The sequence below is a fragment of the Podarcis bocagei genome (genome assembly GCF_964188305.1).
Source record: "Podarcis bocagei genome assembly, chromosome: 8".
In the NCBI taxonomy this organism is placed as follows: Eukaryota; Metazoa; Chordata; class Lepidosauria; order Squamata; family Lacertidae; genus Podarcis; species Podarcis bocagei.
This window is the reverse complement of record NC_138133.1, coordinates 62744787-63321502: the sequence shown is the minus strand read 5'-3', so window position 1 is coordinate 63321502 and position 576716 is coordinate 62744787. Positions and strand designations below refer to the sequence as shown.

General features: G+C 42.2%; 7 protein-coding genes across 9 annotated transcripts; 5 read left to right on the top strand and 2 right to left on the bottom strand.

The window, feature by feature from the left end:
- The first annotated feature begins 119258 nt into the window (after positions 1-119258).
- Positions 119259-517148, top strand: LOC308593068 (fatty acid-binding protein, adipocyte-like). Its single transcript, XM_081205295.1, has 5 exons — positions 119259-119268; positions 510978-511101; positions 512273-512445; positions 513044-513145; positions 516896-517148. The coding sequence occupies exons 2-5, from the start codon at positions 511029-511031 to the stop codon at positions 516944-516946; spliced, it is 399 nt and encodes a 132-aa protein (XP_081061421.1). The 5' UTR covers positions 119259-119268; positions 510978-511028; the 3' UTR covers positions 516947-517148.
- On the top strand, positions 428702-448892 carry SNX16 (sorting nexin 16). Of its 2 annotated transcripts, none has more exons than XM_081204979.1 (8): positions 428702-428863; positions 432875-433327; positions 435094-435180; positions 436051-436199; positions 441689-441758; positions 444911-445047; positions 446737-446856; positions 447409-448892. In XM_081204979.1, exons 2-8 carry the CDS (start codon positions 432956-432958, stop codon positions 447515-447517), a joined length of 1044 nt encoding a protein of 347 aa, XP_081061105.1. In that variant the 5' UTR covers positions 428702-428863; positions 432875-432955; the 3' UTR covers positions 447518-448892. The 2 variants fall into 2 exon arrangements, with proteins under 2 accessions (XP_081061105.1, XP_081061106.1); XM_081204980.1 differs by lacking the exon at positions 428702-428863 and adding an exon at positions 428889-429211.
- On the bottom strand, positions 457959-475339 carry CHMP4C (charged multivesicular body protein 4C). 2 transcript variants are annotated; one of them, XR_014010665.1, is made up of 6 exons: positions 474768-475339; positions 462982-463159; positions 461661-461769; positions 460435-460543; positions 458842-460033; positions 457959-458612 (listed from the first exon to the last, which is right to left on the bottom strand). XR_014010665.1 is itself a non-coding variant. In XM_081205216.1 (5 exons), exons 1-5 carry the CDS (start codon positions 474961-474963, stop codon positions 459969-459971), a joined length of 657 nt encoding a protein of 218 aa, XP_081061342.1. In that variant the 5' UTR covers positions 474964-475339; the 3' UTR covers positions 457959-459968. The 2 variants fall into 2 exon arrangements, 1 of the variants encoding a protein (XP_081061342.1); XM_081205216.1 differs by having other exon boundaries at positions 457959-460033.
- ZFAND1 (zinc finger AN1-type containing 1) lies at positions 477168-484176 on the top strand. Its single transcript, XM_081205088.1, has 8 exons — positions 477168-477345; positions 478592-478634; positions 479613-479652; positions 480556-480683; positions 480777-480868; positions 481774-481895; positions 483606-483761; positions 483875-484176. The coding sequence occupies exons 1-8, from the start codon at positions 477192-477194 to the stop codon at positions 484043-484045; spliced, it is 906 nt and encodes a 301-aa protein (XP_081061214.1). The 5' UTR covers positions 477168-477191; the 3' UTR covers positions 484046-484176.
- On the top strand, positions 486075-497678 carry IMPA1 (inositol monophosphatase 1). The gene is made up of 9 exons (XM_081205141.1): positions 486075-486234; positions 487665-487733; positions 488598-488731; positions 490282-490386; positions 490944-490989; positions 491118-491226; positions 492449-492557; positions 494267-494418; positions 494901-497678. Exons 2-9 carry the CDS (start codon positions 487671-487673, stop codon positions 495017-495019), a joined length of 837 nt encoding a protein of 278 aa, XP_081061267.1. The 5' UTR covers positions 486075-486234; positions 487665-487670; the 3' UTR covers positions 495020-497678.
- Positions 501862-504065, bottom strand: LOC308593070 (myelin P2 protein-like). The gene is made up of 4 exons (XM_081205298.1): positions 503955-504065; positions 503215-503387; positions 502920-503021; positions 501862-502028 (listed from the first exon to the last, which is right to left on the bottom strand). The coding sequence occupies exons 1-4, from the start codon at positions 504025-504027 to the stop codon at positions 501978-501980; spliced, it is 399 nt and encodes a 132-aa protein (XP_081061424.1). The 5' UTR covers positions 504028-504065; the 3' UTR covers positions 501862-501977.
- Positions 517149-527153: 10005 nt separating the features above from the next.
- LOC308593056 (myelin P2 protein-like) lies at positions 527154-537409 on the top strand. The gene is made up of 4 exons (XM_081205267.1): positions 527154-527323; positions 530337-530509; positions 535991-536092; positions 537154-537409. Exons 1-4 carry the CDS (start codon positions 527155-527157, stop codon positions 537202-537204), a joined length of 495 nt encoding a protein of 164 aa, XP_081061393.1. The 5' UTR covers position 527154; the 3' UTR covers positions 537205-537409.
- Positions 537410-576716: the final 39307 nt, after the last annotated feature.

The window sequence follows — 576716 nt, the reverse complement described above, 5'->3', positions numbered from 1 at the left end:
TGGGATTGTAGCATCTGGGGGTGTGACACTCTGGCCTGAGGGCCAAATACAACCTTCTAGGCCTTTTGATCTCGGGACTCTATGCATGCCACTTCCCTGGAAGACCTGTCTTCCCAGGCCATGTGCTTCGCTGCCCTGCTCTGCATGCTCCTCCAGTCGTTTTGCATGGCTGGCATGTGCCACTGAACTGTGGTATCGTTGGAAGATGGAGAGGTGTGTACATGTGTAGAACTCCCTAGCTTTTGCATGGCTGAAATGTAGCCTATCCACAAAAGAGTAGAACCATACATTGCTTTATCCCCTTTTGCCTCTGACATTACCCTTGACTGGAATGGGCCCGGGAAAATTGTCAACAAGGGAATGTGGCTCTCTGGCCGAAAAGAGACTCCATGTACAGTGGTACCTCTGGTTTCAAACTTAATTCATTCTGGAGGTCCATTCTTAACCTGAAACCATTCTTAACCTGAGGTACCACTTTAGCTAATGGGGCCTCCCACTGTTCTCATCCTGGGGCAAAGTTCTTAACTTGAGGTACTACTTCTGGGTTAGTGGAATTTGTAACCCGAAGTGTTTGTAACCTGAGGTATTTGTAACCTGAGGTACCACTGTAGTATTATATAATTATAATGCCTGTCTCTTTCCACTCTGCTCCTGGCTCCAAACACTAGGTTGTGAAGGTGCTTTGTCATAGACTCCACTTGCTTGGGAGACAGCTTATAGACTCATAAAAATGTAGAGTTGAAGTGGTCACCTGGTTCAACCCCTTGCAATGCAGGAATCTCAACTAAAGCATCCATGACAGATGGCCATCCAACCTCTGCTTAAAAAGTCAACCTCCTTCTGGGGGAGTTGGTTACACTGGCTAACAGCTCTTACTGCCAGAAGGTGGTGGTGGTGGTGGTGGTGGTTATTAAAGAAGGTTCTTCCTGATGTTTAGTCAGAATCTCCTTTCTTGTAACTTGAAGTCTTGGTTTGGGTCCTACCCTCCAGAGCAAGAGAAAACAAGCTTTCTCCATCTTTCATGTGACAGCCCTTAATATATTTGAAGACAGCTATCATGTCTCCTCTCAGTCTCCTGCTTACTAGACTAAGAATACCCAAGTCCCTCGGCTATTCCTCATAAGGCTTGCTTTCCAGACTTTGATCATGTTGGTCACCCTCCTCTGCACATATTCCAGTTTGTCAAAATCCCTTTTAAACTGTGTTGCCCAGAATAGGACACAGTATTACAGGTATGGTCTGACCAAGGCAGAATAGAGTAGTACTATTACTTCACTTGATTGGGATACTATATTCCTGTTGATGCAGCCAAGAATAGCATTAGCTGCATCAACATTAGCTTATTTGAGTTTCGGCTATTACTTTGCGGCTCATTTGATGCATTGCATTGCATTATTGTTTTCATTCTGAAAAATTAGATATGTAAGCCACCTTGCAGACCCATTGCCTACAGTTTTAAACCCCCGTTAATCCATTGGGCAGGGGGTCTGAATGAATGAACAATCTGACTGAAACAGAATAACTGAATAATTTATAAAATAGCACTTCAGAAAATTGGTGCATTATTGTTCATTTAACAGAATTCAGAAGTTCCTTCATTTCACTTAGCCTACTTTTCATCCAAGCTGATTTCCCCTATCCTTTGTTCAGCTGTCAAGGTCACAAGAGATGGTGGCATGATGATCCATAGCAGATGCAAATACAATAGCACAGGATAAGATGAAATATTGCCTTATGAAGATGGAATATTGAACATAAGATTGGAAGAGGAGCCCTGCTGGATCAGATGAAAGGCCCATCTAGTCCACCATCCTCTTTTCACAGTGGCCAACCAAAGGCCTACAGGAAGCTCAGAAGCAGAACCTGAGCACTACAGTGCTCTTCACAGCTGCAAAAATGCCTCTGACACTGGAGGCAGTGCATGTCAATGATACAAGTTTAATATGCATAAAATGCTGTGATGGGATGCATTGTACTTAAACTGCTATGGAAAGAAGTTTGCATCAGGCAGGAGGTTTAACTCAACAAACGTGGCAGAAAATGTTGGATGTTTCCATTTGATTGATGTCTCATGGATGGAAACCTAAGCAGGTTTCTCTGTCAGCAGGAAGATGAAACCTAAGAACTCAAATGTCTCTGTGTCCCTGGAGTAGGCAGGCAGGGAAGAGACCTGGTTCAATGTGTCTGGGCAAGGAACTCCCAGCATGTTGGAAGAGAGTTCCTGTGATGAGTAGCAGGCAAGATTCCTGTATAGGATCTCTCTCAGAGACCAGAGAGAGGAACTACTTTCAGTACATAAAGAAAACGGGACCACATTGCTTGTTTTTTTAAGAGCAATGTGTTACTTTTATCTTTGTAACATTCATTTGTAAGTATTTAAAGACTTTTCTGCAGTAAATTTTGGAGCTCAATGTTACCCCATCCATATTGCATGGACCAGTCCCCCCGCACACTACACAAGGTCCAGACCAGGGATTCCACTTGCAGCAAACTCTAACAGTATATAGCCAGCATGACGAGTAGCAATGGATAACCTTATCCTTCATGGATTTGTCTAATCCTCTTTTAAAGACATCCAGGAGTTAGTGGCCATCACTAACTCTTGTGTGAAATCTTCTTTATTTATTTTTTGGTAATATAACTCCTTTTGTCAGCAGCCAATTTAAGTAATTCCTCCCCTGTGCCTGCATTTGCAAGTTCTTGCTTTGTTAACAATTGCCTCAGCAGCCCACACATCTTTACAGGTTTTTATTTATCATGCACTAAGATACAACAGTTTTTATATCAATCATGATTGCTCTCGGTATCTATCTAGTGATATGGCATTTTAACTTTCCCCATGGAAAACGGTAGTCCGCTGCAAACCTCTGCGATGCAGCAGAAAATTCAGTTTGCTATTTCTGTCATAATCCCATTCAGCCTCCTAATATAATTGGATTTGCCTATTTTCGGCATCCTCGAGGAAAGAATGGATACACTTTCTTGCTATTTCACTTTATTTATGGTGTGAGGAGCCTAATAAGAGAAAAGCACCAGAAGACAAGATTGAATTTGATGAAACAGAGTAACACTTCCTATTTTCTCTTTACTGCAGAAATTATTTTTTAAAATAGAGAATTTAAAAATAAGCATATTCCGTGTACACAAGATCATCTGCTGGAACAGGTCAAATGGCAGCGTGTGAATGGTTCCCAGGGCTAACTCTTTGCATCCAGGACTTAGGTCTATATGAAAAGTCTCCAAGAACTATGTTAGAAACCAAGACCACTGCCAGCTAGATGTAGAGATGTCTAGTCACCTTTTGGAAGGAAGGACCTAAAAGGGTCACCAGGCTACCCAATTTCCATACAGCTGATTGGTGCATTGATGGCTGTAGGTGTGGCAATGTGATCCTATACATGTCTACTTACAGCAGGATGGAATTTGAGAAAAAATCAGTTTGCATTGAAACAGATTTGAGGTTATTTTACATCAAGCAGAATATTAATTTTAAATAAATAAATTGCAATGTGAATCTATTTAATTCAAAATGTGCACTGCTCTGAAATTTGTGCTGCTTATGCAAGGGGTTACTGGGCATATATTAGTGAAGATAGATCATGGAAATGCTTTATATTAGATAAAATTTCTTAAAAATGTGTATATTAGGAGGAATGCACACTGAAGTGCTGGCTTTTTTTGTTTGTATGGGGACCTATATAAAATCAAAAACTGATGTGGGACTGTAGTAGAGCGAACTAAGGATTGGAAAAATGAAAAACTTAGAGAAACCAAAATTGACAGATGCATCCATCTCTACACATAAGTCCCACTCAGTTCAATGCACCCAATTCATATCCATTAACATTATCCGGTGCCTCTTAATTGCTTGGTATACTAGCCAAATTTGCAAAATTGTAAAACTTTTAGTAGTTCTTTATTTGAAGCTGTCTTAAGAGTGTCTGAAGTTATTACTGTCCTATTATATCTTACTAGGTTTACACAGTGTGTTTATTGCTTAAAGAATTTGCTTAATTATGAACGTAGCCTTGTGTGTATACCTGTGTAGAGTTATTGTTAGAAAGTATCTTATAATACTTTAGTCTCTGGAATGGATTTTTATTTATGTTTTAATTTACATGTTTTGTATGTTTCTGTGGATAAAATCAATTTTAAAAAGGAAAAGAGAGCATCTTAAATTTGTTAAATAGGTTTCTGGTTTCACAAGAATTTTAGTGTTCAAGAAAACAAATGTCTTATATTTACATGACCCATATATGTATTAACTGGAGTCCAATGAATACCATTCATTTCTTTTCTTTGTTAATACTAAGCACTGGAAAGATAACTAATAACACTGTGCTGGAAATGGACAGATCAATCTATTTGTCTTTGTATCAATGTTACATGTTCTTTCATAAGTCCATTCCGTTTCATCTCCATATTAATTTGTGATTTTAAAACCCTACATGAAAGCTTGTATTTAATAATAATAATAATAATTTTATTATTCCCCCCATCTGACTGCAGCTTCCAACATATATAAAAACATAATAAAACATTAAACAATTTCCAAGGCAGGGCTGCCTTCACAGAATATGCAGTTCAATACATATTTTATCTCATTGGATTTACTTATGAACATATTTATCCCAAAATACACAATGTTCTGTGCATTTTAGTAGATTCTTTGAGCCAAGATCAATATCTCAAAATCTGAAGAATAATTATACTCTGATCTGTGTATTAGTCCAGAAGGCGTACATTTTCTTAAAAACGGAGACCAAGTAAAATTCTCCTTCATTCCTACACTGGTCTCAACTTCATTCCACCCTCTTCTTTTGTTGTAGTAGTTGTTGATGAAATATCTCCAGATCATCTCACAACATCCTTCACTGTCACTGTTTCTCCCTGCATAAATGGTGATTATTTCCTCACTCCCCTTTGGGGAATCTGGCAAATTTACTGTAAAGTAATTTGTCCTGCAATGTGAGAGGCCACATTCTACCTTATTTTGTGGAGATGACAGGCAGTTTGACTCAGGTTCAGTACTATGGGATTGTCACAAATCAAGCTGCTTTCATGCTTGTTATTTTAAAAAAAATGTGTGTGTGTGTGTGTGTGTGTGTGTGTGTGTGAGAGAGAGAGAGAGAGAGAGAGAGAGAGAGAGAGAGAGAGATTGTATCCAGTGGTGCAGGATGTTAAATGCTATCTGTAGAGGAAAACAAAGGGACCAATGGATCCCCTCATTCAACACAACTATCCTGCTTGCCTTATTTGTAAACACCACATGGACAATAGTACTTTCAGAGACCTGAATGGAGTATTGTAGAGGTATTGTTGCCTTTAGTATGCACATTTATCCCCACATGTCTTTGGTTTCTTTTCTTTCTTTTCTTTTTTGAAGTTCTCTATAGTATTTCAGCAGCCTTCTAAATATCACTGGAAAGAGACGACTTTGGACAGAAGTTTGTAAAACAATGGGAATTATGCCTCCATTATTCCACTTTCATTTATTCCTCCAGCTCATTAAGAAGAAGAAGAAGAGTTTTGATTTGATATCCCGCCTTTCACTCCCTTTAAGGAGTCTCAAAGCGGCTAACATTCTCCTTTCCCTTCCTCCCCCACAACAAACACTCTGTGAGGTGAGTGGGGCTGAGAGACTTCGGAGAAGTGTGACTGGCCCAAGGTCACCCAGCAGCTACATGTGGAGGAGCGGAGACACAAACCCGGTTCCCCAGATAACGAGACTACCGCTCTTAATCACTACACCACACTGTAGATATTTTTTGCCAATTACATTTTTTATTGAATTTTCAAAATTTTTTAACAGATTGATCTCAAATTTTACACCAAATTTACTACACATTTTAAAAGTTGACTTCCCAACCTTTATCCGTGGTGTTTTTATTCCTACCCCTTCCTGCTGCAATTATACTTTTATTTATTCCACATTCCCTTCACTGCAAATTTATTTATCGTTCTTCTTCCGCTGCTCATATTTTAATCCTGCCCATTATTCCATTTAACTGTGATATTTCCCATATTGTACAAATAAGGATCTCATTCTAGCTCACTAAAAACTGTGGATTACTAACCATGGTTGAAGCTCTGAGTAATCTGCTGATCTGCCACATCCCTTCCCAATGCTGAGCATCACTGGTGATTCCTGAGAGGGAGAATGGGTGGGGCACTGGCATCACAGCATGATGTGGGCCTGTTGGCATAGCTGATCCAATGCTCCTGCTGCTGTGCCCATACTTCATGGATCTCCCCATGCCTCACCAATCTCCTGCTCAGGAACTGATGGTGACACTTGGAGTTGGTAAGGCAGGGGAGCAACACTGCCCTGTTCTTGATTGCTACATTATATATTGGATCTACCATGTATTTCATGGAAATAGGAGATTGTGTTCCTGATATTGCATTGGGACTAGTGTCAAAACCCAGAGGAATAGCCTTGTGTGCAAAAATAATTAAATATGATGGAATAATAATATTTTTATTATTTATACCCCATCCATCTGGATGGTATTTCCCAGCCACTCTGGGTGGCTCCCAACAGAATTAAAAGCACAATAGAACATCAAACATTAAAAACTTCCCTAAACAGGGCTGCCTTCAGATGTCTTCTAAAAGACAGTTGCTTATTTCCTTAACATCTGATGGGAGGGCATTCCACAACAACAACAATACTAATCTTATAGCACCTTAAATGCTAACAATTTTTCTGCAAAATGCACTTTTGTGGACTGGAATCCACATGGTTAGATTCATACAATGGATAAGCATAAACAACTTGTGTACAGGAAGAGGAAGGGAACTTTCCTTTTCCTTTACATCGTCGTAAGGTTGCCATATTTTAAGGAGCAAAAAAGAGGATGCTATGATGGCCATTCAAAGCAAATAAATGCAATTTGTTTCAAATTTTACCTCTGAAAAAGAGGATGTGTCCTGGAAAAAGAGGACACATGGCAACCCCAAAATAGTGAAGCCAATAACACTATCTGTGGAAGTAATAGCATTACATGTGCATACTATTCTCTACAGCACAAATGAATATATAATCTAATCAAATAGATCAAAGGGTCATTTGGAGCTGGTGAAACTACTGAGGAAAAATAAGTTTCAGAAACAATTTATAGAGAATTGTAATTCCTTATTTATATGTCATGGTCATATGGCAGGTTGTTCTAGTCAGAGTAACTGAAGAATGGTATCTTAATAGCTATGGTTCTTCCTCTCAGGCCCTGCCCCAGTGTAAAAAATAATTTCATTTTCATATCCTGCCTTACTAACTGCAGAAGGGTCATTAAATGATGTTTCCATTTGCAAAACTTGCTTTGTACAGATTGTAATAAAGCATCCCTGGGGGCTACAAAGAAGAAAACATTTTAGGTGATATTTCTCTAAATTGGGACTAATGAAAAAGAAACAAGACATTTCAGCATCAACTACACATCTGTAGTTGATACTACGGCTCAGTATTTGACTCGTAACAATGAGTTGAGCATTTGATGTGCTTTTTTATATTGTGACTTTGTTCCATATCTATACCATGTGAGTGTATGTGATATTCTACTACTGGGTTTTAAAAGCCCTTTTCAGCCATGATGATGTTCATTACATTGGCCATGATCAAGAAATGTTTCTTCATCTGGTCCAAACTACTTGATTGGAAGAATAATTTAAGAAAAACTCACATCTATCAAAGCGAAATCAAACTCCACAAACATTGGATCCATTATGGCTGATGGGAATTTGAGTTCAACCACATCTAGAAGGTCACATGCTAACATTATAGGTTCATATATGGCAGGTCCTGTATAGGCCAGCCTGGTAATTAAGATCAATGTCAGAGGCCTTGCCATCACAGGATATTTGGACAGGGCCTTTGTTGTGACGGTTCAATGACTTTGAAATGTTCTTCCAATTAGAATGTGTCATAATCCCTCTTTGTGTCTCTTTCACTAGAAACTGAAAACATTGGGTTGTAATGCTAGTCCTACTCAGAGAAAACCTATTGAAACGAATGAACATTACTAACTTCTTTTGATTTCAAGGGGTGTGCTCAGAGTAGGGCTTACCTGGAAACAACTTTCATTCTGATGGGAGATCTAGAGTAGTTAAGAACAATTTTTATTGCTGCCATTTTTAATCTGTAATGTATTTTATACTGACTGTGGTTAGAGTTTTGCTTTAACTGTTGATTGTATTATATGGTTATGAAAAGGGGGGAAGGTCAGACTTTCCCAATCTCTAGATCCAGGAAAGAGCTAGAATTTGAGCAAACTCACGAATTCACGAAGTAATAAAAGTTTGGTTAATTTAAACTAAGCCAAGCACTGTTGCGTTCAGTTTAGAATCACAAGCCCAGGCACCTTCACATAGCTAGCCTGGAATATGCCAAGCCTTTAACATGACAAAAGGTGTTGATGGCCCATGTCAAAGAGGAATCCTTGGGCCCAGGCAGACAGGTTGCCAAGGTGACTGTGTGTGTGGCTTGACCAGAAAAGAGTGTCTTTAGCAAGGTGTGCTGGGAACAAGAAGGGAGAACAGGCTGAAGGAGAGGCATAGAGATTGTTCCTGGGATGCCTCTGTCCACAATGCTGAGCAGCTGCTGAGGCAGGCTGCTCTGGAGATGACAAGGCCTGGACTCCCTCCATCTAAAACCAGGTGTAAATATGTGATCATATTTCTTAAAACTATGGCAAGTCTTCCCCATGTCTTAATTATCAAAGTAACTCATCCCCTAGGTGCCTGGAACCCCCTAGAATATTGTGCATATTGGTATGCCACATTTATAACAATATGTTCTTTACTAAACAATCATTGAGGATTCGATTGTTGTTTTTTTTAAAAAAAATGCATACTGATGTGAAAATACAGACAACTGAACTGAAGATGGGGGAAATGAGAAACTAAAATAGATTCACCCCTTTCCTACAATCTACATACCTCTTCTCTCTCCCCTTGCCATCCTCTCTGTTATTGCTCTGCCAGCAGCAGGGGAACAGAGAGATGGAAGCCTCTTTCTCATCTCATCTCTCTCCAACAGTGCAGTGTTCCAGTCACAAGGGCCACTTGATAAAGCCATTTTCTCAGTGCTATTATATTGACAGTAGTGCTGGGAAAGCTTCCTTCTTTGCAGCACCCCTTGCACATGGCATATATCTCACTTACCCCAATAAAATATAAATAACCGTGATCAGAGTTTTTGAGAAAAGATTTGCTGGTAACATCTCTTCCCCTTCTTCTTATCTAAATGTAAATATTAAACTGACCTTTGTAACTCCATCCCAAATGGAATAACAATTCTGTCCAGGCAAGTCAGTGCTGGATTCAAAGGAGGGCTAGTATGTCTTCTTTCTTGATTTTTGTGGGGGTGTCAAACTGAATTAAAAATGAAAGGGAAAGCAATTTCACCAGCAACTCTGGGAACAAATAATATTGGCCTTCATTATGCGAGTAAATTTCACAGGACATGTTTACTGTGAGAAACTTGACGCAGCGCAGCATCTTTTAAGGATTATATACCCATTAAAATTGAATTCTGAAATCAATTAAATGCGACGCCAGCTTTTATACAGAGCTGGACATGTTTCAGCCAATGTGTGAGAGAAGATGTGGGTAAGACACAGTGGGAAAAGAAAGTTGCATACTAATTCCAAAAAAACAGACTCTTGTATTGAATTAAGACTGAATGATAACAAAGGGAAAAGTTGAGGTTTGCAATGCCTATAATAATGCTGTGTTAGTATGCAAGCAGCGTGCTCTTAGATAAACAGTGTGACTTGAAGGTGGATATATTTAGCTACATCTGCTGATTGTTATTTATCGCAGCTGCAAGATCTATCAAAGGCTGTTAAAAACATGAAATAGCACATGGATCTGACAATATATTATCTGATAATTATATTTTTTAAATCTCCCATATTTAGAGTCAATGGTTTTATACAAGTTACGTTTGCATTTTTTACTTCGCTCATGTCTACATGGGTACTATATTCTGCTTGGAGAACATTGGACTTTGTTGCCCAGTAAATATCTAGGTCCAGAGGGAAATGACTTTGTAGCACATACAATGGTACTTTTCTTAAGGGGATTGTATGGTTCCAGGCAGAAGGCTCAACATCCAGCCTGAAAGAAGGGTCCCAAGAACTCTAAAGCTTGCTTGCTCATTACTTCACAGCTGGAAGAGTCACTGAAGCCTTTACACTCTTTCTGCAATATTTGTTTCTCCATAACAGCAAGGCAGCTCAAGTGGCTTTACATACAAAGAGTTTCCTTGTGTAGCAGGAGGAGAAATATCTCCTTAATGTTACACTTCTTCAGGTGCCTTCCATGGGCCAAACAATCCTGCATATGTGTAAAACAGGAGAAAGGCCAGAAACTGAGCTCAGCAGTCACTCCCCTGCCCTTCCCTGTAATGGCCCCTAGAATGCAATGTGCAAATAACTAGTCTTTCTTTTTTTCCTTTTTGCCTGGGAAAACTTTGCCTACTCCCTTCCAGGATAGAATGCATGCCATTGGCACAGAGAAGGATGCCATGCTTTCTTATGCAAGTTACCGGAATTAATCTCAGGATTCATATCAAGTTGAATGACTAGATAGGAGGTGCTGTTTGTTTGTTTGTTTGTTTGCTCATTCATTTTAATACAAGCTCTTATCTTTTCCTCACTCATTTTAACATGAAACCTCTGGTTTGAAGGTTGACATTCATTCCCTTGTCTCCTACATGGTCTTGTGGTCCCTGTGCTGCTGAACAGGTAAGGTTCCTGGGAGAGGCATTGGGTTCTTCAGGATAAGGTGTCCTTGAGGGTCCAGCTCTAGCCCTACATATTTAGGAGGTGATTCTGGGAGCTCATGTTCACCAGCTTCAATGGTCTCCTGATCTCCAGCAGCAGGCTCAAAGGCCTGCTCCTGGACTGCCTCCTTAGATGGAATGTTTGAGGACTCTGAGTCCTGACTGCTGCCAGACTCTGAGATCATGAAAAGTAATAATAATATAAGGAACGGGGACTCAAGATGGTGCATCCTTGGACATCTCCAGCTATGGAACGCACGCTGAGGAGAAATCAGGCAGTCCCCCTCTTTACATCCATTCAGGAAACACGAGACTTCTTAAAAAAAGCATCCAGGTTTTTGGCAGGTACTTTTATGAAATTTTTATATTGCTGGTTTTATCTACTTTCTGTAATATATTATAATGTTTTGAATCATTCTTTGTAATCTTATTGTTGTAAGATGCCCTGGGACCCACTCAAGGAGGCTGGGCTATAAATTTAAATAAATAAATGGAAAACTCCTTGTGTACCCAGGCAGAGGACTTGCTGACGATTGTTCCCAAGACCAAGGAACCCCCACAACTTTGAAATGTTTCTGTCAAATGCAGAGATGGCTCTGGTGTTTATTTCGTTAAAGGCAATACATCTAAGCTGAGAGTGCCTGCTTGGATTCATTATTATTTTTGATTGGTTCTAATAAGTATATGATCTGATGTTACTTATGTTTTGTGTAGTAATCGGTTTTAGTTTTAGACAAGCCTGTGTTCTGAACGTTTTAGACAAACCAGTATTCTAAAACGGTAGTGCAGAGAAGTGATGAGAGCTGGACTGTCATTGCTCATTAATGAATGCTGACATCTTCCCTTTCCCACCCAAGTGTAGCACACTGATCAGGCTTCTCTGAAGCCACGAGAAGTGCAATGGATTGACAGATAAGTTATGATTTTAAACCCATTATGTTTCAGGTCACAGAATATGCATTGCTTTGGATATGCAGTCATGGTCCAATCAACTACATGATTAGGGTTCAGTTGCAAGTGACATGGATATATAATGAACAGTGCAATCCTAGACATGACTACTCATAAGTAAGTCTCAATAAGTTCTGTGAGTAAATACCAGTGAATTCAATGGGGCTTACTCCCAGGTAAGTGGGGTTAGGATTGCAGCAGATCAAGGAAAAAGGTCTGCACAAAGCAATGAGCCCCAATTAAAAAAAAAGGATATTCATTTTTTTTTTGTAATTGCTGGGTCACCTAAATTATCCCTGTTTCTGGTGCAAAATATGATACCTAAGTCTAAAACTCTGCTTTCCTTTTGCTTAATCTCTTCAGTCTACTTTTAACATCCAAATTAAACGAAGGATTATTCTGCTGGTAGGTGACCTTATCAAACTTAAAATAAAAACACACACTTCTTCATTTCCCTCATTATGTTAATGAGAGAAACAAGTATTGGAACAAAAAAAAATCCATTAATATTTATTTCCATTCATTTAAGATCTGTCATTAGATAAAAAGAATGCCTTACAGAGCTTTATCATTACTGACATGAGGCTAAAAAAAAAAAAGCTCATCAATCAGATAACACATTATTGTTTCAGGCTGTAATTTAAAATATTAAACAGTATTGTAGGATGCATCTCTGTTTATCTTTCCTTTAATGATGTATGACATTGATACCACAATGCCTGTGATGCTGACAGTCTCTCTGTATGCATTTGTGTGTGTGTGTGTGTGTGTGTGTGAGAGAGAGAGAGAGAGAGAGAGAGAGAGAGAGAGAGAGAGAGAGAGAGAAATAAATAATGCCTGTATGATGCTCTTTTGGAGCACCATTTGTGAGGCTGTTTGAAGAATGTAACACAAAGAGACAAATGGGTGCCTTGGATGGGGGCCTTGGGTGCCAGGTGATTTAAAAAGTATTGTTTCAATGAGCGCTGGAGAGCTGCTGTCAGACAGTATGATATTGGGTTTAATGCACCAATGGTAAACATGGCTCAGTGTCCAGAAATGCAAAATAACACACTTTGGGGCAAAAAAAATCTTAACTCCACATATACACTGATGAGGTCATAGTGTGTGATGACTACCCCCCCCCCAAAAAAAAGACAGATCTCAGGGTCATGGTGGATAGCTCAGTGAACATACTGACCTAGTATGAGAGCCAGTGTGGTGTAGTGGTTAAGAGCGGTAGACTCGTAATCTGGTGAACCGGGTTCGCGTTCCCGCTCCTCCACATGCAGCTGCTGGGTGACCTTGGGCTAGTCACACTTCTCTGAAGTCTCTCAGCCTCACTCACCTCACAGAGTGTTTGTTGTGGGGGAGGAAGGGAAAGGAGAATGTTAGCCGCTTTGAGACTCCTTCAGGTAGTGATAAAGCAGGATATCCAATCCAAACTCTTCTTCTTCTAGTGTGCAGCAGCTATGAAAAAGGCAAATTTAGTGCTCGCAATGATGAGGAAAGAGACTGAAAATAAAACTGTCCACATCGTAATGCCTTTATATAAATTGAGGATGTGTCCACACTTAAAATACTGTGTGTAGAAGCCACATCCACACCAAGGATTTAAAGCACTCTTACATCACTAACAGTCATGGCTTCCACAAAAGAATTCTGGGAAGTATAGCTTGTTAAGGGTGCAAAGGATTGTCAAGCGACAATTCCTAATGTTTCCTGGGATGAGGGATTGACTGCTAAACCACTCGAGGAATTGTAGCTCTGTGAGGGGAATAGGGCTCTCTGATACCATTGTTAAGTGGTAGAGTAATGCTTTAAATTTATAGTGTCTCACCAGAGTGAGAGAGATGTGGCCAGAGTTAGACAGATCCCTGGGTTTTCTCTAGGTATTCATAACTTAAAGCACCACTCTTTGCATTATATTCACTATGAAACTCCCATCCTGGAATCCGAAACATCAGAAGTGGCTTTCTCAGCAACTACGGCAGTCAGCCTGAGTGCTAATGTAAAGAAGCTTGTTATAATTACCGACTTCATTATCACTCAGACATAACAAATGTAGTCAAAGGAAATTGGAAACTTACAACATTTTAAGGTGTAAGTCTTGTTAGCACCTTACTGTTCAATTATTTTACATGTTCAGGATGAAGAGCCTAAGGCTCAGTTCAGGATCATGAAAATAAAGTTGTTGTACTTGAACACTTCAAATTTACAATTGGAATCGGCTTCTCTCTAGCGCCTAGGGACAAGAGGATTATCTATAATTCCTTTGACCTCATCTATCCAATGTTATCCACAAAAGAGAAGAAAGCTATTAATGAATTAAGATAATTCAGTATTATATTCTGTTATGATACTCCCGTTCTGGCTAGTGGAATGGGAGTGCAGGCATTTAGATATAAGCATTTGTTCAGAAATAATAAACCAATATAGGAATTAATCCCTGTGCCTCCATCTTCTCTCATTGCTTTAGTCCTTTAACGGTACAAGCACGATCTCTAGTTTACAATCTGGCAACCCTTTGTCAGAAGATCCCTGTGAATGTTAACTTTCCCCTTTGACACAGTGATACATTTTTCTACTTATCTGCAGCCTGTTAAAGTACTAGAAGGGGGTCAGAGAGGGACGTAACTGGGATTGCCCACACACCTGGGGCTCCAAGGGAGTGGACTTTGCCACATGACATGGCTGCAGCCGGTTGTGGGGTGGGGAACCTTCATCTTCCTGCATGGCTGGGGAAGGGGACGGTTGCTTGGCAACACCCTCCTCCAGCAGTGCTGGACCACCATTGGGGGCGGGCCTTGCCTGCAAGCTCAATCGGGCATAGGACATGGGGGCTGGACCCATGTGGAGAAGAGCTTGCTGGTGGTATGGCTGCTGTGTTTCAGCTAGGGATGGGCAATCCCAGAGTGTTGGTTTCTCTCTGCCTTTCATTTTTCCAGTTTTATGTTCAGTTTTCCACATTCCCCTATAAGTTTGTAATTTTTATAAAAAAAATCCTCATGAAAATTCATCAGCATTTTTGTGCGAATTTTCTTCACTATACGCATATCTGTATGCAAGATTTCCCAATATACACACTAAAATGGTAAAGGTAAAGGTGCCCCTGCCCGTACGGGCCAGTCTTGACAGACTCTAGGGTTGTGCGCTCATCTCACTCTATAGGCCGGGAGCCAGCGCTGTCCACAGACACTTCTGGGTCATGTGGCCAGCGTGACAAGCTGCATCTGGCAAGCCAGCGCAGCACACGGAACGCCGTTTACCTTCCTGCTGGTAAGCGGTCCCTATTTATCTACTTGCACTTAAGGGTGCTTTCGAACTGCTAGGTTGGCAGGCACTGGGACCGAACGACGGGAGTGCACCCCGCCGCGGGGATTCGAACCGCCGACCATGCGATCGGCAAGTCCTAGGCGCTGAGGTTTTACCCACAGCGCCACCCGCGTCCCTAATATACACACTACTGCAATGCAATTTCTAATATATCCTAATTTATACACTACTGCAATACAATTTCTTCTAACACAATGCATTTTTGTATAATATTTTCACTAATATGTTGTCTATGTGTTGTTGTTTTTACACATTATACGGCTGGAGAACCACATTGCAGAATTTTAGAGAAGTATGGCTTTGGAAGGCTCTTTTGTGGTGCAGAACATAGCAGTTAAGTTGTTGACTAGGGTGACCTTTTGCAATCCCATGTTACACCTTTGCTCCAAGGGACTGTGTTGGTTGCCAGTTTGCTACTGGTGTTGTCATTAACCTATAAACAACTTACCAAGAGAAAGTCTTCTCCCACATAGGTCTGTACATTCACTGAGATCTAAAATCAGAACTTCCTGTTTTGTCTTCCACCTGTGCAGGTACAGCTTGCAGCAGTCAGGGGTGGATTATTTTTACGGCATAGTGCACAGCCACTGGAATAATCTCCTGCTTTAGGTTAGCTGAGTGTCATTGTATCATCATTTCAGCATCTCTTAAAGATCCATTTACTCAACCAAGCAATTGCTAATCTTTAGTTAGCAGGCTGTTATTGATGAGTTTTATTGACTTGTTTTTGCTACTGCAGATTTTGTATTGGTGTAACTGATTTTTAATACATTGTAATTTGGGGCTTGTTTTGGATATTTTCTTTGTTCACTGCCTTGAATTTTTTAAAAAAATGCTTTAAACCAAATTATCATCATCATAAATCCAGTAGTAAAAAGGCTTTTCTTTCCTTCCTCCCCCTCCCCCCTGTTAATATATCAAGCTAGTATATCAAGTTGTACTGTGTAAGAAAATCCTATCAGATATATCTCTTACAGATTACATAGTTGCAAATAATCCTTTTTGGAACTCTTCCACTTACCACTCTAAAAATGAGCATCTCCAGATGATGTTCCAAAGTCGGCTGTCTAATGTAGGTTCCCTAGACCTGAAATGTTAATTGTTTTCTCCAGCTAGGTTAAGGAACTAGCGTCTGTATAATACACTCCTGTAAGCATGTAATGATCAGGGAATCCTCAAGGGAACCCACTCAGTGATGGCTTTTCAACAGCTCCTAAAGATCCTATTGAGTTCCATGGGACTTTCTCCTAGGTAAATTCTGTGTAGGATTGCCTCCTATAGCCTCCTATAACCCTAGGGAACTAACAAGGGTTATAAGCAAAGTCAGAGTTGCTGAAAATCAGGACTACAGTTGGTGTTGTATTGAAACAGTCTGTCTATAGAAGCTGCTGTTGCAGATAGGTAGCCGTGTTGGTCTGCCATAGTCAAAATAAAAAAAATCCTTCCAGTAGCACCTTAAAGACCAACTAAGTTAGTTCTGGGTATGAGCTTTCGTGTGCATGCACACTTCTTCAGATACACACAGTCTGTCTATAGAAGCTGCTGTTACCTTGCAATGGATCTGGAGATCATGGTTGTTGCATGACCAGGTCAGCTCCAGAGCACAGAGTAAGGCTTTGGGAAAGAAAGGCATTTATGGAGATGCCTTTGAGTTGTTGTTTTCAGGTCAATATTTTTCATTGTATCATTTTTATGCTCTATGTGTCCTTCTACTGTGTGCGTATTAACGTAATACTTCTCTATGTGGAATATGATTTTGAGAATTCATTAAAAATTGATAGCACCCATGCACAACTCGAATGTCTGTAGAATCAGTAAATGCCACTGGTTGTCAATATAAACTGCTGTTTTCAAGCAGTTGTCGATGGGAAAATGATCCATTCAGGCCTTAGAAACGATTTACATATAAAAAGCATTTTTAAGCACCAAAAGAAGCTACAGCAGAATAAGGTGTTACAGACAAGGTGATATACAAAATAAAAAAATTCCTTCCAGTAGCACCTTAAAGACCAACTAAGTTAGTTCTTGGTATGAGCTTTCGTGTGCATGCACACTTCTTCAGATACCACATGCACACGAAAGCTCATACCAAGAACTAACTTAGTTGGTCTTTAAGGTGCTACTGGAAGGAATTTTTTTTATTTTGACTATGGCAGACCAACACGGCTACCTACCTGTAACTGGAGACAAGGTGATAAAAGTCAAGACTGGTGCCCCAAGCTTGCATTCCAAGATACTTTAGGATCTCTCCTGCTAGATATTTTAATGCCTAGTATTTGGCTGATGAATTACGGTAGTTGCTGTGATGCTAATTGTATTTTATGAATTGTTCTTAACTGTTTGCTGTCTTTTAAATTGTTTGTACCCACTCCGAGATGACCTAGGGTGAAGGGTAGGATATACATCATATAATAAAGAAGCAATAAATAGAAACAGTAGGGAAATGTGAGGGCATTAGGTTTTCTGGATGCAATAGATCTGCTGTGCTGGGAGGGGAGGTTGAAGGCGATGGACTTCTGATGCTCCCACCAGTTCACCTGCACAGGTTTAATCCACCCCCACCAACTCACCCCTTTCCCTGTCCCTCCCAATAAACCACATGCTACCTTCTTCCATGCAGCCGGTTCCTGATGAGCCTCATTTTGAACTGTAGACAATTTACTGTGGACAATTATGGTTTTTCCAGATATCTCTGTAGCCAGAAATGCACACACCTTCAGGGTTTATACTAGCATGGGACAAGCTATTGCAGAGCAGGTGGAATGGAACTGTCAGCAATGATTTACTAACTGACTGACTGGCTCCAGCTACAAAAGCTGAAGCTGCTAATAAGGTCAGAGACCTTCTTTGTTATGAGTCCTATCAAACCTGCTTCTCAGGATGTTTCCACTTTTGCGGTGGGGTATATAGTTTAGGGCTTTTTGTTGGGCTAAAGATTTAATTTTGGACATGTTGATTTTGTTGTTTTTATATTAATTTTATGAATCTGAATTTTTAGATCTTATGACATATGTGGGAATTATTTAATTTTCTCATGTACATTTGGATATGTTTAATTTATTGCTTGTGACTACTTTTGTTATATATTTTTTGTAATTATGCAAGTATTTTCATGTTGTAAGCTCCCTTGAACTTACAACTATGGAAAGGTGGTATACAAGGAAACAATGATGATGATGATATGTTTGTTTGTTTGTAGCTCAGGCAGAAATCCTTGGTATTTGGAAAAAAGATTGGTAGGGGGTCACCTCCTAATGAAGAATACATATTTACTAATCTCTTGACCCCCATTTTTCTGGGGACTCAGATAGATTGGTAATGAAAAAGTGTTTTAGGTGTGTTGTATATGCAATATAACACTGTGACACCAGATGGCGCTGTGGAGTCCTGTCTTTGCATACCGGATTTCCATGTATGAGTTTACAACGCGTTTAACTGAATCACTTCTTTGATGTGTCTAGATCCAACCTGGGCCTTTACATCTTTGAGTTTTGTCTCCGTACTAGATTGCTGTCTTTCTAGAGTGGACACCTTTGTGGTTTTATCCTCTATGGTGATGTCACAGTCCACTGAGTCTCAGGGCTTTGGATGCTGGAGTCCTGGCGGTGCTGATCTTAGCACAGAACAGTTGTACCTTGGAAGTCGAACGGAATCTGTTCCGGAAGTCCGTTCGACTTCCAAAATGTTCGGAAACCAAGGCGCGGCTTCCGGTTGGCTGTAGGAAGCTCCTGCAGCCAGTCGGAAGCCACGGAAGTCATGTTAGACGTTCGGGTTCCAAAGAAGGTTCGAAAACAGGAACAATCACTTCCGGTTTTTGATCGTTCAGTAGCCAAAATGTTCAACTCTCAAGGCATTTGAAAACCAAGGTACAACTGTACTCAGTGTTACCTCAGCAGATAGGTTTTATTGTACTAAGGTATTGCTTATGAGGGACTGAGAGGACACTTTCAGGGTAGGTGGTTGTAGTGCTTAACTCTTCCTGTGTTCATATCTTTCCCCCAGCAAATGCCACTCTGAGGCATTCTTCCATCAGTTTATATTTAGTTTTCATAGTCGCCAGGCAAAACAGGTTAAAATCTGCCTGGAGGAAAAAAGATCTACAGAAGCTGGGGGTGGGGGGGACAGGCCGCTTGTTAACTACCCATCCGTCATAATCCTACACATTTTGAAAGGATACTTTTGGTACAGTCGCTTGAACAAAGTAGAAAACATTGTACAGAATGTATTATTCAGCCAATGCTGCTCTACATTCAGGAGCATAGTCACTCATGTAACAGGCAGTGAGCAGAAGAATTAAAAAGTGTTAGAAGTTCAGTTTGGATTAAAGGCCCAAAGCTGGGATGGGGAGCCCTTTTCATAAGCACACATATGTGTGTGCGGCATACACAGATACATACACAATGCAGCATGCTTTCTCTCTCATATATGCATAAATAAAAGCATGTTCACATGCAACACGCAATGAATACAGAAGCACATATATAGGCATGCAAACTCTTCCTTGCATAGGTAGTTTAGCTTTTTAAAAGCCTAATTGCAAGCCTAATTGCCAGAAATGTGTGATCTTTATGCAGGGCTTTTTTCAGCCAGAACTCACCGGAAATCAGTTCTGGCACCTTTCAGGTAGAAGCCACTGCTATTATAACAGAATAAGGGAGGCATTCATGGTGAGTTTTGGCATCTTTTTTTCTAAAAAAATAGCACTGTCTTTATGGATACTGTAGCTGGGAGGGTGACAGTTAGCCAGTCCCTCCTCAGCTGTCCCAAAATATCGTCCCCGCCCCTGTACAACAATTAAGTTTGAAAAGGAAAAGTTCAATTGGAACCAATAATATCTATTTTTTAAGACTAATTGTGGGGTAGGGTGTATTTTTAGTGGGGGAGGAGAATAGCACCCCACCAATGGCTCTCTCACCCAGTAATTAGGCCTGGAAAAAAGCATCCTTATTATAGCCAATAGGAAGGATTCTTTTCAAGGGAAATTATGGAGTAGAAGTGTTTTCAATAAGGGGAGGTGATCTTCTTTTGCTGAGTGCTAAATTTCTACTGTATTCTGCTAGATTTCCAGAAGTAGTTTTTACATCACATGAAAGCTCAAATACAATGTGGAAATTAACAGTTAGTTGGGAACACAATAAACTGCAGTGTGAATGCAGCCTAAGAGAGTGAGTCAGAACTGCCAGCGCAGTGCACCTTTGTGGTGCTTTTCCTACTGTACTGAATGAGTATACTGATCACCTTGAAAAGTTTAAAAGCTTTTCAAGAGCCTCGGGGCAAATGACCATTAGCATTTCACAACTAACTCTGCACAATTAAAGCATTAAACTTTATGCCTGCCTGAAAGATGCTGCTGTGAGTCTTCCTTTGAACAAAGAAGTCTGCTCTCTCTGCTCAGGCCGTTGAGGTTTGGAAGTCCTCAGGCAAGGACATTTTCTTTTGAAGTTCAAAAGTTTCTGTACTTTCTGTAGCCAGGCTTCTCCAGCAGGAAGGGAGAAGGAACAGGATTTCCCCAAGAGATAGTGAGAGTTTCAGGCAGGGGTGCAGGCATGACTTCTGTTCCACAGCACTGGTCACCTGGGGCTGATGACTTTGTAATCATGATCCTGTTGAGCAGGACCCAACTCCCATGGTAAAGTGGTACCTCTAGTTGCAGACTTAATCCATTTTGGGGTGCCGTTCGCACCCTGAAAAGTCTGCAACTAGAGCGCCTCTCCTGCGCATGTACGCAGCACAATTGAGTGTTTCTGCACATGCGTGAAGCGCGCAGATCACTTCTGCATGCACACGAAGTGTGCAGATCGCTTCTGCGCATGTGCAACTGGCGAACCCAGAAGTGTTTATTTTTTACTGTTTTGTAGGATTCAGATATACAGTACTCAGTTGTGTTTCAGATTTAATTTTTAGATGTAAAGTTTTGTAATGGTGCTTTTTACAGTATGTATTCTATTTTTTTGCACATAGGTTCAGTTTCCCTAAACCGATCACATTTTTACCAAAATGTTGTATTGTACTGGAGTCCAGAGTACACAGAAGCCCCCTCCCACTACGTATGTTAAACCTCTTGTGCATTACAACTGGTTGCATTAATGGAAGTAAAAGTGTTGCTTCTATATCATACATCATAATGTAGAATGGCCCCATTGCTTTAGACTTTACACCGCACCATATAGATAACAGGTGCAGTTTGACTCTGCCAAATTCTAAGAGCTTTGTCTATAGCTAAAACTAATGTATTTCCACTTCCTAAGACGCACCTGACCATAGTTTTTAGAGGAGGAAAAAAAAAAAAAATCTGAACGAAACAGTGGATGTATGATTTTTGTGGTTCATTCTGTGGCCACAGACATGATATGTGATTTGATGGTGAGTTTGGGGTAGCCCAATGCAAAAATCCTGAGAATCCATGTAGATCCGTGCTTTGTAACCATGTTTTTGCACCATTGCGGCCCCACGAAACAATGGATTCATGGTTTTTTTGGTGCATGCTATAGCCATGGACATGCTATGTGATCTGATGGTGCATTTGGGGTGACCCAATGATAAAACCCGAGGATCCATGCAACACGAGGTATGGCTGTATACTGTAGCAGAGCCGGCCCAGCTGTTAAGCAGGTTGAGGCTACTGGCTCAGGAGGCAGAAGCCCATGAGGTGGCACCACTGCAGGCGCCCTGCCTGCACTCCACTCCACCACCTCTATTGGCACCCATTTGGGGGAAATTGTACCAAGTTTGCTTCTTAACTCGTACCTACGGGACCGCCTCGCCTGGTATGCCCCACGGAGAGCCTCAAGGTCCATAAATAACAACACCCTAGTGGTCCCAGGCCCTAAGGAAGTTAGATTGGCTTCAACCAGAGCCAGGGCCTTTTCAGCACTGGCCCCAACTTGGTGGAACGCTCTGTCTCATGAGACCAGGGCCCTGCAGGATCTGATCTCTTTCCGCAGGGCCTGTAAGACAGAGTTGTTCCGCCTGGCCTTTGGATTGGAGCCAATTTGATTCCCTCCGCCCCCTTTTTCTTTTTTCTTTTCCTTCTCCTACAATGAGGCTCCATTTTAATATTTTAATGTTCCATTATTTTAATGTTGTATTTTATTTTTGTTTTTAAGTTGTAATCACTCATCTTGTTTTTATTATTGCTTGTAAGCCGCTCTGAGCCCGGCCTTGGCTGGGGAGGGCGGGGTATAAATAAAAATTTATTATTATTATTATTATTATTATTATTATTATTATTATTATTATTATGTTCATACTCACAGCTGGCCCCTAATGCCATTGGACAAATCCTGGTCCAATTGCTTGTCAGCTCCAAGCTGACGCAGCAGTATTGCTGCCTGATACCCTCTACCCTAGCTCCTATATGTGGCAGGGCTGCAGAGGCAGTTGTGACCCCCACCCATTCCATAATGCCCCACCAGCAAGGAGGGGAAGTCTGGGTTGTTCTATACGTCTGCAATTATAAGTAGACTTATCTGGGAGTAAGTCCTATTCAACTCAAAGGGGATTACCTCTGAGTAAACATGCTGAGGCTTGACCTATAAAGTGCCTTCATTTCATCCCGGTTAAATAAATTTTCAGTATAAGGAAAGTCAGGGTGGTTTTTTTTTTTGTTTTAAAAAACAACTATCTAGTTATATTGTGCATTTTAACTAAATGGTCATTTGTTCTAAAATTCATTTAAAATTGAATGGGGCTATTAGCAGCAAGTATTGCCTTTTTATATGGCCATGTTCTCACGCCTCACACGTGTTTTGGATTACAAACTGCTGTGTGGCGAAGTGCAGAAAATAAGCAAACGTGACCTTTCTCTCAACTTCGAAATGCCAAGTCTCCAGCCTGCTAATTATAACATGCAAATAATTTGAAAATCGTGTGGAGAATATTAGATGTTTGAACTGTGCTACTTGAACTATATTATGAGTATATGCAATCATTGCTCAATGTCAAAGAACAATGTGTATTGTGCAGGGGAGGGAGATATGACTAAAAACAATATTCTGTACTACAAAGAGGGTGTCAAATTCAATCGGAAGCCTCTGTGAAAGCCAGCCAAACACAATAATTATGCACCATAGAGAGTTTGCTTGGGAAAGGGTCGTGACTCATTGGCAGAGTGCATGCTTTGTGTTCAAAAGGTACCAAGTTCAATATTGGAGATCTCCAGGTAGGGTTGAGAAGAAGAAGAAGAAGAGGAGGAGGAGGAGGAGGAGGAGGAGGAGGAGGAGGAGTTTGGATTTGATATCCTGGTTTATCACTACCCGAAGGGGTCTCAAAGTGGCTAACATTCTCCTTTCCCTTCCTCCCCCACAACAAACTGTTGGACAGCTGACTGGGTCCAGTACGTTTCCACTGCACCACAATTCCCAGCCAGTAGCAGAGCAGCAGCGCGTGCTTGATGTGTGAGTGAAGAGAGAGTCCATACGCTGTTTCTTTCTAAACTAAACAGCATTTATTTACATCAGACAGATAAAATAACAAACAGCGTCAGAGACAGCAGCCATCGCATATGTCTCTGCTCCTTCTCCGTTGAGAAGTGAAAGTAACTTCACAGACAAAGAACTCAGCTCCGGGATGTAGGAAGCTCCTCCCCAGATGCAGGACACATAGAGGTTAACCCTATGAACACCAAACCTCACACAAACACTCTGTGAGGTGAGTGGGGCTGAGAGACTTCAAAGAAGTGTGACTAGCCCAAGGTCACCCAGCAGCTGCATGTGGAGGAGCGGAGACGCGAACCCGGTTCCCCAGATTACGAAGCTACCGCTCTTAACCACTACACCATGCTGGTCTCTTGAGAGAGACTTCCTGCCTGAAACCCAGGAGAGTTGCTGCCACTCCATGTGGGCAATACTAAACCAGAGAGACTAATAGTCAGACTCAATATAAGGCAGTCTCCTATGTTCCTAGGTACTGGACTTGCAACTGGACTTGAACACTCACTCGCCAAGGCTCTTATCATCTATTTTGTCATATAAATGCATATTGTACCTTTTTGTACCTAATACTCAAGGTATTGAGTATATGTCAGGGGCTGGACTGAGGAGGAATGGTGGGAGCCGTCCCTCTTCTCCTGAACCTTCCCAACTGCAGGAGGACAGTATTGATTTAGAACAGTGGTTTGCAGAGGGGCATAGTCCAGAGGGAGGAAGCTGGGAAATACTGGGTGAGGAACAGCTAGAAGAGGAAACACCAGGAGAGAGAAAGCTGGCAGAGTTAGTATCTTTGGGCAGCATTCCTGGCCCCCCTTTGCCTAAGACTAGATGCACTCTGATAGTGATAGAACAGAGAGCACAGAGACAACAAGCTCAGAGTGACGTAGATTAACGGGGACAGAGGGGGTGAGCCTGTACTGGGAACAACGCCATTTCTAGAAGAGATATGCATTCCTTTGTCTCATGCTGTGATTCTTGATGAAACTAACTGGTAAGAACACTCCTTTCATTTGATCTGCTTATTCACTGCCACCGGGGGAGCGATCTGATTCCCCAAAGCCTGACACTATATATACAAATGATGGAGTGTGTGTGTGTTCAACCCTTGCCATTAATATATGTGATCTGGGCAGCATCCACGTACATCCCAATGCACATGAACCTTCTACCTAAAAATAAAACAAAAAGTAGATGCCTGTGGTTGTGCATCGGTGAAGATTCACAGCATTAACCATTCAACACTCCAACAGAATTCCCTTCTTGCCATCACAATTTCCTACAAAATTAGAAACCAGCTAAGTTTGTTATTGGTATGAGCTTTTATCTGAAGAAGTGTGCATGTACATGAAAGCTCATGCCAATAACAAACTTAGTTGGTCTCTAAGGTGCTACTGGAAGGATTTTTTTTATTTTCTTTCGACTACGGCAGACCAACACGGCTACCTACCTGTAACCAATTTCCTACAGGTAGCAAGTCCTGTGCCTTTCTATCAGCCTGACTCCAAAACTATAGGCTTAAGATTGGCCCCCTCCCCTGGACAGGCAGAGGACAAAAGGATGAGTCAATGTCCTGCCTTTCTTTCCCATTCACTATAGTAGCAGCAGAGCTGATAAGCATCAGTTAGCATAGGGATTTGGCAGGGTGGAGAGCTGGACAAGCCAGCAATACTAATCCTGGATCATATTTTAGTCAAGGTGACTGGCAGAATGACATCCTGTGAGGCCCTCTCTCAAACTGGTGATATTTCTGTTGTATCTATTAGGAACATACTGACTAGGGGTGTGCATCTGATTCAGATAAATCCTGGATCCTGAGGCTGATCTGGGATTTCTCTAGAGCAAATCAAAACAGCCCTGGTTCAGCACTGATTGGGTTGGGTCCACCTGGAGTGATCCAAAGCTGTCAAAAGAATGTGGGAGGATATTAAATATGCAGTTGAGGAGAGAGGGAGAGAAGGAGAAGATGCAGGTGAGACGACTCCTCTCTCCCTTCCTTGCTACCTGACCCTGGTACTGTGCAAGGCTATGTTTTGGTTCAGAGTACAGATTGGGTCACATTGGGCACAGCACAATTACGTTCTGCCTGTGGTCCAATCAGGATTCCTGAATTGGACCCTGGATACCAAGTCAGCTGACAAGCAATGGGTCTCCATGGTCTCAGCTCTACCTGGAGATCCGTGGAATTGAACTTGAGACCTTCTCCATAGCTGACCGTTGCATTGTGAGGGGTTATGTGCCCAGAAAATACTAAATCAAGAAATAATTGTGCTCATATGGCTATGGATATATGTCTGTACTGCTCATGCCACATTTTAATAGGTGCATGAGAGTTGTATGCTTGTTCCATCTGCTGCCCTGTATTTCAGGAACAAGATTTTCAGGCCTTATACTTTATAGAAGTAATGATTAGGAAAATGTATACTGATGGAGGGATCCATTGCTATGTCATAATAATAATTTATCATCATAATTTATGACATTATGACTTTCTGGCTGGGCCTCCCCAGCCACTCTGGGTGGCTCCCAACAGAATATTAAAAACATGATAAAACATGTATTTATTGTATGTATTGTTATGGGGTGATTTAATATAATATATTTGCCCTCATTAGGATATTCTGATGAAGAGGATTTGAGTTACTAAAATGGCAGTTCCAAGGACAGTGATATGGCGGAAGAGAAGGCAAATTCTGATGTGACTGAATGGTCTTATCCTGAGCTCTGCCACCAAGGCAGAATTGAAGTTAGCGAAGTGCTCTTACACTCCTCTGTCTATTTCACACCCACCCATTTAAACTGCTCTCCGGAAATGGGAAAACTGGGGGGAAATTCCTGGGAGATATTTAACATCCCTAAATATCTCCCAGGTATGGGGGCGTGTCAGGGATTTGGGTGGCTTTGAGTCCTTTGGACCCAAATCGTTTTCATTGTTCTTCTGGCACATCCCTGAACTGTCCCTGACAATACCCTTTTGACTATACTACCCTTTTGCACTATACTAACATTGACACTCTGATGTTGCCAGTTAGGACAAAGGGTTTCAGGTTACTATGGTGGCTACGTAGGGGATTTCCCTCTCTGAAATCAGAGATCTCTCTCCATTTTGGAGAAGAAAATCAGATCTGTCCTAATGCCTCCGAGATCCTTTCCAGGCACCATAGGATTGCACCCTAGCAGTACAATCCTATACATGTCTATTCAGAAGTAAGTCCAATTGCACTGAGAAAATTATTTTAATTTATATCTCCCTTAACTCACAAATCTCAGAACCTGTGTTATTTTGATGTATTTATAATATTTTTTGCAGCCCTTTCCTTACATCAAATTCATCACTTACTCTACACTTAATCTGGTCGGTCTTTTTAAAAGCCAAAGCCAAAGATGATTTCACTGGAACAACATTTTTTTCTCTTCTGGTGAACCAAATATTTCTACAGAACAAATGCTTCCTGCTTGAAAATCTTGGCACTTCTGCACCTTGTATTTCTTTTTCTGCATCTCTGTGCGGCTGAACAATTTTACCATCCATCATACATACAATAAATTTCTCTTGCTATTTCTGTATTTCTGTAATACATAGAAACATTAGACCATTTGAAATGCAAATGCTTTCTCTTTTCTATTTATGGCCCATTGGTAGAACACACACTTTGCATGCATAAAGCCCTAAGTTCAATCTATAGCACCTCCAGTTTAAAGGATTGCATGCAGCAGGAATGAAAAAGACTTTGCCGAAAGCTCAGAGAGCAACTTCCAGTTAGAACAGACAATACTGGCTTAGGTGCTCAGTGGTTTGGTTTGGCATGAGAGAGCATCATAACACAGTAGTAGTTAGCAGGGTGAGGTGGCAGTGCTAATCTGCCCTCCTGTCTCTGGCGCCTCTGCAGCATACTGAGAGTGGGAGGGGGTGAGGTGGTGGCAAGATTGGTGCAGTGCAAACACACTGTCAGGAGTACCAGATTGGGTCTGCCAGTGCATTTGCACCATCCTGACCTCACCGTCCCAAAAAACCACAGACCCACTGATGCCAGGAGGTCATGTAAGTACCACTGCCTCACCAATCTTGAATGATGAGTGCTACTGTAGTCCCAGGTATCTTGTATTTGGAAAATGATCATGGGCATATTTGTATAGCCCTGACTGTATCACACACACCCATTTATGGAGATGGGTTATTTTTCCGTATGCAGTGGCACCCAGTATATCAATTCCACTGATCGCTGTGTCCCTCACCCCTACACAAATACTGAGGGATCTAACATTTCATTGTGCATGTGGAAACATTATCCTTCATGAAGTTCCAGGGATTCTGATGAGCATGAAGAGACTTGTGCATGTAATGTTTTCTTTGTTCTCCTATTCTATTCTATTCTTTGGCGACCTTCAGCTTCCAAGATCCCTCATTTTTCTATGTCGCAGAGCTGGTTTCACCAGCCTAGTGTCCTCCAGGTGGTTTGGGCAACAATTCCCAACAGCCTCAACATGCAAAGTCTAGGTTTGATGGGAGTTTGTGATCAAAAGTATCTGAAGGCTGTTGCAGAGAAGAATGTAACTCATTGTGGTCATGGATCATTCATATAACTGCACAATGAAGCATAACATATGGTATGAGTATCCATGAGCTTTTTCTGGGAGACAAATCTAAGAAACTTGACAGAAATCTAGAATCCTGTTCTGGATTTTTATTTTATTTTTTTAAATGTCACAGTCCTCATGTAGGTTGAAACAGAAAGTTAAAAAAAAAAAAATCCTCAGCACAGCCAGCTTCTGAAATACATTTAGAATTAAGCATATTTAAAAACCAGACATAAATTCAATAATAGAATTGGTTTATTAATTTTCTTTGAATTTTTAAATTTAGTTAGAAGTAAGAAAAAAGTAATAGTAATAGTGGGTGATATCCAATGTTCCCATTACACTAGTGCAAGAGACATGTGCTACTGGGACAGAACTTCCTCCTCCTCGTTGAAACCCTCCACGCACCTCCAGATCAGCTTGGGTGGGTTAGGAGATACACTGCTTTGGATACATAACCCAGCATATTTTCCATAAAAACACAATTTTCCACAACAACAACACAATCCAGCACATTTGAGAGACCAGCTTTTTTATTTATGCTACCCCCAATGCCAGCTTTGTTTTTTGTTTTTGTTTTACCTGCTCCAAGTTCCATCTAAATGGAAGAGTGTCTCAGCAATGGGTAGGACGACTTGCCTTTTTTTGGTGTGTCTTCTAGAAGAGGCACAAAATACATCTCTTTCATCAGGTTTTCAGATCAGCTTGTTTGTTTATACTGATGCAGATTTTCTGAGGGTTGGGTTTTCTTGTTTTTGTTTTTGCTGTTGAGCTTATTTCATTACTCACTCCATGCTGCCTTGAGCACTGTAAGGTGACTAATAAATTATTTTAAATAAATGAAAGAGATGGATACACCAACTTAGTATTTGAATATTGAGCTGAGAAGGGTTTATAAAAGGTATCATATATATATACAGAGAGAGAGAGAGAGAGAGAGAGAGAGAGAGAGAGAGAGAGAGAGAGTGTGTATGGGGCCATTAGCATACCATTTACAAGAAAACACAGTCAGGCAGAAATATTTCTTGTAACAGGTACCTTAATTGTATTGAAGAACTATTTTTTGTTACATAGAAAGGAAGATACCTCCAGTTATACAGATGAAAACAGATGGCATTTTCCTGACTCAGTGATCTCTTGCAAGTGCTGTAAGTCCAGTTTGCACATTGTCCCTCTTTTACAAGTGTTCCCCCATTCATTCTAGTGGAAGCACTCATTCTTTATTGCTTCTTTATTATATGTATTTGTCACTTACTACAAAAGTCTCAAACCAACTTACAATCTTTTAAAATAAAAACGTACAATACCAAATTAAAATACATGAAAAGGTTTCTTAAAAGTAACTAAAAGTGCCTATCCTGCAATAGCAGAAAAAGGAAGACATTCTACCCCACTCTAAAAGATGTACAGCAGTTATGAGTGAAAAGCCTGGGTAAACAAGAACATCTCAACCTGGTGCCTAAATGTTGATAGTGATGGCACCAGGTGCATCACTCTATGGAGAGCATTCCACAGTTGGGGAACCACCACTGAGAAGGCTCAGTCTTGTGCTGCTCTCTCTGCACCTCTGTTGGAGGGGGTACATGAAGAAAGGACTCAGATGATGAATGCAGGGTCTGGATAGGCTGGTATGGGGAGAGGTGGTCTCAAGGATATTGGGGCCCTGAGCCTGGATCTTTTTACGCAAATAGCCTAGTTGCTTGTACACATTCCTTTGGACTTGAAATTGCCTCCTCTGTTGAAGGCAATGTCTCCGAAATGGAGTCAGGGAAACCTGTCGTCTCCAGGTTGTGCTGCGAAAGTGTCTTATCTGAAACTCCAGAAAGCCAATATTGAGGTGGATGGACTAATATTCACACTTGGCAGAATGCAGCTTCCTATGTTCCTACTTACAAATAAGTATGCATTACATTCACCATAAGCAATAAAAATCAAATCTAGATCTCCTGCCTTCACTTTATTTCGAATTAGGGGATACATTCAATTATTCTATCATGAATTAAGCAATTTATTCAGGATTCATTGGATTACCACTCTACGGTGTTTCACAAGGGTGATTCAGATTCTGTAGAGACACAAAAAGAGCTAACTGTTTTGCTACTCTGATTATATTCAAATTTTAGTATAAAATACTATAAAAATAGCTATCATGTTCTGTTGGGCTTAGAGCTCACAGGGGAAGTAGTAACAGACTTACCTAATTACGGTCCTTTCAGGTAAGGTTCAGTAGCATGTAGGCTGATTTGACAAAATGTGTATGAATTCAGGCAGGATTTTTCAGGACCATGGAAAGCTCACTGTTGGCTGATGTTCTTTCCCTGTTGTGGGTAATGGGGGTCTGTTCCTCCAGCAAAGAACTCAAGCCATTATGAAGACTGGCAAGACCTAGAATCATAGAATTATAGAGTTGGAAGGGCCCTCGAGGATCATGAGGTCCAACCCCCTACATTGCAAGAATATGCAATGGCCCATATGGGGATTAAACTCACAACATCGGCATTATTAGCATCACACTCTAACCAATTGAGCTACACTGTTCTATAACTGGCCCTGGCTCCACAGAGGAGTTAACATGGGAGGGAACAGGATTAGATGATTACTGTCTCCCCCCGCAACAGAACAACCTGTAAGTCTTCCTCATCTGAGTTTTCCTCAGGGCAAAACAAGGGCCCTGATTCAGGGTTATGATAGTAACTCTGACAGTTTTGCAGGCATGTATAATACCTACATCCCTTATGATAAACAATGGATTATTGTATTATTTTGTTTCATTTTAAAGTATTTGACAAGTATTTGAAAAGGTGGCTTGGGTACGAAGATATACTTTTTATATAATTATTTCATTTTTAAAAAAATTAACCTTAGACAAAAATTAAACTCCCTTCTTGAAGATTGATGATTATAAATGCTGACAGTGTGTGTAAATCTTTGTGCAAAGAGGTAATATTTTAATGAATAAAGATGAAAGAAAAGGCCAAGAATAATGTTTAACCCATTTTTATGCTCTGCTATTAATCATTGTAAGGGAGAGACAGTGCACTTTAAATAGGCCATATATACTGAATATAATGCTTGAAGGTATTGAATTAATCTATTAGATCACCAAAATTAATGTGGGGCTGGAACCATTCCCCAAGCTCATTCCAACATCTTCCAAAGCAGTAAATCTAACATATTATTTTCATCTTTTGATGTGCCAATGATATTTGCAGTATTAAAGACGAGTGCCGCAGATGTCATGTTTACTTTGACTACTACCTTTTAATAGATTCAAGTTCTTAAGGATTACAGCCTTAAAAGCATTATTATTATACCCCTGGAATTTTATGTCTAAAAATGTATAAATTTGTGTAGACATAGAAATAGTGCTAGAGCTGTAGCGGGAGACTGTGTGAAGATTTTCAAAGGGAATTAAAATTGTAGAACATAAAAATGGAGCATAAAAAGAAGAATTAAAATTAAACATATTGAAAGCTCCAGAAGACCCTTTTAAAAATGGTGGTAGGGCATTCAGTTTCCACGAGGCATTCCTGCTTCCACTGCCACAGGCCATTCAGCGGAGACAGGTTCCTCTTCTCGTTTACTTTGGTGTCCTAAAGTTACTTGCAATCTGATCTCGACTTCTGTGCATGTTTACCCAGAAATATATCCCCACCAAGTTTAATGGAAATTTTTCTCCCCAGGAAGTGTGCAGAGTACTGCACAATTGAAAAAAAAGGCAATAACTGCTGGGAGCTGGTAAAGCTAGCAACGAGTTTTTCAGCATCGTCAGCAATAGCTGATTAGGTGAGGACTTTATTAAGCCATGTCACACAGTGTTTTGTTTATGTTTTTGTCTCTTTCGCATTTCCCCCCATGTTGCTTTGCTATGAAGTAAGAAATTGTATGCGTTTGTTCAAAGCTTTTTCCATCTGCGGTTCAAAAATCAGTATCTTTCCATGGCAGTTTACAGTATTTAAAACAATTTAAAACCATTTCAAATATAAGCAAATGTATCATAACCACAGGGGACACACGTGGCGCTGTGGTTTAAACCACAGAGCCTAGGACTTGCCGATCAGAAGGTCAGCGGTTCGAATCTCTGCAACGGGGTGAGCTCCTGTTTCTCGGTCCCTGCTCCTGCCAACCTAGCAGTTCGAAAGCACGTCAAAGTGCAAGTAGATAAATAGGTACCACTCTGGCGGGAAGTTAAACGCCGTTTCCGTGCGCTGCTCTGGTTTGCCAGAAGCGACTTAGTCATGCTGGCCACATGACCCGGAAGCTCTACGCCGGCTCCCTCAGCCAATAAAGCGAGATGAGCACTGCGACCCCAGAGTCGGCCACGACTGGACCTAATGGTCAGGGGTCCCTTTACCTTTATCATAACCACAGTAGAAACGCTAGAAACCCTTCTGTGCCGTTTGATTCATTTTAATATTTCTCAGCTAGACATTCCAGTATAACAAGGAAACAAAAACAGAGGCCGCTATCTACTGAAATAGCAGTAATCTGAAACAAAAAGTGGGGTGGGGGGAGCCTGATTGTATATCTTGGGAGAGGGAGTTCCATAACCATAAGGCGACCATGGAGAATGTCAGGAGAACATAAGACAAGCTCTGCTGGATCAGGTCAATGGCCCACCTAGTCCAGCATCTTTTTCTCCCAATGGCCAACCATAAAGAGCTAAGCAGAGAAGGCAGTGGTTCCTAGAATGGGGAACAGCTATATGTGGCTGATGACTATTAACTGCGTGAATCAAATGAACAAGCAAATTGTAAAAATGTAGCAGATGAGAGGAAGACAGAATAGCCTCAAAATCATGAAGGTGGAGGAGAGAAAGTTTAACGCCTCCTCTCAGTGTCAACAAAAATCCCCTCTCTGAAGCTGTTGCACATATTTCAAGGACAGCAGCTTGTATTGGTAACAAGGGAGGCTTCGCTTAAAATGCAAAGAACAGCTTTTTACACTGACCCTTAGTCAGAACCAGGGCAGGGAGAGAAGGATCTGTCTCTCTATACAGGGGTGGCCCCCATGCATCATCATCATCACCATCATCACCATCATCATCATCATCATCATCATCATCATTATTAACCAGTTGTTGTTTACAATCAAGCAGTGTATACAAATAAACAAACAAATCTATTTTTTTCCTATCTATCTCTAACATCTATCTATCATCTATCTATCTGTCTATTCCCCCCCCCCACCAAAGTGGGGGGAAACTGACCAATTGTCATCAAACTTCAGAGACTAAAATAAATGATAAGACATAGGCTGTATCTAGACACATCAAAAAGGTGTTTCAGGAAAACACGCCATAAGCTTCATAAAGGGAAATCCATGTTGGCGAACGATAGGACTCCACAGCGCCATCTGGTGTCACAGTGTTATAAAACATATAAAGCACTTTTTCTTTACTAATGTAGCTGAGTCTCATCTTATGCAGTTGGTTATGATTTGAGGATAGGCATAAGTCAAAGCACATTGGGTTCAATGGCAGGTGGGATTGCCAAAGTCTTTTTTCTGAATGACCCCCCCCCATTTTTTTATTTGCTGAGCATGTACAGCTGAATCCATGCAAGTTAAATGTGTGTAAGTTGCAAGTTACCTGCATTATAAAAAGGTATTGAGTGGTGATAAAAGATCTGGAATTCTGCCCCATCCCACACAAGTATTGCCTTGTGTATATGTTAGGTGAACCTTCCTAGGAAGAATATTCCACAAATGGGGGGGGGGGCATTGCTGAAAAAACCTTTTTCCTTATAGTGCACTCGTTATGAGAGCGTACCTTCATTGATGAACTAAGGGCATGAATATGGGTTGAGATACTCCTTTAAGTATTGTATACACAGGCTGTAAAGGGCTTTGTCAAAATCAGCACTTTGAATCGGGCCTCCCACATTGCTCAGAATTCCTATGGCTGTTCTTTACCTTTTGTAAAACCCATGTGTGAATTGCATTTGTGCAGTTAACTTAATCTAGTTTATCTTCAGAAGAACTCTATCACTGGGCATACTCAAAGAAAAGATCTCAAGCAATGGAGATTTGTGAGCTGTTTCATAGAATGTGTATTAGGGTGAAAGCTCAGGCTTTTCTAAAGAAAGCTTTGCTTAAGGTGGGAAGGGAAGCAACATGCATTGGAATCGGTTTATTTCCAATAGTTTGCCCCATCCAAAATCAATCCTCTGAACAGAAAAAAGCACAATAGTTTCCCTTTTAGCTGCATGGAAGGAAGGAAAAGCTCCCTCTTCATGCTCTAGGGCTCAGGAGGACACCCATAAGATATTCTTGAAAGAGGTACTTAGCTTAAGTGCAATGCAAACCCCATGTTGCTCTTTAATTATGATGAAAGGCATTAGCTCAATCTTCCTAGGATAAAAGCATATTAGTACCTTGAAAAAAAATTAAACACATCACACGCTTTTATGCCACATCATCATTATGTAGAACATGCAATAAGAAAAACCTTCAAGAAGTGAAGAGGCTTTGTTGTTGGTGGTCTTAGTGAGAAACAGTATCTGGGAATTTAACTAATGGAGGGATTTTATTTACCTGGGTTCTTCTGGAAGATATTTGCAAGGAAAACATTTTCCCAGAATGCCAGATGCTTTGCCCAAGTATTGTATTTGTCCGCTCCTTCTGGTTTTCATTGCAATGCCTGATGTGAAGGTGCCCCAGAAACCTTAAAGCCCAACTCAGACATTCATTATGGAGGGATGTCAAATTAACACGAGAAGAGGGAACAGTGGGGATGAGTGTATTAGCTCTGCCCCAACCCCCTTGTTTTCTATACGTTCCTGTACTTGGGGGAACTCCCATGAGTTTTGGAAACTTTCTGGGACAGCTCAGCTGGTAGAGCACGAAATTCTTAATTGCTGGGTTGTGGGTTCGAGTCCAGCATTGGGCAAAAGATCCCTGCATTGCAGGGTCTTGGACTAAATGGCCCCTTCCAACTCTACAATGCTAAGTTCCCATGAAACATCATGTCCCTGGCCTTTCTGTATTGTGTAGGGAAGGTCTGCAGTATGACATTTGCTTGAACATGAACTAGGAAAGGACCATAACTCAGTGGTAGAACATCAGCAGAAGGTCCCAAATTCAATCCCCAGCATCTTCAAGTAGAGCTGGGAGTCACTTCTGCCTGAACCCCTGGGGAGTCACTGTTAGTCAGTATAGACAGACAGGACTGGGCTAGATGGACCAATGGTCTTCGGCAGTATAAGGCAACTTCCTATGTTTCTATGTGTGGAATCCTCCACATGAGAAAGCAAGGTTTCTGATTGCATGGGGTGCCCTACTCGTGTTCAAGTGAATATGAGTGGAAACCTCATAGAGATCTTCTGCACGAAGCATGGGAAAGTCAAGAACTGAGTAGGCAATACACATAAGAAGAATGAGGATGAGGGTTGTGATATGTTCATGTCCACACACTGACCATTTGTCTGCTCAGGTGAATGCCTGAACATGCCTTTAGTGATTCACCAGTCTATCATCTGTGGATGACATGATTATTACCCTACCCTTTGTGCAAGGGACTATTACTCTAATAACAGACCCGAGCTGTTTAATTCAAAGATGTCATGCTACCTAATTTAATTGTGCCTGATTTTTTTTTTAAATCCAAGAGTCATATTTACCACTGATAAATCTCATTTAATTATACACTGACAGAACATGAGTTATATTTTTCTCCTTTCATTCCGAAGCAGTGGAAATGACCAAATTGACAGCAGTAAATGGATTTCGTGATAAAGATTTGTGGCTATTAGGTCAAGTCAGACTTTTCAGCGCATTGGATTTCCAATTTTTCAGAGGTTTTAAAAATAGCTGGAGAATTCTACCCTTGAGCCATTTATGTTCTTTGGCAAAGAAGGTTCATATAACCAGATTACTTATCTTCCACATTAGGAGAGAAGGAAGACACATGGAGAGGCATACGTTTCCAGATTTATTTATTTTTCTAAGTCAACATGAGACCTTCCTTGTGTGGGTCTGCCAAAGGGAGATCTTCATGATTATTGAAAGGGCACGGGGAGGGGGGGAAGATCTAATGTGTTAGTTATCAGTTTTACAAATGCTTTATTTCCAGAACATTGATAGTTACTATGAACAAAAAATAAATTAATAGGATTATGTTGAATATTTAGAGCTGAATATATTTTGGCACAAAAATGGGCTCTTGGGAGCTCCACAATGTTTCAGAAGATTTTCTATTTGTGTGTGTGTGTGTGTGTGTGTGTGTGTGTCTGTGTGTGTGTGTGATGGTTCAGTTGCAATTTGGGTGACATTCCCTCCATTGCCACAAATATTTCTAGTAACTGTGATGGCATCACATAGTAAAAATAGTAGGAGCAGCTCCCACTTCTGTCCATAGTTTGCCTTTCCTGTCTGAGCCCAGTCCACAAAGGAATCCAGAGGAAATGCAGAAGGCAAGTGTAAGATATTCATCTCCTCATGCTTGCCACTTCCTTCACTCTCAGAGAGGCCAGACAAACAGGTTGTGACAGGAGGAGGAATGGCTGAACCTGAAGGCTCTGGGGGTTGCTGGGGGGAGATGGGTATTGGCAGGTGTCCAACAATGCCAACATGGGCAACTGCCCTTCTTGGATGAGTCTTAATTGCTAGATTACCAGCTAGTAGAGCCCTCAGATATGGGGCAAAACATGAGGAAAGAATTCTCTGCATTTTTTTGTGAGCCTGCTCCCACCTTTCAGTGTTTTTAGCCAATGAATGAACTCCTAGCAATGACTGACATTTGAGGAAAGTAGTTCTAGCCAAGCATTAATTTATTACATTAATTACATTTATGTTCCACCTTTTCTCAAAGGAACACAAGGTGGTCACATGGTTCTGTTCCTCCCCATTTAATCCTAGTTAGGTTGAGCGACTGTGAGTTTCATGGCTGAACCAAATCTGACTGTGGCTTTTGCGATGACATCACTGTTTCTGTGATCTGCAATGAAAACAGTTTTGCTGGCAGACGGAGTAGCATTTCAGATCTATGTAGGTGTGCTTTTTGCATCTGGGAATCCCAAAGGCTGTATGGGAACTAGAGAAGGTGATGGAGGGAAGGGCTGCCCCAAGACATTTTGGCACCTGAGGCAAACTCACCCACCAGGGAAGAAGGGGTGAGTGAAGATCTACATCAGGAAGAACATTCAAAATTAGGATCCCTTTCCTGCATTCTGAAGTGACACCTCACCTCATTCTCTTGAGCCTCCATAGACAGTGTCGAGTCTAAGAGAAACCCAGAACTATGTGCCTGGCTCTTGAGGGGAGTGCACCTCCATCTAAAACCAGTTACAGCCTCCATCCAGATCAATGGTCTTCCTGGCTAAGACTACCTCAGTTTTATCTGGACATAGCTTTGGCTTATTTGTCCAGCTCCACCCCAGAACTGATCTCAGACACCTAGATATTACATGTCATTTTAATGCATACTGAGCAGTTGTAAATATATTATACTTTTATACATGATGTATTAACATGCACTTGAGTTGTTTTGCTTATGCAAGCGCAGTTGAAGCACCTTATGGGCATTATTCAACCATGAATTGTTGTTAACTGTCACTCTATTCTGTTTCCTTTGTCTCATGCCTCTCAGAGAGCTTTAATTAGTCCTTACAGTATTTTGGAGTTATTTACTCTGTGTGGTTGAAAATTTCACAAAATTCAAAGATCATAAATTATGACTATGAAACGACATCTGTAAGAGCTTGTGTTTTGTTTGCTTTGTCAAAAAAAGGTAATTGGAAAATAGCAACTTACTGTATATAATGGACCAGGCACAGAAGATATTTACATTATGTACAGCAAGAATCCTATCATCATGGCTTGTTAAAATAATAATAATAATAATAATAATAATAATAATAATAATAATAATAATTTATTATTTATACCCCGCCCATCTGGCTGGGCCTCCCCAGCCACTCTGGGCGGCTTCCATAAAAACCAAAAATACAGTAAAATGTCACACGTTAAAAACTTCCCTGAACAGGGCTGCCTTAAGATGTCTCCTGAATGTCAGATAGTTGTTTATCGCTTTGACATCTGCTGGAAGGGTGTTCCACAGGGCGGGTGCCACTACCGAGAAGGCCCTCTGCCTGGTTCCCTGTAGCTTTGCTTCTCGCAGTGAGGGAACCGCCAGAAGGCCCTCGGCGCTGGACCTCAGCGTCCGGGCAGACTGATGGGGGTGGAGACGCTCCTTCAGGTATACTGGACCGAGGCCGTTTAGGGCTTTAAAGGTCAGCACCAACACTTTGAATTGTGCTCGGAAACGTACTGGGAGCCAATGCAGGTCTTTCAAGACCGGTGTTATATGGTCTCGGCGGCCGCTCCCAGTCACCAGTCTAGCTGCCGCATTCTGGATTAGTTGTAGTTTCCGCGTCACCTTCAAAGGTAGCCCCACGTAGAGCGCATTGCAGTAGTCCAAGCGGGAGATAACCAGAGCATGCACCACTCTGGCGAGACAGTCCGCAGGCAGATAGGGTCTCAGCCTACGTACCAGATGGAGCTGGTAAACAGCTGCCCTGGACACAGATTTGACCTGTGCCTCCATGGACAGCTGTGAGTCCAAAATGACTCCCAGGCTGCGCACCTGGTCCTTCAGGGGCACAGTTACCCCATTCAGGACCAGGGAATCCTCCACACCTGCCCGCCTCCTGTCCCCCAAAAACAGTACTTCTGTCTTGTCAGGATTCAACCTCAATCTGTTAGCCGCCATCCATCCTCCAACCGCCTCCAGACACTCACACAGGACCTTCACCGCCTTCACTGGTTCTGATTTAAAAGAGAGGTAGAGCTGGGTGTCATCCGCATACTGATGAACACCCAGCCCAAACCTCCTGATGATCTCTCCCAGCGGCTTCATATAGATGTTAAAAAGCATGGGGGAGAGGGCAGAACCCTGAGGCACCCCACAAGTGAGGGCCCAAGGGTCTGAACACTCATCCCCCACCACCACTTTCTGAACACGGCCCAGGAGGAAGGAGCGGAACCACTGTATAACAGTGCCCCCAGCTCCCAGCCCCTCAAGACGGTCCAGAAGGATGCTATGGTCGATGGTATCAAACGCCGCTGAGAGATCCAGCAGAACTAGGAAACAGCTCTCACCTTTGTCCCTAGCCCGCCGGAGATCATCAACCAGTGCGACCAAGGCAGTTTCAGTCCCATGATGAGGCCTGAATCCCGACTGGAAGGGATCCAAATGGTCCGCTTCTTCCAGGCGTGCTTGGAGTTGTTCAGCAACCACTCGCTCAATCACCTTGCCCAGGAATGGAAGATTTGAGACTGGGCGATAGTTGGCCATCGTGGCCGCATCTAAAGATGGTTTTTTAAGAAGCGGTTTAATAACCGCCTCTTTCAGCGGGTCTGGGAAGGCTCCCTCACGGAGGGAAGCATTCACCACCCCACGAAGCCCATCGCCCAGTCCTTCCCGGCTAGCTTTTATAAGCCAGGATGGGCAAGGATCCAGGAGACAGGTGGTTGGTTTCACTCGTCCAAGCAGCCTGTCCACATCCTCGGAGGTAACAGATTGAAATTGATCCCACTCAACTTGACTAGACAGAACTCTAGCACTCTCCCGCCCCGGCCCTGCTCCCACGGTGGAGTCTACTTCTTCCCGAATCTGGGCGATTTTATCTGCAAAAAACTTTGCAAAATCATTGCAGGAGAACATGTGGCCCGTACTGGGCCCCGATGTTGCAGGTGGTTCCGCTAAATTGTGAACCACCTGAAAAAGTCTCCTGCTGCTGTTTTCTGCAGATGCAATAGAGGCGGTGAAGAAATTCTTCTTCGCCGTCGCTATCGCCACTTGGTAGGCTCGACGTTGAGCTCTAACCTGTGTCCGGTCAGATTCGGAATGAGTTATCCGCCACCGCCGTCTCAACAATTGTTTCATTGCCCTCAGATCCGTGGAAAACCACGGGGCTGTCCGGGCTCCATGCAATCGGAGAGGGCGCTTCGGAGCCAAACAGTCAATAGCCCTGGTTAACTCCACATTCCAGCGGGCCACCAGGGAATCGGCTGAAAGGCCATCAACATGGGATAAAGCATCCCGAACCACTCTCTGGAAACCATTTGGATCCATTAAGTGGCGGGGGCGGACCATCCGAATTGGTCCCACCTCCCTGCAGAGGGGATGGGTCGCAGAGAAGTCCAGTTGCACCAGGAAGTGATCTGACAATGGCACTTCTTTCATTTCGCTTTTACTTAGTGTCAGATCACCAACATCCATAGAGGTAAACACCAGGTCCAAGGCATGTCCACGGCTATGGGTTGGGCCAGACTTATTCAGGGACAGCCCCATGGAGGCCATGCTTTCCACGAAGTCCCGAGCGGCCCCTTGTAAGGTCGTGTCGGCATGGATGTTAAAATCCCCTAGGACGACCAGGCTAGGTGTCTCCAGGAGAACATCCACCACGACCTGAAGCAGCTCGGGCAGGGAATCCTTGGTGCAGCGGGGAGGTCGGTACACCAAAAGGAATCCTGTACTGCCCCTATTGCCCAACTTCCAGAACATGCACTCAGAAAACTGGGTCTTCCCAATAGGACGCCTGGTGCAAACTAATGACTTCCTAAAAATCACTGCAACCCCCCCTCCCCGCCCACGTGACCTGGGTTGCTGTGCGTAAGAGAAACCTGGTGGACAAGCAGCGGCAAGGACAGGCCCATCTGCTTCATCCAACCAAGTCTCTGTTACACATGCCAGGTCAAATCCTCCATCCATGATCAAGTCATGGATGGCAGTGGTCTTACGAATCATTGACCTGGCATTGCACAGCAGCACCTTCAGGTCACGTGGGTATCCCTTGCTGATTCTAGTATCCATCCGGACAGGACCAGACCCGGAGGCAGGGATAGTCCTCAGACAACGACTAAACCTGCCTCCTCTGTAATGACATGGTCTGGTCTTAGCCAGACCATGTCATTACAGAAATTACCATGTCATTACAAAATTATAATAATGTTGCTCTTTGGCTTCCTCTCTAGTGAGATGAGATTTACGGAGTTATCAATTCCAAACTGCATAAAAAAGCTATATGCATAAATGGCAAGCATATAGAAACAGCTAGAAAAATCACAATAGTATAGTCACCCTTCAAACTAGGAGCTCAAACATTGTTGTTCTCCAGTGCCATTCTTCAAAATCTCAGCCGTCTACCTGTTATTCTATTCATTTAGCTGACACAACATTCCCTAGCTGTATTAATAGTACAGTAGTGTTAACAATTTATTAATGCTGCAGTCCCCAAACTGCTTGTCGAGGGATTGAATAAGATGGCTCTGAAGTTGATGGCTGGAGGTTTGTGGGATGAGAATGCAAAAGGATATTGATCAAACTAATCCAGTTAAAATTCAAATAGAGTGGAGTATAAAGCTGCTTTAGAATAATATAGTAGCACTAGGTAAGGTGTTGTTTAAACCCACCATACTAATTCTAAGGCAAATCCTAGCTTTGGAGCTGATTAATTGTGAGGTTCAGTTATTAGATTTTCTAAAACATGAGAAGAAACTGCAATCCAAAGAAATTAGGCTGTATCATTTTTATATAACCCTGAGTACATATTCCATGAAATATAAAATTATATTTACAATATTCAGATCAAATTTTCTAGGATAGGGTGTTTTTAAAATGAATTCATAAACATTTAGAATCTTGAACAATTTTAGGGCATATGACTGAGAGAAGAAAAGGAGAAAATAAAAATAAATATTACCCCTATTTTTTTCTGAAAGGAAACAAAGTAGAGCATTCCCTTATATAAACAAAAATGTGGCAGATGTTAACAATATTGATGTGATAAATAAGGATTGTTTAAAAATCTGTTGGGGATGCAAATAAGTATGTGGAAGTTAGTTTCAGAAATGATCAAATTCTAGTGCACAAAAATATTGGAAGATGTAAAATTATCTTAAAGATGATGACATAGCAGTAGCTTCCTTGTTATAGGTTAAACATCTCCATTCATAAATACTGAGTACACATAAACGAAGAGGGTAATCCTATGTCAAAGACCACCAGGATGAGCAGTTTAGGATGTGGTAGATCTCTTGCTCAGCCAAGTGGTTTGTCCTGCCCTCCAGGAAGTGAGCTGTGACTCCTTGAGGTTTTCCCATTCACCTTTACTGAGAGAAAACTTTTGTTCATTAGGGCCCTAAGGAACTTCAGAGGACACACATAGATAAGGCTCTATTCTTTGCTACAAAATACATGCTCTGATAATCCCCTCTTTTACGACCCTGACTGCCAAGCTGTGCTCCAGCTTTAGGAAAGTTGAATCAACCCCAGGCATTCCTCTATCTCAGCCCTGGAACATGATTCTTGACTCAACCTGGCTCAGCCAATGTCCCCCAACCCCAGCGGAAAAGAAGCAGAGCTTGATTAACCATTAAGCAAAATAAGCATGTGCTTAGGGCATCAAGGGAAGGAGGCACCACAGAAATTTTCCACTGCTGGATTTTTAACATTAGTAGTCACAAATTGATCAGCTGAGCATTCATTTTATTAGTGGAGGTATATTAAAAATCCCAACAGAACCAACTATGCAACAAGGCAGGCTGGGTGCTTTATCTCTGCTAAGTATATACACAGATATGCTATGTAAGATTAGATTTGAGGATCTGATCAAAGACTTTGCAAGCAGAAAAAACTAGGAGAAAAATTTTCAAATATAAATAAAGCGGGAGTATACAGAAAGAAAGGGACGCGGGTGGCGCTGTGGGTAAAACCTCAGTGCCTAGGACTTGCTGATCGCATGGTCGGCGGTTCGAATCCCCACGGCAGGGTGCGCTCCCATCGTTCGGTCCCAGCGCCTGCCAACCTAGCAGTTCGAAAGCACCCCTAAGTGCAAGTAGATAAATAGGGACCACTTGCCAGTGGGAAGGTAAACGGCGTTACGTGCGCTGCGCTGGCTCGCCAGATGCAGCTTGTCACGCTGGCCAGGTGACCTGGAAGTGTCTGCAGACAGCGCTGGGTCCCGGCCTATAGAGTGAGATGAGCGCACAACCCTAGAGTCTGTCAAGACTGGCCCGTACGGGCAGGGGTACCTTTACCTTTACCTTTATACAGAAAGAAACATTTGTTTTCTACCTTACCGTAGGTTTTGTTTCATTCTGAAAAATAAATTTGTATTTTACGGTCTATTATTGTTTATATTTTGAATTAGATATATATGTGGGGGCACCAAAATCTTTTAAGTGCTCAGGGCCTCTAAAGGTCTTAATCTGGCCATGGGCAGAAAATATGCCACTGCCATTTGTTCATCTCAACTCAGCCAGCCAAGCTGAAGCTTACATAGTCAAGGGTAATGCGAGTCCCCAGAAGGAGGCATTTTGGGTGTGTGGCAGGGGCAGGGCTATGGTGGTTGTGGGACTTAGGCTGGATCCTAAGTCCGTTTACCTCAGTCTCATGACCTGGCAACCCAGCATAGAATGTTATTTAAGAGACTTGTTTTCCTTGTGCCAGACATGGCCGAGTAACAGCCATACAGCTGAAGGGGGTTTGGATCTGGTGTAAACTTACACTGGCTTAATTTACACCAGCTTGCTTGATGTCAGTTTCTTGTTCACGGAATTGGTCCCTTAGCCCCCTTTGTGATTGTGACCGTTAAGAATGTGTTGTTTGCTCAAAACTGGAAAGCTCCAACATAGCTAGTTTAATAAGCTTTGGGAAATTGCATTGAAGTCTAAACCGACATATTGTTTACAAGCAAGAATTACAGGATTGCAACAAAATAAATTTACAGAAATCTGTCTCTGTTTATTGTAAAATGAATTATTGCCTCTCAAAAGTTCAATATGGGTTTTAAAATATTTTAAGTGAACAATTCCCCCCCACCCCCTGTTTTGGTGAGAGAGAAACTTTAAAAGAAATCAAGAAATTGTGAATGAATATTGCTTCATTTAAAATACTTAACAATATAATGGTTAATATTACATACTTTTCTTTCTTTTGCCTTAATTTATATACTGTGATATATTGTTTGATAAAACTGATTTTTCTTTTAAAGTTAGTGATATGGCATACTTTGTTTCAGAAAAAGCACCTTAAGTATTTCTGTAGTTTTATTCCATTAAAAATTACATGGAACAGAATTAGCAGGGCTGCCATCCTGTGGTTGCAAATCTGGACCACAGATAGACATCAAAGGGGAGTTGTCAGTGGGTAAGTTTCAGTCTGTGGGGTATTTTTCTAGTACTTTCCTAAAAGGGATCAATTCTCTTTTTGACCCTATTTACCACAGGCAAATTGATTCTGAAACTGGAGGTGAGCTGGGGTGAGCTGACAAGCAGTTTCAGGAAAAAAATTAAGGTATGACCTGAATGTTTAAAGAGGAAAATCTAAACATCTACAGTTCTGCGGTAGAGAACATTTTTTATGAGAAATTCAGAATCATATTGAATGCTATCATTCAGATGCTGTTGATAGGCAAATTTGTTATATTTGACATTTGGTTAACAAACATTCACTCTGATTTAGCAACCATTTTCCAAAACAGGAAGCATATTTCTCCATGTGACGATCATGCTTGCCATTTGGGGGAAAGCCAGCTAAAATTGATAGGCATTGACCTATGTCGCTGTCATAAATGTTAACAGGATGCTGTCACAAGTGTTCAGAGGGTGAGGAAGGGCTGTAGCTCAGTTGTAGAGCATTTAATCTATATACAGAAAGTCTCAGGTTTAATACTCGGACTCTTCATGAAGTGCTGAGAGCATCCCATGTCTTGAACCCTGCCTGCTATTAGAAACAGAATGTAGGCATTTATAGAATTTGGTCTGATTCAGCCAGTGGAATTTTTATTTTCTTGCTTTTGTTCAAACTTTTAATCCCAGCCTTCTACACTGCTGAAGAGGCAAGCTACAGTGGTTCTCAAACTTAATCCATTCCGGAAGTCCGTTCCAAAACCAAAACGTTCCAAAACCAAGGCAGGCTTTCCTATAGAAAATAATGCAAAATGGATTAATCCATTCCAGACTTTTAAAAACAACCCCTAAAACAGCAGTTTAACATGAATTTTACTATCTAACAAGACCATTGATCCATAAAATGAAAGCAATAACAATGTACTGCAGTCAATGTAGCTGTACTGGGTTCCACTCCGTCACAAAAACAAAACAAAAAGGCCACAAAACAAAAACGCAAAATAAATAGCTAAAACAGACAGACCTCAATGTAACACTCAAACCGGAAGTGTAAAACTCGAAGTGGAGCACGTCCGGCTTCCGAAAAAAGTTCACAAACCAGAACACTTACTTCCAGGTTTGCGGTGTTTGGGTTCCAAGTTGTTTGAATACCAAGGCATCTGAGAACCAAGGTACCACTGCACTTCCATTGCTATAGAGGCAAGCAATTTAAAATGTGTGTTGTCTCATCAATAGTGTGAGCGGTACCCATAGATTCACAACAAAATTCAGGGTCTCCAACCCCTCCTCTCCTGGTGCCCACTCATCAGTATCTTGCCAGTCCCCGGCACCACCCATATGCTAAAGGTTTGTTTTACATTTGGCACCGTGTTGGAGCTCTTTCAAGCAGTAGATTGAAAACTGATTTTGGATGGGAAGGGAAACTGCATCTAGACCTCTCATTAGGTAGGACAGAGGAAAGGGCACTATCATCACACAGATACTTGGCACTGAAAGTTGACAGTGCTGAGCATCAATTACAGAAATAGCTATGTGCAGATCTGTGTATGCCCAATCCCACTTCCATATGTATAGATCGTGAGAGTTGAATAATTTTATATTAATTATATTGCACGATTTATAGTTTTCAGCATGGCTATATAACTGGACAAAAATCTTTCTGTTCCAGATAAGATCTATATTTTTGTTCTACCACACCATAACTGCTCTCTGTGTGAGTGTCATTGCATTTCTTTACTTCTGTGAGCAAGTCCACCCCCGTGCAGCCCGTGAGTATCTTCACCACAACAAATATGGCATCTGGCAAAGGTCAGCCCTGTCTTCCAGATTTCAGTATATTTTTGTGCAACACCTACACTCTTCAATGGGGTGTCTGCAGGAGAACTTTGTGGTGCATTATGAAACTTCTCTCTAAGGTATGTTGCTTTGCCTTGACTTTTCCATGTAGCACTATGAATTCAAACTTCCATTCAGCAGAAAACATGAAAATAACAGAAACACAAGCCTTGTGATAGCTTGCACCTTTTAAAAAAAATAAGCCACAATTCACTTCATAAGCATTTCAAATGCATTAAAGGCATTTAAAAAATGCCTATAAAAATGGCAGTTGGAGCAAGGCTAGTATGTGTATGTGTTTATGTGGGCTGTGTACTGCAGGAGGCAGTAGCTGATTTATGTCTATTTATCCTGCGAAGATTTGGTGTTGTAGCTATTGATCTCTCCTGATACATTAGAGAATTGAGATTGTTTTCAGTCCACCCTAGTTACAAAATTGTTCAAAAAGATGAAATAGTTTCTTTCCATTTATTCTCATGAGTGGACTGATCTGGTCCTATTCTGGCATGTTACAAATGTTGCATATATCTCGAGTGGATCTTTAACTAGTGAATGATGAATTAGCAATTTTACCTACTTGAGCGGCAATTAGTAATCTGGCAGTGGACCATTTCTCATTTTAGATCCAGTACCTTTTAACTTAATAAAAAGAAATAAAACCTTTACTTTTTATCTGTCATCGGGGCCTTTCGGCGTCATAGTCCATGAATAAAGTATTAATGTGCTGCACAGTTGAAATGGCTGCTTTTTCATCCTGTAATTGAAAATAATGGAACACCATAACATACCGTTAAAACTAATTATAGCAGCTCAAGTTACTGCAGCAAAAAAATTCTGCAGAAGTACCTGACCAGAGATAACACAGAAAGCCCTGAATCATATAATACAGATATAGCTCTAGTATAAAGATCTCCCATTTCTGCACCTCTGCAATAATAATGCAACAGTGGTGAACATCTGGCCCAGAGTCCTAACCCACCAGGCCTCTGAATTTAACAATTTAACCCACAAGGCTATTTGGGGCAATTGCACAGTGTCAGATCAGAGACAAGCCTCTGCTATTGACTTTTTACTATCAAAGAGCAAGCATATGTCCGATCCTGGTGCTGTGCAACCACAGTGCTATGATGTGAGTTTAGCCTCAGTCTACTCGCGTGGCCTGAGCTTTTAATCACCTGATGTTGTTTTATGTCAGGTGATTTATAGGTGGGACAACACCCACCTGTCAACATGGCCACAGAGGGTGGGCCTTTTCTAGATATGACCCTCTGGGGGGGGGATCCATTTCCCTACCTCTTGACTAGAGAAAATGTGGTGACATGGTTGTTGTTGCTGTTTAGTTGTTTAGTCATGTCCAACTCTTTGTGACCCCATGGACCAGAGCACGCCAGGCACTCCTGTCTTCCACTGCCTCCCGCAGTTTGGTCAAACATGAGTTGGTAGCTGGTAGCTTTGAGAACACTGTCCAACCATCTCGTCCTCTGTCGTCCCCTTCTCCTTTTGCCCTCCATCTTTCTCAACATCAGGGTCTTTTCCAGGGAGTCTTCTCTTCTCATGAGGTGGCCAAAGTATTGGAGCCTCAGCTTCAGGATTTGTCCTTTCAGTGAGCACTCAGGGCTGATTTCCTTCAGAATGGATAGGTTTGATCTTCTTGCAGTCCAAGAGTCTCCTCCAGCACGATAATTCAAAACCATCAATTCTTCGGCGATCAGCCTTCTTTATGGTCCAGCTCTCACTTCCATTCCTTTGTTGGCATGGTGATGTCTCTGCTTTTTAAGATGCTGTCTAGGTTTGTCATTGCTTCCCTCCCAAGAAGCAGGCGTCTTTTAATGTTGTGACTGCTGTCAAATTATGAATGTCTTGGGGAAGTAGATTGAAAAAGGTCTTCTCCCTGTCTCATAACATTAGAACTTGTAGTGCATGGTTAACCCATGGGACTTGCTCCCACAGCAGGCAGTTATGGTCACCTACTTGGGTGGTTTTAAATGAGAATTAGACTAATTAACGGAGGACAAGGCAATCAATGGCTATTAGCATAAGACTATAAGAACATAAGTAGAGCCTGTTGGATCAGATCAATGGCCCAGCTAGTCTAGCATTTTGTTCTCACGGTGGCCAACTAGATGCTTGTCAGAAACAAGCAGGACCAAAGAACAAGATCTCCTATGTTTCCAGCAACTGATATCCAGAAGCATTACTTCCTCCACAATGGCTCCACTGTCAAGAGGCAGTATGCCTCTGAATATTAGTTGCTGGAAACTGCAGTAGTGGAGAGTGTTCTTGTGTTCAGGTCCTGTTAGTAGGCTTCCCAAGGGAATCTGGTTGGCCACTGTGAGAACAGGATTCTAGACTAGATGGGGCACTGATTTGATCCAGCAGGCTCTACTTATGTTCATACCATGGGCTTTGCCCTTTGAAGTTCCACAGCATCTTCTTCTTCCCTTATCTCTAACTTCCACATCAAACTGCTGGTGTAGGCTGCCAGAACATTTGGAGTGCAATACCATCAGGATCATGATGACCATGCTAATGTTATTCCTCTCCTTATCCTTACATCCTTTTGAAATCACTGAATTCTTCCTTGGAAGAGGCCAATGAAATAGCAGTAAGGGTAGATAATAGTGTACTGTTGGTCCAAGTCATGGAACATGTTAGTGATCTTTTCTATATTGGATTGCATACATGTCCCCTGAACAGGCAAGGCCCTACCATTAGGCAGAGTGATGCAGCTACCATGTGAGGTGTTGAAGGGCAGAGCTGTACTACACTGCCTGCCCCGTGACCCCTAAACTAGGTTGCTATCTTTAGGTAGGCTGGAGGAAACGGTTCCAATGACAGAATTGAAGTAAGATTCAGCTGTGAGTGTGGATGGCTTCTATATGTGGAATAGGGAGCAGGGTGCCATCTTGGCCTCTGCAAAATGTCTTGGGCATGAAGGAGGAGATCTGTAGCTTGGGGGTTATCCAAGAACTATCAGCTTTGGCCCTAGAGTCCCAGAAAGTGCCTGTGACTAGGTGTGCCTTTTTCTAACTTTGTATCTAGTTGTGCCTAATTAATCTTAGAGAAAAAGATGGTTCTGTTATTATATTGCATCAGCAGTAGAGTGTGAATCTGCTCTTCTGGGTACCAAATTGCTTGTACAACTGCAATGTGTGCTTTTTTTCTTTCTTTCTTCACAGCAGCTGCAGTAGTTTTCTATTTAGGAGACTCAATTAGTTGCTGATAACCTACTGCAATTCCTATTAAGTTATCTTGTCATCAGAATGTACTTGTACGTTTGCATTTGACACACAAAGAACTGTTGTTTCTACTTTAGGCAAAGACAGATTGTTGTGCAGAGGCATTCAAGATAATTAAAACAAAGTCCATTTTGCAACAAGGCCAACACTTCCCAGCTGAAACCATATTCTAAGCTACCTACCCTGTCATTCATCCTCTTGGGATAAAAATTAATCAGCTGTGGTTTGGGGATGTGCTGCATATACTATCAAGTGATTCTTCATTGTGTAGTGAAACAAGATAAATGAATGTATATATAAACACTCAATACCCCTGATAACTACATGCCATGGTCATTAATTTAATTGTGATCATGGCATTCCACAACGCACAGCTTTTACCAACTAAAACACGAAGCACTAATAGTTGGAAAGCAAAGGGAGGCTTCCCATTTATTAAAATGTATCCTGATGGCAATCTGTTTGGGGAACGAAAGTGCTGAATTACAAAAATATCTGCTCCATGACAGTGATTTCTATAGTTTGTCCCCTTGAATTTAGAAGAAGACTCCTGGGGGATTTGCTGCTGTTGTTAAACAGTCTATCAAGGGCCAGTCCATCAAGAGATTTGCTACTTGTGGCAGAGAAGGTGAATGGGAGAGGAAGAGAGGCGGAGGAGAGGTTTCAACACCTCTAAGCATCTGCAGCTACCGCGCCATCCCCCTTGCTGGACTTCACCTGCTTCTAGTTGTCACTTCCCATCAGGCAAGTCAGCCCAAGAGTTGAGCGCAGCAGCCCTGATAACTCTCCAGCTACAGCCATAAAAGCAAGAGAGCATTCAGTGTGGCAGCTATCACTAAAGGGTTTCATCCTTTTGGGGTCATGACTTCAGCATTGGAACGAAGGTGAGTGCACCACCCCAATGAAGGTAGCCCTGTTCAGGGAATCTTAGAGGGATGTTTTTAATGTGTCACATTTTAATGTATTTTTAATCTTTGTGGGAAGTGCCCAGAGTGGTTGGGGAAACCCAGCCAGATGGATGGGGTACAAATAATAATAAATAATAATAATAATAATAATAATAATAATAATAATAATAATAATTATTATTATTATTATTATTAATTATCTTTAGTTTTAATTTTTGTTTTCTTATCTTGTGACCTGTGACCATTATGTGAGTTTGTTTATTAGTGTTTGGGGTGTGTTTATTGGACGTTATAGAGGCTTAATGTTTCTGGAGTTTCCAGAATGAGGTGTTTAGTGCTCCTGGCCTGACATGGCCTTCTTTTTCCCAAAGGAATTGTCTGGGGAAAGGGTGTTGGAGGCTCTCAGGTGGGTAGGAGTGAGAGGAGGGAAGCTGAAACAAGCAGGATGATGGAAAATCCAAGTTCTTCAAGTCAGATTAATATGTGAGACAGAAAAGAACACAAGGGCTGCAATGTTTGCACTGTGCTCTATATTTCTAACCAAAGGGGTACGGAGGTTTAAGAAGAAGTTTAGAACTTGTGAGATGTCATTAAAAACCTGCTATCTGAGCAATACAGGTCTGACTTCGTCCCTGCTCCGTTTTGGGCATGAAGTACCAGTGGCAGGATTCTTTCATTCATGCTGTGTTTTATTCCATACCGTTTAATATTAATATTCTGCAGGGGGGTGGGGGTGTTTCAGTGCACAGCTTTCTTTTAATGAAGAAATAATACAGTACTAATTCTTTCGTTTATATAATACTAATTTCAGTAAGCACATAATGTTCTAAATATTCTGCTTGGCACAAAATTGTTAAAGCTTATTCCTATTAGCTTCTGGATTTATTTATCTAAATGAAGTGGCGCAGAGGCTAGTTGCCATGGCAACTGAAGATGTTGGGAACAATTTTATTTCTTCTTAATTGCTGCATATTTGTATACAAACAACTTAACCGTATCTTTTAGTTTCAGTCGGAGACTTTGAAGTTGCAAAAATAACTTTGACTTTGAATTCTTTAATGATAGTGGCTTTTGCTGTAAAAGTGTGTGTGTGTGAGAGAGAGAAAAATCATATGTCACTGTAAAACTACACGTAGGCAGCAAGCAGGGTGTGTATATACACACACACACACACAATTTCTTGCTGAATGGACTTTAAGCCTAATAATATTTGGCTTTTTTTATTGAGAACACATAGCATGTTGCTGGTGATTTCCCTCTCATGCACCAAAATGAGATCCTGGAAATAATAATAATAATTATTATTTTATTATTATTTATATGCTGCCCACCTGACTGGGTTGATGGGCTGGCCCTACCACTTGGCAGAATAAGGCAGTTGCCTCAGGCATCAGATGCTAGGAGAGAGCAGGCTGGAAGTAGCAGCCCCTCTGCCATTCTCCCTGAAGCATCTAAGCTAACCTGCTGCCCTCAGATGCAGTGTAGGATTGCTCTCCCATTGTCATTGTTAAAGTTTTTTCTTTTCAACACATCTTGGTGGGATGGTTGACGCAAACACGCTCCCGTGAATCATCTCTCCCTATCATAAATTATGAATTCAGAGACCTGGAATTGTGATGTCTTTCATTTAGGCTTGCAACCCACCCATTCTCTAATCTACTGCAAGCCTATATAAAAAAAGTTCTGTTCTCATCCCCCCCCCACTCTCTCTCTGACTTGCCAAGGTGTCTCGGCTTTTTCAGCTGCACATATATTTCTCCCACGCTTTCTACTTTGTGTTTTAGTGAAACACAACTCAACTGCTACTTTACATATCCCCAAAGGCTCAAGTCCATCTATTCTGACAGGTTTTACTTGTGAGAACTCACAACATATCATGGAAAGTACTGGGAGATTGATACCTTTTATACTTGCTAATCCAGAAGCAGTCACTTTAAAGGCCTTAATTTGGAAGAGAGTTTCCTAGAAAAGTGCATAATTGCAATCCCAACGGGTCTTGGAACTGCCAAGATCCAAATCGCTGAAACCCAATTGTTGTACAGATAAGCTCCATTGGGTTTTGCTGTCACAAGTGCAGCTAAAGGCACTACCTGCCATCCAAAAGTGTTCTCGGATGAAAGAACAATTGTATTCCCCTAAAAATGTACAAGTCAAACAAACTTTCTACATCAGCTTCATGCTTGAGAGTTGGCAAACAATCCTCTGAGAGGCACCTTCTTCTGTCAGTGGGAGCTGATAGACTCACCTGATTATCAGAACTCCAGATAGTGGTCAGTAGCTTCGTCTAGGCAGCATACAAAGCAGCATACAAATTTACTTAAATGGTGATGTTGATGATGTAATGAGTGATCTCCAACTAAGTCACACTCCATCTAAGCCTATGTATACATTTTTAATATCAATGTTTTAAATTATTGCTTTTTTCTATGCTTTTAGCCATTCTTATTTTTATCTGTAAACTGACTTGAGTCCTGTCAGGGGAAAGGGTGGGGTATAAATACATCATCATCATCACCCTCAGAATAAACTCCCTCAAGCAAATTGATTTCAAAGGGTGTGACTAATGTTAGATATTACCCATTTAACATATGGGTTGTCATTCATTTGTAGAAGTGGGTTGTACACAAGAATCACCCACCAAATGTTTTGCAGCACTACATTGTGCCTGGTTAGGGTGCAAATAATCCAAGTTCAACAGACACTTGTAAGCATTTTATTTTATTGTATTTTATTCTCCTGAGTTTGTAAATTGCTACAAATTATTCCAAAAAAGGAGCTCAAAATTGCATGAAGAAATGGTGATGCCTCCATTTAGAGAGGAACTAAAAAACAATTCTATGCTGAACTTCAAAACAGCACTAATAACAATCAGCTTTGGGTTCCTATTTCATTATATATTTGTTTGTGAGGTAGGAAACATAGAAATTTGGTCTGTGGTGTCATGTCAATTTATGCAAATAGAAAAGAACTGTTGGTATAAGACAAGCATCATCAAATAGTCAAATTTTCATTTTTTGAAAAAAGCCCTGTTGGCATAGATGATAAAACTGGCTCCTCTTTTATTCTGCCAGAGAAACAAAAACCCGAGCAAGACCTCACTTCCTGGAGTCTGAAATACCCAATTATAGCAATTATAATCAATTTGAGATTGGCAGGCTTCCAAGGAGTTGTTTGTTGTCATATCAAACAGAACCAAACTTCTGAAAATCTGACAAATTGTCACAGAAGCATTAAGGGGTAAGTGACTAATTCTTTCTCATAATTTTGCCTGCAGAAGGTCTTGATACCAGCAAGCATTAAAAAAAAAAAGTAACTTTCATATTTATCTTTATGATTTACTTTTGTACAGATCTTCACATCTGTGACAATATATTTGTGTACAGGTTCTTTCATGCTATAATTGATTTTTTATATCTAAATATTATAAAGCTTCCAGATTTCTATTGCAAGGAATAATATTCTTCCTTTCATATTTAATTTTTTCATCTTATCAGGAGGAAATTTGCTCATTATATTATTTGCTCATGGATCTAATTATTCATTTACTGGCAGCACAGTTTAAATATGTTGAAATAAGATGCTCAAATACATCTGTCTCAGATAATTTATAATATTTCAGAATCTGGATGATTTGTTCTTTAATAGCTCTGATCTTCTCATGAATACTATATTTATGACACAAGAGCTGGTGGTCTAAAACTGTAGAATGATACAATTAATAAGAAGTAATTCTGTAATGGTACATTACTTTTTTCTTTTAAAGTATTCTTGGCTTATTTAATGCATTCCTGAAAACAAATGTATAAGAAGCCTCATTCCAGGCACACTACACATGACAAAACTTTGCATGCATTGTCTGAAGAGCAGTGAGGAAGGTTGAGTTCTCCCATCCCGTCAGGTTCTTGTGAGATCTTATGAGATGGAATAATCCCACAGGATCTTGCATGAGAGAGGAGAGGTCCACAAGGGTTCAGGGACAGTTCAACCTGTGAGCTTCCTACCTACCCTCAGGTAGGTGGGACCTTAATTTGGCACTGGTTGGGTTTTATTCCTCTTCACTTTTCTCTCATTGAAATACAGCTTACTTTTGTTATTACAGTGGTGCCCCGCAAGACGAATGCCTCGCAAGACGGAAAACTCGCTAGACAAAAGAGTTTTCCGTTTTGGAGGTGCTTCGCAAAACGAATTTCCTATGGGCTTGCTTTGCAAGACGAAAATGTCTTGCGAGTTCCTGTGGGGGTTTTTTCCTTCCCCCCTTTTTCTAAGCCGCTAAGCCGCTTATCAGCTGATCCGATAAGCTGATAAGCCGCTAAAAGCCGCTAATAGCGCTAATCCTCTAATCCATCAATGGGCTTGCTTCGCAAGACGAAAAAACCGCTAGACGAAGAGAATCACGGAACGGATTCTTTTCGTCTTGCGAGGCACCACTGTACAAAGATTCAGAGAAATGGGGCCTGAGGGGAGGATTAGCTGTGGAATGCCTTAAGCTCAGGTTGGGGCCTTGGCCTGGACGGAATCCTCATTCCAGACACCCAGTGCTGGGCTTGCACCACAACAGGTTTCATGGAGGCAGGTTGGATGATTACCAACCCCAACAGAGTGCCATTCCATCAGCAAGTGCTGAGTGGAATGATGTTAGGAACTGGACTGAACAGGGAGGCTGGGAACTGTCCCCTCTTTCTCCTTGGCTTCACTCAGAAGAGGAGGGGGAATGGGAAGATTCGCTGCCCTTGTCTCCAGCAGTTTCAAGAGGAGAAGGAGACAGGGTTGAATTACAGCTGGATGAAGGACTGCCAAGTTATGAGATAGTGGAGGAGATAGTGAGATAGCAGCCAGCAGAGACCTCCTTGGAGAATCTAGGAGAGCCTTCTTCTCCAAGGGCTCATCAATCACTTCATATTCAAGAACAGAGAATGCAGAGGTGTGTGACTCCTGGAATTTTCCGTAGGGACTCAGGATGTTGTTGGGTACACATCACCATACGTGGTGGGATCGCAAGATCATAATTTTTTGGGGAAATGATATACAATGAACTGAAAAAAATAATGATTAAAATAACCTTTGTTAAAAAACCAGAAGCCTTTCTGTTGGGTATCTTAGGACAAGAATTGCCAAAAGAAAATCGGACATTATATATATATATATATATATGCTACAACAGCAGCAAGAATTTTAATAGCACAGAATTGGAAGATTGGAGAAATACTATCAAAAGAACAATGGCAAGAAAAGCTGATGAACTATGCAGAGTTAGCAAAGTTAACAGATAAACTGTATGAAAAGGACAATAGTGACTTTGGAAAAGAATGGGAACCTTTTGCAACTTATTTGCAGAAACAAAAACAAAAAAATGGACTCATTGGCAGGATTTAAGTAAATATTTACCATTTTATTTACAGAGAACAAGAAATATAGTATTATGTACAAACAGCAGAATGTAACATTTGAAGTTGGGGGAAGTCACAGGGAGGGGGGAAATTGGAAAATGAATGTTAAGTAATGATCAATGGATATTTGTTATGAGAAAAGAAAATCAATAAAAATTATTTTTTTAAAAAAGGGATGTTGTTGGGGACGGAAGGGGAGTGACTCAGAGTAGGCAATGTCTCCCTTGCATGGAGACATGGATTCTTTGTCTTGCACCCAGATGACTGAATAAAACCCACAAATACGAACTGCTTGTTCTTCTTTCCTTTGATGCTACTGGAGAGGAGAGGATTCTCCACACCTGACAAATGAGGAACTGATCCTTGCCCTACTGCCATGCTAACCTTGCCTGCCTGTCTGCTGCAGTCAGTAAAGATTTGGCCTGATTTTCACCCAATAACTGGTGTCCTGCTCAGTTATTTCACTGCTCACTCCTGCTACAGAATACACATGGCAGGGTAGGAGTGTGTCAAACTGCACAACTGAAATGTGAAAAATAACAATTTTTTCTGAAAAACTCAGCAACAGATCACACAGTCTACCATTTGCTACAATCCTTAAAAACTAGAGTAGATTTAAGGATGTAGGGAGATGCAAGGTGGAAGGTAAAATCAAGCATAAAATCATTCTACTGGTGGACATGTTAGTTCTATACCTCCCATTATGCGACATGTTAAAAAGTTGCTGAATTATGATAAGAGGCCTTGGAGTCTTCTAAGGCTTAAGGCCTACTGCATTTATTTTGAATACAGATTATAAGTGTATAAAAATTTACTTATATTGACCTTAGTCTTCTTCTAAGCTCGTGTATTCAGTGGCAATTGCAGGGTTTTATTTCACATGCATGCTAGTCATACACTGGTACTGCTAGTAATATTTAGTATACAGAACAAGAGCTCAAAAAAACCCATTGCTTTGGAAATAAGGCATGCATAATAGTCCTGAAAATGAACTACCCATATTCTTGCTGAGAGTAAGCCAACAGATCTCTTGGCTGAGCCTTGTCAGATTTTATGTGCACAATAAAATCCATGCCGAGAAGAGGTTACATGAAAATCTTAATGTATAATTGTAATAACATCAACCCTGCTGCTATTGTAATCGGTAACACAACTTCCACTGGCTTCAGAGGGATCTGTAGCAGGACTGCGGTTCTCTTATTCTCGGTATCTTATTACAACACCACAGGACTTGACAAAAACAACACATTTGCCCTCCCTTGCTTTGTTCCTGCCTGCATAGGGAAGGAGGCACGTTTCATCCAAACAGCGACTGTAAGTGAGCCTGCGGTTTTTAGAACGGTGGTGAAAAGGAAGTATGGGGTGCAGACAGTCGATGTTCACCTTCAGAGTGCTTCATTACTTTGGGTTCATTGGATTTGCTAGAGTTCTCACTTCCAGTCACAGCTATTACCAATAGCTATCATTATTTTAACAGGAAGAATGGGGGACATGGGGAAGAGGGGAAGGACAAGTAATTTGAAGATGCAGAGGAAAGTTAGGCCTATGTTGCATTTCTGATATTTCTTTATATCTTGGGAAATGATGAGGAAATTGTGGGTTGTGAAAAACACAAGATAAGCAACATCGAAAAGAATAGCTGGCTTATTATTTGCTTCTATATGGGGCTATTTTTCGATAGCTTTATTCGCACAGCAGTTTATTCTGTTTTCCTTATGTTTCTCTGTTAATTTCCACATTATGTTTGAGCTTTTGCATGGCATATTTGAGCTTTTAAATGACATAAAAGCCATTCCAGAAACCTAGTGGAATATAATGGAATGCTAGTGCTCATTTCTAAGTTAATTGCTTCCAGAAAAAGTCCATTTGCAACCCAATTAAACCATGCAAAGATCAGAGGTTTTTACACACACCCATCTCTCTATCTTCCATCCAGGTAAGCAAATGGCTTTATCAGAGCTGAAGGGCACATTCTAGTCAGGCAAAAACATTTGAGGAGTGCATAGAACAGGGCTAGTACAGGACATGGGTTTAGGGCCTGGAGAGAAGTGAGAAAAGGGTTTCGGTCTACTCCTTATTTTTCCAAGTGAAGATGGCAACAAGCAAGGCTGCTTGTCCTTGAGCTCGATGACCTGTTTTAATTTGTTTTTATTTTGAATCATTTTAAAGTCAGCTGGCTCAGCCATTAATGTTAATTGCAACATATAGGCAAGTGCATATCTATTTTATCTGTTTTACTTTTATGTAGTCTTAACAGCCATATATTTTAATTGGACGACAGGAGCTGGGAAAACAGCTGTTTTTACTCAGTATTTAGCGTTTGCTGATGGAGATTCTGCAGTTTTAACAGTTCTGTAAATAGATTTTGCTGATTTTCACAGTTGAAAAGCCCCCCACCCAACCCCCAAATTCACAAATACCTTTTTCGAAACCTTATCTCTGAGGTTCTTTAAACTTCATCACTTCCCTCAAGTCCCTCTTCTTGGTTCTTTATATAAACAAAATTATTCTGCATTTCCATAGTCATGCTTAACCAATTATTATTTCTCTTAATTTATCCAAATTTCTACTGACTGCAAGTGTTAAGTCAAGGCCCGCTGATGTTTCAACCTATTTACAGTACCCTGCAATCGAACAATAAACATTTCCCATTCTTTTTCATAACTTTAGCATACAGTCATACCTCAGGTTACGAATGCCGTGGGTTGCGCGTTTTCGAGTTGCAGACCATGCCAAACCTGGAAGTACCGGAACGGGTTACTTCCAGGTTTCAGTGCATGCGCATGCATGCAAAATGACATCATGTGCATGCGCAGAATCGCGTCTGCGCATGCTGCAGGTTGCGAACGTGCCTTCCGCACGGATAACGTTCACAACCCGAGGTATTGTTAGGATATTTCTGTTCCACCTAAAGAGGGAGCAGGATGTTTGTGTCACAGCCTGCGTATTTCCTGTTCACAGGATGTTTATGTTTGCTATTGCTTTCATTCTCTCACTCTGTCGAAGACACTGATGCAGACAGTCATGTCTTTCTTTGTTCTGATCAACGCTGAATAAAAGCTTGTAAATAATGCTCTCCTGAGTGCGACTTCTGGCTGTGCATTATCTGCTGATAAGAGTGTGCATGAGCCCTGGAATGTGGCAAGGTATTTTCAGGAAACTCGTGTCGCTAATCGCTCATACTGCGTGACTACGGAAGATCGATGGATCGTCCGGCAGCCAGCTTGGGGGCCATGATGGACTTTATCTCCCTGGCAGTATCCCAACAGGTATGACTGTACTTAAATTTCACTGGAAGGCGAGTCTATTGAGTCAGATTTAAAATCCTGCTCCCCTTCCTCTCAGACCTTTCTCAGTCTCAGAGGCTGCAGTTCCGGCCTTGCTCTAACCACCAAGGCACCCCCAACTGTTTCCTGCCTGTCCCCCAAACCATCCACCTCTGCGCTATGCATCTCCTGCTCTTTCTTCATATCAGATCCTTGCATAGCCACCTCCCCTGCTTCTGTTTTCTTTCTCAATGGTTCTAGCTTAATCAGTTCTGTCATCATTTCAGTACAGTGGTACCTCGGGTTACATACGCTTCAGGTTACATACGCTTCAGGTTACAGACTCCGCTAACCCAGAAATAGTACCTCGGGTTAAGAACTTTGCTTCAGGATGAGAACAGAAATCTTGCAGTAGCGGCGGCGCGGCAGCAGCAGGAGGCCCAATTAGCTAAAGTGGTGCTTCAGGGTAAGAACAGTTTCAGGTTAAAAACGGACCTCTGGAACGAATTAAATACTTAACCTGAGGTACCACTGTATTTTTATCCATTTGAGCTAGTAATTTGTCTGTTACTTTTTCTAAATTTTCCTTCATCTCTTTTATCAGCTTTCTTTTCAATTCTGAAAATAAAAGTTCCACCCATTCAAAATGGGGTTTCTCCCCTGGGTCCTGTTCGGAGATCCTTCTGTTCTAACTTAAAGTTGGCTGCTTTAAACTGCCATCTTCTTCTCTTTCCCTTCTTCTCACAACAGCCAGTTTTCCAACAATAGCTTATCAGTTTGTCAAGGTCATCAAGCAGCGCTTTCTCAGTAAACAACTTTTCCTGTACTTTTCCACCCTCCTAACCCTTTCCCCTCCAGCTCTATTACCTAGTGTGTTTATACAATTTAACATGTCAGATTAATTCTACATTTTACAGATATTTACTTTAAAAAGAAAACAAAGAACAGTAAGTCATAAAGAATTCAGCTTAATTATCCAGGGGAGAGAATTTGCTTTTTACTGGACCTATTTTCTTAAAATGTCTCAGACTGATATGAGAGATTGCAAGCAATTAAAAATTCTTATAATTTCCTCCTTTTAAGGGGTTTCCAGCAGATCCAGTCCTTCCAAGATTCTTTTGCTGATTTCAGATCCACTTTAGAGTTCCAGTTTGTCTTTAGGAAAGCAAGTTCAGTCTTCTATAAGTCACTGCAACCCGGATATATAATTCCATACATTCCCCCAACAGAGTGCACAATAAGTTTGTTCCAAGCTTTCTCTGCTGGGTTCAAATTCACCAACGGCTGTAGTTCCAAGTCAAGTCCACAATTATAAATCCGTTAAGTCAGTAATCCCAATAAAAAGCAATAAAGAATGGGTTTCAGTTGCTTTTACTCCAACTTTCTCATCGGCAGACAGTATCCATAAATATCATAAAGAAAGATTTAGTTACCTTTTCACTTGCAAATTGTTTCCATGCAGTGATAATAAAAAAATTCCTTCCAGTAGCACCTTAAAGACCAACTAAGTTAGTTCTTGGTATGAGCTTTCGTGTGCATGCACACTTCTTTAGATACACTGAAACAGAAGTTGCCAGATCCTTCTATATAGTGAAAAGGCAAGGGGTGAGAAGGTGAGAAATGGCTTAGTCATGTATATTGTATATCTCTATATTGGACAAACAGGCCAAACCTTACGCCAAAGAATAAACGGACATAAATCTGACATCAAGAATCACAAAACAGAGAAACCAGTAGGAGAACACTTCAATCTCCCAGGACATTCTATACAAGATCTCAAAGTAGCTGTTTTACTACAAAGGAATTTCAGAAATAGACTGGAAAGAGAAGCTGCTGAATTGTAACTCATTACCAAACTTAAAACCATGGAGAGACCTGGTCTGAACAAAGACATTGGATTCTTATCTCATTATACATGACTAAGCCATTTCTCACCTTCTCACCCCTTGCCTTTTCCTGTAAGACCTATTACAGTCGTTAAGAGTCGTCAACAGGCTCATCTCAGCTACCTGCCAATCTCCCATTCCCACCACCCTTCTGAGTAATACCCCTCCCCACCTTCTCACTATATAGAAGGATCTGACAACTTCTGTTTCAGTGTATCTGAAGAAGTGTGCATGCACACGAAAGCTCATACCAAGAACTAACTTAGTTGGTCTTTAAGGTGCTACTGGAAGGAATTTTTTTATTTTGACTATGGCAGACCAACACGGCTACCTATCTGTAACATGCAGTGATAGTTACCAATAAGACAGGGATGGACTTCCTTTTTACTCCTCTGTCTGACGCCAAATTCCACCTAATTAATTCTGAAAGTAAATCTTCTTTACCTTTCCATTGGCTTGGTAAGAATTTTTGGAAGATCTCTGCTTCAGGCTTGAGCTGAGGCTTTGCTCCCGCCGAGTTTCTTGAGCACCCAATTGGATCTGCTGCTGTTGTTGAATCAGGGTGATGTGACGGAAATCTTGAGGAAGTTCACCAACAGTCCACGTGCTTTGTTGAATTTGTTGATGCAACTGCGCCCCCTGAGCCTACTGATTGGCTGGGTGAGCTCAAGTGGGCATGGCCGTGTTAATTCCTCATGGAAGCATCCTATGGTCTTTCATTGTTTTGCTTCCATGTATTCAATGGAATCTAAGTTATTTAGGGCGCCTCCACACTGATAGTGTGTGTGTGTGTGTGTGTGTGTGCATATTGTGCAACATGTCACTGAGGAAATAATAGTGCATTAGTGGTGCATTTAATCCTGGACTGTCCACACACCATTTCACTTTATTAGTTGTTCTGTAAAGCTTCACCAGTGTTATCACTCTATTGCCATCTGAAAGGGCACTATTGTGCTACAGCACAACCAAAGCGGGGCAACAACCCCACCCAAAAAAACCAATTTGGTGTAAAGAGTTACTGTACAAGATTTCAGCAGGAAGCTACAGGACATACCTTCATTGGAAATGAAACAGTATGGCTGCCCTGAAACATTTGCAGTTCCAAACAGCATTGAAAGTGGGATAGTTTAAAAGCCACCTTGATACCATTGTGAGCATGAATCATGAATGCACAATAAAAAGGATGGTTTTTTTGGGGGGGTGGCTTAAATATTGCCTCCATTGCATAGCCCTAGTTTTTACCATCCTTTGGGGGAGAAAGGCTCCTTCTATGGTTGAATTCCTTGCCATGAATCTTTTGCTTGCCACTTCTTTGTTTTAACAAACTGCACTTTACATGTCTTCAGTTAATAATTTAAGATTTGAACTTTCAGTGAACTGTGGGCAGCCAGCTCCTGTTTTCCAGCACCCTGTCGTAAACTCACTTGTCTTAGGCAAACTGCAGTCTGACAATCAATGCAGCATTTGCCAATGCCTCTCTAAGCCTCGTTTAGGAGAGTAAATCTCCCTTTAAAAAAAATATTCCATCCAATCCCTTGCAGCATCTTCCTCTGAAGAAAAACATGAACATTTCAAAACAGATTTAACTACATGACACTGTTTTCTCTTGGCCTGATACACAGTTTATTGAAGGCAACTGGACTGGTTCCATTGGCTTCAGTGGGCTTTGTAGAGCTGTATGCAGTTCCATTTGTTTTGTGAAAATCAAACCAATTACAATGCTCAAAACAAGATTCCAGCAAGCAACAAGGTTTCTGGCAATTGGTATTCAGAAGCATATTGCTTCCAACAGTGGAGCTTGAACATAGCCATCATGATTAGTAACCATTTCCAACTGAGACTTCTTCAAACTTTGTTTTTTGTTTGCTTTAAATGTGTTGTTAGCTGCTTTAAATACATTTGATATGCATCTTGGAAATAAAATGCAAGATATATATTTGCTAAATATATACCTAACCACCTTTTAGTTTTTCTACTTAAAAACAACAGCTGTACACATACTGGCAGTGCAGTCTTATTCATGTCTACTCAGAGGAAAGTTCTGAGTATCCAAGTATATGTGTATAAGATTGCAGCCTAAGGTTCATTTTTTAATGTAACAATTTTAGGACATGGTCGCTTCTCACACGTAGGCCTAAAAACCTACACAATGTCTGACTTGTAATGCAAAGCTCATTTGTCTGAGAGATTGTTAATTTCCTCCTGTGAGACACCCATTTCCTGTTTTCGTACTAATTACTTGTCCATGGACAAAGGAAACACATGTTTATTTATACCATACAAAATGTCATTCTTTGATTTCAAGAGACAATCTTGCGTGGAAAGAAAAAATGAAAGTCATCTGCTGCTTGTAAAGGAGAGAAATCCAAGAGACAAGAAAAAGATCAATGTTGCAAGTATTGGATTTGGAAGGTAGCAAGACAAGGCCCAATTGTTATTTAATAAGCTTTCCTGAGAGATGCCACTTGATTGCATCTTCATTTTGAAATTAATGAAACCTTGTTATGCTATAGTCAATAAAATTTCTTAGGTACCACTAATTTTTAGCAAGTAACTTTCAAAAGAAATGGTTTTCCCTATACTTTTCACAGCCCATTATATTTAATGTGACATTTTCCTTAAAACTACAAAATGTATATATAAAGGAGAATACAAAACTTGTTTTAAAAGAACATTTGAATTACATGTACTTACTCCCCCCCTTCCTGATTTACTTTAGAAGAAGCAAACACTGATTGAAGAATGACCTTTTATTAGAGTTTAATGGAAATGGTGGGGGGGACTGCACTGGCTAAAGATAATTTTGTTCACTAAATATAGTCTATATCAAGCAACAGTAGAAAGATGCTGATGGCATTGACCCAGGGACAAAGCCATTGCTGTTTTACTGTGTCAGTGTCACCAAGATATTATTTCTCTGTGCTGTTCTTGCCTAAAGCACATAACTTGCCTCCTGCTTATTCAGGCTGACAGAATTAGTTTCTTTTTCTTGCACGGAATACTTTATGCCTTCAGAAAGGTATGCTCCCTCTGCCCCAATCTCAAACATGCAATGATATTGTCAGGGGTTTAGGTGCAGAGGCACGGGCAAGGGAGGAAACAGAGAGCGAAGGGGAGGAGACAGAGGAAAGGATGAGTGATGACGACGACCCGAGATCTCCCAGTCTTTCCAGTGAATCAGAGGATTCACAGAAAGGAGCACCAGTGGCCAGGGCAAGGGGGGAGTCTAGGGAGGCACCCCAGGAAGATAGAGCCAGAGGAGACTCAGGGGGAAGCAGCTGGAAATCGGGACCAGCGTCACCGCCAGGAAGCAGGGAAGAGGAAAGGAGCCAGGAGGGAAGCGCTGGCAGCTCACCACAGGAGGGAGGGCAGGAGTCAGGAGTGGCCACACCTCCATCGGGGAGCGAAGAAACGGTTAAGAGGAAAGTGGAAGGTTGGGCGCGCGCGCCAAGTTCAAATGCAGAGGAAGGCGGCGCAGTGAGCAGCCCCGAAAGGGAACCGGGTCCTAAAGCCCGGCGCAAGGAGGCAGAAGGGTCCGGGTCAGCGTCAGAAGAATCCCGGAAGGAAGAAGCCCCGGGGGGTAGAGGGACCCAGAGGAGGACAGTCAGGAGGAAAAGGTGGAGCAAGGCTAGGATATTAAGTTGGTGCGCACAGGGCGGAGACTCAGACGGAGCCTCGCCGATCTAGCTAGTAGACGTAGAGTTGCAGACAGCAGCGTGAGAATGGAAACTGTAATTCAATAAAGACTTTTACTTAATGACCGCTGGCTAGCGTGATCCTCTGTGAGCTAGGATCTTGAAGCAGCTCTGACAGTAGGCTCCGTCTCAACATTGTGGGCATCTGCAGCCTCGAGGAGGGGAGAGAAACAGGCGCCCACTAGCGAGCTCACGAACGGCAGGAGACATGACGGCTGAGCAGCAGATAGAGGACCTCAGAAAAGCAGTGGCACAACTGAACGCCGAGGTTCTCGCATCCAGGAAGAGAGAGGACGAGGCAGCTGCCGCCTGCAGGGATCTCCAGGTCAGGTTAGACGTACTGGCAAAGCAACCACCCCGGCAGGAGGGAATTGGGTTGGCGAGACGGACAGGCGGGCTGCTCTCTCACTTCGATGGGAACCTGCAACAGTATCCCAACTTTAGAGCCGACGTACTGTGCGCACTGCAACTGTTGCATAAAGACTTTAGAGATGAACAGGAGAGAGTGGGGTTCATCATGTCCCATCTGCATGGGGAGGCGAAAGCATGGTTGCGCAATTTATGGAGAGATAACGATCCGGCGCTCCAGAATGCGGATGCCTTTATTAAAGCGATGGATGGGTGTTTCTTATCAAGTATTGACATTGATCTTGCACGGAAGGAGGTGCATGGGCTGAGACAAGGGAGGGCCAGCGTCAGACAGTATCATGCACGCTTTTTCGCCTTGGTCAGCGCCCTGGAATGGGACAGAGATTCGGCTCCTGTAAGAGACCTCTTTTGGGAGGGACTGCACAACTCGATTAAAGATGAGATAGCGAGGGGGGAGAGACCCCGAACCACCCAGGAGGTCGTTCAGAGGGCACTGGCAGTGGGGGTGAGGCTGGAAGGACGTCCGTGGAGCAAGGACGAAGGACGTGGAGGGCGCGAACCAGCCGGGGGCCCCTCCTTCTTTCCCAGAGAAGCAGCGCGAGCGCAATCCACGCCTCCGCCAGGAGGAGGAGCCGAACCTATGGAGGTTGGAGGTGCAAGGGCTCAGTCAGCAACCAGAGCCCTAGCACCGGCAGCAGTGAAGGCGAAGCCTCCTAGAGGGACCAGGAAGTGTTACGTCTGTGAGCAGCCAGGGCATATGGCGAAAGAGTGTCCCCAGAGGCCCCACAAGCTTACTGCAGCCTCAGCAATGGTGACTGCAGCAACGCAGCAGGGAAACGACGATGTCTGGCTGGAGGAAGAGGCACTGGGGCCCAGCCAGACGTGTTAGTGACGCAGTCCCCAGAAATTTTACAGCCAGTGAACCCCCTCCCGCCCAAACCAGTAGTGAGGCTCACAGCATCTCTCCAGCTGCCCAATGGAATCACCATGGACGTGCCAATCACCATCGACTCCGGCAGCAACGCGGACTTTATAGGGCAGGAATTTGTCGACAGGCACGCTGTGCAGTTGCTGCCGGCCACACTGCCCCTGCAGGTTGTCACGGTGGATGGCAGGGAGCTGCTAGGGGGGCAAGTGGTGAAGCAGACGCCACCAATGGTGATGCGACTTGGGAATCACAGGGAAGTCATCAGCTTCAACGTCACTCAACTGTCTGACACGCCCATTGTATTGGGTATGAGTTGGCTGGACAAGCACAGCCCAACGATGGCTTGGTTCCAGAGGCAGCTAGTCTTCGGCTCTTCCTTTTGTGCTGCACACTGCATCGTACCCAGGCAGGAAGGAGAGGAAGAGGGGTCACAGCTGCTGCTAGGCACGCTGCAAGCGATTCCCCACAAGTACGCGGAATTTCTGGAAGTTTTCTGCGAGAAGGAGGCGGACAGGCTACCCCCTCACAGACCATATGACTGCAAAATTGACCTGCTGCCGGGGGCGGCGCTGCCTAAAGGGAAGCTGTATTCCATGTCTGAGGACGAACTGCAGGAACTCAAAGACTTCATCGATCATAATTTGGAGCGCGGTTTCATCCGGGAGTCTAAGGCAGTGGGGGGCAGTCCTGTATTCTTTGTTAAGAAGCGAGACACGCCCCAAAAAAGACTCGTAGTGGATTACAGGATTTTGAACAGTGTGACCAAGCCGTCAGACTTCCCCATGCCCCGCATCGACGACCTCCTGGCGAAGGTACGGAAGGGAAAGGTGTTCACCAAGTTGGACCTGCGGGGGGCGTACAACCTCATTCGCATGCGGGAAGGTGATGAGTGGAAGACAGCCATGTTCACGCCACTGGGTACCTACGAATACAGAGTTATGCCTTTTGGACTGCAAAATGGCGCTCACGTTTTTCAAGCATTTATGCATCACGTGTTGGCGGGACTTCTCTACAAGACGTGCGTCTGTTTCTTGGATGACATCCTGATCTTTTCGGAGTCGCAGCAAGAACATGACAAGCACGTCAAGGAAGTGCTGGGCAGGCTAAAGCAACACAGGCTCTACGCCAAGCTGGAGAAGTGCCAATTTGACGTGCCGGAGGTGGATTTTCTGGGCTACAAGCTGTCTGCCAAGGGGCTCGCCATGGACAGCGCCAAGGTTCGAGCGGTGTTGGATTGGAAGAGCCCACGCAACCGGAAGGAGGTCCAACGGTTTGTCGGCTTTGCGAACTTCTATCGCAAGTTTATCAAGAGCTTCGCGATGCAGACGGCGGCCATCACTGACACCCTTAGCTCCAAGAAGAAGAAGTTCATCTGGACAGAGCAGGCGGAGCAGTCCTTTCAGGCCCTCAAGCGTCTCTTCGCGTCGGAAGAGCAGCTGCTTCATGTCAACCCCAGCATGCCGATGAGGGTGGAGACAGATGCTTCGGACAGAGCAGTGGGGGCGGTCCTGCTGCAGAAGGACCCGCAGGGAGTGTGGCGGCCGGGAGCGTTTTACTCCAGGAAGCTCAGCAAGTCCGAGCAGAACTACACCATATGGGACAGGGAGTTGCTGGCCATTCATGCAGCGTTCAAGGCGTGGAGGCACTTTCTGATCGGCGCCAAGCACACGGTGCAGGTTTGCACGGACCACAAGAATCTAGAACACTGGCGCACGGCACAGTTCCTGAACCAGAGGCAGATACGTTGGGCTGAGTTCTTTGCGGACTTCGACTTCCGAATAGAGTATGTCCCGGGGGACACCAACATCATGGCAGACGCTCTCTCCCGCAAGCCACAGTATCTGGAGGACGCAACACCAGCGGCCGCCATGCACATCTTTGCACCGACAGTGTGGGCGTGCGCCGCGGCGACCGTGGACCTAGAGGCGGTGCGGCGAGCGTTGCAGGGGGACTCCTTCGCACAAACGAAGATGGCAGAGGTGCGAGGGGGCAAGGCAGCGGCCGACGGTTTCCAGCTACGAGATGGCTTGCTCATCCGTAAAGGGGCCATCTACGTGCCGGGTGACGAACTTCGAGCCAAGGTGCTACAGCAGCTGCACGACGCACCCACGGCCGGGCACTTTGGAAAGGAGAAGACGGTGGAATTAGTAGCCAGGGATTTCTGGTGGCCTGGAATGAGAGGGGAGGTCGCAGACTACGTAGCGAGGTGTGACACCTGCCAGAGGGCAAAGCCGGTGCACAAACCGCCGGCTGGACTGTTGGAGCCGCTGCAAACTCCGGTCGAACCTTGGGAAAGGGTGGCTCTGGACTTTGTCACGGATCTGCCCAGCTCAAGGGGCAAGACGGCAGTGTTGGTGGTGGTGGACCTGTTCTCCAAGATGGCGCATTTCATTCCGTGTGCTAAGGTGGCCACGGCGGAGCAAACCGCCAAACTGTTCATAGACCACGTGTTCAAGGTTCACGGTCTGCCACGGTCTATTCTGTCCGACCGCGGGCGGCAGTTCATCTCGAACTTCTGGCAGAAACTGATGGGCTTCCTAAACGTCAAGATCAATCTGGCGTCGGCGAGACACCCGCAGACCAACGGGCAAGCGGAGCGAGCCAATGCCATCATGCAGCAGTACCTGAGATGTTATGCAAACCAACAGCCTGCGACGTGGGTGGATTACCTGCCGCTTGCAGAGTTTGCCTACAACAACACGAAGCACGTATCCACGGGCGTCACGCCGTTCTTCGCCAACAACGGGCGGCACCCTAGAACCTTTCCGGGACTGGAATGCAGGGGAGAAGGGGAGCCGCAGTCAGCAGATGCGTTCGCGTCGGAGCTGCAGGAAGTCCACGATCAGCTGCGGCGCCACCTGGAGCTGGCTAAACACGCATACAAGGTACAAGCGGACAAACACAGAAGGGTTGGCGAAGAGCTCCACGTGGGAGACTGGGTCTGGTTAGCAGCCCACGCAGTGCCGGCCAGGTCGTTGGCCAAGAAGAAACTAGGGCATAAACAGCTGGGGCCCTACCAAGTCGAAGAGCAGGTCAACCCGGTGGCTTTCAGGCTGGCGCTTCCGGAGGGTTCCAGAATGCATCCGGTGTTCCACAGATCGGTGCTCACTCCCTACAAGGCACCGCACAGGTTCCAGGAACCCGGAACGGCGCCGAGTCCGCTCAGGGAAGGAACGGAGCACGCGGGAGTGGCACAGGAGGAGCGCATCAACGAAGTCACGGAGATTTTGGACTCCAGATGGGGGGAAGAGGGAGTAGAATACTTTCTCGCCAGGGAGGGCACCCCGGCCAGTGCGAACAGCTGGGTGCCGGGCTACGCTTTAGACGAACCTCTGCTCAAAGACGAGTTTCATGCCCTCTTCCCACATAGACCTATGCCAGCAGACTTTTTCGACGACTGGCTTTTCACGCCCACGCTTTCGGACAGCACGTTCAGGGGGTTCGACTCGGACGAGGAACCAACACGAGACGTCCGTTCCCCGGAGGGGTCACCCTCGGGATCTGTCTCTGAACCCTCGTATTGGTGGGACGATAGGCCGGAGGAGCAGTTCCGCAGGAAGTGGCTGGACTGTTCCGGCCGAGCAACGCCGCCTGGAGGAAGTGCGGGAGAGACGGACATGGACATTTTCGGGGACGACCCTGGTTTCGAGCACGGCGGCACAGAGATGGAAGAGGAGGTGACTGTCGTCAACGAGAGCAGAGAGGAAGACCTGGAAGAGTTCCGCTGGAGGCCTGCCACGGGAAGCGACCGATATCCGACGTTCGTCCCTTTGCAACAGCAGCCCCCAGCTCCAGCACCGGAAGGAGGGGAGGGGGGACTGGGGGGCTTCGAGGGGGGGATGGATGTCAGGGGTTTAGGTGCAGAGGCACGGGCAAGGGAGGAAACAGAGAGCGAAGGGGAGGAGACAGAGGAAAGGATGAGTGATGACGACGACCCGAGATCTCCCAGTCTTTCCAGTGAATCAGAGGATTCACAGAAAGGAGCACCAGTGGCCAGGGCAAGGGGGGAGTCTAGGGAGGCACCCCAGGAAGATAGAGCCAGAGGAGACTCAGGGGGAAGCAGCTGGAAATCGGGACCAGCGTCACCGCCAGGAAGCAGGGAAGAGGAAAGGAGCCAGGAGGGAAGCGCTGGCAGCTCACCACAGGAGGGAGGGCAGGAGTCAGGAGTGGCCACACCTCCATCGGGGAGCGAAGAAACGGTTAAGAGGAAAGTGGAAGGTTGGGCGCGCGCGCCAAGTTCAAATGCAGAGGAAGGCGGCGCAGTGAGCAGCCCCGAAAGGGAACCGGGTCCTAAAGCCCGGCGCAAGGAGGCAGAAGGGTCCGGGTCAGCGTCAGAAGAATCCCGGAAGGAAGAAGCCCCGGGGGGTAGAGGGACCCAGAGGAGGACAGTCAGGAGGAAAAGGTGGAGCAAGGCTAGGATATTAAGTTGGTGCGCACAGGGCGGAGACTCAGACGGAGCCTCGCCGATCTAGCTAGTAGACGTAGAGTTGCAGACAGCAGCGTGAGAATGGAAACTGTAATTCAATAAAGACTTTTACTTAATGACCGCTGGCTAGCGTGATCCTCTGTGAGCTAGGATCTTGAAGCAGCTCTGACAGATATATATAAAAAATCAGCTATGCAACTAATGCCCTAGTAGTCAATACAGAGATATAAAATCTTATATCACAGTGGTCCCTTTGAGTGGCAGTGAGTGGGGCTTTTTAGTCAACACAGTGTCTTTTTAGTGACACACAACTGAGAACTAATATGCCTGCATGGTTAGCTTCTCCCAACCTTGTGGAATAAGTTTATCCTTCACATAAAAGAGGCACAAGTCTCTGGTCTGCCACTGCTTAATCATGTAACTAGCGCAATTCTCATTTTGTTCTTTTTATTCCTGAACCATCTCAAGGATAATGATCGTCCTCCAGTGTCCTGTGCCAAAGAAACTGCACAAGTTGTTGTGCATACCCAATTGAGCTTTGACATCTCTCTCAAACAGTAGAAACCCAAGTCACTAGCAAATCTTCTTTAAAATGAAGGTGTGTTTCAAAAGAAGTGATAGCAGGGATGGCTTCTCTGTTGGGGCAGAGCTACAGCAATAGTCTCCTGGCAGCACTGTATAGGCCAGGGATGCTATCTGGGTGGGGGCTGGAGGGATTGAGGCCCCCAAAAATTTTCAAGGAGGCCCCCCTCAATATTTTGTGGCCTGTGTTGGACACCATCAGGCTGTCCTGCAGCTATGACACAACTTGCCTATGTTCTATTGTGGGGAGGCAGATTTTTCCCCCTGTCAGTTTCATTGAGTGACCCCAATCCAAAAGTATTATGAGAAAAAAACAATGTTTTCTGTCTTCATCTGGTTCATAATTTGATAAAACTCCTTGTAAATGAGAAAACCCAACCTTTTAGCCTATCCTTGCACAAAAGTGTTCTCTCTTAATGATACTGTTGCCCTTTTAATCCACCTCCTCCAGCTCTTTGATCCGTTTTGTGTGTGCGCGCAGTCATATTATTAAAAGAACTGCAGGCGATGTTCCAAATGTGCCTTCATTCACAGGTTCCCATAATGGCAGTTTCTTAAGAAAATCATTCACAGCTTTACGGCTTCAGTGTATGCCCTCTGCCTACTTGGATGGGAGGTTTAACAACATTATAACTCCCCAAAGATTTTGTATCTGCAAGTCCAGTGAAGTTGAGGATATCTCTCATAATGTGCTAAACTGTCCCTTGCATGATTCCCTAAGGTATAAATTTCTTATCTGTATCAGCCGCTCCTTGTCAAACAGACCCCACCACCACCACCATACACAATCAGATTGCTGAAGGCAATGATGTATTTATTGCTCTCCAGGTTGCAAAATTTTATCCGGCTGATACAAAATTAAGAGCCAGACATTAAAAGAAAAACCTAGTGCAATTGCTCCACCATGTCTGTAGTGCCTATGCAATAATTTATGGTGTGTGTGTGTGTGTCAGTGTCCCTTTTATTCCAGAGGGGATTCTTTTAATTTTATTTTGTGTGCATTGTTTGTTGAAATAGGCTTGACTTACTACATTAAAATTGATAATACTTTTATATGTATTTTGCATTCCTATAAGTATTGAATTGTGGTGGCCTATGACTTTGAGCAATAAAAATTCAGTGTTCAGTGTAATGCCATAATGTTTTCCCTTCCTCATTTCAGTCCCTTTCTTAATCAATTCCAACGCCACAGTGCTGAGTTGAGCTTTTCACAAACTCATTAGTATGTCTTAATAAGCAAGGCGCTTCAGTCATTTTAGTTGCCCTCCTCCATGATTTGGATTTTTGAAAGGCCATCTCCATCTTTGCCTCCCCCCTCCATCAGTCATGCCAATCGATAGTGACTCAAGCACTTGTGTTTCATGCCAGAGGTTCACGCTCATTTTATCACTCACTTTCCCATTTCTCCCCCAAAAGTTTCTCTAGACAACTGAAGCATTTCATTTGAAGAGAATAGCAAACTCAGCCCACACATTTCTTTAACATAATTAAATTATTTTTTAGCCATTTTCAAAAGTTTCCAATTAGAAAACAAACAAACAAACAAGAGTCATTTTCTGCCTTGTATGAAATGGAAGAAATTAAACCCAGGCTCTTTCTTAACATGACCTGGCCAGTCAAGATGAAGAGTAATTTTCAGAAGCTCTGAGTGTCATATTTTATGTCAATTTCCACTGGGATGGAGGGCACACAGTATCTCTTAGCTGCTCCTCAGCACCTTTCAGGCTCAATCACAAAATGTTCTCCAGACTATATTTTCCATCCCCCTCTTCTCTCCACCTCATCACTAAGTGACCTTACATGGTAATGACTACTGAACTGAGTAATTTCAAAAGGTAATTTCAGATGGTAATCATAGCTTCTGCTTTAGTGTCTTCCTGCTGCTTCCCACAATTTATGAACAATAGTTGGTGATGGTGAAATAATTAATTCGGCTGAGAGAGAGAGAAAATCTCTGAAGAGATTTCATATGAAATAAAATATAAAGTCTCAAGTGCTGCAAGCGGATGGATACAAACTTTTCTGAAGGCTGGACTTAACCATAAAGTAACATGAAGCTGTGGCTTCAGGCAGCAAATTCTATAAGGGTATTATTTTCCTGGTTGTACTCTCAGGCTGTCTGCATTATTTTTTAAAAAATAGATCCAGTTTACAACAGGAAGGTATTATTTAGACTTTTGCTTGAAAATCCCCAAGAGCAACACAAAGTGCCACAAGACTACTTGTTGTCCCTGATTGTTTTTAGTAATTACCTTTAAATGCAGGGCTACCTCTGTCCATTTCAAATATGCCAAAATTTCCACAGTTGACTTTCTCTTGGAGTTTTGGCATGGCAAAGTGATCACACATCAAGCTTTAATTGATTTAACCAGTAGATCAATCAACTTAGACTGCAAAACTAACCCCACTTTCCTGGAAGTAAGCTCCATTACATTCACTGGCGTTTGCTTCTGAGAAGACATGGTTAGTGTTGTAGCCCTAGGGTCATATCCAATAATGCGGTTATTTTTGTATGACTTTTACCTCCTCTACCTCTTCCTTGCAGTCCCCTCCCCCTGTATACCCTCAAAAATGGCCCCAGAGGATTGGAGGACCCTTCTGAACAGATGTTGAGGGTGTGTGAAGAGAAGGGAGGAAGTGGAAATCCCATGGTGTGATCCTCGTGCACAGTGCTGGATACAGCCCTTAAGCTTTAACTGCAGACAAAAATCTCTTCCCATGCCAAACCAAACAGAAGTGCTTACAACAAGGACAATATGAAGACTGCACAGGAACACTGATGCCTTTTTTCCTGAGGCTGGGGGTTCCACTGGCCACCTGGCTTATCTAGTTCTCAATTGGGGTCCTAAGTGCTTGGTCATGACACCCCTCTATTGATATAAGTTTTAAATGTACCGTTCTTAAAACAATTTACCCAATATTTTCAGGAATGCAGATGGAGAATCTGTGGCTATTTTCACTTGGCACACTTACCGCCTCATAGAAGGCAATGTTTTTACGAGAACAATGATGAAGTCAAATTACATTTTATATAGCACTGTCTCCAGGATTTCCCATTATGTTCTTGGCAAACAGCTCCTACCAGGGCTTACTGCCCATTTCCTGTAAGCTGCCAGATTCTATCTTCTGCCCAAGAAAGTACAGACCCCCTTATCTAACCCTGTCTTTTCTACCATATTGTCAGATTCTTCAATGTGGAATCTTCAATAAAATATGTGTATGCTGGAAATTATATCACACCTTCCCCCACAACTGTTATTCACTCATCATTTCAAAGACATAAATGATGCCAGAAAAGTTGTAATTATGTAATGACATGAAATCGTGTTAACAAAAGATTGTCAATTAAGCAAGGTTATGCAGCACAGATTTACTATATTTCACACATTTTTAAAGAGAAAAAATGTAGTAGGATTCCCCCCCCCAAGAGCACATTTTCCAGAATTTGATATATATGAGATTCAGTGTGGCTAGAATAAGACTGGGGAGAACCATGATGTTCACAGGTGTCCTTGTGCCAGTCACAGCCTCTCTTTTCAGGCATTTGGAAAGTGGGATATCTCATTATTATTACATTTATATCCCATGTTTCCTTCGAGGTACTCAAAGTGGCATACATACTTCTCTCCATTGCATCCTCACAAAATCATTTGAAGTAAGTTAGGCTGGATGACAGTAACTGGCCCAAGGTCACTCAGTGGACTTCATGGCTGTGTGGAGATTTGACCCCTAGTCAAACACTCTACCACTGCGCCACATGGAGGTGGGGAGTCCACAGTGACAAGTGTTCTAGCTCTACTCCCTCACTAGTTCTGCTATGCTCCATGAGTTGGAGGGTGACCTTCTGAACCCAGGAGCCTACTCTTGTTCTGTAAGCACTTTGTGCATATTAGAATCCTGATATTCCACTGAGTTGTGGAGGGGGGTAGAGCTACAACACTTCTCCTCATGTCCCCCTGCCCCTCATGCTAAGACAATCCTCTGAATTCCTGGAGGATGAACCTTGAGGCATAGGCAGTACTGAATCCAATGCAGAATAACCTCTTGAAGGCCTTCTGGGTTGATTCCTGATGAATTGTCAGGGAAGGAATTGGATCTGCCCCCAGACTTCAAGAGTGCCAGAGCCTAAAACTTTGGTTTCAGGAGTTCCAAGACAACTATGTCCCCTGAGGTTTTTTTGTACTCTTGAGTAAGCAATTCCTGAGATGCCTACACTGCCAGCAGCTGGGTTTAGGGTGTGGTTTAGGAGGCCAGAGTATACCACATTTCCTCTTGAGCCTCCTAATTGCTGGAAACAATGCAGACTCCTGGTTCTTTAACCTGCATCTTGAGGAACTCCCTGTGATAGTGACCTTGAGCTGTTTCTTGACCCTGTTTCCAGATCACGTTTTAGACCTAGATTGATTCTCTCTGCTTGGCCTTGGCTTGTTGAGATTATGCTGCAGCTTGAACCCTGCATTCTTGGGTAAGTGTTGGGTAAGCTTTACCCTCCGTAGACTGACACCTTGGTGTCTGAGGATGTGCCTGGAGGATGGCATCTTCAAATTCCTGAAGAGGGTTTCTCTTATAGCCTAGACGCAGCTGTATACATAGTATTATTGTGAGGATACAGTGGGAGCAAAGGGGAAACATGAGCTGCTAGGAGGGGGTACAGTGTAAGAAACATAATGTCAAAACTTAGGAGTGACCAGCAATTTTATAACTCTGACAGATTCATGGCTTATCCAATATGCTTGCGAGTCATTTGTTGATTGGCAGGAGAACCATGCAAGTCATCATCACCTGATGTTGCTGTCATTTAGTAATACGAATATGAGTGTGAACTAGCCCATAAATCAGAGTAAGAAAGTACAGTCTAATCTGATCATCTGCCACAGAGCAGAACTATCCACTTATCAGCTTCTTATGGATTTCCCCAAAACATTTTGAACTTGATGTGCCACAAACTGGGATCTCATGCACCAATCTTAACTTGCCTGAAGAACAAATGGCTTCACAGGAATGAAGCAATCAAGTCAAATCACACCCTGCAGGAGAGAGTTTATCTCTAAGTTTAACAGCCTTAGCAGCCTTTCCATGAATGCCATATTAGAATTGTCATATTCGTTTGGAAGTTGGGCTTTAATTCATCTTCTGAATGTTTGTGTCACTACTTCCTTGATCATCTAATGTGTTGTAATAATATAAAAATATCCAACACAACACTGGTTAGGTTTGAAGTCTAACTTGAGTGTTCATATTAATTGAATTCCTGCCAATATTCCAAGATTTTAAATATAGCATCAGAGCATATTACCAGTTATATCTGTGAATTTTGGAAAGACCTGGAGATGAATCTGCGACCTTCTGTGCGCAAGGAAGAAACCCTACCACTGAGCCATGTAGGGATTCCAGACATATCTTTTCACAAATAGAAAGACTCTTATAGAAAGGACTGTAGACCCTTGGGGGTTCTTATGCTAATATTCACTAATTCTTCCTTGCCCCTGCAACCCCCAATGCCCCTCCATCTTTCCAGGGTATGTCCTAACTCCATAGAATATATTTTCAGGAGACAGAGGACTACTGGTGTGTGTGTGCGTGTGTGTGCGTGCGCGCGCGCTAGAATAATCACTTTCATTCCCTTCCCTCAGGTGAGTGTGTCCCATGAACAGAGTTCTGTTGAAAGGAGCTCTGGATCCTGCCCTTAGTTTCCCCTGAGTCCTGATCTGTAGCCCAGGATTTTCTCCACCAAAGCTGCTCTCTCCATTCTACTACATTGTTGTCCCCAAATGGCTACCTCCAACATAGCCATAGCAATACTTCAGCAATGACATGTAATAACAGAAAGAATGACTGGGAAAATGCTGGTTGTGTGGGTAGCAAATATAGAGGAAAGAATAGAAACCAGGTGGAATGCAGCTAGTGAGATAAATCAGTTTGCTAGTGGGAATGTGTGAGATACAGATTAAGAAAACTAGATTTTTAGAACACTCAGAGAAGTTTGACGGGAAAAAAGTGTTACTATGACAAAACAAAAAGCAATGATTTTTCTCCAACTTTAATTAGTATAGATATGAAATCCAAATCAGAGGTGGTTTAAGTGGCATATTGCAATTAAGAGCAATTAACTTTATGGATCTGTTAACATCAAAATTGCGGCTCCATTTTCAGCTATATTAAATATTGATTACATCTGTTATCTTTTTAGACCCATAAGGCTTAATGTGGGAATTAGTAGCTCAGTAGTTGATTTGGCAAAATAGGTTTTCTTCCCCTTGAAATACAGTGAAATTGTGTTCATCATCTTTAGGCTCCCATGTATACAGGAAACCCTACAGATCCCCAAGAATAGTTCATTAAAAATCAAATGTAGATAAATCTTAATTAGACCCATCTCATGTATTCAGAATCTAATTTAAAAAGATTCCCAAGTGCTAAAAGTATAGCCAAATTAGGATGCCATTTCCACTTAGATTAAAGATTCATTATAGCATCTCAATAGAATGAAATTTCAAGGCTGGAAGCTTCATTCTTTTAACTACTGTTAATTTGAAATGATAGAAACCTGTTTTCAATTACTGTTTTCCCTGCTAAAAATAAGCATATTAGGACAGTGTGAAAAGAGGGAGAAATCTTTCCTGCATTGCATTGACATTTAGTATCCAAAGAAAAATGCAATCTTATAAATAATGCTACCCAAAGTGAAATGCTTTGGAAAATAGAATAGTTGTGTCTTTATTATTAAAGGATCACATCATAAAAATCAGAGGAGGTTGCTTCAACTAAAAATATGAATCTTTGGCTGAAATGCAGAGAGCTTGAGGAGCTGGACATGAAAACAAAAGCAGATGGCTTATACAAAAATTCTGGAGATGAATTTTGTTTTCCATCTTTTTTAAAAACAACAATGCCAATCTGCCCAAAGCATGTCTAATTTATAGGCAGCCAGAAAGTGCTGGACTGTGTTCAGACTCTGGCTGCAGAAGAGTAAGTATTTTTCATCAGTTTTTCATAGTAACCTTGTGACAGAAGAGCACCTGTGTGCAACGGGGGGAAGGTTTTTAAAGTATTCTGCCTTGTTTTCTTTTGAATCAGATTATCAGTTTTCTGTAATTAAGACATAACTATCGTTAATCTGTTGCAGATGAAATCTAAACAAATTATAATATGAATACTAAGAAGAATGAACTAGGTCCATATTTGTGATGGAAGGCCAAGTCTGGGATTATATTAAAATGCAACTGTTTTAGGATGCAGGTCTGTATCAGCTCTCCAGGAGTAAGTCCATTGAACTCAATAGGATTTGCTACTGAGTAGCTATGTATAGGACTGTACTGTTAGTTTATGAATTAAAAAGGGTGGCATTTTTTCATTTTATTGTATTTTATTCTTGTACAGTGGTACCTCGGGTTAAGAACTTAACTCGTTCCGGAGGTCCATTCTTAACCTGAAACTGTTCTTATCCTGAAGCACCACTTTAGCTAATGGGCCCCGACGCCGCCACTGTGCGATTTCTGTTCTCATCCTGAAGCAAAGTTCTTAACCCAAGGTACTATTTCTGGGTTAGCGGAGTATGTAACCTGAAGCGTCTGTAACCTGAGGTACCACTGTAAAATAGAGTGGGTCCTAAGACTATTCCTCAATTGTCAAAGGCTAAGGGCCCAGCAGGCCAGTAATTTATCACCAGCATTGGTCAGTTGTCCTGCGCCCAGGGGAACACCCTCTAATTCCTGTTGCCATTGGCCAATTTGACGGCAGGAAGATGATCCCAATAGGCCAGTTCACAGAGGAGACCCGGGGGCCCACCCACAAAGCTGCCTGCCTGAGAAGGGGTGAACGGACTTCAGCTATGCCATGAAAGGACTACACACACCTCATTTTCAAGGGAATTCAATAGTTTAGGGCAGGGGTAGTCAACCTTTTTATACCTACCACCCAATAATGCATCTTTCTTGATGGTAAAATTTCCTTACCGCCCACCAGTGCTTGATAGATGGAGGATTCAGCTTGTGCCATAGAACCCCCTACCGCCCACACAGAATCCTGAAACACCCACTAGTAGACGGTAGGGACAAGGCTGACAACCCCTGATTTAGGGGCTGCTAGAGAGAGTTCTCTCTCCCAGTTGCCACCTGTGGTTCTCCAATGGCAGCAGAGCTCCCCTTTGCTAATCTTAATACCCAAGATGTTCTGTTTAGAAGCAGAGGCCTGGTAGATATTTGAGACCTAAACACTGTAGTCCTAACTATGTCTACTCCAAACCAAGTCCTATTACATTCAATGGAGCTTTCCCCCAGGTAAGTGGGGATAGGATTGCAGCCTAAATTATTCTGGGATTGAAATACTAATGTGAGCACTGTGGGTTGCTCAGTCTCCTTTAATGTCATGAAAGCTGTATACGGCTTTAAGCTATCCAATTTGGAGTGAATCAATAAAAATTATAGAGTGCTTGGTGACTTGATTCTTCATGCCAATGTTTGCTACAAGTTTCAAGTGAGATGGAATGGTAAGGCTAGAACCATAGTTCAAACTGTTGGAATATTTTGTATGGGTTCCAGCTTAGATAGTGCAGAATTGGATCTTAAAAAGAAAGTAACATTTCTTAATAAGAAAGCAAAGAGGCTTTATACTATTCCCCTGTATCATTCTTGCAAGAGACTCGCTTACAAGCTTAGACAATATTTTAAAATGGAGCTATGCTATTATCTAGACAAGCATTAATTAGACCAAAATCCTCAGACTCTTACCCATATAATTAGCTATCTAATTATTTTAAAGGCATAGAATCAAACTTTCAGTACAATTAATATAAGTACTAAGAATTGTAATTACAGTACAACTTGTCAAAACCAGCCTTTGTGGGGGACTGGCAAAGAGCAAATAGCTTTTACTCTTTTACTCTTTTATGTGCGTAAATGCTGTATAATGTGGGGTGAGGCAAACTCTTATAGCTTATGATCATAAGTGCAAACAATTTGGGGCTCTCAGCAGTCTGATCCATTTATATTGCCAATTTAGTGAACAGTGTGAGTCATCAAGGAAGAAGAGAGAACTGATGGAGCTTGCATATTTGGATACAAGTCTGAAGTTGTGGTTTTTTAAAATAGCTTTTTGTGGTGTTGTTGTTGTTGTTTTGCTAATCACAGTCAAGTATTATGGATAGGCTTAATTAAAGGCTGCAGAATGCACATGCAAAAGATCCAATTCCTCAAAGCTGTCTTTCCTCTTCCAAGCAAGACTTAAAACTGCAGTTTAGTCACTAAGGTTATGTAGATGAAAATATTCCAACAGTTGGATGTACATAATAGTTTCCATATTTACAGGTGATCTGAAACTGCGAAGATCTGTCTTTAGATTAAACACTGTAAATTCAAACACACACAAAATAAATGGAATAGCTTGACTTACTGCTTCCAGAACACACATTGAACAGGGCTACATTTCCCCATTTTTTGTCTTTAGTGGGGAAGGAGAAGCCAAGTATAGAGCAATGCCAGTTTATTTTCTCTTTATACAGTCTTCCATTTCTAAAATGAAAGATGCTGGAGCTTAAGACTGCCTAGCAACAATTGGCAGGGCCTTCCCTCTATCCCTGTGATTCCAGCTGCCTTGCTGTGGTTACTCAATAGTGACAGAAATATCTCCTTCTACATTTATATTCCACCTTTCCTCCAACACAATGTACAAGGTTCTGTTTAAACATTCAGTTCTGTATATGTCTACTCAGACATAAATATAGTGATGGGCAAATCTGCTCATTTCAGTTTCTCATTTTGCCAATCTTAAATTCAATTCTCCTCATTTCTACATTAGTTTGTAAATAAATAAATTAAAAATAAAACGTTCTCCTTGAAAAATAATCAGCATTCTAGTGTGGATTTCTCCTAACAGACACATTTTTGTATGCAATCTGACTTAATATACACATTTTTTTTGCAAAGCATTTTGTCCCTAATATTTATATTATACCTTATAATGCATATTACTTCTCCAAATATAAGCATTTCCATGCACACTTTTCCTTGGTATGGGCATTTTGTGTACACATTACAGTGGTACCTCGCAAGATGAATGCCTCGCAAGACGAAAAACGCACAAGATGAAGAGTTTTCCATTTTTTGAGTCGTTCCACAAGACAAATTTCCCTATGGGCTTGCTTCGCAAGACGAAACGTCTTGCGAGTTCTTGCAAGTTTGTTTCCTTTTTCTTAAAGCCGCTAACCCGTTAATAGCTGCTAAGCCGCTAATAGCCGTGCTTCGCAAGACGAAAAAACCGCAAGACGAAGAGACTCGCGGAACGGATTAATTTCATCTTGTGAGGCACCACTGTATTTGGCAGGAGAACTGTATGGCAAAATTCAGAGGAGTGCAAATTTCAAAGGAGGTTTGCATATTTTTCTCAGAATGTGCAAATTAAGTAGATTTGCCTTTAAATGAGAACAGAATTGAACTTCTACCCCATCCCTAAGTACATTCCATTGAGTTAAATAGGACAGTCCCAGCTAAAGTCACAATCTTAACCCTGGGAGCTGCTCAGTGGAGTTTAATGGAATGGCAGGGCCATTGCTGCACCCATAGCCCTGCCATGCCAACCAGACAAAGGGCATGTCTCTCTTCTTGCTACTATGTTATATATTTTGTGTTGTCATTTTGTATTTTTACATTGTAAACCACCCTGTGATCTTTGGATGAAGGGTGGTATATAAATTTAATCATCATCATCAACAACAACAACAACAATAATAGATTCCAGCCTGGCTCAGCCCATCTCCCTGAACACATTTTCAGGATTTTCTTTTTTTCTTTATTAATACTTCCATCATTCTTAAATTTAATTTCTAATAACCTTTCTGTTGGTAGTTAATTACTTTTCATTTTTGCTTAGGATAAATAATGCTGGTTAAAGTATCAGTACATTTCCTTTCAATCCTCCAGAAGGGAAATGAATTTGATGCAGTTCCTCATATTACCATTGCTGTTTCCTCTTTTTTGATATACAACATACAATATGCAGAGCGATGCTATTGAGGTAATAAATGTGTTGCTCCAGAAGGTATAAACCATGATCATAAATCAAATCAATTTTGAAATATGAAAATGTATGCATTTCTTTTAAAAGTGTGACTTGCTGAAAACACATAGTTGGATATATTTAAAGTTTGTTTTACGTTTAGTAAACCAAACAGTAATATTATTATTATTATTATTAGGCTGAGATACTATACTTAGATTTGTGAGAGAAAGTACCATTGAACCCACGATAATTAACTTTTGAATAGACCTGAATAGGATTGCTCTGTTGGTTAACTCCACCATACAATGGGCAGCAAAGAAACTTGGAGCAGACCTTAGGCTTTTCCTTGCATCCATAGTAGTTTGGCAATTTTCCAATTCAATGATACAGTCAAGAAGAGACCATTTCCTCCTCCAGTTACAGGAAATGGAATACCTTCTGGCTATTCTATACTGGCTTATATGACAAGTTTTACTTCATTACAGCATTTGGAATGAGGAGGAAATTTTGTATGGCACCCTCTTCAAGGATTCCCATTCTCCTCTATGTCACCATTACTGCTCCTACAGCCCTCCAAAATTAGGGAGCTGAATGTTTGCTGCGGGGAGTTTCTTCTATTCAGGTAGGTTCACGATGCAATTTAGAATTCTGGAAGGTCTGTGCTGCATGGGCAGTCGATGTAAGGCTCCACACTGCAGAAATTCTGCCCCTAACTTGTGGTGAGGAAGGGCTGCGGAAGGAGCAGTGATGTGCAGGGAGGGGACAGGGCCCGAGAGTGTGACCCACTCTTCCCCCTTGTACCCCAGTGGAGTTGCATTTGAGGTAAATATGTGATATGTCATGGTGCATCTACAGCAGCACAACCAGATGCCTTCATCTGCCCCAGCTTCAACAACACATGACTCTCGCATATCAGACTCTACAGCCATAGCAGGCACTGTAAACTTCCAGCAGTTTCACTTCATCTCCAAAGGCATATTCCTCCATTGTCTCCCCCTACAAAATGGATGCCAACCAACCTGAATATGTGAAGTGGGACACTGGAAGCTTCCTTATGCCAAATCAGATCATTGGTCCATGTAGCTCAGCAGTGTCTTCTTCTATGGCTTCAACTCCTGGGACCTTCTACAACATGCAAAGTAGATGCTTTACCATTGAGCTACTGAGATATATTGAAGAGAATGCTAAGTATAATATGGAAAATGTGTTGCTTCCCTGCCTTCTCAAAGACCTGTGGGTACAACCCCTGAGATGAACAGATTTGTAAAGGGGGGGGGGGAGAAATCTGTTAGTAACTATTATTAGCTAAACTTCAGACTTGCAGCAGATACATTTGCTGTTTTATATTTTGGATCTTTTAAATGGGATTTGTCTCAGTTGACTCTAGGGATCTTGAGGTGAAACAAGAGCAGTAAACTGAATGCACCTTATTCGGCTGAATTCCACCTGATTGTGGAAAGCTCAGACCAAATGGCCGCATTGCCATTGTTAAGATGAACACGAGCTATGGGCTCTCATTAGTGATAATGCTTTCTTTTCTCTGAAAGTAGCCCCTGGTTCATTTTCTTTCGCTTTCAACTCTGGTAAGTTAAATACAAGGCTATTGAGATAGAAGATACACATATTATCTCTAAATTGGGATGTCACAAAGCAATTAAAGGGAACGGGAAGGGCTTATATATTGGCAATCTCTCTCTCTCCCCTTCCCCCAATTTCCCAATGGTTTCAGTTATCTGATCCTCTTAAACTGCAGTTGTGCTGAAAGGAAGGATATTGGCAGCAATGATACAAAGAATTTAATGGAAATAAATAAGTTAAGCTTCTGCAAAATAGTAACCATGAAGGAATGGAAAGGAAGCAGCATTTCCCACATTTTTGAGATTTAATCCTCTCCCTCCAAGTTAACTGTGAAGCAAGATACATATTGGCAATGCATATGTAGCAAGGGGCTTTGTCAATCCAGCAGAACAACACCAGCATGAGGTTTTCAGAGAGAGAGAGAGAATTATCGTTATGAAAATGGGAAAGAGGTTCAGAGAGCCTAGAACTGTAAGACTAAAAGTGAAGTTGCTGCTGTTTGTCCCCTCACAGAGTCTATCTGCCTTTAAGTGCTGTTGGACAACTAGATCCAGTTTTCTCTACTGATGCATCTGCAATGCTGATAAAACAAGTATCTCTGGGCTGCAGGTAGCTGTCAATAGCACAGAATGTGAATCAGGAAATAAAATAGCAACCCAAGTACCAAACATTTAAAGCAGGGCCCTTCTGGTCCCCTCTAGATGGCTTTTAGGACTCTTTCCCAAGCCACACCCCTCATTGCCCTTGCTTCACACCCTCAAGTGTTCCTCCCTGCCTAGGAGTCTGACAGTGCCTCTTTCTTGTCTAGACGGAAAATAGAAAAAGTTGTGTATAGAAACAAGCCTGCTATACAAGAGCAAAATTTACAGTCAGCACTCTGTTCACAGCTGCCTCTGGCCTCACCAGCTGCTGGTATGTAGCCCTTGGACTTACTTAAGGTAAGAAATACACAATAGGGTATCAGCAAAAAGTGGCTATGCAGAATGAAACCAGCCACCATTGTGTTCTGCAGATTCAGGGGCTCTGTTAGCAAGAATGGTTTCTTCAAAAAGGAGGTTCAGACTGGCATTAGCAAATTTCAACTGCTGTTTAGGGATAAAACAGATTTTACTTGTCTAGGTAGCAGCCTTACTTGGTTTTGCTTTGTTGTTTCCAAATACCTAGCCTCTCCCCGAATACACACAATTACCAATTTATTTCAGTCAGCATTATTTGCAGTACAATTTGCGGCAGAAAAGGGCCATAATCTAGATCAGGACCACAGCGGGTGCAATGCTTAAATCCTCTTAAACCCCGTTCTAGGAACCCAGATCAGAAGCAGTGCGGTTCATTGGCAGCGTGGGTGTGGGAACCTGACATCAAGGGCAGATCTATGTAGTTAAGAACATGTGTACTTTGGCCCAGAGAGGTTTTTCACTGCTAGCTTTGAGAAAGAGTCACATGTACTTGCTTGTCTTCCTATTCCATAGCTGGCAAACGAGGCCATATAATCAGCAGGACTCTAACTTATGAGTAATAGTTTTGACCAGTTTTTGAAACTGTGATTGTCAGCACACCACCATCTAAATATGTGCTGGGAACAGCTGCACCATCCCTTGCTATAAAAATAAAAACCTTGAATTCCAATTAATGCATGCAGAAATAATGACAAATTTATTTTTGTAAACATATACACTGATCCTAAAGGGTTATTATACCAGCTGAACTTGATGTCATTTGCCCCATCTGCTAGAGCAGATGCTTTATTTCAGTGTGAATATTAAATCCACTATGAAAGCAATTTCCATAATTGTAAGGAACAGTCATGAAATGAAAGGGAGATGATACACTTTTTTCCCCTGATGACGGGGATGCATTTTCCCTGCCTATAGGAAAGGACAGAGCTGTATTATAAGCAGAGACGTCACATAGATCAAATCATTTTTAACAGCACAATATAAATTAACTAGAGAACATGTTCTACATGTTCTTAAATGCTGGTTATTATTTCCAGTGCTGTAATTTTCTATTTACATCATTTATAACTTTGAGACAGAAAGCTGTGTCTGGCTGTTTTCTTTTTTATCCAACTTAGTAGGAACAGGTTGTTTGTTGCAAGCAGCTACTTCTTGAAGTTGCACTTCAGTATGATCACAACATTTGTAAATAACACTGTGTGTCATGCATGATGTGTCATGCAAAACACCAATAGCAATCTTCTCTAAACCAGCACCCAAACAGTCACTTAAGAATGCAAAGATGCCACTGGGCCTTCCTTACCTCCTGTCCACCATAACTGATCACATCCACTTGTTAGGTAATGCCCAACTGTTTATGTAAAGGAGAATTTAGAGCTTCTACTGCTTGTGTAGACGTCCTCAAGTGGCTCTTTGGATCCGGATCTTAGAGTACCAGCAATCCATTTCTCCAGCCTATTACCATTTCACATGCTGAACATCAAAAGGAAAGTAAAGCAAATATGGAATTATATGTTATAGAAGTTGCTCACCTGCCATTGAAAGTAGCACTTGTCTTCTTTTACCAGAGGGAGATAATATTTAGCTCGGGATCACCCAGTAAGCTTTATGGCTGAACAAAGTTTTGAAGAAACTAGGTCCAATTGGCCCAAATCTCCAGTTTTCTTCCGCAAACCCCCTTCCTCTAGTGTCATGTGATCATATGCAGGAAACATTGGTTATGGGTACTGCTTTTTGTTTTTGAAAGGGCAGTATTACTGGACCTGCTAGTGTGTCTGTAGACATGTATACTACCTGTGGAAAAGCTACTTGTTGGGAATTAGCGGAGTTGGTCTTGGGATCTTTACTAGAGACAATTGCACATGTGCAGGCAGAACTGAGTTGGTTATGAATATACCTTGCTTACTTTACTGAATTTATCACTGACCTAGATTAGTGTGCTTTGTTTTGGAAAGCTGGCACTAACCATAACGTTGTTTGCAATTACAGAAACATACAGAAAAGAAAGGTTTAATAATGCACGGCAAAAATGAACTTACCCACACATTACTTGGACTATATATGTAGTAATCATTGCAGAGACAGAGGACAGAATAGAAGTGGAGTGTTACCTAATATGGAATTATGGGGTGGAGTCTTAAAGACCCAGCTTCGTTAAAGGGAAAGGGAAGGAACCATGAAGAATAAAGGAGGGGGTGTAACATATAAAAATGTGCAAATAAGGTGTCGGGGGAGGGGGAGGTATAATAAAACAAGTCTCTACCTAAAGTTGTTTACAGTCCAAAATGGATATTTCAGTCACTGGGAAAAGGGGGGAGGGGAATAATACCAAGGATGTGAAAGTAATAGTGCACTGAAATTAAGAATGTAAAATATGATTCATTCATGGCATTAGAAGTTATAATGAAGTTTTTCAGACACCCTTGTTAAATAAATAGTTGCATCCAGCTTTTAAGCATTGACAATGATAGCAATATCTTGCTAGTTTTTAATCTATTATAACTTTACCAGGGTAAAATCAGATTTGACTTACCAACTTTTTTCTTGTTTGCTGACTGGAGGACATTACCGTAACAAATAAATGGAAATAAATGGAAGCTGCATTACTAAAATGCTTGGCAGATTGCAACCAACCTATGCGTAGCTTTCAAAAACTTGATGTGATGCACCACATACTGGCAATTTTTTTGCTGAAACTGTCAGTTTTCAGCGGCACCCTAAGGTGGGTAGTTCTAAAATAAAACACATATAAATTTCTTTGATCATCTTGCTAGTCCATGGAAGAAGAAAGCAAAGAGATGAAGGGTCAATTGACAATATATTACATGGATTCTGATATCACAGTTAGCTTGTTAACTTGTTTATAAACAATTAATTATTCACCTATGAGTAATCAGCCTACACAATTGCTTCCTGCAAGATTCCCAATTATGAAAGTTGATTCAATGTCTACCTCTCAAATAACAGAAATGACCCTCTCCCCATGATGCGTAAGAATGGCAATGTAGGAATGCATTTGACATTCTTAATTCTCACGATAAGGAAACTGGAGAAAATGACTGAAGAAGGGAGCTTCCATGGACATGTACAGAGCCAATGAATCATAAAATTGCAGAGTTGGAAGGGACCCTGAGGGTCATCGAGTCCAACCCCTTGCAATGCAGGGATCTCAACTAGATCATACATGACAGATGGACATTCAGTTCCTGGATAGACCCACAGTTACAGGAGCTGCAGGTGTGCAATCTCGTCGTTTTTGCCTCCTTGCTTCATGGAGATTTGTGGAAAGACAATCATGCGTATTTCACTTCATGATGACCTAAATCTTTCTGATGCACTCTGTGTCATTTGTATAAAGATGATAGCAACTGTATCCAAGTTTTTTTCTGCACCGTAAGGGAAATGGCACAGTGTAATAAGAATCTTTATAAAGAACATCACAGTTATTGGTTACCTGTTACTCATATTGAAATGATGCCATTTGGCTGCTCACCTGTCAAAATTGACTCACAAAAGCTATTCTATTCTATAGCATATTGCTAACTGCTGCCTTTAATATATTGCACATAGGAGTTTGTATGTCTGTGTTGCTGTGGACCTTTAAATGACAGAGGTAGACAGCATTCAGCAATATATGCACACACTAATTCAAAACCTAAATCTAAGGTTTTCTTCCTTCAGAAGTGCCCAGGCTGATCAGATTTAGAATTGTTCCAGGATCAGCTTTCTGTTCTTTCTCTCTGAAGTGGTTCTGATAAGGATGAGTATAAACAGTACTGATACTCAAATGTGCTGTAGACTTTTGTAGCCTCTGTCTCTGTGAACAGCATATTTTCATTTCAACGAGATTTATGGTTTAGGTCATATATAAACTTTCTTGGTTATATTACGTAAATGCTGTTTTTAAATGGCCATGCAGTCAACAAATGAGAGGGGGGGAAACATTTTAATGCAATTTAAAGTTTACAATTAAAATCCACAGGAAGATACATTGTAATAGGGGATTATAGCAGCCTCTTCTGATCCCGTATAGTTGGTGTTGAGGCCAGCTCTTGGGAGGACTTCCGCTTATTTTCAGAGTGTTCTGCCCTTGCTGTTACATATCTGAGCTTGATCCATTGGAATTCCTTTTGATGTAGGCATCCTTAAATATTTCATCCAAGTACAGTATCATGTGAACATTCAACAAATTACTAATTAGATTTCTTGTCAAAGAAAAAAAAATCCAACAGGATGGTGTAAGTTAGGGATTGGATTCCTCCTGTCAGGGCAGCTAGATGCAAAAGAGAACAGGAGTCCTAGACTTTTGAGAGCTGTGCAGAAAAAGAGAACTTCAGCAGGTGTAGCTTGCACTACAGGTAACACATGCTGAAATTCCGTCTTTTATACAAACTAGTAGTCAAGGTGCAGAAGCCATGTCTTCTTTTGCACTGGGCCACACTATGTGCAGCAGAATGTCTGATGCCACCTACAAATGAAATACGCTGAGTATTGATCATACCTGTCTATTACTTGCCTGAATAGTGGATCGCATGGGGAAGCCACATCTATCTTGGACAAGCTGCCCAAATGACTCAAGGTGTACTTTTCATCATCATCATCATCATCATCATCATCATCATCATCATCATAACAATTTATTATTTATACCCCACCTATCTGGCTGGGTTTCCCCTGCCACTCTTGGCAGCTCCCATCAGAATATTAAAAACATGATAAAATATCAAACATTAAAAACTTCCCTAAACAGCTGCCTTCAGATGTCTTCTAAAATGTACCGGTAGTTGTTTATTTCATTGACATCTGGTGGGAGAGTGTTCCACAGGGCGGGCACCACTGTCAAGAAGGCCCTCTGCCTGGTTCCCTGTAACTTGGCTTCTCACAGTGAGAGAACTGCCAGAAGGCCCTCGGCACTGGACCTCAGTGTCCAGGCAGAACGATGGGGGTGGAGACGCTCCTTCAGGTATACTGGGCCAAGGCCGTTTAGGACTTTAAAGGTCAACACCAACACTTTGAATTGTGCTTGGAAATATACCATATCATGCTTTCTTGTTTCTTTTAGAACTTCTCTTGTATTTCTAGACTGGGAGTTGGTATTTTGACATTGGCTACACAACGTTTTAGAACTAATGCTTGTGTTTTATTATTTCCTATCAATTTTGGCTGTGGGTCACTTTACCCTGGAGGGACACTTTGTGACACATAGAGTTCATGAGCAGAGGCGTTTTGAATTACCAAATGGCAGAAATTTTCCCCTAATCTTCAGAATAGCTATTTTAGGTTGAGGTGGGTTGGTTAAAGAATTTACAACATCAAATGCTTACTCCTGACCTGTATAGAAAGTTACATTGCAAAAAGTTTTTGTATTAACAATACTCCTGAAGTAATCCTATCCTATGAGTCGAAATGAGAGGAGTGGGTAATGTTTTGTCCAAATAAGATACAATTAAGATCTGATAGCCATCTTCAAATATATTAAGGATTGTCCCATTGATGGTGGAGCAAATTTATTTTCTGTTGCTCCCAAATATAGGACCCAAAACAACAGACTGAAATAAAAAAAAAGGTCTACTTCCCCAGGTCAAGCAGGCTGGGACTTGAAAGAGAGCTAAGTGCTGCTGCTCAGGATAAGAGGTTATATTGGAGATGGATGCCCCATTCCTTCCTAACTCTCAGCCAACCAGACTTCTGGGCAAGTGCTTCCATCTGCTCCATTTCCACTCGAGTAGACTAGCAGACCACTTGGACAGTGACTCAGAAAATTCTGTTTTGCTCGCTGTCTCCTCTGTTCCTGTGTCCCTGCGTGAGATGAAGCTGTAGGGCAGTGGGACAGAGTCTGCCAGGAGCCCATCAAGCTGGTGTGAGTACAGTGGTACCTTGGGTTAAGAACTTAATTCGTTCTGGAGGTCTGTTCTTAACCTGAAACCGTTCTGAACCCGAGGTACCACTTTAGCTAATGGGGCCTCCCGCTGCCACTGCACCGCCGGAGCATGATTTCTGTTCTCATCCTGAAGCAAAGTTCTTAACCCGAGGTACTGTTTCTGGGTTAGCAGAGTCTGTAACCTGAAGCGTCTGTAACCCAAGGTATCACTGTACCTCCATTCTTGGGGAGGGATATCTGGATGCTCTTTGGGGTCATAAGCAGAGAACTCTGGTTTGGGGATTGAGCAGTGCTGAACCCAGACAGAAAGGGAATGTTAACTAAGCCTTAGGAAGACCTTCCCTTATGTCATGAGCTGTTCAACAGTGGGACAGACTGCCTTAGAGACTTTTAAGAGAGTCTGTATGGCTACTTTATGAGGGATGTTGTAGCAGTGGACTTCCTGCACCAGAAGGTGGCTGGATTTAGGTCCCACCTTTATGATTTTTTAAATGAATTGCATACTGTGGTCAGAAACACAGAGGGGGAGCTCTCTCCTGCCCTCTAAATGATGCCCCCTGCTAACACAGAGTTCTCAGTATTTTAGAATAGCTACATGCATTGCTTCTCCTCTTTCCTCTTAGTCTGTCAGCCTTTCACTGCTATTTTGCAGTCCACCTTTTCCCTCCTGCTACCAATAATTCCCCCTTCTGTTATATTTTTCCAGCTTGATATTTCTCCATTAACGAATTCTCACCCGAAGAAGCAGTTATTATAGCTTATGAAAGGATTTGTAAATTCTCTCACACAGGCTGACCTTGTCATTTTCTGTTATTTCCTCTGAAAACGCATACAGAGGTTAGTTAGGAAAGATGTCTCTTTTCTACATTCACTTGGATTCTTTCTGTCCTGTTATCTTCTTACTGCACAGGTGTTCCTTTGTATTCTTCCTTGACATACCCTTCGTTTGCATACTCTTGAAGAAATGTGCTCTAGTTTTCCAAAGCCAGGGGATGTGAAAAAGCACGATGAAAGGGGAAAGCTGCAGCTAAGAAAATAGCTTCCATGGAGCCACTGCACTTTGTATACCTGGTTACAAATGATGCAAGACACAGAAATGTTCTGAAAACCATTTAGGACTGTGTGGGCCAAATGGTAGCAGACGTGTGCAGTTATGCTCAGGAAAGTAGAATAGCTCACAATATTTAGCTGTGTCTTACTGTGAAACACTCTTGCATTGTTTGACAAAAAGCTGTTTTGCTTTCTGTGTTGTATAGGCAGCACACAGTATATTTCCAACCAAGGGTCTATTTTTGGATCCCCACAGATTCCAAACCTGATCAAAAGTATTCATCTTTGTACATGGGTAGCCCAGAATACTGGCACAGCAGTTTCCAGGGCGCGGTGTTCTGTGTGTGATGAAAAGAGGCATATTAATGGATGACATAGGACTCTGCTTTCCATTCCAGACTCCTGAAACATTGACGTAGTTGTGCTAGTTGACCACACCACGTAAGAGATGCCCAGCAGTCCAATTCTAAAGCTGTGCACCCTTTTCCTACCCATGGACCAATTTTGTCACTGCAAGCTAGAGTGAAATAGGGCAGAAACCTGTGGGGAAAACTGTAGTCCTCCAGATGTCATTGGACTGCAGCTCTCAGCATCCTTAACCATTTGCAATGCTGTCTGGAGCTGGACAACATCTGGAGGACTACAGGTTTCTCATCCCTGGAACAGGGGAAGCAGCTGGCATTGGACAGAGGCAATCTGCACAAATGTCTGCACAAACATGAAGACTTCCGGGTAATCTTTGGCAAGACATTGTCTCACAGCTGAAATATTTTACCCTTTAAAGAGAAATCACAGTGTTGTAATATTGCTAATGCAGGGATGGGAAATCTGTGGCAGTCCAGATGTTGCCAGACTCAAACTGCCATCAGCCCAGTCAGCAAAGCAATAGTAAAGGGTGACAACATTTGGCATCCACAGCCTCTCTGGTCTAATTTGGGGCCCAATATGCTACTTTGGAGTCACCTACACCTGACCCAGAATGAACCAGGGTCAACATGACCCAGATCTCAGCCTCAAAGCACCTTGAAGAGTGCTTAATTGGGATTTGAAACCCTTATTAAATGTGTGGTGATGGATGGAGGAGACAGCAGGTTGTCGGTTTTAAACCCTGGATAAACATGCAGTTAGAAGGGAGGAGAGTGTGCATCCTTCTTCTTCCGCCTTTCCTCACCCCCTGCCACCTTTTAACAGCCCACAATTACTCTTCTGACTTCATGTGACCTGGGGGGATCCAGGACTGCTTTAACTTGCTCTGTTTGAATTCTTGGCTGACCCTAATTGGTTCAGAATCCTAATTGTCTGGAGCTGGTGCTCAGACCTAGGCCATGGGCTCCTCATTCCTGTTGTAGGGTAAAACAGCCTCATGTATTCTTGTATTAGAAGAATTACTTACTTTTTAGGTTACAGAGACACTCTTTTGACAGAGTGACACAAGCCTGGTTTTTCAGGATCCTCTGAGCCCTTTGTCTCCATGTCTCTTTCTTGCAGCGTGGCGCAAGAGCCCCTAGATTAATTAGGAAGCAAAGAGACCTCACAATAAACTAAATGATTCCTACTAATTTAATCCCAGATGCATCAAAAGGAGATAAATGTACTAAATTATCTTCAGTTCACCACATTAATAAGGCTGTGGATTGGCTTGTTAAATTCTAGCATTAAAAGGCAAACAACATGCTAATTCAATTTTAAAAATATAAATGCACAGTCTAAAAATAATGCTGGCAGAGGTCCTAATGCCTAAAGCTTTGTGAGCATTACTTCAGTTTTAAGATGGCATATAATAATTGATGTTTTAAATATGATTGATGTGCATTGCTGTTAACAGAACCATGCTTCATAATGTAACATATGCACACATGTATATTCACCTTAGAATAAAAATGTGGCCTAAAAACCAGAGTATGCATCTGTAAATAAAGCCTATAAATTATGATAAGCTTTAAAGCAAATATGCTGTTGGCAATTTCTAATTCAATTCATGGTGACTAAGTGTTGTGAGAATGATTGAGAGTAGGGTCGAGGGGACAAACTCATTCTGATTGCATTTTTAAAAAAATTTTTTTTTTTTGAAAAAATTAAAATATAAAGCAGTAAAGTGATACAAAAAGCAAAACAAAAACAAAAACACAAGAACACACTGTAAAGGGAAAAAACATTATATGAATATATACATCTCAGCCCACTGAAATCAACAGATACTTTGCCACTGACTCCAGCAAATGGAGAATTCAACCCACATTTTGTAACTTGGACACTCACAAAGAAGGCAGTGAAGAAAATCATTAAACAAGATCCTATCTCTCTCTTTTTATGATAGCGAAAGAGCATAAGAGATCACTGGTAACAGTTTAAAGGGAGCTGACGAGGGGGGGGCAGTATAAAAATGATTGAAAAAGAGCATTGTTAATTTTGTCTTCCCCACCTCAGGTAGTTGAGTTCAAAGAGCTGTCTAGTTAACAACTTGATCAAAGGGATTCTTGTCAGTGTGTCAAATGTGTAGATACGATATGAAGGAAATGGGATAGAATGACTTAATTCTCTAAATTCAGTAGTTAAGATGGTTCAGAAAGAATCAGGATTCAAGATGACTTTGACAGATTGTAAAACTGGGCACAAATTACAAAACGAATTTCATTAGGGACAAATGTAGGGTTCTACACTTAGATAGAAAGAACCAACTGCACAAATATAAGATGGGGGACACCTGATTTACTAGTAGTACATGTGAAAAGGATCTAGGGGTCTTAGTAGACCACAAGCTTTCAGCAATTAACAGAGTGATGCAACTGCAAAAAAAGAGAGTTCACACTATTCTAGGCTGTATCAACAGAAGTATAGTGTCCAGATCAAGGGATGTAATAGTCCCACTCTATTATGCCTTGGTCAGACCACACTAGGAATACAGTGTCCAGTTCTGGACACCACAATTTAAGAAACTGTGTGCAAAGGAGGGTGACCAAGATGATCAAGGGTCTTGAGATCACTGATTTCAGTGCACCTGCTCTCTATGTGACTTAGTCATTGTCCACTCTAGCATATCTATTCTGGTTTAGTTTATTCTGTAAATTTATTATGGTCCGTAATCAAAACACAGGATTCAGCCTACCCAGCGACACAATAGACAGATTGCAAAAGGTAATGCAATAGCAACTACTGTATTTTTCGTCCTATAGGGCGCACCGGCCCATAGGATGCACCTTGTTTTTTTGGGGGGAAATGAATAAAAAAAAATTATTCCCCCCCCACCGTGGCTGCCGCCCCAAGCCTTGCGCACACCTGCCCGAAGCACGGGGCACCCTCCGGAGGGCTCCGCGTGCTTCGGGCTGCAGGCTGCAGGCTTGCGGACACTCGCCCGAAGCACGGAGAACCCTCCAGAGGGCTCCCCGTACTTCGGGCGACAGGCTGCCGCCCCAAGCCTCGCGCACTCAGCGGGACCTCCTGCCGGGCGTGCAAGGCTTGCAGACACTCGCCTGAAGCCTCGCATGCTCGGCAGGACCTCCTGCCGGGCACACAAGTCTTGCGGATAGCTTCCTGAAGCCTGGAGAGTGAGAGGGGTCGGTGCGCACCGATGCCTCTCGCTCTCCAGGCTTCAGCGAAAGCCTGCATTCGCCCCATAGGACGCACACACATTTCCCCTTCATTTTTGGAGGGGGAAAAGTGCGTCCTTTGGGGCAAAAAATACGGTAGTGAAACAGATTGACTATCAGGCAAGGGTGTAAAGAAATCCACCAGGCTTCCTCCTCCCACCACCACCCATGCTTTGAAAAATAATAATGCTGGAGATAGCTTGCTATTTTGTGTCCCTAGAAAAGCCCAGCATTCTAATTTCCTTCTGATTTTAGACTAGCTTGCAACCTTTGCAGGTTGCTGTAGCAACCTGTAGCAGCCATCTAATGTTTAAACCTGGGACCTATGTACGTTTTCACATTTGTGAGATAATGGCATGGTAAATGGACTCCTGACCTTTATCTCAAAGCAAAATAGGCTCTTTTAAATATTCATAATAGGAGATACCCTAAGTTAATATGGATAGTATTCGCTACAAGGGTCTGCTGTAGGCTGTTTCCTTTTCTGGCATAGATAAGACAACATTTAAATGCAGATTGTTTAATAGAATTTTTTTTAAAAAGCACTGCATATCCAGAGGTCCAGGAGATTGGGGACAAGTATCCAGCATTTTATGATTAAGAGAAATTTGGATTAACCAGAGTGCTATTTTCCTATCCTATTTTTAAGACTCGTTTAGTGTGCTAGATTTATGCTGACACTAGAGAATGTAGATTAGTGTAGAATGCTGATGTTGTGGGTCCACTTTAGAGTTGAAAATGCATTTTTAGACTTTTTATTGTCATAATCCTTCAAACTCTGCATTTTGGCATGCTTACCATAGCTTTATAGACTCAGGCTTTGCCATTCAATTAATCAAAACCTTATGGATTCCAAGGATATCACTGCAGCTATCATGATAACTTGGCAGTGTAAAGCAGTTGGCATAGATCAGCTGTTTCAAAGTCTTCTTTAATTGCATGAACACAACACTTAATGGAGAAAAGCCTGGTAAAATACTTACTAGCTGTTGCCTCTCATACTAATGTCATTTGGGGGATGAAGTAAGGCTATCCCATGCCATGATTATTATTTTCTCCTTCCAAGCTCTGTAAGAAAGATGGGACAATTGTCCAAAGTCACAGAATGTGGTGATAAGCCATCATAGCAAATGTGTGCTTTTATTGCTTAATAATGACTAGACCGGGGTGCCCTCCAGATGTTGTGAACTACAACTCCCATAATCCCTGACCATGCTGGCCGAGGCTGATAGGAGGTGTAGTCCAAAACATCAAGATGGTACCTTGCTGTCTAGCTATGGACTAGATTATCAGGGAGTGACCAAAATCTTTGTGCAAGATGACTCATGCATCATATAAACAGGCTTACAGAAAGGAGGGAGAAGACCGAATACCATCTATCCCCCAAGATGATGTGGCCACCTCTTTCTCCACCTACTCCTGCCTTGAGAAGTGGAGACAAGATAAGCATAGTGTTGTTATCAAATATGAGATTCAACAAAGCTACATGGGGTGTGGGGATCAAGCCACTGATTGACCTGCTTTGAGAATTATAAGCAGCTATGGAAACCGACATTTTCAACCTTATTCATGCATGTGTTTGTCTTGTACACTTCCTTGGGCACATTTCAGTGAAAGGTGATTCATGAGAAGAGTCTTGGAGATGTTCCAGCACAACCCCCTGTTGATGGCTGGGATGAAGGCAGCCCCATAGATGGTTGAAGACCTGCATGGAGGTCCAAGCTTTGCCTGAGCAGATGGAAAGTTGTAGCCAACAGAGAATCCAGAGCAGGGGTGGAGTCATAGTTCCACTAGATCCAACGTTCCTTGCATCATCCTGGAGCTGGCACACACACAACAAAATAGATTTTAAAAAATTCATGGCTCCATCTTCTGCCCTGGCTAGCACATGGGGACAGATCCACCAAATGAAGTGGTGGATCTGCCCCTCCACCCCACCCCACTGCTCCTGGCTGAGTTTCGGATTGCTCTGTTAACAAATTTGTTTGTCTTTGAGGTGTCAGAATATTCTTCATCTGTTGCAGCAAAAACAAGGACAAGCATGGCTATGTCAATTGACGTCATTGTTTAATGTGTGTTTTCTTTTTATGCAAACTGATTTGATCTTATTAAAAAAGTGGTATCCGAATATCTTAAATAAGCCCAGAAAAATGGCCACCCTACAACTATTTTTACTTTGTCACACTTATTTGTTGCATATTATTATTATTATTCAAAAGTCCTCTACAGTATTGAGCTTTCCTCCCTGTCTGTTTGGTGAGTCAGACTTGCTAGAGGCAACTAGTCAAGTGTTTATAAGCATGTTCTAATTTAATTCACCATAGACATTCACTTTCTGCAATTCTGGTAGCTATTGTTGTTCTAAGTGATTTCTAATTGCAGTTATTTGTTTAAGCAGAACCAATTTGCTCACAGTGTAACTTGGGACGACCACATTTTTGGGAATTGATGGCTTTAAAATCTTTGGCAACAGGAAAGAGTTGCAGGTGTGTTTAATGAAAATCCGGGACAGAAGTTGTTGTTGTTTCAAATAATAATATTCCCTTTCCCTATTCTGAATAGTTCATTTTGTCATCACACTCCTAAACCTACTTCGCTTGCAAGCATTGTGCTTTCTAAATTGGGCACAGTGCTGCTTATTAAACAGTAAACAGAATAAATGCAAAAGGAGTTTCTGAATAGAAAGCTGGTCTTTGTGTTGCCCACCAATTTAAATGTACACAAATCTCTCTCTCTCTCTCTCTCTCTCTCTCTCTCTCTCTCTCTCCCTTGCTAAAATGTATTTCATTGACTGATGCTGGAAATAAATGTGATATTTTCAGTGTTACATTTGAGTGCTCTAATCTCTACTAAATCATTTTCCCCAGGTGTCACCTCCAAGACAATGATTAATGACATACTAATAAAGCTCACTTTGGCAGTCTGAAACTAAAATGTCATTTCTATTGGGCATGAATAATTTCCAGCTAAATAGAACCTTGCAACGTTCTTGTTCAAGGACTTTATTTTTAAAAGTGGTTTAATACAAGTGAAGGTTTTTTTGTGTTGTTGTTTTTTTAAAAAGTGGATGTGAATTATCTACATGATGAAGTGATGTTTTTGTTGGCTGATTTCTCTAAAGCTTTCTGCTCTGCTCTCTTGGGTAACATGGTTACTGTTATCAATCACCACTTGTAATCAGATTTACGAAGTCATCCTGCAGTAGTGTTAGCTAACAGAAAGCACATTTAAAGTTAAGTGTTTTAAATAACAGAAGTATGAAAATAAATCCACACTTACATATCAGTTTAATAATAATACCTATTGTGATAATAATATGAATGGCAATTGTTCCTAACAGCTGGTTTATTATTGACAGTATATCAGTATGTATTTATTTTAACAATTCGTATGCCATTTAACACCGTAATTTCTAAGCAGTCTGTTTTTGAAAATGGATACAAAGTAAACCCCTGGCCAATAATTTGGGGTGGGGGGAAGCAATGTATTAATAATAACTGGAAGAAAGAGCCTAAACAATTAAACATAGGAATGGTGAAATAAATGTTTCTGGCAGTGCAATTATATTTATGTCTTTTCAGAAGTTCCACTGCGTTCAGTAAGGCTTACTGCCAGGTTGGTGTGTAGATGATTTCATCCTTAATGGCTTTTTCTTTTTAGGTAATAGTGGTGGGGTGGGAGGTGGAGAATCTGCTGAACAAGTAAGAGAAGAGAGTGCAAAGTTGCAAACTGGAGAAAGCAGCACACAGTAGAAGTTTGAGGAGCTGGGCTGAGGCATGCAGCATGAAGAAACATGCAGGCCCCCATCTGCACTGTACATTTTAGGAGCCATCACACCATTTTAAATAGTCATTCTCAAATGGGTTTAATAAGTCCCTCTTCCCAGGGAACCCTGGGAATTGTAGCTCTATGGGGCGAATAGGGATCTCCTAAGAAGTCTCAGTACCCTAGGCAAATTACAGTTTCCAGGATTGTTTCCATGACTGTTTAAAGTGTTATGAGACAGATGGGGCCTCATCTGGGGGCATGGTTTCTTGATGAGCATCTAATCACAGGCCGTCAAGTATCCCAGTTCTTGTCTATTATGACTCACTTAAAGGTTTCACTATTATGAGTCACTTTCAGCATGTTTTCGCTGCCTTTCCTCAGCTAACAAGGCAACCACCTGTAGGGTTGCCATAAGTCCAAAAAATCCCACATGTCTGGGATTTAACTGGCGAAAATAGTGTCCAGGGGGACATTTCGGGAAATCGGCAAAATGTCCTGGATTTCGAGGCTGTCTGCCTATTAAAAGCTCAACAACTTTGAGTTTCATCACCCCTCCCGAAATGAAAAAAACAACTTGTGTCCTGAATTTTACTTCTAGAAATATATCAACCCTAACTGCAGTTAGAGATATAGGAGGCAACATGCAGACCACAAGTGAGGCCTACATTTCTGAGTACATTTTCAAGGTACTGGTGCTTAGCTTTAAAATACAGCACAGCTTGGGACCAGGGTACCTGGTTGATTGTATAGCCTTATATGAGCCTACCCATGAGTGAAAGAATCTTTGGGGGCCCCCCTTCACATGTGTATATAATTTCTCATTTTATACTTAATTCTCTGTGGAGCTAATTCAAAAGTGCTTACCCATGTTCAGATTCATTTTTGCCAAAAAAAAAACCTGAACCTACATTCTGGATTCATCTGAAGGAAACTATAACCAGGAAAGCTTTGGAGTAAAAAAAGTATCTCAGTTTGTTTTTGTTTTTTAAAGAAATTGTATACAACCTATACCTATAGATCTCAGGACAGTTCACAACATAAAATTACAAGATAAAAAAGACAAAATACATGATAAAAATAAGAACAGAAACAAACCAATAATCCACCCCCTTCCACAACACTCTAACACACAGTTATAGTGATGTTTGTGGAGAGTGACAAATCCTGGTGCATTAGGACGGGTTTTACACTGAAGGATGTAGCAAAAAGATTCAGACAATAATTATTTTATTTACTTTTTCTTAATAACGAACTACTGTTCAGCAAACAGTTCTTCATCCCCCCCAAGGTGGTTTGTGCATCGCTGTTTTCTGAATGCAAATTGAACAAGGTGAACATTTGATGTAGCACTTCTTGCATATCTTAAGCTGCTGAGGAAAGAAAAAGACTGGGTTGGGGCATACAGAAATTCTAAGGATTTCTATTCCAACATGTGTGACCTTTTCGCCAGAATCCTGTAATCATAAAGACTCATTTACATAATTATTATTTTTTGGTATTTGTCTTCATATGCTGTGAAGATTAAATGTCTTCTGACCTTTAAGCATGCCCCATTATCACCTCTCTCTATGTTCCTGTACATTCTTCACAGATGCCTCCTTTTTCACTTAGTTAGATCCCTTAATTTGTGCAATGCGCTATCTTGCTTGGAATCCACTGTTGATTTAAATAATGGAAGGTTCCTGACCTGGCAGTTAGATAAACAATGGCATTATTTGAGGTTCCATACCCTTGTGTTAGGGATGCGGGTGGCGCTGTGGGTTAAACCACAGAGCCTAGGACTTACCAATCAGAAGGTCGGCGGTTCGAATCCCCACGATGGGGTGAGCTCCCGTTGCTCGGTCCCAGCTCCTGCCAACCTAGCAGTTTGAAAGCACGTCAAAGTGCAAGTAGATAAATTTGTACTGCTCCGGCGGGAAGGTAAATGGCGTTTCCGTGCGCTGCTCTGGTTCGCCAGAAGCGGCTTAGTCATGCTGGCCACATGACCCAGAAGCTGTACGCCGGCTCCCTCAGCCAGTAAAGCGAGATGAGTGCCGCAACCCCAGAGTCGGTCACAACTGGTCAGGGGTCCCTTTACCTTTTACCCTTGTGTTAAATAAACTCCTGGAAAGTGAGCATCTGCAGCAGAGAGTCTAGTACATCTGTAGATGCACATGTCTCCGAATCCTGGAAAAGCAGGGTTGTAAAATGCCTGGGGGGCACCCATTGAAACAAAAGGTTCCCCACCATGGACAGTTGCCTTCCACTAGTTGGAAGGTGATAGGAGTGGCAACAGAGGCAAAGCCAGCACATTTGTCCACACTATGCGGACACCACCTGCTGACATTTCCATTCCACATTAAGGAGCAGACGTGTGGCATTGTTGCGTGTCGCATGTCTGTTTACATTCCAGCACAGCTTGCTGGGAACTTCCATTGTGTGTATAGCTTTTGCTTTTCCCGTTCTCTCTGAGACGACGAGAGAGAGAAAGATGACATGTTTCTTTGTCCTGATTTATGTAGTATGCTTCCACAAGCCTCACCCCTATTCTGTGTGCGCAGTTCACTCTGCCCTGGCTTTGAAGCCTGGGTGGCTGATTTTTGTCAGAGCAGAGGCCGATGGTGTTTGAAGCAGGAAGACTGGAAGGAGCCAGCCCAGCTGGGGCTAACCAGCTGGCCTCCCGGCCCTCTGCATGCTGACACCACCACCCTGTGTGTATTTAACACTTCAAATATCCTACCTTCCTGGGACTAATATCAGTAATGGAAGGTGTTGTGGTATGGTGTTGTTCACCTTGCTTCCCAACACTGGGTTTTCTGCTAATTACTGAGAAAATGAGGGGTGAGGTGTTGGGGTGGTTAGTGCAGTGCAATGGCAAATCTAATCTGCCTCTCCTGTCACCTACGCTGCCTACCTCCCCATTCTGTTTCATTAGAAATCCAAAAAAGGACGTCATCTGAGTTTCTCTTAACAGGCAGTCTTGTGGAACTTTAAAACCAGTTCAGATGACTTCTTTTTTTAAAAAAAAGAAAAGAAAGTGCATCTTATTTCACCATATGTTTCAGGTTAATTATTTTCCACTTGAATCTAATAGAATTAGTGGAAATGGCAAAGGAAGCAGCCTGTTAAATGACCTGCTCATGTTCACCGGTCAGATGCGAAATTAATCTTCGTCCTAGAAAGTAATGTGATTTGTTTTTCTTTAAGAAGGTGTAAGTCTACTCTTGAAACGGTCCGCAGGCCTGACCTAATAATTATTCACTGAATGCAGGAAGATACTAAGACATAAAAGTTGAATTTTTATCATGAGAGGGCCAGATTGCAATGCCTGAAGGTTCCCTGGGCCTGATGGTCCCCAGCTCTGTTATATTGCAAAGTCCCCAAAGGAATTCTGGGAACATTTTTAAATGGTCTGCCACAGTCTGGTTCAAGCACTGTGTTCAAGGTCTGGTTGAAGCACTGAAAGCAGGGAGAAATTGGGGGTCGGGGCCTTTTCTGTCTCATATAAATGTTAATGAAAGTAACCTCCCACCTGAATGTCTCCTACTGCCATGTTCAGGAGGCCTTTTACACACCCAGGAAACCTCCAAAATCCAGCTGTGCTGAAAGGTTGCTTTTTCCTTAGTTTCACAGGCTATTGTATGCTGTTCTACAGAAGCTCCCAATTCTATGGAAATAAAATCCTCAAACTGGAGACTGATGAACAGTATCAGCTAATTAAGCCTTCCTGTTTTTCATTCTGGACGCTAGATGTTCCAAAGGAGGAGGAAAGCAGGGATTCTGAAGATCAGCCATCAACATTTATTTATTTGACAAAAAAAAGGAGAGCGAGCTGTAGTAGAGAATAACTCCAAGTCACAATATTATCTCAGCTGCACATTGGCACCCTAAATTCTCATTCCCTAATTGAGAATCTTTGTAGCATTAGAAACTGTAGAATGACTGGCAAGCATTCTCTGGAGATAAATTAATTTGTGCAAACCACCGTGCTCAGCTATAATTGCTGTCCAGTAGCAGAGTGTGTCATGTTAATATTCTTTACTTCACATGAATTTTTTTTAAATGTGCCATTGCATGGGCGCATGCACGCACACACACACACACACACAGCAACAGTAGTGGGCAGAATGCTTTTGTTGAATATTCAGAGTGTACAAAACTAAATAATCTTTCTTAGAATCTATTAGAACTCTATTGGAATCTCTTTTTGTTCCAGAATAGGCAAGAATATGGGTTCTGTACACTTAATGAATAAGCAGACACTAGCTAAATGGTTAAAATCAGGGGTGGGGAACTTTAGGCCCCCCCCAGACATCTCAATTTAGCTGTCTCCCAAGGCACTCCTTGCTATGCCACAACCCCTCCCCGGGATGAGGAGATTTCACCCCTCCCATTGCAAGAATCTGCTGGTTTTCCAGAGAGGAGGGGGCGGATTGTGCTTGCTACTTATTCCGCTCCAGCCTCACTTCAAAGGGGAGAGACTGAGTGTTATCTCTGTGTAGATAAGGTCGCTGTAGAAAGCAGCTGTAACACTCAGTGCAGTCCAGCGTCTCCATTTGTATATAGTTTGTATAGTATAGTAGCTGTAGTGAATAAAAGAAGATATTCTTCAGCACTGTTGTCCGAGTGATTTATGCTCTGCTATACTCTGCTGTGCACGGCTGTCTTCTGGAAGTGAGTTCGGTGCTCACAGCTCTGAGTTGTGAGTCCACAGCACTTAGACCTGTTCCTGCAGAAGAAGGTCTCTGGAAGTGCTACCCCAGCTCGCCTGGCCCAGTCGGGGCTGAAGTGGTTGAGCCCAGTCGGTGGCACAGGCTCAAGGGCAAAGCTGACACAGACCACACCCAACATGAGCCTTGCTTTGATTCCTTCTGGAGTATTTTGTGTCTGGAACATGTCATTGAACTCTGAAAATGCCTTGCTTGCTTGGATGGCGCATAGAATTGCGTGTATATAACTAGCCTAGTGTAAACAGGTAAAAATTTGCATCAGTTGCTATGCCCACTTTTGGGCATAGCAACTTTTTGCTATGCCCAAGCTATAGCTTAGGGCCCCACTCTCTTGGGGGGGGGCCCAAAAAAAAATTAAAGGAAAAAAACTGGAAGTACATTTCTAAAAAATATAAGATTAAAAAACAAATAAAATAAAACCTACATACCATCAACAATGTTTTGTGTTGTGTAGGCTCCTATGATGTAAGTATTGGGCCTCACCTGCTAGCCTGCTCCCTAAAATATCACTGGTTTGCTCATTTCTATATATAGGGTGCCTACATTCTGCATGTGCAAATGGCTTTAGATACCTATTAGGTCCATAAATTACTATATAGCATATATTCAACACAAAAAACAGTGACAATTTGTTGCTGACAAAGGACAGCTGGACTTATGAAGGGCCCCATTATCTTCCGTAGCTTAGGGCCTTATCAAACCTAAATCTGGCCCTGGCTCCATCCACCATCCTCCTTCCCCCTGCTTTAAAAAGAGCTCTCTAGCACTGAAACATGAAAGGTATTACAGCCAGCTGAACTTCACAGAGTTCCTGAATGGCTTTGAAGACAGATTACAAGGAACTCAAGGACAGAGAACAGAGTTCCCAGTCAAAGGGAGGATTCTGCACATATTAACCTGAATACTTTTAGCTTCTCCCAACTGACCGTTGTGTTCAACAGACAAACGTCACAAAAGGCAAGGCCTTTGTGCAAGCGCCTGTGTCCCTTACACATTCTTCTGAACACCTGATGAGGGTTAGAGTATCAGTTTTGAACATTAAGAGATCAGACTGAAACTTGGTATGTCTGTTCAGGTTGCAATTCTACATTTGTCCACCAGCAAAATTTCTAAACCCGTTTGGTGGTGGCACCAGGAAAACCAAACCAAACATTATTGGGAGCTGAGGTGGATATGGAAGTTGCATATTGCATTGTGGGAGAGAACATCTGTCTGGTTCTGAAACAATGATAACAGTATAATTCACATTAATATTCCCATCTCAGGGATATTTTCTCTTCAGCAAGTCCTACTGATTTTGACTGAATTAACTTTAAAGGGAATACTCTTAATTTGTAGCTTATAATTCTTCACTTACTATTTTAAAGCGAAAAGTGGCTTTTCTTTGATTAACCACAGGTATACAATAATGTGGGGGAGAAGAAAATGCACACATGGTTATCAAAGACATTGGCCTGAAGGTTGGTGTGCACATTCAGAATACAAGTCTCAGCTCAGACCTTACACAAACAGTTTTCAAGTGCTGAGGAAAGATGTAAAATGCATAGATTGCGACATCTGCCTTGGAAACTGAGATGTTTCTTCAGAACTTGGCATGTATGATTATACCAAACTGATTATTATGCTCAGAGTCCCACTGCCCAGTAAATTGTATGCCGGTAACCTTGGCTTGTCATCTCAGCTATTTACAGCTTTATTTCCCAAGCATCCATGCATCTGGCCATACCTCTTTCTAAATAATATTACAGTTTCATTAGGAATCATTATATCAAGTGATGGGTTAATCATCCACTCTGCACTTTGACACCCCGCAGAATTGCATTAAATGCAGGGGTCATGAACCTCTTCAGGGAAGCACAAATGCCAAATATTTCCACAAGTAGTGTTAGATATTTCAATGTCCTTTGACACGCACAACTGTAAAATCCATTTTATGTAATCATTTCTCTTTCAGGCTAGGGTTGAAAGAAGGTTAAGGATGCATTGTAAGTTATACTATCATTTCATGGCATAGGGCACCTTTTGGTACATAACTGAGGGGTAATTTTAATAAACACATCCAAGTTCTAGCAGCAAAATATCAGTGATGGAGCCTGGCGTTTGTAAATGGTTCTTGCTCAGATATTTTAAACATGGGTCAGAATACATTAAGGCAGCTTTCCCCAAACTGATGCCTTCAGATGTTGGACTACACCTCCAACGAGCAACTGACTATTGGCCATTTTGGCTGGGGCTGATGGGAATTGTAGTCTAACAGCATTTAGTGGGCACCAGATGGAAGGTTACAAAACAGCATGTGCACTTTGAGTCCAAGCTTAAGAACATAAAGAGCTCTGCTGCATCCTGCCTCCCCTTGATCATTTTGGTTGCTGTTTTCAACATCCTTTTTGCTTTTAAGCTTTATTAACCGTAGTTACATCCATACATCAAAGATATTTTATAGTCTGTAGATCAAACTCATAAAAATAAAAATTCCAACAAAGAAGTGTATATCTTCATAAATTTGACTTCCCGCCCTTCTCAACTCTTTTTACTCTAATAAACCTATTGCCTAAATTTATCAGCAAAATCATAATAAAATATTGATATGCATCAATGTATATATATATCTGTTTTAACCCATTTAACCTTTATTTCTCCTGCCTACCTAGCAGTTCGAAAGCACATCAAAGTGCAAGTAGATCAATAGGGATGCGGGTGGCGCTGTGAGTTAAACCACAGAGCCTAGGACTTACCAATCAGAAGGTCGGCAGTTCGAATCCCCACGATGGGGTGAACTCCCATTGCTCGGTCCCAGCTCCTGCCAACCTAGCAGTTGAAAGCACGTCAAAATGCAAGTAGATAAATTTGTACTGCTCCGGCGGGAAGGTAAACGTTGTTTCCGCGCGCTGTTCTGGTTCACCAGAAGCAGCTTAATCATGCTGGCCACATGACCTGGAAGCTGTACGCCGGCTCCCTCGGCCAATAAAGCGAGATGAGTGCCACAACCCCTGAGTCGGCCACGACTGGACCTAATGGTCAGGGGTCCCTTTACCTTTACTAACCTTTATTTACAGAGCTTATTCAAAAGCTGCTACCGAATTCAGATTGCAACACTTATTTTTTAAGTAACTCTTTAGAGGTTTCCAGTTATCAATGAACTCCTGTTTTTGCTTATCTTTAATATTTTCCGAGAGACTACCGAGTTCAGCATGTTCTACCAATTTTAGTAACAATTCTGATCTGATGGGGATTTGGTCACTCTTCCAATGTTTTGCTATTAGTACTCTCGTGGCTGTGGCTATATCTGGTCCTGTAATACCCAATAAAAACAATTCCTTTTTGAGGTGAGACAAACCAGAACCGTTCACAATATTCCAAGTGTGCCTGCACCAAAGATTTATATAATAGCATTAATTGTGAGTAATTAATCTCATTTCTGGTTAGTCATCAGACCCTATTAGTTTGTGTGTGAAATTGGGATTTTTTGCCCCAAGATACAGCATTTTATACTTGCTTACATTGAATTGCATTTGACATTTTACTACCTTTAAGAGCTTATCAAAGCATTTTGAAAGTTTTAAGTACATAATGTCAACCCTCTCTAGAGCATATGATGCTGCCTTAGACTTAAGCTGCATTCAGACAGCATTTTATTCTGCTTTTCCCAAACCTGAATAATTTCCACATTTTATAGGATCTTCCACACAATGTAAAATACGCTTTTGGAAAGCAAGCAGAATCTAGTGGATGCTTAGTGCTCACATCTGGGTTCCTTGCTTCCTTAAAAAAGAAAAAAAAAACACACTGGAAGAATGGCAGACGCAACTGATAGACTACATGGAACTGGCCGAAATGACTGGCAGAATTCGAGACTTGGGAGAAGAGACAATGGAAGAGGATTGGAAAAAATTTAAGGACTATCTACAAAAACAGTATAAACTATATGAATGTTAAGATATTGCACGATTGAAAAGACTATGGTACCAGCAACTTAGTTGAAAGGTATAGGAGAATAAGTGATGTCCAGGAAAATGTAATCTGAAGTAATAGTATTTTCGAACTAAATCAATAAGTATTGGACAAAGATTAATTGAGCTTTGAGACATAATATTTGAGAAGTATAAAATAAGATTTGAAACAAGGTAATAAATTGCTGTGCAAATTTTAATACTAAGAATGCAGGGAAGGGAGATGTGAGGAAGTCCAGTTAGTTATGGAAAAGTATGTTATGAACAGGTATGAGGTTTTTTCTTTCTTTTTGATTTTAGATTTATGTTTTTGTTTATGTATATTTTCTTGGTTTGTTATTTCTTGGTGAAGGGATTCTAAATGTTTGGTGATATTTCTTTGTTTGAAACTTATAATAAAATTTTTTGAAAAAAGGGGGAAAAAATCATTTGAAACCCCATTAATCTGGAAATCACAGGTGTTTCATAACATAATGTCATGTGACAATGTTTTGGGTGGTTTACTGGCATACCCTTCTATCCCACCATTTAAAATTTAATGCACCATGGTGGTATGTTGATCAAAAAGCCAGAGTTCCAAAATGCAACAAGTAAAAAGAATATTGGAATCTGGGATAGAAGTGCCACCATTACTATGGAAAAAATTGAACACAATGCACTCTGAGCCAGACTGAGTGAGCCCATCTAGCTCAGTAGCATCGAAGTTGACTGGCAATGGCAATCCAGGATTTCATAGCAACCTCTTTCTCAGTCTTACTTGGAGATGTGAGGGATTTAACCTGGGGCATTCTGCATGCAAAGCAGGTGCTCTAAAGCCCTATCCCTTGATCCGTAAGCTCTCAAAGAACTCTAAAAGGTTAGTGAGGCAGGATGTACCTTTGCAGAAGCCATGCTGGTTCAGGTTCAGAAAGGCTTGTTGTTCTATATGATTGTCTAGTTCTAGTAATGCTTGTGACCAATTCTCCTAGATCATTTATTAAGCTAAATGGCCTGCAATTCCTCAGATTCTCTCTAAATTCCTGGTTTATAAAGGGCGTTACTTTGGCCACTTTCCAGGACACAGATATGCAGAGTGATCTTAGAGACAAGTTACATATTAGAAGATCAGCAATTTCACATTTGAGTTCAGAACTGTTGGGTGGATGCCACCTAGATCTAGGGATGGATCAGTTTTAAATTTTCTGTAAGACCTAGAACTTCATCTTTTGTCACCCTTCTTTGCCTCAGTTCCTCAAAGTCTCACCCTGAGAAAGTTAGTTCAGGCACACCATCTCCCCTTCATGTTTCACTCTGAAGATGGATGCAAAGTTTCTCCAATGATTCCATCAAAAATAATTTAATTGATAATTTTTTAATTGTTTCTACCTAAGCCTTGATACTTCCATGGTCAAGGTATTATGCCACGGAAAGTTCTTGACAGGGGCACTTCCCCACTTGTCTTTAAGCTTTGTCATAGCAATCCATTCTAAGATATATGTACAGACGCTTCAGGTTACAGACTCCACTAACCCTGAAATAGTACCTCGGGTTAAGAACTTGGCTTCAGGATGAGAACAGAAATCACACAGCGGCAGCAGGAGGCCCCAGCTAAAGTGGTACCTCAGGTTAAGAACAGGTTCAGGTTAAGAACAGACCTCCAGAACAAATTAAGTTCTTAACCCGAGGTACCACTGTATATATATTAAAATAGTCTCTCAGTCAATTAGGCCACAAACAGTCTGAGTTCCTACTACAGTTGTTCCATTCCAGAAGTCCATTCGACTTCCAAAACATTTGAAAACCATATCACAGCCAATCAGAAGCCATGGAACCCCTGTCGGACGTTCAGGTTCCAAAAGAAGTGTTGCAGTGTTCAGGAGCCAAAACGTCCAAGTTCCAGGGCATTTGGGATCCAAGGCATGACTGTACTGGAATTAATTGTATTCACTTTCAAGTTAAGATTATTATGATTTGATGCATGTGGGCAATGGAAATCTGGAACTCCAGCCTGCAGAAAAATGGCTGGGAAAAGAACTTTGAGGGGAAGAAAATAAAAATGTTGAAGGCTTATGCATAGTGGCACCAGCCCTTCTCTGCTACAAACTGCCCCTTCAGATTTTGCTTTCAGGTGAAGCAACAGCAGCAGCAGCCAGAGTATAGAAATGTACCAGTAACTTGACCATGTGAAGTGTTTGTTTCAGCCAAGTCATTTCAATGTCATACCAGGGAAGGTGCCATACATTTGCTAACATGCACGGCTTCCTATCTGTCAGCAAGACTGACAGGTGGTGCCTGTATTGTGTATTTCAAGCTGAAAGACAAATATGACTCCTTCATAGCAATACTATTGTAATTCTAACCACAGTCATCACTAGTCAGCTGTAACATATAGATATTAAAGCAAATGGTGCCTGTAATCAAGCTCTCAGATTGGAGAAACACTGTTAGTTGTAGCAGCCATCTGAGCTCAAAAACGAAAACAAAATAAGCTCCTGAAATACTGCTCCTGTCAATGCTACCATATGTTTAAAAGAAGATATTAGAAGGAGCCATGCTCAGTAATCTTGAAAAGGAGAGAATGCATCTAATGAAATCAAGGAAGCAGATGGTACAAAGAAGTAAAAAAAAAAAGTCTCATTATGAAGTGTGATCAGCACTGTTGTACTGTCCTATAACCCAGTCTAAACCCTACCAAAGTAATACACATAGCCTTTGGTGATTCAAAAACCAACAATTTTGAAGGAAAATGAAAGTAGTAGGAAATGGGTATTGGCAAAGGATATATTAAATTATATTTAATCCTCTACAGACCCCTGTGTGGGTTAGTAAGCAAATGAAAAACAGCTGGTGCCCATTTTTAAAAACTCTGGATTTACACATGAAGTAGCAAAGTTTAAAGCCCATTGTTAGGCAGGTTTAGTGAAGCATAGGAATAGACTTGTAAAGCTTACTTTAATGTGTTCCAGCTACTTGAGGCAGCTAACCCACTTTACCCCTCCTGCAGAGAAACAGACCACACACTGAAGTAAGTTTAAAATACACTTTACTTACAGTCATGCATTGTCCTTAGCAGTGATGATAAAATGCAGGTAAATGTTCTTAGTTGAAAAAATACAGCAATATGTCAGAGGCATAAAGGTCAATTGAGGCATGTCTGCCTCCATCAAGTGCAGCAAGAGAGAAAGAGAAAGGAACAAAAAGCAAGCCTTACTTCCCCCCTCTCAGGAGAAAAGAGGATGTAACATCACTGGTCATACTCTAGCAAATTAGAACTCTGTGATCCTCAACGCCTTCATATACTAACTAGCATTGTTAGGTTTGACTGCAAATCTCCTGCAGGAAATTTGTCAACAATTGTCAGAAACTTCTTAGAATAACTAACTTTAGTTGAACTGGGAACATAACAATAAGAATAGTCAGTGCTTTTTTCTAAAAAAAAAAGTTTAGGGGTACTCTCATTTTCCTACTCATGGTGAAATACTGCCTCTCAATGAGGCCAAACTTACCGTATTTTGCGCCCCATAAGACGCTCCGGCCCATAAGACGCACCTAGTTTTTTTGGGGGGAAATAAAGGGAAAAAATTATTTCCCCCCCAGGCGCGGGGCTGGGGCAGCCCGAGCTTCCCCCGACCCCAGCCCGCAAACAGGCAGCTCTCTGCAAGCCGCGGGAGCCCAGCGGTGGTTCCCGCTGCTTGCGGAGAGATCCGCGAAGCCTGCAGGCGCTGGGATCAGCGCGCGCAGGCTTCGGGATGCCGGCAACTCTCCCCAAGCAGCGGGAACGTTCCCGCTGCTTGCGGAGAGATCTGCGAAGCCTGCAGGCGCTGGGATCAGCGCGGGCAGGCTTCGGGATGCCTGCAACTCTCCCCAAGCAGCGGGAACGTTCCCGCTGCTTGCGGAGAGATCCGCGAAGCCTGCAGGCGCTGGGATCAGCGCGGGCAGGCTTCGGGATGCCTGCAACTCTCCCCAAGCAGCGGGACAGTTCCCGCTGCTTGCGGAGAGATCCGCGAAGCCTGCAGGCGCTGGGATCAGCGCGGGCAGGCTTCGGGATGCCTGCAACTCTCCCCAAGCAGCGGGAACGTTCCCGCTGCTTGCGGAGAGATCCGCGAAGCCTGCAGGCGCTGGGATCAGCGCGGGCAGGCTTCGGGATGCCTGCAACTCTCCCCAAGCAGCGGGAACGTTCCCGCTGCTTGCGGAGAGATCCGCGAAGCCTGCTGGCGCTGGGATCAGCGCGGGCAGGCTTCGGGATGCCTGCAACTCTCCCCAAGCAGCGGGAACATTCCCGCTGCTTGCGGAGAGATCCGCGAAGCCTGCAGGCGCTGGGATCAGCGCGCGCAGGCTTCGGGATGCCGGCAACTCTCCCCAAGCAGCGGGAACGTTCCCGCTGCTTGCGGAGAGATCCGCGAAGCCTGCAGGCGCTGGGATCAGCGCGGGCAGGCTTCGGGATGCCTGCAACTCTCCCCAAGCAGCGGGAACGTTCCCGCTGCTTGCGGAGAGATCCGCGAAGCCTGCAGGCGCTGGGATCAGCGCGGGCAGGCTTCGGGATGCCTGCAACTCTCCCCAAGCAGCGGGAACGTTCCCGCTGCTTGCGGAGAGATCCGCGAAGCCTGCAGGCGCTGGGATCAGCGCGCGCAGGCTTCGGGATGCCGGCAACTCTCCCCAAGCAGCGGGAACGTTCCCGCTGCTCGCGGAGAGATCCGCGAAGCCTGCAGGCGCTGGGATCAGCGCGCGCAGGCTTCGGGATGCCAGCAACTCTCCCCAAGCAGCGGGAACGTTCCCGCTGCTTGCGGAGAGATCCGCGAAGCCTGCAGGCGCTGGGATCAGCGCGCGCAGGCTTCGGGATGCCGGCAACTCTCCCCAAGCAGCGGGAACGTTCCCGCTGCTTGCGGAGAGATCCGCGAAGCCTGCAGGCGCTGGGATCAGCGCGCGCAGGCTTCGGGATGCCGGCAACTCTCCCCAAGCAGCGGGAGCATTCCCGCTGCTTGGGGAGAGGTCCGCGAAGCCTGGAGAGCGAGAGGGGTCGGTGCGCACCTACCGCTCTCGCTCTCCAGGCTTCAGCGAAAGCCTGCATTCGCCCCATAAGACGCACCCACATTTCCCCTTCATTTTTGGAGGGGGAAAAGTGCGTCTTATAGGGCGAAAAATACGGTAGATTCACAAAATGTTTAGGGGTATGCATCCCCCTGCGTCCCCCCGAAAAAAAAGCACCGAGAATAGTTAATTGCATAACAGAATAACCTGCAGTGATTCTATAAAATGATTGAAAAGGATACATTTTCCCAGCTTCTGTTCTTTAAATTCCCCACTACATTCCCAAGACAGATACTTGAAACTGCACCTTAGTGAAGTATTTAAGTAAAAATATACTGTAGAATTTGGAAAGTATACACAAGTCCCATCTTTAATTGCCCACGTAGAGTTTCCAGTGTCAAGAAAAATGTTCTGTCTTTCTCCCCTGCCCCACCCCCCGAAAGGGAAGTCATATATATGTGACTGGACTCGGTTTATTACATGTCTTTGATTGCTGACACACATTCTTAGAAGGAAGCAAATCAATAGGGCTTATTTTGTCCATAAATGTGCTTTGGCTGGAGATGAGAGAGAGAGAGACTTCAAAAACAGAGCTAGCTGTGAGAGGCAGTGTCTTAAATGCTCTGCAGCCATAGACTCAATTTTACATGCTCAGATTGCCCATGTGAACCATCATAGTCCTTGTTTCTTGTAGCTTATTCCCCATTTTGTCCCTGTTCGCTTCTGAGGATGCCTGGTTATCTTTTCGTTACAATAAGTTGCTAGAGTTATACTTTCTCAGAGTTGAATTTCATTCCAGGGTATCTAAAAGAACCCAGTTGTGTGTCAACAGAAATACAACCAACCAACCAACTGTGTATGAATGAAATCTAAAGCCCCATGCATAGCCATAGCTGTCATGAAACATTGAAAGGTGTGTGTAGTAACTGTTTATATGGTTGTCACCTATCGGCCAAAGGGCAAAAGTGTAATGTCGAGAAATTGAGCATGATTGAGGCCTGGGCTCAAGGGAGTGGTTCAAAGATGGATGCCAGACTAAAAGAAAAAGGAAAAGTATAACAGAAACCAATAAATAAAACCATTCCTATTGCTGGAGCAGCCTACACATATTATAGGATAGGAATGGTGTGAGCCTTCAGATGCTGCTAGACCACAATTCTCATAATCCTTAATCACTGAGCAAGCTGGCTAGGGCTGATAGAAGCTGAAATCCAACAATACTTGAAGGACTACAGTTTCCCAACTGCTGAGTTTAATATTCCCATGAAAAACAGTTTCCCCCAAACACATCAGGAACCTTAGGCATCATGCAGTTGTCTTCTATTTGCTTGTTTGTTACAAGCATGTCCCTACATGGTATACAATTTAATTCTCAAGGCATAAATGTTACTAGCTGTGACTTGCACTGCAAAATATTCTAGGACAATAGCCTGTCATCCACATGTACTGCAACTTTGGATTCCAAATGTTCAAATGGAGGAGAAAATATTTTTAACAACAACAACAACAACAACCCTATGTTACGGAAGCAAATTTGAGGACAAAGTCTACAATATTCTCAGTGGCAATTGTACAGACCTGTGCACTCCTGAAGAATAAGATATTTTTTTTAAAAAAAGTATAGATGATGATGATGATAATTTACACCATTGAATCAAGTGACACAAAAATGAAGACCTCCTCTGCCAAGCTGATCAGACAGATGTGATTTTTTTAAATAGAAAGACATTTAACGGATTTCAGTACAGACGCTCAGAAATTACAATATTGAATGACCAGAACTAAGAATTTTCAGTCCAAATTGTGCATTTTGCTAATATGGCTGGCACTATTTTCAGTTATTAAGCCCTTTAAAAATATAGGCACAGGGTTGGGATAATGCAGCAGGTAAAGAAGAGATTAGAGTTTACCCAGCAATCATAATAAAAAAATCCAATTTACTTTGGCTTCATATTTTGGGGACCTCTTGTATTCATAGTATAAAATTATTTTGAAACACTCAGCACTTAATTTGAGTAAAGTAGAACCAAGGTACTGGAGTTGAATAAACCAAATGATTAAAAATAAATAAAAATGTTATACTCTTCTCTTAATGCTGCTATTTTATATTCTTCTATAAATGCATTCTCAAATGGCTCTGGAATTGTTTTAAATCTTCCCAACATGCAAAGAAGAATGCTTATGTTTTGAACTACAAAATTGCAGAAATGAAAATCCACGTGTGCTCATTGAAACCAGCTATTTGTTTGAACAAGGAATCTCATTTCATGCCTGCAGAACTCTTTAAAAAAACAACAACCTCCCATTTCACCCCAGATTCATTTGTATTGAATCTTCTGCAGAAATATAGACTGACCCAAGAATACAATAAGCTACATTTTAGGAGTACGATCGTCAGGGTAGCAACGAAGACATTCTCAATCATGCTATAGATCCTGTAGAGAGGGGCAGCTTTACTAGCACTTCAACCAATATGGGCTAGAAGAAAAGTGCCTTTGTAATTAGTATCCATGCACTCTACAAAGGTCTTATGTTCACTATGTTTAGCAAGCTTCTTTTCTGGCCTATGGCTACATGGCTGCACATATTTCATAGCAAGCATGCTGTGCCTTTGTTTCACCTTATTCACCCATGCAAAGCCTTTTTGAACAATGCCCTTTAATGCTTGCATATTCGGCGTAATTGTGTCTTGAGGCCCCAAGCCAGACCCCCATGAAATAACTACACACGGACACAGAATTAAGATTGATGGGTAACACTAAGGCCACAACTTTACTGATTGCAAATTAAATGTTATGATATGAGTACTACGCAGCTGCGAACAAGCAGTTCGATGTTTACATCACATGATGGGTCTAAGCGTGGGACAGGATGTTCCAGGCGATTCTCAGGGTTATGTACTCTGTGTAACATGAGACCTTCCTGTTGTTTGTGTCCAGGAGCAGTCAGTTGCTCGGAGGTTTCTGAGTGAGCAGACATGCTTTTGTACAGTGTATAGTCAGGAATAAAAGTAGCAATGAATTAGACTACTTTCTGACTGTTTTCTTTCTCCTGCTGCTATGCAAGGGGGAAGCGGGTATGCACCTTTCATCAGGGAGGTGTCGCCTATTCTAGATCTCCCTGGTCTGCCAGGATGCCAGCCAGGGTAGGTCACCGGCAACAGGCCCCGACAAGCCTGGGAAGAGGAGCCAGCCTTTCCTGAGGGGGCCAGTTGCCAACAGTATTGGCATAGGCATTGGCTGAAGACTATAACGGACTACTGCCCCAGTTGACAGAGTCTATGTAGGTAAATCCATCAGGGCAGTAACATTGGGGTTTTGCCTGACAGATGCTTACCGTGAGGTTCCTGTGATCCTGGCATGGCCCTAGCCCATCAAACGGACTTCGGACGAGATCCGGGATCCCCAGATTCATTAAATGAAATACCTTTTGATCATTGAGGGGCAGGTGATGGCCACACCTCCCCCCCCCACATGAAATTAAGCCAATGCCTAATCACCAAACCTGGAAAGTTGTGACAATTGCTAAGGAGGCAGGCAAAAAACCAAGTGGCCAGTGCCAATTTGCCAAATGGATAAAAATTCCTACCCAGCCCCTGTCCCAAAACAGGTGACTCACATATAGTCCAAAGCAAGGCCGGGAACCTACATTAAGGGCAGGAGGGCCGGTGGTTTAGCAGCGCCAATCAAGTGCCTAGGGCACTCTTGCACTGATGCTTATATAATTCCTTAACCACCCGCACCCCTTTCCTGATTGGCCATAACCCGTGATGCCTATTTAGAGAAATGACACTTAGACTTAGAAACGAAACCTACTTAGTCAGGGGTGTGTCCAGGGGCCCAGTTGAAAGAAGGTCCGCCTTCTGAGGATGGTCCCATTTCTCATGCAAGAGACTCTCTTTAGCCATATCCATTGGGTGTGTGGTTACATCCCTGCATCTCTGCACATTCCTGAAGTAATAAGGAGTTGCCACTTAATCTCTGTTATTCTGTACCTTTTCTAGGGAGATCAGAGAGATGTACTGCTCACTACTGTAAAACGTATACGTACTTCACTAGAGTCATATCCAAATTATAGCTTAAAAACACATTGAACACACATTTGAAGCATACAGCTTCCCCCAATGAATCATGGGAACTGTAGTTTATCCTTCACAGAGCTACAATTCTCAGCACCCTTAACAAGCTACAGTTCCCAGGATTCTTTCAGGGTATGATGTGGGTGTGACCTAGGTCCTTTGTCACTTTCAACACAATGCTGCGCATATCCACTCAGAAATAAGTTCCACTAAGTTCAATGGGGCTTACCTCCAGGTAAACAGGTATAAGATTGCAACAAGCACCATTGCATTCAGTGGGGTTTACTTCTGAATAAACATGTGTAGGATTGCACTGATAGGCATGAAATATTCATCCAGTTATTTAAATATACCTACATTTGGTTTCTAGTACACACACACACACACACACACACACACACACACATTACTTCTGAGTAAACATGTGTAGGATTGCACTGATAGGCATAAAATATTCGTCCAGTTATTTAAATATACCTACATTTGGTTTCTAGTATAAATACACAGACAGACACACACATACCTAAGTTGGTGAATAGGATGGAAATAACACTGTTGTGAGCAAACAGCAAGTAGCCATAACAGAATAAAAAGATGCATATTGTAATCCTCAGGATTTAGAATGTAAATTCATTATCTCATTTTCTGCATAAATATGTATTTTACATTGTAACATATTTTTCATCTGTGTGATAATGCGATGTAACTCTTCTGAACACCCAGGTAAACTCTGGCTGTGGCTGAATATTAAATCTGATTTGGAACTAAGTCCATCTGGTTAACACACTGCTTATACTAAGAATACACATATAATTTAAATTGCAATTTCATGCAAAATGACTTATTTTGCATAAATAGCTGTCCCTTGTAAGGCTTGCACAAAAAATGATAAAGGAGCCTTGACCGTAGCATACTGTGGTCAGCAGCTGGCAAATGAATAACTGAATAACAATGTTTATGTGTGGTTTTTTTAAAAAAAAGTCATGAATATAAATCTATATAACTGTATCACTTCTCATGTTTATCTAGAGTAAAAATTAATATATGTAAAGTATTGCTATATTTACTCTGGCTACAAAAGCACACTGAATGCACTATCCCCCACAATCTTAAATGAATAGAGCTTATAAAAAGATCATTGTGCTTTCATATTACTTCCTAGTAATCCAGGAAAACACATTCATATATTCGAAACAGAGGAATTGACAGAATCTCTGCCCATTGGGAAAAGTAACAGTCTAAGAGTTTGTGAAAGGTTTGCCTACCAAATAAAATACATATTATTCAACTAGTGCTGTGCCAAAAAATTATCCTGAATGTTCCTCTGAACCATTCTCCATCAATTAATGAGAAAATAAATTGGGTTCAAACATTATCAAAAGGGAGAGAAAAGTCTGGTGCAGGTGTTTTAGCTGCATTTACCTAACTTTTGAGGAGGCAAATGAGGCTTTTTCAGATTTGGGGAAATGTTTAATGGATTGAAACAAGCATGCTCAATGCCACACCCACAAAAATTCTAGAGCAATTCTAAAGTATTTTAAGAATAAGGCAGAAAAATAGAAGGTCTTTTGCAGAGGAAGAAAACTTTAAGAAAACAGAGGGCAGTATCAGTGATGTAAGGAAGACTAGGAGACTCACCCCCACTTGCATATTCTGCTTATCTGTGTAACACGTGAATAGGGCTTATAAATTCAGATTAACAGATTCCAGACTTATTAAAGTACGCTTCAAGACAGTACATCTCTAATTTATAAGTAAATTTACTTACAAATTTCTTGTATGTAAAACATACTTAGAACCAAGGCAGATGCAGTATTATAATAAAATATCATTGTTTGTTCTGAGTATTTGCATCAGTGGTGGATAACAGATGGGAAAAAGAAATTCTCAGATATAGGACAAGAGTTGCTGAAAGAAAAACGGGCATTATGTATGTATGTATGTATGTATGTATGTATGTATGCTACAACAGTGGCAAGAATTTTAATAGCACAAAACTGGAAAAACTGAGGAGTACCATCCAAAGAACAATGGCAAGAAAAGTTGATGAACTATGCAGAGTTAGCAAAGTTAACGGACAAACCGCGTGAAAAGGACAATAGTGACTTTGATAAACAATGGGAACCCATTACAAGATATTTGCAAAACAACAACAAAAATGGACTCATTGGCAGGACTTAAATAAACACTTTTATTTATAGAGAGCAAGAAATATAACAATATGATAACATAGCATTATATACAAACAGCAGAATGCATCCTTGGATGTAATAAACCAGAAATGGAATCTGAGGGAAGTTAACAGGAAGGAAGGAAATTAGAAAATGAATGTTTTGTAATGATATTGGATATTTGTTACGAGAAAAGAAAATCAATAAAAATTATTTTTTTTAAAAAAAAGAAAGAAATTCTCAGATAAATTATTGGACAATTAGATTAATATACATTGATTGTCTAACTGCCTGGTTAATTATCTGTATAAACATATCGGACTTTTAGAGAACATATTAATAGATGTCTGTGGTGACCAGTGAGGTGGATCATGTGAAGTATCACTTGACTATCATGCTGAGGAACAATGAAGGATCAATAATAATAATTTTTTATTTATATCCTGCCCTCCCTGGCCAAAGCCGGGCTCAAGAGTGCCATTTCTTTGAAGCATCCCCACTTTGTCTATTAATAAGTAGCAAAAGATGGAATTCAGTGGAGCTATGCAACTACTATTTCCTACACTGATGTCAGTGCTGCTCACTGGCCAGAAAGACGGGTAAGAAGACAAGGTCTGGACCACAGAGATGCAGTGGTGCACCCTCATGACCTTGACCTTGCCAACATCCTTCCTAGCTCAGCCCAACCAGGTAAGCAACAGCACTGTTGGTGTTGGGATGGCCAAGGATGTCTACAGCCACATGTACCATTAATGCCCTTAAACCTGCATGAGGATCTTGCTGCCAAGTAGTTGGGGGTTACCTTTAACTTTGATGGTGCTTTGTGGTGGGTATGGAACAGATTCTAGACACCATTTCCCCCAAACATCTGATAGGCACCTATCAGAGCTGAGTAAACCGGTGGGAAGTTCCTTGCCTACTTGAAGCAACATACACGTCTGAATTTGAGTCTATGGCAGTTATCATAAGGCTGGTATCTGTCAGATAAAACTTTTGGATGCCTCTGCGCAGAAATATATTTCAAGAAACTGGAAAAATCAATGTCAGCAAGAGAGTATTTTTGCCTTAGGGCTGGCCTTCTCTGTATTCAGCTCATATGTATGCACAAAAAATCTTGCCTAAGCAAGAATGCTATTTTTAATTCTTGTAAAGACCTTCAGTGCCCTTATAAATAATCCAATTTTAAATAACCTAGTAGACTGTAACAAAGCAATGTAGTGATTCATAGCCCAAGAATGTTTATGGGAATATGTTTATCATGGCATTAAAGATTGTTATGAATGACAAGTTAAGATGCTTTAAAATAGTATACATTGGCGAGAACAAAATCAAAGGAGGAATTGCAGTCACAGAACTTGGAAATTCATGAATGTCTGTAAAACAAGAGTCCAGAGGTTTAAGGGTTTGCAGCACAAATCCTGCATATGTACTCAGAATTAAGTTGCATTGATTTCAGCGTGGCTTATGCCCAAGTATTGCAGACTTGTTCTTCAGTTTGGTTCTGTTGCATTATAGAGGAATAACAGAGTCATTCTTACAGAAACAATATTGCTCATGTTTTTTCTGTGTCACTGTTGGGCAAATTCCAGCCTAGTTAGGCCCAGAAGGCCTCTCCATTTGGCCCGTGATGTCATTTTCACCAAGCAACACCCTCCTGTCCAACACCTGATGTCATATATGATTTCAGGTGTGTGGCAGGTATAGGTGGGATTGGATGAAAGGGAATTTTCAGCTGATTGTCAGTGCTTGCAAACCCCCTTGTACACCACTTTATAAATGCCAACAATCAGCTGATTGTTGAGTAGTGCTGTGCAAATTTCCTTTTGTCCCAAATGTGGGCAAAAATGCCATTGTGAAATCTAGTGCTACCTGATAAATCTGGGCAATGAGGTTGTGTCCCCCCACCCATGCCCTACATGATGGCCAGGGTTTCAGAATCCAGGGAAGTTTCCACATGAGGTGGTAAATATATAAATACTTCTCTGACTCAGATGGGGCAAGTCTGGAGGAGGTCATGTGCCATGATGCAGGGCCAAAAAATAACTTTGCAGCTCCACATTTCTTGTTTTCTCTCTAATTCATGAAGAGGATCATCTGAGTGGATCAACTTTGTGTGAATTTCCTCCAAGTTAATGGTGTCTCCTCTGAAGGGATCCAAAATTCTAAATCCAGCTCTGCCTCTTTCCTAGGCGTATATGCCAGAGTTCTTAGTTAATAACTTAATGAAATGTTGGCTAAAGCGTTTCTCTTTTACAACTGAAAAATCTTCAAATAACGTTGTGGTGGCGGTTGTTTTTTTTAAAAAAGAATATACATTAAATGTTACAAATTGTTAAAAACATAAAAAAGTATTGTTATATTCTCTTAATATTCCAAACACACCCATCAGTCTTCTGAGGTTGAAATTAATTGTACACTACGCAAATGTGAATCTCATTTGAATTGCTAACTACATTATAATTGAACTCCATTCTAGCTGAATTGCTAATATGAACCAAATCTGTTTACTTGAAATATGAATATTCCAAAGATTTGCCGGTCAAGTAATGCTTGCAGCTTACTTTTATTAATAAATACCTGTACACAACCCTGGCACTTAAGCAGGCAGTGGTTTCATTTTACCATTGTGTTAATTAGTTAAATGAATAATTTATCTCCATTGGGAATGTGGGATGAAACAAATGATGGGAGTAGTTTTGCATTGACATTACATGCCCTAATTTGAATCCATAAACAGAGGCCTGGCCAAGAGACTTCTTAGGTGGGAGCAATCATTGATTCACCTGGCAATTTAGGAAGTGTACAGGCATGCTTTGAATATTTAAAATTGTAGTTGGAGAAAGCTGTCTAAATATTTCAAGAGCAACTTTTGCCATTGTATCTCTCCCATTCATTCATCCAGATTAGCACAGTCAATTATTTTTCAGCCAAATAAAATATATTCTGAAGGAATTTCACATTAGTTTGGTTGAAATTTTAAAATTGTTTTGGATTATTTTCTTTACTTTTTAAAAAATATAACTTGCAAAATTACAACTGCAAGCTTTTATTCATATATTTTGGAGCTGTCCAAAAATACAGCCCTTCTTGAATATAATTCATTAAACAATTAACAATATGGCAGGATATCCACTATCACTAAAACCCTGCTTTTGGGATATCTAAAGGGCCAAGTATAAATACTTTATGTCTTCTGGTGATCTCTCGGGGTGGGGTGGGGGGTCTCCGCCTGGGCACACAATGTAGGTTTTCAGTATAAAGTAGAATTAAAGACTTGGTGGGGCGGGTGAGAGGCACACTCATGTGGAATCCATGTGCAATTCTATGCATGTTTCCTAAGAAGTCAAACCTATGGAGTTCAATGTGTATAGGACTGCAGCTTTAGTGAGTCCCAAGAAACTGGACTATGGTAATGGTAGTGCTCTACTCAAAAGAAAGATGTTGGCATTTTTCTTGAGTGATAATTTCCTCTGTGGATGCATCTGCTTCATTCAGTCACTGTAAAATCTATGAGAAATTTGCCTGAAGAGGAAAAGTGTAAGAAGAGCAGGATGTGGAGGACAATCTAGTGATTACGCACGATTTCAAATTATTTGCCACCGGAAGTACTATAATAACCAGTCATTACATTAATATTTTGCTAATAATATTAAGATATATCATTGCCATTTCACAACAAATTAAAGGCGGAGGGGGGAGGGGGAACAGGGACCACCCAATAACGGCATTGTATAGTTTGCCATTTCAGCTATTATCACCTGTGGTTTAGGCTCCCAACAGCTTTCTGAAACACAATGAATTCTAATTAGCTTTCTGACTTGTGCCAAAGATCTTAATATGCTCCATGTTTCTGGGAGATACTAAACTCGCTCATTTATCCTCAATTAGGGGAAATGTCATTTGGCGGATTATGAAATGAATGTAATCTGATGCAGATCAGAATTTAATAATCCCTTCTGACCATTAAGGATGTCTGTTGGTGGCTGGAAACTGCCAGCAAAGTTTCTCTGCAAGCCAGGCACTTCTGATTAAGAAAGGAGACTTCAGCTCATAATGGGAAATCAACATATGGGTCGGCAGGTTAATATTCTGCTCCAAACCTGACACATTTAGCCACCGTGATACTGCTACTCCAAAATCCAATAAGCTCTTAAATTAGAATGACATGATAAATACAGCATTTGTATATTGAAGTTTCATCTGGACTGGCTTCAATATGAAAGCAATATCCTTCCATTGCACCTATTGCTATTGATCAAAGGGAACATTTTAAAACTAGAAATTATGAGATTATACGAGGGTGAAGGGAAATGATGGTGATCCATCCTTGGAAACTCATTTCTGTAAATGAATCAGCTGTTGCTCATGGAAGCCCATCGCCTGAATAAATTCAAGTTGTTTCCAGAAAGTGGCAATTGAAGTCTCCTAATCCCCCCAGGGATGGCATAGAGAGACTCCATCACCCACCTGACCTCTAGTTGGTTATGTCACTGCTGATTACCAGGAGCTAGAGGAGCGAGGTGGCAGGAAAGGAGTGCCAGACTAGCACTGTTGCTGTGTTTGCACCACACCAACCGCCTTCTGCCTTCCCCTACTCTCTACCTCTTGGTAAGCAGCAGCAAAGTAACCAGTTGGAAGTTAGATGTGTGTGGCTGCTCCACCAGTGTTGTGCATTACTGAGTCAGTGCTTTAGAATGTGATTATTAAATAAATTGCAATATAATCAATTAAGAATGCACAAATCCATGTTTTTGTACTGGAGGGCAAAATCACTGCAGTCAGAACAACATTTAGCCAAAAGATGTTTTTTAGAGTTGCAGAAAAGGGAAGGCTGGGTAAAATCTTGCAGAGGTCTGATGCAGAGTTATTCAATCTCCCCAACAGTGATATTGTCAGATGTTTCTGGTCACAAGATACGAGATACTGTGTTTAGTGAAGATGCAAAAAAGGAAAAATCTTGAATATATAAAAAATGTCAAATCTGCTATTTGGTACAATCAAATTAAAACAGACCACAAAAGGGTTATGTACCTGCGAGAATTAACTTTGCCACCTGTTAGACATGCTTCCACCCAGCTCAGATTCCAAACGATGTCTACTGAATACCTGGCTGGGAGACATACTAACAAATGATTGGCCATGGTGGTGGGGCTCATGTAAGCATTTGGTGGGTATAAAGATGTGTAAAGGGCAATCCCTGGTTAGCAATCCAATGGTGAAAAGGGTTGTTGGCCTCTTGCAGAAATTGACCTATCTGGTATACTATGAAGTGGTGCTCTGTCTGAGGAACTTCTGGGCTTTGGGAGGTGGTAGATAAACAGTACAGGCTTACTACTGGGACTCTTTATCCCAGACCCTGATGTTTTGGAGTCTCTGTTTCTTGTTCCCTTATTGTTTCCTCTGAGAGTGAGGACAACACACTTCTCTTCTTCCTTTAGCCCCAATCTGTTGCTGCTATCTCAGTAAATAGCGCCTCTCTGGGTGTGTTTACAGCCTTAACGTTCCAAAAGGTTTTACAATACTGGGTCAGAACATCCAACTTACTTTTGAAATGCAACATTTGTAAATGGGGAATGGTTATGGGTAAATATGGAACCTGGTGATTTATGGAAGCAAGGAAACAGTATACAGTGGTACCTCAGGTTAAGAACTTAATTCGTTCTGGAGGTCCACTCTTAACCTGAAACTGCTCTAACCTGAGGTACCACTTTAGCTAATGAGGCCTCCCACTGCCGCTGCACGATTTCTGTTCTCATCCTGAAGCAAAGTTCTTAACCCGAGGTACTATTTCTGGGTTAGCGGAGTCTGTAACCTGAAGTGTCTGTAACCCGAGGTACCACTGTATATCTTTGTGAATAATGTGTTGGCTTTTAAACTCTGTTTTGTTTTGTTTTTGAAAATTGCTTCTTTTTGTTGATGTTCAGCATAAGGCAAGCTTGAAGGACATTTCCCCAACCTCAAACAGGAAATAACATGAGCTCACTATCCACCTGTAAAGATAATAAGTATAGTTTTAAACAGGCCTGTGTTATTAGGAAGTATCTTAATCTTGTTCTCTGAAGAATTGGATTGATGTAGAATAATAATGTATACTTGCAATTTCCATATAGCCAAATTTTTGGAACATTAATGGAAAACCATGCTTAATAAGAAAAGAAAACCCAGGTAGATTTTTTTTTTATAAGGTTTTGAACTTTGCCTCTAGAGAGCTGACTTATGAAAGTTTGGAGATTTTATATTTAATTTCTAATACAACAAAGTTTAGAATTACATTTTCAATTTAGTTCAACCATAGAAGATGGTCTTGAATAATGATAATGTAAAATTGTCTCAACTTATGATGATTGGAATTCCAGCACTTGCCATGTTATTGCAGAATGTCAGGAGAAATAGCCCACAGAAGTCTTAAAAAGGAATAGTGCTGGAGCGAAAGTTAATTATTGAAATGTTATTGAAAACACGACTTCCATTAAATTCGTTATTACTTTAAATTAGTCAAAGATGAAATAATATTATCAAGGGCTGATAATCCCCTCCCCATTTTTAAGTAATATATTAAGGAGGATGATTGCTTATTCTTAAAACATGGATTGTTTCATACACTGGGGATGTTGGGCAATAATAAAATACAAACTAATACAGAGACAAAGTCTAACACGTTAAAGGCCCATTCAGTTCAATGGGACAGTTAACTGCATGTCCCCATGCTTAGTTGTTCATGGATGTTGGGAAATGAAAGCATTTGTGTTCATAGAGTGCAATGTACCCCCTGTCATTGAGCAGATAATTATTAGGACAACTGTATTATGTTTGAAGGCCTACTTCCTACCTATGTGTGTCTGTTATGGGGTGAAATAGATGTCTAGATATGTATATGGAATTCATGGGTCCTCGCATGAAAATAAAAGTGGGTGCATTGTGGTACCAATGAGATCCAGGACTAGCCAGGAAGTGTGGGAAATGGATGAGGATTTCATTGAACCTTGTGTTGATCCATTCCAATGCACCTGGGGTGGAACTTCTCAGGGCACTAACTAATTTGTTGTCGTTTAGTCGTGTCCGACTCTTCATGACCCCATGGACCAGAGCACACCAGGCACTCCTGTCTTCCACTGCCTCCCGCAGTTTGGTCAAACTCATGCTGGTAGCTTTGAGAACGCTGTCCAACCATCTCATTCTCGGTCATCCCCTTCTCCTTGTGCCCTCAATCTTTCTCAACATCAGGGTCTTTTCCGGGGAGTCTTCTCTAACTAATTAGTGTAGGGAATTAAACATATGAATCCCTGTGGACTCACATTTGTGGATGAACAGCAAAAGAAATCAGCTGGGTGCCACAATTCAAAACATAGGGCTTTGCACACTCTCCTGCAGGGAGAGAGCCCCAGTTTCAGAGATTAAACTCACGTAAGTTAAGCATCAGCATAGCATTAGGAATATAGATTATTAAACCTTTTTATCCTCTTCAGCTACACACAGCAGCTGACCTCTTTCTACAGCTCTTGGAATGAGCAGACAACACACTGTTAAGTAAGTTCAAAATGTTTTACCTACAGAGCCAAGGTCTCAGTCATGCATTGTTCCATGCAGCAGCAAGAATAATAGAAGCAAAATATTCCTGGGCAGAAAATACAGGCTATAGTTCCAACATGTGCTGTAAGCTCGGAAGCAAGCTTACATACACCCTTCATTGGTTACATCAGGCATCCCCAAACTCGGCCCTCCAGCTGTTTTGGGACTACAGTTCCCATCATCCCTGACCACTGGTCCTGTTAGCTAGGGATGATGGGATTTGTAGTCCCAAAACAGCTGGAGGGCCAAGTTTGGGGATGCCTAGGTTACATGATAGAGAGTGAGAGATAGAGAAAGGAAGAGGAAAGAAACTTCCCTGGAGTAGAGGGTTTGTGTCCTAATTTAGTCTATCTAGAAATACAACTCTGTGGTCTTTAACCTCTTCATGCACTAACTAGCCCTTGGCTTGCTAGTTGTATTTGATGGCGACCTCCCACAATTAAAGCTTAAGTTTAAAAAGGAAGGTTGGTTGCATCACATCCTTAGCAGTCTCAGACTTAAATGTAAAAGGAATTCCAAAGATGAAGAGAATGCTTCCCCCATAAATGCTCATTGTTCATTTTTTGAATAGGGAAGGCAATGTCCCATTGTCACTCTCAAAAACTAGAGATGCAGGTGAAGTTCTCAAATCTTGGACTCATAAACAAAGTTCAAGGGCTCATAAAAGCCCACTTCAGTGCTGAGGAGAGGAGAGCTTTACATATCCAGAAACCTTCTGAATTAAAATCCAAGCCAGTGAAGAATTCCCAGCTCCCCGCATTCAGCAAATATGCCCTTGAACCCCCCCCCTGAAAATCATCCCTACCAGCCCAAATTCCATAACACACTCCTACCTCTTTCTTCTTAACTGTCAAGCAGTACTGAAAACTGCAGCAGGGGCATGTGAGGAGAGAAAAGGATGCATATATTTTCTATCTCTTTCTCTCTCTGTTAGTTTAGTGTAAGAGCTCAAAATCTGGTGGACCACGGGAAATGTAGTTGTCCCAAGGCGTCCTCCATAGTCCTCAGGAGAACCTTAAGTCAGTGAACTGGGACTGGCCAACATTCAATTTTTATGCATATACAGTGAGTTTAGTCGGGGCATAATATTTGAACTAGCCCTCAGAACATTCTATATCTTTAAAAATTCAAATGAACTCTAATTGTCTCAAGCATTTTGCTAATATTCTTTAGTTGTTTACAAACACAGAACAGACAGAAAGAACTAGAACAGATGCTATAATGTGCGGGAATCCCAGAGCTATTTGACACATATTCAAGTCCTGTGCATTTTTGAAGACTCACTTGGAAAGGTTTACAAACTCCCTGCCGTTTGCCTGTTAGACTCAGCATGAACTGCAACAATGAAGGCTGCCAAAACCTCATGTTTACATTTGGAAATGGACCTATTTCACTGGAGGATGAATGTGATCATTGGGCAGGGGGGTGGGCATATTACTGGCCTCCAGTAAATTTCCTTTATTATTGTAAACCAGCAAAGTGAAGCAGAATGTCACACATCCTCTGCACAATATATGCAGTGTTTGGTTAGGTACTTGAAAGCTGATGCCCCAACAAACCCATATTCTATGCATTTTTGTGAATGCTCTTTTTCTTGTCTTGTTTTCCCCCCCCCATTATTTTATCTATGTTCGATCTTTGAATTGTGCATACAGTGGTACCTCGGGTTAAGTACTTAATTCGTTCCGGAGGTCCGTTCTTAACCTGAAACTGTTCTTAACCTGAAGCACCACTTTAGCTAATGGGGCCTCCCGCTGCCTCCGTGCTGCCGGAGCACAATCTCTGTTCTCGTCCTGAAGCAAAGTTCTTAACCCGAGGTACTGTTTCCAGGTTAGCAGAGTCTGTAACCTGAAGCGTATGTAACCCGAGGTACCACTGTATTTCTGTTTGCTGTTTTGGGTCAGTGAAAGTGAGTGAAATATAGTATAGTAACATAACATTCTTGGAAGAAAGTGAATACTTGGATCCCTTCAAGTCAAGCCATGGAACTAAAACCACCTTGGTCACCCCAGTTGATGACATTTGTTAGGTGAGAGATGTGGGAATGTGACTCTGTTAGTTCTCCTTGATCTCTTGGCAACTTTTGATACATTTGACCACTTTCTGTAATGTCTCAAGGAAGTGCAGGTTCTGTTCCTACCTCCATAACTGTTTCCAAAAAAATTGTTATAAAAGGCCACTTTCTGTCACCATGGAAACTGCCCTGTGGTGTCTTTGTTCCATTCGAATCAGCAGAGACAGTTGAGGTGTTAGACCAGTGCTTGCAGGTGGCAATGGGCTGGATGTGGGCCAATAAGTCAAAGCTGAATCCTTACAAGGCAGAGTTTTTAATGTTGGCATCAAAGCAGCTGCTATAGTCATGAAAATCCTTCCTAGAGAGTACACCAAGGCACACACAGCCATGCTGAGCTATCATGGTTTACGTTCAGAACCCCCAAATATATTGTCATTTTGCTTTCTTCTGGCACCTGGCACTCTGTTTTCCAAGTTACAGGCACCCTGTTGTGCCTTTGCATCTGACTCCAGTTTTTCAAAAGAATGGAGAGTTAATTGGATTACACCATTTGAACTTTATCTGATGTCCAAAACAAGACGGAAGTGGAAATAGATGTGGAAAACTTCATTTTAGTCCCTTCAGCAAACAATCTGCCTAGACTGGAAGGAACACTGAAGTCAAAATTAAATACATTTTTAATATAAATTGATAAATTGATCAAGGGAAAGCTTGTGGGTTTTTTGTGATTCCTTTAAAAATAATAATGAGGGAATATTTTTGTCTAGGAAATAGAAAAGGCAGAAGAGTTTATAGTCCCACAGAACCCCATCAAAGCTGGCTTCCCAATAACTGGGGTAACCAATATAGTGTCCTCCAGACGTTGAACTGCACCTTCCACCATCCCTGACCATTGACATTACTAGCTGGGACTGATGATGATGAAGAAGAAGAGTTTGGATTTGATATCCTGCTTTATCACTACCCTAAGGAGTCTCAAAGAAGCTAACATTCTCCTTTCCCTTCCTCCCCCACGACAAACACTCTGTGAGGTGAGTGGGGCTGAGAGACTTCACAGAAGTGTGACTGGCCCAAGGTCACCCAGCAGCTGCATGTGGAGGAGCGGAGACGCGAACCCAGTTCACCAGATTACGAGTCTACCGCTCTTAACCACTACACCACACTGACTCTCTGAGGAGAGCTGGAGGCCATCTGGAGTGGGCCACATTGCCTACCCCCGTATTAAATCCATTATACCAAACCAGCCAAGCTGTAAAGAATTCAGAGACCTGCATTGTTTGAAGGTTCTTTTACAGCATTGTGCACTATAATTAAATTCCATGGGGAAGGAGAACCTGTCCTGTTCAGAGATAGACTACAAGAGGATACTGACCAAAATATCCCATCTGGATAAGTCTCATCAAGGCAAAAACATAATTATGCAACCTGTGCACCTCTCAACAGTTTCAGTGAGTATACGTCAGGAGACATTTCTGCTGAATAGATATATGTTTATACTGCTGGCTTCTCTCAGCACGTTAGCTTTCTGTGATATTGTACAATTGAATTTCCCTAATAAGAGACTCTAGGAAACACAGTGCAGTATATTAGCTGACATACTGCAGAAAATAGTCCAAAAATAGCGTGTCACATTCCTCTGATTATGTTATTAGACAATTTAATTTAGTATTTGGCACTTTTAAACCCCCAATGAATAGAAAAAGCAAGGTTAAAATTTAAAAATTCTACGATAAAACAATAAGCAGCAGTCAGAAAAATAGCATACAAGCCTAGAAAAAGAGCATAATACGTATATTAACAATGTGCATTTATGAAGTTACCGTTTCTGATAAATGAGTGCTCTGTTAAATGGAAATAACACAGCAAAACAATGTTTATGTTGTGAATTGTACACAAATTCAAAACTAGGAGCAATTCAACGCTCATTCTCCCATTCAATGGCCAGTTTTAAACATGAAGTTTAAAAGCATTTACTCAGATTGAGCAGCCTGCATGCACAGCAGTTGTGTTTGTATTGATTTTATTTATTACCTATTATTATTATATTTATATCCCTCCTTTCCTCAAAGGAACTCAAGGTGGCATACATTGCTCTCCCTCTCCCCATCATATCCTCGTGAGGTAGATTATGCTAAGAGACTGTGACTGGCCCCGTATCATCCTGGTAAGCATGTTTGAATGGGGATTTTAATTCTGGTCTCCTAGATCCTAGTCCATCACTCTAGCAGCACACAGTGCTAACAAATAGTTACTGTGCCAAGTTGATTGACACTATTGTTGATGGACTGATGAGGCTACTTCTGCTGGCCAGAGCTTCAGAATCATATGCACATCCCATTCAATCGTTCATAAGTACGCATGTGTCCCACAGGTGAATCCATGGGATGCTGGACAATAAATTAAGACATCTTCAGTAACAAATCTGGTAAAGTGAAGCTACAGCTGATGCTGTCTAGCATAATCTAGAGCAGCATTTAAACCTACAGTTTTCTAATTCCTTCCCTCACATAGATCTTTCAGCTTCCTGGGTGCTTCCATATTAGCGTTGCCACCTTTTTAACCTGGCAAATTAGTTCAGTCAGTCACACAAGTAGAACATTGAGGGTCCTTATGGAGGCTGCAGTCTAATTGCGGGTATGTAGCCACTTCATTTTAATTATTATATACGGAGCTGCAAAACACATCATTATTGCTTAATGGCCATCATAACCCCATATTAACCTGCACAATAATTTCAGTTTCCAGAGCAGAAAAGACAAGCAAAACAACACTCTACATTATTATACTGCTACAAAACAGTCAGCCCTTATTCATTCTTCATTTGGGAAAGATACTTCTGATTGGCCCATCTGCACTGGCTGCCAGTTAATTTCTGGGCCCAATTCAAAGCTCTGGTTTTGACCTATAAATGACTCAGGACCACAATACCTCAAGGATCACCTCACTCCACATGAACCTACCCAAACCCTGAGATTATCCTCAGAGGCCCTTCTTTGTGTGCCTCCTCTATGAGAAGTCTGGAGAGTGGCAACACAATAACAGGCCTTTTCTGTAGTGGCTTCCAGTTTGTGGAATGCTCTCCCTAGGGAGGTTTGGCTGGTGACTTCATTATGCATCTTTAGGCACCAGTTGAAGACATTCCTCTTCAACCCGGCCTTTGGCTGATTGACATCTTGTGCCCTTAAAAATGTGGGAGGGGTGAGGGGTTATTGGTTTGTTCTTCTTAATTCTATTATGTATTTTGTGGTTTATATATTGTAATTTTATGTTGTGAAGTGCCCTGAGATCTATGGATGAAGGGTGGTCTACAAATAATAATGATAATGATAATAGCTCTTTGTTGTTGCTAACAGAATAAGAAAATGGAAGATGGCACTGACATCGGTTTATCTACAAATGGCTTTAAACTAGGTCTCCATTCAGGAAAGCCTGAATGGATTTCATCTAGACATATAATCATGCCATTACAATAATGTAGAAAAGAACCCTTTTTTCACATAAACAGTAGCTTAAAGTCAGCTATGCTTAATAGGTTAGGACAGAGTTCCTGAAATAAGAATCCATACAACTGATGGATCAACCCTAATCAATATATACCAAAGATGCCAATCCACCCTCTCCATTCGGCATACTTTTGATCAAATGATTCCTTACAGAGTCAGAAAATGGTGTGCTACCACACATTCAAACTCAATGACAAAACAACTTGTAAAATATTTGTACTATGTTTTAGCTCAGTGCAAATAACTATTGCTAAGCTAATAAAACTGTGTGTGCGTGAAGGAGCAGCAAGCTAATATAGTAATATGGAGACAGAGAGCTCTGCAGGTCTTGTGACATGCCTTGTGCCTCTAATATTGTTTGTTTACCGTTACTAAGATCCACGGAAACCCCCCTCCATTAGAGAAAATAAAATGCCATGGCAGATAATATTGATTTGCACTTGCACGCTCCATCACACTTTGCTTCTATTGACGTCACAATGTTGCCCTTTCCCATGCTAAAGGCAAAAGCTCCCAGAGTGTTCTCCTGTCACTTTGTTCAGATAATCTTTACCATATGCTTCATCCCAATTCTACTATTAGTGATTCCATTAACTTTTCGAGCAATCTAAATTAGCAGGCGACGAAGCCAGCTGAACTGCAAAAAGTTATGCCATAGTTCAGCACTTTAATTAAAATCAGGAAGAAAACAAGTGCCTGGTTTAATTCCAGAGTAGTCCACAGAGAACGCCCCAAACCTGAAGCAATTTCAGGAGGAGGAGAGCTTTATTTACCAGGAAGGCAGCAGAGCGGACAGAAAGAGCTCCCAAATGCAACCAGTGAGAGAAGCGAGATCTCTTGATAGCAGCTGTGCCGTGTTGCCAGAAGGTCTTCCATATGTGACCAGAGACTCTCGACTGGCCCAAAGGCAAGCGAGAAAAGCAGGTCAGGGAAATGAGCACGTTTGCAAAGTACCAAAATATGCTGTTTGTTCAAAATGTCCAAGCAGTGTTTACCATCTCTAGCTAAAGGGCTTGAGGGTGGCATGGTGAGGACATTCTTACACACGGCACTTCACAGACTCTTGTCGACAGAAAGAGAAACACCAGCATGAAAGAGGCATGGTTCTGATTGGCTTAGGGGGAGTGAGCACTGACCCACCTCTTCCCTCATTGTTATAGTGGTCTGAGGCTTAATTCCTGCTTGCCTTCTGAGAGAGAAACAGGAATAGGAGATCCTCTGCTCTACTCAAGGCATTTTCATAAGAGAGAGTTGCAAGGGGTGGTGAGTGTGTGTTTTGGCTCTCTGGAGACAGAGGTGGGAACGTGCTGGAAATGATATTTTTGATTGGCCAAGCTGGGAAGACAAGGGTAGAAGCAGCTATGAAGCAACTAAGTCAAGGGAAATATATGATTGTGGGTGACAGGCTTGGGGGTTTGGAGGGGGTCAGAATCTGGGGGAGGAAGCTGTGTTCTACTTTGCCCAAAGGACCAGCCTCCACTGCAGGTGTAGTAGGTTTTACACCTTTAAAAACTCCATAGTGGAAGGAAAAACAAACTGGTTCACTTCTTTCTAACATTAGACTACACTGAAAGGAAAAGGCTATGCCAGTCTATCATTTTCACTATCAAAAAATGTACGTTGACACACACACACCCGCCGCCATTTCCCTTTGCCGCCAAACCCCTGGTCTTGACATACAGTGGTACCTTGGTTTGCAACCGTTTTGGATTACAACCATTTTGGATTACAACCACGTCAAACCCGGAAGTGCATGTCCCTTTTTTTGGATTACAACCCTTTTTTTTTGGGGGGGAGGCCCCATTGGCAAAAGCGTGCCTTGGGTTACAACCTTTTTTCTGTTTACAACCGGACCTCCGGAACAGATTATGGTCGTAAACCAAGGTACCACTGTATTTCTTTCCACTTCATTATTCCACTCCAGGCATTAACACTCCTGTTAGCACAACACAGGAAGGCTAATGTGCAGGGCTGCTTGTACATACCCACTTCAACAAGAGCACCAGTCATATCAGCCGGAAATCCCCCAGAGCTATATAGAAATCCATTGTGTCCATCAGCCTCTGAGGGTGGACCATCCTGATATTAAGTTATGTTCATGGCATACAGTAGTTTAAACCAATCCAAAATGATATTAAAATGCAATGTTCAGAGAAACTACAAGTAATAGCTTTCTCAGCATTTTAACTAAAACAAACAAACCTTGTGGCAAATCAATATCTCAAGCACTGAATTTCAACATGTATTCTCCTCTGGCAACCTATTTATGTCCACCAAATGAGTCCTGCTGATTTCTTCCTCCATCCCAGCACCGTGGCTCTGTTTTCCCAGTTGTAGCCAATTTAGTTAATTACATTTTCTTTGATAAGACTTATTACTGATAAGCTTTCTTAATTGTTCTATCATGTGAAGGCCCTTACAATCTGCACAAAAGCCCTGTCAGATGGGTCATGTAGAGAAATAAAAATATGAGGTAATGACTTAGCTCCGGCTAATTAGAGATAACAGAGCTGAGGTGGGATTTGGAAGCTGCTCATCTGATGTGCTTTTAAATGGACCGTGAGGCCTACCACTTTATTTGTGAAGTGTGATAGAACTTGTGCTTTTCTATACACCCACATCCCAAATACAATGGTACTTCAGAATTTGAACAGAATCTGTTCCGGAAGTCCGTTCAACTTCCAAAACGTTCAGAAACCAAGGCGCACTTCCAGTTGGCTGCAGGAAGCTCCTGCAGCCAACTGGAAACTGAGGAAGCTGTGCTGGACGTTGGGGTTCCAAAGAATGTTTGCAAACCAGAACACTCACTTCCGGGTTTGTAGCGTTTGGGAGCCAAAACGTTTGACTTGCAGAGCTTTCGTGAACCAAGGTATGGCTGTACATAAGTTTGACCCATATCTTCAAAACACATGTCTAGGTAGTAAACTTGTCAAGTTAACTTGAATGATAAAAGTAATAGAAAAATGACAGTCTACATTACATGCTAAAATACACATTTTATTTGCATCATGGTGCAGATGACTTCTCAAGTCTTTCCTTTTCTCTCAATTCGCATATGATCTTATGTACTAACAGGCTATGTCCAAAGGACATAGAACACATTTTGCAAAGGTTTTCAAATAAAAGCAAAAGTGACCCCCCCACACAAAGGAAACAAGAAACATGTTCGATGAAACCCATGAGATTGATGCTCATCCTCCAGAGTGCTCTTATACTTAGTTCTAAGAAGAAAGAGGGTTTTTTGTGTTCGTTTTTGTATTATGAAAATGAAATTATTGCTACAACAGAAAAGCAATTCTAATAGTTCGTCTAATGCACTTCTTCAGTTATTCACTCTTGCACATTATTTCACCATTTTAATCAGCAAGGGGGAAATGCACAAATTGATGGGCCCTCCCCCTGTCTCTCAAAACAAAATGCCAGCCAAAACTTTTTCAGGAACCTTATTGAGCAAAGGAAATTGGAACCTTATAGTGAAGATAAATTTTCCACCTTGTGCTGGTTGCCTAGCTGAAGAATTGTAACTATAGACTTTTTGAGGAACACTGTCATTTCTCCTGGAGAATGAATGGATGAAGATAGGATTTAAAAGTATCTTGAATAAGAGATGTGCTTTCGTGAATGCAAGAAAGTCTAATTTTCAGGCAGGCTTGCGCCCTTGGCCCACTCCCCTCAGAAATGAATCACTGAGCATAATGTTCAACCATAGTTCAAACTTCTTTGCAGCAACATAATAAATAGAAAGAGCTTTGCGCTGGTGAAAGCACTCAAGAAATACTTCATAAAATCTCAGAAACAGCACAAACTCTGTAAAGTTGGTGAATGTACACCATGTGGTGCAGCTAGGTAATTTTAGGCCCTGAACTTAATGGTCTTATTGGGGAGGACATTATGTGTATTGAATTAACAATTCCCTCCCACCTCACTGTCGTTCCATGCTTTCCAACTGCTTCAGCGTTCCTGATAAAAATTACAGTTCCCCAATCCTGATTTCAAAACAAACAAAACTCTGACCATTTGCAGTTTTGCATTTTAGAAACCCACTTAAATCGCAGCACTGTTGTGACTACAGGGATAGCATGGCATTTGCTTCTGTTTCCCTGGTGCTAAACACAGTTATTTACTTGGGAGTAAGCACCATTTTGTTTTGGTTGCAGGAAAAAAGATTGTGGGAGGAAACGTCCCGCTGTTACAAATGTTCCTTTAGCAATCAACATTTATGTTATACAGAGATGTTGACCTTCTCAAAATTTGCTGCTCACCTGGAAGTAGCTAGATATTGGCACCCTGCCAGAGATTTATCCTTGGAATCTTGGCATACTCAGGTTTGGTCAGTTGCTTTGGGTGAAAAATTGGTATGTCAAGTCAAAGCAGGTAGGGGCAAAAAGCAACAACCCTTTAACCTTTTGTTCCACTTAGCTACCTTATGTATGTGTATTGTTCATCAGTTGCTGTGCATGTCATCTTGGTGAAAAACAACGAGCTGCCATTGTTTAAAAAGTTTTAATTCTGAAAAGACAATAAAAATATATTGGGGATAAACCCCAGATGTTCTCTTAACACAAACATTTCTACTTCCCCAATAGCACGATCTCCCCCTCCCCACATTTCTACCTTCCCCAATTGAGGGGGGCATGGGGGCACAAGAGGAGGAGGGGAGAAAAGCCTGGTTGCACTAGCAGTGGAACCAGTTAGTTTAATTCATATATTTTACATATAACATAATTTTAAAATTAAGAAGAAAGCACTGACATGCCCGTATTGGCCTGAGTACTAATATTAACCCTGTTTCTTTCTGCCTCCGTCACCTGCCACTCTCTGGGTGGTCATTTATGGGGCTCCTGGGCTGTTGGGACGTGGATTTCACTCCAAAGTGCAGCCCTAGCTGCATCTACTGCACAAGCCAGTTTTCTTAGTTTGTAGAAATTATCCCATTCCCAGAATTTGAGTTTCCTTGGTAACCAACCAGTATCCTTTGCTGTTTCATTGCTTTCTTTAAATATGTTCTATAGAATCAATGAATTGATTTTCATTGCGTTTTATGTTGTAAGCCGCCTTGATATATTTTATGAAAGCAGGGGTCATAAACATTCAAGTAAATAGATAGAAATGGGATTTCTGCACAAAGCCGCATACAACCCTAGATATGACTCTCCAAAGGCTGATAAAAAAGAGGTCTGAACATTGTATAAGATAAAATCTAGAGGTTATCAAGTGTGGCTTCTGTAGTGGCAGATATTATGCCTTGTGATCACTGATGTCCAGTTTGGGACTTTCACCACTATTAAAAATAGGCTTCAGTGAGCTGAACAGAGATGATCCTCTTCCTATCAGGTTTTATGGCACTATTCCTCTAAATCCCTTTTGTCAGCTATTGTATTATACAGCATGACAGCAGAAGCCAGCACATTGCGGAACGGAGAGGCAGTTAATGTCAATCTTAACTTCTTTTACCTTCATTCAGTCCACAATCAGTTTTGATACCCGGGTAAGATCTTCCTTAAGGGAAGAATATACTGAAGTTTAAAAAGCAATGAGGGAAGGGAGAAGCACTGTGTATTTTGACAGTTTTCTTCTTGTCAGTATCTTGTGCATCAACTCTGTTCCGTCTTCAGACTGGAAAGACACTAACTTCTCCTTTCCTCCTTTCTTTTCTTTTGATAAAGATGCAATCCATTCCTGAGTGTGCCAGTTGTTGTTTAACTGTCTTTATCCACTAGCCACGAGTGTTTAGAGCAGAGACACAAAGAACTGTACTTAAAATGTGTGTGCATGTTTTAAAAGCCAGATTAGAAAGTATGTGTTGTCTGGTCATATTTCCTAGTGTTTCAAGGCAGGTCTGTCCATTATGCCCAGTCATGTGGACTCCAGTCAAGTTCAGCTTCCCCATGGTGGCTTCATCCTTCACATAAATCAACTTCCTATGTGGATTGTCCACATTGTGTGGAAAGACTGCACATTCCTTGTGCTGGTGGAATCTCTCCAATGCAGAAAGTCCAAGAGCCATATTTCTATCAAGTTCAACCCTCCATACGAAGCAACTCCAACATGTAGTTTGTTTCTACCCAGGACATTATTTCAGATTTCAGCAGGTGAGAGAGAGAGAGAGAGAGATTTTCAAGGTCACAATTTCAGAACTTGGATATATTTAAGGCTACATTGTAAAAACAGCCACAAAGTGGGGAGTTTTGTATACATTACAAGAACTACAGTACAATCCATTAAAAGGAAAGGGACTTGCTCTCTCTCTTGCACTCCTGAGACACACACACACGAGAGAGGGGGGAGGGGAGAGAATATATTAAAAATCTCTGCTTTCAAGCTCAGAATTTAATAGGCATGATGCAAAAGGGAAAGGAAGTGTTGGAGCAACTAAATTTTCACTGGCCAATGAATGGGACTAGGCTAGTGTCTCCATTGCCATGAAATTCATCTTGTAAAGCAGATGGTACAGTCTCCAAGTTCCTGTAGATCTGCTGTGCAGTGGCAGAGCCCACAAGGGCTCTCTTCCCTGAAAGAGAGGGGAGTGGTTGTGGGCGGGAGCCCAAGCGCCGCCCAGCAGGGGGCATTGCCCCCTGCCTCCACCTCACCTGGCTGGCGCTCACGCCCCCCGGTGGCCACCCAACCAGGTGCCGCGGAGGGGGCGTGTTCAGCAGCCTTTTGCTGCAGCGGCAGCCACTCCCTGGCCTCATTCCTCATCGTCGTCCCGTCGCGAGTCACCCACCCTCCACTCCCTTTGAGTTAGGGCTTAGGTCATTGGCCTTGCTATGGACCTTAGGTTGGTTGCCCTGGTTGCCCGGGGGGCCTGGTAGGAGTTTTTCCATTTGGCATTAGGCTTTTCGGTTTTTTCGCCTACCTCGTAGCAATCGTCACAACTTTGGTGGTATTGGTGGGTAGGTTAGGCATTGGAATAATGTGTTGTGTGTCGAAGTGCTAGGTGTGGCCATCGCCTATCCCTTCAATTTTTAGGGGTATTCCGTTAAAGGAATCTGGCGGTCGTGTATTCTGTCCGATGCCTGCTTGGCGGGAGGCCATGGCACGACCCTCGGTGACAGCAGGGGTGAGCCTATAGTTGGATTAGCATCAACAGGCTCCACCTACTGGTGAATAAACCCACTTGTTTCGATCCAATGCCTAAGCCAATACCTTTTCATTGCTGTAATCAATAAAGTTGTCGCCTTTTCTAGCCCATCAACCTTATATCACATGTCCTTGTGTCTTCATTTCACTTCGCGGGGGTCGGGTCCTCGAACCACAATGTGTTCTGCTTCATGTCTGCTGTCCCAGATAAGTGGCATAGCTGAAGGCAAGGCACATCAGGGATGTCTCAAATGCCCTGAGTGATACGTGGGGTGGCCTGAAGGTAGGGTTGGTGCAGTGCATCCCTCTTTCATGGCTGGACCATCATTTGATAAAGTTTAGATTGGTAAAAGTATTCATCCCAGCAAGGCTGGCAGACCCATTTGGATTGTTGACCCCTGGAGACCAGTGGAACCTGATGGATCCCCCAATGCCCTGGGTGATTTTCCAGAACTGAAAGCTGGTGATCCTGTTAAAGCCAGAGTCTTGTTGTGGAGCAAGATGAGATGCATGGTTGACATGATTGCTCCCAAGCTTCCTTTCTGATATTGTGGAGCCTGAAGACTCTAGCACACATGGCACAACTGGACACCGATTTGTATTGTATCCTCAGGTAGCCAGTCAGCTAGTTCTTTCCAGTATATGGGAGATTGCTAACTCTCACTGAGGTGGAAGGACCCCTAGAGTCTTCAAGGTCTCCCCATTGGAAGGACTCAATGAACCCACAAGGACCAGCTGTCATCAACCTCACTCAATTTTAGAGAGACCTTGACTCCATAGTTGCTGCAGTTCCCATTGAAGCATGGTATGGTATGTGGGATTTTATTTAACTTCCTGCTGGCAGTTGTTGTTTTTTTTTTAATAAGATTGTTTGCAGAGTATTGCAAGAACTGCAGAACTCTCAGTTCCTGATCCAGAGAAGATTGACTAAAGTTGAAGCCATGACTTCCCTTGCCCCATTGATTTCAATAAAACTTAAGCCTGACTTTCTTGGGATTGGGCATCAGTATATGACCACATCCCCTTAGCGTGTAAAACTCAATTTATATAGACACAATAAACTTCCCTTAAGAACAACATGGCCTTCATCTTTGTTATGTGTGTCCCTTCTAAATTGAACTCACATATTAAAAAAAAAAGATCAATAAATCCTCTACACTGGATAGTAGAAATTTATTACCAGAAGACTGCTCTCTTTCCCATGGAACTCTAAACTATAGAGTGAGGTTTTGAATCCACTGATTAATGGTAGCAGGTTAATTAAGTAGTCACTTAACTGGGGGAGGAACCCTCCAGTCTCTTTTGTATAAACAGCCGTGCACTGAATGTACAGGATTCTTGGAAATGTTATTCACAGGAGCAGAACATCAGGGCAGAAGTTTAAGGCAAAAGTCCGGTGCCCACCTCAGCAAACTGAAGAGGAGAGTTTGCAAGTATAATTTGGATGTCTGTCTAAATTAGACTTTAGTCATGGACCTACTCTGAAACTATCTCCCACCCATCCACATTAGTACATCATTAATTTGTCAGAGAACAAAAGCTCCATTGACAGAGAATTAGGAATTCTTTTATTGCACTAAATGGAGTGCAGCATGATTAGCATTGAACCCTAAGGAAATCTGAAGCTGGATGAAGACTTACTAATGAGGAAATGAGAAGAACATGGTTTCCATTCGGAATAATTAATTCTTGGAAGGCTCATGCCAAATTTAAATGCCCTATAGGAGCCCATGAATGTTGTGCATGTAAGTGTCGGCTCCAGTGCTGAAATCTTCATTCTTCTCTCTTGGAGAAATAGGAAACTACACTGAGACATTTCAGTATGAGCACTCACTGTCCCTGGTCTGACCCAATCTACATGTGGGAGGGTAGACGTCTGAAGCAGGAAGCCTGCTTTGTGGGTACCTACATTTAAAGCCCCGTGATACTGTCATGGCTTCCCCAAAGAATTTTGGAATCTCTAGTTTGTTAAGGGAGCTGAGAGTTGTTGGGAGACTCCTTATCAACACAGAGAGATACAATTCACACAGTGGCTTGAAAATGTATTCCTCCTTACAGGAAACTCTGGGAATCATAGTTCAGTGAAGGGAGTAGGGGATCTCGTAACAACCCTCAGCACCCTTAACAAACTACAGCACCCAGAATTCTTTGAGGAAAGTCATATCAGTTGACAGTGCTTTAAATTTTTGATTTACGGTTGTGGCCTTCGTATTGGTTTCCCCCACAGTTTACACCCCTCCACCATTTTGTTTCCTTCTAAAATCCTTCTGCTGCAATGTTTCAGTTAAAATTAGCACATTGTAGAAATGGTGATTATTTTTTAACTCAAGAGTGAACAGTTCTACAACATGTCATGTAATATGCGAGGAGGAAATGTGCATTGCTTCCAAACATTTTCTGTTCATTGGTCAGCCTGGAAAGTGCATTTCCAAGGCCCAGCTGGGAATTGAAGAACGTAAAGGAACCACTGTTCTAGAGCGAACCAGTTTTCTCTAGACCAGCATTATGCCTTCATGATGGCAAGCCCAGAGGCTTCTACAAGAAACTTACGAAGGTTAGCCCTTGCAGCTTTAGGCCAAAGACAAGATGGTGCCCACAGGCCCCATTCAACAGACAGAAGCCAGTGGGACTGGCAGTTATATCTTACTTCAATACTGTTGATCGGACTGTATTCTCCATCATTCCTGAAGACAGCAAGCTAGCTTGGAGGCACGGGGCAGGAAGCGTCACATCTTTCTTCATAGCTGTTGTAGTAGTGGTAATTTACAATCTATGCAGGTTTATTAATTGGGTTTGACTGAACCAGTGGTGCCTGGCGGCCAGTTGGGCTGGTAGGGCAGAAGGAAGGGAGCACAACAGAAGATAGAGCTAAAGGCAATTGTAGGCAAAGCGAACTCATTCTCATTTTGTCAACATTCTCCTCCTCCCTGCTAAGTTCTACAGGGGGCAACACTGAGGCTAAGTAGGAAGAAGCTGAGAGGCAGTGCTACCATCCCCAAGACTGGCTGTAAGAAAGAAGGTAGGCAGTCAAGGCCCAGTTGAGGGTAGATTGAGCTTGAAAGGGCAGTGCCCATTAGCCCTAATGGGCCAGCCACCATGGGATGAGCGCCAGGAAAACCCCATGTCATTTTGTGTGATAATCATCATGTGAGACGAATAAAATGGCTCCACCCGCTGGCCCCACCTCAGTGTGGTGTCCCCGGCTGGCCCCACCCACTGCTAGCCACACAGTGGTCTGGAATGAGGAGCCTGCAGGCTCCCCATTGCATTTTGACCATTGCCAGTTTCCCCACATGCAGCTGGTTGGCCACTAAGGGAACAGGATTCTGGAGCTGATCCAGCAGGCTCTTCTTATGTTCTTATGCACTGTTCTGTGCCAATTTAAAGTCCTTCTGTTACTACTGAATCATTACATGGGATCTAGAAGAGGTATGACAAGAGACATGTGATGCTATGCACATTGTTTCTAAGCATTTTCCTTTATGGCTTCTGAAGGAGCGTCTCCACCCCCATCGTTCAGCCCGGACACTGAGGTCCAGCGCCGAGGGCCTTCTGGCAGTTCCCTCGCTGCGAGAAGTGAGGTTACAGGGAACCAGGCAGAGGGCCTTCTCAGTAGTGGCGCCTGCCCTGTGGAACGCCCTCCCAACAGATGTCAAGGCAATAAACAACTATTTTACTTTTAAAAGACAACTGAAGTTTTTAATGTCTGATGCTGTATTGTTTTAATATTCAGTTGGAAGCTGCCCAGAGTGGCTGGGAAAACCCAGCCAGATGGACGGGGTATAAATAAAGTATTATTATTATTATTATTATTATTATTATTATTATTATTATTATTATTATTATTATTATTATTATGATAATATCATTATGGAATCTGGAACAATGATCTTTTGCATTTTGCCTGCTCTTGTCACACGGGGTCTCAACTCAAGACTTCAAGGTGATGTTGACAGAAAGAGAAGCTGTTCTATTTTCTTTTCGGTTCACTTTCTAAATCCCTCATCTCTGCTTGACTGAACTCAGTCTATTTGTTTCAAATTAGGGTCCACTGCATCTCTCATTTGACTTCAGACTCTGGTTGCCCTAAACTTAGTCCCCCTATAACTGAGATATTGCATTAAATGGTTGAACAATCCAAGTGCTTAATGGCAAAATGCAATATAGAAGCTGGAGTGGAGTCCTGGTGTCTTCTGGGGTAAAAAATAGCAATGAAAAAGATTCTGGAGAAATCAAATATAGAAATATGAGCCACTGTTTATTTGGTAAAAATGGTCCTATAACATGCAGATCTGCATATATGTGCACACATGAACTCGTGCACATGAGTGTTTGCATGTCTACAGTTAATAATAATTGGGAATATGCATGGCAGGCTGGCAGCCTCTAAGTTAGATTACTGTGATGTAGGGGCTTCCTCTGAAGACAGTTTGGAAACTACAGCTGGTGCAGAATTCAGCAGCCAGGACACTGCAATCATCACCTGAGGCCCTTCTCTGTGTGCATCCTCCACAAGAAGTTCGGACAAATCATGAATGGGCCTTTTCTGTGGTGGCCCCCCCCCCCATTTGAGGAACGCTCTTTCCAGGGAGGCTCACCTGGCGCCTTCATTACATATCTTCAGGCCCCAGGCAAAAACATTCCTCTTTTCCTAGGCTTGGCTTTTGAAAAATAAGGGGTCTGCAGAACTTCGCTAACTGGGAGCCACTTTTATCCTCTGTGGTTACAGTGTCCAGTACCTTAGAGTATTGTCAGTTGGAAAAGGTACAGCAAAGTGTAACCAAAATGATCGAGGGGCTGGAGTGACTCACTTTATGAAAAAAGGTTGCAGCATTTTAGTTTAGAAAAAGCCGAGTAAGAGGTGGCATGAAATAAGTTTATAAAATCATGTGTGGCATGGATAAAGTAGAGAAAGAAAAGCTTTTGTCCCTCTCTCCTAACACTAGAATTCATAGACATCCAATGAGGCTGAATGTTGAAAGATTCAGGACAGACAAAAGAAAGGACTTCATGCAGTGCTCAGCTGAACAATAGGACCTGCTCCCACACGAGGCAGTGATGGTCACCAACCTGGATGGCTTTAAAAGAGGACTGGAGGAATTCATGGACAATAAGACTTCAGTGCCTACTAGCCAGGATGGCAATATAACGCTGGTCCTGAAAGACCTTCATTGGCTCCCAGTACGTTTCCGAGCCTGTTGTTTTTGTCCATGGAGTTTTCTTGGCAGGGATACTGGAGTGGCTTGCCAGTTCCTGCTCCAGGTGGATCACGTTTGGTCAAAACTCTCCGTTATGACCTGTCCACCTTGGGTGGCCCTGCATGGCATAGCTCATAGCTTTTCTGAGTTATTCAAGCCCCTTCACCATGGCAAGGCAGTGATCCATGAAGGATCTATTCTTACCTATCCATTCTTAAGGATCCATCCTTACCTATCCATTCTTAAGGAAATCAGCCCTGAGTGCTCACTGGAAGGACAGATCGTGAAGCTGAGGCTCCAATACATTGGCCACCTCATGAGAAGAGAAGACTCCCTGGAAAAGACCCTGGCGTTGGGAAAGATTGAGGGCACAAGGAGAAGGGGATGACAGAGGACGAGATGGTTGGACAGTCTTTTTGAAGCTACCAGCATGAGTTTGACCAAACTGCGGGAGGCAGTGGAAGACAGGACGGGCTGGCATGCTCTGGTCCATGGGGACACGACTAAATGACTAAACAACAACAACAACAACAACAACGTTTCCGAGCACAATTCAAAATGTTGCTGCTCACCTTTAAAGCCCTAAATGGCCTTGGCCCAGGATACTTGAAGGAGCATCTCCACCCCCATCATTCAGCCCGGACGCTGAGGTCCAGCACTGAGGGCCTTCTGGCAGTTCCCTCACTGCGAGTGGCACTGACCCTGTGGAACGCCCTCCCACCACATGTCAAGGAAATAAATAACTACCTGACTTTTAGAAGACATCTGAAGGCAGCCCTGTTTAGGGAAGTTTTTAATGTTTGATGTTTTATCATGTTGTTGTTGTTGTTGTTGTTGTTGTTGTTGTTGTTGTTGTTGTTGTAAGCAGATACAGTTGATGGAAGCCACCAGAGGGGAGAGTGCTGTTGTTCTGCTTACAGGTTTCCCACAGTCATCTGGTTGACTATTGTGAGAACAGGATCCTGACTAGAAGGACCATTGACCTGTTTCAGCTGGCCCTTCTTCTGTTCTTAACTGGAAGTGCTAGACATGTTGGCTTGGACCTTATGTTTCCACTCATCCTTCCATGAGAGCCATGTCCTTCTGTAAATGGAAGCTCCTTCTGTGAATGAAGCAAAAAGAGGACCCAAGCTATGGACCATTGACATAGGACTATTTTCTGCTGCAGCATGTGCATCATGACAAGTCTTTCCTCTCCTTTGACATTTCTTTTTTCTTTCTCCTGGCAAACTTTGTTAAAGCTAATATGAGAAGTAAAAAGAAGAAGAAAAAGTTCCAGTGATTTGTGTCTCCTTCCATGAATGAGCTTATCGCATTCTGAAATAACAAAGTGAAATGCCGACAATGTCAGCTTGAGCTTTTTCTCCTCTATCAAACAAAAGTGCCTCCTCGCCTCCTTGGGGAATCTGTTTGCAGTTATGCTTCCAGATCAACACATCATTGTAGGTCAGGTTTGCTGTCAGCTGGAAACACAATGCAGAAGAATCCTTATGAAAAAGACTTTAATCCAATCTCTCAGCATTCTGCTTTGGACAAGTGTTTGTTATGACAATTTTAAAAATTCTTAACGGTGTGGTTATTTTATGTCTGTAAAAATCTTAACATCAAAATCAATACACTAAGGCTGGAATCCTGTTTACATATTGACCTGGGAATAAGTTCCATAGAACTTAATGGGGCTTAGGTCTGAGCAGAAACATTTGTGGTTTATTTTTAATGGAAAAGAAATTCCGAATGTGTCATTTTTGTTTTCTGAAAGTCAAGCTAATAAAGCAGGTTTAATGTCTGACTAGGTGACATTTGCAGACAATGGAGCCATAGACTGAGATTTTTTTGGAGGCAAAATTGCTAAAGCCGAGGAAGGATGTATCAGAGGAAAAATGCAACTCGAAAGAGCTGATGGAGTTCTGATTCCACATTCCAAATTCTACATAGAGTATAGTGCATTGCTCTAGTTCATGGGTAGGCAAACTAAGGCCCGGGGCCCGGATCCGGCCCAATTGCCTTCTAAATCCGGCCTGCGGACAGTCTGGGAATCAATGAGTTTTTACATGAGTAGAATGTTTCCTTTTATTTAAAATGCATCTCTGGGTTATTTGTGGGGCCAGCCTGGTGTTTTTACATGAGTAGAATGTGTGCTTTTATTTAAAATGCATCTCTGGGTTATTTGTGGGGCATAGGAATTCGTTCATTTCCCCCAAAAAAATATAGTCCGGCCCCCCACAAGGTCTGAAGGACAGTGGACTGGCCCCCTGCTGAAAATGTTTTCTGACTCCTGCTCTAGCTAATAATGACATCTTTATTTACAAGCAGGTTATGCTGTTCCCATTGTGCATTTATAAACTATTTATTTATACATGAGTCCATGAGACAACTACACTTTCGGCTCCACGTCTATCTCAACACATTCTGCTTTATTTAATTGCCCCTGTTAGCATGGAAGAGCAGGGAAAGTTTTTTCAAAACACTTTCTCAGTGTACATTAATGGAAGTATAGAGGGTCTGCCTCATGCCTTTGCCCCAGCCTCTCAGAATAAGTAAGAAAATCCCTGCTGGATCAGACCCAAGGCCCATCTGCTCCACCAGCTTGTTCTCACAGTGGCCAACTAAAAACTCCAGCTATTACTATATTGTAGTTTAAAGCTCTATAGCTACTGTAATTCTATCAGAAACAATGATGGTAGAGGTACTGGCTCTTCACTATGCCTTCTGACCCATAGAAACAAGCTCCTTAGCCTTGCCTCAATGTTCAAAAAGTTCCCCAACACAGGAGTGAAGCAATTCATTCATAAGCAATGGATTCTGTAAGTGGCTATTTTATCATTTTAAAATCAATTTCATCAGACCAGAACTAGTAAAAAGCAGTCCTCCCTCCCCCACCATAGATTTAGGGCTTATTTAAGTATGGACTTCAATCCTAGTAGTTTAAAAAAATTATAAAGCAATACAGTAGATGATAATTTCTCTAAACTGGAGGTTTTCTTCTGGAGAATTTATTTCAGTAATATTTGTCAAAATTACCGTAGCAATGTCTTACAGCCTTGCACAATGTATCATGTCTTATGAGAACAGAGAACAGCAGGTAAATGAATGATGCACTTAAGGATGGACTGGCTCAGAATACCAGTGGAGCAAGCTCCTTGGAACATTGTCTCTTAAAGCCATTCATTGCTATAGTCTCTCCAATAGCTGTATTTCTAGGAAGACAAGCTACCTTCATATTGTTCTGGAAAGTCTGGTAAAAGTAGGGCACTTGATTTAAGTGTGGAGAGTCGCACAAGTCTCAGGCTGAATCATACATAGCTGCCACACTCGGTCAACACTGAGATTCATATCATAAGCACGCAGTCAGCTGTGTGGGATGGGGCTTGCGCAACTACAGTAAATGAAATAATCACATATTCTTCTGTGTACTCATGCTTCCATTTCCTTCTGCTTTCATTGCTGTTTCCTTAGTATCTCCTTTTGGGGGGCTGCTGCTGCTGCTAGTGGTGCTGGTGATAGGTGTGAGAGTTGTTGAATGGAATCCCACATCTGGATGTTGCGTAGAAATAAATGAGTTTCAAAGCTTTACTGTGGAATAGTCTTAAAAGTGGTTTACAAATAAACATTACATGAACAAAATAACAAAGAAGTACATTGAAAACAAGCAATGTGGTCCAGTCATTTAAGTCCTTTATGCCAGTGGTTCCCAATTAACTAAGCACTGCAGATTCCCTGTTTTTCAAAAACCAAGCCATGGACCCGCTACCTTTGAAAATTTGGCTATCTCTATGATACTTTTTGTTATGTGAGTGGTGCCACAGAACCCCTGGGTGCGTTATGTGCATGCACCTGAGGTCTAAAGATAAAGGTAAAGGGACCCCTGACCATTAATAATAATAATAATAATAATAATAAATTTTATTTATATCCCGCCCTCCCCAGCCGAAGCCGGGCTCAGGGCGGCTAACAACAATAAAACAGTACAAAAGTACAACATAAACAACATTCTAAAATCATTCATTATAAAAATTAATTAATTCAAGCCACTGGCAACCATTGGGCCAGAGCTCTGCGAAGATTGCCGAGGGAGGGAGTCAGGCTGTGCCCTGGCCAAAGGCCTGGTGGAACAGCTCTGTCTTGCAGGCCCTGCGGAAAGATGTCAAGTCCCGCAAGGCCCTGGTCTCTTGTGACAGAGCGTTCCACCAGATCGGAGCCACAGCCGAAAAAGCCCTGGCTCTAGTTGAGGCCAGCCTAACCTCTCTGAGTCCTGGGACCTTCAAGATGTTTTTATTTGAAGACCGTAGGTTTCTCTGTGGGGCATACCAGGAGGTCCAGTCATGGCCGACTCTGGGGTTGCGGCGCTCATCTCGCTTTATTGGCCGAGGGAGCCGGTGTACAGCTTCTGGATCATGTAGCCAGCATGACTAAGCCGCTTCTGCTGAACCAGAGCAGCGCACAGAAACACCGTTTACCTTCCCGCCGGAGCAGTATCTATTTATCTACTTGCACTTTGATGTGCTTTCGAACTGCTAGGTGGGCAGGAGCAGGGACCAAACAACGGGAGCTCACTCTGTCGTGGGGATTCGAACCGCCGACCTCCTATCAGCAAGTCCTAGGCTCTGTGGTTTAACCCACAGCGCCACCCGTGTCCCCTGAGGTCTACAGACGATTAATTGGGAACCACTGCTTTATGCTCTGCCCTCCACCCACAGCACACACGTTCAAACGTTCATGAAGGGGGTTCATGTGTTAATTCCTAGAATAGGAGATCCATATCCCCCCCACAGGTGCTACTGCACATACAAATTTGCAGTGTATGAAAATCTTTCTTACCATCTAGCATATGACCAGGGTATCCCGGTGCAATAGAAATCATTCTAGCTGTTGGTACTGTAGCACCCTGCTTGTGGTTAACGCTTAGCTGGAATGAAATATTCAACGCAGCAATAGAGAAATTAAAATAATTATTTATTTGTCAGACAAATAAATGAGAGGCACAGTGGTATATGGTTACCAAGCTCTGGCCTGGCCTCCTGCCATTATGGCCAGCCCTTATATTCCCTTAATCCAGCCCCCTTTGCTCCTCCTGTGGCTGCCTCTGTCCAATCAGCCTGGTTGAATTTCCTATTGGCTGATTGCTATATCCAATCCTAAAAGATACACCCACATCCTCCTGTCCTTATATGGAACACAAAGAGCTATATATTGTTACATCTATAAATGACAAATAAGTAGTAATATATCTTACATGTGTCTCAACAAGGAATCTTAATTACCAGCTCACCTCTTGCCCTCCCTGCCCTATTGCCTTCTAAAACAAATGGTTAATCTTAAATTTTTATCTTAAACATATGTCAAGGATCTTGAGTTTCACATCAACATTGAAAGATATCCTTCATTTGAAGGTTTCTAAACAAATGTCTGACAGCCATATATCAGGACAGCTCTGATGGCGTCTTGCCGTCTGGTAGGGGGCTAGGCTGCTGGCTGACTTAATTCCAGGATAAATACAACTCTTCTAGCATTTGTTAAATCCTTTGCATAATTACATTTAAGACAATACATAACATAGGTAGCCTTTTAAAAAGAATAAGGCCTTTTTAAAAAAGGGAACTCAGTTTAAAACAGTTTCAGAAGAAACCTCTTTAGTTTACATTCCCCCCCCCCTTCAGCCAGCTGCTTCAGCCAGCTGCTTTGTTTCCATTAGCTCTTCCCAACATTTATTGAAACTCTCTCAGTTTAAGAAAGAAACAGCTTTAAAAGACTTCCCAGCTAGATGCTTCTCCATTTGGTCTTGGCCTTTTTAACCTTAGAAGATCTGGCTCATTTTACTGGGAGGCACATTGGCATTATTTTTCTATTTACCAACTATTAATTATGTTTATCTCTGCCTTTTTTATCTTCTATAACATGTAGGGTCAGTGCCTTACTCAGTCTGTAATTTCAGCTTTTACGACTTTGAGAATTGTTTTCTGCTATCAATCAAGGGGCCCCTTTGTCTAGGAAAAACATTGCCAGTGTTTTCTTAAGCAGCTAGCCTTCTTGCCTGGCATGAAACTTTTGAAAATCTTTTAGGCTCTCTCTTTAATATACAAGTCCTGATCAAACATTAATAAAATGCAGGCTTATGCCTGATGCCTCATTCCCCCCTTTCAAGCTCAAGGACCTTCGTCCCAAGTGTCCTTGATAGCTTGACCTTCATCATGTTCCTGAGGTAAAGCTCTGTATAGGGCCATGATATGAGGTAGAGTTTCATTTGAAACCATCTTGCTAATTGTACTTCTAAAACATGAAATGATACATGGCATCATACATAAAACCATTACCACTACTGTCAAGAAAAACAAGCAAGACAATAGTATCCCTTTGAGTCCTGTGACATTAGGTAACCAATTGGTGAGCCATCCCATATCCCATCCTTCCCATGTTTGTACTGGGACATGTGCTATATTCTCCATCTTTGTGGCCAACACACGGATTGCCTCACCATTATCTGAAATGTTAAAGCAACAGGCATTCCCTGTCAAGTTCAAGACTCCACATAGGCCTCCCTGCTTGGCAAGTACATAATCCATTCCCATTTTCAGCTGCAAAATGGCGGCTCTACTTTCATCCAACTGTTGTGCAATAAGTCTCAAACTCCGGGCCGTTGCATTGGTTACAAGTTCCACTACTGCTTGCAATCGAATTATTCTGTTTAGATTATAAATAGGATCCCGTGCCCCTTGTATGAGCTCACCAGGATTCCAGGAGGCAGGATCATAATAGGCTATAATGCGCTCTGGTGGCCAATCATCAGTACCGCTCCAACTTTGGGTACTTCCTCCTGCTATATGAGAAATATCAGCGTTTCTTCGTGTACGCTTGGCCAAATTAGTGGGCATAATCCACATTGGTGGTAATACCCATCCCAGGAAACAAGTCCCACTCCATTTGGAGGGGAGTTTCTTGTATGCCCATTCTCCACATATCCACCACAACCATCGGGTCTGAGGTCTTTGGTACGTGGAGTACAGAAGGCGAAATAGCAAAAGAGGTAGAGAGTTCACAGTGCAGTATGTTAGATTGCCTTTTTCTGTCACAGTTATGTTCCATACCACTTTCCATGCATGAATAAAAGGAGGTGCACAGGGCAAGGCATTCCGAGTTCGATAGGTAGTATCGTGTGCCCAGGTATTCTTAATATTATCCCAAGTATAGTGACAATGAGAAGAGCCTATCATGGTAGAATCAGCTGCATCTGATGATTTATGTACACAGAATTCCCCTTGTACCGGTATAACTCGTAATGGTTTAGTTGAGTTCCATCCGGGGAAATTCTGTACTTCTGTTTGGTGTGGTATTTCGCTTACCATACCAATGGCATCTAATGGTATCGGTAGTAAGGGCATACCTCCCTCTGAATCATCTGGCCCGAGAGAGCAAACAAGGCAATTGGTCCTATTTGCAACATTGGCTACCATTTCAGCTAAACCTACCCACATATTGTGGTCATGGCGGAATCCATATTTAGTCAATTTGGTCAGATTCAATGACCCTTCCCCTTCCCAAGGGATCAGGATTAATAATAGAATCATGTTGATGTCTAGCATATGCATTCCTTCCACAAAAGATTACCTTATTGTGATAGCAAATAAATATTAGTCCCAATATAATTCCCCCAGTGACAGAAATGGGGAACCACCAAGACCAAAACATATATCCCGAGGATCCCCAATGAGTAATATCTCTGATAATTGTTCCACAAGGGGGGTGGGCAGTCAATTAATTGTATAAGAGAATCTTTCCTTTCACAATCGCTGGTTCAGATGCTCCTCAAGCTTCAGGCGTGCGCAGGTCAGCCAGCTTCCAGGTTGTGGCTGCAGCAGGCCGGTCGTCTAATGTTGCCCGTGACCTAGCCCGTTCCCGGTAGGGCTAGATACAGGGGTTTTTGGAGAGAGTCAGTTTAAGAGGATTAGAGGGGTCACCTTTGCACGTCCAACTGCCTTCGGACTTCTTCAAACGGGAGTGATGAATCCAGGGGGTCACCTCAGCTACCTTCACCGCTGTTGGAGTAGAGAGCAAGACGGTGTAAGGTCCACGCCACTTAGGTGCAAGTGGATCACGTTTCCACTCTTTCACCCATACGCTATCGCCAGCCTGGAACTGATGAATCGGCTCGGCAATGCTGCACGGCGTGCGCTCGAGGGCCCACCTGTTAAGAGAAACAAAAACACGGGAGAGAGATTGCACTTGTCCCTGTGTCACATGGTCTCCTATTTGTTTAAGATCAGCTGAAATATCCTGAACAAAGGAGGGCGGTCTCCCATACAGGAGCTCAAAAGGTGACAACTTAAGTCTTTTTGTGGGTGCACACCGAACACGAAACAGTGTTATGGGTAACACATCTACCCATCCCAATCCCGTTTCCTGGGTTAATTTTGCCAATTGGGTTTTCAGAGTCCGATTCATTCTTTCAGTTTTCCCTGAACTCTGAGGCCTATAGGCTGCATGCAGTCTCCATTTCACTTGTAGGACTCGACATACTTCTTGTACTACTTGATCAATGATCGCTGGCCCATTATCACTTCCAATGCATCTAGGTAACCCAAACCTCGGGATCAATTCAGTGAGGAGTCTCTTAGTTACCTCTCGTGCCTTTTCAGTTCGGGTGGGAAAAGCTTCAACCCATCCGGTAAGAGTATCTACAAACACAAGGAGATACTTGAATCCCTTAGAAGGGACCAGCTCTGTGAAGTCCACAATTAGGCTTTCCATGGGGACATATCCCACATGTTGGATTCCAGGAGGTTGTACCGGTCCCTGCCTGGGATTGTTTTTAGCACAAAGAACACATTTCTGTGAAATGCAAGTTGCTAATTGTGATAGATTAATAATATACAACTTCCGACTGAGACTCTCTCTGGTTGCAGTACCGCCAAGGTGAGTAGATTCATGATAATTTCTTACAATTGTGCCTGCTAGATGATGAGGTACATAAATCCTATTGTCTGGCAGGATCATCCAACCGTCCTTCACAACTGCTCCTTCCTGTTCAGCCCACTTCCTCTCTTCTGGGGTATAGTGAGGTTTAACTTCTTCTGGAACTACCTCTGGTATGAGGGCTGCTATAAATCCTCCCACAGGCTTTTGGGCTGCCTCTCGAGCTGCTTTGTCAGCAGCATGATTTCCTCTGGTTATTGGATCCCTTCCTCGTCCATGACCTTTGCAGTGCATTACAGCAATCTGTTCTGGAGCCCATACTGCTTCTAACAGGATTTCTACTTCAGGTCCATATTTCAAGGCTTTCCCGTGGGCTCCTATTAGACCTCTTTCTTTCCATAGAGCACCATGTGCATGCAGGGTTAAGAAGGCATATTTAGAATCAGTATAGATGTTTGCCTTACATCCGGCTGCCAATTGCAGAGCTCTAGTTAAACCTATAAGTTCAGCTTTTTGTGCCGAGGTGCCAGCAGGCAAAGCTTCAGCTTCCACAACTTCCTCATTGGTGACCACAGCATATCCTGCTCGTCTGGCACCTTCATGCAGGTAACTGCTACCATCAGTATAATATACAACATCTGGATTTTTCAATGGTTCATCTTTCAGATCGGGTCTACTGGAATAAACTTCATCCATTATTTGGAGACAATCATGTGATTCTTCATCATCTACCTCTGGTAGGGGCAGCAAAGTCGCTGGATTGAGCATATTCACTACTCGTAGATGAATCCTGGGATTTTCACACAATAGGCCTTGGTACCTAGCCATCCTTGGGTTCGTTAGCCAATAACTACCCTTATATTCCATGAGTGTCAGAACAGCATGAGGTACATTCACATACATCGTCTGGCCGAAGGTAAATTTATCAGCTTCTTTGACAAGGCTGGCAGTGGCCGCTACTGCCCTTAGGCATGGAGGCCATCCTTTTGCTACTGAGTCCAATTGTTTTGACAAATAAGCTACTGGACGGTTCCAACTTCCTAATCTCTGGGTCAGGACTGCCGCTGCAATCCCATTCTGTTCATGTACATACAGCTGAAAGGGTTTTTCCGAATTAGGCAGTCCAAGGGCTGGGGCCTCCATAAGTCGTTGTTTGATAACTAAAAAGGCTTGTTGCTGCTCAGGTCCCCATACGAATGGGTCCTTTTCTGCACCTCGAGTGCTTTCATGTAAGGGTTTGGCCAGACTGCTGAAATCAGGTATCCATAGTCTACAAAACCCTGCTGTTCCCAGGAATCCTCTGAGTTGTTTCCTTGTGGTAGGTTCCTTGATAAGGCAAATAGCTTCTTTCCTCTCTGGCCTCAATGCTCGTTGTTGGTGTGAGATGTCAAAGCCCAAATATTTGACCTTTTCTAAACATAACTGTGCCTTTTTCTGGGAAACTCGGTAGCCAGCTTGCCAGAGCAAGTGGAGCAGTTCCTCTGTACCTTCTTTACAGGTATCAAAATCCTTTGCTGCTAGTATAAGGTCATCTACATATTGCAGAACCACCTTTTCTCCAGGTATTGAGGGGTAACTTGTTAGATCCTTCGCCAAGGCAGTGCCAAATAAAGTTGGGGAATTTTTGAATCCCTGGGGCAATCTCGTCCAGGTTAGCTGGCCTTTTGTTCCTGTCAAAGGGTCTTCCCACTGGAAGGCAAATATAGGTTGGCTCTGTGGTGCCAGCCGGCAACAGAAGAATGCATCTTTCAAGTCCAATACAGTAAAAAATGTTGCTTCTGGTGGGATCAAACTCAGCAGGGTGTATGGGTTTGGTACATTTGGGTGCAAGGTCTCGATAGCCTGGTTTACGAGCCTCAAGTCCTGCACTGGCCTGTATTCATCTGTCCCAGGTTTTCGAACAGGCAAAAGGGGTGTGTTCCATTCTGATTGGCAGGGCTTAAGCAGACCATATTTTAATAGGCGGTCCAAATGTTTCTGGATGCCCTCTGCTGCTCGCCGGGGTAAAGGATATTGCTTTACAGATACAGGGGTAGCCATAGGTTTTAAGGTTACTACAATTGGAGCTATATTCTTGGCCATTCCTGGTGGGCTATTTTCGGCCCATACTCCTGGTGGCACCTGTAGAGTTCGGAGGAGCTTGTTTAACTCTGTATCCAATGTGGGTTGGACTTGCAGGGCTGACATTAGGCGCCATGATTGTTCCTTAGGTACTGAGAGGGAAATTATTCCTGCTGCCTTTGATGGCAATTTCATTTCTGGACCTCGAGGAGTGAAGGTGATTTGGGCCTGCAATTTGGACAGCATATCTCTACCTAAGAGAGGTATTGGACACTCAGGTATATACAAAAACTGATGGGTTAAACGATGTCCCCCAATCTGGCATTCCAAAGGTTGGAGGAAAGACCTCTTAGCTGACTGACCAGTGGCACTTTTAATGCCTACACTTTTGGATGCCTTTTTCTGCAATAGTTCTGGGAGTACTGAGTATTCAGCCCCAGTATCAATCATAAAGTCTATTAAATGGCTTCCTAATTGGATCGTGACCGTGGGCTCCTGGAAGCCTAACTTTATGGAGTCCGGTCTTTCCTAGTCTTGGGTAAAATCCTCCTCTGCCAGTCCAATGACATTGTCCCTACTCCGTCCTTGTCCAGGTCTCTGATATCTTCCATCTCGGATCATTCCCCGTCCCCGTCCCTGGTTTCTTGGGCCGGAGCCTGGGCCTGGGCCTGGGCGTACTTCTTCCAACCTCAGGGGTTCAGGACACTCCCGCTTCCAATGACCCTCCTTCTTGCAATTCGCACATTGATTCCTTCCCAGTGGTGGATTCCTTCCCCGCCCTCTTCCTCCATTTAAGGGGCGGTAGTCTTGCTTCACTGCTGTGGCTAGCATTACCATCTTTTCCTTCTGCCACTTCTTCTTCTCTTGTTTCTCAGCCTCATCCCTATTCCGATAAACTCGGCGTGCAATGGCCATAATTTGGCTCATCAGCATCCCTTCCCATCCTTCTGATTTCTGAATTTTCTTACGAATGTCAGAAGCGCACTGGGCCACAAATGTAGCAGTAATCATTCTGCTGTTTTCAGGGGCTTCAGGGTCAAAAGGAGTCCATATACGATAGGCTTCTTGCAGCCTCTCTAAAAAGTCTCCTGGACTCTCATTTGGTTTCTGTTCTACTTCTGAGACTTTAGACATATTAGTGGGCTTCTGGCATGCCCTGCGGATACCTTGCACAAGCGTCTGGCGATAGGTGGTAAGTCTGGCCAGGTGAATTACATTGTTTGGATCCCAATTAGGATCTTCCAAGGGAAAGTTGTCTTGGAGATGACGGTCAATATTATAAATATTTCCCACTCTGGCCTGCTCACGCAAATATATCTGTGCCTTTTCAATTATGTCTCTCCTTTCCTCAGTGGTGAACAGAGTATTCAGGAGCTGGCGGCAATCTGTCCAAGTAGGACTATGAGTATTTATTATTGAAGTCACCAAGTCCATCATAGCCTGAGGTTTTTCTGCAAAAGATGGGGTGTGTGTTTTCCAATTCATCAGATCCGTAGTTGTGAATGGAATATATTGCAGGGTCGAAGTTCGAGGTGGCCGTGGTCCGAGTTGCCCGTTAACCAGCACAGGCTCCTCAAGTGCATCAAATACTCTTCTGAGAGGGGCTACTACGTGATCTTTCTCTTCGCCTTGCTCTAGGGGCCTCAAATCATAGGGGATGGTATTTGTCCCAAGGCGTTCTTTTAGCAGCTTTATACGCCTGGCTGTATTGCTTGCTGACCGATTAAGGTCTCCCTGTAACTTCTGTAATAATTCTCTAGGACTTGGATGTACAGGGGTTTGGGGTAGGCAATCAGTTGTTTCACTAAAAGAGACTGTAGATGGAGTTCTACTGGGACTCACAGATGGAATAACCACTTCTGCTTGGGCTTTATTATAGGCCTCCAATGCCTCCTGAAGATATTTATCATAATCTATCAAGGAATCAAGTTCTGTGACTCCAGCCCCATTATTCATTCCACTTTCTTGCCTTGGGGTTACAACTGGTGGAGTGTTTGGATTAGGCTCCCTTCGGTGTGGAGCATAGGGTGGAGGTGGAAGCAGCTCTTCCTCTGGTCCCTCAAAAATGGGTTTGAGTTTATTTGGCAAGATTCCTTTCCTAGCTTCGGCTTTTACAGCCAATAATTTGCATCGTTTGACTTTGCATTCCCTTATCCATGGAGGATTTTTATTTAATGTGCTCAGCCAGGAATCTATATATGAAAATTGTTCTGGGCACCCTCCAATTTCTTTGGCGATGTTAGACCAAAGTTTGCTTACTAAATTTATATCAAAGGTTCCTTGAGATGGCCATTCAGTATTTTGCTTCGGCCACTCTAATTCACATAACGTTCTCAGGCGCTCTGGCGTCATTTTGACTCCATACGCCCCTGAGAAGGCTTTCTTAAAATTATTTAACATACATTCAAGAGGTGTATTTTCCCCTTTTGAACCCCCAACTCCCATTGTATGGCCCTGTGAAGTATCCACTCAGTCACTCACACACACGCTTCGTGGGTTTCCTTGCCCAGATGGAGTCGCCTCACTGGGAACCGAAGTACTGCCCACTCCACACTCAGGTCAGCTACAGATTGCTCTGTACTTTCTCACACATACAATGCGTTAGATACTTCACCACACACTACCTCCCATTCTTCCCTTTTCCCCCACCAGATCACCATCTGATGTATCCAACCACCTAGCGTACTCAGTTCCCACTTACTGAGACGCAGAAGTTTGATCAAGACTTCTCTTCCTCCCAATTAATTGGAGGGCCAAAAATCCCTTTGTGCACTTACCCCTGGTTGGTTCCGTTTCCCCCCCGGTCCGTCGCCGCCAGTGAGCAGGGTATCAGACAGACGAGACTTCTGCGTTCCCCCTGGAAAAATTTACCAGTGCGCGCTTGGGTAAGCAGTTTAGAGATCCTCTCTCTTGTACCCTGCCCAATAGGGCGAAGGGGCTGCGTTCCAGCAGACCACTTATCCGAGTCACAGGAGCACCATAAAATGTAGCACCCTGCTTGTGGTTAACGCTTAGCTGGAATGAAATATTCAACGCAGCAATAGAGAAATTAAAATAATTATTTATTTGTCAGACAAATAAATGAGAGGCACAGTGGTATATGGTTACCAAGCTCTGGCCTGGCCTCCTGCCATTATGGCCAGCCCTTATATTCCCTTAATCCAGCCCCCTTTGCTCCTCCTGTGGCTGCCTCTGTCCAATCAGCCTGGTTGAATTTCCTATTGGCTGATTGCTATATCCAATCCTAAAAGATACACCCACATCCTCCTGTCCTTATATGGAACACAAAGAGCTATATATTGTTACATCTATAAATGACAAATAAGTAGTAATATATCTTACATGTGTCTCAACAAGGAATCTTAATTACCAGCTCACCTCTTGCCCTCCCTGCCCTATTGCCTTCTAAAACAAATGGTTAATCTTAAATTTTTATCTTAAACATATGTCAAGGATCTTGAGTTTCACATCAACATTGAAAGATATCCTTCATTTGAAGGTTTCTAAACAAATGTCTGACAGCCATATATCAGGACAGCTCTGATGGCGTCTTGCCGTCTGGTAGGGGGCTAGGCTGCTGGCTGACTTAATTCCAGGATAAATACAACTCTTCTAGCATTTGTTAAATCCTTTGCATAATTACATTTAAGACAATACATAACATAGGTAGCCTTTTAAAAAGAATAAGGCCTTTTTAAAAAAGGGAACTCAGTTTAAAACAGTTTCAGAAGAAACCTCTTTAGTTTACATTCCCCCCCCCTTCAGCCAGCTGCTTCAGCCAGCTGCTTTGTTTCCATTAGCTCTTCCCAACATTTATTGAAACTCTCTCAGTTTAAGAAAGAAACAGCTTTAAAAGACTTCCCAGCTAGATGCTTCTCCATTTGGTCTTGGCCTTTTTAACCTTAGAAGATCTGGCTCATTTTACTGGGAGGCACATTGGCATTATTTTTCTATTTACCAACTATTAATTATGTTTATCTCTGCCTTTTTTATCTTCTATAACATGTAGGGTCAGTGCCTTACTCAGTCTGTAATTTCAGCTTTTACGACTTTGAGAATTGTTTTCTGCTATCAATCAAGGGGCCCCTTTGTCTAGGAAAAACATTGCCAGTGTTTTCTTAAGCAGCTAGCCTTCTTGCCTGGCATGAAACTTTTGAAAATCTTTTAGGCTCTCTCTTTAATATACAAGTCCTGATCAAACATTAATAAAATGCAGGCTTATGCCTGATGCCTCAGTACGGGGTCCAAGTATCCCATGCAGTCAGACTTGCTCAAGCATTGCATATGGTCACAAGGCACATTTATTAGCAACCAGGATATGGCAGGGGCCCTTGCAGACCAATTTGCAACTGTTCCACTTTATCAGGAGCAGCAAGATTTCCAAAGCCTTTCGGGAAGCATAAAGATTCCAGCACCACGCTTGTTAGTTTGCTTCTAATAACGCCTGTGAAAACTACAGCAGGCATCTTCTGGGTTAATTTCCCTAGAAAGTGGCATCAAAGAGTTGCTTCAAAAGTAATCTAGCATGCTGTCATCATGCTCATTATTGTGTGCATTAACCTACGGAAGTGGAAAATTGAGAATGAGTCCGACACTTCTTTTTTCTGGGATTTTCTTAGCTTGTCTGGGGAGGAAAACGTCTGTGTGCTTCAGGAGCAACAGTGCCAGATACTTCTTAACTTAATCAAGAGACACTGTATTAGTTGATTCACCCATTAGATCATGGGTAGGCAAACTAAGGCCCGGGGGCCGGATCTGGCCCAATCGCCTTCTAAATCCGGCCCGCAGATGGTCCAGGAATCAGCGTGTTTTTACATGAGTAGAATGCGTGCTTTTATTTAAAATGCATCTCTGCGTTATTTGTGAGGTATAGGAATTCGTTCATTCCCCCCCCAAAAAAATATAGTCCGGCCCCCCCACAAGGTCTGAGGGACAATGAGCTGGCCCCCTGCTCTTCTCTATTGGCTAGAGAACTACGAGTGATCTCCCATGCTCTCCAGGGAGGTCTCTGCTGCCTGCTCTCTAGCTTCCCCCTCCTCTTCCCCCTCCTCTTCCCCCACTATCTCATAACTAGGCAATTTCTCATTCAGCTGTACACCATCCCTGTCTCCCTCTCCTCCTGGAACTGCTGGAGACACAGGGGTCGAAACTTCCCACTCCTCCTCCTCTTCTGAGAGGAGTTGATCAGACCGAGGGTTCAGTTCCCGTTCCTCTTGTTTTCCAGACCCTGACAGCTGACTGACCACTGTAGGAAGCTGCAGGAACTAGCCAGATCACTGGTCCATCCCTCTCAGTCTACACTGACTGGTAGCAGCTCTCCAGGGTTTCAGACAGAGAGCCTTAAAATAGATAAAACTTTATTCGCATTAGCCAATGGCCATAGCAACAGTAAAACATTACAGTATATGCAGAAAAGGAAGTTTGATAGAAGAGCACAATTTAAAGTCCTGAATCAGCCGTCAGTTAGTGGCCCTTATTCTGATTGCCCCTGCTATGAACCTAGCAAACTTTGCTGTTACATGCTCATTTTGATCCGATAGAAGAAAGGACATTGTGGCAGTGGTTGAGCGCCCTGGGATGGTTAGTACGAGTGGGGTGATGATCTTGTTCCTCAGGTCTTTGTAGAGAGTACAAGACAGGAGGACGTGTACCGCTGTTTCGGTGTTACCATCTCCACAGGGGCAAAGACGTTTCTCAGGTGGGATCTTTTGGAATTGACCGTCAAGTACTGCAGATGGCAAAACATGCAGTCTTGCAAGTGTAAAAGCACGTCTGTATTTGGGGATAATAAGTTTGTGCAGATATGGGGCCAGAGAATCAAAATGGAGATGTGGAAAGTGAACATACCAAGGGCAGAATTTCCTTATAGTGGTCAGGTTGTTTTGATGCTCAATATCTTTTAGACGTTGACCAGTTAGACTGTTTGCTTTAGTAGGGCCCATAATGAGTAGGTTTTCGTGGGGATAGGCTACAAGAGTGAAGTTTCTGATAGACGGTTTTAAGCCAGGCACTTTTATGGGAGTCTCTCAGAGCCCTACTTGAACTTGGGACCTTCTGCATGCAAAGCAGATGTTCTGCCGTGGAGGTATGGCCCTCCAATGCTAGGTTAGAATGAACTTTGTTCTGATCCAACTGGATCTTTTTTTATACAGCATCTAAAAAGGAGAGCGGCTTTTTACTTTAGACAAACTTGTTTGTATGCAAATATATGCATATTTAGTCAATTATTCATACATTTGACTAAACTCTTACTATTAAGTGGGGCACAGCCATTTCAGGCTGAAACATTCTAGTCCTGGCGATAAGTTCCCTATCCATTGAAGAGTTGAAGACTTTAGGTTGTGCAGCTTCTGCCTTCTGTTGTACGAGGTTTGTTCTCTGCCTGTCTGTTTTGCATCTTGCCAAGGAAACAAGCGAGGGCAATATGGTGAAGTCAGTCCTCCCAAAACTTTCTTTCAACAACATTATTGATTCAAAGTAAATCAAGGAAATGAAGAATTAGCTCACAAAGTAAAAGTCAAGATTACCCAGCTGCTATTACAGATGGGGTGGTCTTCATAAAAAAATGGTGCTTCTTTAATGCAAATAACAATTCTGAAAGATAATGGGTATTATTTTAATTAAACAGTTTCAGTTCAGTTGACAGAGAAATCAGCAGATGAATTAATCCGTAAAACTACTGTATATTAGCAAATGCTGATGTGCATGAGTGCTCATCTTAATTTGTATACCCAACTTTCTTGTATTTAATTACATTTTGGAGACTTTGTGAAATTTAATCAACTAAAACAACTGCCATTTTTTCTCTCCTGAAGACAAGAGACGCTCTCATTAATTTGCCTTGCAGATCTCATTGCTAACTGTGGCAGACCCTCCAAGTGTCACTATTTTCCAAAGACAGTCCCTGATTTACAGTTTCTGATTTGATCCCAGAATGTTCCACTTTTCCTTAGGACGTCCCTATTTTCATTGGAGAAATGTTGGAGGGTGTGGAGTTATGCAACCACCTGAGCCAAGGAGCTAAGTAAATATACAACCTTTAGAAGACATCTGAAGGCAGCCCTGTATAGGAATTAAAAAAAAAAAAGTTTAATGTTCTATTATGTATTTATGGAAGCCGCCCAGGGGCAACCCAGTCAGATGAGTGGAGGAGGAGGAGGAGGAGGAGGAGGAGGAGGAGGAGGAGGAGGAGAAGAAGAAGAAGAAGAAGAAGAAGAAGAAGAAGAAGAAGAAGAAGAAGAAGAAGAAGAGACTAGAACATCCCTATTTTCATTGGGAAAATGTTGGAGGGTATGCTGTGGTCCTGTGGTATGGTCTGAAGACAGATGAAACCACCACTTTGCTAAGCATGCCTGGGTTTGCATAATGCCTTAATGGTTTGTAATTCTAGGCCCTAGAACCACATGCATACTGCTTTGGGTTGGTTCCATACTGAAATAAACACAGGATATAAATGCAATAACTAAAATAAAATAAAGAATGTTTGGCATAATAGTACTGCAGCTATGGGTGTATGAAGCCCAGTGGATGTACTTTACTGTATTTTTTACTACTACTACTACTACTACTACTACTACTACTACTACTACTATTCCCTGACAGTGGATTTCATTTTATAACCCTTTAACCAAATGACCCCTTTTTATTTGCTCCCTCTAGATGTATTTCCAGATGTATTGGGTTGTATGTTTTTGCTTGCAGTTGCAATGGATAATGGGCATTGTAGCTTTCACACTGCATTCACACGGCATCAGAGAGTTATAGAAGTAAAAGTGAGTGAATTCTTCATCGCATGAGCTGCCTGCCAATATGGAGGGAGCTTGCTCAAAGCATGGTTGGGATGGATTGCATGGCTGGGATTGGAGTAGTTGTTGCAAGGCAATAGTTTGCACTGCACTTTCAGTTAAAACTATCTCCTTTAATTTAAATGGAACTCTGAAAGTGTCACAAACGGAAGAAATGGGGTTAGATGATTTCAGTGTTAAAAGTAAAATTTATCCATGCACCCAGAACACTGTTTAACATTTCTCTCTAGCTTTTTTTGAGGGGGGGGGGAGTTGATGAAAAATTATTTTTTCTGCAAAATGAAGTACTAAACATGGAATCATTTATTACTTTTACTCATGTCCTTTTAACCAGCAGTATTGTCATCATTTTTGCACTTTTTGTAATAAATAGTGGAATGGTAAGGACTTGTTTATTTATATATTTTCGGTGGTGCATCCATTCGAGCAGTTTGAAGAAGTACAAAAAGCATTTATATGCAGCCTGAAAGCTCACAGGTACAATAAAATTACATATGTAGATGTTTCATTGCCAAGTAATGCATAAACAGCAACATTTGTGATTAATACTTTCAGCATGTCTTTTATGAACAAGAGAAACAAATATCTCAATTTCAAAGGATCAAAGATCGTTCACATTCTTTTTTTGTGTGTGGTCCCTCTCAGACCTGCATTTAAATACCAAGGTGAATTCAATTTATCTACATAGTTTTCTATTATATATCACCTTGAGTACATTCAAGAGACAGGCAATTAATATATTTTCCTGTTATACTTTCTCATTTATTATGAGTTTCTTTGCAGTAGAGTGAGTTGCTTCTATGTCTGGTTATATTACTACCTCTAGTAAATCCTTCTGCTATCTAAAGCCCAAACTAGAAATGTGTGTTTGCACACATGACAGATGACCATCCAACTTCTACTTAAAAAAACCTTCCATGAAGCATAGTCCACCACCTTTCATGGGAATATGTTCCATTGTCAAACAGTTATTACTGTCAGAAAGTATTCCTGATGTTGAGTCAGCCATTAGTTTGGGTCCTACCCTCCAGAGCAGGAGGAAACAAGTTTTCTCTATCTTCCATGTGACAGCCCTTTAGTCATTTGAAGATGGCTATCGTATCGCCTTTCAGTCTCAGAGCCAGTGTGGTGTAGTGGTTAAGAGCAGTAGTCTCGTAATCTGGGGAACCGGATTCGCATCTCCGCTCCTCCATATGCAGCTGCTGGGTGACCTTGGGCTAGTCACACTTCTTTGAAGTCTCTCAGCCCCACTCACCTCACAGAGTGTTTGTTGTGGGGGAGGAAGGGAAAGGAGAATGTTAGCTGCTTTGAGACTCCTTAAAGGGAGTGAAAGGCAGGATATCAAATCCAAACTCCTCCTCCTCCTCCTCCTCCTCCTCCTCCTCCTCCTCCTCCTCCTCCTCCTCTTCTTCTTCTTCTTCTTCTTCTTCTTCTTCTTCTTCTTCTTCTTTTCCAGGCTAAACATTTCCAACTCCCTCAACTGTTCCTCATAAGGCTTTACTGTTTACTGTTATTTAACAGGTGTTTTTAATGTGCTTTTTTTTGTTTGTTTTTAAATACAGTGTGGATTTTATAATGATATGCTGTGGAAGCCACCTTGGGAAGCTTTGACCCTAAAAGGTGGCTTATAAACATTCTTAATAAAATTAAGAAATAAATAATCATGGAAGGTATATGGGCTCCCATCAGTGGTGCAATGGGCAAGAGCAGGTGCTAAGAAAAAAACCCATTACTGTCCCCACCAGAAGTGATCAGTAGCTCTGTGTTGGCTCTGGGGGGAAGACTGGACATCAAAGCTGTGGAAAGGCCTTTGATGGGGTATGGAAGATGCAAACAAGAGCATTGCTTCACATGAACCCTGCTTCCATGTCCTATAACCTGCACACATTTGCCATGGCAAATTGGCATAATGAACAGTCTTCAAGGGCGTTCATAAGGGATCTGTATGCTGCCCATCTTGTTTTGAATAAGACCTTCACTACTGATGCATAAATTTCTCTCTTTCAACTGCAGTGGTTAGAGCTTGGCAGTCACTATATGCACTGCTCCTTGAGCATGCATGCATACCCCCAACTACCCCACATAGTATCATGTACACAAAGGCATTATGTTCTCAGATTCCTGCTTCCCCATTGTGAGTGGTCTTTTGTTAAAGTAGGCCTAGATGGTCAGAGTTAAGATGCAATCGCTCAATGCGATGGAGACACCCTGTTATGCCTAACTTATTGGTTTTTTTAACATTTAATATTTTTCCATTTCATGGGCTTAATGATCTTAAGTTTATTTTTATTTTTTGTAATCAAGGACAAAAACAAAATGGCACTTATTGTTTGAGACAAAATGTCAGATTTGATTTAATCCCATTTTGGAAGCCACATTTAATTAACTGCACAGATTATTTCAGCAAATGCTAAAGTCATGGTCTCAGCAAGCAATATAAGCTTCCAAGAAAGGCACGTAATTTTGCGGTTGCCTGTGAACTACATAAATGTCAAATGTAGCATGACTTTAATACTACATTTTTACACTTTTATCTTGGAAATTAAACATCTGTGCATTTCCAAAATTCTTATCTGGCATTGCTTATTCACCATACATTTTGGTACAGGCTGCTAAATGCCAGCTATCTTATGCTTCAGGCTATTCCAGAAAAATGGAAATGGACATAGACTTTTATTGATTTTGTACTATCTAGAGGGCATAGTTTAGCATGGAAAAGTGGACATAAACTGAGAGCTGATATAAACAACCTATAGATCTGGAATGGAATCTAAATACAGTGGATCTTTCTGGTCATACTAAATTCATGTTAAATCGTTTTGTAATTGCACCTCTGTTGCAAAATAAGGAAATAGTCTCTGCCAACCTGTGGTCAAGATTTTATGCCAAGGGATCAGGTTAAGCAGGTTGTATTCACATAGCCAAGCCACATTGCAGTAGGTGCTGTGCTCTATACCATTTTTAGCTTAGTGGTTCTGCCCTGACTTCTTGATAGCAGCAATGCATATTCATGGGTCACATGTCTGTGTTCTGATTTCATAAAACACAAAGTCATTTGAAGGCAAGATGTCTCAGTTTCAGCGATATCAGTCACCTATCGGCATGTTGCTATTTGCAGTATTTTCTGTAGAACCTTATTTATTTTTGTTTTCTTCCCATTTATCAAATGGTTGCCTGGACTCCCCTATCTCTCCGCTCTTTGCAAGGACTCAAACATTTAATCAGCAAACACTACAAACAATATCTGCAAGATACTCATTTGATCAACTGCATCCTAAATAGTCCCTGCCCTTGAAAACACTGCAGAGGGCTTGGGCAGTGTTAGTGGTTCATGTTTGTCTTTTGATGCTGTCAAGGGCTTATCAGTAGCCAATATATCAGCAGAAGAGCTGCTCTTTCCAAGTTCATAAACTCCTCTGATCACGAGAATAGGAAATAATGATCAGCATGACTTTTTAAGTATAAAGTAGGACTTGAGTCACTTCCACATGAAACTCTGATTGGCTACTGTGGGACAAATCACCATCTCTCAGTCTCGGTTTCCCAACTGGTAAAAATCAGAATTTCACTGAGAATTTCCTTATTCAACTCTCAGGGCAGGAGAGTTACGGGGTTGGCTCTACCATATTGAATCCAGAATACAGTGGTACCTCGGGTTAAGAACTTAATTCGTTCTGGAGGTCCGTTCTTAACCTGAAACTGTTCTTAACCTGAAGCACCACTTTAGCTAATGGGGCCTCCTGATGCTGCCGCGCCACCGCCGCATGATTTCTGTTCTCATCCTGAAGTAAAGTTCTTAACCCGAGGTACTATTTCTGGGTTAGCGGAGTCTGTAACCTGAAAAATCTGTAACCTGAAGCGTGTGTAACCCGAGGTACCACTGTAAAGAATAAAGAGAGCCACTGGGGTGTAAGTGTGTGATTTGGCATATTTCTGAATTAGAAACAACAATAAAAACCACTGGTAACAACAGTTTTCAAAGCACATGAAGACAGCCAGGGGATAAATACCTTTCTTAAAGTCCATTGCAACACATATATTATTCTCTGGCTGTAATCCTATACATGCTTAACTCCTGTAGTAAATAACATTGAACACAATGAAGCTTAAATCTGAGCAGTGGACATGCATAGGATTGCATTGTCTATCACTTATTTTGAATACAGGCTGTATACAATTTTGCTAGGATGTGTATGGGATGAGCTGAAGTGTGCAGTTTCTTAGGTGTGTGTCTGTGAGTGTGTACATGGAGGAGTTAAAGACAGCAAAAACAAAACAAAACAAAAACACCTCCTATAATTTCTATATTTCTCTACTGCATTGCACTATGCAAGTTCCAGAACTAACAGCTTCCCTTTCCCAATCTGTCATAAGTACATGGCTGAAGATTAAAAATCCCTAATAATGGAGTGGGTTGTGTTTTTTTTTACTGACCTCATTACACCTCCTGCCCCAGAGAAACACTATGATGTAAATAATTGGGAAGTTCTAAAAATACCATGTTAGTTTCAGAAGTCATTAAGAAGATCTGTTGCTAAGTTAAAAGCACCAATAAGTTGAAGAACTCTCTGTGCCATTAAAAAAAAGGGGGGGTGACATATCTTGGCCAATGTATACTTGACTTTGCTTTTGAGTCAGACCAATAGGCCCAGTCACTAGACTGCTCATTTGAGAAATGGAGAGTGCACAGATGAACTGAGGAAAGGGCCTATGTATATCTTGTGCATATTTGCATGCCAGGGCATGAAATGGCCACACCCACTGTTGGCATGTAGCCCCCAAAGGACTGACCAAGGAGTCTTTCCCAGCAACACTGTCATGATCAGCAATCCAGATTCAGAGTCCTGCAATGCCCACACTGTTCAGATAATTCACCAGATTTTCTGAATAGACTTTTGGAGGTCACATAGGGTAGAAAGTTCAGGTATCTCCCTTCCTCAGGCCCCAGGTATCCCCCAAGATTGGGGGGCTGGCACGCGTGTGTGACATCATGTGCACAACACGGATTGTGTGAAGTTGCACACGTCTTCCAATGCCATACAGGCTTGACTGTCACGGCCTAGCGGACAGCTGCCCTGGACTGTGCAGTTTCAGGAGATGCTGCGTAAGCTGGTGCAACCTTGCTCAGCGGTTGGGCCTCCTCTGCCCCCTCAATATTCAGGGGGCTGAGCCCCCTGCTAAGGAATATTGAGGGGACTGACAACACCTCTGGCCACTACAGGTGGCGTGCATGCGCCTTCCACTTGCTTTCCTCAAAATTAAAGTCAGAAAAAAACTTTGTTCATTTGATGAGGAGAGACCAGGTCAAGGTGCCATTTCTGGCCCTTCCACCTCCATCACATCCTTGTATGCTCAGCCACCCTTCATGTGCCGGAGGGTGAATATCTACAGTGGGGAGCTTGCTGTAATTCCACAGGTTCTCTGAATGGCACAGGTTAGAACCCTGATTGGGGGTGGGGGTTCTAAATGATACTACAGGACTCCCCACCACAGACCTTCTTCTACAGTGCATGGAGGACACCAGAGCCTGCTGCTGAGCAAACAACAGAGGATTTCTGGGGAGTTAGCATGTCCCTGCTCTGCCCTCTCACAATTCTCATTGTGTGATGGACATGGTGACTGAACTGGGGCACTTGTTATGCCGGCACATTGGTCTTCATTTAGAAAGCTCCTAGTGGCATTCATCAGCTCCCTGTGGCTTCTCGTTTCCAGGTGCTTTTCAGGTCCAGAGATCTTAATTACCCTGTTAAGCTGCTGAGTGGGAGGCAACAATCTGTAACCAGCAAGGGCAGGTCTTTGGGCAATTTTTGTAGTGGGTAAAAAAATTCTGATCCCACGGCAGATAACAGAAGAAGAAAGGAAAATGAAAAGAGGGTGCAGATTTTCAATAACTGTGAGGTCTTATGGACTCCACTCCGCCCTTCCTAATAAAAGTATGTATTGCTCAGTAGGCATCTCAATTAACCGCCAGTTTCATGATGCTCATTCCAGCCTGCAGCCTTCCCTCCCTGGGGCCAAGCACTCTAACACGGCTCCTTGGCTTCTGCTCTTTCTTAGTCCTTTGCGAGCTCAAAAAGAAAAACAATTATTATTTTTTTAAAGCAACGATTTCTCTACCTCCACCATCAATTAATTATCCTTGCCATATTTTAAAATCCCGACAGACTTTTCTGGTGATCTTTTGCTCTTTCTGTAATAGGAGAAAATCACACTACTTATAAAGCTTTCTGCAATTTTTGTTATTCTGACTACGTATTCTTGTGATCACCTTGTCCTTGCTCAAATTCATTCTCTAATAAACTAGTCTAGGAGCCGGACCTTGCATACTCTGCATGTGGTACCCTGAGTTATTCTTAAGCCCTTGTCATTCTCCCCATAAGCGGTTAATCATTGCTTCATGACTGGTACTTCTGCTCTCATGTTCTTCAAGAATATATCCTGCTAGAATCTAGGAGCGGGGGGGTGGGGGGAGTTTTTGCTGGCTGAAATCAAATATGATAAATTAAGGGAGAGGGTGGAGGAAGGTATGCCTTGTTTAAGTGAGATCAAAGTCAAATTTTATTTATTGCCTAATTCCCTCTGGTACACCTTGTGCAGGGAAGCGGCTGTGTGTTGTGTCAACAAATGTGCTGATTAATTGATTCCTTGGAATAAATATGTCTCTGCTTAGTTCAAGCAAACTGAAATCTTCTTTATCAAACTATTCATGGGTTCAGAGACTGGATTTAACTACATTAATAATCTGAACACACCCAAATCCCTTGTTGTTGTTGTTTTTGCTGTTGTTCTGCTGTGCCAGGGCTATGGGGCCATACATGGTATACTGTGTTCTAACAAGTGCTTCCTTTGGCAGCATTACATAGGGTTGCCATATTTCAAAAAGTGAAAATCCAGACAGAAATGTTGTTGAGCTTTTTGGACAAAATTTTAAAAAACCACAATTTTTTGAGCTTCTTTTTGAGCTATCAGGCCGTGACAAATTCAACGGGCCTCCCTTAGAAAAGGCAAACTGTCATTTTATTGGTATATTGGGTAGCACATATGAATATTGACTCTCATTTTTCTTTTACTATCTCCAGAGAGCACAGATTATGGCCAGAAGGCACATGAGGCCATCCCCTTGCTAATGCTAAGAAGTTCTGGGTCTCCTCCTCAGGAAGGGAGGCTTCCAAGAAATCAAATAATAGTAATTTGTTTTGGTACCCTGCCCATCTGACTGGGTTGCCCCACACACTCCAAGCAGCTTCCAAGAGAATATATAAAAACACAACAGAATGCGCCACCTTAGGTTTCATGATGGAAGAAAGGTGAGGCATACATGTAAGAAAACCAAATTCAGGATCAGAAGCAACATGAATTTGAATATGTTTCACTGGGAAACAACAGCAGGATGGTGAAATTGCTTTGGGCTTACCATAGGTTGGGCACTGTAGAAAACTGCATGCTGGAGTAGGTCGTTTGATCCAGCAGACTTTTCCTGATGCTGATGTTACTGTGCAGGATTAATTTAGCAATAGCTCTATAACCATATCAATAGTACTGTACTGCCAAGTTCTAAAGCATGAATGGTTGATCAGAAGACAACAGAAGAGTGCACCTTCAGAGATTAAGTCAAACCATTGAAGAGTTACAGCACCTGCTATGAGAAGGTTGTAGAAGGAGTGCCAACCTGAACAAAATATTGGGGGGGGGGGGAGCCCTACCCCATACAATTGATCACATGATACAGTGCATGCACACCATCTGAATGGCAATGACCATCAACTTTGGGGGGCTGGCCCCCTCAAATATTCTGTTGGGGGAAGAAGGCCCCCTTGGCCCTTAGGAGTTGGCTCCTATTGGCTGTAGAGGCTGATACGGGAGAGACATATTTTGTTGTAACTGGGAAGATGAAAGAATGAACATCAGTCATTTTAAGCAGTCATTTTAAGCAGCAGATCATACACACACACACACACACACACACACACACACACACACAGCCTCCCAGAATCCACGCCTTTGTTTAAATAAAGATGGACATTTCAGGTAAGACTATGATTTAGATCATAGTAGTCCATTGGACACATATCCTTAAACACCGAGAATGGATGAATATGTCTCTCATTTAGAACCAAATTCAGGTAAAATGATAGTAATTGCAAAAGCAAGGAAGGGAAAAAAATGGGTATCTACATTAAAGGAAAAATATTTGCTAAACGTTGCTAAACCTTACATTCAAAATTTGGACAAAGTCAGATTTTCTCCTTTTTTGCCTTCACTTTCAGAATAACCATTCGTGATAAATGGCAGTGGGATAAAAGCTCTGTAGTGCCCATCTGACTGAATTATGTCAGTTCCCACCCATTGTGCTCCTGCAGAATGAAGCAAGCAAGCGCGGCTTTAATGGTGCAGTCAGTAAATTGTGAAACATGTTATAGCGGTCCAGCATGAATGCTTATCTGAGATCAAGGATTCTTTAACTGAAATGGCTCATTCTTCTCTATCAGAGCCATACCTTGGTAGTATATCAGATTACAAGGTACAGTATTCAAGCCAAATGTGTTTTTTTAAAAAGCCCTCTTTGTTCCCTTGGCTGAGTGCACCCAATATAAATGTATTATGGAAACTGAATGCAATTTACAATTGCCTGCTTCTTCTTCGCACATGCTGGACTGGGATGGAGGGGGTAGAATTAAAAGGTTCAATAATGATATCTGAAGTTTCATCTGCAATGTATTTCTTTCACTATTGGTTACAGGAGCTGACAGTTTTATTGATCTTTCAGCATGATGATTTCTAGAAAGAACTGCTATTTTAAAATGCTTGGTGACCTATCTTCCACTTTCCTTAAAGCACATGAAATTGAGATACTGCTGCTTTATACATTTCTAGAATTCCCATTTAGTTGGTAGGCAGGACAAACAATAGAGGTGTGAAAAAATTAAATTTCTGCAAGGCCCAGTCCATAGAGATCCATTTGAAACCACTCAAATGTATCAACAAAGATCTACAACCCATTCTGGACAATGGCAGGTCCCTCTTAGAGGCCTTCCCCAAACCTAAAACAGCTTCTCACCAGCAACAACAGGGCACATCAGAAAGACCAGTCCCAGTGACTGAACCAGATACTAACTCTGTCCCCTTTGACAACACTGTTATAGGACAAAATAATAACATCAATGACATTTGGGCTTCATTCACTTTCTCAGCTTTCACAATCATCTGCCAGCAATGCTCTTTTGCATTCCATGTAAGATAGACAAACCAGTATCTATGCAGAAGAGTAATTGTCTATAAATTCAGCATCAAAAATGGCAATATTTAAAGACCAGTGGATGAATGTTGAAACCTCCCAGAATACTCTGTAAGAATACCCTGGGTGAGTTAAGAGATTTCCACTGCATGCAAAGACAGGCTCCAGGAGATTGAGTGGATGAGACCAATAGTGGGTCCAACAGTTGAGAATGCAGATTCTGCACGTGCTGTAGAGGGAAATGAATGGTACATGGGGCTAGTCAACCTGGGAAGGTAGCCCATGTAGTAGCCCTTCTCAGTAGTGGCGCCCACCCTGTGGAACATCCTCCCATCAGATGTCTAAGAAATAAACAATTATCTGATGTTTAGAAGACACCTGAAGGCAGTCCTGTTTTGATAAGTTTTTAATGACTGATGTTTTAATGTATTTTTAATCTTTTGTTGGAAGCCGCCCAGAGTGGCTGGGGAAACCCAGCCAGATGGGCAGGGTATAAATTATTATTATTATTATTATTATTATTATTATTATTATTATTATTAAAGGAAAACTGATCCTAAACCTCTGCGGCCTTGTGACTATAGTCATTGGTGAGAGAAAGGCTTAAAGAGAAAACCCTGAAGAAAGATCTGAATTTGCTGCCTTGCAGGATATCTTTGGGAGAGGAAAAGGCCAAGGAGTAAACCCTATAGAAATCCAGAGTGTAGCCCTTAAGATGGTTGGGTGGTGTCTTGTAAGCCTCCTTTCAGCATCTCTTGCAGCCAAGCTGGTGCAAAACATATTGCTCTGCTTTCCTTTGGACTACATCAGTGAGGCCAAGATGGGAGCAGCCCAGGGCAGCTCTATCCACTGCCCAGGCTTGCGCCCTGGAGAGGTCACTGCATGGTTTGGCTTTTCCCAGGAAAGTATTGTGCTATACCAGGAGTCTTTGTCTTGCATTAATTATCTTACAGAGGAGCTGCACTCTTGTTGATTTACTTGACATTCTATATTTTAAACAATATTATGAGCCATCATTTGTGTTCTGAAACAGTCAAGGTGATGTAGAGTATTCATTAAAACAATGAAGTACAGTGGTACCTCGGGTTAAGAACTTAACTCGTTCCAGAGGTCTGTTCTTAACCTGAAACTGTTCTTAACCTGAGGTACTACTTTACCTAATGGGGCCTCCCACTGCTGCTGTGCTGCTGGAGCACGATTTCTGTTCTAATCCTGAAGCAAAGTTCTTAACTTGAGGTACTATTTCTGGGTTAGCGGAGTCTGTAACCTGAAGCGTCTGTAACCCGAGGTACCACTGTAAATGGAAGTAATCTCAAAAAGGCAGGGCAGCAAAAAAAAATCGTTATTAATTTCTATTATTCAGTTTAAAGAATGCTCAACTATGCTGCATACCAGCAGTGGGGAATCTTGGGCTCTCCAGATGTTCCATTATTCCCAACCTGCATGATCAGTGGTTAGGGATGATGCGAGTTGTAGTCCAGCAACATCTGGGGGGTTGGACTAGATGTATGATGGGGTCCCTTCAAACTCTACAATTCTATGATTCTGTGATCAGGAGGCCACAGGTTCCCCACCCTTCTGTATGCAGAGAAGACACTTACAGCAGACTTTCTTATACTTGCAAGAATGTACAGCATGGAAAGAAATTGTAGCACATTCTATAAGTTCATGGAGAACTCTATTTTCCTTTTAATTCATGAAAGCAAGGAGTGCCATATGCTTCATTACATCATTGAAGAATGGCTTAACAAAAGAGTTTCTTCCCCAAGGAGTATGATTATTTTGAGACATCTGATACCTAGAAGCATCAACTCATCTATCATCCTAAAGCAACCAGTCGGTTGCATTTTTGCTTAAAATAACTCTCACTTTATTAGGCACCAGACTCTGCTCAGAAATATGGCTTTATGCCCTACAGATATTTAGTAGTTCAACCGCAACTGATTGGGCTTATAAATAGGAGTTTTAAATATGTTATGATTTTGTTTGAAGATCACAAGCAGTAGGGAATGGATTTAATTGGATTGTGAATTGATGGGGGCTTGCTGGTATCTGAGATGTAATAAAACTGTTTAAAAGCACCTAAAACTAGGAGAATTCATTTGTCTTTGGAAATAGCACTGCAGTTGCACAAGCCAAATCCCTGTGGTGGCAACAGTGGAAGCTTTATTTTTAATTGGAAGTGAGTCATGCTGAGAGTAGGGTAAAGTCAGCCACATCAGGACCCGAATGATATCGTGTAAGAGAGGTTAAATTGACTGCTCCTTTGTGTCCTAATGAGAACCAGCAGATCTCGGAATTTTCCATTCACCATTTGACTTCACAATATATCTCCAACACACAGGATAAATGCTTTTCAATTCACAAATGGCCAATGCTCCTTTCTGGCTTGTTCAACCACGTGCCTTAATGTCTCAGCAGAAAATGTTTGTTTATTACATTTATATCCCTGTATATTTATATACTTCCAAATTGATCAGGGCAATATATATGCTGCCACCCTGACATTTCCCCTTTACATTAACCCTGTGAGGTAGGTCAGGCTGAGAGCTGGTGATTGACCCAAGGTCATCTAGTGAGCTTTATGGCTGAGTAGGTGATTGAACCATGGGTCTCCCTAATCTAGACCAATACTCTAAACTGGATAAGAGAGGACATAAATGAACTAGTGCAAAACAACAAGCCATTATATCAGGAGCAGTCAACATGGCATTGGTTGGGAGTTGTAAGTCACCAACATCTGGACCATGTTCGCTGAATTATACAGTGGTGATGCTGCAGAGGTATTTGGCCCATAGCACAGGTATGTATCTTGGCACACTTGCTGAGAACCAACATGCCCAACTCATACAGGTGGCACGCACACACACACACACACACACACACACCAACCACTAAGTGTGACCTATTTTTCATTCCATGCAAGCATAAATCATAAAACCTAGACTATAAAACCTAGACTATTAAATCTAATACTATTGTTGAACTTTAGTGAGTTTACAAGACTCTCATGACATTCTGCACTAATGAATTGACATTTTGAGATGCTGTTTATCTCTGCCTCAATTAGCTTGTGTGTTGTATTATCATACTGAAGACTAAATGTATTTTTGCAATGAATATATTAAAGATCTGTTTGTTTTCTCATTTAAAGTGATTGACCATTTGGTGAATGTCTGATTTTTTTTACAGTCTGCTACCTGAAGACCAGCATCCAAAAACTTCTTTAAAAATTCATTGTTTTCCACATGAAATAGCTCCCACAAATAATTCCTGTGCCTACATTTATGTGAAAAGATTAGACAGGAATCCTTATTCTGTTCTGGGCAAGTTTATGCAGGTGCTTGATAGGTTATGAATATGTCCTAGTCTCCGACATTAAATATTTTCTGCTGCTTGCTTTCATTGTGCTGCAATTTACTGTGTAGATTTCTGCTATAGAATTCTATACATAGACTGTATAGACTTACTGTATTTACTGTAAAGACTTCTGCTATATGCGGCAAAAAAGCAGGAAATTTATTTTAGATAGATGATAGATTAGATAGATAGATAGATAGACAGATAGATAGATAGATAGATAGATGATAGATAGATAGATAGATAGATAGATGATAGATAGATAGATAGATAGATAGATAGATAGATGGATAGATGATAGATAGATAGATAGATAGATAGATAGATAGATAGATAGATGATAGATAGATAGATAGATAGATGATAGATAGATAGATAGATAGATGATAGATAGATGATAGATAGATAGATAGAGATAGATGATAGATAGATAGCATTTGCTCTTATTAGATAGTTCTGTTGCCTGTTCTACCCTGCTTTGGGTATTCTCTTAATAAAAAGATAATATATATATATATATTAGGTATCTATGGATATGTTTGCATCTACACACACACACACACACACACACACACACACACAGTGCACAAGCCACACACTTCCACCTGGAATCTAATTTAGTGCTTTATAACAGAGCAATATTTGGTCCGAAGTGTTTCAGAATCAGTCTGAATCGACACGGACTCCAATTATGCTTCAGGATGATTCCTAGGGGAACTAAAACAACAACAATAAAAATGACTATAACTTTGTTTTATCAGAAAGGATAAAATTTGCAAGTATACTAGCACCCCCAGAGTGGATTCAGCTGGCCAAATTACAGGCAAACGTGTTCAGGGTGTGTGTGTTTGTGTGCAGAATGCCTGTCAAAGTTCAGAAAGATATGGTTATTCCTACAGGAAATGCCTACACAGTTTTGAGGTGAATAAAAAAGGAATCCTTTAATCTCCCCCAATGTCTTGTAGGCAGTTGATCTGAAAATTGCAGACAAGAGGGAGATGATGGGTTATAAACCTGGGGCATATATGCAATGGGCATATATGCAAAAGCCATTTTCAAGTGCTTTTTGTTTTTGTTTTGTTTGTTTTTTGGGTGAGGAGACCTAAATGGGATCCAGTTCCCTGTGGTAACTTTAGGTTGGCACTGATTCAATGGTCCTGCAAGGCACTGAGCAAAATGGGTGCAATAATATTTCCAAATATGAAGGGCTATAGATATATATGCACCAAAATAATAGTCACCAAGGCCACAGCAGGCAGGAAAGAGTTAAACTCTCCTTCTACACCCCCTGAGGTCCTGCTTCTGCTCAGACCCCACCTCCTTAAGGTGCCATAAAGTGCCAAGGTGATTTAGTGGTTAAAGTGTCAGACTAGGACCAGGCAGACCAGAGTTCAAATCCTCCCTCAGCCTCCATGAAGTTCACTGGGTGTCTTTGGGATGGTGAACATCTCTCAAGCTAACCTCACTCACAGGGTTGTTTTAAGGATAACATGGGCAAGGAAGAGAACCACATTTGCTACCTTGAGCTCCTTGGGGAAAAGGTGGGATACAATAGTAGATATTTACATTCTAATGTAAAATCTAATGTCATGTCTAGTTTGTCTCTCAACGTGTGTGTTTGTAAAAAGCTTAGGCCCAAATCTCATTTATGAACATTAATTAATCATCTGGGTTATTTTCTAAAAAGAGATTGGGGTATAGAGCTGGTCCTGCATATATATATAAAAAACTAAAATAGCAGACAATGATTGTCTACAATTGAACATTTCCAAAGAACCACAGGAAAACTTCATAAAACAGGAAAGCCTGTTCAACAACAAACTCATTATATTCTGCAATCTGAAATCTATTTTAACAAAGGTAAAATATTTCATCACTGGGTAATTAGAGCTACAGAAGAAATGCTAAACTCTAATGAAATCTATAAGGCTCTGTTGATTTATTTTATGGCATATATTCAATGCATGAATTACTGCTGCATTAGAAAATCTGAGAGTTTAACAAGGAGAATGCTGTTATCTTGCATTTAGAATTACACCTATTGGGAAAATAAAGTAATATTTCCAGGAAACTTTAAATACTACAACTGGCGGGGAAACTTATCCTATACATTCAGAAGCACATTATATTTATTTTAATTTATTTGACAAAATGTATTACTTAGCAGAAAGTCTCTAATTGGTTGACAAACTACAACTGATGCTTTAAAGTTACTGATAAAAACATTAAAAACTAATTGACACAAAATTTGGTCCACATATAAGTAAAACCGGTTATTTAAAAATAATTATGCATAGTAAAATAATGTCTTAGAAATGACATGCTAATATGACATGCCCAGCTAGGCTTGCGGAAAGAAAAAATGGTTTTAGCGGGTGCTGAAACAATTACAAGGAAGGTACCGGCCTAATATCAATGGGCAGTAGTTCCAAGGTTTAGGTGCTGCCATGCGGAAGGAACGATTTTTTGCAAGTGTGGAACGACCATTATGTGGCATTTGCAAAAGTGCCAGTACCACAGATCAAAGTGGTCAAGGAGGCAGGCATGGGGCAAAGTGATCCCTCAAGTAAATTGCCCCCAAACTGTTGAGGACTTCTGTAACAATAACACCATGAACCTGGCCCAGTAACAAATTAGCAGGTGGTGCAGATCTCAGAGCAGAGGTGTAATATGCTGACAAGGCGTCACTCCTGCCAGCAACCATGCTGCAACATTCTGTGCTAACTGCTTATATTCTGTGCTACTATATATATTACAAACTACAAGGGGAGCCCCACACAGAGTTTGTAATCCAGTCTTGAAGTTGTGGTTCAAGGACCCGATCCCCGCTTTGTGGAACACGGGCACACGGACACAGTGTATAAGGTTAATGGGCAAGAAAAGGCCACAACTTTATTGATTACAGCAAGTGAGAAGGTATTGGCTTAGGCATTGGACCATGGAAGATTGACTCCACCCACTCGGAGAGGGGTGAGCCTAAAGAGGGGTTATTCACCAGGAGGGGGAGCCTGTTGATGCTAATACAACTATAAGCTCTCCCCTGATGTCATTGATGGTCATACCATGGCCCCCCACCACACAGGCATTGGACAGGATCCACGCCCGCCGGATTCCTTTAATGGGATACCCAAATTTGAAGGGGTAGGCGATGGCCACACCTTCCCTTCCACACACCAACAACACATTCCAATGCCTAACCGCCAAATACCAAGAAAGTTGTGACGATTGCTTCGAGGTAGGCGAAAAAACCAAAAGGCCTAATGCCAGTTGGAAAAATTCCTACCGGGCCCCCTGGGCAACCAACCATAGGTCCATAGCAAGGTCAGGAGAAAAGCTAAACCCTAAGCCCTAAGGGAGTGGTGGGTGGGTGACTCTCGACGAGATGGTGAGAAAGTGAGGCGGAATGGCTGGAACGGCGGTATCTTAAACCACAAACCACGCCCCCACCAAGCCGCCCAGTTGGGCGCTTACCTGTGGGCGTGGTGCGTCAGCCAAGTGAGAGGGGCAGGGGGCATAATGCCCCCTGCGTGACACAGAAATCGCCTCCCGCTCACAACACCTCCCCTCCGGGAGGAGGAGAGGCTTTATCAATTGAGGACTATTTGATCTTTCTTCCTGCATTCTCCTCTTTGGTGACCAAAATCATGTGAAGGGGAGAGTGGGGCTGCCATCATTGAGTCTACCCTCTCTATTGCACCCTTTAGCCCCATCTACATTAGGGGGAAGAGGGGAAGTAGGAAGTCTGTGCTATAGGCATAGGATGCTTGCACGATTCAAAACTGCGTTTCCATGTGTAGATTGGGCTCCCCACTTCAAACATTGGCTGGGTGCATGGGCAACAGGTGGGTTGGGTCATAGATGACGTGAGAACAGTGGTGACAATGAGCCCACTCTCCCCTTGTGTGTAACTGTAAATTGAGAGGAGAATGCCCTAAAATGAGTTCTTTTATTTTGAAAAAAATGTACCTAACTTGCCCAGCGAACAGCCTGATTACTACCCTCCTGCTTCACCTGTAGACATGCAAATAAATGCCATGCTAAAGACCTCTAGAATGAGCAGGTGGGAAACAGTAATAAAGCAGGGGTTAATAAAACCAGGTTACGTAATAAAACAGGGGGCATAGCTATTCCTTACCGAGACACCATGAATTGGGTAAATTTATAAGATCTGCACACAGCTTGCCTTAGATTTTGTCTCGGGTTTTCCTCATCACTACACAATATAGCTAAATATTTTTTATTAATGTGAATACAGTTTCCCCTGTATATTGAGGGATGCATTCCAGACTACATCAGTAATATTGCTGCATGCACCTATGATATACTCTGACATAATCATCCTATATGAATAAGAACAAAGTGCAATTTTCCAGCAAAGAATATAAAAGCAGAAGAATTGTCATGTTGAGTAAAACTGTTGGCTACATCTGCAGCTTACATTTAAAACACTATGTTGCCACTTTAACACTCATGGCTTCCCTCAAAGAATTATGGGAAATGTAGCTTGTCAAGAGCACTGAGTGAGAATTGCTAGAAGACCTCAATTTCCCTCACAGAGATACATTTTGCAGAGTGCTTTAACAATCAGTCCTTCTTTCCAGGAAACTATAAACTGTAGCTCTGTGGAAGGGAATTGGGGTCTCCAAACAATTCTCACACCCTTATCAAACTAAAGTTCCCAGGATTTCCAGGATTGGGAAATTCATGACTGTTAAAGTGATATAATAGTGTTCTAAATTTATGGTGTAGATGCAGGAGTCAGTGTGGTGTGGTGGTTAAGAGCGGTAGACTCGTAATCTGGTGAACTGGGTTCGCATCTCCACTCCTCCACATGCAGCTGCTGGGTGACCTTGGGCTAGTTACACTTCTTTGAAGTCTCTCAGCCTCACTCACCTCACAGAGTGTTTGTTGTGAGGGAGGAAGGGAAAGGAGAATGTTAGCCGCTTTGAGACTCCTTCGGGTAGTGATAAAGCGGGATATCAAATCCAAACTCTTCTTCTTCTTCTTGAAATGTTTTTTTCAAAGATTGCTCATCTTCAGCACTGGATACTCAGTGGTGCAGTGTTCTCAAAAATGATCATTATGCTTTCGGCGATCATGGCAAGTAGCCACCAATAGAATTTATCTTCCACATATTCATTTAAGCATTAAAAAAAAAAACCCAACAAGAGCCTATTCTGACATTGCAGTGATGAATCAGAAGCTGTCCTCAACTCACTTCACCCCACAAAGTTTTGGTTCAAAGCTTTGTAACTTTGGGAGAATTATTGCTTCCCTCCCACCCCTGAGCTCAGAGTGGGGAGATTAGGGATTGCTTTTCCAAATCATCACTGGGATGATTGAAAGGTCTTTTTAGCAACATCTTAAGTTTCATGACCCAAAAATACTGAAGCAGAGCAGTAAGATAATAATTGTCTCAAGAAAGATAATATGCAAATGGCAAGACATTTACTGAACCAATTGATTAGGAAATTGCAATCAGTATTCTCACAATCTACTAGAAATAATTAGCCCAGCATGCTTCTGCTCTGCTGTTGATTAAAGGTATTTGCTTAATATGCTTGACATCATAATGTAAGATTACAAGGCTCTATCAGGCTTTCTATTGTGGCAAATGTTCTTCATGGGAGTGTGCCACATCCAAGCTTTTAATCACTCTTCAAATTAGTATTAATATTTTCATTAGTGTGAAGTGTGGCTCTCTCTTTTTGGACAAAGTTCAACTATCTTGTTATCATGTATTAGGGCCAGCACTACAACGTGCAAAATGTGGCAGCATTGCTAAAGATTATGTCTGGTTTTGGCCGGTGTTCAATGAAAGACTGTCTAGGAGCCTTGGCCATGCTACCTTGACTACCAAGAAGAAAAGTGGTAGAAAATTTACTTAAATAAAAAAATATTATATGTATATGAATATGTCAGTCACCTTGCACCAAAGCTACTAGAAACTGAACATTCAAAACAAGTATTAGTAAGTTAGAAGAAAACAAAAGCCTAACATACATATTTTGGTTGACTTTTCAAACAAACTGGGATGGCAGGGATTAAGAAGAGACGAGCAAGGCACCAGTATTTATTTAGGAGTGGGGAACCTGTGGGCATTCGAGTATTGCTGGACTCCAACTCCCATCAGCCATAGCCAGTGTGCCTAATTGTCAGGGCCAATGGGAATTGTATTCTCACAACATTTAGAGGGCCATGGGTTCCCTGCCACTGGTTTAAACAATGTGACATTGGAAGGAATCCAACTGGTATCCTACCAATGGAAGGCATCCATCAGCAGAATGGTGAGAGAGGCAAATTTTGATGATTCCTCCACACATAGACACACACGCCACAGACTCCTGTGCTCACCCAAAATCTTCTCCAGGGGAAAGAAGCATACCTAGCCTCCCTTGCACATTTGGCAAAGAACTGTACTGATGCCTCGCCATCCCTGTTACACTTGGCAAGGAGCTGTATCACTGCCCCCCTCCCCAGATCCCTTGTGTTCCTCTACTGAGGTGCCCAGAGGAGCCTGCATGCCTTGCCTGGCCACTCAGAGCAGTGGGTGAGGAGCCCGGGGAGTGCATGGATAGGCAGGCAGACTCCTAGCTGCTCTGAGTCAGAGTGGAAAGGTGTGATTCCCCCCCCACACACACACACAGTTTGCACTCTTGGCAGGACCCAACCTGGCCAGTCCCTAGGTAGGTCCCTGCCAGAGGACCTTCCACTCCCCAACCCCGAATCATTTTGGAGACTACAGGGCAGCAGAGGGGAGAAATAATTGCCGGAAATCATACCACTCGCCATCCACAAGTGTCTGCCTTTTGTTGGCAGGATACCTTTTGGATACCACAAACTGGAGGAAAATTCTGAGTTTCAGAATGGCTCTGGACAAAATAAAGCAGTACCCATTTCTACAAGACAATTTATCCATAGAGCTGATTCACATTAATGGAGGCCCCTACAGGAACACCTCCAACCTCTGATTTGTGCAATCATGGAGCTTTTTTCTATTTGCTACATTTGCACAAATCCTAGGAGACAAGAGTGCTGTATAGGCCCTATGTGGAGGCAATTGTTCTCACAAACAGCACCTCTAGCCTGCAAGTGCCCCCTACCATATGTTCCTGGTGTGCTCCCAACAGCTTCTGCATATGATGACATTTTAACTTAGCTTTGCATCCATTTGAATTCGTGGGCTGAACATTTCAAGCTCCCAAATAATTCTGCTGCTGACTTCAAAATCGTTTCCACTACAGGGGTTACAATAATGTAGCAGAGCTAAAAAGATAATATTATTACCAGTGACTGCTGCCATGAATGGGTCACTCTCTTTTTATCTTGTAAACATTTGGGCTGTTACAGGCTTACTGCTATATTTTGCATGTCAGAACTTTTGGCACTTCTGCTTAGAATCCTCCACTTTGTACCCTCTGTTTGTTTGTTTGTTTGTGTGGGTGTGACTATATATTTGAAAATATGTTCAATTCTTTCCACTGCATAATAATTGAATGCCCTGAGATTGTCACGTAACTCTACTGCAATTATATGTGACCCACACATATGAGTTTGCCTGCAAACAAAGCAAACTGATAATGATTTAATGAGGGGAGCAACACTAGTTTTTCAGCAATGTTTTCCTATTCTATATAATATGAACATTATAGTTGGAATGATGAAAATTATATCTTCATTTGCACTAACTAGACAATTAGATTCAACTTTGCCTGCCTGGATTTTTCATTATAAAAAGTAAAAAAAAAGCACTCAACAACTATCATTGTGCTAATTCTGCAGATAACTTCACTTTCTTAAAAGTCGTAAGCCATCTAAGGACTAGCATAAAGATGTGGTGCTAAGCACAAAACTCAGATTTCTTCCATTCAAAAACTGTATAGTAGCTAGAACAAAGCCAAAAGGTGACAGTGCCTTTTGCAAACATTTAGCAACACAGGGAAGTGACCTTTCAGCAATTCCATAAAAAGATGATGATTGCACTCATTCTGCGTATACTGCTCATGCAGAACAGGAGCAATGGGCAAAGCAATTGGCTGGGATGATTCAAGAGACCATTTTAGAAAGTACTGGCCTCACTTTCAATCTGCTTGGTTTACCCTTGTTGATGTTACCACCTAGCCAAATCTCATTGGCTACATCGGGGTAATCAATGTCAGTGCCCTCCAGACACTGCTGAACTGTCACTCCCATCAGCCACCAGCCAGTTGGCCAATGCTCAAGGCTGATGGAAACAGGAGTCTGGAGAACACTATGTGGGCTACCTTTGGTCTGCATAGTGCCCTGGTGTACCTGGAAGCCACATGTATGCTTCCATGGGTTCCTTGATGGATAAAATGTAAGAAGGTGGGGTGGAAGTGTAAGATGTAAGTGTAAGAAAATAAATTCATAGATAACCATGCTCCCTGATTGCCTAAGATCACTCTAGGAAGGAAAAAATAAGTCCTAACTGGGAAAAGAAAAAATCACAAGAGCAGGAAATAAAGGGAAATGGTCCTCACCCTTGCAACATAGTCTTTGGGTTGGAGAGCTACTTTCATAGGATAGAAGAGATAGTGCAGCTACGTTTGTTCCTGCATAGTTAGTAATGCCACTGAAACTTAGAATTAGGCAGTTTGTAAGTTGATTCTAAAATGCTCAGTTTTTTATTAAAAAAACCCCAAATATTTTCATAATTCAAACAGAGTTTGATGTTTATTTAACTTGGCCACTCTAGTCTATGCATTGGTAACCTCACTACTGGATTACTGCAATGTGGGGCTGCCCTTAAGCATGGTCCAGAAGCTCCAGCTACTTCAAAGTGTGGCAGCCAGACTGCTAATGAGGACAAATGGGTGACAACACGTGACAGCTCTGTTGAAACATCTGCACTGATTGCATGTATGCTATCAGGCCATGTTCAAGGCTCTTATGTTGATCTACAAAAACCTGAAGAACTTGGGTCCAAGATAATGTACAGACTGCCGGAGCCCTCATATCCCAGCTTGATCTTGGAGACAATCCAGAGGAATGCTCTTCATTGCCCTCCCGTGTTACAGAGGCCTGACTGGGTCAGGCATTTAATGTCACTGGTCCCATGCTGTGGAACACTCTTCCAGAAGAGAACCAGCAGCCATCTCCGAAGACCGTTTTTAAGGGTTGTTCTGTACTACAGTGGTCCCTCGGGTTAAGAACTTAATCCGTTCTGGAGGTCCATTCTTAACCTGAAACTGTTCTTAACCTAAGGTACCACTTTAGCTAATGGAGCCTCCCACTGCTGCTGCGCCACCGCTGCGCAATTTCTGTTCTCATCCTGAAGCAAAGTTCTTAACCCGAGGTACTACTGTACTTTAATTTTTTATGCTTCTATATTGCTGTACACTGCTCTGATGTATTGTGAGAGGGTGGTATATAAATACTTCTGCCAATAAGCAAACAAACAAGCAAACTATAAATGCTCTCCAGCTTAAATAGCTATGGAGAACACATGTATGTATCTGTTCAGAGGTAAGTCCCATGGAGCTCAGTGGGCCTTATGCTCAGGTAAGTGGGTGTAGAAATATAGCCTTCCTGTGTACATTTCAGAACACTGACATATAAGCAAAATAGCTGGAAGGAAATCTTTGCCATGCAACCTCTGTTTGCCCCTCAATAGATTTTCTATTTCAAATTCATTCTAGCTGCTAATGTCAAAATATTACATTATAAACATTATTTACTGGGACATTCTGAACTGGAAGATACTGTACTTATTTTTGCTAAAGCATAATTCAATAAGTGAAGTTAGCAATGCAATTCTTCGTTGGGATTTCCAGTCCGTGTAGCTTTGCAGAAGAAGGAGAATAGTGAGTCAATGTGGTAATCTATAATGTTGGATCAGGAGGCTCAACCTGTTAAAAGACATTTATGGCTTTAAATGCATTCCCATATCAATTTATGGGGTTTGCAAGTATGAATAACCAATAAATTTAAGTTCATACTGTTTACGTTGATATAAGGTTATAGGGATGTTGAACGCATTTAGCAAAGAATGAAGCAAAAGGAAATCAATTCCATAAAATATTACAAGAAATCTGGTCTTGTGTGTATAATGAGCTTCACTAGGAAATTACCAGAGGAAATACATTGAACACAGGAGGTAGGTTTTTATATATGACACTTTCTTATTCCAGAATGGATTACAACTTTGCTTTCAATTATGTAGTATATTCATGAAATTCATATCTATGTCTAGGCTTCTGTGCCTTTTGACTTGTTGTATAAGAAATCAAATCAAATCACTGCACATCTGATGCAATTCCTTTTCTGGCACAATGCTTATGCATCAGTGAAATATGCCCCATTGATTTCATGCTGAAGAAATATTAGTCAATTTAGAGGCACGTCAGTAACATGCCAACGTTTTTAATGTGAATCTTGCCACACTGGTTTTTCAGGTACGTATTGTGACCCCCCAAATATTTTCAGATTGTGGTTATTATCCCATGTAGTTAGTATTCTACTGCTTCTAAATATACCTTAAAATGAGAAATTGTTCTAGGTAGGGAACATAGCTCAATGATAGCATCCATGCTCTTTGCATGTATAAAGCATAAAACCCAGTGGTAGCATGCACACTTCTCATGTATAAAGTTAAAGGCTTAGTCTCCAGCTTTTCCAATTGATGGGATCTGAAGTAGCAGGTATGGGAAAGTCTGAATATATGGAAAGCTACAGCTGGCCCATGACACTCTTTCCAGCAGGAGTGAGCAACCTCCAAACCTCAGCATAATTTTATGTGTTATTTGGTTCAACTTCTAAACTCTTCTGTGATTGACCAGGTGTCTGGCAAATGCAAGAAGAGACAGACAGACAGACAGACAGATGGAGAAGGGAGTGTCAGAGAGAGAGAGAGAGAGAGAGAGAGAGAGAGAGAGAGAGAGAGAGGTGACTCCACCCACTTTGGCTCTAGCCCCACCCCTTTCTTGGTTCAGTCCTGCCCACTGTCCTGGGCATACTACCCCCAGGGGAATGTGAGCCTCAATGGGGGAGGAGCTTACTGAGATGTAACAGGAGTCTTCCAGATATTGTAGGACTCCGCCTTCCATCATGCCTATTGGCTATGCTGTGTAGAACTAATGAGAGTTTGAGTCTGTGATGGCCTGGGATTCAGACTCGGAGGCTGAACCTGAGGAATCCCAGCCTGCACAGGATTCCCCGCCTCCAGAACCAGCTGAGCCGGGGCTGGGGCATGAGCCTGAAGGGTCCTCACCTGTGCTGGATCCTCAGGTGCAGGCATCAGCTGAGTCTGCTTGGGCTCCTGAAGGGGTGGAGGACCCATTGCCTGCAGGTGCTCCACTCTCAGCCCCGTCAGAGGAAGCTGAGGTTGCCTCTGGGTCCGGTAACCCTCCAGCCTCTCCTGAGCTGCAGAGGCTCAGGGCAGAGAGGTGGAGGGAACTAAGTTCCCGCAGGAGGAGTGCTCACCTCTAGGCCAGGAGAGGCGAGGCACCTGTGGACTGGGGCCGCCCTATGCCTCCGGGCAGATAAAAGCCAGCCAGCCCCAGTCCCAGGTTGCGGGAGCAACATTGTTGGTAGCCTGTTCCTGCCTGCACCCTGTCCTGCTCTTCTGCCAGAGTTCCTGACCTCACCCGACTCCCTGCCTTGGACCCCGCTTCAGCTTTGACGGACAGCCTCCATACCGCACCCTCGACCTCGGACTGGACTCGGACCTCACTGCACGGTTATCCCTCGGGACCAGCACAGAGTCCTAAAGCATTTGGAGAACCAAAGGTTCCTCATCTCTGCACTAGGGCTCAGTCCTGAGAAATGTGTCAATGTCGGTACAATGCAACATGCAAACTAATCAAGAGGGACACCTGAACACACAACTAACCATTATCTGGATTTAGTAGACTGTTCACTAAAATAGTTTCTGGATCTGTATATCTGTTTATAGCCAAGTCAAAAATCTCAATAGGATTTTTGCTTATGCTGCTTTGTAGATATCTCCCTAACTGTCTGACACAATTTCATTGCATCAGTAACAGCACATTTATAATTTAAGCATCCTTTTGTAAGTTACACTTCAGTAATCAGCATACTGGCCTTCTCTATCTATCTACTATCTATTTGTAACCTGCCTTTTTCCATGACAGGAACGCAAGGCGACTTACAAATTAAATAAGAACAGCTAATATTGCATCTACTTTTAAAAAATGAGATTTTTGTTGCCTTGCTTGTTATTTGTTCTGAACAGTGATTTAATACTTGCACTTTCAAATAATTGTGCTGGATTGTTTTTGACTGTTTCTGCAATATTTATTCACTGCTGCTTTTCTGCCCCTAGATTACACCTCAGTGAGTAGGGAAAAGAAATGTTCTCCTTGCAGAAATCCTCTGTCTGTGGCTGGAGCCAGCAACAACCGCATCCTCCTACACAAGTCATTTCTTCCTTCTCTAAGCTAAATATATGTTCAGTTCCTTATGTGGTTTGTCTCCTGGACCTTTTATCCTCACCTCTCCTCTGAATAGCACCAAGGTGTCTCATAGTTAAAACGGCAATAACTGAAAGCGTGCAGTAGTCAGAGAGCGTTTGCTTAAGAAGGGGAGTATCTACAGGGTAGAAGCATAAAGCAAATGTAGGAAATGTCAAGGTGACAAGAGCTTTATATATCACAATAACCACCGGGGGGGGGGGGCATATTGTCTTAGTGTATCTGTCTTTCACCCTACAACAGATATTTCTATACATTGACCGTATACCAAGTAAAGGCACAAGCTGTGTCACTTATTTGAAATTCTGGTTATATATGGAAATGACAAAGGATCAGAAAGAGTGATGGGTGTGCTATCAAATCATCAAATAAAAGCTATCTGTTTCTTCTCATCAGTCAAAGCTGGCTGGAAAATAGCTTAACAGGAGATGACTCCAAAGCTGTCTTTTCCATCCCTCTGAGAAATCAATTACATCTGTTCATTATGCAAACTGTGCTATATTTTAAGATTCCCTCACCACTTTGCTACTTGTTTTCCATGACTTAAAATGTAAGAGAGGAAGCAAAATAGCGAAAGGCCACTTTGCTTATCAGTGCAACCAAACAGTTCTAAAAGGTCAGACACCTCTCTCTCTCTCCCTCTGCCTCTCTCTCAGTGCATCCTATATGGCACAAAGTAATTTCAGATTTAGAAGAAGGAAAAACACTGCTAAGCAGTGTGCTCAGTGCTTATATTTAATAACATCAAATTTAGCATTTACACCTGGGAGCCTTGTTATCTTGAAAAACTAGCCTCCCAGTAAGCCATTATCCATATCCATCATGGAGCGTCTGTGTATTTAGCAAGATATTTTGCTACATTTCTCCCCATCACTAATGCATTCAGTGTGATTACCTTCCAAATGTTAGTATGAGATACAGTTCATGGAAAGCAGCCAACAGGACAAAACAATAACAATGCCTATGGTTTTTACAAGCAAATATCCTTCCATTAAACAGTGAAATACAGAGAGAGATAGGAAGACAGATGGGAAGATGGTTGTGTGGTCCTCACTGCCTAGGAGGTACACCATGCTCATTTTACAAATTTCATGCAAACTCCACCAAAACAACTGGCAATATATCAAGCCAGCTCCCTACTGAGAAAAGCTGGCACAGTGTCCTCTCATATATCTCCTCCTCCACTTTAATTTATCATGTGCCCTTTGTTATGTATTGTTATGTTGGGAGGGGGGCGTTGCAGGGAATTTGACAATTCACACCCACCACTGCCACTGCCAGGCAAACTCAATATAAAGGCCCAGGTTGTTGATGTGCTTTGCCAAGGCACTAGGGCTTTGCCCTAGGGTGCCTGGTCTGATGACACAGACTGGCTGTACGCAGAGGAATGGTGGGAGGAACCAGCTTTGGAACCACCAAGGGAAGAAGGCTCAGAGCCCAGGGGATTGGTGGTGGGACAATCATGAATGGTCAGAAGTAAAAGAGGGAGAAGACTGGAAGGAGGTGTCAGAAGCTGGAGAGGTAACAGGCCACAGTGAGCGAGGGGAGTCTGTGGCAGAGAACAGTCCAGAATCAGAGGTAGGAGCTGAAGCAGGAGAGGAGGGAGGCCAAGAGGCAGAGATGAGTCCAGCTAGTGAAGAGGCATGGGTGTCTCCCCCTCCTGCTGTGGGCGTGGACAGAGGCAAAAGAAGGCAGAGTAGTAGACCCTACCTATCTACAGACTGTCTCACCAGAGTGGTGCATGCTCTAGCTATCTCCCGCTGGGACTACTGCAATGCGCTTTACGTGGGGCTACCTTTGAAGGTGACCCGGAAACTACAACTAATCCAGAATGTGGTGACTGGGGGCAGCCGCCGAGACCACATAACACTGGTCTTGAAAGACCTACATTGACCTACATCCCAGTACATTTCCAAGCAAAATTCAAAGTGTTGGTGTTGACCTTTAAAGCCCTAAATGACCTCGGCCCAGTATACCTGAAGGAGCGTCTCCACCCCCGTCATTCTGCCCGGATGCTAAGGTCCAGCGCCGAGGGCCTTCTGGCAGTTCCCTAACTGTGAGAAACAAAGCTACAGGGAACCAGGCAGAGGGCCTTCTCGGTAGTGGCGCCTGCCCTGTGGAATGCCCTCCTATCAGATGTCAAAGAGATAAACAACTACCTGACATTTAGAAGACCTCTGAAGGCAGCCCTGTTTAGGGATGTCTTTAATGTGTGACATTTTAATGTATTTTTTTTAATCTTTGTTGGAAGCTGCCCAGAGTGGCTCGGGAGACCCAGCCAGATGGTTGGGGTACAAATAATTTTATTATTATTATTATTATTATTATTATTATTATTATTATTATTATTATTATTATTATTATTATTATTGTCGTATAGTTTAAGCTATGGTTTTCCCAGTAGTGATGTATGGAAGTGAGAGCTGGACCATAAAGAAGGCTGATCGTCGAAGAATTGATGCTTTTGAATTATGGTGCTGGAGGAGACTCTTGAGAGTCCCATGGACTGCAAGATCAAACCTATCCATTCTTATGGAAATCAGCCCTGAGTGCTCACTGGAAGGACAGATCCCGAAGCTGAGACTCCAGTACTTTGGCTACCTCATGAGAAGAGAAGACTCCCTGGAAAAGAACCTGATATTGGGAAAGATGGAGGGCACAAGGAGAAGGGGACAACAGAGGACGAGATGGTTGGACAGTGTTCTCGAAGCTACCAGCATGAGTTTGACCAAGCTGCGGGAGGCAGTGGAAGACAGGAGTGCCTGGTGTGCTCTGGTCCATGGGGTCACGAAGAGTCGGACACGACTAAACGACTGAACAACAACAACAACATTATTGATGTGAATTCTAAATTTATAAAGTAGTTTAGTTTCTTCCTACTCACATGCCCTGTTGTGTACCCCATCCATCCAAGCAAGAGACATTATCAGAGGTCAAGGTCACATTCCAGATAGGGTAAAACATTCAATGGGGGTTCAAAGGAGAGTTGGTGTGGGCTGCAGCTCCGAAGCAGATGTGGTCTGTGTAAAGTCCCAAGGCCCCATAGAGAGACCTGGAGGACTGCATTTGACCCCCAGGGCCTGATGTTCCCCACCCCTGAGGGTACACATAAACTAAATGTTCCCCTATATACATTACATTGAAATGCCCACAAGTCTCAATCTTAATTTCTTGAGGAAGTTCACAAAATTACTCGGGAGCAAGAAACTTCCCCGTATCAAATTCAGTGCTGATGTACGCAGGCTTAACTCCATTGATTTTTAAGGGGTTTGAGTCTTCTTTTTTTGCCCAAGAATTTGGCTCAGGAGCCTCATAGAGCCACTAAAAGTATAAAAGATAACGCTTAATGTCTTGGTGTTATCATTTAGTTTTAATTAAGAAGAGGGGTTTATAACTCTTCCCTGGTGTGGCACATTAAACAGCTATTTCGTAGATGGCCGCATCTTAGTTCAATTTTTTTATGACCCTTTATTCTACTCTTTCATTTTAAAAAGTACTAAAGTAATGGAATGGGTGCAAGATGGATCATCAGTCACCCAGAGCATCTATTTATATTACTCTAATTTATGAAGCAGGACATGTTTAATATTAGCCCCACAGTTCTTCTATCACACACATTTTTACAACTACCACTGTCTTCATTTTTCTCCCTGTGCTCTCACCACCAAGAACAAACAAAATATATTCTTATCTAAACATTGTTATCTTAATGCAGGGGTGGCAAATGAGATGCCCCCTGATGTTGTTGGACTACAACTCCCACTGTCCATTGTGGCCAGGGTTCTTCATGCATATGGAGGGTAGGGAATTTTGAGCAGAACTGTGGATTTAACACAATATGTTGTCATATTTCTGAAGCAAGCAAAGAGCTTGACTGCTACTCCTGGATAATTTTGTGGCTTCCCTGCCCTCGCCCCCAGGAATATTTAGAAAAGTGCTACTTCCCCTAATTTTCTAACCACAAATGGGATGGATAATATTTCTCCCACCAGTCTGCCTTCAAATGAGAAGAATGTCACTACTATTTAATGCCAAGTTCTTATTTTAGGTGTTGAAAGATTTTGTGGTCTGAAGCTGGAATAATTCTAGCTTTCTCTGCTGAGAATTAGAATCCACCAAAATCTGCACTCCGATTCAGTGCATTTACTATGCCACTCTAGCTACAACTCCTAATGGCAATTGGCCACAAAAGTGGTTCTCATTTTACTCTGGGATACTTGCTCATTGCACATGTAAAAAAGATGGATTTGGGTGAATCCCAGATGGGGCAAATTCATGTCTTTAGTTTCCCTGCATTCACTGGCAACTGAATGATGAATAAAATATGGAGCAAGCACATTCAGTGAACTGCTCAGTTGCTTGTCTAGTTTGGAGTGGAAGGAGACTTGGGATATGAAAGCATCATTTGTTTTATTCATTTATTTGTGGTCCTAAATATCTGAAGCATGGGTCAGTTAAAATAATGACTTTCTTATCACATCCTCTTTTTCTGTGTATTTACTTTGTTGCATGAAGGGTTTTTTGTTTTTGGTCATGAATTTGGCAGCAGCAAAAGGATAAATTACCTCTTTAAAGTTCACATTTAAATAATTAACTTCCTACGGCATTTGGGCAAGTGATGATTAAATTAATACAAACAATAATCTTCTCTTTGGAATCAATGCATTATTATTTCCTATTATGGCTCCATCTTCTTCTCCCCCTTTCATAGCAAGAGCATTTGCATCACAATTGCTCCAAGTCTCTTTGGCTATGCAGCTGAGAACCGAATCCTGTTAGCTGGATGATATCAATGGCAACCCTCTCAGGTTGAAAGTGCTTTTGTGTCTTCATAGCTAATGGTTCTGTAATGTGCCATGATCAGGCAAGCTGAAAAGATGGGTATGGAAATATTGTCTTTTGTAGTTTGCCCCCATTTGGGCCTGCCTAATAACTCACGCTTCAAAATATCAGCTGAAACAAGAGAGAGTCAGCAGACTGAAGACTTACTGCTCTGGATATTATGAACATGTCTGCGTGAAGATATGCATAGCAAAGCTTTCTCTTGGTAGCACATTATTGAAATGCCACAAGATGAAACAGGCAGCTAAGATAAACCCATTGCTGCATATAATAATGTTCCATCTGCCAACACTGACAGCCTTTATCTGCGCTTTCCCTGGCACAAGGACTCTTCGGCAACATTAATAGCATTATTATTCTACCCAGGATGCAGCTTTCGTACACAATTATTAATAGCCATATTTTTAACAAGAAAGACACGAGCATCACAGCTTCCTTTATTGTACTGTTGTGGGATTCGTTTGCATTAGATGGGTCTTAATGAGGAAGCCATCCACATTACCTTCTAAGAAACAGGACAGGGACCTATGTGAACTCTCCAGCCAATCACACCATCACCAAAATGCCTAGGGACTCATTACCAATTATTGTGCTTTCTGTGTATTTTATTTTAGGAATAAGAATATGCGTAATTTGCAAATACTGGCTTGTTTATCCCAGCACTATAAAGGATTTTGTGGGTAATATTTGCACACTTCAGGGTGTGCAGATAGCTGAGGAAGCAGTCATGGTTCCATGGAACAGCATACACTTTGTAAATGAGAGAGACAGTGTAGCCTAGTGGTCAGAGGGGCAGGCAGTTTACACACCAGAACTTTAAAGCACATTCAAAGCACCTTCTTTTTCGCAAAGAATTCTGAGCACTCTAGTTGGATGAGGGCTGCTGAAAGTTGTAACTCTGTTAGGGATAAACTACAGTGCCCAAAATTCCTTGAACATGGGGGTTGTGGGATAGTGACCATGTGTGTCTATTGCTACCCATGGGATGGACACATCCACACTACATTCTGGCTGCATATTCAGCATCTGTGTGAAATGGTCTTATGCAAGTACTGGCATTTACGTGTAGAGTCAGGATCCCCTGCTCATGTGGAGGAGCCCTATGTGTGCACATTGCATTTTTGTACCAGCATCACTTGGCTGGTACAATAATTCCCTCTTGCCATTGCAAAATTCGTAGTAGTATGGATCGCAAAGAATTCTTGTGTTGATTTGGTTTGTGTATTATTTTGAAAAGGGCAAATTAGGTACATTTGCCTCAAAATGTGAACGGAATCAAACTTCTCCCCCTCAATATCCGCATACCCAGGGCTTCCTGAAACATAAAATAATATATTTAAAATGAATTTCTTTCTATTAATAGTTAAATAGATTCAAGTCAATCGCATGGTAAAAATACCTTCTGCAAGTTTTTTTTTTAAAATAAATAATAAATGTAAACATTGATTCTCTCCATGCTGTCCTCCAAAATGGTTTCCAAATCATGCATAGATATGCATTTGATGGTTATTTATAATTCTAAAACATAACTCATTTGACTTTATACCGGTAGTTAGAGGGAGAATATTTTGCAGGCCCAGGCCCAGTGAACCCAAAGCCACTGGGGGCTGGAAGCAGCAAAGAAAGACACGATTACATTTTCTGAGCAGAATGGCCACAACTTTACTGATTACAGGTGTCAGTAGGCTTTGACATAGCCATTGAGTATGTATACTAAATCAACCAACCCAATTGCTGGGTGGTTATTTTCAGCATCAAACCTGGGTTAAGAATCACCCTATGGTGCACATCAAATATGGGCAATCCATTCAGGCTGCCAGTTGAGGAATACTATAGCTCATTAGCCCCCATTGAGCATTTGGATAGAATTCTTCCTCCTGGACCCCTTTACCGGAGGACGGGGTTAAGGCTCCTTCCCCACTCCCTCTATTTAGGCTAAGGATCCAACCCAATTCCTTTTCTCAAGTTGTGACAGTTGCTGTGGGGCAGGCAAAACCTCCAGAGAAGCCCAATTTCTCTGCAGGCAAATTTCTCCCGGCCCCAAATTCAGCGACCAAGTATCTGCAGGATGAGATGTCTGATGCCGACCACACTGCTAAGTGCAAGCATAGCCAGATTAAATAAGTTGTAGGTGGGCCTGAGTGAAACCAGGCAAAGGTAGGCTTCACCAAGATCAGTCTCTGAAGCCCGTGCCCCTTAGCTCACCACAATGGGCTCATTCAAAATTTAAAATTGCAGGCAAGTCCCAACATCCTTAGGCAATTGATGGCATTCCCGGCTGCTTGGGAGACAAATTTTCACCCCTCCACCCTGGCTTGTCCATGGTTGCGCCAAGCCGCAACTGCCACTGCCATCAAAACAAAAGTGCTTGAGATTTCCTAATCATCTTAATTTATGATGTAGCAAACTAGCTGAATGCCTCTCAAATGAAAGTTGCAGCTTTCTTGAGAAAGCTAATTGGTCCCCAGGTCTGCACATTGTTGTCAGCTCATCAAGAAGAAATTGCATGCAGACTGCAAAAATAGTTGCATGCATATATTAGTACTCACCATGTGCCGTCTAACATTGGGTGTAATCAGCAGAAATCGTTTTCTTCACTCCGGTGCTGGAATTATGGGGGGGGGGGGGGAGTATAATGGGTAAAGACTATAAGACCTGGCTGGAAAGAAAACAGCAGCAGCAGCAGCTGGCAGCAGCTGGCATCACCAAAGTCTCTTTGGAAAGCCCACAGTCACCATTTCAATTATAAATTGTTCTTCTTGATCTTACATAAGCTGTTCTTGGAGGATTGCTGGCTAAAAGGTGGAGTACAAATATTAAACAATACACAAATGGATTCATAGGACAGGGAATCCCACAATGAGTCTATAAGTCCCAGCACCTGATCACACATTAATTTTAGCCAGCCAATACCCTACTGTCTGAATAGCTGAAGTAGGCATTGCAAAACTTGGTCCCTTCTTTGTCTTCCCCTCTAATCAGAGCATTGTATATGCTCATATTCCAAGATTCAGCAAATTCCTGAGGTTGTGAGTCAGAGAAATGGTAGTAGCTGCCTCCCTATCCCAGAGAAAAGGCTAATTATTAAAAATGCATAAACTCAAATGAGCACTTCAGTCTGGGCTTTCCAGAACATTTTTAGAATGTCCAGTGGTGCCTGATTGATGTCTCAGTAGTACACAATGTGGCGTCCTTCAGATGTTGATGGACTAAACTCTAAGCACTCTTATGGAACACTCTTATGGAAGTGTTGGTTCAATAGCAACTGAAGGACACCACACAAGGGCGGAGGAAGGGGGTGCAATAGGGGCAAGCCATCCCGGGTGTCACCACTGAGGGGGGTGACAAAATTCTGGGTGGCACTCACTGTGGGGCCTGCAGCGCGCCCGAGCCACACGTCTCTCCTGGGAGTGAAGCAGTGGCTTGGGTGCTCGCAAGCTCCACACTGCCCAAACGGTCCGCCCTCTGCCTCCCCCCAGCTGTAGGGCAGCTGAGTGGGAGGAGGCCCCGCTGAGCTCCTTGGAGGCCCTGCTGAGCGCCCTGCCCCGGCTGGCCCCACCCCTGGGTGCAGGACACGCACACCCGAGGTGCCTGATCGCCTTGCTCCACTGCTGACACCACGTTGGCGATCCCTGCGCCAGTGTTTCTACTGTATCTTGGGTATTGTAGTATATCCACTTTGCATATAGTTGGGTATAGACCCACAAATCCTTATTTATGGAAGTCAGTGATGAGGCACCAGAAACACTTCATGAATTAATGGTGACTGTTACACAGAGAATAGTAAGAAGGGAAAATAAACACCCAAACCGATGGATATGTAGTTCTGTTATCTTTGAGATACAAGAAACTTATCTTTTAATTTATAAAATGGGAGGAAATGGTTCCCCCCTTCTGTAAAGATATAACATATACAAATCAAATCAAATTGGTTTGTGATAAGTTTGTTATTTCTTGTTTGTAGATAAATTAAATTTATAACACAGTAGTAATCCATAGTACAAAATATATGTCTTGGTTCTCCTCCTCAGAACTCAAATCACTACCACTATTGGAAGATTTGAATTTTTTATTTAGGATGTCAGTACAGCAGCCGAACATGGGTTGAAGAAGCATGGCGGGCTACTACAACATTAGGATTAGCTAAGGCATTGCTCCCACACTTTACATGTCTCCTGTAGAAAGGTAAAGATACCCCTGCCCGTACGGGCCAGTCGTGTCCGACTCTAGGGTTGTGCGCTCATCTCACTTAAGAGGCCGGGAGCCAGCGCTGTCCGAAGACACTTCCGGGTCACGTGGCCAGCGTGACGAAGCTGCTCTGGCGAGCCAGCACCAGCGCAGCACATGGAAACACCGTTTACCTTCCCGCTATAAAGCGGTACCTATTTATCTACTTGCACTTAGGGGTGCTTTCAAACTGCTAGGTGGGCAGGAGCTGGGACCGAAAGACGGCTCACCCCGCCACGGGGATTCGAACCACTGACCATATGATCGCCAAGTCCTAGGCACTGAGGTTTTACCCACAGCGCCACCCGTGTCCCTGTATGTCTCCTGTACTCTCCTTTTAAAGAGCAGAGTTGACACCCTGTGCCTTGGGACTGGGCAAGCAAACGGGAACTTCTCCATAAAGGTTGGGTGCTCATAGTTTGCTTGTTCCACTGCTGCTGCCTCCATGTCCTTGCAGATGGAGGCAGAGTCCATGAAGTCAGTTTGCTGTTAGACTTACCCCTGAGCGCCTCCCCAGAAGAGGAAGGCTCTTCACTGACAGGCAATGTGCCAGGGTCTGCTCACTGGCCTGTGACATAGTGCTTGAGGTGTCTGATGTCATAGGGCCATTCTGCTCTCCTGTCAGCCCACTCAGACCTTCCCCTGAATCCAGATCTCCACCTCCCAAGCTGCTGGGTCAAAGTCCCCCTTGAGTCCCAGATTCACATCCTTCAGTCCTCTCCAAGACATCTCCATAGGACTCATGGCAATATGTAATGAATATTACATTTGTGGTATGTTAAGCACAGAAGGGACGCAGGTGGCGTTGTGGGTTAAACCACAGAGCCTAGGGCTTGCCGATCAGAAGGTTGGCGGTTCGAATCCCCGCAACGGAGTGAGCTCCCGTTGCTCAGTCTCTGCTCCTGTCAACCTAGCAGTTCGAAAGCCCGTCAAGTGCAAATAGATAAATAGGCACCCCTCTGGTGGGAAGGTAAACGGCGTTTCCATGCACTGCTCTGGTTCGCCAGAAACGGCTTAGTCATGCTGGCCACATGACCCGGAAGATGTACCAGTAAAGCGAGATGAGCGCCGCAACCCCAGAGTCCTCTGCAACTGGACTTAATGGTTAGGGGTCCCTTTACCTTTACCTTTATGTGCAGAAAAACAAAAGTCTTGATTTCAACATTCTCAAGCTAAGTAGTCCTTCAGTTTCTTCTTCTTCTTGTTGTTGTTTAGACGTTTAGTCGTGTCCAACTCTTCATGGCCCCATGGACCAGTTTCTTAGATATGATAAATAATAGTATACTCAATGTTTGGTTCATAATTGACCTATATGAATCCATTATTTAAAACGAGTCACATCCTAAAGTGTTTTTTATATTTGCACCAAAGAATTTTCAGTGGCATACTCAAAATTTACACACACACACACACACACACACACACACACACACACACACATCCTTTATGTATTCTGAAGAACTGGATGCAGAAATAAACTATTGTTTTGTTTGTATAACAGAGGACAGGTTTCAGGGACAAAGTTAAGCCGATAAAATCTTTTATTTTCAGTATCAACTGAGGTTTTCCACCTACCCTACTTTTTAAATACAATTTCTTTCTTCCACAAAAATTGATAGCAATCACACAGCTGAAAGTGGGAGACCTTTAAATGCTCTAAGAGTACAAGAAAAAGAAGAAAAAGCTTAACTAAACTACAGATTTATGGATCAACCTAGAAATGAAATCAAGTGTCCTTCAAGAATACATGGCCATGTGAGTAATATATTTGTGATGAAAACAATTGACCTCTCAGACTTGGTGCTTAAGAAGTTAATCCATTTTTGTTATATACGCTGGTGCTTTGCGAGTTGCCAGTCCCAATTACAACTGCTGGTTTTGATGCATAAAACCTCTCTGGCTGAGAAAAATGATAGGACCACCTGTCACAATATGTGCCCACCTGTATGTTTAGACCTTCAGTAGAGGACCTTCTGTGGGCGCCACTACTAATGTAGAGGTGGAGAAACTTTTCCAGCCAATGGTTGTATTCAGTCACAGAAACCAAGTATGGGCGGTGCCAGAGCAAAAGTGAGTGGGGCGACAGATAATGACTCCTACAATTGTACAGTAGACTACATTCATTTCTAATGTAAGGCAGGTGGGTCCTATGAAGAAAACCTTCTCAGTCACAAGACCCCACTCGCTTTGGAAATACTCTCCCAAGGGAAGTCCACCCAGCTGTGTATGGTCCAATTCAAGTCCAATTAGAATTAAGGAGGACTGGAATGCAGAGCAGATCAGATCAGAGAAACAATACAGTAGCTATGGAGAACCTAGGCACTGCAGGGGGTTGGACTAGATGACCCGGGAGGTCACTTCCAACTTAACAATTCTATGATTCTTCTAACCTTTGGCCCTCCAGATGTTGCTGAACTGTTACCAATCCCAGCAAGCATGGCAAATGGCCAGGGATTATGGGAGCTGCAGCTCAGCAACATCTGGAGGAGCAAAGGTTCCCCATGGCTGCGATGAAAGAATGGAACAGGATAAATTCTTTCATCTCTAATTTTGATGTGATTTCATGATATATATATGTTTTATATATAAAAAATGTTTTCCCATATTGGCTTAATTTTCTAGTTGACCACCACCATCCCAACCCCCCAAAAGTCTGGAAGCATATTATGTACCATAGTTATGCTACCTAACCTAAAAAGGTTTAGCTCTGAGCACTGCCTGAATGGGAGGCTGCCTGTGAATCACAGGTAAGGTGCTCTGAGCTCTTTCAAAGAGAATTGCCTATAGAGGTTATAATAATAAAGTCTAGCCTTTTAGTAGTCATACAATTGTCTGTATATTCCTTCCGGCTGTTCCTAAAATTATTGAAAGCTAGATTGTCAATGTCTGCCTTCTGATAGTAAGTTATACATACTAAGAGGATCTTTGCTTATAGTGCCATACACAAGCAGAGCATTTATTTCCTCTCTTCCACTGCATACCCCATTCTATATCTTTCAAATTACTGCAAACAGATCAGAGGCTAAATACATAAGCTCCAGCATTACAGGAGGTACAGAAGGATTATTCTTGCAGACAGTAAATCCAAACCTGGAGGTCTTGATAAAGGGAAGAGAAGAATGCTTTCTATGAATAGCTCCAAACAAATGTCAAATGATACTGTAGATTTTTTTTTAGAGTGTCCTTATGTGGGATTAAATTGATTGGTGGCTGTGTGGTGCTCATGTGTGATCCTTCTCCTTTTTATATAATGACTATTCATCAAAGATCTATGGATTAGTGCAGGCCAAATTGAACTGTCAGAATAAATCAGAATAAATATGCATAATGAGTAATAATAGATATAATGGATGAGGTAGGTTTTTGCTACTGTGTACCTGTGAATTGTATTTGATTATATAGTCATTTATTTAAAGGATTATTTAGTCGAGCCAATGAAAGGGGACATAGAAACATGCCTTCTATACTCGGCTTTTTGAAGTAGCTGCAGACATGGGACTAACTCATTAGGGGAGAACTTAGGGTGTCCTCTAAATGGACCAATAAGAGGATCTCTGGACTTGGCACTGCCTAAGTGTCATAACTGTGAAAAAAGGGGCAACAGGGGTGCTACAGGGCACTGAAGTGGAGGAGACACTGCCATCAACCCACCAAGCCCACTGGGACCTGACTGGACTGAACTTGAAGTGCTGACAACAGTGATCTTGGAAGAAAATCCCAACCTGGAAAAAGGCATGGATGGTAGAAACACTTCTTCTCATTCTGATATCTGGTGTGGATTTGGGGGCTGCATTATCTGGAGAAGGCCCTACGAAGTCCAGAGTTACTGCACTCATGTTTGTCTAGTTAGCAACTGGGGCTCATGTTTGGCCATATTGTCCACAGAACCCATGGATCATGGGTCATTCAGTGTGGGTCTACAGGGGACACCCTGGGGGGGGGGAAGCATTAGAACATGAATGGGGAGAGGTGGTTTGATGGGGGGGGTGCAGTTTGACTTTTCCAAACATCTACTAGAGTTACAGTACTGCAAATGAATTCAGAATGTGACCTGTCATATTGGTGTTCTTTAATAATATGTATTGTCTTCAGTAGTTCACAGCTCACTAGCCACACACTAAAATCAATTCAGATCCCTTCATGTGATAAATATTTGGAATTACAATAATACCCCCCAAAAGTCAAAGAATAGAGTTTCCTGCAAGTTATTGCCTTTTATTTTCAAATTGGATTCAGATTTGACACTGCAGGAAGTGAGAATAGCTAGTGTGAGCCATTACCTAACTGATACACCTGTTGGTTTCTATATATATCTATAATGTTTGACGTTTTACTGTGTTTGACGTTTTAATTTGTTGGAAGCCACCCAGAGTGGCTGGGGCTGCAAGGTATTATTATTATTATTATTATTATTATTATTATTATTATTATTATTATTATTATTATTATTATTTCCTGACTGGCAATTTTTTTATTTAACTTGTTTGAAGTTTCACATAAGAACTGCAGATGCTATCAACTGTGTTGAGTATGATAAGTATTTCAGACTATGCAGAAACCACTTTGGAGACAAAAATTCCACTTTGACAGCTAACGATAAAGACTTTCACTTTGTAATCAATGTGCTTTGCTGTGCTTATTGTCTTCTCCTTATGTGGCCTACTCAGTTTCATAGCCATGTCACTACTGGACACTTTAAAATCACGGAGTCTTGTGTAGAGCTCAGGTAACCTCTTTCCCTTCCTTGCTGAACCATTATTTTTCATATTAAAACACCTTGACAGCCATGGAAGGTATGGTCTTACTTTGATATCACTCTTACACATGGGTCTCTAATTGGTCTCAAGTGAAGGTCCTTCTTGGCCCCACAAGCTGCTTTTATGTCAGTGTTAATCCTAATGTATACCTAACATGTCCTGATCTGAGATAACTGATATGTCACTCATTCTCAGCTTAACCTACCTCTCAGGAATGGTAGGTTATAAATGGTAGGATAAAATGGTAGGATAAAATGGGGTGAAGTATTTATGCTGTCTCCAGGTTTTTGGAGGAAAAGTGGGGCATAAATCACAAACAATAAATCACAAACAAGCAAGCAAGCAAGCAAACCTCCATTTCCACCTGCTTTTAGTATTGTTGCCAATCCCCTATTCCTTTTCCCCACCATTTCCTGTTATTTTAAGATTGCAATGCAATCTGCAGATAATTGATGTTTTCACTGCTCTTTGTTTTATTCCAGAACTGGAAGCCATCTTGAGAACTCCAAATGGAACTTGACAGGGAGGTTATTAAATTTCATAACTAAAATAAAATTTAACAGAAACATATCCTTTGAGTGTGTTTGATCTATTTGCCTATTGCTGCTATATTGTTCAAAGGTACCTTTGACTTTGATCTAAAAAAAATCTGAGGAAGAAAAGTAAAATGAAGGGAAGGCTAATTCCTACCTGCAGCAATACCCTTCTCACTGGAATCAGGAAGATTTTGGAGAATAAAAGATATGTTCAGACACATTAAAATAGAGTTAATTATGGGCAATGCAAAAATGTGCTGCTCATTAACATCTACATGGAATAAACCATCCTTTTCGTTTCATCCAGATGTCCTCATGTTCAATAATATGAATGCTAATCTCCACTGTACAGTTTTTAGTGTGGTTACCTACCGTATTTTTTGCTCTATAAGACTCACTTTTTCCCTCCTAAAAAGTAAGGGGAAATGTGTGTGTGTGTCTTATGGAGCAAATGCAGGCTGCACAGCTATCCCAGAAGCCAGAACATCAAGAGGGATTGCTGCTTTCACTGCACAGCGATCCCTCTTGCTGTTCTGGATTCTGAGATTCAGAATATTTTCTTTCTTGTTTTCCTCCTCCAAAAACTAGGTGCGTCTTGTGGTCTGGTGTGTCTCATAGAGCGAAAAATACGGTATATTGATAATTTGTGATTGGATTAATAACAGGGGTCCTTGATCCCCTCACTACCACTCTCCAAACATATGATCATGTATTTGTATTTTAATTCTACTGTTTTATCTTACTCCTTATGTGCCACCCAAATCTCTGTGATCGTCTAATGGAGCAATTCTGGTGGTTCCCAACACCCTTGCCCTCTATTAAATACCATTATGAACTTCGTGAGGGTTTGGTCATGGTGGAGATGAAGGTTTTGTTTTTAAAAAACATTTCATTGTTTCAAATATACTATTATTTCATAGGCTATAGCTTTTAAGCAAGAGCAATTGATTAATTGTAAACCACCCTGCTTCCATTAAAAACAAAGTATCATACTTAAATCCCTTCTACAGAATTATGTATTTAAAAAATATCAAATCAAAAGCAAGAGTCTCTTTTTATGGGAAGAATTAGTGCTAGTGATATATTACTGCAGCTAAGTGTCCTATTCCTTGTTATTTTCTGATCGTATTTCATTGCACATTCCTTCTGTTTAATATGTATGAAGATGTTTGGTAGAAGAAAAATGGTTCCACATTAGATACTAATCATAGTTCTGGACTTATTAATTATGCATTTTAGATTATTCTAAATTATGAAAATGGTTAATATAGGGCTAAGAGGATGATCACTTAGAAGTATATTTAGAACACACATGGAATAATCCCCATTCACACAGCATTTTGAATTATACCCATGGTACAGTGGACAGGACATTTATTTAACTCAGCCCATTTATTTAAGAGAGCAGCATTATACAAGATAAATACATTGCCCTATTGATCTGTGGACCTTTATGCTATGCTGCTATGCTAAGGCACCCACCAACATAAACATTGCCGTACCGACAGCAAATACTTGATACATCTGGATTTGGTAAACTGTGTGCTCCAGAACAACAGCTCTCAGCCAGGAAACACCAGCCTGCAGACCCAAGCAAAGAACTGTTTATGAAATAATATGATACTGTTCCTAGGAGTGGCCATTTAATATTCAAGGTTACCTTCCTGTTCAAGAAGTTGGCCAGGCCATCCAAACAGTCATAGATATGAATGACTACATCTCTGGCAATGCTGAGAGAATTGATTCATTCATTAATTTTCCTGGGAAACGCTATCCTCACTGACAAATGACCCTAGCCGTGGTACAACTCACAACAATGATGAGACTTAATCTCCAAAACACCTGTTCTGAGTCACTATCTCTGTGGCTGTTGGGCTCTGCACGTCACTGACTTTTGCTTTAACCTTTGACGCTGCACTGAGTTCCCAAACTGACAACTTGCATCGTCATAGGGAACTGACATGAAGCAAATGCCTCCCCAACCACAACTACCAAAGAAAACACCCTCTACATGAAAACTGATGTGAAACCAATGCTTGTACACATGTCACACAGATATTAAGGAAGCATTCTGGATCTTTCACAAAAGTCAGCTTTTTGTGGTAGAAGAAGAACTGGGGCAGAGGGATGGGTTGGTAGATTATTCCATAATACTAATTGAATAACGACCACGTTATGTGGCAGCATGCCAAAATATTTGTGGGAAACCCAACAACTATACCAGTCCAAATGGTAAGTACAGAAACAGATCCGTCTTTCCCATTGGTCTTAGTGGTTCGTTGTGCCAGTGCGCCAGCCTCTCGAGGGCGGCCTAGCGAGTGGGGGAGCTGTGCGGCTTTGTCGGCAGCCTCCCCTTTCCCTGCATGCCCACCAACTGTGCCCCACCAACTATATGGCTGGCGGGCGTGCAGCTTCCCTCCCAAGCATCTGCATCTGCTAAAGATGGGGTCGTTGTCCTCCTGCTGCTTCCTGGCAAAAGGCGTCGCAAAGCCTTCCTGGGCTGCCTTCTCAGACGTTTTCCTGCTCGATCGCTGCCACCACGCCAGGGATTGGGGCGGTGTGGGAGGCAGAGAACATTTTTCCCTGCCCCTCCCTTGTTTTGGAGTTGCCAGGGGGGTCGCCGGAGGGATCTTTGCACCATGGCGTCAGATATGCTTACGACGCCCCTGTACAGAAAGGCCCATAGAAAGTTTGACAGCAAAACACTATTTCTTACTGATGGCAGCTTTTGGCAGCTTTTACTGAAGCCATGTTTGCTCTGGACCTTTGCATAGCAGCATCTGCTAAAATAAATGAGCATAATCCGTGGATTGTATCCTTTGCTATTCCTTTAGAGATCATCTGAAGCTGTTGCTGAGGAAGGAAACTGTGAACCTATAAGGAAATTGGAATCTTCATTTGCAGCCTGCAGTGTTAATAGGACTCATGCAATCTTGAAATAGAGTGGTTGCAGCTAGAGTCTGCTCTGCAATCATAATTCCATAATTCCAAGTTACAAAAACAGATTTATGTTCTTGAACTGTCTGGCTGACAAGGTACGGTTTATCCATGCCTTCTGAGAGCTGGTGTAATAATTGTTATTTTTTTTATGTGTCGTCTTCAAATACCCACTATTAAAATAACTGCTTTTGAGAAAACAGTTTAGCATGTTGGCAATTACACCCATCCCTTATTGGATGCTGAAAGTAAAGTGCAACAATATAATAAAAAGCTTTTTCCTCTGTCAATATCTGTTCAGAATAGATGTTAGTGTGATTTCTTGGAAGGATTTCACCTGGAAAAAAAAGTTATGCTGCTTTAGTTCCAAACTTACTTGCTGAAATCTAAAATAAAGCTGTAATGTATTGGGGAGGTAAGGGGGTTTTTTTTGGGGGGGGGGGAAATACCCTTCACACTGCAGAGCTTCCAAAAATTCAGGTCCACAACACAATTGAACAGAAATTTGCATTGCCTCTTCCTGCATCAGCAGGTGCTTCCACTGAATCAGAAGCTCCTCTGCGAAGGGAAGGGCATGAATAGGATTTCACCATGAAAGTTAAGTTTATTCAAGGCAACTGGCTTCAACTAGGTTATTATTTTCTCAGCACTGCTGAAAAGGCGGAGTAGTAATTAGCTAAACTTGTTCACTTCTTTCTGCCTGTCTCTGCTGTTTATCTGGACTGCCACTGTTCCACTTCCCACCTGTCTTAAGTTATGTAACTGTTCTGTCCAGTTCAAATGATTATTTCAAGGACAAGCTGCAATGTAATCATTTTGGGACTGTAAATCTCTCCAAACCATTCCACAATGTTTCAAAGGGTTTCTTCCTTAACAAGTGAGCAGTGGGATAAAGACTCCTGGAGAACTGAGTCTCAGAATTGTTGCATGCTACAGGTGAAGATTTTCTCTCCTTGTATCAATCCATCCGCTGCGTTCAGGTGAGTGTGCATTCTGCAACAATTGCAGAAGTTCAACGCTCTGGACTCAGATTGTCTTCAGCAAAGCGGCAGGAATAATTGCACGCTATGTAAGATGTTCTAAAATGTGAGCAGGGCTGCTTGTAGAGTTTAAAGGAGCAGTAAAGAGCCATACCAGGGACTGCATATCCTTGTGGGAGCAGCGACACTATGGAACTCCTCGCCTGTTGATACCAGGCCTTCACTGCATTCATTTTGATGTGTGCTGAAGATCTTATTTGGACAACCCTATCCAGATGTTTAGAAAGTTTGCATGAGTTTTAATTTGTTTTAGCCTATTCTATTGTGGTTTTAACTTTCTGTGTGTTTTAAATTATGGTTGTAATTTTTTAAAAGGATAATATTACTGTTGTTTCATTTTGTAAACCACTTGGAGTCCCCCCCTACAATCAAGCAGTATATCAATTTTGTGAAATAAATAAAAAATAAATACCCATGGTGGGTGGAGCAAGAGGCAAAAGTGGTCAGAGGAATCCAGGTTTTCCACATTGTTAAAGGCCTAGATCTTTTTACACATCTCAGAAGTCATGTTAATTAAACATTAAAGCCTCGGTAATCAAATAGGCATCCTTAAAATTACATGCTGCAATCCATGTAGAAAGAAATGCCTTGGCTTTTCTGACTTCTTGAGCAATGACATTCAATGTTCCTTAAAAGGAAAGTTGTACAAGGGAACAATTTTCAGCAAGTTGGATGCCATAAAAATTCTTTCTTTTGATGAAGAGCCATTATGTCCTACTGTGCAGTGAAAAGAAAAGCGCTGGAACAAATTCCTGACTAGAGTATAGAATTGCCAAGCTCAAAAGAAGTATTCTCTCAGGTGCAGGGCTGACTAGGAAGCTGCTTAATCCTCATATAATCAGATACTTATTGAACAAGACTTTTAAAAAATTCTTCTTTCTCTTCCATGGAAATGATGGTGCACAGCATAATATTTAGGAAACCTAATCTCAGAGTGCCAGGTAATTCTGGTGGCAGCATTCTGTCTGGTGCATATGAGTTTTGTTTCTGTACTAGCAAAATTTTATACTTATGTATTTACATCTGTAGACTGATTGGGGGAGGGGATGTCATGTGGTAGTGTCAGGCTGAGTGTCAGACTGCCTAGGAGATCAGGACTGAAAACTCCACTCAGCCATGAAGCTCACTGGCTGACCTTATGCCAGTATCTCAGTGTAGCCTACCTCTCAGGAGTTGGATTTTTTGGTGATGATAAAATGGGAACGTGGAAGAACCATGGATACCACATTGAGTTCCTTGAGGGAAATGTTGGCTATAAGTAAATAAACAAGGCCAGGTTTACCTAAAAGACTCTAGGAATACCAAGTTTTATAATTACCACTGTAGTCATTATTAATATAAAATCAACATAGTAATTATTAATATTGTATTGATACAATTGCCAAGAATATATACAATGGACACATGCAACGTACTCGGGCATCTGTCCCCAATTTTGCCCTGGCAGACTGAGCACAGATAATATGTCATTTTAGTGAGTTCATACCCCCCCCCCCACACACACATACACTCACTCCAGTTAGACTGTTTTCCGGCAGGCCCAGCCCTTCCATTGTGCAGAGTGAAGCAACTGCCTCAGGTGGCAGATGTTCTGGGGCAGCAGCAGCATACCTTGGCTACTAGAATGTCTAGACAACCCCTCCTGACTCCTGACCTGGCCTCCTCCCTCAGATGTCCTGGTGAGTGTTTTAACACTGAGTGGTGGCACTGCACTCTTTAACAAACAGGCAACACTTTTCAGGATTTGAGTAAAGACTATTGGTGGGTATCTCATACCAGAATATAATTGTGCACCATTTGCTGCTGCACTAGTTGGTTAATCATCATGCTATGATTCTCCAGCAATTCATGGTTCATGTCTATATTTATGTTTCACAAACCATAACATGGTATGTTTTTTGATGGACTGTGCTTTTAATTTTGGGCTTCTGAATAGGCTGATGCTTTAATACCACAATTCCCAACACAAAAGCATTTGGAATCATCTGCGGAACAAATTACTTGGTGTCCTCAAGTTGAGAGAGGTTTAGATGTTAGATCAGGACAGACATAAGTATTTTATAGGAAAAGGTTATTATATCCATTTTCCGTGCAATCTTAAAAATCTATGACTTCCTTCAAAGAATAGAAATCTATTAGGAACTGGCTAGCAATTTCATTTCAGTCACTAATTATATTATTCCATTAGATACACCATCTATAAAAATATTCCAAATGATCTCTTCATATTAACACTCTAACACATTTCAGCTTTATGATGAAGGGTGCTGAAAGCCATACTTAAGGTGACAAATTGGTTCACAGTTTAAAGGGCTAGGTCAAAAGCAGCATGTTGCAGATCCATCTGGTCCATAGTCTTGATTAAAGTGGACAAGCTCATCAGCTCGGAAGGAGTGCACTCTACCTGCCCATTTCTTTACCTTTTCCGGGCTCAGTGATATATATTTTAGAATGGGCAATTGTGGCAACATAGAAAGCAGCCTTATCCTGAGTCAGACCATTAGTCCATCTAGCACCATACTGTCTACCCTGATTGGCAGTGGCTGTCCAGAGTTCCAGACAGGTGGCATGCCCAGCTCAGCATAGAGATACCAAGGATGAAATCTGGACTCTTCTGCTTGCAATGTGAGTGTCTTCCCAGTAAGGTAAAGCCCCTCCATTTTAGATGGTGCATGAGTTGGAGAAGTTATAAACTTGTATTGGGGCTGCTGCATGTATCCAGTGGCTGTTTTGTGATGTTGCACACTTAGAGATAACACTTGGTTTGATTGATTTGAAAGCAAGTATATGGGTCATAAACCATCAGACTTTTTCTAGGTTACATGGTTTAGTATGCAATAGAGATCGAAGATCTGTGCAGAAACTATTCCAAGGGGCCTAAGCTTAATCTTTTACAGCTAGACCAAGCTGCTGTGGGGGAAATGTATTGCCATGAATTATTCAGCAAAGGAGAAAATTTGGTGGAATATTTTAAAGACCAATTTACTTTATTTTACTGTCAAGCTTGCATTTAAAAATGTCAAACTGCATGCATTTCATACCCAGGAATATCTGGGACACACAATTTTTCAAAATCTAACAGAAGGTGAAACAGATGTTAGGTTGGGACCATAAATTTTAATTCCACATTGAATTAATTATTGGTGACAGAAAGTCTATAACTAAAGTGGACACATCCTTACTGGAATTTCTTGTTTAAGAAATAAATTCTCTACAAATTCCATACTAAGATCTCCGAGTACATGGTTTAATACATTTTGACAGCAATTCAATAACTATATTTGAAATGCCTGTTGTCTGAAATTATTTCCCAGTGTGTGACAAGGGATTAATTTAGAATTCATTTGAGAGGACAAAACTCAGACTTGGTTGAGATGCTGAATCACCACTCGCTCTGTACTTTCCCCCATAATGGTGGCTTAGTCAATCAGTATCTGAATCAACATTAGAAGCCAAGGTCAACCACACATGGCCTGGTTCTTTTTATTATTATTATTTTGAAGAATACTGTAGAGAACACAAATCCTTTAGGAACTCTCTTCCTGTCAAAGCCCCATCTTTTCCAAAGGGACAGAGGATGCCAAAATAACTTACTGTCACCATATGCTTGCTGAAAATATAATTCCATGTAGCCACAATACAAATAGCTTGAAATACTCCCCTGAAATAAATGGGGCAAGGAGTAGAGACTGTATCATTCTTACTCATTGCACCCTCAAAATCAGATGAAAGTAAGGCCCTGTCAAAACTGTGAGTGGAGATCCATGCATTCATTGAATGGATATAAGATGGGGAAGATGCTATGGCTGCAGTCTCTGCCTTCACTCTTTGTGCATTCCAGCATACATCTGTAACAAAAGTACAGTATCTAGTTACTTCTCTGCCTGTGATTGAGGCCCCTGCAATGCATTTCAGAGTGCTTGGTCATGGGGGGGGGGGCAGCTATGGATGCACACAATGTATGCACAGAGCCACAATGTAAACATGCATTAATGTGTAGGGCACAGGGTGGAGTCTGCAATGGCTCCTCTGAACTATGTTCATGTAGAGCAGCAGCCACACTTCTGAAAAGGTCGAAATATATATAAAAAATTGTCCAGTAGCACCTTAGAGACCAACTATGTTTGTTCTTAGTATAAGCTTTCATGGGCATGCACACTTCTTCAGATACACTGAAACAGAAGTCACCAGACCCTTATATATAGTGGGAGGGTGGGGTGGGGTTTTTCTCAGGAGATGGGTGATTGACTCAGTGGGTATGGTAAACCTATTGACGACTGTTAACGACTGCAGTTAGTCCTACAGGAAAAAAGCAAGGGATAGTATGCAGATGATTAGCATATGTCATGAGACAGGAAAAGAGTTTAGTATAAGGCTGATTACCTGGTTGAGTGTGGACCTCAATTTAGGCCATGGGGAAAATTGCAAGAAGCTAAATATGACTGATGGTATCGTCCTAATGATAAGTGAATAACCCAAGGAAAGCTCAGTCACACTAGGCTATTCAGTCCAACCCCCAAGCTTGTTTAGTCCCTGTATGCTCCAGAATGTGTGCAGATTATCAGATCCATAGCTAGAATATAAACTCTATTCAAGAAATACCAGCTCAGCTGATAATTCTCAAAGAAATAGTGTGTTGATTCTGTGTGAAGCACTACCGAGACATTTTCATGAAGGAAAGCAAAAAGCAGCCCTTTTCACCTTACGTCTGAACAGTTAATTAGCAAATTACAGATAACAGTATGTGGAAAATGTATAGTGCTCCAATCCTATACACATTTAAGTCCCATTGAACTCAGTGGGAAAGATTTCTGTGTGGGCATGGACAGGATTGTGCTCTAAAAGAGTTAGATAATATACCATTAAATTAGTTGGTTGCTCTTGCATCATTTGCAGAAGACAATTTCAATAGAATTAATTCCATAAAAACAAACCCCACAAAGGTCTCTCTGAAATTTGATTTAATATGCTTGCAGTAAATTCTTGCAAATTCCATTTACAGCAGGACTATATAAGGAGATGGATTTTTCTACATTTTAATAAAATTTAAACTGTTGCCCAATTCTCAGCTCAGCCTAACAAAGAACAGTGTTAAAAACTATAATTAAATGCATAAAAGTTTTATCCTTTGGGTACGCAGCAAACAGTTCTTCTATAACTAAAAAGCTTTGGAGAGTCAACGTAGAATTATGGACAGAGCAGGTTCACATTTCAGGGGCACATTTGAATTCAGCATTGCTTCTGGGTGTCAAAGTGGCTAAGACTAGGAGAACTCTGAAACTATCATTACTCAGTACACTTCCAAATAAACAAAGCTATGTACATTGTATGCAGATTGTGCATGCATTTCATGAGCACAGCTAGGCTTTTAAAAGGAATTTGCTGAATACATAAATTATGTGGATTGTTGGTTACTAGGGACAATAGCAAAAAAGGCAGTTTCTGTTTTCAAACACAACATACTTCTGATTACTTTTGATTACAGAACACTGTGGTTTAATAACAGTGGGTAGAAATTGCCATCAAATGCTGGTTATGGATCGTGTCAATACTAGGGATGGAGAAGAAATTCAATTCAGTTTGCATTTAAAGATGAACCTTCCTACTTTGCACTTTCTGATACAATATGGGAACAAAACCACAGCCGTCCTCCAACATTTACACTTCTCTGAGTTTTGCAAAGGAGTCATCCAGCCAGCTAATGTGTAAAAAATAATAATAACAACAAAAATGGATATACTAATAAAAGTAAGTTAAGGGCTTTGTGAAATCATATGTACAGTGATACCTCGGGTTAAGTACTTAATTTGTTCCGGAGGTCCGTTCTTAATCTGAAACTGTTCTTAATCTGAAGCACCACTTTAGCTAATGGGGCCTCCTGCTGCCGCTGTGCCGCCAAAGCACGATTTCTGTTCTCATCCTGAAGCAAAGTTCTTAACCCGAGGTACTATTTCTGGGTTAGTGGAGTCTGTAACCTGAAGCGTATGTAACCCGAGGTACCACTGTATTAGGAAAATTTGCATAGAACAATGTGTGTAGGAGAAATACTGGTGAATTTTCACGAGGACTTCATGAGAGACTCAGAAACCAAAACTGTCAGTTCCACACATCCCTAGTCAAGATACACACCTTCACACTGCCAGCAGATAGTATAGTGAGCTCAGTGGACTTTTAGGCTAGTAATCTCTCAGTGTAACCTACCTCACAGAATAAAATGTGGACGGGGAAGAGACACGTAACCACCTTAAGCTCCTCAGAGGAAAGGTGGGATAGAAATATAAAAATAAATGTTTTACAAAATTAATCCTAAAGCAACCCATAACCTATTATGTAGAATTCCAGACAGCTCAGTTGATATCTTCTGATTGGACTGCCTCTGTTGGTATTTGCTTGGGGAGTGGGGGGAAATCAATCAGCCCTGAGCGGAGCCTTCCTTCCACCCAGCTTCTGCAAATTAGTGAGTTAATCCTTTTATTTGCTGGAGCTCCCATAAATTACTGCCTGAGTAAACCTGGTGTTTGCCAAAGGTTCAACATGTTTCTGATTGAGTTAACATTATGTTTGCAGCAAAGCAGAAGTCCAGAGAAGGCTGGGAGGGAATGGAAAATGAAAACTGTACTCTAATTGCTGTCAGATAGGCTTGGCCCAAGACACTTTATTGTCTAAGGTGAATCTTACTTACACAATGGCAATGGAACAGCAACATGCCTCACACCTTCTTCTTTTTTGGCGATCACTCGTAGCCAAGTAAGATTGTCTTCCATAAACACGGTTTTAACAGTGGGTCTGTAAGTGACTGTGGAGGCCAATTCTGGATCCACACGTCCTTCCACAGTGGGGACATAGGTTTCTGGGCGGGAGTTGATCACGGTGAGGGTTTGCCAAGCATGCCTTCCTCTTAACATGTTTCTCCCTTTCATCCTGAGTTCAAGCATCTTCAAAGTCCATGACACCTTTGGTAAAGGCTGTTCTCCAACTGGAGCACTCGCAGGCCAGTGTTTCCCAGTTGTGGGTGTTTATGCTACATTTTTTTAAGATTTGCCTTGAGAGAGTCTTTAAACTTCTTTTGTTGACCACCAGCATTATGCTTTCTACCAAAGGGTAGCAGGCTAGTTTCAATGATGCAAACTAGGCTGTGTGAGGACCCAACTTGCCCACGACATCCAAGGAGCTGTCACCCTTTGGAGTGGGACACAGCTGTCATGTCCCCAAAAGCCTCATCCACCAACCCTTGCATCCATGCTAGGATTCTGATCTGGATCAGGACCCTTGGACTGGGTTTTAATATTGTGGTGCTGTGAGGGGTAGGATAAGGATTTTGTTTTTTAATCAAGGAAAAATGGCTGCAATATTTTATTCTTAAGCATTTGCGGGATATGCAAATTCACAATATCCATTTTCTTTTAACAAACAAATAAATAAATCACAGTTAAAATGTGTTGGAGGGTGGGATTTTTCAGATGAAGGATCAATATTAATATCAGATGCCTTTTTATGACTTTTACCAAGACAGGATTTACTGTCTGTGAGTACTTATTCATAGAATATTCCATTGTCTTTTATATATGGTTATCATTTGAGCACATTATGTATATGATTTTATGGCCATTATGTCAATGTGTTAATATCACAAGGCAGAATAATGTCACTTTTTATTAAAATGTTATTAATACCCTTTTGTATAATGCCTTTGTAGGAAGAATATTAATAGCACTCTATTTCTCTGCATGCTGTGTACTGTACAATGAATACTGTAACCTATGTGATTCATAGACAAAAACAAACAAACATTTTCCAAGTAAGAAATATCCTAAGACTCAAAATACAATGGAGAGATGATTTACAAACAGCTTTTAGATTCTGTGTTAAATTACACAATAATAATTATGATTGCTGAAGTATATATGTTTACTATGTTTGTTTTTTGGGTAGTTAATTTTTAAAATATAAGTAGCCACTTGAAGCATCTGTGTTGAGCTATTTAAATTGCTTTTGTTTAATAAATCTGATTTGCAATGGGGATTGAATAATTTTGATTGCAACTGTAAGTGTTAGCTAGATGGGAATCATGATTCAGCTCCTCCATGATAATATGACAGCAACAATCACAGATAACAATGACTCTCAAAGCGAACCATTCACAGTGGGATCAGGTGTTAAACAGGGTTGTGTTATTGCCCCAACTCCCCACCAGAGTAGAAATCATACATCGAACAGATGGAAAGCTCTTCAATCTGAGCTAGATGAAAGCAAAGAGTAAGGTTACTGTAACTTCTGTCATAGAGCTTCAATATGCTGATAACAACGTAGTGTGCGCATGCTCAGAGAATAACCTCCAAACCATCCTAAATATCTTTGCAGAAGCTTACGAAAAGCTTTGCCTATCACTCAAAAAAACCAAAGTGTCGCACCAACAAGTACAAAATAACCCCTCTGCAGCGCCCCAAATTCAACTCAATGGTGTAACGTTGGAAAATGTTGATCACTTCTACCTAGGCAGTTATCTTTTCACAAGGGCCAACACTGATGCCGAAATCCAGCATCACCTGAGCTCTATGAGTGCGTCTTTCTCCCGATTGAAGTGCAGTGTTTGACGGGGTAATTAAGAGGCTGTTATGGGAGTAGGCAGCCTCCCTTGTTGCCCCAAGGAAATGGGGAACACTGCACTTGCCTGCTGTGCCCATAAATCACCCCCTAATTCAAAAGAAGGGGGTGAGCAGGTCGGAGACAGACATTATAAGTTAAGGGCATTTGCAGATGACCTAGTGTTGACTTTGCAACAGCCAGACACTAGTACTAAAAGAGTATTAGAACTAATTGAGACATTTGGTCAAGTAGCAGGATTTAAACTGAACAAACAGAAAACGAAAGTGTTGGAGAAAAATCTAACAGTGGCGGAAAAAGAGAAGTTTCAGAGTGAAACAGGATTAGTGATAACGAAAAAGGTGAAGTACCTGGGGGTAAACTTAACATCTAAGAATGTGAACCTATTTAAGGACAATTATGACAAATGCTGGTCAGAAGTAAAGAAAGATCTGGATATATGGTCAAGGTTGAGACTTTCATTACTAGGTCGAATAGCTGTTATCAAGATTGCCTAGAATGTTGTTTTTATTCCAGACGTTGCAGATTGTGGACAAAATGGACTGTTTCAAGAAGTGGCAGAAAGATATATCTAAATTTGTCTGGCAGGGCAAAAAGCCCAGAATAAAATTTAAGATTTTAACTGATGCAAAAGATAGAGGGGGGTTTGCCCTGCCGGACCTAAGACTTTATTATGAATCGGCAGCTTTTTGCTGGCTGAAACACTGGCTGCTTCTAGAGAATACAGAAATTTTGGATCTGGAAGGGTTTGATAATAGATTTGGTTGGCATGCATACATATGGTATGATAAAGTTAAAGTGCACAAAGGTTTTAAAAACCATATTGTTAGGAAAGCATTATATAATGTGTGGATGAGGTATAAAGATCTATTGGAAAGTAAAACTCCCAGGTGGCTGTCACCAATGGAAGCCAAAGAGGTGAAAAAACTTAATATGGAGTCTAAATGGCCAAAATATTGTGAAATTTTAGAACAAGATGGCGAAAAAGTTAAATTACAAAGTTATGAGAAATTAAAGTCCAAGGTACGAGACTGGTTGCACTATCTTCAGATAAATGAGACATTTAAACAGGACAGGAAAATAGGCTTCCAGATGGAGAAGTCAAAACTAGAAATAGAACTGCTAGAACCCAATACTAAGAATCTGTCTAGAATGTATAACTTGCTGTTGAAGTGGAATACACAGGACGAAACGGTGAAATCAGCCATGATTAAATGGGCACAAGATATCGGTCATGACATTATGTTTGCTGACTGGGAACAGTTATGGACCACCGGAATTAGGTTTACGGCATGTAACGCCTTAAGAGAAAACATAATGAAAATGATCTACAGGTGGTACATGACCCCAGTCAAGCTTGCAAAAATTTACCATTCGCCCAATAATAAATGTTGGAAATGTAATGAGACTGAAGGTACTTTTTATCACCTTTGGTGGACCTGCCCGAAGATCAAAGCCTTTTGGGAAATGATCTATAATGAAATTAAGAAAGTCCTTAAGTGGACTTTTTCTAAAAAACCTGAGGCTTTCCTCTTGGGCATGGTCGGCCAATTGGTGCCAAGGAAGGATAGGACGTTTTTTATGTACGCTACTACAGCAGCGAGAATTCTTCTGGCAAAGTATTGGAAGACACAAGAACTACCCACTCTGGAAGAATGGCAGACGAAGGTGATCGACTACATGGGTCTGGCAGAGATGACCGGCAGAATCCGTGACCAGGGGAAAGAGACAGTGGAAGAAGATTGGAAGAAATTTAAAATATATCTTAAAAACTGTTGTAAAATTGAGGAGTGTTAAGATGTTAAGGAACTAAGAAATAGAGAATTGCAGCTGAAACCAATAAGTTAAAGAAAAAAAATCTAATGAAAGTGATTGGTTTAAATTAGATTTAAGAAGTTGCTGAAGAAATGTGAAACAAGGATGCAGAAAAGGGAAGGTATGGGGAAGTCCGGGAAGTAAGGTATATGAAAATAAGGTTAAGAAATTATACGTGTTTATTTGTTTGTATGTTATTGTTACTGTCTTATTTATAGTCTGTTTTTATTATGTGTTTGGAAAATTAATAAAAATTTATTTTAAAAAAAAGGGGGGGTGAGAGCCCTAGGCAGAATGCCCCCATGTGGACCTCGGCTCTCCAGGACGCTGTCTCTGATTGCGCACTAGCTGCAGCAATTTGGAATAATTAATTACAAAAGAAGCAAATGCACATATTTCAAGTGAAGAAGGGGAGTGAAGTCTGCTAATTTAATGACCTCTGCGAAAGAAGACGATGGGCTGGAGAAACAGGAATATTTTATGATGAAGATACACCAAAGGCGGGGTATGTTGACAACAGGGCTGAATGGGGGGGGGACCTTTTTTACTTTCCTTCTATGTGATTTACAAGAACCCCTCCTCATTAGAATCGTCGGTTGAACTGACCGAAGCAGGATGATTAAGGTCTGTGTGGAGATAAACTTTAACCAAAAGTATGCTTTATGGAGACCGAGAAGCAACAAGAGCTTTTGGGAATGGCGCAGCAATTAATTCGGAGTCGCCATCTTGCCAAAGGATTTATAGCCGGGAGGAAGAACAGACTTGTTTTCAGACTGCATTCCTAGTGAATCTCCTCAGAGGTTTTGAGAAAGGAGGCAGATTGGTGAAGATTAATGACGCTAAGACTGTTTTGATGTATGGAAGTGATGTTATATGGAAAACGTCTGGATATGGCGACTGGATAAAAAAAATAATATCCACGCAGGATTACAAACTGTTCTAACCAGCTTGTGGAGACTATCAGAGGTCACAAAGAGAAAGGAAAAATATATGAAAATAACAACAAGAGATGTGGAAAAATAATAAGAAAGGACTGGATAGTACTGTGAACATCATAAGGTTAGATTTGTGGACATTAAAACAGCAGTAAGAAGCAAGAAGTTGATTGGATCCCTTCGGAACTTGAAATATGGGTACCCCCAACAAAAATGTAAAATTCGGCTGTGTAATTTGGAAATTATGTAATTTGGTTTGATTTGATGTGATTGGTCAGTTAATAAAAAATTATTCTTAAAAAAAACAAAGAAGTGCAGTGTTTGAGGACTGGGACATTTGCAGGGAAACCAAAATGCTTGTTTACAAAGCTATTGTACTACCAACCTTACTATATGCTTGTGAAACATGGATCACTTATAAACACCATCTCCAACTCCTTGAAAGATTCCATCAACGGTGTCTCCGAAAAATCTTACACATCACTTGGGAAGACAGGCGAACTAATATCAGTGTACTGGAAGAAGCAAAGGTCACTAGTGTTGAAGCAATGGTTCTTCAACATCAACTTCGTTGGACTGGACATGTTGTGCGGATGCCTGATGATTGTCTTCCAAAGCATCAACAGTATTCTGAACTTAAAAATGGAAAGCGTAATGCCAATGGTCAACAAAAGAGGTTTAAAGACTGTCTCAAGGCAAATCTAAAAAAATGTAGTATAAACACCAACAACTGGGAAACACTGGCCTGCGAGTGCTCCAGTTGGAGAACAGCCTTTACCAAAGGTGTCATGAGCTTTGAAGACACTCAAACTCAGGACCCAAGGGAGAAACGTGCTAAGAGGAAGGCACGCTTGGCAAATCCACACCATGATCAACTCCTGCCCATGTCCCCACTGTGGAAGGACGTGTGGATCCAGAATTGGCTTCCACAGTCACTTACGGACTCATTGTTAAAACCGTGTTTATGGAAGACAATCTTACGCGGCTACGAGTGATTGCCAAAGAAAAAGAAGAAATATATACCGGTATATAAATTAATGTTTTTTTTTCTAAACAAAATGTTTAGGGGTACTCTCATTTTCCTACTCATATTGGAATACTGCCCCTCAATGAAGCCAAATTTAGATTCACAAAATGTTTATGGGTATGCATACCCCTGCGTCCCCCCAGAAAAAAAGCACTGGTTTAAATATAGCAGTTTGCATTTTCTCTCTCTGTAAATATCCAATGCAAGTAACAAACAAAAACATGCCAAGCTAATTAGAATATTTCATTTTAAAATAGACTCATGAGTGTATTAAGCAGCCAGACATATAATGTACAATTATGTAAAACTTATTTGCATCATTAGAAAAGTTCAAAACATAAGAATGTCATAACACAATTTATTTGGCTGCTATGTGTCACTGACGGGGCCTCACAGTATCAAGTTTTTGTAATTAGACCATTGCCTGTACGACTTTACAACATGAATTACCAGTACCTTTGGAATACTCAGTCAAGTAAGTTTTCTTTAATCCTGCTGGAAATTGTAGCCATTACAGTATCACCAACCAAAGAGAAGAGTGCCAAAACATCATCATAATCCTATACATGTTTATTAAGCAGTAAGTCCCATTACATTCAGTGGGATTTATATCTGAGTAGAATGGATTGGATTGCTGCCCTAATTTATTCAATATACGTGCATAAAATAATCATTTCCTTACAATGTCTGCCATTGCTTTCAAGCATGCCACTTTTATCAGAAGATGACATATTAATGCTAAACATATATTTATAATGTCTAATTTTCCACAAACATTATTGGGAACTTTCAAAGAAAGCCCATTATTATGTGGTGAAGAATGGTAATTCATATTCTTTCTTTCTTCATAATGGAATAAAAATTAATGCAGGTCCTCAGAACTGGAAGAAAATATTGAAAATAAGTAGGGTTTCTTTTTTAAAAAGTTTCACTGCCTTGTTCTCTTTATTGTCATTTGTCTTGAAGGTGGCGTAAAGGGGGCTTCAGTAATATCCATTCATAATACTCCCAATCAGTACTGTTTGACAGATAATTTTCAGATAGAATGCAATGAATTGTAAGTAGCCCACCACTATTATGTATGTGACTGACAGTGTAACAGCAAAAATTAATAGTTTTCTCACAGTTATATGAAAATACTAGGAAACACACCATGTCAATAGTTTTCTTGTTTAGATGTCCTTGACTGGTAATAAAGAGTACAACATCTCAGAAGTTCACTGTACAGCTGATTTATTATATACTTATAGTGCTGTTTCAGGAAACTTGCTGATTAGTATATTATATAGTAAGTCTTCTGAAAGAGATATATAAACTTCCTGCTTGGTTCTCTTATTTCTGGATGACTCCAGCTTGCCAAATCTTTAAATATATACAGCAAAATGATGGGGAAAGCAGGTTATTTTGGGGGGGGGGTCATTTCCCCAGTCTACCCTATTTGCATGGTTAGACTTTTTATATGAACAATCTTGAAAGACAAATGATAAAGGGTATGTGCAGGTAGGAAGAAGGTTATACATGAATGTATCCCCATATTTAAAATCTCCCCGTATGTGCAGTGCAGCAAATCTTTCTGCTAGCAAATTAAAGAGAAAGCTTCCACTTTCCTCATATAATGCTATATGCTAGATTTTATTTTATTTTTGGTCCTCCTTTTTATATACAATCATGTATGTGTGCAATTTCCTCATATGCATTTTGAGGTGGTAAAGCCCTGACAGTGGCTAAACAGATTGATTCAGAGTAATTCAGGGGTTGATAAGTTATGTGGTCTCTGCACTCAAAGTTGTTCCACACGTTCTCAGATCAGCTGGATTGCAAACCTGATTAGAAAGAAGAACCAACTTACAGAATCAATGGATGTCCCCATCATAAATCCATCAGGTTAAGAGAGTATTAGCATTTGTCCACCAGTGTTTGAGGAGTGTGTTCTTCTTTCCTGAAGAAAACTCTCTGAAATCTGATTTTCCTTCTGCATTCTGATGTTCAGGAAGAATGTGCCATATGATTTTTGTGAATGGCTAAATTGACACCCAAAGGTACGAACATTTTCCACCACCACAAACAGATACAAAATGCTGGTTTCAGTAAAACCTAAGGATCAAATATTCACACACTTTTCTCAGTACATGTTACTTGGAACGTGCCTTTTCCGTGAGAGCCAGCATCAGACCAGAACATGGTCAACAGGTCCTGGGTTCTAGTATTATGAAACAGAAAAGGAAACTTCTTCTCAACCACTTCTACCACAGCATGTCCCCCCTTGCTCACCTTTTTTATAAACTACCCCACACGTTGTAACCTTTCCTCACAGAGGAATTGCCACAGACCCTTTCTCATTATGAAAGGGCCTTCTCGGTGACGGCTCCCAAACTCTGGAACTCCCTCCCTAGAGAAGCTATACAGGCTCCCTCATTCTCCTTCCACTGGCAGGTGAAGACCTTGTTTCAATGGCCTTTGATAATTGACCACTTTAAATGAAAGGGATGGTGCTGTGCTGCTTTTGTTGTAATCATTTCTTATGTTTCAAATAGATTTTATATATTATATACTTTTAATTCTACAAATGTTTAATTGTTTTTAATTATTGTTTTTAGCCATTCTTGTTTTTATCTGTAAGCCACCTTGAGTCCCATCAGGAAAAAAGTGGGGTAGAAAAGAATGAATAATAGCAATAAGTTTCTTATATCCAATTTTCAAATCTTAGGTTTCCTACTCTTGATTATCAAAATAATTCTCATAAGGGAAAACATGATAGGCCACAATTGTTATATACACTGTACACATTTTACTATATGGCTGGGAGTGACTGCTGTTTGCTAGGCTAAGGTCTCAAAGTGCATTGAAATACTGGGTGCAAGGGGTGGGGCATAGCTGCAGCCGTCAGTAGGTGAGTTGCACTTGCCTATGGATTCAGTCATTCCTGATGGAGTCAGAGAAGAATACAGATAAATTTAAATGTTTACATAGAAGCATATAAAGTTTCTAATTAACAAAGGTTTCTGTATTCTGCCTGTGGCATATATATAGTTTCTACTCCTCCCGCCCCCCCCCCAAAAAAATACTCTGAGCTAAAGGAGATCAAATTCTGTGCCAAGAAAAGTCAATTTCTGTGACCTGCACGAATTGTGTGAAGCAGGCAAACTGGCATGCATTTTGCATAGTTTATTTTTCCTTAAGCTGATCCTGGCACAGAACATGCAGCAACTTCCAAGGAGCAGGAAGCCCTGTCCCCTTGCTTCTGCTGCTACACAATCTACTGAGCATCCATCTAGCTTCAGGGATTTCACTAGAAAGGACTGATAATCTTCCATTAAATTGGCAACTGTGAGAACAGAATACTGTCCCTTTAGGTTTGATCCAAAAAAGTTCTTTTCATATTCTAGTAATCTTTCGTTTATAAACATTGCCCCGCTTTCACGTGAGCAACCTGGAAGGGCCTTTAAGATGTTGTTAAGTGTTTGCTTAGATGCCTAAAGTGTTTTCCGTTTCTGCAACCAAGCCTGTTTCCTTTTTAATTTTAAGACAAACTTTTCCTAAGGTCCCCTGGGATTCCTCACCAGTGCAGATTTCTCCTTGGCAGACTTGGGATGAAATCATTCTCATATATTATTTGCTTTCTCCCAAGAGCTCTGCTCTGCATTGAATTAGTGGCTTAAGCAAGGCACTGAATGTAATTCTCAGTTAATTCTCCCTTTATGCCTTCTTGGCAGTCGCTCTAGAATACTATAAGTTCAACACAATGGGAATCATCGCTGCATCAAATTCCATTCTTGCCTAATTGAATACAGCCCAAAGCCCCTTTGTCTCAATAAAGAAAAGAAATGCAACAGTTTTAACAATGAACACACAATGCTAAAAGAACAATGAGGTTCCGTCTTGGTAGCTCTTTTGTATAAGCGATCAGGTGAGCTTTGTTAGTAGTACAAGCCCAAAGATTCATTCAGCTCAGCCTCCAATCATCTACTACTGCAATCTGCATATCAAACAGGAGCTGCAGTATCTTCACCATGGTAAAAAAAATGTTGGGAGGGTAGTGATGAAATTACTATTATCATCTCCACCTGGGAAGTGACTTCCAGAATTCCACATTTTATCCTGTCATCAATATTCTGATATCTATCTATCTATCTATCTATCTATCTATCTATCTATCTATCTATCTATCATCTATCCATCCATCTCTGAAGCAGAAATAATTCAAAGATCTAGAATACAGTTTCATCAATGACAACTAGCCCCTCCGTTTCAGATCCAGTGTTTTGGCCACAAAACAGTGTTGTTGTTTTTTGTTGTTGCTGTGGTTAAATTAAGATATTCTGGATTTTGTTCTACTCAGAGATAGTGGGGAAGATGCTAAGAATGGATTTCTCTTTTCAGCTTTGCTCTACTGATATGTACCAAACTGGGAACTTTAATTTTGTTAAGGGTGCTGAGAGTTGTTAGGGATGGAAAATCAATTATATATGCATGTGCCATAGCAGGCTTTACCTTAGAATAGTCTGGGCTATGTATGTCACATTTGTGCATCATTTCAAAGCATATATGGAAATATAATTGATTACTCAACAAAATCCAGTGCAATCAATCAACCAAGCTTTCTTAAATTGGGTGACAAAGTCCTAAGGAGCAATTGATGGACAGGCAAAGTCATTCTGAAGGAAATGGGAAACAGGTCTGTTAGAAATGTCTGTGCAAAAATGCCCTAAGGAAGCCAAAGGCACATTCTTGCTCATATCGGGAAAAATGGCAAAGCATCCCACCCCTCGGTTCTCTCTCTCTCTCGACTTCTGTGCTGCTTAAACATTAGAATCCTTCAGCCATTCTGGAGCCAATACTGATCATCACTAGACTCCTGTCCGAGACAAACAATATTTGCTAAGTTTTTCGAAATCACATCAGCTTGCTTGTTATCTTCAGAGCAATGAATAAATGAGGCTGGAGTCTGACAAATGAGCATGGAAAACTGAACCAAGTGATATCAGTGGAAAGCCGACTTTACAAAAGCCTCCCAAACTGACATCTTCCCAGCTGCCCTAATTAGCTTTGTCATGCGGGGTGCTAACCTGGCCTTATAGTTAAAGCCTTGCAGTTCTGCTTATCTGCCAGACAGGATAGGAAACCTAGTATTGACTCTGAGCTGTACATGGTTTTGTGGTGCTTGATTTTGGCCTGCGGAGCTGGCTCCTCAGGTGACTCCCATAAATTATTTTATCAAAGAAGATTAGTCAAAATGACATTTATAAGATGGCTGGGAGCTGCAATGCAACAGGAGGATGCTTCATTTTGTCAATGAAGTGTGTAATTCTGCTCAAGGTCATAGTTCCTGCTGATATGTTAGCTATTTAATGTACTCCTCTATTAAGAAATAAATCACCGTTATATACTTTTAAGGCTGAGGGGTTTGCTGACAGTATAAAGGAGTTGCTTGTTCGTTGCTGGATTAAATCCTTTATTCAATCCTCCGCTCCACTTTGATGGCCAGAATTACTGAGCTAGCAATGATTTCTAAATAAGCTTGAGCAGAACAAGTTAAACTATGTAAAGGACAACAAGCCAGCAAATTGCCACTTGTGCTGTTGATTGGCTAAAAATGAAGGAAACTTTTGGATTGGATCCAAAAGTTTCCTTCATTAGATTTAAGTCTTCTCCTCCAAACTTTCAGAGAATTTATTTGCCTTCCTACTAGCCAAAATAAACCCTCTCAGTTTTCACCACACCTGTGAATGGGTTGGTGAATTGAAGGGCAAGATTTCATCTCCCCGTGTAACAAGTTCCTTTTCCCAGCACCCATCAAGTGTAGAATATAATGTCTGAAGTGGGCATTACATTACCTTCGTCTGGACATTGTGATTTCTAATTCTGTCAGCCAGTTCATGCATTATATTCTGCATGTAGGATTTGGGCTGGAGTATGGCAAGGGGGGCTGTATCCAAGGCAAGACGTGCTCATCAAGCTCAAAATGCTCAAGGGACTGAGTAAAGAATCATAGAGAGAAGTAGGAACCTATACATGTCAAGTCTACACCTTGGAATCTTGTGTCCAGGTGGAAAAATGAGGTGTTACTTAAATAAATAAGGATACTCAAGTCAAAGCTACCAGAGATGCCATAGATTTCAAACTTGCAATTTTGTGGCCATAGTCTGACACACTACCCACTTGTTCAGAGACGAAAACTCCGGAACAGACATTCCCTCTGAGAATCCATTGTATTTTTGCAGACTTCGCCATTTTGCAAGTGCCCATAAATGTCCATAAAAGTCACAGTAAATTCTCAATGGATGAAAAGTATGTTCCACTTACCAATGTTAAATGGGACAATATAATATATTTTTTAAAAAAGTCCCAGTTTGGTATGCAGGGAGATTGAGCAGGGTGACTCCTGTTAAAAATGCAGATTGCTAAGCCACTAAATTCATTCTGTACTTTCCCACAACCCATCATGTAAATTCATATTTATGGACTTCCATGCTGCAGTATGTAAGTCTTCTACTCCCTTTCGTAAGCAGATTTTGGACACAGTCAAGAATAATAGCCAGTTAAGGTGTATTTATAACCTTCTTAGGTCACTTATCATTGATACAGCCTATCATTATGGCTCTCAAATGTGTCTGCAGTTGGGACTACTGGCCTGTTAACAGTTTATTACATATAACGGTCAACATTTTCTAAGTTTCCTTCCCTTCGGGTATGCGCAGTGAAAAATTACCATGCAAACACTGAAGAGGAGCAGTCTTTTGAAATTAAGTAGCCATGTGCTCAGTGCAGAAACCATCACATTAAAAAGGATTTAGAACTAATTAAACAAATCTGTGGTTAACACATCTGTTCTTCACAAACTTAAACGTACCTTTGCTCCTGCTCATGTTAATGTCTCACTTATCATCCTTCTAAAGATTTTCAAACTTTGGCAAGCAGCCTTATACTAAGTTAGACCATGGATCCGTCTAGACCAGGCTTCCTCAAACTCGGCCCTCCAGATGTTTTGAGACTACAATTCCCATCACCCCTGACCACTGGTCCTGCTAGCTAGGGATTATGGGAGTTGTAGGCCAAAAACATCTGGAGGTTCAAGTTTGAGGAAGCCTGGTCTAGACCAGTATTGTCTGCACTGACTGGCAAGACTCTCTAGGGCAGGCATGGCCAAGCTTGGCCCTCCAGATGTTTTGGGACTACAATTCCCATCATCCCTGACCACTGGTCCTATTAGCTAAGGATGATGGGAGTTGTAGTCCCAAAACAGCTGGAGGGCCAAGTTTGGCCATGCCTGCTCTAGGGTGTCAGGCAGCAACCTCTTCCAGCCCTACCTGAAGATACTGGTGACTGAATTTGGGACTTGTGTGTGCAAAGCTGATGCTCTATCATTTCTCCATAGAAGGACGTTCCACAGTGTTCCACAGGAAACCACTGAGAGCACCTTTCCACCCTTCTGAACATGGAAGGGAGGCACCATCTTGTCCTTTGCTTCAGGCAGCAAAATGTCTTGGGCCAGCTGTGAGTAGGAGAGTGCTGTTGTGTTGGTGTGCTCTTTGTGAGCCACAGACACTTGGTTTGCCACTAGGAGAACAAGATCCTGAACTAGATAAGCTCTTCTCATGTTCTGATGTTGCAGATTTTTTTATTTTATGAAATTACTGCCACAGGTGCTAGAGGAAGTATGGAAAGTAAATCTCTAGGGAGGTGTGCCCAGACATAAACATAGCATGCCAACTCATGACATGGCACTCCCCCCTCCTCTCCTTCCCCAGCAGCTCCCTTGCCCATCCATGTTTGCTCTGAGACAGCCCAAGTCCTCTGGAAGAGATTCTGTGGAGTCATGGGAAACAATGGGAAGATAGAGACTCTCTTCTACAGTGTCTGTTCTGTTGGTGGGCAGGCACCATTGGATTTCTCCCATGATTTCCTGTATTAAACCATGCTTCAGTTTTATTAACAAGAGACCGTGCATAGCTGTTCATCACTGAAAGTATTCTAAGCTGATTCAATTATGGGAATCAAGGCAATCTGTAGGAAGTACTGTCTTCCATATTTATGGATGACATCAAGATGTAGAAAACCTCTCCAATGATCAATAAAGCTCATCTGAATTTACGGCAACGGTATTGTGCTTTCCCATCAAACAGATCCAAATTTAAGAGCGGTCCAGGTTCCTGCATCTCATCTGACTAATTTAATCTGTTCAAGGATTTCAACCCTAAGAGTTAATGACAAATATCAAGGTAATTGCATCATGCCCCCATGAGATTAAGGCCTAAGCCACTTGTTAATGGCCATTCCATTTTATGGACAGGATCAAAATAGGTCAACGCCTTGCCAGCAAAGAACTTCTATGCATACACATGGGAAGAGGGGATGCATACACAGCAAGTACTCCCAAGGTGAGGAAGCAAGGCATCATCATGACAAGCTTCAACTGATTGACTTGCTCTAACAAAGGTTGGAGGGCAACTGAAGTCTTCATTCAGTGTACCGTTCCTAAATTCCATTTTCACACACCTCATCCCCACCTCAAGAGTGTGAAAGACCAAATCCTTGGCCTGAAGGTGAGCACTTCTCCTTTCTGTGTCCTCCTACCTGGCACGTACCCTGTGCCATTGCACAGGAATGATGGGACAGCAGATCCTTGGATCTTCAGGTGAAACAGGCTCTGGGGAAAGCACCTGAGAAGGATCCAAATGGGGTAACTGTACATGGAATTTGAAGGTATGAAAAGATGTAGAGTTAGCAATCATTGGGGGGGGGGGATAGCAAAGCTCCCCTATTGTTTGGGAAAGAACTGGAATACTGTGCCACAATTGTATACTGTACATAAATATTAGTATTGGGCAGTTTATTGTGAACTCTGTGTTGGTGATGCTCAGAAGGGTTTGTTTGTTTGTTTGTTTGTTTGTTTGTTTGTTTGTTTGTTGCAGCATCCACTCTACATAAGCCTCATCAGAATGCCAGCCCATCCTTTTTTCTTTGTTTAACCTGGATTTCACCTTACCACGGAAAATTCAGTAATTAAAAATAAATCGTTATGCTGCTGTCACTGCTGGTGTGGAAACTTGTAAGGATTTTTTTTTGGGGGGGGGAGTTATGAATAGTGTGCCATATATGCAGTGACATTTCAGCGTGTCACCTCTGTTGTTGCACCCCCGCTTCTGATTGCTTCTGGCATGAGTAGGCTTGCTCAAGATCTATAATAAGAAAAATAAATGTTTGGGGCTGATTGGAGAAGGGTATTGTGCCAAACTTACTGTAAATTCATTCCTCTCTCCCAGCCTCCCCCAACTGATTTCAGCTTCAGATTGAAGTGCCTCAGAATCCGATCATGTTCCTGAGAGGGAAGAAGGGAATCAAATCAGTCCCGCATGGAGCTATTAGAGACATTGTGGTGGGGGTGGGAGCAGTAGGAAGAGGTAAGCTTCTCTTTTCAGCAGGGAGACCTCTTGCCATCTCTTGCTGTGTATATTCCACACACCAAAAACACACTCCAGTGCTGCAGGAGACTCTTGGACAGGTTTGGAAAAGAAGAGGATCAGAATTGTTTTGATTGCCTTCTCGCTAGGGACGGGGGAGAAAAAATTGTTTCAGTTCAGATTTAAAAGCAGCATTATCTCATTGGCACTTTCTGTAACGTTATGTGAACCAAAGCGCAGCCTTCCTTCCAAATTTGCACTTCTCTGAATTTTGCAGTTCCTTAGCCAAGTAAGGCGTAGAAAAATGCATCTAGTAGGGTAAGCTGCGTACATTAGCTGAAATAGCATACAGAAATGCATTCTGTTATAGGAAAAGGCTCTGCATAAATCCATCTCAGGCAAAACTGCATACAAAAAGGGTATATTAAGAGAAAATCACAGTAAAATGCTGGTGCTTTTTAATGGACTTTTTTAAAAAAATCACAAAATGATGTGGAGAACTGAAAATTGAGAAACCAAATGAGAGTAACCAAAATTGACAGTTTTGTCTGCCCTTACCTCCCGCCTCTGAGCAACAATGGTCGGATCTGGGAGTGCTTTTACCTGAAGTTGAATAACAGTTGGAGGAGGTTGGAAGAAAGGAATTTTTGTAAATCTTAAGCATCCTCAATTTATTTTTATTCCTACAGGTCTTGTGCAATTATGTTAAATCAGAAAATCTTCATTATCAGGCAAACTGCTGCTTAATCTTGTGAGATAACTGGAAAGCAGGACTGGTTAAGGCGAAGGAGATTATCTGTCAAGTTCTGCCCAATGGTGTGTATCACAAGCAGCGGAACACCAATGAAAGTGGTGATTGACAAAAAAATGGAACTGTGTGGATGCTCATTTGCCAATTCTACATGGGGAAAAATGGATCTGAAGAAACAAATCTGAACAAAAATAAGGCTACCGTTTGGCTACAACCATTGCATCCGTTTACCACTCATTCATCTTGGAGAAGTCCATGGAGCTCTTTCAAATACATCATTCCTCCCCGCCCCTCATCTAGATCAGGGGTCGGGAACTGCAGTCCATGGGTCAAATTGAGCCCAACAGGCCTCACCATCTTGTGACACACACACCCCACACACACACACCCTGCACCTGACCTCATTGTGACATCAGGCGATTGACATGTGATGGCTCCATCCACCTGCCAAACTTTGCCTGCAAATGGCAGAGAGATAACAATCTGGCCTACTGGACTAGAAAAGTTCCCTTCCTTGATCTAAATAAGACCTTAGTGTATTTTTATTTTATTTTATTTTGAACACTGGTACATTGGAAGGTTATTTACTATCTTTCCATTAGATGTTACAATTCCAACATCTTCTCAGAATTCTGTTTTAGCAGTGTTGCAAACTGCTACTATTCAATAGTGCTGTATAAATTTATGTGGCGATGAAATGGGTGTTCAGTTCTTTCTGCATAATTGAGAGTTGTTGTTTAGTCATTTAGTCGTGTCCGACTCTTCGTGACCCCCTGGACCAGAGCATGCCAGGCACTCCTGTCTTCCACTGTCTCCCGCAGTTTGGTCAAACTCATGTCAGTAGCTGCGAGAACACTGTCCAACCATCTCGTCCTCTGTCGTCCCCTTCTCCTTGTGCCCTCAAGCATCTTTCCTAACTATGTAAGTGAAGTAACCACACACACAAAAAATGTGATATTAGGAAAGCTAATTAAAGAATGCTGTATATAATCAATGTTGAAGAGGCCATGCAGTTCTACCAGACATGCAGAAAATGCTGGTACTGAGCCCCAGAACTGGTTGATTCCCAAATTGAATTGGGCAAATTTGGTTTTTTTTCCTCTTGCCCAGATTGGGTTGAAGCAATTACAAATCACTAAAGATGTATCAGATTGTCCTGAATGGATTTATATATATTTGTGCCAATCTGTAGCTCTAAACAGTCTTCCAGAAAGACAGAGTGTCTCCAAAACATTACAACTATTAATTACACCACCATATAAGGAGAGGGCAAGATTGGGGGAAGGGGAGCTGGAGATAGGCTAGAATTAACTCACCTTAGCCTATCCCACTGCTTGCAAAGGTGTAAAGTCTTAAAATGCAGAACTCTCTTGCAAGCTCTGTGTGTCAGAAAATATTCCTCTCTCAGAAATCTTGTTTGATGATTGATACTATCATTCTACTTCTATAGCCAGAAGGAGAAAAAATAGCCTAGCAGTAGCATAATTTTATCCAGAATTGCTGAGTCCCAGTAAGGTAGATAAGCCATCATTTTGTGGGTCGGTGGGCATTTCAGAAGAGAAAATACATGACTGCAGTTTTTGGAAGGTACTGTAAATTAATTACACTATGGTTAGATTGACAATGGACTGAGGGCCTACTTGGTTGCATTTTAAGATTAAACTGACCCTGCATCTGTTAAAACTTTTTTAAGGTAATGGCACAATTCCAGAACTATATTAAAGCATGTGGGGGTTCGAACTGCCGACCTTCCGATCGGCAAGCCCTAGGCTCTTTGGTTTAGACCACAGCGCCACCCACGTCCCTGGCTATACTGGTATAGAAGCTCAATAAAGTGTTCTCATTGCAGTGTTCTCCATATTCTTTGCCCTTCACTATTGCAGTGAAGAGTAATAATGGATATAAAATAAAGGTAAGTCGCAACTTATACGCTTTTAACTTCTATGCATTCAGCTTTATATGCTTGGCAAAATAATAATAATAATAATAATAATAATAATAATAATAATAATAATAATGGGAAGGAAAGAGGGTGGGTGCCTGGGGGGAAAGTCTTTGGCAATCCCACCTGTCATTGAACCCAATGCGGTTTGACTATACACTATTTTGTTTTCAGGCACTATCCCCAGAATGTAACCCTACCATAAATTGAGAATCACCTGTATTAGAAGCAAAATCCTCTATTTAAAGCCCTACCATTATTAGTCAGTCAGGTTAGTGCACTAGACTGGAACCTGAGAGAGACCACTATAAGTCTAACCTAAGAACATAAGCTCACATCAAAGATTGTGTGTAGTCCTTTATTCTATTTTCCACAATCATTTTCCTTTCCCAAACCCATCCCCAGACCATGTGGGTATAGTTTGAAAAAAAAATATTTTTTTTTGTCATAGCTGATAAATAGTGATAAATTGAAGTGCCTTAGTTGCTTTTATTTATAACATATCTTAGATACAAAGCAATGATAGATGGCGGGGAGCTGGTTGTAACCCATTAAAACTGAAAACACCAAAGAAACATAATTCTATGCTTTTCACAGGTATCTTTGATCTATTTATCTGAACTACAGCAGTCATTTTGTTTCTATGTAATGTTGTTATCCTAGTCAAATAAACTGAGTTTGTGCCGTTTGCTTAATTTGATGTCCTGTTGCCACGCGTTCCAGCCGCCTTCCAATACTTGTATTGATTTTGAGAGTTTGCCATTGATTTGGACTTCTGTTGCTATGCAAAGAGTTAACTGTTAACCTTTAAAATTATTGATTTGTGTGTGTGGAAAAATGCAGAAAAATTTTACTTTCAAGATTAAAGTTGTTCATAATATCAGCTACACCATCTCTACTCCATCATCATTTAAAATGATTGATACACAAATCTCCTTTTATTTTATTACAAAAGGAGGAGGTTTTCCTGATCTGCTTTTTTATATCTAGAATGTTGAAGGGATAATTCTGAAATCACCTATTCACAAAAATAGATCTATAGCATATGGTGTGCATAACTTATTTTGTGTATATTTATAACATGTAGACAAAAACTAACTGAGTTTTTCTTGATGCAGATAAAAAGCATCTGGAGCATTTTTCCTTTGGGCAGCATTCACTATGGTTCAAAGTATCTTAACATAACCAAAGAGAAATATTGTGGGTAACCTCTCTTTTACCATTCTTCTTTCTTTTGACCTTTACCTTGCTTATTTGACAAGAACCACCAGGGAAATTGGATTAAAATAATGATAATAATGAAACCATTGGGCAGTTTAAAAGGTTACTGAATGAAGAGATGCCTTGTCTCTGATCTCCAGGTACAAGTTCTCTTTAAACAAATATTGGGATCACAAAGATGCAAAATTAAGAAGATAAGCAGAACAGTAAGGTGCACATTTCACATGTTCTGACACACCAGGAAACAATATGCAAAACACTTGTTTACAGGTAGGAAACCTATTCAAGAAGCTATCTTAAGTATACTTCATCACATACAGGAACTCATCACCTTATAGTAGACAACAAGGCTTCCCTACTTTACCTTTTCAGCCCTCCTTTGTGCACACCTACCTGTATATAACTAAACCAGCCCTTTTTGCACCATTAGACTTCTCCCATGTCCATGTCTCCCTACAGATTTCAAAATCCTACTTAAAACTAGGCTTTGGCACTAGTTTGCTAGCTATCACAGCTTCAAAAACTGCCATGCATTTCCACATCGTTCTGAAGGACCACGTTAAGGCATCACGGAACCTGAACCAAAGGGTTGGTAAGATTCTATTGCCTGACTACCTGTGTGTCTAGAGAGAACTTAATCACCTCAGGTATAGAACTCCTGATCCTAACCTTGGGTCCTGGCCTCCTCCCATCTGCACAGCTACAGGATTGCTCCAGCAAGAGGTACAGCAGATAATTTTGTTTCTATCTTCTTGAGAGTGTCCACACACTCCTAAGGAAATTTAGAGTGTGAATGTTACTTAAATGCATCTTTATATATGCCGCTTTGCATTAACTACTACTTTGTATTGAGTCAATGTATGCTTTGTTTCTTGTAATAAACTAACCTCTTTTTGGAATAGTCTTGCATGTGCATGTCCTTAGGTTAATGAGGCTCACATTCAGGGCAGCACATAATTGTCTCCATGCAAAAGATCTGAACTTTTAAGGGAACATGTTCAGGGGGTGGGGGGGAGATAGACACGCATAGGGATTCTGACATATATATGTAACAGAAACACAATGATACCAGTAAAATCAATTAATTGTGTGCTATCACATTTAGTTAAAGCTATGGTTTTCCCAGTAGTGATGTATGCACATGAGAGCTGGACCATAAACAAGGCTGAACGCTGAAGAATTGGTGCTTTTGAATTATGGTGCTGGAAGAGACTCTTGAGAGTCCCATGGACTGCAAGATCAAACCTATTGATTCTTAAGGAAATCAGCCCTGAGTGCTCACTGGAAGGACAGATCGTGAAGCTGAGGCTCCAATACTTTGGCCACTTCATGAGAAGAGAAGACTCCCTGGGAAAGACCCTGATGTTGGGAAAAATGGAGGGCACAAGGAGAAGGGGACGACAGAGAACGAGATGGTTGGACAGTGTTCTCGAAGCTACCAGCATGAGTTTGACCAAACTGCGGGAGGCAGTGGAAGACAGGAGTGCCTGGCGTGCTCTGGTCCATGGGGTCATGAAGAGTTGGACACGACTAAACGACTAAACAACAACAAGTCAGCAATAGCAACAAGGAAGATTGACCTGGGAATATTTCAAATAGAAAAATCCCAGCAGTGGAAGACAGGAGTGCCTGGCGTGCTCTGGTCCATGGGGTCATGAAGAGTTGGACACGACTAAACGACTAAACAGCAACAACATCACATTCAGTTAGTTGTTGTGAGATGCAGATGAGTTTCCTACTCTTGATTAAAACCAGGGAGAAATGGTTCATAAGATAAGGGACAAATTGCAAATACTAGAGCCCAAGGCCATTCAATGGAGCTTAATGGGGGAAAGATTCAAGGCAGCCAAAAGTTAGCAGTTCTTCACTGTGCATAGTTAAACTATGGCAGGTGCACCATCTAGGAGGGGTCAGGCGCTCCCCAATTTTCAGTGAGGGGGTCTGGCACCCTCAAAGGTCCATAGCAGCCATGCGTGCATGCTGCAGGCCGTGCTCATGTCATGCACCCACACTGTTGGGTGTGCTTGCGTCATGTGTGCAAGTTGAGGGGTGTCATCATCACATGTCATCACGCCCTGTGTCGTGTGTGAGTAACATCCATACCCCTATGAACTGTGGGTATGTACCCATATAAGAAGTGTAAAAAAATAAAAGAGAGAAGTATTGCCCATGAATTAACTTTCACTGAAGCTCTAATAGTACACAGGATTAAGTATAAAGTTTACCATTAGAGGAAGCAGTATGGATTTTTTAATTACTAGGATGTTGAGCCATCCACAAAATCCTTGGGTCCTGGTAATAATACAGAATTACTTTACTAGACATTCTCCAAACAGAGGTAACGTTCCTTTTCAGACCAGAAATAAACAATAAACAGGATATGGCCACTTTACTTATTTTTTAAAACGAAAAGGCCATGCAATCCATTTGATTTATAAGCATATCAGAATTATTTGGGTAGGTGCAAAAGCTTTCCATTTCCTTGTATACCAATTGTTTACTATTATGCTTATTTGATGTCTCGAGAAATGCTTCACACCTATCAGGTTATCTCTGTCTTAATAGCCGCATCATCTTTCAACCTGTTGAGCTGGTTTATCCTTCACAGGAATCTCAACCCATATGTTTATGTAACCACCATTCCTTAGTCCACTTTATCCACCTGACGGAGTAGAGTTTTGTCACCGACAAAAACTGAAGCACAATAAATCAGTTCGTCTCAAAGGTCTCCCAGCACTCCTTGGTTTATTGCTGAATTATTCTGTAAGCGGCATTACCTTTGAAAACTTAATGCACTTAAACCTGTGTGGAATCATGAAAAATAACATTGCCCTTGCTCAAAGTACTTCACTTTTATGGGAAGTGAAACGGAGGACATTATTTATGTCTGACATCTTCCACGAGTATTGTTTAGAATATATCTCAGAAGTTGTTGTGCATGGTGTAGACACCTTAGCATTATGAGTCAGGCTCCTGTGCCATTCTGGAAGCAGTTTTAGAGAAGTTGTCACTACCAAAATATGTCTTTTATGTAACCATTACAATTTACAATAACAAAGACCCTACCCTCTAAAAATGCCAAGAGCCATAAATGGCAAGAGCTACAGAACAGGCTTTGCATGCAAAAAAAAGTCCCAGATCCAGCATCCTTGAGCAGCATAGCCACAAAAGATTCCCAGCCCAGAACCTAAACAGCCGTCACCAGTCAAAGAATACAGTATAAGAACCACCTGCTGGATCAAACCAGTGGTCCATCTAGTCCAGCATCCTATTCTCACTTGCGATTCCTAGGAACTGGTATTCCAAAGTGTGTTGCTTTTAATACTGGATGTAGCACACAGCCATCGTGGTTAGGTAAGGATATGAGAAGAGTAGAATACAGCAGCTTTCTATGTCTTTGATCACTAAGATTTGGACTTAAGTGAAAATCTGAATTTCCTGTTGTTTTCTCAGCATCCTCAGTTTTGGATACTGTTGGGCTTTCAGTGAAAACAACCAAGAATAATGCAACTCAACATATCATTTGCACAACTTGCGATCTACTCAGCTGAATGCAACCAGTCCATGCACTCCTTGAGAAGCCTTTCCTTTGGGGGCCCAAGCACTTCACAGATCAAAATATTTATAAGCCCCTGTTGGATGGAGGATGGGCAGTCACCTTCAAGTCCAGAGGTTATGCTGGCTTGCTTTGCACTGCTGCATTAAAACTTGCATGTATGGAGAGAACTTACTCACCTCTGGTATAGAACTCGATCCTAACTTTGGGTCCTGGTCTCTTCCCATCTGCACAGCTACAGGATCACTCCAGCATGAGGTATGACAGATAATTTTGCTTCTATCTTCTTGAGAGTTTTCACAACAAGTTGCATTAAAACTTCCAGCAGGAGTTAAAGTATATGTTCCAAAGTATTCTTCAATGTTTTCAAAAGAGAATTTTGAAAAAGGTTGGGATTTTTCAAATTTCACGGCATCACAAAATTTCCTTTCATTTCTCAAAATGTTAATTAAACTCAAAGAAGATATTATCACTTTCTAAGAAGCTAAGATTATAATAGAGAAGCTAAGATTATAATAGCTGTTATGTGAGAACATTAGTAAGATCTTCAAGGAACTGGGAAGGGAAATTCTGCAGATTTTAATACAATGTTAAGGCTTAATAGTTTGTTTTAATATTTTGTGTCAGTGTCATTTACCCTGATAGCATGCTGTCATCTTCACATTAGAGCATAATTTTCCAAACCTCACAAAGAAGGCAATCATGTATCATTAGAATTTTTCATAGATTTACTGTAATATATTTTTACTGTTACCTTGACATGATGATGTCTTCAGGCTGGCTTGAAATGATTTGTCCATCAACCTGACACACGGCATTGCTTCCATGAATGTGTGTGTTGAATATGTGTATTCTGACATTGAATGACTGGAGCATCTGAACTGCCTTAAGTAAAATGAATTTGCTTGCACAACAATTTTGTTTTCAAAATACTGCAGTCGACTTTAATATCAACATCTGAGTTTTTATGGTTATTTCCAGTCTACAGTGTGTGTGCATTTATTTACCTCTGACTTTATGCATGTTCTACATTTAAAGAGGAAACAGCAGAAGATAGTGGATTATTTGAAACAGAGTCCAAAAAAGGCTCTCTTTTTATTTGCATTTTTACAAGAAGAATGAACCTTGCAGTCAGCTTTCATATCCTAAATGAAAGAAAATATTATCGCCCCATTAATTCAAACTTTGCTAAGATATGCCAATGCTGTGCCAAAATCTGGACTCTACTTTCCCAAGGGTTTCTTGAAAGCTACAAAAGAGGTTTCCATTTTGATATTTCATTCACAGAAAATGCAATGTACATTTTTTTTTATTAGTAAAGTAGCCAAGAGTGGCTCGTGCATTTTTCTTTCCAGACTGCATTTCTGTAGCACTCCTTCATGTACTCTGGGACCCTGTTTGCATTTCCTAATCTGAGAAAGCCCCACAGAAGAAGTTACCTCATGCAATCCTCCCCTGGTCTTTTATGAAAGTACAGACACCTGGGAAGGCTGAAGAGTGCCAACGATTTGTAGAATGAAAGAAAGAACAAGAACCACAAACACACATTGGCCACCTCAAAAGTAGGGACATACAAAAACAGTTTCATCCATTTCAATATTAATTTGCATTTTAATCTGGTATTTTTTGTTCTGCTGCAATTGGTTTATTTTTGCATGAGCCTGTGTTCTGTTTCATCATTCGCTGGAAATATATATATGAGTGTGTGTGTGTGTGTGTGTGTGTGTGTGTGTGTAATTTTTTGTAGCACACAGTTACCATGCATATCTCATCCATTAGAAGATATTTGCAAATCAATTACTTTCCTATGTGTTCCCTTTTAAAGTTAATGAAGTGTCTAATGGCCCATCACAAAGCCATCTGTGGCTGCAAACCTAAGTTGACTCAGAAGTAAACCCTATTGAATTCTGTGAGGTTTTCTCCCAGGTAAGTGGGTTTAGGATGCAGCTACTCTTTCTACCTTGATATCACAGTTGAGTATAAACTTGTAATCCTCTCTCATATCCTTCATTCAGGCACCAGGGAAAGACAATTTAGTTATAAATCAAGTAAAGTTCAGGGTAAGGGGAGGCGGGGAGGAAAAGAATTTTTAATGTAATTTTGCTTTTTAAATGGTGAGGAGGTGAAAATGGGCAGTCAAATCCAGATGGCTTTCCCCACTTTGAACAAGAGATAAGGACTAACAGGCAACCAAGGAATTTCCAAGGGGCCCTCGGAAAAGCAATGCTCCTATGTCACCGGAGTCCTCAGTTTGGCTGTTATGTATCCTAGAAACCACATGCCCTGGGGTTCTTTATGCCTAGACAACAACTGGGCATTATTAAATATACAATACAGAAGTTCTCTGATAAGTTTCACCTCAGTTCAGTTGTCCAGGAACCCATGTGCCTTAAAGTCTTTACTTCACACTCTAGTTGACTGAAAGGTGATGTTAACAGATGGTGTTTGTAAAGTAATGAATGAATTGCTAGACCGCTTGCGGACTTGGTGAGAGCCTGCCTGCTGACCTGCCTGTGTTAATGAGTTAACCAATGGGAAGATGAGTATCAAAGCTAAGCAGAGTTAATTGATTGCTATGTCACAGAGTATAAGCTAACTTTTGTACTGCAGTAGATTTAGTCTGACACTACAAATAAAACAGAGAGCTTTTCCATAGAAAGCGTCTTCAAAGCCATCAGTTTGCAGCAGAAAGCTATTGAGGAACAAGGCATTCTATTAAAGGTGTAAAGAGAAAGTTATTGAACTTGTTACTAGTTCCAGTAGTATGAGGGAATGGCGAGAACAATAGCTTTCTCTCTCTCTCTAATTATACTTAAAGCTGGATGCCAATAGCCATGTAAATTGCAAGGTTTATTATATTTGCCTCCCTGGGCTCCTTTGGGAGGAAAGGCTAGCAGCTGTAACTGGAAGCATCTAGAGGATTATAGTGCTACCCAGATATTTGGGTACAGGGCTTGAGCGATGTTGTAAACAGTGAAAATATTGCCTAAATACCTTTGTTTTATACAATGGTGGGGATCACTGTGAAGTATTTATTGTTTACGGCAATATGAGCATTGTAACAAAGGATTCTGACTCTTTTGCAACCTCGACCCTTAGCACAAGCACAATAAAGGATCCAGTTTGCACTGCCATTTTCAAATACCTTTTACCATTTATTTTCCTCAATTCTGTCTGACAGATATGCAAGTCGATATGGTGTGTTTCTTCTGCTTATAGTTTTGGACTATATCCCAAGTATGACTGATAAATCTGTAAGTGATTAGCATTCGTAGTATGTTCAGAATTTTTATGTTGACTTTCAGTTTGGCACTGGCAGAGGACATCTGAGCTATACAACATGACATGCATTAAGGACATGTCACAGATCTGTTAACGAATGAAATACATATAGGTTTCAAGCATTTCCCCGCCACCCACTCTAAAAACATACAAGGCAGTTCTGGGAAACCCAGCCAGATGGGTGGGGTATAAATAAACCATCATCAATGTTTTCAAAGTTTTCAAAGGACCACCAGTTTTTTTATTATATTATTTCCTGTTTGTAGGTTCTGTGCACTTGCTCAAGTTATTCCACTACAGACACCAACGAACCAAGTGCAAGTTTTGCACTACATTTCAGAAGCAGTAATTCTAATGATTAGAGTCCACCACGTGGAAATCAATTCCACTACTCCATCCCTGTAGAACCCATTGGCGATGACTGTCAAGGACCCCACAAATCCTGATGCAGACCCAGCTTATACAGCTTTCAAAGCTACCTCACTTGCTCCAGTTTTCCCATTCCATAGGGCCACTGTTAGCAACTAATACTCAAGTTTCCAGTAGAAGGTAAATTATACTGTAACTCTAAAAGAACTTCCAAACTTCAAGAGAGGAAAGGGTAGTTTGAATTAAATGCTAAAGAGACAGAGGACTGCAGTGCTCTGCTTACTAATCTTATTCTCCTCTCTCCTTCAGGGTAAGACATCGGGATCAATATTTTACAGGGAGAAAAGTATAAGGCAAGGAAAGATAGGCACATAACAGATAAGTGAATATCTTTTTATAGGCTAGCATCGCATGGTAAAATACTATTTAAGTTTCCTAGAACTTTTCCTCTGACCTGGCCTGATGAAACTTGCCATATATCTGTTACTGACCATTCACCTACTAATTCACTTACTGGGTCATGTAGCAGCAATCATGCTGGAGGGATAGGCCACAGGGAAGCATCAATCTCCCTCCACTCTTAGTGCCATATCTTGTGAACACAAAGGTGTTATCCATTCCTAACAGAATTGCTAAATTGTTGGACCCCAAAGCCTAAGTCATTAGAACCTTAGCATTTTCATTTTGGAACTATGTTCACAGAGCAGGTTTTCCCCATGTCCTTTTCCCCTCTGCTGCCCACAAAATCTGCTCCTGCAATTCAAGCTGTTTAGCCACTCTGCCTTTAATAACATGCAACAATTTAAATCAAAATGCTTCCATTTGACAAAACTAGGCATTTAAAGAATTGTTTCAACAACTACTATTACTATACCCACTCACCAACATAACTTTCTTTGCTTTACTGGCATCTCTTGTAAAAATGAGAGGTTCATCAGAGTGTATCTGAAAGAGATATCCTGGGGTTCTGAAGCTCCTTGGGACTGGCAGGAGGGGGTTAGGCATGATATAAATATTATAGTAAATATAATAAAACAGCTAAAAAAGAATAGTTCAAAATAGATGATGACACTTTATTTTGGTCCATTTCGTTATATTTATGGCATGTTTTCAGGCCTACTCATCACAATATGTAAAATTAACAGTGAGCAGATGAGTTGTAGCTCTTCTTGGGGCACCAAGGAAACACATACCACTATCAGACATGTGCCACTATACTATTGCATGCCTGTTTGGTTTTGACAGTTGTGTTTATGGATTTCAGAAATGATATCTGAATGTTAACATGCCATTTACTACACCATCACTCTTTTGACTTGAAGATGACACTTACTGATGCACTTGATTTAACCCCAGATACTTCTGGCTGGCTGTGGACCAATTTTAAAATTCAAAACGAGCATAACAACTACTCCTGCTTGGCACTTTGGTATTTCAGCATGTTTAAATGGACAGATTGCTCAATAGCGGTCTGTGCAGCTAGTGACAAACACAATCACTAGCCCCTACTCCATTCTTGAAATACCTACATGCGTAAGTCTCTTAGCCAGCAACTATTTATGACTGATTGTCATAGACTGGCTGGGTGTAGAGAAGAGATGGGAGGCACCAGCTGGGGAATCCAGAGCGAGGGTGGTGTTGGTGGGATGACACTGAGTGGTCACAGGGAGAAGAGGGAGCAGCCTAGAAGGTGGAGGTGTCAACAGCTGAAAAGTCAACAAGGTTTGATGAGCAGGAAGAAGCTGTGGCAGACAGTAGTCCAGAATCAGAGGCTGGAGAGGAGAGTGGCCAAGAGGCAGAGATGAGATAGCCAGGGAATCTCCCACTCCTGCTGTGACCAGCTCCCTTCCCCCTGGTCTCCTAAAACATGAAGAGGATGTGGAGCAAAGAGAGACAAGACAAAGGAGCTTCAGGTTGCTGGGGAAGGACCTGGGAGAGAAGTTTTAGTGAGCAGTGGGAAGGCATCGACCTTCAGTTCTTGCAACTGCCTCATTGGGGCAAGACTTCTTGGGAGGAGTTGTTGTGATCACTAGGCCAGAGCTGTTTTGTTTCTTTGAATAAAGAGTTAACTTCACTGACACTTTTGAGTTATTGCTGACTTGCTCCTGACTTCCACCTTGGCACCCACTCCACACCAGCTTTGAAGGAACTAAAAAGGTGTCTGGAAATCCAGTATTGGGTCTCTCTCATTTCTTTCACTTGTAATTTGGTCCTTTGTCTGAAGACCCCCCCCCCCCCGCAGACAAAGCGAAATATGCCGATGCACTAGCACTTTACACAGAGCCAAATGATTTATGGGATATATGAGTGTGCTAGAAGACTACAAAACACTCAGCAGCTGCTAACACAAGCAAGTCCCTAAACCAGAATATCTGCCAGGAAAAGGTGTATAAGTAAAAAATAATGCAGTGTTCCATTTTATAAGACAAACAGGAAACAGCTGCAATGTTTACAGTCCTGTAAACCAATCAGTCTGGTATCATGTATGATACTGCAAAAAAAGAAAAAAGAAAGAAAAATAGCATGGTTGCCAGGAGAGGGAGCAGATTAACTGATGTCCAGAAACAAATATAGTTATGTAGGGAAGAGTTTGCCAATTGGAGGGAGGGGGCCCCACAAGAAAATTGTATGCGAATTACAGCTCACCAGAATGAAATGAGAGAAATCCACCGGCAGAAAATGTCTCAAGAGTGGGTCACTGTCTTATCCATGTAACTGCCATGAAATCAGAAGAATTGCCTGAAATTATGACGGAAATTGATTGCAATAGAAAGCTGTGGTTTTAGAATTGGATTTGAGTGCAACATTTTCCTCCCAAGAACCACAAGACTGCTCATCTCATCAAAAAGAGTAGTGTAAGTCAAAAGGCTTGTTTTTCCTCTGACAGGCTTAGGCCAGCTGAGCTAGCAGTAGCCCTTATCCTGAAGAGGGTTTGGATCTGGCAGAAATTTATAGCAGTTTAATTTAGAGCAGCATAAATTACATAGTTAAAATTGGTCCCTTAAATGCCAACTGAACCAAATTTCTGCCCCATCCCTACTTCTGAGTAGACATGTGTAGGATTGCACTGAAAGGCAATTTAAGCTTGTAGTGTAGACATGCCCTAAAACTTTACACAATAGTATTCATAATAGTATTTTTGGATGTTTATCCGATATCCCCCACCCCTGCATAAAGAGAGTGGGTCCAAACTAAGATATATAGCCCTGTTTTTTAAAGCAGTAGCATAATCATATTTTTTGAAGAAAAGCTGGTTTTCAAAAATTATCATTCCATAGGATAAAAAGCTCCTTTATGCATCACACTTGTGCTCTTGGAAATAATTGAGTGGATTTATTTTCATGCAATGTGGAACCTTACAAACTAACAAATGCATTACTGAATAATAATTGAATTTTTGGAGATAAGTTTCTATTTACCTTCGTTTAAGGCTTAAAAACCACACCTACCTGCTTAAACCTTAACTTCATTTACTTTGTCCTAATCTAGTCTTTCCCATCTTTCTCAACATTAGTTGAGTCATGGGAACCAATGACCATGTATTCTCCTCACCAATTGCACTCATAGGAATAAGCCCCCAAATTGTACTGGGGAGTTCTGGGCACTAAGCATGTTAACCCCTATTGCTATTATTTTCCTCCAAGCACAATAACAGTAGAGCATCCAGGAAGAATCCTCAAGTAAGACTGACTGTGAGCTTATACAGCAAATGAATGTTGACAGATAAATGAAGGTCTTTTCATTCCAGATCATGTTTTGCTGCCCTCCACTGTCTCCTACATTTATTTAAAGGATTATGAGCCATCACTCTTCTTCGTATAGTCCTGTCTGTGGAACTTGTGCACTTTTCCCTCCTTCCTAGACCACGGACAGGATATATTTAGGAAACTCTGGTCCTCGCCTCAGTTCACTTGAAATATCTCCTTATGATTATAGGGCTCTGTGTTTCAGCCTCACAAATGATTGTGAAGTTGACTGATGCAGGTCCACAATAATGAATCATCAACTACAGTGAGATCCAATTAGCATCTAATTAAAATCTACATATGGCTTCAGACACAATTTCTCTGACGAGGTTTGGAACATAACGATCTTTCAGATTTCACACTTCTCTTAATTTTCAGACACAGTTCTTAACAATGAACAAAATGAATTGGGGGGAAATAGTATTTTGAACTAAAAATACTTTTGGAAATGTGTAAACTGAGATCAAATGCATATTTAAATAAAACAAAGGGACTTGTCACACCTACTATAATGGTAGTTCCATAGTGAGTGGCAAATTAGGCAGCCTTTTTTCTTCTTCTTTACCATGGCTGCCATTTTCAGTTCCCTAAACTACTTTGGGGAGAAACCCTGTCTGCCATCTGAGACCACTGCCTGGAACAGAATAATAGGCCAGATTAGTTAATTACTAAGATTTTGGGCAAACCTTAGCTATCATTATTTCCTGAACTGAAAGCAGCACAATATTTAACTAAGATACAAATCCAATTTAACCGAAGCAATAACCACAGAAAAGGTGTGGGGAACCTGTGGCCATCTTGATGTGTTGTGCTACATTTCCCAACACCCTCAACCACTGGCCACACTGGTGGGAGCTGATGGCAGTTGGGAGCCAACAATATCAAGAGGACCACAAATTCCCCACCACAACTATAGAGAATTATTCCTAGCAAATTGTAGTTTTTAAGTTTTAAGGCACTGTCAAGACAATTTATGGGAGCACACTCAATTTCCAATAGAGATTAATAGAGAACTTGTGGCTTCATTTAATGAAACCAGTGATCCATCTGATTCAACATTTCATTTCAACTGCAACCAGTATATCTAAAAACTGTAAGCTGGGCATGGAAGAGACTGCTATCCTCCTGTTGTCTATGCACCCAGAGACATACTAACTAAATCATCTGTATGCTGATTTATACCAACAAACAACCAAATCTCTTGGTAGCTAATTGTGAAAAGACAAGTCAGAATAGCTTACATTTTTATGAAGGCCTTAAAAAATGTGTGAAAAAAGATTATGTTAATAAACACTGTATATGGCACTATTATTCTTCAGCTGACAGCTGATTCCCCCCCCCCATTCATTCCTTACATTCAGATAAATGACGAATATGAACTTTAAAATGTCATCTTCCTTCAGTAACTATATCCTGTGTTGACAGTTCTCTTCCTCTTTTTTCCTGATAAATTTCAGCATTCCCTGTCAGGGATTGTTAGTTAATATTTTTGTATCCCAGAAACACTTGATCATTTTAGAGAATGCATAACAGTCTTAAAATGTCCAACTAAGTAAAACCATGCTTTTATTAATATAATAGTCATCAAACGGCTATCACAGAGGGGGGAAGTGGTTAATTCCACATTGTACTATAATGTGTTCTTCATACCATGTTGTGATCATCTCAGCATGCTACCAACTGCCATTCTGGCATCAGTGTTGCCATCAACTTTCATTCAAGAGCAATATGGATTTTAACTCGGCATCTCAGATTTGTCTCATATATGCATAGATACATACATAAATTATTAAATATAGATACAAGTGACTGACAGAACTGTTGGGTTAATATTTTTGGATCCCGCCTTCAGCACAAACTCAGCTTTAAAAAGACAATGGGAGCTAAGCAGAGTTTGAAGGCTGGTGAAAACTGAAGAAGATCTCTTGGAAAATATGTGCATATTTTTATTGATTTAAACAAGAACATATACTTCAATAACATACAAGAATAAAGGAAGGAGGAAAAGCAGTGCATTTGAATGAAAAAGAAAATTAACACAGAAAAAGAGAGAGCACAAATTTGAGTCATTTCATTCACATTCCTGGGGGGGGGCAGAATTATGATGGTGATGATGATGATTGGTGTTGGGGGAGTAGTAACATTTTCAAAAAGATTTGTTTTATTTATAACTATCAGGAGATTGTCCTTGATATTCTCACTTAATGCTGAAAAATTACTAAGAAATCCATGTAGAACCAAATCTTACAGGACGCATTTGAAGATGGTTATAATCATTAATATATAAAATAGTTTTGTCACATTATTAAAAATGAATCACTTTTTGTCCTCTAGTACAGCTTATTTTCTGTGTTTAATTTCCAGTACTAATTTCCAAGTACAGACCTGGTCCATAAGGCAGAAGAGGGGAAACTGTGGCCCACCAGATGTTGATAGATTCCAAATGTCAACAATAGTCCTTGTCAACATGTCCAATGCTCAGAGAGGATGGGAGCTGTAGCTGTAGAAGTATCTGCAGGGTGAAAGTTTCTCCAGCCCTGACCCAGGTAAAAGCTTGATATCCTTCAAATGAAGGCCAAGGGATGTTGTTCCTGGATATCTAGTGTCTATGCTGGGATTTTTCTATTTGAAATATTCCCAGGTCAATCTTCCTTGTTGCTATTGCTGACTTGTTGTTGTTTAGTCGTTTAGTCATGTCCAACTCTTCATGACCCCATGGACCAGAGCACGCCAGGCACTCCTGTCTTCCACTGCCTCCCGCAGTTTGGTCAGACTCATGCTGGTAGCTTCGAGAACACTGTCCAACCATCTCGTCCTCTGTCGTCCCCTTCTCCTTGTCCCCTCCATCTTTCCCAAAATCAGGGTCTTTTCCAGGGCGTCTTCTCTTCTCATGAGGTGGCCAAAGTATTGGAGCCTCAGCTTCACGATCTGTCCTTCCAGTGAGCACTCAGGGCTGATTTCCTTAAGAATGGATGTGTTTGATCTTCTTGCAGTCCATGGGACTCTCAAGAGTCTCCTCCAGCACCACAATTCAAAAGCATCAATTCTTCGGCGATCAGCCTTCTTTATGGTCCAGCTCTCACTTCCATACATCACTTCTGGGAAAACCATGGCTTTAACTATACATTGCTGACTAGTGTTATCTAAAGTGAGTATGATCGAACCTCTGCACCCTCCCCTGCCATTTTACTGCTGCCAGCCCTACCAGGGCTTTGCTCTTGCCACCACAGTGCCACTGGCACTGCCCAAGTTTGCTTGCTTGCTTCACAGCAGTCACTTCACTTAACCCAGGGAGCAAGTTTGGGCAGCAGCGGTGGCTCCCCTTGCACTCTGCCTAGAAACACACTTTTGCTCCCCCTGTTTCCTGGACAGACAGACACACAAATGGGCTGCTGGAAGAGGTGGAGGGAGAGTCAATGGGGGTCAATGACTGCCTGTTGCACTATTGCTCCTTGTGCACCCAGCCTGCACAATTCCCCAAGACCGATGCCGACTGACACCAGCACACTTAGGGATCCGCAGAGTTTGCGCAACTTGCATAACAGACCTCAGCAACTCAGCATTTTGGCTAATCTACTTTATTTACATATAAACACACACGGAGCGCTGCAACATGGCTCCCTCTCTCTCTCTAGCATCAGACAGCAAAGAGAAAAAAGACAAAGGACAATAGTCCCACTTCACAGAACACAGTAACACAAATATCCTGTCTCTGTCACATCCCACTCTGTGGAGTCAAAACATACACCGTCATGTGAAAGACAAAAATCCCATGACTGCAATCATGGAGCAGGAATTCTAACATCAGCTGGGTGGCGGGGAGGGTAGCTTCCATAGTGTTGCCTGCATAGTGGCACATCTCCCCAGATTCCCAGCTACGCTGCATCCAGCTCTTTCTCTTCTCTCTCCCCAAACACCTTTCCCTTTCTCTTCTTCCACTCTTTGCCCGGATGGGGCAGGGCCCAAACCTGCAGAGTTGTCATCATCACAGGGGGTGGGGCAGCATTGGGGCGTTTTGCCTGGAGCAGTAAACTGTCCTGGACTGACCCCGATGAAAGAAAAAAGAAACCTGCTGGTCTGGCTTGAAAAACAGTCCTTTTATTTTAGAAACAACTGTATGGCCTGTTCCTTCTGACAACTGAGCGGCTGCTGACAATACTGTAAATGGGTTTTTCCATCCATCTGTCATTAAATCTACAATTAGACACAGTGGAGATGGAGCTGATGTTCATGTCAAAAATGATTCTGGGATCTCTTGAAAAAGGCAGAGGTACCTTCATGCATTATGACCTTATTTATTGCTATTGACATAGTACCATATCAAAATGCACAGCGCTTCACCAGGAGAAAATGAGCAATTCTGCAAATGCATTCTGCTGATCATGTTTCAGAAGGTTTTAATTTTTGCCAGAGTTTCACATTGTTGATTCTTTGTAACAGGGAATGTTGAAGGAACGTTGAAGGCTTCGGTCTCAAGCACTTATCCAGAGGGAAATCTCAATGAAATCAATAGGGTTGAGTAAACATACTAAAGTTCAAGGTGAAGTCAATTGGTTGAAGCCAGACTTAGTCAAACTTAGAGACGATCCACTGAGATCAATGGGACTTAAGTTAGCATTAATTTAAACAGAAAGTTTGCAATATTTGTAAGCTGTAAAACCAACAGTATATTAGGCAACTATTCTGAATCTCCAGAATTTCTAGAGGAAATGGTCACTTCTACAGACAGACTTCTATTTTTAAAATAAATTTGTATATTTGAATAAATTGGACGCCCAGCTAGCTTTATTGTAAAAAAATGAAATAGTTGGTGGGTTGACATGGGTAGTTATTTGAGCTTAAATGAAACAAATATGCATTTAATAAGAAAATGTAAAGTCACATTATATTACTGGTCCATCAAGCTCCAAACTGTTTATTCAGCCTCCAGAATCTCAGTCATGGATTTGTGTTAGTTTGAACAATAAACTCTACATCTTTTATTAGTAGTAGTAGAACTTATTAGTCATTTGATACACAAGAACAGGACTCAAAACAACTATAATGAAGAATGTAGAAATTGGTGCATGTTTCTTAACATTTATGGAATGGTGTTTGGTAGCCTTCATTTTGTAAAATTATTGTGAACTAATTCTATACTTTTAGGACTTAACTGTAATTGTAAATGAACGATGACCCTCTTCAAAATACAACAGCAAGCTTAAAGCTTCACCTTTTAATAGTCAATTGATTACAAACCCTGCTTCTAACATCACCGTAGCAAAATTCACAACATTATCTGCTTTGGGGCAAATTTCAAATGATAATTTTCTATTTGTCTAAAATGTCTGTGTGTAATCACGTATTGGAGCAGAGATACAAGATTGACTGCAAGAGCCGTGGGGCTTTGAACCCAGCTGATTATTATCCACTAGGTAGTGTCTGTGCCTAAAGTCATTATGCTTGAAATGAAATTAATTACTGATCTTGTTTTACCCCATTTATCTATAGCCAAGGGGGAGATAAGGCGGCAGCAATTCCTCCACGGAGATGGGGGGAAATTGCTTGTTACTGTTGATGTCTGACATTTCACATCACTGCACCTGGTGGAAACAAAGAAGTGGCTATCCCTTTAAAAATAAAAAATGCTCCATTTTGCAATCTCTGATGTGTGACCACAGCATATGTTTCTTGTTAGGAGAGATAAGAAAGGGATGTTCTGCCCAGAAGGAATATGTGCAGCTATATATATAAATACGGAACTTGAAATCAAGAGATTATTGGGCCTGGGAAGTTACAGACTGTATTGGAAATAAGAAATCAGAGTGGCTGGTCCTCATGTGTGAAATAGCACTAAAACTCTGGAGCTAGTGCTGTAAATGGAACATGAATAATACACAGCTGATAGAGTTGAATCCTATTGCACCTTTAAAATAAGGAAAAACCAAAGGCTTGGCATACAACACATCTCTCTCCCTTGTATTTTATATATAAACAATTATAATATCCATTGGGGAAAAGACATATCACTGTGCTGCACATTGAGCTTTTTTAGCTTATGCTTTTATTCCGCGTGACGAGTGCATCTGGAGGCTGGAAACATCACATCAGGTTATGTAAACTCAGCCTTTACCCAAATGTCTTTGCTTTGTTCATCTTTCTGTCAAAGCCCAGTGCTGCTTCAAATGTCAGATTTCCCATCCTATAATCCACTGGTACTTCGTTCTTCAATCTGCAAAAGGAAATGGGAGTTTTAACTGTGTAACATTATGTATATTTACCTCAGAGGTAAGTCAGGTTCTGTGGGACTTACTGTCAAGGAGGCGTTCATGGGATTGAAGTCTTAGTGAGCCGCACAATTAAGAAATCAGTAAACCACGCTGTTAAGGAATGGAAGAAGTAAAGCACTTGGTACAGTACCTATGGTTGTTCCAGTGGCGTAGCGTGGGGGGTGCAGGGGGGGCCGGCCGCACCGGGCGCAACATCTGGGGGTTAGGGTTAGGGGGCGCAAATCCACGGGTTAGGGGGCGCAAATCCACGGGTTAGGGGGTGCAAATCCACGGGTTAGGGGGCGCAAATTACTTGCCTTGCCCCGGGTGCTGACAACCCACGCTACGCCACTGGGTTGTTCCACAGAGATACATGACTGGGAAGTAGGCAGTAATATTTAAATCTCATCATTTACATCCAGTAATATGCTCAAGGTGCACAGGTCTATTTTGAGCAACCCTTTCTTCTCTAGAGTCTAGGAGAAAGTGCTTCCAGATCAGAGGGTGGAGATTTTAGAAGACTTGATCCACGGCATGTCTTTCTCTATAAATTCAGTGCAAGGTTCATACAGCTTTAAATATAGTTAAGGTTTTGAATAGCTGTTCTATGGAGTAGTATGTTAGGACTTGAGTAGAGAGTATTCTCAGGATTTATATTAAAGCTCCATGTTTTAAAATACAGTGGTACCTCGGGTTACATACGCTTCAGGTTACATATGCTTCAGATTACAGACTCCGCTAACCCAGAAATAGTGCTTCAGGTTAAGAACTTTGCTTCAGGATGAGAACAGAAATTGTGCTCTTGTGGCGCGGTAGCAGCGGGAGGCCCCATTAGCTAAAGTGGTGCTTCAGGTTAAGAACAGTTTCAGGTTAAGTACGGACCTCCGGAACGAATTAAGTACTTAACCTGAGGTACCACTGTACATATTTCTGCTGAGGTTAATTAGTTACCCATCAATTGTTTCCTTTATGAACTTGAAAGACAAATGGCAGGGAAGACAAATCAACAGGTGGACTCTTTTATGTCCAACAACCGAATGATTTATATCACAACATAATATTCAGAACACAGCTGCATGCAGCGCTGCAATCTGTGACATAACCTGGGTGATTTGGAGAGGTCTACCCATCCCCCAGTGTCTGAAGTCAAGGTCAACAAACCCCTCTCACACTTCATACCACTGCATACAATTTTATACTCATTACTTATCTGGAGAAGCGCACTGCAAAATTCAAAGAACTATTTCAGTTTGCATCTTGTTTTCGTAAAGGGCCAATTAGGTAAATTTGCTTTCAAATACAAACCAAATCAAATTCCTCCCACATCCCAAGTGACGGGTCACATTTATAGAGAAAAACAGTACTCCGTAATTGTATTTTATTCCCTTCCGTTGTTAGCACTAATGCTGGGCAAGCTCAGAAAGGAACGTGTTTGGATTTGCTATCAATATTAATTCTATCAGAGTCCCCACCTGATAATAAAATAAAAATAAATCTTGTGAGATATCATTCGCAGCCCTCTAGGCATATTACACATCGCTAGTGACATAAGTGGCATTTTTGACAGCAAGACACATAATTACAATTTCATCACATTCCTGAAATAATAATGATATTAATAATAACGCACCTAAAGCCTTGAGACGCTATAGCAAGTTAAAAAAATATAAGGCAGGCTTTGACTGTAGGCTCAGAATCTAATTAAGTGAAGGGCACAGGGAAGGATGGGCAGAGGAAGAGAAGGAAATTAAAAGGGAAACAAGGGTGGGCTGGGAAAAGCCAGGGCTCAGGAGTGGCGTGCCTAAAGTAAATCTTGTAAAGCTGAAAGGAAGAATGGATCCCAGGCCCTGGTGAGTCCTAGCTCAGCATATGCTCAGACTGTGAGGCTGGTTTTCTTATAACTGCATTTATTTAAACATCTATAGGCAACCTTTCGTTGTAAAACGACGAGGCAGTTCACAAGAGAAAATCAGTACAATCAAATATTTCTAAGGAACAGAAATACCATCTCTATCCAGGGACGATACTAAAAATCAGTGATCAAGAATGCCCTCACCTATAGGAATGTTTCCATTAGTCTTATCATCGTCTCATTCCCTTGCTCCATCATTTGATACTATTGTTTCCGCTCTGAAGAAAGCCCAGGAGTTATGCTCTCTCACATCTCCCCTTCAATGCACCATTGTTCTTTGTCTAAATGATCTGGCTCCCTACTCCAGGTAGTAGTGGATGTACTGATTCACCAGTCCCTAATATAGAAGCAATGATTATTCTGAGAGTAGGTCAACCCTATCAAATCTACAACATGTGGAAGAGCTCAGCCTTTCTGCAGTAAGTCATAACCTGCTGCACCTCACCTTTTAAAAAGAAATTCCCAGAGCATGTGCATATTCTACATTTCACCCTTCATATGTCTTCAGTCCCTCACTGACTTGCTTCACAGTGCCTTGAAGCTACTTTTGCTGCAAAACTTTTTATATATAATGATTAGAAGTTTGCTCCTGGTTACGGCAATATAAAAATGTTGCCCTTTCTCAAGTTGGTCTGTTTCTTCTATTTAAATGAGTCTCCTTCTGCGACCCAGTTTCTCATCTTTCAGTCACGCAGGAAACTCTCTTCTCTTTCCCCCTCCCAGAAATGGTCCAGATCTTGATTATGCCTATGGTGTGACTCACACTGGCCTTTCCTACTAAATGTTACTTGAGTGAAAAGTGAGCAATTTCCCATATTTTAAATGCCATGTTCTGTTTTTAACATTTCTCTCCCTTCTCATTGCCTTCTAGATGGGCATTGCCTGGGGTGAAAAATTGTCAGCCTCTGACAGAGGATTTTGCCTCTAAAGGAACTCACACGCATGCACACCACAGGAGTTGAAACATTTTCTACATGAAATGAGAAGTATCAGTGCATGAGCAACCCAGGAAAGGGGTTGAGCAGCTTTAGGATAACCAGGTCAGATCTCCTCATACATTAATTAGTTCCTCTGCTGGACTGAAGAGGAACAAAGGCATGGCTACCCAGTACCTCCCAAGGTCAGCTAAGCCTGGCGAGACAGCTTACTCTATGGTCTTAACCCCTTCATGCATTTATAAGCTTAAGCATGTTGGTTATATGAGGGTGGTTATCCCACAGATAAATGGTAGTTATTTGCGCAGGGTAGGGTGGTGCCTCTCAGAAATGAAGGGTGTTTTTATCCATACTCCTGCAAAATGGCAGACCTGTGTAGCATAGCACATGCATGGCACAGATGCATCTCTTAACAGCAAACATGACAGAGAATATCATTAGATATCCAGCATAGATAATTGGTACAAGGTTCTAATCTGTCTTGATCTTGTACAGGCTTGGGACTTGTCAGCAGCCTGTCAGTGCATTGTGGGAGAATCCTTATTAGTTAACTCTGGTTGACAGTGTCTCAAAGATGCTGTGATTTAAGTCGGATTTTTTTAAAAAACAGCTGACATATCAAAGGTTATCTTTTTCTTTTCTTGGATAATTACTGTCACTGCTGATAAACACATGCATGTTGGTTGTTGTTTTTTACAGTCCATCTACCGACTGATGCAAATATGTTTTTCAAGTGTCTTGCGCTCCCCCCCCCTTTTCATGCTCCTTCTCATCATACAGAACGCTTTGGAATATTGTAACAGGTGAGTACTATTATCATTCTAGAAGATTATTTCCCCGCCACCCCTTCATTTAAGGATCCACTGTTTTTCATCTCTCCGCCCCCTGCCCCCCCCCCCACAATTCTTGTTAACATGGAAGAGTCTAAAACTAAATGTAGGGATGGATTTGCTAGGGACCGGAATTTATCTACATCTAGATAGATGGTAGAAGCTGAGGGAATTAAGAATGGCATGGAGGGAGGGAGTTCAAATCCTCCAGCTTTCATCATCCTTGAGGCTTCTTTCACCAAATGATATTGAATGGGATGAAAGGAAGAACCTCTTCACACAGTGCCAGGAGATAATGGTTCTAAATTTAGATAGATGACAGATAGATAATTCATTTTTTATAAGATGTGGTAAATAGTTTCTAATCTAAAGTATTTTTTAAATGCTGAGGCATATTCATGGAAGATGGACATTATTTGGGGATTCAGCCCTTCCCCTGAAACATGCACAATTAGAATCTCTTGAGGGAAAGTAAGGATGCATTTGATGGCTATGCCTCCTCCACCTCTTCCATCATATACCCCTGCCAGCTTCCACAACTCTCCAAGCCAGGGAACAGGAGAACCTCTAGGCCATTGGCCATATGTGGCCCTCCAAGCCTTTTTCTCTGGCCTTTAAGACTCTCACTAGGCCACAAACTCTCTATCAAGGCTGCACCCCCTTTGTCCATTTTTGCTTCTGGTCTTGCCCACCACTGGTATTCTTTGATGGGGGCAAAGAGGAATTGGTGTCCATGGCTTACATTGCGAATTTCCCAACAGCTGTTTATTTATTTCCAATATAGAATCACTTTTCACCATAGATGGATCACAAAGCTGTTTACCCAACAATCAAGAAGGCAATCCCCAAAAGAAAAATAATACAGTGTTTAAAAGAAACAGAAACCACAGGTAAAAGCAGAAGTACAACTTGCTTAGAATGCCTGTTGGAATAGAAAAGTCTTCAACAACCACCTGAAGTTCGACAGGGAGGCACTGGTGGGGGAAGGGGATGTGGTGGGTGTAGCTCGCCCCGGGTGTCATCCTGGGGTGGGTGTGTGACATCACCGTGCTGCCCCCCGGGATGCTCGCCTTGGGCGGCGCCTCCTGGGACACTAGCCCCGCCCCCGCAGCAGCTAGCCCTGCCCCAGGTGCACAGCATGTGCACCGTTCCTGGTTCCAGAGCACCTAACTCTGCTTCTTCAGGGAGGGTGACTGTCTGATCTCTGCTGAGAGGGAGTTCTATGGATTTGGGCTCACAATACTGAATAAATGGCTCTATTCATGCAGCAGGACTTCATCTCCTCTCCATGCAGCTCCTGTCCATCTCCCTCAGAAGACACATGTTCTAGATGGCTGAGTTAGGGAACCATCTAGTGTAGATTGGGGGTTTAGGGGACCCCAGGTGAGGAGAAGAGGAAGTGGAAGTAGAAGTCCTGTTGCACAGAAGTCCTGTGGAAGTCTATTCCACTGGCAGAATGACCACACTGGATTTTGGATGTCACCCAGTAGTTTTTATATTAATACCTGAGTGTTTAAATTTGGTGCTTTTTATTCTGTTGGCTATCTCCCATGCCGTCTGCATTTAAAATAGTTTACTTCACTGTACTGCAAAAAGAAGAAAATGTAAATGTTATTAGCTTCAACTAAAGCTGCAATTCTACACACATTTTTCTGGGAATAAGTCCCATTGAACTGCCTTATTTCTGAATAGTTAAGTACAGAGTTATAGAATGTAAACCTAACATTCTAACACATGTGATTCATACAATCTGGAAACTATCCATTGTATTTAATCTCCAGAAAACGCAATGGAAACACCTAAAAAGTGCTCTTGAATTTGATGGAAACTGAAATAAAAAGGGACACGTAACTGAGCCTTTTGCAGATTTTAAAATTCATGGATTAAGGCACATATTAATGGATCACAGCATATTAAATATTTCTCTTTCCTCACAGTGAATAACTTGCTCCTCGGGTACTTGACACTGAAGTGCCACCATCAATAACTTCCTGAGGGAACCGTTCCATACCAGTTATTACATTCATGCAAAGCTTAGACTCCTAGGCCTTCATGCAAATTATCTAGTAAAAATAAGGTAACAAATCATGGTTCATGGCAATGGTGCTCTGAGTTCAATTACAATTAGTATGACTTGTAAAGTGGCTTTCCAATAATTCCACCTCATGGGAGGAAAAAAAATCTGATTATATTCTTATGTAGTCAAGCAAGTACAGTAATAAAACCTCAAGTGTCACAGTAGCCGATGCTATATTTTTTAGAGCTTCAGTAGTGACAAGCCCTGAACCCAAGGTGAGAGAATCAGAATCAGAATCGTAGAGTTGGAAGGGACTGTGAGGGTCTTCTAGTCCAACCCTCCGCAATACAGAAATCTTTTGCCCAGTGTGGGGCTCAAACTTACAACCCTGAGATTAAGAGCTAGTAGTCTAAATACAATGGGCTAGGTCCTGACTTAGGCCATGCTTAAAGGTAAAGGGACCCCTGACCATTAGGTCCAGTCGTGGCCAACTCTGGGGTTGCAGCGCTCATCTCACTTTATTGGCCGAGGGAGCCAGCGTACAGCTTCTGGGTCATGTGGCCAGCATGACTAAGCCACTTCTGGCGAACCAGAGCAGCGCACGGAAACTTCGTTTACCTTCCCGCCAGAGTGGTACCTATTTATCTACTTGCACTTTGACGTGCTTTCGAACTGCTAGGTTGGCAGGAGCAGGGACCAAGCAACAGGAGCTCACTCCGTTGCGGGGATTCAAACCGCCGACCTTCTGATCAGCAAGTCCTAGGCCAGGGGTCTGCAACCTTTAAGACAAAAAGAGCCACTTGGACCCGTTTCCGAAGAAAAAAAAACCTGGGAGCCGCAAAACCATTGCGACATTTAAAGCATGCGCGCCGCTGCCCTCCGATCTGACAGCGGGCGGGAAGATGACGTCGGGACGGTGCGTGACTAACGCACGCACCGCCCCCATGCGACGTCACAGCCAGTACAGTGCCCGCCACAGTGGGGAGTGTCGAGGCGCACAATGCGCCTCCTCCCCTCGCTAGTATCCACCCTGGAGCCGCGGCAAAGGTGTAAAAGAGCCACATGCGGCTCCGGAGCCGCGGGTTGCAGACCCCTGTCCTAGGCTCTGTGGTTTAACCCACAGCACCACCCGCATGCTTTAGGTCATGCTTAGAGCTAACCTCTTGAAATCAATGGAACTAATCTAAGCATAGAGAAGTCTGGATCAAATTTATTGTTCTTTGGTCAGAGACTGATGTTTCTCTGCTGCTCATTGTATTTATGGCATTGCACTTTTTAATTAGAGTTTGACTGTAAGAATTTGATTTCCTGCAGGAAATCTGGGTAGCAGAGTCATTTTCCTTATCCCATGTTGGTCAATCAATGTAACTGATTTGACATAAAACTTCTTTCCCATACACAGACTTGCTAGTGGCATAGCAAAAGGTCAAGTTTTGCTGGTAATGTCCTACTAACTGCTGGCAAAGGCATGACATGTGTTACCTCCCATCTCTTCTCTGGGCAATTTGCTATTACTAATTAATTCAATTACATCTTCTAAAGAGATGCTAGAGGATTTTATTTAACAGTACAAACAAAAGTCAGGCAGTATCCTGAATAATGATGCCTAATAGAGAGAGTGCGCCAAGGGTTTGGAATGTGTCCCAATGACAGTTTTCGGAAAGAAAAGAACACAGCTCAAATATATTACTAAAACCGTTCTTTTTATATCACAGTGTATCTTTAGAAGAACAAATTATTGAAAGATTGACAAAAAGCAATTAGGAATTAGTAAATGACCTAAATTAAAATTTTAATATATTTTTATTGATTTTCCAATATTGTTCCAATAGCAACCTCATTCTAACAATACTAATTTTATCCAATTTAACAATTATTAATGCCTATTATTCAAATGTCAAATTGTACAATTTAATTAAACTGGCCTCCCCGCATGCCAGATTTAATGGCTTTGTTCTTCAACATTTTTTTCAAGTTCCAAAATTTTAATAATTTCCATTCAGATATAATTACGAATATTCAGATATAATAAGCTACAATCTTGTGACTTCATTCGTGTTGGTATATTAGGTAATTTATAAAATTTCAAGTGAGGAACTGTAACTGTAATCCTTATTCTTTCCTGTGTGTGACAGTTTCCCCCATGATGTTTTCCCGTCCATATATGGTGTTATATCCTTCATTCCTACAACTGTTGATGGTTCCTGTCATGCCTCAGAAGAAGCAGTTATCTCACAGTTTCCAAAAGTCACTGCATCACTGTCCCGTGATTTGGCTTCCAGTAAACAAGCTGTCCAGCCTAGGAAGAACGGTCTGAATCCAGACTGTGTATAGTTAATCCAAAAGCTTCTATTCCTGAAGCTGGTAGACTCCTTTCCTCCCTGCTGCTGATTTATGGCCAATTGTCCTTATCTCAGACATATTCCTTAGTGGATAACGGAGGTTAGGAAGGATTTTGCTCCATATTTTCAAAGCATAGCATTCCCCACCCCACTTCTCTCTCACACACAGTTCCAGTTTTGTTAAATTCCATATTTATATTCCAATTTCTTCCATCCTCATTTGTACAGATTTTTTTTAAGAAAACACTTTGCATTCAGAGGAGGGTTGCCATATCATAAATGTAGATAAAAACTTTAATATAAGCAAACTGTGGGCTCCGCTCCCCCCCCCATTGTCTCTTTCACTGAATGAAATCCATTCCCAATCCAAACCTTTCAAATCCTTGTAGCTGGGTTGTTTTTGCAGTTTCTTATCTCATCATCTCTAACACGTGCCTGTAAAGGTAAAAGGGACCCCTGACCGTTAGGTCCAGTTGCAGATGAATCTGGGGTTGCGGCGCTCATCTTGCTTTACTGGCCGAGGGAGCTGGCGTACAGCTTCTGGGTCATGTGGCCAGCATGTGGCCTGCATGGCAAACCAGAGCAGCACATGGAAATTCTGTTTACCTTCCCGCCAGAGCGGTACCTATTTATCTACTTGCACTTTGACATGATTTCGAACAGCTAGGTTGCCAGGGGCAGGGACCGAGTAATGGGAGCTCACCCCATCGTGGGGATTCGAAACACCGACCTTCTGATCGGCAAGCCCTAGGCTTTGTGGTTTAGGCCACAGTGCCACCGGCATCCCAAACACATGACTGTCGTTTACTCCAAATAGAACCCAATTACCAGGATAACCCGTGCTTCCAGGAACAGGATTGGGGGGGGGAGAGATTGCAGCAGCTGGAATGCTCCATGCACCCAGTGCCTTTGACTGTCCTCACATTCCATGGGGGAGCGAGTACCAGACCAACAGGCAAACTGTGGGTGAGAGCCAGGTTCTTCTTCCAACAGAAGAGGAATGCAGAAAATGCAATCCCGTCATTTTCTGATTATCTCCGTCTGTCTCTCTCCTTGGTGTTGGTAGAGGCATCTATTCCCTGGCACAGAGGAAACAGGAAGCTCTTTTTTTAAAAAAATCACTGCAAGACCCATGGGAAAGAGGTGGACTACGAATATCCAAAATAGGCTTTCATAATCATGCAAGTTATTTAGCTTGGTTGATTGCTTAGATGAAGGCTGAGAATTGCATCTTTCCAACATGCAAGCCTCAACAAAATGTATTACTAGCTTTTAATAGAACTGAACCTGCTTATGGATCCAGCCATTCATTCCATCCTCCTGCAGCACAGATTTCCCCTTCCCAATTATTCATTTTTCTTTTTCAGCTGATATTCAGCATTCCATATCTTCTGAGCATGCTCAGTCCACACTAGAGAGAGTATGTGTGCATTGTGTGTTGAGGGTGGGTGTTGAAGTTTCCCCCGCTCCCACTGCAGCCCCATACAACACAACCCATGCTGTCCAGGAGGGCCCTCAACTCTCTGGATAGGATCTCTTTAGTATAGGGGGCTGAAGGGGGAAGAGGAGAAGAGGAAGATCAGTTGCACACAACGCCTTCCACTGAAGCAACTGTTGGATACAAACCTGATTACAATGATGATTATCACCAAAATAAACATCCACACAGAAATATGGTTTAACCCGCTTGCTGGACAAACTCAGAGGCTGTTAAAAATAAATGAAGGATTAACATCGAAATGTCTTATGGGAACAACCTGGACTAATTAAGAGAAGCAGCACAAATATGAGATGATTATCACCCCCCGAACCTCAGAGCATGGGAAGTCAACCAAAGACTTATAATTCAGCATAAAATCTGGACTGTTTGATTATTTTGTAATTTGGAATGTTTTTAATGTGGTTTTTATTGGATTGTTAAAATGAAAATTTTAATAAATATTATTATTATTATTATTATTATTATTATTATTATTATTATTATTGTCACATAAATTTTATTGCATTAGCCGTGCGGCCATAGCATGATATACATTAAAATAACAACATAAAATGGGGGTGGGGAGGTAAGGGTAGATATCGTCCTGGGCAAATACTTAAAGAGAAAAAAAACACACACACAAAAAGAAAAAAACTGCTGAGGCTGGAGGAGGACCGTTAAAGGGTCCTTCAGCTCCTCAGATTTGTCCTAACTCCATTGTCCTTGTACAATAAGGCTACTTGGGACTTCGTTCGATTGTGTGGCGTATCGACTGCAGCTGTGGTGTTAAGGAAGAAGTTAGTGCCGCTTTCCTCTTCATCACACTAAGCAGGAAGTTAGCTGTCATCTCGGTAATCCAACGATCAGAATCCTGCAAAAAAAGGGACACTATCCAAGGCTGGATTGGGAGATGAAGCTTGTTCACGAGAGGGGTTAAAAACCGAGATCTTTCATCTGTCCAATTAGGACAGAAGAGCATTACATGTTCCATAGTCTCCAGGGTCGTGTCATTACAGGTGCATGTTCTATTTGCGATGGGAACTCTGGAATAACGACCCGACAGAACTGCTGTGGGAAAACAGTTGAGACGGGCACAGGTAAAGGCCCTTCGCTTAGCCTCCGAAGAAATTGTGAAGCAATATAGAGGGATCCCTTCAGGGGGTGGAATAGCTAGGGCTAGGCCTGAACACGGCCCTCTTGCATAGGAAGCTGTATTAGAGAAGTCAAGTTGCTCTAGTTTCTTTTTAATTGGAGGTAGGGCCGCCGGGCTGATATACTCTGAGTTAAGAACAGTTTTACAATTCAAATTGAGAAGAGAGCAGAGTTTGAGGTTAATTGTAGTTTTCCAAGGGGAGTTATGAATATCTCTTAGGATCAGATTGGAAAACCCACCTCTAATTATTATTATTATTATATATATAAAGATTATCACCATTACTTTGTGCTAATAAAAATGCGAAAGAGTGCCTTTTAATGGCGCAGGACCACAATACCCCAAGGACAGCCTCTCTCCGTATGAACCTACCCAGACCCTGATATCATCCTCTGAACCCCTTCTTTGTGTGCCTCCCCCATGAGAGGATGGCAACACGAAATGGGCCTTTTCTGCAGTAGCTCCCCATTTGTGGAATGCCCTCCCCAGGGAGGTTCAGCTGGTGCCTTCATTATACCCCTTTAGGCACCAGGTGAAAACATTCCCCTTCAACCAGGCCTTGGGCTGATTGAGATCCGATGCCCTTTTAAATGTGTTGTGGAAGGAGGAATTCTTGGATTGTATTTGTTCTTAATTTTACTATGCATTTTCTGTTCTTATTATATTTTAATTTTATTTTGTGAACCTCCCTGAGATCTACGGGTATAGAGCAGTATACAAATGTTCATCATCATCATCATCTCCGAATGCTTGATGAAAGAATCCTGCAAGAATGCTGTAGGCCACTATGTCATCATTTGTCCGCTATCTTGACAAATTAAGATTTATATCATATATTTGTAGCATAAAAGGAGTAATAAATTCTATTATATGACATAAAAGACAACATGATGAGATATATCTGCATTTGTCTCAGTTGTGTCATAAAAATAATGCATAAATGCTACAGTATGGGTAGCGTGGGAGAGCAAGTAGATGGATGGGGCTGGTGAAGACCCTTTTCCATTCAATTTTTGTGTCACTGACATCATCACAGCTCTCTTCGGTAGCCTCTTTTATCAAAGAGTGACTTTATTCTGAAGGAGCAAATCCAATACAATCTCACTTCCCTTCTCTGGTGCTTCTCAAACTATTCATTCCCTCTCTGTGTGTGGAATGCATTGAAATTGCCCTTTAAAAGCTTCACCAAGTTTCCAGCATTTTTCATTATATGTTTTGAAGTACAGAAGGGATTTTTTCATATATGGATTTATTCTCCAGTTCATTCTTTATTCTCTCTTTCCCTCTTGCTTTTTAATCTATCTGTCTTCCAAGTGCAGAAAACCAAAGGACTCCATCACAGGCTGCTTACACATTATTGGTAGTGCCATTCATCTGAACAAGGGCAAAGTCTCCCAGTGAAATATGTTTCAGATCTTCTTTGTGATTCTGCTTTTGTGATTCTGTTAAGTGCTTTTTCACTTCCCTTTTTTAGGAACATGCAGAGCTCTTTTCTACAACTTTTCCTGCAATCCCAGAATTCTGCATTCGGAATTATCCAAATGTATCCATTTCTTTCCAATACATTCACAGTGAGCATTTCATAATTTACAGAGCTGCCGTCCAAATCTCCCCCAGAGAACAGAGTGGGAGGTGACGTAGAGGGTTGCAGGGGGAAAGGCGAATCAACAGAAATTGTTTCCCCTCTTACATTTACAATAGCCTTTTCTAGAGCAAACACTCTCCTGTGAATAGAAGGGCACTGTTGAATACAACCCTTTGCAATTCTATATTTTAATAGCTCTAGGTTTTTGCATTTCGTTCACACTTGTTAAAACCATAGTGTTTTGAAAAATGTTCTTTTTTTAAAGTACCGTGAATTCCAGTGATAAAAAGAGGCCAAGAAACTGACTTCTTTAGGGAACTTCCTGCATTTTCTACATGTGGCTTATCATTAATTGCATTTTTCCTGAGTACTTTAGGTCGTTGAAATAGTCACAAAGTGTGCAATTGCTGCGAAAGATAGATGTGACTAGGAGAAGTTTAATCTGCAGTAATAGTTGATAAGTTAACCGCTTGAAATTTTAGCTTTTCCCTACAAAAAGAGAAAATAACGCATCGCTCCAGGTGTCTCTTAAAAATGACACATGATACCGATTGAGGACAGCGTGATATGGAGATTAACGGACAACATCGACAGGAAGGATCTGTAGCATTGCCAGGCACGCTAATCTTAACAGGGAGTAGAGCTAATGCAATCATGTGAGACTAACCTGATCATTTCAGAGGTTGCTGCTGTTGCTAGCATGTGGCATCTTCATTGACAGCTAAATTAGTGAGAAAGGGGTAAACACAGCAACATATTTTTTTTAGAAACCAGGCTGTGCTTGATTCTTCAGGGCTCAAGACTTGAAAGATGTGCACACCATTAAAATTAAGCACCAGAACATAATTTCTGGATCAGTGGAATGTCACAGAGCGCTGAGACCATGGTTCTGAAAAAGGATCAAGTTAAACAGATTAGTACAGATGCAAGCTTAAGTGGTATAAGGACCTCACCCTTATCTGTAGCTGGAAATTATTCCTTATAATAAATAGGCACAATGGTGGATTGTGCCAGAATAAGGATTCAGGCATAAAATTCATCTGTTCCAACCCTCTGCAATGGTGTATCAATTGTTGTATCAAACGTTGTATCAGTTGTTAGTAATACACAGAGCAGACACACTGAAAGGTGCAGAAAATGGCAACCAAAATTATCGAGGGGATGGAGCGCCTTATGTATGAGAACAGGTTGTAACGTTTGGGACTTCTTAGTTTAAATAAAAGACAAGTAAGAGGTGACATGATAGAAGTTTGTAAAATGATGTGTGATATGGAGAAAGTGGATAGAGAAAAGTTTTTCTCCCATAATAAAAAGAATAAAATTTTATTTATATCCCGCCGTCCCCAGCCGAAGCCGGGCTCAGAGCGGCTAAAAACAGTAAAAATAACACAGTTTACATAAAATCACAATCAATTAATTGAAATACATTCTAAAATCAATTCATTCTAAAACCAATGCAGAGTCAAATTAATGGCAACCATTGGTCTAGAGTTCTATGAGGATTACAGAAGGAGGGAGTCAGGCTGTGCCCTGGCCAAAGGCCTGGTGGAACAGCTCCATCTTGCAGGCCCTGCAGAAAGATGTCGAGTCCCACAGGGCCCTAGTCTCTTGTGACAGAGCATTCCATCAGATCGGGGCCACGGCCGAAAAAGCCCATAGACTTCCAATGAGTTGGAAGATTCAGAATAGATAAGCAAACCCTTTTGTCATGCAGTGCATAGTTAAACTATGGAACTCACTCCCACAGGATGCAGTTAGGGCCACCAACTTGGATGGCTTTAAAAGAGGATTGGACAAATGCATGGAGGATAAGGCTATCAATGGCTACTAGGCATGATAGCTATGCTCTGCCTCCATGGGGATGTTAGTTTCTGTGCGTTGCCACTGTGCAGTGCTCTTGGAGTCACACGGCTCTATTTACATTCCAGAGACATTCCAGACTGTTGGAAGTCTTATGGAAACAGGAGACGGATGTGATGTTACTAATTTCCTGTTCCTTTGTTTTTCAGTTGCTCTCTGCTTTCACAGAGAGAGCATGTTTATTTCTTTTCTGTCTGCGTAGTTAGGAATAAAACTCCTTGCAATGTAGCTCATACTATCTCGTCCTTCCCTGTGCTGGATACTCTATGTAATGGGGGAGCGTGCTTGGAGCCTTATCAGAGGCTCAGGTCGTTAATCATCATTGGAGGCGATTCCAGAGGAGCTTGGAGGAATCGCTCGTTCGAACGTAAATCCGACTGGGGAGAGGGCTCTTGTGTTTGAATCCTGATTCTGAGTTGGCATCTGGTTGGCCACAGTGAGAACAGGATGCTAGACTAGATGGACCATTGGCCTTATCAAGGAAGAACTTCTTAAATTGATAGACAGGACTGACTTAGGTCCATAAATTTCTATAGACATACACTGAATAGAACCTAGTTGGAGACAACCCATTGTCTGCCCTATTTTCCATGGTCTTTCTTTGCATCACCTGCAGCGCAATGGATTGTCCCTTTGCTGTAACAAAGCAGCATAACAATAGTGCCAGTGGCCAGGGTGGTGGCAATGGCTGAGTTTAAGCAAATATATATTTATGTTGGAGGAGATGGGGATACATGGGAACAAGCTTTCACATGCCGTGGGCATGCAATGCCACTGAGTTCTAGAGACAAGTCTCTGATTAAATTAATAAAATTGCACACCATAATTTTGTATCAACAGTTAGATTGAAACGATTATGTATTTTTATACATGAACTTCAGAACTCTGTGCACAAACCCCCTCAGTACAGCCGTGGGTTTTAAATTTTGTTGAAGGGAGCAATAGGCTGGGGCCTTGGTCTTTCCGGTTCTCTTCTCTGAGCTCATCATTTCCTTTACCCTGCAGTATGAGCTATCAATATAATTTCATGCAGCATTAACTGAGATGAATTTTATTCAGAACAGAACTTTATGAGCTATATCCTGGGATTTTTCTTTTTCAATATTTATTTTTCAGGCTTTCCATTCCCTACAGACATATTCAGTGAATCTACCCCCAAACACACACACACACACACACACACACACACACACACACACACACACACACACCACAGGTCACCACCCACAAATAGAATGGAATATTATTGGAAGCTGATTTTGCCAGTCTTAGTTCTAGCAGAACTTTTTTAAAATTCACAGCAGGTCAGTGGAATAGGATAGAACAGAATGCTTTGGTGTGGACATCCTTTCAAGGGTTAAGGAACAGAACAGGAGAAATCCACTTATCACTCTGCCTCTTCCATTTTAACAGTAGGATAACCTTAATTGGCTTCATCCCTTAGCAAAGGAAATATCTGTTGAACCTATGGCCGAATCCTTTTACAAAGCAATTGATGAGTTATCTGACACATTGAACCACTGAAACAATGGTGCATTGTAGCATGCAGTAAATGTGGTTTTAAAAAGTAATGTTAAGAAGGCTTGGTTTTCAGCTGCTGCTTTTAAAAGGTTCCATTAAGGCTGTCAGCCCTAAGAGTTGAGAGCACCTCCACTGTAAAATGACACAAGCTAAAATATTCCTTTTGAGACACAAATAGACCCTTCAAGGTGATGCTGATAACATGTTCAAGGCCTAGCTCTTTTGTTAGGCAATCAGAAAATGTAGGATGTTCAATTCAGTTTCACTGGAGATATATAAGGGCACCTGGATGAACATTTTTGTAAACAGCAGGGGACTGAAGCGGACACAATTGCTTTCTCTCAAACACCTCTGCATAGAGGTGGCTAAATTCAGAACTCGGCGCCTTCACAGGAATATAGATCACAAACAAGGCAAAAGTAAATCTCAAGGCCATGCCTATAATACATTCTCAAAGCAAAACGTGTTGATAATAGAGTTTCTGCTTTCTTTTCCTTGGATCAAAAGGTCAATCTACACATTCAGAAAAGACATGTGGTATAGTCTTCCTGGGGCTGCATCATTTCAAAATGTAGGTTGGGGGCAGGGAGGTCCACACAACTTAATACTTCCCCATGTTAAAAGTCCCTGACAATGAAAAACTAGCATACGTCTGTATTTTCCATCTCTACTTTTATTTATTTCTAAAAACAAAAGATTGTATCCAACTAATTTCTTCTCATAGTAGACTCACTGGAAGTAACGGACCTTGATTAGCCATGTCAATTAACCTCAATGGGTCTTGACTGTGCAGGTCTACTCAGAGTTGGGTTGCATTGACTACAATGCAAAATTCAATTAACAGAAAGCCTTTTGGTTTAAAACATTGTGTTCAGGGCTTTTTGTGTTCATTCAAGCACCAAAATGCAATGCAATTGCCACTCTAGAGGGCCACAAATGTGTCATTTAGGCAAAAGGGATATGATATGGTGCCTATGTTGCAGTTAGTTGAAACTCTGCCACTGCCATGGAGCCGAATGGTTGTCAGTGCCAGGGGTGTAGACCTAAGCCCCAGATCTGTCTATTCACTGGAACAGGCACATGATTACTTTTTACAATCCTGAAACAAAACTCCTGTAATATTTTCCCATAGTGAAGAATGTGCAAATGAATAAAACAATCCTCCTGAGTTCTTCAGAACTCTGCTGGCAGCATTCTGTACAGTATCACTTTGTAATGTGTATTGGAGGACACAAACAAGAATGTGAAAGCTAAGTGGGTGGCTGGTGTAAAGCTGCTAAGGTGTTAAGAAATGTCCAAGCAATAACATGCATTGCTCATCCACCTCTTCATATCATAGAACATTTATACTTATCACTATAGTCACCTCTTCTTCTTTTTTACAGGATTGTTATACATACCTGGTACATAGGCCCATTCAATAAGTCATTTAGGGTGAAATCCTGCACCAACGTTCTGGGGAATAAAGCCCATTGAATCCAAAGGGACTTAGTTTTCAGTAAACATGTATAGGATTTCACTATTAATGTGTAGAACCAGTGTGTTTGCAAGATCTAGGGCCACTAGATGCTCCTGGGAAGAACGTCAAGGTGTGGGGAAGACCAACCTAGTCCCATCCAGTGGCCAATGAAAGAGAAGCTGCCCCATTACTCTCTTTCCTCATCTCTTTTTTTCCTTTTGTTTGTGTCTATTTGATTGTGAATCTGCAGAGGCAGGACCTGTTGCAGGGCTTAGCAGAATGTAAGTGTTTTATCAATGCTTTATCAATGTTAAACAGCAAGAACAATGCCATGTGGACTTTCTCATTTTCCTTCCCTAATTGGTGTCCCCATGTGACGAGAGGGCTACAACGAATATGAAGCCTGAGGAACAGTGAAAGAATCTTCCAATGGCTTCCAGAGTGGTTCTACTACATCAGGGAATGGGGAGACAAACTTACCGGTAGGTGTGACACAATTTTGGCTGTAGAAGAACTGAATCACAGCTTTGGCTAACATATCAAGGAGAAATGATCAAGCCCAGCTAAACATGTTTTGTTTTTGTTTCTTTGCTAAAGTGCAAGGAATTTGTTTTGTGGGGAAATAACTTCTCATGTTTCAAGCACTAAGACACTTACTCCAGATCACACAAAGCTGCACTGCGGATAGATCTCAGAATACAAGCCGGAAAAGAAAACAAGAAAATTCTTCCTTCTTGTGTTACTGCACATGTTTCTAGAGTGTGAACAGAGGTTAGAAATGATTTGTCTAATAACAGCAAAATCCTTATATTCTAAAGCATTTCAAAGAACATGCATTTTTTATATATTTTTGCTCAAGGCCGACTTTTGAAGCTTAAGCTACACTTCATCCCTGCCTCCCCTGAAAATCTAAGGGCATAGGAAGATCAAAAGCAATACATTTTATTTGGCTGAAGTGCATTGTCTAATAAAACATTTTTTTCTATTCCAAAGTATACTGCAGAATTATTATATGAAACATTTTTAAAAATGGCTCCTTTTTCTCTCGCCCCTTCTTCCCCCAATTATCCTCCTGTGGTTGTCTTTGTTATAAAATTATTTATAAGAACAGGTGTTGATATTAATTTATTATTAAGCCACTAAAAAGGCTCAGAAACTGAAACTGAAACAGGCCTTATTGACAGGCTTCCAACAGATTTCTTTACTTTTGTTCTTCATACACGATATAAGACCTATTATTTGGACCATATGACCTAAAGTGGAAAACTGCCCTCTCCATAATGCCTCTTCATTAAACCCAACCCATAATATTATTTTCTCTGCCCCCATTTGACTATTACATTTTTTTTCCTATGGAAAAAAACTATTTTCCTATGGCTTCTTGTTTTTTGCTGCTCCGTGGTTTTCTACATCATGCAAGATGATCCTGAGCAAAAAGAAATGGGAATCCACCTTGTTACTGGAAAAATCTGAGGGCTCCCTTGGACGAAATAAAGACACCAACCAGGATAACTTGGAGCAAAACAGCAGCCTGTAGGCTTGGCCTTTATTGAACTGCTGCAACAGGGTGTTCCCCTCACTTGCAAGAGAGAGGAAAGACCCAGAAAGATGGTGTGCAAGACCTTATAAAAACTTTTGAAATTCCCATCCTCTAGGTGAAGCCCACCCCCAGAAACATCATGCATACATTACAGAAAGGAGGGGTTGAGGGAGGAGTTGTGGTGGTAACCTGAGTGTCCTGTCACCTGGCTGGTTCCTCCTTTCCCCCTCCCCATGAGTCACTTCCAGGAGACAAAGGAGAGTTGGCAGTTTCCTGCCCCCAGAGGGAAGATCTGATCATTGTCCTTTGTTTCAGTCCATGCTGAATCCACTCCCATATGCAAGTTCTTTGTGATCTTGATGGTCTTCTGTCTAGGACCATCAGGGTTGGCATAGCAACTGGGCAGGGCTCCTGTGGATGTGCTGGGATGGTGAAGGGATTATGGCTGACCAGAACCAAGCCACCCCCCTTTGATAGTCCTTGTCATATGGAGTAAAATAAAAGTGGAACAGTGCAAATCCGATGTATGGTTGATTTTTCTATGAATTTATAACAGAAGCGTGGCGTATGTAGTGTGTGAGTGTGAGTGTGTGTGAAGTTTGTACAAACTGAATGATTGGGGCGGGGGGTTCCTGCTACAACCTGTTCTTTCCTAGGTAGATAGTATGAATAATGCTTCCTTGTTCCGTACACCCACCATCTCTGGAGGTAAGAGAAACAAAACACCCACAGCAGGGCAGCAGTATGTGCATGCCCCCTTTGAGAAGCTCTGTGGTTTTCCAGACCAAGTGAGCAGCAGAATGAGCTGCAGCCCCATTGCCAGTGCAGCAAGGGTCCAGCTCCTCCTACAGGAAGCTTCCTGAGAGGCCAAGGAACATGTATCTGTACTCCACCACTATGGAGTAAAGCAAAGGTGAGGAGTCTTTTTCTAGCTCAAGAGGCACATTCCCTTCTGGGCAACCTTCCATGGCCACATTGCAGTGGGAGGGAACAGAGGCAAAAGTACACTGAGCCACCAATGTAGATTTGACCTTTGGATGATAGGCCAGTTTCTACATATGCATCCCCAACCCTTTCTGTCCTCCAGGGAGGCAAGGGGAAAGCCTTATCAGAGTTCAATAACACATTCCAGCCTGGCAGAAATGCCACATGAGGCAGTGGTGGCCACAAGCTTGGATAGCTTTAAAAGAGGATTGGACAAATTCATGGAGGGGAGGGCTATTGATGCCTATTAGCCACAGTGGGGGTTTTTTAGCTGGAGGGCACTGGAGGCAACATTAATATCAGTATTCTTTTGTTTTGTTTTTAAAAAATCCCTCTTATATGTTATATTTTCACGGTACATTGTCATACTCCACATTGACTCTTGTTTGTATGAAATATTCTTCAATTTCATTTTATAAATAGATGAAAAAGTGGATACATCCACACTTTCCCCTGAAGATTTTTAAATATTAAAGCACTATATATCCTCCTCTGGGTTCTTTCACATCACTGTTTTCTTTTTCATTGCTTTCTCGCCTAATTTATTCTAAAAGAATTATACTTGCCCAAGGCTTCCCTTGGTAATTTTTTAAAATAATAATAATAATAAAGCAATTATATATGCTTAGTCCTTCTTTCTCTATGTTTAACAATAGAGGTTTTTTTAAATTAATATTTAATATTGTCTCCCTTTGTCAATATCAGAACCATTATTTTAAAAATGCAGAATACCTAGTTCTTAGTCTCTTGCTCTTATCATTAAAGCAATGCCAGAATTTCCAGCAATCTTAGCCTTGTAAGCCTTTTGCAGAAGAAACTACCAGGAGTCTTGTGGCACCTTAAAGACTAATAAATTTATTGTGGCAAAAGCTTTCATTAGGTGCATAAAATGCAATTCTGAGTCACAGGTATACATGCACATATATATGGTATCTATGGGTGGGGTTGTAAACCTCGAGGTCTGTGAGAAACGAAATGCAGAAAATACAGTCTGTGATATGTTACCAGTTTTCCAAACTTCTAAAAGGTGCTGCTACTTTGTAAAAGCTTCCTCACTGAGCTTTGGTTCAAAACCTTGAACATGATACAGCCAAAATGGTGCACTTCAATCACAGAGAGCTAAACTGGATTTCCAAGTGCTTACATTTGACTAGATTATTCCTCTTTTGAACAGAGTGCCTTGCTTGCCATACCAAAGAATTATTTTCAGTTCTGACAGCAGATCTGACTTTGGGATTTGTGGCATCCTTGCATTTCTACATACACAGACAAGTGCAGGGTGTTCACCAGTGCACGGATGATACTCAGCTCTACCTCACCTTTAAATTAGAACCACTGACCTTTAAAGCCCTAAATGGCCTCAGTCCTGTATACCTGAAGGAGTGTCTCCACCCCCATTGTTCAGCCCAGACACTGAGGTCCAGCTCCAAGGGCCTTCTAGCAGTTCCCTCACTGTGAGAAATGAGGTTACAGGGAACCAGGCAGAGGGCCTTCTCGACAGTGGCACCCTCTCCATGGAATGCCCTCCCATCAGATGTCAAGGAGATAAAGAAGTACACAACTTTTAGAAGACATCTGAAGGCAGCCCTGTGTAGGGAAGTTTGATATTTTATGATGTTTTTATATGTATTGGAAGGTGTGCAGAGTGGTTGGGGCAACCCAGCTAGATGGATGGGGTATAAATAATGAAATTATTATTATTATTATTATTATTATTATTATTATTATTAGCCTGTAGCTCTCCTTATGCTGCTGGACTACAACTCCCATCATCCCTAATCATTGACCTTGATGGCTGGGGCTGATGGGAATTGTAGTCCAACAACATCTGCAGGGCCACAGGCTCCCCACCCTTGGTGCAGACATTAATGAAATAGATGGGCCAAGGGCTTGATTCATTGTAAGGCAGTTTATTGGGTTCCTGTGTCATTCCTGTCTGTAAGCAGCAGCAGATTGCAAATAAGGAAGGCAATTTTCACAACTCCAGCCTGCTTTTTGTGGAAGAATATGAAGCACTTTACAGACTCTGTAAACCTTCACCTGCTCAATTTAATTCATGAAAATAAACAAACATCAGCTACTACTGCTTTCAGCACCATTCAGCTCTGCTGAAGGTTGAAAGCTGTTCTGACCACTGATTAAATGATTTTACAATTGTGTGTTGAGTAGAAACATTCTCCTTTATGATGAGTAACTGAAAGAAAAAGATAATTTCCTACTGCTAGCTCTTTTTTGTTAAGCTGCACAATATTGCCAGGTATAATGGAGTCATCCATCATTGTGATTTATTTTTTTCCCTTTTGGACTAGCTGTGCTCTTAGTTCTTGTCGTCTCCTTATGCACTGTAGTCAGGAACTGAAAAAGTCAAATGGTAAAGCATTCACTCTACACAGAAGATTCAAAAGCTTATTAAAGGTTTGGACTTGATATCTCACTTATATTTAAGCTCGTTAATTACAATTAAATATTTAGTATCATTCACATGTCACCTCCAATGAAAGTATGGTCTGTGTACCTGGGTTCCCTCAATGTTCAGAGGGTGTTTGGCTCTGACCCCTGGCACCTCATGACATCATGTGCATCATGCCAGACACCCTCAATCATCCTAAGAAGCTAGTGCCTCTGATACAAACCAAGTGTATACTTTTTCATACGAACAGAGATATGTCTGCTCCTGAGAGAATGCTCCTTTTGGAAAAAGCACTGCTCTCCTCACTGCAACCTGACACATCTGCCCCACTTCTGGAAAGTTAACTTGCTATTCATGCATACATGTGATACATAGGGACCACAAGGAAGAAATATAATAATAATAATAATAATAATAATAATAATAATAATAATAATAATAATAATAATAATAATAATTTATTATTTATACCCCGCCCATCTGGCTGGGCCTCCCCAGCCACTCTGGGCGGCTTCCATAGAAACCAAAAATACACTAAAATATCAAACGTTAAAAACTTCCCTGAACAGGGCTGCCTTAAGATGACTTCTGAATGTCAGGTAGTTGTTTATCGCTTTGACATCTTGTGGGAGGGCGTTCCACAGGGCGGGCGCCACTACCGAGAAGGCCCTCTGCCTGGTTCCCTGTAGCTTTGCTTCTCGCAATGAGGGAACCGCCAGAAGGCCCTCGGCGCTGGACCTCAGCGTCCGGGCAGAATGATGGGGGTGGAGACACTCCTTCAGGTATACTGGACCGCAGCGGCGTAGCGTGGGTTATCAGCACCCGGGGCAAGGCAAGTAATTTGCGCCCCCAAACCCGGGGCAAGGCAAGTAATTTGCGCCCCCTAACCCCTAACCATGGTCATTAATACTGACGGCTCTACTCTGGGGCAAACGTCGTGGTGACTACTGCCCTCCGTGGTGTTGTTTTTGCAATTAAAGGACCCCTGCCTCAAATAAAGCATCTTGGAGATTGGGGACTGGGATTTGCCAAGGGAGCTGGAAATTGCAGTTCAGTGGCGGGTCAGGGGGAGAGGGTCCCTTCCGCGTCTGGGTGCCGCGGCCCCCTTTGCGTCAAGACGCGCATCTTTGGGCGTCGCGGCGCAGCCTTTTCAGTCTCCCTCCCCGGCCCGGCTAGTCCCGACGCGGCTTCTTTCTGGCGCGGGGAGGGGGCGGCTCTGGGGCCAGTGCGTCGGCCGGCCTCCGGCGCGGGTGAGGGGGGGCCCCGTCGGGGCAGGTGGGCGGTCTTGGCGCGCAGGCACTAGAGCGCCGTCGATGGTGCGTTTGGCGGGCTGCGCGTGTCCAGACAGCGACCCGAGCCTGGGCGGCGTGGCGCTTGGTGCCGGAGCCTCCGCCCGCAGCACCCCGTCGGGAGACCCGGCCGGAAGGAGCCTCGAGCCGGCTGTCGGACGCGGTTGAAGCAGCCAGGGCGGCATGGCAGGCGGCGTGCACCCCCTGCACCCCCCACGCTACGCCACTGCTCTCTGCCCCACCGCCAGGCTTCGGAGCAGCCTTCCGAAGGCTGGCGGCGGGAGGAGGTCTCTCCACCTGGACAGTGGGGTTCCTGCTTCCTCAAGGAGGGCCGGCCAAACGCGCCCCCCCAAATGTTGCGCCCGGTGCGGCTGGCACCCCTGGCACCCCCCACGCTATGCCACTGCTGGACCGAGGCCGTTTAGGGCTTTAAAGGTCAGCACCAACACTTTGAATTGTGCTCAGAAACGTACTGGGAGCCAATGTAGGTTTTTCAAGACTGGTGTTATATGGTCTCGGCGGCCGCCCCCAGTCACCAGTCTAGCTGCCGCATTCTGGATTAGTTGTAGTTTCCGAGTCACCTTCAAAGGTAGCCCCACGTAAAGCGCATTGCAGTAGTCCAAGCGGGAGATAACCAGAGCATGCACCACTCTGGTTAGACAGTCCGCAGGCAGATAGGGTCTCAGCCTACGTACCAGATGGAGCTGGTAAACAGCTGCCCTGGACACAGATTTGACCTGTGCCTCCATGGACAGCTGTAAGTCCAAAATGACTCCCAGGCTGCGCACCTGGTCCTTCAGGGGCACAGTTACCCCATTCAGGACCAGGGAATCCTCCACACCTGCCTGCCTCCTGTCCCCCAGAAACAGTACTTCTGTCTTGTCAGGATTCAACCTCAATCTGTTAGCCGCCATCCATCCTCCAACCGCCTCCAGACACTCACACAGGACCTTCACCGCCTTCACTGGTTCTGATTTAAAGAGAGGCTGCTTCCCTGTAGCTGCAGTTCCTCTGTGCAGTCACAGGACATATCCTCTGTTCCTGCTAGATGTACTAATTCAAGTTCCCGCTAGCATGGAAGTGTTCTCCGTTTTCCAACCACACATGGATATGGGGGAGGGAGACCAAACCTGGAGCCTTCTGCATGTGAAGCAGTATTGCAGGTATTCATATTGCACAGCATTAAGTAATATGATGCATAAAAGCTTACTCCTTTTGGAATAAAAATTGTCCAGACCCATAAATACAATTCAAAGCTTTAGACACCAGAACTTCTTCAAAACAGGTACAAAACAGTCAATGATGCATCCAGAAAGTTGTATAAAGCCTATGCACATTCAAGCATATGTTCTTCTTAAATATATAATATAATTACAATCAGAGCAAAAATCAAAGCTCCATCTCTCCCATAGCTTGCATTACCTGCATCGAGCCCAAGGCTCCTGGAGAGGAATCGTGATCACATCCTTTCGTTCTCTGTGGCTTCCAGAGAAAGACTAAGAGGCAACTCCCTTCAAAATGGAGACTTGCAATCCAATACTGCACTCACATGATGTAAAGTTAAGCACTACATGAGGGCTAGTAGAGAACTTCACCTGTTAATTATCAAACTGTTCAAGCTCAGAGAGCTTCAGTATGCTTCAATTGAATTTTCCGATGTTAAACACTTTGGCAATAAACATACAGGCATTCTCCATTTTGGTGTGAAATTAACAATTATACTTAACAAGCACATGCTCTGCCACTGAGCCATGGCCCTTTCCCTCATTGCTACTGCAGCACATCAGCCTGTTCCTAATAAATAAGCAATTGTGAGAAGGAGCAAATTTTTCCACAGGCTTCTGTTTCTGGGTGGTGATCCAAAATACTCTCCAAACAAAGAGGGCAGGCAGCCACAGCAAAAAGGAGGGCCCATACTCAAGGTATCTTGTCCAATGGCATGCCAAAACCTGAAGTTAGCTCTCTGCTTCCTGTATAATGCATCTGAAACAGGAGTTTCAGATGTTGTCCTCAGTGCAGGAATGAAAAACTTTTGCCATTGTGAGGGCCACATCCCCTTGCAGTTAACCATTTATGGGCTGTATGCCAGTGGTTGGGGTGGCAAAAGTGGATGTAGCCAGGTATGTCCCACTATCCATTCAGACAGGCAAGATAACAAATTCCAGCAAGGTAAAATCACTAAAGTGGGACGCAGAGCAAGGACTGTGAGGGATGTGACCTGGGGTGTGTGTGGCCCAAACAGGATCCAAACAGGAAGGAGGAAAATAAATAAATCCATCTCTAATGAGTTGGAGAAGCTGGAATAAAATGGAAAGGTGAGTCTTGAACATAATTATTAATAAGTCATGGGGCCAGTGCTGGAGATGAATGACACAGTGAAACTAAACTCTTCTTACAAAAGCAATATTGAGGGAATTTCTTTTCAAAGGACTTTTGAGCATGAGAAAATGAATGGATTAGCATATTCCCCCCAAAAAACCCTACAAAACTGTTAAAAATTAATTGCAACATTGCAGCAAAAGGACAATGACAAGAATCTGAATTAAGAACTGACTTCATTTAAAAAAATAAAAAAGTCTGCCATCCGATATTTATAAATGGAAATATGAAAATTGTGTTTAAGATTTCAGTGTTTAATTACATTAGCCTTCATTATATTACCCAGTTACAAATGGCTGGAAAAGGTTTGTCTATACTAATGCAGATATGAATTATACACACAGAGGGGAGGACAATGAGAAGAGTCTGTATTAAAACTTGACCCTCCTATAAAAAAGCCCACCACCTCAGAAATACAGTGGAGGAATGGGAGGAAAGTAAAGTTTGAAGCAACTGAAGTGCTTTGTCATTATATTAAATTCAGGATTTGAGAAGAGAAACGAGAGTGGTGTTCATAAAGTGGTCAAAATGGAGAACTCAGTTTATCAGAAACATTTGATTCCATAAATGTGGCTAACACTTGCCCCATGTGAGAAATGTATTCTTTTTAGTCAAGTCTTGCCTTGAGTAATGAGCTTCCAGGAGAAAAAAGTGCTCTGTGAATAATTAAACTAGTCATTTGTCTCTTCTTAATATATTTAGGTAATCAATGAGAAATATCCGAGTTGTTATTACTAACAGTTGTATGCACACTTTAATTATAAAGCCACAGACTGTGAATAGCATTCATTAAAGCTAGCAGTAAATGCAATTCTCCCCAGACTTGTTTTTAATATGTTTATAGATATATAAATAATTTGATGGTTGGGGGAGGCACTGGAATGGAGTTGCCACCTTTGCAAGAAAGAACTAAACTGGAAAATGAGAGCTTGTCCTCTAAGGCCTTTTGCGAATTTGTAACATTCCATACAGACCTTCATAAACAAGAGTGGTCCATACTGTGGATACGGAACCCTTTTTCTGTTCAGGGACACGCTCTCTCATACACAATCTGTCAGGAGCCGCACACTGGTGAGATTGAGCCTAATGTGGGTGCAGTAACACCCTTTCCTTAAATACACACTCTCTCTCTCTCTCTTTCTCTCTCTCTGACATCCCTTCTCTCCCACTCCCATACCTCCACACTCAACTGACTGCTGAGTTTGAATCCCAACCACGAATAGCAACAGTTCCATCACACTGAAATCAGCAGAATCATAGCTGCTCTGATACTTGAGGTAGAACACAGTCAACATTAGAAGCCAAAGTCTTAGCTGCATGCAGCTTCTCTGTAGACATGTATTGCACAAAGCCAAACCTTTCTGCTTTGGTTCATCATGCTTTGGGGTTTTGAGGAATCCAGTGGCTCTTCATCCCCAGAGAATCTTTCATTGCTATACTTTTTATCTGCATAAAAATGGTTGTGCCCTCCTATTGTCTCTCTCATATGCAGCTGCCGCTGTGATCAGTATGCAACCTTTAGAAAAGAATTGCCTTTCTTCTTGCACCTAAAGGTCAGACGGTAGTGAACACTTCAAAGTTGTCCAAAGCAAACTGCTTCTGTTGGACTTCCATTTCATGCGGCTCAATGTGGTGCCTTCCATGGTTCCAGTTACAGATAGGTAGCCGTGTTGGTCTGCCATAGTCAAAATAAAAAAATTCCTTCCAGTAGCACCTTAAAGACCAACTAAGTTAGTTCTTGGTATGAGCTTTCGTGTGCATGCACACTTCTTCATGCACACGAAAGCTCATACCAAGAACTAACTTAGTTGGTCTTTAAGGTGCTACTGGAAGGAATTTTTTTATTTTGACTATGGCAGACCAACACGGCTACCTATCTGTAACTGCTTCTGTTGGAAAAGTGAAAATCTCTGGCAAAGAGTCCTCTGCAGTTTCTGATATAATTCAGAAAGCCAAATGCATAGCTTTGCTGAGCACTGAAATTTAAGAAACAAGAAACGTAAAATATAGGATAAATGCCTTGCTGTGTCAAAGCAGTAAGAATTTGATTGGAATTAGCTTGCAGAACAACCAAGTAAAATATATTCTTGTTCTGCACTGGATCTGAATTTGAATGAAGGGGAAATCCAATAAAATTGGCAACAGTTTCATCCTCAAATGCACTGGAGGAATTCTATAGGAAGGCACAATTGCATGACCTTTTCATGAGCTGGGGGGGTCGGAGGGGGGATTTGAAATGCAGTTGGTGAATATCTTTCTGGGAAATCAACAAGCTTTCTTTCAGCCCCAAAGGAAAGCCTATTCTTTGTCCCACTGTTTGTGTCTATTTCTACCTTCCAGTGTTAGTATAGCTACACAATAATTCCAGTTTATTAGCAGAGCTTTCAGGCATATACCAAAATTAAAGAAACTGGTTCTTTTCCAAACATCTGTCACTTCTCTTTATCTAGAGAGCTGTTACTTTCCCAAAACTCTGATGGGCCTCTCATTGAAACACACACATATTTTTTCCCCAACTACCTTCTAACTATTGGCTTCATTTAGTTAACCATTTCCTTGAACAACAGCATTATTCTCTATGTGTCTACTCAGAAGTAAACCCCGCTGAGTTCAACAGGACTTATTTCCAGGCAATTTTCCAAGTAAAATATAATATTGCAGCAGTTTTCACTAACGGTCTTCCTAAGAAACAAATGGTCAGCATGCAGCTGTTACAATATGGATTTTTATTTTTTGGTGTCTGAATCAAGACTGAATAATGTAAGAGATAACTTAGCACAGTGTATATGTCACCACATAATGTATCTGAGAGGTGGTGTGATCATGCTAGTATGTAATACTTTACACTACAGCTAGAAGCTAAGAATTGGCATATATAAATATAGATACAGATGCACTCTTTCATAGCTCCAAATGATATAATATAATGCAAAACCCTACACTATATTTTCTGGAGTTGAAAGATGCACATACAAAATAGTATTCCAATAAATACAATTGAGTTAGAATTCATGCATAACTTTATAATTCACTTGTGGATATTTCATTTACTACTGTGTTGAGAGTTCATAAGATATATTTTGTTTTTATTATATTTCCAGGTTATATTAAAAGCCACAACAGAAAAGTGAAAAGAAAATGTATTATTCAGCAAGTCTTCCAAGTATGAAAAAAAGAGAAGAAATCAGGTTAGTTTAGATTGTGGTTACATTATATAGCACCACTGCTGCAACGAAAACAAAATCTTCACTCTATATTTAACAAAATATATATGCTGCTTGATTATAATAAAACCTCTAAGCAGTTTAGAAAAAAGAAAACATTGTGAAAAGTATCAATTAAAAAAATCTAAAACAGGTATCTAAAACACTGAGAAAATAATTAAAATCAATGATAGGCTAGAAGATCTTAAAATACCTGTAAACATTCTACATGTCTAGATAGCCTTCCCTAGACAAAAAAAAATTAAGTGGGGCCCAAAGGAATATGGTGAGGGTGTGTCTTTGATGTCAATATGCAGGGAATCCCATAGCATAGATGACGGCACACACTAAAATATTGATTTCTTCAAGGGTACTCTTTAGCACCTATAACAGTTCCAGATCTGCAGACAGAAGCAATTGAGTGGGCATATATGGAATAAATTGATCCCACAAGTAAACTGGTCCCAAACTGTTAAGGGCTCTAAGCAGACTCTATGTTTCTAACTGCAATCCTTCATGTTTATACTCACCCTGTTTTAGAAAGTTTAAATGAAATTTAAACTTGTGATTTAAAATTATGTGGCCTTCCCTATGTACACAGTCTCTCCCCAATTTCCTAAACAAATACGCAGTCCTGTTGCCACTTCTTCATAATATAGTTGTGGTTGGTCAGCTCATAGGAATGGGAAACTTCATAAATGTAGAGCAACTACAAGAATTTATTTGTGATTTCAACATTCAAATCTGGTGCTAGTTAGGTATTAAGGTCAACCCACCAAGGACTACAGGTAGGCATAGCTGACCACTGAATGCTGTTATAATATGGACATAACATTTCAATTTTTTCAGGAAATGATCCATGCACTGTGTTAAATAATGGCTAATTGTGAATCGGTGTCATTATAATTGCAGTCTTATGGTAAAAGTTAGAACTCCTCAATCTGCAATTCCATTTGTAAATTGTAAATATCCAGTACTCATGGAAGCTTCAACCTGTACCTTGGACCAGTTCCATTTAAGTCACCATAACAACCCTGGAGTAAGTTGTGGAGGAGTGCAGCCAAATTATTATAATCTAATGCTAGTTCGGCTGCCATTAAATCATAACTTTGGTGTGCTTTTGGCAGCATAAGTCACTCAATAATGTGATTTAATTTATGTTGTTCATTTGGAAGCCATGAAACATTTGTTTCCCACCGTCCCACACCACGTATTTTAAAACTCCCGGGTAGTAGAACTGCTGTTTAGATAAATCAGTCACTGTAGCACATAGGTCATAGCACTTTTTTGAACCATAAAAATAGGATTTTAACCAAGAGTGCTAAACATCACAGGCCATTTATTCCGTGTTCCAAACACAATTCCGCAAAAGCGTGACACTCTTACTTAATAACCAGAGTGAAGCTATGTTTCATTCCAGATGGTTGAAAATAAAAGCAGCTTTTTAAATAAAGAGATTAAAGATTTGAACGTTAAGGGGGGAAATGATAGCATTAGATGTCCCTAATTATAAATGAGTTTTGCTCAGTATTGGGCTGCAGAGAAATGCTGACATTAAAGAAAAATTTGTTTAATGAACCCCAAATGGTTATGTAGTTTCAGTATTCGATAAATTATATTTTCGTGGCAAATAACAGATGCAAATCCTAGAAATACACTTGTGCAGGAAAATTCAAAGGTGGAACTTAAAGTACTTTTTGTAAAGGATGCCAAATATTCAATGTATTTGAATACACTGTGAATTTCCCTTTGTGTTCAGAGGCTTCCCAGGATTCTGAAGACCTTCAAAGAGGTAACCATGACATGGTATTCCAGCTTAAGACAGCCATGGACCTCAAAGGCAGAGATGGAGGGAAGCAATGCATCATGGGGGCAGAGGCGAAAAGTATACCTCTTCATTCATTTTTTTCCATTGAGTAATGTGTAAAGAGAGCTTCAGTGTTGTTTTGATTGGTTTAGGAAAGGGCAAAAGATGGAGCATGGCTTGAGGAGGTCCCGTGGGAGTTGATTGACAGCACCCTGTATTTCAAAAGATGATTTTAGTGGGAACTATAAAGTGCATTTTCTCCTGTCTCCATGATCACTCTAGCCTTCTTTTCCAGACAAGATGGAAACTTTCAAGTCAGGGCAGCAAAAATGGTGGCAGAATGGTGTCCTCAGGCAACAGATTGGTTATTGTTTTCAAGTAAACTCAGGATATCTACATACTAGCCAATCATTATGTTACCAAAGAAGATTTATTTTTACATTAATTCATTTATTTGGTTTTAGGGCTGTTGTTGCTTCACTATCAACCCTGACAGGCAACCATTATCAACATTTAGCAGAATGGAGAAATGATCCCTGCATGAGCAATGACATTCTGTGAATCTTTGGGCAGAGAGTTTGAATGAGAACAGAGGTATTTAAACCTGCCAACAAAACACATGGCAAATGTAGATTATTCATAAACAGAAGGTAGTGTAAAGCTACTGCCATCATTGTGCCCTCGAGTGCAATTGGTCTCATGAGTCAAGAATAAATCAGATTTGGGCCAAGCAATACAAAACCCTTGTGCCAATCTGGGGAGAAGGGCTGTATTGGGCAGGGTATATCAAACCTTCCTCCCACTAACAGCTATGGGGTGCAAACATCACTCCACCAGTACAGAGCTCTCCATCCTCCCACCAAGTATGGGGGTGGGCAAAAGAGCTACCAGCAGGATCCCAGTGGCATCAATCAATGGAAGGCCCCGAAATGGGGCATTTCAGTTGCAGGGAAAGGCTGAGCTGACCCAAGATCCATTGGACCCTCACACTGTTGTCACATGGTCTGGGTCCAATTACTGCACCAGCTCCAGGCTAGCACAGCAATCACGCTGCCCTCAGCCTCTTCCCTGGCTGATGTGCACTGCTTCGTAACACCATACTGGCCACCAGCTGTGGTTTAGAGTGTTGCCTTAGTCAACTACAATCAGCAAATAGCAATAAACAGTCTATTGGGCTTAGAAGAGCTGCAAAGTTTAGTGAATTTAAAACCCATTGAGCCAGCTTAGAACACATTAAAGCAGTGCCCTTCAGAGGAGGCTGTCAAGCTATATCATTCAGATAGTGTGCTCAATAAGGAAATGTTCAAGACCTATTTATGTGTGGTTCCATTGTGTTCTGTGACAAACTGTACCTGTATAGTCGTCTGTACCCTTGCCTGTCTTGGAAATTTGATCTACTAATTATCTGTAAGGAATCTATATTGTATATCTCCTGTAAGAGCACATGAACTGCCAAAAAGTGCATTTGGCAGGATGACTTAGGAAGGAAAAAACAAATAGGAAATCAATGCAAAAACAATAAAGCTTGTACAAACAACAGGAAAACAACAGCTTGCTTTATAAGCAAAGAAAATAATAAGGAAGGAAGGAAGCAATAAACAGAACTTACAGCCATGAAGTGAAGGGGACAAAATGGAGTCTGGCGGCAAGTAAGTTATAATGTTACATTTAGGTTACGGAAATATACTTGTACTTAGTTGTAGAACTTTGTCTGGAAAAGGAGAAACACAAAGCTATGTGTTCTGTTCAGTCCCAAATTAAAACTGAGGAAAATAACATAAACATGTGGTAGGGAGGTTGTTGGTGTCCCCTGAAGTCTCATAAAGACTAATTATTGGTAAAAAGAACTCTTAGAGATTCTGTTTTCTGCAATGAGTTACCTGGGGGAGGGAAGGATTAATTTAGTAAATTGAAGAGATATAGAGTGCAGTTGTATCATTCCTGGGAGAATGTCCCAGGAGCTATAGGATATATAAGATCTACTCATCTGAAATCATAAGAGATCTAATCTTGGAGCTTCCCTCTCCAGAATTACTGGAACTTCCAGTGTCCTGGCCCAACCAATGTTGGATTTCTTTTTTTTTTCCCAGGTAAGTGTTTATTAATTTTCCAAAAGTAAAAGAAAGAATGAAATACCAAAGCATAAGAATAAAGAAAAGAAATAACAACACAAAACAAATATACCATATATACAATAAAAGGTTTTCACCTATCAAATTAACATAGTCGTCTCTTTCTGGACTTCCTTCAGCCCGCCCGTAAATCTTCCGCAATAAGATTCTAGGATACACATTGCCTAGTATGTATTGTCATTAACCATTCTTCTACTTCTATTTATCTTAGACAATACCTCTTCCTATTTCACAGTGCTTCTCTGAATCCCCTTAGCGTTATTTGACCTTCACTAAGATGTTCCAAGTAATCTACATATTTCCCCCAGTCCTTGACAAACTTTTGGTCTCTTAGATGTCTGATCTTTCCCGTTAATCTATCCAAATCCGCGTAGTCCAGTAACTTCGATTGAAATCCAACATTGGAAGTTAGTAGATCGAAGAACCAATGTTGGATTTCAATTATCAATAGGTTCTGTGAAGGAGGTTTTGAAACAAGGCAGTACCATGGAGAGCTCCAAGTGAGTAACTTGCTTATACAAGAAGTGAACTGAAGCCTTTTGAGCTTCTGTCTACAGTTCATCTCTCCTTGGTTCAGCCCCCTTTTGGAGAACTAGACTGTGTGCATACTATTAGTACATTTGAAACACATTCTTTCCTTCAAAGAATTCTGGTCTAACAAGCTACAGTGCCCAGAATTCTTTGAGGGAATCATGGTTCTTTGAATATGCTTTAAAGGCATAGTGTGTAAACAGCCCCAGCGCCTCTTCAAAAGCCAGGCTTTTGACCTGAAGATGGGCATGTCTCCTACATTATAATAATAATAATAATTTATTATTTGTACCCCGCCCATCTGGCTGGGTTTCCCCAGCCACTCTGGGCGGCTTCCAAAAATACAGTAAAATATCACAAATTAAAAACTTCCCTGAACAGGGCTGCCTTAAGATGTCTTTTAAATGTCAGGTAGTTATTTATCGCTTTGACATCTAATGGGAGGGCGTTCCACAGGGCGGGCACCACTACCGAGAAGGCCCTCTGCCTGGTTCCCTGTAGCTTTGCTTCTTGCAGTGAGGGAACTGCCAGAAGGCCCTCAGAGCTGGACCTCAGTGTCTGGGCTGAACGATGGGGGTGGAGATGCTCCTTCAGGTATACTGGACCGAGGCCGTTTAGGGCTTTAAAGGTCAGCACCAACACTTTGAATTGTGCTCGGAAACGTACTGGGAGCCAATGTAGGTCTTTCAAGACCGGTGTTATGTGGTCTCAGCGGCCACTCCCAGTCACCAGTCTAGCTGCCGCATTCTGGATTAGTTGTAATCTACAACTATTCTGGATTAGTTGTAATCTACAATGCATTCTATGACCTCTCACTTGGTGTGTGTCCTGTATACCTTGGGAAGAACCTGATTCCTCAGGCCCAGAGGACTCTTGAGACTCTGGTCCTACAGGCACTGGTCTGGGCCATCTGGTTCAGTGGACTCCTGTCTGCAAGCTTCAGTTTCAGTGTACACCTGACCAGGAACATGGTCTGGCCCATTAATTAGTAAACCTGTAGCCTCCATGGTTTAAAGCTCTCTTGTTCCCCTTGCATGCCAAGCAAATGGTAGATGGAAATTAGAGATGTTTCTGAATATGGGAGGGAGTTCTGCAGCCTGGAAAGGGCCAGAGGAATGCAGACCTTTCCTCCTCTGTCACTTCAGCCCAGCTGAAAAAGCACAGCAGGGTATCAGATGTGGCAGCTCCTTAGGATTTCACTGTCAGCATTATTCTGATTCGGCTTCTGTTTTGGCAACTGCAGTTTTGCTTTGACATTTTGGGCCGACACATCAGGTATTTTGCCTCATTAAGTCTCAAAAAGTCTATTAAGTCATAGAATAAGAGATTTGTAGAGCTGCGAGGGACCCTGAGGGTCATCTACTCCAACCCCCTGTGATGCAGGAATCTGCTTTTAAGTATCTCATTAGTAAAATATAATCTGCAAACGGATGAGGTGATTCAATGAGTTCAATGCTAAAGTACAAAAATAATAACTGACCAGATGCAGGAGAAATCTAACTCATCTAATTATTATTATTATTATTATTATTATTATTATTATTATTATTGCAATTCATCTTTATTGGTTTCTTTTGACAAACATTCATGAAATCACGTTGGAACATCTCAATTATTCTGTAACTAAACATGTGATTCTAACTCATCTATTTTAATATATTGATGACATTTGTAATTTTTGCCCTTCCTCCAAGGAGCTCATACCCTCTGGTGGGTTTGTTGCATCCTACAGTGGTACCTCGGGTTACATATGCTTCAGGTTACATACACTTCAGGTTACAGACTCCGCTAACCCAGAAATATTACCTCGGGTTAAGAACTTTGCTTCAGGATGAGAACAGAAATCGTGCTCTGGCGGCACAGCGGCAGCAGGAGGCCCCATTAGCTAAAGTGGTGCTTCAGGTTAAGAACAATTTCAGGTTAAGAACGGACCTCCAGAATGAATTAAGTACTTAACCCGAGGTACCACTGTATTTGCAAATGGTGAAATGGGGAGTGAGATGCTGCAACAGTTTGATAATGCCTGGAAAGGAAAATTGCTAGGAATATTCTCAGAAAATGCTCCCCTGATATATTTCAGCTCAGTTAATACTGAATGAAACTATTCAACAGATGAAGAAGGCAATGGGCTAAGATAAAGGATTAGAAATAGTAACAGGCAGGGCCATCGCAGCTCTAGTATTCAATAACTAAAACTGGATTCACAATTGTACCACTTCATTCATGGACAGAAATGCTGTCTGTGTATGTGGAATTTCAGTAAATATTATCCAGGCACACCTAAATTTTTCAGTCCTTTCTCAACAGCTTGGAGAGAGCTTTAAACACAAAAACTCTTCCCCCCCCCAAAAAAAAATAGAAAAAAATTGACCCTGGTCTTTATTTGGATTAGGAACCCTAAACACAAGTATAGCATACATTTCACTGCAGCTGGGACAGCTAAAAATGACAAACACTAGAATACACTGGACTTTTTATTAGATTTAACAGATTCAGTAGCAATGGATTTATTCTAAGGATATCTGAAATGGACATCTGGATATCTGAAATGGGTTTCGTTTGAGTAACAGAAGCATAATGCATTTTAAAATATAATATAAGCAAATCTGCATGATTTATATAGGTTGTAGAATTCAGCTTTCCTCAAATCAGATTCTGATTTCATTTTTATTGCTGCCTTATATATGCACACCCACGCTCAAGGCTCTGTACTTCCAAGTGAAACCCACTGGAATTTATGTTAGTTCAATTTGTCCCATTATGAAACAAGCAATAAAAGGCAAATAGTTGTGGCATTGGATGGTGTTGAAAGAAAATGCTTACTTTACCAGTAATCTAAAAATGTTAAGTATAAAAGAAGAGTAAAACATCCAACTTTAATATGGTGGTGGTGATTCATTTTTGTACCCACCATAAGGCCCAAGTGTAGATTATAGCAATTTAAAATACAAGATGAAAGTTGGATTAAAATAAATTAAATTAGAGAAATATATTAAATCAACTCTAAGGTAATTATCAATATTTAAAAAAAAATCAGGATGCAACTATATTACTGAGCATACAATTTAAAACATGTATAATGTTCATAACATAACCAGTACAGTGGTATCTCGGGTTAAGAACTTAATTCGTTCTGGAGGTCTGTTCTTAACCTGAAACGGTTCTTAACCTGAGGTACCACTAGCTAATGGGGCATCCTGCTGCAGCCGCGCCTCCAGCATATGTAACCTGAAGTGTATGTAACCCGAGGTACCACTGTATCCTAAAACATTAAAACTGAGAGCAATTTTGTAAAAAAATGCTGGATGTAATTTGACCACAAGAGTTCTCGTCAAAACAAAAACAAGAAATCGAAATTTTAACTCACAGTTTTAACATTCTAATGTTATTAATTATTATTTTTTACACTGATTCAAGGGTGCCAACTTGGATAAAATATTTTGGGGGTGGGTAAGCCCCACCCCATGTAATCAATCACATGATGCTGGGCGCACACACCATTTGAATGGCAATGTCAATCAACTGGGGGGCAGCCCCCTCAAATATTTTATGGGGGCAGCAAAACCCCTTCAGTAGGAGTTGGCTCCTATGCACTGATTTTCATACAAATAGGGATGGTACCAAGGCTTACGGTGGTAAAGTTTAGAAGGGTCAGTTCAAGAGTATAACCAATCAGATTCATAAGCCACAAACTTCAGATGCACTTTGTAATTGGTTCCAGCCCATGCCACCTTTCCCTTTGCCATCCAGCCTTATCTGGCAGTGGCTGCAGCACATCTGGAAAGTGTTCCATTAGGTAAGGCATGGCCAAACTTGGACCTCCAGATGTTTTGGGACTACAGTTCCCATCATCCCTGGCCACTGGTCCTGTTAGCTAGGGATGATGGGAGTTGTAGTCCCAAAATAACTGGAGGGCCAAGTTCGGCCATGCCTGAATTAGGTCCTACATGCTGGACATCAGTAACCCTTGGAGACATAGAGTCACTGAATTGTAGAGTTGGAAGGGACCACAGGGATCATCTACTCCAAGCCCCTGCAATGCAGAGATCTTTTGCCCAATGTGCTCAAACCCATCACTCCTGACAGCACATCAGGAACCATGGATGCTACATTTAGCATTTTTTCTAATGTTCAGGATGTTGCCACATCAAAGTTTTGAGTCTAATGCAGTCTCAGATATGAAGTCACAAGACCTTGCCACTGCTGCCACCAACCAGTTTTGGGAAAAGTGAAAAGTGAGGTTGTTAATTGGGGGTTGAATACTGTCTGATTTGCTTATTTAGGGGGGAAATAGTTTATTCTGTGCTCATTTCAAACCAATCCAGGGGAAACTTGTCTACCATCACTTTTTCAGGAAAAAACTGAGACCCACTTTGGCGTTAATAGAAGACACATTTCTATTCACATCTTTCCAAAGGGAAAGTTCTAACTATCCTGTGACCAAGCAGACGTGTGTGAGCTACAAAAGCCAGTTACCTAACTTGGACACTGCATTTCAATATGGACAATCTCCTCTTTCACTCACACCTCTAGGGTTTGATCGTGAAATTCATACTAATGACCAGGTAACTGTAATTATATAATAATGGATGTAATAGTGCAATAAATCATTAGTAATCAGAAAATGACATAATGTTATAGATTGCCTTGGCTTTAATTACAGAGGTGCAACCATCTCATTTATCCTAGTAATTTTTTAACTTGGCACCCAAGACCTCTTGATATAATATTCCAAAACACGTTACTAATTAAGTGTACTTATTTAAAGCAATAAGAGCCCCCCTTTGATTGGTTTATAGACTAATAATCTGGTGCCCAAGCAGATAAATGATGAGGTTGAAGGCCAAACTGTGAGTGGATTGGATAACTGCCGAGTGGCAAAGTGCTGTTATTATTTCTGTAGTCTAGGAAGCCCTTGAGGATATTGATACCACTTCTCTACAGTCCTGCATAGATTGTAAAGAAAGTTTGCTATAGTGCTGCACTGAATAAATTCTCTCAGGTTTGAATTTCAGTCCTCACAACTGCCTCATTGAGGGAAGACCTGCTGGGAAGGGGTTGCTGTGATCACTAGACCTATAATAATTTTGTTGTTTTCAATAAAGAGTTAACTTCGCTGACACGTGGTTTTTCATTGCTGTCCTGCTCCTGACAGCAACTTAAAGAAGAAAATCTCAAATTGGGTGTGCATACCTGAGCCTCTGTGTACACGCCAATAACTTTCTAGAAGCACACTTTATTTAGGCTGTTTCTTCATGTTGAGGTGTGTGTGTGTGTGAGAGAGAGAGAGACTGGGGGGGGGGGAATGCAAGAGATAAAATCTTCCCTGAATTCCACTCCATTACTTCAAAAGACGTTGAGTTCATGAAGTCTGCACTGGTGAACTGGTAAATTAGAAATTCACAACAGTATTTTGTTATAGCGCTCTTGCTGCATTAATGGATACCAGGGTTGAATTGGACGGAAAAGTCAAGGTAGGAAGAACAGCCAAGTAGCCTACCCTGAGCCCTCAGGACAGAGAAGAATAAATAGCCAATAAACAATCAAGCAATGTTGATTGGGCTCCCTTAAACACTCGACTGCATGTAAACCCTATATCCCAGCTTCACAAAATTTCTTTCAGCACAGGGGTTTTTAGGGTGATGGTGTCCAACAAAGAGATGGTTGTTTGGCAGAAAATTCAGGTGGCACAACCCTCATCATACCCAACCAGTGGCAGTAAAATATAAGTAAACATTTGACTGCTTTGCTCAGCTCTGGTACTCCAAAATCTGGTAGAAGAAGAAGAAGAGAAGAAGAGTTTGGATTTGATATCCCGCCTTTCACTCCCTTTAAGGAGTCTCAAAGCGGCTAACATTCTCCTTTCCCTTCCTCCCCCACAACAGACACTCTGTGAGGTGAGTGGGGCTGAGAGACTTCAAAGAAGTGTGACTGGCCCAAGGTCACCCAGCAGCTGCATGTGGAGGAGCGGAGACGCGAACCCGGTTCCCCAGATTATGAGACTACCGCTCTTCTGGTAGGATCAGCCTGCAAGTAAATACAGGCTTTAAAGCATCTGTTGTCACACTTGCATCTAAATCATGTGCTATTGTTTTAGCTACTGTGAAGTGAGCTGAGGCTTGTGTCCCTGATGTTGGGGAAATGGTGTGTGGCCACATACAAGCATCTACCCTATAAAGGAATCCCCTTTCAGTGGCATCCTGCCAGAATGGTGCTCAGAATGATGCTAAAATGTCCCGGGACAGTAGGGATAGACAAATCTGTCAGTTTTAATTTAGCAATTTTCCAGCTTTAAATTTGGAAGAAAAAGCTGCATGCATCCCTGCTCAAAGAAAAACAAACAAACAAACCCACCCGCGGAGGGCAGAAACCCACACCCATCAACAACTCCTGAGTCAACAGTTTCATTGCTGGGGAGTGACATTTCCCACACTGCAGCTGTTCCTAAGGAACCATGCTCTGTTTTCCACCCCCGATTATTTATATTGCACCCACCCTGAAATAGTAAAGTCTTTTCATGTGGGAGAACCGCTGCGTTCTGAAATTTGACAGACTCCATCCCTTCGGAAGGGGTGACCATTCTTGCAAATTGCATCAAGTTCTGTCAGGCAATCAAAATGTTATAGACTTTTCCTTTGTTTAAAATATCAGAATGAAAAGCTGACCTGCACAAAACCTCTGGATGTATTTGCCTACAGTTGGGCAGGCTTAATCCACTCTGCAGGATATCCTGTGGTGTACGTTTTCTACTTTGGCCACCCATTATAGCTATTTGTAGATTCCCCAATATAGTGAATGGGGAATGAGCTTCATTTTATACAGAGCTGCTTGGAACCTAGAGCACAGATCAAAACAGAGAGAGCACAGAACAGCTGACAAACATCAGATTTATTTTTTTAATGCACAGATATGGACCATAGAGAAGGCTGATCACCGAAGAATTGATGGTTTTGAATTATGGTGCTGGAGGAGACTCTTGAGAGTCCCATGGACTGCAAGAAGATCAAACCTATCCATTCTGAAGGAAATCAGCCCTGAGTGCTCACTGGAAGGACAGATCCTGAAGCTGAGGCTCCAATACTTTGGCCACCTCATGAGAAGAGAAAACTCCCTGGAAAAGACCCTGATGTTGGGAAAGATGGAGGGCACAAGGAGAAGGGGACGACAGAGGACGAGATGGTTGGATAGTGTTCTTGAAGCTACTAACATGAGTTTGACCAAACTGCGGGAGGCAGTGGAAGACAGAAGTGCCTGGCGTGCTCTGGTCCATGGGGTCACGAAGAGTCGGACACGACTAAACGATTAAACAATAACAAATGGATGCAAGGCAAATATTGGGTCCATGCACACTATATATGTACACACCCACAGACACCAAAAGCAGCTTACAAAAATAACGAAATACATAAAACACAAAAACAGTTTAAATGATGAAAATCAATTTCATATATTAAAATAAAGATCAGGACAAAACAAGCATGAAAACAGAGAGACAGAACACACTAAAGCCTTGGTAAGAGAAAAAGGTCTTAACAGTTCACCTGAAACTTAAAGGCTGGGGCAAATGAAAAATCTTTAGGGAGCCCCACAGCCTGAAATATAAAAGCTTCTGCCATCCACTTCCACTTCTTCTTTTTCCACCAGATGGCTAATTAATCATTTTCACATGCAGACACATGCAGAATTCTACTCTAACATGAGAAGTCTGTTGCAGTTCTGGTACCATTTTATTTAAGAACAACAACAACAAAAATACTTCCATCTATTACAACAACACACTAGAACCAAAATAACACAAAACATTATAATGAGCTAAAAAAGGTATTTAAGTATACCTTCCCTAAGACAGTGTTTCCCAACCACTGTTCCGCGGCACACTAGTGTGCCGCGAGATGTTGCCTGGTGTGCCGCGGGAAAAATTAAAAAATTCGAAAGATTTTTTTTTAAGTCAAATTTTCGATTGGGGCGCCGTCACTAGATGACCCCTGGGGTTCCCTCCCTCCCTCCCGCTCTGCGCCTCCCTCCTCCTCCTCCTCCGGGGAGGCCCTTCCTGGCTCTCGGCCAAGGCTTGGCGGCTGCCACTCACTCACTCGCTCGCCCACCCGTCCCTCCATCCCTGCACCCGGCCTCTCCCCCTCCGTCCCCGGCGCGGGGGCTGCCGGGATCCGTAGTCCCCTCGCCCTTGGGCTCCGCGCCCGTGCGGGGTGCGCGAACTACGTTTCCCAGCGTGGCCTGGCAGGCCGGGCGTTTTGTTTGAAGCGCTCTTCTCCCGGCCATAGAATGAGCGCGGCGGCGGCGGCCGGGCAGGCAGGGGCTCTTCCGCGCAGACCCCGCGCAGCCTGCCTGCGCCCCCGCGGAGATCAGGTGGCAGGATGGAGCCCGGGGATCCCCGCGGAGGCGGAGCGGCAGAGGCGGAGGCTGCCCCCCAGGTAGGGCTGCGTCGGGGGGGGTATTTTTGCAATGCTGCATCCGCGCCGGAGGGGACGCATCGGACCGCGGGGAGACCCCTTGGCGGGCGTGCAAGGCAATGCATGCGTGCAGGCGTTGCATGGAGTGCAGTGCAATGCAATGGCAACGCGGCGCCCTGCATGCATGCATGCAACTTCCACCGGTGCTCCGGACTTGGCAGGTGAGGGGGGTCACCAGTGGGCGGCAGAGAGAGCCGGGAGGGCGAAGGGGAGCCGGGGGGGGAGCAGCGCTGCTCCCCGAGCCGAGCCCGGGGGGAAACTTCGGCATCGTTGCGCCGGGTGTTGGAAGCGGAGGCTGGCAGGGGCCCCTCACCTGCAAAACCTGGTCGCCTCTCATATATTTCGTGCATTGCATTCATCGCCCGCTTTCTCCTCCAAGGAGCTCCCGGGGGCGCGCGTGGTTCTCCCCGTGTTATCCTCGCAACAACAGCCCTGCGAGGTGGGTCAGGCGAGTGGCCCAAGGGAGCACCCAGGGATTGTCCTGGCCAGGTGGGGTGATTTGAACCCTGCTCTCTGCCCGGTCTTCGTCCTCATTTAGCCCCCACATGTGCATGACTGTGCATGACTGAGGTTTTCCCCCCTCGTCTTGGCTATGGTGTGAGTCTGTCCTGTTAATTAATGGGGTTCTGCCTTCGGAGAAGATGAGCCAGCCCTCAAGGAGGTGATTATGTAATTTGCTAGCAATTCATGTCCCTCCCGGCGTGACGCTGCGCGCTGACGTCACGGGGCTGTAATGGTGGTGTGCCTCGAGATTTTTTTCATGAAACAAGTGTGCCTTTGCCCAAAAAAGGTTGGGAAACACTGCCCTAAGAAACCAGAGGCCTTCCTCTTGGGCATTGTAGGCCAGAAAGTGTTAAAGAATGACAGAACATTTTTTATGTATGCAACAACAGCAGCAAGAATACTCATCGCAAAATATTGGAAGACACAAGATTTGCCCACACTGGAAGAATGGCAGACGCAACTGATAGACTATATGGAGTTGGCTGAAATGACTGGCAGAATCCGAGACTTGGGAGAAGAGACAATGGAAGAGGACTGGAAAAAGTTTAAGGACTACTTACAAAAACAGTACAAACTGTATGAATGTTAAGAAATTGCACGATTGAAAACAACATGGTACCAGCAATTTAGTTGAAGGACACATGAGACTAAGCGATGTTTAAGAAAAGGATGAAATTTGAAGTAATATTAAGTTTAAACCAAGCTGATAAGTATTTGACAAAAATTATTTGAAGTGTGAGACATAATATTTGAGAAGTACAAAATAAGATCTGAAATAAGGTAATAAATTGCTGTTTATAACTTTTTTACTGAGAATGCAGGGAAGGGAGATGTGAGGAAGTCCAGTTAGTTATGAAGAAATGTGTTATGAAAAGTTATGATTTTCTTTATTTTATGTTTATGTTTATGTTTATTTATGTTTTTCTTTGTTCGTTACTCTTTGGTGAAGGTATTGTATATGTTTGGTGTTTTTTCTTTGTTTGAAACCTGCAATAAAAATATTTTTTTAAAAAAAACAAAATAACACAAAACAATAAACAACTTGTAGCCCTACCACATAAAATTTGCCTCCACATATTAATAAACTAAGGCGTTAGGTTATTAATCTACAAAGTAAAGCTTGCAATAGAGATTCAGAAGTTGACTCGTTGTGGTAAAATAAAGAAGAAGCATTGTGAGACATGCTTTCTGGTATGTTGAGTCTATGAGCAGAATATTAGTCACCTGCAAATGTGGAACTGAAATCTACAAGAAGAGTTAAACTACCTGATTTCCTCTCCACACAATGAAAGAGACTAACATTTGATCAAAACTGTAGCATCTATTTTCTCCCATTCAATTTCTCCTACAGGTATGTAGTTTTTTCTTTTAATACCATGGCATGCTTGATTACAGCTGTGGAACTCTGATAAATTAATTCCATTCTTCAGCAGACTCTGGATGTTCAGGTGGGTCAAAAAGGTGGTTTTGCTGCTATTACATATGCCTTTATTTTCAGAGGGAAGTTAAACCTCATTTTTAATCCTGCCATTCTGCATCTCATTCCTGTGCTTCCCACTCTACTGAAGCTTAGCTACTCACAACAAGATCTGACTTTGTTTTACCATTTTATCCGTTTCCCTGCATAGCCTTCTATAATATGATCTCCCCTGTGATTTATGCCACCATAAGTAAAACTTAACTGTCCATGAAATTTATTGCATATTGTTTGATTCATCTGTAGTGAGCCCACACCAAACACCATCTAAATTCCAAATATATATCCCTTGCAGGTCTCTCAGTGTAAATGATTGACCATAGTTCAGATGCAAATATGAAATTACTCTGAGGATTTTTATTGCAGCATAAAAATTAGGCACAGTAGCATGGTAAGCTGATAATAATGCCAAAACATTCCATTCCATTATATCAACAACTCTATATTTTCTCCATCTATCCAAGACCCTGAGGTTCTTGCCTGTGTCCTTCCATTCATATTGTGTGTGGAATTTGAAATAGCTTACACCTGGGCTGAAATTATTTGGCAGAGTGTGGCATGTGCCTCAGGTGACAGATCCTGTGGGATGGTCAATGAGGTGTTGGAGGACAGAGCTGGATGTGCCATAGATTCTTCCTTACATCTCCTAAGCTAAGCCACTTAGATACTGTGGATAACACAGTACAGTGGTACCTTGGTTTAAGAACAGCTTAGTTTATGAACAACTTGGATTAAGGACGCTGCAAACCCAGAAGTAGGTGTTTTGGTTTGTGAACTTTGCCTTGGAACCAGAACATGTTCCGCTTCCTGTTGAGTGTGTTCCATTTGTAAATTGAGTCCTCCGCTGCAATGGGAAAGCACACCTTGGTTTAAGAATGCTTTGGTTTAAGAACGGACTTCCAGAACGGATTAAGTTCGTAAACCAAGTTACCACTGTACTGTCAGCAGCATTGACCTAAGAGTCAACAGTCCTTAAGAAAGATATGAGCCCACAATACTCTCTTAGCAACTGGAGTTAGTATATAGATAGTAGCTATCGATAGTCTTATCCTCCATGAATTTGTCCAACCCACTTTTAAAGCCATTAGACTTGGTGATCATTACTAACTCTCACGTCAGTTTAAGGCTGGTGCAGCTAAGAAAATTCAAAGTCACTGGGATCCTACTCCCAATCCACACCACATCAGATCTTTCCTTAACCTAACCCCCTCCGGTGACATGGATTGAGGGTTTGTACTGAAGAGTAAAATGTTCAGGAGCAAGCGTTAAGGACAGAGGTACAACACTGAAAATCAGTGTAGCTCATGCATAAAGATGGAAGGCAGAGTCGGATTAAGAACTTTAGAGGCCGTGAGCACTTGAAAGTTTTTGGTGCCCCGTATATATCTAATTCAAAATATCAACAATAACAAACCGCAAAACAAAATTTTGTTTTTCAAAATGAAACAAAGCCTACAGTAAGATGGAAAATAATGTTCATCTTTGTATACCTCCACTTTATTCCATGGTACGAACAATTTAATTACTAGCTTGCAGCTGAATCTTGTGCTTTCATGCTTTAATATAGACAGATTTTGTCTCAGAATTCGTTAACTGAAACATGGAGTTGCTGGTCCATGGTAAATCCTGCAATGTGAAATTTCTGTGGTGCCCCCCCCCCCTTCACATTCTTATTTTGCTTAAGGTTAATCCAGCCCTGGTGGAAGGCCAGTTTGGATGAGTGCGTGGTAAGACCTCACACACAACCTAGCAACAGCAGAAGCTCTGCTGTGTTGGTAGAAGAGTTGAGAATCGCCGAAGGGAGCTGTGTTTCATAGACTGATGCAAAATAATCAGCCTAGTGACAGGTTTCTAACGAAACTGAAATCTCCTATTCATATCCATAGAAGTTTCCAGTGCAAGCAGACAACCTGCCCCAGAGCTTCTCAGGAATACTGGCAAGGCATTTTGCCAAATCACCTGTCAGACTGCCAGCTTCCTTTCTTTTCTTTAAAAAAATATTTTTATCCTTTTTACATTTAATAAAGAAAGGAGAAGGGAAGAAGCATGAGTAACAACTGCTTGAATTCACAGCTTTCTTTTAATGGAGAGACCCCAAAGAGTCTCAGAAATAAATCACACGAGAGAAGCAAGCACTATTGGCTGCATTCATTCCCTTAATTTGCATGTCATTCTCACAGAGCTGGCAGGTGCAAACTAGTGTTGGGGGAATGTCTTGCACAGTCTACAATAATTATTTTCAAGCAGGCATCCTCCAAATATGAGAAACATATCAGCCCTTGAAAAATACTAATTTGGATGTGTCACAAGCTGAAAAACAAAATGTGTGGCTTGTTTTTGTTACCAGCGATCAACTCACATTTCCTAAATTCCATGTAGCCACTGAAGAACACTCCATATAAATAAAATAATGGGGGCACAATTTGTAGATAGACAGAACCAAAGTGCTATCAGTCGCTCCCCATTTCTGATCAGCAACCAAGCAGAGGTCATTCATCCACCTGACACCCAAAAATGTGGAAAAGGTTGGATAGGCCAACACACACTGTCCCTAGGAAGTCCCATACCCCAATGTCACCACAGTAACTTTATTAACTGGTATGAATTTTATTAGCCAGCTTATCTAGGGTTGGCATTTTCTGAAAAGCTCAGTATTACGTTTATCTGCATATATTTTTTTCTAGCTCTTATCTTACTCCTTAATCTCTGCAAGAAGCAAGGTTTTTTTCCCCTCCCACTTCCCCCAAAATACAATGCATTATTATATGTAAAATATCACACACACAAACTATATGCATAGACACTGCAGGTTTCCTAAATAAACAAGCAGAGGAACAGAGACATGCCAAAATGCATGTATACAAATGCATATGTATTAATATACCTATAAAATTATGCTGCAGAAATGTACTACAGCATGGGGATTGATGCCTCTAATGTAGATATTATGCATATATGAATTTTTAAAATATAGTTTTACATATAATTTTGCATATAAGTAAAATTGGGCTTCTGCAGAAAACAAATCAACAATGCATGAGGAGCTGGAAACAAGGGGAAACTTGGTACAAGAGGTGAGCTCATGTGATCAAAGCTGAGTTGTATTAGAACCAACAAATTCTGTGTATAAATCCATTTAAAACATATTCCTCCTCCACCCCTACCCACAACCTCCATCATCCAGCAGCCTCCCAACCATCCAGACAAGGTCCTGGCAGCAAAGTCTTCATGAACCAGATATTTATTGGGCTTTGACAATGTAGGCCCATCAGAATGCAGAGTAGTCTACTGGGTACCTGGCAGCTTAGAGGTCATACCTTTGCCTAGTCCATAAGGCTCCACTTTCAGGGCTGAGTCAGAACAAACACATAAAACTGCTCCTTTCTGACTTCAGGTGTACATAGCAAATGATCATATAATCTGTGTAAATCATCTAAGAAGCAATAGGTTTTTGAATACCTGCAATATATAAAAAGAGAACTTGGAATAGAGGTGAGTGGAATAGATTACATGCTGACACGAAGCAAGCAAAAACAAGTGTAACTTTTAAGCAATATTTGATAAAATCTGTTTCCAAGTATATGGTATTTGATCAAATATGGAATATTTTAAGGTGGTTTCTATAAATAGAGTGTCATGCTTTTATTTTCTAAGAGGTTTTTAAATGTTTACATAGACAATTATATACACACACAGATGCAATGTAACGGCATAATAACATTTTCAAGAGAATTAAATCGTGTGTGTGTGTTGCTCTATTATCCAGGAACCTACCATCTGAATTAAAGGGCATGTTTGAGCAATCCAAAAACATTCCCTAAATGCAAGCTTTAGCAATGCTCTTCCAGTTGAGGAAGGGACTCTCTGTTCCCTGTCCTAAAACTATAGCTGGAGGAAGCGTGCAGAAGGTGAACATGCTGCCTCCCACTGAGTCCCATCAGAGAAAAAGGTGGTGAGTGTGTGTGTGTGTGTGTGTGTGTGTGTGTGTGTGTGTGTGTAGATGATAGACGATAGATAGATAGTTGATAGATAGATAGATAGATAGATAGATAGATAGATAGATAGATAGAGGACAACAGGTGTTACAACCAATAACCTGCATATCAGCTGTTTGTTTGTTTACCAATGTTATGACTGGAGGGAAGGCAGAAGAACTCTGTAGTAGCCCCTGCCTCCTTTTATATACTTGTAGTTTTCCTGGCTTCCCTCCAGTCATAACACATCTCTACAGTAGCCCCTGGCTCCAGCTGAAAACAACTGAAAGACAGTGGACCGGTTGCAATTTCTGTGGCCCGCCTTTGTTTTTCTACCCATTCACCAAAGTTCCCAGGGATCCCTGCTCCAATGACTTTGGAAATGTCAGCACAACAAATGTTGTAAGGATATTGGTGGAGTAGTAAAAGAGCTAGCACCAGTCACTAGTGACCATTAGACTGCTTATTGTTTTATAAGGAAGCGGGAGGACAGAGCTCTACATCCTTTTCAAGCGTAGAAGAAATTCATGAAGCTTTCCTTGTTCAGCTCAGCATGAGCAAACTTAACTATATTCAAACTGTGCCTGTTTTAGGATTGCCTTTGCCCTTGCTGAGTTGTGCTTACTGTGCTTTTATTGCACTGCTGTTATCCATTTTCATTTGTTCTGTTTAAACATGTATTTTTAACTGTAGGCCTGCACAGACATTCAATGGATGCATGGAGGTTGTGATCACAGCACCTCAATCCACCTTCTGCATATGCTAAATGTTCAGGCATTGATCATACTAGGGAGTTCAAACTGTGCGGGCAGGGTGGGTATTGTTTTTTACCATGGTGTGCATTTCTGTGTTTCCATACTGTAAATCACCTGTGATCCTCAGATGAAGGTGGGGTTATAGAAATGTAATCATCAACATTAGCAACAATATCAGCACTGGGGATTAAAACAGACTTGAGTTCCAATCACACAATTGAGGCACTGGAAAATTTCAGTGTGAATATCATGCTTTCAGCATCTGCACACATAGACTCATATGGAAGATTTATGATCAGTAAGTCATCAATGCATGGACATTGGCTCTGGCTGCAAAGACAGAGAGGTCAGCTACTATGAACATACACTACCTTGGTAGCTCAGTCAGTAGAGCATGAGACTCTTACTCTCAGGGTTGTGGGTTGAGCCCCATATTGGACAAAGCATTCCTGCACTGCAAGGGGTTGGACTAGATGACCCTCGTGGTCCCAACTCTACAATTCTATGATTCTACACACACCCAGCATCCACAAAACATCCACTTGTGCATTTTGCACCTTTCTTTAAGCATTCAACTTCAGGGGACACATCACTTTAAAAAAAAAATAGACAAACAAAATACCATTACAGCAATGACATGACCACCTTCTGCCCGCATCACGCAAATCACTTCATCTTCAAAAGGAAGGCAAGCTACCACAGCTCGCAATATGAGCAGCTCAAAACAGCTTGTCATTCGCTCCCATGCTTCTGCATATCTCAATACCCTTCATGCAACCATGACCTAATATGGTCCTAATGAGCCCTTGCCTTTTCCAGAGTGAATGCCAATGCCGCCTCATTGTACGGTCTCTCATTTGATCTTCTTTGTTATTCAAATGAGTGTCTGATAAATGATGAATGTGAGTGGGCATTAAGTTTTAATTAATTGCATGGGGTAAATCAGATAACACCAAATGACTGCAGAGTGCCTGAAAAATGTATGGACCCACGATCTCTGTATGCTCACTGCCTTTAAATATAGATGAACCTGCAGCATGTAACCGGGGGCATGATTTAAAAATATTCCACAATGCTAATAAAGATGCCAGTTATGACCTGATGGAAGAAATGAAGGATTTATTATTCCACTGAGATCCAAAGGACATTTTCCCCCTTTAAGCCATTTTAAAAACTGCAGATGAAATCCTTTCTTAACACACACACACACACACACACACACACACCATTCAGTTAGGTTATTCATTAGCTCCTTAACACCTTATGACACAGATCTGCACAATTAAAAAAATCTGTAGGCAGCTATGGCAGCTGTGCCAGTGTGCTACAGATCCACAAAGTACCAACTCCTCAGGCATGTGTTTGCAAACGACTTCCAAATTTCCAATCAATACAGAATAATGTTCCAGCACATCACAGGATTAGCTATTTGAGTGACAGGCTGCACATGACTGGACACAGGAGCCTGGCATCATGGCCACTTTCCAGGGATGGTGCAGGACGGTGGGAAGGCCAGGGCTGTGTGGATCACTCGTTAGTGTGTAGCCTGCACAGCCCCAACTGCACTGCTATCCTGCTCTGCCCCCCCCCCCAATCCTGGTAACCAGAAGTGTGTGAGAGAGGCATCTCTGCTACACTATCCCACCATGCTGGCTACTCCTGACTGGATATCTAAAAAGCAGGGATTTCAATGTTTATAATCTCTGTTCATCCTCTTTTGTCTGTTGAGTCTTTGTGGATTACATTAAGCTTTCATGCAGGAATATGTTTGTTTGAGTTTTTTCTAGAGTTCCCTGGCTCAAGAAACAAGTCTACAGCAAGGTTTCTCCCTAGCCCCAAGGGGGGGAAAGGGGAGAAAGGAATTGTCAGCCCATCCTGGAATTAAGACTCAAGATGCAAGAGCTGTGGTAAAAGGCCACAACTTTATTAATCATTTAACTCAGAATCTGCAGCAATGAAACCAATATTAGGCTCTCTTGTTGTGAACGTAAGAATATAGGAAGAGCCTGCTAGGCTGCAGACTATATTAGCCTTCGATGGTCTCCAGACTGCCATTGGAGTCTGTTCTGCCAGGACACGGATGTGTAGACCAGAACTTGGAGCTCTCCAAGGTCCTACTCTTTGCTGGTATCCCTCCAGCAATGCATATGAGCTGCACTAGGAAAAGGATATTGTATAATGGTATAGCCATTCCTCTGTTTGAAAAGTTGTCAGAAGACAGTCATCTAATTGAAGGGCTGCCTCGTTATTTTAATCTGTTTTTATTATGGATTCAGAAATATGTTGCCAGTTACTGTTCAGAAAGCTGCATTGTCCATTAGCAGTACACTGAAACCATTTTCTCTAAAAGGGAAAAAGCACGATTACATCTGGACCACATTCTACAGAAGTCAATCTAATGATCTATGTTGCACAATTTACCCGCTAATGAACAAGATATGTTGCCAAGCTTAGCCACCATAACCTTTTCATTCCCCAGTAAGGCGAGAAAGGTATTTAGGCAGTCAATGGGCATTAGAGCTGTGAAGTTATAGTCCTCAATTAGTAGCATCTTGCAACTTCTGCATTTTACAGACTGCTTAGAAGGCTTAAATGGCTGTAGTTGAGAGGAGACCACCATTATCTAAAAAAATAATCAAATATAGGAATTGCATTTTCCCCTTAAAATGTGCCAAGTTGCATATCAATTCATTTTCCTCACAGCTATGGCCACAGGCCTGATCCAGAGCAGCTCTTGCATTAAAAAGGCGTTTCAAAGATATTTGTAAGTCACATTGAAATGTTCAAGTGGTAGGACCCTATTGCATGTGTAAGTTAATACTGTGTGCAGAGAGAAAGGCAAATTCCTGGATTGTGACCTTATGGAGTGCCAAACATGATCTCTTCATCTGAATGAGGACTGTGTTACTGTGTGTTGGTTTCTTGGCATGGCCATTTTTCACATGAGACTTACAAATACAGTGGTACCTCAGGTTACAGATGCTTCAGGTTACAGATGCTTCAGGTTACAGACTCCGCTAACCCAGAAATAGTACCTCGGACCTTGCTTCAGGATGAGAACAGAAATCGCGTGGCAGCGGCAGCGGGAGGTCCCATTAGCTAAAGTGGTACCTCGGGTTAAGAACAGTTTCAGGTTAAAAACGGACTTCAGAATGAATTAAGTTCTTAACCTGAGGTACCACTGTATCTTTGAATAAAGTTATATTTGGTTTCAGCTGGGGTGGGGGCTTCCACATGTAAATATTCTGCCTTGCAACAAAAGAATAGATTCCTTTACTCTACATGCTGGTTCTGCTCAGGTTTCAGTTGCCTTGGCCTTGGAGATAGGGCAAGATTAGGCCAATTACTGGAGATGCTTTCCTCTCCTGTCCAAGATCAAATCCAGGAGTGGAGAAGATAATGGTGCCTGGATTGGGGTTCCTCCTGCCACATGGCATTTCTACCAGACAGATGGCAGCGAAAACTCTTCCAGGAGGTGGCTGTGAGGTTTGGTGTTTATAGGGTTAACCTCTATGTGTCCTGCATCTGGGGAGGAGCTTCCTACATCTGGGAGCTGAGTTCTTTGTCTGTGAGTTACTTTCGCTTCTCAACTGAGAAGGAGCAGAGACACACACGATGGCTGCTGTCGCTGACGGTGTTTGTTATTTTATCTGTCTGATGTAAATAAAGCTGTTTAGATTAGAAAGAAACAGCGTATGGACTCTCTTTTTACTCACACATCAAGTACGCGCTGCTGCTCTGCTACTGGCTGGGAATTGTGGTGCAGTGGAAACGTACTGGACCCAGTCAGCTGTTCAACAGTTTGTTGTGGGGGAGGAAGGGAAAGGAGAATGTTAGCCACTTTGAGACCCCTTTGGGTAGTGATAAACCAGGATATCAAATCCAAACTACTACTCCTCCTACTCCTACTCCTCTTCTTCTTCTTCATTGCTCTCCCTTGGGAATGTCACTGGTCTCAGTGGTTGGGTAAAGAGCAAACAGAAGCTCCCATTCACCAGACCCAGGAGCAAAACAGGTATAGTAGGCCAAGCTGCTCCTGCCATGAAGTACTCCCCACAAGTAGCTAATTCTTGGTTGTTAGAAGCCTCACAGGTGTGGCCTTGGTGATTATCATATGCACAGGTCAGCCTCCCCCATATGTTGCTGGGCTTTAGCTCTCCTCATGACGATTGGCTTGAGCCGTGGGTGTTGAAGTGCAACGGTATCTGCAGGGCAGGCATATGAACATAAAAATAGGACACGGGGTTGGATCCAGGCTTGCCCTTCCACAAATGAAAAAGCTCATTTCATTCATAGAGGTGGCTTAGATTCAATGGGGGGGGGTCTTGCTGGAGGAAGAGGAGAGTCCCCCTTCTTCCTGACGCTCCTAGCAACATAACCCACACTGTTCCAGAACTCCAGAGAAGCTTTCGGTGGGAGGCACAGGGGACTTCAGTGGGGAAGCAACAAAAGCATCTGTCAAAAGCCACAAATGGGAGAATCCTATAGGCATGAATAGCTTGGCTCTAACTCACTGAATTAAGATAAGTAGTACAACAGAGGCAAGTTTGATTGCCACCTTTCAATACCCTGGGCCAATTCATACAATTAACTCTGGCTGCTTTCCCATAAGAGTAGAAATATTTATATGTGTTGAAAAAATGTGCCATAATAGAAGCATCTGGCCTTCTGTCCAACCCATCCATTCCCAGCAGAGGAGACTGGCAACTTTTCACTGGCATTAAATTCACTTAAAGTTCCAGAGTTTCAGATCACTCAAGTTTATCCTCTTTTCTAAAGCATAACAGTTCAGATAATAATGGGTCTTTCATCCTGCCAGGATTTCTTTATTGATGTTTCAGTTGATAATAACCAGAAATGAATGGGAGAAACTTGAGTTCTATTTTTGCTACAGAAATGGTGACCTTTTCATGCATCTTTAATAATAGTTCTTTATTTCTGAGATCTAGACATTGGACTAATGCTCTTTCCCCTGCAAAGAGGTTTTTTGAAGCTATGTGTACTGGTATTTTTATGGGAGTTATTTTTAATGATTTACCTGCTTCTGTTTTTCATTTGTATTCATGCCATTAGAATACTTTAAAACTAGCTGGTCAGATAAGCGTGAGAGACAATCTCATAAGGAAACTGATTGTATCCCCCTTGTTTCTTACCAAGTGCCCCTCAGGCACTGGACAGCACCACAACACAGGTTTGCATTCATACTCGCACAAAGATATGTTTCATTTCTGTATCCATGTCTCAGTCATCCATGCGTTTCAGACAATACAAGAATCCTGACTTTCTCTGGCTTCAGCTGTCAGGCCCTATTAAAATTCAGATGGGAAGATAGGGACATTCTCCTTCTGCTCCTTGGCAATCAATGGGTTTTATGCAGGGGTTGAATTATTCAACAAAAACTTGTTCTTGACCAGCACTCACCGGCTGGAAGTGACTGATGGTTTTAACTAATATTTAATTTATTTCTGTTTCTTTTAGCATTTATTATTTCCAGCCTATTACCTGGTCTACAATGCAGTTCACAAGGTCACCATTTAACAATTTTAAAACTAGTTATAATTAATCCCCAAGATGGAAAAAAAAAAAACCAACCCATCCCTTTTTTAAAAAAAAAGTCAAGGGGAAGTTTTCAGGCTGATTGCCTTGGCCAGAGGAGAAGGAGGTGGGTGGAGATGCTGGGCAGGACTGTGAGAGAAGGTGGCTCAAGTCAAAACCTGAGGCAGGGCACAAGAGAAGGCGGGCAGAGCAGGCAGTAGGAAGCTTTCAATGCTGATCTCCATGGCACAGGAGCTGGTTGCTGCAATGAGGCATTGGCAGAAGGGGTGGTCTGAGCCCAATGAGAGGTTGAGGAGGAGTAGAGGCCAGCAGGCCAGATGGAAAGGTGTGGTGGACCAGTAGTTCTTCATCACTAGTGCAGGGCATAATCATGCTGTTTTTGTAGACACAGCTGCACATGTACAGAAGAGCTGCAGGGTTCTCCTTTCCCACCTTCCTTGTTCCAACAAGGTGCCACACTGTTTTTATTTTAAATATTGGTATGGTTTCAATAGATTTTATATATGTACAGCATATAGTTTAGATCAGGGGTCAGCAAACTTTTTCAGCAGGGGGCCGGTCCACTGTCCCTCAGACCTTGTGCGGGGCCGGACTATATTTGGTTGGGGGGAAGAAAAAAGAACAAATTCCTATGCCCCACAAATAACCCAGGGATGCATTTTAAATACAAGGACACATTCAACATGTAAAAATACGCCGATTCCCGGACCGTCCGTGGGCCAGATTTAGAAGGCAATTGGGCCAGATCCAGCCCCCAGGCCTTAGTTTGCCTTCCCATGGTTTAGATTCTATCAATGTTTAATTGTTTCAATGATTGCTTTTTTCTACGTCTTTAGTGGTTCTCATTTTTATCTGTAAGCTGCCCTGAGTTCTGCCAGGGAAAAAGGCAAGGTCTAAATAAATATATTATAACAGTAATAATGATATGTGTGCACAGGCCCACGCATGCATTGCAATTCCTTTTGCCCGTGCTTGCCTCCTTGAGTCGCACTTCCAGCCCTTACCCTTCTTAACACACAAGCAAACTGATCAAGCTTAAAGTAGCATTTAGAGAAACGTATAGGGTGAGGATCCTACCCAGCCAGCCCAATGTTGTAGAACCTCAGGCTTATATACTAAGTAACCATCCCATCAGTGCAAAATTTTACAATTGCACATTAGGACTCCCCAACCTTACCCTCACATGCACCCTATTCCAGGGGTTGGGGGAAAACCAGAACAGATTTAGGGGTATGTGGAAGGAGAGGTAGTACCATTACACAAGTGTAAATCCTTGCACTTATGGGATAGTTACTTAGCACTATACCTGGAGTTCAGCAAGAGGCATCAAAAGGAAATCAAGGAACCCCAACAGGACACCTTAGTTGAGTGGCAGAAGGAAGAAGAGGTCCACAGGAGCCTTAAGTAACATCCCAGATCTGGTTTGAAATAAGTAGATTATGGGCTTCGTAAAGATAATCCTTTTTCTAGAGAAAAAATAAAATTGTTTACCAATTTTACTCTAGAGAGTAAAATTGGTAAACATTCTCTATAATTGAAGTGTGAGCATTTTGAAGAATGAGCTTGTTATTTCATTGTGTGAAAGAAAAGTTCAAAGGTTTAACGTGATTTAAAATTCCTTATTTGAGTATGCTTCAACACAACAGGTAGGGACTTATTTATCCAATGCATGGTCGTTAAATTCCTGGAGAACTTGGTTTTAAAATCCGGGTTTGGAAATATCATTGGAGCCAGGCAACTTACTTTTTACCCCCTGACCCTGCACTACCGTACCTGCACACAGATATGCTCACGCTCATCAATGGGACCAGGCAAGAGGAAGAATTTGAACAGTAAAATGAGAGAGATCCATTTGGTCAGCAGGATAGCACAGTGAACTTACCTGAATCTAATTTTGCTCATGTCTCTCAGTCATGGATGCCTGTCAGCCCCAAATGCCTAAACTCAGAAACACTTTAGGATTTTTGCATCAACAGCAAGCAACCAAACAGAGAAGCCTCTTCCTTCTACAGCTGGTTCCAGCACCACAGCCAGATCAATACATTTTGCTACCTGAAACAAAGGACAAGATGCCCACCCACCCTACTTATAGAAGCTGACTGGTCAGTGATGCAAATCTTACTTTTAACACTGGTGACTGAGCAGCGTCCTCCACTGTATCTGAGAGAATTTAGAGGGTGCCTGGTAAGTTGTGTGGCTTTTGCCTCCCAACACCTGCCACCTAAGGCAGCTGCCTCACTTTGCCTAATGGCAGGGCCGTTCCTGTGCTGTACTAAACTAACCGTGAGCCTGACCTTAAACCAAGTTGACAGTGGAGATGCTTGTGGTCCAGAAGCAGCCCCACAGTCCTGACTGGCACACAACCAGGTATTTGGTTAATCAGAGGAAGATCATACAGAGAGTAACCTGGAAAAGACAAGCTGATGCATTTCCTATCTGGAAAGAATTGTTCATCAAGACAGTTTGGTCAAGGAATCAGGCAGCTATCCTCCTGTTTTGCCATGAGGTCAGGCCTGTCTCCACAACCGCCTTCCTTTGCCCTGGTGATAACAGCTCTGTTTCTAAAGGGACTTCATATTATCACTGAAAATCTAGCCTACATGCAGCTGAAGAGGCAACCAACTGCAAAGCGCTATGACATGTCTGCCTGCACCAAGTTAATTATTCAGAACTCCGGGTGGAATACTCCCCACAGTCAATGTCTCGAAAGAACTACAAAATCACCATTTCATTCATATCTGGTGAAAGGCTGTGAATTCTGCATAGCAATATACAGCCTGTGTTAGGGATATATCTATTAAGGTGATACATTTTTCTCTTATCTCTATCTATTGTATTTCTGGATTTCAGCCTATGCAGTGATGATACTTTCCTAACACACTGGCTAAACCATACGGTATTTTTTAATGCCACAAGTTAAGCAAATTAGGTTACTAAAATATACAGTATTGCAACACCACGTTACAACAATCAAGTGCTTGCACGATATACCACCACAAGCATCCTCAGTTTGGATACTCCTAGTTTGCAAAACATTTCCAGATTTCTGCTTTTACATGTTATTTCAGCGGTCACCTTAAGGCTCACCACATTCAGAATAAATAAAAGCAACAGCCAGCTACCATCTGAGAAATTAATGCAAAATTCTTAAGCAAAGAACCCTTCTTTGATCTACAGGTGCAATTTTCAAACACAATTTGTTAAGTTAAACTACTCTGTAAACCTCCTGCAAGATCTAAATTCCCTTTTAGATTTTGCACTACTTGTTCTTGGTTGTAAGAATGAACTTCATTTTCGGAACAGGAAAGGAAAGGAGTCCATATGATTTATAAGGCCAATCAGAAACAAAGGCCAAAGTTCTCACTTCTACTTTAGCACACCGAATACCTACAGCAAATTATTTTTGGCCAAGCTGTGAAGTGCCATAAACATTACAGCAAAATATAGCTGGCAATTCCAACAAATATATCTGGGGGAAACCAGACCCTGCTTGCAGGCAATGCTGAAAGGAAAGAGAGGTCAAGCCTCGTGTTGTAAATTATTTGCTGAAAACTACTTCCTCAGCATTTTAGGTACACCCATTTTCAGTATGGGTTTGCTTTAATCAGTCTGCTCCCCTCTAATGTGACAAGAAAATGGTTTCAGGGTTACTTTTTAAGTTGTTTTAGAACAGGTTCTGATACTTGAGGAAAAAATATGTGCTTCTCATGTTAATTGTGACATATAGTTTCACTACACATGTATAATATATGGATTTCCCCTGCAAAATAGTCATGAAGCGGGAACCCAGCCCTTAACCAAATGCTATTGGTGAGTGTTTTGAAACAAATTATACTTGCATGAAAATTATACCCACATGCACCCTTCAAAACACACAAGCATTTAATGCATGGGGTTATATTGTATTCTGCATCAGTGGGTTTCTGCTGGTGCTGTGGGACTTCTATTTCCTTTCCTTCTCCTCTCCATGCACTTCCAAAATCTGCTCTGGAGCATCTCTCTACCATGGGGAGGCCTCCTTTGAGGGCATGCAGGGACTGGAGGGGACAGGAGAAAAAGAAGAAGTTCTGGGGTGCACACAAAAGTCCCTTGCACCAGTGGAGTTGCAATGTTTGATGCATCCCATAATTTCTGCTTGGGCACCAGCACCTGTTGCCAAAATGCCATAAAAAGGTGGAGAAGAATAATGTGAACTGGGTCTGCCTTGAGGAAAGGTGCTTGGTTTTATTTACCTTTTTATGCATATTTCAAATCTGAAATCTGGAAATTCACCAGATGAGCCATTGGCCTGATCCTGCAAGCCTGATCCACCAATGAGTACTTTTGCTTGGCTTGAATGGGTGCTTGAACTGTGATACTGTCTCTTGTTTGTCTGAATAGAAGATGGAGGTGGGGTGTTTCTGTAGAAATCTCTGGTGTTTTCCGTGCCCATAACGTAGCCTACTGTTCTACTTTTGCCTCTTGCCCTGACTGTTCTTGGGATGCATCCCTCAGAAAGTTCCTTGCAAGGGAATGTGGCTTTTTCAGGCTGAAAGGGGTATCCCATTTTGGAAGGTAGTAGACTGCCCTTCAGGGGAGGTTTGGGCTGCCATCTGTCAGGGTTCTTTAGCTGTGATTCCTGCATTTCAGGGGGTTGAACTAAATGGCCGTTAAGGTCCTTTCTAAGTCTACAGTTCTATGATTCTATGATCCCAGATTTATATAATTGTTACCTGAGAAACCATAAGGTGATGTAATATATTAAGTGTAAAGCTTCAGGTACATAAGGTTTGGGGAGAACTTACTAAATATTACAGTGGTACCTCAGGTTACATACGCTTCAGGTTACATACATTTCAGGTTACAGACTCCGCTAACCCAGAAATAGTACCTCGGGTTAAGAACTTTGCTTCAGGATGAGAACAGAAATGTGGCGGCGGCACAGCGGCAGCTGGAGGCCCCATTAGCTAAAGTGGTGCTTCAGGTTAAGAACAGTTTCAGGTTAAGAATGGACCTCCGGAACGAATTAAGTACTTAACCCAAGGTACCACTGTACTATACTTTTTAATAGGCAAAGGACATACAGTGGTACCTTGGGTTAAGAACTTAATTCATTCTGGAGGTCCATTCTTAACCTGAAACTGTTCTTAACCTGAGGTACCACTTTAGCTAATGGGGCCTTCCACTGCTGCTGCACCACCACCACACAATTTCTGTTCTCGTCCTGAAGCAAAGTTCTTAACCCAAGGTACTGTTTCTGGGTTAACGGAGTCTGTAACCTGAAGCGTCTGTAACCCGAGGTACCACTGTATTTGTTTTGAAAGCAGTGTCATGCACACACACCAATCCTAAAGCACCAGTTTCAAAGACTTATGATTGTTTGCTGGAACATAACACAAAGTTACATGAAAGTCTGAAACGAAAGCAATTAGGCAAACAACACTGGGATACTGTGTAGAAGGCAACTTTCCATTAACTACAACATCGGAGAACTATTGAACGTACAGCCCAGCCAAAGTCGAGCACTTTTGAATCTCATTAATTTCAACAGGAGTGTTGAAGGAAAGATGTGCTTCGGCCTCTAGCTCTCAGCACTTGTTTTTATTTGTAAGATGGCTGTGTTAGAGCTGCTGGGATCTTTGGCTCCTCACTGGAACAGTTTTCTTCATGGTGGCATGAAGAAAATTGTCCAAATGTCATGGTAAGCTTTTGCAGTTGTTGTTTTTTAAGAAAATCGCATGATAGCAGCTCTCGCCTAACGATGACACAGAGCCAAGCCAAACTTTCCTAAACATGCATCAACCAGTTAGACTATAAAATGGCTATAACAGGGATAGATGTTTTTATCATTTTGGGTTTCTCATTTGGCGTTCAGCTGCAGTGGCGTAGCATGGGTTGTCAGCACCCGGGGCAAGGCAAGTAATTTGTGCACCCTAACCCGTGGATTTGCGCCCCCTAACCCTAACCCCAGATGTTGCACCCGGTGCGTCCAGCCCCCCCCCCTGCACCCCCCACGCTATGCCACTGTTCAGCTGGCATAGTTTTGTAAGAATACACGGGGGAATAGATTTTAGAACAAATCTCCCATTAAAAAAGCTATCTATCTAGGGAGCCCCAACTGCTGGGAGGGCGGAAAAATATTTTTCTTTTCTCTTCCTCAGCTGAGGTAAAAACGCACTTCAAGTCAGTCACATGTCATAGCACAATGAAATACCTTCAGTATGAATGTATTCTTGGTGACAGCTTTCACAATATACTTTCTGTTGCTGACAGGAAAAAAGGCTGAATTGATAAGAATGAGGTGGCCTTAGGTGAGAGGCTTCCTCGACAATTTCAGCTTTCTTCTTCAGAAAGGAAAACAGCCATCTTGAACCTAACAATAAATACTGTTTTCCGGTGGATATAAATATCAGGAACATACATGGTAGTCACAAGGTCATCTTATGCTCCTAAGCCAACATTTTTTGTAATAAATCCAATACTCCTTCCCCCAGCAAGAAGCTGTAACATCTCTCCATCCCCCTCCTGCAAGCTTCATGTGGCAGTCAAAAGTCCCTCTTGGAAGCTTTAGAGTGATCACAGACTCCTCTGACATTTTCAACCCACTGAAATCTTCTGTCACAAGACCTGAAAAAATACAAGGGCTTCAATTGCTTAAGATTTTACATTACATCAGTTTCCTAGGCATTGGTTTTATGGTTTTGAAGCTCCTGCTGCCACCCCAAAGTTATCTGCTTGAAGCATTAAAATATAGTGTCCAGTATTTCCTGCTGAAAGTATGATCTTTGTTTTCTCCAGCATTTGTCAATGAGCTTCTGTAAGCTCACAAATCATACGATCTGTAGAGTTCACAGAAAACCAAGGAGGCTAGCACTGGCCTCTCTGGGTTGACGCTGAATCAGCGCCTGGCATTTTCTTGCCAACTTCTAATTTTGCAACCTTGAATCATATAGGATCCTACCTTCTTGATAGACAAATATGCAGTCACACTGCACATGTTTCAAACGGATGCATAACAAGGGAATGCAAAGACACATGGTCTGGGAAAGTCTCTCTTACCTTTGACTTGTAAGCATATGTGTGCATAATCCGTCTGCCAGAAGATGGCAAGCAAAGCAACAAGGGCAGGATTCAAATGGCCATTTATGAACAATTAAGAGAATTTCTGTACTTAACTTCATCTGCAAGGAAATGCATCTAGCTTGTGAATGACAGTGAAAGCGAAAAAGGGTATATACATGATGCTATTAGACATGTAGCTGTGATTCCTGGGAAAGAAAGAGCTTTTGATTTTTGTATCTTTATCTGTACAGAGTGTGTTGTAGCGGTATATAGCTATTTTGCAGAATAAGAAGGGCAATGGACAGATCCCTTCCTCAGTGATCTCGCAGTCTGAATGGTGTGGGAGACAATGAAAAGATGGGTGGGGTGCAGAAAGAGACACGGATAAGATACAAGACTGTGTGGATTTAATGACATGAATGTACACTTGACAAATGTAGGATAGGAGTGGGGAACGCTGTAGCCCTTCTCACATGTTTGGAGTGCAGCTCCCAACACCTGTTACCATTGGCCATGATGGCTTGGGATTAATGGCAGTCTAACAATATCCAGAGGCAACAGGGTGCCTCCCCTAACATAGAGGAATGAGTAGCAAGCAAGTCCAAGTCTTCATGTGAAAGCTTTTGAGGAGTTTATTTGAAGGATCAGACAGAGGCAGCACCAAGTATGTGTTCTTTATGAGTTCCTTAAATGAACAGGAAGACAGGCAAGAGGCATTAGAAGAGAAATAATGGGCAGTTGAGGGTAGTGAATGTCACAAGCAAGATACATACCAATGGAGGCAGAAAGATGAGCTCCACCCTGAAGGATGCTGAGAGCGGCTGAGACGCCACTTGGCAGCCTACGCTTGCTGTTAAATGCACACTTTATACCAGTCCTTGAAGAATGCAAAGCAGGAAAGAGCACACTTCCCCCAGTAACTATATCCTATTGTTGTTCTATGGTTTGCTCTGCCCTGTAAGATGCCCTGCCTGATTTTGTTTGAACCCAGGAAAATTTCAGAAATTAAGTTTAGATCTGATGCGTGTGCAGTACACTGTAGTTTTCAGTTTGTGCCATCCCTCCCCCTCAAAGATTATCAGTGGACATAAGTGCCTATGCAGATTGATTAAATCACAGGGGAGAGATCTTCAATGATAACAGAAGCAGATCAGGATTCCTTTCTGAACTGTGATTTAATCAAGGTGCACGTGTGCTTGGCATGCTGATAGGCAGAGAGCAGAGGAGAGAAAAAGACATGAACTGGAGAACTAGGGCAAAGCTGCACATGTGCACAGTGGTCTAAACAAAGTCTGGAAAGTCCAAAATTCAAAAATTGCAATATACTGGTGCATCTGTGCACCCAAAAACAATTCCGAAATCAAGACTATGCAATTTCAAAATCAAGAAATCCACACAGAGGAAAATCTATGAGCATCACTAAACAATGATGCCACTACTTCTACATGTAGGTTTTCTGTGGCCCCCTGTGCAACTGAAAGATAAGCTTTGGTGGTGACGCCTTTCTAGAACTTTATGAAAAAAGCAAAGTTCGCAGTAGCTGGCATAGAGAATGTATTTTTAAATTCACAAACCTAGTGAGACGTTCTAATTGGAGACACCAAACACCACAAACAGTGCAATTCTGTGCATCATTACTCGGAAGCATGTCCCCTGTGTTCAAACGTTCCAAAATAAATAAATTCCAAAATAAAGCCATCTGATTCAATCCGCAATGTCTAAGTCAGTCTTCACCAAGCATGTCCCTACAAATGTTTTGGGATACAACCTCCACTAGCACCAGTATCTTATATACTGGGGCTGATAGGAATCATAGTTCAGAACATCTGAAGGGCATCAGAGTGGTGAAGGGTTGTCTAGGTTTATTGCAAAGGAAGAAGCATCTACACCTGACAGTCTGTTAGAGTAGATGTAGATTGCTGAGTTTCTAAGTAGGAGCTTGTGTCAACTGTGTCAGATACTCAACACCATATTCTTGCCACTGTATTGATAAGAAGGTTATAAGCTCATTAAAAAGGCACATTTTATAGGAAAAACCACAAAGGTACATTTTAATAAGTGAAGAGTGAATGACTATGCTCTTCATAGGCAATAATGCAGTATTTTCAAATTATTCAATCGCAGTTGTGAATAGAATTCCAGCAATTGTTAAGATGCAAATAATGACAGCCAGAACCAAAATCTTCACAGCTTTCAAACTGTGCATATTCACATACCTTACAGTCAAAAGGAAACACTTATGAACCTGAAGTAAACGTGTTTTGCTCTGGTAAGTGGTTTGTTTATGAACAAAGACTTCCAGCTTTTCATTAATAGCTTTTATGGAAATTTACATCAACATTGTGTTCACCACAGAGGCACCACAGAGTTCAAGGCGTTGAGAAGTTCTCCTTGTTCTGTTTTGCAGTGAAATGTAATTCATTGGTTTCGGGTTTGTTTGTGTTTTTTTTAATGGCTGCAACATAACATTGTATAGCAGAATGCAGCTCAGTATTAAATTGCATACCATGCAAGTGTCCCGTTTTGAGCAGAACATCTTGGATTGACAGAAGCAGACCTAGATTCTGATCACAATCCCAGATGTGCCATTTTGGTTCCCTCTACCTCCTCTTCCTCCGTCACCTCCAACATGGCCTCCACCACTGTTGCTTCTGTACTTCCAGAAGCACCTCTGACCATGGCATGGAGGTGGAGGAGGTAGAGACCATGGAAGTCACAACAGCAGAGACGGAGGTGGGAGTGGTGAAAGCCGCAGAGCCCGCAGCACAGAGAAAGCAAGAGAGGTCTGCTGTTGGTGATGTTGGTCCAGGATGTCCCTATGTAGCTGCTTTAGCAAGCACAACCTAAGGAGGCACTCAGGTAAGGCAGTGGCAGGCAGCAGGCACAGGGTAGTGGCATGATATGGGGGGTGGGTCCCAATTTGTCCTCCTGAAAAGGAGGGTATGAAATCAATTCAGGAAGTTTGCTTCCACTTCAGACATCCCACTTCAGGCATCACTCCAAAGGGAAGCTGTGTGCTGCAAGGAAAGCTCTTATTAATCATCCTGCTTAAGAGAAAGTGGAAAATGACAACAAAAGTGAGGTCCAGCACCGAGGGCCTTCTGGTGGTTCCCTCACTGCAAGAAGCCAAGTTACAGGGAACCAGGCAGAGGGCCTTCTCGGTAGTGGCACCCGCCCTGTGGAACGCCCTCCCACCAGATGTCAAAGAGAACAACAACTACCAGACTTTTAGACGACATCTGAAGGCAGCCCTGTTTAGGGAAGCTTTTAATGTTTGATCCATTACTGTATTTTAATATTGTGTTGGAAGCTGCCCAGAGTGGCTGGGGAAACCCAGCCAGATGAGCAGGGTATAAATAATAAATTATTATTATATTATATTATATTATATTATATTATATTATATTATATTATATTATACTGTTATGTCTGTTAGGCCTGCCATGCAAGGCCAGACCAAGACATTTTGCTGCCAAAAACAGAAAGCAGGATGCATCTCTCGTACAGGAGCTGACTGGATTGGCACATAAGGGAAACTGGTGAGGGTTTTCTTTGGGGGGGGGGTATGATAGGCCTGCAGTACACATACCTCTTATATGCAACAGAGGGCAATGCCTGGGAGGCTTAGGAGAATGGTGTGGGGTTGCCACTGTTCCCCCCCCCCCCAGCATCTGGTACGCGAGGCAATGATTTCCCTCTGTTGGCTCTACTGCACAGTTTAGTCCAAATACCTTTTGATTGACTAATGGCTGCAGTCCTATGGACTTCTCTCCTGGAGATCTGGCTCAGATGCTCTGACTACTGCTCTCAGTGTTCATAGCTCATATGAAGAGCCAAACTAGGCATTACACGAATTGTATGAATGCAATTAATGCACACATTGTTTCTTATGTAAATAGCAGCTGCAGGGAAGCCTGAACAACATTCGGACCCAGGAAAATGTGTAATTTCTTCTCTCTCTGCAGCTGCTATTTCTGTGGAAGCCGCCCAGAGTGGCTGGGGAAACCCAGCCAGATGGGCGGGGTACAGATAATAAATTATTATTATTATTATTTGCATTTCAAGGGAAGATCCTATCAGTGGCAAAATTGCATTCACACAATTAATAGCATATATCAATGGCCCTTAGAAGTTGTTGAAGCAAACAAGTTAGAAGGGAATAGGTAAGGACGAGAAGGTTATGCAACAGGTCATATGAAAATGAATTTGTGGTGAAAATGTGAAACGGAAAATGCTTTTAAAAGGTTCATTTAGAAGGGATTCTGATATACAGAGTCCCATTAAATCCAGTTATATTTTTTTGCTGAATTATCTAGAAGCGCTAGTGAAGAAAGAAAATTAGAAAATGACTTCTTATTTGCTGGCAGCTGCAAGGACTTTATTTGCAGCTTGGAGAGATTGGTTACTATTATTAAAGAGAGCTATTATTATTATTAAATTATTATTAAATAATTATTAATTTAATTATTATTAAATTAATCTATTATTAAGATACAGGATCATCCAATAATGACAAAATTAACTTACTACAAAAGATGTAAGGAGTATAATTATAGACAAGATACTTTTATAGTAAAATGGATTAAATTTGTTGATTATTGCAGGGTATATGGATTATCTCTGAATCTTAGTAATGGATTCTCTACATTGTGAATGATAATGGAATATGTGTATATGTGCTTTGTGGAGTGTTGTGGAACTGAATACAACAAAAAGCCAGGGGAGAAAATGAACTGCCAATTTAAGAGATTCTGGACAGGAGTCAATTCCAAGGGGATCCTTGTTTCTTCCCTTGTCCCACAATCAGTAGCAGAGCAGTTAAACTAAACCTTGCTTGAATATTTACCCATAAATCTTTAGAAGTAAAAAACCATTTTAAACCCCTCAAGCTTTTCTCCCCCCCCCCTTTTTTAAGGGAAAGCTGGAAATTTGAAGGGAAGGTCTACTGTATCTCAAAGGAAGGTAGGTCCCCGCAGGGCCTCTGTATCAATGGATCTGCACAAGACCATGGCAATTAGCATCAGCAAGACCACAATGGTTCACTTTGGTTTGAGAAGCTCCATCAATCCACCACATTTAGAAGGTGTTCCCTATTTTGTGCTAACTTTCTGCGCTTTCTTGTAAGCTTCCCCACTTGTATCATCCATCACTGTTTGACTCTGTGACAAATGGCGCCGCTTTCAAATGATAATCAATTGTAAAGCCATTGCAGCATGTATCACTTTAATGAAAGACATTTTTAAGTGTACCTGTAGACAAGGATAACAATTAACCCTTGTCCAGGGGTAGACTCAAGACGCGGTCCCACTTATGCAAACATTTAAGATTTGTGTTGTGGCCAAAAGAAAAGAAAAGACAACGTGGTATAAAAGGATTGCAACAGCCTTTTGTTATCACTGCACATTCAAGTCATGTGCAGAGAGTGTGCAGCCCTTGGTGTGAAATCAAGTATGAAATCAAGTATAATTATTATTATTATTATTATTATTATTATTATTATTTATTTATACCCCGCCTATCTGGCTGGGTTTCCCCAGCCACTCTGGGCAGCTTCCAACAAAACATTAAAATACAATAATGCTGAGCTTTTCTAGTTTGAAGGCAAAGCACCCAGCTGGGAGCACATTCTGAATTGGGACCTCACATGGCTGATTTTTCTTCAGCACGTATTAACAAACATGTACATGGACTGCTGCAGTCCTACTGTCTCCTATGTACATTCAGCCTAAATGTATTTGTCCTGGGGAAAAGGCTACTGAAACAGACCATCCATCCCAGTGTTCTCTATATACAGACTAGAGATGGTGACTTTCCACAGTTTCAGACTGCCTTCTACCTGAAAGAGCACATCATTTTGAAAGCACATCTCTCTCTCTCTCTCTCTCTCTCTCTCTCTCTCACACACACACACACACACACACACAGAGAGAGAGAGAGAGAGAGAGAGAGAGAGAGATGCCATCTTGTTTGTTTTGCTTGTTTTTATCCCTACAGAAGACAACCACAAGGTGTAATTTAATACTAACTGTCTTCTTTTTGAGATCTCCAGTATGGGAGCAACTTCTATATGGAAGAACATCTCACTTTCTTTATTTGATATTTGAACTCTCTCTCTCTCTCTCTCTCTCTCTCTCTCTCTCTCTCTCTCTCTCTCTCACACACACACACACACACACACACACTCACACACACACACACACAAACATGCAAAACCCCTTTTGAACACCAACTTGGAATTATGACATTTTGCAGACCTTTTTTCCTAAGTAGGGAGATAAAATTAAATGCATTAGGAAAATGCTGTTTAAATTGTCTGCCAGATTGCTGCTCTGAATGTTTAATTCTACTGTCCTAAGGTTGTATTAATGTAATTTATTTGCATTTAATATGAGCAATTAATTTTGCAGGACAAAAAAACAAAAAAAAATCAAACAGTGACAAAAGCCCAGTTATGCAAATAATGCTCTGAAACCCTATTGTGATTCAAAAGAATGGCAACTGCACTCAAAAGATTGAGAGTATTTATTTCCTATTAGAGAAAATGGATTATAGTGGCAATATAGAGCACAGTCAAGGGCAATTAGTAGAATGGCTACATCAATAAGCTTTTCAGTCAGCTATAAATCCAATAAAGCATGAGAAGGAGCAGACAGGTTTTTTCCCCCTGCCTACGGTACCATTTTCATATTGTCATTGTCTTAGCCCTGCAGGTAAATATTAGTGTGTCCATGAATATTATTCACTCAGCTATACGGATTGGACTGAACTTCAAAACCTGTTATGGATGCCATCTGAACCTATTGCACACCTGAACAAACAACTGTCCCAATGCATTTCACTTTTTTAAAAAATTAAAATTATGTGTATCCTTCAAAAATGTTCCCAATTTTTCATATAGGGGGGAAGTCCTTGGTCAAGAAGAAATGTGAGGGTTGTTGGGGGGGATTGCCAAGAGAAGTCCCTGTTTTGTGGTATTTGAATTACATGTACGAACTAAAATAAAAAAATTCCTTCCAGTAGCACCTTAGAGACCAACTAAGTTTGTTATTGGCATGAACTTTTGTGTACATCACCTTGCCGACAAAGGTCCATATAGTTAAAGCTATGGTTTTCCCAGTAGTGATGTATGGAAGTGAGAGCTGGACTATAAAGAAGGCTGATCATCGAAGAATTGATGCTTTTGAATTATGGTGCTGGAGGAGACTCTTGAGAGTCCCATGGACTGCAAGAAGATCAAACCTATCCATTCTTAAGGAAATCAGCCCTGAGTGCTCACTGGAAGGACAGATCCTGAAGCTGAGGCTCCAATACTTTGGCCACCTCATGAGAAGAGAAAACTCCCTGGAAAAGACCCTGATGTTGGGAAAGATGGAGGGCAAAAGGAGATGGGGACAACAGAGGACAAGATGGTTGGACAGTGTTCTCAAAGCTACTAATATGAGTTTGACCAAACTGCGAGAGGCAGTGGAAGACAGGAGTGCCTGGCGTGCTCTGGTCCATAGGGTCACGAAGAGTCAGACATGACTAAATGATTAAACAACAACAAAGGCGAAGAGCAAGAAAATGCCCACATACAGGAGCTGAATGAACTAGTAGTTGATTCTTGCTTTAACACTGATGAGATACCATCCTAGGTGAGCCTAGGCACTCCTTCTACCCAGTAGTGCAGACTTTTCTTCTAAGTGCCGTATGCTCTGTTCATTTAGTCCACAACCGAATCTTGAATGTAACAGGAGCCCTGCCAGATCAAAACTCTGGTTCATCGAATTCCAAAATCAAAGAGTGGCTAACCAGATGTTTCCAGATGCTAACAATCTGGACATGAAAACAATAGCTCTTTGACAGAACACAGTGCTAATGTCACAATGGATCTGGTTATCTTGGCTGCACTATGGATCTAGTTACGTAATAATGCCACAATGACTATGTAGCTCAAACTCATTCAGCAACTTTGTTTTTAATCTGGAGAGGCAGTTATGTAACTCTGTTGCATACCAGCACATAAAACTTTTTCAAAGGCATTTCCAGGGACAAAATAGGAACATGTGTACACACACACACACACGTTAGCAAACCAGACCTCCAAAGCTGCATTGTATGATTTGTGTGATTTACACGTCTGTCTGTGAGGAGCATGAGAAGGGAAGAAAGGCTTATCTTTCTTCCGGTATGAGACTATAAAACTGTACTTTCACTTTTACCCTGTGGATTCTTCTGCTCTCGGAGCTGAGAGAGAGAGCACCATGATTGCTTGTCTGTATATTCTGTAAATAAATTAGTAGTTTAGAACTACAATGTCTCTAACTTCTTGCTGTGTTAAGCCAGAAGGATCGTGTGCTTACACCAGCTGGTGTAGGTGGCTGGGAGTGCCCTGGAGAAGAAGGGGATACCTTTTCCAAAGCTACACTCACCAGAGTACGTCCAGAGGAATGGGGGCTGCAGACTGTCAGGAAAAAGCAGCAATGCGAGAGCGTGCTGCAGGTGGCTGCAAAGCAAAACAGGATGTTGATGTTTGGGACTGTACCATGGGAACAAAGGGGCAGTCTATTCACTGTACTGAGCACCGGATGTTAGCTCAGAGTGTCATCTAACCTGTACTGGAAGTACAGGGGTGGAGTTTGTTCTCTCTACTGTTAGAGTCTGGAGAGTGCAGACGTGTTTCTCTATACTGCTGCAATGACAGAAATAAAGACATGTAAATAGATTTCTGTCTGTCTCTTTTCCCTCCCTGAGGGAAGCAGGGGGGAGGGAGGAGTGGTGTGTCCCTCTCACGCTGAGTGGGATCGCCGATAGTGACCTCGCCTGTATCCTGCCGGGAGATGCAGACGGGGAGGTCAACAGGATCTCAAGCCAAGTGCCTGGAGAATGGCCAGTTCCCTCTGACTGAGGCTGAGAATCCGACACAGACACCCCAGGACATACACACACACACACACACACACACACACACACACACACACACACGGAGAATATGTAATGTGGACCGGTTGGGGGCCTCAAATAGAAAATTACAGTAACATAAAAGAATCCACAATGGATTGAATATGGTTTGGTATTTCCCATGGCACCATTTTAGCTCAATGAGGCATCATGTTTCACAGGAAGCTTTCAAACACACCTTGCATCAAACCTAATCTGCTTTTAAAGACCAGTTCACAACCTTTAAACCAAAGAGAAACTTGTAAACCTTTAAAATTACATTGTCTGGTGACTCTCAGGTGCTTTTAATTGAACGTATTTGTCTACCTTTTAGACACCACTAATGCACCATTTCTTGGTGCTAAATTGTTCTTTTTAAAAAAAAAAACCACTGCCATTGGGGTCCTTTTTGCTAGACTGAGGAAATGCTTTTTTCATGTTCCCACCAGCACTGTAGTTCTGATACTGCTCCTCCAATTATGTTCCTGTAGGTCTTTTCAGGTCAACTGAGCTTTGCTTATGTTAAATGCATGATGTTGTGACAGCTGATCTGAAGCTTTGACAAGAGGTGCTTTCATTTCTGAGCATACCAACAGTCCTCTCCATCTTTCTGCTCAAAGTTCAGGTGTAGACCAATGTTAGAGGTCTGGAGTGCTGCTTTTAATTCACCCCTGAGCAACACAGAGCTGGTTCCGAAAGCAGGCCACAGACCCTGCAGAACACCACAGTGCACCAACAGAAGCACAAAGCTTTTAACAGCAGCAGTTATCAAGGGCAATTGGCGGAACAACTCACATTTTTGAGGTCACCTCCCTAATGAATGAATGGAGAAAAAATGATGAAGCACATTTTGTTTCAAAGACAAAGCTGTCTGCAGCACTGCATCCTTAATCCCATCAATGCTCTATACAATGATATTATTGCAGAGAAGCTGGTAAGATGTGGATGGGATGAGGTAACTATTCAGGGGATCTGTAGCTGGTTGACCGACTGAACCCAAAGAGTGATCACTAACAGTTTCTCGTCATCCTGGAAAAGTTACAAGGGGGGTGTCGCAGGGTTCTGTCCTGGACCCATTGCTGTTCAACATCTTTATAAATTACTTGGATGAAGGTATTCAGGGGGTGCTCATCAAATTTGAAGATGACACCAAACTAGCAGGGGCAGCCAATGCCACTGAAAACAGATTCAATATGACCCTGACAGATGAAAGAAGTGGGCCAAAACTAACAAAATAATTTCAGTAAGGACAAATGTAAGGTTCTATACTTAGGCAGGAAGAACCAACTGCACAAATATATGATGAGGAACACCTGGACTGCCAGTAGTACATGTGAAAAGGATCTAAGGGTCTTAGTAGACCACAAGCTTAAATGAGTAAACCATGTGATGCATCAGCAAAAAAGGGGAATGCTAGTCTATGCAGCATCAACAGAAGTATAGTGTCCAAATCAAGGGAAGTAATGGTCCGGCTCTATTCTGCAGAGCAGAATATTCTATTGGTCAAACTACACCTGGAGTACTGTGTCCAGTTCTGGGCATCACAATTTAAGAAGGCTATTGACATGCTGGGACAAGCCTGTTCTTGTTGCTCCTTAGAATACCTGAGCAACACCAGATACCAGGCTGCTAGTCCTTTTACAAATGCTTGTAAATTGTTTACTATTATAGAAACCAGCCAATAAAGTTGTTAATAAAAACTGGTGCTGAATGAGGAATTTATTAATTGAGCTACAAACGCTAGACACATTTCAACAACTATATCTTCCCCAAGGGCAACGGTTATATATTCTCCTGTTTCATGGGATGCAGCAGTAATCCACAACCTTTGGTTTCTAACACAGACACTTGTTTCACTGATGTGAACAATTTTCCTGTACTGTTGGGTCCAATTCCATAGGGGGAAGGCAAGAAAGTGATTTGGTGATGGAATGTGCAAAATGTTGTGTGGGCTAGGAGGAAAAGGGCAAAGCAGAGACTGAATGCAAAACAGAATGAATGCACACCCATGTCTATCTGTACTGCATTATTGTACAGTTCACTACACATACAAATGTGAAGTCTCATCTACAACTAGCACAGTTAGTCTACCTGAAACTATGTGCAACTGCCGGGGCTCGAGTAAAATATATATGGGGACTCTAATGTACGCCATAAGAAAAGCAATTTTTGAACATTTCTGGGATGATCTGTACACCATCCCAGATATCCAGCATGACTCTTTTCCATTTCTCAATGGGTGCGACTGCTTGCTGTAAAGCTAAACTGAACAGAAGTGATAGCACAACCACTACCAGTATTGTGTGTGCATTTATGCCAACAGGACCCCTTAATAGACAGAATTAGTTGGGATGGGGCAAGATATCCAGTACTCTCTGCAGACCTTTACATGGATATCTGAGTGTAGGGGGAAGCCAAAACACAAAGGTATGAAGAAATAAAGGAGGAAATGGGTATCATGGATGCATGGATCACCAAGCTTTCTTAGCCCATGGACACATCTGGAATGTCCCCCCGCTTCACAAATGAAAAACTGGCAATGATGAGAACATACACAAGCATAGCACCTACACCTCCCAAAATAAAACAGACAAAAGGGCTGACAATACCCCACCTCAAAAAGCACCCCACAACAACTAAAAAAGCAAAATAAAAATAATTAGATCATTAAACAGCAGGTGAAACAGCAGGGGTCCCTGGTGGGCACCAGGGAGGGGTGTTTGAGGACACGTTGTTGGGGACCCCAGATTTGTACACGCACAGAGAAAGAGGGGGGCTACCTAGAAGGTTCTGCACTCTAGCCAGATATCTGATACCAGGTATGAAAAACACAGTGTCTCAGAGGCCTTGGACAACTTCTGTTGGAGCACTGCGCTGATGGACCAGTGATCTTGACAATAAAAGGTAACTTCCTATGCTTATAGCATGTAGCAAATCCTGAAATTACTGCTTTCGGTGTACTTCTGTTCTAGTGCAGCATTAAAACATTCATATCTGAGAAAATCAGCTTGCCTGCTTTGAGCTTAAATGAAACTGATGTTTTAATCTATACAAAGCAAACTATTAGTATAGTATTACTATTTGACATCAACGAGATGCAAATTAACTCTAGGAATTTTAATAATGTGGCTCAATAAAACAATATGCTTCCCACCCCTTGTGTAATTCCTCAGCAGTTTCCTAATGAGATCCACAGGCTAAATCATATCAGTCATGCATTAACACAATACCCTCAGGACTTTCTACGGCTTGAGTTTATGATGACTCACCAGCTAGAAATCAGAACAACTCTCAGTGACTTAACTTTGAGAACATAAGGTTTAAGGGCACAGTGCAGCAAGTACATGCTCTTCTGTTCAAGTCTCATAAAAACAAAGGGGAGCTACACAAAAGCACTTACCACTAAATGGATGTTGATCAAGAGCAGAGAAGTATCAATCCATTTCAATTTGGCTTGTAAACAAGGGCACAAGAAAGAACTAAAGAAGCACTAAAAAAAAATTAGATCCCCCAAAAATGTCCAGAATACCTGGAATAAAAGATTTAAGGTACCCATAGCCAGATGGAGTAATTACTAGATAGCAGGGCCAGACAAAGACATTTTGCTACCTGTTGTGAAATACTCACATACAGCAGCGTTCAGATGTTGAGGGAGGTCTTCCTGAACCTCAAGTGTGGGAGCCATTCAAGGTCCATGGGGATTCCCTTTTCACCTTCTTGGGGACTCATGATCCTGCCGTCAGGCAGAGTGAGCAAATGCTGAGGTAGGGGAGGGGTCAGAGCTGTGAGTGCCATGTGGCCTGCCCTGTACCCACTACACTAGCAGTAGAAGACACTGTCTTTTCAGCCCCATTGGATTAAGAGCCAAATACCAGTCAAATTGGTTTCTGTACATGCCTTGGGAGAGGGCACTATCTTGTCCTTTGACCCAGGCAGCAAAATGTCTTGAACTGGCCCTAGCTCAGGAAATACTACAACCAGCACTATCTCCCAGTTCCCCACATGTCAAATAGTACAAGTAGGACAGGGCAATAGGACAAGTGTGTGACATGCAAACAAACAAACAACAACAACCTTCTTGGCTCTTTTCATGGCCAGGCTGAGACTGTAGTGCAAAACTAGGAAGTGCAGACAAGCACTGAGCAAACAGCCAACTGAGCCAGCAGGATGCAAGGATGGCCTTACATTGCATTCTGATACCTTCACCCCACACCATCTGCATATGGGCATGGAGTGCAGATGTATGCCTGTACCTCGCCCTCCCTTCAGAGGCAGAGACAGCATTGCTCCTCTAGCGCCTGCTGGATTAAGCTGAAAGGGGAAAACAGGTCCTAGGACACTGGTGGAAAACCCTTTTCAGCCCAAAGGCCACATTCCCTCATGAACAACCTTCTGGGGGAGGTTCCCCCATTCGCATTCCCATAGTGAGAAGGACTCCAGAACAAAGGTGGTAGAGCAACAGAAAACAGGCTGCAAGACTTACAGGCTTCTATAGACACACAGAGAGAGCATTTGAGGGTGGTGTGCAGCCCAGATGTGACCTGGTGTGTGCAGCTAGGGGAGGGTCCCAAGGGCCAGAAAGAGGAGGTGGGAGACCATTTGTCCTCTAGACCAGAGCCAGACATAGGTTTGATGAGGCCCTAAGCTACTGGAGATAATGGGGCCCTTGATATGTCCAGCTGTCCCTTGTCGACAACAAATTGCCACTGTTTTTTGTGTTGAATGGTAATTTATGAACCTAATAGGTATCTAAAGCTGTTTTATTTGTTTTTTATCTTATATTTTGAAAATGTACATCCAGTTGTTTTCTTTAAAAAATTTTGGGGCCCCCAAGAGAGTGGGGCCCTAAGCTATAGCTTGTTTAGTTTATATGTAAATCCAGCACTGCTCTAGACCCCTGTCTCAAGCCCTGAACTTCCAAAGAAGAAGGGAATAAGCAAGAAAAGGTACAATTCAGAATAAACACTATTTAAGGAATGGGACAAAAGTTCATATTTCATAGTGTTATTTATTTCATTTCATTTATATTCAAGGGACATAACACCTTTGGTGAGTTTGAAACCACTCTCACAAAAGATTAATTGCAGGTATCGCACAAAGATATGTACAATCTCAAAGGTGCATTTCTAACAACCATGGTGACATTTTGCAGACCAAGCTCCAAGATGGTTGGAATGCCACCAAGACCCATTTGATATGCCTGCAACATATTATCTTCAGTAACAAATCTGCAGTGCTCTCTACCATGTCTGTAGAATATTATTTATAATTTCAGCAGATTACATGACTATAAAATTAATCATAGAAAATAAACCTTAATGATTTGTGGCACTGCAACTACGTGAGCCATAATAAATACTTACATTTGGACAAAAATGGGTTGGACTGCATATACCAAAGCTTGATCCAACCAATTTAGTCAAATTACTTGGATGTCCTCCCGGAATACAATTTTGTCTTTTACTGATACTGAGGGAAAAGCACCCTGAACATTGAAAAGGCCAATCAAAACATAAATACATAACGACTGGCTTTAATGGGGTTGAATCCATTTCATTAGAGACCCTAAAACAGCTAACAGGTAATTGATGTACCCTACAACCCTGGAACCAGAGACTTAGGCTTAGCTTCAAGTCAAATATTACCTCTTGGCAAAAGGAAGCAGACCTTGCTGTTGCCCATATTGCCCACCATTCATCCTGCTCTTGGCATGTCCTACCCACTTTCAAAGCCCAGTGTCTCCTTTGGCACTCTAAGCAAATTCTCTTCTATTGACTTACTCCTCTCCTTGCCTTCACTTCTTGTGGTTCAGCAACCTGCTTATCAGTTGTTTGATCCCAGCATGTGTTTTCTCTAAGGATTAAGATACTTGCCTTCTACTTAGGCCACCAGGGCAATAGGCACTGGCGCCATCAGGGCAGGTGACTCCCTGGCTCACCATAGAGCAGACTGAGCTGGTTGCTCCCCCACAAAAAAAAAGCTTAAAACATGGATGCAAATGAAGAAATATTATACACCTAACCATCTAAAGTGGGAGGCCCCCATAAGGCCATTAAGGCCATTAACAATGACTTAACTTCACTGGCAATAGGACACAAGATAGATTTCAAAGACCAATGTTTCCTCCATTGCTAGTCATTTAATAATAATAATAATAATAATAATAATAATAATAATAATAATAATAATTTATTTATACCCCACCCATCTGGCTGGGTTTCCCCAGCCACTCTGGGTGGCTTCCAACTGAATATTAAAATACAATAGTCTATTAAACATTAAAAGCTTCCCTAAACAGGGATTGTGGGATGGGGGGGGTCCTTTTCAGTATGAAATAATTATGCATCACTCCAAATGGGTAGATGAAAAGCCCGATATCATCTTACTTAGCAGCTTAGGAAGGGCATGAGTAAAAGGCAGAAGATTTGATTGACTGGAAGAAAACCCAGCACACAGAAGGCAGGCAGAGTAGCAGCATTTCGTTTCCTCAATTGTTCTGTGCTGTTTACAGCTTATCATGGTAAAACAATTCAGTTACTGAAGGCTGTGGATGGTGGAGGAAAAGGCTCTGCCTCAGTTCCTCTGCCTAGGACACTGCTATATAATACAGTACTGAGGCTAAAGTGGTTCCATAATGTCAAGCTACCCAGTCTACAAAGAGAAGTTATTTTTTCTTTGACGGGGAACCCTTCTCTTCCCTTAGACACATATCAAATCCTGGAAAACACCTCCTCCATTGGGGGGAGGGGGGAGATATTTCTTTTTCCTTCATCTAACACACAAACATGGTAAGATTTCAGTATTCAGTAACTGACCCCAAGCAATGCAATGATCTTTCAGAAACACTCTCTGCGATTCAAAGAGACATTGATTTTGTTCTCCATTTATGTGAACAGAGTTTAGATTAGGGTGAGCTACACTTCTTAAAGAAACCATCATACCTTGGAATTTCAAGTGAATTTCACCTTTGACATAAAATGAGTACTCTTGCCCTTAATGCAAGTGCCGAGAAATAGCGGAGTTTATCAAACTCAAGACCAGGATGTGATAAAGCAGGGGGTCAAATTGGTGGGGAAGTAAGACTAGCCCTTCAAGTTCATGCCCTTCCCAACAAGTTCCCTCCAAACCACACAAAACAACCCCCAATTATCTGTCCTGGAGCCATCTGAACGGTGATGAAACAGTTTCCAGGTTCAGGAGCAATATGCCTCCAAATATAAAGTGGTACCTCGGGTTAAGAACTTAATTTGTTCTGGAGGTCCGTTCTTAACCTGAAACTGTTCTTAACCAGAGGTACCACTTTAGCTAATGGGGCCTCCCGCCACGTGATTTCTGTTCTCATCCTGAAGCAAAGTTCTTAACCCGAGGTACTATTTCTGGGTTAGCGGAGTCTGTAACCTGAAGCGTCTGTAACCTGAAGCGTCTGTCACCCAAGGTACCACAGCATATTGCTTGTGAATGTGACACAATAGATATAGTTCCTATCGGTATCGAGCTACTGGCTATACTTGAAAGTGACCCATTTCTTATTTTTCTTGTTTCAGTGTTTTTATTTTACTTAAACCAAAAAGAAGGAAAGTAAGACATTGGATACAAAAGAAGAAGAAGATGATGATGATAAAGAAGAAATAAGGTTCTCAAAGACCCCCTTTCAATTTATCATTCTCGCTAATGCCTAAGTTGTTTGGGTGGGGGGGAATCCTATATTCAGAACCAATATTCTGATGCATCTGCTTTGATCTGCTGATCAGCGTTACCTGCAATAAAGGGGGGGTGCTTTGAGTACCTTCTCTTCTGTTTTCTGCTGCTTGACCTACTCTGTCCAGCAGTAACCCTTCATGCTTGTTGCAGACCCAAGGGCTGCCACAATCATACTAATTAGTGCCTCTGTATATAGCCCCCATAGGGATGCGGGTGGCGCTGTGGGTTAAACCACAGAGCCTAGGACTTGCCGATCAGAAGGTTGTTTTTTGTTTCTGTTATGAAGAAAGTTCTGTGAAAGAATATTTTGAATCATATTTCTGGGTCTGGACAATTTTTATTCCAAGAGGAGTCAGTTTTTATGCATCCTATTGCTTCAAGCTGCACAATATTAACATTTGCAATAACCAAAGCTGCTGGTTGGGGACGCAGGTGGCGCTGTGGTCTAAACCACAGAGCCTAGGGCTTGCCGATCAGAAGGTCGGCGTTTCAAATCTCCGTGATGGGGTGAGCTCCCGTTGTTTGGTCCCTGCTCCTGCCCACCTAGCAATTCGAAAGCACGTCAAAGTGCAAGTAGATAAATAGGTACTGCTCTGGCGGGAAGGTAAACAGCGTTTCCGTGCGCTGCTCTGGTTCACCAGAAGCGGCTTAGTCATGCTGGCCACATGACCCGGAAGCTGTACGCTGGCTCCCTCGGCCAATAAAGCAAGATGAGCACCACAACCCCAGAGTTGGCCATGACTGGACCTAATGGTCAGGGGTCCCTTTACCTTTATATAGCCCCCATATTCAAAGTCTGAATCGATGCAGGCCCAAAATACCTCAAATACCACCTCCCGCCCTACAGACCCTCCTGAGTGCTTAGATTGCCAGAGGCCACCCTCCTGGTAGTTCCTCCAGCTTCAGAAGCCCAGGAGATGGCAACTCAGGAGAAGACATTCTCTGTGGCAGATCCTAAGCTGTGGAACCCCCTCCCCACAGAGGCATGTCTGGCACTTTCATTAGACAGCTTCCAGCAAATACTGAAGACACACCTTTTTGGCTTTTGACATTTGAAGTGTATATTTTTAGGACCCACGTTATTTCTGTAACTGTAAGTTGTTCAACCCCTTCATGGATCACTGCCTTGCCATGGCGAAGGGGCTTGAATAACTCAGAGAAGCTATGAGCTATGCCGTGTAGGGCCACCCAAGATGGACAGGTCATAGTGGAGAGTTTTGACCAAACGTGATCCACCTGGAGCAGGAACCGGCAAGCCACTCCAGTATCCCTGCCAAGAAAACTCCATGGACAAAGACAAAAGGCACACAAGTTGTTCAAAAGTGTTTTTAAATATTGTGTTGCAATGTTGTTTTTTAATGTTGTAGCCCACCCTGGGACCTAAAGGTGAAGGGTGGATGATAAATTTAATAATCATAATAGTAATAATTAATAATGCTGATGATGGATATTCCTGTTTTCACAAATAATCATCGTCGGTAAACTTTGCCCTCCCAAGCTCCTCAGGCGTTTGCAACGGGGGTCACTGAAAGTGTGAACCAAAAGTTTTACAATGGTTTAATCTTGACACTCCCACAGTAGCCAAGCTACGTGTGTGCCAGACATGCCCACATTTCCCCCCCAGCGTTCCTTTAGATATAATTCATTTTCACGCGGCTCTAGAAAATTCTCTCCCACGTGAGCTCTGCTGGCTGGCTCACTAAGAATAACAAAAGATACACTGCAATAAGCCTTTATGCAAATATACAAGATTGCTAAGTTGGTACTGAGCAGGCCAAGAAGCAATTTGTTTTGGTATTTACACTATGCGTATTAAGAAAGTGAGAGGAAATAGCAATTTTAAAAAAATAAAATCCTTTCAAGAATCAAAGGGGAATTAGAAAATCAAATTGATTTAAATGCAGCTCCACTTTAGCGTACAACCGAAAAGCGGAGGCAGAATAATCTTTCATTTGGCAATGCTAAGAAAGTCACATGCAGGCACAGCATAGTCCAAACAAATAAATGTCAAACACAGAGAGCCACTCTAAGTCCAAATGTGATTCAGAGAGAACGTCAACATCATGGGGCGGTGGGGGGGGGGTGCAGGGAGGTCTAGACTCAGTAGCGAAGAGCCAGAGACTTGTGTCATTTCCAGCAACTAGAAGGCTTGTGTGGGAGCCCTTTTATACTCTGGCTTCCAAGACCACACTCTTGTTAAGTATAATTGTTTAATTGAACACTGAAATGGAAAATACCTGTTTGTGTATTGCTGAAGGGTTTAACACTGGAAAATTCCAATGGGGTATACTAAAGCTAAGGATAGCTCTCTAAAAGGGTTGATAATTAGAGTGTTATTTGCTAGCTCACAAGAGGTGTTTAACTTTAGATCATGAGAGTAAGGTATTTAGTTGCAAATCACCATTTTGAAGGAAGCTGCCTTTGGTCTTTTGTTCCCAGCCACAGTGGGAGAAAGATGTGCAAATGAGTCTCTCTGGGAGAGAAAAACAGCTACAAGCTAATGGAGGATGCAGAGAGAGACAGACCTCTGATTTTAGGTCTGTTTGGAGTTGCTTCAGTTTACTAAGGAGATGAACCAATGCTTTGACAAGCATATGTCATATTATGGAACTATTTGCATGTATCATTACTTGTTTTTTGTTTCTGTTATGAAGAAAGTTCTGTGAAAGAATATTTTGAATCATATTTCTGGGTCTGGACAATTTTTATTCCAAGAGGAGTCAGTTTTTATGCATCCTATTGCTTCAAGCTGCACAATATTAACATTTGCAATAACCACAACTGCTAGTTGGGGACGCAGGTGGCACTGTGGTCTAAACCACAGAGTCTAAGGCTTGCCGATCAGAAGGTTGGCGGTTCGAATCCCCGTGACGGGGTGAGCTCTCGTTGTTCGGTCCCAGCTCCTGCCCACCTAGCAGTTCAAAAGCACGTCAAAGTGCAAGTAGCTAAATAGGTACCACTCTGGAGGGGATTTAAACGGCGTTTCCGTGCGGGGCTCTGGTTCACCAGAAGCGGCTTAGTCATGCTGGCCACATGACCTGGAAGCTGTCTGTGGACAAACGCCGGCTCCCTCGACCTATAGAGTCTCCCAGAAACCTCTGTTGGGAAGGACACAAAGTGGCTTCAAAATCAGTGTGACAGTAAGTACAAATATGCATCTATGAATACAAGGGAATAATGCAAGAATGAAATAAAAACAAAAGTGACAATATAAATAAAAAGAATAACTGTGTATTTTGGGTCTATGGAATGCAATAAAGGTGTGTGTGTTAATAAAAAAAATACAGTGCCATGCATTCCAAATTCAAGCATAATAGGAAGGGTTGTTTTTTTACTGTAGTTCTTATTGCTAACATAAAAAAGTGAGTGCCAAATCAAAACAAATTTATTTGATTATTTCTTTTAATACTATAAAGAAATATCATTTTGGGTCACAATTTCCATGTGGGCTAAATATCACACCTGTAGTCCAATGGCACACATTATAAGTCTCTCCAGTGTATGGGCAATGTCAATGTGGCTGCAATGAACAAGTGACCAATTAATTGTTAAACTTTTATTTTTGATTTCAATATCCAAGTGCTTTTAACTTTTAGCTTGCTTGGACAAAGGGAAGTGAATGCTTCAGTAAATGGAAGCCAGATGATGATCCCAGTCAAAGCCACTAAAAGAACAAACTTTGGTGAAAAACTTTAAAATATACTAAATTTAAAAATAGAAAACCAATCTTATAAGTATGGGTAACCCTGGAAGGTGATGGGGGAAGGAAAGACAACGCTTTGCTGCCAACTTTGGTAATCTTCAGGCAACATTTGTACTGGGTTTGCATCTTGATCATCCTCATTGGCATCTGGCTCCTTTGTTCTGAAACTAGACCAAAAGATAAGAACTGAGAGCCTGGACCACTTCAATCAGAACTCAGGATTTGCAGCTGGATAATTCCCCATTGCATATTGTTCCCCATTGCACACCAGGGAGTATTACTGCTTGGTGCAATGCAGAAGTTACCAGCCAATGGTGGTGGCTGCCTCACCATCTCTCCACCATAATATGGAACTGGGCAGTTGTTTGCCTGGGAAGTCTCACAAAACCCAGTTCCACCAACAGCAGCTTGCTGGTAATGAACTAGGTTCAATTGTCTGGTGGTATATGACAGCTTCCTACATTGCTATGTCTATCCAGCTCCATATTGAATGCATTGTATAAATTGACTGGTAGAAGTTCTCTAGAGTTTCAGGCAAGCATTTCACCCACTTCTACCTGGAGATGCCAGGTACATGTCCTGCAGTACCTGGTGGGCCCCTCAAATGGATCCTCTGCTCTGGTTTCAGGGGACCCTGCCTGCTCCTTGGTCTGTGGAGTGTCTGGTTCAGCATCTGCTACAAAGTCAGGGCTAGTTGCGACAGATTCCTGCTTTCAGCTCTTTTCTGCAAAATCTGAATCTGCTCCGCATTCTGAAGTATGTTGCATTTTACACATTTGTTTCTGCAATAGCATGTCTTCTGTGAAAAACAAAGGGTAATATAATAATATGGTCCAGAAGTGACCATACAAACATGAATCTCACCACAAATTCTTAATATTTTATCAAACAATTCTAGTGAATATGTGCTCAAAGCATCGTAAGGACCAATGGCAGGAATTGAGTCTGCATTAGGTTGCTTGTGGTTGAATGCTTTGTTAGCAGACTTGAAGCCTTTTCCTTCTTGTTATTTGTATCAAACCTGAGGAGAATGTTCATTCAAGCCCTTCAAGCAAAGGGCATGGATCACATGAACTATGCTATCAAACATACATTACTCTCTGAAGTTCTGCTTTACAAGAAGTGCATGGTGGGCCAAAGACTCTTCTACAATGAAGGGACTTTGCCTATCTTGACAAATTTCTACACAAAGATTTTATCACTACCTATACTAGAAATATGGAAATGGCAAAGATGCATAATTAATCTAATAATGTATGGAGAAGGCCAAATACTTCCTTCAGCTTTGGCATGTTAAACTCATTTGTAACCATAATCATATAACTGTCTGAGAACATTAATAATGTATTCTATGACCTAATAGGCCTCATTCGGAGCATCCATTACATAACGAATTGGGTTCCCCCTCTCATTTTCATTGGCATAAATCAAGGAAGAAAACTCCACTGCTGGGAAGTCAAAGTCAAAGTGGTACACATGATTTGTAAAGGTCATCCACTTGCATACTAAATAAAAGAAACAGAGACTCTCCTGGCTCTAATGTTAGGAAAAATCTGAGAAGACATGGAAGAGAAAATGATTCCTCTGATATTTCAGGCTTTGCCCTCTCTGATACGAGTTCATAGCTCTATTAAGAAGGGCAGGGATTCCTTTGAACCACAGCAATCAATGGAGATAGTGGAAAAATTGTAATGTGTTACCACCTCTCCATTACAGGTCAGGTGAATCAATGCTAAAAATGGACAAGGAGTCATTGAAGCAATCTAATATACTTCAGGTCATCTTTAGAGAAAGTACTTCAAATGCTACGTATAGACTTTATGTGAAATAGATAGACAGGAGAGCAAGGAGGAGTTCAAGAAAGGGTAGAAGGTATCCTATTTTACTGACCTGGAAAGTGTGCTAGAGAGGAGCAGGGTAAGGAGAGAAAGTGAAACTAAGGAGGCAATTGGTCTTCATAGATTTTTTTTCAGTGTCACTGTTAACACACTGAAAACCAAATATTACTTTTTTTGATATTTATGTACTGTCCTTTTAACTCTCCAGGATTTTTTAAATTAATGATAGGTCAGGGGAATTATATGTCTAGGTTCAAGGGGCAGGAGAAACAAAGGTATATGGATGAGAGAAGGAGGGCTAGTTATCTCAAGGCCCTTGCTCCTTCTCCTTCAACTACAATGTTTCAGAATTTGGCGGTGATCCCATGGACTGCTGGCATTATTATTTTTTATAGACACCAGGTTTTCTCAGAATAAAACCTCCTTAACCAACAGTCCTGGCCCACTGATGAGGCAAGGTGAGGCGCCCACCTCAAGTGGCCAAAGCCCAAGAGGTGGCACCCACCTCACTTCTGCCACCTGCCCAGAGATCTTATGAGATCTTACTGGAAGCTGCTGCTGCTCCTAGTGTTTCACAGGCAACACCTGTGCAACACAGGTAAGAGAGGCGTGATTCAGTGGGCAGCAGATGTGGGTGGCATGTTCCCCATTCACCTCAAGTGGCTAAATGGGACATGCCACCCCATTAACTGAGTTCTAGGAGAATGGGTGGTAGTATGTAAAGGTCCAAATTAATGTTTTGAATACTATACAAAATTCAAGAGGGAACTTCAGCATCACCTGTGCAATGAGCCATGCAATTCCCTGATTCTGTAGGTAATTCTGTACGCTCTGTGCAAGGCACAAGTTCCCCTTTTACACATTACATCAAGGGTGGGGAACCTCAGGCCTGGTGGCCTCCAGGCCTCTCTGTCTGGGCCTTGGACCTCTCCCCAGCCTTTTCCCCAAGCCATACCCCCTCACCAGCCTCACTTCACACCCTCCTCGATTGTTTTTGCCTGGCTAGAATGAGTCCTTGAATTCTGTTAATTCGTCTTGCCTGCCTGGATAGAGAATAGAGAGGTGAGTGGGACTGTGTAAAGAAACTAGCCTGCTGTACAAGGTAAAATTTACATTAACAATTTTCCCCACTTTTGCCCCTGGCCCTGCCCTTCACTGCCATGTAACTCTCAGGAGGTTACCCAGAAAGGAATGCAGCCCTGGAGCTGGAAACGGTCCCACAGCCTTCCTTTATAGCAAGAGCATCACTGAGTCCACCCATAAAGCACCTGAAAGGGGTTTAGTAGCATACTTGTGGCATAAGAGGGACTGAGTACTGTTAGAGTGGAGAAAATGGTAACAAGCAGGTTTGTGACATATCTACATCCACGCACTCAAATACTTCATTCTCCCTCTTGAGTTCCTATGCTGTCTTTTAGCTGACTGATACTGCTGATTCTAATAGCCTGGAGTCTAGGTCCCAGAAAGTTTCCACCCAACCTGGACACTGCCACATATCCTATTCCTGCTATGGTGGTGGTGGGTGGTAGTGATCCTTTGTCACACTGACAAATGTACATAAATAATGAACCTTGCCAATGCGCTAGCATGACTTTTATATTTTCTTTAATGATTTCACTGAAGTGTTACTATGGTCCCCCAAGCATTAAGTCTTGTTGACTACAAAACATTTGTTTTCAAATGCCGATCTTCTGATGCTTTTATTTGTTTCTCTCTTTTTCATTTAGTTTTCTTCCAGTTTGAGCTAAAGGAAATATATTGTATCTAACTGGACCAATTACAAGGAAATTGAGATTGAAGACTTAATTCCATATGGTTCCCTGGCTTACCGCCTTACCATGATGGAACAGCTTGTGTCTTTCTCTCTTGGCTTTACTTTATAGATAGGGGTGGGAGGAAGATGCTAGGAATTTCTATTAAGACCCCATATTAATTTTGCGTTCATTTTTTTAATCCCAAAATGAGGAAACTTTGAACCCCAACTTCAATTCCTGTCAGTCCTGGTCATTGGCCATGCTGGCTGGAGCCTAATGGGAGTTGTGGTCAAAGAACATCTGATTTCCGAGCCCCTGTTCTACACAATTTTTGTGGGTAATTTGTGAAAATCTGAAACACGTGATTTTTCAAACTGGTTACTTTAAAAGCACACATAGGAGCTCAAATGGAACACCTAGTTGCAAGTTCTTCTTAAATTACCATAATTTTAGTAAATTGATTAGCATTTCTCAAAAGAACATCTGTGATTTCTTGTTTGACTTGCATAGTTATAACTTTCAGCACAAGACTGTGACTTTCGACAAATAAAATATTAGCATCTTTTCCAGGAAGTAAGTCTTTGTGTTCTAGTATATGATTATCAGTAGAGATGACGGCTGAGTGAGCAGAAGACTTCTTCACTGTTCTAATTTATAATGGGTGCCATATTTATGTTCTCTCCTTTCCTGTGTTATGCAGAAATTCCCACCTTACATTTTAGGTGCCTCTGTTGCTGAGGGGTTAGCTAGGCTATATTAATGGAACATAATAATATTCCAGTTTCCTGCTGAAAATGTATTTTAAGCAGGCATATTTAAGGCCCATGAGAAACAGCTAGAAATGGAAATGACTTATTAAACTATGGAAAGTCTATGTGGCAAGTAACAATAGTAACAATTTTACCTTCATGCTGTCACTCAGAAATGTTTCCATGAGATAGAGATTAATTATGTATCTCTGCCAGTTCCATACTTATAACTATTGAGAAAATCTTTGTGTAGACACTTGTCAAAACAGACAAAGATAAGAAAACCTAGGCAAAGAAAAAACATTTGTGCACAAGTGTGATGTTATCACGGAACATCTACTTTCAAAAGCACTCATTTGATCAGTAGGATTGAAACAGGTCTTGGTCAACCCTTTTGAACATAGAATTACAACAAGAAAAAAGCTCAACAATTCAAAGGCTAAGGTGAATTATACATATTAGAAAGAAAACAAAATAGAAGTTGGAATTTTTTTTCGGGGGGGGGGGGAGACTTTCTCAGTTAGAACTTTACTCTCCATACTGCCCATGCATTATAATATAAATGTCCTGAGTCGACCTTATTAGCAGTGGTGCAGTTGGATAATTTTAGACTCTAGACTTAATGGTCTTATGGGGAGAGTCCTCTTCAGCTGTTAACATATATTGCTTCACTTGCTTCAGAATGTGGTGATTCAAATCCCTACTCACCTATAAAGCTTACTGGCTGACCTTGAGCCAGATGCTCTCTTTCAGCCTAGTCTATCTTGCAAGATTGTTGTGATGGATAATATGGGTGGAGCAGAGGATAATGTATGCTGCCCTCAGCTCCTTGGATAAAATATGGGATATAAATATGATACATACCACTGTATGCATGGATATCCCTGCTACCATCTCTGCAAAACAAATGGTTGGCAAAGTAATCACTGCCACTACCAATCATCTGATGCAAGGGAGGGGAATATGATGCCTGTTTTCATATCTCTTCACTAACAGGTGAGCATGTGTGTCAGAGATGAGAGCTCCAGTTTGGTGCCATGCATGGGATAAAGGTTTTTTGGTGCCCTTCAGATATTTTGGACTACAACTTTGGCCATACTGGCTGTTGCTAATAGTAGCTGTAGTTCAAAACTTCTGGAGGGGACTAAGCTTGCAAAGGATGCCCTGAACTCTCAATGTACATCCCTGAAAGTATCCTGTGTTGCAGCAATCCAGTGATGTTACTGAACTCTCACTGTGCTGAGGCCTTGGGGCAGTTGAGATGGGCAGCCTAGTTGTCCATGCAACTTTGGTTCCCATATTAATTCCAGCAAGGATGGATAGCTTGTGGCCCACCAGATTTTCTTGAACTACTACTTCCATCATCCCTGACCATTGGTCATGTTGACTGGGGCTGTTGAGAGTTGGAAGTCAAACAATATCTGGAGGAGGGCACTAAATTGATCACTCCTGAATTCCAGATTCTATAATCTATTGTACTTTCCCTTCAGACATTTCATAGCAGAATGTAGTGGCTTCACTCATTCCTAGGTGTTGTGTGTTTTCACCTATGAGGTGTTCCATTTTGTGTGCAGGATCTAGCCTCCATCAGCAATCCATATATGGAATCCTGCTTCAATATATTGCACACTATGGCTGTATCGAGGCAGAAGTGAGCCCCTTTACCCCATATCCTAACTGACGGTGCTCTACTTTGCTCATAGTGATTAAAAGGTATCAGATTTCTAATTGTTATTGCCAGTAATCTACCAGTCTATATAATTTATCTGTTTTAATTTGGACTGGTTCATATGGTCTCCCATTCAGCTATCTGGCATGAACTGACAGAAGACAGTATAGTAGAAGCTCTCAAAATGACTTGCAGTTTGAAAATTCTTATTCTCCCTTAAAGAGGGACTGATGTTCACCATCATAAAACCTATGAACTGTTTGCATAAAAACAGCTTAGAGCAGCTATGTTTTATTTTTTATGGTCTGCATGAAATTCAGACATCTTAATATTTCAGCTCACTATTTTTCCACTCTCTCCTAGTCATGTGGTGTTCTGCCATTTATATAACGGTTGTGAATTTTGTTGATTGCCTGGTGAGACAAGCCAGAGAGGTAAGGTGTTAAAACATATCTATAATGTTGGTTCCCACACTGTTTGGAAAACACTTGGCTTTAGAACAGAGATTTGCTGTAACACTGCAATAAAGGTATCCAAGTTACAATTCTAGCATGAAGTCCTGAATTGAAAGGACAGGCAAGCATGAAAACCTGACTAAAGATAATGTGCTCACAAACTGTAATGGTCAAAAGGTAAAGAGATAACATTTTGCAGTCCTTGGTTTAACTACTATGCTTCCTGCTTGGTGGATGGTTACTAGAAAAAGCTACAGGGGTGGGTGGATAAAGCACTGTTCTGTTCAGGTAGCTAGAAAAACAGTCTGAAAGATGTTGTGTGGTGAATGAAAGAGACTGTCTTTTTGCAGGAGGTGGAGATTTTCAAGCTATTTTTTTATTTTATTTTTTGCTTTGAAGCTTTGAAGCTTTACCCAGATCCTCACAGCAGCTCCACCAAAGGCAGGATGCTGGAGAACTGAGGGAAGGTCTCAAGGAATGTACAAGTGAATAAGAACAGAGGCAGAAATATACAAAGAGACCAGATGAAAAAAGTTTGCAGAAGGAAGAGAGAGTGGATGGAGGAAGAAAACTGGATTTAGAGGTGGGAAAGAGATAAAGGGTTCCACTAAAATTCAACAAAGTCTTATGAAGAGTAATGACATTGAAATTAATGCACCTAACTTAGCCATGTTCATTAATTTCAGTCTACGCTGAGTAGACTAACAGAGAAATTCTACATTAGTAAGCCAGTGGCAAGCTAAAAGGAGAACTCTGTAGAGTATTGCTGGCGAGCAAAGGGAACCACTGTGCTATAGAAAAATCCCCACAAGTGTAGATTTAAAAAGACAAAAAAAGGAGTCCTGTGATGAAAAGGTATGAAAACTCCATGAGCACAAGAGGCTCCTCACTTCAGAAGATCACCCTCCCCAGGCCTGAGGGTAGTGAGAACAGTGACCAGGGGTGGAACTAGCACACTCCTTGCACACACACACACACACACACACACACACACACACACACACACACACAGACAACATTTATTGGTAGTGCCTGAAGAGAGCCATCTATCTTGTTATATTTGGACCTGGAGCTAAACAGGCCATTAATCCATAACAAGGTGTTAAACTTTGGATTTCAGATAGGCTTCCCCTGCCCTTCAGATTTCAGATACCCTGCCAGGTATATGTCAATTTTGCTTTCTCGTCAAGCTTTCAATGTTAAATTTAAAAAATGCCACACACTAATGATGCATGAGCCCCATTGATAAAGCAACAGCCATGCACTGCAAATGTAAAGCAATGCATAATGGCTGGCTGGTAAGAATATAGTGTCTTGCCTTTTTCCAATTGAAACCTGGTGACAAGCCAGCAGAACTTAAATAGGTGCACGAAATACATTTTTAATTTTCTGGTTTATAGTCTAAGATAAAAACCTTTCTGCATTCCCTGGCAAAGTAATATTGCAAATCTAGTTAAAAGGAACCATTTGAAACTCATGGGGATGCTTCCTAAATGTCACATTGAGAAAATGGGTGGCAGATCACTATTTCAGAAGGCCCTAAAGCAATAAAAAATGCAGATGATTTCCACAATGCATTATATACCCTTTCTCGCATGTAGAATATCAATGATAAGACTAATCAGAACAGAATACTTAACCAGATGCCTAGCTCTAACAACAGAAATTTCCCCTCAAACATATAAGGAGAGCCAATGTTAAGATTCTCAGAATATTGATGGAATTTTAATTTATGCAGAACACATTACCCAGGTGTTCTGGCCGAGATAGCAAACGGAGAAACTAGCATATATGACATACTGCTTTCCATTAACCCCCTGGCACTGGGCAATTTCAAACTCCCCTTACTAAAGGCTAATCCATTTTGCTTTAGTACTTAGCATTCAAATAAAATTCTCAACTTCTGGTGCCAAAATATTTACACACTTTTTTTGAGCAGAAGAAAGGCATATGGCGATTTTGATCGCTTGCCAACTTTACTTTTTGTTATATCAAGTTAAGAAGAATGAAACATATGCTTCGAAACCAAAGCAATGCTTTCGATTATTACATCAACAGGCTCTGCCTCTTAGAGGGAGGCAGTTCAGAACCCTACAAGAAAATAGAGCCTTGGATCTTGGAGAATCTTGACCTCGAGGGTTGCCTTGCTCTTCTGGAACATGGTAACTGCTGCCCTCCTAAGGATTTGTGGATTCCTTCATACCAGAGCTCACTCACAACCACAGGGTTGTGCTTTCCAGACAAAGACAATTCTCTATGCATACCAAGCAGGTGCTGATTATTTTTGCAGCCTGCCTTTTCATGGCCCTGCCTTGTGACAAACTACCCCAGAAGGATTGTGATGTGTCCCCCACCAGCAGTACTACCTCTCCCCTAACACCCTATATACCCCAGGGTATATGGGAGGTGCAATATAATTTTTCATAAGTTACTCTGCATACATACACACCCACACACACAGAGAGAGAGTGTGATTTTTTTTCTTTAAAAAAAAGTTTAGGGGAAGTCTCATTTTTCTACTCATATTGAAATACTGCCCCTCAGTGAGGTCAAACTTAGATTCACAAAATGTTTAGGGGTACCCCTGCATATCCCCAGGGGGGGGACACTGTGTGTGTGTGTGTGTGTGTGTGTGTGTGTGTGTGTGTGATGACTTCACAACAAAAGATTTATGATGAGACAAACAGCATGTTACTCTCGAACATCAAGCAAGCACAATTTTCTATCATACATACATATATAAGGATTTTACACAAATGACACAATAAAACAGAGCACTGTGCTTTTAAAGTGCTGTCTTTCAGGCTCCTACTACAGAAGCTCTTTAGTTGGTTCAGTTTTTCTCCTTTGAAGCTTAGTCCTTGCTGGCCACAAAGAGGAACAATTGTCTCTATTCAGCCACCTCAGTTCCACACCAGTCTTCTTAAAATGGCTTCCAGTGCCAATAGTTCCATGAAGAAAGGAAACTTTAAAGTCCATTTTATAACACAAAAGAATATCAACAGACAAGGAACTTATACTTTTGGAGAACTTCATAACGCCTTTTACATTTTTAAAGGAAACCTCAATACCAACCTGTCCCTAGAGGTTTCAGGACTTTGCACAAAGGAGGAAGCCAGGAATCATCTAGTCTAACCAGCACTTCCTACATGCACTGGGGAAAGCAATCTTCCTTTCTTAATATAGGCATTTTGCCCATAGTAGTAGTGCCCATGCTTCAACTCTCTACTGAGCAGGTGTAGGAATATCCTCCCTCTATAATTCTTAAAAGGAACATATTCCAGCGAGTTACACTAGCCCTGCCTGCACCCAGTCTCCCCACTTTGCAACATCCTCTCATCTCCAGACTTTCATGCAGTGAAACCACAAGTTTGCAGTGAGATTCAAAGCACATTCAGCTGAATGCAGTTACAGTACTCCCTTTGATCGGGAACCTTGATTGTGGGAAGGATTTGATGTGTGTTCGATTGAATGCAGTTACAAACCACATTCAGACCTTCATGTTCAATGTGTGAAAGTCAAAAGTGCAGCTGCTGTTTATTGGGACATGGTGAAGTGCTCTCTCGACATGGTTTTGATGCTTTGACTACTGCAAACACACCACAAAAGTTTCAATCTCGTACCCACTTAATGGAAGCAAGCTCCAGTAAACTCAACTGAGTAGACATGTATAGGATTCCACTGTGAGCGTTGGGCTTGTGGCACCCTAAAAAGAAATGGAAATTCAGTGGACTCTGGTAAGAAAAGCTCCCTATTGTCCTCATTGAGATAAAGTGAGCAGAGTTTGCCTTCTGCAATTAAACAGCAACATCAGAGAGCAATGTTAACCTCAAGATTATTGGTGACATTCCAATAAGACTCAAGAAAAATGCAGAATTTAGCACAGGAGCTTTGAAACAATGTATCCCTATAGCTACATTGTAAACCCTGCAATGGAATATATATGACCATATTGTTGTTTAAACTACCAAGTGAGAAATAATTTATCCTTAGATCTCCAGTGGCAATAAAGATGAGTCAGAATGTAATTAGTTAGACTAGAATATGTTCTGCAGAAACAAAGTGGTGGACATGTGTGATTTCTAGATAAGTTTTCATTTTATTGAGTTGTGCTTATTTCATGTAATAAACCCCACAGAGAGAGAAAGAAAGCTGTAAATGAGGACTGACATGAAATACAGATAATTAATTATAAATAAATAATTGCAAAAAAGAAATCATAGATTATCTAAGAAATCCAAGTCCAATGTCTCAGTCATGGGCCAGTGTTGCCTGCTGCCTATCTCATATCTTTAGATCCTACCTCCTTCACAGGCCCAGAATGAAAGAAAAGACACTCGCAAATAGTAATGTGGGGAACATTCTGTTCAGTGCTTATTTAAAGGCAAGCTTACATCATTTGCACTTTCTTAAACAATATGTGAACCAAAACACAGCCATCTTTTGAAATGTCCACTTCTCTGAATTTTGCATTACAGTTCTCCAGTAAAGTAAAGGTAAAGGGACCCCTGACAGTTAAGTCCAGTCATGAACCACTCTGGGGTTGCGGCGCTCATCTCACTTTACAGGGCGAGGGAGCCGGTGTTTGTCCACAGATAGTTTTTCCAGGTCATGTGGCCAGCATGACTAAGCCGCTTCTGGCACAACGGAACACCAAAACCAGAGCAGCGCACGGAAACGCCGTTTACCTTCCCTCCTGAGAGGTACCTATTTATCTACTTGCACTTTGACATGCTTTCCAACTGCTAGGTTGGCAGGAGCTGGGACCGAGCAATGGGAGCGGGGAATTGAACTGTTGACCTTCTGATCGGCAAGCCCACGGCTGAAAAGCATGTATGACTGTAAAGTGCCCATGAATGCATATATTAATGAAAATAACATACAAAACTATTGGAGAAAATTGCACTGCAGAAATGTGTATATCTGGCAAAATTGCATATAAAAATATGTATAGGAGAAAATTGCAGCAAAATGGGTGGGGAAAGCCATCGTACATCACTGGGTACATGGCATGTTTCCTGAAGTATATAGAATTCATCCCAATTAAGATGTAAAGCCTTTGTTATTTGAACTAAAAAATAAACCAAAATAGGAAAACTGGCCAGCTACCCTCAAATATTTACTAATCTTTCTTCCTATTTTGCTTAAGCCTAGTAATAACTATGAAATACAGATGTAAAGATTTTCCCCAGGACAATTCTAAACCTAAGACAGAAGACACAATTGACACAGCTCGTTCAGCATCAATAATGGAAACATGTTCTTAAATCTATCATCATAACGTATCTGGACCTCTAGCTACTTTCTATCGATCATAAAAGCAGTCATAAGACTTTTTCGAACACTGGAAAATTTAGTGGAATAGAGGTAAATACATGTTCATGGTGTCGGAAATGTATGATTATTGCTTCATCTAGATGAATAACTCAAAATATTCTTATGAATTTGTAGTGAGCATATGTATAATATTCTACAGGCAAAGAAAATCAGAAAAGGATAGTCAACATAACCTGAAATCTTTTAATGAAGATTAGGGAGACTTGTATTTTGAATAATTATCTAATTCCACTTATCCTACTGGCTTTTTCTCAGTGCTTTTTCTTTCTCCTCCCCTGTTGTCCTGTTGCTCTTTCCTTCCAATTTCCCTCGTTGGTTTTGAATTTATATTGACCCCAATACTTCAAGGACCGCCCCCCACCATATGAACTGGACCCTGAAATCACCATCTGAGGCCCTTCTTCTTGTGCCTTGTCCAGAAGAGATCCAGAGAGTGGCAACACAAGAACAGGCCTTTTCCGTGGTGGCTCCCTGCTTGTGGAACGCTCTCTCCAAGGAGGCTCACCGGGTGCCTTCATTACATATCTTTAGGCTCCAGGTGAAAGCATTCCTTTTCTCACAGGCCTTTGGCAAATTAAACTATCTATGACCTTTTAAACTGTTGTGGCATTGTTTTTGTTTGTTACTATGTTATGTATTTTCCTGCTTCTATATTGTTAACCACCCTGTGATCCTTGGGCAATATAGAAATTTAATTCATTAGTAATTGTCAGCTGGAGTAGCCTGCATGCTACAGAGCAGAGGTGGGAATCTATGACCTTCAAGAGTTTGTCCAAGTCTTATCAGCCCCAGCCAGCATTGCCAATGATCAGGTGTGATGGCAACTGGAATCGCAGGTTTCCCTCATCTGCTATAGCGAGATGACTACTTCCTTTCTTTTCTAATTAGAAAGAAAGAAAGAAAGAATAAACAGTTAATAAGAAAATGAAGAAATATTTAGCGCTAGCAACGAAATGAACTATATGACTCAAAAGAATTTTCTCTCTCCTGCCTATAATTCTGTAATTTCACATTTGCAGGGGTTAATTAGAAGCTCAGACAAGGATCATGGTATGTAATCAACTGCTGATTCCTTTACACCAGGACATATCATCGTGTAGCCTCACATTTTCAATTTGATATGCCTACCAAATTCGTTCTTCCTGAAACAATACTTGAACCAAAATGCAGCCATCCTCCAAATTCACACTTCTCTGAATTTTGCAATGCAGTTTTAAAGCCGCGTGATGTGTAGAAAAGGGCGTATACTAGAATAAAGTGCCATTAACTGCATATATTTTACTGCTAAAAATGTGTTCTACCAGTGAAACGTGTATATTAGACAGAATTGCCTTTTAAAAAGGGGCAACTAAGAAAATTCGCTGCTAATTTTCATAACTTTTTTCTATTAAAAAAATACCACAAACAAACAAACTACAGAATGATATGGGAATATTGAGAACCTACGATCTGGAAAATTAGAAATTTAGAGAAAGCAAAAATGACAGATTCGCCATTCCTAACTGCATAATGTTTGTTTTCTGATGACTTAAATGGGAAAATCCTGTGGTGGGATTTCTCTGATTCTCCTGTTGTTGACATTTTCTGCATCAATATGCTTGTTTTTGGACTATTTCATGGGTGGATAAAAGCGGATGGGAAGTAAAAGCCGCAACACAACCAGATGCTTAAAGATAGGCTGTCAATCATTCGTCTAAGCATCCATCATATTCAAAATTGTACACTCTATTACATGCTCAGTATAAACAGAATAGAAATGTCACTCTAATATTGATATTCTGACACATTTTTCAACTTAAGTTACAGTGGCACTTAAACAAGAGGGGGGGACCCAAACAAGCTATAAAACCACAAAGGAAACAAGGGGAAAATGCTAAACGGCATAAGCTGAAAGACAGGCAAATCTGAAAAGAAAAGATGAGCAGGGAGGAGGAGGAGGAGGAGGAGGAGGAGGAGGAGGAGGAGGAGGAGGAGAGGGGAGGAGGAGGAGGAGTTTGGATTTGATATCCCGCTTTATCACTACCCGAAGGAGTCTCAAAGCAGCTAACATTCTCCTTTCCCTTCCTCCCCCACAACAAACACTCTGTGAGGTGAGTGGGGCTGAGAGACTTCAAAGAAGTGTGACTGGCCCAAGGTCACTCAGCAGCTGCATGTGGAGGAGCGGAGACGCGAACCCGGTTCACCAGATTACGAGTCTACCGCTCTTAACCACTACACCATGCTGGCTGCATGGAAAACAGGAGGCCCTTTAGTTGCGCCAAAGCCAATTGAGATCTTGTATGCAGCATCAGAAAGCTCCTCTGTAGTGGTGCCCCATCTATGGAACACCCACCCCTCAGAGATACAGCTGGCACTATCTTCTTTGAGCTTTCATCACCAACTAAACTCCTATTTCTTTATCCAGGGTTTGAGTTCCTAGCTACTTGATGTGCTGCATTATGCTGTTTTCATCTGTTCTATGGGGTTTTTTGTTTTTGATGTTTTTGCTACTGATATGGTTTTACCTGGGATTGCTTTGCCATGAAAGGCAAGTTAGAAATAACTTTTAAAATACAGTGGTACCTCAGGTTACATACGCTTCAGGTTACATACGCTTCAGGTTACAGACTCCGCTAACCCAGAAATATTACCTCGGGTTAAGAACTTTGCTTCAGGATGAGAACAGAAATTGTGCTCCGGCAGCGCATTAGCAGTGGGAGGCCCCATTAGCTAAAGTGGTGCTTCAGGCTAAGAACAGTTTCAGGTTAAGAACGGACCTCCGGAACGAATTAAGTTCTTAACCTGAGGTACGTAATTAAGGTAAGTAATTAATTGTTGAAATAGGCACTCAAGAGCACCATCGGTGTTTTTTGTTCAAAAGCAGATGAGGTATTAGGAACATTGGACAGAGACTATTTAAAAAAAAATGTTTAATGTCAAATGGAAATTATTTGTAGTAAATAAACGTTTGCACAAGCCTACTCTCTAATTAAAATAATTAAGAAGAATCTAATATATGATGCAAAGGAAATAAATAACAGCCAGCAAGATAAATAAGCATTGCTGTGCTCAAACTGTGGTATATGGATTTTTGAATAATTTTTATGTCTGGTTAATCAATCTGGATTAGTTAATAAGATTAAGGAGATTGCCTTCTACTTCCATATTTAAATCTCAGCAGTTGTTTGGTAACCATGGAAGCAGATTGACCACCACTTAGGCAGACTTTCTCCTCCCTGCCTGCCTGTATGTTTTCAACCCAGTATTTTTGCCTTGAAGCTAAATATCAGTATAATAAGTTTTTTTAACAAAATACAGTGGTACCTCGGGTTACAGGCGCTTCAGGTTACAGACTCCGCTAACCCAGAAATAGTACCTTGGGTTAAGAACTTTGCTTCAGGATGAGAACAGAAATCACGCAGCAGCGGCACGGCAGCAGCAGGAGGCCCCATTAGCTTACGTGGTGCTTCAGGTTAAGAACAGTTTCAGGTTAAGAACAGACCTCCAGAACGAATTAAGTTCTTAACCCGAGGTACCACTGTACTATATAATTATTGCACTAGCTGGGGTGGATTTAGAATAAAGCAAGGTGTCTGAAAGAGCTTGAAATAATTGTGAGCCTGGTGTAAAGACATTTATTCTTAGTGTTGGAGAAGGAAGTAAGGAAGACCACTGTGGTTCAAGAGTTAGTTGTATGTAGACCGTGGAGATGAGCATGGTTCAATTTCCCATTCCTATGCTTTTAATGAGGCTTAGCCTGTAATTACAAGAATCAGACCCCAACACACAGCCCTGCGTTGTCGGGCGGGGAGCGCTGCTTTAGGGAAGTTTTCAATGACTGATGTTTTTAAGCTTTTGTTGGAAGCCACCCAGAGTGGCTGGGGAAGAAATAATAACTTCTTCTTCTTCTTCTTCTTCTTCTTCTTCTTCTTCTTCTTCTTCTTCTTCTTCTTCTTCTTCTTGTTGTTCTTGTTGTTCTTGTTGTTCTTGTTCTTGTTCTTGTTCTTGTTCTTGTTGTTAGATGTGGGGGGGCTTGGGTGCTCACTCTTATGCTTTAGAATAGCAGCTTTAATCAGTTCTTTGAATACTGTAACCAAAATGTCTTTTCAAAAAGGAATTTTCCACTTCTACTATATGCTCCAGCTTCTGTTATGCAGAAGCGTGTAAAAGAGAATCACAGTGGTACCTCTCTTGACCTTAGAATGCATGAACGATGACTTCCTTACCAGTTCTTCACCAACACACACACACACGCACTGTGAAGGTCTTTCTGAGACTACGGTTCATGCAGTTCTCTCTTTCTTTCCTACAAGTTAATAACCACGATGTTTTCTTCTTTCTGTCAGGCGGTGAAACATGCTATATGTACCACGATCTGATTAAGCCAAGCCCTCTTGCATTCCAAGTGTCTCCGTGATTAATGGTTGCTATAAGTGTGCTGCACATGATATTACTACCCTGTAAGAAAAATTATGATGACGTTATAATGCACTAACTTTTGGACACAGTTAGTGAAAAAAGGCTTTGATTTTAGCAGCCAAAGAGATTATATAGCATTCTCTTTTTCATCTTTTTCTTGCATCTTGACAATGGGAGTTTTCTCCTCTGGTTTCATAGTTTGGGTTTCTTCTGGGCTTAACCACACTGGTGCAGGAGAACTAAGGTATGCCTAGAAGTATAGCTGTAGTTCACTGGTAGAGCTTTTGCCCTATGTTCAATACCCAGCATCTCCTGGTAGCACTGGGAGATTCCCAGTCTGAAGCCTGCTACCAGTCAGTGTAGACAAGACTCAGCTAGAAGTACATAAAATTAAGTATGCATAGAGAAAAGCTTTTTTCCTCCATCTCTCATAAGACTAAGAGCTTGGGGACATCTAATTAAGCTGAATATTGGAATACAGTGGTACCTCGCAAGACGAATGCCTCGCAAGACAAAAAACTCGCTAGACGAAACGTTTTTCCGTTTTCGATTTGCCTCGCAAGACGAAATTTCCCTATGGGCTTGCTTCGCAAGACGAAAACGTCTCGCGGCTTTGTTTCCTTTGTCTAAAAACAAAGACATGTTTTGTTTATAAAGTTAATTTATTTTCCCTTCAATTTTTGAACTGCTCTTTACAGTATGTGTGACTTTAAAGAGCAGTTAATAAACTGTTGTTGTATCAAATTTGGCTTTGTTTGGACTTTTTTTGACCATAGGAACGCATTAATTGATTTTCAATGCATTCCTATGGGATTTCGTGATTCGCAAGACGAAAAATTCGTTAGACGACAAAACTTGCGGAACGAATTAATTTCGTCTTGCGGGGCACCACTGTATTTAGAACAAGCAAAAGCAGGTACTTCTTCACACTATGGAATTTGCTCCCACAGAAGGCAGTGATACTTCTGACACCATGCGTTGTCTTCAGCTATTTATGTAGAAATTCACTACCAGCTGAGTTAATGGTTGACAAACTTTGTTTCTGAAGAGGCCTGGGAGCACACAAAGATTGGAGATAACATATCCAGCCATGCCACACCTCTGAGTCAGCCCTCCAGGAGCTGGCCTCCTGGGTCATAATTGTTTCTCTTAAAGAAACCACATGGAAGATATTTAGTTGATAATGTATACATTACAGAGATGGCTGCCAACTTTTTGTTAGAATTTCTGCTCCATGATTGCAGTCATGGGATTGTTGTCTTTCACGTGATGGTATATGTTTTGACTCCACAGAGTGGGAAGCGACGGAGACAGGATGTTTGTGTTACTGTGTTCCGTGAAGTGGGACTATTGTCCTTTGTTCTTTCTCTTTGCTGTCGGGTGATAAAGAGAGAGGGAGCCATGCTGCAGTGCTCCGTGTGTGTTTATATGTAAATAAAGTAGATTAGCCAAAATGCTGAATTGCTGAGGTCTATTCCCAGTAGTGAGTATGGAAGTGAGAGCTGGACCATAAAGAAGGCTGATAGCCGAAGAATTGATGCTTTTGAATTATGGTGCTGGAGGAGACTCTTGAGAGTCCCATGGACTGCAAGAAGATCAAACCTATCCATTCTTAAGGAAATCAGCCCTGAGTGCTGCTTGGAAGGACAGATCCTGAAGCTGAGGCTCCAATACTTTGGCCACCTCATGAGAAGAGAAGACGCCCTGGAAAAGACGCTGATGTTGGGAAAGATGGAGGGCACAAGGAGAAGGGGATGACAGAGGACGAGATGGTTGGACAGTGTTCTCGAAGATACCAGCATGAGTTTGACCAAACTGCGGGAGGCAGTGGAAGACAGAAGTGCCTGGCGTGCTCTGGTCCATGGAGTCACGAAGAGTCAGACACGACTAAACGACTAAACAACAACAACATTACGCAATCTGCAGATCCCTGAGTGTGCTGATGTCTGTTGGCATCGATCTCTGTAATGTTCGGGCAGAAGAAAGCTTTTGAAGCTCCCGAATGAACAATCAGGAGGGAGAGAACGTGCCAGTCAGGCATGTGTCTCTGCCAGGGTCCTACCCGAGTGTAGGATGAGCTCCTGACACTTTTGTGGCTTTACAATTGTTTAGACATAATTATTGGGAGGGGGGTAAAGAATCAATGGCTACTAGCCACAATGCTTATGGTCTGCCTCCATGCTCAGAATCAGCAGGCTTCTGAATACTAGTTGCTGGAAACCACAGCAAGAAGAGTGCTGTTGTGCTCAGGTCCTGCTTGTGAGCTTCCCATGGGCATGTGATTTGTAACAGGGTGCTGGACTAGATGGGCCTTTGGCCTGGTGCAGCAAGCTCTTCTTATGTTCTTAATATCTGACTCAGTATAACACAGCTTCCTGTGTTCCCGGATTGAAACGTTTCTGATAATTAATTGTTTAGGGAAAGGTTGTGTGCAAAACAAGTGCAGTTCTCTTGTTTTGCATGGAGAAGGTCCCAAGTTCAATCCTCAGCATCTCCAGGTAGGAACTAGCAAGACTTGCCTGAAACCTTGGAGAGCTGCTGTCAGTGAGTGTTGACAATACTGGGCCAATGGTCTGATGCAGTGTGAGGCACCTTTCTGGGTTTCTAAGTTCAACCCTCCTCCCAAAAAGCCCAGAATGTCATATCCATAGAAACAAGATTGGCTTTCAGCATTAGATTCATCCTGCCACAGTACAGGGCATTGATATCATTGCACACCACTTACATACATCTATCTGAAGCACTGTATGGTGGTGGTGGTGGTGATAACGATGATGAAGAAATTCTAGCCAGGTTGGCTAGCAGTTCCGCTATTGTTTCTCCATCTCTTCCTTGCTTACAACTCTCCCTGCTTAAAACTGGGTAAGGTGTGAGTAAAATTCAGGTGGCTGGAAGGCCGTTTCCCTTCAACAGCCCTGGTCTCAGTACAGAGACAGAAATTAATATTTGTTCAACATCATGAAATTAGGCAACCCATGAGCAATTACATTTTTACATTAAATATTGAAAACTCAATAATGATTTAATATTATTTTTTCATGCCTTCATAACTCCCCGTACCAAAATGCAACAAGTTTGTTAAAAAAACATTTCAATGTGCTCTGCAGCAAATCAAGACTGCAAAATTACCTTCCAGTATCTGATTATAGCATAATGCCAGTTACAAGAACTTGGTCAACATTTTGTATTATTCTGCTTATTGTACTCTCCATGTGTTATTAATCTGCAACTCCTTTTCTGTACTTCAAAATATATTGCATTGTCTCAGCTCATTTAAAACCACTGGGGCATTTTATTGTGCTGGTATTTTCATAAAGATTACAAATAACACAATCTAGCTTCATCCAAATGGTATGTCCCCAAAGGATAGATAGTTTTCTTGTTTCTAAATTTCCGATGTGTCCATATCTTGTCACTGACATTTCTGGCATTGTTGGGGAAAATTAAAATGGATTTTCACAAAGCCTTATAGCATTACATCAAACAGAACATTAAAACCAAGGGAATTCACAGCTAAAGGTAAACTGTAGTGGAATAGCTTTGTTTTTGCATTGTTGTTTTCAGAAAAGTAAAATAACACAAAACTTCCTTTCTTAGATTAATGCTAGAGACCTCTGTTCTCAGCTATATGGCACTAAAGTCTGCATCTTGTTGCTGTAGACCAACCTTCCTTGCCCCTCAGGTGTTTTGGACTACAAATTGCATCATCCCTGAGCATAGTTCATGCTGACTGGGGTAGATGGGAGTTGTAATAGCAACCATCTAGACTCCAACAGGTTAGGGAAGGATTCTGACTCTCAACTGCCCCAGCCAGCATACCCTGAGGGGTTGTAATAATTCTAATCCAATAACATCTAGAGAGGCCCATGTTGGCTAACCATACTGTGGACAGATGTGTTGCCTGATCTCTACATTTCTAAAGCTTACTTTTTCCAGCATCCAGCTCTCTGCCCTACTTTGCATCTTCCTCTTTCTTTATCTCCGAAATGCAAAATATTTATTTTTGCATTCCCAAATTTTAACTCAGTTCAAATTCTAAATGTGTTGTGGGGGCTGGAGACAGTAGTAGACACCCTCCCACAGTTTTCACTGCTATAATATCTAGCTGCTTTATTGAGATGGCTTATAGTGGTGGAGAACACCACAGCTGCCGAGTTTTCCAGAAGTCTTCTTCACTAGCCAAGCAAAACCAAAAAAACCCTAGAAGTCTTGACTCTCAAAGTATCCTCCAAGAGCAATGCAAATCCAAAGTTCTACTGTTGTAACACTCCATAATTTTCTTATTTCATTGGAGTGGGATCCTTGAGCTATTTTCTCTTGCTCCCCAAACAGAAATGAAACAATCATATTTGGAAGAATGGTGTCATAACCTGTTTGATTCCAATAGATTGCAGTTATTATGTTTTGGGAACATGCTAGATATATTAGGGGGACCAGTTGGCCCAATATTATTAAAACCTTTGTCTCCATTCATTATTGGAAGTGTCCTTTCTTATAGGAACTTTTCGTTTCCAGACAGGTAGACAAAGCGTATGGCAGAGTTGTTACTATATCCCTTGGGAACCTAGGTTTTTATTAAGACAGCAACTTTTTACAAAATAGATCAAAATGTTTTTGGAAGCAAGTTAACAACAGGAAGCCTGTTCTTTCAAAACTAAAATTATATTTGGCTTTTTAAAAGAAGTTTTTTTAAAAAAAAAAACAACAACAAACTTCAACTGTCCACTAAAAGGCATGAAACTTAAAATTTCTGTCTCCTTGTCTATTCTGCTTTCAGTAAATGGTCTATTGCATGCATGAAGGGACACTAAAAAAATAATAATCAACTACCACCACGAAGGGTGCTGGAATTCAACAGAATAAATAAGGGGCACTTATTCAGCTCACATTTTTAAAAAAGTATAAACAAAAGCTAACACAGGCACTGTGCTAGCTGAAAGAATTAGTTTATAAAAAATAGATAGATGATAGATGATAGATGATAGATAGATAGATAGATAGATAGATAGATAGATAGATAGATAGATAGATGATAGATAGACAGACAGACAGACAGACAGACAGACAGACAGACAGATAGATATAGATAGATGATAGATAGATAGATAGATAGATAGATAGATAGATAGATAGATAGATAGATGATAGATGTTAGATGATGATAGATGATGATGATGATGAAGATAGATAGATAGATAGATAGATAGATAGATAGATAGATAGATAGATGATAGATAGATATAGATAGATGATAGATGATAGATGATGATAGATAGATAGATAGATATAGATAGATAGATAGATAGATAGATAGATAGATAGATAGATAGATGATAGACAGATAGATAGAAAGAAAGAAAAATCTTCTTCTTTGGCGATCATTCATAGCCGAGTAAGATTGTCCTCCATAAACATGGTTTTAACAATAAGTCCGTAAGTGACTGTGGAGGCCAGTTCTGGACCCACACGTCTTTCCAGACTGGGAACATTGGTTTCTGGGTGGGAGCTGATCACGGTGTGGATTTGCTAAGCGTGCCTTCCTCTTAGCACGATTCTCCCTTGTGTCCTGAGTTCAAGTGTCTTCAAAGCCCATGACACCTTTGGTAAAGGCTGTTCTCCAACTGGAGCGCTCGCAGGCCAGTGTTTCCCAGTTGTTGGTGTTTATACTACGTTTTTTAAGATTTGCCTTGAGACAGTCTTTAAACCTCTTTTGTTGACCATCAGCATTACGCTTTCCATTTTTAAGTTCGGAATAGAGTAGTTGCTTTGGAAGATGATCATCAGGCATACGCACAACATGACCAGTCCAACGAAGTTGATGTTGAAGAATCATTACTTCAACACTGGTGATCTTTGCTTCTTCCCGTACACTGATATTAGCTCGCCTGTCTTCCCAAGTGATGTGTCAAAATTTTCAGAGACACCGTTGATGGAATCTGTCAAGGAGTTGGAGATGGCGTTTATAAGTGGTCCATGTTTCACAAGCATATAGTAAGGTTGGTAGTACAATAGCTTTGTAAACAAGCATTTTGGTTTCCCTGAGAATGTCCCAGTCCTCAAACACTTTGCACTTCAATCGGGAGAAAGCCACACTCGCAGAGCTCAGGCGATGCTGGATTTTGGCGTCAATGTTGGCCCTTGTAGAAGTGATCAACATTTTCCAACGTTATACCATTGAGTTGGATTTGTGGCACTGCAGAGGAGTTATTTTGTACTTGTTGGTGCAGCACTTTGGTTTTCTGGATGTTGAGTGATAGGTCAAGCTTTTTGTAAGTTTCTGCAAACATATTTAGGATGGTTTGGAGGTCATCCTCTGAGCTTGTGCACGCTATGTTGTCATCAGCATACTGAAGCTCTATGACGGAAGTTACGATAACCTTATAGATAGATAATAGAGTGGGTATGCTTGTTTCAGGAGGACCAGGATAACACTATTATTTAATTTTTTAAAATAATATAAATAGCATCCTTTATATCTTCCGCCAATTCAAACCAGTTCCACTCTTTTCTGAAATATACTTAGTTTCCAAAAGGACATGAGCTGTGTAAATGAGATTACTTATTCTAGGAGAGAATTCAAAGAGAGGGTGGGGCGGAAATCACACTCCTGTATCTGATAAATGTACAATCAGAAATTAGCATACAATTACAACATAAAAACATGAACTACAGATACAATCACAGCAAATTATCATGCATTTACCACATGAAAACATATCAAGCAGAGATACAATCAGAGAGAAAAGCACAGATGATTGGTAATCTAAAAGCAATTAACTTAGTCTTTAAAGAATGAAAAGACCATTCTCAAAGCCTTAAAATCAATAGGAACATCATTTTTTTTCTTTAAATGTGAAACACATATACCACTTCTTTACCAAGTTAGACTGAGTTGCTGTGGCCAGTCATGAACACCAAAGCTCGCTTCTATGCTTAGTCCAAATTTTTAAATCATGGTGTATAAAGGATTCTTTGAATAGTCATGGATTCATGCTTACTCTTCAGCCATGGTTTCCTGAAGTATTCATTAATTAAAGTCTTATTCCATAAGCTTATAAGTACTGTGGGTAGATATATCATGAATAGTTGCAGCCTTTCTTCCAAGAAGATGAGTTGGTGAACAGTCTGTTGCATACTTATATTGCTAATAGTGCAATCGTAACCATGTTAACTCAAAAGTAAATCCTACTGAATTCAATGGGGCTGACTCCCAGGTAAGTGAGGTTAGGACTGCAGCCTAAATCTTGTACAGTGGTACCTCGGGTTACAGACACTTCAGGTTACAGACTCCGCTAACCCAGAAATAGTACTTCGGGTTAAGAACTTTCTTTCAGGATGAGAACAGAAATCGCGTGGCGGCAGTGGGAGGCCCCATTAGCTAAAGTGGTTGTTGTTGTTGTTGTTGTTGTTCTTTAGTCATTTAGTCGTGTCCCCACAGGCAGACTAGCCTCCACGAATATAAGGGAAAGCACAAAATTTTTTGCTCAATTCTGCTTCCCACCTTTCCATGCTCTTTGGAGGATTCCCCAATCCTCTGTAGAAGGGAAAATGGGGTGGGGGGCACCTTCCCTGTCTTCTGAAGCTTCAGCCAGAATAAAAATATTCTGTACACTGTTGGATTCCAGACCTTTCCCCTTCTGACAGATTCTCGCCTGCAACCTGTGTGTGGGGTGGGGAGGAGACAGGTCTGCTAAATAGTGTGCTCAAGTGGGAGAAGGAAGACTTACAGTGGGTCATGGACTGGGGGGAACCCAGAGGGGGAAAGCTGATCCAGACTGAGCTGCAAGCAAGGCATTCCAACCTGTGTAAATGAAGGGTGAAAGGGGAAGAAGCCAAAACAGATGGAGAGATGAAAGATGGGGAAAGCATAGAGGGGGACAGAGAGATGCAATCATGCAGTGCCATAAATGCCACCTACTTTGGCTCTAGTCCATTAAAGGGCCTCAAGGTTGACAGCAGTGGAAAACCAAACTTGTAAAAAGCTTATTGAGGGCTGAGCATCTCCAATAGTCTCAGACTGTTTAGTTTCAGTTGGGGGGCAGGGTATGGAGAAGCAGGAAGGGAAAAGAGAAATGCCCTGTTTATAAACTTAATATAAGCTGAAAAATGTAGAAAATCAAGGCAGTCAACTAATGGTAAATGCAAGTTATTTCTATCCTTCATTTGGCAGGCACTCTATCCTGGTAGGCTAAGCAGGAAAGGCACTGAAGGAAAATTGCTTGACCCATTTTAATATTTGATGAAGTAGTACTATGCTTATAAATACCATATCTGTGGGGATTTTATAGCTGATATTACTCATATTATTAAAATAGAAGCTTCTAAAGTCTAACATAATAAGTTTTGGGTAATACTCGAAGTTCATTAATTTGTGCTCAACTAAGCTTTGAATTAAACTATTCTGAAAGCATATCAGAGAGACACAAAAATAACATTGTTTCACTGTTAATTCATTGTCAATTTTACTTCCCAGATATGCAATGATTGTTAATCCTTTTGTACATTTTTCAAAAAAAACTTTATTTTTTATTTTTTTAAAAAAGGTTGATTAGAATATGTTCCAAATGAATTCCAGTTTTGAAAACAGGCTCCACTGAAAAATAATCCAAGAGAAAACAAGGAATTAATATTACCATTGGTTCCCCCCTCAGTCAATAGCAAAATCTCCATTCGTTGTAAGAGAGCATTACTCTGTTGTGGACCCTGTGGAACATAGCACAGCAGTACTGGGCAGAGAGAAGGGTGTTGAGGAAAATATCCAGGTGCGTATTTATAGATCAATGTGGGATGTTCTGGCACTCTAAAGTCTAGCCTTGAAGTAATCCCCAAATCTAATATGTTCTGCCAGCTTTTGTGGTGAATTAATGAGTAGGTTCTTTATTCAGGGATTTTTATTCCTAGTATAACAACATAGTGCATGCTCTGCCGACATTACTGCTGCCAAAGGCCAGCGCTGACCATAACTCACACAAAAACAAATCACCTGTATTTTGTCAACTCTAGTTTTGCAATGGCCTAATGAAAGAAGAAGAAAAAGGCCAGACTTTCTACTTAACAGAAGAAACTGGTCTGGCCATTTTTTGCAGCCTTCCTCTTCTTGAACTGTAACATTTAGAACAGGCCTGTGGAAACATGGCTTCTTAAGTAATGAAAGCATAATTAAGATACCTATATATTAAGTGTGATGAACAGCATGAAAATAGCATATATGGAAGAGCAGATAAGGGCCTACTTCCATATGCAATACAGGATAAAGTGGAAATAATCAGTGAACACACAGGATAACTTCACACATCCTGGCAGAAAGATTTAAAGCTTTCCATCCTGCCCAGCACTGCAACGGAGAGAAACAATTATGCCTTCTGCAAATTTCAGACCATCTAAAGAGTGGAAGGCATGCAATTTTCTTCCCATAGTGGCACTGGACCATTGTGTAGCCCAGTCCAGTCTCACATTGAGATAGATGATAGATAGATAGATGATAGATAGATAGATAGATAGATGGATAGATGGATAGATAGATAGATAGATAGATAGATGATAGATAGATGATAGATAGATAGATAGATAGATAGATAGATAGATAGATAGATAGATGATAGATAGATAGATAGATGATAGATGATGATAGATGATGATAGATGATAGATGATAGATGATAGATGATAGATAGATAGATTAATAGATAGATGATAGATAGATAATGATAGAAAATACTCTCTCTTTCTCTCTCTTCTCTGCTGATCTGCACATAGGAGTAGAGGAGCAGGTGGGCTAAGTAACTTGTTCCATTGGCACAAGAGCAACAGAATTCCTCCCATCCTCTCCCTACAACCACAACCTCCACAATTTTGCTCTGCAGGGTCGGTGGAAAACCCAAGAGCAGATTTACAGGGCATGGGAGGAGATGGGGGAAGTTCCACTGCAGAAGAGAAAAGCCTTGTGCCGACAGAATGGGTGAGTTGGATACCATCCAATATCTGGAACTGAATGGATGAGAAAATATTGAGCTCAAGCGGTGTTTCTAATTTATAGCCAGCAATGAATAGTCTCCTATCTTACTTTACAGTAACCACAAAGGTTTAACCCTCAATTTGTCCAAGGGGCACAAGGTCCTCCTGACGTCTGTTAGACCCTTTTAAAGCTGAAGACTCATAGTCGTAATTTGGACTATAAAGATGAAAGCTCATATAGATGAGGCATATTAATTGACTCGGGCATAAAGTCTTACAAATCATGCTCATAATATAAAGACAATGAAATACTGGGGTGATTGTTTGTCTCTACCTAAGACAAATATGAAAGCTACATATCCCATGTAGTAAACTTTTAACTGATGCTGAGCTATATAGGAGGTGGAAAAACCATAGATAATATTCACAAGGATGCAGGATCATAAATAATTTGTGACAGGGTGTGCTCCAGAGGCTATGGATGACAACTCCCATCAGCCCTAACCAATATGGGCAATGATCAAAGATGATGGGAGTTGTTGTTCACAACCTCTGGAGGGCACCAAGTTTATCTTCAGTCCTCACAACTGGCTCATAGGGTCAAGTTCTACTGGGATGAGTTGCTGTGCTTTCTAGGCCTGGCCTCCTGAGCTGCCTTGTTTCTTTGAATCAAAAGTAAGCCGTGTTGTTGTTGACCTGCTCCTGGCACTCGCTCTTGACATTATCAAACTCCCCTAAAGCCATTGTGACCAGATCTGCCCATCTGTCTATACACACATATATGTGAGCACATATCTTTCATGTGAATCCATGGAACTATAACTTTGGGGATCTTCCCAGGAGACAATTGTGTGCTGCAGAGGTCACTGCAATAGCAGCAATTCATCTGTAAATGCCAACATTTGTCTGTAAAAACTTATTTGGCAAAAATCAATATTAAGGCATGTATCCAGTGCATCCCTGGCTACAGTCCCAAGAGCAAAATGATTATTCATGCTTTCACAACAGGACTTTCCCCCTTCTCCACACCCTGCTCTAACTTGTTAAATGAAAAAGAACTCAGGTACTGAACTGTCATTAGATCACAATATAATTCCCCCCCCCCGAAATGCGGCAGGGGGGTCAAAAGGGGGACTCTGGCCAATCAGAACTCATAGGCATTTGACTGAGGTGTCCCTTGTGGGGAAAGGTAGAAACATGTCTCAGGAAATGAAAATTTATACTTACCGGTAATCCAATTATTGGGAGAAAATGCTTGCTAGCAGCTGCCTACTGGAACTTTTCCTGGAGTTCATATCTGAATATTGGAGGTGGATACTTGCTTTTTATACGTTCATTGTGCCCAAGAGTAATTACAAATGCAGTCATCTTATTGCTGTTACAGTGGGGTAATTCCCAGTATTGCAATCACAATGGACAGAATATTTGTAGGAATCACTGTGACTTTCTGTGCTAAAAGAACACAGCTTGAACTACCACAGCTCCCTCTGATTTCTTACACTCAGCTTTCAGAGCAAAGAAAAATATACATATTTTGAGTATACCTGGGCATGGGCAAAGTTCCAGCTGTACTGAGATATTTTGACAACACTAATAAGTTCATTTCAAAGGTGAAAGTCCTCCACTATACCAAAACTCCATTACTGGCTACTAAAAGTGTGACTAACTACCCTGAAAAGCATTGCATTGAAGGTGTTAAGAGACATCCTATCTGTATGTAGTAGTCAGGTTCAAATGTTTACAGTCTGCAGTTATTTATTATAAAAGGTGAAGAACCTTATTTGTTAGCAGCACCTTAGAAACTAACTTGTTTTATTTTAAGAGCATGAGTTTTCCTAGACTGTAGTCTACTTCATCTGAAGCTGAAACGGACTTCACAACATCTAGTTCATTGTTTGAATTTTAGAAAGAGGAACAGAAATAAGAATAATCACCAAATAATCATTGATGTGAAAAGTGCTTTGTGGCTAGGTCAAAATGTCTGGTAATTTGCTTTACTCTGTACCCAGCCATTACCATTCTTGTAGAATCACAGAATGTAAGATCAGAAGAGACCCCTAAGGTCATCTTTTCTAATATTCTGTGTCACATCAGCCTTTGGATGTGCTCGAGTTATTATTATAGAAAGTCCACTCACAGGTGTTTGGCTAAAAGACTGTTTGAAAATACACCCAGCCTTGAACACATCCCTGTGTTCCATTAAGCTTAGCTGGAATTGAGAGAGAATAGATTCTTCACTGATATACTGTGTGAATACTGGAAGGAATTCTAACTTCAATCTTTTCCTCTGGGCTAAAAGGGGGTAAAACATTATTCCCTTTCCAGCAGTATTCATATTGTCCTTTAAAGCAAGGCTGGGGCTGCTGTTGAGCTCCATAGGCATTTTGCCCGCAAAAGGACAGAAGACAGCCTTTGTACATCTTTGAAGTCCATGGAAAGCTTCCCACTGACATCAGATGGCGGTTTTAGCAAACCCAAAGAAAGTCTCTTACGATCTAAGATCCAAAATTTCCTCTGGTCTTTTATCAAAGGCTCCAGCATGCTTTGTCTTTGCCAGTCTCGGCGACTTAAAAATGCCACTGTAACACCTTTAAATCTTTATCATCTAGAGTTCACCAGCATTTCATAACAATCCAAACATATATGTGGGTGTATCTACACACCCACACACAATGACTGATTGATGGGTTGGATTCAGTGCTTCCCCCCAAAAAAAAATGTTTAGGGGTACTCTCGTTTTGACTCAAGAAAATCACCTTTTTATAGTTAAAATCGGGAAAAATAAATAGAGTAAATGGACAAAAGTATAAAGATTCACCAAATGTTTAGGGGTATGCATACCCCTGCGTACCCCCAGAAAAAGCACTGGTTGGATTTATAACCTGCTCTTCAACCAAAGGACCCTGGGTAAGGTATACTCAGGTTTTTTTATATATATAAAATACCAATTAAAACATGTTGATTTGCTTACTAAAATGGTCACACAACAAGTAGGATGTTATACAAAGCCTAACCTGTCAAGGAAATTTGATGGTATTGTTAAATACCAGATAAGCACATTTGCACAGTGTTGATGCTGTCAGTGGCCCTATGAAGATAGCAGCCATTTTGACCAAAATGGGCCCATGGTAAATGACCTTAGTTTGAGAGTATGACACACATGCTGGCGGAACAGCACTACATCTAATAAGACTGACACAGTTACTCCTTTTTTTATTTGCAGAGGACTGGACTCTCTTACAGTAATTCGACATTAAGCCTTTGGTACTTTTGTATCGAAAGGGGAATTCCAGCTGTTTATCACAAAAGGGTATGCCTACCAAAAGGTACTGAAGGGTGAAAGTGTGACCATCCCTGTTCTAATAATAAATATTGACTGTATAGTAGTTCATCTTCAGTAGACAAATGTCCTGACAACTGAAAAATTGTTGTATATAGCTACTATATCACGCTACCATACTTGGCAGTGGCAAACTACCAAGTGTGTTTGCTTGATAGAATAACAGATTTGCCCTCCTCAGAAAAAAGAGAAAAGTTTAAATATCATTAGAATTCATAATTAATTGATGGTATCTAATTTATATATCATTAGAATTCAGAAAGGCCCATGCACCCATCCCAAAAATCCTACTCCAGAGCAGGCACTGAGTAGTGAAGGTTGTGTCACACAAGACCATACTAGGTGGGAAGGATCGCCTGAAATCAGATAGAGGAATTTTGCATCAGCAGAGGTTCTGAAAAAGGACTACTAGTGCTTCTCAGCAACCTGTTTACTGAACATTCATCCTGATTTGTTTGTAGAGAGACAAGCAAGTATTATCCCACATTTTCCAATCACTTTCCTTGTCACAAAAGTCTGGTCTTTGGGGGGAGGATGTTTGTTGTGCAAGACCTCCCCCAGTCAACTGTGACTCCGCATTCTGAATATGCCAGTATGCAATGGAGCATACTTGAAAATAGTTGCAGTCTGGAAGCTCCCTATAAGTGTAGCTCGTGTAATGTTGTTATTACATCTCATCTGGTTAGAGTTCCACATGTTGAATAAAAGCTGTGGAGAGGAGTTACACTGTGATCATTCCTAGGGTTTTTTTTAGCTATAATCATGTCCAGGTTTAACAGCTGTTGATACAATTTTAAATTTAATATTCATGGTGCTAGCATTTGTTATTTTAATGGAAACATCTGGGGGTAAATAGAAAACTGCAGGGAGAATTCTAAAAAAAATTACCACGAAATGTCTGAAACAGTAGCCTCCACCTTTTTAAACTAACTGAAGCAGGGCAGACAAAAGAATATACTTCTTCACAAAATATGTAGTTAAATAGCATGAGAACAGAGTGCTGGGCTAGAGCTGACTTTGGCCTGGTCTATTTGGGGGTTGTTGTTGTTGTTGTTAATAATAATAATAATAATTTTATTGTTTATACCCTGACCATCTGGCTGGACCACTCTTGGCAGCTTCCGGCAAAATATAGGTAAAGGTAAAGGGACCCCTGACCATTAGGTCCAGTCGTGGCCGACTCTGGGGTTGTGGCACTCATCTCGCTTTATTGTGCAAGGGAGCCGGCGTACAGCTTCTGGGTCATGTGGCCAGCATGACTAAGCCACTTCTGGCGAACCAGAGCAGTGCACGGAAACGCCATTTACCTTCCCGCCAGAGCGATACCTATTTATCTACTTGAACTTTGACGTGCTTTCAAACTGCTAGGTTGGCAGGAGCAGGGACCGAGCAAAGGGAGCTCACCCCGTCGTGGGGATTCAAACCGCCAACCTTCTGATCTGCAAGTCCTAGGCTCTTTGGTTTAACCCACAGCGCCACCCATGTCCCAGGGCTGCCTTCAGATGTTTTCTAAAAACTGTGTAATTCTTTATCTCCCTAGCATCTGACAGGAGGGTGCTCCATTGTTCATTCATTTAATGTGCACCATCCGTTGTGCATGCTAAATGGAAGGGGGAGATCTCAAATATGCAAACAAGAGAAATGGAAAGCTGTGGCAAGCAAAAGAAAAATCATATATGCCATTTCCTAATCTATGTCAATTCTACATATAAATTTGGAAGTCATCTGGAGCAAAACACAGAGCAGGGCTCTTGAATTTCCTTTGGAGCTCTCAGAATTGGCAGCACTCAGTTCCACTGCTTAGAACTGGCTACCAAGGGAACTTGTATTAACTAATGGTGCCAAAAGTCAGACAAGCTGCACGTAAAGCAATAGAACACTTTGACTTTGATCTTATACAACAAGCTTGGTGTGGGGTTAGTTCACTTTAACCATGCTTCACACACACCTAGTAAAAATGAAATAGATATCTTTCAGTCCTTACCTTTGGTTGCTACAGACCTAACCAGAAGCTCAGGCTAGAGGTCAGCAGTCACCGAAAAGTGGTATAGACCTTTCATCTCATCTCCTTAAAGGAAGGATCTAAAAGCATGGAATTGCATAACTGTTAACCAGTCCAGTCGGTTTCATGCAACAGTTGCTATACTGATAAGCATCCTTGTGTTAAACAACAGGGCTGGCCCAAGACTTTTAGCTGCCAGAGCTGAAGGGCAATATAGTGCTCTTCTCCATTCCATGCACAGAAGGCTACTTGGCTGGCCAGCACTGCATACCTTCTGACATTCCTCAGATGAAAATCGGGAAGTGTGTCTTTTGGTGTGGCTCTGCCACACAAGTCAGCCGACTCCAACGAGAGTCTTTCCATGCCACGCTCTTGTCGGAGCCAACTGACTCATGCAACAGCATGGCACCACTGGAATTACAGGACATTCTGTAATTCAAGGATGTCCCAGGAAAACCTGGACATCTGAAGGGTATGGCACTGCTGATGGGAAAGCATCCCCCATTGCACCTTAGGGACCACACTAAAAATTGGAAGGAGGCAGGCTATGTGGTGTACACAGTGTGGAATGACTAAGGTGGTTAAAAGGAATAGCCAGGGAACTGCCAATGCTGCCATCCAGCAAAAAATAAATAAAGGAATTATAACTTTGAGGAAATTCACACATCATATCAGACACATACACCAAATAACTTCACCATGGCCCTGTTTCCAAGGGTTCAGGGCCTACACAAAGAAGACACCAGGCATAATCCCAACTGCTCTGAGGTAAAATAAGCTAGTTGCCCATAACTGTGGCTGCACACTGCCTCAACAATCCCACAGAGTAACTGCAATCTTGTTGAAATGATATACAGCAGTGTCTTATACCAACACAGCTGATTACAAAAGCAGTTTACTTATGTGAGCACTCTATATCAGAGATGAAGATTCATTGAAATCTCCAGAATGGTTTTTGTGTCACGGATTTCCCAGTTGGGAGATAATAATCTTGCTTTCTTTGCTTCTGTACCTGATTACTCTCTATCTAAAACAATATATCAGATAACTTTTGATGAGACTTCTGCAATCTCCCTTTTCAGAAGCAGATTGACCTATGGGGGTGGGGGCTGTCAACATCTTATCCTTCACAAAGTACCGATTTCTACACACACCTTTCAGTTGTTATTAAGAGGAAAATTTCAAGGGGTTTATTTCTTTTCATATTTTCTCTTCATCTGACATCATGCTCTAGTTAGTGTTTATAAAGCTGACTGACCTAGAAGTGATTTTTATCTCAATTCGAAGGTTATGATTTCAGCATGAGGTAAAAGGCGTAACAACATCCGCGTGAGGGAAAGCAAGCACAACTTTGTCGTCAGCCAAATGCCCTTTAAATAAAGAACAAAGGCAGAAATATGTGTGGAGGGAGGTATAATGCATAAACACATTCTCCCAAGTCTGCTTCTGAAGCCCTGGAGGCTTCCAGACTGCTCTGACTGACTGCATTTTAAAATAGATTGTGTGGGCGAAAGAGGATCTTGGTGGGCAGTAAATCAAATGACGGTAGTAAGGCAGGCAAGGATCGAGAATTCACTGCAAAAAATAAATAAATCCTTGCATCAGAAAGCAATTTAAATACATAAAGAGGATGACTCAGGAAACCATAATTACCTAAATGGAATTTCGGATGCATGCATATCAGAAAGTTAGAGGAAACAAATAATTGGAAGCTCTATCCTGGCTAGTAATACCGTATTTTTCGCCCTATAGGACGCACTTTTTCCCCTCCAAAAATGAAGGGGAAATCTGGGTGCGTCCTATGGGGCGAATGCAGGCTTTTGCTGAAGCTTGGAGAGCGAGAGGGGTCAGTGCGCACCGACCCCTCTCGCTCTCCGGGCTTCAGGAAGACATCCGCAGCCTAGGCAGCCCTACGGGAGGTCCGGCAGGGATGTCTAGGCTGCGGATAGCAGCCTGCCGCCCGGCGGGCAGGGCGCCCTGAAGCAGAGTGACCCCCTCGCCAGGCAGACATCCGCAGCGTGGGGAGCCTTGCCGGAGTTCCCGGCAAGGCTCCCCACGCTGCGGATAGTAGCCTGCCACCCGGCGGGGGGGGTGCCCTGAAGCAGAGCGCCCCCCTCGCCAGGCAGACATCCGCAGCGTGGGGAGCCTTGCCGGACTTCCCGGCAAGGCTCCCCACGCTGCGGATAGCAGCCTGCCGCCCAGCGGGCGGGGCGCCCTGAAGCAGAGTGCCCCCCTCGCCAGACAGACATCCGCAGCGTGGGGAGCCTTGCCGGACTTCCCGGCAAGGCTCCCCACGCTGCGGATAGCCGCCTGCCGCCCGGCAGGCGGGGCGCCCTGAAGCAGAGCGCCCCCCTCGCCAGGCAGACATCCGCAGCTTGGGGAGCCTTGCCGGACTTCCCGGCAAGGCTCCCCACGCTGCGGATAGCAGCCTGCTGCCCGGCGGGCGGGGCGCCCTGAAGCAGAGCGCCCCCCCTCACCAGGCAGACATCCGCAGCGTGGGGAGCCTTGCCGGAGTTCCCAGCAAGGCTCCCCACGCTGCGGATAGCAGCCTGCCGGCCCGCAGGGGGGGCGCCCTGATGCAGAACGCCCCTCACGCGGGGCAGACATCGGCCAGCCCCACAAGCTCGGGGGACAGCAGGGAGGCGCAGCGCCGCCATCCCGCTGTTCCTCGACCTGGTTCTGTTTCCCCGACCTGCTTTTGGGGGGGGAAATAAAGGGAATTTTTTTCCCCTTTATTTCCCCCCCAAAAAACTAGGTGCGTCCTATGGGACGGAGCGTCCTATGGGGTGAAAAATACGGTATATCAGTGGTCCATGATCTTAAGAGCTTGCTGCTGGTACCCAGAATGGTTCTTGGCTGCACCAAAAAAGATCAAGCAGTGCTCAAATTTTGGTACACTAGCCCTAATTTTTGTCAGGTTTGTTAATTCCAAGCCCCCTTACATAACAACTTATTTAACTGTTCTTCCATTTCCATTTCCTGTCATCACTGCCACACCTATTCTCCACCAACAGAAGTCAATGGGATAGACTTGTAAAGCTTGCATGTCTACCTGTACATTTACATATTTTTCCATTCTCCCCATTTCCTCCTCGGGGGGTTTTTTGTGGGGGAGCAGTTTTATTCCCAGGATTTCAAAATTTCACCCTGTACCTATGTACCCACCAATACCTTTTGTGGTGCCCACAAAAAATCTACAAGGTATGAGAAACTGCTCCTCCCACCAAAATCTTTTTTCTTTTTCCACTGGCTCAGCCTTTCCTACATGCCCCCATGTCAGCCATTTTGCATTATGCCTCATGCCCACAGCAGCCATTTTGTGACGGACGGATGCAGCACTTTCTCAACATTCCTAATGTGTCCACTGTCTACCAACGTTCGCCACTGCTGCTGCAGGTTAAAAGTCATTTTAAGATTTTATTTTAATGTACTCAGGTGATGATGACTCAGTGGTGATGTAAAAATGGCTGCTGTTGATGGATGCCACCACCTTGTTCAACTGATCTTATAATATCATTACTACAGAATAACAATAAACAATAAATTTTCTAACACAGCTCTTGAAAAAGTATATCATCATATGCAATAAAGCTGCAACACTATGCATACTCCTTGATACTAAAACCATTGAACAAGACCTCATCAAGTCTTATCATCTCCTTCTGTATCCAAAAAGAAGCAGAACCATTGAAGTGCAGTGCCTTCAACTCACAATGCAGACAGACAGCCCAGAAAGATACCATGGGTAGTGCTATATCAGAAGCTGCTGACAGGTCTGGGTGAATTAGCAGGCTCACCATCCCTCTGTCCTCCTCCCAGTATAGATCATCCATCAGGGCAGTCAAGGAAGCCTCTTTGCTGAAGTGGAACTGGATCAACAGTTTCACTGTTGTCAGATGTGGGATAGGTACCTCCTATTGCTCAGCCCCTGCCTTGGACTAAATGTATGAAAGCCAGTAAAAGCTGGCATACTGTGAAAGAGTATAATGTGTGAACTGATCTCATATCTCCCACAAATTCACTGCATAGTCTTAGGCAAGCAATAATGTCTCAGCCTCAACCCAGCCGTTCCCCCATCTGCAATATGATAACAATAATACTGACCTGCCTTAAATGTAGTATAAACACCAACAACTGGGAAACACTTGCCTGTGAGTGCTCCAATTGGAGAACAGCCTGTACCAAAGGTGCCATGGACTTTGAAGACACTCGAACTCAGGACGCAAGGGAGAAACATGCCAAGAGGAAGGCACGCTTGGCAAACCCTCACCGTGATCAACTCACGCCCAGAAACCATGTCCCCACTGTGGAAGGATGTGCGGATCCAGAATTGGCTTCCACAGTCACTTACGGACTCATTGTTAAAACTGTGTTTATAGAAGGCAATCTTACTTGGCTATGAGTGATCGCCAAAGAAGTAAGGTTACTGAGATGATATGAGAGATGTGCTTTGCATATTCAGAATAATACTGCTCAACAATGTCACACCGGTTGTTTGTGTGAGGGGGAGGAGAAATGTTTGTGCATTTGCTTGTACATATCCTTGGTTTCATTTCAATAATCTCCAGCACTTACTATATGTCATCGTTTGATTTTACATTTGTGCTCCTTGTTCTTCAAATTAGAAATAATACAGGCAATTTAACAAGCTCATACAGTAGCTGTTGACATTTCAATTATATCCACTGTATATAAACAAACAAAAAAATCAATAGGCTTTTGCTTGCTTCAGATCTGACCTTGAAATTGGATCATATTTATTTCATTTTGTTTACTCTAATCTCTTTTCCTTCGTATAAAAACATTCAATTTCCCAACAGTTGGCCTATGATCACAGTAATGAAGACCATTGTTACATGATGCAAATAAATTCCAAAATATACTATTGAAAAGGATGAAAGGGAAATACGATTTTAATTTTGTTTCACTTGTTCTTGGGAACATATCAGTAAACTAATTATAAGAAACACCTCCACCACCTTTTCTGCGATGGGAAAAGGACTGCTGATTACCAGTTTTGTCTTTAATTCTATTTAATGAATTGTGGTTAATTGTAGTGCAATTATATCATATGCTTAAGTTTTAAAAGAAAGCTACATATGTCAGGGAATAGGATAGGGATTTTGAAAAACTGGAATGCTAATGGCTATAAATAGCATGTAGTTATTTCTGCTTTGAAAATACAGGAGTAATTGTCATGTAGATTCTTCAACATATAAATTATTTTGAGTCGTCAGTAAGTCTTCATAATCTTGCAAAATTAACTCTTATGTATATTTATTTGGGAATAAACCCCAGTAACACACTCTCTCTCTCTCTCTCTCTCTCTCTCTCTCTCTCTCTCTATATATATATATATATATATGTATGTATGTATATAATGAAAAATCCAGTTCAACTAACCGCTGGTTGGGTCTCAAAGTACTTGGCAGTCAAGAGCTATATATAGATCTACCTGTGCAGTAATATACCTTTCCGCCACAGCAGTACCTATTTATGGTGTTCCCTGTGCCAGAAGCCGTTTAGTCGTGCTGGCTAAATAACCTGGAAAAGCGACTTGAAGGCGGAGATGAGCGCCATACCCCATAGTCATATTCGACTGGACTTCAACCATCCACGGGTCCTTTACCTTTACCTTTTTACAATCATATAACACAAATACAATAGTCCTCTCACTGAAAACTCATCACTGGAATACTGTCCTCAGTAACCATTTTGAAAAGCCAGCTTTCAGTGTGAAAAGATACTGGTTTGGATAGAGACTGCACTTCCCATGCACTGAAACACTTATTCCATCCACAAAAGACGTTTTATCCCATGAAGGGATTTGACTGGTGGAGGGGAGAAGACTGTTGTCAATTCCCTCCTTCCTTTGTAGCCCAGAGTACCCCCTCTGACACTGTTCCAGAGATTCCCAATCTCTCCAACACAAAAGAAGGAATTGGTAAAAACAGATTTTTCCCTAGCTCCAACAGCTGAAAGGATCACCCTCTGCACAAAACTGCTTACTCATTCACTCAATGGGTTCTCTCTTCTTTATTTCTGTGAGCAATTGCCTAATAGTATGCAAAGTGAATAATTTAAGTGATAGTCCTACATGATAGCCCACTCTGCAAAGTTCACACATCCTTCCATGTGTGCACAGAGAATGAAAATCTCAAGTAGAGGATCCTGGGTTTTTGCAGGATCCTGGACATGAAAACATTCCATTTGTTACTTTGAAAGCCTTTGATGGATGACTTACTAAAGCAATTTAAGGTTCAGAAAAAACCACCTTAGCAAAAGCTGGCTCCAAACCTGCCATTAGCTAGAGCAGGGTGGCTGCCTCAACCAGCTGGGCATCGTCAAAGGACGGGAAATTGTCAGTTGCTGGAAATATTATAATTGCATTTGACTACTAGCAAGGGAAAAGAGGCACTTGCGGGATTTCTGAATCAGGCAGCAAAATAACCTGTGCACCCTTGGGTATTCTGCACCATGACTGAGGGTGGGATGAAGATGATGATGATCAACAACAACAACAACAACAACAACAACAACAACAACAATATTTTATTTATACCCTGCCCTTCCCGGTTCAGAAAATCAGGCTCAGGGCAGCTAACTACAGATTTAAAACATTTAATTGATGCAACAAAAAACAGCATAAAATACAGTATAAAACATGAATAATAAATTCAGAATTCAAAAATCAATTTAGGGGGGAAATCCATCCAATAAGCATTAGATGATCACCAGGGCTAGCTGGCTATATTAGTCCTATTTGGGCCAGCGAGGAGACCAGGGGACAATTAGCTGGCTAACGGTAGGTTTAGCCCATACTGCTGCTCTGCCTCAAACTATGGTCCTTATTTTAAAATTAAAAGGCATTTAACCTAAGAACACAAGTAGAGCCAAGCTGGTCAATGCCCCGTCTAGTCTAGCATCCTGTTCTCACAGTGGGCAGAGGCCACACATCCCATACCACCACTTGAGTCAAAATGGGAAATGCTGCTTTGCCCTGCTGCCACCACTCCTGCCACCACCTACCTGCTCCTGCTGCCACCACACTCCCTGCCCCTTCTGGCAGAGAAGTGGCACTGCCATTGCTGCTAATTGGGAGCAAAATCACGCTGATTCGGGGTTAGACCTCGCTCAAAATCACGTAAGATCTCACACAATTTCCAGTGGGCTCTTGCCCCAAATGGCCACAATCTTGCTCAAAATCAGTGGTAATGGTGGCAGTGGTGCCGATGGTGGTAGAGGCAGTAGGGCACCCAGAGGCATGCTGCCCAGGCGGTTTCAGGCACCTAAAGCAGTGGCCTCACCTGCCTCATGTCTGGGTGGCCTCTGCCTATGGGGAAGCTGCAAGCAAGATCTGACCTCAAGATCTGAGCTCATCTCCTGTGGTTTCCAACAACTGGTAGTTAGAATCATTGCAACCTTCAACTGTGAAGGCAACACAAAGGCTCCATCACAGTTTGTAACCATGGTCAGCCTTAGCAATGTAACTGACAGGGAGCTAGGCTGAGGGAAATAAGAGGAACTGGCAGTAGTGGGGGGGGGGAACAGATTTTTAATTTCCTTCCTTGGTCTACAGTTTTTCAAGGATAAAGCATTTTTATTTTGGGGGGGAAAGCGACATAGTTCTTCCATTGCCCAGAATAAAATGAGCATTTGCTAATTTGTTCCAACATTGCATGAAATCATAGTCTTCATAATCAAAATGTCCCCCTTCCCCAATATCTCTTCCCAAATAAAAGAACCACACAATAGACAGGCTTGATAGAGGTTGCCAAGCAACCACATAGCACTTGTAAGGTGGCCTAGATGATCAGGGGAGATATATATATATATATATGGCTTAAGTACCAAGAATAATTAAATCAGTAGCTTTTCTATAGCCCTTCCTTTTGGGTTGTTAAGTGAGGGCAGACTTTTTTCTGCTGGTGTGAAGGCCTATTGATTTCAGTCAAACTATGAGTTGGTATAAAACTCCAAGCAGTATAAATTTCTACGAGTAAGAAATTCTGGACAAGCTTCAGTGAGTGTTAAAATTGCAACAGTTCTTCAAAAATCTGCACCACTGGAAATAAGCTGCCATCAAAATCAGTGCAATATGTCAGGAATTCCACCTCTCGATCAATAATGAGGTACTAGAATTATTGGTATGTACTGTCTGGAAGGACAGATCCTGAAGCTGAGGCTCCAATACAGTGGTACCTCTGGTTAAGAACTGAATTCGTTCCGGAGGTCTGTTCTTAACCGGAAACTGTTCTTAACATGAGGTACCACTTTAGCCAATGGGCCTCCTGCTGCCTCTGCGCCGCCACTGCGCGATTTCTGTTTTCATCCTGAAGTAAAGTTCTTAACCTGAGGTACTATTTCTGGGTTAGCGGAGTCTGTAACCTAAAGCATCTGTAACCTGAAGCGCCTGTAACCTGAGGTACCACTGTACTTTGGCCACCTCATGAGAAGAGAAGACCCCCTGGAAAAGACCCTGATGCTGGGAAAGACTGAGAGCACAAGGAGAAGGGGACAACAGAGGACGAGATGGCTGGACAATGTTCTTGAAGCTACCAACATGAATTTGACGAAACTCCGGGAGGCAGTGGAAGACAGGAGTGCTCTGGTCCATGGGGTCACGAAGAGTCGGACACGACTAAACAACTAAACAACAACAACAACAAACTGTCTATTATTTGCAACAAATGAATGCTAGATTGCATCTCAGACCCTTCTGTTGTTCACAGGTGTAGGAAAGGATACAGAATTAGGAGGAACCACTGCACATTGGTTTCTTATCCCATCAAACACCGAATCTTAACCAACTAATTGCCAGAGTATGGTCTGTGGCAGCTAAGTTGTCAGCAAGATGGAGAACTTCAGTGTCCACTACAACCCTCCATCTGGTTAGCTCAGTCAGTAGAGCACGAGACTCTTAATTTCAGGGTTGTAGGTTCGAGCCCCACATTGGGTGAAAAATTCCTGCACTGCAAGGGGTTGGATGAGATGAGCCTCATGGTCTCTTCCAACTCTATCATTCTATGATTCTCAGTTCAGGTATCTCATGGTCCATCTCTGATTGGTGGGTTGTTTGGGCAGCTTGATATGGGCCTTCATGTTTGGCCTGTATCTAAGGAGTTGGTCTCTGGCTGAGGTCCTTTGAACTCCTTGATGCGGTTAACATGTCATCTCTGAACCTTGTGGAATGACACTCTTCAACCCAAGCATCACCAATTCATTTTCAACACAAATCGAATACACTCTTAGTTCTGGCATCACCTGATTCTGTCTTTGTCAGGGCTACCCACTAAGGTGCTGTTTCTTAACCTCTGGGGGACTGGATCCAAACTGGTGTGGTGTTGCAACTGCTTGAGTGTGTGGTAACCAATGGGTTCACTTTCAGTAAGGCCACAAATGACTTTTTATTAAGAGGTATCTCCAAATCATCAAGGACAATGGCTTGGATCCTGACACCTGTTCTGTGAATGGAATGGGTCTTCCTCACCTCTCCTCTCTCACACACCCCATTTTCCTCTTCCTACCTCATTACACCGTTTTCTTTTAAACGGCAAGGGAAGTATTATCATCACCACACTGCAATGGTAAAATATCTGCTTTCTCAATATGCCTTTCAACTGTGCCAGAATGAATTCAGAATCATTCCAAAGAGACCATTCCCTCACCTGTCATGTATTCCTTGTCTTCTTCGCTTTAGCTCATTTTGATGCATTGAATAGCAAAGATCCCGTCTGACATGGTGGTTTTCTGACTGACAGGCAGCACACAGACACAAAGCAGAATGTCAAAGAACACAGCATGATAAAACTAACTACATTTCAATACTGTTATGATAATGCCATGCTACTTGAAATTTCTCCTTCCTTTTGACATCCTAGCCTTGTAACTCATAGAATGTTTGCCAAACATATATTTGTTGGGTTGGAGCTAGTTTTGCTGGCCCTTGAAAGTGATAAATATGGTTTGCCTTCCCTACATCAGTTTTATATAATATCCTAAAAACTTATTATAGGGGACGCGGGTGGCGCTGTGGTCTAAACCACTGAGCCTTGGGCTTGCTGATCAGAAGGTTGGCAGTTCAAATCCCCACCTCGGGGTGAGCTCCTGCCAACCTAGCATTTTGAAAGCACGTCAAAGTGCAAGTAGATAAATAGGTACCGCTCCGGCAGGAAGGTAAACGGCGTTTCCGTGTGCTGCTCTCGTTTTGCCAGAAGCAGCTTAGTCATGCTGGCCACATGACCCGGAAAAACTGTCTGCGGACAAATGTCAGCTCCCTCGGCCAGTAAAGTGAGACGAGTGCCACAACCCCAGAATCATTCACGACTGGACTTAACTGTCAGGGGTCCTTTACCTTTACCTTTTAAGACCTGATTATACAAACATTTGAATTGTGTGAGCCGTTTTAGAGAGCTAGTCTCACATCATGGTTAAAGGGTTGGGCCTTGTAGACCAGGAATCAAATCCCCACACAGCCATGAAGCTCACTTTCAGCCATTCACAGTCTCTCAGCATAACCTACCTCACAGGATGGTTGTGAGGATAAAATGGGAAGGGAGAGAAGCATTACACAAGACCATCCTTCCTGCTGCTGCCTCCCATTGTCCTGTGAGCCCACCAAGCAAAGCAGGCGCAAGATTCTTGATCCTCCACCTTGACCATTGAGATCTTCTGAGGGGGCATTTTGGTGGCCCTCCACACACTTGACGTTCAGTCACACTTTACCAGGGACTGAGCCTTTAGTGTGGCAGCCCCTTCTCTGTTTAAATCCTTGCTGACAGAAGTTCAGCCACAGTCGCCTCCTGCTTTCTTTCATATGTCTTTTAGGAAACTGTATTGTTCAGACAGGCCTTTGGAATATGGTTGTTTTTAACCAACCACTTTTTGCTGGTGTTATTATTGCATTTTAAAGCTGTACAGTGCCTTGATATATTCTGTACAAAAGTGCAGGGAGGGAGGGGTAGCAAGGTCCTTTACCTCAATGTCTTCCTTTTTTGCTGCACTCTAGTTCCCACTGGAGCTCCTACCCCCCCCAAAAAAAAATGAAGGCGAAAGAAAAGAAAGGAAGAAGTATCACAAAAACCAAATAGGCAGGCCTTTCTGGTCTATGACCGTAATAAATTCATTCATTCATTCAAATAGGCAGGGAAGTCAAGAGGCATTCTGGGCAAGGTGACCCAGGTGATCAGCTATGTTGCCATGACTGGAAACCCTTTTTAAAAATTAGTTAAAAGTTTCCAGCAGCAGAGACAGCCTTTAGGAGCTGCCCCAGCAAAGGGAGAAGTGGACAGCCTTTGCCTGGAACACCATGGATACTCCCTTCCCTTGAAAAAATAGCAAGAGCACAAGACAAGGGGCGGGGTGGGCTCTAACCGACTTCTCTTCCCCACCCCAGTTTAAAAGAGACCTGCTTTGTTTTTCCTGGATCTTCTATGCCCTCAAGTGGTGACCTATGGGAGTAACTCAAAGCCTTCATAGCCAAGGAGGTTTCTTCTTCGACCCTATCTGTCCTATACTTTTCAAGCATTATCATACCACTTCAAACTGTCATGGCTTCCTTCAATGAATCTCTTGGGAAATGTACTTTACTAAGGCTGCTGAGCATTTGCTAGGAGTCTGCTATATCCCTCACAGAGATACAATTCTCAGTTTTAGCACTTGCTTAAGGTTACCACAAGGACTACCCCCAATAAACTTTGGCAGCCCAACAGAGCCCCATAGAATTTGGGTGCCTTGTAAGAGCTGGAAAGTCCAGTTTTCATCCTCTGGCCTCACTTTGACCTGTATTTTGAACAATTGTGTACCGATTCATTCCTCCAGGTCTGAGAACTTTTCTCGTTGTCCCGTGGCTGTGCCTTGCAAAATCTGATCTTTCCCTCTGAATTGGATCTTATCAGATGCACAGAAAATTTGAAAACAGATTGTGCTTAACTGAGCTTCAATTCAGCAGGTAACATACAACCCAAATACAAGCAATAGAGTGAATGAGCCCAAAGACTGGTCAACCCATTGTGACTATCTGGGGGAATTTCTGCTCGTGGCACCCTACAGAATGAGATAGGGTGGGGACACCAAAATGGTCACTTCCCACTCTTGTCTCTGTGCCCTCTGCCCTGGGTGAAGCAACAGCCACTCATTGCTTCAGGCATCTTGTAAAAGACACGTTTTTTGCCCAAGCTTGCCCTGACCCATGAGATCAGACCCTGTCTTAATTTTGAATTCTTTCCTTTAAAAAAGGTTTTTAGGCTAGTGTTTTACTGGCTTTATGCTGCCTTTTTTGTTTGTTTTTATGTTGGACGCTGCTTAGAGGTCGTTAAAATATTGGTAAATGCTTTTAAATAAAATGTGGTAGAAATGGTTCTGCTCCTATTGCAGCTGTTTGAACCACTGTTAAGCATAACTCCCTATCACTGTTGTGCTTTAGCATAACTACTTAACAGAACTTCTTAAAAGATGATGATCAGAATGACTGAGACAAGGCGCTTCTTTCCAGAGACTCTTGCATGTGGCAAATCCCATCTGCATCTGGGTCAAATGGAGGTTCAGTTCAGCGTGAAGAAATCTGCTCTTTAAAGAGCCAGCAAAAGGTTAAAGAGGTTCGGCTAATACCAGCTGAAATGGCAGCATTCTCAATCTACTAGGATTATTCCTGCCTTGTGCCTTTGATGGATTGTGTCCATGTTTGCTCTTTCTTGCACTGTGAGTTACATAAATTGCTATGCAAGCACAAGATAATGTTTTCGAATCTACTCATTGGCCCATTTATCTAGTGCACTGTAATCTGCCAGAAGATCAGGGAGGGGGAAAGGGGAAAACTTTATAAAGCTGTGAATGTCAGCTCCCTTGGGCAGGCAAGGTGTCATCAACTCCAAGCAAGCTCTGCTGACTCATGCAAACATCTATACTCTGAAGCATTAATTTTCTTAGCGCTACAGTACATTATGTGCTGAAAGGGGATAAGAAGGAAGCGAAGTCATCTGGAAAATATAGGCTAAATTTGTATAGCCTGCATGGAAAACATGAACTCAGCCCCCAGGAGGAATGCTGAATAACAAGCAGATGATGGCAGAAATTTAGGGCACAAGCTTCAGAAGTTCTCCCACCCCAAACCTACAAGCACAGCACAGGATCGGAAAGGCTTGTAAAGCTTCAAGTGTAGAGTTGGCTCAAAGCAAAAGTCATTTAACATAGTTTGGGAGTGGAGGGACGCTGGACTGCACTGCAATGTGGTATCTGACTAGGATGCATTGACTTTTTATTAAGCATAGCAGCGATGTTGCTAAGTAATTAAAGGGTGCAGGACACAGGCCTATGACACACATTTGCATTGGATTTATGATTTATGCATGTGAATATATGTATATGCGAGTGTGCAGACAGATAGATGCAGATCATTACACTCTAGGGAATGCCCGCAGGTGCTAAGATCCCAGTTATGAAAGACATAAACCATGGGTAGGCAAACTAAGGCCCGGGGGCCAGATCTGTCCCAATCGCTTTTTAAATCCGGCCCGCGGATGGTCCGGGAATCAGCGTGTTTTTACATGAGTAGAATGTGCACTTTTATTTAAAATGCATCTCTGGGTTATTTGTGGGGTATAGGAATTTGTTCATTCCCCCCCAATATATATATATATATATATATATAGAGAGAGAGAGAGAGAGAGAGAGAGAGAGAGAGAGAGAGAGAGAGTGTGTGTCTGGTCCCCCACAAGATCTGAGGGATAGTGGACCAGCCCCCTGATGAAAAAGTTTGCTGACCCATGATATAAGCCTTTACCAAAGTATACACCAAGGGGGGCAGGATTGCAGATACAGCACAGTTCTAACACAGCAAGGTCAAGCACAAATAGTCTAGGCTGATTCCAAGCTCAATATCACTGGGAATTCAGTTACAGATAGGTAACCGTGTTGGTCTGCCATAGTCAAAATAAAAAAATTCCTTCCAGTAGCACCTTAAAGACCAACTAAGTTACTTCTTGGTATGAGCTTTCGTGTGCATGCACACTTCTTCAGATACAGGAATTCAGGAAAGGAACAACCCAGGGCAAGGCGACCAGTACTAGGAATAAGGAGCCTGAAATCTGTTATGTTTCCAGCAATTGGAATGCACAAGAGGGGGAATTTTTGTACCCTAAATCACACTTTAACCACAGCTGCTGACAGTGAAGATGTATCTGGGATTGCTTACTCTTGAGTAGGTGGATGAATCTGAGGTATCTATTCCTCCCAAGCTGATTTATTCCATTATTCTGCATGGTTCTGCCATTATATTTTGCATATCATTTGCTGTTCTAACCAATGCATCTCAGTGGGGGATGCTGCATATATTCCTGCATAATCATAAAGCTGCATATCGTAAAAAATATAAATAGCATTTCAGACTGGGTTACTGGAAATAAATTTCAGTGATAAAAATTAACCGCATATCCATTTACTACTTCCTGGTCCACTGCTTATTGAATTAGCCAAGTTGTCTCTTGCATGAAACCATAAAGGCTTGCAATAGAAAAACAATAATTTACAGGGTCTTTTTAATTTTTATTTTTTTACAATCTTTCAGCACCAAGCGACAGATCAAGTGCGTGATTTTTAAAAATCATCCTTCAAAACGAAGCACCTAGCACAAAACAACCCTAGCACAAAACAATCTGCTTTCTCTCAGCAAGATATGTTAAGTCTATGGGAGTACAACACAGAAAGTCTTGGCTGTGTGCAATTTTTCAAGGTGAAAGAAAATCCCTGTCAAATCCCAGCAGTGAAAGAAAATGAGAAGGCATGATTAATAGCACTGTTGAAAGCAACAAAATAAACCATAAAAGCTAAACTGCCAAACATTGTGCAGAAAGCATGTAGAATCACAAGAGTCCGTCCGATGTGTGTGATGGCGGCAGTTGACAATATATATCAGAAACGCCTGCCTGAAATGCAAGTGTTGTTTATGGTGGTTATGCAAATTGCATCCGAATATTTAAAGTAAGGTGTACAAATTCATCCAGATAACTAGATTGCATGTTGCAGTCTGGTCATTAAGTAATCCTGCAGTACAAATGTGGGGGGGGGGGGCACAATGTATTTTCTCACCTAATATTGTTTATTTGGAGAACAACGGGAGGTGCTTCAAATTCTTGAAGCCAAGAGATGAAGTAAAATATCTTCTAACTAGAGGTCATGGGTATTTGAGGTGGTCAATTATTTACTTATTTACTGAGCTATCCCAGCTTGCCTGTCTTCTTATCTTTTTCTTAACCCTTTGCCACAGGGGCAGATATAGTTTGCTGTTACAGCTTCCTGGAGCTCATAGAACTCCAGCCTTTATTTATTTAGTATTTTTAAACTTTCTGGAATCTTACAAATCGTACTTTTGCATAGTTCTCGTTGAGCTCCAATTAGTGTCAATTGTACAAAAAGCAGAGAAACAGATATCTGCTTACAAAACACATATTAAATTACAAGGGGAGCATGGACACTCTTCTTCAAGACATATAGAGAAGCAGGAACAAAATCCTTGCCCCACACCCATTTATTTTTAAAGGGGGAAAGCTGTGCACCCTTCATAATTGATGAATCATGCGCATATTTTGTACGTGAATGGCTGTACCCAAGTGGAAAATATCTGCCAAGATGTAGCCTTAAGAAAGATTCCTTCTTACCTTGCAGCTATCGGCAGCATAATAATTTGAAGGACAAGCATCTTCTACAGTACTATAGATCATTCATTCTTGCACTTGCCTAGCATAGCAGGCTATGTATTATCTCTAAAAATATTACATTAGCTCTACAGAAAATAAAGTTAACTTATACTGTATACCTGGAGTGAGGGGAGTTTCCATGCTCTGTGCTCCTATAAAGGTGAGCTCCCTACTGATTTAAGTGTTGCCAGAGGTCAAAATGCCCCAAATAACAATATTATTATTATTATTATTATTATTATTATTATTATTATTATTATTATTATTATTTATCCTGCCTTCACCCGAAGGTCCCAAGCAGGTTACAGTGATTAAACCCAATACAGTGGTTCCTTGGGATACAAATGTTTTGGGTTACAAACTCCACTAACCCAGAAGTAGTTGCGAACTTTGCCCCAAGATGAGAACGGAAATCACGCAGCAGTGGGAGGCCCCATTAGCAAAAGCCCGCCTCAGGTTAAGAACGGTTTCAGGTTAAGAACAGACCTCCGGAACGAATTAAGTTCATAACCCGAGGTACCACTGTATTAAAGACAGTTTAATGAGTGGGTTCTAAATACATATACCTCAACTGTAAAAAACAAGAGTATTGTGTTTTCAGCATTTGCTGAAAGCTGTATAAGGATGTTGCCCACTGGACCTCTGTGGGAGGGAGTGCCACAATTTAGGGGCTGCCATGGAAAATACCCTCTCTCAGCCCCCCACCTCAAGCTTCTGATTGCAGTGGAACACCCAAGAGGGTCTGTAGAGAAAGAGGAGGTCTTCGGGTATTTAGAGCTTACATGAGCACCTTGAATTGGGTCTGGAAATGAAAATGGATGCTCGGGTACAGAGCATCATGATTTATCACTGAGCACTGCTTTTCCTCCTTTTCATTCCCTGTTTCACTATGTTATCACCTTCAGATTACAATTTGAAAGACTGTAATTTGCTATTTAATTCTCATCAAAGGTGTCTAATAAGACTGTGATGGATCATAAAATTAAGGTGCATTACAATGTTACAGAAATTGAGAAAGCAAGCAATGTTGGTGGGTCAGAAATGACAAATCTTGTGACTCTCTGGGGACTGCTGAACTGGAATCCTGTTTCAGAATCCTGCTCTCAAATGTGGCTAATATTACCTACTTTCATGCAACACTATGAATGAGCTCAGTTTCAAACAAAAGACTCGGCAGTGGATTTTGTGTTCAATAGGGGTGGAAGAGATATTAAATTCAGCTCACATTTAAAAGTGAACCTACCTAATTTGCACTTTCCAAAACATTTGCCTCTCTTTCAAATTCACACTTCTCTGAATTTTGCATATACTGGGCTAAAGTTTAAACAAACAAAAAAAAACTCCTTCCAGTAGCACCTTAGAGACCATCTAAGTTTGTTATTGGTATGAGCTTTTGTGTGCATACACACTTCTTCAGATATCCGAAGAAGTATCTGAAGAAGTGTGCATGCACACAAAAGCTCATACCAATAACAAACTTAGTTGGTCTCTAAGGTGCTACAGGAAGGAGTTTTTCTTATTTTGTTTTGACTACGGCAGACCAACACAGCTACCTACCTGTAAATGGCCTAAAGTTTGTGTAACAATGGTATATTCATGAACGTAACACACAAAAATGCATTATATTAGAGGAAATTGCTTTGCAGAAATGTGCATATAAGGCAAAATTGCATGTGAAAATTGATACATAGGATAAAGTGGCACTAAAATGCTGATGAATTTTCATGAGGACTTAAAATCACATACCTATTTGGAAACGTGGAGAACTAAACATAAGATTGAAAAAATGAAATAGAGAGAGAAAAGTATTACGGACATAGAGAGAGAACAGGAGTGCTTGAGGTCCCCTGATTACATAATTGCACAACACGAGAGATATGTTGCTGTCCCAGCAGCATACCTCCATTTCCTTGTATCCAGAAATGCAAGAAGGACCTTTACTCTGCTAGACATTCGGCTCTGCCCTCGCCGGTTCTGGAAGGAAAAGTCCCGTACGCCTGCCCATTAGGGGAAATAGGAAGCCCTGAACACTTATTTTTAGATGTCCTTTTTACAATGAGGCACGTAGAGATACCATCAACCCCCATCTTGTGAGGCTTGCTGATCTTCCGGACAAGCCAAAACTCAGTTTTCTCCTCTTAGGCAAAAATCACAAGACGACCCAGATGGTTGCCAGATTTTGTACGCAGATTTGTAGGCACAGAACACCACCCGGAAAACTGCCGTAGCCGGCCTCCTGGGTGTACAAGGGTTAATCTGCTTGTTAGCCTAATCTTCAGTCTTTTCATGTACATGCACTATTTCAATTTTAATCTATAAACTGTTATTGTATACTGTTTTAAATGTCTATTTCACTTTTGTGAAAGTAGTCTCAGCTGTACTTCTTGAACTGGTCTTTGACCATAATAATAAATTATTATTATTATTATTATTATTATTATTATTATTATTATTATGAGAGAGAAAGCTGACAGATTCACCCATTCCCAGGAGAAACAAGTACTTGGCAGAGCATCTCACCAACTACATACCAGACTGGTCTCTTAGATCCTTGGAGGAAGGGGCTTTTCAAGGTTTCACCACAGGGAAATTGAGAAAGACCCAGATAAGGACCATCATTTGCAACATCGCACTCTTTGTGATATTTCTTGCCTCTAGAGATGTGTAAGGCACCAGCAATACTGGAGGTTTCATTGTTTACTGAAATATGTGTAACTCTTGATTCCAGCATTCGAGTCTTCTTGAATTTAGATGAGATGTACTATATTGTTTGTCTGTTGTTGTGTGTTTTATAGCTCCCGTTCTGAACCACCATGTGATTTTGAATGAGGAGCTATTTATCAAGGGAAAGGAAGAAAAGGAGAGAGAGAAACCTCAAAGCATCCCATTAGGACATGTGCAAAGCACCCTTTTGCTTCCCTCAAAATTCCTTTGATGTCTCACCCAAGCAGGGACCTTCAAACATGCCTTTAGTAAACCAATACTTTGTGGGAACATTGATTCCTCCATGCTCCCTTCCACCGCCCACCACGTGCTGCTTTCTTTGTTATCATGATTTAGAAAAACAGTAATTCCTATGGGAGAAATAGCACAACAAATGATGGTTCCAGATTTGAAGTAGGGTCCATTGAGCAAGATGCTCCCCTTGGAAGCCTACCTCTTTCTCAAATCTGATGTGGTTGCTGCCTGTTTCATATGCTTTTCCCTCTCAAACCGGTTGCCAAGCAAAGGGTGAAACAAGACATGCAGAGGTTCCTACTCCATGTTCCTTCCATAGCTTGTCCCTCCCATGGCAGACAGGGTAGACAATCAAGAGGTAAGGAGCCAGAGGATGAGAAGGGCCAGGAGGCTCCATGGATTGGCACTGGACTGAGTTTGGCTCTAGCCATGTGCACATCCTGAAAGCATCAGCTTGAATATGTTTAGGTTGCCTGTTATAACATCTTTCCCCACTGCTGCTCTTTTCTCAATTAACAGCCCATTTGTGGGTTGCCGATGAGCTTTCATTTGTACTGAATGGCTCATTAGAGAAGCACTATCAGTGGCTTGTATTTTCTTTTTGCTACCAACATTGCATATATTCATTAAGAGCTTCCTATGAAGAAAAAAAATCAATATGATCAACCTCTGGTGTGTGTGTGTGTGCACGCTCGCACACATACAATTTACAAATCCTTTGAAAATAAAAATATTCAAAAGGTCAATTAAAAATGCTGAACTACGCGCTTTAACCTCTTCTTCATATTTGCATATGACAGCACACAAGTTTATTTCCAATGTGACAACAATTAGAAGATGTGCATTAAATAAATGAATATCAGCGCCATAAATATGGTTCTAAAAATAAGGGGAACGAGACAGAAATATATCATAGACCCATATCATTATGTAGATTGGGGGGAAATATCCCATCTCATATGAAACCAGTAGTGCTGTTCAAACGACATACCGAAACATGAATTGGTTTCCCTTCATAGGGACATAATGTGGTTCTGCTAATGAGCCATCACATTCTGATATTATTATCATTTTCACTGTTTCTACAACAAACATATGTCTTTTTTGCTCAGAAGCTTTCCTCTTTTTGCAAATGCTCATTATGAGCATTTCCGCCCCCCATTCATAACTGAAAGATTGCTACTGTATTACTCGGAGTCTTCTAAATCTTGCCCCTGAACTGAAATCAAATGAAGAAATGGAAAGAGAAGGAGGAATATTATTTATTCCAGTTCTACGGATGCAAAACACCACATATAAAGATAGCCAATGAAGTTGCAAGGAAACAATTTTTTTATTAGTTATACATATCCCGCCTTAAAAAAAAACACCTCTCACAGCAAGACTTATGAAGATTTAAGAACAAACTTTAAAAAATGTAAGTGGAACTACAACACTTTTACATGGTTCCTTCCATGTTTGCATGATCACTACTGACAACAGCAGATGTTAGAGAGGGAAAACCCTAGATATAAGAATGCAGCCAATGCTCAGGCCTGAGCCTATTTGGAAATAATGTGTTTCAAACTAGAGACCTTGCTTCTTAATCCCTGCAGGCCATGATTGCTCAATGAGCCAAAGTTGCTTCACACATGCTTAGAGGCACACTCTTCATTATTAATTCACCTGTTCCCGGGGATCAGTCAAAACAAGTTTCCAAGGCAGAACCGTGTCTTGAAGGAAGACATGAATTCTGAACCAAGTCCTTGGCGATCTCTTCTGAAAACTAGCTAAGACTAAGCTCCACTAAACACGCTAGGACTTATTTCTGGGTAAATGTACATAGACTCGCCGCTTTAAGGAAAGCATCGAGTTGTTGGTTAGACTGGTCGCATTTCCTACTTCACAGAGGACAGGTCTCGTGCTGAAGGACTGCTAGCTTCAAGTCCAGCTTAAAGAGAAACAGAGAACAGGAACACTGAAGGTGGCCATTGACAGGAATCACCTGGGTAGCAGATTGAACAGGCACACAGCTCACCCAGGCATGATACACCCCACGGTGATGGGGTGTATTGTAAAGGTAAATGTAAAGGGACCCCTAACCATTAGGTCCAGTCGTGGCCGACTCTGGGGTTGCGGTGCTCATCTCGATTTATTAGCCGAGGGAGCCGGCGTACAGCTTCCGGGTCATGTGGCCAGCATGACTAAGCCACTTCTGGCGAACCAGAGCAGTGCACGGAAACGCCATTTACCTTCCCACCAGAGTGGTACCTATTTATCTACTTGCACTTTGCCGTGCTTTCAAACTGCTAGGTTGGCAGGAGCAGGGACCAAGCAACGGGAGCTCACCCCGTCATGGCCTTCTGATCGGCAAGTCCTAGACTCTGTGGTTTAACCCACAGTGCCACCCGCGTCCCAAGGGTGTATTGTATTTCTATTTATATCTATTTATATCATGGGACTGTATTCAGCAGTGTCTGTGTGCAAGTGGAATTAATGCAGTGGAACTTCCCGTTCCTCTTCTCACCCCCTGTGCATCCCCAAATCCACTCTGGAGGGCTAGAGGATCTGTCAAAGCAAATTGTGGCGTATTCAGGGAGGAAAAGAAAGAGGGTTCTATTGCACAAGTGAAAGTCTGCTGGTGCAATGTTGGATGCAACCTATCATAATTATTTCTAAAGTCATGTCTATGCACTCAAATTAGCCTATACATATTTTTATGTGAATCTGGGGCCCTTTTTCATGACACGTTTTCTCTTTTTCAATGTTGTGTAAGTGGCCACACTGCTCCTGGTTTGCAAGAGGAAGGAAATAGAATTTGCAAAGAAAAGTCCATTCTGAGACAGTGGGAATAATATAGGTCCCCATGTTGCGTCTACCTTTGCCCAAGCGTTTAACAAGACACACAAAAAGCATCTTCTTAAGTGAAGCTGCATGTTATCAGTCAAAAGGCAGGATGATTTCACACCCTGTTGAACAGATCCAATAGTTGAGTTCATGGAGATGAAGCTGCAGCTACTGTAGCCCGTAATTGGTTTACCAGGAAGAACTAACAGATAGCATAAACATCCTGATTCAGATATTCACCAATAGTGTCCTGTTTTAACCCTTGCTTCACAGCAGAAACCTGAATAGGTATTACACGATAGCAAGGGGCTAGTACCTATCGGATGCATCCATGACATTGCCCTCCAGACAGACTATTTATCCAAATAAGCTGTAATTCGTTCATCTGTATTGAATGCAAATATTGTGGCTGTGTTCAGATTGCTAAGATTGATTAGCAGCCACAACAATGAATCCAGATTTACCTCTGTTGCTCTGGAAGCATGTAATTCATTTCAGCTGGTGAAAAAGCTATTTAAAATAGCATAATACAATATTCCCTCCTGTCAGCGGGTGCAAGCAGACTGGAAACAAACAAACAAAAGTAGGTATCTCATACATTTTAAAAAGAATGTGCCAAAAGCTATGGATAGAATGTGTACATTCCAAGTTTGTGGATGCATTTTTACTGCTGTTGTACAGTCAGGAAATCACAAAGCTTTTCTATACAGAAAAATCCAAAGCATTCGCATACAACTTTCACGAGATAATGAAGTGGAAAGAAAGGGAGTTTCTGTCTTCAATTCACAGACAAAAATTTAAAATTCAATGTGCTATCATGGCAACAAAAAGGAGAAGTCCTATGAAACATTTAAAAATAATAATTGGTTCATTGAAGCCTGTTTGCTAGGCAAAAGCCTGTTGCATCAGATGTATATTCATGTGTCTATGTGCATTTGATCTGGTAAATTATGGCCTGCAATTTATGTTGAAAGTGATCAGGAAAACACAGCTCCCAATATCATAACACCACTATACAAATCTATAGTGCAGCCACATGTGGATTATTGGGTACAGTTCTGGTCCCCCAAAACTCAAAAGAGATATTGTAACAGTACCTTTTCCAGCTCTACCAGAACTGATTGTGTATCTACACACAAATACATGTGAAACTGCACCTTCCTTGTGTGTTCAGAGAAGTATTACTTGGGGATATTTGTTGGATTCAGTTGTGCTAGATGCAATTGTGCATTAGGTGGCAAAAATCCATAGATTTTATAGATCTATAGTCCTGGAACTGCTATTGTTGTTTAGTCATTTAGTTGTGTCCAACTCTTCTTGACCCCATGGACCAGAGTACACCAGGCACTCCTGTCTTCCACTGCCTCCCAGAGTTTCGTCAAATTCATGTTGGTAGCTTCTATAACACTGTCCAACCATCTTGTCCTCTGTTGTCCCCTTCTCCTTGTGCCCTCAATCTTTCCCAGCATCAGGGTCTTTTCCAGGGAGTCTTCTCTTCTCATGAGGTGGCCAAAGTATTGGAACCTCAGCTTCAGGATCTGTCCTTCCAGTGAGCGCTCAAGGCTGATTTCCTTCAGAATGGATAGGTTTGATCTTCTTGAGAGCTATATGTTTCAAAAACCTCAGTTTATATTAAAAATCTGCACTGCCCCAGGGACTGTATGACCTCTTCTGATTCTGATGTTATGGGGAAATGGAGCTGAGTGTCACCAGCATACTGGTGGCACCTTGTCCCCAAACAAGCTAATGACCACTCCTGTGTGGGGCTCAGTTTTATCTTCTGCTCATGGAGAAGGGGCAGCAAGCTCATCCCTGCAGTTTCTAATCTTCTTCTTTTTTTATTTCATTAAAAAGAAACTGGTATCAAATTACATATTCCACACACCATAAACATCTTATGTAAATTTAAAGTCCAAGTTTATGCCTAAAAATGTTGAGCAATTCTGTATTCTGAGTTAAAGAATCATGGAAGTCACCACCAGACAAGTCAATGTTGAATCCACCCTACTAGTTTGCCTTTCCCACATCAGCATGTACATGATTTCATCCATTTGTTCAAATACAGCTCATTACAGAGAATCCCCCCTCTGTACAGCTCTTGCTGATGGGAACTGACATTCCATACTGCAGAACCCTGTACAGGTTTCACAGAAGCAGCTCCACATTTTTCATACAGTTTCTTCCTCCACCTATCTTCATATGAATTGTCAGTTATGGCTACCATGAACATCCCTCCTCCTTCTTTTTTACAGCAGCAGATGCTGAGCATAGCAGCTCATGGAAGTTGTCCCAGTTTCAACACTGCCAAGTGGCGGAAGGCTGGTGTCATGAGCTCAGAGTCAGATTCTGGAGGCGTTATTACAGTGCATAACAGCATAAGAGGAGCCTGCTGATAGCCCTTTGAGTCTAGCATCCTGTCCTCACAGATGCCTGTGGGAAATTCACCAGCAGGACCAGAGCACACAAGCACTGTGTCTACCTGCGATGCCCACCAATTTGTTTTTCAGAGGCATAGAGTCTTGAACAGAGGCTACTAGCCATTGATAACCTTGTCTTCAACGAATTCCTCTAATCTGCATTTAAACCATCCAGGTTGGCTGCTGTCACAACCTCCTATGAGAGCCGTAGTTTAACTCAATGTCACCTTCCAGATATTATGGGCTACAAATCAGCCCCAGCTCAAAATGTCCTATGGTCAAGAATCATGGGACTAATCATGGGACTTTTACTTTTATGTCTCAAGGTGATTTACATTTTAAAAAATAACTAAAATAGAGGGCGTTCTCTGCAGCAGCTCCAAGACTGAGGAATTCCCTCTCCACTAGGTGCATCCAGCACCCTTGCGATATAGTGTCCATTGCATTCTGAAGAAGCACCTGTTTATCCTGGCTTTTTTTTTTTTTTTGCTCATCTGTGAAGTGACTCATGGTTTGTTGCACACACCACACTTAAAACAAACCATGGTTTAGAATTATGTATGAACACAGCCATGGTTTCTCTCTCGTATTGAGCAAAAAATGAATCTGCCACAACACAGTCAGGATAGCAGCAGTGCACCGTAGTTGAAGGTAATATTTAATTGGGCAAAAGAGCCAAGCTATAAAGAATAGCACCCTTTCAAAGTTATTATATGCTTAGAATAATAGAATTGTAGGGTTGGAAGGGACCCCAGGGGTCATCTAGTCCAGTGTTCCCCAACCTTGGGCCTACAGCTGTTTTTGGACTACAACTCCCATCATCCCTCGCTAGCAAGACCAGTGGTCAAGGATGATGGGAATTGTAGTCCAAAAACAACTGGAGGCCCAAGGTTGGGGAACACTGATCTAGTCCAACCCCCTGCAATGCAGGTGTACTTTATTTTAAGATTGCAATTACGCTGATATGTGGTTTTTAGAAAGGCTTTCCAGGATTGCAAAGAACCATCCAGGTTTATAGCATAGCTCCTAAATTCATTCAGAAAGTGGCAGGAACCTTGATAGGTTGCAATATAAGAGGCCTTTGCCATGGCTAGGGTATTCAGGGTAAAATAGAACCTGCAAATGGCTTTTCTTATCATCCATGAAGAAGTCTAAACTTAATCTAGTCACTGTTGCTTTATCTCAATACCTCTTTAATTGACATTCTGCCTAAACTAATGAAAAAACCAGCCTCTCTACAGTGACTGCTATTAGTGCCTTATTTTGGCCTTGTCAGGAATGACTGACTGAGAAGTGAAGCTCAAACACTGATAGCTGGAAATCTTTCCGCTAATCCAAAGTCAGCAAAATCTTCAGACTCCTCATATTGAATATATAGCTATTATTCTTTATATCTAAGTTGAAGGGGATTTGAAATAGAAGATAACGCAATTCAGGGGAAAACCTTGATACTCTCTTAAAACTACCCATAAAGGGCCTTACCGGGCTATTAAATTTATTTTCGTAAGGATAAGCTTTTTAAGAAAGAACACAACACATTGAAAGAACCATCTCTTTTTAATGATTATCTCTTCCCTTCCTGTAATTCAAGATATCAGCATTGCCTTTGACAGAACTAGGGCTCAAACTACATAACAAAAGCTGCTGTGTTGATTCAGAAGCTCCCTTTTTGAAATCTGAGAGAGAATTAAATGTAGCCAAGCACATCCACCACCACACCATTAAATCACATAATGACCAATTTCCTGCTTGATACATTCCAAAACATGTGCTTTCAGGTAGAATTGTAACACAGATAAACAGCATATTATGATGGTCAGGAGTGATACCACACACTAGGCAATTTTCTTTTCAATCTGCAGTAAAATAGACAAATTTATCTAAATACAAAAAAATGCCATGAAAACAGAATTTATGTTTACTGAATACCCTGTACAGATCATGATGTATCCTAAAGAGGCCAGTTCTAAAGCCAACAACCATCTAGACAGCAATATTACGCTCCTTGGAAGGGTGGCTAAGGAAGTGTAGGATGCTAAAGATGCATAAGGATGGAAGAGAAAATCAATTCAGTTCACATTTAAAGATTTAAAGATGAACCAACTTAACTTGCACTTTCGAAACCAATGCACAAACCAGAACACAGCAACTATTCAAAGTTTGCACTTCTCTGAATTTTGCAATGCGGTTCTCCAGCAAAGTGATATGTAAAAGAATGCATACACTAGTGGACTTAAATACATATATTATTGGAATTTGATTTGAAAGTATGTTTATATTAAGCATAACTGCATATAAAAATGTGCATATTATGAGAAATTAACTCTAAAATGCTGGTGAATTTTCACGAGGACTCAGTTTCTCAAATTGATTTGGAAATGTGGTGAGACTGAACTTAAGACTGAAAAATGGAGGAACTGAGGGAAACTAAAATTCACCCATTCCAACTACAGAGAGGGGGGGTCCATGGGTGGATGCCTCCCAAGTGCAGAAAGAGAAAGCGCCACCTCCATAACTCTACTGCAGTCCAGTTCTGGTCCCTCAAAGGAACCCACATCGCAAGGCAGGGCAGTTGCTACAACACCATGGAGAGCTCCTAGTGAGCAACTTCCTCCTACAAGGGTTGGGAGTGAACTGAGTCTTTTTCAGCCTCTGTCTCCAACCCATCTGTCCTAGGCTCCACTCACTTTTGGAGAACTAGTGACATAATGGGCCAACTTTCTGGCCCAAAGATGTACACTTCTCCTGTGCTCCATGACATTCTGCCCCGCGCACTTCCTGTGCTGTTGAGGGAGTATGGGAGGGACTCAGTTCCTCAAGTTGCCCGTAAGTGCCCAGATGTTGTGAGGTCCTGTTTGGTAGGCTCCTGTCCACCAGCATCAGGATCAGAGGCAGCAACTCTTAGTCAGTGGCACTGTAGACTTCAACAATAGACACACCTCACCACAGAAGCTACCTTGGCTTCCAGTAACAAAGTTGTCGTGTCCCCTCCTACGCAAATGGGCCCCCTAATGTTTGCAGGAGGACTTGTTATGTAGCACAGTTTTTAAAAATACTCTTCCTTTTGTCTTTTTAAACTTCAAAGAATTGCAGAACTCCCCCGGGCAACAGTCTCTTGACATCTGTCATTACATTTCCCCGCACAGTGTCCTAGAAATTTAGTCCTCCTCGGGCATTGTGGGGGAAATGGTGACTGCTTCAAAAGCCATCCATGATTGCTGTCTCCCAGCACCGCCATGCAATGGCCCAGGTGGGTATCGTGGGAAAACAAAATAGCAGCCACCAACCAAATAACAGTCACTGGAGCGCAATCCTGCTTGGGATGGGAGCAGCAATAAAAGGCATGCACCAGCATGCGAGGCCAGCCCACCCATGAGGAAGGTGAGATGACCACCTCAGGCAGAAGGATTCACAGGGGCAGCAGATCCAGCCTTCAAGGAATGCATCACGCGCTGCTGCTGCTGCCTGTGCTGTGGTGGCAGCGACAGCTGTGGCACACTGCCTAGAGGCCAGGTCTGCTGCTTCCCTCAGCATCTCCCCCACCAATGCTGCCTTTACAGCAGCCTCTGGGGGAATAGGAAGCTCTGCTGGTCTCCTCTCCCCCTTGTTCCTGATGTAGATCTTCACTAACTCCTTCTTCCCTAGCAAGCAGCCAGCCTGGTACCTGCCTTTTCTCACTGCTCCCAAGCAGAATGCAAAAATGTATTGGGCTGGCCCTGGCAGCATGGCAACTTGATTCTCAGCCTGCATTTAGAAATAAGAAGATTTCTGAAAGTTTGAGCAATACACCTTAAGGTGTGTACACACACACACACACACATACACATACACATACACATAGACACACACACACCTCCTTTAAATGTTTTGCCATTTGTGCCCGCTTCCTAAGTTCTATTGTACAAGGGTATAATTTATCATTTGATTCTCAGCATCTTCATTTTCCCATTTCTTTGACACATTATTAATTATCTGAATTCAAAAAGAAGCAAATCACCCCAAAGCAAGGGGTTGGCAGGGAGAGAGAATTACACTTTTCACTGCTGACTAGAGACAGAAGAAGCGTTAAGAAGAGTTAAGACGTTGGATAGATGGCCATTTAAATCCACACTTAGCACATAACAAACCTGTTCCGTTTCCCCCCCAAACAGCCAGGGTGTATCTCTGAGAGATGGAATTGCTCCATGAAGCCTTGAAGGTCCAGATCTCCTCGTCGGCAGGCAGGCAGTTTGAAACATAAACTACAACATTCCACACAGTAAAACAAAAGCTTATTACTAATGCAATTGCCAGTTATGGATTTCAGCAGCAGCTATCTTCTTCCACAGCCACTTTAAGCATTTAGTTTTTATTTAAAAAGCTTAATTGGAAGTTTTTATTACTCCCAATTAAGCTTTTTAATTAAAAGGGGAAGTTGAAGGAAGCTGCAGGCATCTACTGCCGAAGCTCGCATCCTCTCTCGCCGCCTGCCTCCCCACCCACCCCCAAAACACTGAAGGGGAAAAATTGTTTTCATAAAATTGCAACTGTCAGCCAGCTGCAGCTTTCAGCAATGCTCACTGCTGGTCCTATTTACCTTGCCAGGGGCACTTTGCGAATGCAGAGACAGACACGACTAATTGGAAAAACAAGGCAGCCGCTTTATACGTTATTATAAAGCAATTAAACTCATTCCACCAAGGCAAAGCACGTATCACAGGAAAACATCCTACCAATTCCATCCTCTCTTATCTGCCTGCCTGCTCGCAAAGCTGAGAGACTCAATGGAAGCCCTCCCATCCAATTGCTGTTGAGTTAATTGAAGTTTACTTCAGAGTAAGGACATTTTTGGATCAAGACGGCACACAGAAAGAAACTCAGAACCGGCATAGCACCGGATAAGGTGAAAATCCAATTCCCTCCCCCCCCCCCACAAGCTGTGTTGGGGTCTGTAGGCTTGCGCTATGATAAATCATAAAAACGAGCGTGCTGGATTAGGCCAATGGTCCATCTAGCCCAGCATCCTGTTCTCATGGGCTGACCAGACGCCTGTGGGAAGCCTGCAAGCTCCATGTGAGCCCAGGAACACTCTCCCCTTCTGTTTTCTAGCAACTAGTATTCAGGGGCATATTCCTCTGACAGGAGAGGCAGAAGGTAGCCATTGTGGCTAGTAGTCATTGCATTGGTATAGGGTTTGTGATGCATATGTATGCTCAGTGTTCCCCCCAACTGTTGTCTGTGTTCTCAAACCACCTTTGGAATTTGGTGGAGAGGGGCCAGGGGTAGGATAGCTTTCCAATACATGAAACTTGAGGGCATGGTCTGAAGGTACATTATACAACAGCTGTAATGATCTCTGACAGGCATACAAGCTCAGATAAGAAGTAATGACTCTCCAGCAGTTTTATGTACGTTTACAAAAAAAACCCAAACACACACATCCAGAGCACAGCTTCTCACCTGCTCGCATTGACAATAGTTGGTCAGTCTAAATATTCGCCCCTCCCACAGCAGGAAGGACGTCAAACTCCTGACTTTCCCCCTTTCCCCTTCCGTTTCCCTCTGATCTTATCCAGTCTCCTAGAATGGGGACTGAGACGCTGGCCTCCACCCTCCCCTCTTCCACGTGTCGTAGTCTCAGACCTCTGCTTATCTGCTGATTGCCTAGCAACACTCTGGCTGCCTTCCAACTCCTCCTCTTCTTGAGAGCTAACAGAGTCTTCCCCTTTCTCGACTCTATCAGCTAGTTCTCATCTGCAGAGTCGGTCCCTCCTTCACTTAGCTCAGTTTCTGAGTCTGAGTCTTCCCCTGCGTTCTGGGGAGCCACATTCCTGACAACTTTGCCAAGCATGTCTAGCCTCTGGTCAGCACATGAGAGGGTGACTGCTTGGAGACTCCGAGTGTTAGAGCTTCAAATTTATAATGGAAGACAAGTGAGATATAAATGTAGTTAACAAACAATGAAATGTCTGCAATGTTTGTCGGGGGGGTTCGACTTTTTTGTCTACATGCCATTTCTAATGCACACAGCTATTGATGTTGTTGTTTACTTGTCCCATAAGACTGGAACCTGGTTCACACAACAAGCTTTGGCTTAGCAAGACCAGGACCTCCTGGGGAGGAGCTCACAGCCTCTTTTTTCCTCCCTAGTTTTCGTTGTCAAGCCACACTAAACTAATCAAGGTTGGGCTTAATGCATCATCCGAACCGGGACTTCTCTCTTCACTAACCATGAGCCGTAACCAATGTTTGTTATTGGCTACAGCTTATAGTAAGGAAGAAGAGAGCTTAACCATAAATTCTGGTTCAGGGGTAGACAAATCCGTCAATTTTGATTTCTCTCTGTTTCTCATTTGTCCAACATTAAGTTCCACATCAGTTGGATACTGCTAACCTTGATAGAATAGCAACGAACATATTTCCACACTATGTTTTTTTTTTGTCTATAAGATGCAGTTTCACAGGACCTTGCATAGAGAAGCGGCACTTCTCAAGTGTAGCATCAGGGCATGACCAGGCCTTTCTGGTTGCATTAGTGCAAGGCTGCAACTAATGATATTGGGTTGGTTCAAGGGCTCTTGGGTATGATCCTGTCTAGCCTTCATGGATAGAATCAGAATGTTAGATACAATTAATATGCTGCTCCATAGGATGGAATACACATTTCCCCCGTGGGTGTACTTCAGTTTACAGTATAAAGTATTTGGCATGTAACTTCACTTTGGCCAAGTTTAAACCCTCTAAATTATTAATATTATAGAGGATTTGTTTTCCACATTGCTACTGTATAAATTGATTATTACTCTTGGCAATGACTTTGAACCTATTACAGTTTAACTTAAGGAAGATCATGGAAGAAAAATTCTCAATCCCTTCCCCTTCATCCACTTATGACCCCCCAGAAGCGCTCCTGAACAATATGGGATTGTTGTGGTGGGGATGCCAGGAAACGTCCTTCCCCTAAACTTTCTTAACTTTCCTTAGGATCCAAGCCATTATTCTCACTTATTCAGGGAGGAGAATGCAAACAGTTTATAATCATCCATTCTGATGAGATGTTTGGGATCAAACAGCATATGGCTCAGTAGGAAACAATGGAAATAAAAGAAATTATTATGACATGCCTGTTCTTAGTACAGTGGAGCTTCTGGATACGAACTTAATTCATTCCAGGGGTCCTTTCGCACCCTGAAAATTACATAAATAGAGGCACGCTTCTGCGCATGGTGCGATTGAGCGGTTCTGCACATGTGCAAGGTGTACAGAGCACTTCTGCACATGCACACACAATGAAACCCGGAAGTATATACTTCTGGGTTTGCCACAGCCGTAACCCGAAGATTACGTATCCAGAGGGATACGTATACAGAGGTACGACTGTAAATGAATAAGAATTCTTATCCTTAGATTTGAAGGATAAAATGTGTATTTTGTCTCTTTTTACCTATAACTAGAAAGTGAAACCTACGGTTTGTATACTGCTAATACAAGGACTTCACCTGCACAGGGACTTCCTCTCCCTCTCTTCTCTCTCTGTGTTTTGGGGGTTCCTATCCACTCTTCAAAGCAGTATGTGGGTAGTGCAGGAAGTGGGGGGAGAAGTTCTGTTGTCCTTGGAGTAATGGGATGACTTTGGTAGACAAACTAATCTTTATTAAAAAGAGCTGTAAAGGCGAACACTTGGGAATGCCATGTATATGCAACAGTACAGACTGGTGATAGGATAATAATATGGTGCCCTTCTTTTAAGTTAACATCTTGGTCTGTACACTGTTTTGTAATGGATTTTTCCCATTGTTCTGGGCATCCGGCCAGTGTGGATTTGATGGTGGGAAAGATGCTAAGCTTAACAGTTGGCACCATGGTTATTAGTAGTAACATCGGAAAAGGAATAGAGGCTCCGCATCCTTGTGAGGATGAAAGGAGACTGATAAGCAGTCCTGCAGCAGGAGGAGGCGTAGGTTTTTCTTATCCTGGTGCATTAGGTAATGACCTCCAACTGTCCAAATTCCCAATTAATTCTGCCTGATGGGGAACACTACCTATTTAACTCAGCTATCTTTGCCATTAGGCTTCCCGCTTGATGCTGTTTGAAATCTGAGTCATGGTAACAGCTCTCCGTTTGATGCTCGCTGAGGATGCTGGGCAAATTCTCAGCTTTGCATTTGCTAATCATTTTACTTCCTGCAGTGGTCTCTTGACCACTGCAAACCAAATCAAGGCTGTGGCTTTTTAATGCAACAGGAATGTATTATTATATTTCTAGCCACTCCACAATAGAGTTAAATCAGTTCAATTCTTTTCCCCTAATGTAAAGGATCTAAGCCAAATACTTTAAACAGGTTATGGAGAAGATGGTTATTTTCATAAAATAATGATCACTGCTGATTCTCAAAGTTATCAGCAACTGTCATTTTAATCCCATTGTTGTTGAGTACTTTAAAAACCTATTTGAGTTTTTCATTTGAAATATTTTTAACACACCTTTCTAAAAATATGTTCATGCTAGCAAGCAATAACGGCAAAGTGACTCGTGAGATATGGTGGCCTTACCAGTTGCTGGGAATCTCAAATGGAAAGAGCACTGTTGCACTCAGATCCTCCTTATGAGCTTCCAATAGGCATCTGGCTGGCCACTGTGAGAACAGGATACTGGAAGAGATCACCCCTTGGCCTGATCCAGCAGGACTCTTCTTATGTTCTTACACATTGGTCACCCCAATGTGCTGCTTCCTGTGCCACAGCGGCTGTTTCTCCTCTCTTCCCCAGAGATGCTCTTTGGATGACCAGCCTGCTCTGGTAGTTCCCCCTGGTGACCTCAGTGACTCACCTGCCCCTGGGGTGAGTCCCTGGGCTGAGTCCTCCTTTGGGCTTCCTCTCAACTGGACCAATGTGCAGAAGTGGGGGAACTGGAGGATTTCATGGGCCCTCTGCCACTTGTACATGGCCTCTTGCCCCACCCACCCCCCCGGCCCTGGTCCTGGTCCTTATTCCCTGCTCTGAACACTTCACAACAGTGCTTAAGTGCCTCTAGCAACAGCAGCTTCCCTGCATCTCCCTCTAATAAGGCTTAGATTGTTGTCTCCACATTTGAAAAATAAGGAGCACAAACCAGTTCCCTGGTGTTCATGTCACCTGGCAGTGATTAAAGGGGAAGAGGAGAGGACCAAGAACGGGGGGGGGGGACGACAATGGTTTTCAACTTCTTACATATTCAGTGTTGAATATAAAATAGTTTTTTGTCTGCTAACACGTTTCCAGGAAACAAAGCAATGAAATACTTCCAGGTGTTTGCCATTTAAGAGTATGGCAACATGGTAGAACAGGCCAATATCGTGCAGAAGATTGTTAGCTGAATCTTCTAAAACCAGAGGCCAGCATAACTAGATAAGATTGCTTCGTCAGCCACATCCATTCCCATTAGCCACTCCTGTTGGCAATACAAAGGTATGTCAAAGGCAGCAGCTGCAGAAAGCAAAAGAGGCAAAGATGTGGAACAGAATTCAGTGGAGGGAACAAGCGGAAGGTGTGCAAATTATGTCACTCTAATTGGATAATAATTTCATCCTTGCATCAGTATGAAGCCTTCTTTTAACACAGGAATGAGGACCCTACCAGAGTCCTCCAGATATTGTTGGACGCCCAACTCCCATCAGTCCCAGCCAGCATGGCCAGTGGCCAGGGATGATGGGACGTACTGTTCAGCAACATCTGGAGGGATGCACAGAATGGTCCATGTCCTTTGCATGCAAGTAGACCTTTAAGTCCAATCCACAGTTATTTTAAAGCCAATTTCCTTAAAAAATAAATCCACACACTTTGAAATCATAAATTTTAAAAAGCACTCAGGAGGTGGTGTGATAGCTTTCTGGCTTTTCATTTAAAAAACAAACAAACTGATTTCTAGCTGCTTCTAGCCATCTTTTTTCCATACTTTATGCTGGCATCCTTACATAGGGTTGCCCTACATCCAGACATATCTGGAATACTGCAGTCGGAAGCTGTGGCCGGGCGGAAATTGCTAAAATGTCTGTTGGAAGTGTTGTTTTTGGCAATTTTCTTTAAAGGTTTGTCCTTATGAGGACATTGTATGAGGGCAGAAAGATGGTTGTTGGTACATGGGCATGGGCAGCCATCTTGTCCTCTATACAATTACTCAGGTAGTGGCGGCATGTCATAATGTACGGTACTTTCACATCCAGGGACTTTCTACTCATAGCATTTAAATGAGCATGACAAACATTGTGCTTTCTAACTGCTCCAAGCAACTAGAAATGGGTCTTTTACAAGACACAAAGAACTGGAAAGCCCTTGGCCCATCTTTTTTAAAAAGTAAAACCATGCTCAAAAAGGTTCATAGTCATATACTGTAATCTGCTTTTTTTGTTTTTGTTCCAATCCATGCATGATCCACTGTACACAGACTTGGGGAGGTTTGCTCCAAATTGCGGCACACGTTGAAATTTTCCCCTATCCGTAGTCACAGGTTCTGCATCTCTGTTGCAACAGTGCGTGCTTCAAACACCTTCCAAAGCCAAACCAACTACAAAAAACATGCATGCAAACGCCACCAAGGCATTTGGGGTTCTGCTGTCCTTGACTGTGTTGTTACATAGATTGACACAGCTCCCTAAAACAGGGGGCTAGAGGAACAGGGCCTGATCTACATTTGAGGGGATGGTACGCTTTGAGAGTGGTGGGCTTTGCCAGGATGCTGGGATGCTCATTGTGTTATGTGCTGAAATCACAACTGGAAGTGACTCTAAAGTGCATGAAGTAGACTTCTGAATATTTTCAGTTTAGCCGATGTGCAGGTATAGCTTCAATTATTTTCTTATGGACTGTGTTCCGTACCTCATGGCGAGGCATCAAACATAACAGAAAGAAAAGTTTTCCACTGCTGGAAAGTTCCTAAAGAAATGACCCCACACTGAATAACTTTCCTTATCATAGTAGCATGGTGGCTTTATCTTCAATACTCACAGTCACATAACCCACAAGGTTGACATCTTGGTGTGCAGGTATCTGACTGTGGATTAATGTTCTTCTAAGGCAGTGTTTCCCAACCTTTTTTGGGCAAAGGCACACTTGTTTCATGAAAAAAATCTCGAGGCACACCACCATGCCAGATGGGGAAAGGTCACTTTTTACTTATGTAAAAAAAAATAAAAAATAGTAACAGCATAGAAGGTAATGGTTAGGCTAGCATCCCTCTTCCAAATATGCTAGGTTTTTATTTGCAGGGACTGTTCTACATGGGAAAGCATTCAGCACTGTCATTCTCCCATCTGCCATCTGAATTGGTACTATTCTGGGTCAACTTACTCTGCTGCATGTGTAGATGAAAATGGCACCAAGTGTGGGGGAGGGGGCAGAACAGGTTTCAGATACAGGATATTAAGCATACACGTACTTCAGATTGAACTGGTTGCTTGCTTTGCAAGTTTTCATTTCCCAAATGACTGCCTTGGCAAGCACAATACCTACCAGGATCAACGCCGGTCTCGCGCTGCCGCTTCCCGCGCTCTCAAGGACCCGGGAGGAGGAAGGCGTGAAGGGAATCCCGAAGGCGTGAAAACCTCGCGCATGCGCAGGCCTTCCGCCTGCGACAGCCCAGTAGGCCGGCCGAAGCGAGCGGCGATGGGATGTGGGAGGGAGCTCGCTCGCCGCCCCGCGTGTGCCTATGTGGGGCACGTTACAGCCCCGTGACGTCAGCGCCACGCAGGCAGCCAGGCAGGCAGACGGCGAGAGCCCCGTGCTGGGCGGCCTCTCCTCGCCGCCGCCGCCCCACCTCTCGCCGCCCGACTCGCCCGCCTCCCTCCCACGGCACACCAGGCAACGTCTCGCGGCACACTAGTGTGCCGCGGAACACCGGTTGGGAAACACTGTTCTAAGGTATCTAAGGCTGTATTTCAATGTCCACTGACAAAGTCTACACAGTTCTCCAAAGGCCAATCTGAACAGCATGACTTAGTGGAGAAACATTTGAGCCAAGGTGAGTGTCTGTTGAACTTGAAACATTTTTTTCCTATCATTTGTATCCAACTATTACTTTGAGAAAATGCTGCTGTTTATAGTTCACAGCACACACTCTGTGCCACTGCAATGCTCCAAGGGAAGATCTGTGCAACCTTTCATCATCTCCATGCAGATTAAATTTATCCCCTGGAACACTAGACTGTCTTTTTATTTGCTAAATTGTCTGTTTACTCCTACAGCAGCATGCAGATTCGTTTTCAGACTTTGCTCAATGGAACGATCCACAGCAAACATAATGTGAATAGAATTTCTATAAAGGTTTGCGTGAGATTGCACCACCACCAGCACACGGCCGTTCAAAGCTTACACACACAACACACACACACATTTGTGTCCTGTTCCCTTGACCTAATGTAGCAACATGCTGACCACAGTAATGCACACCATATTCATATTAGACTGGGCTAATATAGCATGTTCTGTGTGGAGATTCCTTTTGGGAAATAATTGGAAATTGATACAAAACGTGGCCGTCAGATTCTTGAGCCAAGAGAGAGGCTTGGAGCTCATCATTTCAATGTTGGAACAATCGTATTAGTTCTGTCTCTTTTTTAAGGTCTATTTTTTATTGATAACATAGGTTCTCAGTCTTACAGAAGAGTCGTGGCTTTTCTACAAAACAACAGATCCACCTCTCATTTTAGGGGTGTGTGTTCATTTTTTAAAAAAAGAATGAAAAAGGAAATGAACAAATGTGAAAAATAAAAGTGGCCAGACCACTTTTCATTTTATTAATTTTCTTTTTCTCCAGCCTGCCTGAAATTTGGCAAGTCTGATACTCTTGGAGCACAGAAGAATTCCGAAATGTTATGCCATTTGGAAGGAAAACATTAAAGTTACCAGCAGAAGAAGCATAGATCTCCACTAAGATCCAAGGAACAACGAAAATGAAAATGAATCAAAGGCAACTAATTGGTCGTAAAATGACCTGAATATTGCCTCAAAAACAAAAAAGAAAAATGAAATGAAGATTTTAATTTTTTTTAACATTGCACGTCCCTAATTTCTTGTTCTGCCCTCTCACAAGTAGCATCTAGTGATAGAAATCACATCAAACGGAATCGTTTGTGCTCTGCTCTGAGCCTTCTCCGCTGCACAATTAAGCAGCCAATTAACTGAAACAAGGACAGGGAAACCAGGAACATAATGATATCATGTCACACATTTTGTATAACTAGATGCCACGGGGAAGAAAGAAGGGGACCTGGAATTTCTACTTTTTCCAACGGCCGTGCATCCTCTGTAACATCCTGCTCTGGCCTTCATTACATTGCCTAAAATCCATGCATGGCTAGCTTCACGTGCTCTGATGTACTGATAACTTTTACAAATTGTAAGAATAGGCCTGCTAACAGATAGTCACAGCTGGACTTTGTATGCTGGATTTGAAGGAGCCTGCTTCTGACTGTCTCATCCAAGTGACCACAGGAGCGACCTAATTCATGCAGTGGAGGTTTAGTCCTGCTATAGCAAGTTTGCAGGATGCTTCATAAACCATCTGTTGGATCTATAATTATATTATTGGCCCATAGCAGCCACTATGCTTGCATTGCACAAATTAATCCTGCCAGTAAATCCTTTGGAAGCCATTTTTCTAAGAAACTGCCCAATGCAAGGGGTTGTATAAAGAACTGTCTTGCAAAGTGCACACAATCAAATTATTTGGAACTATTTTAATGCTCATGACTAAGATGAAATAACAGGAGTCAGTGGCTGGGATTAAATGAGTTCTTGGAAACGAATGGCCATCCATCAGTGGCTTTCTATCGCCCCTGAGGATTTGTCATGTTGACTGGGGCTGATGGGAGCTGGAGTCCATCAACATCTGGAGGGCCCCAGGTTCCCATTCTTGGTCTAAAGAAACATTGGACAACATGATAAAGTCTCTGCACTTAAACTTCAGACATATAGTCCGAACTGGAAAAAGGCATTAGTTACAGACTGCCTTAGCTACTCTATTTGCTGGTGTGGGGGATCCTCAGATCCCAAGACAGGGCTCAGTAAAGACTCTGGTGGAATCTACACACATATAAAAAATGCTAGGAAAATGCTTTTTTAAAAAAAAAAAAAGTTTTGAAAAATACATTGAATTTGGCATAGCTCACTGTCGCCATCTAGTGTCACATTCGTATATCACACTTTACAACACATTTAAAATGCTTTATTTGCCTCTGTATAGCTGGGTCCCTGGAAAAGACCCTGATGTTGGGAAAGACTCCCTGGAAAAGACCCTGATGTTGGGAAAGATGGAGGGCACAAGGAGAAGGGGACAAGATGGTTGGATAGTGTTCTCGAAGCTACTAGCATGAGTTTGACTAAACTGCAGGAGGCAGTGGAAGACATAAGTGCCTGGCGTGCTCTGGTCCATGGGGTCACGAAGAGTCGGACATGACTAAACGACTAAACAACAACAAGCTGAGTCCTCTGGTTCTTAATTCTGCCTCTGTCATAAACTGGACACAGAATGAAGTGCTCACTTCCAGAAAGCTTCTTTGTGAGATTGGTCACACAGTAGTCATAACAGGTCCCCATAATAATTTCAGCCACACACAATAAAAGAGGAGTGGGGAAGCAAGATGAAGCACTAAGGCCAAATCTGGCGTATTCTCAGGGGCTAAGAGTGGAGAGGAAAATAAAACTGGCATCTGAAATAGAGCAAACCCTCCCAGATGCCCTTTCTGAACAATAGAGCAAACACTCATCTATTATATTTGTCAGGATAACAAATCAGGGTAGCACAAGTGAGAGGATGCCAGTTCTTGGAAGGACATATAGGGAAAGCATTTTGAGACATGCAAGATGAATACGCTGCCTAATGAAGAACAATGGAAAGGTACGCTCTATTAAGCTACTAATCACTACTCTGCTCTTTTCATACAGTTCGGAAGAGGAGTATGATGAAGAGTGAGAATATTTACACAGATGTTCAAAGAGACAACAAGGACTAGGAAAGGACAAAAGAGCAAATCCAATTCAGAAGGTGTTTAAAGGCAAGGGCGATGAAGGAAAGCAGAGAGTTTGTATAAGTGAACTTGTGTTTGGGCAAGAAAGCTCTCAGTCTTGGGTCTATGTCAGAGTCATCATAAAAATGCAATGGAGAATATATTAAAGAATGTTGGCCATCTTCTAATCAAATTTAAATCCAATTGCATATTATTACCTCTACCTTTTTGAGATACTGAAGGAAAAGTTAGATAACTTACAAATGAACAAATTATCACTCATTGCAGAAAGAAAAGCATACTTTTAAATATTTTATTATTCATTCCTTATTGCAGTAACCCAGTAAGATCAAAATAGCCTCAAAAATAAGCAACCGTGCCCTTATCTTTTAGGTTCACCTATGAAAATGAATCCTGGTTGATTAATCAACTAAAGCTTTAGTTGATTGACCTACTGATTACACTAATCAAAACTTCCAGCCTGACTAAATAAAAATTGCAGCTGAAGGAATCTTATCACAAATGTATCTGAATTGTTGCAGCATTATGCAGAAAATTAATACTAGCTCTATTATGGGATATATAATTTATATATATATAAGCAGTGTTAGAAATACAAAAATAAGGTGCAACAGAGGCATTTAAACCTTCTTGTAATATGGATAGTCTAAAGTATGTGCACAGGTCAAAATAGAGGGTTCTAATTCCTGACTTCTTTGTAACCCAAAGGCTTTAACATTTTACAGTATTATGTTTTTATGTGGATTGGAAGCTGCCCAGAGTGGCTGGGGCATCACTATGGAATGGGGTGTCCCTATTTTCATTGCAACAGGAGGGGGCCTTAGGCTAGACCCTTAAAACATTCAGCTACATCATGTGACCTGGCAAGCCAGCATAGAGCACTATTTTAAAGTCTTGTTTTGTCTCTGCCAAGGTAAAGCAGAACAGCAGCAGCAACAACCCCACTACTTAATGGGGTTTGTATCTGGTGTAACTTTACGGTGGTTTAACTTACACAAGCTTGCTGTACGTCAGCTTCTTGTGAGTAGGACTGCTCCCTTTATGCTTCACTGTGCTTGTTTATTAGGTGTGGGAAATACAATTTGTAAAGCTTCCCTGTTCTTTGTGTCCATTCACAATTCTGCCAGCACATTCTGCATATGAAAGTTATACTCTGTGAATGCAAAGTCACCTTTGAATATATATTGTTTCCTGCTCCCTAATTAAATGCACAATATGACAATTTCTGCACACAATTACGTGTCTCAACTTCAGAACCAATGCACAACAAACAGGCATGCATAGCATTATGGTATGATTAAAATGTAAGTCAAGTTTCGCCCCTTCCCCCTTGGATGCACCAGAGAAGCAAAATAAGATCAAAAACTCCAGATGCTCTAACTTGCTTTACTGGAGTAACCGCCAACCAAATCAGACATGAGTAGAATATAATTAGGTTATAAGTAATATGAGCAAGATGAGCAAGTGGATAACTGTTTAGCATTTTGTTAATGAATGTTGCCAGAAATTAAGGAGGGGGGTTATTTCTTAAAGCAGAAATGGCAAAACTGACAATGTTCTAGGTATAAAATGTGCAATTCTCTTGAAATTGAGTTCATTCTCCATCACCTTGTCCAAGTAAAAGGCTGGCTTGCTAGAGCCATCTGGATCTGTTTCACTAAATTTACCATCACCTGCCTCACTCTGTGTCTAGCCAATGGTTTTGGAAATCTGCACTACAATATATTGAAAAAAACCACATTTGGCATTGAAAAGTATGCCAGAATTATATTTGCCCAAGGATGCTGGATTTGCATGCTTTGTCATTCACACAGTTGCAAAAGTGGTTTCTAAGGGAGTTTGCTTGGATTTAGGAATATTGTGTTTGGTAAGAAAAAAAGGGGGAGACAATTAGATGAAAGAAGATAAAATAGACCAGTAAAGGCAGGGATGTGCAGAAGAGGAGGCTGGAGTGCAAAGAAGCTCATTGTGCTCACCTGTGTCTTCTCCTTTGTCTATATTATTACCATAAAAACAGACATTTTATCAGGCCTCACCTGGAAGGCTCCCTCAGAGGGTACAGAAACAGCCTTTGCTGTTACTCAGGCTTCCTAAGATATCCCCTACAGTACACCTGGTCTTTGCGGTGTATGAGGGGCTTGCATCATCAGCAACTGAGCAAGCTGAGGTCTCAGTTATCCTAAAGGTAAGAATCTCCTTAGTGTGTCCTTCCAAACAATCCCATCCTCTCACCAGCCTCCCAGACTCCACCTTTGACTTCCCATCACCAAATTGGTCAGGCAAAGCCAAACAGCTGCTCCATAGGCAACAGGGACTCACCATGCTTTTGCAGTGGAAACTTTCCTCACTATTTGTTATTTAATGGGATCACATTCAAGAAAGCAGCTGAATTTCATAGGAGACAGCATGCCCCATAATCTGAGAAGGCTGCCTTCGCAGACTATCAGTCCAACTAGCTCAGTGTTGTAAACAAAGACTGGCAGCAGCTTATGGGTTTCCAGGCATGGTACATTCCCACTCCTAGCCAACGATGCCAAGGATCAAACCTGGGTCCTTTGGCACACAAAGCAAATGGTGTTCTACAGAGCTGTGACCCTTCCACAAGAGATGCAGCCATGGAGATTTCCAGAGCCTCTGAGTGTCATTTGGGTGCTATAGGGACTAATCAGCAAAAGGCTCTTAATAGAGAGGCTCTATTCCGTCGTAGGCTGATGGATTTTATCCTGTCACAATCAGCTCTACAGTTCAAAGAATGCACAGCAATAAGAGCAGTGAAGAGTCACGTCCTATGTGATCCTGTGATTGAACAACTTTCAGGGCCAAAAACTGAACTAAGGAATGGAGCAAGGCCCATTCCTGTAGGTGCCCTGCTCAAAATTGAATCGCAAGTACGAATATGTACTATATTTACCCTAAAATGATACTTCTGTACATGTGCACAAATATGGAAATGCTTCATGTATTTTTAAAAAATGAACAGGCAAGGAAGATGAATGTTGCTTATAAGGTAAAGGTAAAGGACCCCTGGACCTGGGGCGTGGGTGGCACTGTGGGTTAAACCACAGAGCCTAGGACTTGCTGATCAGAAGGTCGGCTGTTTGAATCCCTGCGACGGGGTGAGCTCCCATTGCTCGGTCCCTGCTCCTGCCAACTTAGCAGTTCAAAAGCACGTCAAAGTGCAAGTAGATAAATAGGTACCACTTGGGCAGGAAGGTAAACGGCGTTTCCGTGTGCTGTTCTGGTTCGCCAGAAGCAGCTTAGTCATGCTGGCCACATGACCTGGAAGCTGTACGCCGGCTCCCTTGGCCAATAAAGCAAGATGAGCGCCGCAACCCCAGAGTCGGTCACGACTGGACCTAATAGTCAGGGGTCCCTTTACCCTTTACCTAAAGGACCCCTGGACACTTAAGTCCAGTCAAAGATTACTATGGGGTTACGGCACTCATCTCACTTTCAGGCCGAGGGAGCCGGCGTTTGTCCACAGACAGCTTTCCACGTCATGTCACCAGCATGACTAAACTGCTTCTGGTGCAACAGAACACCGTGATGGAAACTGGAGTGCACGGAAATGCCATCTACCTTCCCACCAGAGTGGCACCTATTTATCTACTTGCACTAGTGTGCTTTCGAACTGCTAGGTTGGCAGGAGCTAGGACCGAGCAAGGGGCGCTCACCCCGTTGTGGGGATTCGAACCACCAACCTTCCGAACCGTCACCCACATCCCTTGTTGGTTATAAACAGAATCCAATAAACCTACTGCTATGATTGGTTCAAAATACATGCAAGGGGTAAGGTGAGCACCTATATATAAAACTTGCCTGTGCTGATTTATAAACATATGGATGCAAATTTAGAAAGTTGTCATCATTTAAACAGGAATGCAGTACCTCTCATCACAGTGAGGAAGGCTATGGCCAAGTGACCCATGTCCCTTCTCAGGCTCCTGTCTAGGTGTTGTCAATAAGCCCTGCAGCTCACCTTTCTTGTGGGTCTTTTATCTTTAACCCCTTCCAACAGAGGATTTCCTCACATAGAGGACTAGCCTCTGCAAAGGAGGGCACATGCCCCCCCCCCCCAAGAAAGCAGTGAAAGTTGTTCATATTTGCAACTGGTGCTGGAGAGACAACGTATATCCCATAAAGTTTAAAAGAAGCCCTGTGGATCTGTTAGCCGAACACGCCAACAAACTTTTAAAGTTTTACTGCAGTCCTTTTAGAAGCCATCTTCTTACTCAACAGTGCCACCCAGAGGCACAAATAAAATCACCTACTGCGAAGGTAAGAGATATTTTAAAAACTATGTTCTCATATAAATGGATGTGCATGACAGAATTATCAATATGTTTCATGTTTAGCACTGCGTGCCCATATGTTGCTAAACTGCATGTTAACTGACAACCAGTCGTAAAACGCACATTTTGCCTGCAAAATAAATAAAAATTACAGCTTCCTATTCTGGCATCTCCAATATTTCTTCTTCTTTTTAAAGTCAGGTAACAGTGCTGGAAAAGGCCTTGGAGTGCCTCAGCCATTTGTTATGGTGAGCACGGGGGTGCAGGATCTGACTCGGTGCAATGCCACTTCTTCTGTTCACCTCTACAATATTTTTTCAAGTGTCAAGGGTTTCACACCTATCCAGCTGCACATCTCTCCATCAGGAAGATAGAAATAAAGTTAATGCATGAAGAGGTCTGTAGAAAATAGAGGCGTTGTGAAGGAGAAGGCACTTCCTTCCATATCCTGGAAGGAGCAGGGCTTCTGAATTATGGGATTGCGAGACTAAAAGAAAAAGGAAAGAATTTGGCATGCTTGGATACTGAAAATGCTAATTTTGACTGCAGAAATATTGCATGTAACAGAAACCTTAGGAAAGAGAACCTCCCCATTATGTGAAAGGAAGCACTCCACAGGGTATCATAGAAACTGGGGCTTAGTTTAAGGTAGGGGTATGCTTGTTTGCATCCTGAATAATGAGGCAAGTTGAGATTTCAAGGCCAACTATTGCATGCCTAAATCAGATTGCATCTTTACCAAGGTGTTTTGAGGCAAATCAAGGACCTCCTAAGCTCCTGAGACACTCTGTAGCCTTATTTTGTTTTTCACACTCACACACACACACAAAATCCGGTTAAATGTGACGTCCTTTATTTTCCCCTCTTCTTTTCTGAGAAATGAAACCTTGAGAAATGCCCAAAGCTCAAGAGGGAAAGAGTGTAGAGGGTAAGGATCTTTCATTTTGATGGTCAGATCTAGCTTTTAGTCCCAGTGAATTATTTCCAAAGACAACTCCAGTCACAATGGAGGGGTGTTGCAGGATGATGTTCGGAAGGACTGCCCTGTCAATAATAAGTAAGATCATTGGTTTGCAAGCAACGATAGTCTCTCTAGAGCTTGCTTTATATTTGGGGCACAGAAAATCAATATAGCAGAACACATGAATCTAATACTTGGGGTTTGTCCATGTCCTACTCCCATGTCAGTACACTGAACAAGATGAGGGACCCACTGGCATTATTCAGTAAGGCCCGTACATATGCATGGCTCCTACAACCAACTTAGAACCCGAATCACACAGAAGACCTTTAGGCAGCACAAGTAAATCCCATTGAACTCTCTGTGGGCATGTATACAACTGTGTTGTTAGGCATTATTGCTGTCAGCCTGCATAGCCCATGGTCGTATTGGTATTTGGAAACACTGGCATTTGGGGACATGGCTATCAGGCACACTCACACTTCCCCTTATACATTCAGTGAGATAATTCCAGCAGACCTAGAAGCAGAGGTCTGCATCTCCCCACATCCTGCAGTCCAGCCTGTACCCTGCCTGAGGCTGCTTACCTGGAGAGTTTCATTTAGATCTCTCAAAGTCTGAGAACAAAGAACCAGCCACCACTCTTCCAAGATGGCGAGTTTGCAATTCAATACCTCTCATGTGATCTAAGGTTAAACACTCACATGTTAAGTAGCAGAAAAACAACAATAGTTAATTATCAACTCAGTTAAAGCTCAGAGTCCCTACAGTGGAATTTTCCAATTTTAACCCTTTCATCAGTACACATCCAGCCATTCATCATTTCAGTGTCAATTAAATAATTATACTTAACAAAATATGCAGCAGCCTATGGATAACTGCCCTTGTAGAATGCAGGGGTGCTGCTGTAGGAATACCCCATGTCTGTGAGACCACTGATCTAACTAAGTTCAGTGACTGCTCTGAATGGCAGCAATACTCTATGGTCTCAGACAAATATCTTTCTCAAACCTACTGAGATTTTAGCTGAAGAAACTCAGATGCAAAGCATGTATGCTATCACTGAACTTTGGCCTGTCCCTTGACTTGTGGAGGGAGGGCAACTCATATTAAGCTCATATTGATCTTCTAATAATAAATCTATCCAAATAAAGACTTCTGTTTTATCACTTTTGCCAAAGCAGACTAGAAAGTATCAACCAAGGGCCCGCAGAGGTTTCTCCAGCAAAATTGCTTCATAAAAAAATGAAAATGAATATACAATGCATTCCCGAAGAGAGCTTTGCAAAGCATTCATATTTTCTCTTATGCATCATTTTTCTTTTTTAAAAAATGCCATTGCAACAAGAAAGCTGAGAAGAAACAAACTGAATGCTTCAACTAAAAGCCCCCCGAGGAATCATCCCTCAGCTGCCCCGAAGACACAGATCTCCAAATTAGAGATATCAAACGTTTATCTTGGGTTTAAAGTCCTCTTGAAGGTCAAAAAGAAAGCAAAAAAGACTACAAAGGAAAGAAAGCTGTTGTCTAAGTGTTTGCAAGCACCAATATCGATTTCATATAAAGCCACTTAAAAGTGCTTGAGTTTTTCTCCCAGCATTGGTCTTCATGTGTAAAAGGCAGACGCCATTTTATAAATGAACTTGTCTTAGAATCAGATTATTTTAGCTGATTGATGGAAATGCAGGAAGATGTATGTACAACTGCACACAGGTGTATATGGGCCCCAAACATCATTTTTTATTTGTATCTGTGCTTTAAAAAAATATTTCTGATTTGCCTGAATCACTCTTTGTTTGATCCACTTCACTCTCTGATTTGGGTTCCAAGCCACACTGTGTAAAATGAAGCTCAGGGTTCCTAGTTTACTCTTATGGAGTGTCTTGCGCCTTCATTTCATATCTTTATGTGCCAGGCAAAACACATTCCTCTTCTCCCAGGCCTCTGACTAATTAAACAATCTACGGCCTTTTAAACTGTGGGGAAGAGTATCAGTTTTTGTTACTATGTTATGCATTTGGGTGTTTTCATATTGTAAACCACCCTGTGATCATCGGATGAAAGGCGGTATAGAAATTTAATCAATTAATTAGTAATAACAGCTGTAACTTTCCCCCCCTTTTGGCAGAAGCAGATGAAATTTGCAGGCAGGAGAGCCCCTCCAGAGCAGTTTAATTCTGCCCAAATGCAAGTCCGTGGATTTTTGTGGGTGAGGATTAGGCAAAAGGGATTCACTATCATCCATAATCCATATTAGGGCAATATCTTTATTAGGTCAACTAAAACTCCAAAATCCATATTAGCTTCATATTATCCAGGGAGAACCAGGAGGTTGTTTAAAATAATTAAGAGGTGGCTAAGTTGTGTATATTGCATTATTTAAGCAGCTGGAAAGTGTAGGGTCTATTTTAAAAAAAACATTAGCAGTTTCACACTGCCTAGCTAAATTTAGACATCTGGATGTAGCCATTATGTTTTTAATAAAAATACATCCTAAAGTTGCATCACCTGGAGAATGTTTTTAATGTTTCTGTACTGGCCTTTAGAATTGCATCTTTAGTGGTTTAGTGAAGCACTCCATGATTTTCAACATAACCTGCTTCACAGTGCCCCTACCTCAATTGTTTGCACCCCTCCTTACACACTGATAGGTATTCTCTTGTCCTAATGCATTTAGTATATTATCTGACTTAGAAGGAAAAGAAACCATTAAGAGGAAAGTTATTAAGTTTGTAGCTGCACTTTTAAATTACCTGTGTAATATACAATACCCAAGACTGCAAAAGTGAAAATTCAGGAAAATAAAAAGTACATTATCTATTAACCTTATTGATAAGTCTTTTCAACAACACAAGCTCCACATAATAATCAGCATACCAGGAGCATAATGGCACAGAAAAGGCTTTCCTGCAGTATGCAGGAGACTTATAAAAGCCATTTTCTGTACAATTGACTTGGCCTGTTGAAAGAAAAGAGTTGTCTGGAGCAACCAGTCTCCCTCAGAATTGAAACTCTGTGATGGAAAAAGCTTTTGCTGGAGTCTTGCATGCTAAAAAGCAAGTCGTAATTTTCATTCAAAATATATTAAAGGAATTACAAAAAGAATGATTGGAGCAGTTTACTTCCATGGGAGAGCATGAGTTTTGAGTTTGGGACAGATAATAGCATCAACCAGCTTGCCAGGGTTAGGCAGTTTAATGGCTACTATGGGGTGTTGCTATCATGGCTATTTGCCTTTTTATCTGGGTGAGAGACCTGAAACCAGGGGTTGGAATCCAACGTAGCACTACATGAACATTCCTTCAGGGCACTGTTTGTGCAATGGAATGCTATCCCCCTCTCTTCTCCCCCTCCCCATGTGTCTTCCTCTGGAGCAAATGGGGGACGAAAGATCCCTGGGGGGTAGGAAAGAAAGGAAAGTCCTGTCACAACTGGGTTAGTTGAATGCCACTCTGGACCTGGATATTTTTATCATGCATCTGGAGATTATTTGGATAAAAATTATTTGGATAGATTTATTATTTATTGGAGAAAGGAACCGGGGGCAAAGTTTGAGTCTGCTCTTGAGCCTTGCAGAGATACCTGGGAGCAGGGATGGGGAGAAATCTGGAAGGCCACCAGGGGCGCGGACTTATAAAAAATATTGGGGGGGCCAGGGAAAGCTCATGAATAATAAATAAGCTCATGAATATGCAGATAAAGTGGCGCTGCCTCCTCGTGAGAGAATAGGGGAGAGCGTGCTGCGCCTATTAATCAGCTCCGAAGGAAATTGGGTGGAACTTTTGCTCGGGAGGGAGGGCAGGAGGCATGCAGCCCAACCATGTGCATTTTGGGCTGGGGGAGGGGCGGCGGTGGCGCTCTGCTGGAGGGGCGCCCGAGATTATTGGGGGGGCAGAGCCCCCCCAAACGAATTTTTGAGGGGGCTCGGGCCCCCTCAGGCCCCATGGAGTCGGCGCCTATGAAGGCCACCAATTTCCACACCCAGATTCAGGCCTTTAGAACTTTCCAAATGGTCATGTAGGACCAAATCAACAATAAGAAGCCACCAATTCACAGATATTGTTAATTGAGATGCAGATGCCAGTATTTTAAATTACCAACTCTGTGTTGCATTACTGCTGAAAATATATGTCAGGGATGTGTCTGCCTAGATGTTGCTGGATTAAGACTCCTACCATCTCTGAATGCAATCCCTATCTATAGGACCACAGCCTCCCATCCCTGATCTAAACTGAATCCAATTACAAGTCTATACAAAAGCAATAAATTACTGCCTTGTGCTCCAATACTGTGCAGAATATTGCTGTTAATATAACACTCAATCTGTATAAATGCTGAATCCTTGAAGACTTAAAATAATACAAAGCTAGTGGTTTGTCTTTGCATTTTTCCTTCAAATTTCAAACAACCCACAACCCTCATCTCTTTAAAATTGCTCAGTGCTCCTATTGTACCAGAAGAAAATAATGCATTTTTTTAAAGCAAGCATTCATGAAACTGGCTGATTTGCATGTACTTGGGATATATTAAAATTTATGTGTGCGGCTCTTGGAGTGTACTATAAATCTCCATTATTGATGTTGGCAGTTTCCATATATTTAAATGTCTAGAGCTCCTTCCAGATAGAGATTTTTATGATTATTTTGGTCACCAACTGCACTGTTTAGAGAAATGGTTCAAACGATATGGATAATTCAGAGCTTATTCATGAAAACGCCAGGAATATAACTACAACATAATAGCTAATGAAGGTGTCTAACTTTGCTCACTACAAAGGATAAGTGGTGAGTCATCTCATGACTCTCCCATTCAATATCCAGACTTCATTTTCTCCCTCATGCAGGAGATTACTTATATCTGGGTTCCTTTATTTTACAGTACTGTTATACATAGGGTGGAATGCTAAGTGGCACAAATTAATACATACTTTATTGCTCAGAAATACTTTGATGGCTGGGAGGATACTAACACTAGTTAACAGTAAGTGCACAATCAAAACTGAAGGTAGTGGAAGGAATTAGGTGCAGAATTTGAATTCAGGAGCTAAAAAGTATAGGGCAGAGACAAAGAATGAAAATAAAGGTTTTGGAAGGGGGCAAAGGTAATTTAGCCAAGAAGCCCACTGGGTGAACTTGGGCAAGTCAATGTCTCTTGGCCTTGTGAGGTTGTGTGTGAGGGAGAAATGGAGAAGGGGAGGTGTGTGTGTGTGTGTGTGTGTGTGTGTGTGTGTGTGTGTGTGCTGTTCTGATTTTATCTGGGAATTTTAGCTTTTTGAATAATTCCCCTTTGCATTTCCCCTCTGTGAATTTCTCCTGGCTGGAATACTACAAAGGGGCTACTCTTGAGGAGGATACAGAAACTTCGGTTGCCAAACTAGTATGGCCAAATTTCTGAAGTTCACTGGCTGCTGGTTCACTTCTGGGTCCAATTCAATATGCTGGTACTTACATGTGAAACCCTAAGCAGCTTAGGAGCCATATACCTGAAGGAGCATATGGCAACCTGAACAGTAGGGATCTCTACACCTATTGCATATGGCACCAAGGAATGGTGATTTAAAAAGAGGTCAATTCACCAGGGCCTTAATAGGTGCAAAGTGATGGCATTCTCAGCCTGAGCAGTCTCTATGTGTACAGCTGCACCAGGAAAACCAAGCCCTTTTCTTTGTGGCATTATTACATGTATTTATTCCAAGTGCTTCTATGCTGACTTTCAGGGCGAAGCCCATCCAAGGCAGCTTACAAGAGATACTAATCACTTCTCCCATCTTGATTTCTTTGCCAAAAATGCATCCCTCCTGCAGCCTATATGCTAGCTAGCATGCTATTGGCACCATCAAAATGCTCGACTGTAGCTTTATGTGTTAGCTATGAAGAAATGGAAAACTGTGAGCCTGTCTAGGGTGTCCATTGGCCTCCCACTTATTCCCCCGGGCTCAAATGAGAAGCAATTATTCAGAAGCAAGGAAGAAGAAGCTTCCATCCAGAGAAACCACATTTCCACTTGGCTGAGAAGTTACACAGAAGCAAGGCAAAATCTGAAAAATCAATAACAGGGTCTATGAACAGTGCTGTTGGGTTTTTTTTAATTTGAGTACACACACACTGTAATTGCTCTGCCTTGCTTTAAATGTCTGGTGGCCGCACACTTCACAGCTGCTGGTGCCATGGCTTAGTCTTGTGGGATATAAGGTGAAAACCGCTTGATGTACAAATTGAAGTTCAGTTTGAGTACATACATCATGCCACAGCTTTTAGGACCATGGAAGAATTGATAAAGCATGACTTTGGAGGGGAAAGGGAAAGACTTGAACAGAGAAAGCAGAGAGAGAGAGAGGAAGGTGGAGAGAGATTGAATATGCTCTAAAGAAAACCATGAGAAAATCTCTCCCACTCATCTAGTTCAAATGTGCTTTACTTGTATGTCTCCTTAAGACATAATTGGTTGGCATTGTTTAGCAGTAACCAAAGCACCAGTCCAAATTGGATTCAATCCCCTCACACACAAAGGCCCTGAGCCAAAGCTCTGCTGCACCAAGCCTAATTCATATTTTATAAAATGCAAATACCAATAAGATGTTCCAGCATGATGGATGGGTGGTTATAATCTGTCATGTACATCTAATACTTCTGTAAATATTTTCTTAAAATTATTCTGCTATTGTGTTTGCTGTTTCCTGGATGAAAAGTTCTAATTCTAAATAATACCAGCCTGCAACTCATACCAGTCGTAATAGTATATTCTTCCCTGCTGCCCTGTGATTTATCACTGTTTCCATTAGGAATCCATATGAATGTAATATACCTGTTTAGACAGGACTTTCAGGATTTCAGAGGAGGGACAGCACAGCTTCAGATGACTGACAGAGGGAGTTTGGGAGGCATGCAGAGAGCAGGAAGAAGAAAGGTGACAGGTGAGACACTGTTGAGAGCGCAGGCAAACACCTTCTCTTGTTGGGCAGGAGATGAGGGAAGCAAAAGGTCCCTATAGTCCAATAAGTCTGTTATCGATTTCTTAACCATTTATCCTTCACTGGCTCTCAGAAGCATCAGTGTGATTGGTCCTGCTTCCTGCACTTACTTGCTGGTCCCATTTAATCCTCTTCAAAACTGTAAAGGTTTTTATTTGAAGTAAAGAAGAAATAGTCCAAATGTCCATATATCCAGGCTGCTGTCATGCCCCCAACCCACTGTGGAAAGGTTGAGAGGGGGCTTGACAGTGCAGAGCCAAGCTAACAGCTGTCTGCAAGGAATGCAAGGTTTCTTCAGTTCTTCCTCTCAACATTTTAGGAAGCTGCTTGTCCTAGTATGGGTGCCAAGCCCAAGTCTGGGGTGGTACAGCAAAGAATTGCTGCAAGGAGTGCAGATCGGATAGTTGAGCAACCTATATCCACCTCCTCTAGTCTGGTTACCATTTTAATGTATTTTTAACCTTTGTTGGAAGCTGCCCAGAGTGACTGGGGGAAGGTACAAATAATAATTTTATTATTATTATTATTATTATTATTATTATTATTATTATTATTATTATTATTATTATCCGCCATATGTTTTAGACTTCAACACCCATCAGCCTTCTTTGCTGGGGTTGTTGGGAATTTCATTTCGAAAATTTAAAGGACACCAGGTTGTGGAAAGATGATCTATAGTTGTGGCTTCTGGTTTGTGCCTGTGCCTAATTCAAAATGCAGGTACTTATTCTCTAGAGCCCTTCGTCGCTTGGGATCATGAAAACTGTTGAATGACCTGTCTCCAAATGTAGCTATTCATATGTTGGATTCATCGTCTGCCTAGGTCCCCTTGTCATTGCAGATACAGCAGATGGCAGCCAAATGGTGGCACACCTAGCTAGAACCTGCCTTGATAGCTTTCTGGAGGATGAGAAGACCTTTCCCCACTTCCCAGACATTTTCAGTGTGAGCTTTTTTTAATGTCTCGTATTCTGTCGCTTGTATCTGCTGCTATGTTTCATTGTGCTGTCATTTCATGGTTAATTCTTGTGGTTTTATTTTATTGCAAGCCACACTAGGAAAGCTTTTGTTCTGAGTGTAGAATAGAAATGCATTAAATAAGAAATGCTGTGCAAATCAGTCCTGGACACAGACTGGAAATATTAAGAACTCAGATTATTTATTTACTTTTAACAAACTGGGATTAGGGTGTGCATGCCCTGCCTTTGGGGATATTGGGGGATGATCCATCCCGCCATAGCTGTGAGCTTTCCTAGTGTCACTTGTGATGCCAGCTCACAACTTATGACATTGTACCAGCACAACTGTCACTGTATTCAAAGCTAAATCTTTATTTTCAAGAACAGTGCCTCAGCTGAGAAGGCTGAGTCCATTAACTTTAAATCTTGCCATTTTTACTCTCTGTTCCATCTCTTGCAGCTAGAGTGTGACTGCCCAGCTATAAAGGAAATTGCCTCAACAATTCCTTTATTTGTACTACTTTATGATAAATTTTAAGAAGCGCTATAGTGCAGGGTTGGTTTATCACATCCAAGAAAGATGTACTTAAAGCAGTGCCTCCCAAAACACAACTGATTGCCATGCAGATGCACACCTCTCATTTTATTGCAAGCCACCAAAAGCTTTTGGTACACTAGTCATAAAAAAGTAGAGTTGCAATTGATGGTGGATACCGCAAGTGATGCAGCATGAATTGTATAGATGGGCACGGGGCATCATTTCTATGATACGGAAATATCTTCCAATAGAAGCAGCAGGGGTTTGATTAATGATTCATAAGGCTGAGTTTGCATGCAGCAGATTGTTAAGCGCATTTCTGTTTTGTTTTTTTAAAAGGTGGAATACACTGCAGTCCTGCTGGTTTGACAGGCGTGACAGGGTGGAAACCACTTCTGTTAAGACAAGCCCTCCCTACATACAAGCTAGAGAATGAAGAAACATGAAATGAAAACAAAGAAACATGAGATGAACCAGCTGTTTATGCTCTTAATTTGTATATTAACTATAGCAATGCTTCCAAGATGTTGTTTAGTCATTTAGTCGTGTCCGACTCTTCATGACCCCATGGACCAGAGCATGCCAGGCACTCCTGTCTTCCACTGCCTCCCACAGTTTGGTCAAACTCATGCTGGTAGCTTTGAGCACACTGTCCAACCATCTTGTCCTCTGTTGTCCCCTTCTCCTTGTGCCCTCAATCTTTCCCAACATCAGGGAGTCTTCTCTTCTCATGAGGTATTGGAGCCTCAGCTTCAGGATCTGTCCTTCCAGTGAGCACTCAGGGCTGATTTCCTTAAGAATGGATAGGTTTGATCTTCTTGCAGTCCATGGGACCCCCAAGAGTCTCCTCCAGCACCATAATTCAAAAGCATCCATTCTTCGGCGACCAGCCTTCTTTATGGTCCAGCTCTCACTTCCATACATCACTACTGGGAAAACCATAGCTTTAACTATACGGACCTTTGTCGGCAAGGTGATGTCTCTGCTTTTTAAGATGCTGTCTAGGTTTGTCATTGCATTTCCCCCAAGAAGCAGGCATCTTTTAATTTCATGACTGCTGTCACCATCTGCAGTGATCATGGATCCCAAAAAAGTAAAATCTCTCACTGCCTCCATTTCTTCCCCTTCTATTTGCCAGGAGGTGATGGGCCCAGTGGCCATGATCTTAGTTTTTTTTATGTTGAGCTTCAGACCATATTTCCAAGATAGAAGATGGCTTATATATCCGAGGAGCAGACCTGAGGGGAGTCTACATACTCTGTCAGGCCCCTCCCCAAGGAAAGCCCTGCCTTCAAGCCTGCCTCTGCAGGCAAGCTTGGATCCAATTCCCTGGTTGGTGATGGGAGTGATTTGGCCGGAAATTAACTGAATACTCCATTTGACATTTAAAATGCTCCTTTAAAGAAATGTAGAGAAAATGCATGAATTCACAATTGTTCAGACACAATGTCAATTCTTTTGTTATCTCCAATTTGAAATGTGATTATAATTGGGATTTCAGATCACTAGGCAAATTCAGAGAGGAAAGGAAATAGCTGGAGCTGTCAGCCTGAAGAGTCCTACACAGAAATACTGAAATAACCCGTCTTTCTTCATACTTCCTCTGTAGGTATGTGCCGACCCCTGGGACAATTTGTGTCCTGAACCCCTGACCTACCTGGCAACAAATGAGTATGCCAAGTCTAAAGTTCAAAGTCAGAGGGTCAATCCACACAAGCAAAGTCCAAAGGTCAGGAAACACAGTTCAGGGTCAATCCAAGTAGCCAATCTCAACAAAACTCTCCATTTGTGGTTTTGCAGCCCCAGCTGCTTGTTATTTCTATATCTGATAGCTAGTAGAGCAATTAAATGTCAGCTACTTCAATTATGCTACCCTGTAATCAACCAGTTAGTGAAATGCACCTCAGAACTGTGGGCTCATTTATATTTCTCAAAGCTGTTCTCTATATAGGGAGAATGTACAGCAAGAAAGCAACAGCAAAGCCAATTTAAACAAAACGCGGAGCAAGGAACAGAATAGAGTTTGCATAGGTGAGGAATTTTGCCTATATTTATATATGCTAAGCCATATTATTTCCAAAAAAATTAAGGTTTTGTTTTTCTCTAGACATAGGTAGGGTCAACCTTGCACACCCTCCCAATATATATGCATGGTTAAGAGCAGTAGACTTGTAATCTGGGGAACCGGGTTCGCGTCTCCGCTCCTCCACATGCAGCTACTGGGTGACCTTGGGCCAGTCAGACTTCTTTGAAGTCTCTCAGCCCCACTCACCTCACAGAGGGTTTGTTGTGGGGGAGGAAGGGAAAGGAGAATGTTAGCCGCTTTGAGACTCCTTTGGGTGGTGATAAAGCGGGATATCAAATCCAAACTCTTCTCTTCTTCTTCTTCTTCAACCCTTTTATTAATGGCTGCTTGTTTTTACTAGACGCAGGTATGAAGAGTTCTAAAATAGTCCCCCATACTCAAATTCCATCATTATCCTGCAAGAAGTATGTATTAACATATGGAAGTTCCTTGTGCCAAATCAGGCCATTGATCCTTCCAGCAGTTGGATCACAGACTGAGGTTTTTCCTCAGTCCTGACACCTAATATAATTTTATTAGAGAGACCAGGGATTAAAATTGGGACCTTCTGCATGTTCTACTACAGGCATAGGCAAACTCAGGCCTCCAGATGTTTTGGGACTACAACTCCCATCATCCCTAGCTAACAGGACCAGTGGTCAGGGGTGATGGGCATTGTAGTCCCAAAACACCTGGAGGGCCGAGTTTGCCTATGCCTGTTCTACTACATACTATTGATTAACGTGTGATGTAGTATAACAACAACAACAAATGTGCATCGCAACTGAAATATGCATTGACATATTGGCAAATCAACAAGGTACAACATGGCCTGCATGCAATTATTTCACACAAGAATAGATGTATATTTCCAAAATGTAAATATATGGCATTTCTAGCTGTACTGGTGTCGCTGGTACTACTTAATTCTATGACTTTTCACCAGCTATCTAAACACCTCTAATGTGCAAAGAATTCTCCACTGGCTATACAGCTTCTGTGATGGCACAGCTAGAGCATCCATGGGATGTTGTTATGGCCACCAAATTGAACAGCTTTAAAAGAAGATTAGACAATCAATGGCTAATAACCTTGATGGGTAAGTTGTATCTCCACAGGTGGAGGTAATATGCCTCTGAATAACCACTGCTAAGAATCACAAGTGGGGAGAGTGTTGCTGCCCTCAGGTCGTTTGCTGGCTTCCCCTAACCATCTGGCTGACTACTGTCAGAACAAGATGTTGGACTAGATTGAGCCTTTGCTCTGAACCAGCAAGGTTCTTCTTAAGTCTTTAAGAAAGGGAGTCTGACCCCAGGGTCATGACACCCAGCTACTTTGATGCTATTAAAGCCATAAAGAAGTTCACAGCCATTGTTTCTTTGTAGTTGGTGAAGTCTCTGCCAGCAGCAATTGACATCTTCCCGTGTTTCTGAAAAATGCTGACAAAGGTAAATCCTACATCGTTTCAAATCATCTAAAGTATGGCAAGATGAGAGTGTCTCTGTGGTGTGAAGCCACTCATTTGGAGGATGAAGGAGAACAGACACAAAAATGAATCAGAAGTACACATACTGCTGGCAAATCAAGTCTTTCCTACTTCATCACTGTATCATAAATACAACGATCCATTTGACAAAGTTAATTAGCAGCAGGGAACATTGCAATCTCTACCAAGATGAAACAATGTTTGGTTCTGTCATAGTTCAGTAAGTATGCAACCACTTAAAATGCAGAGAACTTTTGCAGAATAATTTAATATGAGCCCATGTTTCTAGCAACAGACTCTGAGATATCTTTCTTTTACATCTCTAGCCCTCCTAGAATAAAATTATAGGGCAAAATGCCAGGTACCTTCAAAACAATTTACATGAAATGAGTGGTGTGACTACCTTGCATATTTATTCTGGTACTGCGGAAGCCTCCCTGTTGTTACTAGACAGCAGCAACACCAGTGTGTGTGTGTGTGTGTGTGTGTGTGTGTGTGTGTGTGTGTGTGTGATCTCCCTAACCAGGACCTGCACGACACAGCTGATTTCCCATGGTTGTTGGGAGTAGTTGTCTCTCCCATTTTGTGCTTTGCCACACCCACTCCATGGCAGCCATTTTGTGACTGGTACTCCCATCACATTCTCAAAATATGCCCACTTGTCCAGACAGGCAATGATATGAGACTGACATGATTGGAAGAGCAGTATTTGGGGAAAAGATTAACCCTTCTTTCTTTTCCTGATCTAACTCACACACAAACTTGAAGCGCAAATAGCTCTGTGGTTGATAAATGCACATATCTGTATTGTGTCTGTCTTCTTTTTAAATTCCCACTGTGGATCTAAATAATAGCCGGGTGAGGTTTAAACCAGGAAAATAGGTTGGGCAGGAGAAGAAGCTTCTGTGGTTCCTTTAGAGTAAAAATGAACGTGTTGGAAGATCCATTCACAGACCAAGCATACATGTGGCCCTTAACAATGTGTAAGTTGAAAGCTGCTGCTGGGAACTGTAATTTGTGAAAGGTGCTGGAAATTGCAGCTCTGTGAATGGTAAGTTAGAGTTCCCAGGATTCTTGGAATGGGGAAGATGCTTTAAATGTACTCTAAATATATGGTCTATGCAGCCAAATATGGGTTATAAGAAGACAAGACAAGCCTGAGGGATCAAATCAATAGCCCCTCTAGTCCCGTGTCCTGTTATCACAGTGACTGAACACTTGCCTGTGGGAAATAAGCAAGCAAAATCCCAGCACTCTCCCCTCCTGTGATTTCCAGCAACTGTTATTCAGAAGCTGCTGCTGTGTGAGCAGAGCAGGTTTCTGCTTCCACAAGAGGAGTTCCTCTTCCTCTCTCTTCCTGCGGCCCCCTGCCATGCATCTTCAAAATCTGCTCCAGATGGTTGCTGCGTGTGATAGGGCGGGGGGGGGGAGCTGCAGGTTGGAGCAGAGACAGGGAGAGCCCATTATGTGAGCCCAAATTCACTCATGCACCATTAGATGCCACCAAAGGTTTCTAAGGCAAAACTGCCATCAAAGCATAAAGGTGTACATCACTTGCTGAAGCGCTGTGGGTGAGACACACCCCAGAGCGCTGCGCTGGAAAGAAAACGAAGAAGAGTTTGGATTTGATATCCCACCTTTCACTCCCTTTAAGGAGTCTCAAAGCGGCTAACACTCTCCTTTCCCTTCCTCCCCCACAACACACACTCTGTGAGGTGAGTGGGGCTGAGAGACTTCAAAGAAGTGTGACTGGCCCAAGGTCACCCAGCAGCTGCATGTGGAGGAGCGGAGATGCGAACCCGGTTCCCCAGATTACGAGACTACCGCTCTTAACCACTACACCACACTGGCCCCCACACTGGGAAGGTTCAGACAATCCAATTCACTCCATAGCATAGATATTTTATAAACCAACAGGACTGCTGTGGTGAGGTGGGGTTCTCATGCTCGATTGTGTTTTTCCTCTCTTCCAGATGTCCTTGAAGTACACTGCAGGAGAGGGTTGTCTCCAAGTCTGACGACAATAAAGCTCTCAACAGGATATTGTTTCCAACCCAGGAATAAACAAGCTACCTTGGTGTTATAAAACAAACCAAAGCAGAAAGCCTTGTGTGAAGAGGGTACTCCACTTCCTTATGAATATATCCTCGTGGCACTAGAGCCCATTACTCGTAACACTGAAAAGTAGAAACACAAAGGATGGTTGCTGTGGGAGGTTTCCTACTGGTTGTCTTCCTACAAACCCTTGCAATTGACTAGGAAAGAGCTGAAAATCGGAATGATTTGTTTCCAGTGTTTGACTTTCTCCCCCAGCAGCTAAAAGAGGATCCATGCACAGCAACAAAATGGGCAGGTAGGGGCAGTGGCAGACTCCAAACAACAGTGCGGTCTTTACTGGGGCGGACTGTGGCAGCAGCACCTATATGATGGCAGTGGCAGCATCCTGCAGATAGAAGGCCCACCTCATCCCCATTCTGGGTACCACCACATCCCTCTTAAATGACACTGCTGTCTATGGGACAATTTATTCAGGATATTGTTCTTTTCAATTCAGGTGTATATCAGACCAATCTTCTAAATTTGCAGGTGTCTGAATATCAGAGATCACAAAGTGTTATTTTATGTGTGATTACACACACACACGTATTTTACTGTTTCCAAAAAATATATAGAAAATGTTTCCTGGGAGTCTTAAACCCCCTCCCCAATAATCTGAAAAAATTAAAAGAATGGGAAAATGTTTGAGGGTGGAACAATTCCCTCCCTCACATAATTTTTCCAGAATAAAAAATTCCTTCCAGTAGCACCTTAAAGACCAACTAAGTTAGTTCTTGGTATGAGCTTTCGTGTGCATGCACACTTCTTCAGATACACACAAAGTAATTTTTCCAGGCCTTCACACCTCTGCTAACTCCAGTGTTAACAAGAGGTCAACAGTGTACTCAGAAAGAAGGGAAATCCCAAGCATAGAACATCTGTGTAAGTTTAACATGCTGGATCCTGACACAGAAATCAAACCTGTTATAGTTAGCCGTTTTCCTTACTAGCTGGCTTACCTGTGGAGTGAACACCTGGAATGCACATATGGACAGGCAACTGGACAAGGTAACCATTTGTTTTCTAGACTTCAGTAATAAATCTGTGGCCGAAGAATACAGTCATAAGTAGCCCGTGGCCTTTTCGTTTGCCTTTATGAGGTGCAGTTAGTCAATATGCTTCTTTGTGAAGCGTGGCTGCAAATGATGAATCGGTGTGCTCCCTATAAAGCTAGATTAACTGCTCTCTCAAATGCCTTTTGTAAAAGCTCATTGTCCTTCTGCAAGAAGCACACCTGTGCCATTGCAGAAAATGCTTGTTAGCTCAGCGACAGGTGGAGTAAATGAGTGCATCATGTACTTTGTCAGAATTATCACGTATCATCAGGTCTTATCTACATCAACATCTGTTCACAAAGCAGTAGAACCAGCTGCAAGATCATCAATTGACTCGTGGTTGAATTTTCATTACAGGGCAGTATGTTACTGGATAACCATGTGACTATAGACATACTGTAGTAAGTCTGCTAAAGGATATGCCACAAGTACTATTGGGTGAATTAATATTTGAAAAAGGAGCCATTTTCCTCCCAGCATGAGAAATAAATAGGTCTCTTTTGGCTGTTGGTGTTACTGTAGCTGGAAGCTCTGGGCCTCAACAGTGTTACTTTCAGAACAAACAACAGGTTTCATTATAAGAAGCTGATGTCTGTCCTTTTGTGGAAGCTGGAGAACACTTCTGAAATGTTACAAATTTGAGAGCAGCATTTGCTAATCTAGTACCATCCAGATGTTGGACACCCAGCTGCCCAATGGTCAGGGATGATATAGGAGTTGTAGTCCAGCAACATCTGGGCAGCACCAAGTTGGCAAAGGCTATTTTAGGCAAAAGCTTCTTCAGATCCTCAAATTGCTAAGAATGGCTGAAGACAATAGTAGTTAAGGAATGGCAATGGTTCACGATAAATTATTAAGAATTTAGTTTTTTAAAAGGCAAAAGAAACCCAGCCAGATGGGAGGGTATAAATTATTATTATTATTATTATTATTATTATTATTATTATTATTATTATTCAATCTGAAAAGAAACCAGAGTATAGAATTTAGAGGTGTAAAAAGCAAAAAAGTATATCATGGAAAGGCACAAAGACACAAAGTAAGTTCTCCCTGAATTCTGTATAACTTTTTTTCAACTTAATCCAAAATGTACTTTGGGTAATTTCTATAAATATTGAAAGAAAGGTGAGTTGAATCACTATCACACAGGTCACAGGGTTATTTGAGGAATAAGGAATCAGTGTGCAAGGTCAGAACCCTCTCTAAAGACTGTTGGATGATTAGTCTATCATTCAAGGTCAAAACTGTGCTTAAAGTTTTCTTTGTCAGTTAATAAATTGATAAATGTTGAACTAAGAAATACACGATCTTAATATATACATGCTATTATAAGGATAATCCTAAAAGTTGATGCATCGATTAAATGATAGTAAAAGCTGAATTTAGAATTTGTTAAGTTAAATTTAGGAATTCACTTTTATATAGAAGAAATGGTGTCTCCTTGTAAATGTCTTTTAGGATTGTTTGGGGATTAAAATTTAGTAAGTAGCTGCAAGTCTTCTTTACATCTCAAAAACCAATGGAACAGTTGAGTTAATCTTTATGTAAGAGAATTCTCCAAAATGGTATAAAAACCATGTGTTTGAAAATAGCAACATCCTAGAACTCTCTTGCCTGTTTTTCTCCTCTTTGGCACTATCATATACAGGGAAATCCCCACTTATGTGAGGGTTCCGTTCCTGGCACATCACTGGAATGATGCATGTGTCAGTGGGCGCATGTGCTAATCATGCACAAGTGCGGAAATGCCTGTACAAGCACTTTTGAGACCTGCACTTATAAAATGATGGACTTCGTTACAAATAATAACGACCAGCACCACTACTGATAGAGTATGTATGTTTTATATTTGGATATTTATGTGATACCAGAATGATATGTTTATTAATAAAAATAGAAAATGTACTCAAAGATTCTCCTCTCCTTTATGTAAAGCCAAAATCAAACCCACTAGCAAAACAACTTTAGGTATATGCTTTGCTGAAGTGTATTAATTAGATATTGGTGGTAAATTCCAAAAGGGATTCCTAAAGACTGGCACTGTAAACTGATAACATTAGCAAAGACTAAATTCATAAGATGTGTTTGCATATTGTCTCTCCTTCCGCTAGCTGACAAATGGCTAGATTTTGATTAATTCTACTAATCAGTCCATTCCAGAGGAACTAATCTAAACAGGGGGAAATATTCTTATCTTACGATATTTTATAGTGTCACTTTTTCTATGCCTCACATAATTATATGCCACCTAAAAATAACCTAGAATAGGCAATACTGTATTGACCTTTAGACAACAGTGAAATTGGAATTTTACAGATAAGCAAATAAAATATTCTTATTCTAGACTTGGATAGTGTAAAACAGTATGGAATGCTTACAATGATGCATATTTTCATGCCCATCGAGACACATCCCATTTCCCATGTTGTTCCAATCTTATTTGGACATTGGAAAAGAACAGATATCTGTCGTACAGTGGCCAGCTCCCACCAGTCCAGTTTGCTATCCTTCATTGGACCTAAACATAATGGAATATTTCCAGTCAAATAAATCCAGAATTACACTTCAAATGGTTACAGTCTGACTTCAGTGCACAATAAATGTTTGAGAGAAGCAGCATAAATAATTCCTTCCCTTTTCCTTCTGACATGGAGCTCATCAAATCCCATCCATGCTCCATGCTCAATAATGAAGGTTTTCTTGTCTTTGGAAGCTCTGATCATGCAACAAATTATTATACATCAAAGGAATGAGTTCTGCCTCAAAAGTGATGCTAAAGGTTATGTGTTAGAAAAGAATGAGGGGGGAAATCACCTTAAAAACATCCGCAGAAATAAGTCAACAGAGATTTTTCACCCATTCCTTTCAAATTACTGAAACAGTCCGATGAGAAATAAAGAAATGTTATACAAATTGCAAGGTTCCATGGCTAGGGCACAAGTTTTGTATAAAAGGTATGGTAGAAAATTAACTGGAAATGCGGTAGCACCACTAGCGGGCAAAACAAGGGAAGGAACTCCAGGTGCTACAAAATTATGTTTACCGTGAGCTGAACACAACTTGAGAGAAAACTTTATTACAGCACATTTTTTGCAACAATTCTGACCCAACAGGAATCCTATAGGAGTTAATTACCTAAAAAAAAACCCCAGTGTGGTCAAATCAAAACCTGGACTTGCTCTGAGTAATTTTTGCAAAACAAAATATGGTCTACAAGTATAGTATATGAAAAGGGTAGAAATGATGAAATGAGAAAGAAGCAGTTTATCAAACAAGAAATTAAGCCCGCTTTGAGGAGGAAGGAAGTCTATTAGAATACTGTAGAATAAGAATTGAAAATAGGAAATAGGGTAACATAAGTCCATGTGTAAGAGCTTTCGGATTATGGCTATGTGTTTGTCATTTGTTTTGTGTTTTCTTTTTAGTTGGTTTCTTAAGTGTCGTGTGTTTATGTGTTGTAATAAAAAGTTAATAAAAATCATTATTTAAAAAGGAGTTAGTCCAGTTTTCTCTAGCCTAGAACATTAAAAACAAAAAATCTTGAAAATTAAATGGGCTATCCTTTCCTTTATACTCCTTCACAGTACTCCCCCCGCCCCCAGCACACACAAAATTGTTCTCTGTCGCAGGATAACATAGCATGCAGACAGGTAAGGTGGGAACAGGCCCACTACTTTGTCACCAAGGCAACAGGACAACCTCTTTGGACATGTAAATGACTGCTTAACCGACCAGCCAAAGCTATTATCTTAACAAAGGAACTGGTATGATGGGTTCAGCAGGTTTCCACCTATACAGTATTACTTCACAGATACAGGATCATAGGCCTGGAAGGAACCCACAGATATCACCCACATGGACCCACCCCCAAACCTATAATCATATCATATCCAGGGCCAGCTCACCCATGAGGCATGGTGAAGTGACTGCCTCAGGCAGCAAGTTCCATAGAGGCAGCAGACCTTTCTTCCCCCACTTGTTCCTGATCCTCCGTAATCCCTTCTTCCTTGGCAGGGAGGGAGGTGCCATTTGGGGGGTCTGCCTCAGGTGCCAAAATGTCTTGAGCTGGCCCTGATCATGCCTTGTTTTTGAGTGTTCCAGAGGTGTCTGGCTTGCTGCTGCTCCCTTTACTCCAGCACCTTCTTTCCCATAGTGGCTAAATGAATGTTTCGAGAAAGCTCAGAGCTTCTATTTAGGCATCATGCCTAGAAACTGTGGATATACATATCCTCTGAGAGTTCATTTTATTTAATCCAGGGATGGGGAGCCTGTGGTCTTCCAGATGTGGTTAGAGAGGACTCCAAATCTCATCAGCCCCAAGAAGCATGACCAATGGTCAGGGAAGAAGAGAGTTATGGTCCAAACACAACTGGAGAGCCAAGCACAACTGGTTTAATCCTTTGTTGAAGCTCAATAAAAGTGAGTGTCAGTGAATTCCACATAAATTACGTGTTTTGCAAAGAAGTACTTTTCTTGTTAATACGGAGGTTGCAGTTATCTGCCTCTCACAGATAAGTTCCCGCACTACAATCACTGAGCAAACTGTAAGTTATTTACGCTAACCAGGATATGTGAAATTGACTCATAAAGGCAATTTACCAGCTTAGGGGTACTTTTTAAAATTCACAGTTCCAGAAGTATTGTACTGGAACTAAATTGAATCAACATGAGTGAGAAGATTTTCTTAAGAATTGTTTCACTTTAAAAAAAAATCAAACCAACAGATTACACTACATAAAAAGCAAAACAAATAAACAACACAATTCCAGAAAGAGCCAGTCAGATTGTTTAAATGAACAAGCCTTAAATCCAGTGCCTTACCTATAGTGACAGATGTAAAACAGCTGTCTCAGAGAAGAGGCACAGTTTTAGATTTTTTTCTTTTGCATCCCACATTCTCTGAACTGAAAATTATTTTTCTCAAATTAAAAAAAAAAGGTTATTAAGGAATTTACCTGGACAGCATTCCAATAGGAACAATGGATTATTGCATTTTCAGTTTGTAGTCTAATATTTGCTTCCTCTGCTTTGCAATTTAGTGTTTTAATTTACGGTGAATCTCTTCGAACTGTGGAGGTGTTTCTTTTTGCTGTGCACTGTTAATTACCGGTAACTAGATTTCTGCTGACTTCCTTCTTATCTATGCTATTGTCATTTCTATCTCACAATGCAGTCTTAAGTGGAAGAGGGAAAGGGCATGAAGAAGCAGATCGACTGCAAGGTCCAAATCCTGATGGTTCATGCCAGCCAGGTCAAGGACTAGGAGGGGGCGAATTTCATCCTCACCCCCATTATCCTTTGTTTTTAAGCCACAGTGCAGTGGCAGGAATTAACTACTCCAGCTCCAGGCTAGCACAGAGCAGGCCTTCCATCAAGGGGCATCTCTTAAGAACGTAAGGCTCTTGACCTAATGGGGTGCTTCCATTTTGGTATTCCTGGATGGACAATTATCTACCATAGCATTTGTTGTTGCTTCTTTTTTCTATTGATGCAGGGCATGGGAAGAATGCAAGGTAGCATAGCAAGGATAGCCAACATGATGCCCTCTAGATATTTTCGACTACAACTCCCATAACCTCCAGCCAGCATGGCCAATAGTCAGCTGTGATGGGAGTTGTAGTATAACAATATCTGGAGGGCACTATTTGGGCTACCCTTGTTGTACAGGAACACCAACATTTTTATTTGTGGACAAAGGAATTGAAAAGCTGGAGGTGTTAACAATATACTGACTGTGTTTTGGAAGATGAACAGTAGAGAAATGAAATGCAGAACAAAGAAACAAATTGAACCGAATCAGATTTTGGTAGCTAAGATCATCTGATGAATGTTACTGGGATGGAACCCAGCAAAATCAGATGACAGCTCAAACATTGCTCATAATAATTGCAAAATGAATGTCATCACCACAAGGTGGCTCCATCTTGCTTTCCAGGAAAAAGCAAGCTCTATTTTAATTTTCCATTTGTCCTTCTGTGTTTACGTTAACAGCTCTAGCAAAACATTTTCACAGTGCAACTCAGCTGTGAATGAAGCTGCTTTCACAGAAAGCCTGCCATAAATAAAAATCAATGAAGACCAAAAGCAGAACAGGAAAAGATATAGCATTATGAGTTGTGCCAGCTTGACTGCTGAGAATGAGTGCCAATGCCTTACAAAAGAATACTAAGAGCTAGGTTTCTTACAGTGCAACCCTTACATGCCTGGCTGGAAGTATACTTAGGGGTTACCAACCTTTTGGAGCCTGTGGGCATGTGTGCGAACCAGAGAAACACTTGGGGGCATGACACACACACCACAATCTATTCTATTGGCTACAACATAAAGCTTCTTGAAGCTAAATTTCAGTGGGTGGAGCAGCAAAAAGACATTATGGATGACAGGGAAGGCCTTTGAAGGACCCCAAGGATGTGTATAAAGAACTGCAGGCACAAACTGCACAGTTCCCTGAATAGGCAATTAGGAAATTCAGTTTCCTAATTCCTGAAGGAGCATCTCCACCCCCATCTTTCAGCCTGGACACTGAGGTCCAGCGCCGAGCGCCTTCTGGTGATTCCCTCACTGCGAGAAGTGAGGTTACAGGGAACCAGGCAGAGGGCCTTCTCAGTAGTGGTGCCTGCCCAGTGGAATGCCCTCCCAACAGATGTCAAGGCAATAAACAACTACTTTACTTTTAAAAGACAACTGAAGGCGGCCCTGTTTAGGGAAGTTTTTAATGTCTGACGCTGTATTGTTTTTAATATTCGGTTGGAAGCCGCCCAGAGTGGCTGGGGAAACCCAGCCAAATGGGCTGGGTATAAATAATAAATTATTATTATTAAACTTAATACAGAAAATACTACAAAAGCACCGACACCTTCAGTACTCTGCTCTCTCATCGAAATGAAGCTCAGGCTGCAAAGGGAATTTTCAGTTTTTGCAGAAGTTATGAGCCGGCACCACTATTAAACAAATCCATTTGTTTTCTGGCTTCTTGGTTTATTTATTTTTTAAAGGGGTGGGCTTAAAACGAACCTAGGTAGTTAAAACAAAAACAAAAAAACCAAGCATGACAATGCAATCCTTTACTTGCCTACGCAGAACTAAGCCCCATTGGGGATCAATGGAACTCGCGCCCAGGTAAGTGCATTTAGGATTGCAGTCGTGAAACTTTAAGTAAATATCACGAGGATTGGCTTGTTTGTTTGTTTTTTGAGGGGGCGGCAGTTGATTGGCAGGCAGGAAAACATGGAGACGCGACACTTTTCCTTGCATTCCCCAGCGGACATGTGAATTTAGGGTACAGCCGCCAACCGCGCGAACTTTAAAGCCGGATCTGCTTCCCTTGGTTAAACACTACCGCATTAGGCCAGTCTTAGCTGCGCAGCGAGTCTTTTCTCACTACCTGTTCCTTAAGTAGCACACCACCTCTCGCTCTCCCCCCCCACAGAACTACAAATCCCAGCAGGCTATGCGGGAACAGGTGGCGGAAGGAAGGTGGAATGTTTTCAGCCAGCTTTTCCAGAATACGCCGATTCACGGGTCGCGCGCTTGGCCGCGCTGCTTGTCGGGACTTGAAGTTTTTTTTTTCCTCTTTCAAGCGGCGGTGTTTTGTCCGCGGAGGGGGCAGAGCAGGTCTGGCCGCGGTGCACCCCGGGAGCTGTAGTTGGAGACGGGCTGAGGAACCGTGGCGGCGGCTTGTGGCGGCTCGTACCTCTTGGGACTCCGCAGGGGCGGCCGGCGAGGGTGCCTCCGGCGCGCAACAGGTAGGCGACGCCGGGAGCGCGTCCTTGTAGCGCCTTGGCCTCGCCTGGCCAAGCGGAGTGCGGGGGGAGGAGGACCAGGGGCCGGGGCGGCCGGCGAAGGGCAGGAGGCGTCGCGTGAGTAAATGCCCAGAACGAAGATCGTCGAGTGGGAAGGGGTCGCGAGGGTCATCTAGTCCAGCCCCTTGCGGGGCAGGGATCTGTCGCTCAACGCGGGACTCGAACCCGCGACCCTGAGAACGCGCGTCTCCTTCTCCACCGGCTGAGCTGTGGAGCGGAGGGGACGGTGGTCCCGAGCCCCTGGTGGAGGGTGAGGGGCTCACACGTCGACTGCACCCCGAGGAAACGAAGGTGGGCCTGGGAGAATGTTGCTCACAAATCTTCCCTCGTAAATCTTCCTTCCTTCGCTCGCTGATAGTTTGCAGGCTGCTGCTCCCTGCGGTTCGAGGAATCGGCTTCAGCGCCCCAGTAATAACTAATGGCCACAGCCAAAGTAAGAGGGGGAGCGAGAGAGTTTTGTGGCGCCTCGAAAGGGCTTTATTGTGGTCTACAATTTTGTGGTCTTTGGAGCCTCGTCAGATGCACGGGACTGGCAACTGAATATGCAAAAACTGGTAAACATCTCGAGTAATGATTTGGCTTATTTGCTTGTTAGGGTTGCACCCTGCCCTTCAACGTTGAAGGGCGGGATATAAATCTAACAAACAGACGGTCTCTTGATTTTCATTGGCCTTTTGCCCTATGTAGGGTTTTTCTTTCTTTTCTTTATAGTTATGTATTTATCTTTGCCAGTCTAGGTTAATACTTCATGGATCAAATGAAATGGATTTTTGTCCATGAAAGCTTATGTCACTACTTATACTTCATTCACTTATAACCACAACTGAAACACAAGAGTTAATAATACTTTGAAATATTACTAAATAGCCAATGAAATACTACCCTAAACTTTCCACAAAAGCTGTGGCAAAAAGGTATGCTTTAGGCAGTGCCAAAATACAGAGATGGGGTTTGCCTTATCTCAAGGGGGATGGAATTCCATAACTGAGGGGCCACCATGGACAAGGCTGTCATGCCCCACTGCAGGACTGCCGTAGTGACAGAACCACAAGAAGGATTTCACCTGCAGATCTTAGTAACCATTGCTGTTGATCTGGGTGCATCAGGACTGGTAGCCTAGTGCTAGAATTACTGTTGGACATGCTGCTAGCATTGTGTTTTTAAAGACAATTTCTACTGTACAGCAGTAGAAATACTGTTGTCAGATGTAAACCACACAGAGTATAACTCTTTTCTTTTCTTCTGGGCAGGAATAGTTGAGCTAAGTATCATCATCCATAATACTCCCTCCCTCACAGCAAGGAATTTGTACTGTGGGATAGTCTTTACATGCCTTTCCAGAATGTGAACAAATCAAAAAGGAACTGCAATACCTCCTTCTGCCCTGTTCTTTCCTATGGCTGTTTCAATAGGGAGTAAAGTACTTTGCTGCAGAAATTAGTGTGGGAGTAAATGACTGTAGGTGGAACTCAGTATTTGCCAAAGGGAAGCACTGGGCGCATGACATCCCTGTAGTGGAGTCAGTGCTGCTTCCAGGGAAGGAGGAGGCAAGTTGACAGGGGCATCAACATTGTGAAAGTGCACTGGTTGAGTCACTCTGATGCTCCTTCTGATGTGCCCCACAGTGCCAACATCTCCTCTCCCTGCCAGTAAGGAGCAGCAACTACACTGCAGTGGGTTGTCAGGTGCAGAGCGCACCTTTTCCTGCTTGCTACTACTGAGTCGCATCTACAGTTACAACAGTCAATTGCTTCCATATTAATCTCTGCACTAAAATGGTGGTGAAAAGAGAAAGCATAGCTGAGAGAGAATGGGTTAAAAAGAGATAACTAGGTTGAAATACAGCAATACCTCCATGAACGTCCGCCTCGTCTAGCGTCTGTTCCAGTGAATGTCCACAGCAAACCTGGAAGTACCAGAACTGGTTACTTCCAGGTTTGCCACTCGCACATGCGCAGAAGCGCAAACCGCTCCGTGCGCATGTGCAGACATGGCGCTTTGCCCTGCATCCTTTTTGGCTAGCGGCTGGGGCTCCAGAATGGATCCCAGCCACAAAACGAGGTACGACTGTAGTAAAGAAAATATTGCCTGCTCTTGATGGTGTTACACTTCCTGTGAAGGAGCGGGTATATAGCTTGGGGATACTCCTGAATCCATTGCTATTGCTTGAGGCTGAGGTTGTCTCAATGGCGTGGAGTGCCTTCCATCAGCTTCAGCTGGTGGCTCAGCTATGCTCCTATCTGGACAAGGATAGCCAGACTTCTGCTGTCTATGCTCAGGTAGCCTTTAGGTTAGATTACTGCAATGCATCATACTAGGGACTTCTTTTGAAGATGGTTCAGAAACTTCAGCTGGTGCAAAATTCAGTGGTCAGGTTGCTCACTGGGGCAAAACAGTTTGAACATATAATACCAATTCTGACCTGACTACACTGACTGCCAGTTAGTTTCCAGACCCAATTCAAAGTGCTGGTTTTGACCTATAAAGCCTGATGTGGCACAGGACCTCAATGCCATAAGGGCCACCTCTCCCCATATGAACCAATCCAAACCCTGCAATCATCATCTGAGGCCCTTCTTCATGTGGCAACACAAGAACAGGCCTTTTCAGTGGTGGCTCTCCGTTTATGGAATGCTCTCCCTAAGGAGGCTTACCTGGTGCCATCAATATAGATTTTTAGGCGCCAGGCAAAAACGTTCCTCTTTAACCAGTCCTTTGACCTCTGTCTGGCCTTTTGTAGGTGTTTGAAATGTATTTTAATGTATTATTTTAAAGTTGGTTTGGTTTGGTTTAAATGTATCATTTGGAGTTTTGTTTGTTTGCTCATTTGCCCATAAGTTACTTTGAATTGCCTTTGGCAAGAAAAAGCAACTAATTAATGTAATAAAAAATAATATAAAGAAGGTTACTTCCTGCAGTTAAGTCAATACAGTCCTTGAGTTGGGAAAACTATAAAAGTGAACCTTCAAATATTGACTTTTTAGTCCATGTAGTAGTTGGATTACAGGTGTTTCCAGTTTTAAGTGGGAATTTTGTTTGATATAATTTATGCTGTTGAATATCATTTGATGATTCAGAGATCCTGGAATCCAGTCTCTGTAGTATCATTGTGAGGAGATAATCACTTTGGAGAAGAGCATCAGTGTGGCTGCTTATTCTTCTTTATGTTTGCTAATCATACTGTTTAATTATACAACTTCTGCTTTTCTCAAAAATCATGAAACTAAAAGTGTGGATAAAATTAAAATGTTAAACTATTCTTCAGAAACTCAGGTTCATTTGTTTTCTGTTTTCACTGGATGGAATGAGTCTTGCAGTGAAATGTGGTAGAACTATATTAAATAATACATCAGATAGCCAGCTCATTTAAAATGAACATACTTCCGCTTTACTCAGCATCTTATCAAAATATCTATGCTGGATGATTTTGCTTTCTGCATATGCTAGTCAGTGTTCAAAGCTCCCATTGTTCTAGGTGCATTTTGTGACAGGGAATTTTGTTAGTGCATCTAAAATTTCAGATTTAAACTGCAGAGTGCCTCCCCACTTCCAGCTACTCTCTGAAGACTGCAGAAGATACCCTCTTAAGAATATTAGGGGGTGGACAGGGGAAGGACTAGACCATGTAAAAAATGAGGACAGTAGCAGGAATTTAAAATAATTTGAATTGGATGAAGCAGAAGATGACCTCATAGTTAAGAAGGATGTACCCGGCAGGATTAGGTCAGCATCCTAGGGTGTGAGAATTTACTGGAGCATTTTGTAAGACTTTGTGACATGTAGCAACCCTAAGTTACGTTCTGATTGTGTGAAATTATTTTCCTGTTTTCATTTCTTTATAAAGCCATTCATACTCTGTTGTTGCTTAATACATACATCGAGGGGAATCTCCATGTTTTAAATAAGGTTATGATAATTTTGTTTGTTTGAAAACCTACTTTCTCTTATTTCCAGATAACGGAAGGGAACGCGAATGAGAGTTCCATAAATTCTACAGTCAAGAAGTATAAGCTTTCTTACAGTTGCTAATGAAGGATGGCTACTCCATATGTTCCTGTTCCAATACCTATAGGAAGTTCTACTAGTTTTACCACGAATAGAAACCAAAGAAGATCATCTCTTGGGAGCATTTCAACATGTTCAGATTCTTCAAAAGCACAGCTAGAGGAATCTTCTATCAGTAGTTTTAAAAAGAGGAGTGTCCCTGATGCAATTGGTGCCACTTCATCTCCTTGCAATAGTCCGCTTCTTAGGACTAAATTTATAGGTACGAACACATCTATGGAATATTGCACTCAACCATCAGAAGATAGTGAGCAAAACATAAACTCTGGGAGCTGGGAAGATCGGCCTGCTACGCCTACGATACTAGGTTATGAGGTGATGGAAGAGAGGGCAAAATTCACTGTAAGTTGTGCTTTTTTCTTCAGGAATTTTGCTAGTAACACATCATTTAAAGATTCACAGAATCCTTAAAAAATACTAATCACGCTGCACAGTAAGTATGGGACTCTTCGCTGGCTTTCTGAAATGGCTCTTGAATTGCCTGCTAGATGCCATTTCCATACTATTTGATTCCCCACCACCATTCCTATCTTGTTTTTGACACATATTCTGGACAATGACTGCCTCATAGTATCCGGCTACCAGTGTTGTGATCTGGCCTTTGTGTATGCACTCGGGATTACTGGCATCTGCAGTTGTGGTGTGTGAGTGTGGGTGAATGTGTGCAGGTGTAGTAGATGGATTGAGGTACAGGTGTGTGAGCAGGCATAGAAGTTGAGCAGGTGTAAGTGTATTGAGTGAGTGGAATTCTGTGTCACAGGGTTTGATGTTTTATATATTGTATAATTTATGGGTTCTGATAATTTCCATACAGTATTTCTATTGTTTTACCATTATTGTTGGTTGGTTGTTTATAAGCTGCTAAACTGCTTTATGATCTTTTCTATTGAAAAGTGGAATATAAATACTTGAAACTAATTAATTAATTAAGCCATCTGTACTTGTATAAAAGTTGCTGATTCCAGCACTGTTGAGCTACTAAAAACAATAAATGCTTTCAGTTCTGCAAATTTTAACCTTGCTCAGCTTTATACACATGGGTAGCTTCAGCATGGCTGGAATTACATAAAGCGGTGTTAATTACTTTTTGCAGTCTGAGCTGGATTCAACAATTGAGGATAACCAAGGCTGTGTTTCTGAAGTGGTTGTTCTGTGTAAACAGCACTTTAAAAAAACAAAAACATCCACAGAAAGAGAATTTTTATGGTAATTTAGGCTGCAGTCCTATATACTTCCTTATTTGGAAGTAAGACCCATTGAACTCAGTGGGACACTCCTGGATGGACATGTATAGGACTGCACTGAAATCACAAAAGGAGAAGAAGACATATGCAGGCACCATTAGTTTAGATACCAAATAGGTGGGTATAATCCAACGAGTTCTCCCTTTCATCTGAGTCATCATAAATTAATATTGCAGATTATTGCAATGTACCATACTTTTGTTGGTTATACTTTGAATATGCATTAGATTTTTAATCCTAACCTTAATTTACTGGGAAGCAATACTGTATTCAGATCTTTGAGACTTGATTCTGATTAACAGTGCAAGCCAAACTATAGGAACCCAGCATAAATTAGGATGTCATAAATTACCCCATTCCAAACTAAATCCAGGAGCAGAGCCAGCCCAAGCCTGACAGAGGGAAAACAATACTTTATAACAGTATGACTTGCACTACCCTTTCTGCCAGTCTAACTTCCACTCGATTGGTAGGTCATGTGATTGAGGCAACTGGAATTTGGAACAGAGGCAAGTCTCCCCCTTACCCAGTTTCTCCTGAGCTAGGATGAGTGACTCAATGTAGGTAGGATCAGGGTATCTTGTTGAAATACACTATTTTTGTGAAAATAGTTTAAAATAGAAAATCCAAATTCCATGAACTGGTTCCTCCTGGGAGCAGTAAAACAATACCAGTTCTATATTTGCATGAGATACCTGTTCATTTTTTATACTTTAGTATATATACATAGGCAAACTTTGATAACGCTTGCTTCCTTTCTGAAAGAATAGTTATGTCAGCTTCCTAGTAATTATAGTGTAATATGACTAAAATGCTCACACAACTTATTGAAACTGCTATAATAGTTTTTTTTTTATTTAACAGGTTTACAAAATCCTTGTAAAGAAAAATCCAGAGGAAAACTGGGTAGTTTTTAGAAGGTATACAGACTTCTCCAGGCTTAATGACAAGGTATATAATTCTTGATCTCCAGCTATTAATATACCAGATTAACATTTTTGCTTCCAACTTTGAAAAGTTACAATGAGAAAAACAAGCAATTGCTTTGCCATAGAACTAGTAAGTTCACTGAGAAGTTAAATGGTATTTGAAAAGACATTCCAGCACCATATTTATTTACATTTTTTATTGAATTATTATACCACCCTTCATCTGAAGACCACAGGGTGATCTGCATATTTGACACCCGAAAATAATACCTGCAAGCCCTTTAACTTTTTCTGGTTACCTTCCTCCTCCCCCCCCCCCCCGGTTTGATCTGCAAAATCTTAGGCGGCACTCAACTAAGTTTTACTCAGAGTACACCCATTAAAAATGAACAGGCCTAACTTCCATGTTCATTAATGTTGAATGCTACCCCTTGCTTAATCAAGAGAAGGCTAATTTGCTAAGATTCATATATCTCTGCCTATTGTTGTAAACCTTCTTCTAACAAGATGCATTCCCATAATGTGTTTCTTGACTAGCCATTTGTTTGTACCAAAGAAGACAGAGGAATAGTGCAGTGGCATGACTCAAATTTTCACAATTTTTTGCTTTTTTGAAAAAGCACCAAATTTTCACTATACGTGAATTAATAGATAGTGGTTGTTTTCAGGTATTGGCGCACTGGTATTGCATTTGATATGTTGTTGCTACTCTTCAAACCAGCTTGACCTGCCACCCTTTGCTGAGAAAATCTAATCAAAAGAACCCATTGCACATTAACCTGAGGCAAAGGGACAGAAATAGATAAAAAGCAAGGGGGGAACACCTTAGTGATATATTAAATCTATGCAGAAAATGTAATTCCTTACCATCTACTTGGTTTGCTTTTTTCAGCTCAAAGATATGTTTCCTGGTTTCCGATTGGCACTGCCACCAAAACGCTGGTTCAAGGATAACTACAATCCTGATTTTCTGGAAGATAGACAGCTGGGACTCCAAGCATTCTTACAGAATTTAGTAGCTCACAAAGACATTGCTAACTGGTATGTGATTCTCACCTTCTTCTGTCACTTGGATTATTTTAACAGGGTCACAAAAGAATAAGACCTTCTTTAGCTGTTGCTCTTTTTTGGTAATACTTGGTTTGAGCTCTACTGCCCACTATTCTAAATTGTACTCCTGCTTTTCCAGAATTAGACTAATGAATAATTAAATTGCTTTCTGTGAATAAAGAAAGCCTCCCCAGACTAATACCAGCACATATGTTTCTGGGCCAGGTTCAGGATTCTTGTATCAATTCACAAGGACTTTAACAACAGTGGTCCAGGAAATCTTAACAACCACCTAATTCCATATATCCATGCCTAATCACTGAAGCCCTTTCAGGAGTAGCTGTTAGTTGTCGATGGCTCTAAAGCACAGCCACATTTTCAGCATTGTGGACCCAATTTTGTAGAACTTTCTCCCAGGTGAGATGAAATAGGCCTTTCTCCTTTTGAACTTCTTACACCTAGTGGAGGCCTTTTTACTTCACTAGGCATTTTAAGTAAGTTTTGTTATTAGTTTTAACTTAACTTTACTGTTACTCAGCACTGCTGAGACAACAGAATTAAGCAATATATAAGCTGTTGAAACTGAAAATTAGTAAAAGTGTAGGAACTTGCGTTATTTTAGGTTACAAAAGGGCAAATGTGTTTAAGACTGGAAATTGCAAAAGGAGTTTTGAGAGGTCTTAAAAAATATTTCAGACTTCTACATTCTAGCCGCTAGCAGGGTGGAATCTGTCTAAATTACAGGATTTGCCACAATTGGGATGCAGAGAAAGGGCCAAAGGAAGTCAGGAATGTATTTGTGTAGATAAGAATATACCCTAAATCTGGGGTCAGCAAACTTTTTCTGCAGGGGGCCAGTTCACTGTCCCTCAGACCTTGTGGGGGGCCGGACTATATTTTGAAAAGAAAAAAAAATGAATGAGTTCCTATGCCCCACAAATAACCCAGAGATGCATTTTAAATAAAAGGACACATTCTACTCATGTACAAACACCAGGCAGGCCCCACAAATAACCCAGAGATGCATTTTAAATAAAAGGACACATTTTACTCAGGTAAAAACACAATGATTCCCGGACCATCCTGGGCCGGATTTAGAAGGCGATTGGGCCGGATCCAGCCCCTGGGCCTTAGCTTTCCTACCCATGCCCTAAATGGTGTGAATCAAAGTTATTTAAAGGACTGCCTGCACCTGTATGAGACAGCTCAAGCTTTGAGACCAAATTCTGAAACCCAGGTCTCTGGCTGATCAATAAGATGGACAGATATCAGAGACAAGGCCTTATGAATAACGGCTCCACATTTGTGGAATTGCCTCACCCAAGAAATACATAACTCTTAAAATAACTTTTGAGATGCTTTTATTTCATTTCACTTTTGATTAGTCTGCTGTGCTTTAATTGAGGATGTGTACTTTAACTGTGTCTAAATTTTCTAGTTGTATGTAGTATTATGTTCTATTTATTATCCGTATACATCACACTGTGAGAGCAATGTATTTGGAAGGTGGTTGTTAAAGTCTTTAAATATACAAAAAATCTGCTGTTGGCTGTTTGGCATTGTGTATTCAGCATGTGGAGTTACAATATGGGGATTATCCGTTAATTTTATTTTTCAGTTTCTAAAAATACATATAAGAAGATGATTTTTTAAAAACCTTCTAAAATGCAGATTTGAATGGAATGCCTTTGATTCTGCCTGTATTTGTTATATGCTTTCTAAGATGGGTGATTTTGAAGATACTCTTTTATGAATGCTTTAGAGCTTGGCATTGCAATCGAAACCATGTGTTGTTGTTTTTAATTATAGAATCTCTAGTTTTATGCAATCTTGAACCACATATGTTATGAGCAGTGTGCTATTTGGCAGTACATTGAATTCTAAATGCCAACCTTGAAGCTGAAATGTTCCATTTCAGTGTGTTTGTTTGTGTTAATGGTGGCTGGTTATGGATGGGTAATTATAGTAGAATCCTGAATGGTTGGGTGGACTAGACCGCAAGTCGTGACAATTTCTCAATGGATCAGAAATTGGTCGTGGTGGAATTTGTCTTTGCCACTATTGTTGAACATTTCAGTACAGGAGTGGCTAAGCAGTTGTTCTCCAGTTGTTGCCAATGGTTAGTGCTGATAGGGTGTGGGCATAATCTTAAGAGCACAGGTTAGCTACTTCTGCTTCAATATAACAGCTGAAAAGTAGTGACAGAAGTGCCTCTTAGCAGGTACTTTCAGTTCCTATCAACTCTGTTATATATGAACTTCTTGAACTTTTGTCCTTTAGAGGTTTGTGCCATCTGATAGCATGTTGGGAGTCTCTCACAGAAATTGTAGCCTTCTGTGCTGCAGCTGTGACAGCAACAACCATATAGAACTCCTCCACAATAGGTTGTAGACCCAGTGTTCAGCTAAGAGCTTGTACTGCATAGTGTTGATGCAATTATGTTTGTGTGTGATTTTATTTTTATATAAAAAAATGCAACCTAAAATGTCCTGAGACGCAACAAATAAACTCATCTTTTTCTGTTGCTTCTAACTTCTGCACTTCATTGCTAATAGACTAGTATGTAGAGTTTTCCAAATTCTTTCAAGATGTCTTGGGCTTATGCCAGAATCAATGTTCTCATTAATGGCTTCTTCCTGACATGCAAAGTAGCGACACTCGTTCAAAACTCTGTGAACCAGTTCTCTTGCCCCAATATTAAACAGGATTTTGTTAGTGAGATTCTTCACTTTATAACGCCATGAATAAGAGTACAGTAAAACTGCATCCTAAAGTAACATCCTCATTGGAATGATTTTTAATAGGGATATAAGTTCACAATGAATATCAGAAATACACATTGTGCAAGCTGTGTTTTCCCTTTTATTTGCTCATGAGTATTTCTTTTTGCATATTGTGGAAACTGGAGAAAGGTGTTAAACCTGTAAAACAGATGCTTGGATTACTTATTCTTCTGACAGGCTGGGCCGGAGTCATTTGTGGCTCCACCCTATCCTGGAGGAGAATCTAAAAAGGGATTCCGTTCTCTGCTGTTCATAAAAGGCAAGTGTGCATGTGCGTTTTCTGCTGCTCTAGTTGCAGCTTTCTGTAGAAGAAGCATACTTTCTGCTTCTATCAGTATTGCCCATCTTAGTGCAATAGAGCTAAAATAGTAATGCTTAGTTGAGTCTGTGTAAACAGCTTTGCTCAATCAAAAACTGTAAGTTAAAGATGGAATTCCCTTCCCCACATGCACCGCATTATGGTTTGGAAAGAGGAGAGGAAATCCAATATTGCTGTTGCTTCCATTAAAGTTCTAAATGCATTTGAATGAACTTTTGCATCACAATCCTAATCATATAAATCACACATAGGAGCATAAGAAATGCCTTGCTCCAGCCTGCATCTAACAGATAACCAGCATTTTGTTTCCAACAGCTGCCAATCAGCTGATTCTAATAAACTCTCAAGTATTGCACGAAGGCAGCAGTCTTCTGTTTTGTACTGCATTTTGTCTCCAACATCTGGTATTCAGAAAGGTGTACTGCCTCTGGCCACAGATCAGTGTATATTTTTAGGTTATTACAACCTCAGTTGAGAATATACTTAACAAAACCCTACACTTGATTTCCCCCCCCCCCCTTTCCACTAGTGGACAAAGAACTTTGTTTCTTAACTGCAACCACATATAGTACTTGTTTATTAGAGCTGCCAAAGGCATCATAGCATAAAAAAGCCTACCCAAGGCTACCCAAAACCAACTGATATTCATCTTATTAAGTGCTTGGATTCAGTGGTTATATGTTTTTTATAATCATTCTTCCACGTAAAAGCTTTATACCATTAGTCACAAGATACACATTTTGTAGTATTTTTCACATTTTGTAACTTAATATTGCCAAAATTTTCCTTACACTCAGTAACGGGGTCTAAAAGAGGTACAGAACAAGTGAAATCAAGCTTGGAGAAAGCAACAATGCTTTCATATAATAAGCTGTTCTGAGGATGGCCATTTGCGATCTCATTCCACATCTTTTCAAAACAGCAGTTCAACCATGAAGAGAAGCTCTACTGTAAATAAAACTGTTTGGAAAGGGTGTGATATAACTGTCAAATGAAGCAAAGAAGCATTGTTCCTGTTTTTTCTAGACAGTTCATTTGACTGAATAGATGTTATGAGAGGAAAAGACACATTCTCACTCACTCACAAACTCGCTGACGAACCTGGAAATTCTACAGATGTGATGTTAGAACAGTTTTCCACAAGCTTTCTTCATGTTTTATAATATCAAGCTTCTTTAGTCCCAACCTGTGTAGACTGCTGCTCCAGAATTTCCAGCAGCTCAGTGTCCTTCGTTGTTGATTTCTTCAAAACAAACAAACAAACTTTGCATATGTAAACTGGCAAATCTGTGAGAGGAATTCCTTCATAAAAATTATTTGCAATGTGAAGTGTTCTCCATATTTATGGTATTTAAAGCAGCAGGCACACTTGTTTGCATGTTTGGTTGAAGCCTTAGTTTAATCTTCTCAAAAGAGATGCTTCCACACAATTGACACATACAACATGGTTTGTTTTTGTGTTGTTACATGTTTTGTGTTCTCATTTTGTATTTTTATGTTGTGAACTGCCCTGTGATCCTCAAAAGAAGGGCAGTGTACAAATTTACCGTAATAAACAAACAGACTTCTGCTAGTCAAAAGTATGCTGGAAAAGAGACAGTTTAGGAATAGTTACATAGGCTAGACATGGCTTGAGAAAAAATCGAAGCCATCTTCCAGAATACAGCAGTGCAAGTCATTCTTGCTCAGTTTATACAAGCCTCTCTATCGTCTCCCCTTTGAACAGTCTTTATTGACCCCAAACAAGTAGGCAGACAGTTATGTCTAGTGTACAGATAAGGCGATAATCCTGGGTGAAGTCTTATTGACAATCTTTATTAATCTTCAGTTTGAGTGCGGGGGAGATCCTGTTTGGTATGCATAAAGCAACTATTGTTATCTTACATTTGTTTTGAAAAGCAAGGTTTTCATGTTTCAAAAGCAATTTGCTTATGTAGTACAGTATAGAGAAATCTGCTATTTGGGAAATGCAAATTCTAAGCCTCCACTGGGACATGGGATTAGTTAGCGGTTCCCTTACTCCTGGCTGTTGTCATTCTGTATTTTAATTCAGATTTATTTATTTCTTACTTTTTACTGGGGAGTTAATCGGATTTTAAAATCCAGGATAAATTAAACTTTAAAAAAAATCCTCACCCTGAATGTCTTTTGTTTTAAACAATTTCATTTTATACTAGACAAGCATCCATTGCTGGGGAGGGTGAAAATGGTATGGAAAACATTTATTTATACCTGGTAACTGAAACATTACACGTTGGTTATAATAAAAACAAACTTGCTCATTTTCGGAGAAATACTGTGTTTTGTGTTGTTTCTCGCTGACTTTAGGCTGTTCTGTTTGGAGACCAACTTCTTTCTTTCTTTTCATTATTTCAAAGTCTTGCAGTGAGGGAGTTCCTTTGTTTGGATGATCCACCAGGACCATTTGATAGCCTTGAAGAGAGTAGGGTAAGTGTAAAGTAGTTATTTTGTTGTTAGAATAAAACACTCTTAACTGGCCTGTTGCATGTGATGTTTGTCATGTCGTACCTTTATAACAGGAGAAGCATCTGTTCTCTTTGAGGCGGACATAAAATATATATGTCTGCCACATAGAAAAAGGCATGGAATGAGTAATCTATGGACTGTACATTTACACAACAAGCAGCCCAAAGGCAGAAAGACAGGGCAGCTATGGAGCAGAGATCACGAAAGCCTGGGGAGGTGAGGGTGGGAAAAGAATGCAGGTAAGGTAAGGTAAAGGTAAAGGGACCCCTGACCATTAGGTCCAGTCGTGACAGACTCTGGGGCTGCGGCACTCATCTCACTTTATCGGCCAAGGGAGTCGGCGTACAGCTTCCGGGTCATGTGGCCAGCAGGACTAAGCCGCTTCTGGCAAACCAGAGCAGCACCTGGAAACGCCATTTACCTTCCCGCTAGAGCGGTACCTATTTATCTACTTGCACTTTGACGTGCTTTCGAACTGCTAGCTTGGCAGGAGCAGGGACCGAGCAACGGGAGCTCACCCCGTCGCGGGGATTTGAACCGCCAAGCTTCTGATCGGCAAGTCCTAGGCTCTGTGGTTTAACCCACAGCGCCACCCACATCCCTAAAGAATGCAGAAGTTGTAGGAAATAATTTCAAAGTTTCTTTTGACTATATTCTTCCTGCAGATTTTCTCAATCTCCGAGTGTTGAATATTGTTTTATTCTGCTGCCTGGTATATAATTATTGATGACTCATATTTGATGCATTGTTTTAAATCTACCTCTGTGATCTGATCTTTTTGCTTTATCAGTTGTGCATGTATCATACTTTAGGGTTTTCCTTCACTGGTTTAATTATATTTAGCATAAAGTATTTTCTCACATATTTTTAATATGTGTATCTTCATGATTTATCAGTTACACTGCTCAGTCTCACTGCTATTTCCTCCTACCTGAAATAGGATATTTTGTTCGGATTGTATGTGATTCTTTTTATTTGTTTTCCTTGGGCATCTGATTTTTCAGATATTGCAGAACCCATCCAAAAGTCTTTCTGAATTATAATAATACCATTTGCTGAATGCATGCAGAAGAACAAAGAAAGAGACTTTTTTGGCTCACATCTAGCAGATATGAACCAGCTTAACACATTATGTTAATATGTCCAGTTCAAATACTTGGTAAAATTACTTTTAAGTTAAAACATTTGGAATGTTGTTAGCATTCCAAAATATATACAGATTGTGTGTGTGTGTGTGTGTGTGTGTGTGTTGAATTTGGCTTTTTAGAGGACAACTTTAACTATTTTAACTTGGTTTCAGTCAAAGTATATTGCCATTGATGTATTTTAATTCCTGTTAATTTTGGCTCTAGTAAATGGCAGGTCCCTTCAGAACTGTCCCATAGTTTAAGGGATTGGCAGCATTATATCTGTACCATCCCCTGGTGGATGCCTGGTTAACTGAATGTGCTACACAACCAAATGAGGATCACTGCCAAATTACATAATAGGCTGTTTTGCTAGTGAAGTTAGCGACAAATTATGAAATGCAAACTTCTTAACGTTAATTGCAGGCTTTCTCTTAAAGAGAAAAAAATTGTAAGCCCTCAGTCCATGCTTTGTGATTTTCTGCATCAAGTGGTTTTGTTGGCAAAGGAAAGCTCACAGCTACAGAGCATCTTATATCTATCAAAAATATAGAGGAAGTCAAGAAGAAAAATATATCCACTTCTTATAGAGACAGTCTCAATAGCGTGTGCAGTGTACCCAAGCACTGAATCAAATATTATTTCCTCTAGCAAGCTATTAGCATTTCACCCCCCAAAATGTTAAAATGCGGCATGTATGTTGGTTTAATTTTTCCTTTACCCTGTTTTAAACACACACACTTTTAGAGATTGGAGAAGTGGTTCCATTTAAAGAAAGGGAAGTAACTTTGAATGACTCCTTGTGACATCAGTCAGGGTTCTACAAAATATCAATTAACAATTTTGCAGGATGTTTGCTTTTCAGGTACCGTAACTATTAACCTTAGAAACTCGGCAAGGTATCATTGGACCTGTGTGGCCCCTTGGAGATGAACTAGCTTAGTGGCTCATGGGCTTTTGAAGACAATTTCCTCTTTCATTGGACTCATGTCTACAAAAGCTCCTACCTCAAAAACCCAATTGGGCTTAATCCTAAGCATACTTACTGAGACATAAATCCCATTAAAATCAGTGGAATTTACTTCCACATAAGTGTATTTAGGAGTGGGTGTTCTTACTGCAACCATACTGATCTCTTTGCTGCAGTTTAGTCTTGGGATCTTAAGTTCTGCAATAAAATCTTTTAACATCAGATAACGTATTTGATGGGGAGGGGGCTCCACAGTACTTGCAATGTTTATCTATGTCACAAGGGCTGGGGGGAAAATCTCTAATTGACCTTCTGAGCCCCATGAGGGGATCTGCAGAATTATGTGGCGTGGCAACAAGACAGCATCATGTGTGCCAAGATGTAATCTCAAGTCATTACAGTGTGCTTCACCTATGCTTTTTTATCTAGCTTTAGCAGAAAATGTCAACTTTTGGTGGACTTTCTCAGTAGCCACATTCAAACCAATATGTGTTATTTTGTGTTTCATCATGATTATGCTGTTACTATAAGATTCTGCAATAGATGCAATGCTTTTTCTGTTATGGCATAGTAGTTCCCTTACATTTTCCTAGTTCTGTTTTAATGTGTCAGTGCAATGAATAGTAAAGTTGCTACACGATGCATGTCTGCAGAGCTGTGGTGGCTGCTCATGCAGATATTCTCAGCTGCATGGTTGGTCACAGCTTGTCATTCTGAAAATATTTTGAAATGTGGGTTAGGACGGTCCCTTTGTGAGCCATTGTCTAGTTGTATACCATGAGGTTAGTTTTTGTTTTGTTTTTTTGCTTGCATAAAAAATGACAGACTGATACAGTTTGTCCTCATTACTGCCACATAAAAATGTTCAGTGCAATGAAATAAGATTGAGGTTGTGTGCTTTTATGCATATTAAAAATTAAAACTATTGCAGTAGGGGAACATCATCAGTCTCAAGTCTTTGCATTTCTCACACAAAACTATTGCCTTCAAAAAAAATCGTTTACTTTTTCTTCTAGGCTTTCTGCGAGACCCTAGAAGAAACAAACTACCGTCTGCAAAAGGAACTTGCTGAAAAGCAAAAAGAGGTGGAAGCTCTGAAAAAAATGCTAAATGAAAAAGAAGTGTACATAGACGCCATAGAGAAACAATTGGGGTAAGTGGACAGAAAATTCTTGAAACTAGAGTGCAATTTAAAAATTAATCCCAAAACATTGAGCACTTATTCATGCATTTCTGAAAACTTTTTTTGTTGCAACCATACTGCACTGGCTCTTGGTGGAGTACAGGGTCAGGTTTAAATGCTGGTTTTGACCTTTAAAGCCCTATGCGGCCTAGGACCCACGTACCTACGGGACCGCCTCTCCTGCTTTGCTCCGGGAGGAACTTAAGGTCCACAAATGAGAACACTTTGGAGGTCCTAAGTTGCAAGATGGTTAGATTGGTCTCAACTAGGGCCAGGGCCTTTTCAGTACTGGCCCTGACTTGGTGGAACGCTCTGTCACAAAAGATTAGGGCCCTGTGGGACTTGACATCTTTCCGCAGGGCCTGCGAGACAGAGCTGTTCCACCTGGCCTTTGGTTTGGACTCCGTCTGACCCTTATGCGTCCCTCCCCTTATGGTTTTGATCTATGGGCTACTATTAAAATGAGGATGTATTTTAAATTGTATTTTAACCCGTATTTTAAATTGGTCTCTCCCCCCCCCCCCCATTATGTTTTTATTGTAATTTTACTGGTGTTAGCCACCCTGAGCCTGGCTCTGGCCGGGGAGGGCGGGGTGTAAATAAAAAAATATTATTATTATTATACCCTCAATTCTCTCCTGAAAGACAGGAGATCTTGTCTTGTGTGAAGTAAAACACTTTAACATGTATGTGAGCCTTTCTGACACAATTGAGGTTGGTGCAGGCCACATATAGCAAGTCAGTTTAACTACGTATTGCTTTGGATAGGAATGATGGGAGGGAGAGCAGTTTCCAAGTAGCAATCTCACAAAGAGGAAATCCTTAGTAAAGTTTCCTGAGGATGAGGACTTCTATTTTACTGTCAGTATGAACCTGAAATCTGGTGAAATAAATGATGCTGCTAATTTTATAGTTATTGCTTGTACCTGACATTGCCCGGGAATTCTAAGGAGGGTGGGAATGAATGCCAGTTAAAATTGGTGCCATTTTGAAAGGTTCGGTGCAGTTTTGAAAGGTTCGCCATCTTGATTCAAAGGACCGTCCAATCTTACCCAAACAGAGAGAAAACACTGCTCCTTCATCTCAAGAACCACTATGCAATCTGATTATGAAACCATAAGAGCTGTCCAAATGCATAGCAAACAAAGTACTGTACTTTCCAAAATATTTTGTAGTCTAGCATCTAAAATACTTTTTCAACATCTAATATAATTAGATTTTCAGTGCATAATGGATAAACAGTATGCTGAAGCATCAATACAAAATAGATACAATTTGTAATGAAAGTTCTTTGCTAATTAGTATCAGTGTCATTTCAATATTATGTCTTAAACCTAATAAAGGAATGAAAATATAATTATGTGTAGAAAGTCTTCTAAAAGAAGTTCTGCTTAGGTGCTTTTTCATTATTTCCTAGCTTAACTATATTGGATTGGATCTAAACTAATGTTTAGCAGGAGCTACAATTACATTTGAAGAAGCAGTGGGGGCAATTTTCACCAATTCCTCCTGTTCCCCTTATCCTCCTAGAAAACACTGGGAGAAGGGAGAGTTAGCAAAAATTGTGTATTCCCTTCTATCTCTAAATAGAAAGTCTCCTTACATTTGTGAAAGTGATTTTCTGGATCGAATCAGCTGTATCTTGAATTCGTTACACAGGGATTTAAATTTAGGAAAAGTGAAGTCTCGTAAGTTGTCAGGACAAGAGAGTGAGTGCAGTGGAGAAGTGGAATCCTCTGCAATAGAGGCAGATCAAGGAGCCCTGGAAGAAGACAACAGGTACAATCTAAAATTTTCTATGTTTTATTTAAGGTTATTTTCTGAAAAGCCTTTCACTTCTACAGTCTCCTGCGATATGCTGTTGTAGAAGTGCCATTCACATTCCAAATGCAATTCACACATATTAAATATATTTATGTTACTTGTGGTTTCCTGCCTTTTTCTCCCCTTCAAAAAGTCCTTGCCCCAAACTGAGGTTAAAAGGATAATAGTTGAGGGCTGTACCTCTTCTGTAGGAGGTATGCTGAAGAAGCTGCATGTGGATCATGCTGGTTGAACATGAAATGATCTGATAGGCATGCATCTGTGATCCACCTTAACCCAGAGGTCTAGGTAGCCATGACTAATAATATAAACAATGGAAAAAACGGCATAAAACACAAAACCAGCAACCTGGCTTAGCATATTTTGCGGGGCAAGGGTCTACCTCTATAAACTCTTAGTAAAAGAGATTAGTTTTCCAAGTGTGCTGATCAGAACCATGAGATAGATATGAAATGACCCCCCCCCCAAAAAAAAAAGTGTGTCAAACATATTGATCTGTCTCTACAGTTCTGAGAAAGAGAATCGGGCAACATCTTGGAGCGGTTCGTTGGCTGAAAATCACGTGCCAGAAATCGAAGTTGCTGAGGTAGCGTATACCACTGATGAAGAGATGTAAATGCTACCAGCTGCCTTTACAGTAGTGTAAAAAAGTCAATGTCTGGATTGCATTGAACAGAAGTATATAGTAGCTGTCAAGCAGAAGCTGAGATGGCAGAAGCTTGAATGTTTACATAAACCAATCTAGAGAAACCTATGGCATAGGAAGGATATAAGTGCTGCTTTGTCTCAGCCTTTATCTAGCCTTATGAGAGATATATATTAATATATAAAAAAGCTCTGGTTAAAGGCAGGTCAAGTTGGAATCCTAAGTGATGTATATAAGTTATATGTACCCATATATAAAGGATAAATGCCACACATGTAGATATACCAATCATGTAGCATGTTGTATATCACATGCTTGCTATTAATATTTCACATTTTGTATGGACAGCTTTTTGGTATTTGGATTTTCAGATTCTTTATATAGGCATGTAACTTCTGCTCTGGGAAATATAATTCTGCCATATGGACTTGGAAAATGTATATGATTTCTTGTGGTTTTTAAAGTCATAAATGTAAATAAGTGATATGTAAATTATAATGCAATGATCTAGGAAAGCTTGCAGTACCAAAATTAAACCTTTCAGTAATGGGAATGTTATTTGTTTTCATAATGCGGAAAGAAATATCACACTGTGGGCATTCACCTGCACTTGAAAACAATATAAAAGCTGTCTTTTAACTGTTTTTCTTTAAATCTCCTTACACTTTTGCCACTCAGCCACATAATCACCGAATCAACAAATTTGCCTTATATAAAGAACACTACCTCTTTCTTTTGTTGCTAATGCATAATTGCTCTGTTTAAAGTATGCATATTATAAACAGATATTTGAGTCATTAAAGCCATACTTCTGCACAGTTAAATAACTAAATCTTATTGCAGTTTATGTTTGTGTGTGTTTATAAAATATTGTACACCCAGGAACACACTATAAGCTTCACTCTCGTTTTAAAATTTGTGTTGAACCTAATAATGCACTTTATAACAAAGAAAATATTGTGCCAAGTTCATTGGCTCTGTGTTTTTTGTGCTTTTTGTTCGACCTTTTGGACTGAGGGAAGGTGCAATTGGTTTGTACAGTAGTGCCTTTTTGTATTTTGCTTGTTACAGATGTTATAATAGTGTGTCAGCTTTATGGAATCGTCAGAAACATTCTGCTCAGCAGTTATTTGCTGGAAGTGCCTTGTTTTGTCTGCTCTTTCAGTAGGAAGAATGCTTCTTTTGTTCTTCTCTGTGCCACCTACTCCTTCGTTTAATGCTGTTAACACACAGTCTCATGTGCCGGAATTTTCAGTGGTCGCTTTGTGTTTTAGGGTGTGAGGACAAAGATCTCTGCAGGACTGTATGAAACCATCTGGGGAAAATAAACCTTTGGACATGACAACATCTTTTTTTGGTCGTCTGTTGCAAAATAATGCTGGGTTTAAAAGAGTCTGGAGCTTAGCTAACTTGCTCCTTGGCTTTTTAAAATCTACATTCCATGTTTTGTCACGGTGCGTGAAATTTTAATGTTGGCTTGGAATGCATTTTCTCTGCCTTTTATTGCAGGAGATTTTTGTATATTCGCACCATTCCGGAGGTCACTCTGCTACTTCTCCCTTCAACTGTGTACAAACACTCTTACTAGTCATGGGTGACTTGTTCCATCTTCATTGTCAGAGGCAGTTTCTGGGAGTTGCAGATAGGCAGAGGTGTGTTTGCATGCTTCCCATATGCATCTGGTTCACCACTGTGAGAGCAGGATGCTGGACCGTTGGCCTGATCCAGCAGGCACTTCTTATGCTCTTATATAACAATAATAATTTATTATTTATACCCCGCCCATCTGGCTAGGTTTGCCCAGCCACTCTGGGTGGCTTCCAACAGAATATTAAAATACAGTCATCTATTAAACATTAAAAGCTCCCCTAAACAGGGCTGCCTTCAGATGTCTTCTAAAAGTCTGGTAGTTGTTTTTCTCTTTGACATCTGGTGGGAGGGCGTTCCACAGGGCGGGTGCCACTACCGAGAAGGCCCTCTGCCTGGTTCCCTGTAACTTGGCTTCTCGCAATGAGGGAACCGCCAGAAGGCCCTCGGCGCTGGACCTCAGTGTCCCGGCTGAACGATGGGGGTGGAGACGCTCCTTCCGGTATACTGGACCGAGGCCGTTTAGGGCTTTAAAGGTCAGCACCAACACTTTGAATTGTGCTCGGAAACGCACTGGGAGCCAGTGTAGGTCTTTCAAGACCGGTGTTATATGGTCTCGGCGGCTGCTCCAAGTCACCAGTCTAGCTGCCGCATTCTGGATTAGTTGTAGTTTCTGGGTCACTTTCAAAGGTAGCCCCACATAGAGTGCATTGCAGTAGTCCAAGTGAGAGATAACCAGAGCATGTACCACTCTGGCGAGACAGTCTGCGGGTAGGTAGGGTCTCAGTCTGCGTACCAGATGGAACTGGTAAACAGCTGTCCTGGACACAGAATTGACCTGCGCCTCCATGGACAGCTGTGAGTCCAGAATGACTCCCAGGCTGCGCACCTGGTCCTTCAGGGGCACAGTTACCTCATTCAGGACCAGGGAGTTGTTCACAATGACAGGTCTCCATAGCCCGATGGGTCAGTGTGTCTGACTGTTAACCAGAAGGTTGGTGGTTCGAGCCCACCCACGGACAGCTGTGGGCAAGATTCCTGCATTGCAGGGAGGTGGACTAAATGACTCTCGGGGCCACTTCCAACTCTACAATTTTATGATTCTATGAAAACAGGTTAGGTAGGTTGGAAGGTAACTGTTATTCTCACCTTGCCTCTCTCTCGTTGCTCTGTGCGTCTTAAAAAGCCTCATGCATTGTGGCCTACCTTCTTAATGTGAGAAGTCTTTCTTCAAACCCCACCACAGGGCCTTTGTCTCATCACCTTTGCACTATCGCTGTTCCTGCCCATTTACATGGGACCTAATATTGTGCTAACAATGGATTAGGACTACTAGTAGTCTAGTGCTTGCTGTAAAATGGAGGTGTGGGGGGAGGAGTTGAAACAACTGGAAAAGCAACCTGCCTACTAGCTTGGGTGTGGATTTGCGTTACTTAGTAGGTATGAAAGCATTAATTGTTGCACATACTTCAGATTAAATGTGATTATTCAAGCGTCCATTATTAGATACATGCCTAGATTTCACTGTAATAATTTATGGTTAAATCCTTCACTAATTAAATATGAAGGTAAGTTTCTTTGGACTAAACTATGTAGAATCAAAATAAGATTTGTACTGAAATACCTCATTGTGTTTGAAATTTTGCATAATTCTCAGTCACTGAAGCTTAAAAAAATAACAACAGAATTTCTTTTGGCTTTATAATAATAATAATTTTATTCATACCCCGCCCATCTGGGTTTCCCCAGCCGCTCTGGGCAGCTTCCAACATATATATCTGTGGCAGGAAGGTAAACGGCGTTTCCATGTGCTCTGGTTTCCATCATGGTGTTCCATTGCGCCAGAAGTGGTTTGGTCATGCTGGCCACATGACCCGGAAAGCTGTCTGTGGACAAACCCCAGCTCCATCAGCCTGAAAACTGAGATGAGCGCTGTAACCCCATAGTCACCTTTGACTGGACTTAACTGTCCAGGGGTCCTTTACATTTTCCCCTTTACCTTACAGCATGTATAAAACATACCAGTGTAATGCTGGCATCCTTCCATACCCAGTTTAGTTCTGGATGCAGCTGCAGTCAAGTTTATTAACAGATCAATTCTAAACTATTCCTCCCCCTGCCCCCGGGCTTTTGGTTTGCTGACAGGTTTAAATTGACTCAAAAAAAATATTAAATATAATTCAATAACTATTCTGATGAGCCACTGCCAGACTGTGGTCACATTCGCAACTTGCATTTAAAGCTCTACAACACCACCTTTTAACAGTCATCGTCAATTCCCCCAAATAATTCTGGGAGCTAATTTGTTAAGATACCTCCGTTCCTCTCACAGAGCTATGATTCCAAGGGAAAGGCCTTGGATAGTTAAATCACTCTGGGAATTGGTCTATAGGAGGGGAATCGGAGTCTAATGACTCTTTGGAGAAAGTTTCAACGAATTGGGATGTATTCAACTAATGTTTGCTCAGAGGCCCATAGAAAGGGACCTAAGTTAGCTGCGGCCATTAATTTCAACGAATCTGGTCTGAGTAAAAGTTAGTTGAATGCAATCCATGTTTATGAGAGAGAGAGAGAGAGAGAGAGAGAGAGAGAGAGAGAGAGAGAGATGTTAGTAAACTGTCTCCTAGCCCCCACTCTAGAATAGTCATGTATTTCAAGTTCTGACCAGGGTGTAAGATCCTGCCAGAAACTGTGGAAGACCTGTGATGCTTTGTTGCATGGCTCAGCAAGCTTCTCCCCTCCTACTGAAAACTAGATGCAGACCTTGAAAATGGATGGGAGGAAAGTATGAAGTGGGAGCAGTGTATGACTGAACCTAGTGGGAAGTGTTTTGGTGGTGCTATTTCAGATTGACTTGAATAGGAACATGAAATGGAATTTAATTTCTAGTAATCGGGGGTTGCTTTGAAGAAGCTGTGGAGAAGAAAAGGGGGGGAACCCTAAAGGAATCAACTAGTCAAGAGAACAAGGGAATCAGTTGTGTGTTAACCTTGGCAAACATGCATTAAATAGTTCCTTTATTTGCTTTCCAGAACAATCATCCATGGACAGGAAATGTTTTGATCAAAACACTACTGCTTTGTTGGATATTATTTTATATACTGCTTTTATACTATTGTCAATGCTTTTTAAGTAGAGAGCTTTCTTTGCGCACTGTTATTCAGGATAATTAAGGGCTGGCATTCAAGGCTAGAAACATCTGCAGATTGTGTGTGACCATAAGCAGGTCATTTAACTATTTCCTAACTCTGAATTGGATCTAAAAGTGTAGCTACTGTATAAATCTTCTGTTTTTTTTGTTTTTTGAATAGCTTATTCAATACCGTTTTATGCCATTTACAACAAAGAGTTGCATCATACCCAGAAGACTTAACACATTTATTATGGCACAAGCTTTAGTGGCACAGATTAGACTTTATCAGATGCAATGAAATTTACTTGCTGCTTAACATTCATGGTGTTAAAAAGACACCCTTAGTTTGGAACAAGTGAGCACTAGTAGGCCTGCACTTATTAAAGTGAGTTAAGGAAGTTTGGAAACATTTTCTTTTTTTAATCTACATGCAATTTGGTGGAGAACTGTAGCTTATGTGTTTATTGTGCAGCTTACAACTCTTGACTGCCTTTCAATTTAAAGCCCAAAATAGAAATCAATTGAATTTTGTTGTTGTTTTTTAATGTTATTCAAAATTAAATATAAATTCCATGATGAAAATACATATTGAAAAACTTAGTTTAAAAGGGGGAAAGCTAATATTTCTATATACACGCTTTAACAGGCACTTTGCTTCATAATGAATTATTAATAAATATTCCTTATACACAAATCCACTATTATAAAATATTAAAGTTTTAAATTATTAAGTTTCAACCACTAGAACTAGGAGGACAGGCTCATGTTAATTTTTTTACTCTAAAAATACAAATCTATTCCGCTCCCCAAAGTTCCTAATTCTGGTTTTATTTAGTGGGTTATGACATTGCAACTCTCTATAACTTCCCTATACTTTTCTTGATCTAAATAATAATCACTGTATTCAAATGTTTCCAAAACTTCCCTAAATAATTGGTTGTAATGTAATATATATATAAGGTTGATAGGGCATGGCCATTCCACCAGTCTCACTCCGTTAGTAGTACTTCCACTAATATTTTGGACAGAACAATCTTTGGGGTTGGAGAAATGAGGCTACAGAGCCTGTGGGTCCTCAGTCACCCCCCAACAATGGGCCACTGTAGCCCCACAGCTGATGGAGCACCACTGGCAGAACACCTGTGTCCACTGAGAATGCACTAGGTGCACCGATGCCATTTCAGGGGCTGGGTGGCACTTAATGCCTCTTTCTATAGCCCATCTGCCTGAATGCTGTTTGTAGGATTGCAGCCTAGGTCCCTTCTGAAAGCAACCAATCAGGATCAGCTAGCAGGTGCTGGGAATGCCTGATAAAACACAGTAAGTTGTGTTGTAACTCTTAATGAAAATGCTTCCATGCATGAAACATAATTTAGAACTTGGCGTTTAAATAAGTGCCATTTATTGCAAAACCTGGGCAAGGTGTTCCATGACTCATTGTTTCCACATCTCCAGTAGTGTCTGATTTTGTTGCTGTTAATGCAGAAACCGGCTGAACCTTTAGCTGCAGCCAAGTTTGGGAAAAGCTGCTAGTTTGTTCAAAGACAATATCTAACGTTTATTCACTGCCAACAGTATAGGAGCTACTGGGCAAAGATGGCTGGGACAGAGGTCACCAATCTTTTGGGAAGTGTCCTGGAAGTCAAGTCCAAGTAGGAGCAAGCATGTAATGAATAGGAACACAAGGAGAGAGCTCTGCTGAAGTAGGCCAAAGGTGTGTCTAATCCAGCACCCTGCTTTCACAGTGGCAAACTCGATGCCTGTACAAAGCTCACAAGCAGGGCACAGTGCCATATGGTTTTATTTATGTCTACCCTGCATTTCCTTCAACGAGGTCAAGGTTTGTCCCCTCCCTCATCTTAAATTCATGAAAAATTTGTTAGGTAGGCTTCTTATTCCACTCCAGCTGTTATTCCCCAACGACAGAGATACAGTGGTACCTCGGGTTACATATGCTTCAGGTAACATACACTTCAGGTTACAGACTCCGCTAACCCAGAAATATTACCTCGGGTTAAGAACTTTGCTTCAGGATGAGAATAGAAATGGCGCGGCGGCAGCAAGAGGCCCCATTAGCTAAAGTGGTGCTTCAGGTTAAGAACAGTTTCAGGTTAAGAACAGACCTCCAGAACGAATTAAGTTCTTAACCTGAGGTACTGTCGGACTTGCGTTAGACCGAGCGACTCTTCCAGTCGAGTCCTCCGACGTGATTAATAACCTGAGCCTTTGATGAGGCTCCAAGTACGTTCCCCCATTACGCAGAGTATCCAGCACGCAGGGAAGGAGCCGAGATAGTATGAGCTACATTGCAAAGAGTGTTTTATTTCTAACTATGCAGACAGAAAAGAAATATACATGCTCTCTCTGTGAAAGTAGAGAGCAACTGAACAACAAAGGAACAGGAAACCAGTAACATCACATCCGTCTCCTGTCTTCCGTGAGACTTCCAATAGCCTGGAATCTCTGGAATGCAAAACAGAGTCTTGTGACTCGAAGCACTGCACAGTGGCACAAACAGAAACTAACAGGTACCACTGTATACTATTTTGGAATGGTTTTGCCTTTAGTCTGCTGTAGTGGGAAGCTGGTAGAAGCAAAGATATGGAGACAAGCAGTATGAGCTGGACTCTACTGGAACATGTTCAGGTCTTCCCCAAACCACAACTGCCTGGAGTGTGTGGGTTGGCCATTTATCTGTGACTGAGAGGGTGACGTAAAGATGAGAATCGTCTCTACCATACATTTGGTGGAGCACTTGTTTCCTAACTTATAAAAAGCAGTTTATTACTTTTGAATAAAAGTGAACCAAAAACAATGCAGCATAGTACAGTGGTACCTCGGGTTAAGTACTTAATTCGTTTCGGAGGTCCGTTCTTAACTTGAAACTGTTCTTAACCTGAAGCACCACTTTAGCTAATGGGACCTCCCGCTGTCGCCGCGTCACCAGGGCACAATTTCTGTTCTCATCCTGAAGCAAAGTTCTTAACCCGCGATACTATTTCTGGGTTAGCGGAGTCTGTAACCTGAAGCGTATGTAACCCAAGGTACCACTGTAGTTTGGGGAACTAAAGAGATCCGAATTCAAATCCCCACTAAGCCATTCATCTCAATGGGTGGCATTGGACCAGTCAGCCTAACTAGGCTCTCAGGCATGTTTTAAGGATAAAGGAAGGGCAAGTGTGCATGGTGGCTGGAAGAGAGGAGTAATAATAAAAACTGAGCCATGTCCATCCGTCTTGACAAAGTATCTTAATATATTGGCACTAGTCTGACACAAACTATTCTCATAACCTGTGGCCTATAGACATTAATAAATAAGGGGTGGGAAGGGGAGGAAATGTAGCCTTCATTCCCCTGAACTAAATCCACCACTATATGTCTTCTTGCATTTCTGCAGCAGATAAAAAAAAAATGGCTATCCCTCTGGACCAATTCTATTTCTGTGTATAAAATGAAGCAATATATACATATCCTCAAAAAGAGGTTATGCTGATTTCCTCATGTAAGGGAGCCTAGCATGAGCAGATCTTCAAGCAAAAGTGGTCAAGCAAGTTTAACATTTGTTATTGAATTCAGAGTGCCACCTACAGGCCAGCAAAATACCTCCCATCTTCTTTTTTTAAAAAAAGACATTTCACATGCATCTCTCTCATACATATTAACTTGGTCCAAAGGCCGTTACCATGATGCAGGTGAGTGGTTCTAGAAGTTATAACAATTGTTTCAATCTAGCATTATTATTGGGATGTGGGTGGTGTTGTGGTGTAAACCACTGAGCCTTGAGCTTGCTGATCAGAAGGTCGGTGGTTCGAATCCCCGCAAAGGGGTGAGCTCCCGTTGTTCGGTCCCAGCTCCTGCCAACCTAGCACTTCAAAAGCACATCAAAGTGCAAGTAGATAAATAGGTACCGCTCTGGTGGGAAGGTAAATGGCATTTCTGTGTGCTGCTCTGGTTTTGGTGTTCTGTTGCGCGAGAAGCAGCTTAGTCATGCTGGCCACATGACCCGGAAAAACTGTCTGTGGACAAAGGTCAGCTCCCTTGGCCAGTAAAGCGAGATGAGCGCTGCAACCCCAGAGTTGTTCCCAACTGGACTTAACTGTCGGGGGTCCTTTACCTTTAGCATTATTATTATTTTGCAGAGATTCTAGTATTTCATTAAAATGAAAAGGGCAGCTTTCCTTCTGAAAGCTTCAGTTGCACTTTGGAGCACAACACAGAAAGGCTCTGTGTCTTTAAGATGGATTTCTAGAGTGTGATTTCCACCAGTCTTACAAGATCTGTCCAGCAGTTCTGTAGACCGCATGTATCTAATGCATCTATACTTAGAAGAAAGTCCCACTGAGTTTACACCCAAGTAGGACTGTATACTTTGACTCTACCTAAAGAAAAGCAACACCTGATCCACTATGATGCAATTCCTAGTTAATAAGACTTCAGCCTCAGCTTGCTTGCTTTGCACCTATCAAGAGAAACAACATTACCAAGCAACTCTTAGCTAGTTTTGGGGTTGTTTTTTTTAAAATAAAAATAAAAATAAAGAAGAAATTGGAGACAGAGAGAGAACATGCCAAAATGTGCCATGACTCTATATATAAACTGCAGAAAAATAATTTGCACCAATAGCATTTTAACTTAAAATAATTTTTAAAATCATTTTATCAAAGGATTTCAACAGCTCATGCTTTCTATATCCAAAATCTATATAAATATACTTGTCATAGTGGATGCTGGTCAGGATTCAAACAGTTGTACACACAAAAGCTTTTTTAGGCTCTCCTGAATGCAGCCCCCTCTCTTTCTCTACACACACACACACACACACACACACAGCCAAAGGATCATTTACAGCAGAGGGAGCAGGTTTTCGAACTACACAATCTGCTTGTATTTGAACCTGGACATCCACTACCTAGAGCCAGGTACTAAAAATACATATTTACAATAATTTACAGTGGCTCTGAGCTGCTGCTGAGCACAGGATTTGTTTTGAGTACTGTACCAGAATAGACCTCGGCTCACAATTCTTATCCAAGCTGCTTTCACTTAAGCAGTCAAATTTGCTATTATTGAACAACTTAAAACCAGAAATCTTTGCCAAATCTGTTGCAAATCACCCAGAGACCCACCTACCTCCTGATCCATGAAAGAATTATTACTTGATGTTGGGTATGAGTGTCACATTTCCCAGGGTATTACATGATTAAGCATCAGTCATCAGGGTGAAGAAAATATGTGTAACTCATCCCCAATAATGATGAACCAAAGCATAGGAATATTAAGCCATATTAATATCACATCCTTTAAAAATAATTTGTGTTACCATTGGCCAAGCTGGTTGGGACTCAGTAGCACCCTGCCATCAGATGTCAAAGAAATAAACAATTATCTGACTTTTAGAAGACATCTGAAGGCAGCCCTGTTTAGAGAAGTTTTTAATGTTTGATGAATTGTTATATTTTAATATTTTGCTGGAAGCCGCCCAGAGTGGCTAAGGAAACCCAGCCAGATGGGTGGGGTATATATTATTATTATTATTATTATTATTATTATTATTATTATTATTATTATTATTATTATTATTGTTATTATTGTTATTATTATTATTATTCAAACAATATTTGAAGGGGCCAAAGGTTTCCCACCCCTGCTTTACAGCAAGATAGGAAAAACAATTGCCAAGTCAAACACAAATATTTTCAGACAATATATTTATTTGCACCTTCATTATCCAATCATCTGAAACCCAGCTCTGTTTCTCCCGGGTCAAAAAAAATGACCCTGTTTGAAATTTGGTACTTCAAGTTATATAAATTATTCCACTGTAATGTGTTTCATTCAGGCAAAAAGGAAAAAAAGAAACTGAATGAGTGTAAGGAGGACATTTCAAAATCCACAACCTTAAAAACCTATTAAGATTCTCCATTTGATAATAGGCATGGCAATATGAAAGGTTCAGTGTTAAAAGAAAGCTAAGTGGGAAGAGGGGAACAGAAGATTCTCGTCCATTCTCTGCCCACTATTCTCCAGCATAAAGTCAGCCCTTTGATTTAGTGGACTGTAACCTCCATGCTAAAACAGTTTGATAAAATCAGTTTTAAGTCGGCTGGTCACATAACCAAACACCCATTATAAACTGGTTTCTCAGCCCACCTGCCTCCCCCCCCCCCCCATCAAACATGCTCCACTCAACTACCTTTGTTGGCTAAAATTAACTCCATTTTAGCAATCAAACACACGAAAACTCGGAGGAATTTAGCCACTTATAGCAAGCCAAACTGTATCCAGCATTTTAGACTGCAGAGCTCTTCATGTGTTATGTGCCTATACAAGACCCAAGTTGGCTTTCTATATACAGTGGTACCTCGGGTTAAGTACTTAATTCGTTCCGAAGGTGTGTTCTTAACCTGAAACTGTTCTTAACTTGAAGCACCACTTTAGCTAATGGGGCCTCCCTGCTGCCGCCACGCCGCTGGAGCACGATTTCTGTTCTCATCCTGAAGCAAAGTGCTTAACCCGAGGTACTATTTCTGGGTTAGCGGAGTCTGTAACCTGAAGCGTATGTAACTCGAGGTACCACTGTATACGCTTGACAAAGATAGTGTCCTAGTCTTTAAGGTGCCACATCAGTCTTTGACTCTTCCATATAGGACCCCGAGTGAACAAGTAGCTACATGGAAGGAAACTCCCATAGAAAGCAAAGAAATCCAACAGCACAAAACTCTGGCAGGACTTAGACAAATATTTTCACAACACCCTGTAGGGGTAGATGAATCTGCCAATTTTGGTGTCTCTCAGTTGTTGGTTTGTCAGATTTTAAAATAGGTTCATCATAGTTCCAAATCGGTTTGTGAGGTTCTTCTGTTATACATATTTGTGAAGGCAATTTCTCCTAATGTAACACATTTTAATGCAAACTCTCTTAACAGACACCTTTTGGTTGGAAAACTGCATTGCAAAATTCAGAAAAGTGCAAATATTGAAGGATAAGTGCATTTCGGCTTGTGTGTTGTTTGGGGAGGTGTGCATTAAAATGCAAACGAAATCAAATATCTCCTTCATCTCTACCTAGTGGGACCAAATGGACCACATATTCCAACAACTCCAAACTTGTTTGAAACTCTACAGAGGATGTTGCTCTATATTAGAAACATGCCTGCTCATACCATCCTCTGCAGCAAACAGGGTTTGCAACCTGTACAAGCAAAAGTCAGTACGTACGAAAGAGGAAAAGCAACAGCTTGGGAGAGCTGCATTTATCGGCTCTCAGTTTTGAAAGTTTCTATGGAACAGAACCAATTAATTCAAGTAATAAGCATGCATGCCTGTACCTATACACAGAGCTTTCAGAGTCAAAGGATAATACTGTGTAGTAGTAATAGACTACCCCAGTCAATTTTCACCGGTAATATAAAAAAAAAAATCAGATTTCTTCTGTATGAAAAAAGAAATTCATATATGAGGCTGCATCTGAAGAAGGCGGCACACTTCAAGTACAGGTCTTAAGTAATCCTGGCTCTCTTAAAAATACAGACACACACACACACATATACATACATGTGTACATATACACATACATACAGACATAAAATCCCACCAGGGACCAATGCCGGACTGTATCAAACACAGCCATGCTCTGTATAAAACAAAAGACTGTTCCATAAACTTCTTCCATGGCGTTTCCCATAACCCTGTAGATTGCTGTTAAGAAGCCCATGCCGCAAGCTGCTGCATATCATCTTCATCTTCCACCCTCTTCCTTGAAGATGCTGTAACCAAGAGATGTGCAAGAACTGTTAGAATATAAAAACAAGGTACAAACATGATGACTCAATGGGAAGTCTTGGCCATGCCATCATGCACCCGATCCAAATTCTAATTATATCACTTGAAATACAAGACTCATCATCATCACCACGGAGGATGTCAATTGAAGGTATGCACTAGAACTACTCACAGAGTGCCAGGTAAGACCCAGGTCTTGGGTCTTGAACCTCAGTGCTAAAAAAACCTGTTCTTTACTTAGTGTATTCTGTCTCAATTCTTCCTGTTCATCCAACCAGAAATCTTGACAATTTCAGGATATATATACTAAAATTTATTTCACCTGTATCATTCTATATCATATATCATTAGCAGACAGCTTAACATAAGAAATAAAAAAGTTTACCAGGATGGGAAGGCAGCGGCGTAGCTGGTACACTTGGTAGTCGAACATTTGCCATTTTATTATTTAGTTCTTCTTGCTCCAGTTCTTCCAGTTCTGCCAACAACTCATCCTGAAAGTTTTTTTAAAAAAATGGAAGGTTATGTTTTGAGAAACAGGGTCCACTATCTCAAGAGACTAATAATGGCAGCCATGTAAACAGCCACTCGCCTACTTGCCAGTAGCAAGTAAGTATCTGTTCCAGGCAATCAGGGAGGGAAGCTTTATTAAACTGGAAAATGGGTTGTTGTCATGTCATGATTGGCATAGGTCAGAGGTGGGGAAACTCTGCGCCAGGGGCCATATCTGGTTTGCCAGTCATCATTATTTGGTTCACAGGGCCACTGTCTCCATATCTCATCCACCTGCTGCACACCTGATGTCATATGTGATAGCAGGTGTGGGGCAGGTGGAGATGCAACTGGACTGGCTGCTCGTGCAATTGATCCAAGCAGGAAGCATGATTTATGGCCCCATATGTCAGCTGATATACAGTGGTGCCTTGGTTCTCAAACGTAATCCATTCTGGAAGTCCGTTCAACTTCCAAAACGTTCAAAAACCAAGGCGCAGCTTCCGATTGGTGCAGGCGCCCCAGAAACAATAGCCGACAACCGCATCAGACATTTGGCTTCCAAAAAACGTTTGAAAACCGGAACACTTCCGGGTTTTCGGTGTTCGAGAGCAGAAATGTTTGAGTACCAAAGCATTCAAGAACCAAAGTTCCACTGTATGTGGGAAAAGGACTAGTATTATTTTTGACTATAGACTTATCTTCAGGACTCTACAATCAATTACAAATCAAAGCACCACACCCATACGCACATACAGAGCCTTTTTTGTAGTAGAGGCTTTGCTTTAGTTGAGATTCCTGCATTGCAGGGGATTGGACTAGATGATTCTCAGGGTCCCTTTCCAACACTACAATTCTGTGATTCAAAGACCATTAAACATCGCTGGGTGTGTGCATCAGCATGTCTCACATATAGTTCTGAAAATTTTCTTCAGGGAAGTACTGAGTCCAATTTCCCACCATTTAAACTGTTATCTCCTCAGTCAACTGAGAACTGAAGTGCACTTAAAGACAGGTGTTAAGTGCTTGGCAACCAGCCTGACAAGATTTTATCGAGCATAAAATTAAGCAGTGATATTTAGTCTGCATCTAGTTTATGTCCTTAATTTCATTACTAACCTCATCAAAGTCATCACCAACTTTTCTGGTAAGAGCTTCTGTGATTTCCTGAGCGATATCTTGCTGTTCAGTGATATCTTGCATCATGTCGTCAATTTTGTCCAAGTCCCTGAAGAGACAAACGTTGATTTAATGAACCTGTATGCCACGCATGAACATTTTATAAAGTTACCAGGGTGGGACAGAAAACAGACAAAAACCACAGAAGTATCATGAAGCACCAAAGAACAGCAGAATAAAGAGAAGGAATAAAAAAACAAGCAGAACATCTACAGAATTATAGAACTGTGGAGTTGAAAGGGACTCTGAGGATCATGTAGACCAACCCCCTGCAATGCGGCGATAGATGTTAAAAAGCCCAGGAAAACAGCAGGTTCAGCTGGTGCCTAAGAGACTTTGGGTTGGAGTCAGACTTGGCACATCAGAGTTCTATTCACTATGGAGGAAGGGGCAAGGTGATTTTTGCCTTAACTCTTTTCCCCTGCAGAGCCTGTTTCCCTCACCACCTCCACACACAAAAATCTCTTCTGAGCTGCTGGAGTTCAGCATCAAAGACAGCACAGGATCTCAGTCCCTTTAACTAGCAAAAGGGACACTGTGGACGCAGCCTTCCAGCTTAAGTGTAAGGCAAGCCTCCCTGGTGAGAAAATGCTATAAGGGCTGCCACAACATTGGACCCTCACCCCTAGTCACCACGACCAATTTCAGAACACAGGCAGGTTGATGCGAGGGAAGAGGTTCCTTCTAGAATCCACATCCCAAGCCATGTAGGGCTAAGCACCAGCACTCTGAAGTGTGGTCTGAAACAGACGGTAGCTACCGGAGCTTTTTAAGCACAACTGAGGTGTGTTTGCAATGACCAGTTAGTATCCTTGTCGCTGTAGTTTCCAAAGGCAGTTTCCAAAGGCAGCCCCACATACATTACACTGTAGTAGTCTAATACCCCCAGAACATGAACTTGCTTGCTTGTTTTGTTTTAGAGTCATCCCTCCCCACACACAAAGGAATTGGCCATAACCTAAAATGGAAAGGAAGGACACCCTTGCAGCTCATCAGTTCAGCACATGCTTTGCACACCAGAATCTCAGCGCAGCACAGACTACAGGGAGCAGCTAATCATGTTAATCTGGACTGCCACGGGGCCTGCAAAAACACCACAGGAGCCAAAAATACCACACTCAGCCCCTAATGTCTACCCATAAAATCTTGCCACACCTGAGGATCTAACGAAAACAACAGCACAAACCAAAACAAACCCAATGGTAACCTTAACATCGAAGGGCATTTCCAACGGACAGCTGACAGTGTGTTTTCCACTTACATGTTTTCATGCACCTTTTTCATTGCTTGGGCTGCATAGCCCATATTCTTGAACACTTCCGTGTTAGTGTAGGAATTTTCGAGGGCTTCGCGTTGGAATTCAATGGTGGAAAGGGTCCCATCAATTTGGGTCAACTGTTTCTCGTATCTCTTTTTCCTCTTCAGTGCCTGCAGTGCAGCTGTTGGTGTAACAAGCAGAGGTTAGCAGGACAGCTTTTCGTGATGCAGCTGCGGGGAACCTGTGGTCCTCCAGAGGCAGCTGGACTTCAACTCCCAGCATACCCTGACCACTAGCTGGGACTGATGGGAGATGGAGTCCAGCAATGTGTGGGAGGCCACAGGTTCCCTACCCCTGTCCTAATGCAGTGCAAATTGTACTGCTTCACACCAAATAAGGCAGAGTAGCAGATAAAAATAAAGAAAGGAAGAGGGCTTAGGAATCCATCAGGCCACACACAAAAAAAACCCAGGGTCCCTCCATAGCTTTCAAGAGGCAACACAATCTATATGAGGAAAATGAGGCAACAACATTCTAAGGGATAAAATATTGTCAAGATAAAAGCAAGATGTTGATATTTCAGAGATAAGATACAAAAAGCACACACTTGGGATACTTTCTCCTCTACTGCAGAGGCACCTTCCAGAGAAAGAAACAACTAATTCCACATTACCAGTAGGGCTTTCTGGCATTCACATCTCGAAATCTGTCTCAATAGAAATTGGTTACAAAGCAAAGGAGGAGGAGGGCAGAAATAAATGGTGTTCAGTTGGGAAAAGTGGGAAAATCCCCTTGGATGAATGCAAGACTTACTTGTGAATTGTGGCTATTTGTTTTGTTTTCTGCTTTGTGAGTGTTTCCGCCCCAAAGCTTTACTTAAATCAGGTATTAGGGTCTCTACAAAAGGGCAGAATTTAAGGATTCCAGAGATCATGCAGTTCCTTCCACTGTATTTCTTAGACAAGGTCCCCTGCCCTAAATGGCCCACCCTTTTATGAAGGATGCAACAGCCACATCAAAACACAAGCAGAGTGGCAGGAATTGGTTCATCAGCTTTGGCAAAGCTAGGTATCAGTAGCCCTATGAACTCTAGGACGGTGTGTCCGGAATCTGCTTTAACCAGAATCTGCCACAGATTCTGCAAATTCTGTATTTCTAGCATTGCTTCCAGAATGGAACTTGCCAGGACAAATCCATGGAAGTGTGATCAAAATAATTCCAGGGAATAAAACTAATTAGAAAATCTTTAAAATTGGTCCCAGCCCTGCTGCCCCCAATTTATTATCTGCAAAATTACACATTTGGAAAATCAGCAGGGAGACTGAAAGAGGCTACAGCCTAAAAAAAAAAAAAAAAAAAAGCTGGTGGGGGAGGGGGAGCAAATATTTTAGACTGCTTTTTTCTTTAAAAATGTCTAGGGGTACTCTCATTTTGACTCAAGAAAATCACCATTTTATAGTTCAAATTCGGGAAAATAAACACAGTAAATGGACAAAAGTAGAAAGATTCACAAAATGTTTAGGGTCTGAGTATCCCCAGAAAAAAGGCACTGATTTTAGAACACCCTGCATCTCCACTGATCTGTTCTCTGAAACAAAGTGAAACTCTGAGCAGTATTGTACTTTGAACTTAGTGCCACTCAGGAAACTGGGAGTGTCTCACAGAATAATACAGCTCTGCTGCTGTATTTGTGAAGGAGGCTGGTGAGGAAAAAGATCAGCCTTAATTCACTTCCTTAATGGGATCTAATGACAATGAAATGCTTAGAGATTTCACTGGAATGTGAAGTCAGTGGTGGGGGAGAAAAATAACTGCTGCATTCAACCCAAACGAAGTTGTTGAGCAGCAGGTGTGCATAAACAGAACTGGGATTTCTTTGGTTCACTGTGGCCGAAATAAGAGGATTCCATGCTTCAAGAACGACCCAGTTCAACCAGTCCAACAACTGCAGCATGGAATGAGTTCATGCCAGGAAACTCCATAAGAATCTGAACAGCTAGTGCCTTTATAATACGATTTTTTAGGAAGACAGAATTCATTCCCTTTAGCTTTAGCATATATACAGTCATTTTTACAAATGGGTAAAGGTAAAGGTAAAGGGACCCCTGACCATTAGGTCCAGTTGTGGCCGACTCTGGGGTTGCGGCGCTCATCCCGCTTTATTGGCAGAGAGAGCCGGCGTACAGCTTCCGGGTCATGTGGCCAGCATGACTAAGCCGCATCTGGCAAACCAGAGCAGCGCACGGAAACGCTGTTTACCTTCGCCACAGCTGTACCTATTTATCTACTTGCACTTTGGCGTGCTTTCGAACTGCTAGGTTGGCAGGAGCAGGGACCGAGCAACAGGAGTTCACCCCATCACGGGGATTTGAACCACCGACCTTCTGATCAGCAAGTCCTTGACTCTGTGGTTTAACCCACAGCGCTACCCGCATTCCCCTACAAATGGGGAGATTTATCAAAATAAAAACATATAGTCATAAATATATGTCTTTGGATCATACGAATCTCCTTAAGCCAGTGGGGAACCTGTGGCCCTCCAGATTACAACTCTCTTCATTCTTGACCAGCAGCCATGCCGGCTGAGCCGGATAGCAGTTGGAGTCCAACAAGGACTGGGCAGCTATAGGTTCCTCATTCCTGCCTCCACAGGCGTTTTAAAAACTCATGAAATTCGAAATCCAAAACATCCTAAAACAGAGGCCGCTCCCTTCAGCTTGACCCTGAATTGTATACAGATAAATACCGGTATATGAAACCATTATGCTGTTATACCAAAAAAAAAATTCTTCTCAGCCTTCTAAAGACTGTATGGCCCCATCCAGTCAGAAATATATATGCAGTTTCAGAAATGAAAATAAAAAGTAGACATAGGACTGCCAATTGCAGAGGTGTGAAAGACCAACCAACACTCTGGAAAGTCAGAGTCCGAGCATCTGTCTGTCTGCTTCACAGAAGTGGATGAGACAGGCTCAAGAATCTGGCTTTGCTTATCAGTATAACCATTTCTTTATTAATTGGCAAATGCACATTTGTTGTTTACTGTACAGTCAATATAACCTAACCTGGTGGTTTCACAATATTGGAGAGTAACTTACTTCACAGACAAGATATTCTGAAAGACCGGAAAAAGAAGGTTCCCACTCCAAAGATTTCAGAAACAGAAGAAAACCAGAGAAGAAACAGAGAGTAATCTGAGGAAATAAACATAACATCACAGGTCGCAAGACTATATAGATTTATCTTTAGTTGTTTATTTTTTCTTTAAGAGTGCTGCGATTTTAAAGAGTGACAATTTCAAAATTGCAGTAGTAAGAGAAATATCAAGGGTAGAGTTTGATATTGGATTCTTCTCTAATTACAGAAGTATTCATTTGGTACAACAGTTGTATTCAAAAAATAATATGAAAACTTCCTTTAGAGAAAGAAAATACAGCAAGCGTACAGTCTAGTAAGGCAGAGGCTACAGTTGCATACACAAAACTGTACCCTTCAAAATAAAATGTAGAAGCAAATGGAAATGCAATGAATTCTCCACCAATCATTAAACCACAATTATTTTCACAAAACTCAATGATCATGGTGTAACAATAGGCAGGATTCCAGAAAGTTCTGTTCCCCAGCAGCTATTTGTCAATTTTTTACTAGCTACAGCACACACACACCAGAGGTTCCCCAATCTACTGGAGCAGAAATGAGGGGGTTTATTGGTGTGGGGAGGGTAAGGAACAAAAGCAACTATGGAAAGAAAAAGTTCTTTCACATGAATAGGACTCTACTCATGATTTGTTAGTATTTACTTTAATACATTTACAGTGGTACCTCTGGTTACGAACTTAATTTATTCCAGAGGTCCCTTCTTAACCTGAAACCGTTCTTAACCTGAGGTACCACTTTAGCTAATGGGGCATCCCACTGCCGCCACACTGCCACCGCACAATTTCTGTTCCCATCCTGGGGCAAAGTTCTTAACCCGAGGTACTGCTTCTGGGTTAGCGGAGTCTGTAACCCAAAGTGTTTGTAACCTGAGGTGTTTAAATTTCTATTAACACCCTTCTCATCTGATGATCACAGGTCCATTTACAACATAAAAACCACAGTAAAAAGATAGGAAAAAAGAGATTGTATAAATTTAAACTAAGTTTAATTTTTGTGAATCCAAAGAAGAGAATCAGTACATGATTGTTTTCATTTTTGTCAAATTAAGAGTGTGTATATTATGTATGTTATTTATGAATTTCAATAAAGTTATGTTAAAATAAAAAACAACAACATAAAAACACAAAAATACATGCCACCGTAACAAACAAAAACAATACCCCCTCCCACAAAATATCAACAGGCTTAAACAACATTCCTTTTCTTTCTTTCTTTCTTTTTTTAAAGTAAAAGGTAAAAATAGTCTGTCAATTCAGTTTACACTTACATGTTGGGAAGGGCTACTTATGAGTGAAGGAAAAACTGATAACTTGATGTTAGAGCATGTGCTTTGCATCTGGTTCAGTCTCCAGCATCTCCAAGCAGGGCAGGGAAAGACCCTTTGCCTGAAATCTTAGAGAGCAGCTGCCAGTCAGTGCAGACAGTACTGAGTTGGGTGGACTAAGTGTCTGACCCAATGTAAGGCAGTTTCCTATGTCTACTTCTGATACAGCCCATCTCATATGAGACAAAATGAAGCAATGCTAGCATGTTCAGTATAAACTTAGGGGAGAAAGTTAACCAATGAAATGAGAAGGTTTCCACCCTCTATAAAGATAATATGTTTTTAAGCAAATCTCACAGAGCTTCCTTTACCACAGTTCCAATAAACTCAATATTTACACTTAAAAGAAGTAGATCAGCTCCATTGCACACCATTTGACAAATATTTATCCTTAGGGCTCTTAACTCATGTGTCAGGACTAGGAGGTGCCTCATGTGGACTGCCGCTGGATCAGTTCTGGAGTTGATTAATGGCTTAAAGACATTCATACTAAGGGAGAACTGATTATGGCTCTGAGTTGTGGCTTAAGGACAACTCTAAGGAACTAAGCCCTGTTTTCTCTTGGCATGAGATTAGAAATTCACACAAAGTTTCCCAGCTGAAGTTATTACACAGGGTAACCTATTGTGTTGCAAGAATAGCAGGAGCAGATCTGAGCCACTCCTGTTCTGAAGAAGGTGCTTTTTTCTTATAAAACTCTCTGGAAGTTACAAAACAATTCTCTCAGTGGCTGAATCTGTCCATTATTGTTTCTCAGTTGTCCAGTCTTAAGTTCAATTCTTCACATTTCCACATCAGTTTGCAATTTTTTTAAAAAAAGGCCTCATGAAAATCCATCAATATTTTAGTACAATTTTCCCACAATAAGCACATTTTTGTATGCATGTTTGCCTTTTTTACACATTTTTGTAAAGTATTTTTGCTAATGTAATGGTATTTTCACGAATACAGTCATACCTCGGAAATAAAACAGAACCCGTTCCAGAAGTCCGTTCAACTTCTAAAACGTTCAGCTTCCAAAAAAGTGGCTCCTGATTGGCTGCAGGAAGCTCCTGCAGCCAATCAGAAGCTGCGGAAGCCCAGTTGGACGTTTGGCTTCCAAAAGAATGTTCAAAAACTGGAACACTCACTTCCGGTTTTTGATCATTCAGGAGCCAAAACGTTCGACTCCCAAGGCGTTCAGGAGCTGAGGTATGACTGTATATGCTTTTTAGATAAACTTTCCCCTAATACGCACATTTACATATGCATTACTTGTCTGGAGAAACTGGAGGAAAGTGTGAATTTTGAAGGATGGTTGCATTTGGTTTTGCACATTGTTTCAGAAAGCGTGGATTCGACAGGTTCACTCTTAAATGACAACCAAATTGAATTTCTGGTCCAGAGCAAGACATGCACTGGGCAGGAAGGTAGAGACTGCAGCAGGATTATGGTGCTGGAGGAATGGAGTCAAACTCTTCTCTTTGTATCATTTTCCCAGCTATAATCTCACCCTTCCAAAGAAACAACAAAAAATCAGGTACCCATTCAATTTGTCGGTGTTTTGCCTGACGAAACAAATGAAGCAGCATTTTAATCAGGAAACCAATCAAGAAGAAAGGCTTAATTCCCTTTTCCCTAGGACCATGATGGTCTCACTCTTAGCTCCCCCTCCCCACCAGTGGGCTGCTAATTTGACTTTTATAGACTACAGCAAACCCTGATGATGGATCTCCTGCTTCAAATCGAATGTGGTTCTTATGCACCAATGCATCAAATCTTGGGGAGAACCAATTGTGCATTTTATAATAAGAAATTCGTAAGCTATTGCCTCTTTTTATATTTTGTAGTTTGCAAATGAAGCTTACGAAGTGACTTCCTAGAAGACTGGAACAAAGCGGTATTTGAGATATTTATGGGTGCACGTCAGCCTCGCTATGGTGTTCTTAATAACATGTCGCTAGGCTTGTTCTACAGTAACATGAAACATTTGCATCATTGCCTGACTCTTGCGTTGCCCAACCTCAAGTAACAACAGTCAGGATGGCTAAGTCAAACACATGGAATGCGGATCACCATCATAAGACATGCAAAACACCACCAGCAGTACATACATGTTAATTATCTATTACCAGCCCCCCAGGCTTTTTCTTTTAATCCCATACTTCAACTTTACCAACAACTTGCTATGCATCTTCTACACAAGAGTGTTGCTACATTTTCTGAGCAAATAACAACTAATAACATTTGGTGCAAGGAAAAATATATTGTTGGAAAATATGCCCATTGCTTTATGCAAATGCGATTATTTTCTAATAACCTAAAGGACTTCAAATATCTAAAGGGCTGTCCCATGGATGATGGAGCAAGCTTGTTTTCTCCTGCTCTGGAGGCTAGGACCCAAACCAATGGATTCAAGTAACAAGAAAGGAGATTCGGACTTAAACAACAGAAAGACCTTTCTGATAGTAAGAGATGTTCGGCAGTAGAACGAACTCCCATGAGAGGTGGTGGACTCTCCTTCCTTGCCTTGGAGGTTGTTAAGCAGAGATTGGATGGTCATCTGTCATGGATGCTTTAGTTGAGATTCCTGCATCTCATGAGGTTGGACTAGTTGACCCTCGGGATCCCATGCAACTCTACAATTCCATCATTCTATGATCTGGATGTCATGGACATCTACCGCATATAGGTTGATATAATTAGTGACAACAATCCTTCTAAGCCTGTGCCACTCTATGAAAATTTGTTTTTCTGGATTACTTTATTTATTTAGTAAATAGCCTCAAAAGGGTATCCAAGTTTGGGCTTTGTAGCCTCAAGAGGCTATTCAAGTGGCTTACAAAAGATTTACACAATGCAATTATATTCAAAGGGTGAGGACCACTTGTGCTGAATTGCTTGTGCAATTGATTTCTGCTTGTACAAAAATCCCCTTGAGCACTTGAGAAGCCTCTGCAGCAGGCTGAGGACAAGCAGGGACTGCAGAGGGAAGGAGGAATGGGAATGGGGAGAGTGGGGTTATTGGTTTGTGGCAGTTTTGTTGTTGTTGTTCTTATGTATTTTGTGTTTTTACCTTATATTTTAATGTTGTTAACCGCCCTGAGGTCTATGGATGAAGAGCAGTAAACAAACAAACAAACACATGGAAACCACAATGTCCCCATGATTGCCACAATCCCTGAATCCAACAACAATCAAGACACAGAGCTGGAGGCCTCAGAGGCATCAGCTAAGGACCCAGATCACATTCAGAGCTCTGAGCTAACTGCTGGAGATCCAGGGAACTCTGTAATTGAGGGGGGCAGATAGAATTAGCAGGACCAAACCCTGGACCCTCATGGGTGCCTTCCCAGAGGAACCAGATGCCTCCCATTACACCAGTCCAGCAACTAGCCCTGTGCGGAGCTTATCTGAGGTCCAGGGCCAGAGTCTTGTTCTTGGCATGACAGCGTAAGTCCGGCAGGCCCCTGGCTGGGGCCTCCAAACAGCTTAGCCCTCCAAGGCATGGGGCAAGTGTACCCAGCTGCTCCACCACTCTGCACAAGCTTCCCAGAGACACAAGGAGGACATCAGTAGGGAGGCTAGGGGATGGAGGAGGAATGGCCGCTGCCAGGCCCAGGCCCTTTAAGCCTTTGAAGTTCTCCATGAGACGGTGGAGCCTAGAGGAAGTAGTCTGTTTTCTCAGAGTTATTTATGGTTCTGCAACTTTTGAGGATAGGGAGGGAGAGGGTGGGTGAGTGGGTGGAACCTAGCCTATTGTACAAGGGTAAAATTCACAGTCGCTGCTCTGCCCCACTTTTGCCTCTGGCCCTGCCCTCTGTTGACATTTGGCTCCCATAAAGGTTTCTCAGAAGGAAATGTGGTCCTAGGTTTCCCACCCCAGCCCTATAGCTAACATTTCAACTCAAAGGTTTTTTTCATCTGCAATGTGTTTTTAAGCAGTTTCTCATCATAAAATTATTATCCCCATGTTCTTCTTTCTATTACACATGGAAGCATATTGTGCTTGTGGAAGCATCACACAAACCCTAATGGGCCAAGGTTTGATAGATTATGTGGAAAGCTGTAGAAAAACCAGTGTTTATATATTATTGAGTTCTGGAAGATGACTAGGTCTGCATAACTTTAAAGGCTGTTCCAACAACAAAACTGCAGGTGCCAACTTTGCCTTTGTTCCCTGGCTCCCTTTCTGTAAGTAAAACAAAAGTTTTCTTATCTACAGCTCACACATCAGGGTAGATTTCCTTGACCCACTTCCTAGCTAAAAACCTTTGTGAAATCTCTGCGTTTTTATATTCTTGTTTCACAAAACAGCGGTACAGTCAAACATTGCTTTGATATCAGTCTAAATTAAAGCACTCTTGGTCAAGATAAGGCAGCGTATTGGGCGATTGTTATTGTTACTTTCCTTTTACATAATCAAGAATAAATCTTAGGTTTTCAGTGTTGCTTGTATGCTGTCTAAATCCATTCAACTGCCCTTGCCTTTCCTTTGCAATTATACCATGATCTACCAAGCATGCCCACAACATGGTCTTCAAACAATTCTATTGTCATCAGACTATTGCACCACCACAAGCTGCTCTCATTTCATTGATGTTGCAGTACTATACCCATTTACCCATTGTACTCATAGTTTTGAGTAGAAGTGTATAGGATTGCATTGTAAGACTGTGGTCAAAAGAGATCTTTGAGAATCAAGGCTTTCTGATAGAATTCACCAGCCACAAACATCTACAGGCTAACAGTTTCACCCAGGTAACCACAACCAATGAAAGCACATAGCTTTTGTGGTTACCTTGGAAGATCAGCCTATCTGTGCATTCGCTGACGTGGGTGGCAGCTTTGCAACTGCCCTTCATCCTCATCCTCTCCTGCCACTGTTGACCTCTAACTCCATGTTGGGCAAAAGATTCCTGCATTGCAAGAGGTTGGACTAGACAATCCTTGTGGTCCTTCCAACTCTACAATTCTATGATTCTATGACAACAAACCTAGACAGCATCTTAAAAAGCAGAGACCTTGCCAACAAAGGTCCGTATAGTTAAAGCTATGGTTTTCCCAGTAGTGATGCATGGAAGTGAGAGCTGGACCACAAAGAAGGCTGATCGCCAAAGAATTGATGCTTTTGAATTATGGTGCTGGAGGAGACTCTTGAGAGTCCCATGGACTGCAAGAAGATCATTCTTCCATTCTTAAGGAAATCAGCCCTGAGTGCTCACTGGAAGGACAGATCCTGAAACTGAGACTCCAATACTTCGGCCACCTCATGAGAAGAGAAGACTCCCTGGAAAAGACCCTGATGTTGGGAAAGATGGAAGGCACAAGGAGAAGGGGACGACAGAGGACGAGATGGCTGGATAGTGTTCTCGAAGCCACCAATATGAGTTTGACCAAACTGCGGGAGGCAGTGCTCTGGTCCATGGGGTCACGAAGAGTCAGACACGACTAAACGACTAATCAACAACAATGACAACAAATGTTCGGATTGCCTCATGCCAGTTTCTGATGTAGCAATGCTTATTCAGAAGTAAAATCCTACAGAGTTCAATGAGGTTAACTCCAAAGAAACTACAGTATTTAGTGCCTTGTCCAAGTTCCCTTTATATTGAAGGTTGAAAAGGGAGCACTCTCACAAACCAGAAAGCCATTCTTCCAAAGTACTGTTATATAAATCTCAAACACACCTACATGACTTCATCCAGCTATTTATATTGGCTAGCTAGGGTGGGTCTACGGATGCAGGCAAAAGAAACACTGAAATTACTGTGTACAGTTCTAATTCTGACTAAGATTCTAGCCAAACAATAAAGACCAACAACAAATCTAAGAATATACTTCACTTCAGCACAGACCACACAATCATCTTTCGTTTATTTTTGTAACAGTTTATGCAGCAACTAAAAAAATACAATAAAAAGTCACTACTTTGCAATATTTCATACATCTAGAACTACTCATAGTGATGGAATATTTTAGAAACTTAAAACAATTATATATGATAGTCGCAAATGAGCTTTAGAGCCACTGCAATCTTAGCCTTCAGCCCATTTGTATAGGGTGATGTGCAATTCAAAGGATGTTTACTCAGAAGGAAGTCCTGCTACATATAATGAAATTTACTCTCTGGCAAATGTGTTCAGGATTACAGCCTAAATACAGGACTAACAACCCAAAATCTAGAAGTGGTATGGTCCCTTATAATACATATTGCAAGGTATCTTTTTTTGATACAAAAGTATCTTTAAAACAATCTGCTTCTGCAGACCTTTGAAAACTAATTTTGATGATTGTTCTTGTTGTATATTTACTTATTAAACTAACAAAGATCAAAGTAACAAACTTTCTAGTGGGTATAAAGTTCACATTGTGATGCAGTGTGATTAGGAAATAAGAGGCTGTATACAAAGATAGCCTCATATAGACACAGTTTAGGGGGGTCATTAATGTGGAAATGGGTTCTCTATCTAGGAAATGGGTGTGAGAGCAGCATAGGTAGAATTTCTAGGGAGCAAGCATCCTAGCTTGGCAACAGGAAAGGTCATCACTTTTGTATAGGAAATAATGTATGTGTACACCCTGCACTCAGTTGTCACGTGGTATGATTGCAAAGAAGAATGGGAAGGAGCTTGTACTGGATGCAATCACAGGGAGCAACAGCCAATTATGCCTTCTGAGTCAAAACCCAATGCACTATTTAGTTACTAAGATGCATACTTCAGCTTTCAAGGCAAAACAACTCCTCTCCAAGACAGCTTACAAAAACAAAACAAAGATTTAAATTGCAAGATTCCAAAAACCAAGTAATACGCAGCAGAAGCATAGATCAACATAAACAGAAAAATGTAAAAGACAGATACAAGTGCAAAATTATTTAGCACATACTAATTTAGAGAGCTGTTTTGGACGACAACTCCCATAGGATCCAGGCAGCATGGAAATGGTTAGGAATGACAGGACGTGTAGTCCAGAACTTCGAGAGGGAACCAGGTTGAGGAAGGTTCCTTTAAAGAAATGCAATACATTCCAGTAACCCAGCTGAAACTGCCTCTGGTGCAATACACTTTATGACACAGCTGCCTTCTTCGGTCTCTCCACTCCAAACAGAATCGACAATTACATTCCTAAAGAGTGGGAAGCGAGAGAACCGCAACCGCCAAAGCGACAATGTTTGGGGCGAAAGCAGCTGGTAGTCCGACGCGAAAGCGTTTGCGCTCTGCACATGTTCAGAGGCGCCGCTTCCTAAAAGCGCCTCCCCCACAAAGTTTGACCAACTTGACCCTGAAATCGTGCCTTCTAAGGCCTGAGCCGGGCCAAAGCTCACCTCGCTTGTCTCGGGTGCCGTGTTTCTTGGCCAGCGCCAGCTCCTTTTGGATCCTCGCCTCCAGATACTCCTGCTTCTTGGTCAGCATCTCCTCGGTCTCCCGCAGCCGGGCTAAAGCCTCCTGCGGGCTCGGGCCCCCTTTGCCTTTCCCCTTGGCGCCTCCTCCGCCCTTGAAAAACTTGTGGATCTTGCTCATCTTCGCCCCGCCGAGGACCAGCCGCCTTTGCCAGGGATACGATCGCGCCTCCTCGACGCCCCCAACTCCCTAGAGCTCTTCCCTAGAAAACAAGCCCAGAGACGCGCCAGAGAAGCGCCAGGAGGGGAAGGAAGTGGCTGCTGTTGCGGCGGCTCCCGAGGCCGACGGCCGAGCCACGTGACCCACACGTACCTGCAACAGGTGTTGCCACCTGGGGAACGTGCGGCGCCCGCGGAGAGGCTCTTTTCAAACGGGAGCCCCAGCAGGAAGAACCAGCCAAGCCGTGGGACAGCCGCTGCACTCTGCACATGCTCGCCAGCGCCCTCGTTCTCATTCCTTCCCTACATTCCTGGGTTGAGCAGTGATTCGTTTGGGGCTTTATCAGGTGTCAAAGATATAAACTATCTGACGTTTAGAAGACATCTGATAGCAGGCCTGTTTAGGGAAGTTTTTAATGACTGATGTTTTAATGTATTTTTAATCTTTTGTTGGAAGCCGCCCAGAGTGGCTGGGGAAACCCAGCCAGATGGGCAGGGTATAAATAACTTCTTCTTCTTCTTCTTCTTCTTCTTCTTCTTCTTATTATTATTATTATTATTATTATTATTATTATTATTATTAGTGGTGGTACCTCTGGTTGCGAACCGGATCCGTTACGGAGGCCCATTCGCAACATGAAAAGAGCGCAACCTGAAGCGACGTATGCACAGGTGTGCGGCTTGATTTGGTACTTGTGCGCATGCGCGAAGCGCAATTTAGCACTTCTGCGCATGCGCGAGCGGCGAAACCCGGAAGTAACACTTTCCAGTACTTTCAGGTCGCGGCGGGACGTAACCTGAAAGAACGTAACATGAAGCGGATGTAACATGAGGTATGACTGTATTATTATATCAGAGCAGGGTTGAAAACTTGGGAAACCTTAAGATCCTCGTGGTACCTAAATGCAAATACTGTAAGACTATTATTATTAGCCTGGATAGCTGGATAGAGTGTGGTGCTGATAATGACAAGGTTGTAGGTTCAATCCCCATACGAGACAACTGCATGTTCCTGCACTGCAAGGGGTTGGACTACATGATCCTCAGGGTTCCTCCCAACTCTATGATTCTATGATAAGCTTTCATCGGCTGCCGTCCATCAGAATCGAGGCTGGTCAACGTTACTCGCATTTTACGGATTTTTAGGGTTTGACCCCACCCAACCCCCAAATTGTTGCATTAGGAAGGATCTGGATTCGGGAACAATCCAGCATGATGGTTTAATATTGCTTTATACGGAATACCTAGTTTTCGCGGTTCTTGCTTCGTTGAGGGGTACAATGAATCCAGCGTTATGTTAGAAAAAACTGAAAATAAACGTAAATATCCAGCAATATTAAGGATACCAAGCCACGGGGAGCTAAGCATTCGTGCCATGACATCTTGCTTTAGTCATAAAGCTTACAATAGGCATGACTACCAAACAGCGTGCCTTGATTAATCCTTCGCTTTACATGTATAGATTCAAAAGCCAAAGAGATCCCTAGGTAATTAATGCGTCATTTTAAATTGTAATGGCAAGGAAGATTCCTACTGATCAGCGGTGGTCAGGAGAGCAGTTATGTCATGAACCGCACGAGTCACCGCGTGTACCTCAAATGATTGACAGCACAGTGCAACGTATGCTTGCTCAGAAGTAAATCCCTCACATCCAGTGGGGTTTAAGGTAGACTCTAAGTTATAGTTACTTAACTGGAAGTAACCCTCACTGACATACTTGGGCTCTTACTCTCTAGTAAACTGATTTAATGCCTAATAATGCAACTCTAGACATACCTACTCAGAGGTAAAGCCCATTAAGTTTACTCCTGGGTAAGTGATATAGTAGTAATTTATACTGTCTAGGTGAGTGGGAAAGCTCTAGAATTTCTATTTATGACTTTTGTATGTCTCTGTATTTTTTTAAGGTCTCTGGAAGTTTTTAAGAACTTTAAAACAAAATAAAAAGTAGAATATAAAACTATTTTTTTAAAAAATTGCGGTTGCAAATCTACGCACGTTTACTTGGGAGTAAGTCCCATGGAAACGGGCAAGACTTAAATAGGAGTAAATGCGCTGTGCGCTCGCGCACACACACACACAAAAGTTCATCAGAAAGGGGGCAGACGTCACTTGACAGCGGGTTGGCGCTGCTCCTACACTGAGCCCGGCCCACCTATCCCTCAAGCTCCGCCCCTTAGATGACGCCCAATGTTATTTGGAATGCCGCGGCTCGGGAGGTGGAGCCCATTTTATCCTTTTAGAGCCGCCGGAACATGGTGGCGGGGTGCGCATGCGCCTTGCACCAACATGGCGGAACTGGAGATTGGGCAGCACTGTGAAGTGGAGGACTGCGGGCAGCTTGGTAAGGAGCCCTTGAGCGGCAGGGCAGACCATGGGACTCTCCGTGGCGGGGGAGGGGGAAGTGCATCTTCATGGTACCACTTCTGAGTCTCAGGTTTAAGCTCTGAGGGGCGAGTTGGAATTGGACGAAGAAGCACCACCATGGAGATTCGAGGGTAGAGCGGCTTCCTGCTCCTGCCCTTCCGGAAGTGTAGCCTAATGTACTGTTCCGCGGCTTTTTGCTTCTATGGGAGTGGAAGGCAAAGGGGAGGAGATAGTGGACAGTAACCAAATTAAGGGGCGTGGCTCTTTCCAGAAGTGGGCGTGGACTGTCGCTTGGTAGCCAGTGGAGTTTAGCCAGGACTCTGGTTATCACTAAAGGCAAAAAGGTGTTTATCCTGTGGCCGATTTGCTTAGATAGAAAAGGACATGCGCTACAGCTCAGTCTGCCAGGCCAAGTGTGTGCGCGTATATGTGTAGGAGAGTAGTTATCTTTTATTTAAGTTTCATTTTATGGTCTTATCACAAAACGTAGCTTGCACTCAATATAAAACCCTAGAACGGCCAGTTCTAGTGCTTTATTAAAGGAAGTTGGAGACTTACAGTAAATCAGTCCGCCAGTTCTTCTGGCCTTTGCAGATGCAGGACGGACTTCGCAGCAAGGAGATGGCTAGTCTGCGCCCAAGCAAAAGTGTCTACATTCTTTATACACAAAGCAGCATGTGTCATTTCGCTTGACCCAAACCTTACAGATGGCTCCCCTTTCTGGGCTTAGAGCCCAGCACTCCAAGCCCACAGATAAGGATAACAGCAAAGCCAGCCAATTAGCTTATATAAAAGCAAGTGAATGCAAACATATATGAGCTCATTGCTACGACAACTACCAGTTAACTCTGGGGTTATCGTGACTACCAAAATGCCATTAGCGAAGCTTCCAGAACACTTCAGCTTCGGTTCAGCACAGGTGTTGATTGACATATGAGATTATCTGTCTTATTTTTGTCACTGTCTTATTATTGCACCTGTAAAATGTACCGTATATAGATATGAATTCATTTAAATTACTTCTACAATGCTTTACATTTCCAAAAACAGCTCTCTACAACCTCTCTTAAAAGATCAAATGAAATGTTACAAAATACCCAAACACAAAAATTACAAATGAAAGTGAGATACAATAAAGATTCGTGTTTAAAACAACACGAGTAACCTAAACAGAAAAGTAAAAATATCAAAAATTCATTTGAGTGTTATCTTTTTCATTTTAGATTTTCTCCCCTTTGTTTGTGATGGCTGCTCAGGAGTCTTCTGGTAAGAAAGAATTTATGCTACAATCCTAACTCCCCAGATATACCACATCCTAATTTCTCCCTGCAGGCATATCCTTCCCCACACATAGATGACTTGACCCAGGCATATTTATTTATGGGTGCTGAGGGATAGCCCTGCTGGCTTAAGTCAAACCAGCAAGAGCAATGTCAGAGTAAATGCCCCAAAGGGCATGTCAAGGGTGAGAATGGGAGTGGTGAAGTGAAGTGAGAAGGATAGACAAAGTTGCATTGCATCCTGACTCACTTTGTTCACTGGTGCTACTCACAAAGCTCAGTATAACATATCAAAAAATGCAGGTGTAACTAAATTCACCCCATGGGAGACAATGGAAGGTCAGAAAATGAAAGCTTACACTGTCACCCACACTCTGGTCTTGATCCACTGGCCAGGAGCAGTTAGGATGCAGGAGATGCACTGGCTTAACTGCCTTCTGGAATATTTGTCTGTATAGGATTGCTCTGCTCTTCTTATTTGTACAGCACCATCAGTTTTTGTGGCACTTAAAAGAAACAGAAGAACAAGAATACATATGAAATATATTCTAACCTGAGGAGGTTAGAATCTGTAGTTGAACCAGGGAAAGAGAACCTGCCACCCTTGAGATGCTGTTAGATTCTCAGCTCCCATCAGCCCAGCCAACATGACATCTGGTAGGGCTGGTGGAAGTTATAATCTAGTTACATCTGGAAGGCTACAAGTTCCACATCCCTGATTAAGTCATTTGGATGGATGGGCTGGGAAACAACATAGCTAACAAATAAACAGAGAGAAGAGAGGAATGAGCAAAAATATGCATGTTTATTATGTATTTTTAAAGCTTTGTTCAATTGAAGCTGTAGCATTCTTGATTAGTTTTGCTGAGATAACTTTTCAGAAAAAATGCGCCAAGTCTTTTTTTGTTCTCCTGTTAATTCACACACTAATGATGTGTTGGTCTTTATTTTTTGTAATTTTAAGTCTTCAGCACAGAAGTCGGGCTGCTCATGGTTGTTCTGAGGTAAGTTGATAATTTTTAATCATCTGTAGCATTCAACACCTCTGGAATATTTTAGTTAACAGTGAAGTTCCCTTAAGCTCATTCTGAATAATTTTGCAAGCAATGCTTTGTAAGTTTTTGTTCAGCAATTCACATGATCTTTTTGCCAAATTATGTTTTAATTGTATGCTTGTAAATCACCTTGAGACTTAGGTGAATGGCTTGGCTTAGCATGTCATCCAAACCAGAGTTCATGGTTTAGCTCTCCCAGAGAAACCACAAGCCATAATGCACAAGACAAACCTTGGTTACAGCTTGTGGTTCCTCTGAAAACAGCTAAACCTCAAGCCTGGGTTCAGATGGCATGCTAAGGCAAGACATGGCTTAGGTAAGTGCAGGGCAGCACCAAAATAACTGTGTTGGAACAAAGCAGCTGTGATCTCTTCCAGAGTCTGCAAGCTCTCATGTTCACCCTAACCCATAATATGTCTTAGCATGTCATGCAAACCAGACCATTCTCTGCCTTTTCCCCCTAAGTTGCTTAGAGAGTATTTATTATTTACCTTAAGTTGTGAATTGGTTGCTTTTAGTTGCTGTTATTCTTTTATAGTGTCCTTTTTCCTGCTTATAAGTTACTGATAAATCATAGGCATATAGTGAGCATGAGCACTTGTATTTTAGATTATTGGCTTCTATTAGTTCATTAGGAGTAACTTCCTGGACATATTTTATTTTACTCAGTCTCTTTCCACCTGGCATTTGGCAAAAGTGGTCTTGTATTAAGAACATAACATCCTCTCTCTTTATTAAGAGAGAGCTACTAAATAGCTGTGATGCATGATGGAGAAAATGCCCAGTTATGTTTCAATAGAATTCAGGATGTGTATTTGTAAGTAACATGAATTTCTTTTGAAATTGTTTTAGGCAAATCTAAAAAGTGGGGAGGTGAAACCAGATCACCACAAATCTTTCTTGTGCACATATAAAGGTTGTGATGGAAAAGAACTTGTACCTGTGTTGTGCCCTTCCTGTGGAAAGCAGTTTTGCTTTCGGTGAGCAAATTAATTAATCTAAGCAACCTCACTCCTTGTTTTTCATTTACTTGTAGACTAACTACTGAGAGTTTCTTCATCTATTATTTTCAGTCACCGCCATGAACTGGACCATGAATGTGAAAAATTGGAAATCCCTAAACCTCGCATGGCTGTTACCCAGCAGCTTGTTAAAGATATTGTAGGTAGGTACAGTAAGACTTGCTAAAAATACAGTTTTCTGCTGCAGAATGTATGTGACTGTATGTAGACTCCTCCTTTCCTGTTGTGGGAACATACTGAAGAAACAGGGTAGCATTGGAGCCAGTAGATAAAGCACCCCTGGAATGCCCCGTTTTACTTTTATTGCTATTGGAGCACTGACAGCACAGGTTTCTACACCCACGGTGGTAAGACTTCTTAGGGCAGGCTTCCTTTGCTCACGGACCTCCCTCTCCATGGCCGAGGTCCCTAGGATGTCTTTTCAGGGGCCATAGGATTGTGCCCTTAATAAGGTTTCTGATACAGAAAGAGAATAAGAGAGGCTAAGTTTTTCATATTTCATATTGTGTCCTGAAATTAAGGATGGGTCCTGCAACTTCCATCTCCTTGCTACAATTCCTAAAAGTAATTGACTTGTCCTATTTTTCTGTGTTCTTGAGCTACGTCTGGGTCTACATCCTATGAGAGTTAAGTGGAAATCCTATGCAGGAATAAGTCGTTCTGTGCTAGCAAGATATAATGAAGGATTGGAACCACTTTCATTCCCACAAGTTCTCAACTGTAATTGAGCAGTAATTTTTTTATTGCGTGAAACCATCCCTGAGACAGGCCTGTGGGATCAAGTTGGTTCCTTCATATCTGAGCTCCCCTGAACATCTTCAGTTCTGTATATTGGTGTGGCCCATTCTCAGTGACACATGTTGATTACTGGCAAGCATATAGTACTCAGAGGTTCCATCCTATGTACACAAGCAAGAGAAGGCTGCACATTGTTCCAGTGCACCCGTTCTGAAGAAGCTTTAACATTCATGCTGGTACATATTTCATTTTTAGCAAAATGAGAGGGACTGGTGATAGCTACTAAAATGAGTCCATGCATAAATCTCAGATTCTAAGAAAGAAGCCACAGTGAGTAAAAGAGGCAGAGGAGCAAAGAACAGCGAAACAGCAGCAAAGGTGGCCCTAATGAAACTGAAAATGCACGCATCTGGGGATAAGTCCTTGGTGCAGGTAAGTCACGTTCATTTGTCTCCAAACACCATACCTGTTTGTAGTTACTCCCATATTTAGTGAAGCAAAAGTGATATCTGTACTTCTGCTATTGTGTTTGTTCAGGGTTTTCTAAAGTGGGGGCAAGGGGTACCTCCTTCCCTCGATAGAATGCAAGTGTAGGAGAGTGTTGTCTACTACACTGTCCTTGTAGAGCAATATAAATGACTGCAGGACCTGAAGGAAAGAGCCATGAAGCCCCATTAGTAAAATCTTCTTCCCACAGGGACTGTACATGCAGCAGCCTTGTATATCAAACTCTGTACAAATGTAAAATATGGTATAGGATAGAAACACCTGGAATTGTGGGGAGAGCGAGGTAAGTGGATTCTAGATTGCTGCTGGATAGTTTTAGTGAACAGTGGTACCTCGCAAGACGAAAAACGCGCAAGACGAAAAACGCGCAAGACGAAAGAGTTTTCCGTTTTTTGAGTCGTTCCGCAAGGCGAATTTCCCTATGGGCTTGCTTCGCAAGATGAAACGTCTTGCGAGTTCTTGCGAGTTTGTTTCCTTTTTCTTTAAGCCGCTAATAGCCGCTAAGCCGCTAATAGCCGTGCTTCGCAAGACGAAAAAACCACAAGACGAAGAGACTTGCGGAACGGATTAATTTCGTCTTGCGAGGCACCACTGAATTTGTATCCTTGTCAACTGAGGTCCTCAAAACTCTCAATAACATTCAACTAATATTTGTATTTTATTTTTATTTATTAAATTTGCAAACCGCCCCACCCCTATACCTTTTTTTTAAAAGTTTCAATCTTTATCGAAAGTTCAAAAGGTACATAACCATACGTGTGCCAGCATGGTGAGACGCAAAGAGAGAGAAACAGAACCCATGCAGAAGGGAAAACAAAAGGGGGGGGACCCAAAACTGTATATTTTACAAGTTTGTTATTGTACTTCACCAGATCTTAACCTATTACAGTATTTGTAAGAATGGATTACGAATATCATTGAATTTATCCATGGCAAGTGTGTTTATATGCAAGTTGTTCATATGTTGCAAGTTTGTGTAAGTCTTTGATCCAATCGTAGACTTTGATCCAATCGTAGTTTATTTTTCCAATTCATTAGTATCAGTCTTTTTGCTATGGTAAGGGCACGAAGAGTACATTTGTATTGTCCTTTTCTGAGGTTCCATGTGCTGGGTTCAAGAGGATATTTTGCTCTGTAAATGTAAGGTTGTTCCGTACAGTTCTGTTGGTGGTTAGTTACATTCTGCCCAAGTGTCTTTCCATATCGGACAATGGAAAAACAAATGTTTTAGAGAAGCATTATCCCTATCAACCCGCCCCTATACCTGTAGATCTCAGGGTGGTTCGCAACATAAAATCACAATATAAAAAAAACAGAAAATACATAATAAAAACAAAAACATCCCAATAACCCCCCCTTTCTACAACACATTTTTAAAACTAATAAAAATGAAATGAAACCATCCCAGCTAGAGCAAGAGTAGGGACCTGATGTTTTCTTTGCCTGCCTGCCTCATGAACAGCTGGTGGTAGTGGCATTGGGGAGGGGACATTCTGTGCATGTTGTTTTTTACAATTGGAGAATATGTTGTTTTACCTTTTTTCTCTGGTTTATCTGACCCTGATTCTTTGTAAAGTTCCTTTCTGAGGAATATGTTCCTTTCTAAAGCCACGTCAATGCCATTTTCTATTGCAGACAGAGAGAATCTACTTCCAAGTGTTTTTACCTAAAGAGAGTAAGGAGAAAAGCAAACCCATGTTCTTTAGTAGTAACTGGAGCATTGGTAAAGTGATAGATTTTGCTGCTTCCTTAGCAAACCTTAAGAATGATAACAACAAAACCACAGCTAAGGTAAATCAACTACAGCAACCATTTTTTATTGTTCTAATATTTTTTATTTCTTTAGAGAGCTGTGAAATAACAACAGGGTATCTCTCCCCCCCCCCTTTTCTGTGGATTTTCAGAAATTACGACTCTGCCACCCGGCATCTGGAGAAGCTTTGCCTTTGGACCAGACAATAGCCTCTTGGATAAGCAACAGAGAATCCCCACTAAATAATGGTGGAAATGTGATCTTGGAATATCTTGATAATGAAGTCCAGTTTCTAGAAAATGCAACTTCATATATAGAGTAGTCGTGAAAAACACTCTGCACGTGATTGTCAGGCCTAACAAAAGACAGAGTCTGTTTATACTTTCATCATGTGTTATTTTGTATCACCTACATGAAGAAATTTATTAAATTCTGATTTATGTACATTTCAAAGTAGTCCAAGGAATTACTCATAAATGCACGCTCCTGAGTTGATGCCTTTTTGAACTAGAGCTTGTTCAAGACAATCGAATTATAATACTGAAATGATCGTTGATTGTCAAAGGAATCCTTTAATTACAGCTGTTATGTCCCTGGCAGCACATTCAGATCGCGAGATTCTCGCTAAAAGCAAAGAGAATGTCATAAGAGTCAAGTTTTCGCACCGGCGCCACAAACAGCTACATACACACCCTCCGCCACACTCCGCCTTTGGCTGCACTCCAGATGCAGCTGATGTTTGTCCATAGCTGTCAACCTTCCCTTTTTTTTGCGGGAAATTCCCTTATTCCAGTGCCGCTTCCCGCTGCTATCCCGGATTGTTAAGATATCCTGTAGACTGTCCCCAGGACAGGTGAGGCTGCTAATCCCTTATTTTCCAGGATGCTGATCCCTTATTTTCAAATCTGAAAGTTGACAGCTATGTGTTTGTCCCGCTCTCCCTCCCACCTGGCGTCTAAAGACGTACTCTATAAGCTCCCGCCCCCAAGAAACAGCAGAACGCGCAAGGGCCAATAGGATGCGTCGGCTTGTATGGCACGAGCCAGCTTGTTATTAACTCTGGCACAAGCACAGTGATGGGACCAAAGGGCTGGCTTCCTTCCTTACTTCGTGATTCTCATTCCCTGCCCCCCACTCTCTGTGTTAACCCCTTCCTTCCTTGCTCCGTGATTCTTCTTCCCTGCTTCTTTCTCTCTCCCCCCCCCCCGCCTCCCTCAGGCAGCATCCCATTCCACCCCACTGTCAGCGCTGAGTGCAGTGGAGGCGGCATGGCAGCATCTCCCTCACGTCCCCCCAGGAGCGCAGCGATCGACCTGTGATCGACCATAATCAGTCTCAGGTTCCCCTAGTCATCGCGATCGACGTATATATGTAGCGTTGGGGTCACACAACAAAGCGGTTACTGAAGTCAGCTGCAAACGTGCCATCAGTAATAACTTTAAAAGATAGATTAAAGCTGAACCAGCTAAGCATCACATAGCCTGTTAGAGCTTGGTATGCCAATATCTGCCTGCCTTCCCATTAAAGAGAATAATAAATACCAGAAACCTCGCAAAAAGAAACCACCCCGCCCCCAAAATGTCAGCAAATCCTTGCAAGACAAAAGGGAATTAAAGCGGGAAGCTCCCTTTGCAGGGAACCCGCCCGTCGCAAGTCGCTGTCTCCCTGTGTGTGTCCGTCCCCTCCCCGTTGGTCCTCCAAATGCCGCTGAACCTCAACTCCCATAAGCCTTAGCGAGCCCGGAGCATGTTGGGAGTTGTAGTCCAGCATCAGCTGAACACGGACTACCTCCAACAGCGGTTCTCAACCTGTGGGTCCCCAGATGTTGTTTGACTGCAACTCCCATCATCCCTGAGCTCTGGCCTTGCTAGCTAGGGTGATGGGAGTCGTAGTTCAACAACATCTGGGGACCCACAGCTTGAGAAAGGCTGCCAGAACAACCATAGTGTCTTTCTACCACTCTCATCTATTTCTAGTTATATTTTTTTTAAAAAAAAAACCGTCGTCGGACTAGAATGCACTCTGCACATGCTCAGGGGTATTTGCCAACGATAACTGTGTATCTATCAAGGCCCTGAAGGGAAAGGTCGCCATTGCTTGAGAAGAGGCCTCCCTTTTTCATAAGTGCGGGTCGGGCAAGCAGCCAACCATCTGAGTCCCCAAGGGATCTGCCGCCTGAGGCAGGAGGCTTGCTTGCCTGCCTGCCTGCCTGCCCGCCCCTTGGGAAGGGAGAGCCACCCGCCCCTGCGCCTCTCCAGAGGCATCCCAGTGTTGCCAGGACGACGGTGGGATGCCGGCGATCGCCTTCTTTCCGCTTTTAGCCGCGCCCCTTGGAAAAAAAATAAAAATACCGGTGGCTGCCTAAGAAAGAAAGAAAGAGGCGAGGAAGGAAGCGCATAACGGAGAGAGGTGCAAAGGTCATCATTTTCCTCCCACGGAGGTTTTCGCCCGCCGGCTTTGTAGATTTCCGTTTGAGGAGTTTGATCTGAGCAGTGCTTCGATTTGCTGGCGGTAAGCCCGGGGCCTGGTGCTTCTCTTTAATGCATTTCCATGAGTTCCGGGCAGCCATGGTTTCCTTTTACTGCCCAGTTATTTCTGCTGCCTTCCGCCCCCACTTCGTGATGAGAATCAAGCACTCATGGAGTCGCCACCCCACCCGCCCACAACTAAATATATAGCGGGGCTGGGCTGTGGCTAAGATTAAGCCCCAGGATGAGTAACAACTGAAAAATCGGGTTGTTTGTTTGTTTGTTTGTTTGTTTAGGGGCAGCTAAATACAACTCGTCTCCTTCCTTGTCAGGCATTCCTGTTAAAGCATGCAAAACTCAGAGGAATCCATGTTTTGTGAAATTTAGACATCCAACAATATGCAGCCTTTTTATATAGCGCTGAAATAACAAATAAATGAAAAGTGTAGCCCTCCAAATGCTATTGGATTAACTTCCCCACCATCCCTGGCTATTGGCCACATTGACTGGAGCTGATGGGAGACACGTGATGTGGGAGTACTGAGGTTTTATTTTTATTGCTATAATAATTTAATGCAGGGTTGATGTGAAATGTGTTGCTTATTATGTTAGAACTGTGTTGCTTATTACATTAGAAATTATGCATTGGGTACCCTTGATGGTCACGGCTGTCTTCCACACAATGCTCAGTATTGCTATGGGAATGCTTAGTTGAATGGAGAAAGTCACATTTCCCTAGAAGCAAAACTCCTGTTTTAAGTGCTAGGAAAGTGCAACAGCTACACAACACATTTGCTGGATCTTTCACAACAGCTAAACGTTAGCAGCAACCTTGTAGCATATTAGGAACTGTTTGTCCGGAAGACTGAAAAACATGGGAGAGATGCTATTGTTGGTCATCATGAGTAACAGCTTTTCATACATTTGGTCTCTGTTGGTTTATCAACTTTTATATGTGCAGAAACATGCTACGGGAGCCTACAGTGTGAAATTGCTAATAAGCTATAAGTGATCTTCCCACTGCAAGGTTTCCCATGTTGCACTTACTTATACACATCACTCTCTATCAGCTTTTATAATCTCTGCAATTGTGTGAACACAATACTTCTACTGCAAGTCACTGCCAGTTCTAGTCATCTGTGGCAAGGGCATGTCTCTTGCTACATTTATGCAGGAGCACAAATTTGCTCAGCATCTGCCTGACATTATGCAGGTTGGCAACATACAGGAAATTGTGTAGTTGCTGTGTAGCCCATATTACAAAATAAAGCATTGCTCTGGTCTGAAGAGAAGTTTATTTCCCAGTATTGTGCAGTGTTGCAGCTTTGATATCAGCATTTTGAAACAAAGTAATAGTATTGTTTATGTTGAAATAGTTTGAACCTGCAGATTTAGCATTTTAACACATCATAAATGTTGTGCTGTTTGCTCTTTTGATTAGTATAATTTGGTGGTGTATGTTCTGTTTCCTAGAGAAAGATGGCTGATCCTTGGCAAGAATGTATGGATTATGCAGTTATTTTAGCAAGAAAAGCTGGAGAGGTATGTTTCAGGAAATTTTTAATGTTTGATGTTTTATCATGTTTTTAATATTCTGTTGGGAGCCACCCAGAGTGGGGAAAGCCAGCCAGATGGGTGGGGTATAAATAATAATAATTAATAATAAATAAATAAATAAATAAATAAATAAATAAATAAATAGCTTTGAATTTTTGTAAGCACATAATTATTCTGAAAATGTATATATCTTGCTTTTACTTCTGTTTAGTACTTCAGCAGTATAAAATGATGGGGTATTTGCAGAACAAATAAGGAGACCAACTCCATTTTAAAATATAAAAACAAAGGGAAGGTTTAGAAAAGCATGATCAGCTTTGTAAGGAAGTCCAAAAATATAGCAGTCAACAACATGCTCTAATTCCCTTTTGCTAGACATTTTTGGAGAGGAGACAATGATCACAAATGGCTGTCTTCAAGCCTGAGCATGATAGCTGCTTTCAGATGAGCTATTTACTGTGAAATTGCCATTCCCCATCGACTCACCTTGAGAAGTCATCCACATGACACTGCCATGCATTTGTAATCTTCCCATTGCCCTTGGTGGTTTCTGGCTTTTTTTTTTTTTTTTTTTTTGGTACCAGAAAGAATCTGATATGTTCTGAAAAGGCTGGAATAGTATCACTTCGGTGGGGATCGTTCATAACACCATTAAGTAGTCTTTGGAGAGGGCTTTGGATGTGTTAAGTGACATTGATGGGGCAGGGAGAGCATGGCACCTCTCCTCATTTCTGGTGCATAAGTCCCTGAGCTTCTGCCTGTTCCACAAGGGAGGAAATGTTTTTGTGCAGCTGACTGAGTGCATTAATTTGTTTTCAAAAAGTGTCATGCAAATAATTTTCTTTGCAGGTAGTCCGGGAAGCACTAACAAAGGACATAGCTATCATGATTAAAAGCTCTCCAGCAGATCTAGTGACTGTCACTGATCAAAAAGTAGAAAATATGCTTATTTCTTCTATAAAGGAAAAATACCCATCTCACAGGTACAGAATATTTTAGAACTTGTTTATTATCACTGTGGAGAGGAAGGATGTGTCTGAAGTACAGGTATGAAACCTTTGATCCTGATGGCTCAAAATAAGCACAGGGAACCTGACAAACTAATAACATAGCTTTTTTTACATTTTAAGTTTGCTTGTCTTGCATAACCTCCATTTATCACACTTCAATTCTAGTTAGGTAAGGATGGGAAAAGGGAGAATAATGGAACCTCCAATACCTGTAGGCAGTAACTAAGGAAGATTCTTTCAGCTATGGCAAAATGGCAGGATGAAGCAAGGGTGTGGTAGAAGCCAAGAGAAATGAATGACAGGCTATGCAAATATGAAGAGGTGGATCAAAGAGTCAGCATGGTGTTATGGTTGCTGCTTAGGTAGGGGTAGCCCATTTGCCCAGGATGCAGGCAAGCCACGATCATTTGCAGGTGAGCATACAAGTGATTTCAGTTACTGCAGGTCAGCAAGAGTCTTAATTGTAAGATGGTACGCCATGCTGTTAGGCCTATGTGGGAAGATTATGTTTTATTCAAAGTGTTGTGCATGTAGAACGGGTGAGAGGATGCCTGCTGTCTATAGAGACAGAGTTTGCAGATCCTAAAAAAAGTGGGAAGGTCAGATTATATCTAACTAGGTATGGTTGGGACAGCTACATAGATCTGGAACATGGATTATAGGTCAGACATGTTTTATCAGTGTGGTACAACATGAGAAGTGGGCTGCTCCTGTTGGGAGAGATGAAATCACTGTCATGTGGGGAATAGCCAGGCGATGTGAAGGTGAGGCAAGTCTGGCAGAGAACAGCAATGTGCACATGGGCATCTTGTTTCTCAAGACAGAAGAGCAGGCCTGGTCCAAGAGGTCAGAACTTCCCAACTGACCTGCTGTGACAAATCTAGCCCTCTTCTTTGGCCAGTGCTTAGGGGAGATACATAGGATAAATCTATTAACTGACACATCCCAGTTCTAGGACTGATTTTAGGTTCAAAGTCTCACACAGAGGCAAAGGAAGGATGCAAAATACCAGTGGTGGCAGAAGGGGCTCTCTCTACTTTAGCAAGTTCTGCTGGGTTATATGGGAAGATCCAGTATAGTGGAGCTTTCCAGTGCAACCTCCTTGCTTACGAAGCATATATAACAAGCATATATACATATAGCAGAAAGCGCTGTATCACACAACACATAACTACTTTGTGCAATTCACTCCCACAATATATTGTAATGATCTCTGGCTTATGTGACATGAAAAGGAGATTACAAAAAGACATGAAAGATGGAGTTTTATAGACACACCAGGACAGATGCAGTAGTGGGGAAGGTTGTTGCATTCCTGTCCTCTTTGTGGGCTATCCAGAGTCATCAGCCATCACTGTGGGCTGCAAGGACTACATCCTGCCTAGTCTAGGAAGGTGAAATAAATCCGACAAGGCTCCTTATGGCTATATATTTCCTGTGCATAAAATGAATCTGTACCATGGAGAATGGGATGTTCCATAAATGATTTGTTTGTTTGTTTGTTTTTAAAAATATCCCCTTAGTTTTATTGGAGAAGAATCTGTTGCTGCTGGTGCAAAAAGTACCTTGACAGATAATCCCACTTGGATTATTGACCCTATTGATGGAACTACTAACTTTGTTCACAGGTATGTTTTTTGCATCTTTCTCTTAGAGTCACGGTGGGCGTGTTTAGGTGTCACATTAAATCACAGACCGATCACACCCACTTCACTCTTCCCCACTAGCACTGGGAAGAAACAAACTATGATCTCATTCTCAGCATTACATCAACCAGGGAGTACAGTTTGGTTTGCTCCAAACAAACCACCATATCTAAGCAATGTTTCTCCTTGACTTCTTGATCATAGTTGGGGGTTTTTTAAGTCAACTAAATTGCAGTCTTTGATTTGGACATCACATTAAGCCATGCTTTGTTTCTCCCCTGTGAAAATAGTGAAGTGAGCATGATTGACTTGTGCTATATACTTCTGTGCTTTCCCCCCTCTGGAATCAGAGTAAGATCTTTGTGCTGTGCTGTGAGATGGTCATGTTAGACTTTGCTTTCCAGTTTGTATTTTATTAGGAGTCGCTAGTTAAAACATTGCCTTAGTTCTCTAATTTACAGTTGAACACATGCTGCCTGTCAATCATTAACACTATGCCTCTGAGCTTACAAGTGCAATATGCTTATCTCTTTGTCAAGGTTTCCCTTTGTGGCTGTTTCAATTGGCTTTGTTGTAAAGAAACAGGTAACTTATCATTTCTTTTTAACATACAGTAAAAAAGTAAAATACTACCATTGCAGCCTACACACAAAATGTAAACTTTTTTTAAAGGCGTGAAAACCCCCTATGATATTGCATTTGTCTGGTTGCAGATGGAATTTGGAATTGTATACAGCTGTGTAGAAGACAAAATGTACACCGGCAGGAAAGGAAAAGGAGCATTTTGCAATGGGCAAAAGCTCCAAGTATCAAAGCAACAAGGTAGGGCTTTTGCATTAATATAGCAGTATGACTACACAAAATTGGGAAAGTGATGGGTTCAACTGACCTGGTGCCCCAGCAGAATGACTTCCACTAGCACAACAGGGCTTCTCCACCTCTCACTGTGCCTCCCCCAGCTCCTACTGTAAAGGGTAAAGTGAATCCTCAGGATAGTGATCACAGGAAGGAGAGGGGAGATAGTTATTTCCAGCAAGCAGAAATGCTTATGCTGGCAGAATGGTCATCTTAGCACAATGTTGAATTTCACCCCGTGGATTGAGAATTACAAAGACCCAATTGTTGACTTAAATTTATTTTAGATGTACTGTGGTACCTCGGTTTATGAACTTAATCCATTCCGGAAGTCCGTTCTTAAACCAAAACCGTTCTTAAACCGAGGCACGCTTTCCCTATTGAGGCCTCCCACCGCCGGTGCCCTTCCACCATTCGGATTCCGTTCTTAGAATGAGGTAAAGTTCTCAAACCAAGACACTATTTCTGGTTTTGCGGAGTTTGTAAACCAAATCGTTCTTAAACCAGACTGCTCTTAAACCGAGGTACCACTGTATTAGAATAGAATTCATGATTTCACCCAGAGAACACTTTCCTGGAGACTAGATCATTCATGTGAACAAAATGTGATGAGTGTTTTTCTATACTAGCTTCACTGTTCATTTTACGTATTAGCTGTAGGATAATAAACATACAATTTTCAGCTCAGAAGACCATAGAGAACCTTTGGGTGCATAGTGAAATCTGCTCCTTCAAGTAAGGTTGAGGCAGCAGGGTTGGCCCATGTATCAGTCTTGTGCTTATTTTTTGATCTTATTAGAGACCATATGTTCACCAAAGGGCACTGTATAAATTCAGGTAAGTGCAGGAAGCAGAGGCCAAATCCTGACACCCCTAGTGTGTTACATGCAAATTTCTATTTATTTGCAGATTTATAAACCGCTTCACAACCAAAAGCTATTGAAGTGGTGTACAGTAAAGTAAGATAAAAGTACAAAAGATCAGGAACTCTGTGAGCAAAAGGCAATAAAACCATTTGTATGGATATTGTATAATGGTTTAATGAGTTATATTCTGTGGGGGGAACATTGTGTGAGTACTTTTCTTAAACACTCACTGTTTTTCCTTTGAGCTACAACAACCAATCGGAATTAAAGTAATGGTCAGACTTGTCTACCTTTCCTCTCTCCCCCCCCCAACCTCTCTACAGATATTACAAAAGCACTCTTAGTGTCAGAGTTGGGATCCAACCGTGATCCAGAGGTTATAAAAACTGTTCTTTCTAACATGCAAAGACTACTGAACATTCCTATTCATGGGTATGTCCTCCTCCTCCTCCTCCTCCTCCTCCTCCTCCTCCTCCTTCTTCTTCTTCTTCTTCTTGTTTATTTATTAAATTACTCTACTGTCCTGCATCCAAAGGTCACAGGGCAGTTTATGCATGCCATTACCAAAAAACAATAACCCTCCCACAAACAGTTTTAAAGACTGTAAAGGTAAAGGGACCCCTGACCGTTAGGTCAAGTCGTGGCCGACTCTGGGGCTGCGGTGCTCATCTCGCTTTATTGGCTGAGGGAGTACAGCTTCCGGGTCATGTGACCAGCATGACTAAGCCGCTTCTGGCGAACCAGAGCAGCACATGGAAATGCCATTTACCTTCCCACCGGAGCAATATCTGTTTATCTACTTGCACTTTGACGTGCTTTCAAACTGCTAGGTTAGCAGGAGCAGGGACCGAGCAATGGGAGCTCACCCCGTCGCGGGGATTCGAACCGCTGACATTCTGATCGGCAAGCCCTAGATTGTTTAATTAGCCAAAGGCCTAGAAGAAGAGGAAGGTTTTTGCTTAGTGCCTAAAGAAATGTAATAAAGGTGTCAGGCAAGCCTTCCTGAGGAGAGCAGTCCACAAGTGGGAAGCCACCACACAAAGGCCCATTCCCATGTTACCGCCGTCCAGGCATCTCACAGACAAGGCACACAAAGAAGGTCCTCAGATGATGCAGTGGTTCATATGGAAAGAGGTGGTCCTTGGGGTATTGTGGTCCTCAGGTGTTTAAGGCTTCATTGGTAAAAACCAGCCCTTTGAATTGAACCAGAAACCAATCGGCATCCAGTACAGTCAGGCCAGGATTGGTCTTAGATGCTCAAACCATCTTGCCCCGGTAAGCAACCTGGCTGCTGAATTCTGCATCAGCTGAAGTTTCCGAACTGTCTTCAGAGGTAACCCCACGTATAACATGCTGCAGTAATCCAACCTAAAGGTCTATGCTCTGGCATAGATGACAGAAGTTAGGCTATCCCTGTCCTAATAGGGGTGCAGCTGTGCCATAAGCTGAAGCTGATGGAAGGCACTCTGGAGATCTACATGGCATCAAAGAGGCTTGTTTAGAATGAGGCACAACTTAGTTTTTTTAACAAATAGTCTTTAAAACTGTAGTGTTGGCTATCCTTTCTTTTAAAATGTTTGCTTGTGTGTGAATAACAGCATATTTCAGTTGATGCAGGAAGGCGAGGGCAAGGCAGAGAACTTCAATGTTTGTAGCAGTTAAGTGAGCCTAATCTGGTGTTTTGTCGTGACCATGTCCTGGCCAAAAGTTCCACAAGGGGGCACTATTAAGAAACCAAAAAGTCAGCTATTCTAAAGTGTTTAAGAGGTCACACATAGTGGGGGGTTATATATAATTTAGGGCATAATGGAGGAATGGTATGATGCAGCAGTGTGCTCCTATTAATAATATGCAGCTATTGAGTTAGATCCAGACTGAGGCTGCCTTCCTAAACTCACATAATTTGGAATAAGCGCTATTCATCCCAATAGGATTTACTTTTGAGAAGACACGATTTCACAAGACCTAAGTTGAGTCACGACTAACTTATCTCACTGATTTCACTGAAAGAGACCAAGGTCAAATGATTTGGTTTGCATCTGCTTCTTTTGCATTTCAAATGACTGGTGATTGCTGTGAATATTTTAATGTGAAACTGCAGGGTTTGAATTTGTTGCGATAATATACTTTCTCTGTTTTAGGATTAGAGCAGTTGGGACTGCAGCCGTAAACATGTGCCTTGTGGCGACAGGAGGAGCAGATGCCTACTACGAGATGGGCATTCACTGCTGGGATATGGCAGGGGCTGGGATTATCATTATGGAAGCGGGCGGAGTGCTGCTCGATGTCTCAGGTAAAATATGTTGGGAATGTAGCAAGACCAGTCAATTTCTGCTTTCTTAACTGAGGGATGTGCATTTGTGGTGTGGAATTCTGATTGTGTTCTATGTCTTTAATGGCTGTCAGTTTAGTAAATAGTAGGTGGGGCTTTAGAATTTGAGTGTATTCCATCCAGTGGATTGTCAGGGTCTCAAGTTTTTGCAGGATTTAACCCACTACTTTTGTCCTGGAAAACACACCAGATTAGTATGACTAGCAGACAGGGGTTGCCTGAACTGTAAACCACTATGCAGGGTGGCATTATATGATGATGATGATGATGATGATGATGATGATGATGATGATGTTACTTTGGAGTGGTCCTTAATAAATTTTCACATGGCTTATCCAGAGTATTTTGATAATTTCTGTATAGCTAAAACCCTGCTTCATAATATTAGTTCATAAACAACACTGTAAATCAGTTGTGTTTGTTGTTGTTTTTTTCATTCCTAGGGGCTCCGTTTGATTTGATGTCAAGAAGAATAATTGCTGCAAATAGCCAAGTACTAGCAGAGCGGATAGCAAAAGAGATTCAGATCATTCCCTACCAAAGGGATGATGAAACAAATTAAATGTTATAATTGCACCATCTCTATATGGACAATTCCTATCAGCTGGTCTGTATACTTAAAAAGAGCTTTTAATGTGAAATGCACCCTTTGTGCTAGGGCACGTGATATAGATCTGTTGCTGAATTCTGACATTTCAAAGCTTGATGCTTCAGTCCTTCCCAAAGTTCCTAGAAATGTGTTCAGTCTTGTGCAAACAGCACACAAGTGTTTTTTTAAAATAATGTTTCATTACCTTGTTTATGTCTCTTACAGGAAAACATATGGGGTGTGGTGGTGGAATTTCTGCTTCAAACATCTTGGGCCCAGAGACTCATTCTGTAATCTGAGGACCAAACTAGATGTTACCTTTGCAAATAAGTGGCCTCAAACTCATGTTTGTCAATACAAGCATGGAGTGGGCGGGTGCAAGCGTTTGCAAGGACAGGTCAGCCAGCAGGTGGAGCAGATGCATAACTCCTGAACAGCCCACAGTTTCTCCTGCACAATTTCCCTGGACTCTCTCTACAGCCAAACACATTTTCTGACACAAAGCTAGATGCGAGCAGAACTTGCTGGGGAGAATCAGCAAGCACATATCTGCCTGCCAAGTCTTCCCTGCAAAGTTAGCATTACGATGGAAAAACTGCCCTGTTGTTTCCCTTGCAGTGTCCAGTTTGGCCACAAAACTTCTGCATTTGCCAACTTCTGTTTTCTGTATTTTCCACCTCATATTGTATTTCATATCAACCTTGTTGATACTGGCCTGATCAGTATCATCTTTGATATGCAGAGCACAGGATGTCAGAGTTGAAGTCAGGATCCAGTTAAGCATTTTGAAAACATTGTGTGTGAAATGGTGGCATAAAAGCATATGCTTAAATCTCACCAACTGAAATCTATGGTACTTAAAAATGTTTAGCTTTGGCTTTATTATTCTGCAGCTTTTCACAGAATTGTGGTTTTTCCTTTCTCTTTCACAATAATTGTTAAAAGGTGGTTTAAAAGGGGAAATTATTACATAGATTCCAAATGCAAAAATTAAATAAGACAGGCATGCCCTCTTTCGAATACCTAATTATTAAACTAGTGTAAAAATATTTGGCCAAAAATCATGGAACCGTTATTGTCAATATGAGAGTAAACATTTGGCTGAGTTTTACACTGAACATTCTTCACAGGAAATTTTTTATAGCCTTATTTTGATGTTTATTTCCAGTTCCAGATATTTATTTCTTGGTTCATTTTGGAAGTCAGTGTTTGATCAGCTGAAGTGGAGTAAGTAAGTAAACAATACCTTTTTCAGGGGCAGCAGAAAGTCTTGTGGTGCATTAAAGAGTGACTTATGAATCAATTAGGGCATAAGCTTGTGTAGGTTATTTGCAGAAAGCAAGCTATGGCGCAGAAAAGCTTCTCCCCTAATATATTTGTTGGTCTTCTTTAAGATGACATAAGACTTTTTGTTACATTTTCTGATTAACACTCATTCAGGGATTTATCTGTTAAGCTGCGTGTATTAGTCTTACGTACTATAAAATAGCTGACGTTTGCCATCTGTTAGAAAGAAAAGTTTAACTGTAAAGAAGCATTGGGAGGTGTAAGGAAGGTAGCCTTGTGGTGTCTAGAAATATTGACTTGACTCATACATTGAAGCTTGGACCTGCACAGCTGGAACTTTGACAGCCAAAATGCTTTCAGTATAAAATATAGGTCTCCTGATAGAACCATAGCTCTGTTACTAGCAGTTTTCTGTGATGATTTACTTGGTGATGCTATTTCAGATGTACAGGCAACCTGTTTGCAACCGTGGAGAAGTGCCACCAATGTAATATTTGTAGGCACGTGGTTAATGGTCCTCTGGTCTTCCGTAATTAGAGCTTTCATTATGCTAGATCTTCTAGTTCAGCCATAACCAACAGGGCTTATGGCCTAGTGACGTGAACATCCGCCATTGACCTGAAACATTAGGTTGCTAATCTGGCACCCATGGGTGCGCATATGGCCAGAGAACAGTTTCCTAGAACCCACAGGTTCCTGTCTCAATTCCTCCCCCTGCTGAAATTATGCTGGAAATAAGCCTAAACCTAATGGGATAATGAAAGCCTAACTTTTGCAAGGAGATGTGCTCTTCCCAGAGATTGCTGGGGAAGGAAGGTTAGCCCTAGCTCCTCTCTCCAGGAAAATTGCCACCACCATTAGATTTTGGGGGTAGGGAGCAAAAACAATTCCATCAGGTATAATTGCTGGCGAGGAGGGAGGGTGTTAGTGAGTGTGCATATTCATGCAGGGTTGTGGTACCCACACAATACAGTTTCTCCATTTTGTACTTTTGCCCATAGGCCCAAAAAAGGTTGGCAACCCCTTCACCTAGTGTATAGGATTTATCACCAGTGTTTAGATTTTAGCAGTGCATGGACTATAGTACCAGTGCAAGGGGACAACTCAAGTGTAAGCTCTAGAGACATTTCCTGTACTTCAACCGTCTTCAGAATTTTACTTTTTTCAAGGCTCCAGAATGATTCTTTAGCATAGCAGGCCAGATAAATTCTGAGCTTTTGTATAAAATCCAAGGGTGGGGAATGCTAATATTAAGAAGCTTTACTTTGTAAAGTTGAGAATTGCTTTGAAAAGTGTTGTAGTAATATATTTAAAATAAAGTCCAGCTTTATTTTTGGCTTTAAAATGACCCTGACTATTCTTGCCCTTTATTTTCAGAAATATGCATGCTCCAGTGCCGCCTTCACTGAGCAGTAATTATAACATGTATTTCAGTGGTAGTTGTTTTCTTAAAAGCTAGTCTAAAATTGTATATCCAGCACCTGTGATTGAATGTCCTGTTGCAACATAATTGATGGGAGTAGCCTTGGCATTGTCCCATACGCATTGTTGCCTTTAACAAAAAACCAAGGAAGAGATGTACTTGAGAAGAGGCATTTGGAAACAATAAGAGGAAAAGGTGTGTAAAATAGTAAGGGTGTGCCTGTGCTGTGCAAGGGAAGGGCTGGCTACGCTTGAGTTCATCGTTTTGAGAAAGAACTAATACGCATTCCTTTGCATGAGTTGCATCACTATTAAATCAGGCATGGCTGAATGAAGTGTCCTGTATAGTTGTTAGCCAGCCAGTAGAGGGACTCATTTCCCCAAGTTAAAATGCTGTACATTGCTTCCTCTTACTAATATACTCTCACTTATGCTAATGCACCAATATGGTATGTTCACATTTCTAAAACAAACGGGCAAACACATTGTCTCTTTGGCTGTACATCAGTTTGTTGCTGTTGACATCCCTCAAGTAATAAAAGCCAGATAGCTTTACTTAGAGGGATTGGTTCCAGAGAATAAGATCCCCTATTTGGGTGGTTTAGGATCCTGCTGTTGCCTGGCTAAATTCAGTATTTTCCAAGTCTCACACAGAGTAAAGGTCTGATATCAGGAATTGCCCTATGATGATGGCCTTTGGATTTTTTTTCCTCAGGGGGGGGGGGGAGCTCAGCTATCTTTGCTCTGTATTTCACATACTTTACACATATAAACTTTACTCAGATTGTTATCAGCAGAATAAAACTGGGTGATGTTTATGGCTAAGAGAGATAACGGGCTGAAAAATACTAACTGATAAGCATGGTATTTTTTCCAGCTGTGCTCGGCACTAGCTGGTACCATCTCCCTCCCCCATTTCCCTACAATTTTACATCCCCACAATGTGTGATAAACGGTTCCCACCTCCCTCTTACATCTCCAGCATAAGTTTGACTGCTTTTTGTAAATCTTAGCCAATTTTTCCGGAGTAAGGTACCAGTGGTAAAACATTTTCATCATGTTCTCTTTTATCGTGTAAAAGGTTGTGAAATTGATATCCACCTTCCACAACCTTTCCCAATTTTCCAGTTGGATTGTATGACCAAAATCCTTTGCCCACTTTATCATTACTTCTTTGGTTGTTTAATCCTTCAATTCCACTCTAACAGCAAATTGTACATTTTAGAGATGGTATTCTTTTTAGGTTGTATTAATTCACTTTGTAATTTTGACACTTTTTGTTCAAAGCCCTTCTTTTTATCCTGATTAAATCTCTGAACCACTTGGTGGTATTGTAACCAGCTATTGTCATTTTTCTTTTTTCGGTTTTGGAAATAAAAAATTTAAAAAGGAAGAAATAAAGTACTCATGGGGGTCACGGCAAGGGGGTTGGTGTTGGTGTAAAGGACCAAAGCAGGGCCTATTGCCAGAGCCTAAGCCCCCCCCCTCCATGAACATGGCGGGCTCTGAGCTATAGGGAGCAGTGGAAGGTGTGCTCTAGGAGGCGGAGGCCAGCAAGGGCCCACAGCCCAGCTCATGAGCTGATCAGATGGAGCTCACCAGCTCTGGGAGAAGGTTGTGATTCCTCAGCTGGAGTGGGCTTGGAAGAGGTGAGGGTCACATGCCTCATCTAGCCTAGAAGCTGCAATCAGCATGCAAGGGATAAATGGGAAGCAGAGGTGAGGTTCTGTGTCTGGTGGACTTCCCATGCGGTTGGGCCTTGGCTTGGATATTCCAGAAGCAATTCAGGACTGTACTTTTTGGGACTGTATACACCAGTGGGGACTTGCCACCAGGTACGCCGGGGGCTGAGGACAACCAGGTGCCTGCCAGATGTTTTGAACTTCAACCTCTATAAGCCCCAGCTAGCACAGCCAATGGTGAAGAATGATGAGCAACATCTGATGGGGGCGAGGTTGGGGAAGGCTGGTCTACACACCGGCAAGCATACAGATTATCAGTTTCCTACCAACTCAGACTGCGTCGGAATAATGCTTTACTTAAATAAGAGATTCTTTAAAAATTTGATCCAGTTACGGTGGGAAATGGAGCTACAAGGTCAAGAGAAGCTGGAAGGCTACAATTGTCCATATCCCCGAAATAGTTTATGTAACAGAAGGGAGGAAATGCTTTTCTAATCCCCTATTCCTGTAAATTAAATTTTAATTGTTTTTAATTGCTGGATTTTAAATTGTGGTAGCTCACCTTAGGACCTGCCGGCAAAGAACAGATAACAATATCCAAATAATGTAGCCTGTGGGTCTAACGGTAGTTAATAATCCTGTTTTAATTTCTATTTCATTTATTAGTTTTGTTGAGGAAAGTTTGGTAACCCTCTCAAGGTGAGAGGGTGTGGACTAGCCAATCCTGGCAAGATTTCTTACTCTGTGGGTTTAACCCCTTAATGCATTAAATTGCGGTAAGCATGTTGGTTATATGAGGTTGGATTTATCCTGCAGGTCTTACTTCAGTATCTTAGTCACTAGAACTGTAGGCCATCAAGGCAGTGGATGGAGGAGGCAGTGTGCCTCTCAATACCCGTTGCTGGGAGTCACAACTGGGGAGAGAATACTTCGCACTCAAGTCCTGCTTGCAAGCATCCCGAGGACATCTGGTTCGCCACTGCAAGAATGATGCATTAGATGGAACTTTGGCTTGCGCCTGCAGGGCTCTTATGTTTTTATGCATTAGTTCTGTGCATTATGCATACAGCCAGATAGCATAGCAGCAGCAGGAGCAGGTGGCACTGTAGTCTAGACCACTGAGCCTCTTAGGCTTGCTGATCAGAAGGTCAGCGGTTCAAAACCACACGACAGGGTGAGCTCCCATTGCTTTAGCCCAGCTTCTGCCAACCTAGCAGTTCAAAAGCATACCAGTGCAAGTAGATAAATAGGTACTGCTATGGCGGGAAGGTAAATGGCCTTTCTGTGCGCTCCGTCACGGTGTTACGTTGTGCCAAAAGCGGTTTAGTCATGCTGGCCACATGACCCGGAAAGCTGTCTGTGGACAAACACCGGTTCCCTCGGCCTGAAAGCGAGATGAGCGCCACACCCCATAGTCGCCTTTGACTGGACTTAACCATCCAGGGGTCCTTTACCTTTTACCTTTATAGCAGCAAGTACCCCATTATTATCTCTACAGTGGTACCTCTGGTTGCAAACAGAATCCGTACCGGAGGTCTGGCCGCATCCCGAGGAATTTGCAACTGGAGGACTGCTTCTGGGCATGCGTGCAGCACGGTTTAGCGCTTCTGTGCTTGTGCGCGGCACGTAGAGCGCTTCTGCGCATGCGCACAAGACAAAACACTGAAAAATACTTATGGGTTTGCCACGTCTGCATCCCAAAGATTACATATCCAGAGGGAAATGTAAGCAGAGGTACAACTGTACTACTTTAAATTTAGCATAGGAACTTGTATGTACAGAGGAGAGAAAAGCACTCTGTACTTGGAAAACTGATATTGGCCTAGGTGCCTCCCTAATGTGCTAACTTTTTTCATGCATCAAGCTTTGTGGGATTTATGTATGTTCAGAGTTGGGGAAGTACTTGATTGTCTGCTGTTTGGAATATATGGATTGCCTCTTATTTAAATTCTCCCTAGCGTGTTTTTCATCCCAAAATGTAAACTGCAAACTCCACTGGACTTAACTTCAAGTTAGCCTTTATTGGATACCCTAAGTATATTATCATAACCCTTTAATCAACAGCTGCAGTTCACAGCCAGATTTGGGTAAGTAGCTTATTATACAGCCCGACTTCAAAGGGACTTCTTGCTCAATAACACATTCCATCCGAATCTGGTAAACTACAGCCACTGCCCCCTACACTGATTTGCATTCTGGTGCAAATATTCCTGGAAACTGGTGTGTCCGAAAGGAAAATGCTGAAATGCAAAATAAACCTTTGCAATTAAGAATGTTCTTACATGCATGAAACTGTAACAAACTTAGTTTGTAAAAAGGAATTGTGATCAATTTTGCAAAGTAAGCTTGTTCAAAGGGCATGTGTTTGTGTGTGCGGGTGACTGAGTATGAGTGATATGAAATGCTGTCACTGAAGCAGCTTCCTTTAAGCCAATTCCTTTAAATTATTTATTTCAGTTCCACATAAGCGCTGTGCTCATTTTTGTAACACTAAACTAATATGCTGTAGGAAAAACAAGCTGAAATGGAAAGATATGTCTTCACAGTCTTCCATAGACTCTGGTACAAATGATGTCATTCATGATACATTCCTAGCAAATGAAAAAAATAATAGGTTACAATCCATAGTCTTCAATCATCTTTATAGCAATGCTGGTGTCTTCTCAGTTGTTTCTATGTGTGGGGTTGTGATGCTGTTGCCAGTCACACTGGCCCAGTTTGCATGTTACATTAAACCATAGCTTATGACCAAGCAGCAGACCTGCACATGCTGTTGAAATCATGGACACACGAATCCTACCCTTCCTCATATACTTTGGGGGCTGTCTACTCACTCCTTCTGTAACTGCCTCACAGAAAGGACATAGGGGTAGAATAGCAATTTGTTAACTTCAGAAGGGTGGTTGTCATAATACAATGCAGCTATCAAGGCTGTAGTGTCAAGAGCCAAGGAGAATGCTATTCTTCCCAATTTCTTCTTGTTTTTTCCCACTCTCTCCTTCCATGCTCCAGTCTGATGGGCGGGGAAGGTATACTATGTCCTAGTACTGGTGAAATCAACTTGATTGGGAAGAATAGCATTATCCTTGGCTCTTGACACTACAGCCTTGATCGCTGCAACGTTAAGCAAACAACAACAACAACAACAGAACTGACTGCCTTAAAACCCCGGGTGAAACGTAATGAGCTGCCCTGCATAATCAGACCATTGGTCCATCTGGTTCAGTTCTGCCTCACACTGACTGGCAGGGACTTTTCAGACAGAGGACCTTAGCAGCCCTAGCTGGCGATACTCAGGATTGAACCTGGAACTGTTTGAATGTTCCATAGGGTTGCTATATTCCCCCCAAACGTCAATTCCGCCTTTGAAATCCCTGTAATGTCCAACAGAATCCGGACATATGGCAGCCCTATCTTCCGCCACTGGACTATGGTCCTTCCCCTGGTCACATGGATGTATGAATGAAATGGAAAAAGCTTACCAACACCATAGTTCCATCTGCTATTTTTCGTTTGATGATAGTCTCTTTGCCATTCCACTTCTGCACTTGAATCAGAGTGTCATTCTCTCTTGTTATAATGCTCTTAAAAATAATGATAAAAGTAAGAGTTATAAGGAGATGAATTTTTGGTTTTATCTGCTATCTTTCTTCTCCCCCACCAACAGGAATATACTGTATTTATCTAACTGAAGTTCTGATTATTAGCAGACCCCTCTGTCAAGATACTGCACTTCCCACCATGGGAACCATTCCTAGGGGAAACAATAATATTCACCTTGGCACGCCTGTTATCCATTGTTATTTCCTCAAACTCTTGGTCTAGCTTGAAGGAAATCTCAGCAACTTTAAAGACAGTCTCTGTTCTGATGGTGGCTACATCTTTGTCTGTGGTGATGATCATGGTGGGTTTGGCTAGGCTGGCCAGTTTCCTTTGGGCAAAACCTACTCCTGCAGATGAGAAGGAAAACAGAATTTCACCTTGGGAGACTGACATTACCCTGTCTCTCACCTAGGGCCACTCTCAACCATCTACCAACCCCATGAGTACACAATCCCTGGATCTTAACAAAGGCCCCAAAAATGTGACCCAAAAGAAGAAGAAAGCAAAAAACAGAGACAAAGAAAGGGCAAAGAAACAAGAAGATGGAAGGAGAGAGAAAGAGAAAATAGAAAAAGGAAAGGGAAAAGGAAAAGAAACAGAGAAAAATAAAAAGGACTTCTGATTCTCCATCTGCCAGTTACATAAAAACAGTGGGAGGAGAGTATTTAAGATATTCAGTCCATGATAACATCTATTTTCTGTTAAACAGTATTTCTTTTAAGCCAAAGTGTCTCAGACTCATTCTGAACAGTTTTCTTGTTGCCCCACTCCTTTCCCAGGGAAAACCTATTCTTTAGTGCTAAATCGGAGCAAACATCAATCCAGAGAAAATCTGCCGTTTCCTTGGATTGAATGCTAAAGAGCCATTTCCCCCAGGGGATAAGCCCTTAGTTTGTGACAAAATGTTTGCTTACCCAGTTCTTTCATATATTCATCAAAATTTTCACTAGAGATGAGTTTCCAGGTTCCTGAGAACTGCTCAACCATTATGTAAGAGTGATGGGGGAAAATCCTTGTGAGTACTGCTGTATGGGAAAACATGATGATAATTTTTTGTAGGAAAAAGGTAGCTTTTGGCGGGCCAGCTCCAGATTTTTTTATGCCCTTGGCATGTTCAGACAGAGAGTTAGTTGCTACAGAATGTCATCTCCTGGGCTGCCACCTGCCAAACTTATAAGGGTGGTGGGACGACCTAGAAGGTCCCTCTGCTGATCTGAGAGGGTCTCTCAAATATTTGGGGCCTCAGTCATTTAGGCCTTTAAATAGTTGGGTTGCCTAGGGGTTCACTACTATCTCTCATCAACTGATGACATATCCTACAACATTTCTCCGATGAAAATAGGGACGTCCCAGTCCATAGTGATAATTTTACTATTTATACCCCACACATCCTACTGGCTTGCCCCAGCCACTCTGGGCAGCTTCCACCATACATAAAAACACAATAAAACAGTAAACATTTTTTAAAAAAACTTCCCTATAGAGGAAGCTTGGGGATCGGATAACTCCATATCCTCCAGCATTTCTCCAATGAAAATAGGGACATCCTAAGGAAAAGTGGGACATTCCAGGATCAAATCAGAAACCGGGACGGCTTCTCTAAATCAGGGACATCCCTTGAAAAAAGGGACACTTGGAGGGTCTGTGATGATGCTTCTCCTCACTGCCAGCACTTTTTCCTCCTCCTGCTGCCTCTTACTCTTCAGGCCCAATGTTCAAGGAAGAGGAAAACAGGAAGCAGCACTGCTTGCTGTTCACTCATCTATTTGCTCACACTTTTCCTCTGGGCCTGATGGACTATGCACGCAACTTGCACTCTTCAGCCTGGCAGAAGCTAGCTGCAAATTATAGCACGGACACTCTGTGTGGTCTGTCCTCCTCCGCTTCTCACTCCCTCTCCAGGGCCTGTCCTTGTGACATCACCAGGGGCATCCTGTCATAACATGGCCAGGGCCCATCCCTAGGTCTCAGGTTTGGGCCCTGAAATCTCCAGGTCTGGGATGCCCTTGACCTGGCAACCCTAGTGGCCTGCGGGCCTCTTCCAGGTCCTTCCTTTCTCTGTTAATGGTTCTTTATCTTCAAACTGGCATTGGATCAGAGTTTGTCCACACTGAGGGCTCCTTCAAAGAGAGGACAATGCTTCTAAAAATCAGGCCACATTATAGACACACATGGCCTAAATCATTGCAAATGATCTTTTTTTTTTTTTTACTGGGCCTTCTCTCCCTTTAGCAGCTGTATAGCAGGCAGTAATTCAACTGGTGAGGATGCCCCCTGTCAGTTGCATGCATATACTGGAGGAAAGTAGCATTTGTTGGGTTTATGCCTGTTATGTAGCTTGAGTAGAAAACTTGTTCTGGGGTAGAGGTGCGGGAAGGTGGTGGGGCCATCCTGAAAGCATGGAAAAGAAAAGTGCTTGAAGATAAGTAGATAGATAGAAGCGATTTCAATCAAAGCAAATCATGTACTTGAAAAGGTCAGTGTTTCACCAGAAACCTTTTTTAAAAGTTTGCAGCTTACCTATACAGATATATTATCCTTAATACTGAGATCGCCAACTCGGTGCTACAGTCTTATGGCTTCAAAACCTGAAATATTTCCAGGGTCAAAAGGGTCCCAAGGACTTTTGCTTTCTGGGTAGGTGCCATTTTAGAAAGGTGACGGATCGAAACTTTGTGTTAGTAGTACAGAGCGTTGGCAGGTTAAATGCCTGTAAGCTAATGAGGATATCCTCATATGTGTCTTAAATCTCACCCTGAAGTGAAATTTCAATCCGGTTATTAAATCTCTCCCTTTCCTTCTCCCCACCCACCCCAAACAGCCATGACACATGGTATAGTCCTCTAATAGACTGAAAAGTGCAGCTAGATAAAAAAATGTCCGCTACAAAACGCAGCAGGGAAGCAAAGCTAAAATTGCTTTCTGGCCCCTGCATGTCAGTGCACTTCAAATAATACATGCATTAGCAGAGAAAGTTGCTCTGGAAGTATTGAAGGTTAATAAGAAAGTTGTGAGAGATAAAATGGTCATTACTGCTCCTTACCAGCCAGGAAAGACCTTTGCATTTCCACAGAAGGAAACCACGACGATTACACTTAGGTCAAAGCAGAATAAATGAAAGAGAAAATAACTTCCACTGTGCAATTGGATGCAAAATTTAGAGCTGGGAAAATGTGCAGTTAGAAAGCAATTGGCAATTGGAAAAATGGGCAGGGGGTGGGGATTATGACCCAATGTCAGGGACCACATGTACACAAATATAGGGCAGAATGCTTAAAAACAAACTGCCTAAACTATGTGAAAGCACCATCATCTTTTGGGCCAGAACATTCTCTTCTTCACCTACATCTTTGGGCAGGTAGCACTTTTCACATCTTTGTAAATAGTCTCAAAGTCCACCTTTTTGTGCCTGTTAGTTAATGAACTAAGGCAGAATCATAAATGAATCTTCACTGTATAGTAAATAAGCACTGACTATTATGGAGAAATTGCCACAGATACAGGGTGTAAGCAAGGAGCAGAACACCCTTTATGTTAGTTCAGCTTCTTCTTCTAATTATTAGTGTGGAGTGTCTGATGGGGAATTTGAGTAGCTGGAAAACCTGCTTTACTAAAAACATTCCTGCATTCATTTAAGAAGCAGGCCAAGTTTGGATGCACAACTGATGCAGTGTTGATGTAAAAAGCTATCCATTTGACACAAAACAGTCCAAACAAACCTTTTTAACACCAGCAATGACTTAGCTCTTACAGTGTCCCTTGTGGCTGTTACCTTTCTCCATGCTGTGGGAATACTTCATGCCACTGTTGAATTTCTGCCTACTACTGTGTATAAAGTTGAAAAAAGGAGAGGGTCAGTTAGAACAAGGAAACTTCAACTCCTTTTATCACCCATTTGTTTGCATCTGATATTTGCAATATTTGCCACATTGTAAGATGATACCAATGAAAGTTGCACACTGTATTTGGTAGTTTGATCTCCTGTGGTGTCTCTGTGCCTCTGTACTATAAAGTTTCTGTCAACTTTAAGCTAGACTGACAACCATCTTGCAGTAGCAAAGGCAATCTAACTCATTTGCTGAACTGTTCAAGAGGAAGCCTGCAACAATGTTGCCCTTCCTAATTACTTGTAATTAAAAGCAGGAATGTCAAATACAAAGCAGCTGTAGGATAGAAATCATGATAGCCAGGAAAAAGGAAACACCTGAGTTTTTGTTGTAATGTATCTCCAGTCTAAGCAGAAAATGTCTTGTTTACGTCTTCAGTGTATTCCTGCTGTTTATCAATTTTTCCAAGATGAAGGTCAAACTTTGTGAAGTTCCTTTTTCTTAGCTGTAGGCGGTTTAATGTCAGTTCTTACAGAACGATTAGTTATATTTTTTAGAATAATATTCAACAGGACATTGACTAGCAGAGTTTTTAGAACTCTTAAAGATCTTTGTCATTGTATTAGCAAAGCTTAGCTGCAAATCATGCCTGAAATCAGCCTCAGTTCAGATTAAGTCCAAGAAAACCATCAGTCCTGAAACAACATAACAACAAAACAACAACAAGAGTTGCTACAGAGCTTCAAGATGAGTATGACTCCAGCCTACCATTTTAAGGAGCAAGCAGGAGCCTGGTTTGCCCAGCAAACTTGTTTTCCAGGGAGCAATCCTGGCAACGCCTGTTTAGATGTCTGGAACATTGTGGCATGACTTGCCACCTACTCCCAGTCCATGCCAAGCTAGGTTTATGTACCTGCATAAAGCACTGAGTTCAACTTTTGACTCATAAATTACTTTCATGTGCATTAGTAGCTGGGTTGTGAATGATGTTGCGCAGTGGTAGATTCTGGAAGGCAGAAAGGACAAGACCTTTCCAACAGCAGCCCTATATGAAATACCATAAAATGAAGTCCTTGAGCTTCAGTCACCACTGCCTGAATGTTAGGAAAGCATAGAAGAGGCAGAATTGGTAAGTTCTGCCCATTACAACTGGGGGAGTTTATATTCAAATAATGATGGGAGAGGGCTGTGTGGGCTAGCCCCCTCTGTTGCCACCATGCCTACACTGGCAATACATGTGGCAGTCATGTGCCCACCATCTGCATACTTGGCACACATTGTCTGCCAAAATACATGTGTGGAGCTCCTGGATAGCTCAGCTGATTAGAGCATGGTGCTGATAACGTCAAGGTTTCAGATTTGATCCTTTTATGTGACAGCAGCATATTCCTGTATTGCAGGGGTTGAACTAGATCTATGATTATTATTAATAATACCCCACCCAACGGGCTGGGTTTCCCCAGTCACCCTGGGCGGCTCCCAACAGAATAATAATAATAATAATAATAATTAATAATAAAGCGATAAAACATCAAACATTAAAAATTTCCCTAAACAGGGCTGCCTTCAGATGTCTTCTAAAAGTCAGATAGTTGCTTATTTCCTTGACATCTGATGGGAGGGCTTTCCACAGGGCAGACGCCACTACTGAGAAGGCCCTCTGCCTGGTTCCCTGTAGCATCACTTTTCGCAGTAAGGGAACCGCCAGAAGGCCCTAGGAGCTGAACCTCAATGTCCGGGCTGAATAATGAAGGTGGAGACACGCCTTCAGGTATACTGGGCTGAGGCCGTTTAGGCCTTTAAAAGTCAGCACTAACACTTTGAATTGTGAACCTCAGGGTCCCTTCCAACTCTATGATTCTATGATCTGCTTACATGGAGGAGCTGTATGTGCAACCCTTATCACATAAAGAAATGTGCAACTCGTGACCTCATGTGTGAAGTGTTTATCTGACCACCCTGACTGTGCTTTCTGGGAACTGCAGTTTGTTTACCCTCACAGAGCTACACTTCCCAGCACTCTTAACAAACTACAGTTCCCAGGATTCTTTGGGGTTTTTTGGTGCTTTAAAATGTGTAGTGTGTACACAGCCTTCATGATGAGAAAAGCTTTCTTCCCGTCATGAAGTTGATAAATTCACTGGAGACCTGCCAAGAAAAAAGAAAAACCAGAACCCTACTCCTGTAAGGCTCTCCCAAGGGCCACGTAAACAAGAGCTGCTTGTCACAAAGAATAATAGAATAATTTCCCTCTATAAAAGCCCAGCTGTATAACTGAAAACTCATTTCCCCTCTTAAATGGGTAAAGAAGCAAGACTCAAAGCTAGGAGCCAGCGAGAGGGAGGAAATGAAGGAACAAAGTTCAAAAAAAAGACTGATTCCTTTCAAAAATGAGTGAAAGGTTGATTAATATTGTTAGGCAGCCTCAAAGTTCTCTCTGCTGATGTAAAGCAACACCAGTGCTATACACTGAAAGCACTGTGAAACTATTTCAACAAGCGTGGATTTCCCTAAAGAATCCAAGGCACTGTACTTCGTTAAGGGTGTCGCTAAGACAAAAGCCAGGACTGCTTCAATCAGCACATCGTCAAACTCTGGAACTGGCTTCTCCAAGATTCTGTTCACATATAAAGGAGAAGCTACCTAACTTGCATGTTCCAAAACAATGTGCAAACCAAAACACAGACATCCTTTGAAATTTACAGATTTTGCAGTGCAGTTCTTCAGCCCAGTATTGTGTACCAAAAAAAATAATTCATATACTATAAAAATGCATTTATTAGGGGAAATAACACAAAAATCTATATTAGGGGAAAGTGCATGCCAAAGCATGCATATTTGGCAAAATCATGTAGGTTTGGAAAAATGAGAAATTGAGAGGAACCAAATTACAGTTTTGCCCATCCCTAGCAAGAACAATTCTTCCTTTACTTTTCTATTTGCATTTGCCCATAACAGCATAAATCAGGCATAGGCAAACACAGCCCTCCAGATGTTTTGAGACTACAAGTCCCATCATCCCTGATCACTGGTCCTGTTAGCGAGGTATGATGGGTCTTGTAGTCCCAAAACATCTGGAGGGCCAAGTTTGCTTATGACTGGCATAAATCCTGATCAGTGACACGTTTGATTTGTCCATTGATTTCACCAGATCTGTTCTGAGTGTGAACTGAGTGTGAATTAAAGGAGACAACCTGGTTTAAGCTTCCAGTTCTATGCACACACTTACTGTGCAGTAAGTACCATGCTAAAAATTCAGTGGGACAAAGTTTAGAGTAAGAATGCACAGGGTCTAGCTGTATGAGGGCACTTCTACTCACCCATGAGTGGGCCTATGGACTTTAGTAGCTAAGGCTGCAATCCTGTACACACTTTTTAAGGAGTAAATCCCTCTGAACTGAATTCGGTCTTACTTTTGAATAGACACGCACAGGACTGTAATGTGAATCAGTGTGACATGAGAGTTGATTGCATTCATTTTCTCATAGCCACTCTGATTCAAAAATTGCTCCCATAACATTTACATGATATTGTAATAAGAATCTTTTGATTATCCAAGCTGCCACATCTGAGCAGCTTTGAAGATCACAGTCTTTGATCCACCTACCCGAGAGCAACTAAAGCAGCTCTTCTACCACCATGCATTTAAAAATTTGGCACGCACCATTTGAGACAACTCAAGTATTTCTATGCTGCTGAGTCATGGAAGAAGATAGCACTGTGGGCCTCACTATCTTCTGAATGAACCATGCACAGGATTCCTCTGTTAGTAATTGTGAGTGTGTAATCTTGTGGTGGAGAGGAGTCATTACTAAATCAATGCAGAATAAAGGTTACAATATTTCCTCCCCAACCAGGAAAATTAATTAGGATGCAACAGCAGAAATTGCCACAGACACTCAAGCACAGTAATTAAGTGCTGACAATACAGTGATTTATATTGCAGTGACTAATAGTACTATGACCCACTGAGAAAGGAAGAAACTCTGGTAATTGGAGTCCTTGAGAGTCTCTGTTACCATTGGCTAATCTTTTGAGGGTCACATGCTCAGGGTTTCTTTTTAAAGTCATCATCTGGCTGTATAGTAGAGGTGCTGTGCTCTTTGTGGTCTTAGTTAAACTTGTAAGAAGTTCCTCAGGAGACTTAGTTAATCCTAAACCATGTGTGAACAATTTTTGGGAACTTGGAAGCTTGTTTCCACTGAAAAATTTGATGACTATATGAAAGAACTTGGTAAGTAGGAAGCAATATTTTTTGTGGGTTTGGTTATGATGCTGAGTTTTTTGCTTTAGTTTTTTTATGTGTGAAAATACTTTTTCCCCAGCCACACTGATAACTAAAAAACAAATTATCAGCTGCTGTTCTGTAAGTATATAGTTCTGGATTTAATATTAAGTTGCTGAGTTTACTGGATTTAGACTTCTTTAATAAAGTGAGAGTCAGGATGGAATGCTGTAACTCGAATCAAGTTGTTGTTGCATAATCCTATGCATGCTTATTAAGCAGGTGCCACATTGTTATTTTGAATGATTTCCAAGTAAATTGCATTGTAATCCTAAAGAAGCTTATTAAGTAGTAAGACCTATTGTAAGCTCAGCCCATTTTCCACACAAAGGCTACAAGGGTACCATTTTTATCTGTTAATTTTTCTGTTTTTTAACTAGTACTAGAAAAAAGTCTGTAACACGGGACTATTCAAAAAATCTACTTAAAGTGTTTATAGTGCTAGGCCCTTTTTAAAAAACTTATTGAAATCCTTTTTACTCATTACCATTTAATCATGTTGCTGAACTGATAGCTACCTGAATAGTGTTGCCACTATTTTAGCAGCGGGATATTTAGAAAGAAAAGCCATAAGTGCCGCTTGCCAACAAAATATTTCCGTGTGGAGTGCTTCTCTTCATGAACCAGCTAATCTGTGGTGTTTCCCCTCCCTTCTGCTTGCTTTTAAACGGTGCCCGCTGGACATGCTCAGCCCCCAATGGTCTGGGGGTGGTTCTTCATGGGTAGGGGGATATTGAAGTACTGGTAGCCAGTTTAGCTACATCGCTCTTTGATTTCTCTGTCCATTTTGGGGTTCATTTGAAAGTAACTTCTCAGAAATGATATATCCATCCAATGAGGTGGTTTTCCTCTATCCTATGTACCCAGATGTGATTTTCATCCTGTTCTCCATCAGTTCTATTCTCCCCCGCCCCTGTTCAGTCTTCAGCCCCCCCCCCCATTTCTGAGCTCAACTGGTATTTTATGAGCAGTAAACACGTTCAGTCCTCACTCTTTCCTTAAAGTTATCCTGCAGGACCTAGCTTGCGATGTCCCACTGCCCTGACTAGTTAACTGCCTTGATCTTCAAACCCCCAGCAGCTTACGCTGAGAGCTTAACAGTGTTTCATTTGGCTTCTAGGCGTGGGCTTTCCCACCAGGAAGTTGGCTGGTGTTGCCAAGCCCAATGTGATCATCAGTTGCAACGGAGATGTTATAACCATCAAAACAGAGAGCAGTTTAAAGAACACTGAGATTTCCTTCAAACTGGGGGAACCGTTTGATGAGACCACAGCAGATGACAGGAAAGTAAAGGTATGTCCTGCTGTTTTCTTAATTTATTTGATCCGAGTCTTGGTGGTGCAGGATGGATATCACTTGAAGTGTGGTGTGGGAGGCGGAGTGGATCTGAAATATCAGACTTAGATGGACTGATTTTTTTCCATCTGAATGTGGAGGAAGAGTTTGCCCAAGGTATCAAGCAGTAGTTAATGGTCATGGGAACCTTTGGTATGCACTTCCAAGGCCATGGATGGGGAACATTTCTTATCCTGAGGGCCACATTCTCTTGGGGGACTGTTTGGGGGGCATGTTCTAGGGGTTGGCAGGGTCCAATGGAAGAGTGGGCAGAGCATTGGAGGTGGTACTGATTTTTGTCTAGTGGGCTACATTCCAACCACATACTCTCTCTCCCCTTATTTACATATCTCTACTTTCTATCCAGCCAAGCAAAATCTTTATCTGGAGGGTACCACCTTGGCTACCCCTGGTTTAGCTTCTGGAGATGTGTGCTTTGGCAATCACTCCATGGTTTGCCAGTTCATGCATTGGGCGAAACCATAAATAAGCTTCTTAACCACAGTTTAACATGATTTTGGATCCACTAACCAGATATCCACTCTTTTCTTGGCAGAGTATTGTAACATTAGACAATGGGTCACTCAATCAGGTGCAGAAATGGGATGGCAAAGAGACCACAATAAAAAGAAAAATAGAAGATGGAAAGCTGGTTGTGGTGAGTTCTTTTTCTCTTGTATCTATATTGCAATGTGACAGTAGAAATGGCAAAATTATGCGCTACCACTAATGAAAGGGAGAGATAAAAATGGAAGCAACGATGCAATCTATACTACATGCCATGCATGGTGACAGAAGAGCTTAATAGGTACAGAAATTACTTTTAAGGGGGCATGGAATGCAATTGCTCAAACAATTTTTTTACATCAAAACAGCACACTTTGATGGCTGCTCCTTGCAGGCATTCGTATTTGGACAATATATCTGTAAATATGGTGTTTCTCATTTTATGAGAGCCATGGTACATAATCTGAGCCAGCATTTCCTTGCATTTGAACCTAAGGAAACAGGAACGGGAAACAGCTAAAATTCACTCGGGACAACCTTTAAATTGAACAATATGCTGCTATGGTTTAAGGCAGCTGCAAATGTTTGGATTGCAACTCATATCAGCCCCAGTCAGCATGGCCGTAATAACTGGGGCTGATGGGAACAGTAGTCCAAGACATCGGGTGGGGGAAGGCTGGTTCAAGGGCATCACTCAATCCCATTTTAAAGTGCTATTGACTCAGTGATATTGTTAAGAATACATGTTAATTGGAATCAGTGGGCTTAAATGGTCTTTGATGATGAAGGTAATGTCCTGAATACCATTTTTGCAAGTGTATAGACATAGGGTCAGATGGAAAAGGTAGGTTTGCAGGTTGTTGGAAGGCACTGGAAATTGAGGGAGTTCCTGTTGCCAGCTACAGCGTAACTTCCAGATTGGATTACTGCAGTGTGCTCTAGGTGGGGCTGCCCTTGAAGACAACACAGAAACTTCAAATGGTCCGAAATGCAGCAGCCAGATTACTGGCTGGGGTTTACTTGGAATTTGCAAAAAAGAAACAAACCATTTTGAAACGGTTTCATTAATGGCCAGTTGTATTCTGGGCCCAATCCAAGGCACTCACAATACTATTTAAAGCCCATAACTACTTATGCTCAAAATATCTGAGAGGCTGCATCTTTCCCTACACACCATCTTGGATATTAAGATAAGCAGAGGGAGCCCTCTTGGTAGTTCCACCCCCTTCATAAGCCTGGGATGTGTGGTAGGCCCTGAGTTGTGAAATTCCCACCTCACAGAGAGGTGCATCTGGCACCTTCGCTACACAGCTTTCGGCAGATGCTGATGGTGCACCTATTTAGCCTGGCTTTTGAAATGTGAGATGTGTGCTTTCAAGACCCACCCTGTCCAAATGACTGTAATTTGTTTTAATTGTTTTTAATACTGAATTTTATAGTGCTGTAACTTGCCTTGGGACCTACTGGAGAAGGACGGGCAATAAATTTGGCACTAATTGATGGGCTTATAAAATCCATCCTGTTGAGTAAAGGGACATATTCCATGGCCAGTACCTACAGGGTTTCAAACCACCTCTGCAATTGGCAGAACACAGGTTTTATAAACAAACAGTTTATAATACTGGGGTTTAATTGTTGTAACCTGCCCTGGGACCTTAGGGTGAAAGGTGTGTTGTTCTTCCTAATAATGGTTTACAATGAGTAGACAAATAGCTCCCTGCTTGCCACCCCAATGTGTAGGATCTCAGGGGCGGGGGACATCAAGTATTAATGGCAGCTACTTCAAAGATGCTACAAGGGTGCTGTCTAAGACTTTCTGCAAGAGGAATCCCACAGACACATAAGCGGGTTGACCAGCTTGCAGGCGTGAACTTACCTCCAAGTTTCTTTGGCTGTTGTGCCAGTTGTCAGATCTAGCCAAACTTACTGAACTCTGCACATGTCCATGCATGTAGACTACCAGCCGTAGGCATAGTTCACAGATTAAGGGAGACGCCAGGTAATTGGATGAAACAGTGGTTGAAACTGCCAGTCAGCATTAAGGTACAGGGAAATCTGGGCATCTCTCTGCCTAGCTTCTCTTCTGTCAGGGTGTATCTCTTTTTTGCACCGAAAAAAAATCAAAATTATCTTCCAGGACACACGCTCTTATCTCCAAATCTCTATCAGAGGTTGGGAAGCTGTGGGTCCTCCAGATGTTGTTTGACTACAGTTCCCACAATCTCACACTGTTGCTGAAATCAGAAGGGCCACAAGTTCCCCATCAACACTGTTCTCTATATTTTGCCTTTTATTAGGAACATACTCAAAAGCACTAGTGATAACAAATGTAGAATACCAGGACCCAGACCTCCAAAGCTTTACAGCTCTAAAACTGTGCTTTGAATTGAGTCCCAAAATATGTTGGGAGAGGTGTGTTGTCAATAATCTATTGGGCAACAAATTAGTGGCTGCACTTTTGAAGCTGCTGGAATTTTCTAGACTGCATTTTGGGAAGTCTGACAGAGAGTATATTAAACTAGTGCAGCTTAGAAGTCATTGAGGCATAAAAACAATTTACTGTGGCTTATTCAGCTTCTGCATGACAATCAGTTATACATCATTCTTCAGGGTTTGAGGTTATTGGGGGATGGAGAATCTAATTTTGGGGGCCCATGGAAATCTGTTGGTGAGAAGCAAGCTACTGGGGCTCAGGAAAAGCTTTGGATTTTCTGGGGTTCTGGCCTGACCCCATGCTTAAGGTTTAGAACAAGCACTTTAAATCCAGAACGATCTCTTAGTGAGTACTGACTTCCCACCTGCATTTGGAATGTTAAGTTGGTTCCCCACAAAATCACTTGTTGTGTTCAGCATTTGACATTCACCAGAACAAGGCTCCCTTTATATGTGGGGGCATGGAAGCTGCTGCCATGTATACAAATATGTGCACAGCTGTAAGATGCTTGTGAATGATGTAACAGTGGTCACCAGTGAGGTTGCCGGTTGGTGGTGTGAACGATCATGTGATTTGGGCCAGGCCCATTTTGCTGTGTCATTTTGTCAACAACTCTGACTTGTGACTTGCAGAAGCATCTCTCGTACTACTGTGGCTGCATCTGAATGGAGGCTTGTTCTCTAGTAATCTAGTTCTGGTCCTCCTGCATTTACAAACACCTTAAGGGATGTGAACAGGAGATGCTCCATACTCTGATAACCCCCAGATTAGACCATTTCAAGCTGATTTATGTGGGATTCCCCTTAAAAGCTGTAAGTGCTGCAGAACTTGCAGTGAAGCATCTGTAGTGGTTGCCTATTCTCCTCCAAGCCTACTTCAAGATGTTTGTGTTAGTGTTTAAAGCCCTAAAACTTTGGCCTCAAATGTCTGAAAGAGCAGCAACAGATTAAGATAAGCAGAGAAAGCCCTCCTGGAGTTTTTGCTACTCTCAAAGGTTTAGGGGGTGACAACCTGTGAGAGAGTCCTCTTGGCAATGCCCCTCAAAATGTGGAACTCCTTCCCCACAGAGATGCGTTTGGCACAATCTTTTAACAACAAATGTTGGTTGCTGAAGATGAACCTCTTTACCTGTGCCATTAAGAACTGAGTTTGGTATTCTACCTGTAATGTGTGTTATGGATTATGATTTTAAGGTTATGGGTTTGGGGTTTCTTACTGTGTTTTTTTAATGCTGACACTTGTCCTGGGATCTTTTGGTGAAGGGCAAGTAATAAAACAATTAATACTGCTCTCTTAGCTAAAGTCAGACTGCTTACTCAACTGTTGGCATTCTTGTAAATCTTGAAACTTTTCACTTCAACAATTATATATTTGAACAATTGAACACTTGAGCAACTTGTTTGAAGTTGCTTGTATGAAAAGAATGGATTTTGTGATGTACTGATTCTCCTGTCTTTTACCTCCTAGGAGTGTGAAATGAACAACGTTGTCTGCACCAGAGTGTATGAGAAAGCATGAAGATAGACTCCTTCCCCTGTGTGGTTAGTGGGACACAGAAGCAGAAGAGTTAGCTGGTTCGGGATGCAGAGTCCCACAAGGCAGTTGCTTTCTCCAAAGAACTGATATGTTATTGATAGAACCGTTCCAAAGAACCTGTATACAGTATTCAACCTAAAAGTATGGTGACTATTCAATAAAGTGCTTAATGATAAAGAAACAATGTTGCTGTTTCCCTGCGGTCAGATTCTGTATCGAAGCCGAATAAGGAATATATCCAAAGTGAGATTTCAGAATTCTTTCTGTGGGATCTGCCCAAGCTTCATTAATCCCCCCTTAAAATAGTAGCAAAAACCTGGCATCTAGAACAGCCATTTCTGTTCTACAGCAGAAGGTTCTGACCTTCCTTGGTGTGGGACCTGCATGGATGCTCAGTCAGCTGTCATGGGAAGTCTGAACACTGGTCTGTCTAGCTGGGTATTGTCTATACCAGGGTTTCCTAAACTTGGGTCTCCAGCTGTTTTTGGACTACAACTCCCATCATCCCTAGCTAGCAGGACCAGTGGTCAGGGATGATGGAAATTATAGTCCAAAAACAGTTTGGGAAACCCTGATCTATACCGAGTGGCAGTGCCTCTGCAGGGTTTCAGGGTTTCAGGCAGGATTCTGTCTCAGCCCTACCAGGTGATGCCAGGGATTGAATTTAGGACTACAGTGGTACCTCGGGTTAAGTACTTAATTTGTTCCAGAGGTCTGTTCTTAACCTGAAACTGTTCTTATCCTGAAGCACCACTTCAGCTAATGGATACCACTGTATCTGCATACAAAGCAGATCCTCAGCCACTGAGCTTCACTCCTCTGATGGACATTTGGCAGCAGTGTGCATGGGCAATATATACCGGTACTTCATGCACAAATATGCAGGCATCTCTCTTGACACAATAATGAATTTTACCAAGTCATCCAGCACTGGGTTGGGGAGGAAATGTTGCAATTAACTCCATTTTGTTTGCTTTCCCCATTGCCATTTGTGCATGGAACTTTTCTGTCACATCCGCACTACACTGTCCTCATCAAAATGCTCTCCCACACATTTAATCTGAGCAGCTCATCTAGAAGGGTGGGGCTTTAGCTCAGGGGCTGAGCAGACACTGAAGAGTTGCAGGGTTGATCCCTGGCATCTCCCCAATTAAAAGGATGTTGGGAATGGATGGGAAGGACTTGTGCCTGAAAGTTGATGTGACTCAGAATATGCAACTGGCTTAAAGGGTTCAGTAGTCTGACATGAGCCAGCCTCATGTGTATGCAGGCAGAAGAAGCACAGTTTGCTTAACTCTCAGTGTGAAGGCTGGATTCAGTGCCATATCATATCAGATACACAATTGCTCCCCAAACGTTAGGCAGTGAAGTCTCCTACTCCATGCATGAAGCTGTAGGCCTGTGCCTGCTTACCTGGAAGTAAGTCCTGTGGAATTCAATGAGGTTTACTTTTAAGTAGACACAGCATTGGATTGTGCTGTTAAGGAATCTTTAGTGGATTGGAGGATCAGTATAGTCTGCCCAGTCAGTTATTATTAGAGCTTTTTCCCACGAAAGGAAGACTTCAGATTGGATGGTAGATAGTTGCACAAGGTTGTAATCCACCCTGGCTGCATTTTTCGTGGCAGAACTTACACAGAAGCAGACCTACTTCTCATTTATTGGTTCCTCTGCAGTAGGAAACACTGTTCCTAAATTTCAGTGACTTACCATTTACGAAAACAAAAAGTACCTGAGGCAAAATGCATCCCAAGAAAACCAACTGAATCTTACAAATGAGCTGGTTTTGTGGGGAGGTTTTGTGGGTATGTTACTTCACACAAAGTTCACATACTGAGTAAAAAGATGTTCTAAGCAATTAAGACACCCCCATTTATTTATTTAATCCGTTATTAACATTTATTACAAAAAACCCCATACACGCACATAAATATGTATATATGAAAAAATAACATGAGTTCACATTTTCCTATCTTTAAACCAAAGCCAATAATGACCGCTCCGTGCTTAAAACGGGGGGCGCCCTTTGCGTGGACGCGCGCAGCCCCTAGATCTGGAGCGGCTCCAACAGCATAGGCTTGGTTTGCCTTCCCTCAGGTGGGATACCTGGAGGTCTCCACCTACCTCAGTCAGTTGTCCAATCCCACCTGGGGGAAGCGTTGCCAAGGAGACCAGGCCAGGTAGGGGAGGGATTACCTGCCCACACAATAGAGGGAGGATCTTACCTGGGAATCCTCACTTGGCTCCAGAGCTTCTCCCACCCTACTCACCCTCAGTTAATGTCTTATTTGCAGGTTAACTGTTCTTCACAGGTATGCGGGCACTGCTACGTTAAGGTCGCTGTTAAAGGGCCGGAAAGGAATTTCCCTGCATTGGCAGGTTTCGCATTTCCCGTGGCAAAACGTCACAACTTTGGCGGTATCAGGCCTTGGGCGGAATCCTTTAGTCCATCTTCCTCTTTGCGGTGGCGATACCAGGGTTCCCCGTTAAAGGGGTTTCTGAAGGGAGGCTTTGACCGTACGCCGAAAGGTCGTCATTGCTCTCCCCTGTGGCGACGGCGTAACGGGGGCGGCTATCTCTGCTTGAACATATGTTCTCCAGAGCCGGCCCATCCCCCCCCACACTGGATAATCCTGATGCTCCCTAGGTCCCCGGCTGGGGACTGGGGAGGGAGAACGCCCAATGCCTGAGCCAAGGTCTACCCACATTTGAAAGTTAATAAAGTTGTGGCCAATTTAATCCCATAGCACGTTGTCATGAGTCATTATTTCACATGACGGGGGGGGACGGACCGCGCGGGATCTGGGGACTCCGCCTGTCCATGCAATGAATATAGTCTACAGATTGTACCCACCTTTCCTTTTCCAACTGGCTCATTTATTATAATTTTTATTTTTGACAACTTCCAAAGGCTCCATACTTTCTTTTTAAAGAATGTATGGGTTGCCTTATCTGAAAATACTTAAACTTTTGAGGAACAAAAGGTAACAGTCTCTCTCTTAGTTGTTCAAATGAAATGATCTCATTATTAACATGCAAAAAGTCTTGCAGAGTTTAGAAACCTTACATTTCCCATTCTCTCATATCTCCCAGGATCTCATTTGAGTCTTATATTACATGATGCACAAGGAGAGAATTCTGGGGAAGCTTTACCTTTAGGTCTTAGCCATACATTACAAAATGATTGTGGCACATGGATGTTGTATTTCTTATTGTGTTTATAGCCCATCTTTTCCTCCAAGGAGGTCAGTGTGGCATACATGCTTCTCCCCCTCCTCACTGAATTCCCACAACAACCCTGTGAGGTAAATTAGGCTGAGAGGCAGTGACTGACTCAAGGGCACGCAATGAGCTTCATGACCATGTGAGGATTTGAACACTGGTCTTGGATAATTGATTCCCTTCCCCTGCACCACCCCAAATTAAATTGTTCAACCTCAGATATGAATTAATATTTTCAGATTGTTCAATTTTATCAGTTTTCATCTATCCCATGCCATTTTTCAAGAAAGAGAAGCAGATAAGGCCCTTTCCCTGACACATTACATGTGATTTATTCTGGAATAATTTAGCAAGCTGAGGCACCTTCAATTCAGTTTGGGGCAGAAAAACACCCCCTAAGACTATCTGTGTTGGTTTCTTAGCTTCCATTTTAAAACCAAGTGAAGCAGATTAAAGTGTTCTTCTCCTGATGCTTTCGTTTGAGACATTCTCATGTCTCAAGATACATTGGACGTCAGCTTAGGGTCAAAAACTGCCCCATAAAATTTTCTGTGTCTTGCTTTTAGTATTCCTGAATGATGGTGAGCCAGAGATGCAACCAACTTTTCACATGCAAGTAGCAAGACCATGTCTATCAGCATATTTCGAAAGATTTGCCCTGCTGAATCACTTGACCTACATGGGAGGTCAAGAGGCTCCAGATTATCTTGACAGGCTTATTGCTTTCATAAACTCAGGCTATGTGGTAATAATAATCTGCTTGTCCTTTCCCCTACATTACTCATCGCAACAGATGACTCTGTGGTGCGCCAGATCTTGCTTTCATTTGAGTTCTGCTACTTAGAATCATAGAATCATAGAATCATAGAGTTGGAATAGACCACAAGGGCCATCGAGTCCAACACCCTGCCAAGCAGGAAACACCATCAGAGCACTCCTGACATATGGTTGTCAAGCCTCTGCTTAAAGACCTCCAAAGTGGGAGACTCCACCACACTCCTTGGCAGCAAATTCCACTATCAAACAGCTCTTACTGTCAGGAAGTTCTTTCTAATGTTTAGGTGGAATCTTCTTTCTTGTAGTTTGGATCCATTGCTCCGTGTCCGCTTCTCTGGAGCAGCAGAAAACAACCTTTCTCCCTCCTCTATGTGACATCCTTTTATATATTTGAACATGGCTATCATATCACCCCTTAACCTCCTCTTCTCCAGGCTAAACATGCCCAGCTCCCTTAGCCATTCCTCATAAGGCATCGTTTCCAGGCCTTTGACCATTTTGGTTGCCCTCCTCTGGACACGTTCCAGTTTGTCAGTGTCCTTCTTGAATTGTGGTGCCCAGAACTGGACACAGTACTCCAGGTGAGGTCTGACCAGAGCAGAATACAGTGGCACTATTACTTCCCATAGTCTACAAAGAAATTGCATGAAGTTTTGCCTATTTGTCACTCTTTTTCTTAAGCTATCATTCTGCACCACAAGAACAATAATTGAAAATCAAGTAACTTTGGGTCACAATGAGGCTGTAGCCACTTTCCTTACTATTAAACAACCATTACTTTCACCTTTGTAGTCAGGAATATTCTCCACACCTTGATTGTCTTTGTGATTCAATACAAAGATTATTGGAGCTGCTTGAAACAAAGGTGTTCACCTACACTGCAGTTTTTGTGGGGCAGCCACCCTGGCAGCCCCTGCCATGGCCAAGTATGGGTGCAAAACAATAAAGACCAAGAGATATGTATGGATGAAAACTTGGCCACAACTTTATTGACTGACAGACATGGGTGGGGCTGGCATTGGGTTAGGATCTGTAGGCTAAAGGACTTCCAACCTGATGTGCTGCCATCATATCACATGCCTGTCAGGGCATCCACTGGTCATTAATTGGCATCAGTGACCCAGCATGGCAGATAACTATGCAACTTGGACCACTGGTATCTTGAGATAGCTACTGGACAGCCTGACCCACCCAAGCTAGGGGCAGGGGCTGTTCCCCTTTCATAACCCCTTCAGGGTTCCCCCACCTTTAAACTTCTACCCTTCCCAATGGAGATGAGATGCCTAACAGTTGCTACCTACTGAATGAAAGGGGAAAACCCCTTAACCTAATACCAGCTGTGGTTGGGAGTAAAATGCCTTTCTGGCCCTGTTAACCAGTAGCTACTGCACTCCTCAGAGTCTCTAAACTAGGAATGGAAGGGCTAGAAAAGTTTCCCTTCTTTCACTTAAGGAGGAAGGAGGTTGGGCAAGATGGCAACCTGTGTTTTAAAAATAGGTACAGTGGTACCTCAGGTTAAGTACTTAATTCGTTCCGGAGGTCTGTTCTTAACCTGAAACTGTTCTTAACCTGAAGCACCACTTTAGCTAATGGGGCCTCCTGCTGCTACCGCGCCCCTGGAGCACGATTTCTGTTCTTATCTTGAAGCAAAGTTCTTAACCTGAAGCACTATTTCTGGGTTAGCGGAGTCTGTAACCTGAAGCGTATGTAATCCGAGGTACCACTGTACTACCCTACCCCGAGATTTCACAGGTCTACACTGAGATCTCACATGAAAATTGCCCTTCTTCCTCAACCATGGTGGCTGCTACCTCACTCCACAAATTGGCTACCACCATCAACAGACTCACCAGGCTGTGAGTTCCACACTCTTTCTGGATTATCTGATCAAAACTCCTAGTTTTCAGTAGCACGTATATTTGATGACATCCTGCCCTGCTTCTCTACCTTAATTTTTTCTTCTTCCATCACATCCTGTATCTCCTGGTATCTCTATCTAGATGCTTCTAGGGCAGGTGTAGGGAACTACAATTCCCATCACCCCTGGCCACTGGCTATGTTTGCTGGGGATGATGGATGTTGTCATTCAGCAACATCTGGAGGGCCAAAGGTTCCCTACACCTGCTCTAAAGGTGGGAATCCGCCCTCACATTTTTAGTAAAGAACCACATACAGTGGTGCCCCGCAAGACGAATGCCTCGCAAGACGAAAAACTCGCTAGACGAAAGGGTTTTGCGTTTTTTGAGCTGCTTCGCAAGACGAATTTCCCTATGGGCTTGCTTCGCAAGATGAAAACCGAAAATGTCTTGCAAGTTTGTTTCCTTTTTCTTAAAACTGTTAATACCCAGGGTGCATTGCTTGAAGATGTGCAGTTGCGACTTGACTTCAAGGAGCAACTCATAGCACGCGGTGTGGTAGCCTTTTTTGAGGTTTTTGAAGACTTTGGTGATTTTTGAAGCTTTTCCAAAACTTCTTTTGCAGCCATTTGGTAAGTTAAACTTTTAAAACTTTTTTTGGGGTTTTTGGATTTTGGGTTGGGGTGTTTGGAATTCAAGGACTTGGTGTTGGGAAGGGGTTTGCAAGAATCTGGAAGCTTGTGTGGTTTTTTTTCTGCATTTTTATGATTTTCTGTGACCATTGGGCCACTCTGCTGTTTTAAAAAAGAAAAATCTGGATTTGAATTTCTGTGTGGTGGGCGACTGGGGGAACAGTTGGGGAGGGGTTTGCAACAGTTGGGGAGGGGCTGGGGGAACAGTTGGGGAGGGGTTTGCAATTTCTGTGTGGTGGGTGGCTGGGGGAATAGTTGAGGTTTTTGAAGACTTTGGTGATTTTTGAAGCTTTTCCAAAACTTCTTTTGCAGCCATTCGGTAAGTTAAACTTTTTGGGGGGGTTTTGGATTTTGGGTTGGGGTGTTTGGAATTCAAGGACTTGGTTCTGGGTTTGAATTTCTGTGTGGTGGGTGGCTGGGTGCTTTTGAATTTTTTCGATGTGAAGCACTGATTTTTTTTTGGGGGGGGGGGGTTGCGAAGGTATGATCTGTGCTGCCATGGGACCCAAGAAGACTGCTGCTGCAGAGGCCGGCGAGGGGAAGAAGGCGAAGGTTACGCTGGAAATGAAGAAGGAGATCATCCGGAAGCACGACGGTGGAATGCGTGTGACAGACCTCGCCAGGGAGTACGGGAGGAATCCATCGACCATCGGGACCATCCTGAATATGAGGGAGAAGATCCTGGCGACTGATGCAGCCAAGGGAGTCACCAGGATCGTGAAGAACTGCCCAGCTGTTCTGGAGGAGGTGGAGAAGTTGCTGCTCATCTGGTTAGAAGAGAAGCAGCGTGCAGGGGACACAGTGACTGAGGCCGTCATTTGTGAGAAGGCCAAGGCCTTGCACGCAGACCTCGTCCGGGAACAGCCAGGAACCTCAGGCGAGCCAGAAGTCTTCAAGGCAAGAAGAGGCTGGTTTGAGCGGTTCAAGACAAGATCTGGAATCCACAGCGTGGTCAGGAATGGAGAGGCTGCCAGTTCTGATGTTTCTGCGGCTGAAGACTTTGCAGCGGAGTTCCTGGAGGTTGTGAAGACGGAGGGCTACGTTCCACAGCAGGTCTTCTGCTGCGACGAGACCGGGCTGTTTTGGAAGAGGATGCCCAAAAGGACTTTCATCACACAGGAGGAGGCCAAGTTGCCTGGCCACAAGCCCATGAAGGACCGTCTGACCCTGCTCTTCTGTGCCAACGCAAGCGGCGACCTGAAGATCAAGCCCCTGCTGGTGTACCACTCGGAGAACCCACGGGCCTTCAAGAAACACAAGGTCGACAAGGAGCAGCTGAGTGTCATGTGGCGATCCAACAGTAAGGCTTGGGTCACACATGTGCTGTTTGTGGACTGGGTCAATCTTGCTTTTGGCCCTGCTGTCAAACAGTACCTGCTGGACAACGACCTGCCGCTGAAGGCTTTGCTTCTGATGGACAATGCTCCTGCTCATCCTAAAGGCCTTGAGGAGGACTTGTTGGAGGAGTTTAGCTTCATCAGCATCATGTTCCTGCCGCCTAACACCATGCCACTGCTCCAGCCGATGGATCAGCAGGTCATCGCCAATTTCAAAAAACTCTACACCAAGAAGCTTTTCAGGCGATGCTTCGAGGTGACTGATTGCACCACCATCACCCTGCGGGAATTCTGGAAGGACCACTTCGACATCGTCACCTGCTTGAAGATGATCACCACGGCCTGGAACGGGATCAGCCAGAGAAATTTGAATTGCGCTTGGCGCAGCCTGTGGCTGGACTGTGTGGCACCAAGTGACTCTGATGCACCAAAGTCAACAGTGGTGCAGGACATTGTTGCCTTGGGGAGGACCATGGGCCTGGAGGTCACAGAGGAGGACATCAGCGAGCTGGTGGAGGAGCACGACCACGAGCTGACCACCCAGGAGCTGGTCGAACTGCAGGCAGAGGCTGCGCAGGAGCAGGCCTCGCTGGAAGAGGAGGAAGCAACTGAGGAACTGCTGTCCTCCAAAGAACTGAGGGACATTTGCCTGAAGTGGAAGGATGTGCAGGCTTTTGCACAGCGGCACCACCCTGACAAGCACGTGGCACATGACCTTGTGAACACTTTTGATACGAGGGTCATGTTGCCTTTCAGGGAGGTGCTGAAAAGGTGGATGAAGCAGCAGACCATGGACAGGTTCTTCAGCAAGAAGCAAAGAGTGGAAGAAGAACCTTCTTCGAGTTGTCCCCCAGAGTCTTAGAAAATGTACTGTACACTTTGTTGATTTTTAAATGTTTTTCTGTCATGTTGAGAAACTTAATTTATTGTTCCTTCAATTTTTGAAATGCTCTTTACAGTATGTGTGACTTTAAAGAGCACTTAATAAACTCTGGTTGTACCAAATTTGGCTTTGTTTGGACTTTTTTTGACCATGGGAACACATTAATTGAATTTCAATGCATTCCTATGGGAATTCGTGCTTCGCAAGACGAAAAATTCTCTAGACGAAAAAACTCGCGGAACGAATTAATTTCGTCTTGCGAGGCACCACTGTACATGGATTAAGCAATAATAATAATAATGGCTATGAAAAAAAGTTAATTTACTATCCTTTTTCAAACTCCTCTCCATTTTTTATACTTGTGAACAGATGTATCTTAAGAGGATAGCATTCCTAGTCTCCTACCATATTTGTGTGTGTGTGTGTGTGTGTGTGTGTGTGTGTGTGTGTGTGTGTGTGTGTAATTGTATGGAGAAATATAGCTGGGTGTTAACAATAAGTACACTGAAGACACCTTGCTCTAAATCTCACCCAACACCTTGATGCTAAACAACATGAGGAACAAGATTGGAACTATCAGATCCCATAGCATATTTTCCAGGGAGCTGGTAGACATTGTCATTCCCTTCAATGCTCCTCTCTGGTCAGGTATCATGCAAGTACGAATAGAACCATTGAATAACTGTGCCCCCAACTCCCATCCCAATGAGATGGTCCAGGATGATACCAGGTTAATGAAAGAGTAATAGGGTCACTCACATATCTTTTATCTCTTGATAAAGGTCATCCAACAGGGTGAATAAGGCTGAGTCAGTCTCCAAGGCAGGTTGGAACTCAACAGTAATAGATGCAATCAGGATCCTCCAAGTCCTGTTACAGTTGGACTACTATTACCCTTCCAATCACCTTGCTCAAAAAGGGCGTGTTAGCATGTGGATGGGAGTTGTCTAAAACCATGTCGTTTGAAATGAGTTTTTCAGAAGTAGTAAAACTACTGCCTCCTCAAGGATGGTAGGCCCGACTCCCCTGTGTAAAGAACATTTCATACTCCCAATTATTTCTTGTGGCCAGCACAAAACTCTCTACATCTTGAACAAAAGGCCTCTGCTCTGCTCTTGAAAACACGCAAACTGTTAGTCATACCCATAACACCCTCCTGAAAACCAAATATTGTTATCCACAGTGGCTTTGTGCCGAATCTTCCTTCAAGCATAATAACAGCAAGATCACGTTCTAGTCCTAACTATTCTGCTTTATGACAATAGTGGAGGAGTTGGTGGCAGGCGCAATGTTGCTAGTCTTGGGACCAGCATGAATTGCTTGGAACAAAATGCCCATTGTTTGGCCTCTGACGTTGTCGCTTTGCATTGGGTGGCCTTGAACGCTACACATCCTGGGACTCTCTTAAAAAGATGCCATTGAGATGCGTGTGGCTCACACAATCCTTCTGCCTCCTACTGAGAACTCTTCCTGTCACTTCCATTCTTCTGAGGAAACACTGTCTAGCAAGCCCTGCATAATGTGCAACAAGTTTGTGGGAAGCTGGAAACTTGTCTCTAGTGAAAACTTTGATGACTACATGAAAGAACTGGGTGAGATTTGATTTGGATATTGGTATACTGCTGCCATCGCTGTACATTTCAGTGATGTCTTCTTTTGGTACCTATTGCTTTTCACTCAGATCATTAAACTTTTTTCTTAAGCATCTTGAAAAGGAAGCTGAACAAGAGAAATTACTCATTTCTTCTGTCTTACTAACCATGCTCAGATTCTGTCCTTTCCTTTCATTGTTGTCTTGAATATTGTGAAATTGCATCTGTTAGTGATGGCCTGGTGTTTTTCAGAGCCCAGTTTTGTATCATGAATTATGTTTTCCTTCCGCAGAAATATTGGATATCATATAGTGTCCCATATTCTTTTAGGGTTTGTTTCTTTTAATTACAGATGGGGAAGAAATTCTGTTTCATTTGCATTCAAAGGTGAACCTACCTAATTTGCACTTTCCGAAACAATATGAAAACAAAAACACAGCTATCTTTCAGAATTCACATTTAACTGAATTTTGTAATGCAAGTACGTAGCCGTGTTCTGCATACAAAGATGTGTATGCTTGATCAATGTGTCTATAAACTTATTAGTGAAAAAAGCATACAAAATGCATCATTTGCAAAAAAAAAAAAATGTGTATAGTAGTGTATAAAGAGAGAATTGCCCTAAAATGCTAATATAGTTTCAAGAATGGTGACTTGATATGTTGTAGGATCAGTACATTTGTTAAGCAGTACACTACCAGGTTGCAGTTCAAACAGTTAAAATACACAATGAAAATTTCATTTCTTAAATGGAGATTTTTGGGGGAGGGCTGATTAATACATATGTATGTATTCATCAAGAAATGCCTGCAGCACTAACAGTGAAATCTTAAACACATCTACTTAGAAGTTCAATGAGTTCAGTAAGACTTATCCCCTGGTAAGTGAATGCAAGATTGCAGCATTAAGGGATAATTTGTATCTGTGAATGAACTATTACAGACCCCCCAAAAAGCACTACACAGAGATCACTTGATATCACCTCAAATGCATTATTTATCAATGGAGTTAGTCCACATATTCAGATGTGAGTCTTCAGATACTGAGTACTCAAAAGAGAAACCAAGTCTTGTATATTTATGCCTGAATTGCTTCTGTGTATAGGGGATATGTGATATAAGGTAGTCCTGTCTTCACTGGTCTTCTATTCAATCCAGTATTGCATTTTGTGTCATATTGACTTTTGCATTTAAACACACCAGTGTGGTTGACAGATGTTCCCCTTTGTCTTTAAGTTAATTTGCTAATCCCTAATAATCTTCCCATTCAAATATACCGTATTTTTCGCTCTATAACATGCACCAGACCATAACACGCACATAGTTTTTAGAGGAGGAAAACAAGAAAAAAATATTCTAAACGAAACAGTGGATGTATGATTTTTGTGGTTCATGCTGTGGCCACAGACATGTGATCTGACAGTGAGTTTGGAGTAGCCCAATGCAAAAATCCTGAGGATCCATGTGGATCCATGTTTTGTAACCACGTTTTTGCACCACTGCGACCCCAGGCAACAGTTTGGTGCAAGATGTAGCCATGGACATGCTATGTGATCTGATGGTGAATTTAGGGTGACCCAGTGCAAAAATCCTGAGGATCCATGTGGATCCATGCTTTGTAACCATGTTTTAAGTGGGGAGGGAAGGAAAAGCACTCAAGGGACAAGGAGCACACGTGGGGTGTGTGGAGAAGGATGCTGCTAATAATGCTATTTAGTGAGCTGAGTGGGGAGGAAAGAGGGACAGAGAGCCTGCTTGCTTTAAAGGAGCCAACCGGTCAGGAGCCGCTTACACTCGTGTAAGCAGCTCCTATCCTCTCCCGCTTTGCTCCTTTAAAGCAAGCAGGCTCTCTGTCTCCCTCTCCTTCTCACTCAGCGGCTCTTCTCCCGCTTTGCTGTTTCAAAGCGAGCCACGGAGGAGGGAAGGAAGGGGAACCATGGATCCTCTGCTCACGACTGCAGCAGATCCTCCCCGCCACCCGTAGACATTCCCTCCATAACACGCACAGACATTTCCCCTTACTTTCTAGGAGGAAAAAAGTGAGTGTTATGGTGCAAAAAATACGGTAGTTTGGGGAGAACATGGGCAATCAATAATTGTACCACTCTCCACTAATACTGTGATTCTCTCCAGCTGACATTCTCCGCCAAGCTAAGCAGTTGGCCCCTTATCTCTCTCGTCCTGACCTAGCCACTGTGATCCATGCGACGGTCACCTCCAGACTGGATTATTGTAACTCGCTCTACGTGGGGCTGCCCTTGAGACTGACCCAGAAACTCCAGCGGGTGCAGAATGCCGCGGCGAGACTCCTTATGGGGTCTTTGCTGCGAGAGCACATTCATCCGGTATTATACCAGCTGCACTGGCTCCCGGTGGAGTACAGGATCAGGTTTAAGGTGCTGGTTTTAACCTTTAAAGCCCTATACGGCCTAGGACCCTCGTATCTACGGGACCGCCTCTCCTGGTATGCCCCACAGAGAAACCTACGGTCTGCAAATAATAACATCCTCAAGGTCCCAGGCCTCAGAGAGGTTAGGCTGGCCTCAACTAGAGCCAGGGCCTTCTCGGCTGCAGCTCCAAACTGGTGGAATGCTCTGTCAAAAGAGACTAGGGCCCTGCGGGACCTGACATCTTTCCGCAGGGCCTGCAAGACAGAGTTGTTCCGCCAGGCCTTTGGTCAGGGCGCAGCCTGACTCCCTCCTCTGGCAACCTGCACATAATTCTGCTTAATTGGTTGCCATCAATTTGATTTAATTAATTTTTATAATGAAATATTTTTAGATTGTGTGATTATTTGGCTGATTATTTGATTGTTGTTAGCCGCCCTGAGCCCGGCTTTGGCTGGGGAGGGCGGGATATAAATAAAATTTATTATTATTATTATTATTATTATTATTATTATTATTATTATTATTATTTTTTCACTTAAAGTTTTCAGATGTATTTCGGAGGCCGGGGAATGTGTAACGTATGCAATGCCCAATGGGGTATAATGTTCTTTATCTGGTTTGTAGGGGTGGGGTTGGCCACAAGAAAACTTGGCAGCTTGGCCAAACCCAAAGTCATCATCAGCATGAAGGGTGATGAAGTAACAATCAGAACTGAAAGCACCTTCAAAAAAACACAGATCACTTTCAAGTTGGGGCAAGAATTTCAAGAAACCACTGCAGATGACAGGAAAACAAAGGTGAGAGATAGCTTCCACCTCAACTTTCTTCCTTTTAACAGTGCTGTAAGGTCTTCAGTTCAGTTTTGACAGAAACCAAGATAACTTGATATGTGGGATACAGATAGCGCAGGACTTGTTAACATTACACTTGTTCCAAGTCATAATAATAATAATAATAATAATAATAATAATAATAATAATAATTTATTATTTATACCCCGCCCATCTGGCTGGGCCTCCCCAGCCACTCTGGGCAGCTTCCATAGAAACCAAAAATACACTAAAATATCACACGCTAAAAACTTCCCTGAACCTGCCTTAAGATGTCTTCTGAATGTCAGGTAGTTGTTTATCACTTTGACATCTGCTGGAAGGGCGTTCCACAGGGCGGGCGCCACTACCGAGAAGGCCCTCTGCCTGGTTCCCTGTAGCTTTGCTTCTCGCAATGAGGGAACCGCCAGAAGGCCCTCGGCACTGGACCTCAGCGTCCGGGCAGAATGATGGGGGTGGAGACGCTCCTTCAGGTATACTGGACCGAGGCCGTTTAGGGCTATAAAGGTCAGCACCAACACTTTAAATTGTGCTCGGAAATGTACTGGGAGCCAATGTAGGTCTTTCAAGACCGGTGTTATATGGTTTCGGCGGCCGCCCCCAGTCACCAGTCTAGCTGCCGCATTCTGGATTAGTTGTAGTTTCCGAGTCACCTTCAAAGGTAGCCTCACGCAGAGCGCATTGCAGTAGTCCAAGCGGGAGATAACCAGAGCATGCACCACTCTGGCGAGACAGTCCGCAGGCAGATAGGGTCCCAGCCTACGTACCAGATGGAGCTGGTAAACAGCTGCCCTGGACACAGATTTGACCTGTGCCTCCATGGACAGCTGTGAGTCCAAAATGACTCCCAGGCTGCGCACCTGGTCCTTCAGGGGCACAGTTACCCCATTCAGGACCAGGGAATCCTCCACACCTGCCCGCCTCCTGTCCCCCAAAAACAGTACTTCTGTCTTGTCAGGATTCAACCTCAATCTGTTAGCCGCCATCCATTCTCCAACCGCCTCCAGACACTCACACAGGACCTTCACCGCCTTCACTGGTTCTGATTTAAAAGAGAGGTAGAGCTGGGTATCATCTGCATACTGATAAACACCCAGCCCAAACCTCCTGATGATCTCTCCCTGCGGCTGCATGTAAATGTTGAAAAGCATGGGGGAGAGGACAGAACCCTGAGGCACCCCACAAGTGAGAGCCCAGGGGTCTGAACACTTATCCCCCACCACCACTTTCTGAACACAGCCCAGGAGGAAGGAGCGGAACCACTGTATGACAGTGCCCCCAGCTCCCAGCCCCTCAAGACGGTCCAGAAGGATGTTATGGTCGATGGTATCAAACGCCACTGAGAGATCCAACAGAACTAGGAAACAGCTCTCACTTTTGTCCCTAGCCCGCTGGAGATCATCAACCAGTGCGACCAAGGCAGTTTCAGTCCCATGATGAGGCCTGAATCCCGACTGGAAGGGATCCAAATGGTCCGCTTCTTCCAGGCGTGCCTGGAGTTGTTCAGCAACAACTCGCTCAATCACCTTGCCCAAGAATGGAAGATTTGAGACTGGGCGATAGTTGGCCATCATGGCCGCATCTAAAGATGGTTTTTTAAGAAGCGGTTTAATAACCGCCTCTTTCAGCGGGTCTGGGAAGGCTCCCTCACGGCGGGAAGCATTCACCACCCCACGAAGCCCATCACCCAGTCCTTCCCGGCTAGCTTTTATAAGCCAGGATGGGCAAGGATCCAGGAGACAGGTGGTTGGCTTCACTCGTCCAAGCAGCCTGTCCACATCCTCGGAGGTAACAGATTGGAATTGATCCCACGCAACTTTACTAGACAGGACTCTAGCACTCTCCCACCCCGGCCCTGCTCCCACGGTGGAGTCTACTTCTTCCCGAATCTGAGTGATTTTATCTGCAAAAAACTTTGCAAAATCATTGCAGGAGAACATGTGGCCCGTACTGGGCCCCAATGTTGCAGGTGGTTCCGCTAAATTGTGAACCACCTGAAAAAGTCTCCTGCTGCTGTTTTCTGCAGATGCAATAGAGGCGGTGAAGAAATTCTTCTTCGCCGTTGCTATCGCCACTTGGTAGGCTCGACGTTGAGCTCTAACCTGTGTCCAGTCAGATTCGGAATGAGTTATCCGCCACCGGCGCTCTAGCCATCTCAACGATTGTTTCATTGCCCTCAGATCCGTGGAAAACCACGGGGCTGTCCGGGCTCCATGCAATCGGAGAGGGCGCTTCGGAGCCAAACAGTCAATAGCCCTGGTTAACTCCAAATTCCAGCGGGCCACCAGGGAATCAGCTGAAAGGCCATCAACATGGGATAAAGCATCCTCTACCACTCTCTGGAAACCATTTGGATCCATTAAGTGGTGGGGGCAGACCATCCGAATTGGTCCCACCTCCCTGCAGAGGGGATGGGTCGCAGAGAAGTCCAGTTGCACCAGGAAGTGATCTGACCATGGCACTTCTTTCGTTTCGCTTTTACTTAGTGTCAGATCACCAGCAGAGAGAGCCAGTGTGGTGTAGTGGTTAAGAGCGGTAGTCACGTAATCTGGGAAACCGGGTTCGTGTCTCCGCTCCTCCACATGCAGCTGCTGGGTGACCTTGGGCCAGTCACACTTCTGTGAAGTCTCTCAGCCCCACTCACCTCACAGAGTGTTTGTTGTGGGGGAGGAAGGGAAAGGAGAATGTTAGCCGCTTTGAGACTCCTGAAGGGGAGTGAAAGGCGGGATATCAAATCCAAACTCTTCTTCTTCTTCTTCAGCATCCATAGAGGTAAACACCAGGTCCAAGGCATGTCCGCGGCTATGGGTTGGGCCAGACTTATTCAGGGACAGCCCCATGGAGGCCATGCTTTCCACGAAGTCCCGAGCGGCCCCTTGTAAGGTCGTGTCGGCATGGATGTTAAAATCCCCTAGGACGACCAAACTAGGTGTCTCCAGGAGAACATCTGCCATGACCTGAAGCAGCTCGGGCAGGGAATCCTTGGTGCAGCGGGGAGGTCGGTACACCAAAAGGAATCCTGTACTACCCCTATTGCCCAACTTCCAGAACATGCACTCGGAAAACTGGGTCTTCCCAATAGGACGCCTGGTGCAAACTAATGACTTCCTAAAAATCACTGCAACCCCCCCTCCCCGCCCACATGACCTGGGTTGCTGTGAGTAAGAGAAACCTGGTGGACAAGCAGCGGCAAGGACAGGCCCATGTGCTTCATCCAACCAAGTCTCTGTTACACATGCCAGGTCAAATCCTCCATCCATGATCAAGTCATGGATGGCAGTGGTCTTATGAATCATTGACCTGGCATTGCACAGCAACACCTTCAGGTCATGTGGGTATCCCTTGCTGATTCTAGTATCCATCCAGTCAGGACCAGACCCGAGGCAGGAATAGTCCTCAGACAATGACTAAACCTGCCCCCTCTGTAATGACATGGTCTAATCTTAGCGTAACTCCTCCTCCTACCCGTGATCACTGAGATCGGTTGTCCCAGTGCATCCCCCCCTGTGGAACATGCCCCAGCCATTTTGTGGGCTGGGGCCCACTCCCCGGCAGCCCTGACCCCTCCCCTTAAGAACAAAATAACACCTTAAACAAACAAACAAACAAACAAACAAACAAAACCAATAAAACAATACAAACAAAAAACTGTAAAAAATACAAAAAACAACAAAATCAAAAAAATTCCCCAAGCCCAACCAAACATCCACCCCACCCCCACCCCCCACATACAAAAAATTCAAAAGAAATTTTTAAAAACACTCCTCCAGCAACTGTCCTAGTGAGGCCTGTCAGGTAAGTGGCAGGAGCAGGACCCTCAGGCACTCACCACAGGGGAGTCTTCCTGGGCAGCAGGCAGCAAGCAGCACAAAGTCCTTATGAGGCTCCAGGCCCCGCCCCAGGCCAGATGGTAAGTGGCAAGAGCAGGGCCCTCAGGCACTCACACAGGGGAGACCTCCTGGGAAGCAGGCAGCAAGCAGCAAGCAGTCCTTTTGAGGCTTCAGACCCCACCCCAGGCCAGATGGTAAGTGGCAAGAGCAGGGCCCTCAGGCACTCACACAGGGGAGTCTTCCTGGGCCAAGGGATGAAAAGTTCCTTCCAGGAGAACAGCACTTACCCAGGTTTCCTTCTCTGTCAGAGATCACTGGAGGCCTCTTTTTTTTGTAATATGTTCTGCCAATTTACAAATATACAGGTCAAGCACTACTGGAGAAACACAAACACTCCAACAGACAACCAAAGTATTCCGCTATCACATCAGATATTGCAGGAGACAGCCAGCACCCCAAAACACTGTTAGCTTACGAAGTCCAACACTCAGTTCTCTCAGAGTAAACTCAGCTTGGCATTTCTTCTTTCTAGAACATTTTTAAAAAATAAAAATAGTTGTCATCGTCATCATAGACCAAAGTTAGTTATGTTCATTCATTTTAGTGCATCTACTCTAAGTGTGACTAAGTATTTAATACAACTTGATTACTAACATTTAAATAGGAATTCAGTGCACTCATTGTAGTGGGGGTGTATGGGGTGCTAGGAGACAGCTAGTATCTCTAGTGGGGGGGGCACATTATTCTCCTTTTGATGTAGTTTGTCCACCTTTGATCCCTACCTTGCACTCAGCTCTCACCTGTGGCTCCTAGAAGCTGTTACTATGAGACAGCAGCCACACCCCAGGAAATGGCTTTGACTGGCCAAGGCCAATGGGTCTCAAATCCTCAGTGAGTTAGGGACTTCCCCCTGTATGTGAAGACAGGCTCAAGCAGATTGAGTGGATGAGACCAAGAGTGGATCCAATGGTCAAGATGACAGTTTCTATATGTGCTATAGATAGAAATGATGATGACCTCTGTACAACTACCCAGGCTTGCACCCCAAGGAAGTCACTTTGATGCTGCTAATGCAGTGATCTGACTTCACTCCCAGAGACGTACTCCGTTGTCTCTTGAGACAACAAGTGACACCAGGTGAGCTGTGCACCCACTCAATCTGCTCTTGAGGTACTAACTGTTGATCAGCAACTTCTTTCCTTTCTTCCTTTCTTCTGGTTCTTTATCTTGAAAGTGAACTTGGACCAGACAGTCCTTCAAATCAGAGATGCCTTCAACCTCCCCTGTTCCTGTCCTGGCTCCACCTATGTAACTTATGCTTCAGCAAAGCATAAACAGGTGTCAGCCCAATCAGTTGCTTGGACAGAGATCACCAGGAGCCTCATTTACAAGAAGGATATAATAAAACTACTACTACTACTACTACTACTACTACTACTACTACTATGATGATTATTAGAAAGAAATAAGTGCTCTTGAGATATAATGCTACTTGAATAACAAGGATGTACATGGCTGCCCCACTCCCCGTAAATGGCACCCCAACTTTGACTTGATATTTGCAGGAAAAAAATAAACAAAGTAGTCACATTTTAATTTTTTCTCTTTGTTTCTCCAGACTGTTGTAACCTTAGAAAAAGGTGCATTGGTTCAAATGCAGAAGTGGAATGGCAAAGAATCAACAATAAGGAGGAAACTAGTTGATGGGAAAATGGTGGTGGTAAGTTACTGTTTTAAATTACATAATACAGGACCCATTCTAGGCAGTTTTCAATCACATTGATTTCAGTGAGAAATCTATAACCATGTTATTAGCTTTCTCGTTGTAATAGTGGGATTTGAAGGATTGTGCCCAACATTTTTGAAGGGCATTTTTGCCAGTTTTGAATGGCAAGCCTCCAATCACTGTTATAATTTCTAGAAAGGGCAGACTTCAAGGGCCTGTTTAAAACAGATTACACAGTTTTGAAACTACTTTGTAGCTAAGGGGAAAGTACACTTGAATTAGATTTAGCAATGGTTCAAGAATGGCTGGATTTCATCTTGTTTTTCTCCACTTGTATGCCCAGTTTAATGCAAATGCCAACCTTGATGAAGGTTAGGGGTTTCAAGGTTGTGCATGTGGCTTTGGCTTAAAGATAATCAGGTTTAAGTTTTTCAAGTAGTTGCCACCACATAACCATCTGCCAGTGCTCAGGGATCAGGAGCCAAGCAAGGAACCAAATTGTTTCCCATCTGCCATACACATTATGGATTAAAAGTATTTCATGACTGCATGTAATGTATTTACAACAGCATTTTTTAAATGACTGCATGCAAGGCTGGGGTGTGTGTTTCGATTTGAGGTGTGTGCAAGCCCCACAAGTAACTGCTAGGGATGAAAGATCGGTACAAAGCCAATTGTGGGATAGAGAAGTATGCACAAGCAAAAACTGGGTACTAGCCACACCACATAGTGCAAGTTATAATTAGTCAAGATGTTTCGATAGTGTTAAAATAAAGATGCTTTTCCCAGGTGGACTCTTTTCCTTCCCATGTGTAATTATCTTCAAGCATTGGTTGATAGTGTAATGCAAGGGTGGGAAACTTGTGGCCCTCCAGATGTTGCTGAACTCCATCTACCATGTTCCCTGGCCATTGAGCATGCTTGCTGGGGCTGATGGGAGTTGTAGTTCAGCAATATCTAGAAGACCACAGGTTCTCCGCTCCTGATGTAATGTCATTTCACTAGGCTTTATACAATCGTAACCCACATGTCCAATGTTATTTTTGATTTTTCAGGAATGCACCATGAAAGGTGTCACCTGCACAAGAGTCTATGAGAAGATGTGAGGAATCTCCAAGCCCCTACTCAACTGAATCTAGTTTGTCCAATCCACATTATTTCTGTGGGGAAGTGGTGGAGCTAAACATCGTGCCCTTTCCCCCCTCAATTCATTTTACTATAAGCAACTAAGCTGTAAACATAGATTTAGAAACGGCTGTGTAAGCAAATGTGGAAGTATTTGCGATTCAATAAATGCTTACTGCTATCCGACCCATGAATGTATTATTTTACTGCATAGAATGTGCTAGACAGAAGTGAGTCTCTCTGTGTGAAAAGAATCAATTATCTTAGGCCAGAGGGCAGATAAATGAAAGAAAATCTCATACATAGGGTGAATTCTGGAGAAAAAACACCTGGCCAATAAATGAAAGCTTATTCAGTTACTCAGGCTGCAACTGGGGCTAGAAAATAAATTGTAGAATACAGATAGCTTCTAGAACTATTTTTTCACCTCCACCCAGAAATATCACTTCATTCTGTTGAATGCCAGGCACATTAATTTAAGCATACCTGAACTGCATAACATATTATTTAATTTTAAAAAATCCTTCCAGCAGCACCTTAGAGACCAACTAAGTTTGTTATTTGTATGAGCTTTTGTGTGCATGCACACTTCTTCAGATACATGCACACGAAAGCTCATACCAATAACAAACTTAGTTGGTCTCAAAGGTGCTACTGGAAGGATTTTTCAAATTTTGTTTTGACTATGGCAGACCAACACGGCTACCTACCTGTAACTAAGACTATGTTATTTAATGAAAATGTAGTTTGGTTTGTTACTTTGCCACCGAATTTGAATCAATAAATGAAGACATCACATCACAGTGCGGAGAAAAACACTGACAATGTCCTCAAGAGAGCCAGCACCAAACATTGTACCAACTGCCGGAGCAATTCCCATTCTCCTCAGAATCTGACCATCCCTGCTATGACACCTCCATGGGACTCATGACACACAAAACACATGTCTTGAAGAATCTTGAGTTACAGAATGTCATTAAAACTGGGGGGTTGTGCCAAAGTATTAACAGAAAAGATGGGTTTTGAGGAGAGATTGGAAGTAAGTAAGAGAAATGGTATCACATGGGTGTTCTGGGAGTTAGTACCAATAGGGCAGCAGGGGAGAAAGGACAGAGTCTTTTGAGGCAGCTTGTTTGGAAAATATTTACTTAATATAAAGTGTTATATCCAAAGGTGTTGCTCAGTTGATGCAAAGTCTTCTGTTAGTGGAAAGGGAAAGGAAGCAATTACTTGCAAATTCCTCCCTGTACCCCCGTGTCCACTAAATCTGTTCCAGGGAAATGGGGGACCCTCTTGAGGAGATGCAATGGAGCTTGGTAGGATCGCTGGAAAGGGCCCATCTCACTGTTCCATTGACAAAAAGACTTTAACATCAGCTGAGAGCCAGTGTGGTGTAGTGGTTAAGAGCAGTGGACTGGGGAACCATAATCAATCCCCCACTCCTTCACGTGCAGCTGCTGGGTGACCTTGGACTAGTCACACTTCTCTGAAGTCTCTCAGCCTCACTCACCTCACAAAACAGAGAAACCAGTAGGAGAACACTTCAATCTCCCAGGACATTCTATACAAGATCTCAAAGTAGCTGTTTTACTACAAAGGAATTTCAGAAATAGACTGGAAAGAGAAGCTGCTGAATTACAACTCATTACCAAACTTAAAACCATGGAAAGCGTGTTCTCATAAAAGAGAGAGCACGTGTTGCGGATGGGGCCGAACAAAACCCCCAGTTAGTGACCAGGCCATTGATGGCAATGGGCTGGAGCAGATTGGAAGAAGTTGTTACTGGGGCAAAATTGATGTTGCCAATTTAGGGGTGGGGTCAGACCCCTTATATAAGCAGGGTCCACAGCTTTCTCTTTCTCTTTCGCTGTGGACATCGGATCACATGGAGCACTTGGACTGTCTGGAGGACAGTGATGCAAACTTCTCATTGTCTGGTTACATTTCTTTATTTCCCCCTTCTTTTAATCCTCTTTAGTCCCTTAAATAATTAATTCCCCTTTTTCCTGTTCAATTTCCCACTCCACCCCTTACCCTGCCCTGTGAGAAGATTCTCCCTGTATCTGTGGCTTGCCTTTCTTTCGCAAAAAGGTTTCCCCCATTTCTCCTGTTGTAAATTGTGGGGCTAGTCAGGGCTGTTCCCAGCTTAGCTGGAATCACTTTCGTTTATAGCACCCCGAAGGTTGGCTTTATTTGAGTGTGTGCAGCGCTGTTGGCCAAATTTTAATCTAGCCTTGGGCGGGAGCACTATTTTGAGTTCCTTTAATATTGCTATGAGACTAAGATTCTCAAGAGCAGAGGCATGGAGCCCTATTCGGCCTGGGCATAACTTCCGAGCCTAAGTATGCTACAGGTAGCAGTTAATTGTTAAGTCTCTGACCTCTCTATAAGAATGTACCTGCTTCCAGGCTCAGTTGCCGCTAATGTATATCTGAGGCAGACAGAGGGCGGCAGAGGCTCTCTGTGCCTCCAATGACTATGAGCACTCCGTATATGCTCTTGAACTATGCTGTTTCTGAACAAGTTTGTTTTCTTTAAGTTTGTTTTGCCCTGATAGTGGCGACTGCCATTTTAGAGACGAGCCATTGTGATTTAGTGGCTAAAGTGTAGGACTAGGACCTGGGAGACAGGGTTCATATCCCCCTCTTAGCCATTGTTATAACAAAACAAAACAAACTGCTCCTTTTGGGCTATTCTGTTGCTGGGTAGTTCGGCCCATTTGTGATAAAAGAACTTTAGGTTTCTTGAAGGGGTGCTTCCCTCTAAAAGGGCAAGCAGGGGTGCCTGGACAAGCTGTGGGCTGCCTCAACTCTGCTATTTCACTGGAAACATTTATGCCTGGCCTAGCAGGTGATCCTAGGGCTTTGCCCTAGAATTCGATGGCCTGGAAGCGTTTCCCGCCTGAATAGTGTCCCCATGTGGTCCATGAAGCATTGGTTTCACCGGTTCCTTACATTGTTTAGTTTTTGCGGACTATGACTGGGCTTTTGCAAATGCCTCAAGAGCTTGCCTCTCCTGCAGGGGATGACTTGTGGACGCCCCAGGTGTCTTCTTCCAGAAGGAAGCATCTTCGAAGGCTGCAATCCAGGAGGAGGGCAAAGAGGAGCAGGGATCATGATTCAGACATCACCTTGGACCTCTACAGGGGTCAGGGTGAGGCTGTCCTGGGTCTTTAGGGATCATCCTGGATAGCTCAGCTGGTCAGCGCATAGTGCCGGTAATGCCTAGGTTGCAGGATTGGTCCCTATATGGGACAGCTGCATGCTCCCCCATTGCTCTACCTGGACACTTAGGTCCAATCTCGAGGGCCTTTTGGTGGTTCCCTCACTGCGAGGGATGTAACAGGCACCACGTTTGCAATATGCAAGCGGGAGAAAGCACCTTTGTGTGCCCGCACTGCAGTTTGCTCTGTGTGTTGCAGGGCTCAGCGCTGCACGGGCTGCATTTGCATTGCATTGCGTGAGAGATTTGCATTTGCATTGCACCGAGGTTGTGTGCATTGCACAGAGGGTGTGTGTGCATTGCACAGAGGGTGTGTGTGCATTGCACAGAATGTGTGTGTATTGCACAGAGGGTGTGTGCATCGCACGGAGGGTGTAGTGGCATTGCACAGAGTGTGTGTGTGTGTTTTGTGTTGTTGTTTTTTTTGCATTGCACAGAGAGTGCATTGCACAGAGTGTGTAGTTGCATTGCATGGAGGGTAGTTGCATCGCACAGAGTGCGTTTTTGCATTGAACGGAGTGTGTAGTTGCATTGAACGGAGTGTGTAGTTGCATTGCATGAAGTGTGTAGTTGCATTGAACGGAGTGTGTAGTTGCATTGCATGGAGTGTAGTTGCATTGCATGGAGTGCATTTTTGCATTGCACGGAGTGTGTAGTTGCATTGAACGGAGTGTGTAGTTGCATTACATGAAGTGTGTAGTTGCATTGCATGGAGTGTGTAGTTGCATTGCACAGAGTGTGTAGTTGCATTGCACAGAGTGTGTAGTAGCATTGCATGGAGGGTAGTTGCATTGCATGGAGTTGCAATGCGTTTTTGCATTGCACGAAGTGCGTTTTTGCATTGCACTGAGTGTGTAGTTGCATTGAACGGAGCGTGTAGCTGCATCGCACGGAGTATAGTTGCATTGCTTGGTTTGTGTGAGCACTGCACGGAGTGTGTTTTTTGCATTGCACAGTGTGTGTCTGAAAAGGAAGCTGGCTCGGCGGCAGTTTTGTCGGGACTTTTTTAGGGGTTCTGGCCAGCGTCGGCCCTGTAAATTTACGTATTATGATGGCAGCACAAGATGCCCCCTGCCCAAGCGGGGCTGGAAGCTGGCAAGCAATAGCTCAATACCTTTTGCCCATATTCCATTTTATTTAGGGATCCAGTTGGATATCGTTGCTACAACATACCACTTGCCTATGGAGAAGCTGTCTGCCTTGAAGGAAGTTATTTTGTAATACTTCCTCTGTAGCAAGTGATGCTTCATCAGATCCGATCTTGCTGGGTCACTTAATTAATCTTGCATGCAGAGTGGTTGCCCCAGGCCGCCCCTTCCCTTCCCACTAGGCCAGGCTGCCTGCGGCCTGAGGTCCCCTTACCTTTCTCATGCAATGGTTGCAATTCCTAAATGTTGAGGTCCCCTTACCTTTCTCATGCAATGGGATCTCATGCAATGGTTGCAATTCCTATATGTATGCAATAGTAGTTGGCCATGGCAGGATACTTGCACAGGGATTTTCAGGTTCATGCTGATGCTGCTGGATCTTTGCCCTTTGGTTTTTTATTTCAGGGGCTGCTGGTGTGCAAAGCTATGGCCTCAAGCCCGGTATGGTGAGGCAATCATGTGACCTAACTTTTGAGTTTTCCCCATTGTAGTAGCAGTTCACATGTGGCCTGAGGAGTTTCAGTGACCATCGGATCTGCTTTTGGTCTGATAACCAGGTAGTGGTGAGCGTCTTGGCTAAACAGTCCTCACGCTCCAGCAGAGTCTCCGCCCCTCCGCTCACGCTTTTGAGCTGCACTGCTTAAGGTTTAATATTGTGCTTTCTGCTCTCCTGATTACGGGATCCCCTAATGATGTCTCTGACACTCTATCCCATTTTCAGATTGAGCGCTTCAGATCCTGGGCTCCAGACACTCAGCTATTGCCAGACTTTTCCAGACCACCTGTGGCATTTTGACAACAATTAGTAATTACAGAGAGCAGCAGCTTCCATTTCCCCTTCTGCTTTTAGCTCTTATGGGAAGGCCTGGATGGATTTCTTAGCCTTAAGCTGGCAGTCCTCGGCCATTCAGATGAACTGGCCCCCATCCTCTGAGCAGATCCTGCAGTATTTGGTCCACCTGCCGCAGATTGGGCGTGCTGTTATAACTATAAGAATTCAGTCCGCTGCAATGTCTGTTATACTGAAGCTTTTTATTTCAGAGACCCTTGCATAAAGTTTGTAATGCGCAGGGCCTTGGAAGGTTGGAATAGGCTCCAACCTCATAGGACAGTGGGCAGGAAGTCGGTCAATTTTACCTATGCAGGATCTGCAACAAGTTAAAACTTGTCTGCTGGTAAAAGATCAAGGCGAGACTCCTTTCAGTATTCCATTGCATTTTGGGCACTGAGGGTTGGGGAAATGGTTGTTGGAGCCAGCACAGGACTGAGAGTCTGAAGGCTTATTGCTTCAGGACTTTTCCTTATCTGCTTTGGAGCTTGTCATTAGAGTTGGGAACTCTAAAACAGACTTAGTGGGCAGGAGTGCCACAATCAGGCTTCCCATTACAGATGAGGAGGGCCCTTGCACGGTTATGGATACCAGAAAAATTTGGCTTTTCATTCCCCTGGGGGCTGGCCCACTCCTAGTGCATGAAAATGGGTTCCCATTAGCCAGGCATTAATGTGCTTACATCGTGCACCAGTTATCACGGCCTGCGGCTTGCCTACCACTGGACACGCCTCATTCCTTCCGAATAGGGCTGCTGCAACGGCTGCACACTGGGGGCCTGTCAGTAGACAGGATTTTGAATACGGGTCATTGGAAGTCTGACGCTGACAAGGGTTATATCAGGAAGTGTCACAATGATGTCTGTGCTGATGCTTGTCTGTTATTTCCTTTTCTCATAGGAGCAGCTGTGCACATTTGGGCCACAGCATTGTAGACTGGGCTGGCAAGCGCGCTGACAAGTCTGGACTGGGGCGCCATCTCAGTCTTCCTGCCCATGTGAACATAGGCTGGATGTCCAGATGGGGAATGCTTTGGGAGGACGTCCTTCCTTTGGTGCGGTCGAGTGTGACCTGTGCAGGTCCTCCCGCAGTGCTGGTGGTACAGCTAGGCGGGAATGATTTGCCGTCTTCCTCCAGCATAAGTTTGCATTCCTGCATGCAAGAGGGCTTGGATTGAGTTGATGGCAGCTCTCCCTGGACTCAAAATAATTTAAGGCATTTGGTTCAAGGTGGTCTGGAAGGGGGGTTGGAGCACCTGTCCCCTCCAATGCGCAAAGATATTCCATTAAAGGAAACCAAGGATTTTCCATGCTTTGTCAACCCCTTTCGAGGGGTAGGGCCACGCAAGAGTCCCTGGGAGCATTTGGGGTGAGCTTGAGTCTGATCCTGGTTCATTGCTCCCCCACGCTGTTTACTTGTTCTGACGATATGGTGGGGCCCAGTCAGTGCTGCTCTGCTGAGGTCAGATGCAGCTAGTCGGGAACCAATGCCTAGACAAACTACCACCGAGCAGGCCAGAAAGCATGTTAATATGGCGGTGGAAAATAAAATAAAATAAAGTAAATAAAATAAAATAACATATAAAATAAAATAACATATAAAATAAAATAACATATAAAATAAAATAACATATAAAATAAAATAACAAATAAAATAAAATAGGTCCTTGCTTTAGGTGGTTCTGTGATATTGCACCCTGCTATTTTCTTCAAGACTGTTCCCCTCTTTGGGGCAGATGGGGGGTGCATCTTTCCCCTATGGGGAACGACACCTGGCGGGATGCGATTGCCTTGGGATTCATTGCTCCCCCACAATGTTGCTGGTACTGACGATATGGTGGGGCCCAGTCGTCAGTGCTGCCCTGCTGAGGTCAGGTGCAGCTAGTCAGGAACCAGTGCCTAGACAAACTACCACCAAAGAGGCCGGTAAGCATGTTAATAAGGAAGTGTAAAATAATAAAATAAAATAAAGAATAATAAAATTCTTCAGGTCGGGCTGCTATCCGTATCTGGATAGTAGGGCACAGTATTGTGCATTGGGCTGCGGACAGAGCTCGTCAGTCTGGACTGGGCGATGGCCTGGGCTTTCCACAGCACGTACAGGTGTCCTGGATCTCCAGAAGGGGGATGCTGTGGAGGGAATTCTTACCTCTCATGCAATGGCGTGTCCTATGGTTTGGCCCTCCTTCGGCGATCATGGTGCAGCTCGGGGAGAACGATATGGTTTCCTCTTCCTGCTATGGGCTGCGTGCTGCCATATTAGAGGACCTTGGGGAGCTGGCGGCACTGGTGCCGTCAACTAAGCTAATTTGGTCACAGCTATTGCAACGCCACATTTGGCGAGGTAGTCCTTGCCCAGCCGCCACCGAACGTGTAAGGAAGCGGATTAATTCTGCGGCAAGCAAGCTGGTGGTGAATCTGGGCGGGTCTGTGATCCCTCACCCTCTGATTTCATTCAAGGCGATTGAATTTTATAGGGATGACGGGGTTCATCTCTCGCCAGTTGGGAATGATGTGTGGTTGGATGCTATGGTGTCCAGGCTGAGGGTGTGGCTTCATTTGTGAGTGGTTGGCGGCGAGCGTAAGAGCTCGAATGGCGGTTAGGCATTGGTTAAAATTGGTTGGTGGAGGGGTATGGATTGGCTGTGCCTGCCCCTCCAATGCTGCTGCAGACGGGTATTCCGTTAAAGGAATTCTGAAGCTTACCATCCCCTTCGTCCAAACCCTGACGGCAGGGTGCGGGCCGCGTAAGCTTCAAGGAACATGCGCGGAGCAGTGAGAGTCTGTGACGCAGCTCCAGCTGACTCTGACCATGCTTCCTCCGGGACTGGCTACGGAGTCAGTGCTGTCCCCCCAAGGCGGGGGGGGGGACAGGTAGTCATAACCAATGCCTAAGCAACCACTCTCAATTTGTATAAAAATAAAGTTGTGGCCAAAATTATGCCAAAAACCTTAAACAAAAATTACGTGTGATGTCTGAGTTATTGGGGTAGGGGTTTTGGGGGACCTCAGCACGCAAAGCGTGTTCTCATAAAAGAGAGAGCACGTGTTGCGGATGGGGCCGAACAAAACCCCCAGTTAGTGACCAGGCCATTGATGGCAATGGGCTGGAGCAGATTGGAAGAAGTTGTTACTGGGGCAAAATTGATGTTGCCAATTTAGGGGTGGGGTCAGACCCCTTATATAAGCAGGGTCCACAGCTTTCTCTTTCTCTTTCGCTGTGGACATCGGATCACATGGAGCACTTGGACTGTCTGGAGGACAGTGATGCAAACTTCTCATTGTCTGGTTACATTTCTTTATTTCCCCCTTCTTTTAATCCTCTTTAGTCCCTTAAATAATTAATTCCCCTTTTTCCTGTTCAATTTCCCACTCCACCCCTTACCCTGCCCTGTGAGAAGATTCTCCCTGTATCTGTGGCTTGCCTTTCTTTCGCAAAAAGGTTTCCCCCATTTCTCCTGTTGTAAATTGTGGGGCTAGTCAGGGCTGTTCCCAGCTTAGCTGGAATCACTTTCGTTTATAGCACCCCGAAGGTTGGCTTTATTTGAGTGTGTGCAGCGCTGTTGGCCAAATTTTAATCTAGCCTTGGGCGGGAGCACTATTTTGAGTTCCTTTAATATTGCTATGAGACTAAGATTCTCAAGAGCAGAGGCATGGAGCCCTATTCGGCCTGGGCATAACTTCCGAGCCTAAGTATGCTACAGGTAGCAGTTAATTGTTAAGTCTCTGACCTCTCTATAAGAATGTACCTGCTTCCAGGCTCAGTTGCCGCTAATGTATATCTGAGGCAGACAGAGGGCGGCAGAGGCTCTCTGTGCCTCCAATGACTATGAGCACTCCGTATATGCTCTTGAACTATGCTGTTTCTGAACAAGTTTGTTTTCTTTAAGTTTGTTTTGCCCTGATAGTGGCGACTGCCATTTTAGAGACGAGCCATTGTGATTTAGTGGCTAAAGTGTAGGACTAGGACCTGGGAGACAGGGTTCATATCCCCCTCTTAGCCATTGTTATAACAAAACAAAACAAACTGCTCCTTTTGGGCTATTCTGTTGCTGGGTAGTTCGGCCCATTTGTGATAAAAGAACTTTAGGTTTCTTGAAGGGGTGCTTCCCTCTAAAAGGGCAAGCAGGGGTGCCTGGACAAGCTGTGGGCTGCCTCAACTCTGCTATTTCACTGGAAACATTTATGCCTGGCCTAGCAGGTGATCCTAGGGCTTTGCCCTAGAATTCGATGGCCTGGAAGCGTTTCCCGCCTGAATAGTGTCCCCATGTGGTCCATGAAGCATTGGTTTCACCGGTTCCTTACATTGTTTAGTTTTTGCGGACTATGACTGGGCTTTTGCAAATGCCTCAAGAGCTTGCCTCTCCTGCAGGGGATGACTTGTGGACGCCCCAGGTGTCTTCTTCCAGAAGGAAGCATCTTCGAAGGCTGCAATCCAGGAGGAGGGCAAAGAGGAGCAGGGATCATGATTCAGACATCACCTTGGACCTCTACAGGGGTCAGGGTGAGGCTGTCCTGGGTCTTTAGGGATCATCCTGGATAGCTCAGCTGGTCAGCGCATAGTGCCGGTAATGCCTAGGTTGCAGGATTGGTCCCTATATGGGACAGCTGCATGCTCCCCCATTGCTCTACCTGGACACTTAGGTCCAATCTCGAGGGCCTTTTGGTGGTTCCCTCACTGCGAGGGATGTAACAGGCACCACGTTTGCAATATGCAAGCGGGAGAAAGCACCTTTGTGTGCCCGCACTGCAGTTTGCTCTGTGTGTTGCAGGGCTCAGCGCTGCACGGGCTGCATTTGCATTGCATTGCGTGAGAGATTTGCATTTGCATTGCACCGAGGTTGTGTGCATTGCACAGAGGGTGTGTGTGCATTGCACAGAGGGTGTGTGTGCATTGCACAGAATGTGTGTGTATTGCACAGAGGGTGTGTGCATCGCACGGAGGGTGTAGTGGCATTGCACAGAGTGTGTGTGTGTGTTTTGTGTTGTTGTTTTTTTTGCATTGCACAGAGAGTGCATTGCACAGAGTGTGTAGTTGCATTGCATGGAGGGTAGTTGCATCGCACAGAGTGCGTTTTTGCATTGAACGGAGTGTGTAGTTGCATTGAACGGAGTGTGTAGTTGCATTGCATGAAGTGTGTAGTTGCATTGAACGGAGTGTGTAGTTGCATTGCATGGAGTGTAGTTGCATTGCATGGAGTGCATTTTTGCATTGCACGGAGTGTGTAGTTGCATTGAACGGAGTGTGTAGTTGCATTACATGAAGTGTGTAGTTGCATTGCATGGAGTGTGTAGTTGCATTGCACAGAGTGTGTAGTTGCATTGCACAGAGTGTGTAGTAGCATTGCATGGAGGGTAGTTGCATTGCATGGAGTTGCAATGCGTTTTTGCATTGCACGAAGTGCGTTTTTGCATTGCACTGAGTGTGTAGTTGCATTGAACGGAGCGTGTAGCTGCATCGCACGGAGTATAGTTGCATTGCTTGGTTTGTGTGAGCACTGCACGGAGTGTGTTTTTTGCATTGCACAGTGTGTGTCTGAAAAGGAAGCTGGCTCGGCGGCAGTTTTGTCGGGACTTTTTTAGGGGTTCTGGCCAGCGTCGGCCCTGTAAATTTACGTATTATGATGGCAGCACAAGATGCCCCCTGCCCAAGCGGGGCTGGAAGCTGGCAAGCAATAGCTCAATACCTTTTGCCCATATTCCATTTTATTTAGGGATCCAGTTGGATATCGTTGCTACAACATACCACTTGCCTATGGAGAAGCTGTCTGCCTTGAAGGAAGTTATTTTGTAATACTTCCTCTGTAGCAAGTGATGCTTCATCAGATCCGATCTTGCTGGGTCACTTAATTAATCTTGCATGCAGAGTGGTTGCCCCAGGCCGCCCCTTCCCTTCCCACTAGGCCAGGCTGCCTGCGGCCTGAGGTCCCCTTACCTTTCTCATGCAATGGTTGCAATTCCTAAATGTTGAGGTCCCCTTACCTTTCTCATGCAATGGGATCTCATGCAATGGTTGCAATTCCTATATGTATGCAATAGTAGTTGGCCATGGCAGGATACTTGCACAGGGATTTTCAGGTTCATGCTGATGCTGCTGGATCTTTGCCCTTTGGTTTTTTATTTCAGGGGCTGCTGGTGTGCAAAGCTATGGCCTCAAGCCCGGTATGGTGAGGCAATCATGTGACCTAACTTTTGAGTTTTCCCCATTGTAGTAGCAGTTCACATGTGGCCTGAGGAGTTTCAGTGACCATCGGATCTGCTTTTGGTCTGATAACCAGGTAGTGGTGAGCGTCTTGGCTAAACAGTCCTCACGCTCCAGCAGAGTCTCCGCCCCTCCGCTCACGCTTTTGAGCTGCACTGCTTAAGGTTTAATATTGTGCTTTCTGCTCTCCTGATTACGGGATCCCCTAATGATGTCTCTGACACTCTATCCCATTTTCAGATTGAGCGCTTCAGATCCTGGGCTCCAGACACTCAGCTATTGCCAGACTTTTCCAGACCACCTGTGGCATTTTGACAACAATTAGTAATTACAGAGAGCAGCAGCTTCCATTTCCCCTTCTGCTTTTAGCTCTTATGGGAAGGCCTGGATGGATTTCTTAGCCTTAAGCTGGCAGTCCTCGGCCATTCAGATGAACTGGCCCCCATCCTCTGAGCAGATCCTGCAGTATTTGGTCCACCTGCCGCAGATTGGGCGTGCTGTTATAACTATAAGAATTCAGTCCGCTGCAATGTCTGTTATACTGAAGCTTTTTATTTCAGAGACCCTTGCATAAAGTTTGTAATGCGCAGGGCCTTGGAAGGTTGGAATAGGCTCCAACCTCATAGGACAGTGGGCAGGAAGTCGGTCAATTTTACCTATGCAGGATCTGCAACAAGTTAAAACTTGTCTGCTGGTAAAAGATCAAGGCGAGACTCCTTTCAGTATTCCATTGCATTTTGGGCACTGAGGGTTGGGGAAATGGTTGTTGGAGCCAGCACAGGACTGAGAGTCTGAAGGCTTATTGCTTCAGGACTTTTCCTTATCTGCTTTGGAGCTTGTCATTAGAGTTGGGAACTCTAAAACAGACTTAGTGGGCAGGAGTGCCACAATCAGGCTTCCCATTACAGATGAGGAGGGCCCTTGCACGGTTATGGATACCAGAAAAATTTGGCTTTTCATTCCCCTGGGGGCTGGCCCACTCCTAGTGCATGAAAATGGGTTCCCATTAGCCAGGCATTAATGTGCTTACATCGTGCACCAGTTATCACGGCCTGCGGCTTGCCTACCACTGGACACGCCTCATTCCTTCCGAATAGGGCTGCTGCAACGGCTGCACACTGGGGGCCTGTCAGTAGACAGGATTTTGAATACGGGTCATTGGAAGTCTGACGCTGACAAGGGTTATATCAGGAAGTGTCACAATGATGTCTGTGCTGATGCTTGTCTGTTATTTCCTTTTCTCATAGGAGCAGCTGTGCACATTTGGGCCACAGCATTGTAGACTGGGCTGGCAAGCGCGCTGACAAGTCTGGACTGGGGCGCCATCTCAGTCTTCCTGCCCATGTGAACATAGGCTGGATGTCCAGATGGGGAATGCTTTGGGAGGACGTCCTTCCTTTGGTGCGGTCGAGTGTGACCTGTGCAGGTCCTCCCGCAGTGCTGGTGGTACAGCTAGGCGGGAATGATTTGCCGTCTTCCTCCAGCATAAGTTTGCATTCCTGCATGCAAGAGGGCTTGGATTGAGTTGATGGCAGCTCTCCCTGGACTCAAAATAATTTAAGGCATTTGGTTCAAGGTGGTCTGGAAGGGGGGTTGGAGCACCTGTCCCCTCCAATGCGCAAAGATATTCCATTAAAGGAAACCAAGGATTTTCCATGCTTTGTCAACCCCTTTCGAGGGGTAGGGCCACGCAAGAGTCCCTGGGAGCATTTGGGGTGAGCTTGAGTCTGATCCTGGTTCATTGCTCCCCCACGCTGTTTACTTGTTCTGACGATATGGTGGGGCCCAGTCAGTGCTGCTCTGCTGAGGTCAGATGCAGCTAGTCGGGAACCAATGCCTAGACAAACTACCACCGAGCAGGCCAGAAAGCATGTTAATATGGCGGTGGAAAATAAAATAAAATAAAGTAAATAAAATAAAATAACATATAAAATAAAATAACATATAAAATAAAATAACATATAAAATAAAATAACATATAAAATAAAATAACAAATAAAATAAAATAGGTCCTTGCTTTAGGTGGTTCTGTGATATTGCACCCTGCTATTTTCTTCAAGACTGTTCCCCTCTTTGGGGCAGATGGGGGGTGCATCTTTCCCCTATGGGGAACGACACCTGGCGGGATGCGATTGCCTTGGGATTCATTGCTCCCCCACAATGTTGCTGGTACTGACGATATGGTGGGGCCCAGTCGTCAGTGCTGCCCTGCTGAGGTCAGGTGCAGCTAGTCAGGAACCAGTGCCTAGACAAACTACCACCAAAGAGGCCGGTAAGCATGTTAATAAGGAAGTGTAAAATAATAAAATAAAATAAAGAATAATAAAATTCTTCAGGTCGGGCTGCTATCCGTATCTGGATAGTAGGGCACAGTATTGTGCATTGGGCTGCGGACAGAGCTCGTCAGTCTGGACTGGGCGATGGCCTGGGCTTTCCACAGCACGTACAGGTGTCCTGGATCTCCAGAAGGGGGATGCTGTGGAGGGAATTCTTACCTCTCATGCAATGGCGTGTCCTATGGTTTGGCCCTCCTTCGGCGATCATGGTGCAGCTCGGGGAGAACGATATGGTTTCCTCTTCCTGCTATGGGCTGCGTGCTGCCATATTAGAGGACCTTGGGGAGCTGGCGGCACTGGTGCCGTCAACTAAGCTAATTTGGTCACAGCTATTGCAACGCCACATTTGGCGAGGTAGTCCTTGCCCAGCCGCCACCGAACGTGTAAGGAAGCGGATTAATTCTGCGGCAAGCAAGCTGGTGGTGAATCTGGGCGGGTCTGTGATCCCTCACCCTCTGATTTCATTCAAGGCGATTGAATTTTATAGGGATGACGGGGTTCATCTCTCGCCAGTTGGGAATGATGTGTGGTTGGATGCTATGGTGTCCAGGCTGAGGGTGTGGCTTCATTTGTGAGTGGTTGGCGGCGAGCGTAAGAGCTCGAATGGCGGTTAGGCATTGGTTAAAATTGGTTGGTGGAGGGGTATGGATTGGCTGTGCCTGCCCCTCCAATGCTGCTGCAGACGGGTATTCCGTTAAAGGAATTCTGAAGCTTACCATCCCCTTCGTCCAAACCCTGACGGCAGGGTGCGGGCCGCGTAAGCTTCAAGGAACATGCGCGGAGCAGTGAGAGTCTGTGACGCAGCTCCAGCTGACTCTGACCATGCTTCCTCCGGGACTGGCTACGGAGTCAGTGCTGTCCCCCCAAGGCGGGGGGGGGGACAGGTAGTCATAACCAATGCCTAAGCAACCACTCTCAATTTGTATAAAAATAAAGTTGTGGCCAAAATTATGCCAAAAACCTTAAACAAAAATTACGTGTGATGTCTGAGTTATTGGGGTAGGGGTTTTGGGGGACCTCAGCACGCAAAGCGTGTTCTCATAAAAGAGAGAGCACGTGTTGCGGATGGGGCCGAACAAAACCCCCAGTTAGTGACCAGGCCATTGATGGCAATGGGCTGGAGCAGATTGGAAGAAGTTGTTACTGGGGCAAAATTGATGTTGCCAATTTAGGGGTGGGGTCAGACCCCTTATATAAGCAGGGTCCACAGCTTTCTCTTTCTCTTTCGCTGTGGACATCGGATCTCCCGCCCGCCCTCCCTTGCTTGGGCTTGCGCTTTGACCTTGCTCTGCCTGTCATGGGGTCGTTCGCCTTGGTGCGGGGGCCCAGTAGGAATTTGTCCAATTGGCTGATTAGTGCGTGCCTTTTGGGTTTTGCCTACTGCTTAGCAAATCGTCACAACTTGTAAGGTTGGCGGTTAGGCATTGGTTAAAATTGGTTGGTGGAGGGGTATGGATTGGCTGTGCCTGCCCCTCCAATGCTGCTGCAGACGGGTATTCCGTTAAAGGAATTCTGAAGCTTACCATCCCCTTCGTCCAAACCCTGACGGCAGGGTGCGGGCCGCGTAAGCTTCAAGGAACATGCGCGGAGCAGTGAGAGTCTGTGACGCAGCTCCAGCTGACTCTGACCATGCTTCCTCCGGGACTGGCTACGGAGTCAGTGCTGTCCCCCCAAGGCGGGGGGGGACAGGTAGTCATAACCAATGCCTAAGCAACCACTCTCAATTTGTATAAAAATAAAGTTGTGGCCAAAATTATGCCAAAAACCTTAAACAAAAATTACGTGTGATGTCTGAGTTATTGGGGTAGGGGTTTTGGGGGACCTCAGCACGCAAAGACCTGGGCTGAACAAAGACATTGGATTCTTATCTCACTATACATGACTAAACCATTTCTCACCTTCTCACCCCTTGCCTTTTCCTGTAAGACCTATTACAGTCGTTAAGAGTCGTCAACAGGCTCTCTCAGCTATCTGCCTATCTCCCATTCCCACCACCCTTCTGAGTAATACCCCTCCCCACCTTCTCACTATATAGAAGGATCTGGCAACTTCTGTTTCAGTGTATCTGAAGAAGTGTGCATGCACACGAAAGCTCATACCAAGAACTAATTTAGTTGGTCTTTAAGGTGCTACTGGAAGGAATTTTTTTTTTTTTTTCACCTCACAGAGTGTTTGTTGTGGGGGAGGAAGGGAAAGGAGATTGTTAGGTGCTTTGAGACTCCTTAAAGGGAGTGAAAGGCGGGATATCAAATCCAAATTCTTCTTCTTCTTCTTCTTGATGCCATTCAATACAACCCAGCTTTTGTTGTTTCTCTGTGAAATATACTAAAACACATAAAGATTTAAGGTTCAAAGATAAAGCCACTATTTAAAACAGAGGCAACAGAATAGCCATTTAAAATCAAACTCAACCAAGTTCTTGAAACCTTTGCCCAAGTTCTTCAAAAGCCTTCAGGTATGAACACATTTTAATGTCCTAGTGAAAAAAGAGTACAAGGGGAGGGAGTCTGCTGGACTTCTCAAGCCACCAACTTTCACAAGGAGGGTACCACACCTGTTTTAATTGCAAGTTTCGGAACTATTTAAAACTGCATTTTAAATTATTATAGCCTGCCCTGGTACCTTAGGGTGAAGGGTGTATAATTTAAATGATGACTGACGATGATGACTGGTGGTAGTAACCCTAGTTCATAGTTCTAATGCCAGCAAATGAGAACTATCAGTTTAGGTAGGCCACAGTTGCCAATTTGAGGAGGCAGAGATAGGAAACAGGAAGACGGTATGCAGGGCCCAGGTAGCCAGGACTCAAAAAGCAACAACCAGAACTGCTGTAGGTTGAGTTGTTCTGTCTAGTGTTTGCAGCTGAGAAAAAAATACATAGCCAAATGACAACTCCAGCAGAGACACATCCAGGGATGGGGGAGAAATTCAATTCAATTCACATTTATATGTGAGCCTATATGTAATTATCACTTTCCAAAACAATAAGTGAACTGAAACACTGGCATCCTTTGAAATCTGCACTTCTACAAAGTTTGCAATGCAGTTCTCCAGCCCAGTAATGTGTACAAAAATGCATATACCAGGGCAAAGTGTGCATTAAAAATCATGCATTTGTGAAAATAACATACAAGAATGTGTTATAGTAGGAGGAATTGCTTTGTAAAAATGTGCATATCAGGCAAAATTGCATATCTGCATAAATTTGCACTAAAATGTTGATGAATTTTTGGGATTACTTCTAAAAATATCACAAACTTGATGTGGAAGGTGTGGAGATTATAAGATTGGAAAAATGAGAAATGGGATAACTGGAAATTGTTGGATTCACTGTACCTGGACACTGCAAGTAGAACTGCAAGTCTTGAAACAAATAATACAGCCCTGGCATGGGCTGAATTTTGCATAGATCCACCAAACCCACATAATCACAATATAATAATATGTGCTGCAATCCTATGCACACTTTCCAGGCAGTAAACAGATATCAATTTATTAATAACAATAGCAGTAATAAAGCTTTCCAAGCAGTAAAAGTTAGCTACTTTATATACCACAGCTCCCTTCTAGAAATATGCTTATAGCAGAAAGAGTGTCAGTCACTTAGTTTGACAAATGGCATTTCCTAAGTGGGTGATCGTTTTAAAAGAGCATTTGAATACAGCATTTAGAACTCCCTCAGAACTCATGGAAAGAATTAGGCTGTTTATCAAGAAGGAAATTCCTGCATATCTTGCTATTTCAGTGCAAAGCAGTGCATTGGGGGACAGGTCATTGTGCTTCATATGGGAAACTAGTTGCCTGAAATTAATGATAACATAATTTGGAGTAAAGGGCAAAACATCATTAAAAAGCAATATAGTTCCAAAGGCAAGTATGGGTGGAGCTTGTCACAAAGTAGTTTGTATCATTGTGTTACACGAGAATTTTGGATGGTACATCAGCTTCTCAACATGCTTTCCCAGAGGCAATTTACTTTCAACAATATATAATGTTATTTAAGGAAAGGGAGAGCTCATGGGATTTTGAACAGAATAGCCAAGGTTGATTTGATAGGTCAACAACTTGGCTTGGTGTCAAGCACTTTGATCCCAAAACTTGCTACCATATGTGGACAAATGTTATGTAGGCTGTTTTAGGTTTTTATTTTATTTTAAAAAGAGGATCCAGTCTATTACTCAAAGAATGAAAAATATGTGAACTCAGTCCTTTAGTTTTCTACAAGAAAAATTATCTCAGTATGAAGGAAGACACACGGCGGGACTAGAAGGTTGGCTATTTGTTCTGGGCCTCATCTTCATTATTCTAGTTACAGATAGGTAGCCGTGTTGGTCTGCCATAGTCAAAATAAAAAAATTCCTTCCAGTAGCACCTTAAAGACCAACTAAGTTAGTTCTTGGTATGAGCTTTCGTGTGCATGCACACTTCTTCAGATACACAGCACCTTAAAGACCAACTAAGTTAGTTCTTGGTATGAGCTTTCGTGTGCATGCACACTTCTTCAGATACACTGCTGTGTATCTGAAGAAGTGTGCATGCACATGAAAGCTCAGAACCAAGAACTAACTTAGTTGGTCTTTAAGGTGCTACTGGAAGGATTTTTTTTATTTTCATTATTCTAGTTTGGGATTCAGTTTAAAACCCAAAACACACGTTGGATATCAGAACGAGTGCATACTGATTTCAGAAGGATCTCCAAGATGCTTATGTAAAATAATGGTTTACAACAAAAAAAATATTCCTTCCAGCATATGACATTATTCTGGAAAAAGATACCCGTTCTTTCCAACAGGGTTGCAGGTGTTTTCACTGTGAAAGGGAGGAGTCAAGAGCAGCATCTGGGGCTGATGTGCTGAGCAATGGCAGATCTTTTATTCCCTGTGTGTAGTCTACGCCTAAGAGATGGTTCAAAAATTTGAGTCTTCCACACCCCGTTGGAAAATGCCCTGTGTTTGACACAGGACCAAGGGAGGTGGATACTTGGCCAGGGTCTCAGATTTTAGCAATTGGTAAATTTTGCAGCTTACTTATATGTGCATCACAGCAGAATATGACACAATTTCTCAGCTTAGTACTGCAAATGTAATCAAATAAGAGGTAAAAGATCTTTTTGGTTAATTAAAATAGAGTTTGTCCTATTAAAGAGTTTAAGATATTCATAAATATGAGTTTAAAAGGATGGCATAATATTAGACCACGATGATCGTCTTCTTTCAGCTCAACTGATGACATAAACGAGCCAGTATTAGTGGCTGGTGCTGGGTCAAGTAAAAGGTAAAGGAAATGTTGCATTTTTGTGTCTTTGGTGACTTATTTTGTTTCCATGTGAGGTAATTTTTTAAATTTTTAATTATGGCTGAAGGACCTCAAAAGCTGGAAGTAGCCTGGGCTTTTCTGGACCTCTGAAAGGGCCTGCACACATCTTGACCAGATATGACTGCAGGATCCGTGTTTGCTCCCAGGGTGTCCACTTTTTACAACGAAAGGGGTGCATGCCTAAAGTCTCCCACCTCCTGCACTTTCTCTCTTTGTGCCCCATTGCCGCAGGCACTTCATCCTGGAGGCACAATAGCCAGTTCTTATTTAGAAGGTGAGAGTTCAATTTCTGGTGCAGGAAATTACTCTGTGCTCTTCAGAATACTCCCATTTGGGACCTTGTGCACAAATTGCTTTTTCAGCATCTGGGGAAAGGGTCAGAGCACAAAAGGGATTTGAGATTCAGAAACAATGTGCTAAAGGGCATGTTTTGGTCTGTGGGTGTTTACTGAAACCTGGGTCTGGCAACAATCTAAGACTCTGATATGTTTTATAGATGCCACATCAACAGAAATATTGAAGCAGCGATATAGGCTAGAACCTGAATGAATTTTGATGCAAGCAGCTTGATTGTAAGAAAAACACACACCCTCAAATCAGTGTACTAAAAGCACTTTGGTATTGTATTATATATTTTCTTGATTTTCTTATTTCTTATTTTTTTTGTAAACTTTGCTTTTTGTAAGCTGCGGTGCATACAATTTATGAAGTAAATAAATAAACGAGCTATCTGGAAGTGACCTGAACATTAGATCTACATACACATTGACCTCTGACCAAGGCTTTTTAAAAAGAGGGCAGACAGACCCCAAATGGACCATTGTAGGGTGGGAAATGAGCAGTTCAAAAACAACATTTGGGCAGTCCCACACTTCAAGTCAGGCAAGACAGGGCTGGTGGCCAAATCCAGTCACCCCCTGTCTCCATGCCTGGGCAACTGCAGGACATGGGCAAAACACCAGCAGAGTCCACTCCATGCAGAGACCAGAGAAAAACACACACACACAGGCAGCAGGATTCTTCATTAAGAGTTTTACTGAGGCTTAAAGCATACAGGAACTTACTGGATCCCCAGTAAGGCAAAATCTTCGCTCAAAAGTGCACCATCCAGTTGCAGAAGCAAAAACACAGGAAGAGAGAAAGGAGGATAAGGAAGGATAAGGAACTGCACTCTGCGCCAGGTTTATATCACTCTGTCTCTGAATTTGTATCACTCTGTCTCTGACCTTGAATTCCCACATGACTCACAGAAAAATACCAGCTGTGGGCACGCTTTGTCAAGAAAGTACAGTACCAGAATGTTCTAGGAAATTAAGGAAGCTTCTGCACCCATAAAACGTCCATCCCTGGCAAAGTAGTATTATGTTTTCTGTGATGCAGAAAGTAACTGATAAGGATGTGAAAAGTAACTTCAGTAGTCCAGGCTTTCTAGAACCTGAGACTCTGGCCAAACATATGCAGTTCCCCTCTCACTGCCAAAGACACTTTCTGCAGACTCCACTGCTACCTTCCACAGAGCAGTCACCAACATTTCTAATATTGCATGTTATTGGACGAATGCCTGTGTACTAAGAAGGATGTGAGCTGAGTCCTGCAGGCCTGCTCTATGGTATTTGTGCTTCTGTGCTTTTTCCTGTTATTCTTCCTCTTTTAATATCCCTCATTCCAAACAAAGCTTTGCTTTCATTCATGATGCCTCTTGTGGGAAGCTTGACTATGATACTCTTCGGCATTAGGGCTGTCAAATCCCCAGTTCTGATGATTTTCTCCCACTCTGTGTAGGCTTCATGGAATGTGACGCTAAGCAAGAAAGCATGTATGCACACCTGAGGAAAATGCACAGGTGCACTGTAGCAGCTGTGAATTATAATCACATACCACTGGGCAGCTGTATGTTTTCCTTTAGAAAGCCCTGCATCTTGACCTTGGCATCACACCCTCTATTGTCAATAATAGAATCCTCACTGGTTTTCTTGGATTTCAAAAGCAGCCCTGCAGCCAGCTGTTTGCATTTCAAAACTTTAGAAATAGCAGCTGGTGGGAACTCGAGTTAAGGGAAGAGTGACTATTCCTTTCCTTGAAACAGCAGCAGCAGGAGTGGCAGCCATGAACAATCTTTACAGAGGAAAGGATAACTGGTTGGTGTTCCGCTGGTAAAAGCTGCCACTTTGGGGCGGCAGAGTGGGCAATAGTGATCTATCAGGATATCTGTCTATTGCAATGGGTCTACATATTTTGCACAAATACTTAATCAGGTTAGCACTTGTTACAGCAGCTTAAGCAAACAAAAAAAGGGGGGTGTTGTTATTTAGAATCACTCTATAATTTCATTAGGGACAATGGAGAAATTCATTTTTATTTTTGGCATTTGAATGAGAAACTGTCCAATTCACATGTCTCAAACCAATATATGAAACAAAACACAGTTTTAAATCATCCGAATTTTGCAATGATGTTTGCGATGATGTTTTGTGGAAATTGCTAGCAAAAATGTGTATATTAACCAACACTGCATGCAAAATATGTTTAGTGTGATAAATGTGCACTAAATTGCTGGTTAAGTTTTATGCATTTAAAAAAAAATCATGAATTGCTGTGGAAATGTGAACTGAATCTTTGGAAAGATGAGAAAGTGGGAGAAACTGAGATTGGCAGATTCACTGTATAAGGTAGTTTCTAATGTCTGACATTTTATTATGTTTTTCTATGTACTGGAAGGGCATAAATATAATAATAATAATAATAATAATAATAATAATAATAATAATAATGCCTAAATTTCATAGCCACTTGAGAGGTAATTTGTGGCCCTTTGGAGGAACCACCAATTCTTTCTCCCAATTCCATAACTAAGGCCTGCATAGCCACAAAAAAGGTTATCCTTTATTTCTCTGACCTACAGTAGCTTTTCAAGGATTAAGACTTCCAACTTTCCCTGCCAATGTTGGTTATGCCATATTTAGCAGAGTGCCTTTGTGACTGAGATCATAACTCAACCTGCTTTATTCCTTTTAGTTCTTTCATTTTATTCCTTCAAGTGATCTCAGCGGGCAACCAGTATATGCATTATTTATGTATCCACCTAAGGATTTAAAGTTCATGCCAGAGCATGTCTTAACATTACACAAGAAATATTAAGAAATAGTTCTCCATCCAATAAGCAGATTCTAGTTGTTGGTTTTTGTTTTTTTAAGGCAGCCAAACTCTATTCATTTATATTGATCTAAATGTCTTTCTGCCCTGTTGTTATTGCCACATTGCAACAGTCTGGCGAAGATGGTATTGCTTAATATTGCAATCCTGACATCTCCAGATCACGAACCCAAAGCAATGCCATTTTTGGTTTAGAAGTGAGGCAGTGCTTCAGCTATCATTTTAAAAATTGCATTTAAATCACATCATATATGACTATGAACCAAATATTTTTTGTATGTTTACATACAAACAATAAGCCAAGACCTTTAGAAAGTGCTGGAAAGCACATGGTTATTAATTAAATGTATATCCCATCCTTTGTACCAAAGGAGCCCAAGGCGGCAAACAACAGATGATAAAACATTTTTTAAATGTCTTTTTAAAAAATCCAGTACATATGCAGAACGGGAAAGCAGCTCAGCTTAAAAGGCTTGTTGGAAGAGGAATGCTTTCAGGAGGCACTGAAAAGAGAACACACCTTTAACTCCCTTGTCATTCAATAGTCCAACTGCTTCCTCAGTCAGTTTCCTGCTTCTGATACATCTCTATCATTTTTTATTGCTGGTCTTAATGTTTTTAGAGGTAACCTCAAAATCTTCTCTCCCCCCCCACACACCCAATCCCTTATTGGGTTTTTCAAGACCACCTAACTTGTTCCTCTCTGTTGAAGGAGGACACACAGTGCCCGGATTTACGTATAAGCTAAACAAGCTATAGCTTAGGGCCCCATTCTTTGGGGGGCCCTAAAAAAAATTTAAAGGGAAAGAAAACTGGATGTACATTTCCAAAATATAAGATAAAAAACAAATAAAATAAAACCTACCTACAGCAACAGTGTTTCGTGTTGTGTAGGCTCCTACAATGGGCCCCGCCTGCTAGCCTGCTCCCTAAAATATCACTGGTTTGCTCATTTTTATATATACACTGGTACCTCGGGTTAAGTACTTAATTCGTTCCGGAGGCCCGTTCTTAACCTGAAACTGTTCTTAAGCTGAAGTACCACTTTAACTAATGGGGCCTCCTGCTGCCACTGCGCCGCCGGAGGACGACTTCTGTTCTCATCCTGAAGCAAAGTTCTTAACCTGAAGCACTATTTCTGAGTTAGCGGAGTCTGTAACCTGAAGCGTATGTAACCTGAAGCGTATGTAACCCGAGGTACCACTGTATAGGGTATCTACATTCTGCATGGACGGGTTGCATGGCAACATGTGCAAATGGCTTTAGATACCTATCAGGTAAATTACCATATAGTATATATGGTGTATAATTATAGTATATATGGTATATAATTACCATATAGTATATATTCAACACAAAAAGCAGTGACAATTTGTTGTTGACAAAGGGCAGCTGGACATAGAAAGGGCCCCATTACCTTCTGTAGCTTAGGGCCTCATCAAACCTAAATGTGGACCTGACCACACACAGCCTAATTCATTGGTATTTGCAACTCATGAGAAAGATTTCCTCAGTCAGCTGACAAGCCTGCCAGGGGTTTGCACATTTCCTTCTCAGTGACCTAATCCTAATCATAGCAAGGGGACATGTCGCAGCATAAGAGATCCACCCTTGAGACACAGAAAGTGTCATCACTTTTTAGCACCGAATTACACCACAGCAACAAGGTAGCAGGGTTTAGGTAAGAGGGCAGATGTAGAGAAACATGCCTTGTTATAAGCTGCGGCCTGCCATTCTGACTCTGTTGCAATAATCCCCCTTTGATCTGACCCCAGCCCTCATTAGCCTCAAGTACCCCTTGCCCTTCTTGTTTTCTTAGGAGAGAGGTTATAGCTCAGTAGCAGAACACATGCTTTGCATGCAGAAGGTCACAGGTTCAATAGCTGGCATCCGCAAAAATCAGAAAATAGGGAGGATATTATCTGCCTAAGATTCTGCTGAGCCTCTGCCTGTCAAGAGTGGATCATACTGGGCAAGATGGAGAAGGAGACTGACCTGGTATAAAGAAACCAATTATTTTGATCTGTTAGTAACCCCAAATTTCATTCTTCTTGTTCACACACAGAGCCAGAGTCCTGCCTGTTGACAAGGGGACTGTCTGCAACCCTGACCCCTACACACTCTCAGAAAGCCTGTGTGATGGGCTGGTATTGCCACTCACAACTATTGTGTGAAAAAGTCTGTCTTTTATCTCTCCAATCCACCAGGTTTCCATTATGCCCACTCTTGAGATCCTTTCCGATTCTGCAATTCTATGCTAGTGGAATGTTTGTTTTTCACATAGAAAAGCATTTAAATGCAAAGTCTCCACCTGCAGTTTTTCAGCCTATGGGAGCTGCAGTTAATGGGGAAGAGAGAAACATTTTCTCTTATATATATTTATTAAATTTGCATCCCACCCTTTCTCTCAAATCACCCCTAACAAAATCAATATTCTCTTTTTCTTCTTCTTTTGTTTGGATTCCTATTCTGCAGTAAGGAATTAAAATAGATCAAAATTTTACAAAAATGCACATTAGCACAGACTTCCAGGTCAGTAAGGAAAACTGCTAACTGAACCCTTTCTATTTTTAATCTCCCCTGTGTGAGTGCCTGAGGGCCCTGCTCTTGCCACTTACCATCTGGCCTGGGGCGGGGCCTGAAGCCTCACAAGGACTGCTCTGCTGCCCAGGAAGACTCCCCTGTGGTGAGTGCCTGAGGGCCCTGCTCTTGCCACTTACCATCTGGCCTGGGGCGGGGCCTGAAGCCTCACAAGGACTGCTCTGCTGCCCAGGAAGACTCCCCTGTGGTGAGTGCCTGAGGGCCCTGCTCTTGCCACTTACCATCTGGCCTGGGGCGGGGCCTGAAGCCTCACAAGGACTGCTCTGTTGCCCAGGAAGACTCCCCTGTGGTGAGTGCCTGAGGGCCCTGCTCTTGCCATTTACCATCTGGCTTGGGGCGGGGCCTGCGGCCTCACAAGGACTGCTCTGCTGCCCAGGAAGACTCCCCTGTGGTGAGTGCCTGAGGGCCCTGCTCTTGCCATTTACCATCTGGCTTGGGGCGGGGCCTGCGGCCTCACAAGGACTGCTCTGCTGCCCAGGAAGACTCCCCTGTGGTGAGTGCCTGAGGGCCCTGCTCTTGCCACTTACCATCTGGCTTGGGGCGGGGCCTGAAGCCTCACAAGGACTGCTTGCTGCTTGCTGCCTGCTGCCCAGGAAGACTCCCCTGTGTGAGTGCCTGAGGGCCCTGCTCCTTCCTGCCACTTACCACCTGGCCCAGGGCGGGGCCTGAGAGGCCTCACAAGGACTGCTCCTGCCACTTACTATCTGGCCCAGGGTGGGGCCTCACAAGGACGGTTGTTGCCACTGATGCTGCTAATGCCCAGGAGGACCCGAAGGGGTGCAGAGTTCTTTTTAACATGTTTTAACATGTTTTAAAATTTCCCTTTCCATTTAGATTTTATATATGGGGGTGGGATGGATGTGTGGGTGGGCTTGGGAATTTGTTAGATTTGGATGAATTTGTAATTTTTGTAGTTTTTATTTGTATTGTTTTATTATTTTTCTGGGTTGTTTTTGTTTTTGTTTTTATTGTTTTAAGGTTTTATTGTTTTAGGCCGCGATAGAATAACATTAATTGCCATCAATGGAGGCTACTATGAGGCTTGGGATTGCTACCGTTGAGGGGCAAGGGAGGTATGGCGGAGGGAGCAGATGTAATAGGCGAAGGGGATCGAGATATGGATATGCTCGTACCCCTTCCAATCTGCGCCCCATCCCGAGGGACGAGGGTAGGGTGAGCAAGGATTACTCACCTCCGTCACTGGTGCTGTGCAATGCCAGGTCTATAGGCAACAAAACCGCCACCCTGCGAGATTTCTTTACCTCGCAGGGGGTCGACCTGGCTTGTGTGACGGAGACCTGGGTGCGCGAAGGGGCAACAGTTACCTTACGAGAGATGGTGCCCCCGGGTTTCTCCGTCCTCCACCAGTCGCGGACTGTGGGCCGGGGGGGAGGGGTGGCATTATTAATCCGGGAAGATTGTCCTTTCAGGGCTCTACCATCGCCATTGATCCCCGGCATTGAATGTGTTGGCCTAGTGTGGGGCTCCGAGGAGAGCTTGGCTGTTTGGCTGGTGTACCGGCCACCTAGCGCACCAGCAGCCACCCTGTCAGGCCTATTGGAGGCCTTGGGCCCTAACCTATTGGTATTGGGGGACTTCAACATCCATGCTGATGCCACTCCCTCCTCACAGGCTCTGGACCTGGTGTCTTCCATGGCGACACTAGGGTTCTCCCAGTTTGTTTCGGGCCCCACACATCAAGCAGGCCACACACTGGATTTGATCTTTGGCGTAGGTATAGATGTGATCATGTCTCCTTTGATGAAGGTGCCATGGTCTGATCACTACGCTCTGAAAGCCAGGATTGACTTTCCACCCCCACCCTGCTTAGGTGGCGAGCTGATTTGGGCTCACCCGCAGAGGCTGATGGACCCTGATAGATTCCGTCAAGCCTTGTGGGACCTTGCTCCCCCTGGCGACTCATTGACTGAGCTTGTTGAGGACTGGAATATCCAGCTCCTGGCAGCCATCAATGAGATCGCACCTAAGCGCCCTCTGCGACCCTGCAGAAACCGGGCTCCCTGGTTTACCGAGGAGCTCCAGAAAATGAAGCGGGACCTCAGACGGCTAGAGCGAGTATGGCGGGGTGCCCGTGACGGAGCCTCAAGAACATCTTATAGGGCATTTATGAAAACCTACGAGATGGCGGTGAAGGCTGCTAAGAAGTCTTACTTCTCAGCCTCCATTGCATCCGCTAGCTCTTGCCCGGCGCAATTATTTAGTATAATCAGGTCTTTAACGTCCCTTGAGGGACAGCCAAATTTAAATAACAATTTGGCACACAGCTGTGAGGCAGGAACTGGAGGCCCCTCAACTGTCCTCGGGTCCAGTATTGGACCACTTCGACCGGATATCCCCAGCCGATGTGGACAGACTCCTCTGAGCTGGAAAGCCCACCACCTGTCCTCTCGACCCATGCCGGTCTTGGCTGATTAGCGCGTGTCCAGACAAGGTGCGGGCCCTCCTGGGCGATATCATCAATTTGTCCCTTGGCACGGGAACATTCCCAGGGGAACTGAAGGAGGCAGTAGTGCACCCGCTCTTAAAGAAAACATCATTAGATCCTTTAGATCTATCCAATTACCGCCCGGTTTTGAATATTCCGTTCCTGGGTAAGGTGATTGAGAGAGCGGTTGCTGAACAGCTTGGTAGGTTTCTGGATGAAACATCGGCTCTGGGTCCATTCCAGTCCGGCTTCCGCGCTGGTCATGGGACCGAGACGGCTCTGGTTGCCCTAACAGATGATCTTCGTAGACAGCTGGATCGAGGCTGGTCGGGGCTGCTGATTCTTCTAGATCTGTCAGCAGCTTTCGACATGGTCGATCACAAACTCCTGGACCACCGCCTTGCCGAAGTGGGGATCCAAGGCACAGTCCTTCAATGGCTGTGCTCGTTTCTCTCTGGTCGGGGACAGAGGGTGGCGCTTGGGGGGGAATTGTCATCGCACCACTCCTTGGTGTGTGGAGTACCTCAGGGTGCGATACTCTCCCCGATGCTTTTCAACATCTTTATGTGCCCCCCTCGCCCAGCTTGTCCAGAGTTTTGGGCTGGGTTGCCATCAGTATGCCGATGACACCCAACTCTATCTGTTGATAGATGGCCATCCTGACTCGGCCCCAGACACACTGACCAGATGTTTGGAAGCTGTGGCTAGATGGTTACATGGGAGCCGGTTGAAGCTAAATCCTTCGAATACAGAGGTCCTGTGACTGTGACGGGACGATATGGGATTTGGGGGGGCAACTCCCATCTCTTGCGGGGGCGCTATTAGTGCCAGCACCGTTCGTTAAGAGTTTGGGTGTAATCTTTGACACCTCACTTTCCATGGAGGCGCAGATTGCAGCTATAACAAAGGCAGCATTTTTCCATCTCCGCCAAGCTAAGCAGTTGGCTCCTTACCTCTCTCTAGCCACTGTGATCCACGCGACGGTCACCTCCAGATTGGATTATTGTAACTCGCTCTACGTGGGGCTGCCCTTGAGACTGACCCAGAAACTCCAGCGGGTGCAGAATGCTCAGTGAGACTCCTTACGGGGTCTTCGCTGCGAGACCACATTCACCTGGTGCTATACCAGCTGCACTGGCTCCCGGTGGAGTACAGGATCAGGTTTAAGGTGCTGGTTTTAACCTTTAAAGCCCTATACGGCCTAGGACCCTCGTACCTACGGGACCGCCTCTCCTGGTATGCCCCACAGAGAAACTTACGGTCTTCAAATAAAAACATCTTGAAGGTCCCAGGCCACAGAGAAGTTAGGCTGGCCTCAACTAGAGCCAGGGCTTTTTCGGCTGTGGCTCCGATCTGGTGGAACACTCTGTCACAAGAGACTAGGGCCCTGCGGGACTTGACATCTTTCCACAGGGCCTGCAAGACAGAGCTGTTCCACCAGGCCTTTGGCCAGGGCACAGCCTGACTCCCTCCCTCGGCAATCTTCGTGGAGCTTTGGCCCAATGGTTGCCAGTGGCTTGATTTGAATTAATTTTATAATGAATGATTTTAGAGTGTTGTTTGTGCTGTACTTTTGTACTGTTTTATTGTTGTTAGCCGCCCTGAGCCCGGCTTCGGCTGGGGAGGGTGGGATATAAATAAAATTTATTATTATTATTATTCTTTAAAAAAACAAAACAAAGATTAAAAAAAACCCCAATGGTTGCAAGGACTGAATTACTACAACCATCTTTTAATTTCCAGAGCTCTGTTGTGAAAAAAGGGGAAGAGGAAATTACGTTTCCCAGGTATAATTATGCCATTGATGACTGCCATGTGGTGTATAAAGAAAGGAAAACCTTAGTGTTAAGTGCCAGGAATATATCTGTACGTAGTACTAGTCTCACCTAAATGTGCTTGTTCCTTGTGCAGTTCTTACAGTGATGAAACAATGGGAAAGGGCAGCTAATCCAGACTACATTTCCTAATAGTAAGATTTCACATGCTGCACATGTTGGTGACTAAGGGAAATGCTGAACCCTTTCCAGCCTTCTGAGATCATTCCCTGAGGTTCACTTCTGCCTTAGTTTCACAGTGGCAGAAAGACTAACAATACTACTACTTAGGCCTTATTTAAATATTACCTTTCCTACATGGAAGCCTCTAGCAAGTCACACCATCTGGCCACATGCCCCACAGTATGCATGATATTTGTAAGCCCCTTAATATGAACATTGGCTCAGCTATGAATCTATGTTTAGGACTGTGTGTCTCTGCACCTAAATGGATCAACTTTCTTCCTTCTGAGGTCCATCGGCCACCCTTGCAATCTGTTGCCCACCTAGTCTTGGGCTGGCCTTTCCCAGAGCTTGGAAATTTGAATGTATATATATGAATGAATTCTGGATGAATGAGTTCAACATGTCCAGCAAAGGAACTAGTTCAGGATCATGTCCATCCCTTTACAAAATGAATTAGCATCCCTCATACAAACCTGCCTAGGTTCTGATATCTTTGGGGGATAACCTTTTCTTGATCCCACCATCCACACAGACATGCTTGGTAGGGACAAAAGGGCCTTCTTGGTGGCTGCCCCCAGACTTTTGAACTCCCTCCTTGGAGAAGTTAGAGTGGCTCCCTCTTTGTTGTCCTTCTGCTGGCAGGTGAAGACTTTCTTATTCCAACAGGCCTGAAACACAAATTAAAACTTGACCTCTGATTAATCAGATAACAAAGACTCCTGGAATCTTTATTTTTTATTTTTATTTTTATGTGTGTATTATATAAATATTTATTGAAATTTTCATATTATTACAAAATGAAAAAGAAAAAATACAAAAATAAAAAACAGTTAAAAACAATTCCAACTTTTTGTCACTTGTCTTTCATTAACTTATTTCCCGGACCTCCTCATACCTCCCTTTTTTGTATTCCAATTCAAATTTATTTCATTCAGCAATTTCTTTCCCTCCTTCTTACACCCTAGTCATTAATCTGAATGTATATTTCTGATAACCTTAAATTTTAATCTATTTAGAAAAATCCATTTTTTTCCCCATACTCTTTTAACCTTTACAGCTAGAAACCACAACCTCAATCCAACATCATTCTAACATTCATTAATTTTACAATATTTCTGTAGATAGTCCTTAAATTTCTTCCAATCTTCTTTCACCGTCTCTTCCCCCTGGTCTCGAATTCTGCCAGTCATTTCTGCCAGTTCCATATAGTCAATCACTTTCATCTGCCATTCTTCCAAGGTGGACAGTTCTTGTGTTTTCCAATACTTTGCGATAAGTATTCTTGCTGCTGTTGTAGCATACATAAAAAAAGTTCTATCCTTCTTTTGCACCAATTGGCCAACGATGCCCAAGAGAAAGGCCTCTGGTTTCTTCAGGAAAGTGTATCTAAATACCTTTTTAAGTTCATGATATATCATTTCCCAGAAAGCCTTAATCTTTGGGCACGTCCACCATTGGTGAAAGAATGTACCTTCAACTTCTTTACATTTCCAACATTTATTATTGGGCAAATGATAAATTTTTGCAAGCTTGACTGGGGTCATGTACCACCTATATATCATTTTCATAATATTCTCTCTTAAGGCATTACATGCCGTAAATTTTATACCTGTGGTCCATAACTGTTCCCAGTCAGCAAACATGATATTATGTCCAACATCCTGTGCCCATTTAATCATAACAGATTTCACCGTTTCATCCTGAGTATTCCATTTCAACAGCAGATTATACATTCTTGACAGATTCTTGGTTTTAGGTTCTAATAACTCTGTTTCTAATTTTGACTTTTCCACATGGAAGCCAATTTTCTTGTCCAAATTATATGTCTCCATTATCTGATAATAATGGAGCCAATCTCTCACCTTGTTTTTTAATTTTTCAAAACTTTGCAATTTCAGTTTATCTCCTTCTTGTTCCAAAATTTCAGAATATGTCGGGCATTTAGTCTCCATATTGAGCTTTTTCAAGGCTTTTGCTTCCATTGGTGACAGCCACCTTGGTGTTTTATTTTCCAATAAGTCCTTATATCTTGTCCAAACATTAAACAATGCCTTCCTAATGATATGACCTTTAAATGCCTTATGGGCTTTAACCTTATCATACCATAGATATGCATGCCATCCGAACACATTGTTAAAACCTTCTAAGTCCAAAATGTCTGTGTTTTCAAGAAGTAGCCATTCTTTCAACCAGCAAAAAGTTGCTGATTCATAATAAAGTTTAAAGTCTGGCAGGGCGAATCCACCCCTTTCCTTTGCATCTGTCAGTATCTTAAATTTCATTCTGGGCTTCTTGCCCTGCCAGACAAATCTAGAAATATCTCTTTGCCACTTCTTAAAACAATCCATCTTGTCCACAATTTGCAATGTCTGAAATAAGAACAACATTCTCGGCAATATATTCATCTTTATTGCAGCTATTCGGCCCAGCAAAGAAAGCTTCAAATTTGACCAACTTTCTAGATCTTTTTTTCACTTCAGCCCAGCATTTTTCATAATTATCTTTATACAAATTCACATTTTTTGCAGTCATATTGATCCCCAAGTATTTCACTTTCTTTACCACAGTCAATCCTGTCTCATTCTGAAAACTGTCTCTTTCAATCGGTGTCAGATTTTTCTCTAGAACCTTAGTTTTTGACTTATTCAATTTGAAACCTGCCACTTGACCAAATTCTTGTATCAATTCTAGAACCCTTTTGGTACTAGATTCTGGCTCCTGTAATGTTAACACCAGATCATCTGCAAATGCTCTCAGTTTATATTGTTTAGCTCCAACCTGTATCCCCTTAACCAATTGGTCCCTCCTAATCATATTTAACAAAACCTCCAGGACCGATATAAAAAGTACTTTTTACAAAGACTCCTGGAATCTTTAGCCACAAAAAGAAAATGTCTATTACCTCCCAGCACTGGGTTAGATTAAAAGAAACTTGATAATGTCTTTTGTTCCCCATTTGTATCCACAAATGTTTTAGATGAAACTGCTACAATTTTCCTTCTAGCAATAAAAGTCACAGGCAACTGAAGCTGAAACGAAAATTTACACTAATCACCTTTTAAACCTGCATCTTTCACAATGCTAAACAAACTTAAAATAGTAATTAATTTCTCAGGTCCAGATTACATTTATTAAATGTTGCATATTGATTATTGGAAACTGATCAAAATACACATAGATTCACATTCTCTTTTCTGCTACTAGTGCCTTCACAGGTTAATTTCACACACATACACATACACAAACACACCCTCTTGTTTACCCTCAAGGAATCATTATGGCTGTATGTATAATTTCTGATGATACACACACCCCAACAAAACAATGCATGCCACAGCATAATGCGGTTTGGCATTATAGGGCAAGCTACAAATCTAAATGAGCTGAAATAAGATATATATACTCTCTGAGCCAGCACATCATATTGTTATGTCCTGTGGTCCTGATGCAATGAAGAAAATCTATCCAAAGTTAACCACATTCAAGTCTTAATGATTTAATGTGATGTCTTTGAAATCAAAGGAATTTACAGGTGCATAGTTTTGGCTGAACATGGTCCTAAAACTGTTTCCAACTTTTGTTTGTTGTATATGTTCTTACATGTGTGCAATCAGATCACATTAAAAGCAGTGCCAAACTGTCTTATGTGGCTTACATGTTTGAAAAAGCAAAACAGAAAATGTGTAGTTTTATATTTATATTTTTTTTAAGCATTTCATCAATTAAAAAAAAATAAACCAAAGATAATGAACATAAAGAAATACTATTACAGCAGACTGAAAGCAGCATATGATTGAACATTATCATTGAACTTTTTGTTCCAAAACATTACAAAAAAATACAAATTTTTCCATAAACTTGTTAGGCTGGTTTATATATATTCTTTTATAAAAAGTTAGCTTGATCATAGTTACTATGGACCAAATTTTCTCAATCCATTCAGTTACATTAAAAGATATGCTTCGCCCGCCCCCAAATCTTGAGCTATTATAATCTTAGCAGCAGTTATAAGGGTAAACACAATTTCTTGATCATTTTCTATAATAATACCTTTTAGTTAACCAAGCAGAAATATTTTAGGTTCCAAGGGCATGTGATATCCCAACATAGCAGAGATATTAGCCTGAACAGATTTCCAGAAATATTTCTGTTTGAGCACAATGCCAAAAGATGTGTATGTAATCTGCTTTCTTGAATCCATGTCTCTCAAACATATATCCCATCCTAATTTATGTATCAAGTTCTTTATTTTGTTGTTGTTTAGTTGTTTAGTCGTGTCCGACTCTTCGTGACCCCATGGACCAGAGCAGCCAGGCACTCCTGTCTTCCACTGCCTCCCGCAGTTTGGTCAAACTCTTTATTTTAATCCTGCATTAAAAACTGGATGATTTTACCTGTTGAGTGAAGCATAGATGTGCCCTTCATGGGCACTTTATAATGGCAATGCTTCTTTAGCTAACTTTAAGTTCCATTTGTGTCCCCTGATGTATGCTTTCCCGTGATGTGTGAGAGCAATGCAGCAGACAATGAACAGTTGCAGGCTTTGTGACTTAGATTTTAAAAACTGCTTGGGACAGCAGTGTTGTGCCTGATTAGATCATGCTGCGTAGGCAGGGCTGGTGTCTAGCTGGGAGGCTTTTGCTTCCATCAGCTCCCTTCTCTTTTCTATTGGTCAGCAACACAAATCTTTTAATACCACTGGGTGACAAGCAGCAAGCAACATAGGCTTGATTGCCCTGGGACTTGGAATCCTCCATTCACAATCATAATCAACCATCACAGTAAAAGGTAAGGGACCCCTGGATGGTTAAGTCCAGTCAAAGGTGACTATGGGGTTATGGTGCTCATCTCGCTTTCAGGCCAAGGGACCCAGCGTTTGTCCACAGACACCTTTCCAGGTCATGTGGCCAGCATGACTAAATTGCTTCAGGTGCAATGGAACAGCGTGGTGGAAACCAGAGGGCATGGAAATGACGTTTATCTTCCTGCCACAGTGGTACCTATTTATCTACTTGCACTGGCATGCTTTCAAACTGCTAGGTTGGCAGGAGCTGGGACCGAGCAATGGGAGCTCACCCCATCGCTGGGATTTGAACCGCCGACCTTCTGATTGGCAAGCCCAAGAGGCTCAGTCGTTTAGACCACAGTACTACATTCTTCTATACAGTAAACGGCCTATTGCATGTATTTGTATGGACTTGCCTCAACACAAACACTACAGCAATGCATAAAGGCACTCTTCTACTTCAGACCAGTGCATTCAGATCAGGTCCTCTACCTTCAAGGATTATCTGAACTGTAGGGCAGAAGACCTAATTTATGAAAAATAAGCACCTGCATGAGGAAGGCTTGCAGCTGCATGGTACAGCTGCCTTGCATGTGGAAGGTCCCAGGTTCAATTCCTGGAGTCTCTAGGTAGGACATGGAAAGATGGCCTGAAATCCCAGAAGTTGCTGCCAACCAATACAGTGGTACCTTGATACTCGAACAGATTAGCTGAACAAATCGGCTCCCGAACGCTGCAAACCCAGAAGTAAGTGTTCTGGTTTGTGAACGTTTTTCGGAAGCCGAACATCCGACGTGGCTTCTTTTTGAGTGCAGGAAGCTCCTGCAGCCAATCGGAAGCTGCGCCTTGGTTTTCGAACAGTTTCAGGAGTCAAACGGACTCCCAGACTGGATTAAGTTCAAGAACCAAGATACCACTCTATAGACAATAGCTAGATTGACCAATGGTCTGACCTCAAATAAACCAGCTTTCTATGTTCCTAAACTAAATTAGTTTCAATATTATTTTTCTCTAGGGAAGGGCTGTGGACCACTGGCTGAAACTCTGGTGTATAGATAAGACTGAGATAGATGGGCCAGTGGCCCAAATCAATATAAAGAAGCTTCTTATGTTTCCATAATCTGAGAAAATACCAGTTCTCATCTTATTATCACTGTGGAGACTCCAGATTCTATGGGAATGATAGGGAAGATTAGCTTAGTTCAAGATCTCATCCTTATTTCAAAAGAAAAAAAAGAGAGGCTTAAATGGTTCTCATGCTCCTCAAATCAATTAACCGCTGAGAGATGGTTAAGGGCTACCTACATTGCAAAACAAATGCTAGTAATAAAACAAATCCAAATGAACAAGTGGGAAGGAAGGGCTTCTCTTTATAGTTGCCTCTTGCAAAGGAAAACTTGAAATGCTTAGTTAAAAGAAGGAAAAGGAGACAGGTTTGTAAATAATTGCTTTTGAACTGTAGAGTTTCTCAAACACACACCTTTCCTTCAGGCTGAAGGAATACTGGCAGCCCAAATGGTAGAAGTAATTCTCAAAGGATTCTTTTTTTTTAAAATCCTTTGAGAATTACCTCTACCATTTGGGCTGCCAGTATTCTGCCAGAGACATCAGCAGGAAAAAATTCTGTTTCTGTTGTGATAAAATCTAGCAGAAAAGTGGATTAACCTGAGTTTCGAATGAGATCACTCCTTCTGAAAGTGAACGCAGTAGCGAAAGCATCGTGCTGACAGAGGTGGAGCCAAGATGAGGATGCTGAGAAGCAGGAGGGAGATATAAGCATTCCTGGGGAACGCAGTGGGGTTTGCAGGTGTACAAAATGTATTTTTAAAATAAATAAAAAATCAAAGGACCACAAACTACTTCCAAAATAGCCTTCCCTGGCTCAGTCCTATTGAGGTAAGTATCAGGTGGGGAGGAAAATGGAAAAACGGAGGTGGGAGAAGTGGAACACCTTGTCTGATTTGTTGTTGTTTAGTCGTTTAGTCGTGTCCAACTCTTCGTGACCCCATGGACCAGAGCACGCCAGGCACTCCTGTCTTCCACTGCCTCCTGCAGTTTGGTCAAACTCATGCTGGTAGCTTCGAGAACACTGTCCAACCATCTCGTCCTCTGTCGTCCCCTTCTCCTTGTGCCCTCAATCTTTCCCAACATTAGGGTCTTTTCCAGGGAGTCTTCTCTTCACCTTGTCTGATAGCTCCTGACAACTTAGTTTCTTTGTGGGGGACATGTTTGGAACCCTGAACAGGAGCAATCCTGTTAGGACATCTGTGGGCAGCCTTTGTCCCACCGGATGTTGCTGAACAACTCCCATCAGCCCTAGCAAGCATGGCCAATGGTGAGGGAGGATGGGGATTGTAGTTCAGCAACATCTGGAGGGACACAGGTTTCCCACACCTGTATTAGGAGATGGGGAGGACACACAGTAACGTTTTTGGTGGGGAACGGTGCTATAGTGCTTTAACTGAGTTTGTTCCACTCTTGGTGTTGTGCATAGCCCACACATTATTCCTCCTCATTGTGATTGTCCCATTATCTTTCAAACGGTGTGCCTGTTGTTGATTCAATTTCCAGCAAGCGGTTCCGTTCCATTTTCACATTGTGGTGTGGATTCTTCTTTGAAGAAAACTGCAGTTTTGTGCCATACAGATGGATATATGCACCAAGAACAACCTTCCATTGTTAGTGTAATAAATAAGTTTTTAAATAATTTAACTGTTTAGCTTGCTCCTAGCAGGTGCAGGCTAGCATGCAAGCACACACACACACACACACACACACACACCAAACACAACTTCTAATTGTTAATGAATTTAATAATTCATGAACTACAACTGAATTTAACTATTTTGTTGTTTCTTTGAGGGCTTTAGTTTTCATTTTAATTTTTTTAACTTAATCATATGCTATGCTTAAATTTATCTTTGCGTTATAACAGGGTTTTTTGTTTCAATCTTCGTAAAACTTTGATTGGCTTTGCATTTTACTGGTTTTAAATCTGTAATTCACTTCTCAGCTCCGGCCTGGAATTCATCATTGCTAAATATCTGTTGTGCCACTTCAGATGTTTCCAAGAGACAGAAAATCCCGCTGAGCTCTTCAGGATTATATTGGAGCAAAGATTTTAATGCTACACATTCCTCCGACCAGAGTCTTGATATCAGCGCATTGTGTAGCTCTTGAGATATGTGCTGTATAAACAATTAAATGGATAAGGGCTTTCTCTATATCAGTTTACTTTAGGACAGTTCTTCCAAGCTCTATCAAGTAAGTGTTTCTCTAAGAGAGATAAGATTTTCTGGATCAAAACAACTAAAAAACAATTATTGTTAAGTCCATAAGAGGAGCCTTGTTGGATCAGGCCAAAGGCACATCTAGTCTGACACTGTGGTCTCCCAGTAGCCAGCCAGATGCCTATGGGAAAGCTGTGAGCAGGACCTGAACATGAGTGCACTCTCCTTATTTTTGGGATCCAGAGGCAAACTACCTCTGGCAGTGGAGGGAAAACTTAGTGCTCTTGGTTAGTATCCATTGGTAGTATTATTCTCCACAAATTTGTCCAGTCTTATTTTAAAGCCATCCAAGTTGGTGCCCATCACTCCATTGAGTGGGAGCAAATTCCGTAGTTTAACTATGTGATGTGTGAAGAAGTCCTCTCTCTTGCTTTTGGTTTTATCGTGAAATAATGATAAGCCAAGTCAGATCTGTGAAGGAGGAGGAGAAGCCCATTATAGCCAAGTCCAGACTTTCAACTGTAGCATCATTGCCATCATTTATATGGCATGTTCTAAGTGCTGGAAGTGTTTCATGTGCACTGTCTCCATAGTATTTCCTATATTTTGAATTGTAATATTCAAATAGGTTTACATAAATAGGTCCATATTTACTCATAACAAAAGTATATTTTTAAGCATTCCATAACATATATCCAACTCACCTACTTTCCAATTGACAGTTGTCCTTTATTAACCTAAATAAATGAACTTATTATCTCTAAATCCAACTAGCACATCATAAATATCTTAATGGCTTAATTACTCATTAATTTAATCTAATGCATTACACCTAAGAAAGCATTCTTACCATAATACCTAAAAAAGAACCCAGAATTGTTCTTTCTAAACCATTTTTCTGCTTTCTTTCTATTTCTCATAATTAAAATCATGTATCATTTTCCATTCCATTTCTTTTGGTACTCCTATGTTCCCTCCCCCAGTAAGGATTTACTAAAATATAGCTACCCTCAACAAATAATATACTCAATCATTCTCAGTTTTCTGAATCTAGTTCCATCCATATTCCCCAATGGCATTTTAATGTGGTATAATAGGACTTCCATTTCTGTTAATTTCCCCAATCTTCCATAGTAGCATTTACCACAGCTCTACAAGGTAAGCCAAATATTGTTTCCCATATTGCTGATGGTGACTGAGGCTGGAAGAACCATGGCTGAGAGAAAAAAATTGTCCACTGGATTCAGCGATTGTGAGACCTCCTGTGCAAATTACCCAGGGGGGTTGCTATACCTGTGAGGGAGACCAACACTTTCATTTGCCTGGAGATCTCTGTTGGTTAGAGCATAGTGCTGATAATGCCAAGGTTGCAGGTTTTATCACCTTATGGCCAGCTGGATATTCCTGCATTGCAGGGGTTTGGACCAGATGATCCTCAGGGTCCCTTCCAACTCTGCAATGCTATGATTCTTCTATGATTCTTCCCTGCCCTCCCTGTTATTATGTTACCAGAAGGCCTCCCCTGTCTGGATCCAGGCAGCGGTGAGGGATTTATGGCAGTGGGTGTTGTCTGTGCAGGGTAGCACCTTCCCATTGCATCTCAGGTGGCAAAGTGGGATGGGCCGCCCCTGCAGGAAACTAAATGTGAGACTCCAGGAACATGGATCACCAAGAATCCAGAAACAGCAATATGGAACCTGAAATGATAGCTCCTTCTGCCACGTGTGAAGTCCTCGAAAAGCAGTGTCTTCAAAGGCCTAGACCAGTGTTTCCCAAACGTTTTTGGGCAACGGCACACCTGTGTACTAAAAAAAAATCTCGCGGCACACCACCATTAAAGCCCCGCCCCGTGACGTCAGCGCGCAGCGTCACGCCGGGAGGGACGCACAAAAGTGAACGTTTTTTCCCTCGGCAGCTCCTCTCAGCTGCGCTCAATCCGCCTCGGAGCGCAGGAGCGATGCCTCTCTCTGGCTCTCCCTCCGCGCAGGCTGAGGGAGGGAGGGAGGGGCGCGTGTGACCCGTCTCTGCTGGGAGACCAAACCCAGCGAGACAGAGTCGCGCGGAGGTGCCCAGGCAGCGCTGCCGGCTGCGAGGAGGAGCGCCAGGCAGCAGCAGGAGGCGCGGCCTCTCCTCGCCGCCCCCGCCCCGCCTCTCGCCGCCCGACTCGCCCGCCTCCCTCCAGGCATCTCGCGGCACACCAGCCGGTGTCTCACGGCACACTCGTGT

Coding starts and splice junctions, on each gene's coding strand:
- SNX16 (XM_081204979.1), top strand. CDS start 432,956: ATGGCTACTCCATATGTTCCTGTTCCAATACCTATAGGAAGTTCTACT. Junction 436,200..441,688: donor CACAAAGACATTGCTAACTG/GTATGTGATTCT, acceptor ATTATTTCAAAG/TCTTGCAGTGAGGGAGTTCC. Junction 445,048..446,736: donor GCCATAGAGAAACAATTGGG/GTAAGTGGACAG, acceptor TTCGTTACACAG/GGATTTAAATTTAGGAAAAG.
- CHMP4C (XM_081205216.1), bottom strand. CDS start 474,963: ATGAGCAAGATCCACAAGTTTTTCAAGGGCGGAGGAGGCGCCAAGGGG. Junction 463,160..474,767: donor CGGCACCCGAGACAAGCGAG/GTGAGCTTTGGC, acceptor TTACACCAACAG/CTGCACTGCAGGCACTGAAG. Junction 460,034..460,434: donor GCCGCTGCCTTCCCATCCTG/GTAAACTTTTTT, acceptor TCTTGGTTACAG/CATCTTCAAGGAAGAGGGTG.
- ZFAND1 (XM_081205088.1), top strand. CDS start 477,192: ATGTTATTTGGAATGCCGCGGCTCGGGAGGTGGAGCCCATTTTATCCT. Junction 478,635..479,612: donor GGCTGCTCAGGAGTCTTCTG/GTAAGAAAGAAT, acceptor TGTAATTTTAAG/TCTTCAGCACAGAAGTCGGG. Junction 480,869..481,773: donor GCTTGTTAAAGATATTGTAG/GTAGGTACAGTA, acceptor CATAAATCTCAG/ATTCTAAGAAAGAAGCCACA.
- IMPA1 (XM_081205141.1), top strand. CDS start 487,671: ATGGCTGATCCTTGGCAAGAATGTATGGATTATGCAGTTATTTTAGCA. Junction 487,734..488,597: donor TAGCAAGAAAAGCTGGAGAG/GTATGTTTCAGG, acceptor TTTTCTTTGCAG/GTAGTCCGGGAAGCACTAAC. Junction 492,558..494,266: donor CTGAACATTCCTATTCATGG/GTATGTCCTCCT, acceptor TCTCTGTTTTAG/GATTAGAGCAGTTGGGACTG.
- LOC308593070 (XM_081205298.1), bottom strand. CDS start 504,027: ATGGTTGAGCAGTTCTCAGGAACCTGGAAACTCATCTCTAGTGAAAAT. Junction 503,022..503,214: donor TGGATAACAGGCGTGCCAAG/GTGAATATTATT, acceptor ATTATTTTTAAG/AGCATTATAACAAGAGAGAA. Junction 502,029..502,919: donor CAGATGGAACTATGGTGTTG/GTAAGCTTTTTC, acceptor TTCATTTGCTAG/GAATGTATCATGAATGACAT.
- LOC308593068 (XM_081205295.1), top strand. CDS start 511,029: ATGTGTGAACAATTTTTGGGAACTTGGAAGCTTGTTTCCACTGAAAAA. Junction 511,102..512,272: donor TGACTATATGAAAGAACTTG/GTAAGTAGGAAG, acceptor TTTGGCTTCTAG/GCGTGGGCTTTCCCACCAGG. Junction 512,446..513,043: donor CAGATGACAGGAAAGTAAAG/GTATGTCCTGCT, acceptor TTTTCTTGGCAG/AGTATTGTAACATTAGACAA.
- LOC308593056 (XM_081205267.1), top strand. CDS start 527,155: ATGCGTGTGGCTCACACAATCCTTCTGCCTCCTACTGAGAACTCTTCC. Junction 527,324..530,336: donor TGACTACATGAAAGAACTGG/GTGAGATTTGAT, acceptor TCTGGTTTGTAG/GGGTGGGGTTGGCCACAAGA. Junction 530,510..535,990: donor CAGATGACAGGAAAACAAAG/GTGAGAGATAGC, acceptor TTGTTTCTCCAG/ACTGTTGTAACCTTAGAAAA.